Source organism: Dermacentor variabilis, chromosome 4 (assembly GCF_050947875.1).
Source record: "Dermacentor variabilis isolate Ectoservices chromosome 4, ASM5094787v1, whole genome shotgun sequence".
Classification (NCBI taxonomy): Eukaryota; Metazoa; Arthropoda; class Arachnida; order Ixodida; family Ixodidae; genus Dermacentor; species Dermacentor variabilis.
The window spans coordinates 22,209,705-22,786,420 of NC_134571.1; the positions used below are offsets into that span (position 1 = coordinate 22,209,705).

A 576,716-nucleotide genomic window follows, 5' to 3' on the forward strand; every position below is an offset into this window, starting at 1 on the left:
AGAGCTTGTCGCAAGTCAACGTCGCAGCCGTGTTTGGAAGGCGCGTGAAGTGCTGTGAGACTCGGCGACTTTTCGCTTGTTCCATACGGTGTCATTCTTTGAAAAGGGTGTCGAAGCTGGTGACGTTGTTGAGTACCAGTAAATTGAAGGCGCCATCAGCAATACCTTTAAAGACGTGGGCAACCTTGTCTTTTTCCGACATGTGCTGGTCGGCTTTGCGAAATAGAGCCGACACGTCGAGAACGTAGGAGACGTAGGGCTCGGTCGATATCTATACCCGGGGTAGCAAGGGCCTTCTTCGCGGCGAGTTGGCGACGAAACGAATTACTAAATATTATGCAGATGCCACGCACTGTGGAAGTCGATGCAAGCGAAGCTTTTTCTGCTGTTTGCTTTAATTGAGGATAATTCGCGGTGATGTTGACCGCGAATGTTTAATTTCTTCAACGTTTTGTCCGCACACGAGTTGTGAGTTGATGTTAAACATTACCTTGCGCGCACCACTGCTCTTTGTCTGCGTAGTGCACAAAACAGAAAAGGAGAGGTGTTTGCTTGAGGCGTTTTTGTGCGCCATATTTCATAACGTCTGAGAGGGCTGAGCATTGTCATTGCCTCACATGGCACAACGCATCGTGGCAGAAACATTAAACTTGAATTGGATTATGGAATCGTAGGTGCCAAAACCACAGTCGGATTATGAGGCAAGCCGTGTGGCGCACTCTGGAATAATTTTGGCATGGTGGCGTTCTTTATAACGTGTCCCTAAATGCGCGAGCGTTTTTTTATTTCACCCCTGTCGAAATGCGGCTGCCGCGGTCAAATCCGCGACCTCGAGCAATGCCATAGCCGCAAAGCTGTCGAGGCTGGCAGAGAATCGTTTATTTGACGTGTGACCACTCCCGTTGTGTCACCTAGACCCTGCGGCGCGCTATAATTAATGCGGCTCTGCTTCTGCACGCCCTGCGTAAGTTGTCCGCTAGACATATTTGCATGGTATTACTTTTTAGAAATAGCAGAAATGCACCGTACCGTACCTTGAACTTAAGTTTATCCAGCGTTTCCTTGCCTTCTCACGTCACCTTTTCCCTATCCCCCCCCCCTTGCATTTGTATGGGAACTGCGAGCGAAGAGTGACAACGCTGTTATTCGCTCGTTTCGCAACTGCGTCGGTTCTACCCATTCTCTGCCTCCTCTCCCCACTTCTCTCTTCCATTCTATCTAGCTTCCCTCGGGACTTGCACGTTGGTAGAAAGGTAAGCACTTGCGGGGGTCACGGATAGTTACAGCTGTCAGGAGGCTAAGGTGGCGACGACCCAGGAGCTCCAGAGGGCATTGGGCACATTCGACGCGGTGCACTCCAAATGAGTTCATCGCGTATCTTTTCTTCTCTGCCACGCTCCTTCAATGTATATACACGCTCTGAACCACTCCCCGACGCGGTGTGCCGGACAGCAGCAGCCACAGCAGCAGTGGGAAAGTCGAAGGAAAAGGCAAAGAAAGCTTCGCTTTAAAAGGTCGCGGAGCTTCTTTTTGAAGAGATCTCGGCTAGTGACCTCTTCCTCGCGGGTCTGACTGAGACTACGCCCGTCGAGTACCGCCGAGGTATAAAAGGACGCTGGCGAACATAGCCATCAGATCCGCCTGTTATCGATGGTGACGCGTTCGTATAAGCTCAGCCAGTCATCAACATCAGGACCCCGTCGAACGCTCCCGGACCACGCGGTTGCGCAACCGTGACTAAGGTAGTAGCCACAGCTGGTGTGGATGGTGTTCCGTCGCCGGGAACCAAAGCGAGATTGTCGGCGGTGCGACCGCTGCGAAGTTCCATGGCGGTTACGAGGAACGTGCGCCTCCACCAATAGTGTTGCGTGAAACACAGACAGAAAGCTAATTACAAGGTATATGTACCGTGTTCGTGCAAGCGGGATCAAAATGGCGATCCACAAAGATCGGTGCCATTCCGCCTTCGTCCTCTTCACTGCAGCCACGCTGAGGTGGCGTTTATCTGCGGCGGTCGCGTATCGATATTACCACAATAAGTGCATTTAACTAAATTCCGTGGTTTTACGTTCCAAAACCATGACCTGATTATGAGGCATGCCCTAGTGAGGGATTCCGGATCAATTCTGACCACCTGGGGTTCTTCGACGAGCACCCAGTGCACGGTACACGGACATTTTTGTATTCAGCCCCCATCGAAATTCGGCCGCCGTCGCCATGATTTGATGCCGCGATTTCGCGCTTGGCAGCGCAGCGCCATAGCCACTTGGCCACGACGGCAGGTCATAAACGCACTTCCATCCCCGCGCACTTTCCCTAAAGTTATCCATGCGCCTCACCAAGTCCCCCGCGGACTAACTGAAATATCACAGTAATATTGATATAGATGCTCGGACGGAGCTATTGCCGGCCTTGATTGCCAAGCTAAACCCGTCTGCGGCTACAATCCACCACCGTACGGCAGTGGGAGGCACTACTCGCAAGCGAGGATCAGGGGAGCCAATTGGCCCTCCTGGAACAAGCTCAGCGAGCCGCAAGAGCCGGTGGAGCCCTGGACTGAGGGCCCCACCCAGACCTGCCATAACTCCGTTTAAATGCTCACTAAAGCTTTTTTTCTCTCTCTCCCTCCCACCACCACCAACATAACTATAGACCAGAATTTTTTCGCGCTTGTAGGAGGCAGGCATCTGTTCTGGAAACTGCGGGAACGGGCGCTACAAGTACTGCAAAATTCTCGTCTATACACGGCGCGCGTTGTACGGCCGGCGCCAAAGCTACAAAGGCAGACCTATGCACCATTGACTCGGCAACCACCCTATGAACTTGAAACTGGTATACACTAGTATATGCAGTATCGTGATGCCAAGCGAGCGAGCTCTCCTAAACTTGGAGGCAACCAGGAATGCGTGCTTCAAGTAGACGTTCCGGTGTGTCAAATGGCACCGTAAATATCGAAACACAAAGCTCGCGTTTTTTTCCCATGAGGAATCGAAAGCAAAAAAAAGACATGCACACACTGAATCGACGCGCGCCTTGTTCTTTTCTACGCGACGCTCTGGCCTCTCGTGACACTTCGGAGACCGTTAAATGCTTTTCTGTGTCGTTGTACGAAGAGCGCGGCCCCGGTATTTGGCGATTGCACTGCCTCGGCTTTTTGCTTCGTTTCTGGTGGCGAAAATAGAGTTAGGCGGACGAGTGTGGAAGAAACGCGTATGTTCGACCCTTTGGCAGGAGTGATCTTCTATTAGAAAATAGCAAAAACACGAACGCAGTGTTCAAGAAATAATACACTGCGTGGCGAATCATAGGTCGACTCACTCAGACTCGGAGCCTTCCGCCTTTCGAGCGCTCTGGCGCAGTGCTTTAGATCCGGCTGGTGGAAACCGAGCGCTCGGAACACATTCGCTTATGGTGTCATTCAGCGAAGCGCGATCCCGCTCACAGCACCCTGAGGCACTCTCACCTACGAGCCAGGAGCGCTAACCAGATCCGACACAATTTCCGTCGTGTGGCTCTTCCGATTGCTTTAGGAGTTGCTGAATGTAAAGCTTTGGCATGTTTTCTACGACTCCGTTCTCTAGAAGCTTGCGCATCGCTGCAATCCAACTCGACGCGCGGTACTAACCAGTCGAGCGCGCCACAAGTGAGTCCATGTGGGTGTGTGTTTGAGAATAGTTGAGTCCAAATGAGTTCTGAGAAGAGTGAGCCGAGGTGAAAAAGTAAGGTGTGAGTCTGAATCGAGCATTAATTAATTAACCAAACAATAAAAGGAACGTTTATTATTTACAAAGGTGGTACATACTGGGTTGAATATACAGAAGGAGGTTCCACAGCTCAAGACTGCAAGGGGACCTCCTGTTTTGAGGTGCATGAAGAGAAGCGAGTAAGCAACAGTGATTATACACTAACAAGGACTAGTAAGCAGGCACGTACACAGGATATTTTTTTCGGGGGAGGGGGGGGGGGGCAACCCAAGATGACTTTTCTATGCAAATGAGGGGGAGGGTACTTTTACTAGTACAAATGTGAATAATTCCCACCATTCGCCATAAATACGCGTAAACCCGCAACAGATAATTGAAATAACGTGTATCTCACAGGTAAATTTGTGCGATACACCTCTTCTTTACTTGGCAAACAAAGAACCACATCAAATGGACTTGCGCATGAAACATGGGCAGGAAGAACCTAGCTTGCCAAGAACAAGTTAACAAGCGAAAGTAGAAAATAAAGATTTCTGGTTGCGTTTTTTGAATTAGCTCTGGAAGAATTAGAGAAAAATAATATTTTTGGAACAATCACAGTTCTTTTGGATCCCTCGTTTACTGCTCTACCAAGTGCCAAAACTGACTGGTGTTGTTATTTGGGAAGTTTGCGTAAAGATGCGTCGTCACGAGTCCCGTACAACCGCGTAGAGCGCAGGACGCTGCGGTTCTAGACGTACTGCGCTGTAAGATTTGGAGTCGTGCTTGTAGGATGATCGGAGGAACTTGGCGCGACAGGACTAGGCGAGCAGAATTCATTTACAGTATTTACATTTTAAACATGGGATACGTTTACACAGTCTAGCGTGACCTTCAAATGGAGTCCGCAAGACGAAGCATACAGCAAACGAGCACACAGCTCACGAGTACATTGACGAGCACAGAGCACGACGACGAGCACCCCTAGCCACCGACAACAGCTCGTTATATCCACTTCGTGTTCCCTAGATCCCTAGGTGAGGCATAACGTTCAACGTCAGCGTAAACAAGCCGCCTCTCTGCGGGACGTTTTACCTCTCTGCGAGACGTTTTATAAACACACACACGCACACACAGGTTTCAATGCCCCCTCCGCGGGCAGACGACCTTTGCAGCGCAGTCGTCGTGGTGTCCAATGTCCTGCGTCCCCGTAGCCAGGTGGTCACGCCTGACCCCAGCCGGCGCCTCTAAATACCAGAGCTGCCTTTCTTCTGCTCTCCGAACGAGGCGCATGGTAGATTAACGCCGCCGTAGTCAAGTTCTCCAAAGGACGTTCACGGTTGGTAAGCGCTGTCCTCGCTGGTTCTCTGAAGGGCGCCCCCACCGCGGGTGGATCCAAACACGTGCAGCGAGCTGAAATAACTTGCACGTTGCCACCTCGGCAGGCCATTCCTAACAGCGCCCACCGCGGAAGGTTAGAAAAAGCACCCCCATTAGCACAGCAGGGAAGTGGCTACGTTAGGCGGCTCGATTGATAACTGTAGAAGCGTCATTCAAAACACACGGAATTATTCTCCACATCCGGCGGCGTTTTCTCGACTTCCTTTCTAAATAACAAGATGTTGATTAATAAACATTTTTACAAACAGTTTTCGCTTTTCCTCCCCGTTTGGCTGTTGCCTTGGCTTTCTCCCTTAGTAGATCGCTTAATTTGTCATCTCCTTGCGACTCTTGTTTCCAGTTGCCAATTTCGCATGAAAAGTGCTGTACAATTAGGGAAAAACCAGACGAGGTAACGGGTGACACTCCTATTGCTTATGGGTTGAACGGTTATTGCAAGTCTGAAGTTGGACGCTGTTTCGCAATATTTTATTTTCCACCTTATCTAACGCATATCGCGGATATCTGGTTCCGAGGATCTGCCAACGTCGCTGCGAGCCGTCACTCGAGGAAATAATGAAGCAAAAGGAAAAGTTAAACGCAATTACCATTTTCTCCGGCCACAACTCGTTCCACGAGCATACAGACCAGACTATGAATCGAATCCCTTTCCTGGCCCCTGGATCAGTCTAAACAAAGAAGGTTGAACTAACGAAGCAACAGCCTTACGCGTGATCGTTGAATAGATGGTGAAATAGAAATTGTGTTGGGCATTATAAATAAAACATTATAATTAAAACAATAAACTACGCCCTGCCTGCTGCAATAGATGGTGACAACTCAATTCATCTTGAGTTAATCATGCGGGCACCGAATCGGTGAGAAAACTGGCGTCCACACCCCAGGAGATGCCGATAACTACCGCCATCCAGAAGGAGTGAAAAAATTGACAACCATTCCACTCTGTGAAGATGGAATGGCAGCGAAAGCTGACAGTCAAAGCTCTCAAATGAAAAGCAAAGTGTTTCATCTCCACTGCGGGTCGGCCTGAAGATAGTGCAATATAGGGCCGACCCTCGGCGGAGGTGAAGCAGGCACTAAGCACCCCGCGTACATGGGCCAATCCCGAAAGTAGTGCAACGCCGGGTCGACCCGCGGCAAAGGTAAAGCAGGCGTTAAGCACTCCACATACGTGGGCCGATCCTGAAGATATTGCATTACCGGGCCCACCCGCAGCGGAGGTGAAGCAGGCGTGAAGCGCTCCCCATACGTGGGCCCATCCCGAAGATTCCGAAGAGCGCGTTATAGGTTCCCGAGTCTACAGGGATATGTGCCATTGATCTTGGACCCTTTTCGCACTATCACCAGGATCGGCCCACATGATGATTTTTTCTGTTAACGGACGCCGAAAAAAAACTTCGGAAGTTCGTCATACACTGCTTTCGCTGTAAACGATTTGTCGTCTGTCTGATAGGTAACTGTTTACGAGGGCTAGTGCTGGTTCAACCATTCCTACAGCGGTTAGTTTAGTTGCTATAATTTTATGACTGATAGAGTCAACGGCTTTAAGGTGAATGAACAAGTTACCGGCATATAAGCCTGAGTCGATAGCCAATTTAATATGCAGGCTATATTCAGAAGGTCATAAAATCAGTTTGGGCTAACACTTTGAAAGAACTGGAAACCAAAGAAGACAGTCGGAGCACCCGGGAAGATAGTCATAAAAAGAATAAAACAGCTGTCCTTCGCACCTACGTAGTACATCGCACGAATGAAAACATGTAGACGATATGTATAAGGCTGAGGTTCTTATTTCAGCAAAAAACGAACTCCAGATAATTTGTTCGCGTATTCGCAGGATGCCATCGAAACGTAACATTAAACAGATCAAAAAATTTGTAGATTGTGCGATGGGCATCGCATATATGATCCCGCTTAGGTGCGGCAATGTTTACGCAGGCTAGTCTGGGCGCTGCATCAACGTGCGACTAAGAGAACATCTGGCGGCATACAATTCACCCGGAGCGATACATCTAGCCGCCCACTGCAGGGAATGTGGTTGTTATCCTGTATTTAGAAGTACTCAGATTACCTTCAAGAGTAACAGCCAGCTAACCCGTGATATGGCAGTGGCCTACCAACTAAAGAAAAGAGGAGATAACTGCATCACCCACCCCTCGTTCTTGCTACATGATAAGGAATTTAACTTTCTGGATAGTTAGATTTTCTTTAATTTAACGTTGCCTTCGAAAGCTTTAACCCATGATCCTTGACATGCATGCTCAACCCTCCTACTCCCGTTTCTCGCGCCTATGTATTTGTTGCCTTTCAACTAATTTTCCCAGTTGTGAGTGAGCGCCTCGTCCTGTCTTCTCTATTTGTTGCTGTCTTTGTGCGCTTCTACAGTTTCGAGATGCAAGAAATATAACTTCGACCTTCATATGCTATTCTATTATACGGACTCTTTCAACCAAGTTAAAGAAAATATAGTTTTTGAAGAATACTTCATTTAAACGAGTGTAGTTTAAAACTGTCTGCTTAGTTTAACTTAAAGCTTACGTCCGTTATGCCGTTCTAAAGGAAACTGTATGGCTACTTCCTAGACGCCAATGTAACAGCGCTGCGGCACACATTGTTCGCAATATTATTTTCCTAAAATTTACCAAACGCAGCGGGTCTCCCGACACTGCGTCACCGAAGTCCTCCAAAGATGCAATCATACCTCCTCCTCCTCCTCCTCCACTTACGTCACACCGCTGTCTGTCCTGTCTAAAGGTGCGTGAGTCACGCTACTCTGGGGCATCCCAACTCGAGGGAGGAGAGCGCGCATAAACCCCACTTCAGATACCCGCTGTTTCCCTGCCAAAGAGATTCCGCATCCGAAATGATGGCATCAGAGCACTTTTCTTTTTGTTTGTGTAATATCACCTCAGCCGCGCGTGTTCTTGAGTTGCCTCAGACAGCGTCCACCCAGCTCCCTTACGTTGTTCTCCCACACAAACTTCAGTTGCCACGAGAGATGAGTCACGGTGCCCTCAGGCTTACTTACAACCGCTGGGAAGCGGAGCTCCCGGCGGTTGCGAAGGCTGTCATGGACAAGCCCCCCTGTCGCCACGTTGCTTGCCAAGTCGAGGGGACACGTTTGTTGTATTTTATTATCTCAATTTCTGCCCCGACCACGCGTACAGCACCGAGTTAAGTACAAAACTACTGCGATAAATATGAAGCGTGCCACTGTCGTACCTTCTTGTCATCTTTTTCCTGTTTCTTTATTGTTAGAGAGAATTTGTCGCAAGGCAAACTGGAAATAAAAGAAAGTCAAATAAAAGCTTACGACTGCGCACCCTGGAGAAACTGCAACAAAGCCTCTGCAAGCTTATTGCCCGTTACCCAACGGTTGCAGTTGTCAGGTGTACAGATCTGGCTTCTGTCGAGCCTTTCGTAACATCTCGCTCGCGTTCCGGGGCGTCATCGTCGTCGTCGTCGTCGTTGTTGTCGTTGTTGTTGTTGTTGTTGTTGTTGTTGTTGTTGTTGTTGTTGTTGTTGTTGTTGTTGTTGTTGTTGTTGTTGTTGTTGTTGTTGTTGTTGTTGTTGTTGTTGTTGTTGTTGTTGTTGTTGTTGTTGTTTACCTGCGACAGCATGGGCAGGTTGGCTACTGAAGAGCCCGCTATCTGAAGATTGTATCTAAACACACACAGGCCCACCCTGCCGGAGAGGCAAAGGAGAAGGGTGGGTCTAAAAATTAATCTGCAGAAAACTAAAGTAATGTTTAAGAGTCTCGGAAGAGAACAGCAGTTTACGTTAGGTAGCGAGGCACTGGAAGTGGTAAAGGAATACATCTACTTAGGGCAGGTAGTGACCGCGGATTCGGATCATGAGATTGAAATAATCAGAAGAATAAGAATGGGCTGGGGTGCGTTTGCCAGGCATTCTCAGATCATGAATAGCAGGTTGCCATTATCCCTCAAAAGAAAAGTGTATAACCAGCTGTGTCTTACCAGTACTCACGTAAGGGGCAGAAATCTGGAGGCTTACGAAAAGGGTTATACTTAAATTGAGGACGACGTAACTAGCTATGGAAAGAAGAATGATGCGTGTAACGTTAAGGGATAAGAAAAGAGCAGATTGGGTGAGGGAACAAACGCGAGTTAATGACATCTTAGTTGAAATCAAGAAAAAGAAATGGTCATGGGCAGAACATGCAATGAGGAGGGAAGGTAACCGATGGTCATTTAGGGTTACGGACTGGGTTCCAAGAAAACGAAGCGTAGCAGGGGGCGGCAGGAAGTTAGGTGGGCGGATGAGACTAAGTTTGCAGTGACAACATGGCCACAATCAGTACATGACTGGGGTAGTTGGAGAAGTATGTGAGAGGCCTTTGCCCTGCAGTGGACGAAGCCAGGATGATGATGATGATGATGATGATGATGATGATGATGATGATGATGCAGGAAAACACGACACGAAATGACAATATAAATATCAAAAAAGCAGTAGTCAGAAGCTTTAATATGCCCTTAGTCGGAAAGAAACACTGCATGTACTCTACAAAAATAAAAAGAACTTGACATAAAGCTGCATACCCATACAAATAATGTCTGAAACAGAGTTGGTGCCTGACATGGTGACAAGCAAGAGTAGTGTCTGCTCGTGTTGAAATAGTTCAGCACGAAGCGAAGCGCATAAGAAGTCACTAACGCGGAAGAGTTATCAGGACAAGAAATTCGAAGAAATAAAGAATTGGTAATTCTGCGTCGTCAGAAAATAGGACCGACACGTGACGCATCAACCACTGCGAATGCCACCGTTATGCCTGGATCCCGTCCGGCACCACAGGTCAACCAAGCTGTTTGGACAGCAGTTTTAGATCAACTTGCACAACTAACGTTGCTCATTCAGAATTGCCTGCATCATGGCTAATTCTCTGCAGCAGCTGTCACAGGATGGAATTCTACAGTGGAATTGTCGGGGCCTCAACTCCAAGTTAGGAGAAATTAAAACCAAGCTTCTATACAATAAGCTACATGTATGGGCACTGCTTCTTCAAGAGCATAATAAGCTATGCTCCCTATCCAATTTTAATGGGTATCATAACCCATCTATTAGAGATAGACGTGCTACTACAATGGCTTCAGCTCCGGAAAAAGCTGCAGTTTATATATCATCGCGTATTGCTCACACAGTGCTTGACCTGGAGTCATGGTGTAGTGGTAATCAAGAAGTTGTCGGGGTCCTGACACGACCAGTGAAGACTCCTGTCATTCTAGTGTCATTCTACGCCAGACCGCAGCGCACACGTTTGAACTTAGGGTGGATAGCCCATCTCCGGTCTACGTACCCGGGAATTCCTATTCTCGTGGGTGGAGACTTCAATGCCCCACATACAGAATGGGGGTACAAGTACAACTCCCGAAGAGGATGCCAAGTTAAAAACATCATGAGCGATGCCACTTTTACACTACTGAACCATCACGCTGTGGCTACCTGTGCTGTACCCGCAGTATCTAGAACAAACGCTCCAGACCTCACGTGGTGGTTGGGTCCTGGAATGCCGCAGTAGCGGGTGGAACCAGATACATGGGGCAGTGATCATATGCCCATAATGATTGGTTTGCACAGAACGTGCATAAAGAAAATTCGACGACGAGTAACAGTTACGCATTGGGATAAGTTTCGGGAATCATCGATTGATAAAGTACCCTCAGAGCCCTCAGAAATTCTTCCCGCTTTGCAAGAACTGCTACGGAGGAACACCACTGTAACCACAGTTGACGAGGAACAACCTCAACCGGACCTCACCCTTTTGCAACTTTGGGCAAAGCGACGTCAGGCAGAATTGTATGCGTCGAGGAATCCCGATGCACCAGGTAGCCGTGCACGTGCTAACCATATAGCGGCGAAGGCGCGTCAGCACGAAAAGCAACTTTCTCGACGACGATGGTATGAGTGGTGCGAGAATCTTGGATCGGGCATTGGAAATAGAGCACTTTGGCGTACGTTCCGGTCAATGGAACGCGGTCATAAGCAACCTGACCCTGCAGCGAGCGTTAGGTTAGCGATGCAGAGTTCGCCACATCAATTTGCAGAACACGCTGCTAGAGCGTTTTTCCCGAAATACGATCAAGCGTCACCTATAAACTGCCCCGAAATTGATGAGTCCAAATCCGAAATATCCAGCCCTTTCAGCATGGCCGAACTAATAGCGGCGATTGAAACTTCGAAGCAACGAACAACACCTGGTCCCGATGGTATTCCTTATGAGGTTTTCAAGAACATGGAAGGAGCAGCTCTCGACGCACTTCTTCAGGCTATTAATAAAGTATGGGAGACTGGAAACGTTCCACCTGATTGGAAGCATTCAATTGTTGTTGCGATTCCGAAACCAGGAAAGTCTCCAAATAGCCTGCAGTCTTTACGCCCAATTTCACTAACCTCAACTGTCTGCAAACTCGCTGAAAAGATGCTGGCCACACGAGTTTCCTGGTGGCTTGAACGCCACGATAAATATCATCCTGCTCAAATTGGATTCCGTTCTTACTTGGGAACTGAAGACGGACTTTCTATGTTATCAGACGATGTTTTACAGGTTTCTCCACACAGTCACGCTGTACGCACGGTAGTAGCAACAGACATAACGAAAGCTTATGACAATATAGACCATGAAATCACTATATCCAACCTCATCGACCTGGGACTTCCACCGCGGGTGATAAGATTCATCTACTCATTCCTTCAGAATCGCACATTTGCGATTAGAGTAGATGGAAGGCAAGAAGGATACTTCACATCGAACAGAGGAGTCCCACAAGGTTCGGTTCTGGCTCCTCTTCTCTTCAACGTTGCTCTAATACCTCTAGCCTGGCAACTACATCGGATTCCAGATGTGAGGTTCTTAATCTATGCGGATGACGTCACTTTGTGGTCCGTGCATAAAGATATCTCTAGACAAGCTCAACAGCTTCAAGAAGCCCTTGATGTGCTGAACAACTACGCTCGGAAAGCAGGATTGGACATTTCCGCCCAAAAATCAAGCTATGTTGTGGTGGCCAACAAGAAAGGACGCACAAGAATCACGCAGCACCCCTTTACATTTAGACTCGGCGCAGTGACAATCCCTGAGGCTTCTGAGGTCCGCATACTGGGTCTCGATATTCACCAATCCGGCAGTGGTGCACACTGGCTCCGTAAAACCAGACAGAGTTCGTCAAAAACACTTCACCTTATTCGTCGCATTGCAGCAAAAGCAGCTGGAGCTCGTACTGACGTAGCTCGACGGTTGGTGCGTGCAGTCTTGCAGCCACGGATTTTATATCAAGCTCAATTTCAACGGCTGACTTTGGCACAGCTGGCACAGTTGGAGACGATTAATCGTGATGCTATGCGCACAATCACAGCACTGCCCCGCATCACTCCGATACCAACCTTACAGGAACATGCCCAGCTCAACACAATTGCAGAGCTCATTTTGCAACGTGAAAAAGCACGTGAAATAAAAAAGCAACTTATTCCGGCTGTCGCTGCGTTGCATGCTCATTTTCACCGCGGCTCTCGGATTGACAATCAGCCCTATCCAATGCCTCCCTGGGAATTCACCAGCATCACAACTAATAAGCCAACGAGGTTACGACGCCGCGATACAACAGGTATTATTGACGAACACAACATCGTGGATGCATCATGCGTTAACACCTGCCAAGTCTATACGGATGCTGCCATTCTCCCAGACGGCGGAAGGACATCATTCCTGAGTACTACGCATAATTTCATCAGCGGCCACCAGCGCTATTTATCTACAGAAGCCAGCGCTCTAGTAATGGAACTTCAAGCCATCCACGACGCTGTGCAAGATGCGACATCTAAGCTGCCTACCATCAAGCAACTAGATATCTTCACTGATTCTTTAGCGGCTATCCAGGAACTCAAGAAGGTTGATAAGGCGATGGAAATCTGCGAGACAATACACACTATGAATAGTAAGACATCTACTTGCGTCAAGGTACACTGGATTCAAGGCCATTCAGCGAACCCTCACAACATTGCTGCTGACCAGCAGGCACACTGCCCTCCTAATCCTGATCCTCCACCTATTCCCCTCCCACCCCAACCCCGTAACTCGCTGCGAGCCCGTAAAAATGTTCTCCGGCAGGACACACGCGCTCTTATCCCACCGTGTGTCTGCTCCCTCCCCCTTCACCTTACTAGGGCGGAGGAAGTTGTGCTTAGGAGGCTTCGGGCCGGGGTGGCCCTTACACCGGCTGTTGTCTCAAGGTGGAACTGGTCGCATTTACCACTGGGTGCTACGTGTCCATACTGCTCCGTTCCTGTGGTGGAATCAGATGCATACCACCTAATATGGACATGTACGGGTTTACAATCGGAACGCTCGCGTCTCCTACTGGAAGCCGGCCTCCGCTACAGTGTGACAACCAGCTATGACCGCTGGATACATGACAACAGATTCCACAAAACAATGCTCCAATTCATACACAACACAGGCCTCACAGCACACATATAATACACATATACAGTCCAAGAATTATGCCTTAAGGGCAAGCCTTATCGCAATAAAAAAAAAAAGAAATTCGGATGGAAAATGAGAACCATAGCAAAGCACAAAAAATGTGAGTAACACGACAAAATGACCATGACGTTACTGTGAGACAAAAACTGTGTCATTCAAAAAGCAATATTCACAGGGAAGCAATGAAGCCACTGCCTTTCACAGCTTCTCTTTGTTTATAGTGCTATCGGTGCTTGGAGTATCCCGAGCCTATGCAGCTCGACGAACAACTTTGTACCTCTGAATGGGCAAGGCCGAAATAAATTCTCCAACCGTGTGTCGGACAATTTCTTACTAAAAAAAAATGCAGCGTCGAGACTTTATACCGTGAGATTTAATGGGCTATCATATAGAAAGCAATATACGGTGAGATCAAACTCAAACTCAACGTACATCATTTTTTCGTCGACAGGGCGACGCGGATATCGACGACTGCCGCTTGCCGTTTCCAACGTTGTTCAGCCTAGTTTGCTACAGAAGACACATCGCTGTTTGAGCACTACTCCTGCGAAGCATCGCAAACAGGTAGACATGAACTGCACTATTCGGGAAGCGTTTCGACCGTGGCCCTTATGCATACTCAGCAAAAGCCCGCTTCCGCAAGTTTGTAGTAAATATTAGAGTTAAATTTTAATGAATTACAATAAAAGAAATTAAGGCCAGGAGATAGAGCAGTTCGTTGCTGCATGAACAGCGGCAACGTTGTTTCCTTTTCATTGTTTCTTTTTCTTTTCCTGCAGTCGAAAAACCTGGCATTCTAAACTGAAGTGCTTGGTGAAGCGCAGGTCAATACTTCGCTGTTTTATGCAGGAAAAGATTTCCAAAATCAGCTCTTCCTTTTACGTGCAATATGAAACGCGCAGCAGCAAGCGCTCCTGCGAGCTTACTTTCACTGCATTTCCTCATCATCATCCACCCTTTCTCTCTCTTTCTCCCTCTCGAACAAATATTGCTACATTCTAACGCGGTCTTCTAATTAGAACATTCCTGGCGGGCACGGCCTCATTACCATACTTCTTTACGCCGAATTCGTAAACATGCATGCTTTTGACACTCCTCCAGCTGTGCTGCAAGAGGAACGGGTAGATGCGCAGTGGAGAACCGTCTCTCTGCTTAGAGGCACAGATGGACTTGTTAAATTCAGCCATATCGCTGAGGTGACGCTGGGTATTCTCTCAATATCACACTGCAATGCTGAATGCGAGCGGCAATTCAGCATTGCAGGGAAAACTCGCACTGAGTTCCGGGCTACAATGCCTGACAAGACACTTGGGACAGGTTCTACAGGCCAAATTTCATAGGTGCGGAACATGTTATTTATGCCAAACGAGAAATTTGCGGTCTCTTGCGTCTTCGCTAAAAGATTCTGTAAGAATGAAATACCGAACGCGCCTCGTCGCCAATTGCGGGTGAATTTATCTAGCCTGAAGAAAAAGTACATTGTAGGACGCGCTCTCTGTGAAGACTACATATGCTTGGATGTGCGGCTATTTTTGTCTAGTCCATCCATGGGCGTTATTGTAGGTGGAAAAAAATTACTGAAACGAACACACACACACATATATATATATATTATAGGACACAAACTCGTAGAAACAACAGCAAAATTAAGGAAATGATGGACACCAACTTCCCCTCTGAAAAAAATATTGAGGTCACGCACACCGAGAAGAAATAAAGCTCCTGCTGTTTCAACTTTCCATGCATCTTTTTCTTTCTTTTGGGGGGGGGGGGGAGGGGGGGGAGAGCCTGAGAATATCTCAGCTAAGGGCAATTCTTCCTTGTGAGAGCAAAGAACAAAGGTGTTACGACTACGTAAGATGAATCTACGCCCGGCAATATCAATTTATGAGATATCACCATGTCATGTCGTGTTGTAACGCTGGCAGACAAGTTACGAAATGAATACAGCACGTGAGTTTTCCAGCTTCGGTTAGCCGTATGGCAAGAAGACAACATGCTTTCCCGAAATGAAACATTCGGAAGAACAGCCCTTTCTTCGTAGGTTGGACATATGTCCAGGTCCCACGATACGAACCACCTTCAAGTCGATGTCAGCGTACAAAGGAGGAACTCAGATGAAACGTGTCCAAGTGGATAGGCTTTTAATTGTCCTAAGGAAATTTTATTATTTTTATTGAACTTTCCTTCCCTGCCATCAAGTGAAAGCTGGAAATTATGCATTCATTTTTTTTAATTATTCGTAAGACCTCCTGTTAATTGACAGGTTGCTTTCTTTTACAACCTCTTAGATCAATATGTAAGTTGTGAATAATAAACTATTTCGTTAAAGGTTTGAACGCACACGCACCAAAATTTCTAGTCCCCCATTTCCCAGTATTCACTCAATGAAAATGTAGCACGTCTCTTTACTGTCACGTTGTAGTGATGGGAAGGACAAGGCAGTCCCAAAAGAGTGAATCACGAATCTAACTAATTTTTAAGCAAGCACTCTTAAAGAAGTATACACCCCTTGGGTCATATCTTGTCCCACAATGATAATCGTCCCCTGTCTTGTCCGCATTTCCTTTCTTGAACACTGCGAGCACGGTACTTCCAAGTCACGAACGGCTTGCGCGTTATCAGCGTGACACAGCATTCTCGACCAGAAAGTAGCGAGCGCTGAGTTTTTGAGAACGGAAACTCAAGCAAGGCAGATGATTGTTGTGGGAAAAATACACACCCCAAAGGGTGCAAACGTTTTAACGGTATGAGCTTGCAGTGGAAAAGGAGTAACACTCAAAACACAACGATAGCTGCGCGCGAAGTCATCCGTCGTAGAAACCTAATCTGCGGAGTAAGGCAACGGTTCGTAAGAGTTGAGCGTTCGTACATCGCAGCTGGCGCTCGCGTGTGATCGAGAATGTACGCAAGTATTCGCTTCACGTGCGCAGTCTAATTAGATAACACTCTTTCGCTATTGAATCGGTAGCAATACTCTGGAAATTTCAAATGCATGCAGGCGCGTCCTGAGCCAAGCGATATTTCTGTAACCTTAGTTAAGCTAAACATAGCTCAGCAAAAAAAAAATTAAATACTGTCGTACAGTCGCTTTAAATATTGGCTGGAACCATGGTGCGCGTGGTAGAGGGAACCCCCAGGACTGGCAAAGTGGCGCTGACATACCAAAAAAATTGAAGAGCTAAACACTTTCCGATTACAGGTATTTATTAAACCAGTATTTCGTGTGTCGATGTAGCCGTGCAGTCAAGGGGCCGCTTTCATCACGGGCACTGCGTCGGAGCTCATATGTCACGGGACTGCGCATGTGTCAGCATTAAGTGCCGCAAACTCGTGGTATTTTCTTCATTAGGTCTTAACATTAGACAGCCAAAACATATGCCGCAAAGTACTCATTCTAAAATTTCAGTACTTTTCGTTCTAACGCACATGTCCGCGCTGCTCCGAGTGTTACTGAGTACTGAAAGATTTGCCCAATGTTTTCCCCCAGGCAGGGGCTGTTTTTATTCCTGACGACGCCAGGAGACCGAGCCCGATGCCAGCAACGCTCGCAAATCTAATCGGGAGCGCGCACAATGTGCTCGCACACCTTGTTTGAAGTACCGTTGCACTGCAGCTGCTGCTTGTATAATGTAGGAGAGTCCATTGTAAAGACAGAAGTGCATGGTTTGGCATATGCGTTTAACGTGTTCCTCGTGAAATCGATGCGCTTCAAAAAAAAAACCTGTCCAATATAAACTTTCGCACTTGCTTTTTTTCAGTAGCGTGCCGCTCCATCAATCTGCCGGTTGTATTTAACTGCACCAAATAAGGAAATAAACCAATATAAATCTTGGTCACATCACTTTACCATTCCAGTGTTCGGGTTGGTAACCTCTAGATATGGAGTAAGTTGAGCAGATGTGCGCGCAATGAACGAAGTTACGTTAATTACCTTTTCAACAATTAATCTTAGTAGCAAACAGTAACTAACAGTAACTAACAGTAACTAATAGTAACTAATAACGTGGCTATAGCAAATGAGTAGTTTGGAGCCCATCGTCATGATGATCTAGCTGAGTGAAGAAATGTTTTAGTAAACATGCTTCTGTAAGAGCTATGCGAACAAATATTTGCATTTAAACACTATCTGAAAGCGTGACTGAAGCGCAAGAAGATCGTCGGTAACGTCGACCTGACCGCGCCAAGCCTTTCGTGATGTTGTCATCAATGCTACCCGGATCCGTGTGCATGTTCCTTGCGGACAGTCCGCTTTCCATATGTATTCACGTTGTTTTTTCGAAAGCAAGCAGTTAAATACATTAATGTCAATATAGAAGCGTACGTGAGCCGCCGAAAGCTTGCTTGGCCGCAGAAGCGATGCACGACGCAGTGATGGTGCCGACGATCGAGGGCGTCCGTGGCCGCAAGAGCTGCCGCCGATGCAAGCGAGGCAACAAAGGTGAACTGCAGAGCAGCTTTTCACGGGGCCGTGCTAATCGTGGCGATGCCATCGCGACGATATTGAAGCGACAGGAGCTTTTATTTATTTATTTATTTATTTATTTATTTACTTATTTATTTATTTATTTATTTATTCGTCAGAATCGCTTTCACGAAGAGCTAGCTAGTGCTGCGATTGCAGTGTCATTTGTTCTTGTCTTGTGAATTTAAATGTTGCTTCCAATAATGTCTATGTCCGATTTCTCTGCGAAAGTAAGTGTAAGCAAGTAAATGCTCACTCACACGCACACACGCATGCAGGCTGAAACACGAATACAAACGTTCGCACGCGTACAGATACTCACACGCGCCCACGCCCGCACACAAGCGCACGCAGAGCTGGTGTACGCAGGCCCACAAATGTACACACGCATGCACACACACACTAATATGCGCGTACACACGCACGCGCACGCAAATGCATGCATGCACACATATGCGCCCGTGCTCACACACGCACGCACGCTCGAGTAGTGCGCACGAGTACACAGTCTCTCTCCCTCCCTGCTGCGCGTGCAAACCTGCGCGTGCAAACAGACAGAATGACAGCCGCCCTGTCACTACCGTTCCAATGCGAGCTGTAATAAATCGCTTTACGGTTTAAATTTGGCGTTTCTTCAAGTCAATGTGCCCTCTGCTGGGAGGGTGCGAAACGGCTTGCTCCTGTCGCGTGATTTCACCGCACATCGCTGGCCAAAACACTGCTTTAACGCGGCACCAATGTTCTAAGTAGTGCCATAAATGCATATGCTGTTAGAACGGACTACCCTGACGGCGCAGTCAGTTGAAACTTGTTGATGCTCGGTCGACGTTTCGAAATATAATTTTCTAAACATTTTGCCCATTCAATTATGCTTGTCCATTGCCGTGAAGTTTAACAGAATGGCGTGGAGGCAATGTCCAGAATTCCTAGTATGACAGCTTCCTTGCATTGCCGTTTCTTTTTTTTTTTCTATTTTCGTCGGCAGTGCACTAGCCTAGGATAAAACACACTTGTTTTTCTGTTTTGCTCAATCGTTTCAACATGCCTGTAAGCTACCTCGAGAAAAGTGCGTGCTTTAGATGTTCAGCAAGCGTGTCTAAAGCTTGACATCTATGTAACGTTCTTAAAATTTCTTGGTAAATAGATGCTTATCTAGATGGTCGAGTAAGGGCGACACGCACGAAATACGTCTGCGTTGGTAAATGAGACGCTTTACGAAACATCAATGGCCTCGTCATTAAAGGAAGGCTAAAGGAAAATAACGCGTCGAGTTAGCCTGACTAGATTTGATGTGTCGCACTTCCAAGGCAGCAAATATGTTATTTATGTTGTGATCATAATTTTGGGATCACTGGAGACAAAGTGAAACCGGACGGCCTGTAGCGTGGCGGCGACGCTTCCAATTTTCTGAACTAAGGGGCGGGGAGAGGGGCGCCGATAATTGTAGCCGTCGATAATTGCAGCTCAGGCGCAGACCAATCACAAGCCCGTGATTTGCTAACAGTCGTGCAGTAGACCCCAAATGAAATACCCAATATAAATGTAGCCAAGGCAGGTAACCACATACCATGTTTGCTCTATCAACACGTTTCTTCTCAAGTTTCAAAAGTTTCCTCGCGCGTGGCTACTGCAACACCCGTTTGAAAATGGGAAGCGTCAGAATATGTACAATGTAAATTTCGCAACACAGTCACGTACCGTAGGCTTCGCAACACACTCAGAGCCCTCGCTCTCGAAATTCTGACATTCAATGTGCCCACCGCAAACAAGTAAAAGAAAACGTCAACCAAATCGGCACTATAGAAGGTCGCTGAACGTGAACCAAATTTCAAAGTTGGCTGTCGTTACACGGCAAAATTGACGTCAGTGACGAGGCATAAGCCTAACGGTACGGAGAGCAAGCAGCGGTAATTTTATGCGAGCTACGCAAGAGGTGTCTTGCGCAACAAGGTACAATACCAGGATGTACGCAAGATGAACCGTACAAAAATCATGTCGCGACTACAGGAAACAGAAATGTGCTGGCCAGGTTACAACCGTCGATCCACGCCACACAGGTACCACGTTAATGGAAGTTCCAAGGACTCGCACTATCCCGCCGCCATAAAAACGAATTAAACGTCATAAAACGCAGCCAACGCACTCAATGTATTTCTTACACGATGGCGCGATGTCACATTGTAGCATGATGTTGGGATCACTTTGTCCTATAGTGGACTTATTCGGCTGTCGTTGTTGTTGTAGCCTGAGAAACATGGCTTATACTCAAAGAATGGCGCGACAACTACGTACAATAATGAAAGAAACAATAAAAAGAAAACATTAGCGGCCGCAATGACCATATAATGTGATTTGGCGTATTATACGTATAGGAAGCTCTTCATAATTATGACTACGACCACGACGACGACGATTATTATTATTATTATTATTATTATTATTATTATTATTATTATTATTATTATTATTATTATTATTATTATCTGGTGGTGGTGGTAGTGGCAATAACGTAATCGTGATCGCGATATCACACTGCTGCACAGATAGTTGCTGAAACGTGCGTTATATGCGCGCGCCACCCTTTACATTGAAACGCAAACCGCAGCGGCAGACCGTGCAGTGGCTATGGGCGTTGCGCTGCTGAGCTCGATGTCGCGGGTTCGTTCCCGGCCGCGGTGGTTGCCTTTCGATGCGAGCGGAATGCAAAAAAAAGAAAAGCCCGTGCGCCGTGCACAGCTGGGTGCACTTTAAAGAACTCCACATGGTTTTGGCACGTAAAGAAGTCCAGAATTTCGTTTTTTTTTCTTTGAGGAAGCCTCAGCAGAGGTGGCGCTGAATTCACAAAGGTTTTCATTCGTAAATGTTATCTGCCATTTGACTGGCCACCCCCGCTAATAAAATGTCCAGGATCAGTATTGGCTGAAGCTCGTTCTTACGAGCAATTCTAGCGTAAGAGCATTTCGCGAATACGGGTACAGTTCCGCAGAAGAACGGCAAGTCATGCATCGGGGCACAAAAATGTACGACAAGAAAAAGAAAATAGCGTTGTTCGGTGTTTCAAGGCGCTGCGCTACTCTTGACAAAATGCCGAAACACTCGCCAGTTAAATAATTTTGCCATCACAAAGCATCACGATATGATCCTTGTCAGAAGCAACACGTGCAGGTACTAGACTAATCGTTGACAAGCCACACAAACTGCTGCGTAACGAGGTTTGTTCTATATTATTACGTAACAGAAGAAAACGGTGTAAAGACAGTAGCCAAAGGAAAATACAAATTAACTCGAAGGAAAAGAAAACTAGGACACTAGAAATGAGGGAGAGGTGAACATATAAATGCAAATGTAGAAAAAAGAAATCCGTATTTGCTTTGTTTTCATAAAATACGCACTGAAACCTACTATCAAATGTGAGCGCTTTGGACGTACCATAGCGTCAGCGTCTGCGTCATCGACTCCCTCAAAAAAGAAAAAAAAAACATTTTTTTTTCTTTTAGTGTGTGGACATGCGAAGACAGGTCTCTTAAGGGCGAGTTGACTCAAAATCCCAAGTGCGTTCATATTTCCTCTGTTTTGTTTTGTGTTGCTTTCGTGTTTCCTGTTTTACACACCACTCTAGAGCTAACATTTTCTAAAAATTACTTTCAGCCATTCATTTTCTTTCATTTCTTTTTGTTCTACTTATCTGCTACCAGTAAACGCTTCCTCGACATCATCAGCCGTTACCGCCATCAATGTGCGTTACTCCTAGCCTTCACGGTTAAATAAACAAGTCGAACTGTCAACGAATTCGCTCTCGCGATGCCGTATGCCAGTTTGCCCGTTAGCTCGTCTGGTATGGCGACTTCCCCGAAAGCACGACTTCCCCGACAGCAAAGGCGCTGGCGCTGGGTGTGATCCCCGGAACTAAAACAAGTCTTTCAAGTGCAAAAATTCGCTTTCAGATGAACCCACTTGTCAACAGTGCAGCAGGACCCGTTTGAGGTTCTTTTTTGCAGCTTCGTGCAGTAATCGGACGGATGCCGATTTAATAAATAAATAAATAAATACATAAATGTTCTCCAAACGTTAATAAAGGATAAAGTGGGGCGAAAACTAAGAACTCGCCTTCGTCTGCGTCCGTGCAGTTTCCCGCTTCCCATATACAGTTCGCACACGCACACACTCGCCCACCAGCCAATTCTGCCGAAACAACAAAGCACGCGCGCTCAAAAGCGAGTGCGGGACCTTTCTGCGGCGAAACGAACTGTCTCGTCAAACTTCAGCGATCGCTGCCCTCGACTCACCGGCGCCGACAGCTGAAGCGGCGGCCAGCAGAACTGCCGGCAGGCAGGCTATCCGCAGCCGGGGCACCTCGCGGCCTGCGCGCATGACGGCCACGGCGAGGCGTGCTGCCGCAGCACGAGGCAGGGCGATCTCGCAGCGACGCTGAGGAGCAGCGCACAGCGTCCGCGACGGTCGGGGTCTCGGGCCCGACTCGGGCTCTACGTCGCGCGGGCCCCGAGACCGCGGTCGCCGATCGAAGCGACGGAGCGCGCCCTACGCGGCCACCTGGCTATACGCCGCGCGCCGGTGTTTTCTTACCGGGTCAAAGTTTTAAGCTGACATTGGTTTCTCCTGACGTTCGGTGCTTAAATGATACCGTGCGCCCGCGAAGGGAATCGGCTGCGCACTGAGGCTGCAAATTAATAAAAAGAAAAGTGAAGAGTGAAACGAACAGCAATTTATGCGGAACCTCAAGGAAACAAGTAATGGTTAAAAAATCAAGCCATCAATAATAATAAAAAAACTGCGTCGCAGCCGAGCCGACACCGTAATACAACCCTGTTGTTGTCGTTGTCGACAACGACGATGACGCTTCATCTGACTTTCGAAATTGAAATTGTGAGATTTTAAAACCACAGAAAGTTGAGCTAGTTGGATTCATCGCGAAAGAAGGTAAGACGTGCAGACACGGACACAAGAGCAGCAGACAACGCAAACGCCGTGTGTTGACTCACGGCATATCACGTCGTTTGTGTTGTCTGGTTTTTTTCTCTCGTGTCCGTGTCTGCACTCTTTACCTTCTTTCTGAGATTTTGTACGTGCCAAAACCGAGAGGATGGGGGACGGTGATCTGATTATGACGCACGCCGTGGCAGGGAAACTCTGGATTATTTTAAACCACCTCGTGTTTTTTTCCCGTGCACCCAACGGACGGTACACGAGCGTTCTTGCATTTCGCCCTCGTCGAAATGCGGCCGCCGTGGCCTGAATTCGAACCTCGCCTTTCCCGGCGAGATCGCGGGTTCCATAGCCACAAAGCCACTACAGCGAGTCGTCTGACGCTGACCCTGCGCTTTGCGTTGTCGATTAAATCGGCCTCACCCTGCTATCCTCCTCGTTAGCTCATATGTTGGAGCGACGACATAAGCTACTGCCATGCAATAAGTGTCAAGCAGCTAACTCGCGTTGCAATATGGTTGGACGATCGAGTGCCACTTAAGACGCATGGTCTAGCGACATCGAAACATCCGTGATCAGCGTGGCGATCTACTGACGCGATCAAAATTACGTAATAAAAATAAATACCCGCACACGTAACACATTGTACAGTTCTAGAGCAACCTTACGCAGATAGCACGCAAGAGCAATTAAACGAAAGAGAAGCCATGGCGCAACGCGCTTTCTCCACGAATCCAAGCGATATTGTAGGGAAACCATTCCCCTAATGATTGCCACAGTGGTTGGACGACCTCGGCAGCCACGGCGGTGTGCCTGTGTAATATTCTGCTGCAGAGCACAAACTTTCGCGACTCGTATATATTCTCGGCTGCGGTAGAGGCATTCCGATGAGAGCACAATGCAAAATCGCTCGTGTGCCAAGCTTATGTGAGAGGCAAAGAACTTCAGGCAGTCTAAATCTTCACTACGGTGTTTGTCATGTTGCCTTTTATGGGTTGTCGGAACATCATGGATCAACGATTCAAGCGCAAGATTCCCCTCTGGCAATTCTATTACGAAACGCTGTGCTGTATTGTACACCTCATCAGGGGCACCCAACCAGGGGAGGCTGCCACAATCAACACGTGCCTCCCCCCCCTCCCGCCTAAATCTTTGTGTTCCAGAGATACCTGGAATAAAATGACGCGCGACAGCCCCCGCCTGCCCCGCCCCAATCCCCCGGTCATGTGCAATTCCCCCCCCCCCCCATCCTTACTTCCGAAAGAAATTCTTGGCTACGCCACTGCATCTCAGCAAGGGCTAATGATCACCGGTAATCCTACATCCGGGCCAGCACGCTCCTCTGCCAAGGGGTAGCACTCGCATTCATTATCTAAGGCTCAAGACGGGCAAACACCAAATTGCCTTTGTGTCCGGCAGGCGAGCTATATTACCGAGCGTAGGACAAAAACACGGAAAAATACCGCGTTGGCGCCGCAGCGGCTGGCAGCGAGAAATTCCCGCAGTGCGCTGGTGATCTGCGTTTCGCTTGGCATCACTTTCTCAACGCCTTCTCCGGACACTCCACGATTCCGCACCGCAGTGAGAACTCGTCCACGCTTATACTAAGTCTATTCCATTGATATGCTCTCGGTATCCTGACACGCGGATCTTGCAAACTGAGGCATGCTGCAAAGTCAACCACATTACGCCGCGACAGGAAACTTTCTGCACAAGACAAAGATGACACTACGCTGCTTCTTTGTCTCGTTCTGCATGCTCATTGGTGTCTTTCATTTATGAACACAAAAATGTCCAACAGACAGAGTGTCAGAGCCGCAAGAGCCGCACAAAAACACGGCCGTAAGAACCGCCCGACCTGTCGTGCCAACAAGACACCCGACAAGAGTTTCCAGCAGGTTTCCGACATGTTTCGAAAGCGGGAGCAGCCATATTACCTACACGTCGTCCGACACATGGGATGGCTCTAACGCACCTGTGTTTCCCCTCTTTCATATGACAGTAAGCTGCATTATGCCGGAATGAGATATTCACAGTACGATCGCGCCCTTTTCCGTATGGTAATAACAGCGTGCCAAAGACGCCTTAACAAGCCGCTCTATATTGCGAGAGGCCAACTGTTGTCGCACTACAGAGTGTCTTTGCACCTCTTAGTGCGGGAAACACTGCGGTCTAAAAGCAAGCAGTAGGCGTTCGTGTTGCGCTCTCGCGTGTATTGTTTGTTTAGGCGCCGTTGCTCCGGTGTGAGTAACAGACTCAATTAATTTGTCTAACTCACAATTGCGCTTCCTCGGAAAACACATTTGACCAACGACAGAGGTGTTTGTTCAAACGAACACATATAGTGTGAACCATTCGCGTGGCGAGAGCGACATCTTGCAGCCGATAAACAAATCTTAACCCACAACCACTGATCTGAATTTTGACAAAGTGGTCATTAGCTTAGCAAAACACTGCAGTGCATCAGAGTAGGCTTTATCAACTCGGAAAAGCGCACATATTGCGTATCGCTGTCACTGCTTTTAATTTAAGCAAGGCAGCGAAGTTTCGCAGTTCAAGACGGTTTTCCGATAACTCGAGCCAGACGTGAGTGAGCCCACTCAACCATCGACACACACACACACAGTAGAAGAGTGACAGTAACATTAAATATAGGGAGACCGGGATAGCGAATTGCTTGCGTTTTTGCACAGGCAGCGACATTAGGGGAAAAAAGAAATCAATAAAGCATCCAAGTAGCTGGTGACAAACCTGAGCCGCGAAGTGGCGAAGTTGGGAAACAGGCAGTCACGGCAATCGCGAACTAGCTTTCCTTTTCTTTTCTCCTTTCTTTTTCTTTTTTTTTTCTTTCTTTACTGAAATTGTGCGCATTCATAAAAGAAAGATCGCCAGCGAGTGCGCCAGTGACGAGGACACCGCCGGTGGTAGTCGGAATGCAAGCACGTTTCGGCAAATCTCCATTCTGTGTTTCGGCGTGCTTCACTCGAAGAGTTCAGGCGAATGATGGACTTGATATGGCCCAAGAAAAAGCTGCGTTTGTGGAGGAGAGAGCACACCAAGACGAGTCTTGTTGGGAGAGTAGGTTCCCATAATACGAAATTAAATTAAAAGAGCGCAAAAAGAAAGCGTACAAGACAGAGTTAGCACTAGCGCTCAGTGACAGCTGATGTATAAGGAGTAGCGGGCATCACTCATTATCCCAACGTCTGCTACACAAATTTAATAAGAAAACGAATGAATGTATTGCAGAAAAGGTGAAAGGAGAGTTCATGGTCGGCACACGCGCGAGATTAACCACCACCAGAGGTACTAAAACAAAACAAAAAAAATAACGTTGCACTCAATTGTAGTTGACGTTTACGTAATTCAAAGAATCCAAATAATCCGCCGTGGTTGCTTACTAGTCACGGTGTTGGCCTGCTGAGCACCAGGTCGCGGGATCGAACCACGGCTACGGCGGCCGCATTTTCATGGCGGCGAAGTGCAAAAACACCCGCGCACTTAGATTTAGGTCCGCGTTAAAGAACCGCATGCATGCAGGTGGTCCAAATTTCCGGAGTCACGCACTGCGGCGTGCCTCAAAACCATATCGTGGTTTTGGCACGTATAACCCCATAATTTATTTTTTTAATGATTTGTAAAGAACTGTTGCATGATTACTGTAATTGCTGCGGTAGCGAACGGTTATGTAGACATTCTAGGCTGTAGGGTGTTTATGCTTGCAATAAGTAAGACAGAATGTTTGCAATGGCAAGATACAAGACTGAAAGCGAACTGAAACACGGCGGCCCATACGCAGTGGCACAAATCTAGTGCGTATACCCAGTGGCCCATGTGGCACTGCCCATGTTGCCAGTTCATTCACCGCAGTAGCCGGAGAGCAAAGACTGCCAGCGCCCTGGCCAGAGCTCCGAGCACTCTCTTCCGTACTTCCTGCTTGTTTTCGTTACAACGGCAGGCAAAACACAAGCAAATAAGAAAAAAAGAAGGCAAATATTTCTTAAACAAAAGTGTTAAAACGTAACTTCGACCTTACCAGGTTGTCTCGCGTATTGCGAGACAACCTGGTAATGCGGTGATCTAATAATACGGCAACCAGCGCGTATTTACGAGCACATGTCTCGCAAACACGCACTGATCGCCGTGTCAGCTCTCTGGTAAATTTGCTTTCCCTTACCTTGTTTTTAGGTTAAAACCAAATTCATGAAACGAAAAAAGATTAAAGAAGAAATCTGTGTACCCTCGCCGTTTATTTATTTATTTTTCTTTAAACCGAGAACGCTAAACGCTATTTCTAAAACAACATTTTGCTTCGTAAGTAGGAAAATAAATCTATGTCAGACGTTAGGAGGAGCAGGAGGCTCTGCTTTGCATATTTTACGGGAATGCCAGAGCGAATTAAGTCCACTTGGTTTGCTAAATCTAATCAGAGACGGCCTTATTAAATCTGCTAGTGTAAGGGGGCTCCCTGTTCTATATCGTCGCCATTATAAGAAAAAAAAGAAAATTACAAAGAAAAAGAAATAAGACAAGAACAAGAGTATATCGAATGGCGAAGGCTGTAGCGGAGGAATAATAAGTTTACGTCGCGGAACGTAAGACATTAGACATTTAATTTCGTGCAGAATAGAAAGAACAAAAAAATGGGATCTTGGGACTACTGAGATGCTACAAGATTGGTCGCACGATTCGAGAGTCTGGCCTATGTTCACGCGAACACATTTAGGTCATTCTCCTCTTTTCTTTATATTTCCCTCTCTTTCATAAGGTTTTGGCGATAGAATCAGCAGTAAGGAAAGAGGGACGAAAGAAAGGAAGCTAAGAAGGAAGGAACGATAGAAAAGCTTTTGTGTTTTTGGACATAGGTGACAACGAAGAGATGAAGTAATTTAGGACATGAGGCAAGCACGGTTGCGTGACCCGCCGGCTACGGTGTTGCGCTGCTAAGCACGAGGTCGCGGGATCAAACCCTGGCTGCACGGCGGCCGCATTCGATGGCGGAGAATTGCAAAAACGCCCGTGCACTTAGATGTAGGTGCACGTTAAAGAACCCCAGGTGGTCGAAAAATCCGGCGTCCCTCACTACGGCGTGCCTCATAATCATATAGTGGTTTTGGTGCGCGGAACCCAAGAATATAATTTTTCTTTTTCGTCCCGTGGAAAAAATATGAAGTATATAAAGAAAGGAACAAAATAAAGGGAGGAAAGGAAGAACAAAACACTAAGGAACGCAATAAAAAATAACTAAGTGCTGTTGCCTCTGTTGCCTATAGCTTGAAATTTAGCATAGCGAATAGATTTCAAAGCTCCATTTGAAACGTTTATGCCTATTGGTTGCAATCTCCTAAACTTATGTATGAGGTATGATTCTCTGTGTTTTCTGTCTCGCGCAGAATGGAAATTTGACTGTAGGTAGTAGAAGTTAAATTCATCAAAGTTATGACCTGGGTGGTCCAAATACTCGGCGACGGCTTTGGGAAGCTTTTTAGCTGTGCCCGCGCGATGTCCGTTTAACCTGACGTTCATTGATTGACCCGTTTCATCGATATATGGTTTCTTACAGGAGGAATGTTCACGCATATAAACCACATCGGAACTAGTACAAGTAAAGCTAGTTTTCACTTCATGTGTATAAGTATTTGCGATGCTTTTAATTTTAATGTCACTTAAAAGGTGTCTGCAGGTTTTGCACCTGGGGCGACAACGTGCCTTTATTATGGGGGAACGATATTGGCTGGCTTTTGCGTGCACTAGCATGTCTTTAAAATTTCTGTTGCCGCGACAGGTGACCGTTGGTACCACCGGGAACGCTTTGCTCAGACGCTCGTTACTTGGTAATATTGGGTGGCATTTTCGTAGGATGTTTACGTTTGAGAGAGCGTTAGAATATTTTGTTATAAAGGCAGGCGGTCTGTCAGATTCTCGTGTTGGCTGTTTCTTAGCTAATTCCGACTGCCTCTCCAATCTTGACGCCGCATATAAGCTCTGTCGAGTGCAACTAGTGGACAGTTTCTTCCTGCTAGCGTTGCTTTAAGGTCATTTAAATGGCGTATATTATCGCTACCTTCACTGCAGATTATTCTTATTCGTCTCGCTTGTCCGACAAAATTTCCTCGCTCGCAGTACTGCGAATGGTGCCTGTTGTAGTCTAAATATTGCTGGCTATCCGTGGGATTCCAGAAAAGTGTCGTTCCCAGTTTTCCATTTTTTATGTAAACCATTGTGCCGAAGAAGTTGATTGAACTAGGAGAGTGGCGAGCAGTAAATTTAATACTCGCGTGAAAGCTGCTGTAATGACTAATTAGGTATGTTAACGCGCTTGTGCCATGTTCCCATATTGTAGGTATGTCGTCAGTGTAACGCAGATAGGTGTGGGGTTTTAAAGGGTATGATTTTATCAGGTTTGCTTCAAGCTGTCCTATGAGACATGGGACAGATTAACCTTCACCGACGTTGAATAGCACACATTTCTTTTCAATTCTACACCCTCGCCGCTAACACACACTCGGTCGTTGCCTCGCCCACCCACCTTACACCATCTCCCCCTTAGAAGAACCCTATACCTATATATATTATGCAGAGGAAAGCATATGTCGCCTTTAAAAAAAGAAAAGTGCACTTGTTGAAACGTTGGCTGCTCTTTTTACCTTGTTTTCATTTTGCTCATCATTCTGAGTGCGTGTCAGATTATGAGGTAAAGATATACAGACGTGCGAACCAACCGGCAGCTGTCGGTTAGCCAAGGTTGCCCGCTGGGCTTGTTGGTGAGTCATCTCAAACGCCATTGACGTAGCGCATCTAAGACGGGAAGAAGGGAGACACAACTCAAACTATAACTTGAAAGTTTGCGCTGTGCGTATGCGCTGTGCGTATGTCTCCCTTCGTCCCGTCTTAGATGCGCTACGCCAATGGCATTTAATTATGTCGGTTAGCGCGTCCACGCGTGTCGCGTTGAGTTCGAATGCAAAGGGAGAAAAGTGCAACGGCCATCGGCGACATTATAGGTCCGTCCACTTAGAGCACTCCGATAAATGGTGGACGTAGTCTCGCCATAATCAATTCAGTCCCGTTCCTCGCGGATTAAGATTACCTGAATCCAAGGTCCAAGGCACTGTTAGTGATAATAGCACAATATAACGGGTAGTATTAAACTGTCGCACATGCGCAAGCAGTCGGCTTCGAAAAATCACAGCTTTTGTTTCGTTCTCTTGATTGCCCTGTGTTCCGCTGAGTGACTCCGGCTTCGCTTCATTTCCTTCGCTTTGCTGCTCCTTTATAACCGCTGCCATAGTGAGACAGCGCTGTTCCCTGCATTCTGCACACGCCCAAATAGACAAGTAGCACCAAAGAGGCAATACTTTGGAAGTCGACAACAAAAAACTGAAGAAGTTGGCTACAGAGAAGTGAAGAAGGAGTGCCGCAGAAGCAACCGGGCGTGAAGAAGCGAAGTGATCGAAACCCCCCAGAATTTCACTAAGAAACACGAACAAGGACAGGTCATCGCAGCGGCTTGAATCACGCGCAGCCGTTCGGAAGCAAGGAAACGGTCGCTGGTCCTACTATAGGTTATTCGATGGATCCTCGCCGTGCGACACGGCGAACCGTTTCGCTGGAGAGGCCTAGGCGCACCGGACTCACATGTCTGTTTCTTCTCCCGACCAGTCAGTAACTGCCTAGTTGGCTTTTCTTGCACCTAACGATCATCTACTTTAACTTCTCTTGCGCAGCGGACTGACCAACGCTCCTGTGGCCCTTGTACCGTCCAATGGAAAGTCAATTCGAATGAAAAACTCCAAATTCATCCAGGAAGAGCATCAGAAGGCGACACCTCACTACCAACTGATCACCGAAGTACAGCAGTTTGTTCGTGGTCGCATTCTCTGCTGTTCGCCAGACCAGGCCTGTATCACTGATCTTCTCAAACGTATAGTGTTCGCCTCACATCCCCGTGAGTTCCTTGATACTTGCACACTTAGCTTGTGTTAAAGGACTAGTTCGTGGGATCGACTCGAGCCTTTCCCCATCAGAGATTTTAGAAATGTTTTCTGTGGCCGGAGCCGTGTCCGCATGTCGTTGCTCAAGTTTATCTGAGAACAAGATTCCCACAGAATCAGTCATTGTTACTTTCGCTGGAATTCGTCTGACAGGGCTCAAAGCGCGGCCACTCATTTACCGGGTTGAATCGCTATTGCCTCGCCCCCTTCAATGTATTAAGTGTTGGTGCTATGGGCTGTCGTATATGTGGAGAAAACCACGAATTAAAACATTGTTCATTGCAGAAAAGAACAGTGTCGTCCCTGCAGTGGTTTTTTAATCAGCTGGCCACATTGACTGCTCCACGAGAACGCAGGACTTGCAAATTTTAGAAATAGTTGAGCAAAAGAGATACTCAGTACGCGAAGCCCGTTCTATCATTGCAGAGCGATCTCGCAGGCATGCCGGTGCAGCAAATCGGCTGTCTCATATATAGCAGACTCATCGTTTTCTGATGCCATAGCTTCGGCAGTAGAGAGGGCAATGAAGAAGGCAATGAAAAATCTATTTGTGAGCCTATCGAAGCCATTGGCTCACATAGTTAGCACACAAATGACTCAACTCCTTCAGGTGGTCGCCCGCCTAACCATGGTCTCTAAACTTCCAATGTCTTCAGATGCGAATGATTCTGAAACATCGAATCAGCCCGTTCTAAAATTCGGCCTAACGAGACCTCTCCGGTGTATCATGCCGAAGAGGAATCAGATTGCAGCTCAGATTGTAGCTCGCAAGGAACACACGTGGAGCTTGACTCTCGTGCTCTTAAACGCCGCGCATCTCCTATACCGCAGGGATCTACAAAGATACATAAGATGACAACAAAAAAGTGCCAGAAAGACAATAGTTCTAAAAAAATTTTTGAAGGACAGCATCCTAGGGCCCTATAACGTAAAACTATTCCAATATGTTTCTATTCCAATCTCCTGACGTCAAATTTGCGTAACCACCAACGCAAGCACCGGGCGGTCACCCGCAGGGTTGTCTGAACAGACCAATCAAACGCTCTCCTCGTTCATAGGAGGTCACTTTTGTTTGCTTGAAAAACGAATAACATTGCCTACACTGAGCGGCTTGTCGTATCTGATTGGCTGACAACAGGCGAGCAGAAGGCTCAAGAGGAGAGGGATTCGATGGGGCCGAGCCACGGCACTGAAAGTCGATAACCGGATGAAGAGGGTGGTGCCGGCGGCTACGATTGGTCGGCTTTCCCTTACTTAGCTTGCGGTGGCTGGTCGAAAATCGCGGCGGCATGCAACGGAAGCTCAAGAATGACGCTAAAACGGACCCTCAGCAAAGAAGAGTTGGCAGAATGAGGGGGTAAACGTGCCGAAAGTGCTCGAAAACGTCACACGGCCACGCAAGAAGCTTTATTATACGCAAATACACCAATGCTCTCCGGCAGGTGCGAGTAGCCAGCGTCTGAGCGATCGGCGGCAGCCATCTTCTATTCCTTTGGGAACGGGGATGCCTGCGGCTATTCCGAAGCAAATTCAGTTTTGTTCGGCATATTAATGCATCTTTATCGCGTACACGTCACTTTGACGCGGTGAGTTTTTGCGGTTTTGTGACGTCGCGTGACAGGCAGGTGAAGTGGGTGCAGCCCGAAAACATCTTACCAATAGCCGAGGGCTAATGGCGAAAAGGGGTCGAATCGGAAACATCTGTTTTTCTTTTTTTTTTGTCAAATCATGCATAATCAGTCCGTACACATAACATCAGATGGGGAGGTATCGCGGTTTTCGTGACGTCGCGTGACAGACAGGTGAAGTGGGGGTGGTTGAAAAAAGTTTTTGACCAATCGTGGATGGCTGATAGCAGAATTGGAACAGAAAAGTTTGGAATAGTTTTACGTTATAGCGCCCCTTGACAAGGTAATTTCTGCCGCCGGTCTTAGCTCAACTTAGGCAGGCTAAAAATATCACAATGAAATTGCCACTCCATTTATTCAGCTGCTACTGCCTCATATTACCTCCGTACCCGACACTCCCGTGATATTGCTACACGCGCACGTGTGGTATTTGATTGTTTGAACGAGGCGCGTGGAAGCCAACACTCGATAAAAGAGGAGGAAAAACGAACTCGGCTCGCGCTGTGAATCTAACCGGTCAGCGCTGCAACCGCTGTTGTAAATATAACCTGTAAAAAGTTGCTCGTGTTACTGACTCATCCTTCGCGTAACAATATCATTGCATTAAAGAAACCTGGTCATTAGCAGAAAAGATATTTCATCTAAAAAATTACCACACATTTCGTTTAGACCGTCCCTCTTGTGGTGGCGGCGTAGCTATCTTTGTTGGTTGGTAACAACTTTATTGATACTCCTGCAGAGCTTTCGCCGACAGGGCGTTAGGTCTCCCACGTAGGGACGTCAAGGTGTTGACTCGTCATTTCTCTTCAAAAATTGTGCAGCGGGCTAAAATTTTGACTTACCGGCTTATGACTTCAGAAACTGAAATTCTCGCTATAGACATTTCTATTCCAGACCGCATCCCACTGACAATAGTTAATGTTTATTTCCCCGGAGGCACTCTGAATACTAGTGTTCTAGATACAGTAATTGCGTCCTGCAGAAAAGAAACTGTTTTTGCCGGGGACCTTAACTCCTATCATACTTCGTGGGGGTTCAAGACCGATTCGAGTGGTAAACGTTTGTGAGATTGGGCTGCTAACAATAATTTGTCCTGCATTAACGCAAGAACACCCACAATTTATTTGCAGTCACTCACTTACCACGATAGATCTCACTTTCGCTAATTCTAATTTGTCTATCTCCAAATGGTATATTGTAAACTTGGACACAAGCAGTGACCGCCTTCCTCTACGTTTTGAGCTTGTATGCCCATTGACTCAAATTACTATGCATTTATATACTTTTTGTTTAATCTCTGCGCATTCAAAAAGTATAATGACGTTTTACTTCGCGAACGCAGGTTACGCGCAAGCGTATGGACGCCGCGAACATGCACAGCGAGAGAGAGAAAAACTTAGCTTTCATGTTGGGTGGTGTGGTGGATAGGCCCTCAGTCCAGAGTCTCGCTTGCGGCATTCTTCAGTGCAGCACCGATAAACGCCACAAGGTACCGTTGGTCGTCGGCGCTGGCTGCTTCTGTCAGCCACCCGGCATGGGGTTTAAGAGAATGATTTGTAGAGGCAGGCAGGCGAGGTGGGGGTGGTCCACAGGACCAGAGGATATGGGATGTGTTCGGGTGTTCGCCACAGTATCGGCAGGGTGAGGGATCTTCAGGTAAGAGGCCGCGGAGGCGGTGTATTCGCGCTGGTGTGGAGTGTTTCAGTCTGGGACTGACGAATCAGAACACCCTGTTCACGGGTGAGCACTTTTCTGAGCTTGGGGACCTTGGGCCTTGCATCTTGATAAGGCCGCAGAAGCAGGGGAGCCCACCTTTTCGTCTGGGCTGGTCGCGGAATGCAGGGTGCCTGGTTCAAAGACTCGTAGGCCAGCTGATTAGCTCTTTCATTTCCCGACAGCCCATCATGACCAGTTATGCAGATGATTTCTAAAGGACCCTGAAGGTGCTCTTGAATAATCTCGAAATGTGGGCCGGGAGATTGTTGTGCAGCAATTTCCTGAAAGCCGCCATGAAGTCGGTAAATATGATTCTTGGGTAGGCTGAGTTACTAGGGGGCACGTGTTTGATCGCGATTGCGATGGCTGTCAGCTCCGCTAAGGTTGGATCTGTCTCTGGGAGTATACCTCCGTATGTACAATTTGGAGGTCGCTATTCACGACTGCTATAGCGGGACCCCGTGCACCAACGCCAGCATCAGCGTAGAAGTATATGCCGTCAGGGTGCCTTGACGTATACCTCTTGAAGTAAGCAACTCGCTGGCGTCGCCTCTCCTTGCCTCGTTCTGGATTCATGTGGCGCAGCAGCGGGGCAGTGGTCAGGGGATGCACAGCGAGTACCACGGTGTCGAAGCAGAAACTGAATGGGCGCGGTCGCGGACGCTACATTGGCCTCGACGGTGTGACGCCTGTTGTGCCACAGGGAACGCGCCACTGCTATACACGCAAAGAAGAGACGCCGCTAACATGCACGGCGAGCACCGTGGCGTCTAGGCAAAACGCTGTGCACGAAGGCGAGCTTTCTGACGGAAACGTGGCCTCTTGCGTGGGCCGATCTTTGGTTATTGTTCCGCACTTTTAATATTTCAGTCTGAGAAGATTTAACATAAAATTCCGAGCAATTCCTTTGTAAACAATGTAAGACAAATTACGAGCAACTTTAGTGATAGAAGAACTTTAGTGCCGTGTGTCATGTAGGTCATGAAACAGCCGCCGCCTACGTCTTGGTGATCTCATGGTCGTTTCGTTAACTTGGTATGTACCAAAATTGGCATAGTATGACAACACTGTATGATAAACACAAATGATAGGTCATGACATGCTTGTCACGTAGGTCATGAAACAGCCGCCTACGTCTTGGTGCTCTCAGGTCGTTTCGTTAATTTGGTAGGCTCCCCACACACTGCTTCGCATAACATCGATTAACACAGAGGATGGGATCTGCCGGCTTTTTTATTGTGGACGCGTTGTAGATAGCAAAACAGTCCAACTGAGTCAGTGACAGTTACCTTCACTTGGGTAAGTCCGACCAACAGAAACCAAGGCGTTTGGCCCCTGATCTACAAAGTCGTGCTTTGGTCACCACGCCCTCTTCATTGCTTGAAGTACTGGCGTTATGGATATACCACAAAAAGTTGTAGATGTGCTGCTTAGTGCCGAAGTTGTGGTGAGGACGCAGGACGAGAAGTGCTGTCTTTGCAGCAGAGCTCCCCCTGCTGAATATTCAGGCTGTCCCGCAAAGGCGTGCAAATTACAAATTCTTGAAATCGTCGAACGTAGAAGTTGCTTACGTAGGGAAGCTATGACATTCCTGTAGGTCGTATAACTGAGCCATGCCGGAAACGCTTGTAGGACTGGATAAGGGACAATATTTCACGCCTAAATTCTAGTATTGCCACGTTTGTTCGAGATCGGTTTAGCCTTAGACTGAACTTTTTCGAGTTCTTTCTGTTTCATCGCGGTCTGTCTTCGACTGCGATACTAACTGGAAACACCTCCCTATAATGGTTGAGATGAATTACCCAACTATACAATTAGACTTTTGTGTCCGGGTATTTGTGAAATATAATAAATTTAAACTCACTTAAAATCGGCCTTGGCTTCCTATCTTGAAAAGCGCGACGGTGTGAAAGCGATGAGAGACTGTGCATTACCAAAAGGTTCTGTAAAAACAGCTGAATTTTCTGTCAAACTGGGGAACAGTGTTTCTTTCAATTCATGGTGCAATTCATATTGTGCGCATTATCACCTGCGAAGGAAGGCTGCTTGTAAACAACGTCTGTAGAGCTAATCCTGGTCAGAATGGTCTGATTATAAACTTCGCTCTGCTGTATTCAAACGCACAGTTGCTAAAGCTAAAGAAGATTACGATACTCGACACTAGTATTCTTCATAAACCTGAAAGCAGAAAAAAAAACTCTTCAGATATATGCGATCTCGGAAAATTCTACCATAATCAATAAATATAGACTCAGTAGTACTGTCGGTATCACCATAACACGATACTAAGGGCCTGGAATACTGATTAACATCGTTTGCCTAATAGTATACCAAAACCACTCCATGTGAATCACTTTACAACTGTAACGATGCCAGAACAGGCGCAAGTGGTTCGTCCTTTGCCTTCGTTAGCGTCTGATCCTGATGGGATTACGGTTACAATGATAAGCAATATATACGTATCATCACCTTGCGACCTTCTAAACATTATGAACTACTCCCTATACATTGCCTGGATTCCTCATGATCGAAAAATTCCTAAAGTAATTCCTATACCTAAGAAAACCGGGATCAGGTTACAAACCTAGACAATATAAGAAAAATGTATCTTACATACATAGTATTGTCAAGCTCATAGAACGGGTCCTAGGTTACAAAAGTACGATCTTGATGGCTGGACATTTTATGCTGAGTCCAAACCATGCAGATCGGCTTGAGGCCAGAGCATTCGATTTGGTGTGCCCATGCTTACCTAGAAAGCCGCATTAAACTTGATAGGTATTGAAGGCAGTGTACTGCTCTAGTGACTACATACATAGCTAAAGCGTATGAGAGCGTTGAATACTCCATTTTACAGAGTAATCTACAGAATTACAATTTTCTAAAATACGTGATTGCATAGATGGCAGAATATCTTAGAACAAGATAATTGTAATGCTTTAAAGATGCGTCCTCTTCGTGTAAATACAAGCAGAATCGCGGCGTTCCTCAAGGAGCAGTCCTGTCTCCAGGCTTTAACATATTATGATGGTTCGATTCCAATTTGTGAGAATGTACAAGTTTATGTATATGGAGATGATGTTGTATATTTTGCGTATTCCAGTGACATAAGCATTCTCTATTAGGCTCTGCAGAGATACATGTGTATAACTTAATTATAGCCTTTGGTACTTGCATCACAATAAATTCCAGTAAATGTCCATTCATTGTATTTCCACCAACAGATGCGGTGTTCATTTCACTATTCCACAATCAATTATCCATTACCCTTGTTGGACCCCTTTGGTGTCTGGGTGTCACATAAGATGGTAAATTCAACTGGAGACCTCACGTTGAGCTTATCGCGTCTAAGGCTGTGCGTGCCTTAGGATTGCTTCGCAGACTCGACAACCGACGCTATGGGTTACACACGGGCACTCTTATGACATATGAAATGTATATGCGCCCTATATGAGAATTTGGGCGCGTTGTATTTTCTGAAAGCCCTGCCTATAAAATTAAGCCTTTGACCCTCTTAGAACGTGAAGCTCTGCGTCTGTGACTGGGACTCCCAAAGTTTGTAGCGATCACTGTTCTATATCAGGAAGCGCGCCTACCAATATTACATTGTAGACTCCACATCCTAGGAGTCCAAACATATTTAAAACTTTATTACGTTTCTCCAGGATGATAGAAATACCAAGTTTTTCTTTCTTTTTTTTAGCTGCAACACTATGTTTTTTTTAAATTGCCTATGGCAGATAGCACATTTCTTACCATGAGCTAAATTACTCGAGGAGGCGGCCATTACTTCTACGAGAAATTAAAATGCTTATTTCAATAATTAGGATAATTACGCTAATTAACATTCTTATTAATTGCTTTAGAGCACATTTACATTGACCAGTTGTCGTCGGTGAGTTCGCAAGGCATATCCACTTGGAAAGCTTGAAGAACATTTGCATGATTTTGCGTTACGTTTGAATAAAAATTGCATCGCATTATCATCATCACTGTAGAGGCCAAGTTATACGCAAATGCCTACTTGATCCCGTGCGCCGGGGCCCCATCCTTCTGGCGAACGTGTGCGAAATACAGGATAAGAAGTGTTTTACAATGCCTATGAATGGGGCCCATTTCTGTCATTTGTGCTGATATATGCCTATTCACTTGCTTTCAGCACCAGAAAATTCTTTTCTTGCGATGCAATTTTTGTTTCGAAAGCACATTCAGTTACTTCTTCCCACAAGGCATTGACAGACGCTGTTGCTAATGGCAGCACGCCTGCCAATGTGGCCTAGAATATAAGCGCTTGCGTTGTAAACATGATTTAAGCTTTTGAGGGCCTTTCGCCATCTGCCTGACACTGGTTAGCAATACATACAAAAAAAAATCACCGAAAGCCTCTTTCTTCGGTAGTGGACACGCAACTTCATGCGACACTCCAGACGGTGATTCGAGAGGAAGGTGTGCTGTAGGCTATAGCTTGTAATGACGGTGGACTGTAGGTTGCGCAGCACGTCTTATATCCTAAATAAAGATTCGTAAATGTACAGTATTCAACTATTTTTTTCTTACTAGAACATTTGTTGATTTCAATCCATTAGGTACGTATTTCAGTTTCTCTCATTACCCATTTAGCAGCTTTTGTGGCAGATTTTGTATTTCTTCGTGCTTAGTCCACTTGAAGCGCCATTGTGAGAAGAAAAGTTTGCCCATTGAATACACACTACTTGCTCACAGTGTCAGAGCAAATGTACTAAGCGCATTGGCTACAGTATGCCGATTGCTGGATCAGTGCGCTCCTCTGCTGACACTGCCCAGTCACGCACACAAGCCAGAGCTTATGCGGACTGAATATGTCTATGGTGTACACTTTAATGTTGAATAAAAATCTATTCCATTCATATTCTCTTCTATTCACAGATGGAGCTTGCGTTAAGGTTATAGTACTATCTTACATGCTAATTTCTAATTTCTTAAATAACGCTGAATGTCTTTCCCAGTTGTTTCGTGAGGCATAGGAGTTGTCAGTCGTTTAGTTCGGGCAGAATGCAGGAAAAGTTCGTCAATAATACAGAATTGACTATGCACCTGCGCACTCGGATGGCCTGGTGGCCACCGCATTATAGACCTTAGAGCTGTTACATTAAAGATGGATCGAGAAATTTGGGAAAAGAAAAAGCGCCAATCCTAGTGCAAAAATAAAGAAAACGCAACAATACGAAAGCGGTGTCGTCAAGGCAGCTTTAAAAAAAAAAAACTCGCCGTTCAAGGAAACGCTAGGCGCATGTAGAACGGATAGCAACCTGCAATGGAGTGCGACGTGTGCTTACACTTTGCCAGGCCGCATGACACCTGTCTTTCTCAAAGGAACGCTGAACGATGCGCACAAGGTTACAGGTGCAGTTCATGTCGAAAGTAGCGCATCGCAGACAATTAAGATTCGTTGTGCGAAACAGCGTTGTACAATTGTAACGATGTCGGCTCGCCAAAGAACACCTCTCATCCGAGAACAACTTCGCAGCGAGCACTTAATTATAACTTTCGTGTTTGCGGGTGGCGCCAACAATCAAACCTCAATTCATGGAGGACCAGTTCGTTATGATTCATGCGCATAAGTTTTTCTTGGCGTGCGCTTCACCATCAACACAGACAGGCGTCATTCGCATCTCCGCACTTCACTGTTGCTTTCCGCAACCGCGAGCAGCGGGTACAGGAGATAAATAACTGCATCGCAGGACGTGTATAAAGTCACCAGCAGGTTAGATTAGGTTCCCACATATGAAGCAAACAACAAACTTAACGTCTTTACCGTCAATGTGCACGAGCAACTTGAAGGCTCGAGACCGTTCTGGTGGCATCGGAAGAAAGAAAAATTCGAGAATGTCCCGAAGGCTAGACCAGCTAGACTTCCTATAAACTCTCTCGGCGACCGCGCTATCGCGCGGTCGCCGTCGCGCCGTACGGACAGAACTGTCCATCGATCGCGGCGCGGCCGTGACGACGACGATCCAAATCGTCGCTGGTTAAGGCGCGACCGTATAGCCACAAAGGAGGCGGCACGACAGCTCCTGCGCCCGTAGCCACGTCAGAAAGTCATTACCACTCACCGAAATACCTGGCCGCGTTTGGGAGCGCTGGAATCGCGCGGACGTCGCGCTGCCACATCACAACGATCCGACGTATAATGATGCCTAATGACGACCACGCGACGACTGCTATACAGGCCGCAGGAACCGGATTATCAGTACAGCGAGCGAACGCAACCCGCCTCGGCGGAACCGTCGATGTCACGCTCGTTGGTGGCGAGGACGCTACACGAAGCGTTCACCGTGCTCGGCTCACTGGCTTCGTGTATACGTATATGCACTCTTTCGGAACAAGCACGCAGGCGGCAGGAAGCTCTGCACGGCATCGGTGACAGCACAAACGTTCAATATGTCAAGTGTCAAGGTCGCAACACGCAAAGCCACTGTCGGGTGAGTGCCATGTTGAACCGAAACTTTTGGTGAGAAACCGGCCTTCGTTACCGCGACCACGTGTTTCCCAGATTGTTCTTACCTGTTGCGTAATCAGGGTGTCTTCTCACGGTCAATAAGCCTACTTTTATTTAGTACTCTTGGGAGATAAACCGCTTGTCCTCGTGGGGAGTCCTTTTAGAGGTAAAGGCGCTATATATAGACACTGGTAGCGCTCCTCCGCGTGGCCAGGCCATGTTTGGCCTGACCAGGAACCGAGGCTGCTGCAAGGATTTTAAACCGGGGCAAGAATTTTTGTCTCGTTTGAGCTCTGACATTTTGTATGGACCAAGCAGTTCCCCTTCGCAATAAGCTCGTGATAGAGTACTATATATAGCGTACTATATAGCGTACTACTATATAGCGTACTACCATATAGCGTACTATATTTTGTACCTACCGCCATCTATTGTGTTAGACTTTGTCTCGCATTTTTTTTTGTTAGTTTTTCGTTTAGTGTATTGTGTGGTGTTAAGCGAAATAATCATGAGCTGTAAATAATAATACTGAACGACTGAATGCATGCCATTCTTATCGTATTTAGTGCGCGGTGCTATTTGTGTGTCATTCTCTTCGTGATTTTTCTTTTTTTTGTGCTCTGGGAAAAATAATACAGTGCATTTGCAAAGCACATCGCAGCTGCCTTATCATGAATTTGTCTGCATGCCAGCGTTTCTGCACTTGTGCTTGTGCAGCCTCTGTTTTCCGTGCCGCATGGCCTCCGTGACGATGCTCGCGGAGGTCATGAGTGGTCAAGCGTGGAAAAACTAATATGGAGGTATTCTTGCCGAAAATTAATGCAATATTGTCATTGCAACATTGTCTTACACCCCTTGGCGGGTCGACGGGAACGCTGTCGCGTTCCACTCTTGAAGGCGAAGCAGAGTAACGCATGAGTTGTTTCTTCGTCTAGCCGAACCAAATATAGCCAAGCAACAGCAGTTCACCAGGCTAAACAGTGGTTCAACAACTAAAATAAAGGCTAGTATGCTTCGCATCCTGGGCTTAACCTTAGCTAAGCCACAGCAATTTTTTTTCATTCTTCCGGCCTGCTCACCAGCGTTTTTGTTGCGGTTGTCCTCAGTATGCTTAATATTCGGGGCGGCTCCATCACCTCGCACGTCGCTAACTGTTATTGTCCTCAAGAAATTAGTGGCAAGTGTACCCGTGGTATTGCAGGTGATGAGCGTTAGCTAGTCAACATGGAATTTTTTTTAAGTTTTAAGGCGAAACCCATTAGATCTCTATGTTTCAAGGTCGCGTTGTAAACTGGAAATATCACGTGACCCAAGGAAGGCCAGAGGTCACCCAAATCATGTCCACCCCTGTATAAGAGAATGATTACCCAAGTTATTAATGAATCATTAGTGATTGACATAAGGTGGATTAGGGAGGATTAATGTTGATTAGCGTGCATTAAAGATTAAGGTGGATTAGAGTACCTTAAGAAGGATTAAGATGCATGAATAAAGATTAAGGTGGGTGGAGGAGGATTAAGGCGGATTATGGTGGATTAAGGCGAAGGGTTGATGAAAGGGTATTAAGACCGATTAGGGTGGATTAGAGTGCATTAACTAGAAATAGGGAGGATTAAGGTGGATAAAGTAAGATTAAGGCCGATTAATGTGTACTAAGGTGAATTAGGGTTGCTAAAGGAGCATTAAGACCGATTAGGATGGATTAAGGTGGATTAGGGACCATGGAGCTGGATTAGGTTTGATAGAGGTGAATTAGGGTGTATTAAGGTAGATTGGGACTATTAAGCAGGATTAAGTTGGATTAAGGTGCATGAATAAGGATTAAGGTGGATGATGGGGGATTAAGGCGGATTATAATGGATTAGGTTTGATAGAGGAGGATTAAGACCGTATATGGTAGGCTAAGGTGAATTAGGGGAGATGTAGGTTGATTAGGTTGTATTAAGGTGGATTGGGAGTATTAAGCTGGATTAAGGTGGATGAAGGAGCATTAAGGTGGATTAGCGTGGACTAAGGTGAATAAGGGTTCATTGAGTATTAAGACCGATTAGTCTACCATAATCCTCCTAATGCACATTAATCCACCGAATCCACATTCATCGACCTTAATCCTCCTTAATGCACCCTAATCCACCTTCATCGACCTTAATCTACTCTAACCCTCCTTAATGCACCCTAATCCACCTTCATCGACTTCAATCTACTCTAACCCCCCTTCATCAACCCTACTGCTCACTCATTCACTTTAATCCACCCTAATCCACTATAATCGTCCTTAATTCACCTTAATCCACATTCATCTACCTCAGTCCACCCTTATCCTCCTTCACTCACTTTAGCCCACCATAATCCTCCTTCATGCACCTTAGTCCTTCTTAATTCACCCTCATCCTTCTTCATGCACTTTAATGCAACCTAATCTACTATAATCGTCCTTAATGCACCTCAACGCACCTACATCCACCCTCATCCACCTTCATCGAACTTAAAGGGACACTAAAGTGAGAAATGGTTTCTTCTGCATCAGTAAATTACCGTTCTACAACACCAAAAACACCACTTTTACAACGATAAGACGTTTGGTAAGCCAGAAAAAGCGCAAGAAAGAAATACGGGTGGCTACGCCTACTTGAGTTCCCGCACCTGGGGGCTGTGACGTCATGGATTTTGATGGCATCTTCTAGGGCCTGCTAATCATATATAGCGGTACAGATTGACTACATTGTGTTCTAAAGGAACCAAATATTAAACATGGCAAGTTTCGGGAACCTTTATTCAGTCAACGCGGCCCAAATGCGAAAACATACTTTGGGATCCCTGACGTCACGCTGATGTACCGGCGCTGGGGTTCCGGCGCGAAATTCAAATACTGATACTTGAACCTTCATTTTTCTCATCTAATATCAAACTATTTTTTTAAATGACTGCCTGCAGGGTTCTCAAACAATGCTCAGTTAGTCTAAACTGATTTATTGTTTCCCTTTAGTGTCCCTTTAACCCAACCTTGTCCTCCTTTATGCACTTTAATCCACTTTCATCAAATTTAATCCACCTTAACCCTCCTTAATACACCCGAATTCATCTTAATCCAATCCTAATCAATTATTACTTTGCTAATCATTAATCATCTCCTATGCGCGGCTGCACATGCTTTGGTTCGCTTCCGGCCTTCCTTCGGTCACGTGATATTTTCTGTAGCCCACAACGGGACCTTGAAACAGAGATCTAAGGCTTTCGCTTAATAAGCCACACACAAAGGGATGTGTCACATGCAATACTACATCAGACGCACGAAGTAAAGCATCTGATCATGTGGCAGAAAAATTGTCTGGAGTATAGAATTCGCCCCAAAGCTCCCTTTACATCGGTATACCCCGTTCATACGGCTTTAAGAAAAAACCAACCTCCTCATAAACGTTGCCTCCAGCATTATCGATGCTGTTATTAGCATTTCTCAAAATTTTCAACTCCAGTGGGGCGCGCAACTGGCCCAAAATAACACGCCTCCATAGAATCCTGCGGCCCGTCCGCGGGAGCCCAGGAGGAAAAGCACGCTGTGCGCAGCCGGCCGGCGAGGAGAACCGAGGAGGAAAGCGCCGTGAGAAGGAGAGTGTCGCTACTTTCAAATTATCAAGGGGTTTTAGTGCGGCCTAGGGTGCTTCGATGCTCGCCCGCTCTCTCCGGAGAGCGGGCGCACATCGACAGTGGCACCACCTACGTCGTCCCTGCCGTAGCAGACGACGGCTAACGCGCTACCGGAGGAAATCCGCGAAAAAGTTCGTTCGAGTCCCGTAGAGCAGTTTTTGAGGTGAGATTTTGCTTCGTCAGTCGGTAACTGGCCTTAATAATGTCGTGTTGGAATTGCGCAAAAAAAAAGATAAAGTAACCATTATTTAAGGCGTAAAGCGCCCGCACGTTGAGAGTTCGTGTTGCTGAAACACGGTGCATGCACACGGTGTGCTCAAACACGTGCGCGATTACCTAAGTTTCAGGTTTTGACTGCGCCAAAGTGTACGCAGTTTCGTAGGTTCATTTTACCTGCAGGATACTTATGTTGGGCCGGCGCGTGAGAGAAACCAACTGTCTAAGGCCAGCATTGCTTGGAAACAGGGCCGCTTCTGTCCGCGCCTTTTACAGATGTGTGTAGCTCATACACGGGCTGTGGCGGCCATAAACAACGCTTTTACATGTACACAGTATTGATAATTTGAACAACGTACCAGCACATGAAATAGTTTTTTATATATTTATTACATTGCAAGTGGTTGGAATTTGATAGCAAGAACGAACTTGATGGGACAACTGGATAGAGGTTCCGAAAATAATACACCCCCCCCCCCCTCTCATTAGCACGAGTAACACTACTGTTGAAGTGCTAATTTTATATCTGTATGTATATACTACGTGCGCCTGTATTCTTTTGCGTTGTAAGTTTTCGCAGGTACGGAGTGTTGCTTTAACTGGAGCACTTAAGACAAACACGACAGAGAAAAAAAATCGATTCTTGGGTGTTACATGCCATTGTAAAATGTACACATAATCTTGTTTATTTGTGTTTTCTACATCGTACTTGCTCGTTTCTTGTTCTATTTGCTTTTTTCGTACATTAGATCATCATGTAAGCCGAACGCGCTTAGGAGCAAGAGCCCCTGTCAGGCCATATGGCCTTCAGCTCTTGTTTCCTCTTCCTGTAATGAAGAAAGAAAGAAACCTTTAAAAAAAAACAGGATCTGATTATGAGGCACCCCGTAATGAAGGACTCCGGATTAATTTTGACCAACTGGGGTTCTTTAACGTACCATAAATGCACGGGGCACGGGCGCCTTCGCATATCGCTTCCAACGAAATGCGGCCGCCGCGGCCGCTATTTGATCCCGCGACCTCCCGCGATCAGTCAGTCTGCGCGTACTTGCGTCGCACTGGGCTGGCAATGGCGGTCAAAGTGCGCTGGAATGAAAAAAATATATATATACAACAGCTTGACGCGCGCTTCCACGTGACACAGATTGGCCAACGAGGGTGTGGAGGAGGCTGGGGCGACAGGAGGCGTGGAGGAGGAAACGCCTGGGAGAGCGGGGTGGCGGAAAGATCTAAGGATGGCGCTACTTTAGGAAAATTGCGGGGCTTTAGCGGATGGATGGATGGATGTTATGAGCGCCCCCTTTGGAACGGGGCAGTGGGTTGTGCCACCAAGCTTGTTATTACACCTAGGTTAAAAAACATGAACTCCTAGAACCAAATTTTCTGACCCCTTATTGCGAACTTTGCTTTTTTAACTCTCCGTTTTTTTTTTTTTGTCGTTTCCCTACTTCCACCAATCTTCCAATCGCCTCTTACTAATCTCTATTGCGGACACGTTTACTTTTCCACTGCTCTCGCTGAACCCAAGGCCTTCAAGGAGGCCAGTGGTGCCTAAATCGACCGCTGGGCAGACGTTTTCACATTCTAATAAAACATGCTCCATCGTTACCCTAGCTTTACCGCAGCCAAGCACATGCTTCTTCTTCCTTCTTATATCTCGCTTTATAGGTGCGTGTTCTAAGGCACCCAGATCTCCTTCAAAGAGTAATGAGCTTCCCTTTGAGTTATCATGAATTGTTTCTTTCCTCATTTCGCTTTTTCCTCTCAAGTAGTCAATCACGGCAGGTTTCTTTTCCATTGCCGCCACCCATGAGATTATTTCTGCCTCTCTGACTTTCCGCTTGACGTTCTTTGTTGCTGTATTGCTCATTCTACAGGCCGTATACTTGCTGGTAAGCTTCCTAGTTCTTTCCTCCGCTGTGAATCAATGTTTTTCCTGTACACATATCTCAACACTCTCCCAGTCCTCCTCCCCCCCCCCCCCCCATTTACGTTCTTCGGGAAATAAACTTTCACGCCACTTTGCGGTCAAGTCACCAACTGATCAAGTCGAAAACATTATAAGCAGCAAAAAATGAGTCTCAGGCACAACGAACTTTATTGCCCGTGACGCCTCGTGAAGCGCCATGTTATCGTGCCGCGCTGTTTGCTTGCAAATACGACTGGAAATGACGCGGCCACGGATGCTATCGACAAACAGGCGAAATGTGAACAATAAAAAATCGTGGGGCCGCAACATCCATATGGGGACGGATTACCAGCGAAGCTGTTTAGGCTGCATACATTAGCTGCGTGCATTATGAAATCATACACTTTATTCATGCCGCACCACACTACGCCGACACAAGCGCCGCCGCGGCCACCGCACGGCTTGCAGCAGCGCGGCCGCCGCGCCGGCACCTCCGATGCGTGACGTACGTTATAACCACGGTAGCGCAGGCCACGTGCACAGGCGCTGTCGTCACTCTTCCCACCCCCCTCTTCATTATTCGTCACACAGGGTTTAAAACAAATAAAGCGCATGGAGGCCAACTCACTATATTAAGTGCGCTTTCTTATACAGGGTGTTTTTTTTTTTAGCTGTACCAATACTTTAAGGATTGCCTATGGCAGATAGCACAATTATAACCCTTGATCTAAATTACTCGATGGTGTGACCATAACTTCTACGGAAAAATCAAAATGTTCAATTGAATAATTAACATAATTACGCTAATTACCTTTTTAATTATTTATTTTACGTCACATGTTTCAATCTACGAATTATAGCCGCCGAGTTCGCACGGCCTATCCACTTGGAACGATTTCTCTGGACAGCACCAGAGGTATAAATATTCAAAGTGTCTGACGAAATGCATTAGCGTTTCAGTTACTTTTTTAAGAAACTGCAGTTTTATGCATTCAAGCATAAAAGTAAATGAAACACCAATGCATTTCGACAGTCCCATTGAAAATTAATATCTCGGAACTACTGCTGTCCAGATAACCACGACTGCCTGGCAAATCGGGAGATCGCGAGAGGCAGCGCATGGGTCACGCGTGAACACGATTTACAGCAGCCGCCGCAGACAGACCTCCGTTCATGCAGCGCTTTGTTTCCATATATGGCATCAGTGGACACCCTCGCCGCATGCCATCGCTGAACAGCTGACGGCGCGCTACTCTCGCAAACCCGTAGCGGTCTTCGCCGCAGAGCCTTTGTCTTGCGCAGCACTACACTTTTCTTCTCACAGTCTCGCCATACCCTCCTGCTGTGCTTTTCTCCCCACGCTCTCTTCGCTATCGCCTTCTTTCATCCCCTGTTGGCCCCTACGTTCGCTTTTTCATCCTTCGCCATGCTCGTTTGCTCGGTTATGCCAAGGGACAATGCCAGCGCGAAACGCGGGAACAAGCGTCAATAAGCTGCGCTCTAAAAGTCGCACTTTCCCCCGAAACGTGAAGCATCCATTGCGACAGCAAATTAGTAGTCAGCTGTACGAAGTAACGATAGTAGTTTTATCGGCCGTATAAACTTGTAAACATTCGTTTGCTAATTAACAAGCATGGTGTCACGCAAACAAGCAAACATGAACACATCTCACTCGATGACCACGCACAAAAATGTGCCTGGAATGTCCGTATAACCGGACGGCGGCAAGCCTATGCACTAAAACCAAAAGAAGTACTTTGTGTTTGCATGCTCCTTTGTGGGTGAATCAATGTTGCTGTAACACAGAAAACATTCTTGCACGACGTGTTGTTATAGCGACTCATGGTACCAAACGAGCAAAAAGCTTATCTTGCTGTATACTAGACGGGTATTTAATTCCATGCACGGAGTAAGATAGGTGGTAGAGTAAGATAACGGTATTCTCCTTTGTGGAAAAACAGCCTTCGTGTGTTCGAATATCTAGGACTCGTTTCAAGCGCAAATTATCAACAAGCTGCCAGGAACCTTGCACCATTTACTAATACAATGTGCTTATTAAGGAAAGGCGATCAAGATTGCTTTCGGCCAACGTGTTACGCTATGTTTTTCATAGTTCTTCGCACTCGAATGGTGACCGATGACATACAAAAAACTAGTAGTGACGAAGAACTATTGCGTGCAAAAGTTATATTTACAAGGCAGGGAGTAAGTTCCTTCGGTACAGAATGCCGCCTTGGAGGACATATCGGCGAACGGATGCGTCGGTAGGTGTAGAGCGCAGACGCTCGATGAGTGCTCGCAGCGATAGGTCTCGGTACTGCTCATCGGCGATGTTAGCGAAGAGAACACAGAGAAAATGCCGCTGCCGGTACTACTGTCAGCGTCGTCAGGCTCGTCTACCGGGTAGCGAGACAGGCAGTCAGCGTCCTTGTGTGTATATATATATATAGTCGGCCAGACTTGTAGGTGACAGAATACGAATATTCTTGGAGGCGTAAGGCCCAGCGACCAAGTCTTCCTGTAGGATCTTTCAGTCAGCACAACCAGCAAAGCGCGTGATGGTCTGTGACAACGGAAAAGGGTCGGCCATATAAGTATGGGCGGAACTTCGCAACCGCCCAAACTAGGGCCAGACACTCAAGCTCTGTGATGGAATAGTTGCGCTCCGCGGGTGAGAGGAGCCTGCTGGCGTAAGCGACAACCCGTTCGTGGCCGCACTGGCGTTGTGCCAGTACTGCGCCAATTCCGTGACCGCTGGCATCAGTACGGACTTCGGTAGGCGCAGAAGGATCGAAATGGGCTAAAACGGGAGGCGTAGTGAGAAGGTCGATTAGATGCGAGGATGCAGAGGCCTCTTTATCGCCCCACTGGAAAGGGGCGTCTTTTTTCAAAAGTTCGGTTAGTGGTCGTGCTATGGTCGCGAAATTTTTCACGAAACTGTGGAAGTACGAACAAAGGCGGATGAAGCTGCGCACATCCTTGACACACTTCGGAACAGGGAAGAGCATAACAGCATGGATCTTTCCTGGGTCCGGTTGCATTCCGTTCGCGTCAATGAGATGTCCAAGGGGGGTAATCTGGCGACGGCCGAATGGCACTTCGATGCGTTGAGTTGCGGACCGGCTCGACGAAAAACGTCCAGGACTGCTTCGAGAGGCGCTCGAGGTGCGTAGCGAACGTTGGGGAGAATAACGTCGTCCAAGTAGCACAGACACGTGGACCATTTGAAACCGTGAACAAGGGAGTCCATCATGCGTTCAAAAGTGGCAGGAACGTTACATAGACCGAACGGCATGACTTTAAATTGATAAAGACCGTCGGGTGTTACAAAAGCAGTCTTCTCACGGTCGAGATCGTCCACGGCAATCTGCCAGTAGCCGGAGCGAACATCAATAGAGGAGAACTAGCGGGCACAGTGGAGGCAGTCAAGGGCGTCATCAATCCGAGGTAGGGGATACACGTTCTTTTTGGTAACCCTGTTAAGGTGCCGATAATCCACGCAAAAGCGCCATGAGCCATCCTTCTTTTTTACCAGTACAACAGGTGACGCCCATGGACTACATGACGGTTCAATAATGTTTTTGGCAAGCATTTTGCGAACTTCGGCGTGAATAACTTGACGCTCAGCCGGTGACACTCGATATGGGCGGCGATGAATAGGAGGGGCATCGCTGGTATTAATGCGATGTTTAACAGCTGTAGTTTGGGCCAAAGGACGATCGTTAAAGTGAAAAATATCGTGGTAGGAAAACAGAACGCGGTAGACCTCACGAGCGTGCTCGGACGGCACGTCGGACGCAATCATTTTCTGTAAGTCGGCGATGGTACAAGTCGCCGACTGCGATGGCTGAATTGTGGTCTACTACAATAGATGCTACTGAGTGATCCTCGAATGAGCAAAGCTGGGCCAGATACATCCCGCGTGGCAGCACTTGTGTCGTAAAGCCAAAATTGACCACTGGTAGGCAGACGCAATTCGCCGTGATAAAACTGTATGAGGTACTGTGATCCCGTGTGTAAGGAGGACGTCTTGTATAGAAGCCACGATGTAGTGACCGTTGCGGACTGGTAGGGATGACACTAAGTCAACGTAAGTCAGAGCCGAATGTGGCAAGCGAACGAAGTCGACGGAACTGAGGCGACTGGGGTGTGGTTCAGCTGGATCCGGAACAGGCAGGTCAAGGCGGAGAGTACTGGCGGAACGATCGATGAGAGCAGAATGAACGGAGGGGAAGTCTAAGCAGAGGATGATGTCGCGGGGACAGTGGACGATGACTGTGAACAGCACGATAGTGGAACGATCGGCGAAGGAGACGCGTGCGGCACACATACCAATTACGGGGGCTGTTCCGCCATCGGCGACACGGACAACAGGCGTCGTAGCGGGCGTGATTATTTTCTTCAGCCGGTTACGAAGGTCAGCGCTCATTACCGACAAATTACCCCAGTGTCTATAAGAGCAGACACAGAAACACGTCAAGCACTTGCACGTCAAGAAGGTTCAGATGAGTGGGCAATGTCAGTAGAGGATTTGGCGGCGTAGGGAGCAATGCAGCGTCACGTCGAGACGCTGCATCGTCTAGTTTCCCGGCTGGGAGCGGCGTCCGAAGGGAGTCGGCGAATAGGAGCGACGGGACTGGGGAGAGCGAGATTGTCGTCATTGGGGCGAAGGTGAACGAGAATAGGGGCGGTTCGGCGCAGGAGAATCAGTGGCGGCATTATCGGAGCGTGCGGCATAGGGACGAGAAGGGCCACCTGGGGGGCGAGAGTATGCAGTATAAGTAGACTGGGTCGGGGAACTCCAGCGACTGCGACAGTGCCGAGAAATAAGCTCGATTCGATGGCAGTGAAAACAAATGGGCTTGTCGTCAGCAGTGCGCCATTCAGATGGCTTGCGGAAACATGGTGCGTAAAGAAGATGCGGGACGGGGCAAAATCGAAGAAGCCGGGCGGGTATCAGGGCGATGGGCCAAGCAGATGGTGTGAAGAGCCATGTTTTCGAACTCCTGGCGGACAACTGCCTGGATCAGGGAAACCGTGACTGCAGATGCATTGGCGGGGCTGGAGTCGAAGGCAGCCGGATACCGGATAGGCGGCCTCAATCTCACACCGGACGATCCTGGTAACATCGCCAGTGTTGTTGGGACGAGGAGCGTCGGCACAGGAAGATGTCGCTGGGGTGTTGGGCAGACGCGCAAACTGCTGGTCAATACGTCGGCTTTAGCGAGTTCCAGGCGGCGGCACTCTTTTATAGCTGCATCCACCATCGCCGCATTGTTGCAAACGAGCAAGTTGAAGGCGTCATCGGCAATGCCTTTGAGGATGTGGGAAACCTTATCTGACTCAGTCATGTGTGCGTCAACTTTGCGGCACAGCCAAGACGTCCTGAATGTACGTGACACAGGGCTCTGTTGACGTCTGCACATGGCCGGAAAGCGTCGTCTGCGCGGCAAGTTGGTGACCGTAGGGGTTGCCGAACAAGTCTCGGAGCTTTTGCTTAAGCGAATCCCAACTGGTGAGCTCATCTTCGTGCGTCCGAAACCAAACTCGAGCTGTGCCACCGAGGTGAAAAGACTACGTTGACGAGTATGACAGTAGGGTCCCACCGGTTATTGCGGCTGACGTGTTCGTACAGGCTGATCCAGTCATCTACGTCTTCCCCATCTTTGCCCGAGAATACGCCAGGATCACGGGGAGCGGGAAGAGCGATGAAGGTCGTCGAAGTGGCAGTAGGTGTCGGAGCCGGCGGAGTCGAGTTGTCGTCGCCGGGAGCCATGAAGGAAGGCTCGACGTACCGTCCACTGCGAAGCTCCGTGACGAGGTACAGGGAACGTCCACCTCCACCAGATATGTTACGTAGGAAGACGCAGACGAAAAGCTATATACAAGTATATTTACAAGGAAATACGCCGCACTTGGCCAAGAGGCAACAGCCCGCGCTAGCCTCTAATTGTCGTCGTCGTCTTCACACTGCTCGCCTCTTCGTCATCGCAAATACTGTTCTCTAGCAATATCATCATCTGTGTGTCCTAGCATTAACGCGCGTAAACCACATTATGGAAATACCTTTGGAAAGTGGGATCGTCACGACTGTACCCATATACAAGGCGATCATTTTTAAGTTTCATGTAATATTTAAAAGTAGCCTGTTGCAGGCAATATGAGTCTAGTCCTTGAGCTGGATTATCCAGAGAGGCAGACATTACTTGCATGACAAATCGAAACACATTCAACTAATTAACTTTCAAATTAAATTAATTACTTCACGGTGCATATTGCAATCTATTAATTGTAGTCGGTGAGTTTGCAAGGCGTATCCACTTGGAATGAATTTCCGGAATGACGCTAGCTTGTAGATATGCGCCATGAAACTTGCCATCAAAATGCACTGTTGTTCCACTTCATTTTGTAACAAAACGCTCCTTTATGCATGGAAGCACTAATGTAACTGGAATGCCCATTTATTTCGTCCCACACTTTGGAAAATATCTCGAAACTGGTGTCATTTTGGAAATTCATTTCAAGTTGAATACGTCTTGCAAGCTCACCGGCTACAATTTGTAAATTGCAATATGTGCCGTAAGTTAATTAGTTAAGTAGTGAATTTTCGCCACTTAATTGATTATGCGTTTTTATTTCTCGTGCGAGTAACGTACGCCTCTAAATATCCCTGCAGCTCAATGAATGGGCTCGAACTATCCGCCACAAGTGATTTTTTTTTAAATGCTGTAAAACTTAAAGGGGCCATGACACGGTCGTCCAACATTCCTCAGTTAACAAAGCTTGTTGCTGGACTAGTTCATTCGTACTAATAAACGAATCCTGGTAAGCGCAGGTTCAAGACAGGACAATAGAAAACACCGACGCACAAGACAAACGATACGATACGTCGGTTGTTTTGCGTAGCAAAAAACAACGATTTTATAAATTATGCTGCAATCTGTACGCTGTTTGATATAACGCATTTGCTGACTTGATGGTCAGTGCACTTGCGCGATCTTGGTCTGCTAGCTGCGTGTTTAAGGAGGCGAAATATTCCCAATAAAGATTAGTTACGAGTAGCGCTTGTCCCGTCTTGAAACTGCGCTTACCAGTTATTCAGTTATTAGTTCTCAGATTACATTTGTAACTGAGAGTAGAGGGCCCAGTATGGTTACGCACACAAAATCTGGGCTCTGAGCACATACTTTAACCCGAAATTTCAATCTGAAATCGCTGCCTCTCAACTTCTACCACCGCCACCAACCGACATTTTGGCAAGACTGTGTGACGCTAGGAACTGAGGGGCCACCTCTGTGCCATCTGCTCTGAAGCAGTTCGAGACCACATCGGACGCCTTTTTCCGCGCGCTCTAGCAACCAGCTGCGGAGGAACGACGTCGCCGCTGAAGCGTGCCCGAAATTCCTTCGTAAAAATTCATGCAGAAACTCCTCTGGGAGTTGTCTAAGTATGCGTAAGCATTGTGCCACTTGCTCATCTCTACGCAGCCCGGTGGCATTATCAGCGTTATGAAACTTGATCCGGCCAGTACAAAGCCCAGCGCTAAGGCGACACGAACTGTTGCGGACGGTGGCGCGAGGTGCATCAAAGTAGTGCAGGTGGCGGCGTCAGGTGTGCCGATGACGTTCCGCTCATAAGCTGCTATCGTTCTTCAGCGTCTTGTCTATCCGTGTGTAATCATTATGAACCGTGGTCAAAGGTAATCCGGCGGCGGCACAAACCGATTGAACGTAGCATGGCCGCGCGGACCGTATCCAGAAATGCGATCTGCTATATAGACAGTGTGTGCTGACTGCTACCTGATAGCTCCCCGCGCTGTGTTTTCGCCGCTTCGCCATAGCTTCGCGTTGGAGACGCGCGGGCGCATATCTTAAAGGCGATCTGCGAAATGGCGAGGGTGCAGCGTGTGCTAAGACCTTCGTGAGCGCTGTGTTCTCGCTGCTTAGTTTGCGTTGAAGCGAGAGGCAGCACGAAGGAAAAGTCGCTCGCTGCTGTGGGCCCCTATAGATTGAAAGCGATCGTCTTACGAGACGGACCGACACTTTTCTGGTGATGTAAGAATAGAAATTCTTACGAATTTAAAAGCAGTAGCAAACCACAGAGATTCGTCGAGACGCCCATGCAAAAATGAAGCGACGCATGGCGGCCATGACGTATTCCGAGCTCCTGAAAATGTTTGTAGTACACAAAAGCAGACCAGACCGGCTTCTGTCACCCTACGGAGCTGTTTCTGTGGGGTGGTTATTCATTTCGTCATCACTCAGTGTGCCAGACTGCTTTACGGTTCAACTCCGACATTAAACATTCAAATACAATTATTTTACTCCATCGAATGAGCTCAAATTTTGCCAGCTTGCTGTGGGACGTGTAAAGTTTAACATACATGCAGTATTTAAGCTAGAAAATTTGTTGTCATGGCCCCTTTAAGAATTATCACCCTGTACAAGAAAAAAACATGCTACTTCTAGGCGTAAATCAAACATAACAAGTAATATCCAAAATTTGGAGGACGCTTAATCTTCGCCTTTAATAGTGGTACGCGATAGCATTCAAAGCTCCCTAACTGCTTCTCACCCTCCCGGCAACTGCAGCGTATGTAACTGTAATGCTTACCGGGAAACGCTGGCGCTGAACGCTATGCATGAAGGCGGGCTTTCTGTTAGAAACGCGCGCCTGTTGCGGGGGCCGCGATGCGCTAGGGTGCCTCGATGTCCTCCTCGCCCGCCGCTCCTTTCAGGGTGGAGACATTCTTTGACGGCGCCGGTGCCGCCAGAACCGGTTCGTTCTAGCCACCGCCGCCATGTTCATGCCCGTCGCGCGCGCTGCACGGTGCAGGTGGTAGGACGTTGCTGCGACGAGTTCGCTGGGTGTCGTCGGCACAAAATGCCCGGCTGCTGAGTGCCATTGTGCAGTAATCACTCAACGAATGGTTGGCGAATGTTTCAGTTCCCAAGAGATCCAAGAAGAATTTTGTGGTCTGCAAGGATCAAGCGGGACAAATGGCAGACCACGAACACCTCGTGCATATGCAGTGTGAGTACTGAGGCGCTTCGTGGGAATCATTTTTCCGACGTGGTCTTTCTTAAGCGTTAGTGATGATCGAAGTAGATTGCGTATAATGTTTCCTGGTAGTTAACATTGGGCTGACAAGTAGATTACCAGTTAAGCAAACTAGTAGCAGTAACATTGGCAAGGTTCTGACTGGTGTTGCATAAGTCACGGGTCGCTTTTTTCCGTCACGACGATAGATTGCATTTTTTGCAAGCACTGCTGCAGGAGGGTACACGTAACCGGCAAACGGAGGCTTCAGGAGAGCACCTGAGGTTATAATAAAGCAGGCGGCGCAGGATCTCCAGGACACCCAAGGGGTTGCGGGGGGATCAAGCTGGAAGCAGGGAGACACGCGCAGGGCTCGGCGAGCCTCAATTCACGGACCAATCCGTGCTCTAGCTTTGGTGTCCCGGTTGCCGCTTCGGTGTCCTGGAGGCGCCGCCAATAATGCGAAATAATGACACGTTTCAATGAGTACAAAACACGATTGAACAAATATAATTACGTCCAGCCGCCCCGGCCCCGCGACTTCTGCAACACCAGCCAGAACTTTGCCGTAACATTAAAGTGTTTGTTCATGTTGTTCATGTTTGTTCCGTCATGTTCCGAAAACCTATGTGCGCGTCTGTGTTGTTTATGGCGTGGTGTGTTGCGCGTTCGTTGATGTTTTTCAGCTATTCGGTGCTGCAGGCGAATCAATTTGAGTCGTTCATCTCGCCCTTCCGGACGGTGCAGGACAACCAGGAAAAAGCTGGTTGGAAAAAAATGGTGCGCCCAAAGTTCGACAGTGTTCTGGCACCCTGTAGTATAACCATTGCTAATTAACGTTACTTGGACGTTACTCGCACGTGCGGAATTGTTTGCGTAACATAATGGTGCGGTTTTAAATGTAGCAGTTGCAGTAAAGTTCGGAAAATGTTTAGGAACGTACGAAACACAGCAATTGTAGGCGTGTGAACACTGGTCATATCTTGCGAAGGAAATAAATTTTATGACTTTCTATGAACGCGCAGGCTCATTTCGAAGAGGACAGCTTCGAGCAAAACAGAGCAGACGGATGGAAAAAACTAAAGCCAAATGCAGTGCCCACAGTGTTTTCCTTCAGACGTAAGTTGTTCAATTTTTCAGCGTGTTCCATTTTCATCTCTCGGTAGGAGGTGGGGGAGGGGTCGTTCTTAAGCTGTTGCTACGTAACTTACATATATATATATATAAGAACAAGGGCACCGGGCACGAAAAATTAGTGACCCTGACCGAAAATGACATTTTGTCGCTCTACAGGAGTTCTAAGCGTGTAACGAATGTACCAAGCGGTGCTTTCGACAGAAAAGTGAAAAGACATTAAGAAAGTCGTTCGTGGCATGTACCGCTGTCGCATAATGCTGTTTATGGGATGCATTTTGATGATATCCTTTGTTTTCGCAGCTTTGCCTCGTCACAGAAAGGCACCAAATGATAGGACCGGACCCGCTGTCTTCTCGGCCCTACTTGAAGATCAACACGACATAGCCACTGATGATCATGAAGCTGCGATGGACCCAATGTCGTCACCAGGCAGGTTTGAGCTGACTCAAGGACAGAATTGCAGCCCACACGACGCCAGCTCAAGTGCACTGGTAACAGACCAAACAGGTCTGCAAGTCTCAGCCAGTGGAATGAATGCCGGGGTCTCTGACCTGCAGTCTGCTTGTACCTCTTGCGCAGAATTAAGTAAGCAGCTCACAGACCTGACACGGAAATACTGCGAACTTCAAGAATTGCATACCCAGGCAAACTCAACAATCCAAGGTCTCCGAAAAAAAGTTAAGAAGCTCGAAGGTAACATCGAAACATTCGGAAAAAACATCAAGTTCCTTAACGAAGACCAAATACAGGCACTGTCACGCAATAGCAACAAAGGGAGTACTTGGTCTCTGCAAAGTGTTAAGCAAGCACTTCAAATTGAATTTTCATGCGGGACGTCCGGCTATGAAACCTTAAGGAAACTCAGGTACCTGCTGCCAACTAACAGAACTCTGGCACGTCGCCTACAGGCACTCAGTTTTCTGCCCGGTGTTCTGACTGACGTGATCGACCTGCTAAAAACGAAAGCGGAGGGTATGCAAGACATTGAAAAAGACTTGTGTTCTGCTACTAGACGAGATGGAGATTGCCAGGGGCTATGAGCTTGATCACGCTGAAGATGTTGTTCTTGGGGGAACAACTTTACCTGCAAAGCCGGATGAACCTGCCCACCATGCCTTGGTGTTCATGATAGGGGGTCTTAACCGGCGGTGGAAACAAGTGATTGCCTATCACTTTACTGAAAGGAGCATAGACGGCCTTATTCTCAAAGACTACATATTGAATATCGTGAAAGTTTGCGCAGATATCTCCCTGAGGATCCGCGTCGTCACTTCGGATATGAGTTCTTCCAACAGGGCAATGTGGCGTGAATTTTGCTTCTCTAGCCACAGGAACTCCAACACCATATGCTCGATACCACATCCTTGTCTAGAAGACAAAGAACTCTTCTTCACTGCAGATGCTGCACACGTACTTAAGAATATCAGGGGCCAACTTCTGAGTTCTGTCGTTTTCACCATTAGTGATGCAACCAAGTGTCAACATGACCTACCCTCAAGAGAAGTAAAACTTGAGCACATGCGCGCAGTGGTAGACTTTGACAAAAAACGGGAGCTGAAAGTCGCGCCAAAGCTCTCGGACATCCACGTGTCGAACGGGCATTTTACGAAGATGAAGGTGGGAGTGGCCGTTCAGTTTTTTCGAGAAGCTCCTGCCGGGATTCGGTACTTGATAAAGCAGAAGATCTTGGATCCGGAGGCGGAAACTACAGCGTGGTTTTTAGAGCTTGTCTTTAAGTGGTATGCTCTTATGTCATCACGACACCCATCAACTGCCTTGAGTCTTGAACACATGGACAAATATCACGCAGCCATAGACGTATTGTGCTTGGCGTCCGAGACCATTCGGGGAACAAACATGGGGAGCACATCCCAATGGAAGCCCTCACAGGCGGGTTTCTTGATAGCCACAGCTGTGATCATTCGCCTGCAGGATGTCCTTCTAAGAAGTGAAGGCTACAAGTTCTTCCTCACGAGCTGATTGCTCCAGGACTGCTTGGAAAATCTATTTTCGGTTATACGTCTCAGGAAGCCTGTTCCAAGCGCCTACGATGTGAAGTGTGCGTTGAAGCTTGTTTGTGTCAGCCAATTCTCCTACACACCGTCAACGACTAGCTACGATCTCGATGACGCACAGTAGCTGATCGACCTGCTGTCGGCAGGTATGCAAGAACAAACAGCAGCCGAGATTGAAGCTATCGACGACTCGGAGATCCTCTTTGTCGAAGAGGTAACATCAGCTGAGTGCGAGGTTTTGTTTCATATCGGTGGGTTTCTTATAAAAGGGATCCTCAAATCTATTGGCCACTGCGAGCAGTGCAAGCCCGCATTGTTAGGCTCAAGCAGCAGTGAGCATGCGTACTTGACGTCCCTCAAGGAATACGTCTCTGGGAAGCAACCTTCGTTACCCAAGCGATGCAGTCATGCTGGTTCTCAAATCCTGCGAGGAACATTTTAATGGTATCACCACCTGGACGGAAAGCATTTTCACCATGAAATCTCCTTTGAAGGCTGTAACCGCATACTTGACAAAGATGTTGCGGTGGGGCGTAACGAGCGCCTGTCAGGAACACAAAGAAACAGTGGAAAAGCTCCTTGTGTCAAACTACGCGAGACTGAGGCTGCGTGTGCACCTGCGTCAAGCCGCGGCAACGGGACTTGACGGGCATGCAAGCAAGACGTGTGCAGGAGTGAGCCTACAGTGAACACTGAAATTAAATTTTAATGCATATCGCCAGAATTCAAAAACTTTTGTTTCATTTGTGTTACTCTTTTAATATAGTTTTCATTCATGCGTTTATTCTTACTTTGCTGGGCGTGCTGATTTTTCACCTTGTGTCTGTAAAGGTATCCGCTTTTTTTCCAACTGATCGAACTGAGCTGCAAGCTGACATTCTAATTTATTTTGTTCAAGTTAATTCAAGGCTTCATTGTAGTTTCTGGTCGTTGGTCTGAGATCTACGAAAGACCTGTGGCAGTTGACCCCTCCTGGCAGCTGACATAATAAAAACCTGCATGGCGACCCAAACGTCGTGACCGAAATCACGTATCTACTCGTCACTTATTGACCTCGTTTCTTTACCACCGGCATCTTCTTATGCAATAGGAATTTCCAGGGCTGCATACCAACATGCTCACAAGCAACACAGGTTCACGGCGTAACTCTTCGTGAAGAACAGAAATGCAGGCAGCGTAGCAATTTTTGCATTCCTCTGTGAACGCTTGTGTTTAACGCATCATTTCCCACTGTAAAACAAAGGGATTGCCGCGCAACTTAATTTCTGTATTTACAGTTCGTAAACAAAACACGCCAGGCCGTTGATCAATGGTTGCAACGCGTTTTACGAGGGTACTTCCAGATGACAGCATTAAAACAACACTAAATAGAAACGGAGTTGAGCTGGCATAAAAGAGGGGCCCTAGGGAAGGCGCACATATTTTTTCGGTGCAAAAATATTTCTTAATAGTAGAGAAATTCGTAATCGAAGTAATCAAAAAAGCGCATTGCTTCCGTCATACCGCTCATCCACACGCGCGCCAACAACGCGCTGCTCGCAACGAGCAAGAACATGGCAGATGCCGTAGCAGACGACGCACTTGTCTCCACCCTGAACGGAGCGGCGGGCGAGGAGGACATCGAGGCACCCTACCATGCGGCGGTGGCGAGCACCATCTGGAGGTGTTTCAAGAAACCGGGCACGCCACTCCGTGGCCTCCAAAATGTGCCGGCGAGCGCAAATGGTGGACGCCGTGGCCGGTCTATGAATGGTAGAAACGCTGGAAAAGGGTTAGATTGAGCTTTGCCATAACAGAATTATGTTTTCTCGTATATTCAAATTACAATCCGATGCTATCATGGCTTTAGGTTGTTTGTAAGTCGTACTTTACGATGTTTCTAAATATTCTAGCTTAAGAAATTCATTTAGTTCAGTAACTTTTTTGTGCCACATGGAGGGCCTTGGTATGCATGGCTCGAAATTCTTTTTGATGAAACATGGTTCGACGCCAGATGCCGACGCCGGATTTTAAGAGCCTTAACACTATTAAAGCCCAACACTATTAAGAGCTCTTAACAGAGCTAGAGCTAGAGAGATTAGAGCTCTTAAGAGCTCTAAGAGCTATTAACAGATTAAGAGCCCTTAACACTATTGTGTCCAAAAAAAGCGGACAAGGAAAGTCTCACAAAGGAATGATCGAGGAAGTTTATAATGGGCTTACCCATGGGCAACAAGGTCTGGTTTTGAAGAAATGTCGGTATACTGTACATGCCGAATGCTCACTCGCTGTGAGGCTAACAATATGTCGAAGAGACCTATATGACCCCACTGGCTCATAAATTGTGTTCCTCACACCAAACAGTGGAAACATAGTTTTACCTTTCAAATCAGATAGCTTTCCTTTCCTCTTTAGATTGTGTTTTTGTGGATGGCGGTCGGTGGTTGGACAAAGGCGCCGATTCAAAGGGTGCAAGCTCGAGGCTTTGCGCAATCGAGTTGCAGGGTGCATTCCTCACCCAGCGTTAACTACTATAGACTGATATGATCTCGACTGGGTGAGGTGGGTCTACACCGCAATAATCGGGAGTCAGTGACGAAGGCGTGCATATGATGATGAAAAAATGCCTGAAAATTACGATACTCCCTAATGCGAAATTTTTGCGCAGCTACACGTTTTCATTTCACGATATACTAAGGCAAAGAATTTGAGACCGAATTCACCGCAACAAATGGCAGTCGGCCAGTGCCGTCAGCACCTTTGCAGAGGTAATTGTAAACCCCCCACTCCTCCAGACGCCACTGTGTAGTGGGAACATTTACATAAAAGCCAATTTGTCATATCATATATGTGTGGTGTGTCATATGTAAGGTGTTTCTATTGATGTAAGCACCGGCACGGAACGGAACTTCTCTCCCGCCGAAGCCTTCAATCTTTAGATGCCACAAAACTCACGCGTGACACCATGTGCATCTCAAGGAGGAGCTACTTGCTTACTTTTTATGTTGTGACTGAATAGTTGGCATGCTTTCGTAAAATTATGTATATGCTAACTATTTACATCGTGCTTTGTATGCAGTCTCCACTGGTTTTCTTGAGGGGAAGGGGTGGGGGGGGTCTTTTGCGTGTAGAACACATATGCACACCAACGTATTGTCTGAAGATAAGTCTATGTATTTTTCATTCTTATTATTTTCTTTGAAATTTCTTTAATTATAGTTTGTTTTGTTTCTTATTGCAAATGATATACAAGTGACCCATTGTTATAGCCAAAGCAGGAGCTCACAACTTTGTCAAGCTGTCGATTTGTTTGGTGGCTTTTACTACCTGCTTCAGCCATCATGTACAAGTGATGGGAAATTATTATTACTATTATTTTTAATGTGTTAGAAGTGTCAACATTGAAAAAAAAAATGTATGAATGGGAATCATCGGAAGCCGGCCATGTGGCAGAGGCAGAGAGAGGATGGGAGCGCTTAGAAGAGCCTGTATGTGCATGGGCATGCAGGGTGTCCCACATAACTTGAGACAAACTTTCAAAATATGGAAATGCCACTTAGCTGGACAGAACCAAGGTAATGTTATTTGCTGTGGCTTGTAGATACTCAGATTGCTTTTTGCATTCTGCCTAATTACATAATTAGTCATAATCAACTTCTCAAACATTATAATTAGAAGAAAAGTGTCAATAAGAAAATTGTAGAGCAATATGAAAAAGTCCCGATACAGCTTTCTATTGCTCAATAAATGCTACATAAATGTATTTTTCCAAGCATGAAAGAAGCCTGCGAATACATGCAAAGTGCCTCAATATGCCAGTCTCGCGGCAATTTTTTGCGTATTCACGGGTTTCTTTCATGCTAGGAAAAACACTTTGAAATTTTGAAAATTTTGAGATGTTTTGAGATGTCATTTCTCGAGACCGCAACTCATGACCATCACTGAAACCCATCATTTATCGAACAATGAAACCTGCTGTGCCACATAATCATCGGATACTTTTACCAGGCATACTTTCTGTACTTTGTGTGTTCATTGGACTGTTTTTTCACAGATCCCTTTGTCCAAGTATGCCACATGGCAGAATGCCATGACTGCTGTGTGCTATATTATTTAAATATAAAGCTACATGGCTATTATACCAACCTTAGTGAGGTATAAGACATCTCATGTTCTAAGTTGACATTTTAATGCTAATGTAATGCCTTTTTTTTTTCTCTGCCTCAATTATTCAACTTTTCTATATATATGTGAGTGTGCCGCTGACTGACTGTTCTGTTCTCATTTCTGTTTTTACGATATACAGTAGATAAAAAAAAAGAAAAAGGCCTTTTGAAGTGTGGAAGCTTAAGCTAGAATATTTTTTCTCTTTATATTTGCATTATTGTTTTCTGTGCAATCTTCAGTTGCATTTTTACCGCTGTGACACCTTTATTTCATCTGGTGCTGCTCTGTTGCACTAATGTTCACTTAGTGCTGCACAAAAAGAACCGCAGATGTAACATCTTCGACTTGTCATGAGTGTGTGCATCTGTGTAGCTTCAGGCACAAATTTTATAGACAACATACTTTGACTTACAACAGCCTGTTGTCATATATTTGGCTTGTTCAAGGCATAAAGTGTGCAAGCTCCCGGAAAGCTTATTTTTTTTACCGCAAGAGAAATGCCAGAAACAAGTTAAAGGAACTGCGGATATCACAAAGCATGCACACATCAGGACAATCATTATCCAATTTATCAAATATATATTTATAAGCTTATCTTAGTTGTCTTCAGCTGCAAGCCTCTAACTCCTTGATCACATTAGGCCTTGCATTTATAACAATGAGTTCGGCCCCAGGTTTCATCCAGACGCATTCTCCAGCAATCCAAGTAGACAACACATGAAGGTTATTGTCCAGCATTACAAAGTCTGCGTCTGCGCCAAAGTCAAGGGTTCCTTTGTGCTTTTGGATGCCAAGCACCTCAGCAGCATGCAACGATGCTGATTCAAGGGCCTCGACAGTAGTGCAACCTGCATACACATAAAGTCATGGACAATCAGCAGTTACTTTAAAACTACAGTAGCAGACAAAACATGTCAATTAACCACAAAAGCAAAAATTGGGTATTTCACCACAAACTAGTACTAGTTGTGACTAAGTACACTTTAACAGGTTAAAATCAAGCTAAATCTTGAAGAAGTTATATGTACCAAGCATTTTTGATGTGCTGCTTGCACCGCAGCAAATATTTCTCTGGTCTCTTCATCAGATATTCTTATTTTTCCCATTTATGCTTTCATTATTTACCTGGACTGCCACTCCAGGAATTAGAACCACACATGAAAAGTTTTCAGCGCGCTGGACCAAACTCTGTCGACCGGAACTGTAAACACTGCCTTTGAGAAATAGGTTTTTGAGTAGTTTTCATCAATTTTACACATCAAAACTGCCAAAAAAGTTATTTTAAAAGATTGTCAGAAATATACTAGCATAGAGAACCAGAGCGAACAAACAGTAACCCAGTGAGAAGCATGCGTACGCTACCTGGACTTAAGCATATTACGGGCATGAGTACTCGTCTCGATGTCACGCAAGCGGCGCTTGCAGCGCCCCCGTAGGCCAGGCTCAGGGCTAATAGCAATATCTCCATACATATGGTCAAGTTTATGCCTCTTCCTGTCTCTGATAACTTCCTACAGTTAAAACTGAACAACTTTATTGCATACAAGGCTCACACAACATAGTTCTTCTCTCTCTCTCTCTTTTTTTTTTTTACAGTGATGGAGTCATGGGGCATGTGCACATGCCGCCTGCACTGGCTCAAGTGGGCAGTAATGACATGCAAACAACACGGCAAAAAAAATTAAATTATGGGGTTTAACGTGCCAAAACCACCTTCTGAATACGAGGCACACCGTAGTGGAGGACTCTGGAAATTTCGACCACCTGGGGTTCTTTAACATGCACCTAAACCTAAGTACACGGGTGTTTTCGCATTTCGCCCCCATCGAAATGTGGCCGCCGCCGCCGCCGGGATTCGATCCCGCGACCTCATGCTCAGCAGCCCAAGCAAACAACACTGCAAAATGTGGCAAAAGTGGCATGGAGGGTGGCACACCAATGCACAATTACTTAGTTAAAGAAAACTGCATTTGAAAGACTGTTTCCTGAACAGCAAAAGCTGCACACGCCCACATGCAGTATAGTAATGCATGAACTCCCACCATAGTAACCGTTATGCAGGTGGACTTTTAATGCCTAACAGTAAGAGCAATACTGTTATGTTGGCAGTGCTGCTGGTTTTATTATTTGGTTATTTTTCGTCAAGCATAAAAGCAGGCTCTACAGGAGCAAGTTATAGCAGTGCCAAGAGTCATATTATGCATGCAACCTAATAGTGTTGATAACCGAGTTCTATGAAATAAATAAAATAATAATAAAAGAAAGGGTGTGATTAAGTACACACAAGCTATAACAATATAGTTTGAGACCTCATCCAAGAATATTTGTAACAACTGCAACGCTATTTCTAACTTCATTGCTATGAATCAAGACATCAACAATTAGCTGGTGCACGTGGATTAAGAAGCAGAACTTCCTACACCATGAATTATCCCATAGCTCTTTAGTGCTCTTTCAACAGTACTGCTGAGATAGGTAAAAATGGTGCTGCTGAGAACAAATCTAGGTATTAACTATGAAAAAACCATCTTTATGAGTATAACACTAAGGAAAATGCCCCTAAATTCTCTTCCACTATTTTACCCAGAACACTAATATCTCCAAAGTATCTCTCTACAAATATCTCGGTATACACATATCTCACAATCTTTCCTGGCCAAAACATACTGACACTGTAAGGGCTAATTATCTTCGCAAAATGTTCGCCCTCAGACGGTCGTTAAAATTCTCCAAACCAGCTGTCTGCCTCCTGGCATATGACAAAATAGTTCGTCCTACTTTAGAATATGCAATAATCATTTGGGACCCCTACACAAAAACAAATATTAAATAATTAGAAAGAATTCAAAAGAAAGCGCTCCGATTTATCTACAATTCTTACAGTCGAACCTCTATAACAGATCTTCTTAAACGTAGTGGCTTCTCTTCGATTACAGAACAAAATCGTGTTTCCCGATTAAGATTCTTTTTTCAGCTAATGAATGGCCACTACCATATTGATACCCGAACATCTTAACACCTTGAACTGGTTATGCTACTCGTCATAAACACTGCCTAGCAGTAACCCCGTTAACACCACACAACTGCTTCAAATACTCTTATTTTACAAGAACAACACTTGATTGGAATAAACTTCCTGATGAAGTCGTTACACAAAATTCTTTATCCCATTCTCAGGCGCACCTGCATTCATGACTCAACCACACAAAGTTTATTTGCTCCTTTTTTCATGCATTCTGTCCTTTTGCCATGTTGGATTTAAGCGTTGGCATGATTGCTTGAACTGTATATTTGTATGAATGTACTTGTATGTTTCCACCTTGCTAAGATCTTGTAAAAGATCGCAGTATCTATAAATAAAAAAAAAAGATATGATGCCACGTGGTACAGAAACCAGACTACATTTGAGCAAATGCCTACTATAAATTCGGTGCCGACTTCGTTAAGTAAGAACACAATACTCATCAATGCACAACATTTTAATGTAGATGCTTTGGGCATAGCACACTGAGCAATGCTTTTTCCCAATTTAAATTACCAACCTAACACACGGCATGCACAGAAACAAATTTGAAGTTAATTCACAACTGCATAGTGTTACAATAACTAACTGAAGTATTTGACTTAGAGATTATGTCTAGCATGTTTTGTTTCTACATGTGACAAGTACATGAAGTACAGCCTGTGCTTCAGACAGAGCTATCTACTAGAGAAGTTGGAAAACTTCGTGTCCAGCTTTTCTTGCTTTGTTTAAGTAGCTGTTGACTCAACAATTATGGTACAAAGCCTTATTTTGTCAAGAACGCCCCAAATAAGTGCAGCACTTTTAAGCAACACGCACAATGTGTGTGCCAAGTGCAGCGCAGCTTGGGACAAAAAGAAGGGGTCACATGCTATCTCAAAGAAACTTAGAGCATGCCAGTCAGTCTGGTGCGGTGGCTGATGGCCATACAATGACCACCGTGTCGCCAAAAAGTTGCCAAATTGATCCTTCAAATTATGCACTTCTCTTGAAAACACGTGGAACCTACTCTCCCTTCTTGTCCCATCGAGTGCTGAATAGACTCAGCTTTCGATGGCATGGTCACAGTGTGTGTTTACGCATCAGTGATGTCTGGTACCACAAGAGCGCCGCATCAGAGTTTGTTGACATGGATGTAGTCCACTTCATACATAGTAGGCAACGTGACGAAGACTTCTTTCACTGCTTGCATTTGCAATGAAAAAATGCTCCTTCATATATGAAAGATAGGCATGCATCATGTTATTTGATGTGACATTAATCCTGATACATCTATGACACAAAAAATGATGCAATGATTATACCGAAGGCATCAAAAATTTGACCATATTTGCAACAGAACAATCGAAATGAGATGTTTTTGCAATCAGTGGCCACAGCACACTACTTGCAACTGTGACCAAAGAGTAGCATGTCACATACTGGAAGCAAAAAGATGCACAAATACTAACACGTAACTTGACGTAACTTTACATCCACAGTCGAACCAACTTGTAACAATGCTGGTTTTCACAGTATAATGGATATAACAATTAATGAGCAGCCGTGAATTATTGTATGTGTTCCATGGTAAAATAAACCGCTTATTACAATGCTCCCATGCCGCGTTGTCAGTTACAAGAATAAACCCTTTTTGACGAGGCAGCACACCAGAAAAAAAAAATTTGCTTGGCAAGTTTCTCTACTGAGTACGAAGTTTCTCGCTAAATGTCTCTGACCAACACAATGACAGGCAGCAAGCATTATCTGTTGGTTTAGACCAGGGACACAGCACGAGGAACAAGTTTCGCACATGACTCACTTTTTTTAGAAACCATTGTGACAGGAGACAGACCAATGAAAGATTTCCAGCTGCAGTGGTGTCACACACATGATGTATGGAAAATTTAATGTAGACCTGTACCTGTGGTTCACATATGACGAGGACTGTCTGTATAAATTCCAAAGCCATAGGTGGCTTGGGGTGAAGCCCACTTCCAGTTTACTGCCTGGTGCTTCCTCTCTATTGCTAAAAAAGTTTCGGAATTTTGTTGGTGTTGATTTTGCTTATTCTAGATGTGTTTTGTACATTCAGATAGAAAATAAACATTATTTTTTCACATTTATGTGTGCCATCACTAAAAGGTTAAATCTGGCCACTGGGTGAGTGTGTGCTGAAAGGAGAAAAAGAAACACACAATTTTCGGGCGAGAACAAAAAGAAACACAAGTTGCTTTGGCACACAAGCCTGTGCGTCACCCTCCCTTCACGGCATATCTTCATCACATTGCCTAAAAAAACAAATTATGACAAAAGAAAAAAAAAGCTCTAAGAGTCACTTTGCCACACCCTCCTTTGTGCCACCGACCCTGCATGCCTTCGTCACAGCCATTGCCTGTCTCCCTTCCAACCCTTCGACATCAGCAAGAGGGTGGAAAGGAGACACGTGATGAAGGCATGCTGTGTGGCGTGAACAGCACAAAGGCAAGTGTGACTAAGTGGCTCGCATTTTTTCTTGGATTTTGCATTTCATGTTTTTACAGTGCACACACCCAGTATCCAGATTTATTTGTTATAGCCAATAATGCGGCATGATAACATTGTAGTAAGCCAATTATTTTACCACAGAACAGACACAAAAGTTAACATTGCACCACCTGCTCACTGCTACATGCAAGTACAGGGTGACCGAAAAATACTGTAACGCGAAAAGACAAGAGTAACTTTTCAACAAACAACCCAATTGAGGTGCGCTTTTTCTTTTATTCATAAGCACACTGAATTCTGCAAAACAGTTCACATTTTATTCCCAAAATGTCCACCTTCTGCTTTTATACAGGCCTCCAGACGCTTTCAGAAATTTTTAAACATAGCCTCGATGCCTTCTGGAGTGATTTCGTTCTAGGTCTTCTGCAGAGCACGTTTCAGGGATTCGATGGATTTGTGCTTGAAAGAACACACTTTTTGCTCCAGGATACCCCAAAGAGCAAAGTCCAAAGGACTGAGATCAGCGGAATTGGACGGCCAAACATCCTTCCCCAGAAGCCAGGGATATTTGCCTCACACTACTGGATTCTTTTCTTTACTCCTTGGGCAGGTGCCCAGTCTTGCTGCAGCTGCCAGTGAACATTTTTTTCATTTTTTTTCAGCCCAGGGTATGACGGCGCCCTCCAGGATGAACTCACGGTAGGTCTCGGCATTGATTTTGACTCCATTTGAGACAAAAGCAAGCTTGGTTTTCCTAAGGCCTGAAATCCCACCCCAAACCATGAGGCTCTTCGGGAAATGGGTTTTCTCCACTCTAACATTTTGAGGAGACTCGATTGGCAGCTATTCTCGATGGTTTTGTGAATTCCAGGCCGGTTCAACAGTGAAAATCTTCTCATCTGTGAAGAGAAACCGTCTGAGGGCTTCGCCGTGGCTCAGCTGCCTCACTCTGCGGCACTTTTCCATTCTGGAGGCCTTCATGCGGTCCGTAAGCAGCTGGCCTTTTGCTAGTTTGAGCACCTGGAGTCCCAGATCTTTTACAAGTAATTGCATGGTGGAGTTGCTAACTCCATGCTCGCAGGCGAGTTTCCGTATGCTCCTCAGGGGGTTTCGCTTGACTTTCTTGCTGTCAGCCAATTTCAGTTCCTTGGTTCTTGCAGTTTGAGGCCTTCCGCTTCGCGGCCGGTTCTTGACACCTTCTGTCTCCTGGAATCGTCTGACGACATGATGCACTTGGACTCAGTGCAATTTAAGCATCTTTGCAATTTTCGGAATAGGCATCCCCAGCCAGTGCTGGGCAACAATGGAGTACCGCAATTCTTCAGAGACTATTCTTTCTAGAAAATATTGCACCAATGGCAGTAAAAATAGTAATTCTACTTCAGAAAAACACAAGTTACTTGAAAAAATCAGTGTTGATGCTCAAAAATGCAAACAATAATAAATAGCATGAAATTCAACGCATGTTACAATATTTTTCAGTCATTCGGCTGTACTTCTTTCTGTCTAATCAAAATGTTTGAATGTTTGTTCCCTCTGCTTTCTTTGTGCAACCCAATAAAAATTATTAGTTATAACAACAGGATTTTCTTAGCACTTAATATTGTTATAAGTGGGTTCGACTGTGCACAGTTATTCTGTAGCAAATGTGGCAGATAAAAAGCAACTGCACTACAAATCACACTGAGTGAGACCTCTATGACTGCACTACTTGCGTAGCTCGAGCATGTTGCCTGCTATGTGTGAAAGAAAGTGTAGTGTCATTTTTCATGTATGAAGCCATGTTGCACTTGGAGCATGTTTTGAGTTGTTTGCATTTAAAGGGAGCATAATCAAATGCTGAACAACTATTCAATAATTAAATTTTCTGTCAGTACTCCTTTAACATGACAGTTTACTTAATTGGCCCCTCACCATGTCTGGCCATTTTGAGCTAACAAGCACTGTGCATACAATGCACGATAACGGTCATATCTGCTAAGTATTACATCACTATGCACTGCGGAAAGAGCTGAAATTTCAAACCGAACACCATTTGCCCTCCTCCTCGCAGTCCCTACGCTCCCAGCTGGAGAGACGACATATATTGCACAAGTGCGCCTATGTAAATCGCATTGCTGTGACATCACTCGTAGTGACATGTGACTTTGAGTATTATTCAAGGCAACATCTGTTATTTGCTTCAGTAGACAAATTAAAGTTTAGGGAAATAATAAAACACACGAACCAAACGTCTGCGTGTTCTTGTTTTACTTCGCACCACAGCAAGAGAGATGCACTTCCGTTTTGTCTGCTTGTTTCCGCGTCGTGCAGTCACGCGCTCAGACAACGAAAGTATGTCATTTTCTACTGTATTCCAGCGTGCGATCATGCTCTATGAACTGCTTGTGTCTACCTCAGTATTTGCATAACACTGATGTCAGGTGTTTTTGTGCTCAGTGCGCAAAATCATGTACTGCACGAAACGAGACAAACAACAGCTCGTGCACAATGCCAGCAGCAGAAGTGCACTGCACAGCAAAAAAGCAAGTAAAAAAATGAAGGTGGGGCCCATGACATATGCATCATGCGATCCTTGAGCTTCGGCATAGGAGTACGCAGGGAAGGAATTTCGCTTGCGGAGGCTAGAGGGGGCAAGTGGAGAGTCTCTCTCTTTGCAGTGGCCCTCACCTCCTGAAATCGTGTTCGTGGCACTGAAATATTTATATCTCGGCTATTAATGAACAAATTTGAAAAATTATTGCTGCAGTATGCTCCTTAGAGGGCACATAACAACTTTCAGCATATAACCAAAATTTTCTATGTGGCCTCGCAAGGGGCTCTTTAAGGAGTATGCAGGGCTAGAATTACGATTTTTGTCACAAATGCACTTTTTTAATGTGTTTTTTCGATCTCTAAGCATATTGCCAGGTGGTAATGACGTATAAAGAACACAGTAGCAATACTATGGTAGACGAAACTTTTATTGGGCGAACCTGTGCCCACAGAACAGGCTACACTTAAAGAACGGCAACGGCGGCGAAAACAGTCGGCGATCGTCAAAATCTGATCAGAGAGTCAAGCGCGTCGGCTTTTATACATCAGTTGTCGAATGTACCAGAGTAATCACTGGGACCCGCGTGCCTTCGACAAAGTTCTACACCATTCGCATCGCGCATACATGCAATCAGATTACACAAGGTTTGGCGACAACAGACAGCGGACAGAAGCACCGATAACATTCTATAAACTTCCGATACATGTAGGCGTGTCCTGCACTGAGCGATAACGTTTGTTAGGCCGTGAAACGTGGCCTCCCGATAAAGATAAACAAGTACACATGTCAATTTAAAGAAGCACCATGCCAAGTCTGGTTATTTTCCATGTGATAGAAGATAAAACACTGAGTTGTTCTACCTGGCGGTTGCATTTGTTTTGGAATGTGTTGAGATCTTTGAATCAATTTTTCTCAATTTGCACTTTTTGCCCATTTACACTTTTACGAAAACTATCGTTTCAAAACTGTAAAGGCGGAAACTTTCTGTAAGATTATCTCTAGGCTGGAAATTTGTGAGGAACAAGACTATCATCTTGAACTTCTAAATTTCCTCTACAAGAAGAAGTATAGATTTCTAGATCACTGTAACAACAAAATAACTAACTTATTTTGAAGTGATGCAATTTCTACAGAAGAGGGCACAAAATTGCATGCAATTGCTTCTATCTTGTAATATGGAGCGCCCAGAAGATATTTAATAAAAAAATGTTATCTAACTTTATTTTTAGAACGATAGTCTTCCTAAGGTGGGGGGGCACACACATTATTTATTTATTTATTTATTTATTTATTTATTTATTTGTTTCAAAATACCTTACAGGCCCCATGAGGAGCATTGAGTAAGGGGGACATCACTGTAAGACAGTTGTACAGGTGAATACTGCAAGGATGAGTAGAAAACATTGTTGAAAATTCAACAGGGCTACAAATGAAGATGCGGTAGCAAACATAACATCGGATAAATTTTGTCTCACCTGTTGCTCGCGCACATAATTAAAAATTGCATACAAAAAGAAAGTGTATTCTAAAGCAAGAAAAGGAGAAAAAAAGAAAAATGCTAACATTACTCGTACAAACAGAAATTACAAATAGGGGTAGTGTACAAAACATATGATAAATTTTACCACTCACATTGCTCGTGCACATAATAAAAGAAAGAGTAGTTTAATGCACGAAAGAGAAAAATGAGTTTTAAATATCTGCATGACATTACATAGATATACAGTACATGGCATACAGAATGACACATCTTTAGGACAGAAACACCAGGTTCAGGAGTTGCCTAAATTTATCTCTGGCTGTTTGCATGACAGTGCTTTCAGGAAGGGAATTCCACAAGTTGATAGCTTATGGCAAAGCCAACAATTTAAATGCATCCATGTTCCTGTAGATGTGAGTGAAACTTAGCTCACCATTCAGCTGACATGACATGCAACTTGCACATTCCAGCAGCAAAGACGATGACTTCATTTGATTAACATGTTTATGAAGCAAGGACAGCAATACCATGTCACGACGACTACTTAGTGCAGGAAGTGAAAGATCAAGTTTGATTCGAGTTATGCTTGACTGCTTATTGCAATTGTGGGAAATGAATTGAGTAGCTCGGTTCTGGATAGTTTCTAACATGCAGATTAAATATTCATGAGGTGGAAACCATATTGGGGATGTAAACTTGAGCTGTGGACAGACAAAAGTCAGGAAGGCTAATTTGCGGATGTTAGACGGGCTTTTACATAGGTTGCAACAAATGTACCCTAGTGTATATGAAGCATTAGCATATATGTGATTGTTATATGAGAGGCCCAGGAAAGATTTGGTGCGAGATTAACGCCTAGATATTTCGACAGCGAAGCTTCCAATACTGGATCTGCATTTATATAATAAGAAAAGCTTGAGTTAAAGTGTTTGTGTGTGAAAGTCATTAATTTGCATTTAGATCAATTAAGTGTCATTTGCTAGGTGCTGCACCAGTCGCTAATGCGTTGAAGGTAACCTTGAAGAATAAGGTGGTCCTCAATGCTGGTAATTGATCGGTATATTATACAATCATCAGCAAAAATTTGCGTGCAAGAAGAGATGTTACTGGGCAGGTCGTTGATGTAAATTAGAAAAAGCAATGGTCCTAATACACTGCCCTGTGGTACACTGGAAGTTACGTACGTGAGGGGTTATGCAAAATTGCTCACAACTATAAATTGCTGATTATCATCTAGGAAGTTACGGATCCAAGATAGTGTACAACAGTTTAATTTGAGAGCAGTTAGTTTGGAAATTAAACGGCAGTGAGCTACATGGTTGAAAGCCTTACAAAAGTCAAGATGCAATCTGTCTAAAGGTTATGGTCCATGTGAGAATGTACATCAGTAGTGAACTCTACTAACTGTGTAAGCCGTGCTGATTACTAAAGAAAAAAATTATTTGATTCAAGATGTTCATATATATGAGATGCTATAATATGCTCGTGCATTTTGCAGCATACGCTAGTTAATGAAATTGGACGGTAGTTTTCAGGGAAATTCTTCCTGGCACTTTTGTACACAGGTACCACTTTAGCAATTTTCCAATCAGAAGGGAGCTGGCCTGATGATAATGACTGGCAGAAAATATGGCACAAAATTTGTTTAGATATCAAAGTTGTATTTTTTAAAGCCTCAGAGTTAATATTATCGATGCTTAAGAGCTAGATATTTAAGGTTATTAATGAGAAGTCCTGGTGTTAACTGTGCAAGACGTAGACTGGACACGAGACGAGAAGACGATACCACAGCGCTTGTGGTGTCATCTTCTTGTCTCATGTCCCGTCTACATTTTGCACTGTTAACACCAAGATGGACAATCAACAAGCCCAAGCTGCTATTCTAATGAGAGATGCAATACCATCTTCAGTAATAGCACTGGGTTTCATGTTTCATGGGTTTCAACTTAGCAACTTGGTAGCTCTTAAATCGATGAGCCCACAAGTCAAACTGTCGGGGCTTACCTGTTGATTTCTGCAAATACCGGACACAGAAATCCATTGTTGCAATGCTGAAAAAAAAAAGAAGGGGGTATGGAGGATTCTCATTACACAACAAGCTGGATACATATATTAAATAATGTATCCATACAGATATAATGCAAGGAAAGCTTTTGACGGCTCAGAAAATAAAAAATATTTTAATTATAAAGCTAACAATTCCCAATGGAACCAGACTGGCTGGCTTACAACAACGTTATTTTTTTTTAGCATAGCACAACAGGCAATATATTGTCATAATGCCCGCCTGTATGAGACCAGAAGCGCATTCGCTGGGGCTCGCACAGGCACAAATTGGCTACCAGTGCTACACGCTATTTCACAGAACCAAATGTGCGAACACCAGGAAAACAATGTTGCCTTTTCTGCAAAGCTTAGGAGCCCAGTGGCTGAGCTCGTTGCAGGCCGACTCGTGAAAAACAAAACAAAAATCGCACATTATATGCGAAGCAAGGCTCTGAATTTATGTGAAGAACATTTTCATAATGGTGACATAGAAAAACAATAAATTAGCATGACTAGCCTCATACTTCTGCATATATGGTATATGAGATAAAAGTCCACATACATGTGATTTCTTTTTCTGGATTCTTACAATGCACATCTCGTAATACATAATGCACAAAAGACTTCAGGATTTTAAGCGTTTTCTTCTATGCTATAAGAGAAAAAACCACGTGTGTATACATTGTATGGTCATATTGCATTACAACTGCACCCCCCAGCCCTTCTTTTTTTTACCTTGTGACCACAATATCACCCTTGCATTATCATTCGTGTTTGCATTATAAACGAAATCTTGCTGTAGATGTAATCCAGCTATGTTGTGGATGCAGTTAGTTTCAGTCACAATTGTGGTTGCAATTGGTGTCAATCAAATCAAATCCCACTTATTTTTCACCATTACATGGAAAGAGTGACCAAGAAACATCTATACTATGTAGAATAACTTTACAAGTTTACAAGGCAGCTGGCCTCACTGAGAGCAAAGGACAGTATATATATGCACAGCATATAAAAGCACAGTTCTGTTAAGAAAGCAAGAGCAGCATATGAACAGCACTTCTTACATGACAATCTTGTGGATGAACTCTGTGTTATTAGACAGTAATTTACACTAGTGCTTGCAATGTACAAAACTAACATCATATAATAAGTAAACACACAAACAGTAGATCAAGAGATAAGTTAATGTAAGGTACACACTAATACTAATGGATGCATGTTTCTGAGTGACCTTTCTGGCCAATATTTTCACATCACATCAAGTGTGATGAACAGTGGGAAAACAAGGAATTGTATATTAACTTTAATTTCCAATTTTCCTGCAATTTCATTATCTTTCCGTACCATCTTCAGTTTAGATTACCCTGACAACAGCACCACTGCAGCTGAAAAGCAATGTTTTCAGCAAGAGCTTTCAAAATAGTCTTGCTTAGTTTTTCACATCGAAACACATAACTTAATGGAATATACGACAAGGCTCAATATATTACATGTTGCTGCTTTGATCTTTTGTCTTTAGTAATGAAACTTAACACATTTGAATGTGCCTATATTTTTTGTAATGTTTCCATGGCAACAAGTCCGATTAGGCTCAAGGGCATTGCGAATCACTATGCATTTAGTTTGTGATCAATGCTGTATAGAAGAAAACGGAGGCCAGCGGACCGATTAATTTGTTTCGAGCATAATGCAGAACCAAACAACAACATCGAATTTATAGTTACGCAGAAGGTGTGGATGCCGCCATACTCAGTGACATGTAGTTTTGAATGTGCACATTTTAGCATTTTTGTGTTTTGGTGAAAGACAAATGCAAACACTAGCATACAATTCTTCTCAAATTTTAAAAGCAATTATAGTAAATTACATTGTACATTTGGTATACGAATAGCTATACCCAACAGTGGTGTAACACCTGCATTTCGGTTCACTAGCTTTGCCTGCCCAGCTACAAAATGCCTCCAAGTATACACTAACCACTTCGCTTCATCCAGCGATCCAATAACACCTGACCCGACTTTGTTGCCACTACCTTAGCTGAAAAATAACTTATTCTTTTATTGGGCTTTCCTAATCAAAGACTAAAAGTGGCACCTTGCCAACTTCATCCTATAAATCAATCAATCAAATCAGTTTTATTTCCACCAGTGACAATACATGATGAAAAAATCAGCAGAACCTGTCTCACGATTATTGTCTACAGTAATGCATTTAGCATTGAATCAATATAGTGATGCAACATAGTACCCCCTGCGAATTCAGTTATGTATGAGGCCTGTACTACAGCAGGACTTCTCTTTCGCACTTCCCTAGGAACACTCGGTATTCTATCAGTATTCTATCACATTGCACCATGCACACAACTTTTAGACCAATTTCCTGGAAAATGATATACACATTAGAAACAGTTAATACAGCAATCTTTCATTTTGGGCTGTTGTTTTTGCTTGAAAGTCTTCCTAGGCCAGGCTGAAGATGGGCATTTTCGGTGGGAAATACCGTGTCTTCGACACATTTTCTGTCCTATAGCACTGTCAAAAAGACACTGCACCCATTAGAGTCACCATTTATGTCAGGCGTGTTCATGCCAGATTCAAATTATGCGGCGAGAGCCAGCCTCAGGATTGAAATAACAAAAGATTTGGCCCACGGAAATGTAAGGGCGCTGGTGAAGACCTTTGGTCAAAATCAAATTAACCAAAAAATCAAATAAAGCAGAGTTGAATTAACTCTTTCCATACCGTGACCACTGGGCACTGTTAGCTCATTAACGATGGTTTGAAACGCTGCTTCAGAGACCTTCCATGTCACTCACAGACACTCTATACCATAGAATGTTAAGGAGGAGAACTATACTTTGGTTTTCTAACCAGTTCACTTTTTCCCCACCAGGCGAAAATTTGTAATGTACTCCGAAGTTGCGCAATCTGCAAAGTAGAAAACAAAACTGGCCGCCTCCGGGAGTGGCGCATGTGCTTCGAAAGATCACAGATCTCGCAATTCCGCTACATCTGCGGCTGATTTTATCGGTGGATCCAGCAGCAACAAGTCTGAGGATGCTGCTTTTTCGTCGGACTTTGACTCTAAGAACGACGACGACACAAGCCAGCCCAGAACATCAACGGTCACAGCCTGGCACACCAAACTGTAGCGCTCACACCTAAATTTTTGTAGTGGAACACCTGCTCAATGAAAAATTAATATTTTTTCAGCAATAGTGCCTATTAGATGGCAATACATTTTGTATATCTCATCATTTTTGTCACATTTTCTTCTGAGTAGATACAAGTGTGCCTTTGCAAACTACATTCAATTTTATCCCACAATCTTGATTCTGGCAATTTATATCTTTTCATGACATGTATCTCGTTAATAAAACATTTATGCATGAAAAATGCATTCATTCTGCTTTTTGTTTGTCTATTACATAAAATATTGAGTGCAGTAGTTCCTTCAGAAAAAAAAAATCTGGTGTAACCTATAAAAACACCTATTTTCCCCATGGTAGAGAAAGAGTTAACAAAAGTTTACTCTATTGAACATTTCCTTAAGATTCTGAGAGCTACCTTCCGCAAAGTGTAGTTGTTCCTGCGATCACAGCACGCTTGCCCAGGATTTCAACTTTATTTTCCCCTATGAAGTGGACACCTGCTTCAAGACCCATGGCTGACATTGCGTCAGTGACCAGCGTCAAGCCTGCGAATAAAGGGAAGATAGTTGGCAACATACATACAGAACAGTAAGGCAAGCTCCAACGAAGCATTAGTTGAAGCATGAAGTTTTATTATCATACTCCAGTTCTGGAAAGTTGATCTAGATTGAAACAGTCACCTAATTCAAGTTATAGCATGAATTAGCTGCATTTTAATTCTTTCCTTACAGCTAGAAATGTGGTCATTTTCAGCGGTTTTATGTTTTAACTATAGTGCCTAGAATGTACTGGCTAGTGTGCCGTGCACCCGCTCTTTTCAATGGTGGAGCGTGGCACCGCCTGCAATGAATGCCCACGGTGGCCGGCAGAGGTCGCTGCCATACGGGTGGGTGCAGACTGCGCGTGTCGTCTGCTTTGCACATCAGTTTCGCAGCGGTTGCATCGGTTTCTATGTTTGCATTTTCAGTGTTATTACAGTGTTGCGTGTTTGTTCTTGGTGTTGTCAAAGAGTGAGTGCATCGCTGCTGTGTTCGTGTGCTTGTCATTACGAGAACTATGCGGCGGCGGTGAAAAAATGACGAAGCTAGAGTGCAAGGAGAGGACCTGCTTTGTGCCGTTGTGTAGAAGTGGTTACCGCTCGAACAAAGGGCGCTTATCCTTGTTCACTCCACCATCTGATACGAAGGGGTAGCAGAATGGGCAAGAATGACCAGGAGAATGGACAGAAGGCTGACACCAACTGCTGTGGTTTGTGAAAAACATTTAGAAAACAGTTTAGTCCAGCGTGCGTTCTTTATCACCGTGAACGGTGTTGTCCACGAGATTCCTCACGATAAAACACGCCTGAACGCTATACATTTCCTGAGTATCCTAAGCGTGCACCTTTGTGTGCCAGGAAAAAGAAAAACAAGAAAGAAGGAGCAGTAGTGCTTTGAACTACTATACTGCAGGTTATGTTGCACGAAAGGTCAGCTGCCAAAAATTCTTGACCACAGTGTGCAGGCTTAATTCCTTTGCATAAGTAAAGCTGAAGCTAGTGCCGACGTTGCTTTGCACTACGCATTTTGACAATGGAGGCCTTGTTTATCTTAGTCAGACCTTGTCAACCGCTGTGAAGGCCATGGAAGATGCTTTCATTGTGTTCTTTAGCAAAAACAAGCTACATGTAGCGAGTCTAGCTGATTTTTCAGGTCAGCTCCAGACACTGGCCTTTCTACAACTAGGGTGCCCAGAGCATGAAAAACCGGCTCTCACAGCAGTTGTAAAAGTTCTATGTTTTCTTGAGGTTTCGGTTTTTGTAAAAGGCATCAATAAAGAGAGGGAAGCGCAAAGGCAACGGCAGAATCTCCTTAAACTGCGTCACTGCCACTAGATCTATCTTCTTCACGTAAGTGTAGATTATCTCATATCTAGTGCTGTCTTGTGCCTGCGTTTGTGTTGTTATGCTTGAATTATAAAGTCTTTGTTACGCTCAAATAAAGGATCCGTGTATTATTTTTGTTAACATATATCAGAAATAAAAAGAAATCTGCACGTATTTACCTAGTATAAAAATGAATAGTACACATAACACCACAGTTCATTTTACACGCTAATTAATTTATTTGCTCATTATCATACCCTCGGGGCCCAATGGGCATTATGAGGGGATGGGTACATGGTTTACAAACAATCAAAAACATTCAAACCTATGAGGACAACAGTAAGATAAATAGGCAGAAACAGCAACAAATAAAATAAAAAGAAAGAACAGCGAAATTCGAGTCATTTCAGAAGATGATCGGTTACAACGGCCTTGAATGGTTATGCATTAATATAACATTAATAGAACAGTAACGTAACCTCAAAATTCTTTTACTTTATTAGAATAAAAAATGCAATCTAAAGCTTACCCTTAAAAAAATTACGCTGCCATCATCGCTAGAATAAAAAACAAGTGTCTTTACCTATCGCCTAAGAGACACGAAGGCGAACGACTTGTATACATAAAGCCTACTGTAATCCACCCTGATCCTCCTTCATCCGCTCTAATCCACCTTAATCCAATCATTAATCAATAATTAAATTCGCTAATCATTATCATCTCTTATACACGGTTGGACATGCTTTGCTTCGCTTTTGGCCTTCCTTGGATCGTGTGATATGTTCTGTACCTCACAACACGACCTTCAAACATGGAGATCTAAGGCTTCGATCTGCATTAAAAATTACATTTTCTCTTCACCAGCATAGAAACACATGAGGTTCCCCGCTCGAAGCCGACCTGAGGTAGCACAAGCTTTTCACGCAAGCGACAATCGCTAAGAAAGCCTGTTGTAATCAAAACAAACCCTAATCAGTAATCAGCTGCCCACATTTGAACTGTGCTGCTGCTACGGCTTAATAAAAGCAAAAAGCGCAGCAGCCCGCTTGTCGATGCGGTGAAAACAAGACGGGTTACGAAGACCAGATGGTGCCGCGGCACCCACCTGCACTGCAGCGCTCCTAGCAGCAGCCACCGGCACTCATTGCATCCAGTGCCACCCGGAAGGCCGCGGACGGCACACTAGCCAGTATATTGTGCCTATACAAGGCACTATAGTTTTAACGTACTATTTTAAGACAGTTGCCACAATGTATACCATGCTAAAGAAATAATTTTTAGAATGGATGAATAGCAGTAATAGTAGTTGCTAATACAGTTTTTGAGTATTCTGATTTGAAATTTCAAAATATATACAAAATATAGGCTTGTCTCTTAGTTCCCAACTTTTGTAAGTCAAACCATGCAAAAAAAATTATTATGCAGATTTGTTGGCATCATAATTATCTATAATGATGACCATGCTATGCAGGAAAGCCATAGCTTCACCAATGCGAAAACAGCTAAGCTCTTATTGTGCAGGGAGCATTTGTTTTTACTCATTACAGCAGGCACATGGTTTGCTTTTTAATCCTTTCTTTAGGCTGACAAAGCAATGGTTGTCAGGTCAGGGAGCATGCAGAAGCCTCCTTATACTTAATCATAACATTTGGTCAGCTTTTCTGTGCAAGCAAGCTTATCTAGTGCATATTCAACTGGCGCTAGAGCCTCCATGAGCTTTGTTCAGTTCCTGTAAAGTACTGTACAGCAACATGGAGTGTCGCACAATATCTTACAGTAATGAGCAAGGGCCCTTGCATATGCGGTGTTCAATATGTAAGAGAGAGTGCTAGTGAAGCTTCGGTTGAAACTCGGTCTGAAATCGACGGCCTGCTCTTGTGTGAGTGAAAACCCAACACAACAGGAAGGATTGCTTGTAACAGTTTGTATATATGCCATCGAAATACTGATGAATAAATGCAACCAATGGTGGGGAAAATAAAGTTGCGCTTTGATATATGTCAAACACAATTATCAAAATAACAAGTACTCATGAGCATCTACAGTTGTTTGAGGCATCGTTAAAACTGCTTAGATGTCAGATCAGAAATCTAGACAACCCGACAGAGGCTTCCGTGTCTTCACTGCTGCTGTCATTTAAAAATTATGCTGTTGAGTCGACCAAAGCATAAATTTTGTGTTGTTTCATTGTGGAAGTGCTAGGAGCACTGGAGGCTAGTTTTAACAATACCTCCAGTTGAAGCTTTATTTTTTCAGACTCCCCAATCTGCCAAAAATAGTGAAACCGGATAAATAAAAGCTGAGTCGTCATTTCCCACGGTGCATGACATCACTAGAAGAATTCTAATGGAAATATTTAGCAACATGTAGAAAAACTTGATAAAATTGACAGATTTTAATAGGCCTGGTAAAGAAAGAGTTAAAGCATATGTTAAAACTGAATTTATTAATTTTATTGTAATACTCCTGCATTAGTTGCACATAAAAAATATTTTTTGCCATAGTTTGCAGTGGTAAATTCATTCAATTTCATTCAGCCTACTGAATACTGTGTGAAGTGAATTTCCTTACACACACACACACACACACACACATATATATATATATATATATATATATATATATATATATATATAGTATTTTACATTCTGCCCAACACTGAGCACTTTCTGCAATACGCACTTATGCTGCAAGATATTCATATCTCCTCACAGCCATCTGCTGACCAGAACTAAATCTAATTGTGCTTATGAAGTTTAGTCAAAGTCAGAATACAGAACAAAATTAATTTGTGAATTCAGAAGATTAACTCACCTATACCAAGTCAAATTCAACACATTGCAATGTTGCTAAAGTATATTGCACACTTTTCTTAACTAAACTATATAGACACTAGCATTTACACTCCTTACCTCTGGAGTTGGCCTTATAAGCAATGCGCAATGCAGCAGGGTGTGTGTGTATACCATCAGCTATGATTCCATAGAATACATTCTTTTCCTCTGGAAGCTTCTTAGACGTCAGCAGCCCAACAAGTCCAGGGTCCCTGTGGTGAAACTGGAGGAAGGGATTTTGCACCTTCTAAATACATGAAATGCAATGGCCTGGAATAGTAATAAGACATTACAGTGACTGACAACAGGGCAACAACAATGCTAGTTATATGCAAGAGAAGTGATGCCTAGCTCCTCCCCCTCCACACGCGCATGCACAGAAAATAATAATAAAGAAGGTGGCAATACATTTGAAGACAATGCAACACCAATAAGTTAAGAAGTAGCAGGTAAATTAATTCAGCAAATTGATCAATGCTCACTGAGAGGAGCACCTCTATAAAAATTTTATGTAAAAGTAAAGCATAGGCGATAGAATACAGCAATGCCCATGAATTAGCCATTTATTTCAGTGCAAGCCCATTCTTAGGATTGAAACACAGTAGCAGCTGATTACTAATGCTCACAATTCTTTGTTCCACCAGACCACCTTGAACAATGTCCCATTGGAAGGGAGCAGTGATTTGATCCTTTGATCCTTCAATCTTTGTCTTCTCAGAGGCAGAATTGTCACATTCACATCAATATTCCAGTACACCTCCCATAAATCAGTCATTAAGCAAAATACTACCAAAGATACAATAACCTGCATATTGGCTGCATGCAGCAGTACAGAAAATCAGTATATATCAGTAATGAGAGCTTAAGAGCAACCGGCTTTGCAAAGAGCAATTGTGCTAACATTGTGGCTGATCAAGAAAGGGCTTTTGCACGTTATATGGATCAGGTTTATAACATGCCTACAATAACACCTTCATTAAATAGTGGCAGCATTGCACTGCACTCGGCTACTGTAAGGAGATATGCAAGACAGAAAAATAGCAGTTTCGTTTTAAAAATCATTTTTTTAGATTTTGGCAGCAAAATTATGCCTCCACATTCTATTTTCATGTCTAAGAAAGACCGCAAAAACATGATTCAAATGAAGGCATGGTAGCTATATGGATTTAATTTTTCCATTAAAGCTCGACTGATGAGGCTCACAACCACAAGTTCTGCCCAGATGGTGAGCTTTACTGGTGCAAGCACAAGCCAGCAGTAGCTCTGGCTGAACTGGAACCAGCTAATTCTCCCATTTTCACCAGCGCTCAGACAAAGCCCATGCTTCCCACATACATATGCTTACAGACAAACAGCTGTTGTCTCGCTGTGATAATGACAAAACTCAAAACACAGCTGTATCTCTCAAGAGCAAGATTTTATTGTAGTACTCTAAAACAAAACACAGCTGAATCTCGCCCGAGCAAGATTTTATTGTGGTGTGACAAAATAATATTTGCTTCGGGCACTATTGTGCAGGTGACCACTTCTACAGCCACACTGTGGTTTAACACAGGCTTTGAGGAGGTTCTTAGGAGTTGAGCTTCCTCCCAACTCGGGAGTACATCACTCTGAGCAACCAGAGAGACCAGAGAAGAATCAAAAGAATGTGCTGAAAATAGACAGCTGGAGCTAAATACTGTTGTCACAGTACAGCAAGGAAAACCTGTTTTGAGGAGGAAGCTCGCAGAAGTTCTGAGGATATCATCTATGCAACAGGAAAGTTCTGAGGATTTACATTTCTTGTGGAAAGAGCAGTCTGTATACTGGCCAAATTTCATGCAAATTCTTCATTTGCAATAGTAACAAGCACATTAAGAACTTTCAATATCATTTTTCTTTTTTCTTTTTCAATTTTAGGATGTTTTGACTTCTTATGCAATAAAATTATTGTATTCAACATGAGTCAATCTCAGCCAAATTCCGCAGATGTAGAATGCAGATATCTGGGTCTTATTGTAATTTTCATATTATTGGTCATAAGCATTTTGGAAAACTGTTCTAATGGTGTCAACGTTCTCAGTACTAGTTTATATTAAACATTTTAATGTTCAATCACAAAGCGAAAAGAAAATTCATTTTGAAACTTATTTCCAACGTGCTATTTATAAGAAACATGCAATAAAGGCTATTCTATAACCACCTCCAAAGCCTGGTATGAAGCTCAAACATTGCACAAGAGACCATACCTTCAACACTTCGAGGAACACAGAAAAATAACCAGACAAGGTAATGTGACGCAAAAAACACATTCGAAAATGGGAGATTAAATTCTATATTCTGCACAAATATTCTCTTGTTAGCTTTATTAGTAAGGAAAGTGGACCTCTGAGGAGCATCTCCCTTTGTGAAATGCTATTTGTGAAGAGAAGAAAGGTTCATTTTTCCTTTACTGCATGTGATTATTCCCACTTGTTACCTTAGCAAATTGTATGCTAAGGTTCAGACGCTTCAGACAATAGCATTTGCACTCTTGTTCTCATGTTCCGTTCACAGCAACAGCATCAACAATAACACCCTAACACCCCTGTGTAGGGTGTCTGAACACCCTACACAATTTCACAAAAATGCACACAGTACAATCTAACCATCAGAATTAAAGATGTAGCAACAAACTTACAGGTAACATAGCATTGAAGAGGTGGGTGATGAAAGATGCTCCATCCTGCATTGCCTTCTCACCTTGGACGAGATTAGCCTCAGAGTGTCCTGAGAATGAAATAAAATGCAGTTTTATCACTACTGCAACATTATGGTCTAGCAAAACCACAGGTGCCTATGCACTGTTGAATCAACATTGTGCAGTGCATCAGCAGCTTTGGCTTACTTCAGTGAATTGGGATTCGGAACAAAAACACGGAGCCACCTACTGTCCACCAATAATGCAAGGATCACGAAAAACTAAGCTGTACACAATGGCCGCCCCATCTTGTGCTTCACCAAAACATGCAGCTGGTTCTCTCCCCTTCAGTCGACATGTACCATAGTTTTCACTGCACTGCACAGAATGAGTCAGCCAGAGTATAGGTATTACATTTTTAACAAAAATGTTCAGTAGCTTTTAACTGGGCTCCGTGCACATAGTGCATACATTGCGAACCTAAATGCAGGAAATCATACATAAATAAAAGGAGAGAGAGGGAGAGAGAGAGGGAGAGCGAGTGGTAGAAGGCGCGAAACAGTAAACACCGTACCTATAGAGACTGTAACGCCTTTTTCGACGATTGCCCGGATCACTTTGCCATCAGGATCCAGTTCAGGTGCCATTGTGATAATGGCAGCACTGTCCAAAGTCCCATACACATTCATAAGACTTTCAAAGCCACCTTCCAAGTCCTGAATAAGCTGGAATTTGTGGGCACCTTTCTTGTGCTTGCTGATGAAGGGACCTTCCAAATGAATCCCTGAAGGGATAGCCACAATAAATATATCTATATATAGAAGTAAACGCTGAATTAACATGCCAAGGGCAATGAACACTGCTACATCTTCTGCAAGAAGCACAATCATAGCTGTAGAGGCACAAGAAAACTTGTGAAGAACAGTGTAGCTACTGGGACAAACAAAATGAAGAGAGACCTGAACACATGAAATGAGCAAAAGCTGTAATGTTTATGTTCATTATTCAGTGGCATAGTCAAGTATGACCCAACATTAAAAGCAATAGCATTAACAAGATGTGTTGTTGGGGAAGTTAGTTCGTGATACGGATGTTGTTAGAGAGCACTCGTACTCTTCCCTGCCTTGTCCACGTTTCTTTTTGCACTATATTATGAAGTAAAAGCATTCCTGTGGTAACATTTACACCCATGGCTGTAACAATCACATTGAGAAAAAAAAGCCTTTAGACATTAAAAATGAGCTGCAATTTTATCAGGTTAGTGTAAAAAGCTGAAATGGGCACTAAATAGTCATATCCAAGCCAAGCCCACAAGTTCAGAAATATTTCTTACTGTTGAACAACATGCTGTCCTAAGGAGATATTGTCCATCAGTGGGCATGGAAAATGCTACAATATACAAAAGCCGTGATTCTGTAATAGCAAACCCCTTTTCTCTGTCACAGTGTAGTGGCAGGATATCATTTTTTTTTAAATATGTGGTTGCTTTGTCTTTCCTTTTTGTTGGTTTCTGCACACCTCAGGATATAGAAACTTTGAACTTGTGCTTAAGAAACATCACATTTGTTAGTCTAAGTGCATGCATGTCGATATTAATTAGTAAAATGTGATTGTTAACAACTTTATGTACATTTTATATAATGAAAAGCTGCTGCGCTGTATTAAAGGGTCTTCAGGCACGCTCAAGCTGCTCTGTATAGCTTTTTGTCTGGAGGACCCCCACTGTTGTTGGAAAATAAAGGTATTTTATTCTATCTATTAATTTGTGTGCCCACAAACTTTTTACGCAATAGCATGACAACCTGAAATGTAAAGTGTCCACAGAGTGCATAGCAGTTGCAACGCAGCACAATTTGGTGTCATTCGTTCATTCAATATCAATGCGCACAAATTAAAGAATTTTACTTTGCAGCTGTGTTTCCATGTATCCATGCACACATTGTGCCCAAACAGCAACACTGACTGATTAACTGATGAGGATTTACTTTCACAAGCATCAAATAAGCTATGAGGCACACAGTAGTGGAGAGAACTGGATTAATTTTGACCAACTGAGGTTTCTCCAATGTACTCCTATATATAAGCACACAAACGTTCTTGCCTTTTGTACTGACTGGACTGCAGCCATTTCAGTCAGGAAATCGAACCTGCAGCCTCCTTTGCAGAAGCATAACACTACAGCCACTGAGCCAACACAGCAGGATGAATAGTAAGACAGGCTATCAAACTGTGGAGTGAAATTGGGGCTTACCAAGAACTCCGGCACCACGAGCACTGCCATTTCGCTTCTTCACAGCAGTCAGAGCCTGGAAGTTTTTTGTTTTGTTTTGTTTAAAAATGTCACAGTCACAAAAGTTAAGCAAATATTTGTACAATGCTACAGTAATAAAATTCAAATCTATAAATTTAAGAATAGTTAGCTTTAGTTGCTTGGCTATTGCACCATGCCCACGTAAAAGATAGGCATCTGGCCCAATAGGCTGACAAAATATATTTAAAAATAGCGTTTGTACCCTTCCAAATACAAACAGCAAGCATGAACTAAATTACAGTAATGAAAAACAGTGGGCTTGTATTTTTGCATAGCGATGGACCCACTGTCATTAGGCTTTTGAAGTATGCCATATATATATATACCTAAGTTTATATGATTTACTGGACAAATCGCTCAAGACAGTGAATTGCTAAATATATGTAACATTTTAATTCTAGTGTAACATTCTTTTTAAATTTTGATTCTCATTTAATTAGTCTAACTTTTCTGCAAAACAACTGAGAAATCATCAAGGCATATAACCATATACAATGCAAATATATTAATAACAAGTTACTTGACATTCTTGTCAGAAGCACTTGTTAATAAAATAGTAAGGTTGCTGTATCTGCAACATCAGATGTGGCTGTGAGAACCTCAAGCTTACAATTGTTAAATGAGTACTGCCGTATCATCTCGAAGTAGTAAAAGCTCTATCACACACATTTCACATGTAAAAGGATGATACTTAGCAAGTATGAAGTGTGGGAAACACATATATTAAGGCAGTCCTGACGTAACTGACAGTAACGTCACGTCATGACACAGAGCGAAATTCACTGATGACATGTAGCTATAAGGCTAGATATGACGATCCTGTTCATAAAAAAAATTAGCAAGAGTGTTGTGCACATTTCTTCTGGCTGTCTTCACATGTGGCAGCAATGACAGGAAAGGAGCAAGCATATCTATCACAACGTTATGATGCATATCCTGGGTAATGAAACCAAAACTGGTTAGAAGAAACAAATATTATGGTAAATTATTTCAGGCAACCTGATTCCTGCCAGTAATTCTTTCTATGTTTTGGGAGTGTTCTGACTTTCATTCAATGCAGACAAATCACAAGTTGAAGGCATCATGTCAGTACTTCTAAAGTTCAAATTTTTTCTTCAAACAGTGACACAATATATACTGCACCTTGTGGTAAACTTCCGGTGTAGAAGTGACAATCGTTGGACACATAGACGTCACCCCATATGGTAGAATGCCTTTGGCAACCTTGTCAACAGCGTCTCCAATTGTGTCGACACTGTGAGAGAAATCTACTCCCATGCCTCCTATAACCACAAAAAAGAGAAACTGGCCATCACAGCTGTTTTTAAAGTGAAGCTTTCTTTGCCTACTTCCTCCCCCCACTTCTTCCAAGTTTTGGTGCAAGTATCTAATATAAGCAACATAAGTTCCTCCCCAAATAGATGACTTAATAGCGTTGACTGTTGACTAACAAGATATAGCCAGTCAGCACACCTCTTCTCTGCATAATCAAACCATAACCTGCAACATAAAACCTGTACATATATAGCCAGCTCATTGCTATCTCTAATGTACACAGACCTCTTAATGAAAAAGTGCATGACATTTAAGGGCTTCATTGGTTTTCTTATATTCACAATAAGAATTCCTTACCTGCCATGGTGGTGTAGGTGCTTTGGTGTTGAAGAGCTAAGCCCGATGCCGTGGGATCAAATCCCGGCCGCGACAGCCGCATTTCGACAGGAGCGATATGTAATAACATTGCTGTACCATGCATTGGGTGCATGTTAAAGAACCCCAGGAGGTAAAAATTAATTTGGAGTCCCCCAGTACAGTGTGCCTTATAATCATATTATGTTTTTGCATGTAAATCCCCAGAATTTAACTTAATTGATGACCATATATGATCTTGATCAACTCAGCATGTGCAAACGGATTATCCACCTAATACACCATGAAATTTTCACCATCAATGTAGTGTCAGTGAGTGCACCTCTTTTCTCCATGATAAAACAATACACCACGGCATAAAACGATCTGTACCTGTACATATAACGTTGACTCGGAGATATCTTTAAAGCGTACAGACATCTTAAGGAAATAGTGCATGTCAGTCAATCACTTCCTTGACTTTTTTTTATTATATTTGAGCTACCCCTTTCTTAGGCCAATGGCTTTATGCCACTGGACATGTGCCCATTCTTGGCCAATCCCCAATAGTGGTTATGTGTAAGTGTTACACAAGAGGCATGGAAGTCTTAAATGTATTTAGGTATGTGTCATAACTCTCTGTGCCATACACCTCTCATGCCCATTCTTCTTCATCCTCACGACACAAAGAACTAAGAGCAACAAGACTGTGCATGTAGCCTCTGCTACTGCTGTTGCCTCACTAACTCAAAGAAGCTTTGTGTCACTTAAGATTTTAGCATTAAATGCATCTGTGTGGGATTTTTTTTTCCATTGTGTTTCAGTTGAACTCTTGTTGTGAATAGTGAAGTCCAACTTTGCCACAAAAATTACTGTTCGAGGTTTGTATTTGACAAAACTGCTCCTTTCTTATGAAATGAGTGGCTCTGGCAAATAGGCTTGAGGCTTGCAAATATTAAATTAAAATCAAGTTGCAATCAAACACTGAACACAATGTAAACAAACTGAACAAGAAAGTATGCGCTGATACAAGTGCTAATACTTCTAGTTATGTTGATAAATGCAGTGAATTACTTTTGAAAGCAGCTGCTCAAACACCAAGAGAACAAAACCGAACCTTTCTATACAGTTTCGTTGGTCTTTGCTGTAGTCACCAATAAATACACAGCACACTGCATACAATGCAGTGTACTATATGCAAGGTTTAACTATAGCTCTCTGTACCCACAGCTGCTGTCTTTGAAAGTTTGCTCCCGTAGTGTATATAAGGTCCATTACGAAAGTAATGCGCATTTTCTGGGAAAAATACATTTATTGACCGGACCTGCACAAATGGTTCAAATTCTTCAAAATACTCTCCCCCTGCATCAATACACTTGCAGAGACGTGTCTGCCATGCCTGGAAGGCACCCTGAAAGTCCTCGACGGGAATGTCTCTCAGGAACGCTGTAACATGCTTTTGGATGTTTTCCACGGTCTCCCAATGCTTTCCTTTCAGCGCTCTCTGCAGTCAGGGAAACAAAGAAATGTCGCACGGAGCCAAGTCGGGACTACAAGGGGGATGCAGGGCCACCAGGGTGTTGCTCCGGGCCAAGTAGTTGGTAACAGGACCTGTGGCTGGAGGCATTGTCATGGTGGAGCTTGACCGTGTCTTTGATGTCAGCCCTCACACGCGCAACCCGGCGTTTCAATCCCTTGAGCACCTCCAGGTAAAAGGCTGAATTGACGCTTTCTCCCTGCGGTACAAACTCAAAATGGACGATTCCTCGGGCGTCAAAGAAGACAGTGAGCATTGTTTTGATGCGAGACTTGCTCATTCGCGCTTTCTTGGGGCGGGAGGATGATTTTGTGTGCCATTCATTGCTCTGCCTTTTCAATTCTATGTCGTAATCGAACATCCAGGATTCATCTCCGGTTACGACATTGTTAAGGAAGTCCGGCTCATTTTGAATCAAATCCAACAATTCTTGACAGCGCAAAATTCAAAGCTCTTTCTGATCTTTCGTCAACACTTTCGGCACAAGCTTCGCGCAGACCTTGCGCATTTGCATATCCTCGGTCGCTGTCCCATGTACCGCAAACGTGGACATGTGTAGGGCAGAACCCTCTCCACATTTCCCGACCGGTTTTACCGCGCTGCCATGGATACCCGCATCATAATAAAATCATGCGCATTGCTTTCATAATGGACCCTGTATATGCGTGCTCATACTTCTACTCTAATCTCCTTACAATGAAGGCTCGTTATTTACAAAAAGTTGTCTTTTTTCATCTAAGCTCGTAGACTAGTGCGAATACAAACACGAGAGCACTCACCATTAATTTGCAAATCAATGTAGCCTGGTGCAATGGTGGCTCCTTTGCAGTCTAGTTGGATGTCGGCAGTGATCCGCTCATCGAAAAATATGGGCTCCGGGTCCACAATGACATTGTTTCGAACCCAGAGGTCTTCCAGAACCAACTCATGATTACGTAATATGGTGCAGTTTTTAAACTGAATCAAGCAAGAGCTCGGCCATTTGTGCTGCCCAGAAAAGGTATTCATGGCTTATTCACCCACACTTCGTCTGAAAGAACGAAAGCGTATAAAGAGATAAACCAAGAGCAGCACGGACAAAAGTCGCGTTGTACAAGAAATATAACGGTAGATAATGGTCGATACTATGCAACATATAGATCTTCAGAATGGCAGCTAACTTTCTTCGACGACACATGCATCAACACCTAGATCGCATAACCGACGAATGAAACTCTCCCCGACATAAGATTTCTGTACCGAAGTTATTTATATAACTCATAAACGAAACTCGCAGCTTGAAGGATTTTTCGATGAAAAAACATAAACGACGTAAGCATTAAGTTTGAGTTGCGCCAGCAATAAAGAAAAGAAAATGTTGCCATTCAGAGAATGGTCATTCGTTCAATGGTATCTGAACCACAATGAAATACATCGATTGGCTGTCCGCACTGATAACTTCTCAAGTGGCCGGCTTCACGGCGACGATGCGCCGAGGAAACCTACAGCTGGGAAGTCAATCGAGGAAGAACGGCACAGGCGGATCTTGAAAGACACACACACAAAAAAAGCAAGATAAAAGAAGAAAATTAGTACGCGGGCCCGCGCGCCTAGTATCGGTCTATAAAATACGTTGCACGCTACAAACGAAAGCTGGCAAGACCTCCGATTGTACTCATGTTGTGCTCCCGAGGATGGCACGTGCGGTCTGTGATTATCGCTATTTTGACGGTAAGAGAAGGCGTAAAATACGTGTGAATAGCACTATCAGTTTCTAGCGGGAAAAACAAAAGCGCTCTAGTAGTGAAAGATTGCGTGCGACATGTGTAGCGAGACCATGTCCACATTCTATTCATACATTCAGCGTTTCATGCTGCGGCTCACTGTAAGTTCGCAACCGCCCAGCCTCTTTCTTGGAAAATTCAGGTTTTACGCCATTGAGTCAGTCTGGCGAATGACACATGTACCCGTGCAATGTGATGATCAGACGTATCGTTGTATACATATAGTACATCGCTCACCGCACTGGTCACTTCTCGACAGAGAACGATGCCGCGTCAGCTCTGACGATTAGAAAGCGAAAACAACCGATGGGTCGTGACACACTTGCTCGACCTCAAACACGAAAGATAAATAATTCCAAGGCCGGCTCTCTACGTCTGAATTTCTATGCGTTCTCCTAGGTGAGAGTGGAGAATTAGATTGAAACCACACAGCGTGCAGAAACTATTAACATATATACGTGAACGATAGTAATGTGTTACGATCTTAAATAATTAAGCCATTGATTGGTATATATATATATATATATATATATATATATATATATATATATATATATATATAGTCCGAAATTGATCACAGGACAGAAAACTACTCTATAGCTGCCAGCAATAGCTTCTTTCTTACCTGTAAGAAAAATGAAACCTCATTCTGAGAGCATTCATAAATATAGAACCTGAAAGTGCTTATGCAGAAAATTCCTGTAAAATGGAATGCTTGGTTCTTGCAGTTTCAACCTTCAATGAGATATCACACTTGTTCTCGAGTTTCCTACAGTCATATATGCACATATGCGGCCTAAAAAGTAATGTTGTTGTATACAGAAAGATAAGTTTTTATCAGTATGTATAATTATTAGAGCCACATGTATTACCATGCAATAAGCTTTTCCACTTTTTTTTTTTTTTTGCATGTTGTGGTAGAAGTCACCGAAGATGATGAATGAGGCCCACAGTGCTATAAAGTTCGTACATTTAAAGGGCAATAACATGCAGTAAATTCATGATGAAAGAAGACTGTCTATGGTGATTAATTGTCCATCATAAGCCACTGTTGCGAGGTGGATAAGAAGTAACTGATCACAGGTTTCTCACAAGAGGAGCCTAGGGCTAGCAGACCTTTTCACTGATACCACATCAGACCACTTCACACCACTTGAAAACCATTAGTACCACTTGAAAACCAGTAGCAATATTTTCACCTGGGATGATACGGCCACATGCAGTGAAGAAAGTGGAAGATTTTATTCTGCACGTTTGACAAGTTACTGTTCAAATGCTCATGCATAAAACAGGCTTAAGCTGTGGTAGCCGGCGGAACATAATGACAGATTGCATGTGAATAAGGTGCCTGCATGTTCGGCACCTGCTCTCTAGGGGCAAACATGATGCAACCTGTCAAGACAGATCTTGCCAACTCTTTTGGAGCAAATAATGATGAGGATATCTTTAGTCGTTTAGTAACTATAGATATATATATGGCAGAATGCTGGATTTACCTTTATGATCCAGAGATTAAAGAGATGAGCAAAAGTGGATCCGAAGCACTCGGATTCCTCTCCTCTCAAAAAGGCTCAGGTGCAAAGGTGTGCAGGTAAGGTCAGGTTGTCGGTGTTCTGGGATTATCTAGTCATCCTGACAGAATATACCTTAAAATGTCCTTACCTTAAAATTACGACACGCTCTAAAGCAAAAATGCCATGTTATGCTCTTCAAAGGTGTCTCTTCTGACTGATCGTGCACCCGCAGGCTCACCTCAAGCTGCCGCTGTGGAAACAAAAAATGTGGCTATCACAGGGGTGGGACTGCCAAAAGTCATTTTGGAGCAATTTTTGGAGCAAGTAAAATTTCTTTTTGGAGCAGTTTGGAGCAGACAAAATTGTATTTTGGAGAGGTCTAAATTTAATTTTGGAGCAGATAAAATTTCATTTTGCAGTAGTTTGGAGCCGGCCAATCTGAATTTTGGTGGAATCATGAAATACGGAATAGGGCAACGCACTTCGAAACCACGTGCACGACTAAGCACAGAAATCAACACGAAGCACATAGTAGAATCATGCTTTGGCGCATGTTTTCCTGTAAACCCGAAAACATCGATGGCACTACGATCAAACTAACTTTCCCATGCCGACGTTCATTACAATAGCAGAAAATGTTCTCAAATTATGCAGTACAATCGACACGGTAAAATAATTTCTGGGCCTGCATACTGCACAACCAGAGCCGCAATCAACCCTGAGCTGGTATAACATAAGACTACGGTGATCCGTTTTTATTGCAATATACCATCCTCCGTGGCAATAGCGATCATATGGACGCTCGATCCAAACGCATATCTACCGTCACCGTGAAGTTCCGTATAAAGTCCAGGGGCGATAACATAGTTGCTGCGCGCTGTATGCTGTATGTGCAAGGGTGAGCCGAGGATGGTGGCTCAATCTCGCATGCACAGAGAAGGAAAGCGGGGAGGAAGCGCGTCCATCTTCCGTCACGTGCAAGGTATCTGGGGGGAGGGGTTCTACTCCAGCGGCTGCTGCATCTGGCGCGGTCTATCTTGAAAACGATCTGCGATGAGGGTAGAGTGCAGATGCTGATAGCTTGGTGTGCGCCGCTTAGTTCGCATTGAAGCCAGACAGTATGGAGGTCAATTCGCTCATTTCTGCTGCCGTGCTTCCTCTCCAGCGCTTTGACAGCGGGTTTCCGCGGTCATCGAGTGAGATGTGTTCACGTTTTCTTGTGCGCGCCTCACACCATACTTGTTTAGTTAGCTAACGTTCAGAGGTTGTACGGCCGATAAAACTACTATCCTTATTAACTTTTAGGTGAGCTGCGTGAGGACGGGACAAGAAAGGAAACAAACACGAGCGCAGTGTTTGTTTCTTTTCTTGTCTCGTCCTCGCGCAGTTCACCCAAAAGTTAATATGGATTAACAATTAAGCCCAGCTGAATACCCTACTGTCCTTACTTCGTATCGCTTTCTGCTGATTTGCTATCGCAATCGACGCTTCGCCTTTCGGGTGAAACTGACTTTTTATCAAATTAGCCATTAGCCCTTCATGATAGGTCAAAATGGCTCAGGCCTCGCCCATTTGGGCATAAAAACAAATTGGATAGTTTTACGTTATACCGGCCCAGGGGACAGAGATGCCCTAATATCTGGTTTACACGCAGTGCCCTCAGCCTACTTTTCGTAGTTTTGCATCTCAACTAGGGATCGCCGCGCTGCTCGGCCCACTCAGCCTTATTCTAGTACACTCTAAATACAGCCACCGTAGCCATTCCGACACCAGCGACAACAGCCGAGAGTGGTTGCACGTACGCGCCACCCAGTTGCTGGAAGCGCGGAGTCCAGTTGGATAGATGGATGGATGGCAGCTGTACCCTTTGTAACGGGCGGCGGCTGACGCCACCTAGCCTTTTGCTCCCCCTCCTATTTTATTTTTTTTCCTTTCTTTATATCCTCTTTTCCTTAATCTAGTTTTCACTCCCCTCCTCCCCCCAAAATAACTATCTAAAAAAGTAGAGGAAACATTATCTCCCCGATTTATGGTATTATCTGTCCCTACATTGACTGGGATCTTTTTCGGAAAGCAAGGAAAATCAGAGCTGAGACAGAGGAAGGACAAAAGAAAACACTCCAAACTTGGACCACTCAGCTCAGGGAAGATGTAAAGGCGGCAACGAAGGATATTACCACAGAGGAGGATATCGAAATCATGGACAGTAGGCTGGCGCACTTGATTGAAGCGAAACAATCTATGTTAAATAGATGGAAAACGCAACGGCTGAACAGGAGACTCAGGAAGCGCATAGCATTGTTGAATAGGGAGATTGAAGAACACTCCAGAAATTTACAGAAACAACAATGGGATGAGCTTTGTAATTCCATAGATGGTCGAATCAGACGTGGTGGGAAATGGAACTTACTTAGACATTTGCTTCATGAGAACGACACGAAATCTAATAGGAGAACAGCAGTAGCACGACTCGTCCATCGTGAGAGTCAGGACACAACGGAGGAGGCCATTCTGGATCGGCTCGCAGCTAAGTATTTACCACTTAAGGATAGCGATGAGAGTACAGACCTGCCTGAATATACAGGGGAAGACTGTGAGCCTATGGATCAAGACTTCACAGAAAGCGAAGTTCGTGCAGCCCTGTACGACCTCAACAGTAGATCTGCTGCCGGTCCAGATGGCATTTCCAATAGGCTGTTGAAAAATTTGGACGATCATTCCATAAAATATTTAACAGAGTATTTCAACGAACTCTGGAAAAACGGTGATTATCCGAAGGAATGGAGAATTGCTAACACAATTCTTATTCCCAAACCAGGCAAGCAACTCAATCTAGATAACCTAAGACCCATATCATTAACATCATGTCTGGGCAAAACCATGGAGCATGTCATACTCAATAGACTGACTAAGTATGTAGAAAACAGAAATATTCTTCCGCATAACCTGATCGGTTTCCGTCCTGGACTTTCGACTCAAGATGCAATGCTTTTAATCAAGCATCACCTTATTCTTGCTAGCCCGCTACATACGAGAGCTCTTCTAAGCCTAGATGTAGAAAAGGCCTTTGATCGCATCAAGCACAGGGCCATATTGGATATCCTCTCGGAGATGGGATTGGGTAAGCGATTGCACAATATCGTCAAAGCCTTTCTCGGTGGCCGTTCTGCTTGTCTCAGGTTAGGCGAACTCCAATCGACAACCCTGGAACTTGGGAATCGTGGGACACCACAAGGGTCTGTCCTATCTCCCATGTTATTTAATTTGGCAATGTCAAAAGTGGCTCGAGGTCTCGCGCAGATTGAGGGTATCCACTTTGCTATATATGCAGATGATGTAACAATCTGGAGTGCCGAAGGTAATATGGGACAAACAGAGATCAAACTACAGGAAAGCATTTATGTGGTAGAAACAACACTTGAGGGTATGGGACTGAACTGCTCTGCTAAAAAATCAGAACTATTGGTATTACGGAGCAGTAAGCGTGGGCGCAGGCCGAACGGATATATCCCAGAGGAAGAACCCCGCATTGACATATGCGCCAAGAATGGAGAACCAATCAGGCAGGTGGAGACTATTAGAGTGTTAGGACTTCTCCTGCAAGCGAACGGATCTAATTGCAGGATGATAGAATACATCTCTAACAAGTCAGAAGAAGTCATTAGGCTTCTGCGTAGAGTTACCAACAAGCATAAGGGGCTAGGAGAAGACAGTGCCATAAGATTGGTACATGCATTCGCCTTTTGCCACTTCTCGTACGTGGCTGGCATGCTCCAATGGACACAGGCTGATAAGAACAAGCTAAACGCTTTAATCAGACGACTTATAAAGACTGCACTAGGACTTCCCATCAGCACGGCCAATGATAGCTTATTGCGCCTAGGGCTGCATAACACACTAGAGGAGATAGCTGAGGCTCAACAGGTGGCCCACCAGGAGAGACTAATGGGGACACGCCCTGGGAGGGCGCTACTTGAAGAAATTGGCGTAGAAATTAACCACACCAACGAAGGAGAATTATTAACACAATTGCAAGCGGAACTACGGGAAACAATAAAGACGACCCCGTTCCCTAGGAACACGCACCCGACACATAACCTCGAGAGACGGAAGGCAAGGGCGAAGGCACTCCTTCAAGACATAGATCAACATAAGCAGCAGGCGGTGTTCGTTGACGCTGCCTGGGTTAAAAATAAGGATGCGTATACCTCCGTTGTCGTAGACACTCAAGGTAACATACAGGATGCCATCACCGTCTATACCAAGGACCCCACAGTAGCAGAACAAGTAGCAATCGCCTTAGCCATCCGGGCTAATCGGTGGACACATATTTACAGCGACTCTAGAACAGCCATACGCAACTTTACCAACGGATATGTGACACGGATAGCAACAAAATTATTAGAGAAGGTCAAGAGTGAGAGGATCGAAATCCGCTGGTTTCCTGCACATCTGGGGGTGGTGGACGGAGCTCGGAGAAACCTCAATGAGGTGGCAAATGAAGCAGCACGAGGACTTTCTAGCCGTGCTCTTCAAGACCGAGCAACTTACACTTCACCCGGGGAACACAGGGATAAATTATTAACATATAACGAAATCACGAAGCATTATTATTTAAGCAGAAGGGAATACCCATTGCCACACGGTAAGCTTTGCAGAGCCCAAGCGGTCACATTACGTTTGCTACAGACAAGAACATACCCAAGTCCATATTTTATTAACAGGATCTATCCGGAGAGGGAAATTCAAACCAACTGTAATAAGTGCAATGGCATCATTACTCTTGACCACATGCTTTGGCAGTGCCCCGCGGTCTTCACAGACCGTGACAAGGAACAAGAATGGTGGCAGCAAATGCTACACAGTGAATCACTCTCTGACCAATTACGGGCAGTCCAGAAGGCCCGCGATGTGGCTGAAGGGCTCGGCCTGACAGTCCCAACGTGGGAGCGGCCCGCGTCAACGTATGGTTGACCTTCAGGACCCAATAAAGTTCTCTATACCATATTATCTGTCCCTTGACTTCCTCCACCAATCCTCTAGCCTCCCCTTCGTTACTGCCACTCTTTTCTCGTCTATTTGCCCTCGCTCCCCGGGAAAACCCAATGCCCCTTCCATATCTGTCACTGTTCCCTCTGCCAGAATCGGGAGAAGGTCTGTGCATCTCAGCACTATATGCTCAGTGGTCTCCATTTCAGCTCCGCAAGCTGTGCACCAAAGGTCCACGTCTTCAAATTTAGCTCTGTATGTTTTCGTTCTCAAAACCCCCGTCCTAGCTTCGAATAATAGTGAGCTGCCTCGCGAGTTATCAAATAAGAGCTCTCTCTTAATCTCCTGTTTTTGTGACCTATACATAGATAGCGCTGGCTTTCCGAGCATTCTTTCTTCCCACATTTTTCTTTCCATCTCCTTCACCTCCTTTCCCACACTAGAACCACGTTGGACCCCCTCCCTCGGCTGTAGGTATCTATTCCTCAGCTTCCTCGTTCTGAGTGTCCACTTTGTGTTCAAACTTTTCATGTACAAATATTTGTACACTTTTCCTGCCCACGTTTTTTCCTCCAGTGCTGGGAGTCTCTCTTCATATTTTAGCTTACTTATTGCCTCTCTACCTTCGAATGATGTCCATCCCATGTCCCCCTGCACTCCCTCATTAGGGGTGTTCTAGTGTGCTCCTAAGGCCAACCTGCCTACACTTCTCCGTCTTGTTTCCATGCATGCCTGAACTTCCGATTTCACGCACAGTACTGAATTTCCGAATGTGAGGCCAGGTACCATAACCCCTTTCCATACGCCTCTAACCACCTCGTACCTATTATAGTTCCATAGTGCCTTGTGTTTCATTACAGCTGAGTTCCTTTTCACTTTTTCAATAATAATTTTTTCCTGTTCTTCCAAGTACTTTTTGCCCTCGTTTAGCCATATGCCCAAATACTTTTATTTTTCAACATGGTCAATCTTAGTGCTTTGTATTTCCAATGGTTCCCCCCTTTCTTCATTGTATACTATTATCCCAGACTTCTCTCTACTGAATTGCAGTCCCAATTTTTCTCTCTCCTCTCCACATATGCTCATTAGTTCCTGTAGCCCTACTCGGGTGTCAGCAAGCAGTACAATATCATCTGCATACATCAGTCCAGCTAGTACTTGAGCTACCTTTAGCCCTTCCAGCATATAGCTTATGTCGGTTCCTATTGTGCTCTGTTCTAGTCTCTTTTCCATTTGGCTCATGTAAATCATAAAAAGCAGAGGCGACAATGGACAGCCCTGCCCGAGACCTCTTCTTATTTTAGCTGGCTTTTTAGTTTCCCCCTCCCATGTTATCTCTACCTCATTATATGTATAAACTTGTTGTAGGAACTCAATCATCTTTCTATCTAGACCATATTCCCTCATCTGGCTCCATAACTTTTCTCGGTTTACATTATCATAGGCTCCTCTAATGTCTAAAAAAGCTATCCATAGCGTTTTCCACCTGGCTGTCGCTATCTCTATGCACTGTGTTATAACAAATAAATTATCATCTAGCCTTCTGTTCCTTCTAAATCCATTCTGCAGTTCTCCCAAGATCTCTTCACGTTCTGCCCATTCCTCCATTCTCTTTTTCACCATCTGCATTGCTACTCTGTGTATGACTGATGTGACAGTTATTGGCCTGTAGGATTTAATGTTGTCCTTGCTTCCCTTACCTTTGTAAACTAATATCATTCTGCTTGATTTCCAGTCCTGTGGAACATCTCCCCCTACTACTATTTGTTCAATAAGTTGTCGTAATTTTAATTTACTTTTCTGGCCTAATATGCTTATCAATTTCATAGGTATGCCATCAGGTCCTGTCGCTGTTCCCACGGGGACCTTGTGTTCAATTCTGTCCCATTCCTTACCTGTCATCCTTCTGTACTCCTCCTCTAATTCTGTCCTGCTGTTGTCATTGTTCTCCATTTTGCTACCCACTGGCTCTGCAAATGCTGCCTCTATTGTTAACCTAATATATTTCTGGGCTTCTTCTCCCTTTGTTCCTTCTGGTGCGGTCAGTGAGTGCTGAACCACCTCTGTCTTCTTACTCTGTTGCCTTATGTGTTCCCAAAATTTCTTAGAGGCATTTCTGTCTTTTTTTCGTACCTCTAACATCCACTGTACCCCAGCTTTTGCTATCTTGGATTGAATTAACGCCAATGCTTCTCTTTTCATTGCAAAGTAATCCTCCCATTTTTGTCTCCACCTCTTCTGGTGTGGCTCCCCTTTTCTTCGCTGCTCTGTGTTTTCTGCACACATCTTTGCGTTGCTCTATGGCCTCCTTAACTTCTCAGTCCCACCAGCTTTTCGGTTTATATTTTTCCCTGCTTACTTCCTAGTTTCCTAATCTGTCCCTTCTCTAGCTCTCGTTTAAAAAATACCTATTAACTCGTCGTATGTCCATGCCCTTTGCAGTTGCTTGGATACCATGCTTTCAATGTTTTTTTGCCACTTCTCGTAGCTGCCTGTCATTCAATTTGCTCATACCTTTCCTTTCTTTAGTTTCTACCAGTGGTACTGTCCTTCCAAGAACTGATTTTGATTCGTTTGTGATCACTCCCCAGGCTTTTTGTACCTTCCTCATCAATTTCCATACATCCCAACCGTTCATACAGCTTGTGGGACATTAGGCAGTAGTCGATCGTCGAGTGGGTGTTATTTCTTTCCCATGTTATTTTCCCGTCGCATTTAATTTCAGTATTAACTATCACAAAATCATGAGCCTCACAAAAAATCTACTAACATCTGCCCTGTTGCATCTGTCGCCCCGTCAAAGTATTCCAAATGTGCATTCATGTCCCCTAGGATGATTATCTCTCGTTTCATAGCTAACTCCCTGATGTCCTTGGCCATACATTTGAAATGTTTTGCATTCTCCTCTTTCGACTCATTCCTCGTTTTCACATACACAACTCCCAGGATTGTCTCAACATTCTCTACGGTGACCTTGAGCCACATGTGCTCACTGCAGCTCTCCCTTACTCTTTCCCAGTCCTGTCCCTTCACTAGTGCCCCAAGGCCTCCTCCTCTGCGTTCTTTCCTTTTTCTGTTGCACCCAACCCAGGTGAATCCCGCAATGAATGATGGCTCTTCCTCATCTCTTAAATGGGTTTCGGCAACTCCATATACCTGAAAAATTTTCCGTTTGTAACTGTTCTTCTATTTCGTCCCACTTAATGCGATCTTACTGCCTTCTTCCTCTTCCTCCTCCGTGCTCCTGTGTTATAGTGCTATAGGCGCGAAAAGTACGAGAAGCTATCCGGGTGGCGCCGTCGCGTGGTGTGTGGAATGTGAACGGCTGTACTCTTTTTTTCAGAGAGTAAATCTGCTCGTTGTTCGCAGCCTCTGCTGAAGCGCACATGCAGAAGCCGTTCTGGCGCGGCGCGGCGCAATTTGGTCAATTTTCTGCGTTTGGCGCAGGAATTTGCGTAACAAAATGGCACAATTGGCACAGGGCACAGCCCCTGCTATCGCATACTGCCCCATCCACTTATTTTATTCATCTCGCACGAACTGAGCATTTCTTAATTGCTTCAAGAAATAAGATCAACAGCAAGGTCGGCAATCTGATCACACAGATGAAGTCAGTCAAGAGGTCGAACGGCATTTTTTTTTTAATTTGAAGACTTCTACAATTAAGGCCTACAGAGGATAACGAAATGTGTAGATAGATAGAATAAACTTTATTGTCCAACGGATAAGGTGATCTACCCACCCCCCGACACGCAGGTCAGGGGCGAGTGCCGCCGCCTCAGATGCAGGCTGGGAGGTCTTGGGTCCCAGCAGCCTCTTCAGCTCTGGCTCGTCCAACGAAATGTGTAGGATTTAATAAATACCAAGTAGAGAAGTCTTAATAACTACCAACTAAAGTATATATATTTTTTCATTTATTTATTTCTTCATGATGACCAAAACTTTCTGAAACCCCCTCGTATATGAAACTGAATGGTCGTGTTGAGTTTTTTTAAACTCAAGACTATTCTACGTGGTGCAGGGAATAGCAGCAAGTGCATGAAACGATTGTTCATCCTTGTGCCATGCGTTATAGGGCCAGATAAAAATCCTGCAGGGCTATCCTTGAGAAGCTTCCTTGGCCTGGCAAGGTGGAATGCGTGGCAAGCCGGGTGTGTTGGTGCAAGGCATTTATGGTGGTTGCACAGTTGTGTTGTGCTACATATGGCTGCCACCACCACACGCATGATTGCAATGCATATGGCGAGTTGAAACATTGACATGCTGCTCAAACCCAATTCAGACACCGTTCACTATTTCATCGTTCATAATATTGTAGCTTGCAGGCCCTGTATGCAACATGCTGGAATATGATCACAGGTTAAATTATTATAAATGGGTGGCAGTTTTGTAGAGTCAGCTCATTTTTATGTACCAAATCTTCTATATACTGAACACCAAGCTGGTCATGTGTCTCCCCAGTGCCCACAGTTAAACAAACAGCCAACTAAGCAGATCTTGAAGGTATGAGTGGCAACAGCCTGAAACAAGGTAAATATTAGAGGAGGACACACATTTCCCAACTTACTACAGCAGTGCTTAGTAGATTGTACTTTTGTCATCATTCTTTTGTCAGCTACTCATTCAACTTTTCAATTTTCATTCATCTTCAGAAGTATAGATATATATGGCCAGACAGTTTTACGGCCATTACAGGCTTCTACTGCTGCTGAAAGTTGTATTCCTGCTTTTATCCCTACACATACACAATGAAAGAATTAGTGATTGTCAGAAAAATAGTGAGCTTCAAAACATCTTTTAACGCAAAAGTATGTTGAAATTTACAGCACAAGGTAGTTGTCACTGCTGTGAATGCAGTGGCATCTTTTCAATCTTCTTCTCAAGTTCTTCCATCTCTTTCAATGCTGTAGCAACAGCATGACGAAGCTTGTGGAACTCTGCTCTCTGAACCTGCAAAAATTCGAGAGAGAAAAGCATGCCAGTGCAGCTTTCTTTCACTGATAGTCAGAAAGCTGCATAAAACATGTGACAGAATAAGCGCACCGACCATCCTGAACATTACAGGATAAAGCAGATTAGCTGCATGTGATATAATCATACTCTGGTTATTGGCTGCAGACTTCTGGTTTCTACAAGCTAGTACGACAAAAAATATGGGGTGCTTTTCTTTAACTGCACTAAATTTTTCTAAATTGTGTCTGGCAGATAGTGCAAATCTAACCCCTCATCTAAATTACTCGATGAGGTGGCCATTACTTCTATGACAAATCAGAATGCTTAAAATTGAATAATTAACCTACACTATTTAACTTTTTAATCGATTACTTTATGGCACATATTTTAATCTACAAATTTCAGCTAGTGAGTATGCAAGGCATAATGACTCAGAATGAATTCTGAGGATGGCACCAGTTTCAACACATGCGTCATCAAACTTGCAGTAAAATGTACTGTTGTTCCACTTACTTTTTTGAAAAACGCTGTTTTATGCATTGAAGCACAAGACTAATTGGAAATGACATGTAATCTAAGCTGGTTAAAGCAAATCCCGTCACTTCCTGCAAGACTTTCTAAATAAATCGGTTTCACCAGACACTCACATTTTCTTCACCCGTCGTTAGACTATAATCACATATGCAACTCATTCGTACCAAACATGAATATGCATCACGTATCTGAAACCACCATCAAGAGCACCTAATTGAGGCATTAGAAGCAACACAAAATCGAGCTGCTCATTTTAGAACATCCAAATATGATCCTCAGCTGAGCGTGACTAACAAAAAAACTTTGTCTGGCTTTCATCGTCAATGACCGATTTGGCAGTGCCTTTTGACTCAAATCGCAGTTTCGTTGTTACCAATATATTTGTAAAGGCGCTAGGAATCGCCCGATACCCAGCTTTCAACGTAAGGCAAGTATTTCACCGTTTTCTGGAACTTGTTCGCCGGCATCTGTACGGTGGCGAGCTAAGCCTAGGCTTGCTCCGCGGATGCCGGGATTGGGCCTGACCCTGGGGTGGAACCATATGACATGGCGTCCGAGATGGAGACAGCCACGTCTCTGACGACATCGAGTCCTGGCCCCGGTCAGATGTTCGTCGAAGTGCAAAGGGAAGAGATTTCTCCTGAGGAGTTCCACACTGGGATTGGCTGGTGGCAAGTGGGCCAGCGCATAGCAACCCCGGCGAGCGAGGGCTCCGCCACTCCCCAGTCGAGGCCTAAAACAAGAGACCACTTCAATAGGAAAGTGGTCGCATCAAAAACAAGGGCAGCAAGGATGCCAGACGTGCTGCCGAGAGAGGACACGAAAGTGATCGTGAGGCCACGAGGAGGCCTAAACATAGCAAGAACACAGACTGGGATCGTAGCCTCGGCCATCATGGCGGCGGCGAGGGTTTCAAGAGAAGACCGTGCAGCAGATACCTTCTGCCCTAACCGACACCAGAATATCATGGTGGTGAGAACCCCCGAAAAGAGGCGTGCTTTGTCCTATGCCAAGATTCACGCCATCCGCATCGGGGACAAGATACACGAGGTAGGCGCATACCAAACCACACCATATGGTACGGTCAAGGGGATCATTCGAGGCATTCCCATCGAAGATACTCCAGCGGGGATTGACCAGAATGTTGTTAACTCAAGAAATCCATTAGCAAGAGGGGCGCAAAGAATTGGCAATACGACTACCGTAATTGTAGTTTTTGAAGGCCGAAAGGTTCCAAATTATGTATGTTATGGCCCTGTGTTAACATGGTGCAGTCTGTACTGCAAGCATTTCAATGTCTGCAAACAGTGCAGCAAAGTAGGCCACAGAAGAGACGTTTGTCCTAACCATATTATGAAAGTGTGCTTCGACTGTGGGGCAAATAACCCTGTTGACGGCCACGAGTGTAACCCTAAATGCAAGCTCTGTGGGGGACAACACCCAACGGCCGATAGAGAATGCAAGAACAAATACAACACTCCCTACGTAGTAACAACAAAGCAGTGGGAGCGCAAGATGGCAGAACAGCGCATACAGCAACAACTAGCACCCGGAGAGTTCCCACCGTTGCCGACATCAGCAGGAGCGAGCGGCGCAGCCGGTCGCCATGAGTCATGCTTGCCCGGGGACAACAGCAGAAGTCGAAAAAAAAGCATGAGCCGCCGATACCAATCCAAAGACAGAGTCGGCTGGGCAGACATAGTAAAGTCAGGGGTAGCCAAGAGAGAGCAGCCACAAGAGCAACAGCGTCAGCAGCAGCAGTCACTGCCATTGCAAGGTGGCGGAGGGGAATTTAAAGACGAAAGTGAGGCGATGAAGGTGCTTAGAGAAGCAAATGAGGCATTGCGGAAGAAGAACACTGGACTAGAGGCGACAGTCAATAAGATCAATAAGGACATGGCAGAGATCAAGAAAATGATTGCGGTCCAGCTACAGCAGCAGCAAGCACAGAAGTTATGGCCACCGCCACAGCAGATGGCAATGACAGAGGATGAACCAGAAATAGCGGTGAACCCGAGGACAAAGAATGTGGCTGCGACGGGTCTAGCACCCAAGAAAAGGGCAATTGAAAATCTTAAAGAGCGTAGACTCAACGACAGGGTAGACAACCTTGAAGGTAGGCTCAACCGCTTTGAGGAGTATATTCGCACCACATTCATCAAGACAATCACCAACCGTTTTATAGCAATTGAACAGATGTGCCAGATGGCTACAACAGTGCAGAATTTGGCGACGCAAATGGCTAACTTTCAGCAAACATGGATAGGACATCAAGCACCGCAACCACAACAGCAGTGAAAGGCCTCCTGGTCTGGCATTGGAATTGCAACAGTTTTTCTGGGAAAAAGGCTGTACTTCAGCAACACTTAGAACAAGTATCGAGAAAACCAGATACAATCATGTTCCAAGAGACCCTCATTGAGGAGGTCAAGCTCTCAGTTTAGTGGTCCCACGCCAGCCCACCAAGCCTCTGGGCGGCGGCCGGCAGTAACGGCAGGGGAGTTTGCACCTTGGTGAGAAAAGGCATAACGTACATCGAGCACGAGTTGTTGAGCAAAAGCACAATCGACCACACCATGGCAGAGGTGGTTACCGGGAAAAAGCAGAAGGAAAGCACTTTTCTGATAAACCTGTACAGTAACCCGTCACACGGAAAGCAGAAATTCAAAGCACTGTTACACAAAGCATGCAACATCGCGGGGCCCGACAGCAGGCTGGTAATCTGCTGGGACTTTAACGCGCCGAATCAAGCCTGGGGTTACCCCAAAACATTGGCAAAGGGCAGGGACTTAATGCAAGATGCTACCAACTTGGGACTAAATCTAATCCCCGACCCAGCATACCTTACAAGAATCGACAACTGGATCACCCGAGACACAACGCGCGATCTCAGTTTCGTCAGGGGTAATGGCGGCGGTACGGCAGACTTTGAATGGCGAAACACGGGGCACGAGTTGGGCAGCGACCACTACATTGTGGAGGTCGCTGTCCTGCTCAGTGGCAACGATGAAGTCGGCAGAAGCTTTCGGAAACATAGACTTACGGATTAAGATGTGTTTTGAGGGTTGTTACCCGAGGAGCAGACTTACATTACAGACATTGAGGAGTGGTCGACTGAGATTGTAAACAGGGTAGAAAAGGCCACCAAGGAAATCGAGACGAACGAGCGTGTCCACAAGGTCGACAGACGCCTGGCCCACCTCATCGCGGCCAAGCAGTACATCCTGTCGAGGTGGAAGACGCAGCGGACAAACAGAAAGCTATGCAAGAAGGTCACTGAACTCAACCACGAGATCGAGTCCCACAGCACAGTGCTATGCACTCAGCAATGGAATGAAGTTTGTAACGCAGCAGACGGCCAGATGCACTGCGGCAAGACGTGGAATTTGCCGAGACATCTTTTGGATATGACAACGACCAAGTCTCACCAGCACCACAACCTGGCCGAGATCATCCACAGGGTGCTGACCAAGCACGGGGAAGACGAAGCGAAGAAACACCTCAACGACAAGTACCTGCCGGTCACTCCCACAGAAATGCACCCGGATTATTTTTCAATAGGTGAAGCGCCAATAGTGACGGCACACGAGAAGAAATACAGACAGGACAAGGCGCTACTTGCAACTGTTTATTGAAATCACAGGTGGCTGATTATATAGCCATGAGGAGAGGGGAACGAAAAAAGAGGGACACTGAATATGTGAATGCGCACGTGCGAGAACACTGAGGAAAAAGGGAATCACGCTTAATCTAAATCTAAAACTTATTTAAAAACATGCTTTCATTCGTGTATATATTCAACGACGGGGTACTGACACAGTTGTCCCCTCTTTTCTTAATCTCGTTGGCCTCCAACAATTCACGAGCAACAGAATCTTTACTTTTATACATGATTTTCATATCATGAAGCCTTGCATTACATACTTGTTCATCCACCAACTAGCCCCACAACGTGTTTTACTGCACCCGGATTACCTAGGCGAAGCGAACGAGTGGCTAGATTGAGACATTGAAGTATGGGAAGTAAGGGCTGCCCTGCATGATCTCAACAGCAAGTCCGCCGCTGGTCCCGATCGCGTTATGAACAGAGCGCTGAAAAACCTTAACCGTAACAAAGCGGCCATCGAGAGCCTCACGGCATACTTCAACAATTGCTGGCGAGCAGGGTCACTACCCCGGCAGAGGAAAGCAGCCAAGACCATCTTGATTCCAAAGCCGGGCAAGCCGCCCAACATTGAGAACCTCCAGCCGATCTCACTTACGTTTTGTGTGGGCAAAGCGTTGGAGCATATACTCCTGTACAGGTGGCAGAGGTACTTGGAAGATTGGTACTTGGAACCCGATGACTCAAACACCGTCATCGGGTTCCGAAACAAGCTTGGAACTCAGGATGCCATGATACAACTGAAAAATAAAATCCTCGATGACACTACCAACACGAAAGACAAGCGAGCCATCTTGGGTTTGGACCTGCAGAGCGCTTTTGATAAAGTGAGACACTCTGCGATCCTGGCCCAGGTCTCATGGCTAAATATGGGCAAGAGAACATATTCATACATAAAGGATTTTTTGACGGAGCAGACCACCGAGATCATTGCCGGTGACCTGTGGCTCCAAAAGAAGAAGCTCGGCAGTGTCGGGACCCCCCAGGGCTCGGTCATGTCATCATTACTTTTCAACCTTGTAATGATAGGGGTGGCCGAGCGGCTCTCGCGAGTTGTGGGGGTCCGACACACCATCTATGCCAACAACATAACGCTCTGGGTCCCAGGAGGAAGCAACGGACACATCGAGAATACATTGCAAGAAGCGGCTGACGCTATCGAGGAGCAGCTGGACGGGTCTGGGCTCGTCTGCTCCCCAAGCAAGTCTGAGCGGTTGGTGATTCCCCCGAAAGGAGCAGCTAGGAAGAGGAAAGGCAACGAACCTGTGAGAGAGCAAGAGACAGTAAAGATCGAGATGAGCAGTGGTCACATGATACCGGATGTCGAGAAGATCCGAGTGCTGGGGATGCTGATTGAGCGCAAATGAGCGAACGGCGAGACGGTCAAGCGTCTCGCTGCCAAAGTCACCACGGCCATTCGCCTCATTAAGAGGGTGTCACACAGAACAGCAGGCATGAAGGAAGAAAGCCTCACCCGGCTAGTGGAATCCTTCGCTATAAGCCACATTGCACACATTGCTGCTTTCCACAACTGGAGGCAGTGCAAGCGAAATAATATCAATGTGCTCATACGCAAAGCGTACAAGGCAGCACTTGGACTTCTCGACTGCACAAGCACCGACAAGTTCCTGGCCCTGGGAGTGCATAACACCCTGGAAGAAATCGCCGAGGCGCAGAGGACCGCCCAGCTTGCGCGGCTATCGGAAACAAGAATGGGCAGACAAGTGCTGTGTGACCTAGGCCTGGGGCTAAAGGAAGAGGGACCCGAATATACAGAAGTGCCTGTACCAGATGCAATTAGGAGATAGCTACGGGTATGTCCGGTGCCAAGGAACATGAACCCTGAGTTCCACAAAGAGCGGTGGGCGGCGAGGGCCACGGCGCTCATCGATCTCCATGCCAAAGACAGGGGTGCCGTGTTTGTGGACACTGCAGAGTATCCAGATGACAGAAGGGCATTCGCCACAGAAGTCGTCATGGCATTGACCAGTGCACCGAAAACTGCGGTGAGTGTGCGGACTCGTGGGGCACATCGAGCCAGGGAGGTGGCCATTGCCCTGGCCATCGCCGACCCCGAGTGCATGACTGTGCTCTGCGATTCTAGGACAGCAGTGAGAATTTACGCCAGAGCAAGGGTATGTGGTGAAGCCGCGCATGTGTTGCGTGCGGTCGATCTCGCAAGTGAAAATCGGTGTGTGGTGATAATGTGGTTTCCGGCACACATGGGAAGTGATGTGTCAGATCGCAGCAATGAAAACCACAACGAGACTGCGAACGTGGCGGTGCGGTGCGAGGACTAACCAACCATGCAACTTCTTCAGTGGTCGACCCGTCGTGGTGGTGGGAAACCAAGGACAGAATGACCTCCTACAACGAAATTGTGAAGTGGTACAGACTAGAGCGAAGGACTATGCCGCCAACTCATCCGGGCTTGACCCGTAAGGAAGCGGTGTTATACCAACAACTTCAGAAGGGGTCATTATTCACCCCGGTGCTAATGAGACACGTGTGTCCGAGTGTTTATGTTATTGACCTGTGTTGTGTGTGCCGAAAGAAAAGAACCACTGCAGCTCACATCTTTTGGGACTGTTCCAAGAATCCGCATGAAGCTGCAACGATGACATATGAAATAATATCTGATGAAATAAATATCTTGAAGCTGGTGTAGCCCTAACAATTTGTTCCAGCCAGATATGCCTTACATACTCACTAGCTACAATTTGTAGATTGAAATATGAGATGTGAAGTAATTAAGAAGTTAGCATAACTATGCCAATTATTCAATTAATCATTTTGATTTTTCATAGAAGTAATGGCTGCCTCATCGAGTAATTTAAAGCAAGGATTGGAATTGTGCTATTTGCCACCATATGTAATAACAAAGCATCAATAACTAAATGGTGCAGCTGGTTATACACATGTATAACAACACAAAGCACAGTAATGGAGTGTCGTGATTTTATAAGCACTTTTGTAATTTCTGAGCTGCTTTGCGACTCACAATATTATGGTGCAAAGCAACATATTTCAAAAGGCTCGTTAGGTACCGGTAGGGGTGCCAGCTATGCCAAGAAAGAAAGAAAGGCACAGGGAATCGGTGGGCCACGGTAAGTTGGAAGCAAATATTTTACGATAAGTGGTGCTGGCAAAAACGCAGAAAAAATTAATACATTACAAAGTGGTGATAGGTTGAGCATAAAGTTAGCATGACGGAAATTTATTAAGGCATAATATTTTGCACATATTTGACACTTTTAAGATGAGCAGCAAGTAAAGCCAATAGCCCACTGAACATCGTTTACATAGGAAAGCAGACAATGTACACCCATTTGGCTCGTGGGCCAAACTGGTTGTGCCAGTTGATGTGAAACGTGCTGTCATCTCATAATTTTTGTCACACATTTTTTTTAGTAGATATAAGCGTGTCTTTACAAACTTTGTTCAGTTTTATCCCACAATCTTAACTCTGGCAATTTATATCTTTTTTTATGACATACATCTCATTAATAAAACTTTTATGCATGAAAAGTGGATTCATTCTGCTTTTTATTTATGTATTCCATAAAATATTGAGTGCACTAGTTTATTCAGAAAAATAAAATCTGGCATAACCTACAAAAAACACCTATTTTTCCTGTGGTAGGGAAAGAGTTTACAGAGGTATGTATAAGTGCCCAACAAAGGGCTTGCAATACATGTGGCTATTTAGGGAGAATCTAAAAAGGACCAAATCGCATGCTGGTTAAACCGGCTGCCGGCACTATGAGGAATAACCTGCCAGGGTGCAGCCCTAGGCACTGATTGGCATAAGGTTTTTTTTTTCTTTTTTTTTTTCGCAATCTTATTTGCAGGACTCACTTCAAATGTGTGGACTACGCCGTCAGATGTCTCCATCTCCATCTGTATGGCTGGTTCAAGAACTCTACTCAAGGCACTGAAAGAAGGGTCGCATCTCAATTAGATGCAGTCTATTAAATAGTCAAATCTAGCACACAGTGAAGCTCTTTGCAAGTGGCCTCACTTTGTAGATATGGTTACGTCGACCCTCCACTTCAGGCTTGCAAGTGTTGGGTATTTAGGGCCTTGTTCAAGGCTGTGCTGATCAATATTGTTCCTTCTATGGAAAGAAAAGCAATGGAAAGAATTACAAATGTGGCTTTTTTGAATGAAGAATGATAGACTTGGTAAATTGACTGTGCAATACGCTGCACCTGGCACCGAAGACGACACTGACCAAGTCGCCTGCAAATTCTGGTGGTATGCTGAAAATAAGGAAAGAAAGAAAAAGAGTAACATCGATGACAGGTGTATCCCGAGTGAAACAACACAGTTTGAACAACAAAGAGTACAACAATAATTTTAATGTGACTGTCATATTTCAGGAATTTCACACAGTTTGTCTGCATGTCTGTCTTTGTCCATATCTAAACTTTTTCATGGCAACTTGGGTCACATGGGTAGTGCAGGATCTAGTGAGCAGAGCATCGGGCAGCTATGACGAGAAAAGTGGGTTCAAAAGCAACTGTCGGACCAACTTGGGTTACTGGGTATGTGCTGCTCTTTAATGAACCTCTTCAATGCCCCACCTTGACAAAACATAAAAATAAATATACTTTATAATTTATCCAGTGCTGGACGGAATCATTACATATATTTCGTCAATCATGTCTCAATACCCATATTGACACACGTGCCACCCACGGACTTCGTGGCGGCTACGCTAGATGACGCAACGTATGCAGAGGGAAGCGCGTGGAAGGAGCCCGGCTGCCATACACGCCTCATACAATGCTAATCGTATAAACGCCGATACTCGTCGCGAGATTGGGTTCTGGCGAAATTCTTTGAATTTGTAGGATTGATCGACTCACCGCAGTGCATCAAGGTCTTCTCGAAAAACCTGCGGTAGGCATGAAAGCACAAAAAATTTTTAATAGAAATGGGAGTTGATAACGTGGTAGCCTTGTTACCTCTTGCTTTAATACTGAAGGTGGCAGCTTCAACGCAGCCCGAAGCAATGTGTGCAGTGCGCTGTAGACCTCATCCAATGTGTCTGGATCAGTCGAACGGGATCGCAATTCGTCATAAACACTAGGGTTTACTTCTCTTCCTTCGAAGTCTGCGACAGCGACTGAAATAAGCGAGTGGTAGTTTTACTAAAATCAGAGAAACAACTTGCACTTCGCGTAAAGAGCCTATATCAGACGATCAATCTGCACGTTCACCTAAACACAACGTAAAGTACTACCAACTGCAAGCTATATAGGTACAACATTTATTTAATATACACTACTGCAACTTCTGCAGACGCAGCTTTAACTTTAATTATGTTGCTCTCGTTTGAACGCCTTACAACAGTCTAGTTTCGGAAATTAGCTGACACGCCTCCCGGGGAGCTTGTAGAGTTCTTATGGTAGCATTTAATTGTTAAACGTAGACACTCACCTTTTAGAAGGCCGCGGAAAAGTTGTTTTTCCATACTTGGGAGCAATTTCTTCAGACATTTTACTTCTTTCGGAATCGTAGGCCCTAAGAACAGCGCTCTCTCGGTGGCAATGCCAGCACCTGCCGCCATCTTTAAACACCTTCGTGCAGTGTGGCTGCTATTGGATATTTAGCGTCTTCAGCTAGCATTATATGTCCTATAAGGCATTTTTGTAGGAAACTCTATGCCATGAGGCATAGAGTTTCTTACAATAAATCCAATAAATGATTGTATGAAACTCTACGCTATAAGGCAGAAAAGCCGGCACTGTAGGCCACTCTATGCTGTAGGCAGCAACGAGTGGTACCAAATATCATTATCATCAGTGAGTAAGTTATAGGAGGCGTTGGTTGGTTAAGTTGGAATGATGGAGGAAGGTTGGAATAAAGTGAATAAAGGTTAAGATTGATGTAAATTAGAGCAAGGTGTATTTAAGTGCATTTAATTAGGTACAAATTAGAGCAAGGTAGAATTGTGAACACGGTATAAGATTTACACTTTTTAGGTGACGACACTCGCGAGGCACGATAGCAACGGCGCGCGTTCATCGGCGAGTAGGTAAGGTGACGGCAACGGGTACCCTTAGGGGTACCTATGGGAAGGACTACGCAGCTTCAGTTAGAACGCAGGCGAGACGAGAGCTTGCGCGGACGAGGAAAGTGCGGATAACGCGAGCAACAAGAGAACGGCGTCTGCACGCGGCGTCGCTTCACGTTATCTACGGCGAGGCGATGATGCACTCGCCTCGCCGCTCTGCTCTCACGGTGGCCACGTATCACGGATTTATCACGTATCCCACGCTCTGCTTTCACCACGGTGGCCTACGTCGCGCGTCATTCAAACATTTCGGATTACTCGCTAAGCTCCTGTTGCCATACCAACGGGAGATAAAATCATTTCTTTCTTGAAATTGCGTCGTACCGCCGATAGGCAGCCGCTGCCATCATCGGACCGATGGGCGCGCGCCGTTGCCACTGGTCGATGGCGCACCGCTAGCAAGCCGAGAAGTGTCCCCACCGAAAGAGTACTATCAAAGTTGGTTCTTTCCTCGTGCACCATACGTATACAGTGGCTGCGAAGGGCACGTGACAGTGTATGACGTCACATCCTGGACGCTCCTGGCTCCCCAGAGGCCAAGGAAAAGATTGACGGTAGAGAAGCCTGGGAGGCCTTGCTCCAGAGCGAGGCCAAAGACAACCAGCGTTGAGCAATCCGCCTGGCCGTTGATGCCGTGAAGACTCACAGTCCTCAACACGCAGGGTCTGCTTCGTCTAACTTGTGTGTAGGGTAAGAGGCGGGCACCCCAGCTCAGTGGAATATAAAATTTTCAATCAACCTGGATAGCGCAACAAAACAATGACACAAGAAACGAAGATGAGCGCTAACTGTCAACAAAGAAAATTTACTTCCGGGATTGGTCATACTTATACACCCAAACAACCACATACACAGCGATATCAACCATCAAGATACACTTGCACAATGAGATGAAAACAATCAAACAGCTACATCTGGTAAACACAACAACCTAAATAACATATTACAAATACGGTCAGCTTTCATGCCATGCGCAAATAATTGAATACCTCTTCACACATACTGCACCACTGATTGTGATTGGGGCCGATCCAGATAGAGCTTTCATTGCAAAAAGTTTTGCTATAAAAAGCAAGAAAATGTCACCTGATGCACTCTGACACTTGTTTCCGTGCTCTCTTAAGTGCTCATTGATGAATCTTCCGGTTTGGCCTATGTAGCATTTACCACACGACAGCTAAATGCGACAGACCACCCCTACTGCGCATCCGATGAACGAATCTTTCCGATTCTTATCACACAACAGCCTTTCGTACTCATTGGGTTAGTGGTTTTGCACAAGGTACTTAGCTTACTGGAGCTGAAAAAACAACCCATACATTAGCGCAACTTTTTATCGTCTTCAGGTGATGCAATACCTGGTGTATGTACGGAATCATGGCAGTTTTCACCAACTCACGGTCACTAGCTCTGGCATTCTCAAGGGGGCAATTTCTCAAATATTCCTGTTTTAGCAACTTTTCCGCCACCGGCACCATAGTTAGGATAACCAGCCTCCTTAAGACATGCAGACTGCTGCTGGAGACTGGTTTTCACTAGTTGTGGGCATGATTTTTGATGACCCGTTTCTCACGAAAGGTACTGACGAAGTCCATGATTTTGTTAGGCGTCACGCCAGGAAAGGCTTCAAGGCCTTCTCTGCTGATGTTAAAGAACTATATTATTCTATTCCGCACAATGACCTTCTTCAATGTGTTGAGGAGTGTATTGACAAATGGTTTTCCCAGGAAGCAGGTTTTTCAGTAGAAGGGTTTTTAGAATTTTAGCGTTTTTACCTGTTCCCAACTTTTGTACAGTGGAACATTAGGTCACATCTGCAGAAGGAAGGCATTTGTATAGGGTCGTGTCTAGCTCCTGTCCTTAGTAACCTCTACTTAGTATATTTAGACAGGCATGTGTACGTACGCCTCACTGGACCACCAGGTTTTCAGGGAGCTTTTAGGTTTGTTGACAATTCTTTAGTGTTTTTAGATTGCCCCAGTAAGTGTTTCCAAGAAAAATGTGCCAATGCCGTTACAATTTTCCGCGAGTGTTTGAGACCTCTTGACGCAAGTTTTGAAGTGCCTGTCGACAATAAGCTTCGGTTTCTTGACATTCGGTTCATCTTTACTGATAGTAAGACTTGCTGGGCCCACAGCCAACAAGCTAACAAACCTCTTCTCCAATTTCATTCAGCCCATTCGAAGTTGGTGAAGAGGGGGCATAACTAAGATGTTTCAAAAACGCCATTAAACAATCATGTCCACATCTGAATAAAACCAGTCCCCAGCAGCAGTCAGAGCGTTTTAAGGAGGCTGGTTACCCTAACCTTACTCTCCAAGAATGGGGACATAAAGCATCATAATCATGTCCAAAAACTCCAAAAAGAGGAAGGCCAAAAATATAGAAAGGCAACAAAATGCTCATATAAACTACAGACCTATCTCAGGTTTATCCATTCTCTCGAAGGACTTAGAAAAAAATAATCTTTTGCAGGATTTATCGTTTCCTTGAGAAACCAAATCTGATAACTGAACACCAGTATTCCTTTCAAAAGAACATGTCCTCTCAGCTTGCTGTTCTCAAACAAAAAATTCATTCTAAATAATTTTGAATACCGCCTAATAACTCTTGCCATTTTTGTCGATTTGTCTGAGGCCTTTTACGCTATCAACCATGAACTCTTGCTTCATAAGATGGCTTATTATGACATTCACGGCGCCGCGCTTGACCTTATCAGATTGTATTTGTAAAAAGGATTCACTTTATGCAGGTGAACGAAATTTTCTATGAAGTTGTTCCTGTGTGTTTACGAGTTTCTCAGAAGAGTGTCTTACGTACCCTTTCATTTAACATTTTCGTCAGTGATCTTGTAAACATCAAGCAGGATACTATACAGACATTATGTATGCTGATGACTCCAAGTTACTATTTTAATCTACGTGTGTAGAAACTATAACCTAAATTGTGAATTCTCTGCTGGCAAAGTTACATAGATGATGTGCCGATATTGAGCTAGTTATTAACTCCGAAAGAAGACTAAAGCCCTTTTTATTTTATCCCCAAAACATGAATGTTCATTTTCAACAAGCCATTTCATTGAATCCTACAAAAATTGAAGTTGTCCGATCAATCAAATGTTTATTCATGCACTTCGATTACAATAAGACTCGGAATAGTCATTTATTTTATTGGAGGAAAATTTTCAAAGCTGGTGGATGTAGTGTTTCCTCTTAAATACCTGCCTCGTTCAGTGAAGCCTTTAATGAGCAATTCTCTCTATCTTAGCAGCATAAATTACTTTTGCCTTGTTTTGCTACGACTTCCACAACTAACATTAAAGGGATCCTGAAACACTTTCTGAACGTAGTAAAAAAACATTGCCAATTTGTAGATGAGGCTCCTGCGAACATGTGAGCCAAATATTGCACTGCATGCCGCAGGAAACTTACAATCTCGTGTCAAAAACAGTGAAAACGCTTGCTCTTACCTTCGAATTGTCGTCATTGCAAGTGGCGAAACTCACCAACAGCTATTGGCTGGTTTCATTATCGCAAGAATGTTCTCTAGTAATACTATCGTTGCTAATTTTGAGCTGAATAAATGAAAATATATATGTCCGCAATCTTAAAAATACAGAAATAGAAATAGCATTTTATTTAAACATGGCAGTTGCACGTAGCTGCATAGCCTGTAAGAGCAGCAGCGCAGTGTGTAGAGTAGATGCCATGGCCACCACAAAGTGATGCAACAAGCCCTCTGTGGGACCTGTGAGATGCTCAACTTTTGGGCACAGCTTTGCCCCTTTGTTTAGTTGCAGCGGGGCAGCATCGAGGTGGTGCCAAGGCATGGGACAGCTACGAAGGTCACAAGTACCAGTCCCGGGCACAATGGAGCACAGCTCTGATGACTATTTTCCACCCACTCGTGTATGCCTGCAACTAGCCCGACCAGCACTGCTCAGCGACCAGAGCTTGTGAAGTGCACCACAGGCAAGTGGCAGTCGTGCGCAGCAGCGCCTCGATAGAGAGGCCCACAGGCTGCCCCGCTGCAGGTGTCGGCTCACCTGGTGTCGTCAGCTCCACCCGAGATGGTGGGAAGTGCACGGTGACTACTGCGCCCACTTCGTGCGACCACCGGGCCGCGCATCACAATCCAACAACATAGGCTCCACCACAACCCCTAAACACGCAGCAGACCGCCAGTGCTGCTTTAACATGGCAGTCTATGCCAGGCAAGCTGCTGCAGCAGCAACTCAGTGAAGCTCAAGAGTGGTACCATCTAACTGCTGCAGCTGCACCTGGCAAGGTTATAGTAGATGGGCTCACAGCCTGCTCCATGATAGACCATGGACGCGAGCCATTTTTTTCTCTACTGCAGGTCTCGGACTCTGTGTCAGCGTCAAACAGCGCACCAACACTTTTGGAGACCGTGACCACCTTCCATCCACAGTCGGCAAAATGTCTCCCAAATTCGTCAATGCCAGGGCACATGGAGGTACCGGCTCCTTTAGCACTAGAAGCGCTAGCATGCCAGGAACCTGATATGTCCAAAGATCACAGTAGGCAGATGCGCCCTGACCTGTCAGATGCTAGGATTTCAATGCAGTCATTGGCCGAATGCATGGCTGTTCACCTCGTGCTGAGTGAGGCCTCGCTGAAGGAAACGAAGGCAAGTAACATGGCTGAAGTCATCATCATCGAAGACCCAAAAGTTATGCAACAGGCTTCAAGATGCTCAAGAGACCATCGCAAGATACCATAGCAAGACTGCAAAAGATGTGCAATAAAACAGATGCGCGAGCAACCATGGCTTTTAAAGGGGACGACCCTTGTTCCACCTTTGGACAAGGACAAATCAGCAGCAGTTGGTATTTCACTGAGCTCAGCGTATTCGAACACATTGGCGAGACTTGATCAGTCATCGGCAACATTGAAAAGACGCACATGACAGCTGAGCAGAGCAGCTGTTAATTGTACAGCATCTACGGCAGGAGCCCATCTGCAATGGGATAATTTTCGGCGAGACCTGCAACCAGTGCGCGACAGTCAGTGCCGTCTGCCAGAGAAACTGATCGCAATGGACAGCTCACCAATGACGACTACACTCCCTGGACAAGTTGCGTGGTTCCAAGCACGCTGGAAACTTGCAGCATGGCCAAGTGTGAAGATACACTCGTCCACACTAGAGTTGCGCTTGGTGTGTCGTCCTCTCTTACATCCGTGTCGTTTTTTGTTGCGCAGTATCATTTGAGTAATGGATTACCAACTTGCCCAGAATGCTGCTCTCGTGAAGACAAAGTGAACTTGGCATGAGGCGCTTGCAAGAAGGTTGCTGGAAGGGAAGACGACGAGGCAGAGAATAGAACAGCCAGCCCAGTGAATGGGTGTTGTCTCTGTTCTCTTCTTTACATTATACAGTAGAATCTCGTTCATATGTTTCCCATTACGTACGTTTTCCCGGCGCCAACGTTCGCAATGAAGAACACAAAAAATGACCCAGTAAAGTTACGCTCATTTTTACTATTTCATACGTTCCCAGAAAACACAATTTTTCAGCACCAACGTTCAGTACGTCGCCAACCTGTGATTGTATGATATGTTTTCCGGCCGCTAGATCCCATGTAAACAAGAAAATTCAAGAGGCGCGCAATCGAGAGGAGTATATAGCTGCCCAAGTAAAACTCTTGCTTGGACTAGTAGTTGGTTCATGCTTGAAGTAGTAAAGGCAAGGCGCAGAAGACCAGGACTCAGGAAGAACACAAACGACAGGAGCTGCCCGATAGCTGCCCGCTGCAGCAGTTTCGCTGCAATAATCGCCCGGCCGTCTCATGTGAAAACGCGCACGTACTCAGTTTGATTTCAGCACTAGCAAATCTTCTCCGGGGTTGTCGCAAGCGACATTCACATCTATTACCGCCAATCCTATTGTGATGAGCATTTTCGCCTATTTGTTTCCCAGTGCATAGTGCCATCAGAAGCGTAGCGCATGCTTTTAATAGGCAATAACGAAAACGTGTCGCCGTTTCCTGCTGCAGACTGTGATCACATACATTTTCTGGCAGCTAGATCCCATGTGAACAAGGCGTGAGGCGCGCGTGATTGAGAAGAGTGTATAGCTGGCATGCACAGTTTCTTATTCCGGTACCAGCAAATCTTCGCCCGGGTCGTTGTACGCTGCATTCACAGCTATTGCTGCCAAACCTATTGTGACAAGCATGTTCACCTACCTGTTTTACAGCGCATGGTGTGTAGTGCCATTGGTAGCATACTGCACACTTTTAGCAGGCAATAACCCTAACATAGTATCTTGTTAGTAAGCACTTACAAACAAATTGCAATAAAGTAATAGTAAGCACAGTATAGAGTGCCAGCATGTGCAGTGCAGATTACGCCAAGAGCAATGCATCGACATGGCTCACGGTGTCCGAGATTTGCTTGTGTTGTGTCGTGCGGCACCAGAAACCTTGAACGCCATAACTGACCATGCTTAATGCCTGACCATGCCTGCAGCCAGCACCCACAAATTAAAAACAAAGTTTAAAAAGGTACAAATAATTCGTCCTGTGCAAAAAAAAAAGTAATGCCACAGTTTCGCAGAAAGGCCATGCATTGTCAGCGATAGCAAAAAGACAACTACACAAAGTAAGGTTTGTAGTTTTATCAGTGTGACGTGTGCTCAGGCAAACATTAACAGATGTTCATTTCATTACCACAAGCTTGCAGTCACAAAGCATGTGAGCACTTTGCACTCTGTCCCTGAAACTTGAGATTATGCGACCACCAACACTAGATGCACAGGAACAACAAAAAGAAAAGTCGCAGTTTTTCTGGAAAGGCGAGGCATCGATTGCGATAGCCAATTCGTTGGCAGCTATACGAAGTAAGGATAGTTGTTTTATTGGCTGTTTAAACTTGTTAACATTCGCTTACTAACTAAATTAACAAGCATGGTGTCGCATGCACACAAGCAAACATGAACACATCTTACTCGATGACCGCACATACCTTGTCAAAATGCTGGAGTGAGGATGCACGGCAGTAGCAGCAAGTGAATTTACCTTCGTGCTGCCTTTCGTTACAACGCTAAATAAGTGGCGCGAACACAGTGCACACAAAGCTATAGCAGATTGTTTTCAAGATAGGGCCTGCACTGCGAAGTAGAACCCCTCCATACCCCCCATAGGACCCGCGCGGCGGAGTAGAACCCCTCCCGACACCACCCTTCCTCCTTGCCCTCCCCAGTGCCTTGTGCACAATGAAAGACAGAGCGCCACATGCCCGCTTTTCCTCCCTTGCACATGCGAGATTGAGCTATCATCATCAGCTTAACCCCGCACGCTTTCACTCGCACATACAGCATATGGCACACGACGACAATGTTATCACGCTTGGACTTTATATAGAACATCATGGCCACGCTGATGCCGGAAATGTGCCTGGTGTGTCCATATAATTGCAATAAAATGTGCACGAAGGCACGAACCATTTCGGCTTGTGCTTTGCACTTTCCACGAAGGCATCACCTCCAAAATACGGCACGTGCCTCGTGAGACGGATGCATGCGAGGAGGAGATGCGCATGCTAGGAGGAGGAGGAGGAGGCGAGAGGCACATGTTCCTTATGACAACCCAATCATGAACATCCACCAACTAGCCTCATTCATTGCTTTACAACACTGTTGGTCCCAACGCATGTCTCACATGCTTATCGGTCAAGAAACCAAAAACACTTGGCCCGAGGCAAACACAGAGGAGGTTGGCAAGAAAAGTTTAGCTTTAATAACCTAAATAGCATGTTTCCGGCTCTAGTCAAACTTGATTACGTTTGAAAGGGGACAGGCTGCTTTTCTGGTTGTGCTCTTTCATAGACAGTGTCAGATTCTCCAGCCCGTCACCTATGGAGGAAAGAAAGCTGCCACTTACAACTTTATCATCATAGTTCACTGTCTTGTGAAATCCACAGCCTTCTCCATAACAAATGAAAACCCTAGCGTATGAGTGCTGTTGAGTCCCAGATATGCCATGTCTAGCCCATGGCACTCCTGGCCCTACAAAGCCCTGAAGAGAGAGGATAAAAGTTTGCCTCTGTGACCAGAGCTTCTGTGTGGTGTGGATGAAACATGCTAGATGCTAGATACTAAATGTGGTCAGAGTCTAATTAGGGCTCTAAATGGTGATTCTAGCCACTCTGTAAACTGATTAAAGCTTATGCACTATTGAAAACATGGTACTGTTAGTGTTTGAGCACTGCTTTTCGGTGAATGAAACTTCTAATAAGCAGAAGAAGCACTTCGGGTCCTTTTAGGTTCTGTTCAAAAGATTTCACAGTGTTTCAACGGAAATTCTCCTTTTCATGATAAATGCTGACCAGAATAATGCCCTTAATCTAATGCCCCAACAAAGCCTCATTTGTTACCAACTGCAAAGAGGTGTCCTGTTTATTGATGATGGTGCAATGGAAATATGAAATACAATGACAAAAGGGAGGGACCTGTGATGGTACCCACATAAATGAAAGTGTTTCCTGTAAGCCATACTCATAGTGTAATGATGTATTCATACTTTCATCAGTCGCCTGCTAGCACATGAAGGAAAAGCTGCCAATTTTTGCATGTGTGTTCGCACTCATCCATACCATAAAAGTTGGGGCAACAACTTATGTCAATACTTCTTCTGCATTACATACAGTGAGATGTCTCACTGTACCTAACGGCATTTGCCAACATCAGAAAGTTTCGTCTTGGCAATGGCAAGCAATGGCTTGGCTTGGCAATGGCACAATAAAAAAAAAATGAAGGTAATGAACTAACTGAGAATGTGGCTCAGCTACAACATTTTTTCATAACATCCACTTCTCCTGGTCTAGCCAGTAAAAGCACACAAGAAGCAACATATTCTGAAAAGTGATCAGCTGAGTGAGAACTTGGCCCCCTGAGTGTGCTCAGTCAAGAAGCAATGCACAAGTAGGCAATGCATAACCTTGCATATTATTTTCATATATAATACATGACCAGAAAAAAAAAAGGAACAAAGCCTCAATGAGATAAGCGTTCCTTAGATCACATGTTTCCTAGAAAGTGTGTGTATTTCGACACACTCCACATCCCAGGGCAAATTCTTCGCCCGTAGGCGGGTGCTTGATGTGAAGAGGGCACTCTTCTCCTTCGAGTTGCTTGGCCTTGGGTCCTGCACAGAGTCCATCAAATTTCCGTTAAGTGCCTAGTCATGCAAAAAGAAACTTTTAAGAAGTCTCAATCAGGCATGTCGAACATTTAGCCTGCAGAGCGTTTAGCAGCATAGGTTCCAAAGATTTTAGGCTTTGCCGATGTGTGCAGTAGCACTACTTGCACTATATTAATCATACATTAGGAAGGCTAATAAAACACAGGTAGACCTGTGTGTAGGAATACACAAAGCAATAATTCATGCAACAGACTACTCTAGCACACAGACCAAAATAATGGACACTAACAAATGAACTCACGACTACACATGGCAGCCATTTATTGTCGTACCTTATTCTTCTGCCCTGTCTGTAATCGTAGGTTGTATGGTACAGTTATCATATACCAATTAGCTCAGATGAAACCATTTTCGTAGTAATAGGTAGCTTTGCATTTTAAGGGATGGAACTAGAGAAAGGTCAATAGGCAAGGCCCAAGTGCAATTTCCTGAACCCAATAATACTGTATTTACTCAATTATAAGGCAGTCACAATTATAAGACAAGGGTGCAGTCGAAAGACCCAAGAAAAATAACTTACGTAAGTACACTAGTATAAGGCAATACAGAGTAGCCAACGGATTATTCAGACTCGGCAGGGATTGCCCAAAATACCAAATAATCGGAAGCCACAGGAATAATTACAATAATCAGTGCTGGTTATATGCAAATTTCGCCCTGAAGTCAAGCCTCAATATGAAATTTGCATATAACCTGCACGTTGCCTTTACTGTTAAATTTGTTTGAATTCTTGATGTGGGTTATATGCGAGGTGAGTGGGAGGGAGTAACATTGAGGCTAAGGATTCTGGTAAAAGAGCCTTGCCTTAATTAGAATAAACACGGTACATTATGGTACATGGCACACTTTCTCAGGTATCCCAGGTGTATCACATAGCTTGAACCAAGCGTCAAAAAAAGTACATCTCGGGCAATCGAGGTCATGGCATATTGTTCATAGCTGTCCTTAGTTACCCAGAGTATTTTATGAAGTTCAATTAATTAGGCTAAGTTAAATTATGCCAATTTTTAAACATAAATTTTATGGCATAAGTTTGATGGAAAATTTGTAAAGCATGGTCAAAAACATCTAACAAAATTGTTTCCATGATGCTATCCTTTCCATGAGTCTTCTTTCTGGGTTTTGAAGAAAGCTGACGAAATATGGAAAAAAATGACATTGCTGTGCACCTGGTTTGCAGTGCTCTCAACCATGTTTCCAAAGAACGAAGGCTGCAAGTCTAATTGTAACTAGAAGCGATTGGCCTTGGCAACTAGACAGTCACGTAAGTACCACAGTTGCAAAGATGAAAATCTGCCATGGTCCAACATAGCCAGTGCTGAAAGTGGATCGAAACACACTTGTTAGCTTCCTTTATGACGGGCATGCAAGTTTATTTCTTTGGAGATAAGGCTCAGAGCACTGCAAAAAAGATACAAAATTGTACAGTGCCACCTTTTTTCTATTTATTCATATTTTGTGGGCCTTCTTCACAGACCAGAACAAACCACCACGTAAAATATAATGTCCTCAACACATCTTCATCAAAAGTTTCTAAGCCCACTCAACAACTTCCTTGACCAAACATATGCCCTGAAGTGACTATATAAATATTTGCACAATTGCTTTTGCTAATTAGCTAACTAATCAAACTCCAAAAAATACCCTGAATAACTAAGGACGACTGTGAAGAACAATATGTTGCTGGTCTCAATCACCTGATGATGATTCACTTTTTTTTTTAGAAAGCTTGGTTAATTTACATAAAATACCCAGTTTTGAGGTTCCAGTCAGTTCAACTTTGTGTGATTGTGCTATTTAATAACATAAATTTCATCCATTTGAAGCGATAGGCATTTTGAGAAATTTGTGCTATGCAAGAAGATTCAAACATTATTGAGTATGCGATAATTTGAGCCAAGGGCGTGTGCTTAAGTGAAGTAAAGGAACAATGAGTCACTCTTGTACAGGGAATGTTGCAGGCAGCACGTGAGGCTCACAAAAATACAATATGGTCAGAAGTTTGAGTTCTTGATGGCACAGTTAATACATACATCCATGCTGCATCAACACTAGAATACAAATGACCACAGGCTTTCCTGCCAGTACATTACAATAATAGGAGTGAGCTCTGGCAGCAGATTCCATAGAAGGAATAATAATAATAATAATATTTCGGGTTTTACGTGCCAAAACCACTTTCTGATTATGAGGCACGCCGTAATGGAGGACTCCGGAAATTTTGACCACCTGGGGTTCTTTAACGTGCACCTAAATCTAAGCACACGGGTGTTTCCGCATTTCGCACCCATCGAAATGCGGCCGCCGTGGCCGCCCATAGAAGCAAGGCCTTGCTCAATTCTCTTCCTGCAAAAGAATTGTTGTTTGTTAGCAGCAGTATATCTTGTAGCTTGCAGTACAGGACCTTCAGCTATCAAGCCACTGCAACTTACTACCCTCTCCTTGTCTGTTCCACAGCACTGTTTCAATCAATTTTACAAGGTATTTTTTTTACTTTTCCACTACTATATTCTCTCTACTAATGTCCACAGATACGTTACTACTAAAAATGAAACTCAAAAGTGCATGAGATATGGCATAGTACGTGCATTTCTTAGAATATTACATTCGTATTGTTGCTACAAAACACTTGGCATAGCCTCTTTCCCTGCCATTTCCTCCCCAGTGCAGGGTACCAAACAAAACATGTCCAGCTGACCACCCTGTCCCTCGTCCTTGACATGCCTCAATCCTTACTGCACTGTGTTAATTGTATCACGATGAATAACCAACATGCCCAAACCTATTCCCTTTTGACCACCTTGCCTTTTCTTCTCTGTTCCTCAGTCTCTCTCTATGGTAATCCAAACAATTTTATGTTAAGAAATTAGAAGCACTCCTTCACAATTTCATTTACCCATTTGTCCAATAGGTACATCTTTGATAACTAGTAGGTATGACATTGTGTAGGGTGGTTTTCTGGGCAAGTTGGTGCATGATGACAGTATGATGGTTCCAGCAGGTAGAGATGCGAGCACTTAAAGGAAATGCACAGGACAATGCTGGACTTACAACTGAAGTTTAACGCGAACAAATTCTGTAGATCGCTGCCACGCATGCATAAAAAAGGAAGCAAAACAACATAGATAACACCTTCCCCAGGCCCTCAACACATGCTTAGCATGGTACTTTTAGAGTTAGATTTATAAGATGTTCCTTATTGGTGAGATGGACCGTAGGTTCACCCACACATAATTGTATGCCCAACATGCTGATGTAGAAAGCACGATAGACTGGAAAGAGAGATATGCAAAGCTTACTACATAAGAAAGTTGGGTGCACAATTACATGTGAGTGATCCTCATTGGTTGGAATTCTGTAGATGAAATGTTTGTGTGCTGTGATAGGGGTGGGTGAATAGTGATTTTTGAGACCAAATCGAATATTGAATACTTTTCGAATAATGAATAGCCATTATCACTATTACTATAAAACAATATTCATATCCCAGTATTCTTGAAATTGGCGATGTCCTGTCATTACGTAGTATGTTATGAAGCACTGCTTATTAAAAGCACAAATGAAGCATTAGGAGCAAACAAGTAGTCTCTTCACATGTGCAGGACTCTTCAGACAGCGCAAATGGTAGCTGTACAGCGTATAAAGTATGGCTACCTAAGTGACATAGCCTGCTCCACTACACAAGTTCTCATGTTTTATGTCTATACTATGCCTGCGGGTGAGAAAATTTACCGCATTATTGCTCAAATTTTATGTTGATTTGGGTGCAGTTGTAACTTCAGTTGTAAGTCCAGAATTGTCCTGTGCATTTCTTCTTATGAAGTGCTCGTGTCTCTGCTTGCTGAAACCATGACACTGTTAGTATGACATTATTTGATATCTCAGCGCACAAGCATTTCATCTACAGAATTCTAATCAAAGAGTACCAGTATCCAACCATGTGTAACAAAAAATTATGACAAACACATCGGGTTAAGGTAGTAAAATTTTTTACACGATTTATTTTTTGATTTTTTTACATTTTATGTATGTTCAAACATTCAAAAACATGTCACAAAATAAGTTATCTTCTTATTGTGGTTAGTTTGACAGTTACAGCAAATTTCCCAACCCATACCCTCATATTGCAATACTTAAACCACATTGTATTGGTTCCGAAAATCAGTAGTTTCTTTTATATATTCAAAAGACTTTTTTCATTTTATTTCTTCTGTAACATTAATGGATATTTTTGTACTTAGTTGTGCATTTGTTGTTCCTTTAAAAACTCTAAAAATAGCCACAAAGCTCCTATGTGCTGTTTTTGACATGTTTCTCATTGTTTAAAACATTTGCTTACATTTTTTTTTTTCAGAACAAGATTTTGCTACATCTGGTGTTACACAAATATTAATAACTTATTTCTGAATTCATATTTTAAAATGAAATTTTGTACATTCATTCCTCACATAGAGATTTATCACATTACATTTGTCCTAGTTCATTGCATAGATCCCACACTGAGCTACTCAATTCAGCAATTCATTAGTTACTTATCATTGCTGGTGCAACTAGCCCTTTTAACACATTTCATGACAAAAATTACCTGCCAAAAGATTAAATAGACCATTTTTGCACTTCAAATAGTTGGGTAAGGTAAAGCATGCTTATTCAGAAAGAAAATTTGTTTTCAATTCTGGTTTCCGATATTCAAAAAATTTTGTGTGTGTGTGTGGCCTCACACATTAAAATAGTAACATACTTGCACTATGCAATAGGAATGAGGAGATCTGAGGGGGTTTTAAATTTTGTTAGTTTCACCCACATGAAGGCAACCAACAATGAAACAAGAGAAAGCACAGGGGAAATTATTTAAGTTTAGATGAAATGAAGCAATAATAGAGAAGAGAGATATGAAAGCAGACGAAAAACACCTTGCTGCCGGTAGGAGCTGAACCCACTTTTCACTAATTGCATAGCAAGGTCCTCAATTTTGGTAATCTTGATGCCATGAGGTAGCGCACGAGGGTTTATCGGACAGTCGCCTGCTCCTAAGCTCACGTATACTATGTGAAGCGTGTGATTAAAAGGATGTTCCACGTCCGCTGCCAAGGCCATGAGCGGCGCTGGTTAGGACAACCACTGCCGCCCTTGTGCAGATACACAAATGCTGAGGAAAAGGGATGGGAGGATTGCCACTACGGTAGCTTAATTTGTAAAGCACAGAAGGGGTAACCCAGAAGGTGCGAGTTCTGCTCCCAGCTGCAGCAAGTTGTCTTTTTGTCCAGTTTCATTTCCATTTTCCTTAGTATTTCTACATTTCTACATGGCATAACAACTGATTTCCCCTAACCTTTCTCTGGCTTCATTGTTTGTTTTCTTCGTATAGTTGTAACCTGCAATAAACATGAAGATGATAAACACAGTATGGATTCCTGCTTGTGAACTTAACCAGCATGAGGAAGTGCAGATGTAAGAAAATAATAGTGGACAAGACAGTATGAAGGAAGGAAAAGAAAGGTCAGACCATGGTGTTACTTTTCGTGAAATTGGTTAGTGGCATTCTGCCATCGACAGTTACACCTCAATTTAACGAAACCATCATCTGATTATGAGGCATGCCGTAGTGGGGGACTTCAGAAATTTCGACCACCTGGGGTTCTTCAATGTGCACCTAAATCTAAGTACACGGGTGTTTTTGCATTTCCCCCCATCGAAATGTGGTCGTCGTGGCCAGGATTTGATCCCGGGACCTCGTGCTTAGCAGCCTAACACCATAGCCACTAAGCAACCACATTGGGTGATTTAATGAAGTAGAAAAAATTGGCAATTTGCTTCATTATATACAAATTTCATTATATGGAAATACAAAACTCTTACGCAATTAAGTACAGTTGCCAATGAATTTTGCTTATATGGAAGGGGTTGCAAAATCTTAATTATTGGGCAATCGGAAAAAGCAAATTTGGATGAGAAAAATATTTATCTTGTTGCATTTGAGAGTCGGTGATGAAAGATGCACTTTCATGCTGTGTTGACAACATTTTACATTAGGGGTATGAAGCGAAGCCAGCCAGACTTTCGCACCAACTCCACCCTCGTGATGCACAGTGCCGACCACCGTGGGACAACACAGTGGGGAGCGAACGCTTCGTCACTCAAGATTATGCAACCTCCAGATGTAAAGGTGCAGGAAGACATCACACATAATGCCGCATCATCTAAGCATGCTCACTCTTCGCACACGCCAAGGGTTACCTCTAAAACAGGGCGTGCGGGCTGCATGCATGCTGACAGCAATTTGCAGCCATGGTTTAGCTAGAAAAGAAGATAAAGGAAATGCGGGCCAACCAGCTTGCCAGCTCCTGCGCATGCACTTGGATGTGTTACCGCAACCTCGCTCCCCTCCCTCTTTCCCCTTGCTCACGTGGGAAGACGCAAAAAGACGGCGTTCATGAAGCCAACATGCTACTCGATTCACCCTTGCAAGCATTCACTTGCACCTAAAGCATGCAGTACGTGGGACCAGATAGGATCTTATCGCACTTGGACTTTATACCTAACATGATGTTGTTCCACTTTGGCCGCTCTTGGTCATGGGGAATGCAATTTCAGACGTGAATTCACGAGCAGCAGCATATAATTCAACCAATTGACCATCTGCGTCCGCATGGAAGTTTCCATTTATTGCCTCAGTACTCCTTTATGGCAGCAGTGAAATTTTGTTATATTGAAATTGTGTAAAAACGCACTTTGTTATACTATTGAGGTTTAAAATACATAGTGTTCTATAGACAATAAGTTATAAAAAGTTAAGCACTTACTTACAGAGAGAATTTCGTTATATCAAGGTTATATCATATATATATAAAACGAGATGATGGAATATATATATATATATATATTCCATCATCTCGTTTTCTACAACTTTAACTCATATTGCCCCATCTACTCTACACCAAAGTTGCCTCTGGAATGATTCCGGAATAATTTTTCGCATTTTCAAGCACCAAGAATGGAACAGGAAGGATATGATGGCACCTGCCTGGCAGATAGAATGGAAATGAAATAGGGGCCCAAGATTTCTGAATGGAGTTAGAATGGAATAGACACACTACTCCTAAAGTGCTAAGTGTTGATTTTAAGCGAGACTACAAAACTGCCAAATTTGCAAGTTAGACTAAACTAGACTTACTTGGTCAATTTATTGCATTTCTCAATTATTACTCAAGTCTGCTCTTTCAGGACCTACCTATAGATGACTAACTCTGCCACGAAAATTATAACTAAACAAGATGGTACACTACACATTTTATCATTTTCATGACCTGGAAAATTTTTTTTTTTACACTAGTAAAGTGCAGTGAGTTAACTTCATAGTTTTAATGAACTGAACATATAGTTAAGGAGTTACGTTGCCAAGAATTGTTAGATTTAGCAAGAGCATGCCTTGACCTATAGGACAAAGAGATGCAGACCAAAAATGGCCATGTTGCAAAGGCTGCACCCTGCAAGGATCTACGAAGGTTTCGCAAGTGCGCCATGTTTTTTCGCCCACTGTAGAGTACCCAGTAGGGGCCGTAAAAGGCAGTCGCAGAGGTGTGCTGGAAAGTGGAGCCTGATAATATGCCAGTAAATGTGAAACAAGAAAAGACAGCATATTTCAGCAATTCCGTCGGCTCTGAACTCATTTACTGCGACAGCACCTTTCTCCTTGATGGCCACCATCTTGATTTTACTTGCCTGCTCTTTCCTCAAGTAAGTGAGCTCGTCCACTATATGGGGGAACACGGTGTAAGACTATTTTGTACTTTGCTTTGCTCGAACTATTAATAATTAGAGATATTACAAGCAACAACGCCCTGAAGAGTTAAAAGGCCACAAAGTGTGTTTGTCTTTGTGTGAAAAAATTGTACACAATATTATTTTTTATGTTGTCAAGACTCCAACAACTTTTTGTGGCTAGGCACTCAAGTGCAAGTAGTAAACAATTATAGATAAAGCGGTTCATTTATTAAAATTGGAGAAATGGAATGGACAGGCTCAGTCACTTCAGAAGTGGGAATGGTCCAACTTTCACTATTCTGAGGAGTTAAAAGGAGTGCAATTACAGGGACCTCCACTTCCGAAATGGAGTGGAAATGGAATGAAGGCCTCAACTCCACAATTCTGCTCTACACTAGACTGAGCTAGCGTGGCAAGCCTGTGTGTGGTCGATGCACAGTTTATGAGTCCAACATTAGCAACTCTTGACACTATTGTTAATGCTGCTAGACTGAGAGAGTGTTTTTAAATGAGAAATGAAAAGTGACATCTCTTGCACTCGGCTACCAGCATGACGCATTGACGGCCCCTCTACCTGTCCCCTCACTAAAGATACTGTATATGACCCCACAGGGAGAGGAGTTGCAGCTGTGTGGAGGCCTGTCATCTAGCATGCAAATTGAACTAAGGCAGTAAGGGAAAGCCACATGTCACTTTTGTAGGAACCAAGCTTGTTGTGACACTAATGATTGTGGTCAAGATGCGTAGTTGACCTGCTTTATTTGTGACACGAATAGAAATATCCCATTTCATGTGCCGATACATCATATAATGCAAGATCCTTTGCTGCGCACAGCATGCTGACACCATCTGCCGAAACATATTCTAATCAGGAATTTCGAATAAGTACAAAATCCACACACACAAAAAAAAAATAGTTTACCATTTAATTTTTGCACTGAAAGAACAAAAGACAATTAACGGTTAAATTGCAGGTCCTTCGCTGTACACAGCATGGTGACACCATCTGCCGAAACATATTTTAATCAGCAATCTTGAATGAGTGCAAAATACAAAAAAAAATTGTTTACCATTTCATTCTTGCGCTGAAAGAACAAAACAAGAAAATTAACGGTTAAATTGCAGATGCAGTTGCCTGTGCATTGGTCTAAAAGTAAGCACCAAACTGCAATGACATGGTGGTGCTGCCAATGCTAACTTTGTTAACCATGTCCTAGTGGCGGCTTCTCCATGCCACATGGTTTCTGCTTGAACCCCATTACCGCAAATGGTGAATAGATTGCAAATGCCGAACTCTGCTTCTCGTAGCAACATATACATTAGGTAACTCTCCCTCCATCCTCTCAGCTCTCTCCCTCTTCAAATAGGAAAAAAGTGGGGCATTACCTGCAGGGCAGCGTGGCAGCTCCTGCTTGGGCAGGTTGGCCACCCGCTGAAAGTCGTCGTGGCAGGCGTTGCAAAAGTGGGTGGTGCCAAAGCAGAAGAACACTGCCACTGAGCAGCAGTAACGACATTTGTATTCCAGGAAGTCTGTCCCGTGCTTGGGGCACATCTGCAGGCACCAAATGGCGACACCAGCGCTATTATTGTTAGCAGGTGTATCTTCAAAGACCCTGACCATCAATATTCAGCACCACTGTGTAAGCAAGCTGCAAACGTGCAGTAAAAATGGCCAACTACAACTACATAATACCAATGCGGCACACATTGGTATTAGGTCATCTTGTGGATAAAGATGGCATCCGACCTGATTCACAGAATACTGAAGTCGGCAAAGCCTTTCAAGAAAGTACCATGGTCTGTGAAGGAGCTGTGGGCTTTCTTGGGACTGTGTTCTTACTTTAACCACATTCATCATTGGTTTGCTGCCATTGCTTACCCATTGACATGTCTTCTAAGAAATGAGGTACCCCTCGATTGTACTGCCGAGTGCAATGCCTCTTTTCGCCAGTTTGAGTTTCTTTTGATGTCACAACCTACTCTCTGACATTTTGACTGTTCTGCACCAACAGAAATTCACACAGATGCTAGTGGTATGGGCATCGGTGCTGTACTGGCCGAACGCTGTGGTGGCAGAGAACATGTTATTTCTTACACCAGCCGCTCACTCAGCAAGCCAGCGCCTAATTACGCCATGACCGAATAGGAATGTCTTGCCGTAACCTTAGCAGTTCAGAGGTTTCATTCATACTTGTACGGCCAACACTTCACAGTTGTCATGGACCATGGATTGGAGTGGTGGAGTGGTGACCATGGAGTGGTGTTGTAGACCACCATTCACGCTGTTGGCTTGTGAACTTGCGTGATCCATCTGGTCGATTTGTGTGCCAGGCCCTTATACTTTAGGAGTATGGTTCCACTGTATCCTACAAGACCGGGCAGCACCATGCTGACGTTGACTGCCTTTCAAAAATGCCACTTGGTTTCAGAGACTGTGACGCTGACAACTTAAACCACTACCTCACTTTCCTGGCACCTGCTTTTCCCAACAATGATGCATTCAATGCCGAGTAGCTGAAGGACCAGAGTTTACAGCCGTGTTTTACCACAATATGAAATTCTATATTAGCATGCCATTTTTGTATTCGCGATGGCTTACTATATAAAGAGAACTACACTACAACAGGTGCTCCCCTACTATTGGTGGTCTCGGAGTGCCTATGCTCTTCTGTTCTATGTGTCATGTACGATGACTTCACCTCAGGCTACCAATGCGTCAGGCTACCAAACAGCACGTTGCCAGCTGCACAACATGTCAGCGTCATAAACATCCGAACAAAGCTCCCGCCGGTCAACTTCAGCCTGTGCTGCCTCCAAGCTCCCCATTGAGCAACATGGTATTAAGTTTTTGGCCCATTCCTACAGTCCTCCACAGGTAACCACTGGATAGCCATGTGTGTTGACTACCATAACCGTTACCGCGAGACAGGAGCCATCCCTACTGGCACTGCTGCTGCAGTCTCTCTTTTCTTGCTTCACTCCATCATCCTCCGGCATGGGCCACCTCAAGTTTTAATCAGTGATCGTGGGCGCCAGTTCACCGCAGATGTTGTAGAAGAGCTGCTATGCTTGTGCGCTTCTACCTTCCAACATTCGACACCATACCATCCCCAAACAAATGGATTTACAGAGCTTGAAAACAGAATGCTTATCAACATGCTTGCAATGTATGTCGCATCACATCATAGGAATTGGGACGAGATTCTACCATTTATGACATACTCTTTCAAAACTGTGAGGCACGAGACAACTTGCTACAGCCCATTCTTTATTCTGTATGCGCACCCGCCTCATTGTACTAGACACCATCTTCCCTTTGTCGACTACTGACGATCATTCTATAGCCGAGACACTCTGTCATGCCAAATTAGGCTCATAGGCTTGCTCGTTTACGCGTGCTAGCTTTGCAGGACACACCAAAGGCAAGATATGACGGCTGCTACCACCCCGTTACCTATGTCGCTGGTAACTTGGTCTGGTTGTGGACCCCAGTACAGTAGCATGGTCTGTGCACAAAGTTTTTGGCACATTATGATGGCCCTATTGTGATACTCGACTGCCTCAGCGAGGTGAACTATACCATAGCATGCCTCACCACCAATGTTCTGCTTGACCTCAAGTAACGCATGTCTCCAGGCTCAAACCATACACCCAGCATGAGGCCACCTGACTTGCCCAGCAGGCTTCATCTGTGTGAAGAGCAATGTAATGGCACATCTGTACACATGAAGAAAAGGCGAAGGATTGGTGGAAGAGAAGGAAGACAAAGACTGCTTTTGTCTGGTGGCCTCGCTTCACTCAGTGATTTAGTGCTGAACCTTCTAAATAATGCACCTCCCACTTTGTGACAATATGTCAGAATGAAATGTGAATGAAGTGTGCCTTTTAGCTTTTGTACTGAGCTATCAAGTTATGTATTTTCCATATGCATCCTTGCTGCTACAATACCAAAACAATGAGACAGAAACCAATTTTTTCCCGAGGTGTAAATTGTCACAAAATCTAGCAAAGGTGGCAATCACTGAATTGGCTGTACCTGTGCCCTTGAGATGTCAGAACAGCCGCCGCAGACAAGTTCAGCTGGGTTGTATTCATCCACTGGGCCTGCCTCGATGTCACAGCGTACTTCACCACCATAATAAGCCTGAAAAAGCAGTGCATCCCAACATTTTGTGCATTTCATCACTAAAGGTGCTGACATATGCCTGTGCATGCACAAACACAAGCAAGCCCGCAAGCAAGCACAAATGCCTTGGACACTGTTCGTGTCCGGGGGAGCAAAAATTCAGTAAAGTTACCATGACTGCACAAGTACAGCTAAACTTTGATATAACAATGTTGATAAAATCGGCAATTTGCTTTGTAATGTTGAAATTACGCTATATTAAAATGCGACCTTTTATGCAGTTGCTGATTAATTTTTCTTACATGGAATGGACCACAAGATTTTCTGAATTAGCGAGCGATCGGGAAAGAGCAAACTTGAATGAGAAAAAATGAATTATGTTTAATTTAGGAGTCCAATGGGACCCTGATCATGAGAAGGAAATTTACAGAAGAATAAAAATGGGTTGGAGTGCATATGGCAGACATTGACAGATCCTGACTAGAAGTTGACCACTGTCATGGAAAAGAAAGAAGGAATCAATGCATTCTACCAGTGCTAACATATGGGGCAGAAACTTGGAGACTGACAAAGAAGCTCGAGAACAAGTTAAACGAACACTAAAGGCAAATAGTAAGTAAACGTGGACTGTTAAAAGATAATTCCAGAAACCTCTCAACGCTTGTTTCGTGCCAAGAAAGGCCTTAGTTTACGAGAGAATAGCATCTGAAAGGACCGAATACCTATTTCGAAATTCAAATCTCCCGCTACCCAACCGAGGGAGTGGTGACGTTGCATGCATCATCAACACCCTTTGCTGCCTTCAGTGAGTAAAATAGTGCCCGACAGACGGCGGCACCAAGCCAAGACAGAGCGGTGGATTCACCGCTGCAGCTGCTTTTTGGTAAAGTGGCGTAGACTGTTCGGGCATCCCGTGACATAACCTGGAAGTTGAATTCTCTGCTACTTGCAGTTTCTGCGAGTTTGGTGAGCCAGCAAAACCAGGGCAGCAATATGCGATAACAAAACTGCTGAAACGTGAAAGCGTGGGCGGCTCAGAATCGAGCGAAAACGAAACCTTTCGTCCACCCGCGTTGTTGTCAAGGGCAATTTCAATGAGTTATTTTTTCTAAAAATGATATAGAACTGGATAAGTAGCATTTTATTTCATCTAATAATACAATACAATAACGTTTTTTGCAATGAGTGGTTGAGCGCTAGTGACAGAAGTTAACCGAGGAGTGCTTTTGTCCTCGGGCAAGTGCTTGAATGTCCCGGGGGAGCCTCTAATTATGTCCTGCATTTACCTCAGAAAATAACAGACGAAGCCAGAAATTACGCAAACGAGTTGACGCAGCAAAATTGGGTACAGTTTTGCACCTCGCTCAAGGGTACCCTGAGTACGGCGCAGACGTGGGCCATCCTACGTTGCCTGATCGAGCCCGACAAAGCGAAATCGACAACCAGTCGGACGCTTCTAGAAATCGCCCACAAGTTCCCCGGAAACGACCAGGATCTGATTGACACCCTAAAAACCAGATACCTGGGTAGCGACCCCATACAACCCTGCCTCCTAAAATATGAAGGAGAACCAAGACCAGAACTGGACGCTCCCATCACGGAGGAAGAGGTGTATGCCACGGCACGAGCCTCACAGCGCAACACTGCTCCTGGAGTTGACAAAATCACCAATGCCATGATTAGAAACTTGAGCCCGATGCACATCCAGGACTTGACCGAATACTTAAACGGGGAACTCTGGAGCAAGGGCCACGTACCGAACGAGTGGAAACACGCGGAAATCGTGACCATTCCCAAACCCGGCAAGAATCCCGCGATCGACGCCCTGCGTCCCATCTCGCTGACTTCGTGCCTCGGCAAGCTGTACGAGAGGGTCATCGAAACCCGCCTCCAACATTACATAGAGGACGGTGACCGCTTCCCGCACACCATGCTTGGCTTCAGGCCGGGACTTTCTGCTCAAGATGCGTTCCTAATCCTAAGGGAAGAAGTTCTCAAGGGCATCCCGAAGGGAGGAGAACACCTCCTGCTCGCACTCGACCTAAAAGGGGCCTTCGATAACATCTCCCACGAGGCCATTCTCAAGGGACTGAACGAAATCAGCTGCGGGGAGCGCATTTTTAATTACGTTAAATCGTTCCTGACGGGCCGGACGGCAACCATCGGAATAGGCAAGACTCGATCGGATAAGATCGACGTGCCGAACAAAGGAACACCGCAAGGGGCGATAATCTCCCCGATTCTATTCAATGTCGCGATGCTAGCGCTGACCAAAGAGCTGCGGAAGATCCCCGACCTAGGTTACGTCCTGTACGCAGACGACATCACGCTCTGGGCCACCAAGGGCTCCCTAGCGCGAAAGGAGGCGACCCTTCAAGAGGCCGCGACGGCCGTGGAGAGATTTGCGGCAGCGAGCGGGATGCGTTGTGCGCCCGAAAAGTCCGAAGTGATCAGGGTGCACGGAGGAGGAATCTACAAGTCCCCCGGCCCTATCGACCTCTATCTTGAGGGCCAGAAGATAACGGAAGGCAATAAGACTAGGATTCTGGGTTTTTGGATCCAGAGTAACCTGAAAGCCTCCCACACCATCCAAACCCTAAGGTCTGCCACCAACCAGATCTCGCGGATTATAAAACGAATTACAAGAAGCCGCAAGGGCATGCGAGAAGAGGACACGATTCGCCTCGTCCAGGCTCTGGTGATCAGCAGAATAACGTATAGCATGCCGCATCACTATCACTCGCTAAACAAACGCGACCAAGAACAAGTCGATGCCATCATCAGAGGCGCGTACAAAACGGCCCTGGGTCTCCCTGTCACCACCTCAAACGAGAAGTTAGCGGCCCTCGGGATCCACAACACCTTCGCTGAGCTGTCGGACGCGGTTATGGCTTCGCAAAAGGCCAGACTACAGAACACGGCGGCGGGCAGAGCCATCCTCCACCGGACCGGAACGGCAACGGAGCTCCGTGCCCTCGATGGGCAACGATCACTCCCGCCAGAGGTCAGAAGCAAGATCAAGGCGAACCCGATACCGAAGCACATGAGTCATGAACTCCATGAAGGACGACGCAAGGCTCGCGTCGACAGACAGCGCCGACAATTCAAGGGTGACCCGTACGTAACGTACGTGGATGTGGCGGCGTACCCTGTAGGGGGCCTCTTCGCGGTAGCCGCCGTGAACGGGAGAGACAACTCCTTGACCCTCGCGGCCTCCGTAAGGGCAGAGACCCCAGCTGTGGCTGAGACCATAGCCGCGGCGCTGGTAATAAAGCAAGAAGACAGGGTAGGCAGGGAAGTCCACGTCGTTACCGACTCGCAACAGGCCTGCCGTAACTTTACGAACGGACGAACACCGCTGCTGGCGGCTCAGATTCTAGGCCCGAGGCTGCAAGAATACCATCAAATCACGTGGACGCCGGGTCACGCGGGTCTGGAGGGGAACGAAAGGGCGAACGCCCTAGCTCGAGCGCTAATCAACCGAGCGGGGCAAGACCAATCGTCTCATCAATCCCCACCCTTTACCTTCATGCCCCTGCCATCCAATTACTGCGACCGACTCGAGATCCAGCGACTCAACCGCAGGATTTATCCTCCGCCTCACAAAAAGCTCAGCACTGAAGATGCCGTAGCTCTCCGACTTATACAGACTAACACATTTCCAAACCTACACAGATACAGTAAAATGTTCCCACATACATATCGCGGCATCTGCCCCTGGTGCTGCGACACACGCCCTACACTCTTTCACATCTCGTGGGGGTGCGAGGGCAAACCTCAACACTTAAAGACTCCTAGCACGTCATTTGAGCGGTGGGAGGTACAGCTGACCGGCGATACCCTGGCGGGACAAGAAGCTCTCGTCCAGCAAGTACGTCGAGCAGCCATGGCCAGTGGAGTCTGGAATGAGGACACCACCCACTCGACCTCAAGAGCAACCACCTCGATGGTCCGAATAAATGTTTTTTTCTCTCTCTCTCTCTCTCAGTTTCTTGATTATAAAGGTCCTGTTTGAGATAATACTGACGCCTTAGAGATTCTCAAGCACTAATCTATCATTTTAGCTTGACTTAATATTCGCCTTTAGTGTCCCTTTAAAGGGAAGCTGAAGAGTTTTTCAGAAAAAATGAGTGAAGAGCTGTACATAATGGTTTTCAACCCTCTGAATCCAAATATTGCTTCGAAATTGAGCGAAAGAAAGCGCAAACAGGTTTTATTTTGACGAAAAGTGCAGCAGCAGACTCGGGCAGCTCGTGCGCCTCATTTCTGCCTGTGATTGGTCGGGCGCCTCGTGACGTCAACATTGGTGCTTCATGTGTGGCGGCAGCAGACCAGCCGCTGCCGCCACACATGAAGCACGGTGCAAGGTGGTTTGACGCTACGGTTTGGTGAGACGGTAATGGTAAATTTCGAGAGCTTGCGTTTCTCTGAGGACTTCGTCATTGCTCTCTACATGTATAGGTAGCCGGCCTCTCCAAGAAGCAAAAGATGCTGGTAGCAAGCAGTACTTTCGACGCGAATGAAAGCGAAGTGTTAGCATCTCCTCGTGTTAGAAATGTTCTCTGGTGAGTATGTTTTTTGCAAAGCTGTATTCAGCGATCCAGTAAGTTTGTTTCCGGGCAGAACATCTGTACTGTTATGTTCCTGCATGCCTGCTCGTGGAACTAAGGAGGGATGTGATCCCCGGCATTTGTGCGCTGCCCCAAAGCTGTCGGCAATCTACACAGACGGTTTACATGCGGGAAAACTTTTCCGGCTCTTGTAGCACGTGTAGTGGCCTTCATCAGCGTGCCATCCGCACGCTAATCGTAATCAGAGCCATAAAGGCGGCAAATTCCGTCGGCTACGTGAGACAGCCGCTTTCTCTCTGTGCGCGAGGGGGAGCGCAGCGTGGTGGCGTGCGCCGGCTTTCAAACACATGAAAACTTTACACTTGCACTGCATTATGGTAGCTGCATGTTGGCTGTTTCACAACACACGTGCGAATAGAAAATTAACAGCGGTTTGAGACCAAACCTGCGTCAAGGGTGGGAGATGAACATGTACCTTCCGTTCAGCGTGCTAACACGAAGGAGCTAGCAATAAATCAAAATACAGGTGAGGACAAGTTCGTGTATTCATAAGGTCTTCCAAGACCAGTTACCATCCGTCCGCCCGCACCCGTCCTGCCTTTGTGCGTTCGATGCCCCAACCTTTTTGCACTGCGTTTAGAAAGCCTGCTAGCAGAAAGTCGTACTCTCACTCATTCACACCTTATTGATAAACTCTGGTAGTACATAATCGTCGTCACGGAAGTGGTTAGAGCACAGCACTGTTCTTCTTGAGTGCTTTAAATTCTTTCGATTCACAGCAGCCTCCCACTTAGCTGCAGGCTTCTTGTCTTGTGGGGAGTAATGGAACATCGTCGCGGCCGCTGGTGTTCGTGCAACCGTAGGCTGCACAGAATGCAGGCATGATCGGCCCACCACTTCAATTGATGCTGCGCACATTAACTACCACTCTGCATACACACAAACAAAGGAATGCAGGCTTGAGCGAGGCAGATATTGACGGCACGCATGCAGAAACAAGCGCAGTCAGGCACGGTTGCGGAGACTGTGAAGGAGCGGAACACCAGTGCCGACGTCACTACGGCGCGGTTTCCGGTCTCCGCTCGCATCGTCAGCGTCAGCAGCAGCACGCGGCGCTCGACAGGGGACGGAGCGACAGTGCAATTTTAACCAGCGATTACGTCGTTCCTAAGTAAAAAATCTCGCCGAAAATTTTATGTGCATGGTTTATAAGGTTCCCGCATCCGTATATGAGCGAATTATTGAATTCAACAGACTCTTCAGCTTCCCTTTAAGGACTGCACAAAGAGTGATGGAACGAAGAATCTTAGGTGTAACATTAACAGACAGGAAGAGAGCAGTGTGGATCAAAGAGCAAATGGAGATAGCTGGTATTCTAATTGACATTAAGAGAAAGAAAATGGAGCTGGGTAGGCAATGTAATGCATAGGAGAGATGAACCGATGGGCCATTAGAGTTACAGAACGGATGCCAAGAGAAGGAAAGTGCAGTTGAGGATGGCAGAAAACTAGGTGGGGTGATGAAATCAGGAAATTCGTGAGTGCAAGTTGGAATCCATTGGCGCAGGATAGGGGTAATTGGAGATCGCAGGGAGAGACCTTAATCCTGCAGTGGACATAAAATAGGATGATGATGATGATGAAAGACACGGTTTCACGTTGTGTTGACAATATCTTCAGATCAGTGGTACAAAGCGAAGCCAGCCACGCTTTTAGTTTCACTCCATGCCCATAGCTGATAGTATGGCCTGCAGTGGGACGCCACTTTCATGAAAAGCACCAGCAGCGGGGAGTAAATGCTTTGTCTACCTCTCGCTTCAACATGTCTCTGAAACTCAAGATTATGCAACCTCCAGCACTAGGTTGCATAATGGGAAGACAGCACACATGACGCCAAACCAACTCGGCCCACCCACTCTTCCGCATGTGACAGATAACCTCTAAAACAGGGTATGCAGGCTATGTATGCACTCAGCTGCGCTGACAGCCATGAGCAGCCAGGCCATGCTAAAATAGGAAATGTGCACTAACATGCCCTACTTTTCCTTGCTCAGGCGGGAAGACAACACTCATCAAGCTATCATCCTTCTCGGCTCAGCCTCGCATTTTCTGAACAATTTGTGAACATGGTATATGTAGTTACAATGAATATATATAGCCAAAATTACGCTTACATAGAACAAAAATAGCAGTGACTCCCAATATATTGAATGTCAAGCAGCGCAAAAGTGTCTCCAGAAGTTGTCTTTCCCTCATGGCAGCGGGGAAACCCAGCGGCGCAGCTCCATGCACCCGTTCTGCCTACCATGATGATGTTGCGTTGTGTGAGCTGTCGACACCTCCCTGCAGAAAATGATCCTGGCCCGCCCGCAGCACTTGCTCAGACAACCAATCAGAGGCTCTTGTGCCCTCGTCGTGCAAGATGGTGGAAGTGCGAGTGGTCTTACTGCTTTTCTGGGCCTTCTCCTGCAGTGCTGCCGTGATTGCATAGCACAAAGCAACAAAATTTGCCTTCGGCCGTAAAGCTTGAAATCGTGAATCAAGTTGAACGCGGTGAGAAGTCGGATGTCGCTGCAGCATGCAAGATTCCGAGAAGCACTCTCAACAAGATCTTGAAGGAAGAATAAGGGGAAGATTAGGATTTCAAGCGGACAAACTCACGACCCGGTGCGCATGGCACCTGACACTATGCACGGCGACGTCGAGGCGGCCGTGTACAAGTTGTTTATCCGAAATTGCTGCAGACGTGCCGGCTTCCGCGTGCTTGGTGGTGACTGAAAGTTTTGATGAGTGCGACGAAGCCGTTGGCAGGGTCACCGAAGTTTGGAACGAGATATCAGAATTTTCGGAAGCAGTTGACAGATCAACGGCCGACTAGTTTGTGAGTGCAGATGGTGGTGCCGCAACCACGGGAGACCCCGAAAACGAAGACTACATTGCTGACATCGTACTGAGCACAAGTGATAGTGGGCACAACGAGGAATGCAACAACAATCCTTTGTCGACATCATCTGAGGTGATTGGTGCACTCGCACTAGTCCGGTGTTTCTGCACGAATGTGGGAGATTGTGGCCTCAGTTGCTCTGACTATTTAGACAATGTGGAGAAGTATGTGCGTCACAGGCAGCGAAACTGCCCAAGCAGAATACAGGACTATTTCATGCAAAACTAAGCTAGTTTCATCAATAAAGTGTGTTTAAAGACTTTCATTATATTAAAGTTTGTTATATCGAGGTTTAACTGTACTCATTTTTGTGTTGTCATGTAGATGGCAGAGTCATCTTTACGATAACACAAAAAGGAACATAACCTGTAACATTAAATATTCCTTGTATACATCAACTCAAACCTATTGATATTTTGAAAGATGGTCTACAATAATTGTATAAACACAAGGAGGGTATGATGTGTCCATTCATTAAAACCTCTGTCACTCGACAAAGTGCATTCATAGGTTCCACATATACTTGAAATATTATCAAATTGCCCTTTGTACTGTTGAACTTTAAATGCATCAAGTACTTCAAAACTCATATTGTCATATCTTCGACAATACACTGGATAGTGGCTTTCTGGGTATGTGCCACTAATGCGGCATCAATATTAAGTCTGAAGATTTCAGCTATCACCAACTAATAGGAGTCCACTTACTTTCTTGCACTTGAAGCAAACATAGTAGGCGTAGCGCTCCATAGCAAATCCAGCTGGGTTGTCGTAAAAGCGAGCACCAGGTATGGTGATGGCCTCAGCTCTGTGCAGCCCTTCATACTCCAGCCTCATAAGGGCTTTGCGCTTGACATCCTCAAAGAGTGCACGAATAGGCTCCAGAAGATCCTTCAACACTGCATGCTCCATGGGTGCCTGGAGAAAAAGAAAAAAAAAAGGTAAGAAATATAGAAGTAACAATCCTTCTCCCTTTTACCTCTTTGAGAATTTGGTGTCACTTGGTGTCACATCAGATAAACAGTGTCACTGAAGCCAAGGAATATTACTGCTTTATTAAAGGAGAAATTAGACGAAACATTTTGAGAAGATTGGAGATGAGGTAAGACAGCACTAAATTACTGAAAAGCTCTGTTCCCACAACTGTGGCCACCAATGGTATACTGGAATAGACCATCAGGTCCAGTGCAGACATACACATTAATACCAAGGATAGCAGATAAGAGAATAACGGATCCTAATTCTTAATCCTAAATCTTAATTAGTGCAGCACCACATGCAACATGTGGAGATTGTGTGTTCTGTGCTCACTAGTTGCACACTATTTTGTTTTGTATTCTCTGCTTAGCATTCTCACTTGACTAATAAGGGGATTCCTCCGTATTCCTTTTATTTTTATTTTTCGTGCATGAGCTTGCATGCATATGTGCTTCCGTAAGTGCTGGCTTCTTGGGTGGAGAAGTCAGCTGACAAGCTTCTCGCCTTCCTTGGATCGTGTGGTGGCATATCCTAGTGTTATTGTATTTACCCATGTAAGCAGGCCACCTTTCGAGCATAAGAATATGTAAAATAATGTTTCGCTAAGTGTTACGCACATGCCAGCATAGGAGGGCCCCGAGAGTGCACTGGTGCGCCATTGCAATCTCGGAGGTCACACCCATGTGCAGGTCAACTTTTACAAGCCGCTTCTCGATGACACTAATTAATATTCTGCAATAATATCATTATCATCGTACCTTGCTGGATCACAATCATGAAGTGGCATAGCGTGCTTCTATCGGCTGTGCTGAGGCATGTTGTTTAGCAGGTTTAGCTGCTTTATGCTTTCGGGCGTATTAAGGGAACATCTCTGCAATAAGTGTGCGCATGGATTTTCAACAGGTAGCATGCAGTTTCGTTTGAGACTCGTCAAGAGTTTCAAGCTGACAGGAGTTTCAAACAGTAATGGACGGCGCGAAGAACTACCAGCTTTGGGAGAGTGCCGATGAGGCGAGCTCATCAAATGACGAGGGCAGCCGAAGTGACAAGGAAGACTGAATAAATGTGATCATATTGGCTGCTAGCGGTTGCGATACTCTGCATAGCAGTGTGAGTGCAGTCTGAGACTTCACTGAGTAGCCATAAGCCAGCCTCGTGCAAGATCTGCGCCCTGTAACAAATCAGAAAAAAAAAAGTGCGAGCTTTACAGAAGCAGATCCAGTATTCACACAATGGAGCCCATCCTTAAACTGCTGAGAGCTTTCAGTCAAGTCATTATATTGAAGTGAGTGGGCTGGGTACATTAATTCAGTGACAGTGACTTGAGGACAGAACCAAATTGATCTGAAACATAAGGTTCCTGAGAAAATTAGACGTGTACATCTGCAATTGTGTCTGCTCTAAGAGAAAAAGCTATAATATGGCAATCACTGTGATACTTCCTGCATTATTACCAGATCGACAAGACCACTGTAGCAAGGCATGAGTGCAAAAATGAGTAACAGTACAAGACAGAGCAGCAAGGAGAGCTGACAAGGGCTTTGGATGAGGCAGATGATGCCCCATCCAAAGTCCATGTCGGCTCTTCTTGTTGGTTGTACTCTATTGGTATTCACAATAGAATTAAACACACCTGGCTATTGTTGCCTTGTTAGGTGACAGTGCCACTGCCGTAATAAGATTTCTCAGATTTAAGAGGCAGCTGTGAGTCTTGAGGCAAGCTCAGACATTTTTCTTCTTCTTTAGATGCTGGCAAAACTTACTACCACAGCATGGTGCAACATGCAGTTACTTCAGTGCATTTCAACGAGTGAAGTGGCAGCATAGAAGCTCACCTTGCAAATGGGACAGAGGGAGAAGCCAAAAGTGATCCTTGGTCCCGACCAACCTCGTGATAGCACAGTCTTGCAGCAGTGGTAGTGGAAAACATGGCCACAGGAGAGCTGCAAAAGGCAAGCACACAACAACTACACAATGGAAGCTTGGAGGGTGAAACTAAGAAAAAAGCACCAAATACTAGCAGCATGTTATTGATGACAGGGATACCTAGACTACAATACAGAATCAATCAATCAATCAATCAATCAATCAATCAATCAATCAATCAATCAATCAATCAATCAATCAATCAATCAATCAATCAATCAATCAATCTTTTATTTTCACAGCAGGATAGACTCTGCAATGATGTGTAGCCATGTGAAGCACAGATCATGATAAAGCAAAGCAAGATAAAACACTCATAGTGTCGTACAGAGCAGGGGGGGAGGGGGGCATGAAAAGCAAACATGAAAACCAAACATACTATATGCATTTGTCACCCAAGCTAATGAAGGCACTATCCACAGATATAGTACCACTATGCATCAGAGAGGCATCACTTCCAGCCCAATGTAACTGTTGTTACCAGACTGTAGCCTAAGCCTCAAATACAAGAATCTGTGGTTTGGCTAGATGAACTACAACACTAAGTAATAGCTCACGTCCTTGACACAGCACAAATGATGACCAATATTGCCATTACTTGGCTAAAGGCATAATGTGCCATTTTTACTTGGCTAAAAGCATAAGTTGCCATTTTTGTAGGAGACCACAGCAGCTTGGGCGCACTGTGCAGTCATAGCACCAGACAAATTGACGCACCTGAACCGCTGGAGCGCAGGAAAGGGCCTCAGAGAAGCAGATCATGCACATGTCATCGGCATCTTGGCGCAGCCCTTTGCTGGCTCCACAGCCATGGAGACATGGCAGGCAGGCAGTCTCGCCTCGTATACCATTGCACAGGTGACCACAAGGATGAGTCTTCGAACAGGCATTAGTGGCATGCTCCTACAAGAGAGAATGACACTCTTCATGTCTGTGCTGGGACTAATAATTTATTATTTACAGGTGCTTTTTACTAACAAAGTAACTCAATATTGGATAACTTACAATCCAGGTTAACCTGAGAAGCAAGATGCTTTGAAGTTTTCGAAATGTGAACAAGTGCGTGCACAACTTGCATACTCTTATCACACAGCCAATATGAATGCTTGAAAAAAAGTTAGCAGCTTATGATAAAGGCCTGAGGATTTCTTATTTAGATAGATTTATCTGGATTTAGCACAGCTCCAAGGCCGTCTGAATGGCCCAAGTCCTTCAACCACCCGCAAGAAATTAAAAAAATCCTGGAGCCCTTGTTATTTGTACTGCAACGATGCTCTTAGAATCCATGTGCAACAGGAATAACTAAATCAGTACGGCTAGGATGCCTCACCCGACAGTCTGCACAAGTGGCTCCTGCTGAGAGAAGTCCAGTTGCACCAGGAGCCCCGCAAAAGCGACAAATTCCAGCTGTAGGCACCGATGTTGACTTTTCTACAAAAAAGAAGAAAGTATGCGATACAACCCCTCTCTCTCTACCCACCAGCTGGCACGTTAACTCATCATTTTGTAAGGTCCCTAGATAAAAAAAAAAGTTTTCAAGATAGCGTCATTCATATTTCTTGCTGCCACCCTCCTCAATCCCATGCTTACTTTCCCTTTTGTTCTTCTTTCGCGCCTGTAATTAGCGCATTGCTTGCACATGATGTTCAAAATAGCTAGTGGTTATATATTCAATATTTAAAGTTCAAAACTAGTGTGCATGCACAAGTTAACTTGTCGAAAGGCACAGTCGTAGCCAGACATCAGATGCTGCTTTAGAGTGTAACATGGCAGCTGGGTAAAAAGGCACACACTACTGTACTATTACAGGCCCTATACTCTGTATCAGAAGCTCCGTGCATCTCTGTGGAAGCCCCAGGCACCTCAACGAATCAGGAAGGTGAGCACGTCAAAATGTATTTGTTCGCCCTTTGTCGTTTGCTACCGATGCCATCACCAACACCTGTAACATCTGTGTGGTCCAGAGCGGCCGTTGTTGTGCAACAGTGCACAAATACAACCTAAGATCAGGCATTTTAACTATATTTTCCTTGTGCAAGCATCTGCGCTCCCATAACTCACAGCCTTGGCTCTGCTAAATGCAGCTCATGAAACAGCATAGTTCATTCAGGACAAATGTCTTCTATAGCGAAATCCAGCCCGTGCCAAAATTCCATACCTCGCGAATTCTCCCGAAACTCCACCATGGCCTTGAGTGTCTTGGAGTCAGCTAATGCCATCACCCAGAAGAGCTTGGTTCGACCACAGCCTTCGTGCAGGTCTACCTTGATGGCTTCTTCTTCTTCCTTGAACACCTGGACATCAGCAATGACAATGACAGAACGATGTAGCTGTAGCTTCCTCATAATGCCATATGCTGCACAAGGTGTACTGCTCGCTACAGCACAAAATGTTTGTTGCAAGTGCTCAAGGAGGTGCTCTAATTCCCAATAGAAACATTCAGAAATATGATTTGCACAAAACATAATAGTCACAGGAGTTACAGCTTGCAAAAATTGTATTTCTGCAGGTTCAATGTTTAAAGAGCCTGACACTGTCCGCTACTTGTATCCAACAATTGACATTCTTAAATCACATTATTATATCTGTACAAATCACATATTAACAAATTGCAATTGGGAGACTACAGGTGCAGTCACAAAACTGCTCTGCTGCTCTGAAATACAAAGCACAAGCTGACAGCCAGATGGAAAACCCATTCTTCTGTACAATGCTGACCTGGCGTTGGTGCGTTTTTGTCCTACGGTGAAGGTGCAAGAAGCGATCGCAATCTGCGCAAACGTTTCCACACACGTTGCACAGGATGATAGCCGGGGTTTCTCCGTCATCATGGTTGTCACATGTTGGCTGTAGAAATGAAACAGCAAGGGCAAACAATAAAAATGCGTGCAAAATACATACTTTAATACACCCAGGCACAAGTACCTTAAACAATAAGGCCGTCTCAACAAAATGAATGCTTATCAAAGACATACATACCTATCTGAGAAGAAAGGGGGTTAACCGAGGGGCCCGATTTTCATTAGTCATATCATAAGAAGCCAACAAACACTGGCACCAAGGACAACACAGGGGAAATTACTTGTGCTTAATAAATTAAATAAAGAAACGATAAATTAATGGAAATTAAAGTGATGAAAAAACAACTTGCTGCAGGTAGGAACCGAACCCACAACCTTTGTATTTTGCGTGCGATGCTCTACCAATTGAGCTACCGCGGGGCTGTTTCCCCATCCTATTTCTTTGGTATTTATGTGCCCTAGTAGAACCCTGGGAGTGTTAGCTAGCGCCACCACTCACAGACCTTGGCGGCGGACATGGAACATCCTTTTTGCCGCTGGCGTCACGAGAACGTGAACTTTTTGGGTGAAGGCAACCGGTCAATAAACCCAGACATGCTACCTGAAGGCATCAATGTAGCTGGATTAGAGACCCTCGTTATGTAATAAACGAGAAGAATAAACATTAGAATAAATGCGAAATGCAAAGTTTGTTGGTTCGGTTCCCACCTGCGGCAAGTTGTTTTTTCATCACTTTAATTTCCATTAATTTATCGTTTCTTTATTTCATTTATTAAGCACAAGTAATTTCCCCTATGTTGTCCTTGGTGTCAGTGTTTGTTGGCTTCTTATGATACGACTAATGAAAATCGGGCCCCTCGGTTAACCCCCTGTAAGCAGTAAAAAATGGACGCAGCCTAAAATCAGTGAGAAAGAAACTTGGCATAGGACAAACCAAGATGTATGCACTGAACGATAAGCAGGGTGATATCATCAGCAATCTCGAAGATATAGTAACAGTGTAAGAATTCTGTACTGACCTGTACAGTACCCAGAGGAGTCAGAATACCTCCATTAGAAACAGTAATGAACAGGATACAGAAAGTCCTCCTATATCTAGCGCTGAGGTCAGAAGGGCCTTACAAGACATGAAACAAGGAAGTGCGGCAGGAGAAGATGGAATAACAGTCGATTTAATCAAAGATGGGGGAGACATAATGCTTGGAAAACCGGCGGCTCTTTATACAAAGTGTCTATCGACTGCAAGGGCCAGAGAAAAGTGAACAAAAGTACACAGGACCTACAAGCATACTTCCCATTATAATGCAAAGGAAGGGTAAGGCGTGCAGACACATACACAAGAGGAGAAAAGTGGACAACACGAACACTGAACACTTTGCTCCTCTTGTGTCCATGTCTGCACGCATTACCCCTTCTTTGCATTATGAATCCTTACACACTAGCTCAGCTTTCTGTCATTCTAAGCTTCCCATTATACTATATTCTGGCACATGTACTAGGATGCACATTTTCATAGTACAGTAGACTTCCGTTTATTCAACTCAATTCGATTATTTGGTTAATTCGATCCAGACCAAAGGTCATGGCCGGTGCCCATACATTTCTGTGTCCAAACTTCCGTTATTTCAATCTCAAAATTGGCCTTCGCCGTATAATTCCAACCTGACTTGTCAATTTCACTGCAAAACATTTATAAAAAGCGGGAAAGCATACCAAGAATGAGAAGAGGCCACAGTCATGGGTCATAGTAACTGTTTTTTAATTATACAGGCATGCATGTGCCGTCTCTGGTCAGGGTATGAGCACCTACTAGATGCCTAATAAGCATACTGACAGCCATTAAGCTGTTTCTGATGTTGCTGTGGCGATTTGAGCCCCCGTTTCACCTACCATGCATGTCTCGTATATGAGACCGTTAATGGAGCCTAGTATGCGTTCCTTAACTATACGTGCATACAAGCGCCGTGTACTGAGAAGCGAAGAAAAACCATCTGTGTTTTACAGCGAAGCTGCTGGCCTCTAAGTCATCGTCATTTTTCATGTCCGCGTCCGTCAGCAAAAATGTGGGCCGATCACGGCGGCAGTGCAGGCCAGTGTCTCGTACCCCCATAAGACGGAGGCCTCAAGCAGTCAGCAAAGTGAAGAGACCAGTGCATACATTATTTGAAATCACACATACAACATTCAGAACAGCACACGTTTCAACAAAGAACAACTACAAAACAATCATCTGAACCACATAATTAATGATAAGATGCTCCTGATAACAATGCGGAGTATGTTGTGCTCCCCGAATACGTTTCCTGGTAAAGTTACTGTTGCACAAGCTGCCATTGCAACGTGGGGAGTGAGGTCCCTAGCCTCTTGTATATGAAAGAACCAGCCTAGCAACTGATTTCAATGTTGTTGCAGCACCGCTATGGGCGGCGGCATGCTGTCAAAATTACCATTACTGTCATTTCTCTAAATTACCATTATTACCATTACGCTAAAGCAACAAAGCATTGTATACCCCTCTCAGTAGTTGCAGTGGAGGTTTTCAACAGCGTTGCTGCACATCCACTTTCGGAGGGCCAGGATGACGAGTCCATTTTTTTTAAAGCTAGTGCGAAAGAAGGTGGTAAGATGGAAAAACTCAGAAAGTAAAGGGGACGTTTGAAGCCAACAAAAGAGCAGGGGCCTATCTAAGGCTCTGAAGGCCTGTCAGTAAGCTTATCAGGCACCTCGATGCTCGTACTGTGACCGGATATTGCGCATGTGTAAATTGAGGGACACGTGCTATATCCTGCAAGAGTAGCACCTTTACCACTTGGCAAGCTTCACCGCGTAATATATTTATATTGCGGCGAAGCTAACTTTAAAGGCAGATACTGCGTAGTGAATTAATGACGCATTCTGCAGTCTTTTCTGCCTTTTGTTTAATTCAACCCATCAGTTTTGTTGGTCTTGTCAGAATTGAATTAACGGAAGTTGACTGTAATTATTTATCCTCCTGTGGTTTTCTTGGGAAGCAACTTGTCCTTCAACACAAGTCCACCTCTGCAGGTTAAATGTTCACAAACTACTGTGACTAGTACCTATGTGACTTCTCCTGACACAGTCAGCTGCATCAAAATGCAAACATATGTACGTTCAAGCTTTCAGTTATTATGGCTGAAAAAACCTGCACAAACAACCAGCAGGATGCGAGACAACAGTGAGAATAGTGCAGAGTTCTTTGTATGCTTTCTGTACGGTTCAGCAAGTACAAAAAGCAAAATTTCATGGCCACTTCTGGCTGAAGCCTCACCCTGGGAGGAGCCTGAAGCCCATCGCCACGTCCTTTGGCCCATTGGCCCGATGAAAGCTTCTCGACATGCTCCTGGTCGAGAACACACAGAGATGCCAATGCCAGCCACAGCTGCGCAGTTAGAGAGAGAGAGAGAGAAAAGCAAAGTTATGGGAATTTGGAGAAATTACATGCCAGAAAAACAAAATGAAAACATGGGAGCTCTAGTGTACAGAAATCACGCAATAACAAGCAAAAGGTCATACCGTTGGTGTTTTAAGACATTCCATAGGTGCCCTGTACTTCTCAGCTAGCTTGGTCAAGTTGAGGATGTTTTCAGCAATGGCTCCTTTGGTCACCCTGGCCCAGGCGTCTGTAAGCTTACCCTGCAAGAGCAACAGCATGCTTCAAACAGAGCAAGCAGGCTTCACGCCCTCTCCACTGGTGGCAGCGGTGCTGTTTATATTTTGTACCATGCGCAATTAAGAGTTAGAACCAAATGAAGCTAACAGACATAGGTTGAAAGGATGTTCCACATCCACTGCCATGGCCGTGAGTGGCCCTAGCTGACACTTACAGTGGCACAAATCTACGCTAGCTAACACTCATAGTGGCACATATCTACATGAATACTCCCACACACACCAAGTACATGCACAGAAGTACTCAAAAAAGTGTTTGGAAGGATGGCCACTGCAGTAGCTCAGTGGTAGAGCATTGCATGCACAATGTGTAAAATATGGATTTGGTTCCAACAAGCAAGAAATTGCCTTTTTATCCACTTTCATTTGTGTTTTTCCTTATTATTTCTACATTTCAATTAAAATTAAGTTTTTTTTCCCTTATCTTTCTTAGGCTTCATTTGGTTGTCTTTTGAAAAAAAAATTAACCAGCGAATGTGATACTCCCTAACGCAAAGTTTGAATGCAGCTCTATATGTGTTTTCATTTCGCAATATATTGGCTGGGGCGAACATTTTATCTCGTGTGGCATGTTGCAAACGAAGGGAAGTGTGGTGAGACTGCCTCGCTAATCTGGAGGTCGCAAGAGGCAGTGAGTGGGTGATGCGTGGGCGTGATTTACAGCAGCCTTTCATACTTCACTGTGCCCGTTTGCTCGGTTACGAGGGACAACACCGACACTGATGCTCGCCGCAGGAATGGGCACCTATGAGCTGTGCTCTAAAATAAAATCAAGTACCTTCGTCTGCATTTTATTCGTCATGTAATAAAGAGTGTCAGCTACTTAAATTAAGGAAACCTCCTGTACTCACAGCTGCCATGTCTCTGAGGAGCTGCACAATTCCTTGTGCAAGCTTTCTAGCGGTGGTGCCCCGCAGCCACCACCGAGCTCCCAGGTAGTCCCTCGGGTGGATGGCTGTGGCCAGTGTGGTGGCCTGTGACCGACCTCCCTTGGATCGTGCCTGCAGAGTCAGTGCCTTTGCCACGCACGCCAGCAGAACATCTAGTAAGCCCACTCGGTGAATGTCCAAAGGAGCCGTGCCTTCGGCTGTGTCAGCATCAGGACTGGCGCTGCTGCTTGGAGGCAAGCCGTACTCGCTGGGTGGCAAGTTAACCACACCAAGTACTGTAGCTAGCGTAAGTGGAGGAACTTCAGGAAGTACCCGCCGCAGCAGGCTGGTCACCTGCAGACACAACATGATTCTCCAGTGATAGAGTCTTATTTAATTTAAACAAGATTGCATGTGCAATGCAACTGGTAGCATACTGAAAGACTACATGGTGCTACACGACTGGTACTGTCCTTTCTTGAACACACATGAGCACTAGAGATTATGCTGGAATGTACAATGAGTCATGTATAAATATCTGGAACACTTGACCTGTTGTTCAGATCGCAAGAACCGACGACTATGCTCACCAGCCTTGTTGAGTTTTGAGAGCTGCTTGTTTTGCTAGGCACAAGTTCAGCCAATAAAGAGTTAAATTTTTAACTAGCATTTTTGCTTCTTGCCAGTTATATTCTTCACCGTCACTACAACTTGATGACACTGTAGAACTTGCAGATTCTGCTTTGTGAAGACAGGTGCCATCCAATGAAGATGTTGCTTGAAAATTGTGATTGTAGCCACTGGAGCAGACACCCTGACTTGATTACACAACAGAAAGAAACTACATACTCTAATAATAGTAGTAATAAATGGTGATTGAACAAAGGAAGGCACTGGTTGAAGCCCTTATTGACAGCATCCTTTTTTCGATCACTGTTCATTACTTCAAGTCTCCCATCTTCCTATGAACCAGTGATGTAATAGTACAATCAAATCTCATTATTTTGAACATGCTTAATTTGAACTTTCGGTTCATTCAAACTGATGCTGTGGTCCCGTCAGAGTTATGCGTATTCTAATTGGCGAAAACGTCCAATAATTTGAACCTACTGTGCTCCGACAATGCTCTGAGCAGTGCGCCAAATCACGCGGCGGCGCCTCCGACCAGCATTCCTCTACCCCCGTCACAGAGGAAGAGCTTAGGAGAGACTCCTCAACGTCGTGCGTGAAGAAAAGAAAAAACCGTGGCGGAAATTTGTGCACACGCGCAACTTCTGTTAGTTGACGGGTTAGTGACTTCTGTTACTGTCGCAGCACCGCAATTTACCCCACAGAGTCAACGTATAAGAACGTCTGAAATTTCGCACGGAAAAAACCTTCGCCGTCACACTTTTCGAACTTTTTGCCATGACCGCATCCACAAAAGTATTAACCGAAGCCATTACCGCTGCCACTTCGATTAACACAGCGCCTCGAGCCGGCGCTCTCGCATGCAGATCCACTGGCAGCCGTAACCACACCACGGCAACACTAGGCCAAGCTACTTCAACGTTTGCTTCCAAGGTTCTTGCTGTTCGGTGCCGTGATTTTCACTGAAACAATTTGCCACTATTAGCAATGGTGCCGACTCCGCCTTTGTAATCCTTGCCAACATGTTGCATTACGTAAAGTCAACTTCGCCCCAATACAGAAGTCTTACACGGTGAAGCATACCAAAAGTTCAAAGGGGCAGTTATCACGGGACATGGTATGTTTCCTTTAATTATACACGTGTGCACCTGCAGTCTCCTATTACGGAAAGAGCACCGATACGCCTAATAACTATTGTAATTTGTAAATACGTGTGAATAAATCTTGTGGAACTTCCCATTCACATGTTAGCTCAGTGCACATGCACCACTGCAGCTAAGTCCTCCATTCAATTGGCTTCCTTCAATTCGAGCAAATTCTTGGGCCCCTTCGAGTTCAAATTATCGAGATTCGACTGTATCAGTGTCATTCAGGAACTCGAAACAGACCTTCAAAAGTAATTTTGGCTTCACAAAGGCTGTAGGTGCTTCCTGATATAAATGCCAGGTGGTTTAAATGGAAGAGTCTTGTCTACACTAATCGGCATTCAGAACATCAAAGCTAATAGCTTTTGTTTGTCCGAAATGTCCTTATTACCCTTTTCTAAGATATTCCAGCTCCACGTTAGACTTTTTTATATTCTGATAAGTCAATGGAAAATTTGGTGTGAGTGGAGGATGTGCAAGTGCATATCCAGGCCATACTAGCTTGCAATGACCACTGGTCACGCTCATGCTACAATAGCTTGTAGGACTCATTAGCTGCAGTGACATAGTGGTATTTGTTAAGTACAACTGGAAACAAGGCAACAATTGCAGTACACTTAGGTGTTTTTCTAAATCAAGTCCCACAAAGTCTACTTATTTCATCTGGGCACTGAGATTATGAAGACATTTAGTCCTACAATGTGGGAAAGCACATGCATGGAACTTCTACATCATAAAGGCATGCACATGCCAGTAAAGCATGCTTTGATCATAGCCTGTTCAGTAAACAAATTTTCGGCAAGCTGTTGCCATCGCCAGCTGCACGCACCTGCCGCTGGACACGGGCTGAGCCAGTGTGGAGCAGGCTGAAAATGTCACGCAACAGGCCAGCTTGCTGTGAGAGGTGGGCGCGCCCAACAGCCGACCCACTGAGAGCGAGCACCATGGAGAGCATCTCGAAGCAGTAGGTGTCTCCACCACCCCCACCTATGGCGGGCATGTGACTACTTGCTGCACTGCCACCAGCCATAGCAGCTGCTGTCCTCTGTGGAGGACTTGGCTGTGGACTGCACAGCAGGGCCTCCCACTCCTCACGCACACGGCGTGCCTCCTTGCGTAAGGCCGCCACTATGTGTGAGCACACCTGCGCAGAGACAATGTGGCCATGGCATGAGCTGGTAATTGATTACCATCACAATGACTGATTGCTTATATTTAACATAGGGGTGAAAAATATTCCAAGTTTCAAATACAAAACGAATATTACACACATTGGTATTTGAAAAATAACTATATGACATTTTCGAATACTCGAAGCTAACCAAACAATACTTACTATTAAAGTCTTGCTAAACAACGTATTATGAATTATTAGAAGTGAACAACCAAAAATATTCAAAACAATGCAGGTGCAAAATGGGTAATGCAACCTTTGTTTCTGGCTTCTCAGCGGAAGACTACATGACAACAGTGAGTCGGTCACTGATGTTTTTGGAAGTCTAGTCAATTGACAGCTTTATCTTCACGATACAACCAATTATATTTTCTTTGCAATGGGCTCACTGAATAGGTTTACAGCACACAAGTTTTTCAGCAGATTTCTTTGTTTCCTTTTTCCACAACTTTTGATCTTTTATTGTCAACCATTTATTTGATGTTTATGTAAAGCTAGTCATACAGCAGCCATTATTTCTTAGAAAGTTTGTCTGCAACCAGGCTCTAAATATGTTGAGAGGCTATTCGTGCAGTTTTTTAAATCACACTTAGTGATCTTGAGTATAAAACTGATACTAAGTCTTGGGTAGTTAGCTCTCTTTTTTTTGCACTAGTCAGTACAGGAGTGGTTACCAAATTTTACTGAAAGAAAGAAAAAATCCTGCTGTAAATATATGCATCTGCATTTCTATTCGATATTTGATACTTACTATTTGTATTACACATTTGTATACAAAACAGTTGATATTCACCCATCTCTAGCTTAACCCTTCAAGGGTCAAAGACGTAAATACTTAGCACCACGAACAAATCCCAAATTATTGATGCCGTATATTTATGATGCTGTCTTTGTGTTTGAAAAACACTGCAATTTCTCAACTATGTTTCCCAGCAAGTGCTGTACAAAAAAATCAACCCTGGGCAGTCACATTTGGCGAAAAAGAATTGACCCTCAGAGAGATGCTGTTGTGGAGGGCTCTAGGTAATTTTGGGAATCTAGGTTTCATTAAAGGGTCCCTTTGACATTCTTTATCGAAATAAAGAAATGCATTTGAATTTAAACTAGACTATTTCTGAAATACTTTGCAGCAAGAAGTACTTCAAGCATTCAGCAAAGGCAGCGTTACTGGCAATCAAAGATAACATTTGATCCACTTCGCGGTGCTCCCATTCCTTCTTCAGTGCCTTGCACTGCAAAGGCTACGGCGGAGTGTGGTGTGCCCGCAGCACTCTGCGTATTGAATGTCACCGTGGCTGCACAGTTCAAATTTGATTTGAATCAAACGCTATCAGAATAAGACACCACTATTTCCGATTTCGGTGCCTACAACAAATGAAACATAACCAAACGCTGTTGTCCTTAGTGAGTCTTAGCGAGTCAATTCATTACTTGGGAGTCAGAAGCACAGCTCACCTGCTTTTGGAGGTGGGTCAGCTTGCTTCTGCTGAACAGAATGCCAACCATGTGTTCTTTGAGGTCATTGCTGGTCTCTGGCCTCTCAGGACTGGTGGCCTCATCGCCCACTGGCCTCGCTGACACATCGTCTTCAGGACTCTCTGCATCTCCTCCAAGAAGCTTGCCAAAGACCTGCACAACATAACACAACGAAGCAATGACATCAACGGTAAAAAGAAGGTAGCTGCGGTTAAATGGGCCATACTGATTGCTCATTAAGCTTAAAAAGATTAAATCTATTAAAATATAAATGAGTACAAAATGCAATCGTGGTTATTCTACAATTTTATTATTACAGACACAACAGAATTCATTGAAATCATTTTAACACATACAAACAACTACCATATTTACATATCTAATGAGCACATTTTTTTCTGAGAAAATGGGTCCAAAAATTGCCGGCTCATTACAATCAAATACAAAACCAAAACCATGTTTACGGCATTAGGACGGTCTATCATCGAGCCACCAGACGTAGCATCATCACCATCACAAGATGGCAACAGAACATGTTTTCATGAACATTGCTGTGGGTTTATTTTGTGCTTGACTAGGATCTGGAAGGGTATTTTCAGTCAATAACAGAGCGGTTAACCGAAACTTTTTTTCATGCCGGTTCAATGAAAATGATTTGGTTCCAGTTCAACTCTGGAGTGAAAAAAATATTGCTTTAAACGATTCAAATTGCTTCAACTTTATTTGCATAACCAAAGAATAATTACAGAAAAACAGCATAAATTTATTTTGTAAAAATGCTTGATGCTGCTGTTAAGACACGCAGAAAGGTTACGCGTGTTGTTTTTTTAGGTTGCATGTAGTTAGTAGCAAAGTCGCAGTTTCACCCAAAAGGCAAAACCTTGATTGCTATAGCAAATTAGCAGACAGCCATAAGTTAAGCCCACATATAACGGCCCCACTTAAGACGAACTTTCGCTTAAAATGAACGAGACCCATGTGACCGTCAAAATATACATTGTTTCAATGGTATAAAATCACACATATGACGAATGTCTTTGAGCCCTGCCAATCGGTTACAGTGAATGAATGGCATAAACCCGGCGGCGCGATGTGAAATAATGACGACCTCCGACCCCTTTATGCTTGCGGTCTGTTTTCCCAAGCCTCCTCAGGGACGAACGTTTCATTTTGTGCCCTCTACCCTCTCCCTGCTGTTACATGCTGCCCATGAGTGTCGGCGTGTGGCTTCCAAGATCGCCCTTCCGCCCATCCTCGCAACTCCACTCCGCTCTCACTCTTTCTTGCAACTCCCTCGCTGTCTTGGCGGGCGTGCTATGGCATCGGCTAAAGTTCAGAAGTTTCGCTTTCTGGCCACTACAGCAAAGCAGGTTAATCCACATCATGCTCCTGCTCTTCTTCTCCATGCTTCCGTGCTTCATTCTAGTTGGGCCCAAGTTGTATTCAGGATGGCGGACGGGAATGCCGTGCCTGCAGTGGTCATGAAACGAAAAGCACTGGACCTGGCAACGAAGCAAGCAATTTTGACGGAACTGTCTGAAGGTGGTAAAAACTGCGAGTTGGTAAAGAAGTAAAACATGTTGAAATCAACCATCTCAACGATTATAAAGAACAAGGAATAAATCGCCAGCTCTGACGCTGACTTGATAAACAGAAAGCGCCTGCGGAAGGCCACCTATGCAGACATAGAGGGCGTGCTGCTTAAGTGGTTCGTCGACGAACGGGCTCGCAACATTCCGATATGTGGACCAATGATGCTGGGCAAAGCTAAAAACTTTGCATTCCTACTAGCTTTTCCTGACTTTGTGGAGACAGGTTTGCACAAGGCTCACCCTACGAGCGACAGTCAGGAAAGGGTGCGACGTTCCTCCACTCTACAATGCACAAAGGCGCTACAGCAGGATTCGTCGACTCTCTGACACGGCGCAGAGAAGGCTCCACAGTCAGATCGCCAACAAACACAGGTTTAATCACCCAAAATACAGCACAGCACGACAGGCATGGCGCTTACGGACAAAGGCTCACCGCAAGACTGATCGCAAGACTGATCGCAAGGGCTACAGGGAAGCAGTCCACCAAGCACAAGAATGAGAAATTGCGAGAGCAAAGGTCCCATGTAACCACCTCGTTGTGGCCCTGTGAGCATCTGCTGCGGCGATAAAGCGCGCAGTGGAAGAGGGCTCGGGTGAAGAGGGCACCTGGGAGCCTCTACTCGAGAGGCTGATCAGGTGTGTTTTGGTGACACTTGCTCGCACGGCGATTCGATAAGCAGGGTGCACGCGGGAAATTAGCTCTGGTGCACTAGCCGTGTCTGCCATGTTGCCGTTATGGCGGCGGATCCCAGAGATAGAGCTAAGCACAACGCGCGAGCTGGGGCACAAGGCACGGGAAAGCACCTCGATCACCACAACCTCTGCCCAGGCAATGGCTGGCTACATCGATTCAAAGTGCGGCATGGGATTGTTTTTAAATTGATTGTCAGAGAGGTGGCTTCGGTAAATGAGCAAGATGTTGCCTCTTGGTTTGTAAGAAACTGAGCCATTATTGCAAACTACGCGGAGCAGGACGGGTATAACACAGACAAAACTGCCTTATTTGGTCAGATGCAGCCGGACAAGACACACGCCATGAAAGGCGACTCATGCGCTGGCAGCATGCACAGTAAAGTGCATGTTACAGTACTTCTGTGCACCACTTTGGATGGCAGCGACCAACGCGTGCCCTTTGTAAACAGAAAATCAAAGAAGCCACATTGTTTTCAGAGCTACGTAACCGTGCGCTACAGGCACAATATTGAGGCGTGGATGATGCGCAATTTATTCGCAGAGTGACTGGGCGAGTTTGACTGCAACATGCCAAGGCAAGGCAGGTGCGTGCTGCTCGTGCTCAACCAGTGCTCAGCGCACCATGTGCGAATTTCTCTGATGGCTGTTACTCTACTCTTCTTGCTGCCCATTACCACTTTGAAAGTGCAGCCGCTTTATTTGGGCATAATACGAGTATTTAAGGCATCATATAGGCACCACATTGTGGAGTGCTTAATTGCTCATCACTGTTGACCGCCCAGCTGCCAACTTTCCAATTCAAGTTTCACTGTACTCACCCGCTGAGATGATGAAGGCGGCCTGGGTGGAGGTGACGGCTGCCTGCGTGCGGAACCGTCTCCGCAAGGCCGGCTTCATCGACGCAGTGCCTGATGCCGAGCCTGATTCTTTTGAAGATGATCAGTCTGGCAGCGATTTGTGGCAGCACTTTGTGAACTATGACATGGGGGGCTACGACACTGGTTGGGATGATTTTGTTTCTGCTGATGAAGATGCTGACATTGCGGGACCGTGTACGGACGAGGGCATCATTTGTGAAGTGCGGGCAGAGAGCGACGCGGAGGAATCAGCTGTCGATGAAAATTCGGAGCCAGCAACCATAAGTGCACCTGTAGCAATGGGCTACATAGAGGGCCTCAGGCAACTTGTCTATGCCAAGGGCCTTTGCGAAGAGCATGCTTCTGCTTTAAATAACCTGGAGACTGCCCTTATCGAATCTGCACTGCAGAAGCAGATGAGCATCATGGACTTCTTTGCAAAGAAATAAATTTTGTGTTTTGACTAGCCACTTTTTTTTAAAGCTGTGGTCCACTTAATATGAACTTCGGGGTATAATTAACAGAGGCCGCATGACACTCAGGTTCGTTATAAGTGGGCTCGGCTAATAAGTAAAGATAGTAGTTTTATCAGCCATATAAGCTTGTAAGCACTCGCTTACTAACAAAACTAACAAGCACGGTGTCAGTGCACACAGGCAAACATGCACATATCACACTCGATGACTGCAGACACTTGCTGTCAAAATGCTGGCTTAAGGAAGCGACCATGCTGTATATCGCATCAACGTAAACTGAGCGGCGAGAACACAGCACACACAAAGCTACAAGCCGTTGGCCCACCTAGACTCTGCCCCTCCAAAGCAGAATGTTTTCAAGATAAAGCTTGTGCGACCGCGTGATATGCAACAGCCACCGAAGTAGAATGTTGCCCCCCCCCCCCCCTACCTACTTAACCTCGCCCTAGTTCCTTGCCTGCGACGAAATATGGCACGTCTTCCTCCCCACCTTTCTTCCTTGTGCGCGCGAGTTTGAGCTGCGATCGTTGGCTCACCCTCGCACGCTTTCACTTGCACATACAGCATACAGCATGCAGTGACAGTGCTATCGCCCTTGAACTTTGTATGGAACATCACGGCAACGGCGACGACAATGGCAAAAATTAGCCTGCCGTGTCCACATAATTGCTATTGCAATAGAACAACTAAGTAGATCCAATACCAAAGCTGGAATCTATGTGAATAAAGGCTTTAGTAAAAGAGAGAGAGAGAGAGAGGAGAACTTATTGAGGAAATGCAGAGATATCCTCCTGCCTGCTACTTTTTTCTGCAGAGGGAAGGGAAAGAGGGGAAAAAGAGCTAGCGGTCTAAGGGGTGATGATTAGAATAGGCAGTAGGATGAGAAAATAAACATGTTCTTTTCCAAATGGCCCCTTCACAGCTTTGAATTTAGTCCAGTGGTAACTAAAGATTTTGAGAGAGCCTTGATGGCCCGCTTTATTAATATTATGTCTAGCCAAGGGCGGAGCAACATTGTTTGCTCAACTGCTGGTAGATAATTGGTGCTAACAAAGAGGTATCGTGAATACGAGCTTAGACTCGTACTCAAAAAAAAAAAAATGTTCTTACACTAAAATTGTTCATAAAGGAGAATTTCACCAATCCTGATGCCAGAGATATTATTAGTGAAGGCAGCCAGCCAATGACGGAGGGCACTTATGAACGAAACACTTTGTGAATTCAGCCCCTGGATCCTATCAGGAAGGAATAGGGACGAGCAGGCAAAGTTTGCTAAAGGAGAGTAAGGTCGGGCACGGCTCTGACTCCTCTGAGGATGGCACTCTTTTCCAAAGGAAAGATTTTTGTCATAGCGGACCAGACGCATCTACAGATTGCTGTATGAGGTGCAATATCGGAAATCAAGCAGTCTTCCACCTCACATATGAGTGCACAGCCTTTACCCAACACTGGCGTAAGATGATAAGCAGTCTACCTGCAGCCTCTGTCCAGCAAGTTTTCAGCAATGGACGAGGTCAAGAAGGGTGCCACAGCACGGGAAGGGGATCCTGGACTGTCATAGAATATTTTTTTAAGACTTCTTTGTCCGCGCAATTCTAACTTGCCCTAGGCTAGGTTCCCTTTTCTCTTCCATTTCTCCCCAGAATGTCACCACCAAGGGGGCAGATCATACTCGTTTACTATAAGCAAAACATTTGCAACAACACGGAATAGTAGGCAAGGAAATTAAGAATCACTTGGTGGAAGCACATGTAAGAGGCTATATGTAATTTCTATTGCACCTACTTCAACTTGCGAGACTGAAAGCCCCAATACAGATATGAATTGCTTCTTTATTCCAATAGTCTGATATAATCTCTGTCAAACCGGAAACTATTTGATGATTATCACTTCCAAAGCCTTATGAGTGTACTACTAACACGTCTGCCCGCTGAAGCAATATGTTGAAAACTGTACTAATAAGGCCACTACTTGTAAAATCAGGGGAAGATGATGTGTATTTACAAATGAGGTAGCATAACTGAGCCACGAGTGCAGACAATGAATGGTGAAAATCTCTAGAAAAGGTGGCCAGCCTGGACCAAAAACTGTTATTTCTTATTTTTGATTTCACCCAGGAGTGAAAAAAAAATTATAATGTTCTGGTAGAAATTTTTTTTTTTCTGGTTTTTGGTTTAGTTCCGATTTGATACCCTGGTTGATAATTTTCGGAGGTACTATCACTTTCGCAAGGTTCCACGTGACTCGGCAATGGAGTGTCGGCGTATACAACCACCAGCATTTCTGATGCTGTGTTAAGCTCGCTATCTGCACACAGTGCCAGGAACGCTGTCGGCCACATACTTCAGCAAGTCCAATGCAAAGTCTCACGAATATTTTATATTTTTCTTCTATACATAAGCGGTATGTTACATTCAGGTGCAGTTTCATATTGTCACTTTAACCCTTTCAGGTGCTATGTACACAAAAAGATTAGTGCATCAACAGCAAAAGGCAATGATGAAAGCAATGATATTTCAACTGTGTCGCACACATCTTGAAACACTTCTGATTAGAACTGTGGTAGAAGTTTGAATAATGTGTGCAAAATGCTTTAGTAAAGTGAGTGGGAAGGTAGACGGATGCGTGTTCTTGCTCGACGCGAGTTTGTTGTTGTATGCAATGGGTTCACTTCTTTCGTTGTTATTCAAAATATTTTGCCTCCGGCATAACTTTCAAGTGTCTAGGTAGGCGCGTTGTGCACTAAACATGAAATAGTTGATATTATCACATCTGATGTTCCTGCAGTGAGCTTTGCATGGAGTCCACATTCTGTAAACTTGACAAAACCCACTAAAGAATTCAAAATTATTAATCTCTTTTGCAGCTGTAAGCTTTTTATGATTCTTAAGATGCGAGAAATGGGCTGAAATTAAGATTTTAATCAACAGATATAATTGCCACCTGAAAGAGTTATACCTGCAAAAATTAGGTGTGCTTTAGGTTTGGGGTTACATTAGAATCTGGTAAATACAGTTATATAAACAGTGACCTCCAAGCTTGACTGAGTGCAAGAAGAATCAGCATTTCACATAAGATATAACCCCCAACATATAAGTGGTTCACTACTTTTTACCATAAAAAATAAGCAGCAATTGAGGGAATGATCATAGCATGACAAAGGCACTAGACCTAACATCTTCACATTGTCATGCTCATTGATAAGCAGCCTCAGTACTTCCACTATTATGTACAACTCATACCTAAAGTAAGCACTGGTCAGCTGACTGGACGTAACATCCCAAAGATACATTTATATTATAAAGAGTGATGCCACAGAGACCTCCAGTTTAATTCTGGTTACTCGAGGCATGCATTACAAGTACTGAGACCTGCTGTGGCCAGGAACTGAACACACCACTGTGGCACAGAACAACCATTATATGCACCGTATTCACCTGACCCAGAGTTTGTTGCTCCACCTATGTGCTATTGTTGTCCTTTATTTAAAGCTATAAAAGGGCAGGGAGGTGGCTGGAATCCTTCCTCAAAACCAACCTGAGACGTGAGCAGGCGAAACACTCGAAGTGTCTCAGCTTCACAGTTGCGCTGCTGGATGCAGAGAGAGCGGCACTCGCCATGGACATCAATGCCCAATTTCGGGCTGTGGCCCAGAACTTTGACCTGGCGGAGCCGCAAAGTGTTTTCAGGTCCTCGGAGCTCCAGCCGCCACGCAGAACCATTAGGGCCAATACAAATGGTTTCAGGCAGGACGCAGCTCAGCCAGCCTACAAACTGGCCCTCCACATCCATCTGCAGAAGCAAAAATAGATGCACTATTTATTTTTTTTTCCGGTCTCAAATCTACACCGAGGCTATCAGAAATGCCACAGTTAAAGAAAAGTGGGGTAACAAGCATACATTCATGAACCTCTAACATGAATATCATATTGTCCGGACTATACAAGTTTAATGTAGAAACTTTGCGAGATGCAGACTGTATGTGAGTTTATTTTTTAAGATTTTGAGGAAACAAAGCCAGACTACACCAGCAAATTTTTCAGTGCTGGATCACACGGCGAAATAAGCTTCACAATGCTCGTCGCTGCACATGAGCAATATTTCCAGCTTATACTGGCAGCTTGTGGAATGCTGCTCCTGATACTTGAAGTGGCTGCTCAAAGTGGCTGTTTTATTCTGACAGCTCTGACGAGAGTGATATTGAAGGGATTCAGAATTGATTCCAATGCGCAGTTTAATAAAACTGTTACTGGCTGAAAATAAAATTTTTTGCTTTCTTACTACCCACTGACTGCAGACAAACTAAAAAAAAAAAAAAAACCTACTTTCATTCAAAATTTATCTTTGTGGACTGTACAGTGGGTAGAAACTATCTAAAAAAGCCTATTTTAGCCCGAATTCAGCCCTATGAACTATATGCAATGTGCAGACTATAGTTCAGAATATATGGAAATCCAGGACAAGCATGCTTACCTGCTTTAGCTTCTGCATTTCCTCCTGTGTTGGGCCAAACTTGAAGGTGATGCTATTCACTTTGTTCTGCAGCATTGCCAACAAAAATTGCAACAAGTTTAGCAAGGTTAGGAAAGAATCAACAAGGAAAGAGAGATGAGAAAATAATAACAAAAGGAACCAACCGAAGAATCTCGGTGGTTGTCCACATAGACACACACGATGGTTGGCCTCGTATCGGGTTCACAAGAGACAGTCAGAACCTTAGTTTTGTTGCGATCCTCATCGCCTGACTCCCAGAATGTTTCTGTGGAATTGTCGCAAAGGCTGTTTGCCATGGCCGGCCGACTTGACGCAGTCAGTTTCACTGATTGAGTAAGGTCACGCAGCACTTCGATCCTTGTCAGTGATTCAGGCTGTGAAAAAAAAATGTATATATTGTAAAGAATGATGAGGGAAGAGAAAAAAGGCACCATTTTGCTCAAAACTGATAAGAGTCTGAGAACAATAACCCTATTCCCCTGAAAAAAGTCAGGTATAGATTCAACAAAGATCCAAGAAGGTAACATTTACTTTTGAAAAGTTATACCTTGCACATTCTTTGTCCCAAAGTAACAATCATCGCTGTTCGTTCATACACGTAATTTCCTTAGTACTGTGGGAACAGTACTTCTCTGTGAGGAACCACAGTCCTGTAGATGCACATAGCAATTACTGGTAGGAAAGCATTTGGCAGAAGGCATCTGAAGGAGGCAGTGTGCACAATAAAGGCAGCTACTGAAGCTATGGCATAACATTACGCTGCAGAGGCTGCAACTTTCTTTCAAAGTGTACTCAAAACACCAAAATTCATTGAGTAACTCTGTGCACTAAAACATATGTTGAAAGACAAGCGGTTCTTAACTTTATTTTCACGTGAATAGTACCTAGCAGTCTAGCAGGTTAACTATTTAAAGATGGAGCATGTGCTTTCCTGCAATACTTTCCCACCGAAGCTGATGCTCTTAACTATAAGCTGCAACTGGCCTAGCACAACTGGTCCGATATCCTATCAATACAACAGCTTCAGTTCAGTGCAGTTCAGCCCCTACAAGCCACTATAAGGAATATTGTATATAAGGAGTGGGATGACAAAAACACAAGCTAAAGTGTTAAGTTAGTTAAATGTGGTTTAGTGCTGCAAAAGTGGCTAAGGCTATGCTGCGCCAAACACAAGGTGTTTTGAAATCCAATATAAGAAAATAAAGGCTGTGTTGATCTATATTTTATGTCAAACGCCAGTGTCATCTAGAAATTTATGCACATAACATAATGGGACTATCGGATCATTTCCTAAAATTAAAGCAGGGTGTAAAGGTACGTGCAGTTTATATAAATTGTGCAAAAGGTCTTGTTTATGTACTTCAATACGTGTGTATGTCAGTAATACATGCATAACTGTTAGTGCTTCAAGGCATTTCTCGCACGTTGATGTATCTCCTTTCGTAAGTAACTAATTATGTGTGAGGCGTGTGTGCCGAATGCGTAGTTGGCATAAAACTACTTCAAAGAACCGCTCCTGGTGGTTACATGAATTCCAATCACCAAGTACGGGTATAGTAAGATGTAGCTTGTCTGCACAATGGTCCCATTCGTGTTGAAACTAAAACCTGACCAAGTAGCCGAGCAAACCTCTTTGTGTGACATCACAAGTGCCTCCACCAGGAAAGGCGCGCAAGGCATGCCTGTCTTGCCCACTGGCAGCGAAGAGCAGACACTCGGCTGAATAGTGACCGTGCTGGACTTTCGGCTGACACTATGTCAGCTACACCAACTCTTCGGATCTGTCAAATATTGACAGTTATGATTGTGACAAATTCAATAGTCGCGAATTGCCGTTCGCATTTGACCCGCCACCACGAGAGCCAGCGCCCATGCACTACATGCCGTGCTGCAACATGCAGACCAAGGGTACCCCTAACCACTGATTTTATAAGTGCTGCTTGCTATTTTCGGTGTCTTACCCCTTCTCAGGGAAGCGCTTTGCATGCTCACTGTAAGATGTGGAGCACAAATTTCCGCATTTGTATCCTGCAAGAACGCCGCTGATAGTCCAAAGCACCGAACAGTGCATTTGTTTACATCAGCAGGTACAGCGACCACTCCTCATTCGCTTTGAACTATAATGCTATAGCCACCCATCGGTGACATCAATAAATGTCAGAACATATCAAAAAAGGCAGATTTTGTGCATGTAAGCACCGCTGCATCACTCTGAATCTCACTGATACGAGTGGCCACACATCTTCGAAAACAGCGAGCGGGAGACTGTAGTACGGGAGCATTGTTATGCTGCCTACTTATCATTCTTCGTGTTCTCTTCATGCACACAGTATGTTCCAAAAAATGGGCACATATGAGGACTTTGCGAGAACACGCAGCTTTCTCGCGGCAACGCCGATGCTAGTATAGACACCGTTGGCAGCTGAACTACACGATTGTTTATGCTGCTGTATAGAGGGGCCTACGCTTGCTGCCCATTTGGGAAATAAGGCAAGCAGTGTACCTCAGAAGCTAAATAATGAGTCTGCATGACAATACGTAAAAATACATCCACGTTTGTAGGTGCATTTAATTTATGGAAGTGCCAGTGAGTGCAGCAGGCAGCTTTCTATCGAAAACGGCAACATACCGATGTCAATACTGTCCCGTGTCGTCGCTTCTCGCTTTTTGTGTGTGCACTGTATAAAATAAGGAATGGTTTATTTCAAATCCGTATGGTCAAAACTGAACTGCCGAATTTGTTTTCTTCGTCCTGATAGCTTAATTAGCTTCATGTCAGTCACTCAGGCCTGCCAGCAGCAGACGCACAAACTATGCGACTATGACATACAGGCAGCCTCGGCTGAACGTGATTGGCATTGGCTTAACCCTTTGAAGGTTTTCGCCGTACATGTATGGCGGCGGTTTTCTGTCCCGCAAGGTCTTTGCCGTATGGGTACGGTTTCGACCCTCCGTTTGAAATTTCGCACCATAATGGCGATGGATGCTTACTGGGAGGTGCTGCCACCTCTCAGGACTTAGAAGAAGCGTTCGAAATTTGTGCTACCTTCTTGGGGAGATAAACAGAACTGATTTCTAGCTTCAGTGCGTCGAGCAGACTGCGGCAACACCCCTTTTGCGGTTTTGGTTTCGCCGTGTGATCACAACGGAGGCACGCTAAACGTCATTTTTCTCTTTGTCGGCACTCTCTTGCAGAGGCGGTAGAAGTTGATTTCTATCTTGATTGGCGCTGCTCTTAGCTTGTTTATAACAGCCGCTCGAAAGGTATTCTCGCTCTCTGCGGCAACGCGCTTGCGCGAGAGGGTGCCTCAGACCTCTGCCCAAGGCAGCCGCACGCAAAGAAGATGTCGTGTGCGCCAACACAACTCGTCGCTTTAAGAGAAGAAGATGCACGCATTTTAGGTGTGCAGACTGCGATAAGGCACTGTGCGGAGACCCGTGTTTCAAGGAGTATCACACTCTGAAATACTATTGAACATTTTGCAGTTCTGAGTGATGCCGACACCAAAATACTGTTCCTAATTTTTGTTTACTATTTATTCCCGACTTTATACATCTTGTACATTCAAGATCCACAATAAAGTAATTTGACCACCTGGGAAAGTTTCTTTCAAAATAATTCGACCCTCAAAGGGTTAAACTGTGTGTGCGGATGGCGAGGGCTGAATTTCCTGCAGCCTATATCAACAGGGAGCGTAACTTCTCGCAACAGTAACTTCTCACGCCATGCACCAGCTCACGGTCGTCGATTCCTTGACGCTCTCGTCATTGTCGTCTGCATCATCCTGGCATGCTCTGCATGCAACACTCCTGACGTTGTACACAATGTGGCTTGTAACTGAGGAAGAGGCAAGGTAGGGTTTTCGGGGCAATTAATTAAATTAATTTGTAAAATATCAGTGAAACTCTCAAATCTGCTTTTTGAGGAGATGACGGAAGTATTCAGAGGAATGTACCCAGCGAATTTTATCAACATCTGTTGACATCGAAAAATCGCCAGAGTTGCCCTTTAAGGCCTTTCTAATTACACAAATACTATCTATATATATAAGTGTTGTGCTTTTATGCTTTTGTACACTGCCAAAGATGCACATCTATCAGCTGCTTCATTACCAACGGTATCCCAACTTGGCTTGGGACCCAGCAAAAACGAATTGATCTCCCGTATTTGTTAAGCGCCACCACGTTTACAATGTCCGCTATCACGAGTTCGCACTCAGATTTCAGATGTAGAGCCTTTAGTGTACTTAAGGAATCAGTGTACATGACTGTATTTTTGCGTTTGTTAGTGATGATCTTTTTAACTACAACCCATAGGGCATAAACTTCTGCAGTGAAAACAGAGGCATGTTTTGGTAATCGAATACTTGTTTCCCAATATTCTATTATGGCCCCCACACCTACATGTTCTTTTGTTTTAGAGCCATCAGTGTAAAATTCCATGTAATTTTGTTAATTGTCCTGAAGAGTGCAGAATTCTTGTATATTGTGTTTGTGTGGGGTGTCTTTTTTCATTAGATGTGTTAATGTCCAGTCACATAACTGTGTGAAATCATACCACATAAAATCATACCACAAAAAATCATACACCGTGGTTTTTTGGCAATCTAGAGGACTTCATGAGGGATGTCATAATCCAGACAATATTCCTCATATTGCAGGACAAGGGACTTAATCAGGTTCGGCTTATTTGTATAGTGTAAGCGTGAGTTATATTGTGTGATGATGTTGTAGCACATGTGTTGCAGTGATGACCGAATTTTGAGTACGTAGGAAAAAGTGAGTAACACTCTGCGCTGCTGTAAGGGAGGTTCATTGCACTCAACATATAAACTTGGGACAGGTGATGTTCTGTAGGCACCGCTTGCCAGTCACAGTCCAAGGTTATTTACTAGATCAAGTCACCGAATGTAAGACTGTCTGGATGAGCCATAGACCATGCAGCCGTAGTCAAGAAGGCTATGCGCAAGAGACCAGTAAATACGTAAGAGGCATGTTTGGTCAGAGCCCCAGTTCTTATGGAATAACATTTTAAGAATATTTAACGCTTCATTTGCCTTAATTTTTGCTGTCTTTATATGGGCCAGGAAGTTTGGTTTTTCGTCAAAGATTACTCACAAAAATTTATATTCTTGTTTTACTGGCAGTGCCGCATCATTCAACTTTAAAATTGGGTCTAAGTGTAATCCTCGCTTTTGTGAGAATAGCACTGTAACAGTTTTTTTAATAGAGAAGTGGAAGCCATTTTTCTCAGCCCATTGTATCAGCTTATTTATCGTGATCTGGAGCTGTCTTTGTGTCACAATTCAACATAGGAGGTAATCAATCACGCAGCACTGTGCAATCAATTATAATTAAGATGCAGTAAAGCACCGAACCCATTCCGCACAAGTATCCTGACCTGATGGCATGACCCATGCTCCGTGTCTGATGGTGCAGATGCTGATGTACCCACTACAGCACACAGCTCGGATGAAGCTGCCGCTTCTTCCTCGCTATGAGACAGAATGCGGGAAATGTTGGAGAACACGTGGCTGTGGTGCAGAAAGGCGTGGTCTGAAGGCATGAAGCGCAGACGCCAGCACTGCATGGCCATCTGCTGTAGGGACGCGCCAACAGGTAGAAACACCATCAGGTCCGAGATCGTCTGAAGCAAAGTGTGGAAGGCTGACCGCAATGGCCCTAGGCATGCTTCACCCGCCAGTGACATGTCCGAGAGCGGGTGTTCACAAGGGGCCTCCTTGTCCTGCAAGTTCCAGGAAATATCATTCTCAGGAGCCCTGCCATTTTTTAATGTTAAAGGGACATTAAATACTGAAAGTAAGTTGAGCTCTATTAGCAAATTCATTTTGTACAACACTGAACAAAATTTTTCTTGTTGAGAGGAGGTTTGGCGAGTAAGAAAAAGACAAAAATGAAGGACACATGACAATGCAGACTTCAAGTTCATATGCAAACTCACTATAATGTCACGGATTTCGATGGCACCTGCTTGACCTAGTTAACTTTTGGCTTACAAGTTCAACTACATTGTATTCTAAATAAACTAAGAACTGAACTCAGTTTTAAGAACTTCTACTGTGCCACAATGGCTCAAATATTAGAAAATACTTTAACATATGTGATGTCTCGCTGACATATCCGTGCTGGGGTTTTGGTGTGAAATTTTAAAAACAGAAGTTGAGCCTTCAATTTATTTTCTAGTAATCATTCTCTTACCATGTAATACATGTATAATATACTTTTGAAAGACCACTTCATCAATCTAACTTGATTTAGTGGTTCCCCTTAGAGTCCTTTCAAAGATGCGCACATTCAGAAACTAAGAAGGCCGATGCCTTTGCATCTACCTGTATATGATTGAGTTTCACAGCATTGTAATGCAATCCTGGTAGTTAAAACACAGGGGATCTCTAGACATGCATCATACCTGTTCTGTGGCCTCTTTTTTGTGCCCTACATCCTCTTTGCCTTGAGAATGTTCATCTGGCTTCTCATGAGGAGGGAGAGACATTGCTGCCACCAGGCACCACAGAAGGTCATGTAAACAGGTGGGCTGGGTCACGTTGCGCAACAGCCAGTTGAATGCCTAGTGCAGAAACAGGCTTACTTAGGAATAGGCAGTCAAAATTGACAGATGGTCATGCATGTCAGAAGTACACTGAGCTTAGCAGCTTACTGTAAAGTTAAATGCTCCTAAATTCCATTTGCTTAACCCTTCAAGTGCTCCTAATCCATATGTATGGTGGTATGAATGCATCCAAATAGTTACTGCCGTGCAAGTACGGTGGCAATGAATCATTTGAAATTTTAAAGTGTGCTCCATGTGTCGGTCTGCGATAGCAACACTGCCATGGAGTGGTATTATCGTTCGAACGCTTTCAAGAGGTGTCGCATAAGTCAACACTGGAGGCGGAGCAACAGCGTTGCTTTAGCGCATGCTGTCGTGTCTGCAGAGGAAAATGCCTAATGCTGAGTGTGAAAGTGATTGTATCTTGTATCCCCGAAAACAATCGACCACAAATACGGCGTCTTCGTGTAAACCTATGTCCAGCAAAGCCAACTCACATGTGATGCCTTTTAGGTGGTACTGAATCTAGCCTTATTGCAGCAAGGGACGCATGTTCTCGGGATTTCTCAAATCATTGCTGAATCATGGCTGGATGAATGGCAGCGCACACTGCAGCAACCATCTCAAGCGCCATAATGAAGTCCACGTCGGTGGGACATATTTTCTTTGTTCTTGCTGCACTTTTCTCGTAGAGCCGCAGATTATGCACTACACTAGGTATGCGAAAACCATCGTCACATGTCAGTAGAGACATGTGGCTGTGCCATGTGAAAGGGGCAATCAACAAAAGAAATACGGTGGCCATGATGGCACATGCAATCGCTTCCGGCACTTGGTTGCTTCTGTAAACAAAAATGGTGGTACCTGTACAAGAGTAATATGGTAGTACATTTTGCACAATTTATGTGTGAAGCAAGTGCATTTGAGCACTTTTTCAAGTCTGATGGCCTTCCATCAGTAGGTAATATGTGGGTAACGATCTGACAAATTTCGTTGATGTGAGATTGCAGTTCAGCGACATTCCATTGTAGAGAGATACAAAATGCAACGAAACCTACGAGCATTCCCCAGGGATATGAAAATATTTCATTTTCATGAGAATTTCTTTGTCACGGCGTTTCGTTATCGCAGGTTTCGGCTATATATACATCAAGCATCTTGCACTGATATCACACAAAAGGTGCACAGAGAGCAAGTTCAACCTGGACATTATAAAGTTTGCCCCTGCAGGTTTATTTTCTTCCCACCGTATGTCCTGAACAATGAATGCCAAATATCACACATACACAAAAAAAATGTGTTTGCTGGCTGGCGGGCATGGTACAGCAATAGGTAATCAGCAGGGGTGTGCACATACCAAATATCGAATTGAATACCACAAAATGTTCGACAAAATTTATAGCTTACAAATTTTGGGCAAGAAACGGAGTGCTGCACATACTCGATAGTCTCCTAGCATTGTATAAAATGAATGTAAGGAGCTATCAGTAGCTTAGGTACACGGAAATCAATATATACAGTACTGTCTACTCTTATTAAAGGGAATACCAAATTGATATGCCAGCCCTGATTACGACTTGTTTTAGTATGTGAAGGTCTGGAAAATATCTTTTTATTAATAGAATTTCTATTGAACAGAATCAAATGCTTGTTTTCCTCACGACGTAATGAATCAGCGACATTCTGTTGCACTGAACAACAATGACGTTTTCAGTTTAATAGTCGACATGTGTTTTGTAGCAATAGTCTATTTATTGCATAGAAAGTTTGGCTTTTAAGTTTCTCTCCAAAATATGGAAGGGCTATCCCAACTTTATGGCAGGTGGGTTATCGTAAGGCCAATCTGCACGACAGACGAAAGAATCGAGCATCATGTGACTCGATCACCTCTCCGCATGTAGCTGACATCAACAGTAGAGAGCAGGCGGCGTCAGTGCAGTTTCATTGTCAGATTTAGCATGATTTGCCACCTGTGAAAGATTCTGAAATCTAGAAGGCCACGGCAAGTTCAAGCAACAATCCCTCCCACCCACCTCTCCCTCTTGTTCATTCGCTGTCCACACAAATACATGATGCACATAACTGAGTCATGACACTTTCGCACCCGCCTTGTAAATCCAAAGTTAGGCTTGTGACGGGTTTCTCGAAGATACGAAAATAGACCGATGTGCATCTACGAACGGCGTCGAGAATGAGAGGCCGCTGTACGGTGGCGGCCATGAACAAATTTGTTGCCATCCCGTGCACTCGCCTTCACTTTAACTTTTAAGTGTCATGTGGCTGCTGCAAACAGACCTGTGTCAATTTGGCATGAAACCATAACTGAAGTTGCCGATACTCAATGAAGCAGCGCTGATTAGGCCTAATGGCCGTGACAAAAATTCGCCACTGGCCGATGGGGTAATGAACAGCAAGCTGTTGCAGAATGCTCCCGCTCATATGGTTGTACAGGTGGCTATATAGTGATCGGTCCCAAGATCCCGCGTGCGGTTTACATTGACAGCTGTTGAAACGGTATGAAGTTTGTCGCGGCATACACAACACAGCTGACTGACGGCTAATTTGCCTGATTTTTGCACATGCTTTCCCAATTTTTGTGACCTGCTGCTTTTGTTGCCATTCAACTGCCTGTGTCACATTATCATTTTGATAGGCCATGTCGACCTGGGTGAACCGTTCTGCAAGTTGCGGCATCAGCCAGGGCGGCCCGCCCTTAGTTTGCTCCTTCTGTGCTGAAAATGAAGTGAAACGCTCGCTTGGGTGGCATTGAGCATGAGGTGCTGCAAGGCACATGCGACATATGGCACTGCGTGAGCCTCTACACTAAATATATGGAATATTAGAAAAACCATATAGTAGATATTTGATTCATGAATCAAAGTATTTGAACATTTGCTATTCTCTTCAATTTGGTAATATCCGAGTATTCGCACACCCCTAATAATCAGGCATATTATCAAGAAGAGTCTGGTGCTGGGCCTGTTGGTACATAGCTTGACAAACAAACAACGAAAACCCAGTCTTCGAAGACACTTATACAAGAAGAGAGAAAAAGACAACCACACGTGCAAGGTTGTCTGTTGTCGACCCAGCGTGTGTGGTTGTCTTTTTCTCTCTTCTTGTGTACACGTCTTTGAAGGCTGGGTTTTTGTTGTTTGTTTGTCAAGATATTATCGAGCTTACACACAGCCAACAGGCTGTTTTTAATGGTGCCCCAGGGCAGCTGCTTTTTGCATAGCCACATGCAGAATCCTCATACACCTGCTATTGACAGCTTCTTTCAGTGTAAACAATAAGTGCAATTTCAAATGTGGCAGCATTCATAAGATATTTTGTGAAAAGTTGTAAATGAACACGCACATGGAAAGTGAACAATAGCTGTCCACACAATAAACAAAAACAGTCTTGCCACACCAGGCAGCCATTAAGGCAACCATTTTATTGCTTTGTTCTGCATTAATTCCCCACATTCGTTATAGGCTGGGCACTACAAGGTCAAAAAAGACTGCTGTAATAAAGCCATACCTGCATGGCATAGATGCGACAAGTAGCCTTCCTGAGTGACTGCTGAATGGCAAAGCGCATGCTTTCAAGATCATGGCGTTGAAGAACAAACTGCATAACTGGCCGCTGCACCATAAGGTCAGTGGCACAGGCCTCTGGCTCCACAGAGACTAACTTCGTAAGGGCTGCTGATGGCTGGCACAGTATGGACGACATGCCTGCAACACAAAAATTGGTTCTGTCATGTCTGTGGTAGGATAGTAACACTGCATGGTCCTGCCCGACTATAGCCCGAACAAGTCCTACTACAAATGAGCAGCGATAAAAGCTGCCAAAAAAAAGCAGCCACACTTCCCATAACCCTACATATAATACAGTAGCCTTCTGTTAATTCAACTCCAGTTAATTCGAATTTTGCCAAATTCGATCCCGGCCAAAGGTCCCCATTTGCGCCCATGGATTTATATGTCCTAAAAATTTCGTTATTTCAATCCTAAAATTGGCTTTTGCCAGATAATATGAACTTGACCAGTCAGCATGCACACATGCACCCGACACCTATGAGGACCCTAATAGCAACCCCTTTAGTGGCCACGTCTGTCTCGATGGTGCTTGGTAACAGTGAATGCACTGAACACGTCATGTTCCCTTGAAAACGCTTATTTTCAGACTGCCCTCAGATTTTCAAGCAATAACAGTAGCTCACAATGTCTGATTACGGCATTCGTTCGATTCTAACAATCGCCTGTTTCTTTTTTATAGAAAATGGGGCTTTTCTATAAATTGGCCGCCTGCACGGTGCAATCGGACTCGAAATCAAAGCCACCTTCGACGCGTTCGTCTGGTTTACTGCATAACATAGGACAGTTTTAGTTTAGCGTACGCTATAAAATAGCGGGTTGTCACTGCGCATGCACAGAACGCTACACAAACCACAGCATATAGCGTACGCATGCTATTTCTCAGATTTAGCGTTAGCATCTTTGCGTGGTTTGCGGAGTTTGCGTGAAACATGGCGGCAGTCCCGGCTGCCTGCTTCGAATTGAATTTGGCGTTGCTTTTGTAAAATGCACTTCATTCGCAGCAAATGATTGTATAAATGGCTTTCGCTTAGTCTCAGGCTGCTTCGACGATAGAGTATTATGGATAATCTTGTGGTGTTTTCGAGATTGCTTCTCGTTTTGAAAGAGTCGAAGCCTAACAAAAGAAGCATTCGAGATGTCAGCGCCACCTATCGTTACAGTCAGGAAATAGCCGCAACAACGGCATATGGCCTCTGAGATTCGAAGATCTCGCAGGCCAACTAAAGCTGTAAAAAATGTGCGCTGCTTAGCATACACTACACTATAGCGTATAGTGTATGCTATAAGTTGCGTACGCTAAGCTAAAACTGTCTATATATGTATTGCCACGAAGCTGACTTTAAGAAACTGGCCACCATGGTGCAACACATATTTAATGCTTGCCCATTTTTCTTGCTAAAAAATAGGGTGCACGTTAGATTACTACTTTGTTTATGTGCTTTAATGTCACTTCTACATTACTTTTCTACTTTGGACTTAAAGGACACGGGCACGCTTTTGATTCGGGGGGTGTTATAATTGGGCAAATGCTGCCGAATGAATCAGTGGCGTGTTTTGCCACTTCTCTGCATCAACTTGTTTAATTAAACCCGTCAGATATTTGGATCAATTTCGTCAACCCCATCAAGGTCGAATGAACACAAGTCAACTGTATAACCCACCACACCCCCATCAGACTGAGAAACACAATTATAAAGCACACTTTATGTCATTTCACTTCTCTTTTTAATTTACAATAATGGTATAGCTAACAATGTAACTTCTAGTATACGCCTTTTTGCTGACGACTGTGTGATATACAGACAAATAACTAACCCGCTTGCCGTAATGCTCCTGCTCCTTAATAACCTGCTTACATGAGTGGTCCATATTGTGGCAAATGGAGATCAATATCGACAGGACAAAGAAGATGACGTTTTCTACGCCCGCCAATACTCCTGTGAATACCTATTCAATTAACCACAACATAATTGCAAAAACTCGGTCATTTAAGTATCTGGGTGTGCACATCTTGTCCAATCTAATGTGGAACATTCACATAGAGCTCATAACAAATAAAGCTTTTAAAAAATTAGGTCCTTTAAAGCATCATTTGTGGGCTGCCAATGCCGAAACGAAGCTACATGCCTACTCAACACTAATTAGGTCAGCATTAGAATACGCTTCCATAGCATAGCATCCAAATAGCACTGATCTTTCAAGCCAGCTTGAATCTGTGCAGAAAAGGGCAGCCAGGTTTATTTTACTAACATATTCATCTTATCAAAGTGTAATGGCATTGAAGCAAAGACTTAATCTCTCTAATCCTGACATGCGATGCAGAATATCTCATTTGGCATTTTTTCACTCGCTGTACTACAGAAATACAGATTTTGCAACTAAGAATATTCTCCCGGCACATCATACCTTTTCACTAAGAGATCATTGTCTGGAAGTACAACCAATTTTAGCAAGAACATTAAAATATCAGAATGTGCCATTTATGTTGTCAATAAAACAGTTGAATGATCTGCCAGAACAAATAGTTGCCTTTACTGATGTGTAATCCTTTAAGACAGAATTGTTTATGTATCTGGATCGAGTCGACATTCAGTAACCTTAATCCCATCAATATGCATGAAAAACGATATTTTATACGGTGTACCTCTTGATTGTGAGACGACATCTGTAGTGCTTTTCTGCTTTGATTTGTAAATGCTCTATTTATTTCTGCTGTACTCACTATATTTTGCTATTTTTCTTGGTGTCTGTAATGTTGTATCTTATGTTCGTATAATAATATTCCCCCCCCCCCCCACCCTATGTGATGCCCTCTGGGCCTTTAGGGCATTGAAATAAATAAAAATAAAAAAGCATTATGCCAATTACATGACATCAAACTTGTCTTGAATGGAAAGCATTTCACTATGTCTATTTATTCAGGACAACAGTGATGGGAGCAGTCCACAATATTACTATGCCAATTACATGACATCAAACTTGTCTTGAATGGAAAGCATTTCACTATGTCTATTTATTCAGGACAACAGTGATGGGAGCAGTCCACAATATTAATTCACTTTGCTGCATTCACAGCCCCACAACCCTGATGTTTAGCAATCAGACACTCACACTAGTAGCATGAACTACTTCATACTTTCACACAGCGAGATTTATGCACAAATGGGCACATTCAATGTATATTCAATGTATATGCCTCATGTTTATGGATGAAAACATTGCTTTCCAAAATATTCAGTTCTTGCTCTATGCCCTTGTGCAGCATCAAAACAGTACCACATTCGTATATTGCACTCACCTTCACTTCCACTGCTGTTGTTCCTTTTTCGTGGTATGACTAAGGCCCTTGCTTCTTGAATGGCCACCTCTGCAAGATCCTTTTCTGCCCAATCCAAGTGTGTTAGCCCCACAGAGACTGATCGATGAAACACCCTGCCACCGCCTCTAACAGTAACAGTGGGACCCAATCCAGCTTCATCACTCCTTTCACTCGCAAAAGTGTCTTCTACAGCTTCATTTCCATTAAGGGCAGCCACTGACTCCGGGTCAGCCTCTGCAGTTTGTGAACCGGATGTGCCTGGTTCGGATGGCACAAAGTCTTCCCCGAACGAGAGTGCATCAAGAGAGAGTCCCAGCATGTTGAAGTACTGAATGGGGCCAGCCGCAGCAAACTGGTTAGACGGCAGCAGCGTCTCTGCTTCGGCTAAGCTTGGCAGCCCACTGCGCCGTGACTTCATTCCAGAGCTGGACAGTTCCAGCAAAAACATGGCATTGTTCTTCATGTTGTGGTGAATTGTGTCTTGAGCAGGAGATGCAACTCGTGCAGCAGCGGAACTGGAACCACTGCGGTGACGGCCTCCGAGGGAGGTGCGCTGTCCTCCCCCTGCCTGGCACAGCTTTTCCCGACACCGGTCACAAAAATGATGCCAGCCGCTGCTCAAAGGTCTGCTATCGCTGTAGCTTCCAGACCAACCACCACAGATAAGACTCCCTGTGCCACCGTCAAAGCTCTTTATGCCAGCACTGTCGCCACACCCAGAATGAGCCTGTTTATTCTGGTATTGGGATGTCAGCACATATGAAAGTCCACAAAGCTCGCATGTCACTTCCTTTTCGCCACCGGCTGAAGCATCAAAAGCACTGGTGGCACGGCCATTTACAACTGCTGAACGGTAGCCTCGTTTCTTCTTCGTTTTTCGGCGCTCCGAACCCCTAACAATTGCCTGCTCCACGCACTTAATATTTTTGCTGCCTGAGAAAAGGCTCGGAAGGACCACCTGCTCTTTGATGGCCTGTTTGCACACGCCAGTCACCTGCTCCCAGAGCAACACAAGGAAGCGCAGGGCATGGGGCAAGTCTGTAGCCACATCTTCCTGCACAGAACTTCCTTCTTGTGTGACCTGGTCGGAAGTTGTGGCCGGAGCAAACGCCCTCTTCAATTTGATGTTTTCGTTCAATGGCTCATTGGACTGGAGTGTTTCCAGCTGCTGCAAATGCAACAAGCTCGGTGAAGTTACTTCAACAGAATGCCGGAAGCGAGCTTTTTGCTCCTTTGTCAAGGGTGCCGCCGCCACAGTTCTCTTTGTGATGCTCTTTCGAAGGTCAGGATTAAACTTCAGGAATGAGGCACATGCCATGGCATCGTGAACCACACCTTCATGCCATAGGAAAGCACAGAAGACAGCCCTCAGGCACTCTGCCACAGAAGGGGACAGACCCTGGCGGTAAGGTTCGGTAGCAGCAGGGCGTTCTGTGTGTTCTGAGTGAATGCGCTCTCTCTTTCCACGAAGCACATGCCGTGTGCCACTGGCACTAGTTCGTTCCCGCCGGGACATTTTTGGAGAGACACGCGGGCTCTCGTCGCGACTTGAGTTGCTACCAATGCTGAAATGGCCTTTAATGCTTGTAGTTGGTCCTCCTTCAGGGCTGGTCTGAGTTCCCGTCTGAGTGAATGACTTCAATGATGAAGTTGGCGAAAGGCTCTCCTAGAAAAATATGAAATTTATCACTTATGCGAACAGGCAGTGACAGCAGGCAGTCGCAGTTTAAAACTATAGTTACCTTTTTTGGAGTGCCAGGTGTGCTTAGGGGACTGTCCGTAGTTCGCTGTGTAATGCAGCCTATGCAGCCAGTTGCTGAGGTGTCCCGAAGCTCCCGAAAGAAACTGCCCAAATGAGAGCTGACACTGCTTTCACTAAAGGAAATGAATATAAAGAGAAAAATACATGAACCAAGGTGCCTTACAAACTTGTGTCAATGGTTTGCACATGTACTAATGTGCTACTGAAAATTTCAGTCTAGTATATAACACAATGTCACCTGCTCCAGTAGCCCAACAGTTACAGAGTTTTGTTGCTCAGCAGGATGTCAAATGTTCCATTTCTAGTGACCAGCCACATTTTTAGAGAGTTAGTGCAAGAATGTGACTTCACTGATGTTTTGGTGCATGTTAAAGGTCCCAAGGTGGTCAAAATTAATTCAGAGTCCTCCAAATATGGCATTCTATAATATTGGTATAATATTGAAATGTAAGCACATAGCTGATGCCAAAATAAATATAAATTTGCTTCAATTGCTCATTTACAACATGTAAGTTGCTACTCTTTGTCAGGAGCACATAAAACTATTCTTGCTACTAATGTAAGTGTTTCAGCCATTATAGCTGATAAATTTTGTGGTTTGTTAAAGTCTTTAGCTTAAGGTACAGCATTACTCAACAGAAGTGCATGAAAAAAAGTAACCTTTAGAATGGAACAGGTGTAAGAAAGGTAATACCTTTGGATTGATGCTCTTCGTGGCGACAAGCCAGGATGCTTGGGAAAGGAGGTCGATTCAGTAAGGCTTCCCTGTGAAGGGGTAGCACTCCTGGCACTTTCAATTTGAGCCTGGGAGCCTGAATGGCTTGGTGCACCTTCTGATACCCCAAGTACAGTGTCTGAGTATGAGCAAGGCACTGTCACACCAGGAATAGGTACTGGACTTGATGCTGCCGGCTTGGAGCTAGCAGACGATCGTCTCCGTCGGACCGGTGGTGTCACTGGTGGTGTCCCTGGCGGTGTTGTGCCATTGCCATTGGCACGGCTCTCTCCTATGGCACGAACCAGGTCCCTAACTGAGACTCCCCGAAGTTCGGGCGGAACTGCTCGTGTGGGAGGTGGTGATGAGTCTGCGCTTGTTAACCTCCGCGAAGCCAAGTGTGAGGAACCTCCGGTGATAGACCCACTAGAAGTCGGAGCCTCGGATCGCTCAGATGCTGGTCCGGTATGTTCAGAATCAGCAAGCGCATTGGTCGATGTTGATGGAGTTGAAGCTGTAACAAGCAGACCGAAAACAGATGTAAAGTAAAGCTATTACAAATACGAGAAAAGAAAAAAAGGCAAACAGATAAGCCTCATAACCAATGCTACTGATTCAAGCATCAAGAAACTAATCAGCTAAAGTATCTGCACAATAGAAAGGCCCTTTAAACATACCTGCACATATCAAGGGCTAGTGCATCACATAATTATGTTATGTTATACCTGCAATAGTATGCCGATATCAGTGGACTTCCCAAACACACTAAGGTGAGGGCTTGCTATGTGTTCCCAACCAGTCAAGAAGTAACTAAGGATCTTAAGTAGTCATTCCTCGGGACCAAGTCACTTTATCTAACAAGAGAAAAACAGAAGAAGGGAAGCATGTCAGTGTGCAAATTTAATTTTTTGTAAATGATTGCCAAACACAACAGAGCACTTTCACGAACCATAAATTTGAAACAAAACTGTAAGTGAGCTAATAGTATCATAATCATCTTCATCATCATCATCTTTTATGTCCACAGCAGGACGAAGGCCTCTCCATGCAATCTCCAATTACTCCTGCCCTGTGCCAACTGATTCCAACTAGCGCCTGCGAATTTCCTAATCACCCCACCTAACCTTCTGCCATCGTCAACTGTGCTTTCCTTCTCTTGGTACCCATTCTGTGACTCTAATGGTCCACCTAGCTATGTAGCTTATTTTCTGCAGAGCACCGTTCCTACAGTAACGGACGCACCGATGCAGTCCTTCGGTGTCATCGAAAGTGATGTTCGCTCATTAACTCGATCCCTTTATTCATGCGTAATGTAGAATAAGCCTTATAAATATACCGCATGATAATGCTTGCAAAATGGAACAGGGGAAAGATTAACATGCCATAGGCAAAATACATCTCATTGTGTAAGAAACTGTGAAAAAAAAGATGTGTAAAAAGTAAACAAATCAATTAGGTCGGGCACTGCGCTCAGTGTGTAGCAGCTCTTTGAATTTTGCTGCGTATCCTTCAGTGTCTATGTGCCATGGCAAGTTGTTCCATTCTACGATAGTGCGCAGTATGAATACATTTGAAAAACGATGAGAGCGACATATCGATCGTTTCACATTTGCACTAGTGGTCATGACAAAAGAATTACTGCAGGGCACTGAAAGAAATCGTTAGAAAGAATTGAGTGATGGTAAAGTTTATGAAAAAGCCAAAGCTATTGAAGTAGAGGATGTGCTGTCAGAATCAGCACTAACACCTGCATTGTCTACTGACTGGCAGCACTCCTCCGAAGTCGATGTGGAGCTGTTGTCCACGTCACAAAGAGCGGCTTCAATGTTACTGCCCTTGCGCACCATTCCTTCGTGGCCTGTTGCGGTGTCTGTCAACTTTGTTTGCAATCGTTTGTCTCTTCTGACGTGAGGTCAACACCACAAAAGGCTTTTTTTTCCGAACCGAACTCATGCTCATGCAGGGCGAATACAGCAGCAATTGACACAAGTGCCGCTTGATAAATGGAGAATTCTCTTGCCAAGAATGGCATCATCGAAAACCCAGCACGCTAACTAAACAGATACAGCCAGACTTATGAAAACATTTTTGAAACGTATTCACCCCTCGTTTTTAAGCTATCCTGCTTGCAATGTTTTTAATGCATCGAGTTTGGTGAAAAATCTGTTTGAGACACTGAATCCATTAATACGACGTTTTGAAGACTGTGTAGCAAGCTCATTGGTGTGAGGCCCGAACTTTGTCACAAATGAGATTCTCAACAGCTGATGTGTCAACCTCAACTCTTCTGACATACTCTCAGCCCGCACACAACACTTCAGTGTTGCGTTTCACTGCTTTAAAGAGTTTATTTCGGTTTGGATGAGGGACACCTGCATTCTGGTGTCAGCCAACACTTTGTTTTTTGAGCTCAAGCTCCTTGAAGAAAGTGGCGGCAGGCTTCCTTTCCCGTTCATTCCTCAATGCCTAGGTCCTTTCTGTTCTCGTCCTCCTTCCACAGCGCGTTCGCCCCCTGGACCATTTGAAGGATCCTCTTCATCAGCTGTACAGTCAACGTCCGATTTTTCGGACTCCCTAAGGGCTGTGAAAACGTCCGTAAAATCGGGCAGTCCAAAAAAATAAATGCATGTCTTTTACTGCCATTGAAGAATCAAATCGCCACAGGCACATCCGAAAAGGCCTACCATCATGCTTATTAGGCATAACGGCGCCCGTACTGTGACAGGAGATGGCCGATAGACACGTAAGGAATAGATACTGTGTCCCGTGACAATTGCCCCTTCCCACGCTTGTTATGCTTCACCGCGCAACACTTTTGTATTGAGGCAAAGTGGAATTTTGGGACCCCCCCCCCATTATGCAACGCGCCATACTTTCCGAGCTTCGAAGCCAATCGCGAGGGCCACAAAGACGGAGTCGGTGCCATTGCTTATAGCGGCGAATTCCTTCAATGATAAATATGGAGCCGAACGGCAAGAACCTTAATAACGAACGTTGAAGCAGCTAGGCCAAGCATTTACCTAGGCGGTGAGGTAATAAAAATGGCGGCAGTGGTGGCTTTGATTAATGCCGTTTTGGACTTAAGGTCACAGCAAAAAGTCCGGAAAATCAGACGGCGAAGGGCTCTTGCGCCCTAAATATCAGGCGTTCTTAGACATTGACTCTATGGGGTACGTGATGGTGCCGCCTACATCGGGCGTCTGGAAAGTTGGCAGTCGACGACACGGCATCAAAAGACGATTCGTTACGATTCCTCTCTGTTATGCGAGCCAGCATTACTGCGACTTCCGTTCCCTTTCAATAAAACTACAGCTCATTTTCGCTGATAGAAGCACAAATTTTCCGAGTTTTCCCTGAGTATTTCCAGACTATTTAAAATCCCCGAGAATTCCCGGTTTTCCCGGTTGGTAGACACCCTGCCTTTAGGTAGTGCACTGGGTGTTCACATATGTCGTTGAGGAGCTCGACCTACAGCACAATATGTTTACTTCACACTGCAGCTCATTATGTCTTGCAGCAAGTCTGACCCCTGCAATCGGATAACTCAATGCATTACCATGTGTACAGCAGGTTTTGGCCTTCACGTGTTATGGCAGTGTAACATGCTACCAGTTTTTGATGAATAATAACTTTTTCTTGAGCAAGTTGGTGTTTGCTGAACGACATGATATTGTAGTGAAAAAAACTGGAAGATGAAGATTCTAAGTGACAGAAAGAAGAGGAAGAAAGACGGCGTTAAACTCACAACTGTTTATTAGGCACAAAGCTTGCTACATAAATACCGCACACACTCTCGACACCAGGGGGCAGCAAAGAGCAAGCGACAAGTCATCTTGTTTGCAACAAACCTAGCAATATTATTTGCGCACCATATAATGTGCTTGACTTTGCACATTATGCACATGCAAAGTCAAGCACACAAAGCGCTATGTGCAAAAGTGTTCCACTGCTGCAGTTTACCAGATAACCGCTAAGTTGTAGAAAAACCTATGTTGAGCAGACCGGCCGCTGTGTGACTGACCAAATGAGGGAACATGCAAGCAATTTAAAAATTCACTGGTGCATGTTAAAGGTCCCAAGGTGGTCAAAATCAATTCAACGCCCATCTCTCTGTGCATTGCAGATAGTGCTGCTGTAAGCCTAGTTTTTCTGAGGTGAGGATCCTAGGTAGGAGCCGAGATAATACAGCGCAGGGACTGCTGGAAGCATATCATATTTGTATCAGTGGTCGAGCATGTGTTTGCAAACAATCTGTTTTGTTATATGGCATGCAAATGAAATTGCTAGGTTTGTCACAAACAAGATGACCTGTCGCTTGCTCTTTGCCGTCCCCTGGTTTTGAAAGTGATGGGCGACTTCAATGCCAGGGTAGGCAAGAAACAGGCTGGAGACAAGTCAGTAGGGGAATATGGCATAGGCTCTAGGAATAGCAGGGGAGAGTTATTAGTAGAGTTTGCAGAACAGAATAATATGCGGATAATGAATACCTTCTTCCGCTAGCGGGATAGCCGAAAGTGGACGTGGAGGAGCCCGAATGGTGAGACTAAAAATGAAATAGACTTTATACTCTGCGCTAGCCCTGGCATCATACAAGATGTGGACGTGCTCGGCAAAGTGCGCTGCAGTGACCATAGGATGGTAAGAACTCAAATTAGCCTAGGCTTGAGGAGGGAACGGAAGAAACTAGTACATAAGAAGCCGATCAATGAGTTAGCGGTAAGAGGGAAAATAGAGGAATTCCGGATCAAGCTACAGAACAGGCATTCGGCTTTAACTCAGGAAGAGGACCTTAGTGTTGAAGCAATGAACGACAATCTTGTGGGCATCATTAAGGAGTATGCAATGGAAGTCGGTGGTAACTCCGTCAGGCAGGATACCAGTAAACTATCGCAGGAGACGAAAGATCTGATCAAGAAACGCCAATGTATGAAAGCCTCTAACGCTACAGCTAGAATAGAACTGGCAGAACTTTCGAAGTTAATCAACAAGCCTAAGACAGCTGACATAAGGAAGTATAATATGGATAGAATTGAACATGCTCTCAGGAATGGAGGAATCCTAAAAGCAGTGAAGAAGAAACTAGGGATAGGCAAAAATCAGATGTATGCATTAAGAGAAAAAGCCGGCAATATCATTACTAATATGGATGAGGTAGTTCAAGTGGCTGAGGAGTTCTATAGAGATTTGTACAGTAGCAGTGGCACCCACCACGATAATGGAAGAGAGAATAGTCTAGAGGAATTTGAAATCCCAGAAGTAATGCCGGAAGAAGTAAAGAAAGCCTTGGGAGCTATGCAATGAGGGAAGGCAGCTGGGGAGGATCAGGTAACAGTAGATTTGTTGAAGGATGGTGGGCAGATTGTTCTGGAGAAACTGGCCACCCTGTATACGCAATGCCTCATGACTTCGAGCGTACCGGAATCTTGGAAGAATGCTAACATAATCCTAATCCATAAGAAAGAGGATGCCAAAGACTTGAAAAATTATGGACCCATCAGCTTACTGTCCGTTGCCTACAAAGTATTCACTAAGATAATCGCAAATAGAATCAGGAACACCTTAGACTTCTGTCAACCAGAAGACCAGGCAGGATACCGTAAAGGCTACTCAACAATAGACCATATTCACACTATCAATCAGGTGATAGAGAAATGTGCGGAATATAACCAACCCTTATATAGAGCTTTCATTGATTGCGAGAAAGCATTTGATTCTGTCGAAACCTCAGCAGTCATGGAGGCATTACGGAATCAGGGTGTAGACGAGCCGTATGTAAAAATACTGAAAGATATCTATAGTGGCTCCACAGCCCACCATAGTCCTCCATAAAGAAAGCAACAAAATCCCAATAAAGAAAGGCGTCAGGCAGGGAGATACGATCTCTACAATGCTATTCACAGCGTGTTTACAGGAGGTATTCAGAGACCTGGATTGGGAAGAATTGGGGACAAGAGTTAATGGAGAATACCTTAGTAACTTGCGATTCGCTGATGATATTGCCTTGCTTAGTAACTCAGGGGACCAATTGCAATGCATGCTCACTGACCTGGAGAGGCAAAGCAGAAGAGTGGGTCTAAAAATTAATCTGCAGAAAACTAAAGTAATGCTTAACAGTCTCGGAAGAGAACAGCAATTTACAATAGGCAGCGAGGCACTGGAAGTCGTAAGGGAATACATCTACTTAGGGCAGTTAGTGACGGCGGATCCGGATCATGAGACGGAAATATTTAGAAGAATAAGAATGGGCTGGGGTGCGTTTGGCAGGCATTCTCAGATCATGAACAGCAGGTTGCCATTATCCCTTAAGAAAAAAGTATATAATAGCTGTGTCTTACCAGTACTCACCTACGAGGCAGAAACCTGGAGGCTTACGAAAAGGGTTCTACTCAAATTGAGGACGATGCAACGAGCTATGGAAAGAAGAATGATGGGTGTAACATTAAGGGATAAGAAAAGAGCAGATTGGGTGAGGGAACAAATGCGAGTTAATGACATCTTAGTTGAAATCAAGAAAAAGAAACGGGCATGGGCAGGACATGTAATGAGGAGGGAAGATAACCGATGGTCATTAAGGGTTACGGACTGGACCCCAAGGGAAGGGAAGCGTAGCAGGGGGCGGCAGAAAGTTCGGTGGGCGGATGAGATTAAGAAGTTTGCAGGCATGGCATGGCCACAATTAGTACATGACCGGGGTTGTTGGAGAAGTATGGGAGAGGCCTTTGCCCTGCAGTGGGCGCAACCAGGCTGATGATGATGATGATGGTTTCGAAAGTGTGCGCGGTATATATGTAGCAAGCTCTGTGCCTAATAAACATTTCTAAGTGTAGCGCTGTCTTTCTTCCTTTTCTTTTTGTCGCTTAGAATCTTTATCTTCTGGTTTTTTGCGCTACAATATCATGTATTATTTGACTCATGCTAATTAGGAAAATTGAGAAGTTTACACTATCTGTCTAGGCTTGCCGACGGATGCACCATTACATAGCATCAGATGCCTGTAAGCTCGGAGACAGTTGGCCCTGCACAAATTGTCATTCATTGCATTTGCTATCAAGCATTAAGCTCAGGACTTTGGGTGGCACTGCAAAAGTAACAACAAATGAGCGAGGCAAAAGGTATAATTACACTCAACCAAAATGCAGTGGTGCTGTACTGTTTGCTATGATTGTTGCTTAGAAAAGGACTGCAAGTACGCAGTGTCTTCTCTTTTCCCTATGTTTTGCACCACAAAGCAGAAGACTCCTCCAGTACAGCTTGTGCGGCAAACCTCTTCTGTTGTTTTCTTTCAGTTTGAGACATCCGACTGACTCACTGTTGTCCAAGTACTGAATTTGCAAGAATATGATACAACCAAAAATATAATGCAAGGTGTGAAGAAAGAGGGCCCCTTCAATTGTATTTAAAAAAAAGTTTTATTTATAACGCCAAGTTGGCATGTGTAACGCATCCCTACTTATTTGGAATAATGCCTCTCAGTATACTGTGATTATGAATGCAAAATATGCGGAAATTTTGAGTGGGAGGAAAAAGGCGGTGTTTTTCATTGTTTTCTTTAAGAAATTTTGAGAAACATTGAAACTTCAGCAAAAATAGCTTGTACTTATTATTGCACAAATAAAAGATAATTATTCCTAAATAAATGCAATAATTATGCAGAGAATGCAAAGACAATAAAATGAATGCCTTGTTGTTTTTTATGGAAGATTGCTGATGTGATAACTGAGAAAAAGGTCACTGCGTGTTCGAGTCACTCATGCCTGACACACTCACATTAGAACCAATCGCGGCTGCTTCCACATTCAGATTTGATTGGACGTAGATGAGCTTTCAAACACGTTTACTTGTGAGCCTGTTGTGAAGCTTGTTAGAAACATTTTCAAACAAGGACCACTTTCATTTACAAATGGCAAATGGAAAAGGTATCTGCAGCAGACCAGAAGCTATAGATGTCAGTGGCTGATTAGTGCAATGGCCTTGCCGCCACATTGATGCTTCCACATGCCTTTCAGAGTCTCAGACGCCAGCCCTGGACCAACACTCAGAGGGTTTCCTGTATTCCGCTATGTTTGAAAGCTACACTCTGTTTTCAAAACTAAACTGAAAGCACATAATGAAGACACTTCGAAACTGCTCTGTGGTTTTCTTGTCATCGCTTTTAGAAATGTATGCTGCACAGCAGAGAATGGCAAGTATAACTATGTGAAATTTTAATGTTTCTTTTTCCCACTTTCTACGTGCTGAAAAAAAAAATTCCCCCTCCTAATCTTTCTGGCTTTTTTCCCCTTGCATACCTAAATGTGATGCATGCAAACATCTTGGTAATGCCCATTGCAGAATGCCCAGCTCCCCCGAAATCCGTCCCAAGTCGTGGACTCCATTCGGGCACGCATTGTGGTAGCAGATTGCTAAACACTCTATGGTGAAATTTTGTAACTGCCACCTAATACATGGCGCTATTTTTCTTTTTTTGTGTGTGTGTGTGATAGCAATTATATGGACACACCAAGGAAATTTGTGCCCTTGGCATCAGCATTGCCATGAGGTTCTGTATACATTTAGGAATAGATATGCTATATGCCATGCCATACTATATGGCATGCAGTATATGCAGAATATATTGACACACCATTCTATCACTAAAATTGCTTATAACAGGTCTTACATCCTTGACAGAATTAGTCCTCAGAATTCTGAGTATGGCAGCCCACAAACAAATGCCATGAAACAAAACACCGACAGCCCATGCCTTCTATCTTAAATTTTATCAGATTTAAGTATTAAAAGTGTGAAACAATAGCAGAGTTCAAACCTGAAAATTATATCATTTTACAGGCGCAACTGTGAACTACCTTTGGGATCGACCCAAGAAAGAAGTTTGACACATACTAGATAAGGAAAAGTGGCGGCAAAGTCGCTAAGAAAGACACTGCCTTCAATTAGCAAACATAAATGAAATTGCCCGATGGCAGTATTCAAACAGAGAACCCCAAGCAAAACGGCTCATTTTTACTTAGCTTACATTTACTTGAATTCATACTGCCACTACAGCTACGAGTCTCAAATTTCATGTAATATTCTAGCATGTTGCTATCGCATTCATTGCTTCACCCTTATGGCAAAACTGTGATATTCTTCAACAAAGCGCTCCTTTATGCATTGAAGAAACATATAACTGGAATGCCCATGGTATTTCATTGCATACTTTGGCAATTAATATCTTGAAACCGGTACCATCCTGAAAATATATTTGAAGTGGATACGCAATGCAATCTTGCCGGCTACAACATCTAAGTTACAATATGTGGCGTAAAGTAATTAAGAAGTTAATTGGTGAATTTTTTTCTGCAACAGTGAGCAGCAATGATGACACAAGGCATTCTGACTTTCAAGTCTCTCATTTGAATTGCTAACTACAAATAGCAATGCACCACTCTTCCCCCTTCAAGTTGAAACCTTTCACTGCTACAATAACAAATAAATAAAATGGCAGCAGTAATTCACAATGCAATACTGTATATGCGTTAGCATCACTGGTGCGCTCAAGAAGTGCTGATAAAACAGCTCCCTATGCTTTTTCTGCAGTGCTTCAGGCGACATATTCCACATAAAAGAACCTCTATAAGTCATCATGTCTTATGCTAATGAAGCAAGAAGTAAAGATGACAAGCTCCTGAGAAACTCAAACAAAGCACCGTTTCCCACTATTAAAGCACACAGAAAGCTTGATGCTTAGCTTTTCGCAGCGATGAAAAGGGGTAAGAAGAGCATACCTATCTACCACAGAATTCACTCAAATGTGCACAGTGCTCAATTTGCACTACTCCAAGTTTCAGTGGCCCCACAAGCAAAATTTTTCATTGCCATAACCAAAAAAAAAAAAAAAAAAAAGAATTGCAGCACTGACCATCTTATGACAACTATCGACAGTAAAGCGTTAGTATTGATTTAATACAGCGACACAATGCATTGCCGCCACTGACATGAGTTATGTATGAGGTGTGTAATGTAGCTGCACTACTTTTTCGTGCTTTCCTAAGAACATTCAGCGCCACCTAGCACTGCCACCACGAAGCCTGTGAAAAGCCTGCAGTGGCAGTGGCAGTTCGAGGGCTTAGAAAGTTATGCAGGACAGACAGACAAACGGATAGATATCCCCAGAAAATGTTTCAAGTACTCTAAGTGAGAAATATGCTTACCAGGAGACCCAAATACAAAAGGGCTAGCAGATCCAGACGAGCCACCTTCAGGGTCTGAGGTACCGCTCCCAAATGTGAATAGGCCTAAGTAGGCAAAAAAAAAACAAGCAAAGTAGTATGCAGTTATTAAGAACTAATCATGGCTTTGGACAGTGTTTTGTCAGAATAAAATCTGAGGACACCTAAGTACTTCTTATGAGCTGCGAATGCGTAAGCATTAATGTCCAGCTGAACCCCGCTGAGCGGTCCTTCAAGTTATGAACTCTTCACGGGCAAGTGAGTGTGTTGAGACGCTTGGTCAATGCCTCCTAGATACAGGGTGTCTACCAAACTGACATTTACAAATTCCCTGAGTTTTCCACGCTTTCCCTGAGTGGCTTTACAAAATTCCCTGAGTGACACGAACATTGTTTTATGTCAACATAGGCTGACACCATGTCGCCTGATGCTCTCACTTTCTAGCAAGCATGGTAAAAAATTTTTAAAAAGAAGACTTAATCCAGTTTTCATAGTAAGCAGTAGTGTTTATTTTATTCAAAAAGAAAACAGAATGGAGGGGTTAGTGAAATACACAGCAAATAAAATACCTCTGAAAAAAAAAATGGTAAGACCAATTGCGAACTGAGTCAAACATTCTCAAATACGAGTAAAAAGGAGATGCATACAGAAGCAAATATTTTCGAATATGAGCTGTTTCTATCAATTGATAGCAAGCTCTTTGGTATGAGGCCCAAATTTTGTCACAAGTGAGATTCTCTCTCAACAAGTCGACCTCAACTGTCCTGAAATACTCTCAGCCTTAGTGTTACGTTTCACTGTTTTAAATAGTTTATTTTGGTTTGGATGAGGAACACCTGCATTTCGGCTTCAGGCGACACTCACTCTCTTTCTTTCTTTTTTTAGCTCAAGCTTCTTCAAAGAAGCGGCCGTTCGTTTCCTTTCCTGTTCATTCCTCAATGCGTAGGTCATTTCTGTTCTCGCCCTTCTTCTGCCGCGCATTCACCCCATGGACCATTTGAAGCATCCTCTTGGTCAGTTGTACAGTCAACGTCCGAAAAATCGGGCAGTTCGGAAAAATGAATGCTGTGGGGATGCGTGACTCTCCCGCGTCCCCTGATATCTTGTTTTCGCGCATAGCTCCCGTCTCCTGCAGTGCGGCTTCGCCGCGGGGCCTGCTGCCTGAGGCGGTTGGTGTGGTTGAAGCACAGTGCGAGAGATAGCGCGAGTGTTGCGCTGCTACTTGGGCGCGGGAGGACAAGGCGCTTCCTCTTTGGCTGCAGGTCGGTGAATGCCACGGACGTCCCACGCGTGCGCCGATCCATGCTTCTGAGAGACCGTCTCGCATGGCCTCCTTCGAACGCGCCACCGTTCGCTCCTTTGTCCCAAGAGTACGGGGGAGGAGAACCCCACAAACTTCAACTGTCCTGACATACTCTCAGCCCGCACACGACGCCTCAGTGTTGTGTTTCACTCCTTTAAAGAAGTTATTTGGTTTGGATGAGGGACACCTGCATCTCGACATCAGCAACTTTGTTTTTTGAGCTCAAGCTCTTTCAAAACGGCAGTAGCACGCTTCCTTTCCCGTTCATTCCTCAATTCGTAGGTCCTTTCTGTTCCATCTCCTCTATCCACCCCTCGTTCGCCCCACGGACCATTTGAAACATCTTGGTCAGTTGCACAGTCCACGTCCGATTTTTCAAACTCCCTAGGGGCCGCGAAAACATCAGAAAGATCGGCCAGTTGGAAAAAATAAATGCATGTTATTTACTGCCCTTAAGGGCTCAAAACCACCACAGGCATATTCGTAAACACTCTGAAGGCCCGCCGGTACACGTATTAGACATATCGGTGCTCGTACTGTGACAGGAAATACCGGGTGCTCGCGTGGGTAATTAAGGCATACACACTGTGTACCATGGCAATACCCCCTTACCATGCTTGTTATGCTTCATGAAGTCGAGGTTTTGACGGAAGCCCGTCTGGTCGGGAGGCATCATGAAAAAGGGTAAAAAGAAGGACACCGACCACTGAATATATATTCATTCAGTGGTCTGTGTCCTTCTTTTTACCCTTCTTCATGTTATGCTTCACTGCAATACTTTTGTGTATGCTTCACCAAGTAACATTAGTGTGCGGAGGCGAAGCTGACTTTCGGGAACCGGCATTATGCAACGCACCGTGCTTTCTGAGCTTCTAAGCCAGTCGCGAGGACCACAGAGGCGGAGTCCGTGCCATTGCTGACAGCAGCGAAGTATTTCAATAAAAAACACGGCATCCAACGGCAAGAAGTTTCATAGCGAACGTCGAAGCAACTAGGCCTAGCGTTGCTGCCGTGGTGGCTACGGCTGCCAGTGGATCTGCGTGCGAGAGCGCAGGTTCGAGGCGGCAGGGTAATCAAAATGGCAGTGGTGGTGGCTTTGATTAATGCCGTTTCGGAACTGCGGTCACGGCAAAACCTCCGGAAAATCGGACGGCGAAGAGTTCTTACGTCCGAAATTTCTGATGTTCTGATACATTGACTCTATGGGGCACGTGGTAGTGCCACGAAGCCGTCCAAATTATCGGGAATACGGAAAGTCGGTCGTTGACTGTACGCTGGCAACTCCTCCAGCCGACGACAGGGCGTCAAAGACGATTCATTACGATTCCCCTCTGTTACTCGAGAAGGGTTGAAATCTGGGCCAGTTTGTACATACTTGAACGAAAAAACCAGTCAAAAACGCAAAGGACAAGAGGAGAGGTTCACACCACAACGACTGGACTATCAACTGCTCTGCTGGCCTTGCTGGGACTACACCGATTCTAATAAACCTCAGTTGATAGTCCAGTCGTTGTGGTGTGAACCTCTCTTGTCCTTTGTGTTTTTGACTGGTTTTTTCGTTCAATTCTGTTACTCGAGCCAGCATTACCTCGGCTTTCGACCCTTTCAATAAAATTACAGCTAAGTTTCCCTGATAGAAGCACAAATTCCCTGATTTTTTCCAGACTACTCAAAATCCCTGAGAATTCCCGGTTTTCCCAGTCTTCCGGTTGGTAGAATCACCACTGAAGTGATTGAATTACACTATCCGAGGGCAGTTGGTTTCGCAGACGGGCAGCGCGCAACAACCACCGTGGGAGGCAGTTCGCCTGGTTTACTCTTTTCTGCCGATGGTGCACAAATATCCAAATGTATTTTTCATTTAGCCTCTTAAATGGACCCTCACCAGGTCTGGCCATTTTGAGCTGACAAGTGCAGACCATACAATGCGTGCCAATTATTGCGTATTCAAAAAATTACATCGCTGCACACCACGGAAAGGTCTGAAATTTCAATCCGAACACCGTTTTCCCTTCTCCTCGCAGCCACTGTGCTCCAAGCTGGACAGTGACGTACTCACGTCCCTGCGCCTACGTAATCATGTCCGCAGTATGATGTCGCTCGTGGTGACACATGACTTCGAGAATTATTCAAGACAACATCTGTTATCTGTGTGATCTGTTGCTTGCATTGACGAATTGAAGTTTAGAGAAATAATAAAACACACAAACAGAATGTCTGCGTGTTTTTTGTTTTACTTCGCACCGAAGCAAGAGAGATGTACTTCCGTTTTGTCTGCTTGTTTCCATGGACGTGCAGTCACATATGCAGGTACCAAAACTATGCCATTTTCTACCTTGTTGCAGCACGTGATCATGCTCTGCGATCCGCTTGTTCTGCTTCAGTATTTGTGTAACACTGAGTTGTACTGCTAGTCATGTGTCTTGTGCACAGCACGCAAAATTGTGCGCTGTGCAAATGAGACAACAGCTCGCGCGCAATGCTGTCAGCGAAAGTGCATAGCGCTGAAACAACAACAACAAAAAAAGCAACGAGAAATAAAAAAGTGAAGGCGGGGCCTGTGCCATAAGGGTCCCGCGATCCTCGAGGTCCGGTATGGGAGAGGGCAGGGGAGGAATTTCGCTTGCGGAGGCAAGCCGGAGCCAGTGGAGAGAGCGTCTTGCTTGGCAGTGGAGCCCACCTGCTAAAATCATGGGTTCGTGGCACTGAAATATTTCTATCTTGGCTATTAATGAGCTGATTAAAAAAAAAACTTTTGAGGCAGAATGCTCCCTAAAGGACATGTAACACCTTGCAGTGCATGACCAAAATTTGTTATGGGGCCTGGTGAGGGGCCCTTTAATATTCATGCATGCGTTAAAGAGTTAAAAAAATGCATTTGATTGCTAGCAGAGGCTTATTCGTAACCGGCGACACCCACGGCCAGCGAGCAAGGCTTACTTACCGTCTACATCAGTAGCAGTTATAGCGCATGCAGTCGCGAGAACAGCACACCATTTGAGACTTTCGCACATTTACCGTGGACGAAAAATTACTGTTGTAGTAAAACAAACAGCTCTGTGAAACTTTCCTTCATTGCAGATGGACCATATTAGCATGATAAACTTTCCTAAGCTAAGCATCACGCTCGGCCAGCTGACTGTTGACAGCCACCGATCGTTCAAGCCAGTAGGCCTAGCTCCCAGTTGTCGAAGCAGCAGCCGACAGTGCTTGCAATGAAAATGCCGACAGTCATAAAGCGTTAAGTTTCGTGAGCATGTTAGCATCTGGACAATTATGTTGCAGTTAAATGAACATAGAGTTGCTTTTCCCTATACTCTCTCGGCAGCAAAGAGCAAACGAGGCCAGACGATTTTCATGGTGGTCGCTGCGCACGGCCAGTCTGCAAAACCAAGCGTGGTCACTCGGCGACACATAAGTAGCGTGTTTTGACGATGTACACTCCGATGTTTGTTGAAGGAGTGCATGTCGCTCGTACCAGTCCCGTGCTGGCATCAGCAGTCCACAAACATATATTTTTAACGTATTCTTATTCCTTCAGTGCCGAGCCTCAATGAGCCTGGTGAAGAGTCTCAGTTTTAGAAAGCAGATACTGCCACACATGATCAGTTTGAATGGTACACTTCAAGAAGACGGAGGTCCATGTTATGTATGAAAACTGGAACGGAGTGACAGTGTCTTCAGTTATTTTTACTGCAGTGAAGAACACATGCGGCTGCTGTGGCAAAGGCCAGGCAGAAGCCGAGAAATTAAACTCACTTTCTAACCACATATTCTCGCACGCAGAGCGCTGCAGCTTTGCCTGTTGTGCTATAGGTGACGCTCACTATTTTGCAAATCGCCAATTCCCTGAGTTTTTCCTGAATATCTTCAGACTATTCAAAATCTCTGAGAATTCCCGGTTTTCCTGGTTGGTGGACACCCTGAGATAGCACAAGGCTGGTGCACTTCGATCTGTGACGTCAAGCTACCTTGCCTGACTGCCATAGAATCTAATGGAGACGCTCCCAAGTAAGCGACGGTGATATTGAAGCTACTGCTTTCATCAAGCCAGGCTTGGCAATGGAAATTTCGGTCCAAGTAGGATGATGTTATGAAGCAGAGTACATATGCTTGCTATCTAGGAGGTGCTAGTTTAGCCAAGTGGGTGAGACACTCGGCCTCTAAGCATGGGGTCATAGGTTCAAAACTCACTATCACAATGTTCTTCCTTTCGAATTTATCGTTTCTTTTTATACGTTATTTTCTTTATAGTAATTACTGAGGCAAAGTTAGAATGCAGGCGAGAGCTTGTGCAGGCAAGGAACACACGGATAACACAGGCTTCCAAAAGCGAGTGTGAAGATGACGTGGCAATGCCCTCTCCCCTCACACAGCACCTTTCGCCTGCCTTGCTCCATCAAGGTGCACACGCGACGTGGCATCGCAGCCAATGAGAACTTAGGTGCCGTTTCGCTGCTAGAGACACCGGCTTTCTTGCTCAATGGGCCATTTGATGCTTCCGCATCAAAAAGACCATAAAAAAGAAGGAAGACGGTTTTTGCAGCTTTAATCCCCTCCCCCCTTCATCTTCAGTGTTCTTTCATTCTTTTTTTTTTTGTGCTGGGAGCTGTGCACTGGGCGAAATTACAAAGGAGTCATAATTAATTAAGCTTACTACTTGCATTACTGTGACATATCCAATGATACAAAACATATGGGAAGAACATACATGAATAAACAGCCACCAGTTGTAACTTTCTGGCAAACAGACTGCATGATTGGGCAATTGGTACTATGTTATGAAAGACTTGACAGCAGACAAACGAAAGACCATACTGAAATGTGAGAAACCATGCACGCACACACACATGTGCACACACACACATGCACACATACATCAATAGTGGCTTAGCCTGACATGCAAGGTGCAAAACATTTTTCAGCATAGAGTGTGTTCAGACCGGTTGTGGCGTGACGCAATATAAAATTTAAAACCGCAGAAGCGATGACAACAAAAGCACAAGAAATGAACACACACAGGTCTTTGTAAAGCTATGAAAGTAATGAGCATTGGCAAAGACCCGAAATGAACTTAAATGATTGGTTCTGTAACAACTCTGTGTTCAACAGTGACAAATCCTTACCCTGCACTGCATTTGCACATCCAGAAGCTGCCCTGTCAGTAGCCGTACAGACAGGCATCCCAAAGTTGTAGCCACGTGATCGTACAGTTGATGATGATGATGCAGCAGCCTGTGAGCACCTGTGGGTAGCATTGTTTCGGTCACCCTTTAACCCCTTACATCATGAATATTTGTTTTCTTGTGAAAAGCTTAGACAAAGCTTTGTTTATGCCAGAAATGGCCAAACAAACCCCAAATTTCAAAATAAAAGTTAGAAGTACGGGTAGAATTTTATGAGAATAAACTGCTGTGTATTATCTATGATACACTAAGCGGTTACAGTTATATTTTACAACCATAGAAATACAACCGTACAGAAAGACATTTGGATTGAATAAAACCTACCAAGGACATCACAATTTTCTGTAATAACACAATTTTCTGGAATAGATGGAGTGTAATTCTTGCACTTAGATTTGCTTGAAGTTTCTCAAAAATTTAATGACATCCTTTTTGAGTAAATTATAGCTTCAATACTTGAGCCATATCCCTTAGTACACTTCATTTTATGGGAATTCTTGCTTTGGACAGTCTTCAGGAGCTTGGCAAAAACTGAAACAATACCTTCTTTCTTGGAGAGTTTCTTTTGTTGCTACTCTTGTGTTTAACTCTTGCAACACTACCGGTCCCATGCGATGTCTATAAAAATAGGTGGAATGTTCATTTTCTGTCACATTCACCACAATAATGGTGCTAATCAACAATATAGCCTGTAAAAACAGTATTATTTTGCCACCAAACTTGTTTTCTCGCAACAAAACAAATCTGCTCTCGTCCACAAAACAATCCATAACTGCATGCTGTGTCTTCACAGAAACCCCAGAATGTATTCCTCATTCAAGATATCACAGCAGACTGATAAACTGCAAACAAACCCCCTGCTATTTTTACTGGTCTCGTTTTAAGTGTAAGAATTATGAACATAACCAGTTTGTCTTCTAACTTTTTGTGCACTAGGTGATGAGCTGCTGGAATACACAATTTAGGAGAACAATAAATTAAAAATTATTCAAGAGTTACAGCTGCTATAAATTTTATTGCAAGAGATTACACAGATTTTGAATAAATATGTATTAATTAATTAAATTTTTTTACCTAATCTATTAAGTTTGAAGAAGCTGTTTTATGTCTGTCACATATGATACAGAATGCAGCAATGTAAGGTAAGGGATTAATCAGTTAGGATATCTCTTCGAAAACAAGGCTTCACATGGTGCAAAAAGGACCACACAGGGACATGTCTCACATCAAACTGGCATCAGTGGTTTGTCTCTGTCATTAATATGGTTCTTATTGTGCCAGATTTTTAAGGGTAATTAAAGAAATTCTATATTCAGTTAATACCAAGAGAACCTTTAGAAAACTGTAGGGAATGTTGACAAGCATCTGTATGAACTGTTTTGATGATACACTGTTTAGGTGAACACATTATTATAACTTCTGCACAGATCCTTGTTTAGGCTGGGGAGGGAAGGTCAAGAATGAATTAACACTAAATGCAGCTTCACAAAGATGCTCTACAACAATACCAAAAAAAAAGAGAGAAAGAGAGAGAGAAAAAAATGCTAACGGGGTGTTGGGGGAGGAGGCGTGTACAACACAGCATGATTTTTCTGCCTTCCTTACCTATGGCCACATGCACTGGCAGCCGAATCGTCATCGCTGTCACCCGACTGCATCACTTCGGACTCGTGGCGTAGGTAGAGCACCTCAGGCACCACGTGGGCAGCCGTCCGGGCCAACGTCCATGCCTCACCTTCCTTGCTAAGGTTGTGCCTCTGCAAGCTCTCCTGGTTTAGACGCAGCCACACACCCTCTGAATTGGATACCTGCATGCACGGTCAAGTGACCCTCAACAATGGGCACCGTGCCAGAAAACCAGGCAAAAGTCCAGTTCGAGGCAGATACACTGTGTTACAGTGATGGCTATTCTGTGTTCTTCCAGTTCTCTATGTGTCCATCTACATGCTGCATCTAAAAAACCTAAGCAAAAGCAGTTTACGTTATAAGTAGGTGTGTTTGAATAGCATAATTCCGAAGTCGAATTGAATATGAATATTCAAGAAAAATAAGCTTCGAATATCAAATTGAATATAGAATATTTTTACAATCTTGAACACTGTGAAACATAAAGCTCATGTGGAGTCCGCATGATTAAAAAGAAAAAAAAGAGAGGAGCTTGCTCACGTTATTTGATATATATAATACCATTCGCAACTAGAAGACTGGTCGATTGAAGAGCTTGTAAACAAAAAAACCATTACTTTCAGTCATCTGCCACAGCATGACAGTGATAATAATAAGGTGGTAGGAGCATGCACCGGATGGATGTAGAGTGCTGTGTTTATTGAAGGAAAGAAGCACGATACTGCAGACCCGCATATAGGTTTTAAATAAATGTATACACGGTGAGACTGATTAAATAACCCTTGAACCTAAATCAAGACAACATGCAAAGTCATACATATGCTGCTTTAAAAGCAGGGCATTATTGAATGACTAGAAGTTAATGTGCAGAATTTAACTGGCTCTGTGCAACACCCGCAACTTTTTTACAGCAGAATCATCCGGACCCATCACCATCTGCATTGGCTTTTCTCCCCTGAGGCTTCAATCAGTGCTGCCATCCCTTATATTCAAACAGGAGTAAATATGTGGCAAATAGTCAATTCTTAAATTGAATAAGGGTCGAATAGCAAGGACTATTTGATTTGAAATTCTTAATACTTGCAGACTCTAAATATAAACTGTTTCACCTCTATAATCAATGAGCACAAATGATTTAACTAAGTGCCATGCAAGAAGGCTACAGAGAAGATAGCTGAATATCAGAAGCAAGTCCAAAAATACAATACTGAAACCGACTGTAAAACTTGGAGAACGTTTAAGCTTTACCTTTAAGAGTGGAATGCAATAGCATTCAAAGATTCCTGACTGCTTCTCACGCTTCCTGGCAACTGGAGCGTATGTAACTGTAACGTTTACCCGGAAACGCTGGCCGCGAACGCTAATCATGAAGGCAAACTTTGTGGCAGAAAAACGGCCTCTTACGAGGGGCACGATGCAGCGGCGGCGAGCGCCAGCTGGAGGTGTTGCAAGGAAGCGGGCGTGCTGCTTCGTGGTTCCCGAGACACCCATCACGCCGGTGCGCGCAAATGGCAGACGCTGCGGCCAGTCTGTGAACGCTGCGGTCGGTTCGTGTGTGTGAAGGGGTTTCTTTGAATTTTTGCGTAACAGAATTATGTTTTCTCATATAGTAAAATTACAATTCCCCAGCTATCATGTCTGTAGGTTGTGCGTAGTTTACGATCTTTCCACAAATTTTAGCTTGAGAAATTCAATTAGTTCAGTAAATTCCTTGCACCACATGGAGGGACTGAGTATGGGCGATTCGAAAATCCTTTTGCTGAAACATCTGACGCCGACGCCGGTTTTTCTGTGACACGGGCTCCTTAACGCTTTCGCATCAAAAGGTCAAAAGAAAATTCCCTCTCCTCTGGAGGCAACTACAAAGGCTGCAGAGACCTCTCGCTACTCGTATCCACGGCCAAAAGACAACAGTGCGTCATGTGGTTCGATGTACCGTTATGACTCGTGCTTTTATGTCGCAAAATATGACTTAATTATTACATGGAAGATGTAGCAAATCTCAACCTATAAACCATCGAACAAGCAGAGTGACACATTTCTGCAACTCTTGGCCACAGCAAACCACTTGCATTTGCTATCAAGTCATTGTATGTGGCATACTGGAAGCACAAAGGTGTACAAATACCATATTTATTCGCATAATGATCGCATTTGCGTAATGATCGCACCTCTGAATATTGTCGTCAAAATTAGTTTTTTCTTTCCCGTGTAATGTTCGCACCCTGAACTTGTCACAGTGATATGTTGTATGCCAAGACTAGCTAATGACGATCGCGCTTACCATCTGTCGAATGCTACGCGAACGACTCTTGAAGACCTTCCAAGTGGTCTGCACGCACCAAAAATTCTTATGCAGATGCCCCATTTCATTCCTTTCATCACTTTTCGCACTTCCATAAAAAAAAAAAAAGCTTCAACCAAACTTGCCTTGGCTTTATTATTTGTAGGCTTCATAATGGTTTTCGTCAACAACATAACGGGTGCCTTTCGATTCTTCTCGTCTGCATTCGTGGGCATGCAAGAAATCGCGAGCGGCAATGATAGTGGCCACGTTTACACTGATATGTTAGAAGTGTACCCTATTCATACGCCGACGCTTGTAACGCAGCCAAGATATGCGCCCACCCTTAGCGGAAACGAGTCGTATTAGGATAGCAGTGAAGACAAGTGCCGCAGTTCCCGCAGCATGCCCATCATGTTTTTATGTCACTGGCAGCTAAGTGCGCCCATCTCTGTTTCTGTCCCCTCAAAGTGGACATGGCTACGTTATTGTCGCAAACTTGCTGATACAGTTGAACCCGGATATATCGAATTCGACGGGGATCGGAAAATAGTTTGATATACCGAAAATTCGATATAAAGATATAGGCCAAAAAAGCACTCGCGATCATAAAAAATTATGGCTTACCTATTGGAACAGCCGCGAATCACATAGCATGTGCACACAATATGAAAACGCTTTATTTCACGGAAAAAAAATAACTAATTTTGGGCTGCTTTTTCCTCTGGGAAATGAAGTTTAAAACACTAGTCTCAATCTTCTCGAGACTGTCCAGGTGCGAGAGCCCAGTGCTTTCCATTCTGCCGCAACAGCGCCGAATCAGGCTGAACACTGACGCCAGTTCAGTGGCTGTGCATCGACGCGTTTCTTCGAAAACACAGTTGCCCTCATCTTCGCTGGAATCGCTGTCTTGAACGCCAGCTATTCCGGCCACAATGTCCTCATCAGCGAGGTTGGCTACCGCTTGAACTTCGCTGTCAGTGTTAATGAAGTCATCAACAGTAACTTCGGATGGGACGGCGCCGGGAAAGTTGGACAAGTCGTGGAACGCATCCTCCAAGCACTCATCGTCATCTAAAGCTTCCGGACATTCATCTCCGGCCACTTCAAGGCCTGCCTTGCCAAAACAGTTGGCTACTGTGGCCTGCTTCATATCGGCACAAGCGCCGGTAATCATCTGGATCACGCCGAGCAGGTCAATCTTGAGATCGGTTCCCATGCGGAGGTTTATGAGGAGCCGTTGAATAAGTCACTTCCGATAGCCTACCTTGAATGCCTTTATGATACCCTGGTCGAGGGGCTGCAGTATCACTGTGGTGTTCGGCGGGAGAAACTTCAATTCGATGTGCTGCAGCTTGCAAGTCGTTTGATGGGCCGAACAGTTGTCGACCAGAAGGCAAACTCGGCAGCCCGACTTGCCCAACTCAGCGTCCCAAGCCTGCAGCCATTCAACAAAAAGTTGACGTGTCATCCAGGCCTTCCTATTACAGCCACAGCGGACGGGAAGCTGTTTACAGTTCTTAAAGCAGCGCGGTGACTTGCTCTTCCCGATCACGAATGGCCGTAGCTTGCATGAGCCGTCCATGTCGGCTGCAAGCAGCACCGACACGTGCACTTTGCTCATTTGGCATGAGGTTCCATGAAGAGCGAGTGTCTTATTCGGCAACATTTGCCAAAAGAGACCAGTTTCGTCTGCACTGAAGATTTCTGCAGGCAAAAACTTGTCAGTGATCTTCGGCCACTCCTCAGAAAGCCACTGCTGCATCTCCTGGTGCTGACAGCCCCACTTTCGCCTGAAATGGCCTTTCCTACAATGCCGTGGCGGTTTTTAAACCGTTGCAGCCATCTAGTGCCACCGCAACAATTCTCTTCGCCATGAGCTGTAGCAAACAATTTGGCCTTTTCGATTAACATCGGGCCATCCACGGGAATATTTTTCGCTCGGATTTCAAGAAACCACATATAAAGTGCCTTCTCCACTTTGTCAAAAGCAGGAGGGCGCACACGACATGCTCCCAAGCGACTTTCCTCACCTGCTTTAAGCTTGATGTCCTGCTTGTTTTTTAACAACGTACTTAAAGTACTCCGTGGAATGCCGAATGCGTCTGCCACGGAGGACTTCTTTTCTCTATTCTCGACACGCCGGATTAGTTCAAGCTTTCTTGCAAAGTCCAGATTCTTCCTCTTTTTTATGTCCGTGGATGCCATAGCTCACCAGATGACCGCAATCACACACACTACACACAGCACGTTGAAACAGAGGTACGCACAACAAAATGCGCGATGCGCAGATGGAGCAGTCCAAGCGAAGCCTGTTCGAGCGGCAGTCAACGGGGGCTGCGAAGGAACGACAAAGGGAAAAGAAAGAAGAGAGCGGGGAAAGAGATCGGCGGAATATGCCGTCGAAGGCGCTGTGTTCGTTTTTTGAGCCCTCTTCGGCTCTCTTGTCTCCCCTGGCCCACGAGCGACCGTGCCGACCCCTCACTCTCTCTCTCTCTCTTTTCCCAGGAAGCGTGTCTTGGAAACGTCGCTGCGTCTCCATGCCACGCACTCTCTTCGCTGAGCTCCAATGCCCTTGCCCAATGTGCACGCCGGCGGTAGAGGAGGAGCAAGAGAGCTCGCGCCGGTGGGCCGCAAGAACGGGGGAAAGGCTCTGCGTCTCCATCGCTAGGCAACGGCCGCGCATGCGCAGCGGAGGAGCCTGCTGACTGACTCTGCGGAAATGTTTTCCCCTGAGGACTGGACACGAATGTCTTTGGGAAAAGCGCACCTTCCAGGGGTGTCACATGGCGTTCGACATATCGAATGTCCGACGAAAATGGAATTCGATATACTACGCAATTGTCCTATACTTTTACATAGTATTTTCAAGAGGGTAATCTGTGTGTTCGATATAGCCAATAATTCGAAATATACGGGTTCAATATATCCGGGTTCGACTGTATTAACAATATTATTCATTACTTATACGAAAGAAACTGTTTCAATTCGCGTAATGTACTCACAAGAAGAAAAATAATTGCATTCGGCACGTTCGGCTTGCTCCGCCGGCCACCATTTTTGTTTTGGTGTCCCACACTGACAGCGGTAGTCGCCTGCTTGTCATCCCGCAGCAAATGTGGGATGAAAAAAAGAAAATGTTTCTTTTTGTGGGAAATTTAACCCACGTAATGATTGCACCCCTGAATTTGCATCGAATTTTTGTGACAGAGAAGTGCGATCATTATGCAAGTAAATACGGTAATACGGGATTTGATTATTTATGTGTCCCGAAGTTGTAGTTGCAATATATGAAGTAGTTATTCAGTAAGAAGCATTGCAAATCAAAAACAACTGCACTGTGAAATGTGCAAAGCGAGACTTTAATAACCTCCCTACTTGCATAGCTCCCACAGAGTTGCCTGCTATGCGTGAAATGGAGCGAGTATAAAATAGTGCCAAGATATGTGCAAGTAGAATATTCTCAACCGTTTCTGTGATAAAAAGATGATCAAAAACCATGCCTTACCTCTTCAATAGCAATGATTGTGCTGTCCATGGCAAGCACCCCAATTGAAGGTGCCTTGAGGTTAGGCTTACTTCGTACGTTGTGTCCTGCGGCTCCGCAACTAGCCACTTGGTACATTCCAGGTCCTGTAGCCATAAAAACAAAGACAGGTACAGTAGAGTGCACGTAGGCCAATAATGCAGAAAAGTAATGACAAAAATCTTCATTTTTCCAAACACAACATTAAATGTGGGACACACATTCGAAAAAGCGCGACCCTTTTTTCCTGATATAGAACTTGTGGAAACAGGGCACAAGGATTTGGTTACAATGCTGATGTGCACAAAAAAAAAAAGTGCATTACATGCACTACAAGGTCTCCGTGCCCAAGTCTTTTCGCGTTGTTTTCAGGAGAACAATCTAAACTGTGCAGCTGGCGTCAGTAGCGAGCCAGGCATGTCCTGATCTTTGCACAGTGTTTTTCTGAGCCCAATGTTGCCTGGTTTCTGCCAATCACATAGCTCTACGATTCGTTTCTTCAGCAGCGGTTCATACCTTGCGAGGAGGCACCATAACGTGTAACGAAGAGTAAACACAGGTATTCAGACCATGTGGCACACATGTCACATCCCTTGACCTGTGGCACGATACACCCCTGTTGATGATGATGATGACAATGATTGTTTACTGGCATCACCTTTAAAACAGGGTGATTACAAATAGTCACCTAGCCTGCTTGAGTTAACTAGGTCCTGCTACATGCAGCATGCAACTGCTATATGCAACTGTTGCATGTCGGGACACCTGGTAGAATATAACGAAACTGCAATGCCAAGTTTGTATGTATCGACTCAGCGCTGCACGCTTGTCAAGTGGCACGATACGATGCTAATGATGATGATGATTTAACGGCATTCCCTTTGAAACGGGATGGTGACAAACAGTCACGTAGCCTGCTTGAATTATACAGGTATGCCATACATTTTTCATTATATCAATATTTATACATCTCCATAATCTTCTTTTGCTTCCTAAATACTCCTCTACACTGTACCGCTACCTATGCAAGTGCTACGTGGTGGACCACCTGGTGTAACGATATGCAACCTCAATGCAAAGAGTGCACGTATAGATGCTACACAATGCGCATGTCGCATTGCAAGGCAAATGGCACAATACGATGGTAATGATTATGATGATGATTTATTGGTATCCTCTTTGAAACCAGGCAGTGACATCGTCACCTAGCAAGCTTGATTTGACAAGTGACATGATACAAGGCTAATGATGGTGATGACGATTATTTATTGGCATCCCCTTTGGAATGCGACAGTGACATCATCACCTAGCTGAGTTTGATTTAATCAGGTACACAATATATATATCTTTTTCTGGCATTCTTGTATACTGTAGAAGGATCGACATTTGGGCGAGTTGGTACTGGTTGAACATCTTGAAGGGGCAGCGCAAAAAGACGATGACAGAAGGCAGGAACACACAGGACAGCGCTGAACTCACAACTAACTTTATTCGAAGGCATACACACACTTATGTACATGACCCATAGCCACGTGCTCTCCCATCTATGGCGTCATTATCAGTGCGCAGGCAAAAAACACGCAAAACCATTTAATCTAATGCTACGCTATGAGGCGGCTTAAAAATTTAAATTCACTATCATGCAAATTTAACGATGGCATGCTTACACAACGCGACCCTTTTTTCCTGATATAGAAGGCCTCAATAATCTCCCTCGTAGTCTTATTTTTATGCGCGGAAAGTATTGAGGTGTTTTTATATATTGGAGTGCACCCATGCTCACAGCAATGCCGCGCGACATGCGAGTAGGCATTACCCGTTAGTGAGCGCCTATGTTCAGACAATCTAATATTGAGGCAACGGCCTGTTTGACCGATGTATACGTGACCGCAGGAAAATGGAAGCTCGTAAACAACTCCCATTCTACAGTGCACAAACGGGGAAGTATGCTTAACAGTACAGCCTTTCCCAGCATGAGTGGAGGCAGCCTGGGCCAATTTCCTATCGATCTTACTACAAATTTTGATCAACTTGTTAGGGGCAGAAAAAACAACCTTTATATATATATATCAAATCTGCTTGCTACATTCCTGAGACTGTGTGATAGTTTATGCACGTATGGAATTACAACCAGTTTTTTCTTCTTGTTGGCAGGCTCTGGATTGTTCATTCTTGTGGGTGCTCCTAATTTTACACGCTTAACAAGCTTCTATACTGTCGTGTGGATAGCATCCTCTCGAAAACCTGCCGCCTTCAAACGCCCGTTTCCTATCAGAAAAAAAAGGTCGCGTTGAGTAAGCATGCCATCATTAAATTTGCATGATAGTGAATTTGAATTTTTAAGCCGCCTCATAGCGTAGCATTAGATTAAATGGTTTTGCGTGTTTTTTGCCTGCGCACTGATAATGACGCCATAGATGGGAGAGCACGTGGCTATGGGTTACGTACATAAGTGTGTGTTTGCCTTCGAATAAAGTTAGTTGTGAGTTTAGCACTGTCCTGTGTGTTCCTGTCTTGTGTCATCGTCTTTTTGCACTGCCCCTTCAAGATATTCTTGTATACATCGCCTTAAACTTTCTTTCTTCATCAAACTTTCTTTAATTGTTTTGTACTGCTACATGTGCACCTGCTACATGGCATTCTACCTGGTGTAGTAAATGCAACTGCAATGTAAGGTGTGCCGATCACATCGAATTACTGTAACGCACACTTTACTGTGCTTACCCCCAGCACATGAGTCACCTTTCATGGTGTGCGTCTTGTCAACCAGCATCTGATAAAATAATGCAGGTTCATCTGCGTTATACACGTCCTGCTCTGTGAAGTTTGCAGTAATGGCTCGGTTTCTTACAAGCCAAGTGGCAACGCCTTGGTCACTTGCCGAAGCCCCCTCGCCGACAATCGATTGAAAAACAATCTTATGCCGCACTTTGAATCGATGTAGCCAGCCATTGCCTGGGCAGAAGTCAGGAAAATCTAGCAGGAACACAAAGTTTTTGGCTTTGCCCAGCATCATTGGTCCACTTATCGGAATGTTGCAAGCCTGTGCGTCGGTGAACTACTTAAGCAGCGCGTCCTCTACGTCCGCATAGGCGGCCTTCCACTGGCTCTTTCTGTTCACCGAGTCGGCAGCAGAGCTGGTGATCGTCAAGATAGTTGATTTAGACACGTCATACTTCTTCAACTCCCAGTTTTTAGCACCTTGAGACCCTTGCTTCAAGATTGCTTACTTCGTTGCAATGGTCAGTGCTTTTCCTTTCGTGACCGCTGCAGGCACGGCATTCCTGTCCGCTATCCTGAATTTTAACTCGAGTCGGACTAGAACGAAGAGTGGAAGCAAGGAAGCATGGAGACTAGCGTGGAGAGGCTTCCTTCACCGGTAACAACCAGAAAACAAACCTTCTGAACTTTAGCCAGTGCAGCAGCGTGCGCCAAGACAGCAAGGGATTTGCAAGAAAGAGTTACAGCGGAACGAAGTTGCGAGGATGGGTGGGAGGGCCATCTTGGAAGCCACACATCGACACTTGTGGGCAGCACGTGACAGCAGAGAGAGGGTAGAGGGCACAAAACATAAAGTTCGCCCGAGGAGCCTTGGAAAAACAGACTGTGCGCCCAAAGGGGTCGGAGGTAGTATTATTTTGCATCGTGGTGGCGGTTTTACGCTGTCCGTTTGCTGTAACCGATCGGCAGGGCTCAAGGATGTTCGTTATATATGCGATTTTATGCCATTGAAATAATCTATATTTTGACGGTCACACAGCTCTCATTCGTTTTAAGTAAAAGTTTGTCTTAGGTGGCGCCATGATATGAGGGCTCGACTGCAATTAAACATATTTAAAGTTGATTCATTCCCATGCACCCCAGCAGAGCCGTGAAAGTATGTAGTAACAAACAGTCCATAAAAAATTTGCTAATATGAAAGAAAAACTACAATGAAAGCAAAGCACTGACCATGCTTAACCATATCGTGTGGATGTGGTGATTGCTGCTGCTGTTGCTGGTGCTGAAGTGACTGATGCTGTTGCTGCTTTTGCTTTTGCTGCTGATGTGGCTGTTGACACTGCTGTTGATGCTGCTGATGCTGATGTTGTACTTGAGGCACCCGTTGCTTCAGTTCTTTCAACTCTTTCTTCTTGGGCGAAACATTGCTTCTGTCACTAAAAAACTCATCTCTGACTGCTTTTGGCTCCTAAAACACAAACCGTGAGAGAGTGCAGAAAGTTACACCAACATGTGTTAATACAGAGCAACGGTCCCAATGCTATTGCATCACCTACAGACCTGACCACAAATATAGTGCACTCGAACCTCATTCTAACAAAACAGGATATAAAGAAATAATGCATAAAACAAAGCAAATGAAATTTTCCTTGAAATCACCATAGAGATCCATGTGTTTAAAACCTCATTTTAACGAAGTGAATTTGTTCTGCTAATGAATATAACCAACAACATTTGTCTCCAAAAGTAAAAAATACCTGACCGTTCCACCCCAAGCACAGCTGAACCTCACAATAATGAAATCGGTGGGGAATGCGAAAAAATTCACTATGACGAGAATTTAGTTGTAAAGAAATGAAGCCGCACAGATAGGCCAATGCGTCTCAGAACAAAAATTTACTGTCAAAATTCTATCAGCCTACTTTTGCAAGCTTTGCCGACAGTACAAGGTGCACCACATGCGTCAATCAGCAGTGACAGCACTGCCGTGGAGAGGTATTGTCGGTCAATTGCTTTCGGAGATACAATCACTTTTGAAAGATTTTGCATAACTCAGCACCGGACGCAGAGCAGCAGCACTCAAAACAAGTCGCAACATTTCTCCAGTGCACACTGTCACTCGTAGGTACTGACACGTACGGTGCCGAGCACAAGAGTGATCGTATTTCTTATACCCTAAGGCAATCAATTAAGATTACGGCCCTTTTGCACAAATCTACATCCGGTGCCGAATCCGCACATGATGCCTGTCAGGTGGCACCAAAACCAGCATTCTTGAAGCAAGAGATGTGTATTCCCAGCCGATCGCTTAATCACGGCCCGATGCATGTCCATGCTGTGACCGCCATCTCAAGCGCCTTAAACAATCCCATGTCGGTGGGACGCATATTTCATTGTTGTTGCTGCATTCTTCTCACTGAGGTGCACATTATGCAGTGAAACAGGTGTGCAAAAATCGTTGTCACATGCTGGTAGCAACATGCATGCCACTTCAAACGGCCGATAAACAAACAGGACGTGACCATTCCTGGCATTTGGTTGTTTTTGTAAACAAGAATGGTGACACCCGTGCAAGTGTAATGTGGTGGTATGTTACGCAATTTTAATACAAAGCAACCACATTTGGGCATACTTTGGAGCCTGCTAGCCGTGTGTAAGTAGTAAATGTACAGGGTTACATTCCGGCAAATTTCGTTGATGCGGGATTGTAGTACAGTGACATTTTGTTGTCGAGAGGTACGAAATGCATTGAATCCTATGGACGTTTGCAGGGGATGCAAAAATACTTCGTTGCCGCGAGAGTTTCGTTATTTCAGGTTCAGACTGTACTTCACTCTCCACAGAGTTCAGCACTGGTTCACCGCGGCAGTTCAAAACTCTGGCATCCCCGCGTCAAATACGTTGTCGAGCAACACTGGTCTTTCTACCCCCTGCATGTAGCTGCGCACTTGCGCACAAGCAGCAGGTCACTATCACACTTCTCCAGTGACCTCTCTTTCTTGCATGTGCCTAGCTGTGCGAGCCATGCCACGCTGCCCGGCTAAGCGCAGCGGTGCAAAAGATTAATGCATTCACTTGTATGCGCCACGCCGGCAGACGCAGCTTGGCGTGGCCTCTGAGATCTGCCTGGTGCTATGTCAGGGGCCATGCGCAAGCCTGCGTGTTGTGCCATGCTGCGCGGCTATGCGTGGTGAGAGATTAGTGCTTTCACTTCTGCATGGCACGCTGCCAGCATCCGGGCCTAGCCTCAGAAACCTCCTCGGCATAATCTTGGGGTCACACCCAGGCCGTGCATTCACTTCTTCTCTGTGCGGCATGCTGCATGGGCTGGCAGCTGGGCGTGGCCTCCGAGATTGCATTGGCATCGGTGAAATATCGCGATCACGAGCCGGTCAAGCCAAACCAGCACAGCAAAGTTTGCTTGCCTCTCCCATCATACAACAAAGCATTATGTGCCATGTGCTGCTCAACTGCAACGCCCCAAATGGAAAGCAGACACGAAAGACCATCACGATGGAACAGAAGGCAGCTATCTAAAGGCTGTCATATCAGGTGTTAAGTCGCATGTTGCACACACCAAAGATTCTTTTGTTGATTTATTCAAATTTCATAACATGTGTCACCGTGCAGCGGTTCTGCAGGTATCTCCATGTTTACAATTGTGCACCTCATCGGGCATATATTGCAGTAAATGGCAATAATGGATCTAACAAAGTAGCAGATATAACGAAGTAATTTTGGCTCCCCCTTCAACTTCGTTACAACGAGGTTCAAGTGTAGTAGTTATTCAATTTGCAAATCGAATTATTCTAACATTAACCATTCAACTCGTGTATTTGAGAATTCAACACACTCCTACATTTTCTCTATTCGTTAAGTTTGTTTTACTATATTAACACATACAGGAAAATGCCTTTAAAGACCTGTCAAATACATAAACAATGCCCCATCGCATACTCACTTCATAAGGAACCAACAGAGTTTTTCCTATGTGCTGATTGTATTGCAAGCACCAGGCCTCGGAGTACCCGTTCTGGCAGTAGGTCTTGATGGTTTCGGGACTCAGCCGAACCCAAACACCATCATCGTTGTGCAACTGGGATACATAAAAAGAAAAAAAAAAACATTTTTATGTCTCAGGGAAAAATGGGGGGGGGGGGGTAACCATGTTCCATGTTCGTTATGTGGGGTAATGTTTTTTTTTCCGTGGCAACCTCTAAGGAGTAGGAGACACACGGAACGATTTGGAGTTTGATACAGTGCCCAATGTGCTGGAACGGCAGGTGGATGTGGGGCATTATGCCGTGCTGTAGAGGCGGATCCAATGCTTAGCATGTAGAAGTGTTCGATGGCATGCTACGGCATGGGAAGACGCCTTGGTTCTGGGGCATTGGATGCCATATCGGATACCAAATCTTATAGCATTGTCGCAGGCCGGGTGGTCGGTCTGGCGCTACGGCATGGTAAGACGGCTGGGATCCAGTTGCTGTTCCAGTGCGTCGGATGCCATATCAGACACCAAATCATATCATGTGTCTCTTACTTCACAGCAGCAAGTTGGGGTGTGATCATTATGCAAAGCAAAGGAAAAACTCACTTTTTGATTGGAGAAGTGGGGCGTGTGTTGATAATGCGAGCACATTCATTATGCAAGTAAATATGGTAAACACAGCATAAAGGAGCCCACAATATAATACCACATTTAGTCGATTACAGCAAAGCAACTGCCTTTGGGATTGGAAAATGACATTAGAGATGAAAGGTGGCTGGGATTTAGACACTACATATTGGAGTTTTGGTTTTGTACTCGACTCTTGATGCCCAAATCATACCTTCAAAAATTCTTCAGGGAGAAAGGTGGTTGTTAGAAACAAATAAATATGTTACCTTGCATATTATCCGAACATGACAAAAGGTTACCAGGAAGGTTGCAACTTGAAACAATGAACCCAGGGCAAAGAAAGGAAGACTCAGGCTGGAGCAAAGGTTTCAACAAGGAGACTTGATTTTGACAGGACAATAACTGCTTTACTTGGCACCGGTTACAGGTATAGCTCCCTCTCACCATAGGAGTGGTGAGAAGCATAAGTGGGTACAAAAGAGTAAGGTGAGGGTTACTGACCAGGAACTTGAGGTGCCCAAAAGGTTACAATAGCGGGTGGGGTGGGGAACACACTGTCCAGATAATTCATGAGCATACTATGTTTCAGGGTGCACTAATATTACCATTCATATAAGCAGGATGTACAGTCACTGTCATACGTCACCCAAACATGCTTAAATGTTAAATCCCAGGGGATATTAGTTGGGGTGCCTTGATTCGTTAGCTTAATAAATCTTCCTTTCAAAAGATTTAATGTTTTTTCCTTACAGCCTGTGTTTATTAAAGTTTAACAATTACAGATGTGTCTTCATTGTTTGAGTTAATTCTGGCAGTGGCTGTACCTCAGTCAACCAGCTTTAGTTCTATTTTTACAATTAATCCTTTACAACCACGAAGAAGCTCGGTTAACTTATATTTTTACAGCTGCTACTAGGACAAGGTAGCCTGACGCACTACAAGAATCCATATGAGCATTTTACAAGCAGCGCATGATCACCTCATCAACAAAGGCGACGGTTCCGTCTGCCTGCACCACACCAATCTGCTTGCTCTGCAAGGAAGGATGGCTGCGAATTCTTAGCCCAGCACTGTACTTGGCCTGAAATTTGCGCATCTGCAAGAAGTCAAGAGAAGAGCAGAGAAACATGTGATTTTGCAGTATGCATCTTACGTTGTTATGGTAGATTACACTACAAATGTAACCCACTCATATCTAGGCCCTGTAAGGGGCTGATACTATGTTATAAATAAATAATAAAACAAATGCTTCAACAGGAATTATATGGCCAAAACAAATGCATAAGACCGAACAGCAAAATACCCGTAGAATAAAATTGCTGCAGCTTGGATGGCTTGATTAACAACAAAATGTATTCCTATATGACAACAACAAGAAATAAACAAAGTTGTAAAACTATAGGCTACCTTGTTGGGTTGGTGGGATGACTTTTGTGAAACACTTCTGGAAGGAATCACCAATCCTTGTGGTGGTTCTTTCACTTCAACCAGCCGACACTGTGAACTGCCTAATGAAAAAAAAAAATGAATAACAATGTTAAACCAGAAAATGTGATTCAGGAAGGCTATATAATATAGCTTATAAATAGAAAAAAAGAACAATATTCAGTGGTTACCACATGCATGTGCCGTCAATAAAAGCTTTCATCCTTGCATTTAGTAAAGCAATGAACAGGCTAGTTAGTGGACGTTCATGATTGTATTGCGCTTGATGGTATACTGATGGAACTAATGAACGAACATTATCTTTGCAATGAACAACATGTTAGCAAAGGGGAATTAATTACCAATTTCAAAGCCATCAATGATGGCATGCAGTAGGTACCAGCCAACAGAGCCTGGTGTCCAGTTGGCTGTGTATGTGCCATCATCGTTAGCACGTACGAGCATGTTTTCAATCAGCCGCTTCTTGGTTGGAGAAACATAGCGCAGCTCTTCGAAGGAGTAGTCCTCGTATTGCTGTAAAAGTGACCCAGTAGATTATTCGTGAAGCTCATATGGCACTTAATGAAACGACATTGCTGGTTTTTGTCTTCTTTTTGGTTTAAAAGCAGGGGTGTGCGAATATCAAAATTTACGAATATGAATAGTTAACTTCCAATATTAAATTGAATATTAAATAACGATATCCACATGCATTTTATTAGCAAGTTGGGTTAATTTGTTATTTTATAACATTGCAATTACATTGTCAATGTTAAAAAACTAGACCATAGTCTCGTACAACTTCAGAAAAAAGGAGAGGCCCCGCCCAGAAGAGCGAAGTGCGACAGCCGATTGCCTCCGCAACTAAAATAGTCCCGCTCAAAAAACCGTGCTTCTAAAATGCGTAATTCTGGGTATAAACAAAGATTCATATTTTGATGACTGGTTTGGTAGAGCTCTCGTGATTTGAATGCCACAGGACATTGGATTGCGAGAGAAAAATAACCCCGTGCCTTCTGCAATGCTGCGCGTCGTCTGCGTTGGTCTACATGTACACGGCACATTTACTAGTTGTTTTCCGACCTTAAAATGAATCGGTTGCTATTTAACGAGTATTTAAAAACACCATGGAACAAACATGCAGGATGTTTGTTAGTAGCGGTGTGCCACTGCGGGATCCTGTTTTCAGACGAAGCGTAGTGCAATGTCAGCGATGCTCGTTGCAATCTTTCATAGCTGGATCATGGCTCAGAATAAACGAATGGTGGATCGTAAGCTCGCGATAATATTTCCGGCTTCGTAGACCACCATGAACAGTTTGGGAATTCACTCTGACAAGGAGCAGACGCATACGACTGATGCGAATCAACCCAATTCGAAGCCCGGGCGGCCATGTTCTCCATCGGCGGGGTCACTGGCCACCCAGCTCATGACGTCAGTCTAGAGTGCACACCCATTGGTGGAGGCTTGTATGCATCCGCCTTGGAGGAGTAGGTGGTGGTTGTCGTAAACTTTATTGAAAAGGGGAAGGGGAAAGGGGGAGGTGGCTGAGGGATCGGGCTCAAGTAAGGCCCTGGGCCTGCTTGGCCTTCTTCGCCCAGTCTACCAGTTCAAGCTGTCGGTCGACGTCCCCAGAACTGAGCCAGGCTGTCCAGTCAGTTTCGCTGCTGACGAAGGGATGAGAAAACGGGAGCGAGGATCATTCCCACATTATGTGTGTGAGTGTCCCTGTTTATTTACAGAGCCTACATAGGTCGCTTTACTTGCCCCTTGTGATTTTGTTAATGTACTTTGGGTGTGGGTATGTGTTTGTCTGGAGTCACCTAAACATGACCGCTTGCGTTTTATCGAGTTGCTCTGAAAGCTCAGTCTCGAGGCCATCCCTGAGGTTACAGAGTACATGACGATTCCGCGAGAAGTCAGGGGGCATATTTATGCCCCACCTCTACCCCGGAACATGGACCCCGAGTTCCATCAGGGCTGTCGGTAGGCCCGTAGTGAAGCCATTTGGCGAAGCTACGGCTCGCAAGAAGGAGTGGTCTACACAGACACAGTGAGGCACCTTTGCGGCGACCTCATGACTGCGGTTGTAACGGATCACAGTGGAGGATTGATAGAACAGACAACAATCACAGCTGGCCGAGTGGTGGAAGCGGAAGAAACCGTGATTGCCATGGCCATGAATGCGGAAGCCAATACCGTCATCTGCGATAGCAAGCAGGCCATTGGCAATTTCGTCCGTGGTAGAATTTCTAAACAGGCGTACCATGTCCTCAAGCGGCGACCCCTAAGCGGCTGTGCCTGGCAGCGCATCTGCTCACAGTTTGGCTCGAAATCTCGTGCGCCGAGCCTTGTTCACGAATGCGGATGGCATGAACGAGGAGGAGAGACACAAGGAACCCTGTGGGACTTATCACAAAATAGCCCATAGGCATCGCTTGAGGCGTCACGCGCTCCTACCACTGGCCTTGGAGGAGTAAACGCCCCTTTTTTCTAAAGTTGTCCCCGACTATAGTATTTGTTTTACCAAAACATTGTGTACTGGCTCATGTAAACTCGGAAACTTAAGTAATTCCCTCTAGCTGTCCTCGCCAGCCTGTGCCTTATTATACCACACCAAACGCCCATAAAATTGGAGGCATTTGATGCTGTGCCGGTCATTACTCATCGCACTTGCTGCCAAGCAATATGCTCAGAATTGGCGGTGGCACTGCAAAAATAAATAAATAAAATAAAAAGTGCACCCTCGCTGTCCGCAAACTCGTGCCCCTTGCTACTGAGAGGCTGGCTTTTCCGTACAGTTTAGACGTTTAGTGGCTAAGTGTGCTTTAGAGGCTAAATTTCTTTAGCAGCATGAAATCATCACAAAATTCAGCACAAGATCGCCCCAATAGTCTTAAATTAGATAGGAACAAATGCTAAGAACCGTGTTTCCTCCCACACGGCCAGCAATATATTCGATTCGGTTCGTATATTCGCATCCAACTGAATACTTGAACATTTTCGAATATCTATTTTACAAATCGAATACGAATATTATAATATTATTATTATTATAATATTTGTATATATATTATACGTATTAATATAATATAATATTGACAGATGTACTTGTTTATCTTCATCGGGTGACCACGTATCACTGCCTAACAAATGTTATCACACAGTGCAGGCTGCGCCTGCATGTATTGGAAGTTTCTCAAAAGTTATCGATAGTTCTTTCTGCTGTCTGTTGTCAGCGAACCTTGTGTAATCTGATTTTTTGTATGTGCGACGCGAATGGCATAGAATTTTCAAGAAGACACGCGGGCACCAGCGATTACTCTGGAACCTGCGATGACTGATGTATAAAAGCCGACGCACTTGAACCACTGATCAGACTTTCCACGATCGCCGACTGTGTTCGCCGCTATCGCTGTTCTTTGAGTGTAATTTGTTTTTGAGGGCACAGGTTCACCCAATGAAACACTAGTTTTGTCATTCACAGTTTTGCTGCCTTCTTCACCGTCACTACCACGTAACAATATTCGTATAGTATACAATATTCATATTAATATATATTATTATTATATATAATATTAATATTTGAACTTTTCGAATATTTGCACACCCCTATTTAAAAGTATCAAGCACTTATAAGGCACAGTTCTCTGAATTACAGTGAAATTTAATCGAGCAGTTGCTTTCGGACGTGTATCTATACTAAGATGTTGACAAAAACTAACCTAAACAGAGTGCAGTTTTGCAAACACTTTGTAATGCACATTAAGTGAAATTTCACAGGTGGGCCCACATACACTGAAGGAGGCAATCGATGTGATGAATGTCACACTTATAATACAAGCAAAAGCACAACCACTACTAATGCAGGTCTGGAACTACTGTCTCTTCCTCGCCAGTGGTGTAAGAATGCCAAATTCAATAGCTCATCTAGCACAAGCTAAGCTATTCATACTGGACTAGATGTGCAGTGAAACCTGCTTCAAAAATATTGAAGAAGGTCTATGGAAGAATTTGGAAGCAAGAAACACCTGCTGCTGCACAAAGGATCTCTGTGAAAATCCTCTGCTCACGTACACAATGTTGAACAGTGCTAGCCACAATATTCTTTAAGCCTTTTTCTTTGTCACTAGGATACTGTGTACAATGGAGTTGCATCAGTTTTCCTATGACTTTATTAAAACCAAGGCTAACTGTGGTTTCACTGCCACGACTAATTACAAGTTCTGTTCCAAGGCTTTTACTTGGACTGCAGCCACATTATTTCCATTATAGACCTCTGCAGTGAAAAGAAGGAGACCCTTGATAATAGGAACCTACCTGTGTTTCAACCTCTGAAGACATCTAAACCTCCTACCATGCTAGTAGCAGTTCCTTGTGACTCACCCTCATTGTGGTAATGGCATAGTAGAGCATCTTGTCTCTCACAGTGACTTCGTATGGGACATCCAGTGATGGGGGCGGGTGGCCACCAAAGGTCAAGAGGCCAGTCTGGTCATTTGAGCCAGCTCCTGCTGAGCCTGGAGCATGCTCCTGGTTGTAGGCATTCATAGGCACTGCCCTCACTTCTACCTGAATAAGTAAAACATTCCAATAAGCATGAGAACGTTGAGAAAGGAAGGGGCTTAGACCACAACACTTGTACATACGCCAAGGTGTAGTCAATGAATGAACACAATGATGAGATAATAAAATAGCAAGTAAGTAAGCAGTCTGTTAGTGAATTCCAATGGGAGATTCAGAGAGACCGATGAACTTTGCAGCAAAGCACTCCACTACGGCCAAGGGCAACGGAATGAAATCTGCAATTGAACCACAGGCACTCCCGCCAGAGCAATTGGCAGGGCACTAGCGCACATCTGCATCCGAAAGCACCAAGTGTTTCTGACATTTTTCATCGTTTTCGCCTTGAACTCGCACGCGGCTTGTGTTTAGAAGTTTCGTGTTTCTTTTTAGCCTCCTGTACTCTAATGGAAGTCACACTGCATTTAAGCCTATTTCCCTCGTCGCCGTGATTGTGTGTCGGGCACATCGAAGACACAGCGAAGCCTGCGATCAGTTCGGTGGCAACACATTGAGAGAGCCCGAAGTGCCTTCGGATCTGCATTTGATCAACCAAAGTAAAGGCTGTTAAAATCCAAACATTCAAAAAGGAGCCATTGTTACCGCTTCATCCGAATACTGAAAAAAGATGTTGTCGACGAAACACGCAACTTTCAGTCTCTTGGCTGGTGGCTGAAACATGATGTCAAAAGCTTGCCTTGAATACACTAACTTCCAAAGCTTCTTCGTCGCTTGAGTTCCTGCTGCTTGATTTAAAACTTGAGCTAGATGAATCATTCCTCTCCACAAGCAGTAAAAGTGAAAGTTGACGATGCAAAGAAGCATTCACTGCTTCCAAGAGACCGTGATTCGCATTCATGGGCATGCACATCATAGCGGTATGTTGGCTGTGGGTGGCCTGCACCTGACATCAAGCAACTTCCAGTCGACTAAGATCAATTTTTGCGGAGTAGAGAGCGCTGCTCGGTGAAGTGGATGTAGTGGCGGAGCTGCTCCCAATCTGCCAATGAAAGATATAGGAGGCACTCTCAATCTCCGAATGGAATAGACTTGCTCTACAAGGAGCAGAAAAACTACTACAGTCGACTCTCGATAATTCGAAGCCGCTTAATTGGAATTTTCGGTTAATTAGAAGTGAAGTGCTGGTCCCGTCAGTTTTGCATGTAATCCTATAGAAGAAATCGCTCGATAATTCGAAGTCCTCATCCAGTAATATTGTTTCATTGGAAGTTCATTTTCAGCCGGGATCCTCGAGGTGACCGTCATTCTTTGGTAGAATGTGCAATTTTTCAAGTGTTGCAACAGTTCCGTGCTCCGCGTTGGTGTCATCGCCACCGCAGCCGCCCGCAACGCCATCCTTCTCGAAGCGGCGTGATTATTCATTGCTACGGCTGCCGTGGCCTCCGCGATCAACTCCGGCGGGAGGCGAAGCGGCTCCCGCCGGAGGCCACGCGGGTGCCATAGGTGCACGCAGCGCTGCATACTGGCAGTGGCGAGATTGTGCGAGATTAGTCTTGCAGCGTGTGTAGCGTATTGGTCGAGCGCCTTTGTGCGGGAAGCTCGTAGGCTAGGTTGTTCCACGAGTGATTCGAAATTGACTGTACCTAGTCGCGCAGTTTATAGCCATGGCAAACCGTGGCTCTTATCGCACGCTCGACCTGGCAACGAAAGTCAAGGTTTTGAAGGAAGTTGAGAAGGGAGGTGCCGCCAAACAAGACATAGCGCGGAAGTACGGGATCAAGCCGAACACGCTCTCTAACTACATCAAGAACAAGCGCACAATAATGGATGCATTTGAGAACGACAAGTTCAAGACTTCTCGGAAGCGAATGCGCACCGGCGCTTACCCAGAGTTGGAGAAGGCTCTGCTGGTTTGGATTAGGGAGGCCAGGAGCAACAAACTTCCTCTCAGCGGAGACATCGTTGCGATGAAAGCCCGAACGCTTGCAGCAATGTTGGGGATCGATGACTTCTTTTCGTCAGATGGATGGCTGACGCACTTTAAAGATCGCCATGACCTGGTTTTCAAGAGCGTGTGTGGTGAAAAGGCGTCCGTTAACCAGGAAACATGCGCCACGTGGAAGGACGGAAAGCTGCGTGAATATCTCGCCGAATACAGACCGGAAGACATCTTCAATGCAGATGAGACTGCACTCTTCTATCGGCTTCTACCAGAGAAGACCCTGACATTCAAGGACGACGACTGTGCTGGGGGCAAACACAGCAAGGAGAGAGTGTCGGTGCTGATCGCGGCAAACATGACTGGCACGGAACGATGTCGGTTACTTGTGATCGGGAAAGCCGCGAAGCCGAGATGTTTTAAAGGCGTGAAGACGCTGCCTGTGGACTATGAGGCGAACAAAAAAGCGTGGATGACGGCCGAAATCTTCAAGAGCTGGATAAGCAAATTGGACCGCAAGTTTGCTGCTTCGAACCGCAAGGTGTTGTTCCTTGTCGATCACTGCAGTGCTCACGTGAATGTGCCAGCCTTGAGTGCAATACGCCTCGCATTTTTGCCTGCAAACACAACGGCTGTTTTGCAGCCAATGGACCAAGGCATCATCAAGAATGTTAAAGTCCTGTACAGGAGGCACCTCCTCGAGCGCATGATTTTGTGTATGGATAGCTCCACAAAGTACGAGGTGAGCCTGCTTAGTGCCATCCACATGTTGGCGCGAGCATGGGATCGTGTGAAGCAAGAAACAATCGCAAACTGCTTCAGGGCTTGCGGTTTTGTGGCAGCTTCTTCGGAGGATGCCTCTGAAATTTCAGCGGAGGAAGCGTCAACAAGCGAGCTTGACGGCACTGATTTTGGTGATGCTCTCGGGGACGTCAATTTTGAAGATTACGTCGCCGTAGACAAGGCGGTCGAAACGTGCGGTGCGCTGACGGATAGCGAAATTGTAGAGATTATTCGGCCCCAGGAAGCGACCCAGGAAAGCGACGATGACGTTGAAGGCAAGCCGCAACCTAAGGCTGCCAATGTAGCTGCGGGCCTTGCGCTTGCGGAGCGCTTATTTGCCGCTGAAGGTAACGCGGAAGAAGCGTTCCGCCACATCTACAGCCTGCAGAACTTGCTTTCAGCAGTGCAATTCGGCAAGAAGAAGCAAAGCAAGATGATCGACTATTTTTCTTAGAGAAAATACTCGATTTCGCCACAAATAAAGTGCTGTTTTTTGTGTTTTGTGCTTAATTGGAAGTTCGTTTAATTCGAAGTTTTTTGCGGTCCCCGTGAACTTCGTATTAACGGGAGTCGACTGTACCAGAAGTGCTCCGAATCTGTCATTGGAATTGACCATGTGACTTAACCATTATGAACAAAATGGCACTTCAAGAAAGAGGTGTACGTGTTTGGGTTCTTTACGTTTTTGGAGCAGCTACAAAGCAAACTTTGTTCTGAATTATAGCTAGTCACTCACAGATATCACAAATAATTTGCCATAATTTGGAACTATATGCCTTCTGATGCATAGCATGTGGTTCAAGTGCTTTTTGGCTACACTCTGAATAGCAAAAATCTAAGCAATAAAAATAATAAAAGCAAGGCAGTTGAGTCACAGTGGTAGTATGATGTGAAAAATGATCCAGTCACTGTAACATCTTGCCAGCTGAAAGAATACAAGCAGCAAGAAGTACCTTCATGTTGGGCACATGCACCAGGTATGCATACTGGTCTCTGGTAAAGACTGTGATGACAGATGGCCACCCGCATTTGAGCTCCTCCTGACTGCAGATCAATTCACACTGCTTTGGGTCCACACAGCACTCAGGCTGCAGCCACCTGGTAACAATGAAAAGAACATACATGCACAAAAAAAGAAGGTGTGAACACAAAATCAAAACATGTAGTACGGTATAAAGAAAAAGCACCCAAGCAGCCTTACAATATTACTGAATGGTAAGGAGGGCAAATTGTATTCTGCAGAAGCTCAATTCTTATTCCTAATAAAAAAAAAAACTATATTTTTTTTCTCTGCATTGTATTAACAAGTACACCATACCCATAAGTCAGGCAGATTTTGTCAAAAACAGAAACGCTAAGTAAAAAAAATTTTTTTTCTTTGCTCAAAATGCAAGCCTGACAGCAATCGAAGAGAGATCAGCTTGTAAACCTTAACTGTGTGGATCCAAAGTGTTGTACAATGTGTAACAATGCAATTTTGAGTTCAAGTTGTAGAATTTTGAGGCACAGTGGGCCATGCATGGAGGGAAAAAAACTAGGAGGGAGTGCAGTGCCTCAATATTGAAGCCTAGTCATAAAAAAATATAAAGGAAAGGCTTATGGGGAATATTCCCTCACCACATGATACATAAGCGATACTAATTTTCAGCCATCGACTGCACAGAGAGTACAGTGGAGAGCACGTAACGAGGGGGTTGAATGTGACAAGAGCATTTCTAAGTGCTACCATGAACCAAACAATGCCTTGAAAGTTCCGGCAACATTGGAGGGCCTATTTCCCAAGACCCAACATGAAGATGGGCCCTCAAGGAAGGAAGGGAGGGGTGGTATCAGAGGAGGTTGGCTTGCCGAGACTAGCTGCCTGATGCCATGCTCTCTCCTAGTGAGTGAGTGTGAGTGAAGGAACTTTGTTGTGAACGCCTGCAGAACGGTTAGCCTTCCTCTGTTAGGGAGGCGTTACTGTGACGCGGCCATGACGTCTTCGCGGCGTGTGGCGCCTCTACTTCGGCCGTGGCCGCACTATTCCTTTTGGTCGACCGCGCCTGCCCCTCTTTTGGGGTGGCAGCCTCCCTCCGGTTTCGCTCGGTCGTTGCCTTTCGAGGGCCGCCGAGATCTGCTGGACGGCCTGGGTTTTTTCCCTTCATGGGGCCATGCAAGTGCCTGTGGTTTATACAGTCGGCTAAAGATAGAAATGTATTTAATGAACTCAATGTGTCCAGCAGGAAACAAAATAATTAAGGCGCAATATAATCACAAATGATTCAACTGCAGTTATTACACCATCAGAAACAGCTGCTAACAATTCGTCACCTTGCAAGCCGGCCACCACTTGTTCCAGGTGTGCATGACACAAAGTCATGAAGGAAAGGTCGTTCATTGGAGTGGTCGCTGAATGACAACGAACCTTCCAAAGCTTGCTGTATTGTAGGCAGATGTGCAAGCGCAAAGCCACGTGAGAGCAATGCTGAATGGCTGCTAAACACCTAGAAGGGTTGAAAATGCAATAAAATTAATAAATCACAAGATACAGTTCCACATAAATTATTGTGTTCCTCACCTGACGTGCAAGAGGCTCTGCTACCTCCATGTCCTCTTCCATGTCACTTGGCAACACTATTGCAAGAAAGGAGGGCACCACAATTAGCAGGGGTTCCGTAATAAAATGTGATAAATGGTACTAAACTTTAATCACATAATTGAAGTGATGTTTGAATGAGGCTTCATGTCATTACTGGTAAGCTGAGCACGGAAGGAATGAAGTTATCAGCTACGTCAAAAGCATAAACCAAAAGAAATTATTTATTTATTTTTATTTGACAAATACTGCCAGCCTTTAGAGAAGGCCGTGGGCAGGAGTGGACAATACATATGAAGAAATGATCAAAAATGAGAAGACAAGAACACATTACACAAGGCTCACACCACGCACAGAAAAGCAGCGAAAGACTGATAGTTTGCATGTCGCTTGCATACAAACCCGTGCTACAGATATGTGAACAAGAGACCCATCGGAATTCTAAAACATAATTCCTATTTCTTTCTTCACATGTTGAGCAACCCCGAGCAACACATCACAGTTGGTTGTACATGTTTTCGTCCTTTGATTTTTTTTTGCTAGGTTGCACAATAATCATGCACTCCGTTGTATACATTTGATCAATTGCTGATAGTACATGAAAAGCAAAAGCAAGTCTCAAGACTTCAACAGAAAAAGTTTGATTACCCCCTTAACTAAAAACAAAACCTGGGGAAAAAAGAAAAACTGCCTGCATGTTCTGTGCATGCACCGACTGCAATGCTCGACACCAACAGGACTGTACCTGTAGGGAGGATGAGGTCACGACGGAGCAGGGAAGCGGCGCACATGCCACCAAGGTACGACAGTTCCTTCTCGAGATGAAGCAAGCCCCCTGCTGAGCCGGGGGAGACACCCTCGTACCCAGCTACCTGGCAACGGAACCCATATGAGCTGGTTTTGTTGTCCTTAGCACAGTCCGAAGCAGTCTCCAGTGAGAACACCAGCTGGTTCCCTGGGAAAAGAGTATGCAGGATTGACATTCAGTCTAGTTGGTGATAATTTGACAGTGACTTGAGCAACACACAGAAGACAAGCGTCAGAAAAAAAAAGAAGAAAGCAGTAGAAAGGGCAGACATGAAGAAAGCTTTCATATCTTTCTGTCCCCCATCTTATGCATATGCAGTGACAGAAGCCCTTTGAAAGCAAATCCCTTTCAGGCACTGTGTGTTTGCAAATCCTAAGAAATCACCTCAAAACAAGAAACACTAATGAAAACACTAAAAATGTCTTAAATGCACCAGAAACACCTTAAAGTGCTTGCGATTAGATTGTGCTCAAAAACTGATTAGTACACATCAACTGTGTTTGTCAAAGGAGTTATGAGATAGATGTCAACTTATCTGCTGTGACACTAGTATGTCAGGCAGTGGGTTCTCTTCTAGTCTGTGACAGTAATTATTTGCACTAGGCAGCTTTCTGAAGCAGCTTGCTGCTGTCTAAGCAGAATTAATGTGAAATATCTGACACTGTATGGCTTCCACACTTTAAGCACCTTTGAGAGTTCAGACATGGAGTGTATATTTCAAGACCTCGTAAAACTGGCTGGAAAATTCAGGATTACAAATCTGTTCTTCTGCTACATGTCTTTAATGATGCTGCAGATGTAATGAATGCATCAAAGCTGTATTTTAAATAGACAGGATTAGTTGGTGCCAGAAAGAGTTACTGTATTTGCCCGATTCTACCATGCCACTGATTGTAACGCACAGTTATATTACTGTCCAAATATATAAAAAAATGGTTCTACTGGTTCTACTGCACACATCAAGTAACGAAACCTGAGTCAATGTGTACCCTGGTGAAACGATGTTATGGAACATACAAAGGCACACAGACATGCATACAGCTGAATCTTAGCAGCTAGTGGCTATCAGAGTCCGATGACACCTTCTTTTTGCTGTTTGCCGACCACAGAAAGTCATCTCCAATTCCATTTAATGCATTAGAAATGCCACACTTCTGGAGACTAGCGCAACCATCGTCTACAGGAGGGCATTCCACGCACCATGGATCCACCTTGCGATGTCTCCGAGCGTCGCTTTCTTCAGACAACCCGTTCTATGGCAGTGTGGCTAGCTACTTTGCACTGAGCTTTTTATTTTTATTAAGAATCGGTTTCATTTTTCATTTTGAGTAGAATTAGTTATGAATGGAAACTGGAAACTTGAACAGATGGAAACACATGGAAACTTGGAACACATGGAAACTTGAACAGATCATTTATTCTAATTAAGTGCGCGTTAGAATCGTGCAAATACGGCATATGCCTGCAGTCTTTCTGTATTGAAGAACAGCTATTATAGTGCACTCCTGACTCCCCTCAGCCCTTAAATAAGTTCTTAGGCCAGTTTATTGTGCAAAATACATGGGGAATAAGAATATTTGATTAGAGATGTGTAAATATTGAATACTAGATTTCAAATCAAGAAAAAAAAGCCATACATTAAATTGAATATCAAGAAATTTATCCCAAGTGTTAATGCCTACAAATTTTGGGTAAGAAATCATGATGCTGATCACAAGCTATCAATAACCTTGACACATAGAAATCAAGATATAATTACAGTATACTTTTATTGAAGGAAAATTCAAATTAGTATGCCAGCACTGATCACAGTTGTTATAGTATATGATGGTCTGGAAAATAATTTTTTTAATAATAGGATGCCTATTGAATAGAATTAAACTCACTCTAGTGTTGTAGGGGCTATGTTGTTACACTACTAAGTCAGAGGGCATGGGATCGGATTCGGATCCTGGCCGCTGCAGCTGCATTTTGAGGGGAGTGAAATACAAGTACACCCGTTTACTGTGCATTAGGTGCACTTTAAGGAACCCCAGGTGGTCAAAATTAATCCGGAGTCCCTCATTACAGCATGCCTCCTAATTAAATTGTGGTTTTGGCACATAAAAGCCGAGAATTGAATTTCATTTAATCGAATTATGTGCTTTGATTGCTTGAAGCTGAAGAATTAGTGACGTAATGCTTGACTGAATATTAGTGTGGTTCTTAGTTGTTTTCCTCCAAAATACAGAAGGGCTTTCCCATCTTTACAGCAAGTGGGCTATCGTAAGGCCAATCTGTGTAGCAGACGAGAGCTTGGACTGGACATCACATGATTCGATCAGCCCTCTGCACTGTACATAGTCATCGTTGCATGCTGCTGTGCAAATCGACCATGGTCGGCACCAATGGTAAAGGGCAGGCGCCTTTTCATTGTCAAGTTTGGCGTGACTTGCCACATGTCAGAGATTCTTGAATCTGAAGGGTCATGGCAAGTTTGTCCGATGCTCCCCCCCCCCCCTCTATCCTCCTTGTCCATTCAATGTCCGCCCAAATCTATGCAGCCAGGCAAGGGTGGCTAGCTGGGCAGTCAGTGCACTGGTCACATGACCCTTTCACGCCATCGGTGTAATCTAAAGCTAGTCTTGTGACAGGTTGCTGAAAGCTACAAAGAGACTAATGTGCATCTACGAACAGCATCAAGAATGAAAGGCCGCCGTACTGTTTGTTGCAAAGGTGGCTGCTGTCCTCGAACACCTTTCTTGCCATTCCATACACTCGCTTTAGTTTGTGAGGTGGCTTGTTTGAATCCCGAGTGTCGCGCAACTGCTGCAAATAAATCGGCGTCAATCTGGCAACAAACCGTGACTTTAGTCGTTGATGTTCGATGAAGCAGCACCAATTAGGCCAAATGCCCAATGCCCGAACCATTGAACGCTTGCTGCTATGTTTGTACAGGTGCCTCATAAGTGATTGGTCCAGAGATCACACGTACAGGTTATATTGATGGCTGATGAAGTGGCGTTAACTTTGTTGCCATGCGTCCAACATTATCTGCATACCTGCATACTTTCCAGCAGCTAATTGGCATGATCTCCACTGTGGGGATGCGCGACTCTCGCGCGTCCCCAGATATCTTGTTTTCCGCCATCTCCTGCAATCCCGCTTTGCCGCGTGGAATGCGTGACGCCCTCGGCGGTTGATGTGGTTGAAGCGCAGCACGAGAGATGGCGCGAGTATTGCGCTGCTAATGCCGCCGACAGGCGGGGTTACTTGGGCGCCGAGAGACAAGGCGCTTCCTCTTTGGGACGGGACAGCAAGCGGGACGGACGTGCCGTGCCGCTTGTGCAGCGGCACACTCAGTGCCGCGGTGTCTCGGCACTGAGTGTGCCGAGACACCTCCACCAAATATTCAAAAAATATTCAAAAAATGAAATATTAGATATTTATTTTGCAATTAGAACATTTGTAAAATGGAATATTAGATATTTGATGCATGAATCGAATTGTTCACACAACCCTATATTTATTGAAAAGAAAAAAAAATAATATTTCGCATAATAACCAAGCAGAATATGGAAAGTCAGCTTCACCCCAAGCCACTTATGGCCATGTGTGCTTATACAGAGAGTCCTCGATGGATGTGAAACAGAAGTGTACATTGCATTTCATCTACGTTACCTGGGTGATACTACTATGGCGAGGGAATTGCATCAGTCTTTATCCTCTGACCATGCTTTAAAAAGAGAGCTAATCGCACAGCAAGCTTCTTTCTTGTTCTCTGTATCAGGCTCTAATTTCATAATGCTTGCTGCCTTTCATTCAGTGTTGGCTGAAGGCATTTAGCCAAGAAATTTGTACCCCAAACCAGAACTTGGAAAAAAAAAATTAATGTTTGGGATGTTTTTTGCCTGTAGGCAACTCACACATATAGGGTTAACAGCGCAAAAGTGGAATAAGAAATAAATACCTGGAAATATTTGCAAATGAAAAATAATACTAAGAATAATACACAAAAAAGCAGGGGAACTGACATGAAGGATGAATAAGTAAATCATTTACAAAGTTGCACTTTGTGGGGATGCGCGACTCTCGCGCGTCCCCTGATGTTTTTCCCGCATAGCGCGTCTCCTGTAATCCGGCTTCGCCGCGTGGCCTGCGTGATGCCCGCGGCGGTCGATGTGGTTGGGGCGCAGTGCGAGAGATGGCGCGAGTGTTGCGCTGCTAACGCCGCCTCACGGCAGGGTTACTTGGGGGCGCAGGGGAGGACGGGCTGTCTCTTGCCCGGCGGATCGGCTAACAGCGAGGACGTCCCGCGCGCGCACGCCGACCCATGCTTCTGCGAGACCGCCTCGCGTGGCCTGCCTTCGAACGCGCCACCGTTGGCGTGACCGTACACGCGAACGACCAGGCGTTGGGATCCAGCATGGGGCGAACATATTCGCTCGTTTTCCGGTCGCGGTGAGTCGGACTTCTAGATTTGTCGCGCGCTCATCGGCATGTTTTGTGGATAGCAACTCGGCTAGCAGGCATTGATCTATGAAAGGTGCAATAAATGCCCTTGTGATTGTTTGCACTACTGTGTTGTCGTTCCATTGTCCCGAGAGTACGGGTGTGAGAGACCCCACAACTTTAATTAACAAATCTGTTTCGTAATAGCATGAGCAGGCACGACTTCCTTGTACTGGAAAAGACCCAAGCTGCAACAAATTTTCCAAGCAGAAGAAACAAACTAGACTACACATTTGACAAGAAACACCTACACAAAATATGTGGAGAACAGAAGGAGAAATGCCCTCTGACAGGAAACTATGCAGGAGCTATGCCAAAGTGTGAACTTGCGGTTTGCAAGAGGCACTTATCAACTGCATCTTTCACCGACTACCACTGTACAACGATTTATTCTTTCCCATTCTTGCAACTTTGATCACTTCATTTTATCATCATCATAATCATGAGCATCATCGTCATCATGATCATCATCATCATCGGCCTGTTTTATGTCCACTACAGGATGAAGGCCTCTCCCTGTGATCTCCAATTACCCCTGTCCTGCGCCAACTGATTCCAACTAGCGCCCATGAATTTCTCAATTTCATCGCTCCACCTAGCCTTCTGCCATCCTCGACTGTGTTTCCCATTTCTTGGTACCCATTCTGTAACCCTAATGGTCCAACAGTTATCTAACCGGTGCATTACATGACCTGCCCAGCTCCATTTTTTTTCTCTTGATGTCAATCAAAATATTGTCTATACCCATTTGCTATCTGTTCCAAACCGCTCTCTTTCTGTCTCTTAACGTTATACCTAGCAATCTTGGTTCCATCGCTCTTTGCGCAGTACTTAACTTGTTCTCAAGCTTCTTTGTTATTCTGCAAGTCTCTGCCCCATATGTCAGCACTGGTAAAATGCACTGATTGTACACCTTACTTTTCAATGATAATGGTAAGCTTCCAGTCAGTAGCTGACATTGCCTGCCGTATGCGATCCAACCCGTTCATTTCACTCAATTCCAAAGCATAAATTATGGCAACAATAAAATGATCATGCATGAAGAAGCACCACCCAATCACTTCTAAATGTGGTAATCAATCTTTATTCACCGCCTTACCCATGTTTGGGGCACAGACAAAAAGCCTGAGAAGGCTTTTCTGTGTCTGTATCCCAGAAATGAGGCTCTCACAAAGCTTTCCTAAACTGATCCTGAATAGTGTTTGCCTGAGCTCGTTGGTTTCACATAGCACAAATGCTTTCCAGCAGAATGCATTGACACGGACAGCAAGGGACGATGACACACGATTTCAGATGCTAGTCTGACATAGACAACTGACGACGACGGCAGACACAATGATTCAGTTGCTAGACCAGTGTGTGTGTTCATCCCTTTCTGTCCATGTCAGTGCGTTCTGCTGGAAACCATTTGTGCCGACCCTGAATTTTGGATGAATATCACTGATATTAAATTAGTTGACACAATACTCACCTGGGAGAATGATTGCTGTCGTAGGCCACTCTGATTTGTGAAAGCGCTGCAGGACTGGCCAGAAAGGACTGCTGGCATCTTCGTCGACATCATCGCCCCGACCTGTGCTCAATGCATGACCCAGGCCATTATGACTGGGAATGTACAATTGAAGGCTGTCCTCAACCTGAGTGGTGCCACACCGTGGGTCAAACTCCAGTGCCATCCAGCGAACACTGGGAGCAAACTTGACCTGTTTAGAGAGAGACGGGTGCAGACCAGTTGTATGGCACAAGAAGTGTTCTGTACATTCAGTTGGGGTGTGCAAATATTCAAAATTTCTAACATGAATAAAGTAATTTTTGCCAATCAATTTGCATTAGATTTGAGAAGTCAATATTTGAATTTGTTGAATATATTCATTTCTTTAGAATATTAGAGCCTTGAGGGGGAGAACGATGGAAGTGACGAGTGTTCACAACCTCGCTTTCAGCCATCCTATATACAAAACTGTTCTTTCAATTTATTATTTCACCATTCTCACCATGTTTGCATCTCTTTAAAGCAATATGCAGTGCTGTAATATCACAAACACAATACTCTGAACAATGAGTACTACAAACACAATACTGTATGTGCATCTGGTGATGTGGTGGTCCCTTGTTTTATTACTAACATTGTTGCGTTGTCAATTGGGAATGTCCAATTGGGAATGGTACTACATACATGACAAATAAATGTATATAACTCTAATTTCTTCCACCAAATGCGTTATGCACAAATCTCACATTTTACTTTGTTTAGGAATGAGAAAATATTCTATATCATGTTATGAACGAGGACTGCCAGCATGGCCTGCAGTAGAGTGGTTGTGTGCCATCTTCAGTGCCTGGTGTTGGAGGTGATCACTAGCCATGGTACTTTCTTGTTGCCTCTTTGCTGAACCAGCAGTCCGCTTGGTTTCAGTTCTGTTGTCTCTGCCAGATCATGAAGGCAGTGATCAGAGTCCAAGCTTGGGAGCCTAGTCCCTTGGGCCACCGTCTTCAGTTTGGGAGACAACCTTCAAGAGCCTGTTCTAGGATGAGCCGTCCTGTGCCACCTAAGAGTGTGGCATCCTCTTCGAAGGCTGCTGCTTGCCCAAATGTAATTTTCGCTTCAGGCTCTGGAGCAGCAATGGGGGACAGTGTCTCATGCAGACTGTCACTTGGGTGGTCTTCACACTGGAGAGGGGCTCTGCTCAAGGCATCTGCAGGTATATTTTCCAGTCGCCATTTGTGCTTTATTCAGCAATTGAAGCCATGCAGCTGCAGGACCCAACGCTTGACCCTAGGCGAAGCTTGGTTGGTGCTAAACATTCATGACAAGGACGAGTGGTCCATGCAGTTGCAGGACCCAACGCTTGACCCTAGGCGAAGCTTGGTTGGTGCTAAACATTCATGACAAGGACGAGTGGTCGCAGTACGTCTCAAACTCACTAATTGCTCACTAATTGCTTAAGTGCAGCAGAAGCCTGCTCATGACTCGCTGCTCACTGCCACGGCTTCTTCTTCTTTTAAAGGCTCATCAGCAGATGCGCTGTCAGTAAGAAGTGTGGGATGAAGTTCCTATAATAGCCAGCAAGCTCCAGGAAAGCTTTGAACTGCTTAATTGTGCTGGGTCTTGGGTAACCTAGCACTGCATGCACCTTTTGTTCATCTCATCTGCACTGCCCAGGTGAGATGATGTAGCTCAAAAGCTTAAAGAACTGATGGCACACGTTTATTTTATCTGGGATAATCACCAAGCCAGCACCTTCAATAGATTGCGGTGCTTCCCTCACCTGCTCAACGTGACTCTCAAGCGTCTCTGAGTCGACTACAACACCATCTTAAAATGCCATAGTGAAGTGGTGATTGATTCTCTGTAGCACATAGTCCATCAACGTTTGGAAAGTTGCTGGGCAACCTGCATGCCCCCACCCCTCCCCAAAGGGCATCCTAACGAATTCGAATGCACCTGACGGCAGATGAAATGTCGGCATCACAAACAGGAATCTAAAAAAACCCTTGGGAGAGATTGAAGCTTGAGAACCACTAAGCTCAGCCAAGTTGTGCTAGCAGCCAGTCCGTCCAAGGCATTGGGTAGGCAAATACCTTGCTTCGTGCATTCAACAGTCGGTAGTCTACAGTAAGCGGTAACCTCCCAACCTCTTCGCGACGAGCAATGGGGCACTAGTCTAAGGGATGCTGCTTCGGCTTATAAGACCCTGATCTAGGAAGTCATGTACACAGCCTTCGATGATTTTCTGCTTCTTAGCAATCACTGAACAGAGCATGCATCTCACAGACACACTGTCCTCTGTGTCTATGCAGTGATGAGCGAGGGTATTACACTCAGGGATTGTAGTGAGCAAAGGGCTGAAGTCATCAAGCACTTCCCTCATGCTTGGTTGTAGTTTTTTTGCTGTAGTCTAGGTGTCAGAGGACGCTGCAACAACCTCTTCGAAGAGTGTGTGAAAGTGGTAAGACTGTCCATCTTCCTCCATTGTGAGCACTGTGAAAGGACCGTTGTCACACCTAGCGAACGGCACAATGCATTGCGGGTCGGTGCCAATAATCCACCCGCCTAATGCTACATGTATAGAGATGCATGTTGCACTCAAAGTGCCTGCCAAGCACAATGTCCCGACATAGGTCTCACGAACACACGAAGCACTGGTTGTGGCTGCTCCTAGCCCACCGGATCTTGCACTTTAGGGATGTGGTAGACTGGGACCAACCTTCTGCCAGGCGGAGTGCAGGCACCTGTGTCCTGAGCTTGGTGCCTGTATTCCAGGAGGGCTTCGAATGGAGTTTTTCTGATCCACACCTTCGGGCTCCTTCCTGCCAGCTGAAACCGCTACCTGCAGCACAGTCACATAGGTGTCCGTTGGGTGGCATCTACTGCCTCCCATTACCCTGACACTGTGATCAGAAATGCCCGATGCCGTTGCATTCGTAGCAGCAGGGCGGGCCAGCATGCCGACCTGTGGGGCAATCACGAGCTAGGTAACCCACACCTCTGCAGCGACGGCAGGTAAATCTCCTGGAATCATGTTGCTAGTATCCCTATAATAGCCTTGCAAGAGGTGGCCTTATAGCACGAGCAGTCAGTCTGTGTAGCTGGTCTCGGTGGTAGGATGTCTGTATCACTGTTGGATGCAACGGCCAGTAGGATGCCACCAGTGGAGAATGAAATGGCCTGACAGCCACAGCCATCGACACTCTGGGCTGTGTTCTGGGCAGACCAGTCCCGTTCACAGCCGACTGGAAGGCAAGGTCCCTCGCCACTTGGTCTGTCAGAGGCGGCAGTGCCTTATAGTGCATTCGCCTCCAAGCATGATTCATGAAGTCACCAGCTGCCTTAGCCAACTCCACGAGATTGGTAAACTGTTTGCTCTCTACCAGTCTTGGAGTTGCGGGTGCTTTCGTTGCAACGCGCGGTCAGTCTTTTCTGATTCTGACACTTCACCGCTGATCCGGTCATAATAGGCCGCGATCACGTAAATACATTCTTTTAAATTTTCTTCTGGATGCTGCATATGAAACTCGAGTTCTTGTTTCAAGGTGCTTCGCATCAGTGCAAGAGAATTCCGCTATGAAAGGTGCCGTAAGTTCTTCCCACCCTGCAAATGTGCTCACGAAGTGCCACAACAACTTTGCGCTGCACTTCAGAGCAGCAGGCACAATGTTACTGAGCCTTTTGTCAGCAGCAACGCTGTTGACCAAGAAAAACATCTCCAGACAGTCTAAAAACTCCTGGGCGTATTGGATGTCTCTCATGTCCGTGTCGTTTTTTTTTTTTTTTGCGCAATATAATTTAAGTAATGGATTACCAACTTGCCTGAAATGCTGCTCTCGTTGTTAACCCTTTAAGGGTCAATGACGTAAATATACGAGTCCAAAAATGGTTGATGCCGTATATTTACGGTGCCGTCTGTATGTTTAAAAAGAGCACCAATTTTCTAACTTTCTCTTTTCTGTCATATGCTGCCACTATGTGAGAATACATGGAATTTTTTTCGTGCGCCTCCCTTTCTCAGTTTTCGTTGCATGGTTTGTTTTAGAGCTAGTTTGCTCCCATGCGTCTATATACTACCGCACGTGCATTGGCACGTGGGCGGGTGGGCGGGCGGCGGCGATTTGGGTTTTGTTCTACGGGCGGTTTCAGATTCTTGCGCTTACAAAACTGATGGCTATCTCGTAAATAATCGCTCAAAGGGTGACCACCTCTCTCTCGTTTAGTGCTCACAGGGGAGTGCATAGGAAGGATGCCGCCGTGCATGTGTTTCCTTTTCTTTTCTTTTTTTCTTTTTTTGACACTCATGGAAACTAATTGCCTCTGGTTCACGATAAGATGAAGACTAGCAGAAGTTTGTCACATGTTATGCTTTTTTGACGGGCACACAGCCACACAGTTTTCTTGAGTGCGCGCACCTACGCAGTTCTATTATGCTATGAACGTACATATTAGTGTAAGAGCAGGAACATTTGAGCCATGCGAAATATTCTCGTGTGCGCATTTTCAAAGCCTTGAACTATGTGTATAACAATGCATCAAATTTTTAATCTTTATAAGTTTATTTCCTTTTTTATTCTTGTCATTCATGAATGAACAGTACATACATACCAACTCAAACTATTTTTTTTCTCACTTCGCGGTCACCCTAAAAAAATTACAGTAATTTTTTTTCGAAATAAGTCCCTAAGAATTGGAATCCGCAATAAAAAAAAATCGGTCCTGGGCGGTCGCATAAGGCGAAAAAAAATCAACCCTGAAAGGGTTAAATTCCCTGTATTTAGGGATCTGATCTTCAGCGGAGCAGCGCAACCTGGCAGCTGAACCGCCACTGCTGCTGTCACAGAACCTGCCGGCAGTGCCTCAGCCACCATCAGCCTTTGTTAAACTGCTGCCGCAATTTGCTCACGTTGCATGGCAGAGCTGTTAGCCTGCCCCAGCAGATGCTGCGGCAATTCTTCATGAACGTTCACCAGCTCCACGTCCATGTACATGTCGATCAAGCACGAGGCCCCACTTCTTACGAACAACAACAGACCTACACATTCTTCACAAACATTCCTTTTATTACCGTGCTCTGCAACTCTTTCCCCATACTATTCACCTGCTGTCTATCCACGCACACCACTCTGAGCCACCTGCGTCTTCATTCCCATTCTTGGACAGTATAGTTCTTTTCAGCAGCGCTGAGGGTCCTGCTTATAAATGACACAGGCTTGACTTCCCCTTTGACGTCCTGCAACAACCCTGCCGATATGCCAGTGCCACTGGCATCTGTTTCAATCACAAAGGGCCTGTTCAGGTCAGGCAACACCACAGCCATCTCTCCTGCCACCGTTAGCCTCAGAGCCTCAAATGCTGTCTGTTGCTCGGCACCCCGAACCCAATGGGCTCCTTTCTTTATGAGAGCTGCCAGGGGTCTAGCTCTGTCAGAAAACCAGGGGATAAAATTTCTGTAGTATGCCACAAAGCCCAAAAACATTTGGAGCTCCTTGACTGTTTTAGGGCATGGGAAATCTGCAACCGCTCGCACCTTGTCCGGGTCAGGCTGAAATTTGCCTGGAGAGATTACATGTCCAAGGAACTTGAATGCCTGTTCACAGCATGTAACTTTGCTGGGATTGAGTGTCAGGCCCGCAGAGCCAATTCTTCGCAGTACCTCCTCAATATGTTGTAGGTGATCTTCAAAAGTTTCTGAATAAATGAGACATTGTCAAGAATTGCCATGCAGTAGTTGTGTTTTATGCCTTCTAACACTTTGTCCATGTGAGACTGAAATGTTGCCGGCCCACCTGCTACCCCAAATGGCATCCACTTAAATTGAAACACTCTTCTATGGCACAGAAATGCAGTCTTCGGTACATCTTCAGGAGCAACTAGCACTTGAAAGAAGCCCTGAGCAAGGTCGAGGCTCGTGAACCACCTAGCGCGGCCGAGCTGAGCCAGTACCCGGTCTGTGCGGGGCTTGGGATATACTGGCACAGTTGTGATTATATTTAAGGGCCTGCAGTCGACTGCAAAGCGATATCCTCCAGTTTTGTTCTTTACTAATACAGGGGCACTGGCCCAGAAACTGGAGCAGAGCTCAATGAGGTCTTGGTCCAGCAAATCTTGGATACACCTATCAAGAATTTCTCTCTATTGGCTGTTAACCAGGTGCAGCTTGTATCTAACTGGTGGGTGGCTGCCTGTGTCTATTTTGTGAACCACCAGGGACGTGCAACCTGGCAGAGTGGTAAAAATATGGTTATGGTCTGCAGGGATGTTATTAAGTTTCTGCTTCTGCTCCTCCCGAAGGTTCTCTAGACTACACTAGCCACTCTCAGTGGTATTGTGGCATACATCCTATTCATCCTGCACACCTGCAAAAAGCGCCTGTAGAGAGCTGGCCACATTTTCATCAGGCTCTTCACCTTGCTTATCGCATTACAATGCAGTCTTACAGACTGACAGGGGTCGGTGTCCAGCATCCAACGCACATGGCTGCTTCGGTGCCTTCTTAAGTTTTACAAGCCCATATGGGTTAGAGTTAGTTAAATGGGGTTTAATGGCGCAAAAGTAGCTAAGGCTATGCTGCACCAAACACGAGGTGTTTTAAAATCCAGTTTATGAAGGAAAAAGCTGTATTAGTAGTCTATATTTTATGTAAAAATCCAGTGTCGTCTAGAAATTTACGGATGTCACATAATGGGACTAGCGGATCATCACCTAAAATTAAAGCAGGGTGTAAAGGCATGTGCAGTTGATATAATTTGTGCAAAAGTGTTCGTCTGTGTGTTTCCGTCTCTGTACATGTGAGTAATATGTGCATAACTGTTAGTGCCTGTTGACATTTCTCACATGTTGGTGTGTCTTCTTTCGTAAGTAAGTAATTGTGTGTGAGGTGTGTGTGCCCAATGCGTAGTTGGCATAAAACTACTTCGATGAACCACTCCTGATGATAGCATGACTTCCACTCGCCAACTATGGGTTTCGTGAGATGTAGCTTGTTGTCGGCACAACGGTCCCATTCGCGCTGCCATTTTACCGTGAAGGCTTTTCTAATTGCACGGATGCTATCATTATATGGGAGTGTCGTATTTGTAATTTCCTTGTGCGCTGCCATCAATACATATCTATCAGCTGCTTCGTTACCCGGTATCCCAACACGGCTTGGGACCCAGCAGAAACGAATTGACCTCCCGTATTTGTTAAAAGCCACTATGTTTAAGATGTCTCCAATCAGGGGTTCACACTCAGATTTAAGATGTAGAGCATTTAGTGTGCTTAAAGAATCGGTGTATATGACTGCATTTTTGTGTTTATCAGCCATAATCTTTTTGACAACAACCCATATAGCGAAAACTTCGGCCGTGAAAACAGAGGCGTGTTGTGGCAATCGAATACTTTTTTCCCAATTTTCCGTTACGACCCCCACACCAACGTGCTCTTTCGTTTTAGAGCCATCAGTGTAATATTGCATGTTATTTTGATATTTGTCTTGAAGTGTACGGAATTCTTGTGTGATGTGTTCGCATGGGGTGTCTTTCTTCTTTAAATGTGTCAATGTCCACTCACATAACGGTTCAAAATCGTACCACGGGGGCAAACACTGTGGCTTTCTGGAAACCTGGAGGACTTCGCAAGGAATGTCATCATCCCGAACATATTCCTCATATCGCAGGACAAGCGGTTTAATCATGTTTGGTTTATTTGTATAGTGTAGGCGTGAGTTGCATTGTGTGAGGATGTTGTAGCATATGCGTTGTGGTGATGATTGAATTTTTAGTACGTAGGAAAAAGTGAGTAATGCTCTGCGGTGCTGTAATGAGGGTTCATTACACTCAACATATAAACTTTGAATAGGTGACGTTCTGTAGGCACCACTTGCCAGTCACAGTTCAAGGTTATGTACTGTGTCAAGTCGTTGGATGTAGGACTGTCTGGCTGAGCCGTAAACCACGGAGCCGTAGTCTAAAAGGCTACGCACAAGAGACCGGTAAATACGTAAAAGACGTGTTCGGTCGGAACATCAGTGCTTATGAGATAAAACTTTCAGGATATTCAATGCTTTATTTGCCATAATCTTTAGTGTTTTAATGCGGGCTAGGAAGTTTAGTTTTTTGTCAATGATTACTCCCAAGAATTTCTTGTTTTACAGGCAACGCGACATCATTCAATTTTACCTCCGGGTCTAAGTAAAACCCTCGTTTTTGCGAAAAAAGCACTGTAACGGTTTTCTGAGTAGAGAAGCGAAAGCCATTTTTCTCAGCCCACTCCATTGGTTTATTTATTGTTATCTGGAGCTGCCTTTCACATGTTCGTAAGTTTGAGGCGCGGCACGCTATTTGCAGATCATCGACGTATATGGAGTGCATAACAGAGGTGGGAATGACATTGTTGACAAAGTTCATTTTTACTATAAAGAGTGTTGTGCCAAGTACGCAACCTTGTGGCACGCCGTTTTCTTGGATAAATGTGCGCGAGATCACAGTGCCTAGACGGATTTGGAATGTTCTGTTGGACATAAAATCAGCCAGACAGTTTAGCATTTTGCCACGGATTCCTAATGAGGCGAGGTCACGTAAGATTCCAAATCTCCACGTGGTGTCATACGCTTTTTCTAGGTCGAAAAACACTGCGAGGCAGTGTTGTTTGTGTAAAAATGCTTCACGTATTTCGTGTTCAAGTCGGACGAGGTGGTCCGTTGTTGAACACCCTTTTTTATAGCCACACTGGTGAAAATCAATGGAGTTCCGTGTATCAAGCGTGAAAGTTAATCTCGCATTTACGAGACTTTCGTATGATTTTGCCAAACAGCTTGTCAGGGCAATGGGTCGAAAGCTGCTTGGGGATGTGGGGGATTTACCTGTTTTTAAAAGAGGCACAACTATTGCGTTTTTCCAACTCTTTAGCATGCTTCCAGATTCAAATACTTTGTTAAAAAATTCAAGGATAGCCTCTACGGATGCTTGGGAAAGGTGTGCAAGCATGGAATAATGGATCTGGTCAGGACCTACTGCAGTTGTTTTGCCAGCACAGAGGACCCTGTTAAGTTCTTGTACCGTGAATGGAGCGTTGTATTCATCCCTTGACATACAAGCAGTTGGTAGCTTCTCCTTTTCTGCTGACAGTTTGTATTTTAAAAACGTGTTTGAATAAATAGCCGAGCTAGAGATGTTATAAAAATGTTCCCCAAGTATATTCGCTTGTTCTTGTAGTGTTGTTTGAGTGCCTGAAGGTGTAAGTATTGGTATCATGTATGATGAGTAGTCCCCCTTAAACTTCCTGACCTGTTCCCACATCCTTTTGGATGCGACGGTGCTATTAATTGTCGATACAAATTTTTGCCAGGAACATTTTTCTGCCCATCTCCGGATATATTGAGCTTTTGCTTTGGCTTGTTTAAAATTTAGAAGGTTGTTATATGTTGGGTACCTGTGTAAGATTCCCCAGGCCTTATTTTGCTGCTTTTTAGCTACGGTGCATTCATGTGACCATCAAGGATTAAGCTTTTTCAGAACAACGCCAGAAGATTGTGAAATGGCCTTTTCGGCTACAGAAATAATACAGTTAGTAAATTTTTCATTAATTTCGTCAATGCTTAAATCTGTTAAAGTAAGCTCCTCCAGCCTGGCACTTTCTGTGAAAACAGACCAGTCTGCCATTTGTAGTTTCCAATGGCGCGGTTTGTGAGATATAATGGGTAGCGTTGAGGTGAGGTTGATTATACCCGGTAGATGATCACTGCCATATGACGTCTCCAGTACATCCCATTTAAAATCGGTAAAAATGTCGGGAGAGCAGAATGCTAAATTAATGCAGCTAAAAGTGCGTGAACTCAGTGAAAAATGAGTTGGCGCACCTGAATTTAAAAGACAGATGTTATTAGTCAAAATAAAATCTTCGATAAGCTGTCCTCTTTGGTCATTCTTATCGCTACCCCAAAGAGTGCAGTGAGCATTAAAATCTCCAACTAAAACAAAAGGCTTTGGCAGCTGGTCAATTAAATCTTCTAAATCTCGAGTTTTGAAATGGCTATGCGGAGGAATGTACAATGAACAGATGGTGACAGTTTTAAATGACAAAACGGTGACAGCTACTGCCTCGTACGGAGTATTTAATAAAACGTTCCGTGTGGGAATGCCGTTTTGGACAACAATAGCGACACCTCCTGATAAACGACTGGAGTGCTCGCGGTCTTTTCTTACGACAGTAAAACCTTTAGGAAAATGTGTATGTTTGGGTCCTAGGTTTGTTTCTTGGAGGCAGAATGTCACTGGTGATAACTTACTTATAATATCTTTGATGTCACCTAGATTGTGGATTAGGCCTCTGCAATTCCAATGAATAATAAAAGCCATCTCATTGGATTTGGAAAAAAAAAATTACTTATGTGCGTGAGCTTGTAGGTGACGTGTTTTGAAAAAGCGTACTACCCTTACAAAAGGGCGGTAAACGCTCAGGTTACCTTTCCCTTTCTCACTGGAGTTACAATATGTTTCTCCTTCTGTAAGCGCTCCAAGGAGCGCCGGTCTTTTGGCGTCAATGACGCCGGGTTTTTGGATCAACCTCCATCGCCTTTTCCGAGGCACTGGACAATCGAGAGCCCGGCGCCGAGACGCGCGTCTTGGGCTGTGGGGTACGGTTCAACTTCAGACCCAGCGGCAGTGAGGTCTGCCGGCCCGTCTTCATTTCTGATGGAGCAGCACTGGCTGCATCCACCAAGGGGGCGGTTGGGGTCTCTACAGGGGTACCGGACGTGGACCCTGTAGATTCCTGAGACCGGTGTGGCACTGCCCCCTGCCGCGTCACACTGGCATAGCTTACTTGCTAGCCTTTTCCTCGCTTCATTGAATGAAATCTTTTCCTTTACAGTTATTGCAATTATTTCTTTTTCTCTTTTCCAGCAAGGGCAACTCCGTGAGTAAGCTGGATGATCGCCCTTGCAATTTACACATTGTGCGGGAGCATTGCAGTTATCAGAAGGATGGTCATTGGCACTACATTACGCACATGTTTCTTTGCCTCTGCATGATTGTGATCCATGCCCAAACCTCTGGCACTTGAAACACCGCCTCGGGTTCGGTATGTACGGCCTCACGTTGATTTTCAAATATCCTGCGTCGAGTGAACTAGAGACTGTGCTGCTACCAAATGTCAATATGCCATGTTTCGTCGGAATCTGTTGGTCATTGCGTCGTAGTGTGATTCTCTGTACCTTAATTACGTTTTGCTCCTGAAATCCTTCAAGGAGCTCTTCATCACTGAGGTTCAGGAAGTCTTCTTCTGATATAACTCCTCTGCTTGTGTTCAGTGAGCGGTGTGGCGAGATTGTCACTTTGATGTCGCCGATAGTGGTGAGTTCGGCGAGTTTTTCAAGTTGATCTTTTTTGGTCAGTTCAAGGAGGAGGTCTCTGCTAGCCATCTTCGAGGCTTTGTAACCAGCTCCAATTGTGTTTGCTAGGCATTTCGAAACTATGAATGGTGACAGTTTTCTTACGGTTGTGTTGCCTTCACTGTGAAGAACGTGGTATTTTGAAAATGAGTTTTCGGTTGGTTTTAAAAAGAACTGGAAAGTTGCTTTGGTGCGACCTCTTTTCAGAGGCCGATCTAAAAGTCGCGGGAACGCTTCTGCCATTGGATAGTTTGAAAATTGGGCAGCGGTGATAGCCACCCGCCACCGAGCCCAACAAGGGGATGCTGCAGGTTCCAAGAAACCTGCAGACGCCAGCTATACACCGCTACTATAACCTAATGTATATACCCAAGGTTGAATATATGACACACGGTTAACCCTTGCCGCCCGGAAATACAGAAGTAAGAATAAGTGAGTAGAAGACAGGAAAGATTGAAAGTGAGAGAGACAGAAAAAGATTGAAGAGGAGACAGGAAAAGGCGACTGCCGATTTCCCCCAGGTGGGTCAGTCCGGGGGTGCCGTCTGTGTGAAGCAGAGGCCAAAGGGGTGTGTTGCCCCCGCCGAGGGGCCTTAAAGGTTCAAACACCCAGCATATGCTCAACCCCCAGGATCCCCTTTTCCCCAGACATGGCTAAGCCGTGCACGGCTACACGTGGGAGGGGCCAACCCTCGTGTGCTCAGGTACGTGGTGTCGCAACACACCAAACGCCTGCTGACGCAGACGCCCCTGCGGGGATATGGATCAGAGTGCAGTGACCGTCCGCCAAGGCGTGTGTGGAGAGAAATACCTGCCACCTCAAGAAAATCCCACCCAAGGACAACATCGTGACACAGCTCTGGCAAAAGAAAGAAACGCTGCTTCCTGGACCCACCTTGCCAACGAATACGACAGCGAACCGATTGTGCAGTTTGTGACCAGCCCTGAGCAATCCTCAGGGTTCGTGCTTCTTCCGTGAAGGTGGCTCCTGCATACTTGGCCGCTGCGATGGCACGGCTACCTATTAAGCTCACTTTTGCCCCAGTGTCCATGAGTGCATAAAGGACACTGTCACCAATCAACAGTTGAAGCAGTGGTTCTTTATTTCCGGCTGTTGCGAGCACTTGCAGGGACGTTGCGTAGCCGTCGGCCGTAGAAGTGGCTGTGCTCGTCCATTTCCCGGGCAATCTCCTTGTAGGTGTCCCGGGGAATTGCAGTACTACAGCGGGGTTGGCTGCATGGTCTACCAGTAGCACATTGGCATGCAATGTGGCCAAAACCGCCACACCACCGACACGTGATACTGCGATTTGGCGGCTCAAATCGCAGGATACCTTGCATCGCTTGAAACTCGAAGTCCTGAAGCCCTCTCCCGAGTTGTTGCGGTGCCAAAGTGTAGTTGCCCCGTGTGTCCGGCGCGCGAGCAAATGGCACAGGTGTGTGGTTTCACTTCGGGGCTCCAGCGTGAAGCCTCGTTGACCGCCGACACTCAGAAGCCGAAACTGTCATAGGCTGCAGCTGCCACTCTCGTTGCTGGGCCGGGAGGGTTTGGTTGGACGTTGCAGTGGTGTGCGGAGATGAATAGACAAAGGCCAAATCAGCTGCTGCTTATGCAGCTGGTGGTGGCTTATGCAGGTGGTGGTGGTGGCACGTAGCACAGGCAATGCCAAGCACATTCCATGATAGGGCCGGCCGCCTTGACCATTTCTTGTAGTTTTGCGAAGCTCATGCTGACCGTTAGGACTTGGAATGTCGGATACATTTGTCTCCGCACGCGTTCTATCTTTTCGGCATCTGAAACAGGCTCCGCTATACGGTCATATTATTTGGCAACGACGTGAATGAACTGCTTGAGGTTTTCTGCCAGATGCGGAGTGCGCTGATCTAGCTCTGCTTTTAATTCAAACTTGTAGTCCACTGTGGTAAACTCCATCGTAAATTCGGACGCGAAGGACTGCCAGTCAGGGTGCGCACCTAAGAAGCGCCACCATTGTTTGGCTGACCTCTTCAATGCTGTTGGAAGCAACTGCAAACGGTGGTCAGGGGGGATCCTCGCAATATCGCAGTACTCCGAGTACTTCTCCAGAAAGTCTTGCGGCGAGTGTTGGTCCTGGTAGCCACTGAATTTCGGCAGTTGGATGGGTGCACCTTTGATGTTGAGCGTTGGCCCTGCGCCAGCTGTCTCGTTGGGCCTAGCCATGCTGGTTGTCTCGTCAGGCTTAACCATGTCGTTGAGCAGCGTGGTGCGCAGAAATTGAGGTATATCAGCCGCGAGTCTCTCCCTTTCCATTGTGGTCCCAGAGGTCGAAGTTAACGGTCCTTGGACGATTGAAGAAGGCAGGAGAGGCTGCACATCTGGCTGGGTGGCACTACACGATTCTTGGTCCTCCATGTTAGGTCTGGTCGGTAAAGCCCCCACTTGTCAAGTACATTCTTTATTTCAGAAAATCCTTGGTGCACGCACACACACGCAGTCTGCATTCCGTCCCGCTGCACCATACGCGGCTTGCTCCGCCGATTACTTCACTCACTCAGTTCGTTGTTGCCCGCTCCCCGCATGCCAACAGTGGACACACGCCTTCCATGTTCATCCTGCCCGCCACACCGTTGCCTACTGTCCCGTGCCTGCTACTCTACACAGTTACCTACCGTCTCGTGCCTGCGACTCTACGCCACCTGGCGTCAGCCCGGTACCCTCACGTGCGAAAACCTAAAAAGTCACTTCACTGTTGAATTAACATTCCGAGCCCGGTTAGCTAAGTTGGCTAACTACGTTCAGAGCATGATTCTAAAGCAGTGTCAGGAACTAGAGCTTCCACTTTGTCACTGAGAAAGTGCAAGGCACTTTCGTTGTTGAGGCTTTCTCCTGAGCTGCCGCAACCATCGCCTGCCGCAACTGCTGTGTCATCAGTAAAGCTTCTTTGACAGCGTTTTTTCGGCTGCACATTCCCTTTGTGCAGGTACTGTCAATATTTGCCAAACACAGTCGGTACTGCAGTCGGAAGCAGGAGCGTAAGCTTCGTGTTCTTTTTATAGTCATTTTCTGTAAAGTGCAGGGAACATACCAGAGACCTGTCGCTCGGTTCCCACTTGCTTCCTTTCCCCGACACTCCTTGGCGAGATATATTTTTCAGCCACACTTCTTGATGCTCCAAGTCATAGCGGAACTCGTGACATTTCACAGTCATGTCCTTTTTGGCATTTGTGTCGCATAATGGCACACAACAGTTGCGTGGCATCGAGCCACATGAACGAGGCTGGCTACGGCACACACGCACACCGAAGAGGCTTAACAAAGCACAGCAAGCACAGTCAAACTTGTTCACACACACACACACGCAAAAAAACATGATGAATGCATATCGTATGAGGCAAACACGTTCTCATGCAAACCGACTTGCTCACACACACGCACGCGAAAAAGCACGAGATGAACGCATATCGCACGGGGCAAACATGTTCTGACGCGAGAACCAGTGCCCGCTTAGACCCGGCACGAAGTTGCGAAAGTATCCCTGAGCAGTGGCGCCCTCACCAAGAAAAGCTGTCTCAACTGTAAACTTGGCCGAGACGCGCTCACCTATTGTCCGCAGTGCCACTTAGCTGGCCGCACCTTGCTTTTGCATTGAGCAGCCGTGGTACCACAATTGGATTTGTTGGGTTAGGTAGGGGGACTCTTAGCTTTTCATCATTGCCTAGCGCAGTCTGCTCCAAGCTCTGAGAGCGTCAGGATCGCTGTTTCCGTGAATCTACTGATAGTGCTCTGTCACAACGTGTGATGGCATCCGCATGCAAACAATGGTATGCGATCAAGTTCTGTGCTAAATTCGATAAGAGTCTCACCTACACCTGCCAAATGATTCAGCAAACTTACGGGAATTCTGCTTTGTCATATTCTGCAATTTCAAGGTGGTTGCTGTATCAAGTCTGCATTACATCACAGAATTTATGAGTAGATAATATCTGACATCAGGGAAGTGCACTACCATGCTCTGGAAAGAGGGCACCACATTATATTTCAATGGATTCCTGCTCACTGTGGCATCATAGGCAACAACCTAGCTGACAAGACGTTTAAAGAGGGCCGAGAAGACATGTCCGTGTTCATGATCTTTTGAACACCGACCGTCGAATGAGTGTGCAGATGATAGCACATACTCTCAATATTCTGAAAACCATCGTGCATGACATTGTAAATGATGATTTGAACATGCAAAAAGTGTGCACCAAGCTGGTCCTCAAGCTGTTGACTGACGACCACAAGAAAACCGAGTGGTGATATTGAGCGAACTTTTGGAACACGTGCAAACTGAACCTTATTTTTTGGACAGTGTCATTACCGGCGACGAAACATGGGCATTTGAGTACGATCCTGAGACGAAGCGCCGAAGTTCTGAATGGCACACCTTGGAGTCCCCTCGCCCCAAGAAGGCAAGAATGAGCAAGTCGAAAGTGAAAACAATGCTAATTGTCTTTTTCAATGCCAAGGGTGTGGTTCACAAAGAATTCATACCCCAAGGGCAGACAGTCAACGCTGCCTACTACGTGGATGTGCTCGAGAGATTGAGAAAAAAGGTCCTCCGAACACAAAAGGATATCACCGATACCTGGCAGTTGCATCATGACAATGCTCCCAGCCACACTTATCTGCGCGTGCGGGAGTTCCTGGTCAAGCACAACTTGGTGACACTGCCCCAGCCCCTCTATAGTCCTGACCTGGCTCTGGCGGACTTTTTTCTCTTCCAGAGAATCAAGAGCACCCTGAAAGAAGTCTGTTTTGGGACCATCGAAGCTATCCAAACCGCCATGACAAACACTCTAAAAGAGGTTCCCGTTGATGCCTCCCAGGATGTATAAAGTGCATGGCATAGTCGCTGGCAAAAATGTGCAGATGCCAGAGTAGACTACTTCGAAGAATTCTAAACGTTTGTAATGATATCTTGAATAAATGTTTTTCTACGGATAAAAGTGCATTACTTTCTGGACACATCCTATACATCGAGCTGGTGGGGCCCGAGCAACCTGAGGTGCACGCTGTCATTTTTTTACTGTGTAGTGTTTTACACCAGCAATGAGAAACTGAAACAAAATTAAGCTGCTATGAGACACCGGGATGCGATGCCTGTGATGCTGCCAGAGAGAAAAATTATGTTCTCTTCACGCTGCCTGTAGCAGGGAACGGTGGCACATTCGGGTCGCGCCGTGCAATATGCTTACAACGTTACTACCCTCCATGCCCTGTGAAACAGATAAGTGAGGATGCTTATCCCAATAGAGTTGGCAGCGATAACTGTGAATGTGGCGTGTGAAGACCTGAGATGATATTTGCTTGTACCGGAATGGGAAACTGCATAGGCGTCAATGTTTTCATGTGAGATTGATGGGTGAACATTGCAGGGAAGCTGCTGCTGCGGTTGGCAACTGCTCTCGAGCATGCCCGCCTTGTGCCTTTCCTTGTTTACTAGGATCTAGTGGCCAGAAAATGTATCACACGATCGCAGTTTGGCTATACTGAATGTTAGTACTGAAACACTGTATTTTCCAGGAATGTACGAACCTGTAAAATTAGGTGCAACGCTACTGGATCATTTGGTGTTCTCAATCACTAACATTGACACCAAGAAGTCATACATAACAGGATCGTACCTACGAAGTTTTATTCTACTTTTTCTTAGGGGAGTACATCAGACCCCAAAAATTTTCTGTGCATAGACATCAGAAAAGACTAAAATACCTACTGTCTTGACCTCTCCATCCCAAATTTATTTTTCGGAAAACCACCAAATTTTTCTAAATTTTGTATGACTGATTTATTGTGAACACCACTCCTTATCATAATATTAGCATGTGGTATTTTCTGTTGTCTGTTACTGTCAATTTTTTCCAATTTTTTTAGTTACAAATAAGTATGGCCACAATTTTGTGGCAATGCCTTCTCCTGATGCTAGTGCCTTGCGGCGCTTTTCGCGATTGCGAGTGGTCAAGCACCACTTGCCGGGGGCGAAGCGTGAAATGTGGCCACTCACGAACTTGAAAAGTGCCAAAAAGGCATTAGCATTGAAACAGGCATTGCTACAACATAGTGGCCCAGAAGTCAAGCAGACTTTTGTTTTCCTGCATGTGCATGCCACGAGGAAAAGAAATCGCAGAGGTGCTGGTGGCAAAGCTTTCTTTATCGAACCATGTTCACACAAGAGAGGCCACCGAAGGCTCAAAGTATTCCTCGCATTAATCAGTGCTAAGTTGAAGCTCTGAACACACTAGAGTTTTCCAGGTTTTATCGCTTACTTGAGGTAAAAAAATATAGAAAAACGCCACAATTCTGGCACTGACAAAGGTGGCCATCATTTCTGCAGCCACCAACTTCATGCCGTTATGCTTAAAACCCAGAGGTGCCAGACTTCCACTGTGTTTCCACCAATCACGTCCACAAAAATCTGTTTTCTGAGAAGCTGGTACTACCTAGTAGTGCAGAAGTGACACCAAAATTATAAAATGGCTGTCATTTAACTGTGGCACTCAGAAGACAAAAGGAAATCTTTAGAAGAATGGGACTCATCCTCAGCATTGCAAGGGTTAAGAAGCAAATGCAGAAGTATACAGTATACATTTTGCAGCCACCAGTGTATGCACTGGCTGCTGCAAAATTTCATTTTTTTTTTTCGTGGATCTAATGCTCTGAAAACTTGTGCAATAAAAGGCCCACTAGTAGTTGTACCAGGTAGCTGCTACAGTTAAGCCACTGCCTTTTGCCCCTTCATCTCTTTGCCTTGGAGACACTTAGATGCACGACAGTACACCACTCACCAATCGAACAACCTGTGCGTCATTAGAAAGCAAGGCTGTCACCTTGACTTACAAATGTTTCTCAGAATTTGCTGCTGGTAAGAATCACAAACAACTAGCAAAATGAATTCTTAATGGACCCCACACAAAGTTATCACTGCCAACAACTTATGCATGTTGACTGCAGGATGAAGGCCTCTCTTAGCAATCCTTAATTACCTGTCATGCATCAGTTGGCTTCACATTGTGCCTACAAATTTTCTGATCTCATTGCACCACATAGTACTCCTTTTGAGGCTCTCTGTTGTTTCCCTTCACCACTGTTTATGTTGCTCTAATAGACCAGTGGTTATCTTCACCATGCATTAGACTACCTGCCTAACCACATACTCTCCCACATAAGGTAGTAACCAGCAAAAACTAGCAAAACCAGCTACCATGACCAATTTTGACAAAGTAAGCAACAGTGCTGTCAGTAAAGTATTCGTAAAAGGAATGCAAGAAAGGCAATACCAAATGAAAGCACACATAAACATAGCTGGTAACAGTCACAATGCACCTTAGTCAGAATACCTGAGAAAATTGTCAGAAAGACAAGTGTACATTTGCAAGCATGAAAAAAATTTTCCATAGAGAACAGTCAGGTCATGAACATTGCTGATCAATGTTCTTACCTTGGACACGAAAACAGTGGCTGGTTTGTACGGATGATCACTCTCCACCACTGCATAGTGAACAGGGCCAATGCCTCCATCCATGGGTGCCAATGCATCAGCTAGGTTGGTTGGCGCATTCCTTTGGTTCAGTGTGGACACCCATTTCAGCAGTTTTTGGACTAAGTCAAGCACCTCAACAGCACTCTATGCAGGATACAAAGGAATAGGAGAGAGATGAGCAAACACATACAGCTTTAATCTTTTGAACATCTGTTCTACACATATTGACAACATCTTCATCATGTCTATCAAACAACCTACTTTTACAATGTAGTATCTTCATACATATGATTGACCGCTATAGTAACTTGCCCCCTCATTACAACCCTAGAAAATAAATGGTGAACGTATAACCTGTGCAAATAACTGCATATAACATGATTAAACTCTTTCTGAGAGTGACTAAGCACCAATATTTGCAGAAAGCAAAGGTCCAGAAACAATCTTGCTTGCATATCCAGTAGTCACTGCATTCACTGCTACATTATGTCATGAGAGGTAAAAGTTGTATCTGAAACTGCATGCATGTAATCAGCTCTCGCACTTTCTAATCAAATATCCTTTTACCTTTTTGATGACAGCTATATGCAAAAAAATCTGGTATTTCTGTGAACAATAAAGCTGGTGATTAGCTTCAGTGACGCTGTCACTTTCATATGATGCAACATCAAGCTTAATGCTCGATGATAGCAATGGCATTCGTTAATGTCACAACATTCACAAATTTTCTGTTGCCTGTACTAGTGAAGCCCTATACAACACAGTGCAAAAACAGTGCTGGCAAGAGGCATTCCAGTTTATCAGTTTCTTTCACTCAGACAAATAAAACACATTAAAATTGATGCAGCACATGGCCACAGGTTCGTGTTGAAAGCACACCTATTACAGACGAGCCCAGAGTAACAAGTATCCTTGCTTGCTTTGCCAAAACAACCCAGCCCCTTAAATAGGTGTTTGAAAAAATTCAACAGGCCACTGGTATTACACATTCCACATGTGTCAAATACTTATGCACAAATACTGCACATTCTCACCTGTGAGTCAGACGAGGCAACTGGGCAAAGATGAGCAAGTATCAATGGAAGCAACTGTGTCATCAAGTGTGAGGATCCAATTTCATAGATCACTTTATCATCTGTGAACAGATTTATAGAGGGAGCTATCAGATGTTATTTTGTGCAAAAGGCTAAGCAAAGCTCAACAGCCTTGCAGTAACAACTCAGCAGCAATGCAGTTCTAATGGTGCTTGGTAACATTGTGCTGCTAAACTCAACAATGTTGAAAAGCTTGCACAGAGCAAATAATGACGTGAAAATGGAGGGTACCATAAGTACACGCTTGTCATGTAAGAGGAAGTCAAATGCAACAAAGGGGCTAATGACTAACCTAACCACATTTCCTACAAGGTATGTTTTCTTTTGTTTTTTCAGTATTTCATGCATGTTTCGCTCATCCAGCATTTGTTCCTTTAGGTGTTATCTTTTTCGTTACTGTGCCTATAGAAATTGACCAATTTTATCGGCAGTTTTTCTACGTGCTATTAAACATTGCTGTTGAAATTCTTCTACTAGCAACGTCATGCACCATCTGAAATAATGACTGTACTTTAACTATTTGTCAGATATTAAAAGGTTTGGCAGGTTGAGGAGTCTGTAAATATAAAACTTCAAGTGAGGTATCGTCAAAGCTAGTCTTCAATGCTTCTAGCTTTGGACAAGTGGGACATAGAAGCTTCTCTCAGGTTGTCTAATTTTCCAATCCGACGTCTAGGCTTTTTTTAACAATGTCTACATATAAAACATACATATAAATAACATTCCATTGGATCAGACAAGTTCTTAAATATACCTTGAGGTAATTTTTGATAAGCACTTGCAATGAGAAGATCACACAAACAGCATCTGCTCTAGACTAGCATCTGGTTGCTACGGCTTAACTCTAGCCTGCGAGTACTTTGACACCGCAGTTTTATGACTTTTGTATTTTGCTTTTATTGAAAGTCACTTAAAGTATTGCATCGACACGTGGGGATAGGCATATAAAACCATATTAAATCTGGTTATTAAGCTCCAAAAATGTGCAATTAGAACTATGTCTCATTCTAAGCATTACGATCACACGGCCCCATTATTCCACCAATATCACATATTACCATTTTACTATTTATGCCAGCAGAGCATTTCGTTGTGTGTTTATACAGTTGTTAGATTCAACCACCCATTCAGCTCATCCATATTTTACTCGTCTTCACGTTGTACAAGAAATGTAACTGCAGCTAATTTTAATCTCACACCGTGTAGCAATATATATAGAGAGCGTATGCTACAGTTCACAGGCATTAAAACCTGGAACGAACTCCCAGCGGAAGTCATTAATTCCTCAAACTTGCCTAGTGCCCTTAAACAATATTTTCTTTCTTTGTTAAAGACAGAGTAAATAATTAATTTCTTGATAGATCTGTACCAAGCAAGATGAATTATATTTTCTTAGACTATTTTCTGCTTATTCTATGTAATTAGCATGACACGATTGTGTTGTTTTGTTATGCATTGAAATGTCATATTACTCTCGTTTTTTTTCTTATTATGCACATATAAAATTTTCAAAATTGTATGCTTTATCAACCAGTTCAGTACTAATCGATATTATTAGCAATTTTTGTAGGATACATAAAAGAAATTGACATCATAGTACACATCCTTACATTGAGATATGTATTCTGTATTTGAACTGTGCCCCTTACACTGTTCATTGGTACTCTGATGTATTTAATTACTTTTAGTTGGCTTGTGAATTGACAATCAACAACTTTGTATATACAATTACTGTTGCTCTTTTTTTTATTCCTGCTGTGCTAGGATTTCCTTTATATCTTTTTATCGGACATTCAACTAGCCTTCGGCTACAGGTCCGACAAGCGGTTGTTACTTGTGCATAATAATCTGAAAAAAAAAAACATCTTTCTCTCTTTAAAAAAAATGCTCTCGCACACCAATCCACTGGCTGTGGTTGGGCCTAGCTGCTTCAACGTTCGCTATCAAGCTTCCTACTGTACGGTGCCCTATTTGGCATTTAAATGAATCACAGCTGTGGGCAATGGTGCTGACTCCGCTTTCGTCATTATCGCCAATGGCGTCGAAGACCGAAAGGCACGGCAAGGGTCTAAAGCGTTATAACGCTGATTTCAGAAAGTCATCTCCGCCGCAATATAGCTGTGTTATGCAGTCAAGCATACGCAATGTATTGCGGTAAAGCGTACCAAGAGTGCAAAGGGGCCATTGTGAGGGGTCATAAAATGTTCATAGTGAAATATTTAGCGCGCACAACTGACTAGGATAAAGTGAAGGGGGACACACGAGCGCTTACTCACAACTGTTTTATTTTCGGAAAGATACAGAACACATATACCCCAGCTATCAGCGGTAAGCATGTGCAACAAGAGTCGCCAGTAAAACAAAAACAGAAAAAAAAGAGATTAAAAAGGATCAACCAGTATTTCAAAAAGCAAATTCATTTTCAGTGATTGCGATCGATGGTTGGCTTATGCATTTTTCAGGACACGTTTTGATATGAAACGCTTCTGTGATTTCACGTGTTAGTTTGTTTTTATTTGACAACAAAATGTCAGTGTCAAAAAATACCGGATCACAATGACATAGCTTACAGTGGTTCGACAAGTGCGAATAGTTTTTTTTACCGAGATAACGTTCATGTTCTTTCAGACGGGTGTTTATGCACCGACCGGTTTGTCCTATGTACATGTTGCCACAGGTTAACGGAAGCCAGTACACAACACCTATTCTGCATTTTGTGAATTTTTGATCTTCTTTAAGACCGCAGCTGCATTTTTTTACCCTATTGTCCAACTTATTTGAAATAGCTTGGCACAGTTTTTGCACCATCTGGAAAAAGCGCAGCCCCCCTCCCCCCCCTCTTCCACACACACACACACACACACACACACAGGAGCGCCAATCATCTTCAGGCTTGTACAAAAAACAAAAAAAGCACTGGAAGAACTGGTATCGCCCATCATTTTGGCAAGTTTTCAATTGACGCGCAGAGCTCGTCCTCCGTCCTTAAAGGGTTAAACGAATGCATTCATTTTTTGGACTGCCCGATTTTTCTGAGGTTTTCGCAGTCGCTAGGGGGTACAAGAAGTCCAATGTTGACTGTATTTAGCTCTTTACTAAGCAAGCTTATATTTCGGCCATACAAAGAACCTTAGTAATGGTGAAAGAAAAGCACACGCAGCAGTCAACAAATCAAATAAGTGGCAGATGACAACACTTTTTTTGTTCTATGCAAGGAACATTCTATAATGCCAATAAGCTCAGAGAGGTTCTTGACAAAATGAGATAAAATTCCTGACCTTGCTCAGAAGCAGCTTCAGACAGCAGCTGTGCGCTAGCCTTGACAACAGTGCTACAAATGTTGAGGACATTGCGACGAGCTTGCAGTTCCATTAAGTCACGCATTGCCTGCTGGCTTTCCGTGTCATGAGGTGTACTACAAAGGAAGTGAGACATTGTGCAATGCACTACACAAAGGCAAGTAAAAAATCAGCATTTAGTTGAATCTTTTTACAATTACCTGTCAATTTTAATTACACTACAAGTTCAACATCCTACCCAATTAAAGTTCATCAATATAAGATGGCCATTTCTTCAAAGCATAATACTGATTCAATAAACCATTCAAGTCTGCTCACTAAAGAAGAAAAATAAGCGAGCATGCGTGGAAGTAAAAGAAGAAGAAGCAAACACAGAAGTATCTATCTGAAGGTCTGGAATTCTGCAATGAGTTCAAGGGTGTTTGCTCTATGGATTTCTTTTTAACTGACAACACAGAACCTTGTATTGAAAGTGCAGGCAGTCAATGTATGAAATGGGGCACTTTTGGATTCTGGAGATACACTGGCATGCCACTTCTTTTTATGGGAGACTGGCATAAAGAATTTAAACAATGGGCAGATTAGTATTACTAGAGGCTTTAGTAAAACACCTCGTGCAAGTTACCACAGGTGTGCGAAACAAGCAATGATTTTTTTTCTTTTTTCATGCAATCATTCTCTTATCACAAAGGCTTTTTGGGCTCTCTTGCATTGGTAAGTAAGAGCGGTCTTATGGGGATACTCTGGTCACAAATGCTACTAAAGTTAATTTTGTTATTCAATGAATTTTCAACAAATTACTGAATTGTATTTGCTTGTCTTGGACTAACAATTGATTGTATATCTTTGAGTCACTTTCACTCTCATCCCTTGAGTGAGCAGGAATGTAATGAGGCCACTGATTCACCTGTTTTCACTTTCCACTTTTGACCCTGTCAGCACCTCCAGTAAAAATTTCCATTAATTCCAAACTGGATAATATAAAAACTTGCAAGGTCGATAATAAGAACGGGCGTATATCGTATATCCCTCGTATATCGAACGCATGAACAGCCCAAAGGTTTAGTCCCCTATATTCACCACCATTGATGATTTGAAGTTACCTGTAGTAGAGTATCTGAGGTATCTGCCCTCTGGCGTGATTAGTGCCATTGAAACTCAGGGAGCTGTCGCTGAAGGTGAATGTGGTACCATCAGGGCCTTTCACCTGAGGCACTCCACCATCACCATTATTTGTCCTTGCACCATGGTTTTTCAATCTTAGAGCATACTTTGTGTTTTCCTGAAAGAATACCACAATCAAAACTCATGCACTTTCTCACAAATATGCCTCACGAGCAATAGAATAAACAGTACAACAGGGCTGCAACTGCATCATGAGAATTAGCGGATGTCCTTCAACACACAGAGCCAATGTAATAAAAGTTATGCTAAATACAAGAAAGCACATGAAAGAAATCCAAAAATGAGTCTTAGATTGGTTACTGCCTTTGGTTAACCTGTGTTCCTACATGACTTTGTCATACCATACTGAGTACCTCGTTTGTGTATCAACCATATTTCAGTGACATGTCTTGCAGAAAAATAATAATAGTACAGTAGACCTACTGTATCTCTGAATGCAGTTTCTAGCCCTGCCTCCCAGTATGTGCAATGCACAGCACAGTGCTTGCACCATTCGGACAAGGTGTAATGAGCTTGTGGGTGAAGAAAAACCAGACAGACACTGGTGCCTGGTGACCACAAATTATATTTTAGCCGAGCCCCCTCAGTCAGCCCTGATTGCCAATTCCAATGCTCCGCGGACTATTGTGGCATGTGAGCTGGACGAATGGCAAAGCGCGGATGGCAGCAGTGCGAAACGCACGCGACGAGTAGGATGGACCTGGTCGGGAAGGAATGCGACAGCAGAAGCGGCTAAGGTGTCACAGTACAAGTAGGCAGGCTTCAGACGGTCGATGGAGACTGTATCTTCCCGGCTGTCGATGAGCAATAGAATGTTTTTACGTGCACACTTGAGTACTTTGAACGGACCATCCTACGGGGGCCCGTAAAGGAAGACATGCAGTGTCGTGACGCACAAAGACCTGCGTGCAGTTCTCAAGGCCAGGGTTGACATATACACGCTGGGAAGAATGTCATGTCGGGGAGAACGACAGTATGCATAGCACTGTGTAGACGGTAGGCGTAGTCAGAAACATCAGCAGGTACCGTGGGCGAGTCATCGAAGAATTCACCAGGGACTCGTTGAGTGGTGCCGAACATAAGCTCGGCAGCGCTGGTGGAAGAAGAGTCACTGCTAAGAGCGGTGCGGATGCCAAGCATAACGAAAGGAAGCTGTTCGATCCATGATGAAGGAAAAATCAAATCCATGAGTAAAGCCTTCAGTTAGTGTAGAAATTTTTAAATGATCCCATTGGATATTGGGTGGTAAGAGGTAGTCTTGATGTAATTGATGTAGACTAGCTAAGATAGATTGGCAGACAAAGTTGAGTCGAATTGACGACCACAGTCAGTTGTAATGGTGGAAGGGACACCATAGCAGCTAATGCAAAGTGTGATGAGTGCTTGAGCTAGATTCTGCCACTATGTCCAGGAGGGGCATTGCTTTAGGCTATCTGGTGAACCTGTCAATGCAGGTTAACAGGTAGCAACGGTTCCTGCAGGGAGGAAAGGGGCCAACAATATCGACGCGACATGCAGATGGCTGAAGCGGGTGTTCGGGGACAAGAATGTGCCAAGACGAGTCGCAGTATGGCAATGCACTTTAGACTGTTGGCAGTTGAGGCACACGGATTGAGACTGAACGTCTACATTGAACGTCTACATTGATACTGGGCCACACAAAACGAGAAGTGACGGGTTGCTGTGTTGCGCGAATGCCAGGATGAGTGAAACAATGGAGGAATGGAGTTTCGGTGACTCATTGGAGTGAAAGGCAGATGAAGGATTCGCTCCACGCTGCTGGCGCCTTTCATGACAGCACTGTCCCAGTGCAGGCAATGCCATCAGCTGTGGGGGCGGAGTGCATGCGAAAGTGTGGCTGACTTCGCTTAATTCGCACCGGCGATGTGAAGATATTGTCAACATGGCATAATTTGGAATTCTGATAATTCGGAAAACTCTGCGGCCCCTTTCGTTATAAAAAAAAATCAATCAGTGACTGTACTTACTTACATAAAAGGGCAAATTTCAATATAATGAAATTTCGATATAACGAAGCAAATTAGATTTTACCTACTCCGTTATATCAAGGTTTAACTGTATGTGAAGGCCCATCTGTGATCTGCATCCAGTCAACAACCCATTTTTTGGACATGACTGATAATTCGGACACTTTTGCAGCCCTGCCACGTACCCCAAAGAGCCAATGTAGTAGGACGTCTGCAATTTTGGATGCTGAAACCCTTTGTCATAAGATTTTCTGGGATTTTCGACCGCACGCCTGAACAGTGTTAATCAAAGCCACCACCACCGTCATTTTGATTATCTCACAGCTTTGAACCAGTGCTATCGAACACCAGTCTGCTGGCAGCCACAGTCACCGTAGCAATGTTAGGCATAGCTGCTTTGAAGTTTTGCTGCCAAGCTTCCTGCTGTTCAGTGTAGCGGTTTTCATTGAAAAGATTCGCCGCTGTCAGCAATGGCCTTTGCCTCCACCTCTGTCATTCTCATCTATGGTTTGAAAGCGCGCAATGACCGGCAAGGGTCAAGCATTGCATAACATTGGTTCAGAAAAGTCAGCTTCGCCAAAATACAGTGGGGTTATGCAGATCACGCACTGTATGAAGGTTAAGCATACCAAGGCTAGAAAGGGGCCACTGTCACATAATACCATTTGTATTTCTTAACTATACACTCATATACTCGGCATCTCCTGTCGCAGTACGAGCACTGATACGCCTGATAAGTATACTGGCTAGCCTTCAGAGCTATTTCGGACATGCCTGTGTCGATCTTAACCATTGGGGCACTAAAATACATGCACTGATTTTTTACTGATGTTTTCACGGCTCCTAGAGAGTCTGAATAATTGGTTGTTGAGTGTAATGGTTTTGCCATTAAAATTTTATAATCACTGGTATGCCCTGCATATGAGGAAACCAGCAAGCTATTTTCTTTGCAACCAGTCTGGTATTATTTATTATTCCGTTGATTTTAAGGCAAAAGTCTTAGAGCTCTCTTTCAAGGTCGTGTTGTGAGGTACAGAAAATACCACATGACCCAAGGAAGGCCAGAAATGAACCAAAGCATGTCCAGTCATGTATAAGACATGATTAATGATTAGCAAAGTTAATTACTGATTTATCGGTGATTTTTTTAACTGACATGTGTGTGAAGACCTGCTGCTACATCATATACAGTGAAATTACAATAATTTGAAATCTCTTAATTCAAATCGACGGATAATTCGAACTGCTCTGTTGGTCCCGGCAAAGTGTTAAGCATTTGAATAAAGAACTCCTGCGAATTCTAACTGCAAGAACAGTGAAGTGGCTATTCAGAAATATATTTCTCACTCACAAGGATCACTTGTCAGACAAACCTGAGCCAACGGCGAAGGGGTTCTACGCGTCACTAGCTACTGTAATGTCGCGTGCCATAAAAATGATAAGTAAAAACGCGCAGGGAGCCGAGACCAAACCGGAGCAAGCAGAGTAGCACGCACCCAGTTTTTTCAACTGGCTTAAAAGGATTAGGAAAGTGTCCCCTTGCACGTGCTTGCTCACATTAACCACGCACTACACTATGCCCCCCCCCCCCATACTTCTACCATGTGCACGATCACGTCATCTTCAATACTTGGTACATGGGAGGACAGCGTGCATCAAGCCACCAGCCTTCTTGGCTCACTCTTACATGTTTTCCCTCACACCCACAGCGGGTGACGCGGAAGGCGAGATCTCATTACACTTGAACTTTGTATGGAACCTAGGCTCCTTCAGCACATATTGTTGTGTAGTGATGGAGGAAAGAAAAATGCGAAACCAAAGATGGTTTTGGGTTTCTACACTGTACTATGCAATTGATCAGGAACTCTGGTATATTCGAATAAATTTTCGTTTCCCTTGGAGTTCGAATTAATGAAATTCTACTGTACTTAAGCATTGCCTTGTGGCCAGCTACAGTGCCACAGCATCAAGAACTAACCTTGATGGGAATTGGACGGTCAAACTTCACTTCTGCCACATCTGAGTAGCAATCTTCTGGGCCAAACGAGCCCTGAGCTTCACTAATCTGTTTCCATCGTTGCATGTGAGGAAGCTCCCCACCAACACCGCTCTGCAAACACAGGCAAGCTGATCAGCACAAGTGATTCTGCACAGCAGTGACTGGACACACAACACTGCACACAACACGACAGAGCTAGCTTCCATTCATGATTGTTCAAGCGCTGGTGTCAAGTACTGCAATGATGCACGCAATGTTTTGCATTACGTAGCTGTCAACTACAGTAGAGGAGGAGGAGGCATAAACTTTACTCTAGTACAGCAGATTTATGAAAGCTAGGCCTCTCCACCTAGATGACGGCCTCAAGCCCTTGGGCCCTGGTGGCATCTTTGGTCTGCTCAATTGCCTTAAGTTGGTCTTCCGGTGCACAGATGAGCAATGCGGTCTCCCACTGCTCTCTGGTTTTGTGCGTTTTATTCTGTGTGGGCATCCAAATAGAGTCTGGTAATTTTTTTTTTTTTTACTTCAGGTTGTACGTTTTCCTGGCTGTAATATGTTTTTTCTAGTTTCTTTTCCCCCACAACATATGAACGAGGTTATGCTGTACTAGTTCTGTAGGGTGTCTACTGCCACGTTATTCGCTCCAAAAGTAGATACAGAACATGATTCTGCTATCCAAGTGCACTGGCATGCAGCCCAGAAGAAATTGCCAGATGCAATATGCTCGTGTACAGTCACAGCAGTGATATGCTCATGCATGGGTAACCTTAACAGGCTGAGTGCATCCGTTTATCTTGGGTCGCATCAGATAAATCATATCACATGACATCTTGATCTCAGAATCAAGTTCTACATGCATTCAACACTCATAGCATACAATGTTTATAATATGAAACAAATAATTTGCAATCTGTGCTACGGGTGTTGCGATATAAAAAAACAGATGCTTCATATGATTCCTCAGCGACACTCACATCATCAAGGAGTTCGAATTCGTACTGCCATTCATTGCCAATTCCACCATAGATGCAAGCACCAGCAATAAGCACTCCAGGTCTATCGACGCTGAAGCAGATGGCATCTGGAGAACCATTTCCAGTGTTCCATGTTCGGTTCTGGCAGACTCGTGAGAATCGTGACGGAGTGCAATGCAGTGCTTGCCTGCTGGTGCGCTGTACATCCACCTAAACAATAAGTCAGCAATCTGCAGTTGCAGCACAGCATGGATAAAATTTATTTGTTAAATTTAAAAAATTGCAATACTACAATGCCTGACCTCTTGGTCATTGTAACTTAGTCACTGCAAACATAAATTATAAGTACCCATCTCCTGAATACATTTAAGAGAAACCCATGTGACCAAAAGTAGAGCTTCCCCTGTACACTTGTAAAACAACAGAAGAAATAAGGGAAACGCCTGAACTATACTAAGAAGCTTTCCTGCAATCTGAAGTATTCAGCAATGTTTCACACACATTCATACTTTCATCATAGCTTGTGCTAACCATACACACATCTCGCAAGCAAAACAAATTGAATTAAAGTATGCAACTCACCGCACAGCCTATAGTCTGAGATGAAAGCTCAGCAACAACAGCAGAAAGAAAAGCACAGGTACTGGACACAAGCTTCACCGATGGTTTTTCTGCCTCCTGTGTACGAAAGTAATTACAAAGAAGCAGTATGTAAAAAAAAACAACAACAACAAAGGAGTGCAAATTTCATAAATAAGACATCTATGTGAAGCCAGTACAGTCTACGCTTGTTACAACAGACCAATGTACAACAGACTTCGTGATATAATAGACCATATTTCAGCCTTAGTTTGTTCGACCCATTTTATTTATGCAACGAAGGTCACTTTTAATGGACCATGCTACAACAGACTATCGGCTACAGCAGACTGGACTGAAAATTAGCAGAAATTTTTTTCAAAATTGGGCATACAAAACATACTTTTGCGGGGTCAACACGAGCTGACAACTGACTTGTGAGGGTCAGCCAACAATCATGGCTCAATCTTGCGCGCACGAGGGAGGGAGGAAGGCGGGGCGGAAACACGCAGTCTTTTTTTTGTGCGCGAGGCAATGGGGGGAGAGGGGGAGAAGGCAAGAGAGAAGAGGGTTCTACTCCGGCAGCTGCTGCTTACAGCGTGGCTGCCATATAGAAGCGAATGCTATCTGCGATGTGGACAAAGTGCGCACCCATGCAGGTCTCGTCTTCAAGGCGATCTGCGATGCGGAGGAAGTGTAGCCAGTGCCGGTAGCTTTGTATGCACTGTGCTTTTGATGTTATGCACTGTGCTTTTGACGTTTAGTTCATGTTGAAGCGTGAGACAGCACAAAGGTCAATTCGATATTACGGAGTTAGGATAAAACATACATTTTATTGCGATAGCAACTACATGGACACTCCAGGCACATTTCTGTCGTCAGCGTCAACGTCGGCGTCGCCGTGAGGTTCTGCATGAGTGAAAGCATGTGGGGGTGAAATGTCATTTACGTACGATGGTCAGCCAGCAAACGCGGTTCAATCTGGCGTGTGCGAGTGAAGAATGCAGCCCAGATGTGTGCCCTCCCCTGTGACGTGCAAAAGGGGGGTGAGGTGAGGGAGGGACGGCTATGGTGCCTTGATGTCCTTCTCGCCCACCACTCCTTACAGAGTGGAGATAACTGCGGTGTCTACTAGGGCGTTGGCCACGCGAATCGCGGACACCATAGTAGACACGTTGGCGGCGCTTGTGTGTCTTGAAAGCAGTCTATGACGTGACTAAAGTGCACGCCCACGTGGGCCTCATCTTCAAAGCAATCTGCGATGTTTGCAGAGTTCTCGTAGCGCTGGTAGCTTCATATGTGCTGTGCTTTCGACGTTTCATTCGGGCTGAAGCAAGACATGCATGAAGGTCAATTCGCTTGCTGCTGCCGCGATTTTTAACTCCAGTGTTTTCACAGACAGTTTCCGCTGTCATCGAGCGAGATGTGTTCATGTTTACCTGTGCGCACGTGACACCGTGCTGGTTAATTTAGTTAAAACACGTTGACGGGCTAGTTGGTTTGAATCCATGATAGAATGTGCAAGCACAACTGAACAAGGACGTAGAAAGAAGCAGATACACAAAGACAGCACTGTCTCCGTGTCTCTGTTTCTTTCTACGTCCTCATTGAGTCACGCTTACACAGGGTGTCTACCAAGTTAACATTTCCAAATTCCCTGAGTTTTCCAGGTTTTCCCTGAGTGCCTTTGCAAAATTCCCTGAGTGGTGCAGAACTATGTTTTTTGTCAAGCCAAGCTGAAACCATATCGCCCGGTACTGTCACTCTCTAGTAAGCATATGAAATAAAAAATAAAAAAAAAACGACTTAATCCAATTTGAATACTAAGGAGTAGTGTTTATGTTATTCAAGAAGAGAATAGAAGGGAGAAGTTAGTAAAATGCACAGCAAATAAAACCTCTTCCCAAAAAATTGCAAATCGAGTTGGACATTTTCAAATACGAATAAAAAAGATGCACACAAAAGCAAATATTTTCGAATATGGGCTATTTGCATCAACTGATAGCAAGCTCAGTGGTATGAGGCCTGAACTTTGTCACAATTGAGATTCTCTCTCAACAGCTCGTAAGTCAACCTCAACTGTTCCGACATGCTCTCAGCCTGCGCACGACGCCTCAGTGTTGTTTTACCTATTTTAAGAGCTTATTTTGGCTTGGATTAGGGACACTTGCATCTCGGCATCAGCCAACACTTTGTTTTTTGAGCTCAAGCTCCTTCAAAATGGCGGCAGCACGCTTCCTTTCCCGTTCATGCCTCAGTACATTGGTCCTTTCTGTTCTTGTACTCCTTCCGCCACTCGTTCGCCCCACGGACCATTTCAAGCATCTTCTTGGTCAGTTGCACATTCCACGTCTGAGTTTTTGAACTCCTTAGGGGCCGCGAAAACGTCCGAAAAATTGGCCAGTAGGAAAAAAATAAATGCATGTCATTTACTGCCCTTAAGGGCTCAAACCGCCGCAGGCACATTCGAAAACGTTCTGAAGGCCTGTCGGTACACGTATTAGGCATATCGGTGCTCGTGCTCTGACAGGAAATACCGGGTGCACGCGTGTATAATTAAGGAATACATAGTGTGTCCCGTGGCAATAGCCCCTTCCCACGCTTGTAACGCTTCACTGCAATACTTTTGCGTATGCTTCACCAAGTAACATATCTGTAAGAAGGCGAAGCTGACTTTGGGGACCTGACATTAGGAAACGCAACGTGCTTTCCAAGCTTCTAAGCCAATCGCTAAGACCGCAAAGGCGGAGTCCGTGCCATTGCTGACAGCAGTGAATGCTTTCAATAAAAAACACGGCACCCAACGGCAAGAAACTTCATAGCGAACGTCGAGGCAGCAAGGCCTAGCGTTGCCGCAGTGGTGGCCACGGCTGCCAGCGAATCTGCGTGCGAGAACGCGGATTTGAGGCGGCGAGGTAATCAAAATGGCAGTAGTGGTGGCGTTAATGCAGTTTCGGACCTGCGGTCATGGTGAAACATCCGGAAAATCGGACGGCGAAGAGTTCTTGCGTCCGAAATTTCAGACGTTCTGATACAAATTGACTCTATGCAGCACGTGGTGGTGATGCGAAGTCGTCCAAATTATCAGGAATCCGGAAAGTCGGTCGTTGACCGTACACTGGTAGCACCTCCAGCCGACGACAGGACGTGAAAGACGATTCATTACGATTCCTGTCTGTTACTCGAGCCAGCATTACCGCGACTTTCGAACCTTTCAATAAAATTACACCTAATTTTCCCTGATAGAGGCACAAATTCCCTGAGTTTTCCCTGAATTTTTCCAGACTACTGAAAATCCCTGAGAATTCCCAGTTTTCCCGGTTTTTCCGGCTGGTAGACACCCTGTTACACATTCTATGATTATTAATTTGGTTAGTAAGCAAATGTTTATAAGTTTATACAGCCAATAAAACTACTATCCTTACTTTGTACATCTACTAATTCACTATCACAATCAGTGCTTTGCCTTTCCGGTGTAACTGCAAGTTTTTTTTGACAGATTATCAGGGTCTGCTGTATCGAGAGTTGACTGTATTTCAGTATGTTTTGCTTACGATGAGAGAATCCAGCCTTTCCACTTACGTGCTTCAGTACACTCTGTACAGGGGCAATCACGATACTCAGCAGACGCTCCAGGACATCTCTGAAGCTGCAATTATCAGTATGACATCCTTCCTTCTGTAAAAGATTTTCACGATAGTAAGATCAGCAAAGGGCCTAAAAAGAACACCAAAAAACAGCATCTGGAAGTAGTGTACTTGCTCTGACAAAAACAGAAATGTTCTGCTTTTCGGGTTTGTACACCACTACACCACGAGAACTATAGTTCAATACTGTGGCTGTTTCTGCGTGTTGGTAAGACATGACAAGAAAACTTTAAAGCACGCAACCAGACAAAGGACAGTGAAAGAAGACAGGAAACAGACAAGCGCGAACTTGCAACAATTTTTTTTTAGACCCATGAAGAAGTATATAATGGTCTTTTTTGCACGAGAATTTCCACTGAGCCACTCTTAACACCACCAAGCCCTTTATTCGTGTAAGCGCTATGACTCAGTTGCAAAGGTTTACGGCACACAGGCATTTTGTAATAAGCTAAACTTTCATTTAGCTTTTCATGAAGGCATTATGTGGAAGTTTTTAGGCTCTGGAGGGAAGGAAGCATTAGTGTGCGTCTATTTGTGTCGCAAGCCATGCAAGCACTGAAGTTCATCCATTTTCATTTTGAAGACTAAAGATTATTTGTTCTGCTACATATGCACTCTTGAAAAATGAACTGATCACGACTGTTGCTTGAGAAGAAAATAGGACAAAAATTGGTCATTCTTCCCTTAAACAGACAGGGGCTACCGAAGTGTTCGTTTTTCTTTGGACTTCGTATGAAATTTTGGGTAAGCCTCCATGGTTGTTATTCAAGTTGCCATCAGAAATTACTGAGATTCCGATAGACATCAATTTTATTGCTGATCCTTGCTCCGTAGTTTGCTAAGGGTTTTCGGACATGTTAAAAACAGCATCTTGCTTGAAAACATTAAATGGGCATTCCTTTTAAATACAAATAACTATACTCTGCAATGTCATGTGTCATACCGTATTTACTCGCATAGTGAAAGCAGCCCCAAATTTTTCAATCAAGAAGTGTGTTTATTTTTCTCGCATAATGATCACACCCAGAATTTGCTGCCGTGAAGTAGGAGACACACGGTATGATTTGGCATCTGATGTGGCATTCGGCGGGTGCGATTGTATCCGACGCTGTGTCAGACGCCGAATCATACCATGTCTTCTACTTTTATTGCAATAGCAACTATATGGAGGCTTCCAGGCACATTTTTGCCGTCGTCGACATCGCCGTGCGACATGTGGTGTACATGCAAGTGAAAGCGCACGAGGGAAGGCAACGATCGTGGCTCAATCTCGCGCGCCATCTTTCATCATGCAAAATGCCCCGGGAGAGAGGGGACGAAGGGCGGCTTTGTACTCTTGCAGCAACTGCACATTGCACAACCACACCCGAGGGGCGCCAACGATCGCGCATTAATCTCTCGTGTAAAAGGGAGGAAAGAGGGAAGGAAACACACCGTCTTCCATCGCGTGCACGGCGCTGGAAAAAGGGCGGGGAGGGGTTGCAGTGTTTTACTCCGGCAGCAACTGCGCATTGTGCAACCGCGCCGTGCCCTATCTTCCAAGCGATCTGCATTGGGAGCTGAGTCGATGGCGGCTCATACCTTTGTGCATGCCGCATTCTTTCCACTCAGTTTGCGTTGAAGCACATGTTTGCAAGTTTAGACGGCTAATTAAGCCATTATCCTTACTTCATGTAGCTGTCTACACATTTGCTGTCGCAATCAATGCTTCCTTTTTCGGGCGAAACTGACTTTTTTAGAGGCGGCCGCGGAAAAGAAAATTGCTGAAAATTTTTACCCACATAATGAACGCAGCCCCCAACTGTATACATATTTTTCGGGGAAAGAAGTGCGTTCATTATGCGAGTAAATACGGTAATATGCCGTTGCTGTTTTGTTGCAAACAATAATAAACAATAAAACCTTGGCAAGCAGCATGAAGTACTCCACACAGCATAGTCTCTTTCCTGAAGCAGTATGGTTAAAGGAATATTTTCTTTTCTTAACCCTTTCAGGGTGAATGATGTAAATATGCGGCACCCAAAAGCCCAAAATGGTCAATCTCGTTTATTTACGGCGCCATCTGTACGTTTAAAAAGTGCACCAATTTCCTAACTTTTTCTTGCCTGGCATGTGCTGCCACTATGCAGGGATACAGGAAATTTTTTTCTCTCACCTCTTTCTGTCTGTTTTCTTGCATGGTTTGTTTGCTCTGGTGCGTCTATATATTACCGCTCGCGCATTGGTGCACGTGCGGGTGCGCGGCAGTTAGTTCGGGTTTTGTTCAGCGGGCAGTTTGGGCTTCTTACGCTCACAAAAGTGATGGCTATCTCATTACTAATCACTCAAAGGGTGACCGTGTGTTAGTCGCTCATTTGTTGCTCACAGGGGTGTGCATACGAAGGATGCCGCCGTGCATGCGTTTCCTTTCTCTTCCTTTCCTTTCTTTTTTTTGAGACTCATGAAAATTAATTGCCTCTGGTTGGTGATAAGATGAAGGATTAGCGGAAGTTTGTCAGACGTTTTGCTATCAGTGCTGATTGATGCATGCAGCGCACTTTGTACTGTTGGCAATGCAGTTCTATGTACTCGAGCAAAGCTTGTCAAAGTAAGCCAACGGAATTTTGACAGTAAAGTTTCATTCTGTGACGCATTACCTATATGTGCTGACTCATTTCGCAACAACAAAATTATTGTGAAAGCAAATTTTTTTCACGTTCCCCACCAATTTCGTTATTGTGAGGTTCACCTGTAGTGCCAGACGGGAATCAAATCAAGTACTGAATTTTTTTTATAGTTTGTGAATAATGCACAGCCTTCACTTTAATTGTATTCACAACGATGGAAGGTTTTTGTCCTTACACTGCACATCATAAAGCATACTTCATTAAAAGCAGAAAGGGGGAATTAAGAACAACTAATGAGATTGTTCGTAAACTCAGGGCTCTTCAGAGCATACACTGTCGTCCATTATTACATAATTATTTGTCACTGCACTTACATTCTTCAACGATCTCATGGTTGCGTAATTTCCTGTCATTACGTAAGCAGTTCACCGTCATTGACGGATATTCATCCGATTTAACTGACGTCTCCTCCGGTGTTCCCTGTGGCAACGTCTTGAGTCCATTACTGTTTTTAATCTTCATCAATGACCTGCCGTCTAACATTACTTCAACCATTAAACTTTTCGCAGACGACTGTATAATATATCGGAAAATTAGCTCACCCTCTGAACACCTTGAACTTCAGAACGACTTAGATCAAATCACTAACTGGTGCGCATCGTGGCAAATGACGCTGAATCATGACAAATGCTGAACTGTGACTTTACCCGCAAAAAGACGCCTTCAGCCTTCCCATACTCACTAAATTCTAACCCTTGTGCGCATGCGACTTCATACAAGTAATTTGGCGTATATCTCACTGCCAATCTTTGCTGGAAGACTCACGCTAATAACATGACCGCCAAAGCATTGCGTACTCTTGGCTATGTGAAACGTAATCTTCGAGATGCCCCATTAACCACTCGAAAACTAGCCTATCAGAGTTTTGTTCGTCCTCAACTTGAATTTGCCTCGCCCATATGGTCACCGCATCAGGCTTACCCAATACAATCACTAGAACGAATTCAGAACTGCACGGTACGTTTTATAATCAGGAAATACGACCAACAGACTAGCGTTACTAACCTGAAGTTCTCGCTTTCACTCCCGACACTAGAGCTGCGAAGGAAGGTCGCTTTGCTCCGTCTTTTCCACCATTAGTCAGCATCCTACTACCCTTCCCCTTATCAAACCACATCGTACATCCCATCGTCTTTGTAATAGCCACAGCTTTAGGCGCATATTTCGCCGAACCACGGCTTTTAATTCATCAGTGCTTCTGCGTGCCATATGCCACTGGAATGATCTTCCCGATCGTATTGTTGCCATTCATGACTCTGCAGTCTTCAAAGACCAAGTACTGCTCTGGTTTTCTTAGCTGTTTTATTCACTGCCTTGTACTTTGTTAATCACCCCTTTAGCTGCCATTTCAATGTTCCTTCAGAGATTGCAGATACTGTGCAATACTTTTGTGGCCTTATATTTGTAGCTTTATAGTTGTCCTTACTTCTCTACATCCTGTGAAACTGTTACCCATTGTATAATGATGCATGAGTTGCCTTTTTGTGTCCTTTATTTTCTGTACATGCCCCCCATCACACAATACTCCTATTTGGAGCCTGTGAGTATTTTGAATTAAAAAAAATTACATAATGTTTTCAAAGGTAACATTGTTGACCTGTTTAATAACTGTGTATATATTTGCAACCAAACCAGATGTGCACATTGTCTGCTCTAATGGCAGAGTGAAAAATAAAGCACTTTTCACTTGTTTGAATGGTCTAGGCAGATGGTGCCGCTATTGTATAAAGTATGTTGCAATGAAAGGTATTCTGATTTATTCCAAAACCATAGGTCCTGCTTTTATAAATAACACCAAAATATAGCAACTGCTCAGTGTCACGTCTAAACAACACTTTATTGCGAGTGATCGTGTTTAGCCTGAAGAGCCTGGCTGCACGAGCGATGTATCACACTCTAGTAGGTTATGTCCACAGTGGTTGAGATGAAAGTTATCGTATTTTTGCTTCAAGTTCATGCTTGTTTGCATACAGTCAACAGTGGAAAGTATAAGAAAATTATTCACATTTTCAAGTGGTGACTACTCGATTTGAGGACTGAATGAAAAACGACAATATTTGATTCATTATTCAAACATTCCAAATAATTACACACGCCTAAAAGACGAACCGGAAAGCGATATGAATGACAAGACATTTGAGAAAGCTTGCAGTCAACTGCACTCACCAGTGTCTTTCGCGCAACCACTTCAACAAGCAAGGGGTACACAGTGGATGAGTCAGCAACATCAGGAAGCTGGGTTCCAGTGCTTGGGCTCTCTGGGGAACAAGGCCCCTCAATGCAGGGCCGAGTCTCTCTGTCCAAGCTAGGTGGTAGCAGGCAGGTCAGCTGAGCAGCAGGGGAACAGAGTGAAGACAGAACAGCCGCCAGAAGTCGGTCGCCAAAGTCTTGACTGCTGTGCCGGGCCTGCAAAGAGATGAGCGGGCAACAGCAGTGAGGTTGCGCAAGTGAAATTGTCAATTAGGCAGTGAAATAATTACCTATGCCCAATGGAGAGGGGAATAGAGGATGTCATCTAAAGGAGCCAAACAAGGGAGACGAGCCCATTACCAAGCTCCATGAGGGCTGTGTGCCCCTAACAGGTGCGTTGGAGGTAACACAATGGACTAATTTTTCTTTGCCACTTCCTTGATTGTGTTAAATCTGTTTATATAAAAGGTATGTGAATTGCAGAAATTAAGGTTTCCACAAAGTAAAGTAATTTCAATTCTTTAAAAACTAACTGTCTTTTCCTTGCTAACTAAATGCTTGGTTTTCCGTCAAAAAGTTAGAATGCAGATGGACATAATATGCATAGAGAGTCCTGTAGTAACACAGATAGATCTTAAAAAGTGTAAGCTTTTTGTAGATACTGCTTCGTCCTGCCAAGGAAGATGCAGGTTCTAGATGATGAAAGGTAGAAAACAGGTCATTTTAATCATGCAGACTTAGTAATTTCAGATTGTGAACATTTTTATAAAATAAGTTATAAATCTGGATATAATGTGGTAGTAATATTGACAGAAAAAGTGCACTTGTCAGCCAGTCAAACTACATCACCTAACCAGTGTTAATAAATACCATCTTACGCATAATGTTACAGTCATTCTAACTCCACACAGCTTTAACAAAAGCTAAGAAAGTGCAAGAACATGACAGTATGCATCATATTGCAGCATAAAGTCTACGCTGGCCTGTAATGAGGGCATAATTGATCCATACAGTCTTGTGTATTTGGGCTTTGAGGAGCACTCTTGCCAAGTACAGTAAAACCTCATTAATATTGTCACGTGGTGGTGACGTTGAAGAACACAGAAGCAATACTGTGAACGACAAAACTAACTTTTATTGGGCGAACCTGTGCCCACAAGACAGGCTACACTTATAGCACAACGACAGTGGCGAACACGGTCGGTGATCTTCGAAAATCTGATCAGCGGGTCAAGCGCGTCGGCTTTTATAGATCAGTCATCGAATGTTCCACATTGTTCCAGAATGTTCCAGCTGGGACCCACGTGTCTTCCACAAAGTTCTACACTGTTCGCGTCACGCATACATGCAATCAGATTACACAAGTTGCGATGAAAGACAGTGGACGGAACTATCGATAACATTCCAGAAACTTCTTTTACATGCAGACGCGTCCTCCGCTGTGCAATAACATTTGTTAGGCAACGAAACGTGGTCGCCCGATAAAGATAAGTACACGTGTCAATATGTAGTTGGCGAGGAATATGGATCAGGTACGCACCAAAACGATGTACTAATTAACCAACAATGACAGATGAGCAGGTATATAAGCTTATGGACCAAAAAGAAAAAAGAAAACATGTTAATTCTCTCTCAAAAACACACATGCAGACAGGTTTTATTTGTGAGTAGGCAGCAAAAAAATCTGCGATTTTCACGTGCCGCTATGGCAGCCTTGCAGCTACAGTGGTATCTTCAAACTCAGCAAGGCCGCAAGTCAGTTTTTCCATTGCACCCCACTTCTCAGTAACCACTCTCATGATAGTCAACACACTAGCTGCGTCGGATACCTAAGGGTCATCATCCTCGTCGTCATCAATGATGACAACGTGGAAGCACTAGGTGCTACAGAAGCAGGAAACACGTCGTGGATACCATGTTTTGACGTCACTATCGTAGGTGACTGCAGTCCAGGAAAGGTCTGTGCACTGCGATTTCACTATCTATGGTCTGCATACATGACATTTCACCAATATCATGCTTGTATGTGCCAAAAAATGAAATAAGTACTATGCACTAACCATTTGGCATGCATCAAGCAACTAAGGCTTAAGCAGTCAGCCAATACATTAGGTTCAATGGCAACAGGACTGGGGATTCATCGTGACTATATTTAAACCAAAATTACTTATTAAACAGGTACATATAAGCGAGGTTTTACTGTATACCTCTTATCCAAACCATTTACTCTGACACAAGGCCATAGCTTCAGACAAAAGAGGGAAGTACATCTAAAACTACGGACTGATAACAGTGGTACACATTACAATAGTGGCCCACAGTGAAATCGTATACGTTGTATGTGAAAAAAAAAAAAAAAAATCTGGGGTGTTAGGTGCCAAAACCACAATCTGATTATGAGGCCCACCATTGTGGGGGACTCCAGATTAATTTTGACCACCTGGAGTTCTTTGACATACAAGCAATGGACCAATATTGTTGCAATCATCATGCTGGACATTATGTGTTCAATCATCACGCTGGACAGTACATGTGTTCTGGAACAACTGGCCAAGTTCATAGCTACATTTAGGACTAGCAGTTGTTCAGACCACAATAAATATCTGTCCTGATATTACATTGTCTACTAAATATGTCACATGACATGGTGGCAGCAGTGGCACTATAGCGCAGTATGATAAGTGATGTGAAAGAGACAGCTTTGGGTAACTTTGGCCATGGCTGAAAATAGCAAAAGGATGAAAATGTCAGGTCCACTCACAGGTTCAACAAGAAGCTCACAGAGGCCACGCCACTTGAGTGTGGTGCTTGGGTAGAAGGTATGGTAGCAGGCCATGAAGGCAGCTTCACATTCCTCCAGCAGTGTTGCCTGCATAAGAGCCCCTTGCCCAAGAAGGCCCTCAGCATCCTCTGGCAGACCACTGCCTCCTGAGAGGATGCAGCTTAGAAGGCTCTGAGTGTCCGCCACACACTCTGCCATTCGCGATGACTCAGGCTGCACCTTCTTGGACAGAGCTGCAATTAAAAATGGGAGTTCCTGTCAGTATTTAAAAAGTCAAGGAAGTAGGAACTCATCATCAATCATCATCAAAGCAGCAATCATCAAAGCAGCAAACAGTGTCCATCGACGATATCAGTTCAGATTCTGCCTATGTTCATTCACGTATCCCCAAAGGTTCTGTTCCTGGGCCGTTATTCTTTTTCATCTTCATAAACGACATTGCTCAAGATATACCAGTAAAAATCCACTTATTTGCAGACGATTGCATCCTATATAACGAAATCCACAGTACTGATGACACAGGTTTCTCTTAACAAACCTTAAACCCAGATAACAAATTGGTGTACTTAGTGGCAGATGCAAATAAACCCCAGCAAAACGGTAGCAATGACACTTAGGCGTAAGATGAATCCACTCACTTTCACTTATAGTATCAGCGGTAACACATCTGTCTGTAGTTTCAAGTTACAAATACCTAGGGGTAATTATTACATCTGATCTTCGATGGAATGATCCCACCACCTACATACACAAGAAAGCCATGAGACAACTAGGCTACTTACGGTGAACACTTCTGAAAGCTTCAAGCGATGTAAAACTTTTGGCCTATAAAATGTATATAAGGCCAACACTCGAATAAGCTGCGGCAGTATGGGATCCGCACACAAATACAAATATAAGGAAACTAAATAATACTCAGCGGAAGGCAGCTAGATTCATTTTTAATTCGTACAGCAGCAAACATCACCAACTGCTCTATTAATTTCCGCAAATCTAGAATCCCTACAAACAAGACAGTACCACAAAAAGCTAAAAACATTCTACATGATATACAATGATAACCATGGATTCGACAAAAGTACGTACTTGAAACCTCTTACGCAGCATCCCACTCATTCCTTCCATTAAAAAAAAGATAGCGAAATTTCTTGCAGAACAACACTTACATGAATTCTTTCTTCCCCCGTACCATCCGTAATTGGAATCATTTGCCCAGAGAAGTTAATCGAGAGCTCTTCTGTTGCCGCTTTCACTGCCGCACTTCAAGATGTGAAATGATAGTGTCTTATCACCAATGGTGTAGCAATGTTCCATGAAAGCGTCACACTTATAACCTGCTTTTCTTTATTTTGATGTTTTTACAGTTATGTTTTCATTATACTGTGCATCGCATTGACATGTATAACACATCTAACCAAATACTTTCCTTTTTTTTCTTTTCTTTTTCTTTTTTCTTCACATTGTCAATCGTTGAGCAATGTTCTTGCCTATAGTGTCTCGATGTGTGTTCATATATCTACTATTGCGATATGATGTGTGTTCATATATCCACTATTTTTCCATTTGAAATTATATTATTCAGTGCCGTACTTGGCACACCAGTCGCTTTTCTCCAGTTCTGTTTGTTTGTATGTGTGCTCTTTTCTTGTTCAGGTACATTTGTACCAAAGTGTAACCTACTCCTGCTTAAGGCCTGGAATTCAGGCTAGCAGTACTTAATAAATAAAAAAATTAAAAATAGCCACAAAAATGCACATCGGAAAGTGGAGGGCAGTGGGATGGCCTAACCACCAGTCTGAGTACTGCTCGGTTGGCAAAGTTAGCTAAATCAATGTTTTACAATGTCAGGAACCACTGATTACTGGTCGAACGGTAGGTGACCATTTATATTTAAACCTTAGAACCAATGCTAATTGTGTAGATGTTTAGAAAGCGTGACATTTTTCAGCCATCCAGGGGTTTACACACCTTCATGCTGTAAATAAGCAACTTAGCGAGTGCAGTACGACTGCTATCCCGAAGCATATAACCTGCGTCACGCAATATCGTGAGACACGACCGCACCCCTGTACGATGTTCATCAAAGAGATCAGAACTGGCAGGGGTAGGGATTGAGCAAAGGATTCATGGGTTCTGCAACGTGAGCTTCACTATACGTTTCTCAAGCTGCAGAGCATATGGGCAGTAGGCCACCAATACCCCTTCGGACCAGCATAACTCAACGCGATCCAAACGGGATTTTACTTCGCGCCGCAGTGTATGCTTGCTGCTCTTTTGGTATACCGTACCCGCGCTATGCAAGCACGTTACACATGTTCGCAGTGCTGCCCAGTTTTCAGCTCCGGAAGAGTTTACATATCAGTGCATGCACTCAAAACGGCAGTGCTGACAAAATTCACATAATTTCTGGATGATACTGAGTTGGACGGTATTGTCCATGGAGAGGGCACGGCATTCAGCCTGTGGACAGCATGTCTAAGCCGCTACTGCTGCTTTTGCAGGTCCTGCCATGTTTTTTCGCTCTGGCTTCTTCAAGTGACACCGACCGGACGCCACACTTGCCACATCATCTCGCCGACAGAATTATTGCCTACGCATTGGTGGATCACCTGCCTCATGGAGTGACGTCATCGGTATCAACAGTATTAAAGGACGATCGAGAAACGGGCCTGTGGACAGCATCAGCCTGTGCACAGCATGTCTAAGCCGCTGCTGCTGCTTTTGCAGGTTCGTTTTCAATATGAAGTTCCATCTTTCCGTAGCGACAACCATTTGTTAGTTCTGCCATGCCCTCGTAGATTTGGTCAGACTGTTGTCGATTGTTGGTCGATGTTGTTACTGCTTATAATATCGAGTGATATTGAAGGAAACCCTGTGCCAACGACCGCCCAACTATTGCAGATGATACTAGATAACCAGACCGCGGCTGAAATTGGTTTGAATGACATTAATATTCAGATCTGTAAACTGAATGCGAAGATAAACAAGGTATCCGATGCACTAGATGGTATCCAGGAAATAAAAGCCAGAATAGTTTCTCTTGAGGATACTGTGTAATTACAAGCACAAAAACTGGTACATTACGTAAACAGAAGCAGACGCAACAATCTTCTCATTTTTGGTGTCGAAGAAAGTTCCTCTGAAACCCATTGGTTTGAAAAAAGTAGTCATGGAAGAGGTATTTCAGGACAAGTTCGGCATCGAGGTAAAGATGATAGAAAGAATACATTGCCTATGCAGGATTAACGAAGGAAAAAGTAGGAGGCTGGTTGTCATGAGATTCTATGACAATAAGGAAAAGGAGCACATGATGAAAAACTGCTACAAACTGAAGGGATCCTCCTACTCCATCAGCAATGACTATGCACCAGAAACAGTGGAAATTCGAAAGAAGTTATGGGAAAGTGCTGCTTCAGAAAGAGCTAAAAGAGTGAAGGTTTCCATGAAACTGAATATATGAATCCATGAAAAACTGAAAATAAAACACAAATGGTACATTTGAGACCATGCACGAGGACAGTGTTGCCGGAAAGCAGGGACAAAACTGCCCCAAAATTGCACTGCTTCTCTGTAACTACTGCTCCAGAGGGCACTTCTAATTCTATGCAGCTCGCATAGCTACGTGTTCTTTTGTTGAATGCAGGGAGTATTGCAAATAAGATCACAGAACTTGAATCTATATTACTCTCTCATAATCCACACGTAGTTATTATTACAGAGACGTGGTTAAATAGTTTAGTTCCAGATGACTGTGTTGTTCCTCCAGGGTATAAAATGTTCAGGTGGGATAGGGGCTCAAGAGATGGGGGCATAGCTGTAGTTGTAAAATCATCAGTTAGGGCCGAAAGAATAGACTGTAGTCTTTCAGAAGCAATGTGGTGCAAAATCTTATTAAATGGCGTTGCGTTCATAGTGAGGGGCATATACAAGGCCCCTGCTACCACGCCTGAGTTCCTGGACAAATTAAATGCTTTGTTGCGCACTCATAAAGAAGAAGGCTAATAATGACCGGAGATATTAATTTACCCCCATAAACTGGAAAACTCTCTCGCCCGGACACACGGAAGTTGAGTGCTGAAAAACTACTGGAAATTATGATTTATCATAATTTACGGCAAATTATTAAAGAAAATACATGAGAAACTTTATATTCTAAATCATTGTTAGACCTCGTGTTCCTATCTTGCAAAATAGCTGCTAATAGTGTGTCAGTCGAACCAGGAATATCAGACCACAAAATGATATCCGTCGATATACGAATCAATATACCCCAGTCGCCGGCGATCACCTGCTTTTAAACTTATAAAAGACTACGCATGGGCAGATGATACAACGATAGCAGATAACTTAAGTTTATAATTTAGTGAATTTGAACTTGCGTCATCTAGTGAATCTGTAGAAAAGTTGTGGCAACATTTCAAGGGAATCATCAAGCATTGCGTAGATAAATTTATTCCTACCCGCATGAAAAAAACGAAGCAGCATAGCCCATGGATAACTCGGGAAATAATACACCTAAAATGCAGAATAAAACGATTATACAAAAATAAACAAAACTCAGCCCAGGTGTCCAATTTGCGTGCTCAACTAAAATTAGTGCTACGAGAATCTAAGTGAAAGTACTATAACATAACGCTTCCTGGGTTCCTGAAGTCTTCGCCACAAAAGTTTTGGATGCACTTAAGGGATAAAAAAGAAGAGATACACCAGATAAAAAGCTGATCTTAAATGATCACGGAAAAGACGCAAATAGCAGACTGCTTCAACGTATTCTTCCAGTCAGTATTTACGAAGACGAGAACAGAGCAAGGAAACAATGAGCGCAGTGAATTGGGCGCCTGCGCAATGCGCCCACTAGAAATCTCTCAGGCAGGCATATTTCTGCAATTGCTTACGCTTGATGCCAAGAAAGCAAGCGCGCCAGATGGGATCCCAAGTGAATTTTTACGACGATATGCTGAATTGGTGTCATTTTACCTAATCATAATCTTTAGAAAATCCTTGGAAACCAGTTCACTACCTAAAGAGTGGCGCAGCGGTGTTGTGATTCTGGTTTCTAAATTTGGCAGTCAAAATCAAATTAGCAACTATCGTCCCATATCACTTACGTCTGTGACTTGTAAGCTTATGGAGCATGCAGTAGCAAAGCATATCATTCTTTTCCTTGAAGCTATTACTTTCTTTTCGTCACAACATGGATTCCAAAGTGGATTATCCACTATTTCGCAACTTGTTGAGACGGTTCATGATTTTTATCTAGCTTTGGTTGTCTGCAAACAAATTGACGTCATCTGCATAGATTTTGCAAAGGCCTTTAATAAGGTACCGCATTGTAAATTGCTTTTTAAAATTCAGAACGCAGGTATTGCTCCAGACATTGTGAACTGGATTGCAGACTACTTGAGTGGTCGTGTACAATCCGTCCGCAATTAAGACATCATGTCTCATCCACTAGAAGTCTTGTCTAGGGTTCCACAAGGGTCAGTATTGGGGCCGCTGTTGTTCTTGATTTACATCAATGATATTTCTAGTGTTCTGGAATCAGCTGCTAAAATAAAACTTTTTGCCAACGATTGTTTGCTTTATTCGACAGTGGCAGATAAAACCGACCAAAGGAAAATTAATCGATGCCTCCAAGGTTTACATGACTGGTGCATAAAATGGGGAATGAAAATAAATTATTCGAAATCTACGTTTGCTCATATAACAAGAAAGAAAACTGCGCCTTTCTTTGACTATAAAATTAGTGACAACTCTTTGTTGAATGTATGTAGCTTTAGGTACTTAGGGGTGATCATTCATCATGACTTATGCTGGCGCCTCCAAGTGGAGGAGGTCTGCTCTAGGGCTTACAGGAAACTATTCGTTTTGAAAAAAAAAAGTTGCAGCCTTCACCAACAGATCTGAAGCTAATTGCGTACAAAACATTTGTTCGCCCAGTCTTGGAGCCCGCCTCCCCAGTTTGGAGTCCTCACCAACTGCACTTGCGAGATAAACTCGAAAAAATTCGGAGAACCGCTGTGTATTTTGTTTGTTCGTGTTATCCGAGAGCCAATTCTGTAACACACATGCTGAAACGTTGCGACTTGGAACTGCTAGAAACTCGACGAGAAAAATAACGAATAGAATTCTTTTTCCAGATAACCAGAAATGAAATAAGAATAAACAAAGAAACATACATTCACCCCCCTCTAAAACACAGTGCGCGCTTAAACCACAGTGCTAGTGTACAGCCTTATAAAACACGCCTTGATGGTTTTCAATACTTCTTCTCCTGACCGGCGGTACCCTAGCGGGACAAGAAGCTCTTGTCCAGCAAGTACGTCGAGCAGTCATGGCCAGTGGAGTCCTGGAATGAGGACACCACCCACTCGACCTCAAGAGCAACGACCTCGATGGCGCAACTGAATCTTTTCTCTCTTTTTCCTTCGTGCATTAATATATGGAATGGCCTTCCGGACTGCACTGTAACAGCACAAAATGTTGACAAATTTTATACTCAACTAGAATTGTATTACAGGCAACAGGACAATTAAGAATTGATCATGCTTACTGTTATTCTGTGTATACTGTGTATACTTGTTCATCCTCCCTGTAATTTGTGTTTGACAATGCTGTAAAACGCTGTATTGTCGGTGCTGAAATATATCTTTTTATTTTGACAATTCCTCTCTTGGTAATGGCCCTCAAGTGAGGGATACAGTACTATTCCTAAATAAATAAATGATTTAATATGTCGGTCCGAGTTCTCCAGTCAAACCATTGGCTTCATTGTGGTTAGAAACAAATGAAGCGTAGGGAAGGAGACACCAATGTGCCTGCATGCTCGGTGATTGTGGTTCAACGCACTCAACCACGGAGCACATGCAAAGAAATTAACTGTAGCAAATGCATATCTGTCATGCCGAAACTGAAACCAAAACCAGTTTATCAAGAACTACACTGGCATAGTAACACGAAACAGTTAGCTCTCCCACCATTGCCACAGCAAGTCGTCCCCAAGTATAGTCAAGATGAAAAAGTCCAGCCCATATTCATCATCACTGCTTAGACTTTGTCTTTGAAAACAAAACAAAAGCACATCACTCCTCATAAAAAAATGCACATACTGCCTTCTGCATGTCTTGCCTGGCTTTGGACTTCACTTTTTAATTTACTTGCACTATGTTGTCATGTGAGGAATAAAAACTGAATAGTGCTATATATTCTGTTCTGCTGCATCATAGTTCACACTACACACTGTGTGAGCATGAAGTTTTCTTTCTAACCTGGCTCTGTTCTCTTCCCATTCTCTCTTTCCTGGGGTAATATATAGATGCCCTGCAGTTAATAATAATTGTTGGTTCTTGCTTGTCTTGCTCCAAAGCATGTACGTACATTCTGTTCTTGCCACTGCATGCTGGCTCGGCTATGCTACAAGTTCTTTCGATAGTGTAGTCATAATCACAGTGTGAACACTGCAATACAAAGGTCTATATGGGCATTGCATTAACAGTGATAAAATGTACAACTATAAGCTGCAACACAAAAATTTAAATTAGGTTTATTTCATCTGAGTAGTACCAGAAAATTTTATATGTGACAGATACCGAAATACCTGTAAAACAGAAAAGCCTCAACAAATCGCATTCTGCCATGTTTCATGCATACCATAGTAGATGTCTCTATTATAATTATAATGATCTTGCACATAATGATAAATTGGTAATAAAAACCAAAATTCAGTTAGCCAACAAATTCAGGGCCCAAATTATTGAAATTCAGTCCAAGTACATTGACCACTTTTCACAGCCCAGTAATGATACAACAAACAAATCAAACCTACCTTCTGGTAAAGGTGCAGTCAGAGGATCCAAGAAAAATAGAATAAGTAGGCACACTAATATAAGGCGATATAAAGTATTCCATGAATTATTGATACCTGGCAGAATTTGCCAGGAAGACCAAATAATTAAGAGTCCATGAAACATTCACCAGGAAAAAAAAAAGTGTTAATTATGCAAATAGCCAAGAAAGCATGTGACATGGTGCTTACACACATATTTACATGTGACTACATCAGCCTGTATTTTGGTCATGTCATGCTGTCATTACAGATAGAGGAAAGTAAAATACAAGCATTTTACCCGAAATTTTTATCTCCTAACAACTTGAACAGAGGTTAACAGCCTTCCACCACAAGAATGGTCACAGGTTCATCATTTTCATTGTGCAGCACTTCTCTCGCTTCATCGCAGCCTATGTCAGCACTTACAGTGAGAGTGTTGCTAGGTGATGTATCTGAGCAACACAAATTTGTATCTGCAGAAGTGAACAAAGACGCCCGAGACCATGTCATTATTTAATTACATTAATTATGAAACATTGAACATGAAAAATGCACATGGTGTATAACGAAATCAGCAAGGTCACCAGCCCTGCTTTGGCCTGTCCCATTGACTTGGATGGTGACCACTAGATTACCTAGGCTATGAACTAGGCAAGAAGAGCAGCATTTTTTTGTTAGCTTCTGTTTCAAGAAGGCAATGACAATGTAGGAAAACAAAAACCTCTCACTTTCTGTTCAAAGCAGTGCCAGTTTTCAGGCAGTGATGCAGGTGTAGTCAGAAAAATAGAATGGCACGCTGTAGCGTGTCTGAAATTTCAGTCATCCTCATATGGGGGGAAAGTGGTGGTGCCGTGGCAATATTTGAATAATCAAGCACATCTGGCAAATCATTCAGTGACTTCAACAGGCTTGGAAAGTTTAGTACTTGCCTAATCCAAAGTATAAAGAAGGAGACACTTCACACACTAAGCGTATCCTTGCAGATACTTCTGGCATAGTCTATTACTGCTCTCCGCCAGCTGTCAAGGTGGCACTTAGTTCTCTCAATGGCTCTCTGACCACAATGATGAGCAAAAGGCACTGCCCTTGTATTGGCATCATGTCACATACTTCTTTGCCTGCCAACATTTATTAGTTGGTAAAGTTGGTGCTGCCATCTAAAAATTTGATCACCGAAAACATGACACTGCTCATCATACCATGACACTGCCATCATACTGAAACAGTAAATGAACCTGTCAACCTCACATATACAGTCGAACCCCGCTACAACGAACGTCGCTTCAACGAAATTTTCGCTTCAACGAAATATTTCCAATTCCCCGTCAGCTCGCTATACAAAGTAATGGAACAAATTTCTCATCACAACGAACCATTTTTGGGGCGCGTTTCCGCTTCAACGAAATTTTTGCTATGCGAAGCTCGATTTAAAAATATATCTTACAATAAAACAAGCATATCGCCGCCCATCTATGTACTTCCATAGGCCCACGCTGCTTTGTTTCGCTAAACATTCGCTGGACCAAACTAATCCACTCACTGAAACGCACATGATCACCGCCATAGCTTTGTGTTGATGACTATCGGGCTGGCTGCCTTGCGACAAGGCGCGGGGGCAAGCTCCCGTTTTCTTCCAATCCAATTCAGAGCCGCAACCAATCCGTTGCCAAAGGACGCAGCAGCCTGGCAACAGCAGCGCGTTTGCCCTAGTTTTTTTCACTCGTGCTTGTGCTGCTAGTGCGCTGTAATGAATGCGAGCATGGCGACTTCATCTAGAAAGCGGAAGTTCCTCTCGCTTGAAGAGAAGGCACGGATTATCAGCGCGGCATCCAGTGGCAGGAAAAAGGGAGATGTTGCAGCGGACTTCGGCATCTCACAGAGCACGCTGTCAACGATCTTGAAGTCGAAAGACGCGATAGCGCAAGCTCTTTCTTCGGGGACATCCGCGAAGCGGAAAAAGCTGACGCAAGCGGCTCATGAGGACCTTGAGAAGGCTCTGTACACGTGGTTCCTCGACGTGCGCGCAAAGAAGATGCCGGTCAGCGGAAACATGTTGCAGCAAAAGGCACTTGGCTATGCCTGTATGCTGGGCATCAATGATTTCAAAGCCAGCTCAGGGTGGCTGACCCGTTTTAAGGCCAGGCATGAAATCGTCGCTAAAGTGCTGTGTGGGGAGTCGGCCTCATCAGACGCCGACGCTGCATCTGCTTGGGCATCAGCTACTGTGCCGGAATTAATGGAGAAATATGCCACATCAGACATATACAATGCCGATGAAACGGGACTTTTCTTCGAGCTCCTCCCCTCCAAGACGCTTCACATGAAGGGCCAGCCATGCAGCGGAGGGAAGCATAGCAAAAAGCGTGTGACTGTGCTCCTGTGCTGCAACATGGACGGGTCTGACAAGCGCTGCCCACTGGTGATAGGCAAAAGTGCGAAGCCGCGGTGCTTCAAAGGTGGCAAGAGCCTGCCCGTCAAATATGTTGCCAATAAGAAGTCTTGGATGACACGGGCCGTTTTCAAAGAGTGGCTAACCGCTTTCGACCGTGACATGACGGCAAAGAAACGTAAGGTTTGTTTGCTCATCTACAATTGCTCAGCGCATAACGTTGAAGACGTTCAGCTTCAAAGCGTGGAAGTAAGATTCTTCCCGCCGAATTGCACGGCTTTAATCCAGCCGCTGGATCAAGGTATCATCAATAGCGTTAAAAGCGCTTATCGACAGCGACTGATTCAGCGGCTGGTGTTAAACATCGACACCGGTCGGGCAATCGAAGTGGATTTGTACATGGCTGTACAGATGGTCTCAGCAGCGTGGACGGCAACCAGTCGCAGTATTATCTACAACTGTTTTGTGCACGCCGGCTTTCACTCCGATGCTCAACTGGCAGCGAACTCCACGTCGGACGAGGAAGGCTGCAGTACAATTGCTCCACCCTCCACAGAGGCCAATGCGGCATGGGCAGCCCTTCAGGACTCCGGAGATGTGCCGGCCGATGTTCACATCGGCGACTACATCGCTGTTGACAGTGAAGTGCTAGCTCACGAGGAGCTGAGTGACGAAGCTATAATTGAGGGCGTTCGCCACAACGACGCATCATCGGATGATGACAGCGACGCGGAGGACTTAGCGCCACCACCTGCAATAAAAGTGATGGATGCTTTTGATGTGATCCGCAGATTTTTCGGTGCTCACGATGACGACGTCGCGATGCAACTGTTCACCGAGTGCGAAAGCCGCGCCACTGCACTCGTGGCAAAAAAAAAGAAGCAGAAGAAGCTGACCGACTTCTTTGGAAATAAATGATGTTTTGGGACTATGTGGTCCAACCTGACAGTGTTTTTGGCCTGTTTTCGCCTCAACGAAATTTCGCTTTAACGAAATTTTTCGCGCGCCCCGTCAGTTTCGTTGTAGCGAGGTTCAACTGTACTATAGCGGGGTTGACTTCAAATCAAAGGATTCTTTGGGGGGAAAGCCCCACCTTGCATTCGAATAAATACGGTATCTTTGTTGTACCTTCTTTCTTTGTTTTTTGTCTATGTGCTTCCACTCTCTACATAATGCCCTCTGGGTATTTATTGATAAAATAACAATGACAATCACTCATGCCAATACGGAGGAAAAGCACTCACGTCCAATGGGGTACACCTCATTAATGTATATGCGAAGCAGGTGAAGAGATGCAGCGCAGATGTAGAGCAGCTTTCGCAAGTCTAAAAGCAGAGCCTTGCCCAATGAAGATGATGGGCTGTCGGCAAGCTCACACATGCCTGCCCTAAATGCCTTCCAGCCCCAGTTTAGCAGCTTTAGCAGTGACTGGAAGCATTCCTGCAAAATAAAAAAAAGGCAGTAAGCAGAGCTCCAACCCAGTGGCCTCATGATCAGCAACCGCAATAAGAAAAGCACAGTTGAAATTCATTATAACAAACACATTTACAGCGGCTACTTGGGTAAAACAAGACAACCTACACCTTGGTATGCAACACCATCCATTGAGAGTACTTTATATAAACAAACAATAACATGATATTCATTATTCTACCTGACGCAGCAAATGTTAGCAAGTTTCAATAAAAATCCCAACAACCCGACCAGAACTTTCTGATTGGCCAGGAACATGAGTAAGGTTACCCAGAAAGAGTCAATGTAACACACAGGAGCTTATGATAGCGTAGAATAATAATTTCTCTGTTCAATAGGTATGGAAATATAAACAGGAGTTTTTAACACCTTGCTGTCACTTCAACACTACAAGCTATGCACCACAAGAATACTTTCTGTTAAAAAGAAATGCGAAACTTAAGCTCTCTAACCAATGTGACCGTTTTGGAGAACTTGTGGCTCAGGATAGTAACAGATTCAGACTGGTCTGCAGGCTGGCCTGAAGTTTGCACATCTGATGCAATGACCCTGAAAGAAAGAAAAAAGGAGGCAAAGAGTTAAGTGACCAGGAAACAAAACACCTTTTGCGGAGATCAAGAACACAAGGCAACTGACATTCCAAACACAAACTTAGATTGCTTTGAGCCTACCCTGTCACCACCACTTTTTCAGTGTAGCAAATAGCGAAATATTGTACAGACTCATCTAAGGGCCGCACCTCTGTTTTTTCACAATTTTGGTGAGGTGCAGCCCTTACACGGGACCAAACCTTTTCATCAAAATGGTGCCGGTTCAGCCCTGACTGGTGCACACTCCACAACCTCGGATGTACCATTGCATGAGAGGTCAATGTACAGCTCTCGTCATCTAGTAGCAGCATGCAGAAGTATGCAGCAAGAGAAAATTTGTCAATGCGCGCACGCAGCATCGGGACACCGAATGCAATTCCTTCTTCGTTGAAATATCTTTTTCCAAAATTTGGGCTGCCAAGTTGGGGGGTGTAGCCCTTGCATGGGTGCGGCCCTTACACGAGTCAATAAGGTATTGTTTTCAAATCTACAGTGCAATGAGCAGCAAGAGCTGCATGTGTGCAGGTCTAAATTGGTCAACTTTTGATTATTTGAAGTCTAATGATTCATAAGTCTGATTTATTCAAACAAACATCAGCCTTTCCACTGACGTGTTATGTTTCTTGATGCATTTAAAAAGTACCATTAATATAAGGCTTTGTTTCATTAGGCAAGGTAGGATCAAAATTACTATGCTTCAGTGACCAAATTGACCAAAATGATGTAACTAAAAGCTCACACTGAAATGAACATCTAAGAAAATTTGTCTACAAAATTAGAGGGGTCCTGAACCACTCCTTGGGCTTGGTGAAAAAACATAGTTCGTGGATAGCACACACCGCGGTGAACTTCTCAGCTAAGTTCATCAGTCGTGCATGGCGCGTGCAACTCGTAAGCGGAGTGCAAAGTTACCTTTCTCTCAAATGCTCTCTTTTGAACAGAAGCCTACTCCTCACTCTTTTCTGGATGCTTTATTTTGTAATATACCAGATTCTCATATGTGGCTGCTATTTGGCAATGGCTGAAATCAATCAAGAAGGGTATTTGGATCAATGTGCTTATTCCTGCTCTTACTGTGTATATTTATTGATGCTAACAAACAGGCTGAGGCAAGCAAAAATCTGCTTTTAAATTTCAATAAAAATTACGTACTTCCGGAAAAAGCTGACTTTCATCTGCTCACGCTCAGCCACGGCTGCCCACATAGGAATTAAACTTTGGCCAACCTGCTAAGCGGTGTCGTAGCCATCGGGTCTCGCTAATTTTGATTAGTTTTGAACACTCAACTAGCCTCGAACCACGCGGAACTTAAGGTCAGACCACCTGCACACTTGCCAGTGTGCACTCACTCCTGGCCACTCCTAGTTGGATGCCTTGGCAGACTTCACTTAGTATTGAGCAAGTGATAGTACTTCAAAATGTGCAAGTTGACTGTGGCTACTATCCATTGGTCAAGCTGGTACAGGACAAAGCCAATCCACACCACGTAGCATGGCCAGACAGACGTATATGAGCACAAGCGCACATTCGAGCCCTGCTACAAAGCAAACATTGCGCAAATGCACTACGGTGGCATGTAGCACTGCGGCCGCCCCGGGACGCTGCAATGAGTCCACTGCAGAGCGCACTGCGGTATGCTGAGGACAACCGCTTTTGGTGCGTTATAGACACCAAAATCGGAAGTAGTGGCGTCTACATGAATCTAATCTGAACTGTGCGCGACAGTGATATTCAGCAGACAGAGCTTTGTGGGCACGTCCTGCTCCGCCATAGCCTATATAGTGCAAGTGATTGAAGGAGAGGAAGCACTGCATAGAGGATGTTTGATTGCTAATAACTCCACTTCTGCTGAATGCGTTGAAGTACTTTTTGCAGCAAAGTGTTTCTGAAATTGTCTATTTTATGTTCAAATACATTTCTCGACTTCGATAAAAAGTAGTTCAAGGCACCTTTAAACACTGGTGCATCATTCATCCATGTCATTTAAATTTGTGAAAACTGCTCAATAACAAACCTTTTTAGCAAGGTTTCAAGAGCTTTGTATCAGCACATGTCATGCATTACTTGGGATTCTAAAGAAAGCATAACGAGGTGCTTTGTAAATGCTTGAGAATTCTTTTTCTTCAAGTGTATGTTGTTCAATATCAGGTAATTCAAACATCTCATAAAGTTTCTTAGTTCTTGGTCAGTGCTGTCTTTTACTCATCAAAACTCCTGATGGCTGCAAAAATACCCACTAGCAGGAGTTACTAACCTTGTTTTGAGGTAATCTTGGTCATATGTACTGTCATCAAAATTACTTATTTCTCTGAACTAATCTCAATGAGCAACAATTTATGTGTCTTTGATATGGCCACACTTTCTGCATGACATTCCAAATAGGCGAGACACAAGCTGACATAAGTCCAAAGAATTTCCTTGTTGTGCAAGTGGCAGTGTGTATGTGCCTTGTAGCCTATTGGCAGTTACAGCTTTACAATGTACAAACACAAAGATATACCAATGTATTTATAGCATTCTTCATCACTGTCATATCTTCTGCAACACTACCTCAAATGCAGCACAAGTGGAAGCAGTCTGAATGAAATGACAACATGCTATCATGAGCCTCTACAGGAGAGTGCTAGCAAGGATGAAGTTTACGGACTTTTACTCATGTTCTGCCAGTAACACTAACAGTTTTCACCAAAAACAGCGGTAACTTCCTTCATTGCGCCATTAATCAGCAAGTGGTGCAACATGTACTTTCGAAGCACTGAGTGCAGGAGTGCCAAGAATTTTTTAAAAGCGATTCCTGTATGTATGAAATCATAACAAAGACCGCAGTGCAGTCAGCATGCTCCACTGTCAAAGTGATCACCAGATGCTGTAGGTACTTCCTGGATCAGTGTGGTGAAGAGCAGCCAAATCAAGGTAACCTTATACTTTCAACACATTGTACTTTTTATGCCCCACTCTCGTGTTACCAGAAAAATCTGTATATAAACTAAAGGTAAAAAGACCAAAAAACCATTCCTTCCAGGTTCATCAGCTTTATAAAACTGAAGCCAAGATCTATCACTTCATGGAGCTTTTTGTAATCACAGTTGTTGAGCAAGGAGTGGGCTTATAAAGGCAACAACTATTTCTGCTGCAGGAAAAGAAGCATGCAAAGCCAGCTCACCGGTAAAGAAGCTGCGGAATTTGTCCGGCATTAACATCTGTTCCATTGTTGGACTTTTTGGAACTCTTGAAGTAAAAAACAACTCTGGAAGGAAATATACATTATGCATAACTGTGGTGCTAATTAACTAGTGCTAAGGAAGTTAAAAACAAAGATTGTCGGTATGGCACAAGGGCTCATTATTGGCTATGTTAAAGACAAATACATTTTTCTGAAACATTATTTAAATGTGCCATAAAGTAAGCAGATCCACATTTTTGAGGAAACTTGACCCTCGGGGAGAGCCGTAAGCAAGACTAAGGTCACACTTACTGATCTTCAGTTGTGATGACGGACTGGCCACTTGAACCACAGTCACTACTTGGCCCCGAAACATGGGCCCACACAACATACCACCTGTTCGCTTGTAGCAGAACTGGCTCCTCGAACAGTATGGGATACTTATGCCTGGTGCAAAGGCATAAAAAGAACGAGCTGTCACACTCAAAGCATGTGCAAATGAAACAAGTAAGAGTTACCTCAAGTAAGAGTTACCTTTGCACAAGACTAGCAATGCCAATATGACGTGACCACCAGAAAACTGGCAATCATTTCAATTCATAAACATTTTTTTAAAAATGTGTGCAACATGGAATGTTTGAAGTAATGGTAAACCACAAGCACAAGAGAATGCAGACAGTTTGACACGCTCAGTTAAAAGGAAATGCTGATACATTGACAAAAGAATAATAAACTAATATTCTTAAAATGCTGGCACACCACAGGCATTTTCTTAGCATGGAACATATTGCATGAATAGCATATTGACACTATTCATCACAACCGTAGACATAATATTTTTGCAATATACAACAGCAAAACAATGGGCTTTGGTGATAACACTTTCCCATGCTAGCGATATGATGATGAAGCCCTTAATTTGCAACCGCTCATTTTCTTTAATTAAACAGCCAGATTACATTTTATAGAACTTGTAGCTTTGAAAAAGTTGATGATTTCGTATGTTCATGCTTTGGACTCACTTTGTATGAGAAATGTTAATGTCAGAACATAATTTTGCAAGCAAAATATACTAGAAATCCTATTTCTTGAGATTGATACAATCTTTTAAATAGTACTTTCCCTTAATTAGAATTTAAAATTGCTTTTATACTCAGAACCTATGCTTAAGGTACTGTGCTGTACTTGGCCACAAACCTAAACTAAAGAAACCGAACAGAAACAATTAGCAGCTTTTTACATGAGCTTCATAGAAGAGTACACCAAATAGACCGATGTGTCACACTCGTGGCCTCACCTTGCATTACACTCATAGGGCATCTCCTCAGTCTCAGTGAGCATCTCACCATCTGTTTCCTGGTCCCCACCATCTGTACCAATGTCAAAAACCTGCCAAACAAGAAAGTGACATGCTTTCTTTTAATACACAAAGTGTTGCTTGAAAAGCACTAGACTTGCTCCATGCTGCTCTAAACAACACAATGTTAATCTGTTCTGAAAATTTGTGGCATACTGTAGTAGTTTTCGGCATAAAATGCTCCCATGTGATTTTATAGAAGTTTCAAGCCAACTTTCAGAGCACGAGGCAATGCTCGAGAGACGCTCGACTCTCTCATGTCTCCTGATGTTTTTCCCATGTAGCTTGAGTCTCGTGGCATCCGGCTTTCCCGCATAGCACACATGCAGCAGAGGGAGTCGGTGTTGTAGTTATGCAGTACAATAAAAGATGGCATGAGCATTCCTATCTGGTGCCACCTGATGCTGTAGATACATGGGTGCAAGGGGAACCTGCTTCCTCCTCTTACGCTGTGTAATGGCATCGTACGTGGTTCCGCACAGTCATTGGTGCCCTCCGCAGGACAGAGCACCACCGATTTGGCTGAACACGATTGCTTGGACGCACTCCCATTCACTGAATCACACCTACGAAAGACTTAGGCAAGGGTGTCAGACATGGGCAAACATTATTTGCTCGGTATCCTCCTTGCGTGGTGAGTCAAACTTAATTGATTCCTTAACATGTTCCATCGAGGAATTATTCTTTGTATTTCAGCTAGTTGGCATCCTCTTTTAAAAGGAGCAATAAATGCTCATTGTGTATTTGCACTACTGTGTTGTCATTTCCTTTGTTTCATTAAGTACTTGAGATTCCGCAAGTACCATTTAGCCTCTTGCCAATTTATAAGGTACTGCCAGGTCTTCACAACGTCCTGACAGGTCCTGCTTGATCTCACAATATCTTACAAAATTATTTCACCACTGGTGATAAGATAACAAAAGAAAGCAAAGGCAGAAAGCTCTTTAATACTGATTGAACCAAGAATCAAAAGTGGGACCCCTAGATCCTTAGAGCGGCACTCTATGAACACATTAGTGCAAGCTACTGAAAAATGTAGCACATGCTACAGCAAGTCTCGGTGATATGGCAGAAACATAAATCTTGTTTTACCAGATGTCCAGATATAAGTAAAACATTTCTTATTTTAAGTTGTCGACATACAACAATAATACTAAAGCATTGCTGTCACCTTTGTTTCATATAGAAGAGACCTACTTCCTCCTCTTTATTCTCTGGTCCTCATCAACCCTGCATTTCCTCTCCATCATCAGTATTAAACCTTAGATATGCACTACAAACCTTGCAAGAAGCAGTAAGTCTTCAGAGGGCACACAAGTGCTGATGAGCTCAAGGATTAGAGAGCAGGGCACAGGTCTGATAAGCGAAAAAACTGGATTTGATCACTGGCTCAATCAGTAGATAAGACTTGTTTTTCCTTTGCTGTATTGTTGGATGATTGGTCAAATTCAAGGGTTCGATCTTCAGCTTGACTGACAGATGTACAGTTTTCGGCAAATCCTTACTCAATGGCTGGTGATAAGGCATCACTGAGAAGACTACGATAACTGTGAGATTTACAAGACTCCATAAATACTTGCAAAGGACTTTCCAATAGAGTGACAGAGATCTTATTAATGCCATTAGAAGGATTCCATGCTTAAATTAATAAAGCTTCGAAAATGAAGACATGGAGTATTTGCCACAGGCATGCAATAGTCGCAATCTCTAGCCTTTTTCTTTTTTCCTATTCACAGCGATAGTACTTTTAAAAGCTTTAGCCTGCTTGTTAAAGATTTTGGCTGTTAAGGAATGGTGCATGACATAAGTCAGCTATCAGAAACTTGCTTTCCTCAGCCTAACAAACACAGTAGACTTTCGTTAATTTGACTCTAGCTAATTTCAATATTTTAGTTAGTAATTCGATTCTGACTATGGGTTTATTTCTATGGGCCAAAACTTTTGTTATTTCAACCCACAAATTGCCCTCCCCAAAAAATTCGAACTTGTCTGGTCAGCAACAAACGTGCCTCACCCAAATCGTGACCCCAATGGCTGCAGTGCCTGTTCTAGTGGCACTAGGGGATAGTAAATGCCCTGAAGACATGTAATACAGATATCAAATGTGCATAGTACCGTACAGATGACGACATGTTGTGGTTCATAAACAACGATAAAAAGCTCTGTGAGAGCGATGACGATACGCTTAAGGGCTAATAAATTTCCATTCAATATGGTATATTATGCCGATTTAATCTTTTCCTTATTGCCTGAATGCAGGCACGCTACATTTTGTTGTTCGAAAAGTGGGTGTTCACTCTACTTTGTGCAGGAGCTCAATTTCACTGATATGTCAGTTTTCCATTTTGAGCCCATAAAGAACAGGGTGCATGTTATATTCAGGGGGAGTGTTACAATCAGGCAAATACACCTGAACGTCGTAATAACAAAATTGAAGAGGCAACCGGAATTACTTCGTTGTATCCATATACCTTTCACTGAAGTACATGCCCGATGGGATGCGCAACTTTAAAGATGCAAAAAGATGCAGAGAAGAAGACAGTTTCGTGACTAGCTGAAACGCCATGCAGGCACATATGCGATTTTAATAAAACAGTAAAAGAGTCTTCTTGTTCAACATGCGACCTCTTAGCAGCTGATGCAGCAGCCCTTACAGTAACTTCCTTCTATTCCAATATTGTTACAACATGCCGCACTTGGCAAGAGGCAACAGCCCGCGCTAGCCTCCAATCGTCGTCGTCGTCTTCTCACTGCTCGCCTCTTCATCATGGGAAATACTGTTCCGTAGCACTACCCCTGGCGGCAAAAGCGCCGTCCCGGAGCGACTAAAGGCCGGACTCGGAAGCAGTGTAGTAGGCCTTGAGCCTACTGACGTGCACAACATTACTAGATGCCAGGGTAGAGGACGAGGTTGAGCTCACAGGGGCAATTTCGTACATCACAGGCGTCGCCTGGCGCAGCACGCAGTAGGGCCCTGCGTATAGCAAAAGGAGCTTTTCTGAAAGTCCAACGTGATTAATGCGATGTTTAACAGCTGTAGTTTGGGCCAAAGGAAGATCGTTAAAATAAAAAATATCGTGGTAGGAAAACAGAACGCGGTAGAGCTCACGAGCTTGCTCGGACGGCATGTCGGGCGCAATCATTTTCTGTAAGTCGGCGATGGTAAAAGCTGCCGATTGCGGTGGTAGAGGAGGATCGGCTGAATTGTCATCTACTGCAATAGATGTTACTGAGTGATCCTCGAGTGAGCAAAGCTGGGCCAGAGACATCCCGCGTGGCAGCACTTGTGTCGTCAAGCCAAAATTGACCACTGGCAGGCAGACGCAATTCGCCGCAATAGATAAAACGGTATAAGGTACTGTGATCCTGTGTGTAAGTAGGATGTCTTGCATAGGAGCCGCGATGTAGTGACCGTCGGGCACTGGGGGGGGGGGGATGACACTAAGTCAACGTAAGTCAGTGCCGAAGGTGGCAAGCGAACGAAGTCGACGGAACTGAGGCGACTGGGGTGTGGTTCAGCGGGATCCGGAACAGGCAGGTCAAGGCGGAGAGTACTGGCGGAACAATCGATGAGAGCAGAATGAACCGAGAGGAAGTCTAAGCAGAGGATGATGTCGTGGGGACAGTGGACGATGACTGTGAACAGCACGATAGTGGAACGATCGACGAAGGAGACGCAGGCGGCACACATACCAATTACGGGGGCTGTTCCGCCATCGGCGACACGGACAACAGGCGTTGTGGCGGACGTGATTATTTTCTTCAGGGGGTTACGAAGGTCAGCGCTCATTACCGACAAATGCACCCCAGTGTCTATGAGAGCAGATACAGAAACACCGTCAACTTGCACGTCAAGAAGGTTCAGATGGGTGGGCAACGTCAGTCAAGGATTTGGTGGCGTAGGGAGCAATGCAGCATCACCTTGAGGCGCTGCATCGTCTAGTTTTCCGGCTGGGAGTGGCATCCGAAGGGAGTCGGCAAAAATGAGCGACGGGGCTGGGGAGAGCGAGACTGTCGTCATTGGGGCAAAGGTGAATGAGAATAGGGGCGGTTCGGCGCAGGAGAATCAGTGGCGGCATTATCAGAGCGTGCGGCATAGGGACGAGAAGGGCCACCTGAGGGGCGAGCGTAGGCAGTATAAGTAGACCGGGTCGAGGAACTCCAGCGATTGCGACAGTGCCGGGAAATGTGCCCGACTCGAGGCAGCGAAAACAAATGGGCTTGTCGTCGGCAGTGCGCTATTCAGATGGGTTGCGGAAATGTGGTGGGTAAGAAGATGCAGGACGGGGCGGAATCGAAGAAGCCGGGTGGGTATCAGGGCGATGGGCTGAGCAGATGGTGTGAAGACCCATGTTTTCGAACTCCTGGCAGACAACTGCCTGAATCAGAGAAACCGTGACTGCAGGTGCGCTGATGGTGCTGGAGTCGAAGGCAGCCGGATAGACGGCCTCGATCTCACGCCGGACGATCCTGGTAATATCGCCAGTGTTGTTGGGACGAGGAGCGTCGGCACAGGAAGATGTCGCTGGGGTGTTGGGCAGATGGGCAAACTGCTGGTCAATAAGTCAGCTTTTAGCAAGTTCCAGGCGGCGGCACTCTTTTATAACTGCATCCACCGTCGCCACGTTGTTGAAAACGAGTAAGTTAAAGGCGTCATCGGCAATGCCTTTGAGGATGTGGGAAACCTTGTGTGACTCAATCATGTGTGCCTCAACTTTGCGGCACAGAGCCAAGACATCCTGAATGTACGTGACATAGGGCTCTGTTGACGTCTGCACACGGCCAGAAAGCACCTTCTGCGTGGAAAGTTGGTGACTGTAGGGGTTGCCGAACAAGTCTCGGAGCTTTTGCTTGAGCGAATCCCAACTGGTGAGCTCATCTTCGTGCGTCCGAAACCAGTTTGGTTTCGGACGCACGAAGATGAGCTTGTCGATGAGGTGTGCGATGAGGTGTGCCATTGAGGCAAAAGACTACGTTGGCGAACACTGTAGCAGGGTCCCACCGGTTATTGCGACTGATGTGTTCGTACAGGCTGATCCAGTTCGCGACGTCTTTCCCGTCTTTGCCTGAGAATACGCCACGATCACGGGGAGCAAGGAGAGTGATGTAGGTCGTCAAAGTGGCAGCAAGTGTCGGAGCCGGCGGAGTCGAGTTGTCGTCGCCAGGAGCCATGAAGGAAGGCTCGACGTACCGTCCACTGTGAAGCTCCGTGACGAGGTACAGGGAAAGTCCACCTCCACCAGATATGTCACGTAGGAAGACACAGACGAAAAGCTATATACAAGTATATTTGCAGGGAAATACGTCACACTTGGCCAAGAGGCAACAGCCCGCGCTAGTCTCCAATCATCGTCATCGTCTTCTCACTGCTCGCCTCTTCGTCATGGGAAATACTGTTCCGTAGAAATATGATGGTCTCTCGCTTTTGCTTTCCACTTGACTAGTCCGCAGATTGCTGTGAAATCGGCGATTCAGTGATATGGTCTAACATAATGGCTAGCATGCTGCAACACAAACACAGTTCATTGTGATCGAGCACAGCATGTGGCGTGCAACGTGGTACGCTGACTGTGCAGCTGATCCACCACTCTCGCATGGCCCCAGGAACCACTGCATGAATGAACCAGCGAAACTTGCCGTGATGGCTTGGGTTCACCAGCTCACAGCCACTGAGATTGCACAAACATAGATGTAACCTCAGAGGCTACATCTAGCTGCACGAGCCTTTGTAGCGCAGCAGTATGAGAGAGAGAAGTAGATACACCAGCCCTCTGCACTGCCTAGCACTGCCTACTTATCTCACTGAAATGTCTCGCACTAGCTGGCACAGCTAGGTGTGGGCTCCGAGATTGCACCGGTGCAATCTCGGAGGTCATGTCCACGCCACGCCTAGCTGCTGTGAGAGAGAAGTGCTCATTACCATCACAGTGACAATAAGAAATATCAGTGCTGCTTGATGCCTTATTCGACATACCATTTTGAACTGCCATGCTGAACAAGTGCCAAATCCTGCAGAGAATGATGTGCTCAGAGTGCAATGGTCTGGTATGTTTTGGTTTCGAAGACATTAACCATCTAGTTTGTTATATTCAGTGGCAGGTCAATATTACTTTGTTAAAATGAAGTTTTAAATACATGGGTCTCTATGGGGATTTCAAGGGAAATTCCATTTACTTCGTTATCTCCGTCATTTTCTTATATGATGATGAATGTGGTGTTTAGTGGCACAAGGGGCAAGTGTGGCCAAACAGCGCCAGGCCAGTGCTAATGAGTTCGCAGTGGAGCTATGAATAACGAAGGGTAGATGTTACGGTAGCTGTAAAGGAGCCTAAGAACAGTCACTCTAAAGTGCATAAAACCAATACAAGATAAAATTATGCCAATGGTTAATGGGCTGTACAATGGACACGAAAGATACATTGTGAAATAATGATGATATAGTGAAATATCTCATAGATAAACTTTTGCAATGAGCACTACTGCCTTAACAGAGCCCTTGAGGTGCAAGGGCCTGGAGGCATGTGCTATACAAGACTACCATCACAGTGGCATCCTCTAGAAAGAGGACATACTATGAATTTATGTGGCTAAAAACTTGCAAGTCGACATCGTTCAAGAAACCCAGAACTGCTTTCGTGTCAAAGAACGGTCCTGCACCAAGAAACATTACAGGATTGAGAGGGGTGTGCTGGCGATATACAAGAGAAAAATTTCTCTTTATCTCAGCTTCGGCTTCCCGACACACCAGGAGGATGTGGAGAATGGTCAGCCTCTCAACATATCTATCACAGGTTAGAGGTTCATTTCCAGTCAGTAAAAAATTGTGGGGGCCATAGATGTGTCCTCTCCTGAGCCGACAGAATAGGACATCAGTTCGCCACATTTTTGTTTTCGGGGGCCAGAAACCTAACTTTGGCTTAATCAAGATAAGCTTATTCTTAGTTTCCATGTCCCACAAGCGTTGCCAGTGGCTTCACAGTTTCTTTCGTAAGAAAGGCTTCAGATTTATGACAGGGACAGCAGCCGTAGCAATAATAGCTTGCGATGTGAGTGATGTAGCCATTTGGTCAGCTAGTATGTTACCCTCGATGCCTCTATGGCCAGGTACCCAGCATATAATGACATGCTGGTTAGATATATATGCTCTATAGAGAATGGAATAGAGCTCAGTAAATACCGGGTTTTTGTGTTTACAGAATGACTTAAAGGCTTTTACAACACTTGAGGAGTCTGTAAATATAAGTGTTTTTTGAAGATTTGATTTTCTTATATGTTTCACAGCCGACAATAGTGCATGGACCTCAGCCGTAAATACACTTGTTGCAGGGGGCAGTACACCAGATTCTGAGAAGGATGGACCAATGGCTGTGTAAGACACCCCGGCATGCAACTCAGAAGCACCTGTGTAAAACTCTGTGCATGAGTACCTGTACTGGAGTTCTAAGAAATGCATTTTAGTATCTGCCTGTGGCGCATGTTTAGTGATCTCTACAAAGGATGTGTCACGCTCTATCAGCTGCCACTGCCATGGCTGTAACAGTTTCGCTGGAGCCATAAGACAATGTTCAAGCACCGGAACACCAATTTCCTCACTAAGGTTCCTTGCACGCAAAGATAATGGCCTTCTCACTGCAGGTCAGTTATTGAAGAGTATGGCAGTGGTCATATTGTTTATGCATGAATAAGAAGGATGTTCACGGTTTGAATTTATTTTAAGGAAATATGTAAAACTGTTATATGACCTCTGAAGATGGTGTGACCATAAATTTGCTTCTGCATAAAGGCTTTGTGCGGGGCTTGTCCTGAAGGCTCTGGTCGCGAAGCGGTTTCCTAAATGATGGACAGGAACCTACATCTTTAAAGCACTTGGTGTAGCAGACTAATATACTATAGCGCCGTAGTCAAGACGTGAGCCGACAAGACACCTATACAAGTTCAAAAGACATTTCCTGTTACTACCCCATGTTGTGCTTGATAGAAGTTTCAATAAGTTCATTGTGTTAAGGCACTTAGCCTTAAAACAATGCATTCATCCCGTATTTAATATGCTGGATGAATGTGAGTTTCGAGTCCAATATGATGCCGAGAAACTTGTGCTCGGCACTTAAGGTAATCTGCTACCCGAGAGCTCAAAAGCAGGACATGGTACCGTTCCTTTCTTGTTCGTGAAAAGAGTGCATGTACTTTCCTGTGGGCTCAACCTGAAAAAGTTTTCTTCAGCCCATTTCACCACTTCATTTAAGGCATGCTGGACATGGCGTTCGCAGATAGCAAAGTTGCATGATTTAAATCCAATCTGCGCATCATGCACATATACAGAGTATGACATTGTTTGTGGGATAGCCACGTGTAAAGAATTCATTTTCACAATAAAGAGTATGCAGCTTAGCACACAACCTTGCGGAACACCAGTTTCCTGGGTGAAAGACCTCGACAAGGCATGGCTCACCCTTACACGAAATGTACGGTTAGAAAGGTAACTTTCGATAGTTCTCAATATACAGCCGCGGATACCCATAGTGGAAAGGTCTCGGATAATACCAAAGCGCCATGTGGTGTCATATGCTTTATCCAAATCAAGAAATTTGGAGAGAAAGAACTGTTTGTGTATGAAGGCACCCCTTATATTTGCCTCAATACGGACAAGGTGGTCTGTGGTCAACCTGCCTTCTCTGAAATCACACTAGTAAGGATCTAGTAGTCCGTTGCTCTCAAAGAGATAGATTAGGCACCGGTTTGTCATTATTTCAAAGAGTTTGCAGAGACAGCTTGTCAAAGCGATAGGTCTGTAACTACTAGGTAAGGATGGGTCCTCACCTTGTTTGAGTATGGGTATTATTATAGCTTCTTTCCAAGAAGATGGAACATACCCAGCGGCCCACATGACATTAAAAAGTGAGAGGAGTGTTTTCTGTGTTTCAGGATGGAGATACTTGATCATTTCATAAATGATGTGGTCACCACCTGGTGCTGAGCTGTTGCAACAAACAAGAGAACTTTTGAGCTCAGCTAAACTGAACGGGCAGTTGTAATCTTCATTGTGGGCACATTTCCGATGAAGGGGCTGTCGCTCTGCGCATTCTTTGAACTTCAGGAATGATTGTGCGCAATGAGATGCATTGGAGATATACAGTCGCTGACTGATTTTTCGGACTCCAAAAATTCGGACATGCTCGATTATTCGGTCTGCTTCGCTGCACCGCCATTCTCCCCGTAGACCATAATGTATAAAAACTGCCGAAAGTTCGGACACCTTGCACCCTCTCGTCTGATTTTTCGGACACTCCTTGAGCCAACTCGATCGAAAGCACCATGCACAGACTGTGACCGGTGCATGGTTCGACTTGCTGAACGCCATTTTTGTTTTGAACGGAGCCTCCTTGCTGTCCCACGAAGTGGCGCTACTACAAATCCCCGCTTATCATCATCGTTTCTGCCTGGTTCGTGGCTACAGCAGTTCTGGTCTCAGCTTAGTAAGCCATCTCAAGACAATCCAGCAGCTGATTTGTTTGTTTCCTTGTGCATGACGCTGCAAGTAGGCCACGTTTTTTGTTTGTGCGACTGCTATCGGTGTGGTGATGTTTGTTTTGTGTGCTGTGTCGAGGTTGCAGTGATGCAGTGTGGCATACAGAAACACAGCGTTAAGTGTCTAATGGCACCGACAGTGCCCGCGCCGACTGCGGTAGGGAATGCTGGCAAGCGAGTGCCGGGAGCCTAGGATTTGTCACCTTCCGATGTGCACCCCACTGATGCCGAAAGTGTTCTGCCGATACCTGTGCAGTGGTTCCGGACACCGTCTCATTTGACAGTTTCACAGGTGCTCACGCTGCTGTACTGACATGCGCAGAACTCGATGATGGCGAGATCATTCGTCAGGTTTCTGCTGCACCGCCGGACGATGACTCCGAGTCGGAAGATGACGCACCATGTGCTATGCTGCCGTCGCATGCGGAGCGTGCACAAGCAGTGACTGTGCTTTCAGCCGCCTATAGTGACGTACGACCCTCTCCAAGATTCAGGCTTATCTGATTGCGTGTAAACGGAACAGCGTGCAATGGAACATTCACGATTTCTTCAGCCCTACTGCCGAGCCCGAATAAGTGCATGGAAATAAAGGATTTCTTTTTTTCTTAATCTGCTTTTTCCGACACCTGTTTATTCGGACATTTCTGCAGTTCCCGTGAGGTCCGAATAAATGGTCGGCAACTGTATTCAAAGTGTTCACCCAGACAGTCTGCCTGATCTTTCAGGCCATCTCCTTGGGTACTTACTAAGAGTACGGGGTTCGTCTCTCGACCTTTTAGTTTATTCACCCTATTCCACACCTTCACCTCATCTTTGTAAAAATTTATGCCAAATATGCACCGCTCCCAGCTCTCTCCATTTGCATGTCGACGTGTTCTCCTGCCTTGTGATTTGACCTGTTTGAAATTAATAAGGTTTTCAACTGTTGGAGAATTGCAAAACAATCCCCAAGCTTTGTTTTGATTTTTGCATGCTTTTCGACATTCGTCATTCCACCATGGGATGCGACGATTCTTTGCCAGTCCGTTAAATTGCTTAATGCATTTTGTTGCAGCATCAATAATAAAACCAGTTAGGTATGCCACAGCATCGTCTATATTAAAATCAGAAATGTCATCCCCGCCTAAACATCTGCATTCTTGAAACAGTTCCCAGTTTGCTGATTTGAGGTTCCATCGAGGGAAATGCCGCAAGCATGCATCTGGTTTTGTTAGCTTTAATGTAATTGGGAAGTGGTCACTCCCATAGGGGTTCTTGAGAACAGACCACTCCAGTTACAAAAATAGTGAGCTTGAAACTATGCTCAAGTCTATGGATGAGTATGTTTTATGTGTAACATTGTAGTACGTTGGTTCTTTCATGTTCAATAAGCATGCACTGGAAGAAAACAGAAAATTTTCTATCAGGCACCCCTGTGCATCGGAACACGTGTCACCCCACAGGGGGCTATGTGCATTTAGATCACCAACGACTATATATGGCGGAGGATGATCATTGATGAAGCTTTCAAACTCTTTTAGTAAGTTGACAAGAAGGGGAGACATACATTGAGCTAACCGTGATTAGCTTACCAAATAGCACAGCTCGTATTGCAACTGCCTAGAGGGGGGTTCGAGATTTATTTGCTGACATGCAATGCCCTTATCGACTATTATGGCTACACCCCTCGAGGAGGTGAGTAGATCATCATGGTCTTTGCGGAAAGTGGCATATTGCCTTAGAAAGTTGGTCTGCATTAATTTTAGGTGTGTTTCTTGAACACACAGCAACTTCAGATTGTGTTTGTGCAGTAGTTTTCTAATCTCGTCGAGGTTATATAGGTTACGCCGAGGTCGAGGTTATGTCGAGGTCCTCGTACACTCCACTGTAGTATTTTTGTTTCCATTATGATAAACGTTTTGGTGCTGTGTGTTTAAGAGACTGAGATTAGTTCACGGGCCCTTTGGAGGTGCCGTGACGCAGGTTTTGTCTTTTTTGGAGCGATCAAGAGAGGCTCGCCGCTCCTTTGGTGCTGGTGGTGCCGTATGGCTGGTCGTTGTGTCCATCGCCTCTTGTGAGGCGCTGGACACGCGCTCTTCCGAGCGCTTTGTTTGACGTGAAGGCGTCGGCACGTTGGACAAGACCTCCGAGGCCACCTGCCTGGAGGTGGATGGCCCCTTTTGCTAGGTTGGTGGAGCAGCGCTAGCTGCAACCACTGCGGGGCAGCTGGCGTAACTGCGAACTCACTGCTTGTGAGTCGGACAGCCGCCGGAAGCCGTTGTGTCGCTGCCCCCTGACACGTCACATCAGCAAAGGCGTTCTTAGACAGGTATGAAACCTGCCTGCGCGCCTCCTTGAATGATATATTGTCTTTTACTTTGATTGTTACAATTTCTTTTTCTTTCTTCCAAGATGAACAGGACCGCGAGTACGTAGCGTGCTCCCCATCACAGTTCAAACAGTGGAGCGAGTTTTGACATGATTCAGAGAGGTGTTCATTAGCACTGCATTTCACACAAGTCTGACGGCCTCGGCAGTTCTGTGAACTGTGGCCAAATCGCTGGCACTTTAAGCATCGTAGGGGATTTGGGATGTACGGTCTCACTCGGATTTTCACATACCCTGTCTCGATAGTGTCGGGTAGGTTGCTTGAGCCAAATGTAAGTATTAGGTGCTTGGTATCAATTTCTTTTCGGTCACGCCTTATTTTAATTCTTCTGACATTGATCACATTCTGATCATTCCAACCCTCTAGAAGTTCGGCTTCAGAGAATTCTAGCAGATCAGCATTGGATACAACTCCACTGGTAGTATTCATGGTACGGTGTGGGGTCACTGTGACTGGAACACCCCCAAAAGATACAAGTTTGGACAGTTTTTCATGTTGTTTTTTGATCAAGGAGTTCTAGCAGAAGATCACCACCAACCATTTTCGATGCTTTGTATCCGGGACCGAAAACTTCCGTCAGAGATTTCGAGACTACGAAGGGTGAGATCATTCTCACCGTCTTCTCAGGCTTATCAGAGTGGATGACATGAAAGTGGGGAAAGTTCTGTGTACGATTGCCAAGAAAATTAGACATCTTCGGTGCGCCCTCGTTTTTAAGGGCAATCAGGAAGTGCGGGGAAAGAAGTTTCCATGAAAATACATAAAAATTCGGTAACAGCGCCGACCGCCCACCACGGAGCCCAACGAGGGGACACGGCAGAGCTTGCATACAGGCCTGCACAACGCTAGTCGTACGCCGTCACTATAACCAAATATGGTGTACCCAAGGTAGGATAGCCACACAAGGTTAACCCTTGCCGCTAAGGAGAAAGAAAGTAAATAGAAGAGAGAAGAAGACAGGAAAGGTCAGAAAGTGAGAGAGAAAGACAAAGATTTGAGGAGAGAGAGACAGGAAGAGGCAACTGCCGATTTCCCCCGGGTGGGTCAGTCCAGGGGTGCTGTCTACGTGAAGCAGAGGCCAAAGAAGTGTGTTGCCACCACCGGGTGGGCCTTAAAAGTCGGAATACCCGGCATCGGCTCAACCCCCAGGATCCCCCTTTGCCCGGACACGGCTAAGCCGCGCACAGCTACACACGGGAGAGTCCAACCCCCCTGTGCTCGGGTACATGGTGTCGCATCACACCAGATGCCTGCTGACACAGACGCCCCTGCGGGCTTATTTTGTTATATCCCGTTTCATTATAACAAGGTTCGAGTGTACTGCCAAATTAAAAAGCAATGTATTTGGGAAAAAATCATCCCCCAGATAATTTGTTCAACTTCATCTGCCCATCAAGATCAAATTAAGTTTGGTTGAGTGTACAGTCGACCGATTCTTTAACAGTACCACGCAAGCATCAACTGGCTGGCCAGCGAACGCCTTCTAATGGCATAAAACAACGAAATGAGCAAGAGCGAGAGAGATCAGCAAAAAAATCAACATGTTCTTGCTAATCTCGTTACTTCATGCCGTTAGAAGGTGCTGACTAGTCAACGCTCGTGCAGTACTGTTAAAAGAAATGGTCAACTGTACTTGTATGATGCGAACAAGTGAAGGGAAAAAGGGGTCATTTGCCTGAAATGTGTTGGGTGGGTGGCTAATTTTTCCCTTTAGTGAAACTCCCTTCACCTTGCTGATTTGCACAGAATCATATGCCACATTCACTGTTCAGCAAAATTTTAAAATATGTGAGGAAGATAGGACATGAACAGAAACATAGACACACACACACACCTTTTTGTTCACGTTATATGTCTTCCTTGTGCAGTTTAAAATTTTGCTGAATCTATGACTAGCCCAACAACATGCCATATTTCAGTATATGCCCTGTTCTTGAGCTTTAAGTCGTCGATTAATTCACCCTCACACCACGATCTGCTAGCCTCCTGGTTAGCTCAGCTGTCAAAGTGACTGCCCCAGAAAGGCATTGGTCCTGGATTCGATTCCCAGATCAGGTCATTTTTTTCAACCACAAAGCTTTCTTTCTGAGGATTTTCTTTTGTAGCTTCATGCTACAGTAGCACTGATGACAATTTCCCTTTCATGAATCTTGCTCCACCTTGCGAATTTCCACAGAGCTCATTTACCATGATGTGAACACCTGCTCTTGCCAGTTATGTATGATGTGAGCAGCAAGCAGGTGCTCTAGTAAAATTTTAATTTAAGAAACTAAATAAAAGTCACTGCATACAACTCACCCTGATAAGGGCAGTGTACTCTCCACGGCCACCAAAAAGGCCCACTCCTCCAAGCAGAATGTCAGTGTCAGCCATAACACGAATGGCCTCCACAGAATGTCCTGAATAGCCCCAGCCTCCCCCATGGCCTGTAAAAGACAAACAATGCTAGTTACGTACAAAGAGAGAGAAAGAGAGAGTACAAAGGATATGTCGGATCACAGCAAGGCAGTGACATAAAGATGAGAAACAGAAAAGAAAGACGTTTTCTTTCCTGCTTTCACTGATGTCTATGCTGTCTATGTTCAGTGGCCACTCAGTTGGCTGTGTGCAGCACATAACCATTGCAAGAAGGATTCTTCCCGACGGTGGGCAGCGGGAAAAATGCCGCAAACTGCATGTTTGTTTGTTTGTGTGCGTATGTGTGCGTGCATGTGTGTGTGCATGAAGCACACATCATTTATTTCTTTATGATCAATGGTACAAAGTGGATAGAATTTACAGAGAAAAGTATTCCATACTAGGATACAACAGTCCAAGGACTGCAAAGAGACCCACGATCAAAGTCACAAGGGTAATACTGAACCTTAATAGCCCTAAAAAGATAAGGACAGACATAGAAACGTGTGTCGTCGTTTCTATGTCTGTCCCTCCTCTTTAATGCTGTTGAGGTTCACAGTATGACAAGCCAACTAGCCCAAATCAATGTCCTACAGGGGTAAATTTACATGAATATGGCAGCAACACTACGAAAGAAGAAATAAGATAAAAATGTAAAAATCAGATTAAAATAAATCTGTACAATATACATGAATATAAAACAGGAAAAGTACAGAAATATACACAAGAAAACACAATTTGAGTTTATGCATTAAAGGGGACTGGAACTACTTTTTATTGTAGTCGAGAAATGCATTTGAAGTTAAATTAGATTCTTTCAGGGATACTTTGCCACAAAAAGTACTTCAATGCATTCAGCAGAAGCGGAGCTATGGGCAATCAAACATGTCCTTCGCAGTGCTTCCACTCCTTCTTCAATGCCTTGCACTGCGAAGGCTACAAAGGAGTGGGGCATGCCCACAATCCTCCACCTACTGAACATCACCGCGGCCACGCAGTCCATATCTGAGTTTAGATGTTCACATAGACGCCACTATTTCCGATTTTGGCGCCTACAACGCACCAAACGCAGTTGTCCTCAGCAAGCCACAGTGCTCTCAGTCAACAGACTCATCGCAACACTCCGTGGCGTCCGCAGTACCCACAATACGTAGCAGACCACAGCTACATGGCACTGCAGTTCGTACGCGCAGCATTTGCTTTGTGTACGACAGGACTAGAGTGCGCGCTCGCGCTCATATACTCCCGTCTGGCTGTGCTACATTGTGCAGACTGGCTTTGTCCTGCACTAGCTTGACCAATGGATAGTAGACACATCCAAATTGTGCATTTTGAAGTGCTGTTAATAGCTCAATACAAAGTGAAGTCTGCTAAGGCATCTAAAAAGGAGCAGCCAGGAGTGACTGTACTGACAAGCGTTCATGTGGTCTGACATTAAATTTCACGTGGTTTGAGGCTATTTGACTGCTCGAAACTAGTCGAAATTAGCAAGACCTGATGGCTACAACACCGATAAGCAGGGTGGCCAAAGTTTAATTTCTATGCTGGCGGCCAGCGCTGAGCATGAGCACACGATAGTTGGCTTCCTCCGGAGATACGCAATTATTATAGAAGCTCAAAAGCACTTTTCGCTCACTTCAGCCTGTTTATAAAACTGTATCAATAAATATACACAGTAACAGTGGGAAGAAGTGCACTGATCCAAACACCCTTCTTGATTGATGTCAATTATTGGCCAATAGCAGCCGCATATGGGAATCTGCTATATTACAACATACAGCATGCAGAAAAGAGTGAGGAGCAGGCTTCTGTTGAGAAGAGAATGTTTAAGAAAAAAGCAATTTCACACTCCGTTTGTGAGCTCCACGTGCCGTGCATGACTGCAAAACTTGACTGAGATGTTCACAGCAATGCAAGCTATCCATGAATAGTGTTTTTTCACTAAGCCCGAGGGGCAGTTCAGGACCCCTTTAAGAAGAAAGGCCTTGAGAGCTCTTTTAAATGAAAATAGCAATGTTAGCGACTTTATGTGCAGTGGTAGGTGATTCCAAAGAGATATTGCAAGAAATGGCAGAGTTTTCATGCCATAATTGTTATACACAAGTGGCTTTAATAAAGTTATGTTGGATGCAAAACGAATGTTATTGGTATTGTGCAATAAAACCTTGCTAATAAGTTCAAAGGGCAGTTCATCATAATTTAATCTTAAAATATAAAGTAGTAATGCAGTACTGAAACAACTTACACATGAATAAAATGCTAAATTCATGGAGCAATGGAGCAATGGAACAGCGCTCGTATGGTGCGTACTGTGTGTAATACTGCGGAAAGCCTGGTTTTCGATTTGGTGCAAAGATGGAGAGTGACAATGGTATGCGTCTCCCCAGGCGACTATTCCATATGTTATATGACTATGGATAAAACAGAAGTAAAGAGATAAAAGTGCATTAGTTGAAAAATACGGCAAAGCCTTGATTAATGCACGAATCCCAAACGCAGTTTTTTTCTTAGCGTGAATTAACACACAAGCTGAAATCGAGATTGGAATCAAGGTAGACTACAAGAAATAATGCACTTAAGATGCAGGTCTGTGATTTCTGTGTTAATTATGCCAGATGAGCGAGGAGTGAAGTTAGATAAAGCATGATCTAAAAGAGTGAGGGTGTCGTGACAGCCACACCTGGTGTGAGTATTATACAAGCACCCAAAACCCCATCCCATAAAACAATTTGTGTAAGCAGAATATATACTCGCATTAGTACCCAATAAATTTATGTTCATATGACCTTCTATCAATATATTTTTGCCCTCGAAACCCAGTCTGCTAAGAACAGTTTCATAAGCAGATATGAATTCGGCTACAGAGGATGATGGCGAATGATATATGCTAGCTAGAATGAAGTTTTTACGATCAAGTGTGAAATAAAGCTGCTCAATTTCCAGCCAGAGTGATTCGCAAAGAGCAGCATCACTGCAAAAATCAAGTCTAAGGGTATAGCTTATTTCAGGAGAAATAAAAATGGGGGAGCCATCATGAGCATCAGAGTCATGATGACAATACTCAGTTTTGTAAGACTTAGGTTTACCGCCCACAGCTCTGGTTGATCGCCCATCCCTTTAAGGGAGAATTCGGCAATTAGAGCAGTCAATTCAGTCAAAGCTTTTGATACTTTTTCCCCCTCCTCGCCATTCACAGCTGTTGCCTTACTATATGGGGAAGTAGTTGGAAATATGGAATAGGAGTTAAGAAAACCAAAGTTTTCTATTGTGTTGTCAACAAAAATCGGGTAGAAAATGGGACTTCAGGAGGTGCACCATTGCAATGTAGATCGTGCGACCTTACATTGACGCAATGCTGCCATCTTGGTACTGTCATAAAGAGGGGAGATCAGAGCTTCAGACAGCCGCAACACATATTTCGCCGTGCAAAACTAAAAGCAGAAGAAGCCAGTGAAAAGACACAAGAACTGTTGTTGCAATTCACTACTGCTGCCATGTGCACACAAGAAGTGCTCCTATTGGCTGATTCTGGATTAGAACCATTGACAGAAATTTGGTGCATGCTTTGACAGCGGCAAGCTGCATGTTTCTTTATTTTGGCGACGTTCGTCAACCACGGTGGGCTGCAATGCTCGCTCCCGTTTTTTTCTTTAATGCCTCCAAAACAAAAAATAACTGTTGGTTGCACCATTAAAAATGGCAGATTGGTCACATTAAAAATAATAATAACAAAGGTTAAAAAAAAACTTATTTTTGTGTATGGCCTTGGGCACAGGGAGCTAACAGCTACAGATGACGAGGCCGTGCCTGTACCATCTACTCCAACAGCTACCTCACCAACTCAAACAAGCGCCGCTTCATTTAGATTTCAACACTGCATTGATTCTGGTTTTCCGTTCTTTTCCTTTTTTTTTTTCTGTTTTCCTCAATCGTCAAGAAGCTTAAAATGGCATCAACTCCACTCTCAATGTCTGCACTAAAGAAGGTGTTGTAAAGCGAGGTAACTAAATGCCGGACAATTACTTGTTGCGAAGACACCTGCAATAATTTGGCTGTGAGAGCAGGGTTGACCTTTATTTAACGTTGCCAGGTGATGGAGATTTGGTACATTCATAGACCAAATGCGTGAAAATGGTTAAAATACAGACTTAACAAGTCATATGCAAGGGCACATACATGCAGCAACCCGTTGACAAGTTTTTCTGGCTTATTTGCTCAATAAAGACATTTATTTTATGCTAGTGCCATCTTCGCAACAGCCAAGCTTCCCAATGCAACTTGGGATTTTTTTTTTTCTTAGAAGCCAAGCAAGTAACTGCGCCAAATGTAACATTTAACTGTGTAGACCATAAAATGCTACCTTCCTGGGAAATCTTAATGCAAAATCTATTTTCTAAGTGTTTAAGCGAAATATACGCATCCCTGAACAGTGATAAAGAGTGGTCAAACAAGTGGTGTCTGTGAAGCCTATGTTTCAACAGGGGGTTAGATCTTTGTCACGGTTCCCTTGCCAAACTTTGGCTCCAGCGTAATCCGCAACCACTGTTGATCACATCATCTCCATCTTACTGTGTACGTCTGCACTAATAAGCTGGAATATAGCAGGTCCTTTATGCCTCTACACTGTAGCACATCCTAGAACTTCCAGAAACTGATAAAAATCTTGCACTCTTCAAACCAACACGCTGCTACGCCGAAGGCAAAGGGGCTTTGCACTGCTTAGCAAACAGAGGTTGCAAAGATTCTTGTTGATGCACTTACTCTCAAAGCGGTTGACAATGGAGAAGTCTTCACGGGAGTATGCTCGGGCAAGGCTCTGCTGACGTGCTTGCTCGATATCTTCGCGCACGCTGAGGTCCTTTTCCTGGGCAGCCGTCAGCACATCGAGAGCTCCGAGCAGGTTGAGTGCTGCTTGGCAACGCCCCACTGGGTGCCCTGCAACCCCTGGCAGGCTCAGCTCGGGACCCAGGAACAGTGGCAATGGCACAGCCTGATTCAAGAGACCTTCGGGCGACGTCTGCAATGGCACGGCCTCACTCCACACAATGCTGTGCCAGCTCAACTCGAGTGTCTTCTGGTTGAGGCTAGAGGGAAGAGTTGAGGGGACACGGGGGCGCAAGAAAAATGCAGAGACAGTGAAGGAACGCTCACAACTTTCTCACCTTCTGTACAAAAACAGGTGTGCGATGGTGAAAACCAGCCCCACTACACAGCTATAAATGCAAAATGTTACATCCATTCCACTATGGACACCATATAGTGAAAGTAACATAGGCACATGAGGAAATGCACTTCTAGTGCACTTGCCTGGCTTTGACAAATCAGCAGGCAGGGCCAAATTTGGTGCTGTTAGGAATGGCCTGCCGAGGTGGCAACATGCAAGTTTCCTCAGCCAGCTGCAGCAGCGAGCGTTGCAAGCTTCCCCGAAAAGAACCATGGAAGCCTATCACAATTGCTGTGGCGACTCATTTCGTAGGGACCTCGAGGTGCCGCTTCAACACCCCCTCGGCACCGTTGTGACTAAACGCGATCGGCGGACCAGCTATTGTTACTGAACCCGCCACCGCTGACATGGTCTCTCTGCAGCAAGAAGAGCTTCTCTAACAAAAGGGTGCTTTGCGGTATGTGGGCCCCAGGATTCGTCACAGTCTGCTGATACACGTGGCGACTACAGGGCGCAAGACAATGGACAACCGGTGGCCATGCTGTGGGGGTCAGCTCGGAGAATAAGACGCGCCTTTCAAGACTCAAGATAATGGACAACCGACAGGTTGACTGCGTTGACGTTTGACGCTGCGAATCAGCGGTGAACTTCCATTTCCCTCACTTAGGGATCTAGGGAGCACGGAGAGTTTATAAGCGGCTGTTTGTCGGCTGCTAGGGTGTGCTCGTCAGTGTGCTCGTGAGCAGTGTGCTTGTGCTCGAGAAGTAATGTGTTTGGAGCTTCGTGCTCGCCTGTTGTATGCTTCGTCTTGCATGCTCCATTTGGGAGCCACGCTAGACTGTCGGATGTATCTCTTGTTTAAAATGTAAATACTGCAAATAAATCCTGTACGCCTAGTCCTGTCCCCCCAAGTTCCTCCCTACGACCTACAACCCTTACAAATGGTAGAAGCGACGAGATCGTCCGACAACTCTTACAGTGCACACCAGTTCACGGGGCTTGATCTCATGAATCGTCACCGGTTAGGTCTTGAAGCCCAATATAGATCAACCTATTAACAACATTTGGTGAGCTTAATGTCAGTGAGATTTTTAAACTGTGATTACGAGATTTCCTTTCTTTTTTTTGTGTGTCACTGCAAGTGGCACAAATAGATGTGTGTGTGCTTACGTCGTTCTGTTTGCTCCCACTACAGTAGAACCTCGTTGATATGTGTTACAGAAAAAAAAAAACCACGAAAAATATATTAACTGGGAAAACACATGCTTTTCAGTAACTGAAGCAATTTCCAAACTAAACCTCAATGTAAAGCAAAGAATTATAGGTTAAAACATCAATGTAAAGCAAAGCATTATGGGTTAGTTTATTATATGATTAGCATTAGCATTATATGATTAGTTTATTTCCTTTTTTATTGTTATTCATGAATGAAGAGTGCATATATACCAACACAAAAGATTTTTTTCTCACTTTACGGTCACTCTAGAAAAATTACGGTAAATTTTTTTTGAATAAGTCCCTAAGAAGAATTGTAATAGGCAATAAAAAAATAATCGACCCTGGGCGGTCGCATATGGTGAAAAAAATCAACCCTAAAAGGGTTAAAGGGCCCCTAAACCACCCAGAGGTCGAAACTTAGTTGTGGTGTTGCAGTTGTGCATGAGTCTACAACGAACATGTCACCGTGAGAATTTTTTGAAACGGTCCCATAATAGGGGAGTTGCACGCATTTGATGATCGAAATGCGCCCCTCGGTCATTTCGCTCTTTCCTTTGCTACGTTTCGTTCTTCAGCTAGTCTCTCCTCCACACCGAGTTCTCCGCCAAATGCCACTTGACATACGTCACTGCCAAAGCGCTTTTCAAAACGCTGTCCACTCTCAATTACCAGGTCTCCATGCTTCTTGGCTACTCGCTGTCACTGCCATACTGGCCCATGCTCCTGCTAAGTGTGTCGCTATGGACCCTGTGTTGCGCGCACATGTGTTGCGCGTCAGGCATTGTGCAGGGCGTCATTATGAGAAATCTGGTGTTGTGTCCTTTTGTTTTTCCAGTCTGTGCGTTTGTATCCAAGCGTCGCACACTGATGCCTTCTAGCCATCGCAAATCACTGTCGGACTCTGTTCGCATAGCTAATCAAACTGCTAAGCATGACTGTTGGAACGCGAGCAATCTGGCACTTATGGTGCAGGCCATAGTCATTGATTCGCAAGCACGCACAAGCAAGCAACATGACGAGGAAGAGCAGGGAGCACGCGCACCTGCTAGGGATTAACCGGAAGTCGTAGGTTTTTGTTTGACCAATCAACATAGTCTGCTCCTGGTGACATGACGACGAGTGCTGTGGATACCAGAAAGGCTCGGAGAAGAGCACAAAATCGTTATTTGATTTTATGGTGTGCCCGTGGCGCGTAACGCTGCCGCATTTGGCATCGTTGATTGTGATGGCATCCTGAACTTGATGCGCATGTTTACTTGAAATGTTTTTAAAAAGTATCGGAGGGGGGTTAGGGGCCCTTTAAAGGGGCATGAGCCATTCATTGCCTTACGTGATAGACACACACACACACACACACACACACACCTATATGTATGTATATATGTATATATATATATATATATATATATATATATATATATATATATAAATTTATTTGACAGGAAACGATTTTAAGGATGTATCCACTCGCCCTATAGCGAGTGGGATACATGGCATTTAGCAACTTTAGATGGGGTAATACCTCAGTCTGTATTTTAGACTGATCGGCGGCCTCTTCTCCGCTAAATACTTCGTTTCTGTCATTGTAATGGGGAGGCCACATTTACAAAGGCATGAGCCACTACTTAAGGGAATATGAGCCCATCATTGTGTTAGGTGACGGCCACATTTAATAACAGAGGTGATAAGTGAATGTGTTTGCATACCTATCGATGACCACTGATCAGGAAAATAAATATGTTCGTACCTTTGTTCAAAATTCTGTGATCCCTCTGTGTCATGCGCTAAACAGCTTCGCTGGTCACCGACCTTCACAGAGTGAAATGACTCACGAATTTTTATTTCATTTTTTATTTATTATTTATTTGTTTATTTATTTATTTACAGCGCCACCCTTAAATCTGAGGTTTACTGCTTTACTACATTCTCATGTCTGCAGACTACCTTCCCGTTGAGTTTCTAAGCTTCCTGTTCAGCCATCATCTTCTTTGGACAGAAAAGAAGCCTGCGTCGTTTTTACTTCAATACTGTCTTTGTGCAGCTGTCTTTTTTGCCGGCTTCATCAGAAATGGAATGAGGCTTAAGATAAGATGGCCACTGTCTGCTTAGCTGTCCACTTAGCTGTCCATGGCAAGTATTGAAACACCGCCTTTGAAGGAAAGTTTGTGAGACTGAGACTTCACAACTCAAACTAATAACGTAGGGTACTAGAAAGAAATGAACACAGGGCATGACTGCAGATCACTGAAGAGCTGGTGTTCTGAGGCAATAAAGCTATTGCAGTGCAGTAAGTGAAGACCACATAAGACAGCTTTTCTGAAACAAATGTAATATCTCACCTCCACAGTACGCTGTAGATGCTATCAAGGCAAACAGCATGGTTCCTGAGGTCTACTTGGTCTGCCGAGTTAAACCTAGAAACAAACATGTTTGGTTCTTATAGAAGTGAATTTTCATAACTGCAGAGGGGAAAAAAGAAAATATAATACCAGTACTGAAGAAGTCTGAGCAATCTTGAATCACCACAATGCATGCAGGAAGTGACACATGACAATTAACACCAGATTAACAACAGAGGTGAGTCACACAATGTCTAGTTCCATTTTACAAAACAGTGTTTTGCTAACCTCATAAGCCAAACAAAACCAAGACCCCTAAGCCTCAAGACAAATTCTCATCCCACAGAAAGTCCTGGCACTATTTACCTACGTGCTCAGAATTACAGTTAAACCTTGAGATAACGAAGTCGGTAAAATTGCGTTGTTGTATCGAAATTTCATTCTATTGAAATACGACCTTTTATGCAAATAAGTACAGTCGCCAATTTATTCTTCTTACACGGAAAGGGGCCGCAGAATTTTCTCAATTATTAGGCAATCAAAAAAAGCAAATTCGAATGAGAAAACAATTCATTTTGATAAATTTGGGAGTCGGCGACGAATTATACAAATTTATGCCACATATGTCGACGACATCTTCTCAGCGGTACGAATTAAGTGAAGCCAGACATGCTTTCACTTGCACTCTGCCCTTGCCACTGTTAGCGCTGTCCGCACTAGGACGACGCTATCAGGAAAAGTGCCAGCAGTGGAGAGCGAATGCTTCGTCTGCCTCTCACTCCAACAGGTCAACAAAACTCGAGATTATGCAACTTCCAATACTAAATGCGTAGCAAGACAGCTTACATGGTGCCATGCTGTCTTGACCCGCCCACTCTTTGCATACACGGCAGATTACCTCCAAAGCAGGGTGCGCAGCTGCGTATTCGCTCGGCCATGCTTAAAGGCATGCGCAGCCATGGCTGAGGTGCGTGCCAACTTACACCCGCACCCTCGCGCCTGCTTGATCACGTTACCGTGAGCTCGCTCCCCTCCCCCTCTTTCTCTTTGCTCCAGCAGGAAAGCGGCACTCATGAAGCCACCATCTTTCTTCGTTCCCCCTCGCACACTTTCACTCGCGCTTCAAGCACACAGTACACGGAGCGCAATAGGATCTTATTGCAGTTGGATTTTATACGAAACATTGCAGCTCCACTGCAGCGGTCTCTCTTGTCGCATGATTTGAGAGGTGCATTTGTAAACAGCCACCTGCATTTCAATCATTAGACTATCTGAATCCACGGAAGTTTCCATTTATTATTTTGGCATTCCTTTGCGGTGGCAGTGAAACTTCGTCATAATGAAATGGCATACAAACACACTTCGTTATACTGAGGTTTTAAATACATGGTGTGCTATGGACAAGAGGCTAACAAAAGTTAAATACTTCGTTATATCGAGGATTTCATTATATTGATGTTCGTTATATCAAGGTTAACTGTATTACTCAGAACTCAATCAGGACTTAAGAAAAGATGTGAAAGAATAGTCTAACAATACTTCACTTTGAAAAAAGAAACACTCAATTCATTCAAATTCCAAAAGAGTCCTAACCCTTTGCAGCTGCCATCAGCACGATTGATCATTAGGCACTTGAACTTGGACGCTTGTTCGGTGTCTTTTGAAATGATTCCTGGAATGACAGTCATACACAATGATTAGTCAAATCATGCAGTACTGGTAAACATAACGTTAATGTTCAGGTTGCCAGCCACCATTTAAGCCACTAACCGAGTTGACCACACAGATCAAGATCAATGCTGAAAAGTCATGTTTCCAGCAAGGAAAACTTAGCTGAGTTAGTGATCTTAATGCAGCAACATTTGCCTTGTCATGGCAAATAAAACATTTACTGTGTGCAAACTTCTCCTTCTGGACAACTATAAACCAGTACAATTGTGGTCCATCCTTTGGCGATAACTGTGTGACATATATATTTACTTCAATGGCAATTTCCCACAAGAACAGTGATAGAAAGACCAGGTTGGTGGTTTGAAATGATAGCATTGCTGTAATGCGCAGGTGCTTGGCCACTCTACTGTGAGCATGGGAATAAATTACTACAAAACTAGAGGAATACCACTGGACATGCTCCCACTGCTCACAGCCGCCATTAGATGGCCACACACAAAAGGGCATAATAAATATTATTCTGCAAAGGAAAGGATGGTCACCTGAGGCCACTTCCTATGTCAGTCACATCAGGGCATAACCTTCAGAGGACACTGACTGGCCAAGCCCGTGGGCAGAATGCTTGTAAGTCCAGTGAGGCAATTAACTGGATGCTAAATCACACTAAAGTGATACATAATCACCAAGAGTGATCACACAAGAATATGGTTAAGTTTTTGCATAAAAAAAGCATAAAAGCATGCTTCATGTAACTGTCTGATTCCATTCTCGTATAGCATTATATTCTTTGGTCTAGATTATGTGCTCCAATTTTGGGTCATGCAAACTCCCAATAATTTAAGCAACAATCTTGGCTGCAGAAAAATTTCCAGTTAACATTACCTGACCACAGTCAGTCAATGTAAGCATGACTGTATAGTGTATCGTTGTGCTACAGAGGTGGCCTATACAGAAACACTAAAAAGAAAAGAGACGAACACAGAACACAGTTTGTTTATTCACTTATGCTTGTCATACATACATACATTTATTAGACAGTAAAAAACCACAAGCACAAAGATGCAGCTAAAAAATTGTGATAGCAAAGTAACAAAAATGAAACCACATAGAAAATTGATAAGCGAAGCAGATGCTTCAAAGACATTGTGCAAGTTACCATATTTATTCGGATCTAGGCTGACAGTTCTTTTTTTTTTTTAATAATCATATTACAAACTCTAGCGTTGGCTTAGATTCGAGGACGTTAAAAAGCGTGCCAGTTCTTTATTGAAACTGCTAAATATGGTGCATAGCTAGCGCCATCTAGAAAAGTCAGTATCACAGCCGCTACTAGCCATGCCAGTAGCCAACCGTACACAAGCAAGGTCGCCATTTTGAGCTGTGTCGTGTCGGCCGTATCAGTGTGCGGCATGGTGTTATCGCGATGGCACCAAGCCGGAGATGCCACTACAGTGCCGCTTTCAAGCGAAAAGTTGTGACAGCCGCAGAGGCATCGTCGAACCTTCAAGCTGGGCGGGACTTTGGTGTCGACAAGAAAAATGTCCGTCGTTAGAGAGGACAATGACAGCAACTTTTTGCGTGCGCCGCAACGAGGATGGCATTTAGCAGACCAAAGAAAGGCTGTCACCACGAAGAGGAGACAGTTTTGGCCGACTTTGTTCGGACACAGAGAGCAGCTGCCCTTCCAGTGACAACAGAAGTGCTCCAAGCAAAAGCTAGGGAACCTTCGAGGGAGCGAGGCCTAATGCCAAAGGATTTCAAAGCCAGCCAGGGCTGGCTTCAGAAATTCATGAAGCGCTTCAGCTTCAGCCTCCGATGCCGCACTTCAATCACCCAGAAGCTGCCAAGCGATTTTGAAGAAAAGCTGATAGCTTTTCAGCGCTACGTGCTGCGAAAGAGAGACGCGGCAGGCTACAACCTTGGGCAAATCGGCAACGCCGACGAGACGGCTGTGTATTTTGATATGCCAGTGGCGTACACCGTGAATGAAAAGGGTGCCAAGGAGGTGAAGGTGCGCTCTGTGGGCTATGAGAAGCAGTGCGCAACTATGACGGCGTCCAGGAGCCCTTTTGACAAAGAACTCGCTCCTTGTCATCGACTCTTACCGTGGGCACTTGACTGACAATGTGAAGGCTGTGCTTGCCCAAGCGAACGCGGACCTCGCTGTCATACCGGGCGGCATGACGGGTCAGTTGCAGCCACTTGATGTCTGCATCAACAAACCTTTCAAGGATCGTCTGCGGAAATATTACGTGGACTGGTTGACTGATGAAGACCACATGCTAATGGCAACGGGCCGCATCAAACGTGCATTGCTATCGCAGCTGGCGGGCTGGGTAGCTGCAACGCGGGACGACATCCCAGGTACTTTGATCGTGCGCGCCTTTAAAAAGTGCAGCATACCAAATGCGCTTGATAGCACCGAAGATAGTACACTGTTTGAAGGTGACAGTGACAAGGAACACAGCGACGAGTCTAGCAGCGACAACGTTGAATGAGCTCTGCACATTCAGATTCAATAAATGCTGTTTGCATTTTGTGAACGCTGTCCTCGCTTTTTTTGTTAGGCCTACATTCGAGGTAATATACATATTACCTCGAATAATATGTATATATATTTTTGTTGGTTTTGAACTTTAGGGGGACTTTTGGACTTTAGGGGGTCGGCTTAGAATTGGGGTCGGCCGAGATTCGAGTAAATACGGTATCACCCTGTGCAAAATCTTCGTCATTAAAAATTGTAAAGTGTCGAGATTTAAACGTACTCAAGGAGCCCCAACACATGTGCAGCCAAACTGGTGAGTCATATAAAAAAGATTCCATAATTTTTCTTCTCATTTTGTCCTTTCCTGCATAATTCAACTTTTTGTCCTATCAAACACTTCACTACACTGGCATTTTGAATAGTGCACAGCTAAATTGCCCAATATTGGTATCATGCCTACTATGACGTCATTCTCACGCTGTCAAAATATTTTGTTCAGGCATTGACCCATTTGACCTACTATGATCTACCACAGGAGAGTGGAATTTCATAAACAAACTCTTGTTCATCTCGTTTTTCTGTTAAGTGTCCCTGTGTGTACCAGTTCTGCAATGCACCCATACACTATACAGTCATGCCATACCAACCACCCCTGTTGAAGCAATTCTGAAAAGTGCAAGCAGCCTGGTTGCTAGGAAAACAGTGGGGATGCAGGACTTGAAGCTCACCAAGGCAACTGCGGTTGGCAACCACGCTGCAGTGGGCCAGGCTGGAGGCACTGGTGAGGAACTCATCAAGCTTGACAAACGTATGGTCACCCGAGGCACCGACCCAAGTGGCCCTGCGGCCACGCTTCACACCAATGCCTGGCATGGCACCTGGTACAGCATGCCAGAGGCTGTGCCCCTCTCCACTGATGCTGCGACGTCGGCCGCTCCCACTTTCCTCCCACGTGCCTCGACCCAGCTGGCCTTTCTGAGATCAATAAATTGTGAAACAACATTATAGCAGAAAGCTGGGCAGGCAAAGTTGCTTAATGCAATCGTAGGACATATTTATTGTGTTCAAAAGATGAGACAAAGTGCACATAGTGTTCCTACCTGAATCTTGAAAGATGAAATTGACTAGCTGATTTGAAGGATGTATCACACGTGCACAATAAATCAAGTTGTTATGCGCATTTTTCTCCTCGGCTTGTTCTTCTTTTCTTTCCCACAATTTGAGCCTTGCTGCAATTGTAATGCGCTTGTAATTTCAGTGCCTATAATGTATATTCTTGTGTTTATTGTCTTGTCCTTTTAGTGTTGTTGACATATAGATTCTATGTTTCTGAGAAACTGTGCTTCCTTCAATAAAATTTAGCCCATTTGGGAAATCGCATTATAACTGTTGACTTCTTAACATGTTAAAAAATAAAATAAATGCTACATTATTATGATCAGAATGTCGACTAATGTCAAATGCAGCAATTGGAGCCAAGTACTCAAGAAAGGAGATGTAGCCACGCCAACGAGGCAATGCACCAAAAGATGAGACAGAGCTACCGCCAACGCTGTTCGCGTTCCCCACCATTCACACCGAATACGCGCAGTGTCTGAAACTGCAGCCAGTGGCTCTGATGGAGGCTTGGCAAGTTTCGACCTTGGAAGAAGAGTTGCGCTCAGTCGTCATGTAGCGTCGAAAGCCGCCGCATCTTTTTGCCTCACTACATTTTCCATACAGTATAAGTTCCTGTTGTAGAAATGTGCTTATTGTACTTACTTGTGTTTACACAACTGCATCACATAAACACATGCGCGCCACATCTACAATACTGGTGACCACGGACTTTCGAAACTTTGTGACTATGTGCTGGCTACAGTGAGAATGGAATCCACCAGCGACTCCAGACAAGCTTCCTCTGACCCCAAATGATGCCACGCAGTCTCCGCCTTTTCATTCTGCCTTCCAAAATTCTGGCCTACTGATCCCTCCCTCTGGCTAGTGCAAGTCAACAGCCAGTTCGTGATGGCCTAGATAACATCACAGACTTCGAAATTTGACCATATTGAGTCTGCACTTCCTCTAGGAATTGCTGGGGAAATCCGAGACCTTATAAGAGAGTTTTAGTATAGCGTAAAGCAGCAAACGCAAAAAGTTAGCATTAGCGTTGTGTGCACCACACTGCGCATACGCTGTACGTAAACGCTGCTGGAGCTCTTACGTACGTACGCTATTTTCAGGATTTAGCGTTGAACGCTAACGCACGCAAGGGGAGCCTTACGTACGGCAAGATGGCGGCGCCAGTCGAAGTGAGAGCAGCCCGCTTCGGATCTATCGAGTCGTCGGCCTGCACTGTTCCGCTCATTCGTTCCCCACTAATGCTCGTGTTTGCTTTAGATTTGTGTGATGATGCTTCGACAGTGGCGCACAGGTGACAAATGGGCGTTGTTTACGATATACGTTCTCAATTAGCGGCGCAGTAGGCTTAACGAGAGGGTTTGCTAACGTTTGCTCATGTTTGCTGTATCTGCCTCGAGATGGTGCCCAAGTGTATTTCGCTCGTTCGCTTGGTGTAAAGCCGCATGTCAAGCCAATGCATGTCACGTTTTCCGTGGCAAAACACAGTAGTGTGGTCGGTGCTGTGGTCACAATGCGCGTGCGTTTTACCGACGACGACGATATGAACCTCCTGATGGAGGTTTTCGCCTTGAACCCATTCGGACGGACGTCAAGATGGGCGTCCGTTGCAAAAAAGTGGAAAGAAGTGGGAAATCGGATTTCTGGAAGCGAAATCGCCGGCAAAACGTCCCCTCCGGAATAGCTTCGATGTTGAGTGGATCTTGAGGACACGTAGAACCTGCGCGGTCGCTCTCGTTCCCGAAGCATGAGGGCGTCTATGTCATCCCAACTTAAAAAGGACACGTAATATGGGTCCCACAGAACACTCGATCACGGCATGCTAAGAATAATCGGTGTGTTTCGCGACTCTCGACAAAACAACACTCAAACCAAACACCTACATGCGTAATTAACGCATCGACTGTGGCTTTCGATAAGCTTGACTTAGGGACACACTTGCGGATTCGGCATTGGATAAGCTCGACATTTCGTGTGGATTTGGCTTTCCAGTACTTTGTGTTTTTACATCTAGATGGCGCTGTATTTGTTTGCGTTAACGTTAACGCTTTTCTCCGTTTGGCTATTCTAAAACACTACCTTGTGCCGCGCAGTGCAGTCTTTCCTTGCGTTAGCGTTGCGTCGCACGCTAACGCTAACGCAAGCATTTTACGCTATACTAAAACTGTCTATTCTTACTCCGCCCGAGACAAACCCCTATGACATTTTGTTGGCTGAGCTCCTCAAGTGTACTTCGTCATCGGAAAGGCAACGACTCCAGCAGATACTCTCAGCTGAAGAACTAAGCGACCGAAAGCTATCACAACTCTTGCGCCGCATTCAGCAGCTTCTCGGTGATAAGGCTGTCTCTTTCAATCAAGGCCTACTCTAAGAACTTTTATTGCAATGCCTGCCTTACATCGTTTGCGTGGTGCTCGCCACTGTAGCTGGTTTGTCACTGGCTAATATCACGCGAATTTCGAACTGCGTGATGGACATCGAAGAGTTTGACTCTCTCATTGTGTATAGACTTACGACGCTACATGACGAGCGAGTCCAACTCTTTTTCCAAGGTTGAAACTTGCCAAGCCATCGTCAGAGGCACTGGCTGTAGTCCCAGACATTGCGCAAATTCGGCGTGAACACGGGGGAACGCGGATGGCGCTGGCTCCATTTCATCTTTCAGTGCATTGCCTCGTTGGTGCTGCTATAGAGGGGGAAAAAAAATGTGACACACACTACTATTTTCATAATCAGTTCCTGTAAGTCAACTATTCATTCTATCAATATCTTTAGTACTTCGCTCTCCTGAGCACCTTTTTCTGAGCTTTTTCTTTATCTCTACTTTTCTATCACTTTAACTTCCCCTCCCCTCACTCTCCAGCATAGGGTAGCAAACTGGATCTAACCATCTGGTTAACCTCCCTGCCTTTCCCCTTTCTTTTCTCTCTCTCTCTCTCTCCATCTCTCCTGAGCACCACCACAAGTCATTCACTCATCAACCATGCTTTCTTCATCTGTCATACCTTTTTGCACAAGTTAACATTATAGGTAGGTGGAGAAGCCTGTTAAACAGAACACAGATCCTCTTTATCACTGACTGTTTTCATAGTCAAACATTTAGGGTCCAAAACAAATAGAGTGAAGGAAGTCGTGTTATGTATAAGCACAATTCTGAATACAGAGAAAAGGCCGCCCTTTCAGTCTGGCAAACAGAAGCGCTCTGTGGTGTGTGTTTCTCTTCTGTGAGTCTCGTCAAAATGTTGCGCAATCCAACCTCTAATATGCTATACCAACACGCCCAGTCGTCAACCTTGGCAAGTGGCAAACAGGAAAATATTTCAACATCCTATACAAAGCGACAATCTTCTGTGGCAGCACAGGCAAAGCTATGGAGCTGAAGCGCACATTTTAACTCTTTCCCTAACATGAGAAAGACAGGAGGTTTTTTTTCTTTTTTTTAGGTTAGGCCAGATCTTTTCTTTCTGAAGGAACTACTGCAATCAATATTTTATGTAATACATGAACAAAAAGTGGAATGAATGCACTTTCTACGCATAAAAATTTAATGAGATGTATGTCATAAAAAAGATATAAGTTACCAGAATCAAAATTGTGGAATAAAGTTGAACAAAGTTTGTAAAGACACGCTTGTATCAGCTAAGAAAAAAAAGGTAACAAGGATTATGAGATATACAAAATATATTGCCAGCTCATAGGAACTATCTCCAAAAAAATCAGAATTTTTCATTGCACAGGTGTTCCACTACAAAAATTTAACTGCAAGCACTACAGTTGGGCATGCCGGGCTGCGGTCGCCAATGTTCTGGGCTGGTTTGCATCGTCGACGCTCTCACAGTCAAAGCCCAACAAGAAGGCAGCATCCTCAGACTCGCTGCTACTCGATCCATTGATAAAATCAGCTGATGACGCACTGGAATTGCGAGATCTGCTATCTTTCGAAGCGCATGTGCCATTACCAGAGGCGGCCATTTTTGCTTTCTACTCATTTAATATTACTGCCTGGCAAGAAAAAAGCGAACTGCTTAGAAAACAAAAATATAGTTTTCCTCCTTCACATCTGTCGGTGCAGCATGCTCGTGAGCAGCGCGGAAGGCCTCGAAAGCAGCATTTCAAACCATCAATAGCAGGCGGCCATTTTTGCTTTCTACTTTGACAATCGTGAAAACTTCGGAGCGTGTTCAAAAATCACCACCTCGCAGGAAAAAAGCAAACTGCTTAGAAAACAAAAATATTGTTCTACTCCTTCACGTCCAATGGAGCAGTGTGTCCATGAGCGGCGCGGAAAGTCTCGAAAGCGGCTTTTAAAACCATCGATAGTGGGCTAACAATGCCCAATGGGTGCAGTAGGGAAAAAGTTAAAAGGAAGCTTTCTTTGCCTATCATCCTGTGCTTTCAGCTGGACCGGTCAGTCGGTTGGTCAGTTTGTCTGTCATTCGATTAGACATTGGTTGTGTTCTCCCAGAGTAGATTTCTCCTCATTCTTTATAAAAAAGAAGTGCATCTGGCGGAAACACTCAAATCTCCGCCCACCAGCACAGCAGCCCAATGCTCTAACCATGAGGCCACAATAGCACGTATACTTCTATCATGAAAACACAAGCTAGCTCTTTCAGATGATCACTGTGTAATGATTATGATGATGATTTCAATACTATGGCACATACCCAAAATGGGGATTGGTTGAGAAGCGGGCAGTACATATCGCATCAACGCACACTAGTTCTTTGAGATGATCACCACGTTTGATAATAATGATCTCCATACTATGGCATATACCTACAACGAGGCATCGGCCAAGAAGTGGCTGGTACATTTAAAAGAAATAAAAGATTAAGAAATACAAGCCAATCTAAAAGTTGCCACATTGCATAGACCGGGCATGCGAGAGCACACACATGCACACCAATTTCCTTTACGCCAAGGACACAGGAACGAAATGTGCAAAATTATGGGACTTCAATAAATGATTCACGATAGCTTCACTTCACATATATTCCAAGATTTACGTTGTATATCCATAATTTTTTTTATTACATGCTTGCATGTAGTCTATGAATGTAAACGTACATAGACTATGTAGCATCAAACAAAACATGCCAATTTTATTTTTCTAGATATTTTTAATAAACAGAAAACTTGCTGAAGAAAAGGATTTCTGTTTTTTGCAATTTCTAGTTTTCTGGTTTTCCTGGTGTCCATGTCAGGATTTCCTGGTCCTGCAAACAAATATGGCGTCGCCAGGTTGTATTAAATATAAGCGACTGTTTGCAAGCTTATCTGAATTTACTTGTCAGGAGTCAATTAAGACAGCGGTGTGTTATCAAATGTTTAATTGGCTGCATAATATTACAGGGAAAGGAGCTATTTTGTGTGTAACTGACACTACTAGATCAAGTATGTCACTGGTCCTACATGAAGGCGATGGCCACCTCGACGCAGGCAGCCTGACCGTGTACAGCGAATGCGCCAGGCTTCAAACACAACTGCACAATTAGGAGCAGTACATAAAATAAAGGGCCTATTATAATTCCATGACATACAGGGTTGGTATTCTTGGTTGTTCACTGCTACGAATATAATCACTCTCACAAGGTTTCATGCGTACAACCGAACACGTCAGCGTCTATGGGCGAGAGAGGGCGCACCTGGCACTATGTGATGACAGCTATGACAATGCGATGACAGATGACGATGCGCGCGCTATCGAGAACAATATATGGCTGCCCATCGCGACAGCTTCACAGCAATACTTGCCGGCCCGTCTCACGTGAAAATGCTGGTGCGCATTCAGTTTCTCATCTCAGTACCAGCAAATCTTCTCCGTGATAGTTGCACGCAGCATTCACAGCTATCACTGCCAATCCTATTGCGATAAGCATCTTCGCATATCTGTTTCACAGTGCGTGGTGCCAACGAAAGCATAGCACACACTTTTAACAGGCGATAACCGAAACGCGCCGCCATTCCCTGATGCAGACTGCAATCGTGTGTTTTCCGGCCGCTAGATCACACGTGAAAAAGAAAAGGCGTGAAGCACACGCGATCAAGAAGGGCATATAGCTGCCCGCCTCGCATGAAAACAACAGTGCACAGTTTCTTATTCCAGTACCAGCAAATCTCCACTATTCCAGTACCAGCAAATCTCCACCCAGGTCCTCGTACACTGTATTCACAGCTATCACTGCCAAACCTATTGTGATAAACATCTTCACCTATCTGTTTTACAGCGCGTGGTTCGTAGTGACATTGGTAGCGTACTGCACACTTTTAGTAGGCAATAATCCCAATGCACCACCGTTCCCTGCTACAGGTGGCGCGATGTGGGCATCACATTTTGCTTTGGCAGCATCTGGCATCGCCCTCTTAGAACACCACGCAATAGGAAAACAACAAGACGCGTCTCAGGCCGCCGGAGCACCACCAGCTCCACGTGCGTCAGCGTCTCGTGCCACAACGATCTGCACAACGCTTCGCATTATATAGATGGCAACAATAGTCGAGTCTTTTTTTAGTTACGTTGGATTGTACGTTTTCCCGGTTAGTATGCTTTTTCTTGCAGTTTTTTCCAAAACGTACGTGTGAGGTTCTACTGTATATGAGCGACAGCATTCCTTTTAATGTGCAAAAATAGCGTGCTTGGCCTGCTATCCATGAGAGCAAAAACATTGCTAGCGCACCACTGAAACAAAGCGGTAGAATCCGCATCGCCATAGTCATCAGCGAAAATTGTACGTCAATAGAAGCAGCACTAGAACGCATTATATTTGTATGCATCTTTAAGGACTTCATTCTTGTGTTTACTACCGTGCATAACACCACATTGGCCGCATGCCTTCAGAATTGCAAAGCTGCCATCCATGATCGCGTTGGTAGTGGCCGTGGTTTCTCCCACAGCAGTTGTGGCAAACAGTAGTTTCATTTCAACTCGGTACGTGCATTGGTTGCTCGGCTTCATAACTGCGTAGTCGCCATTCATGATCGCATTGATAGCCACCATGGTTTTGTCTGCAGCGATTGTGGAAAACAGTAGTTTCGTTTCAACTTAGTACAGTAGTCTGCCACCTGGCTTCATAACTGCCTAGTCGCCATTCATGATCGCATTAATAGTGACCGCGGCTTTGTCCACAGCGTCTGCGGCATACAGTAGTTTCGTTTTGACTCGGTGCGCACGTAGGCAGTGTGCCTTCAGAACTGCAAGGTCACTGTTCATTACTGCGTCGACAGTGGCCACCGTTTTGTCCACAGTAGCTGCGGCATACAGCAGTTTTGTTTTAACTCAATGCAAAGCTGTCCAGGATGAAGAGCACCTTCTACGTCACGATGGATGCACAATCTGTTGACAACCAGCTCATCGGCGAAAAAATAATGGGAATGTACGCGCAGTAGTGAAAAACATGTCTCAAATGAAGGCACACACCGCAGGCATGCTGCGAAGGCAGTCACAAGGCCTTTGCCATTTCAACCATGAATAAGTCATGAGATGATGAGAATTGCAGTTTCCAGCCTGCTTTTGTACTGAACGCGCTGGTAAAGGTAAAGCATAAATCGCTTGCAAAATAATGGCACTACTAGGTGTAGTAATACAATTGCAGAGGCTCTGCCCACATAGCTATGGCTTCGCTATGAAAGTTGTTATCAGGTATAGTTATTGTGGGCCTCAAGGAACATAAACAACACTATGCTGATAGAGAACTTATTATATAAATTCATCCCTCCAAAGACACAGGCACAGGCACAGGGCTTACTCATAGTATTTTAGTGCACTTTTCCTCATGTCTTCATGCTGTATCCTAACGTGTTCACTATCAACACACCAACTAGATCCCTTCTTTCCGTTTACAATGCACTGACAAGAACACACCCTTTACTCAAGATGGCAGCCCTTAATGATAAAATATTTTTAGCCCTACAGTAGTCATAAATATTGTCCATTCACACAATACTTTGCATTATTTCTGTTTCAGAATAAAACAGCACTGTTGACTGTTGACTCTTGAAGGAAAACAGCAGCACCTTTAAGCTGATGGCATGAGATAAACCATCGGTCATGTTTGTGACACACTGAAGATGAGGCAGACAGCATGTTTTCTACCCTTTTCAGCATCCTCCCCCACCCCTCTCCTTGCAGTGTCCTTTGCGCACCTGATAGCTTCCACATGTGTAGACTTGTCCACACACAGTTAGGAACACTGAGTGATTGCTTCCTGCTGCAACTTGCGTGACAGTTGGCAGTGCGTAGACTAGTGTTGGTGAGCCCCTGCACAACACAAATAAGGAGGCCATGATTTCACAACACTGTGTCTACAAACAACATAAGCAAAACATGATCCAAGTTCACAAAGTAGAAATGTGAAGCAAAACCAATGTGTGAGGCAGATATGCAAGAATAAAACTCAGTGTTCAACAGGGCACTGTCTAATTATGAGAGTCCTTTGACAGCAATGAGCCAATTTACAGTGGATCTTGAGTGTCCTGAAAATTGTAACTAAAGGTATTTATCTATAGCCATTGCAGTCAAAGCAGTGCCAACAGAAAGGGACATTACAAGCAATTACAATTCACTTCTTATTCATAATGGCAGACAAAGCTGGTATGAATGGGTATGCACATCCCCATATAATCAAGGCATCTATGCTTCAAAACTGCCTACTATTTGCTGTAGAAGCAGGACCCCAAACAGTGAAGCATTGCAGATAAAGAAAAGTACAAGGCTCCTTCTAGCAGTGATAAAATGAAGGGCAGGTGATAGCCTGCCTCCAAAAATTTGCAAATATTTCCTCAACCTATTCTGCTTAATTGCTTTAATAAACATCAGCTGCTAGTGTTTACATGCCGTGTACACTGCTCTTAAAGGGGCCCTAAAACACTTCTTGAACATAAGAGAATGTTGCAGATCTGTAAACGAGGCTCTTGTGAACATGTGAGCCAAATATTAATGCACTAAATGCAAGAGGGAGTTTACAATCTTGTGTCATAAACAGAGAAAAATTTACTTTCTCCTTCACAATGTCGTCGTACAGCTACGTTGCAAGACGCCAAGCGAGCCAACAGTTATTGGCCGATTTTGTAATCGCGAGAACGTTCTCAGTAATACCGTTGTTGCTAATTTCAAGTTAATTAAATGAAAAGTACATGTGCCTGCAATCTTAAAAAGAGAGAAAAATAATTTTATCTTTGCACTGCCGATCTACACATAACAGTTGAACGTAGCTGCATCTACTGGCAGAGTGACTGAAGGCAGTGAAAAGCACCGATTTCTCATTTAAGTACTGTCATTTGCTCCTTAAGTACTGCCTGCTCCATGCCTATGGTAACCGCTACTGTCTGAACGCGTTTCATCTTATTCCACATTCCTCTTTGCTTCATCATCCCTGTTACTCGATCTTGGCATATCTGTTTGAGACATTGCAATTGGTAAACATTTTAATTCGGTAAATACACTGACAGAACTGCACAAGCAGTTCATAGGCACTGCTGCCTACTAACAGTAGGCAGCAGTGCCCCCTTTTGAAACTACATTTAGTGCCATGGCTGAGTGATTAAAAATGGTGACTTTCAAGTCCAGTGAATATAAATTTGCTAATGGGAGCCGCAATATGCTTTTATTTTTCTACTTGTTACCGTGCAATTTCAAACCAACAACCACACACCAGCACTCACACTTGTGGGGATGCGCGACTCTCGCGCGTCCCCTGATATGTTTTTCCCGCATGGCGCGTCTCCTGTAATCCGGCTTCGCCGCGTGGCCTGCGTGATGCCCGCGGCGGTCGATGTGTTTGCGGCGCAGTGCGAGAGATGGCGCGAGTGTTGCGCTGCTAACGCCGCCGACAGGCGAAGTTACTTGGGCGCCGAAAGGAAGGCGCTTGCGCTGGCTTGGGGTTCGGGAGGCAAGCGGGACGGACGTGCCGACCTGCGCGTGCGCCGACCCATGCTTCTGCGAGACCGTCTCGCGTGGCCGCCTCGGAACGCGCCACCGACCGCGTGACCGTACACGCGAATGACCAGGCGTTGGGATCCAGTATGGGGCGAACATATTCGCTCGCAAACCGGTCGCGGTGAGTCGGACTTCTAGATTTGTCGCGCGCCCATCGGCATGTTTTGTGGATAGCAACTTGGCTAGCAGGCATTGATCAATGAAAGGTGCAATAAATGCCCTTGTGATTGTTTGCACTACTGTGTTGTCGTTCCTTTGTCCCAAGAGCACGGGTGTGATTGACCCCACATCTGGCTGCCCAACGTGGGACTCTTGGGGCATCGGACGATAATTTTAACAGTTTTGCTTCGTTCGAGACCTTTGTTTGAACCGAAGCGTAGGCCTAGCGTGGATTTTGATCGCTAGCGTCGGCGGCGTGCTTTCTTGAGCGAGGTGATGGTGGCTGTAGTGTTTGAACATGTCAACATGCTAAGCCTTTTCGCAAGTGTGTACGAGAGCCACGTGGTCTGCATCCTGGGAGAGCGAGGCTGAGCGCCCGCGGAGCAGTGGCAAGCCTTAAGCGAGTGAGTACGGAAGCCTCGTGGGTGGTCCGAATTTCTTATGTAAATAGCTTCTTCTATCTCTTTGACTCGGATGAAGTCGCGGCTCTGGGAGCCGGGTGGCCGCGGGCCACGGGTGCCACTACGGGCTGACTGATATTGCGGCCTGGCACCGGGCGCTCCGACACCGTCTGGGACGGTGGGCGCCGTCAACTCGGATGCTGTGTGCACCGAGCGGAGTAGGACCACCTCACAAAGCTGACGTCTCCTCGCGGTTGCCTGTTTTGCGCTCATTTTGGGTGTTGTTTTTGGATGCCGGTTGTTGTCAGGGTAGCGACGCTTTAGGCCTAAGGCTTTACGAAGCTGCCTGTCGCACGTTGAGGGACACAAGCTGGTGGACCGTGGCGTTGAGGTGTTGCAAGTTGCTTCCCTCATTCTAGTTAGCCTCGCACGAATTGAAATTACTCGTTCGACTCAAGAAAGCGAGCTTCGTTCACGTGAACTTAGCATCTGAGTAGCTGCCCGATCTTTTGCTGGCCGAGTTGAACATCGTACCACGTGGGCGATGCGCATGCAGAATTCCTCTCCCTTGCACTACTTTGTTGTTTGCCGAGTGTGTTGAGTGTACGCAGCGTGATTGGAGTCAACCCTGGCTTGCTGTCACCTGCACATCGTCTGCGTTGCTGCTCCGGACTACGATCGAGCCACCCCGGGCGATGGTGATGCTGTGGCCAGTTCGGCGCAGCGACTTCGGCGGCCTCCTGTATCCAGCTCACAACCCTCGGCGGCGGACAAGAGAGCCGGCGGTCACCGACAGCTACTGCGGCTCTCGCCAGCAGGGCGCGTCGGCGCGAGCGACGCTTGCTCGTTCCGACTACTGCGTCGTCGTTTCCGGAGTCCTGGCCTGGAATCGTGCCGCCGAGTCGCAAAGCTGCTGCTGTGACCGGCGGGCGCCAGCGGTGTACCCAAGGACAGTCGGCTCGCATGTTATGGACAGCGTGTAGACATTTCTTCTGCGCGACCACTGTTGCATGTACTATCTTGTTCGCGAAGCACAGTTTGATGTTAGACCGTGTCACATGTCTCGCCGGAATATGTAGTGATTTAAGGTTGGGGGGATGTGGGGATGCGCGACTCTCGCGCGTCCCCTGATATGTTTTTCCCGCATGGCGCGTCTCCTGTAATCCGGCTTCGCCGCGTGGCCTGGGTGATGCCCGCAGCGATCGATGTGTTTGGGGCGCAGTGCTAGAGATGGCGCGAGTGTTGCGCTGCTAACGCCGCCGATAGGCGAGGTTACTTGGGCGCCGAAAGGAAGGCGCTTGCGCTGGCTTGGGGTTCGGGAGGCAAGCGGGACGGACGTGCCGACCTGCGCGTGCGCCGACCTATGCTTCTGCGAGACCGTCTCGTGTGGCCGCCTCGGAACGCGCCACCGTCCGCGTGACCGTACACGCGAATGACCAGGCGTTGGGATCCAGCATGGGGCGAACATATTCGCTCGCAAACCGGTCGCGGTGACTCGGACTTCTAGATTTGTCGCGCGCCCATCGGCATGTCTTGTGGATAGCAACTCGGCTAGCAGGCATTGATCAATGAAAGGTGCAATAAATGCCCTTGTGATTGCTTGCACTACTGTGTTGTCGTTCCTTTGTCCCAAGAGCACGGGTGTGAGAGACCCCACACACTAAGCTTGAATATGCTGATTACAGCTTACAAAAAATAAGGAGTTCAATTCATAGGGAAACCTACCGAAGAACGAGATCTCCATGTCCCAGCTGCCCATGCTGATTGTTGCCGAACGTGAACACCTGTCCATTCTGCAGAAGCACCACTGCACAAACACAATGAACACTTAGTTGCCGTGTTGCGCCAGAAAAGTGAAAGCAATGACAACAAACGCAGTTAGCCCCTTACCTGTGTGGTGCATGCCACAGGCAACCTGCACAGCTGGGCTGCTCACAGGTAGCACTAGCATAGCCGGGGGCAGCAAGGTCACCTTCAATGCTTCACGCTCGTGATCACTGCTGACAGCGTCCTCTGTTCCCAATGCACAGGAGGGAGTTAAATTCTAGTAACTGTAAGAACTAGAATTTTGATTTAGGACCTTATACCTCTTACGAAAATTGCCGAAATCAGTAAGCTTCAAACAAATTTCAGCACAAAGTTTATAAATCCGTAACTATGCACCAAGAACAGCAATTGTAGTTCTGCAAACTGCATCTGTTGTGCATCTAAAGCGGACAAATTTCATGTACGAGTTTATAGCTTATGTAGAATTGTTACAATGCCTACAAGGCTTTTGTAGTTGTTCTGCTCATAAATTAGTGGTATATTTGAGATTGCTGTGTAATGCATAAGTTGTGTAAGCTTTTGATGGATGTCTCAATATCTGCTGTTAAAGAATTGTTAAATCATTATTTATTACTGCGTTAAGGAGTTGAAAACATGAAATATTTGAAATTCCAATACAAGATTCGAGAATTCATTCATTATTTGAAGTTATTGAATAATCATTCAGTTCAAATATTCGAGACTCTGAACCACACTTCGTAATGTTGAGAGAGCGACTGATGCAAGTGATGACTGTTCCAAATGATCTTCCTGCAGGAGAGTCATGGCTGTTGCACAGAAGCAACAGCTCCTGAGCAAATGCACAAGGCATACAACTTCTGATGAATAATTATCCATCATTAAATGAGAAGGCCTTACTTTTAGAATGTCTCATACATATGAATTTGTCATCTCAGTTTAGGCAAACCATTTTATTATTTGGCCAGGGCCACTATGTTTGCATATCATTGAAACGATATGAGGTGCTGTAGCATCACACTCTCTCCATAACAAATGCATCAATTAGTTGCTTTGTTAATTACTTGTTTCATCACTGTCATCATGGTGCTCCAGATATTCAAAAGCCATTTTTTTTCATTTACAAGCTCCTTGTTGACTAGGTGTCTAATTGCGAACAGCATTAAATGCATACAAGAGTGTGTTCAGATAAGGACAGTCAGAGGTGGGCCTCGACAATTTTTTTGCACACACGAGAATATTTTGCAAGTCTCAAATGTTCCTGCTCTTACACTAATATTTTTGTCTGTAGCATAATTGAACTGCGTAGGTGAGCGCACTCAAGAAAACTTTATAAAGGGAAAATTAGACATCCGCCCGTTCGTAGCAATTGCTACAAAGGAAACCCATATGGGTTCCTCGAAAGAAAAGCCTCAGAGTTGAAGAAAAATTCGTCCTGGTCTGGGACTCGAACCCGGGACCACCGCCTTTCCGGGGCAGCCGCTCTACCATCTGAGCTAACCAGACGACTAGCAGATACCAGGGCAAAGTCGAATTTGTCGACAACACACAAAGCAAAGGCAAGTGTTTGACGTAGTAGTTCTGCGGAAGCCCGCAAGGTGGAGAGAAGTAACTATAAAGGGAAAATCAGACATCCACCTGTTTATATAATCACAATGCCTTATAATTATTTCTCTCCACCTTGCGGGCTTCCGCAGAACTACTACGTCACTCAAGAAAACTGTGTGGTTGGGTACCCATCAAGAAAGCAAAACGTGTAACAAACTTCTGCTAATCTTCATCTATCGCCAAACAGAGGCAATTCGTTTTCATGAGTCTCCAAAAAAGGAAGGGAACGCATGCACGGCGGCATCCTTTGTATGCGCACTCCTCTGAGCAATAAACGAGCGAGTAACAGGTGGTCGCCCTTTGAGCGATTAGTAACAAGATAGCAATCAGTTTTGGAGCGCAAGAAGCTGAAACCGCACGTGGAATGGAACCCAAACTAATGGCCGGCCGCCCACGCACACACCAATGCGCGAGCGGTCATATATAGACGTGCCAGAGCAAACAAAGCATACAACGAAAACCAAGTGGGGGAAGTTAGGAAATTAGCGCACTTTTTAAACGTACAGATGGCACCGTAAATATACGGCATCGACCGTTTTGGACTTGTTTGCGGCGCTATATATTTATGTCATTGACCCTGAAAGGGTAAATTAATTAATTGTTTTTATTTGGTCAATTTTGAATCGTTGCTTGAATCCCAGAAATGGCAATTATGGCAATTGTAGAGAGCCTCAAATAATCACAAATTTAGGTCTTTTTTTAGTGCTAAGATTTGCCTGATTGCGTTTTGCTGAGAAAAACAAGATTTTAAAAATATGATAAGGCGTTTGCACGACCACTATTGTGCTGCGCTCAAGCGTACAATGGGTGAAGAAGCACGGCCGCAGTCCGACTTTCGTTTGGATGAGTTCACCTGACCTAGAAACTTATCAGGTCATTTTTATCCCACGGAAAAATTACTGTAGCAGTAATCATCTTCCATCACTCTTACGCACTTCACCCTTTCCTCCTTGAAACAGAATAAAAACTGTTTCCTTCTTTTTTGAAGTCTCGGACACTTTATCACTTCATCAGCAATCAGCTAGCAGCGCACATTTGCGCTGTCATGCGACAAGAGCCGGAGGCCCAGATGCTTACAACTGGCACAACGCCCTGTCACTTCCCCGTGGCCATAGTCACGCTGTAGCCATGCTTGTTCACCCATCGCACGCTTAAGCACAGCAGAAGAGCAGTCGTGCAAACGCCCCACCACATGCTTTCTTTTTTGTGGGCTTTTGTCTTCTCTCAGTCATAACAACCAGGCAAATTTTAACAGAGAAAAAATGCTTGAATCCGAGGTATTTGAGGCTCTTTACAACTTTATAATTGACACATTAGAGATTGAAACAACAATTAAAAAGTTGACCAAATAAAAACAATTTTTAATCAATATGTAGCGATGAACAAAATACTGGTTTTAAGTACGCACGACTACCGCTAATGTGCATTTGGTACGATTTCTCTAAAGCTTCTGTCTTTCTTTTTTCCAGATCTTGGTCCAATTAGCTGGGACACGCGGTATACTGTAAAGTAAAGAACACCCCCTACAACTTTTATTTTTATTTACTTATTTTTCCTAATGTGCCCAAGAACAGCTTTATGCCTTAATATCAGTGCACTTGAGTTACATAAAGAACATAAAACCTAAAAACAAAACAGAATATCTCAAACAACAGTACTACAAAGTGCAACAAAAAACTGTATTCAGAGACGGAAGTCAGATCATGAGCAAATAGTAGAACTGAATATATCAAGATCATCACACAAGTTATTTTGTTGTGTTACAAGACGTGTTATAGTTAAATGTTAAATGTGGTTTAATGGCGCAAAAGCGGCTAAGGCTATGCTGCGCGTGTTATAGTGTTAGAGGTGCAAGAGGAATTCCCATAAAAAACGCTACATGTTATAGTGTTAGAGGTGCAAGAGGGATTCCCATAGAAAATGCTAGGATTATGCAGGTTAGGGCGAGGCATGCAGAACGCTACAGCTGACAGTAACCGCGGACAGGAGAAGTGGTTGTGAATTAGTTTTGTAATAGTAAATAGTAATAGTAAATTAGTTCTACAATAGCAAGTGAAGTGCCATGAAGTGCCACTACACTAATGCACAGAAACTAGCACAATACATCCCTCTAAGCAAGCCTTAGAAATTACAAGAGTGTAACCAACCAGAATGCCATGAAAGTGACATCTAAAGAAAATGGCCTGTGGGCGATGACCAACCTGTTTGCAGCCCTCCCAGTGGCCCGTCCTGGACATCAGCGCCATCACCTAGCGAACTGCCGACAGACTGGTATGGATTCAAGGAGCTGCCACCAGGGGAGCTCTTAGCTGCCTTCAGCGAGTGGCTGCCCTGTTTCCGTCGATGGTGAAAGCGGTACTCTTCTATGCTCCTCCGCAATTTGTCTTCAAGCCTTGCACCCACGCGTCCTGTACAAGATTTCTAAGCTCAAATACATGTTATATTTTCAAGCTCTATCATGGTGTTGATGCAATGCAGGCAAGCCTTTTAAAGCCAATGCAGGAGCCATTTTTTCAATAAGCATCATTTCCTGGTTAGAAGTACCAAAGAGGTTGTTTTCTTAAAGCTTTGCATCTGAAATAGCCCACATTTAACATTTTTAATAATATATCAGACTTCCGTGAATTAGACGTTTTGGTTAATTTGATCCCAACTGAAGGTCTCAGTCAGTGCCCATACATTTATATGGGTCCAAACTTTCATTACTTCGCCTTCCAAATTGGACTTCGTAAAATAATTCGAACTTAACTAGTCAGCTTTACCGCAATACAGCAGTTATGAGGTGAAGCATATGCAATCTATGCATTGAAGCATATTGGGAATGCAGAGGGGCCACTGTCACAGGGCATAGTATGCGTTGCTTGTTTGTACAAACACAGATGTGCCATCTCTGGTCACAGTACAGACATCTAGACATGTAATAAGCATACTGGCAGCCATTCAGAGCTGTTTCTGACATTTCTGTAGCAATTTAAGCCCTCGTCTTGCCCGCCATTCATGACATGGTTAACAAATCCAGTATACATCCTTTAGCTATACGTGTGTGCACGTACTATATACTGAGAAGCAACGAAAAACCATCTGTGTTTTGGGTAAGCTAGCGAAAAGGAAGGTGGTAAAATAAAGAAACTCAGAAAGTCAAGGGGACATTCAAAGCCAACAAAAGAGCGTGGCTCGATGTCAAACTCTGAAGGCCTGCCAGCAAATTTAATATGCATCTAGATGCTCGAACTGAGACCAGAGACAGTGCATGTACGTGTGTTAATTAAGGAACACATGCGACGTTCCATAACAGTGGCATTTTCTTCCTGCTTGGTATTTCACCGCGTATCACGGCTGTATGGCTGCGAAGCTAACTTTAAAGGCAATACTGCCAAGTTAATGTCAAGTCGGTGTTGTTGTTTTTTTTTTCCCTTCCTTTTGTTTAATACGACCTGCCTGATAATTCGACCAGTTTCTTCAGTCCCGTCAGTATCAAATTACCGGAAGTCGACTGTAGCAGTGCATGCGGGAAAGAACTACCGTATTTACTCGCATAATGATCGCACTCTTTTGTAACAAAGAAATTGACGCAAATTCAGAGGTGCGATCATTACGTGGGTTAAATTTCCCACGAAAAGGAACATTTTCTTTTTTCATGCTACATTTGCTCCGGGATAACAAGCAGGCGGCTGCCGCTGTCAGTACAGTGTACTAGAATAGGGGCAGTGTGTTCAAAAAGCGCTCGCCGCTGAGGCGCTTCATGTAGATAGCACGAGATGGCGCTGTAGAAACATGGGCTGTACGGAACAGACGGTGCAGTGCCAGCGCTGCATGTTGATATTTTGATAATTTTCTGTCTTAGTCGAATAGATGAGCAAATGCTCGGCCGATGTTAAGATGCATCCCCGAAACTCACTTCATATAAGTGATGAATTATATGTGCACTCTTAGCGTATCTCAACGCCCATTAGACAGATTTATTAACCTGACAGCTAAGGTTTTGCAGACACCGATGTAGTGGCGTAAAGCCGTTAAATTTGTTTTGAGCAACGCTGCCACGTAACCAGAAATTAATCGGAGGGAAAATTCAGCTGGAAATAACGCCATAGTAAAGGACATCGAATTGATTTAAACCAACTCGGATTCCAGGTGCACACATTTTCTTTTGTGGTTCGCATTCATAAAAAAACGGCCATGGCATCCGTGACCGATGGTCAAGCGCTTAGTTCCTCGACTGCTGTTGCAGAAAAGAAGGCAAAACAATATGTACGTACATAGCCCAAAGCCAAAGAGCTTCCCTGCTTGGCATTTATACCTTCTTTCGCTAAAACATTTGTCCCTCGTTCTTTCATTCTATTTCGCGAAGCCCTGCAACTACATTTACAATTTATTCGTGATTTTTTAATATTTACATCATGAAGTGCTCCCGAATGTCAGGCTCATGTGCGAGTATGAGACACACCGACAGCCTACATTTCTATGAAAGGAATAAAACAGGTAGGAAAGATGCCAAGTAAAAGGGATCTCTGCAAAACTACACACAGTATGCCAAAACACAGAAAAACAGTGCAAGTACATTCCATCCCAAGCAATGGAGACCTACAGCGGAATTAGTATGTGCAAATGAATTCCTTAATTCATTTTTTAATTATATTCACAAACTTAGCTTTTTGAATGCACCAGAAAAACTTGTGGATTCAGATAAAAAAGACAAAGAAGGGTCAGCATACATACATGTTGCACCAGTCTGCTAAGAACAGTATAACTAATTTTAAAGTGCAATTGCTTTTTTCATCGCGCTTCTCTTCACTGATTAAAACCTTTAATTAACGTAAGGGTGCAGCCTTGTTAAGATATAAAAATGCACAACTGCTGATGTGAAACCATCAGCATGTAATTTGCAGTCTGTGGCATAGCCAAATTTAAAGCTTTCACTAGAATCACGAAATCAACTATGCTGTCGCTGCAAAGCTCCTCTTTGCTGAAGAAGGTTGTAAATACATTCCCTCAAGTTTCTTTAGTGCTTCCAAAAGCAACTTGGAGGGATACAGCAACCCTCCCCTGTCCCAAATTTCGTGAATTTTCAGACTCTGCTATACTGACAAAAGAAGAAGTTCTGCAAAAGAAGAGAGCAGCAGTCCTCACATTTGTTGCAAGTAAAAAATTTCTGCGCGACATACCCTGCCATATATATTGGATGAGGTGGTCATCGCTCCTTTCCTCCACGTAAGCGCGGTACTTTCCCAGTGTACTGTTTAGCCTTTGCTCTACCAGCGTCAGATTTCCAGCTTCATCAAGTGACGCAACGTCCCCTTCCTTGTCAGAATTATCAGGTGAGTGAAGTAGCAATACCGAATCTTTACTGACCTCTGTGTTCCCTGTTTGCACTGCCTTCGCCCAAGTTATAAAATAAAAAATTGACAGCGTTGGGTGATCACTGGATCCGCACAACTACCTCACAATAAGTTCTCCAACTTATATTGGCTTAGTCTAGATTGGCTTAGTCTAGATGTCAATAGGTATTTAAAATCCTCTCCTTCACAGTATTCTAACAGAGCCAAAGTGCTTCACAATGCCACACGGAGCCCACCTGCCGTTGACTGGCTCAAGAAGCCGCAAAGAACTTTTGCATGCGACTCCCGAAACAGAATCTCGAGCAATTCCTTCAGTGTCTTCAAAGCAAGCACGCTGCAACCGGCCGCAACACATGGAGAACGCGTCCGTACAGTCCGTGCGGCTGCAGCGCCGCCACATACATCGGGGACCTGTCTACGCTTCCGGCTTCAAAGAAGCAGTGCATGGTGCGTTCCACCGTCTGAACACACTGCCCCTATTCTAGTACACTGTACTGTCAGTGTGGGACACCAAAACAAAAATGGCAGCCGGCAGAGCAAGCCGAACGTGTCAAATGTGATTATTTTTCTTTTCCTGAGTACATTACGCGCATTGAAAGTTTCTTCCGTATCAGTAATGAATAATATTGTTAATATCGGCAAGTTTGCGACAATAACGTAGCCATGTCCACTTTGAGAAGACAGAAACAGAGATGGGTGCGCTTAGCTGCCAATGACATAGAGACATATGGCGGGCATTGAATATGTTGAAAATATTTTTATTTCCAACAGATTGGGGGAGACAGGGAAGAAAAGCTGCAAGTGCAGCTTGAAAAAACACCCTGCCCCCTATGACCACAAGACATGGGCAGCATGGAGCTGCCGCGTGTTTTTAACAATACAAAAATACACAGTTTTGCAAGAATGCATGAAAAGCACTAAGTGAAAAGTGAACAGTTGCGAGTAGTGAAGTTACAAAACGTTTCACACATGACAGATGAAAAAAAAATACACATATATATATACACATATATATGTAATATAAGTGTGAACAAAAAGCTGTAAACTCTAATGCACTTCTGAAATAGCTGACCGTATAAACATGAATATTAGTCACGCTGATTAAGTCGAGAAAATTCTGATGGGGCAAGGGCACATATATCAATTCCAGAATTCATGCTGCAGAAACTGCGGCATTTGTCTTCACTGCTATCCTAATACGGCACATTTCCGCTAAGGATGGGCGAATATCTTAGCTGCGTTACAAGTGTCAGTGTGTGAATAGGGTACACTTCTAACATATCAGAGTAAAAGTGGCCACTATCATTGCCACTTGTGATTTGTTGCGTGCCCACGAGTGCAGACAACAGGAATCGAAAGGCGCCCTTTATGTTTTTGTTGACTAAAACCATTATGAAGCCTACAAATAATAAAGCCGAGGCAAGTTTGGTTGTAGCTTTTTTTTTTCATGGATGTGCAGAAAGTGATGAAAGGAATGAAATGGGGCATCTGCTTAAGAATGTTGGGTACATGCAGACCTCTTGGTATGTCTTAACGAGTCGTTCATGTAGCATTCGACAGATGGTAAGCGCGATCATCATTAGCCAGACTTGGCACACGGCACATCACTGCGACAAGTTCAGGGTGCGATCATTACACAGGAAAGAAAAAAATCGAATTGTGATGACAAAATTAGGGTGCAATCATTACGAGAGTGCGATCATTATGCGAGTAATTACGGTAAACTGCATAAGAACTGCCCTAAATGCCTTTTCGGGAAATGACATGCAATACTTGTGATACACAAGTAAATTGATGCACACCTCCATATCGCATATCGAAGATTATCACTTTGGCCTGCTTGTTGTCGAGTAATGGACTACCCACTCCACCAACACCAGCTCCTCCAACTGCCGCTCCACCATCAACAGCTGGCACTGCCGCTCGGTTCCAAGCAGCCAGCTCAGAGTCATAGTCATCTTCAGCAGCGCACACTCGACAGCAGCCGCAGGTCAAACATCCGCAGTCTCCCTTCCCACAACCACAGAGCCTAAATAACAAGGAAATCCATAGCGTTATACCACCAATAGACCATCATACCGCTAGCATTAGTGACTGACAGCATACAGGCTGTAATTTCTCAAAATGTGGTTCAAAGGCCCCCAGTTCTCACAACGATCCCCAAGAAGAACTCTAAACCATGCCTTTTCATACTGAAACACAGTCTTATACAAGCATAAGAAATGTGGTGAGGTATTTTCAACACCTTCTCTGTGCAAAGCTGCCACTTTTTGTATAGTGATTCAAATAACATCAGACGAGACTGATGCTGTCCTCCATTTGACCTGGTGTGAGGTGGCATTCAGGAGCACTGATTTCATTAATCATTGACTACAAGTGTCATATAAAGCACAAAACATGTATTCTATTTCATGTGAATATAACCTGACCTGCACAAGACCACATCTCCCATTAAAATCCTCAGGAGAAAAGGTTTGCATATACAGCTCACTGAACAACACTGCACAATTATCTGCATGAACAAAGGTGCTAGAAACAACCTTACTTTGAATGTTCAAATCCTATCAGTCAGCCAAATACTATTCGTTTCAAATATTCACATCATATAATAAATTCAAAAGCTTCGAATACTTGGTTTTCAAATCAAAGTGAACATCAAAAATACTTTACTATTATTCAAAATCTTAGACATTCATATACCCTTAATTTTTACTTAATGAAGACTATATTTATCAGTGGTAGGGGAAGGGTTTATGAAGAATAACTTCAAGGGGCATACAGGATGCTTAAAAGAAAGAAAAAAAGACAGGATGTATGATCTATTAATGCGGCTTCATCAGTAATTCCTGACTTTGTCACCTCATACCATTACATTTAGTGACACTCACGTTCCAGGGTTGCGTTCAGGTCGTCCACTGGCTATGCAGCTCGCCCCATAGCCTGTGCACTCTCCACAAACAGTGCACACTTTGCATAATGCTTCCTTCCAGCTGTGTTTGCCAGGTGGACACATAATGTCCTGCTCCTCAGATTCAAGGTCCTCATCCTCTTCCTCTCCTACGATAACTCCATTATGGTGAGCAGCCTTACCAGCACGTGAGCCAGATCCTGGCAGCAGGTTTACCGACCCAGTCACAACCAAGGCCATGGGATGCACTGCATCAAGAGGCACAAAACATTCATGCTTACTGATTGACCAGATAAAGCATAGACCAAAGCAAAACAGGGGTGACGACAGGCAGCTTATTGAAGGGTTCCAGATTAACTTATGCCACCTGGGGCTATTTATCCGGCACCCAATGACTCAGCACAAGCGTACTTACATTGGAATGACATTGTAATGAAGCTGTGACAACCGGGAATCAAATCTGCGACCCTGTGTTCAGCAGCAGAATGCCATAGTTACTCAACCACTATTGTGGGTTACAGGCACATAACAGTAATAAAAATGTCAGTTCTGATAGAATTACAAGGAACAGGAACTGTTTAGGCACTACTGTACAAAACATAGAACATGCAAGATTGAACATTGGTTTATGGCAGAGGCATTCAGACGATGACTACAGCCAGCTCAGCATGCTCTTTCTTCTGCATCGCCCTACCATGGCAAACCTTTCAATGCGATAAAGATGGCACTGCAGTAAAGCTAACAATCTATTTTGCACCAAAATGATGCGGTGGATTAACAGACAGTTTTCATATACCATTTCTACTGTTTATATAGACACATGCAAAATGGGTACGACCACACTATGCAGATGTTCTTGATGATACCCTGAGTAGAACATTCCTCATGGCTAATGGATATATAACACCAAATGTAGTAGCAGCAATGGATGCGCCTTTTGTTAGGCCCGACAGCGTCAGAACAGATGGCTGATCTTAATAATGACGACAAAACAACACCAATACTTAGCTGTCAAAGAGAGATAAAATTATGCCAAAGATGGTTTTTCATCATTTTTTTTTGCTGCTGCTGCGATGAGAAGCAAGTAATGGGCCAAATTCAAATCCAAGCAGGCTTCCTCAGTGTCATGATGTCATTATGCTAGCCATGCTAGCCACATAAATCCAGCAAAGCTAAATTCAATGTTAGCATGCGTATGTAAACTGCAAAGCTTTCTTCATAGCGTTCTGCATAAGCATATTTGGACCCACTATTTCATAGCATACACAAGGATTTTGCGTTCGCTATACTAAAACTGTCTCATGCCTGTATCTTTCAGCTAGCACTCTTTTGCTCAAACGCAACACGGATCATGTACACCGAGTTACAAGTTATACCTATGAACTAGTAGCTCTGCAAGAATGTATAACAAAAAAAAAAAAAACTCCTTGGCACCCTAGGTTCACTTAATGAATGTGATAGCATACAAGTACCCCTGCCCTTCTTCCCCCCGCCACCTTATAGGTGTTCTGAACCACCCCCCCAGGCTCGGTGAAAAAAATACGGTCCACGGATAGCATGCACTGCAGTGAACATCTCAGCCAAGCTTTGTAGTCGTACATGGCACATGAGAGCTTACAAGCAGAGTGTACACTCACCTTTCTATCAAATACTCTCTTTTCAACAGACTCTGCTCCTCACTCTTTTCTGAACGCTTTATTTCATAATACAGTTGACTCACATTACAATGGACCCTGATAATCCGCAAAAAGTGTCAGGTTTAACCAAAGTCCGTAATATCAGAAACACCTCACTTCAAAACTTTGGTCGCGATGTGTAACAACGTTATTGTAAAGAGTGAATGACGAATGTCCAAAGTAAAAAACAAACAAAGAAACGACGCAGTTTCGCCTGAAAGGCGAAGCATCAATTGCAATAGCAAATTAGTAGACAGCTACACGGAGTAAGGATAGCAGTTTTGTCGGCCGTATAAAGTTGTAAACATTCACTTACTAACTAAATTAACAAGCACAATGTCATGCGCACACAGGTAAACATAAACACATCTTGCTCGATGACTGCGGAAAGTTGCTGTCAAAGCGTTGGAGTAAGGAAGCACGGTAGCAGCAGCGAGCAAATTGGCCTTCATGCTGTCTGTCACTTCAACGCGAACTAAACATCAAAAGCACAGAACATATTAAGCTACCAGCACTGTGCGCACTTTGTCCTCACCGCAAATCGCTTTCAAGATCTGGTGCACGCATGGCCTCACCGCGTGTTTCTATTAATGTCCAAGCGCAGTGCTCGACCACTGTGCTGCCATGCGCCACCCGCAGGTACTACATTTCTAGGTACTTTTTTACCTGAGCGCCACGGCACGCGCCCTAGATCCTTCTAGCTATTTGGTTTTGCGTCCCTGGCTGTGCCTGGACACGCAGTCTACTCGAGCCAGCCCGCATTCGCAGAGTTTAGGCACTGTAGGTGAGTTGTAATTTTAAATGCATAAGCACTTGTATCCTTACCCAACGAGAAAACCGTCCCTTCATCAGCCCCGTAATAAGACGACCGCTTTCGAGATAGCACCCGCAGCAGTGAGCGAATTTGCCTTTGCGCTGCCTCTCGCTTCAACAGCAACGAATCGGCGAAAACACAGTGCTGATGGTGCTCTCAGCAAACGCCTCACTCTGTTACTTTCGCAGATCACTGTCAAGTTGTGGGCACACGTGTCTCTTCAACACTAAGTGAGCGGCGAGAACACAGCGTGCAAAGCTATGAGCAGTTGGCACTCTTTGTGGGAATCGCAGATCACTTTCAAGATGCGGCCCGCGCGGCAGTGCCATAAGAAGCAGCCAGCTGAGTACGTTCACGGTTATATTAGTGGTTTGATGTGGATGGATAAGGTGCTAAAGAGCGATAATGGTTTATGAAGACCAAAACGGTAATCAGCGCACCCGCCGCCTCCATCTGCTGTACTTTAATTGCATCGTCAATGTTTCGTGTGCTGCTGTCGGCACCAGTTTGTGTCGCCAATGAGCTGTCGTTAGAACTGGTTTAATAAAGTTATATAACATTGGCAATGACACTGGGCTGCATGGAGATGAGCAAGTGGCACAATGCTTACAGTGCTTACACATACTTAGTCTAACTCCCAGAGGAGTTACTGCTTGATTTTGTTTGTGTGTGTTCCTGGACGTCACGCGATAGTTTGTTTAACATGCGTCATGTGTGGCGCCAGCGCCTTGCTATTGTTTCGGCTGGAAGAAAGATAGTGATGTCAAGAAGGAAAAGACGCTTGAGCGCAGCGATGATGTGGCTCGTGGTGCGAGAAACCCTCCATGCCCCATGATTATCCCAGCTTTTGTAGATCGAAGTGCCTCACACACCACGACCAGCTTCTTATTATACCCCTTCATCTCCTTATCCAGACTGAAAAATTTCATCCAGCGTTACTTCAGCTTCCACACACAACACTTATTTCGAAATAGCCTAGGCGGTATGTTTTGAAAAACCTATTTTCTCTTAGCGACAGCTGCATGAGCAGATTGTGCGCCCAGGCATAACATCTCCCTAGTCCCACCAAGTATGTACCTACAAAAATCTGTGGCACTCGCCGTGGCGCTTCGGAGAAAAAGTACCTAGAAACGTGGTACACATGACCGGTGCATGGTGACGCAGTGGTCTAGCACTGGGCTTGGGCATAAATAGAAACGCACGGCCTCGCCGTAAGCAGCAGTCACCTACAACTGCAGCAGTAGAACCACTCTCTCTCCCCTACCCTCCTCCCCCATGCCTCGTGAGCAAAAGTAGATGGCGCGCCTTCCGCCCTGCCTTCTTCCGTCGCGTGTGCGATATTGAGCCATGATTGTTGGCTGACCCTCGCAAGTCAGTTGTCAGCCTGTTTCGACAAGGCAAAAGTCCATTTTATATGCCTAATTATGACAAAAATTGCCGCTAGTTTTGTCCGCTGTAGCCGATAGTCTGTCGTAGCGAGGTTCGTTAAAATCTAACTTCGCTGCATTAATAAAATAGGCAGAGCAAACTAAGGTTGAAGTATGGTCCGTTATGTCCTAAAGTATGCTGTACGCGGGTCCGTTGTACTGAGCTTAGACTGTATAGCAGATTTCCATACGCTGCTGCTATTGGCCAATAACTGACATCAATCAAGAAGCGTGTTTCAATCAGTGCGCTTGTTCCTATCATTACTGCGCATATTTATTGACATAGTTGAATAAACAGGATGAAGTAAGAAAAAACTTGCTTTTGAATTTCGATAATAATTATGCATACCATATTTACTCGCATAATGATCGCGCTTTTCTGTCACGAAAGTTGACACAAATTCAGGGGTGCGATCATTGCGCGGGTTAAATTTCCTGCGAAAACAAAAAAAAAACATTACATTCATCCCGCGTTTGCTGCGGGATGACAACAAGTCAACAAATAGGTGGTTGCCGCTATATGTAGTGCAGGACACCAAAACAAAAATGGCGGCCGGAGGAGCAAGCCAAACGCGATTTTTTTCTCTTCTTGTGAGTGCATTACGTGCATTGAAACAGTTTCTTCCGTATCAGTAATGAATCTATCGATAATATTGGCAAGTTTGCGGCAATAGCGTAGCCATGTCCACTTTGAGGGGACAGAAACAGATGGGCGTGCTTAGCTGCCAGTGACATAGAAACATAGCGGGCATGCTAAAGAAAGTGCAGCATTTGTCTTCACTACTATCTAATATGACACGTTTCCGCTAAGGGTGGGCGTTTATCTTAGCTGTGTTACAAGCATTGGCTTATGAATAGGGTACACTTCTAACATATCTGTGTAAACGTGGCTACTATCGTTGCCGCTCGCAATTTGTTGTGTGCCCGTGAGTGCAGACGAGAAGAATCGAAAGGCACCTTTTTTGTTGTTGGCCACAACCATTATAAAGCCTACACATAATAAAGGCAAGTTCGGTTGTAGCTTGTTTTTTTTTTTTTTTTTGTCATGGAAGTGCGGAAAGTGATGAAAGGAATGAAATGGGGCATCTGCTTAAGAATGTTTGGTGTGTGCAGACTGCTTGGTTTGTCTTGAAGAGTCGTTCGCGTAGCATTCAACAGATGGTAAGTGCGATCATTATTAGCTAGACTTGGCCCACAACATATCGCTGCGGCAAGGTCAGCATGGGATCATTACACAGGAAAGAAAAAAAATTAAATTTTGACGACAAAATTCAAAGGTGCGATCAATACACGAGTGCAATCATTATGTGAGTAAATACAGTACTTCTGGAAGAAGCCGACTGTCGCCTGCCAATGCTCGGCCACGGCCGCCCACGTAGGAATTATACTTTGGCCACCCGACTTATCAGTGTCATAAAGTCGGGTCTCACTAATTTCATCTAGTTTTGAACACTGAACAGTCAACTAACCTCGAACCACGCAAAATTTAAAGTCAGACCACACGCACATTTGCCAGCGTGCGCTGACTCCTGGCAGCTCCTAGTTAGATGCTTTGGCAGACTTATTGGTAGTGCTGCAAAATGCGCATGCGAGATGTGGCTACTATCCGTCGGTCAAGCTGGTGAAGGACAAAGCCGATCCGCACCACGTATACAACCAGACGAGCAGACAAGCACTAGCACACACTCAAACCCTGTGGTGCACAAAGCAAACGGTGCACACTACAGTTGCATGTAGCTGTGGTCTATCACGTAGCATAAATACCGCAGCCGCATCGAGTCCACTGGCTAAGTGCACTGTGGCTCACTGAAGACAACCATGTTTGGCTTACATTTGGCATGTCGAAGGCACCAAAATCCGAAGCAGTGGCATCTGCGTTAACATCCAAACTCAAATTTTAACTGCGTACCATAATGACGCTCAGTAGGTGGAGCGTTGTAGGCCTTGTAGGCAGTGCAAGGCAGTGAAGAAGGAGCGGAAGCACCGCGAAGGACATGTTTGATTACGAATAACTCTACTTCTGCTGAAAGCGTTGAAGTCCTTTTTGTGGCAAGTGTTTCTGAAATAGCCTATTTTAACTTCAAATGCATTTCTCCGCTTTGATAAAAACTGGTTTAGGGCCCTTTAGTGCATGTTTCTCAACGATAACTCAAGGACTTAGACAATAAATTATGGACATATGGATTGTCCACAACATCCTTCTAGAACTCCTTAGCAAACATACAATTTGGAAAGTCTGGCTGTTGTAGCTACTCCATCAGCTCTCATTACTTTGCCTTATTATCTTGAATTTGCAAAAGCTACTTTGCTGCAGGTAACCTCAATCCTGGTCCATTGCAGCTCGTCATGTTCTTGTTGTCGACCTTCTCAGCCCAACGGCATAAAATGCTGCTACCAGCACAACCAGACTTCTGAACGCTGCTGCTGCTGTGGTTCCTATTGCTGCCTTCGATGCACTCCCACAGAATACCATATACATTTGTGCGTATAACCCCCACCAAAAATTTGAAAAGTTAACAGTAATGTTCGGATGTGGCATTTCTGGCGACTTCAATTTCCCAGATATCACAATACGGAATGATTCGGTTTCCCTTAAGCGTTTTTCTGCAGTGAGTTCACAGTTTGTTAATGTGTGCTCGGATTTTAACCTTACACAACTTGTGTTCAATCCTACTCGTATCTCTGCCTCATTGGCCAGCATCCTGGATTTATGCTTCACTACGCACCCCGCCAAAGTTTCCTGCCTAACTTATCTCCAAGGACTCAGTGACCATGTGGCGCTTAACTTTTCTTCGCGGACACGTGTTCAGTCTGTAAAAAGTATCAAAATCATTCACGTTTATAATAAAGCGGATATGGCGTCTATCACTAGTGAAATGGAAAATTTTTTTATAGAATACATGCAAAGCTTTCAGTAGCGTTCAGTTGGAGTGAATTGGTTTTTATATAAAAATGAATTACTGTTTTTGATTGAGCAGAGGTTAACCCCCTTTCTTATCGTGTCTTTGATTGAGTGCTTTGAGCCTCAAAAGAAAATTACGCCTATTTAAAATGGCTACGCAACAGAAAAAAGCGAACTTTTCATCATGAAAAAGAAAAGAATACTACTACTGCCTGGTCACATTATCATGCTGTTGAGACACAGTACAATACCACTGCATCTAGTGCAAAACAATATTACTTATATGTTACATTGCCTTCTATCCTTCACACAAACCCACAGAAGTTCTGGAGCCTAATAAAAGGCAGCGAAACACAATCTTTACACCTCATGCTAAGCAACGGTGCATCCATTTCTCCTGACCAATGCTACGGCATTTTAAATGAATTGTTTGCTTACAATTTTCACAGCCCTACCCCAATCGCTGTTAAGTACATGTCTAGCTATCAGGTTTTTACCGATGGATCCAATTCTTGTGGATTCTGTCTGTGTTAGTTGTCTAATACAGAAATTAAAACTTTCCTCATCATGTGGGCCTGATTCTTTAAGTTCTAAAATAATCAGGTGCACAGCAGTTTTTCTTCAGTTATTTTGTCTAAGCTTTTCACACAGTCATTGAAATGCTCCATTCTTCCAGACGAGCGGAAAGTAGGCAAGGTGGTTCCAGTCCACAAATCAGGTAACACGCGCTCTCCTAATTACCGGCCCATTTCATTATGAAGCATACCATGCAAGTTATTAGAACATGGCATATATCCTAACTTAGCAGAGCTCCTGGAGTCTCACTCGTTTTTTAACACTGCTCAGCATGGCTTTCGAAAACATTTCTCTAGTGAAACGCAACTTTTAACTTTCCGTAACGAACTTTCACTAATGAATGAGTTGATAGTGACTGTATATTTGCTAAAGCATTTGATACTGTCTCACACGACTTACTCCTCTCATAAGTAGCTCAACTTAACATAAATGAAGAAGTATTCTACTGGACTAAGAGTTTGCTTTCTAATAGGACCCAGTGTGTACTTGAAAATAATTCTTGTCAAGTCCTACCTCTGTAATTTCAGGCGTTCCCCAAGGTTCAGTTCTCGGACAACTCCTGTTTCTAATATATATCAACAACCTTCCAAACTGCCTCAGTTTTTCATCTATTAAAATGTTTGCTGATGACTGCATTCTCTATCATAAAATTACTAACTCGTATGGCATTAGTAAACTTCAACCCAATCTTAATAATATGTCACAGTGGTGTTCTAAATGGTGCATGACATTAAATACTGAAAAATGTAAAGTCATGCATGTGACTCGTCGTTCTAACACCATCCCTGCGTGCAACTATATCATTAACAGTTATCCCTTGTCACCCGTAACATGCTACAAGTATCTCGGAGTTCAAATCGCTAACAATCTATCATGGCGCACCCCCCGTAGACTACATTTCTAACAATGCTAACCGCATGCTCATCTTCTCTTAAACTATCTTTATAGAAAACTTGCTAGACCGAAACTGGAATACGCCTCTGCTATTTGGGACCCTTGTCAGCTTACCCTTATTAACACACTTGAATGTATTCAGGAAAGAGCTGCTCGTTTCATTCTTTCCAATTATTCATGTCATGCCAGCATCATGTCAATGAAGATCAGTTTAAACCTTTCAGATCTTTCAGTATGCCGCAAGTGTTCCCGTTTTTGCCTCTTCCATAAAGTTTACCAATATAACCCTGTTTTGCAAAAGCTGTCTTTCCTCTACCCACCTTGCCTTCATCCAGGTTGGATCACAAGTATAAAGTAGAAGTTCCTGTTTCTCATACAAATATGTTTAGCGATTCTTTCACCCCTTTGTCAAGCTCCGACTGAAACCACCTCCCTGCCACCATTGTTCTTATTTCAGACTCTGGCAAATTCAAATCTGCTGTTTATAGTGCTTCTTCTTGAACCAATTGAATATATATATTTTTTTCTCTCCCACTCCTCTCTGTAATGCTATCTGAACTCGAGAGTATTTGAAATAAATAAATAAATAAATAAATAAATATGCGAATTTCGCCTTGAAGTGTGGCTTCACGGCATTATGGCACACACTACTGTGAAGCCACACCTCAGCAGCTCGCCCTTGGTCTGTGTTTTCATGGCGCCAAGAGCAGCATCCACCATCCCATGATAACCTTTGTCACCCCACCGGTGAATAAGGCGCTCGTCCACGTGTGGGATACGCTGACGTCATCAGACCATCATCGGCCAAGTCACCTTGGGACGGCAACGTGCGCAGACTGTTCGGCGCATAAGCCGCTACGAGCGCCACCACAGGAGTGGACCATATATATCCTGCACGGGCACTACATTGGCAGTGGGCACAGCGGCACTACTAGCATGCGGTGCGCTAATCCTCTCATCTTCGTTGTGCAGGTGAGAAGGCCTTTTGGAAAATGCTTCCGCTCTAGCGACCGTTTTTTGGTAGTGCTGCCGTGCCCACAGCTATGTCACGGGGTGTATGATATGGCTGTATTTCTGTGGAAGTTGCTACTGTTATCAGGAGACGTCGAAACGAACCCCGGCCCTGAACTAAAGGACATCGTTAAGCAACTGAAGGAAATTGCTGCTGATATCAAAGAAATAAAGGAAGAACGTCTTGCAGATATAGAGACCAAATTAGATGCCATAGCACTTCTAGAAAGCAAAGTACAATCTTGTCAGACCGAGATTTCCCACATGAGTCGCGTAATAGAAACAATGGAACAAAAAATCGATGACCTTGAGAATAGAAGCAGGAGAGCTAACTTAATAGTTTATGGCATACCGGAATCGGAAGAAGAAACGAGCGACAGTCTTGAGCAGATGGTTAGCAGAGATATCATACAAGATATCCTAGAGCTGGACCCAGTTACGATAGAACGCATACACCGGTTGGGCAGACTGCAAGCGAAAAAGACTAGGCCGGTAATTTTTAAACTTCTAAATTCCCGCGACAAATTGGCAATATTGAAAAAAGGTTTTAAACTTAAAGGCTCAAAATTTGCCATTGGGGAAGATTTTTCTACTAAAATACGGGGCATTAGAAAGAAATTATGGAACAGTGCCAAAGAAAATCGCGACAAACACGACAAAGTCTCCCTCGCCTTCGACAAACTGTACATTAACAATCCCGCCTTTGTATGGGACGACGAAACTAATGACAAAGTACCCCTTAAAAAAAAACGAAGTGGAATCAAGCAAAACAAACGGCCCGCCAATGACGCGGAGAAGAGCTCGATAAGACAACTAACAATCGTAAATGTGAATGCAAGAAGCTTACTAAACAAAATAGAATCTTTCGAAAACCTGTTAACTGATCGCGAACCTGATATAGTCGCCGTCACGGAAACGTGGCTTTCACCGGATGTTTCCAACCATGAAATCATTCCACCGAATTATTCAGTCATTCGAAAAGATCGGGGTTCCTGTGGGGGTGGCGTGGCTCTTGTGATAAAGAAAAAACTTCCATTTGTTTTACTGCCAGATGTATCAGGTGCTGAAAGCGTGTTTTGCAGGATTCTTTGTAACAATACTGCTATTTGTGTGGGTTGCTTCTATAGAAGCCCCTCTTCGGGTGATGAGAGCATTTCTGCCATTCATGAGTTTCTACACCGATATGCTAGCAACTGTAGAATTATCCTTATGGGAGACTTTAACCTTCCAGACGTAGACTGGGTTACTATGCATCACACATCACCTTCAGAAATTCTGTTTGACCTAATGTTATCATTTAACCTTCACCAAATAATCTTAGAACCGACGCGTAAGCAAGGTTCAGCAAACAATATCCTTGACCTTATACTAATCAGTGATCATTTTTCAGGTCACCAAGCACAGACAGAAATTATTGAAGGCATTTCAGATCACAACATACCGCTATGCTTGTTGCCTCTGGACTGCTCGATAAGAACGCGTTGTAGTACGTCTATAGTACCCAACTTCGAGAAGGCGGATGACGCCAGCATACTAACCCACCTTGCGCATGAATTTCAAGCCTTCACTGAAATAACCTCCGACCCGTCAGTCGATGTGAACAAAGCCTGGCTTCATTTTAAGAATATGGTTTGCTACTGTGTAACTAACTATGTTCCGTTAAAAAACAAGCGACCACAAAGAACAAGCCCATGGATAACTCGGGAAGTCATCCACGCAAAACGTCATCTAAAAAGGATACGTAACTCTATTAAAAATCATGGACCATGCCCATCCAAAACTAGCAAACTAGCATGTGCAGTAGCACATTTTCGACAGACAGCCAAAGAAGCTAAGGAACATTACTTTCATGTAACGCTGCCTAACTTTCTGACAAACAGCTCTCAGCAATTCTGGAACCCCTTCTAGGAACGCTAATGCGTACAATAACTATTTTCACTCGAACTTCACAAAAGATGACGGTAACCTGTCAGACTTGAGTAGCAGTTCAACATCGCGCATCGATCCTTTAATCATATCTGACGCGGGTATCCTTAACATGTTGCTCACCCTCGACCCTAAAAAATCATGCGGACCAGATGACATTCCAAACCATTTTCTAAAGAGATACGCAGAGTGGTGCAGCCGATACTTGGGCCTCATATTTCGAAAATCCCTATCACAATCATCCTTACCCGACGACTGGAAAAATGCGAAAATCATTCCAATACACAGAACAGGAGACACCTTATTGCCCTCTAATTATCGACCAATATCTCTTACTAGCACCGCTTGCAAGATGCTCGAGCATATCATCCTTAAACACCTAACAAACTTTCTTGACACTCACAACTTATTAACGCCACACCAGCACAGATTCCGCCACGGATTGTCAACCGTCACGCAGCTTACGGAAGTTGTGCATGACCTCGCATTTAACATCAATAACTGTAGCCAGACTGATATAATATTATTAGACCTTTCCAAAGCATTTGATCGCGTATGCCACAGTAAATTATTAACAAAATTACGAGGTTTTATTGGGGATGGGGAAATTTTAGACTGGGTAACAGATTTCTTAACAAACCGAACACAATCCGTACTATTTCAGCATGTGGAATCTGCGACAGTGCCTGTCACATCAGGCGTCCCCCAAGGATCCGTGTTGGGGCCACTGTTATTTTTAATTTTCATTAACGACATAACCAGAAATATTGACTGTAACATCAAACTGTTTGCTGATGACTGCATCCTCTACCAAACAATTAACACCTACGAAGATCATGTTTTGCTTAGCAACTCACTAGAACAGCTAAATGACTGGTGCAAAAAATGGCAAATGACGATAAACACAACTAAATCAGTTTGCATGATGGTAACAAGAAAAAAACAACCTTACGACTTTCCATACTTTGTTAACGGCACAATGCTAACGAAAGTTCACCAGCATAAATACTTAGGCATCACTCTAACTTCTGACCTGAGATGGGACGCGCACATTGCCAACGTGACCTCAAAGGCATTACGCAAGCTATTTTATCTGCGAAGATGTCTCCGCATTGCACCAACGTCGACTAAGCTTCTCGCGTATACTACTTTCTTTAGACCGGTTTTGGAGTACGCTAACACAGTTTGGTTTCCCCACTCAGTAACTAACATAACGAAACTGGAAAAAGTACAGCGAAAAGCGCTGCAGTTTATTCACAACAAGTATAAGCGTACAGATTCACCCACTAACCTTGCGGCTATATCGGGTTTAGCGACGCTCTCATCAAGGGCGAAGCAAGCACGGCTAAAATTTTTATTTAACTTGATTCACAACTATTATAAGATTGACCTAACAAAATACATACATTTTTCGCAGTCACGATCATCGAGACATAAACATGCACACGCTTTAACAGAATATTCATGCCATAATGACACATTCATGTACTCTTATTTGCTCCTCGTGATAAGGGAATGGAATTGCCTCAATCTGTCAGTCATTTCTGCAGACTCATTATCTCAGTTCACATCACGGTAAAAATCCACATCTAGTATTCAGTAACGCAGTCTTATTCACATAATATGCTTTGCAATTCTTGTAAGCCATGCTGATTATCGTGAAGGTGTTTACTGTTATTTTTGTTCCCGTTTGCTGTTCTTTTCATAATGTATTATCTGTATTGCTGCGCATGTCTCCTAGAAATGTGATATCTATATTTGTTTTTTTTTATGTATTCTTACCTTGTTCCTTTACATTCCTTGTTTGGCTTATTGACACGCAATTTGTATGTGCACGTTTATTACCATATCTTTCATTTCTGTATGTCCACCTGCTATGGTCCCTGATGGGACTGGCAGTATTGAAAATAAAATAAAAGCAAAGTTCTCTGCCATTCAAGGTTCTGTTATCTCCTACGGAACTTCGACCTCTCCCCACCCCTACATATTTATCACAATTTAAGTTTGCGATTGCAGATTGCATATCATGTGATCTTATGTCGCCCACTCCCTTGGTATTTTCGGCTCAACCACATTTGCTCCGACGCTATTGCCCATGCAACAGCTGCTTGGTCCGCACTGTCATCCTCTGTTGTGTGAATGTTAGGTGCGAAGTGATCTGATTCACATTCAGTGTCACATGATTGATTTGTCTGCAATCACGTCCGTCGTGTGAATCCAGCTGTATCAGCATCACCAAAGACAAAGGGGAGGGAGGGACAGAGACACTGCCCGAACATATGACATGGATGAATCGTGCATCCGTGAATAGAGACTGTTTTTGCAAAGATTTGAGCCTTGTTTTACGGTTTGCGGTTATTAATGCAAAAGCATTATATGCCCCACGAAGCGAGAAATCCGGCGTCCGGCGTTACTGTACGATAGTACCAAAACCCACATGACAAAAAGATGACATCGCATTCCCGGCGCTAGACCTGCTGCAGCTCGCACTGCGAACTGCCGCGGTGAAAACCCATGGCGTCGAACCCTGGCCCACACTCAAAAAAGCAACCTGCCCCACTTGCAAAATTGGATTATGGTGGATTAAAGTGGATTAAGGCTGGTACAAATTAGAGCAAGGTGAAGTTAGGCGCAGTTTTAATTTTAAAGTGATAACTTAGACAAGTCCTCATGCTTTTGCATTCGAATCATGTAAGGATACTTAAGTGACTGTCAACTTTTTCCCAGGGCTATGCGCAAATTTTTCTTTACGGGCTGTTGTAAAGGGGGTGTGGATTATAGGAAATAGCAGGTCACACGTGGAAAAATACGGTATTGTTTTTGCCAGTGCACCTCTTCTAATGTCTGACTTGCTATAAGGTCCATTCAATTTGCCCGTACCACTGTGAACCAGTTCACGGCAGTTCACGAGAAGTTCAGAAATTGCACAGCTCTATTTCTTCAACGCAAGCACACCCCGACACTAGAAACAAATGCCAAAGTACAGACAGGGTGCAGGTGTTATATATTTTTCCAATTAATGTGCAAAGTGCGTAAGTTGGAGAGGTCCTGAATAGCTTCCGAGGCGTAAATATACTTGCGTAGACATTGCAGACATACCTAAGCAGCAAGGTTTTAGGGGATTTTAATGGCCCTTGTGCATGTGTGCTGTGTCGTCTGCTGTGTGTCGTCTGCGCTGCTGCTTCGCACCTGTATGTCTGCACCAAGTTGGCACCGACAGTAGAGCGGGTGCAGCACAATCGTGAACCAGCCCTGCACCTTTTCTGCGCCTTTTAAATTGAACGGCATGGTTCAGAGGGCACTATTGCTGCACCACTGAAACAAATGGCAGGGTGCAGCACTTCATGAACTGGTTCAGGTAGTGCAGGTGAATCGAACGTATCTATATAGTCATTGACAATGTTGTTGCTGTGCACCTGCTCATTTCACTGCCATACCCAATTGATTCTGCTAACACTGCTCTTCTGAAGATAAATGTTCAGAATGGCAAGGACATCCACTCTTATGTTGCTCTGCTTATTGTGTCGTGTAGCAAGAATTGTCACTCTCCATTCTATTGCCTCCACTTTCATAAGGTCTGTCAATGCCTGTTAATGACTTAATCATTTTGATTTCTATTAGTATTACAGAAACTGACAGTAACGTGCACAAGAATATTTTGTTATAAGTAATGAAGAGAAACACCTGTTAAGTACAATTTTTCAGATGACCTGAGATGTCATAATTTAAAGTGCAGCGCCTGCTACAGGTTTAGGTAAATGAAAGTGCCTTTCAAATCAACAAACTTCAGGAGATGCCATTTTGTCCACTTATGTATAGTACATGCTCATGTGCACATCTGATCATGATGATTAAGCAATGAATGAGTTTAGGCAAAGACTAAGCTTTTCACCTTTGTAACAAACCAGCCAGTAATAACCACTGATTTGAAAAGATATTGTGACAGCAAATTTTCTTTCTGATAGGATATAAAGCTTACAGAAGATAAAAAGTGCACTCACCATCTTTGCTCGATGAATAGGAAAACTCACGGCCGCACTGGCCACGATGGTTGATGCCAAAAGTGTAAATACGGCCATCAGTTGTCAAGGCCACCACATGAGCTTTTCCTAGGGCTACCTGACTGACAGTCACATCCTTTAGCCCTGTCACTAGACCTGCCAAAACATCACAAATGAAGTGTCAAACCAGTGACAAATGCCACTTTACCGTTGTAACCCAGCAATCAAGGTAAAGATGCTAAGATATATGCAAGTATGTCAGACCAACAATGCACAAGCTATACAACACTTTCATAGCAAGAGTTTGTTACTATAGAGATGGCAACAGCAATACATTCTAATAAAAAAAAAAATTACTGAATGTTTTTTTCACTGTTGTCACCTTCCAAAGACATGAATGGTGCTCCACATCTTTTTACAGCGAAGCTGTAATAGAGACTTCAACAACCATTTTCAGGCAGCAATGGCATGCAGTGGTGTGCTCAGCATCAAGTGTCAAAGAACCACCAGCAATGCAACATGCATCGGAGTCCCGAATTTTTGCTCTGAAACATAATTATCAATAAGTAACTATAAAATACAAGTTACCTTGTGTATACCTCACTTAAATAGACCACAATTTATTTGTGCAGTTCTTTTAGCCAGTAATACAAAAAAAAAAATCCGAGGACACCTAAGCACGTCTTACGAGTTGTCAATGCGAAAGCATTAATGTCCAATTGATTGCTGCTGAGTGGCCCTTTGAGTTATGAACTCCTCACGGGCAAGTGAGCACATTTAGAAATTGGCCTTACTGAGGCGCAGTTAGAATGCAAGTGAGAGCTTGCACAGGCAAGGAATGCGCAGATAATGCAGGCTTCCGATAGCGAGAGCAAGGGTGACGTGGCATTGCAGTGATGCACTCACACAACACATGGAGCTCTACTGTAGCAGCAGCAACTGTTCCCTTTCGACCGCTTGTGACACTGCGTCGCAGCCAATAAGAATTTACCTGCCATTTTGCTGCTACATACGACAGATGGCGGCTTTTTCGCTCAATAGGCCATTTGATGCTTTTGCATCAATAATTCTTTTCAAGTCACGTTTTGCTGTCTCAATGTTGGAGGTCAGCTAGGAGTATGTATGGCTGCAGTGGTGAAAGCTGATGGCATGGTCTAGCAACACAGCCTCTGCGGAATCCCAGAAGTGGCCATGTGGCCAGGGAGTTGGTGAGAACAAGCAGGCAGTGTCTCTGCTGAATCATCACTAAGAACAGCAAGCAAACAACCCTTTAGTACTTTCAACGAAGAGTGTGAGAAATTGCTAAACAGTTTTCACCTTCTAAGGTGAAAGCATTGCCGTCAGTATACCATAATACACAGAGAAAGTGCCCCATCCCAACATGTCTCAGAACAGGTCACGAAAAAAAAGCAAGGACCGAAAGCACGCACCTGTCATGCGATCAGCATGGCTGCTGTCCTTCCCAAAAAGAAACAGCTGTCCACTGCGAGTGACCAAGGCACTGGTACCATTATTGCAGGCAGATGCGACAACAAAGTGACCCTCCATCTTTAACATCTTCTTGGGCTTCATAGGCTTAGGCTGACGCCTGCCTTTTCCTGCAAGGTCAACAGTCGGAATGCGGAATATTTGTAAGAGGTGTTCTTTACACTGTTACCTCTCCTGAATCTTGCCTTCCCGACATGAAAATCCTGTTAATGTAGTAACTTCTCAAAATGTAGTTGGGATAGCTACAACCAGATGGCACCTAGTGCTGCACTATCGATACCCACTGAAGGTAAAGGTAGCACCGAGGAAATGAGAAAGAAGAACCTTCCTCTTCAGCTTTACAAAGTCAGTGCATGCAAATATATTTGGCACACTTTGGTCCGCGTTGAGACCACGTACTCACTGAACATGTTAAGCCCAGTTTCAGAGAGCAGTCTCAATGTCTGTTATGTTTTTACCATGTTCTTGTATGTGTAACCTGCTATGCACATAACTCAAGAAGGGTAGGCTTACCAACATCTCCATCTTCCCCTCGCCGGGCAGCACCCACAAAGAACACTGCCCCATTCTCAGAAACCAGAAGTGCGTGGGTGCCGTCATGCCCCACTGAGCATTCTGTCATCTTCGGGCATTTTGTGATGGGCAGCTCAGTCCACTTGTCAGCTGCAGTACCAGTCTGCTTGATGCCAAGGCTCTGAGCGTTGCCTGTGTACAGGATCTGCATGAACACATGGCCTAAAGTTGACGTGTTGACGTGAAGCCAGCGGGTGCATTACATGCACTTGTTCCTGGCATCAAAGAAGCCAGAGTTACTGCTCTCTCATGCACTGTTTCTCCAAATCTGGTACATCGCAAGAAAATGGTTTAACCTTTCCAGAGGCTGTCTTCACAAGAGCAAATTCTTTTCCACTGGTGATGATCACAGGCTCCTCTTCACATCCCAAGTCTGCCAAAAAGTGTAGCGCAAGAAGCAGAAAGTGAGGAACCATAAAATAAACTCCTCATCCTTGGGCAAACCAGCTAATGCTTATGCAAAAAAAAAAGGAACAAGCTTGGAATGCCAGCTGTCATATACATTGTGGTAAATTCGTTGGCTCTGTCTTTTTAGATTTCACTAAAGCTTTTGACACGATTAATCACAGCATTTTGTTTAACAAACTTGAAGCATACGGTATTACTGGTCCTGCCTTAACTCTATTAAAAAGCTATTTGTTGGATAGGCAGTACATGATTTCTGTAGCGGGTGCCCTTTCTCAAACTAAAATAATTAATCTAGGCGTACCTCAGGGGTCTATTCTCGGTCCATTACTATTTATTATTTACATTAATAACCTACCTGACCTGTTACATTCATCTCACTGCATTTTATACGCCGACGACACCACCTTATCATTATCAGACACGTCGTTAATCTCATTAATATCAATTAAATGCTGTGCAAACTGACATTATAGAATGGTGTCACTGTAATTACCTAATTATTAATCCCCAGAAAACTAAATATATAATATTCAATAGTGGTGGACACAGGGTCCTAACTTCTCCCCTAGTGTTAACACTTGGTGCTCATCAAATTCTAGCCGGTGACTTGGTTCTATTCCTCGGTGTTCTCCTGGATGCTAACCTCAAATTTAACTCCCACATTAACAGCATTAAGAAAAAAACGGCAATTGGCACTCACACTCTAATAAGAGCCTGCGCCTTCTTTTCACACAAGGCTCTTTTATCACTTTACTTTGCTTTTATTCATAGTCATATGACCTATGGAATCGCTGCCTGGGGTAACACGTACAATTGTCACCTGTCATCAGTCCAGCATTTACAAAATCAAGCCATTCGTATCATTACTAGCAGTCCTCACCAGTCAAATGCATCCATTTTGCTCTGTCAAAATCTCATTTTAGTGACCGTGAACTTGATCAATATAACTTAACCATCTTATTTTCCAAGTTACTTAACAACCAATTGCTTTACGAATTCATTGACTTAAATGATTTACATAACTACAATATAACTAGGTTTGCCTTTAACGGGAATTTTTTACTGCCTCGTGTTCATACTAATTATGGTAAACTAGCATTATCTTTTGCTGGCATATTTTTATGGAATCGCTTACCATCAAACATAAAATCACTCCCTTCATTCTATGCCTTCAAAATATCCCTTAAGATTTCCTTTTGACAAATTGATGCAATAATGGTTTCAAATGTTTTATTTATTCATTCTTATCAATGTTTTTCTTCTGTCTTGCTATTCACATGCTTGCCGTTGCCTTTAGTCGTTTTGTTTATAAATGCTTCTTTTTATGTATTCTCTTGCTTTTTATGTCTGTTGAAATTTTTATATGTATATATTTAGCACACTGATATCTGTACTTTATGTTCATTTGGGTCTGCCAAATATGTTTTTCTCTATTTCGCTCCATTCCTTCTTTACATAATTTAAAGGTTCTGTTGTACACCGATTTTGTATTTATTTGTTCATAATAATACTGTACATTGTAGTCCTAATCACGTTTCTGTTTTTGCACTTTATTTGTTTGTTTGTCTCAGTGTCCAGTTTGTAAATTTTATTTCTGTCCTGCCCCCTATGTAATTTTTTCTTATAATTAGCCACCGAGGGTCCCGGTACCAGTCTTCGACTTTGGGACCCTCGTCTGTAAAACAAAAATGTAACCGTTTCCTTTTTTGTAATGAATAAGTTTGATTTGATTTGAAAAAGCAAAGATAACCAAATTTTTGAAGAGGAGCAAAAGTCCCTACAGCCTTACCAAGAAGGCAGCCTTCAGCTTCTTCATTGAAGACACCAGATCCAAAGATTTCAACACATTTACGTGCCAACTTTAAATTCAGTTCTACCGAACAGGTCATAGGCAGGGCTGATGGCCGAAATGTGCGGATCACAAAGCCATCCTGCAATAACACCACAAACTGTCAATTAGCTGAAGTCCTGGAAACACCTCCCTCATTTAGAAAAAACAAAGCAAGGCTGAAATGCCTTAACACTGTAATAAACATGCAAAACATCTCTAGAAAGAAAGAGAAAAAGAAACATGCAAGGACTTACATCTCGCATGGCTGTTATCAAACCTAGAAACTCTCCATCACTGAAGTACACACTCTGGCCTGAATCTGAAATGTTTTGTAAGTGTATTGAAGTTTATGCGCAATCATCCCATTCACAAAATTTAGCTAACAAAACAGTGCAATAGTTGGCCTGGCACGCATGACATTACCTATATGCACCTCCAACATGACCTGCAAGAAGCTGCTGGCCCTCAACATTTAACTTGTACAGCAAACACTACTTGTGTCTTGAATAGAGCATTTTGTGCAGAAGCTTAATAACTATAAGTATACAATGAGCAAGCACACTTTTTTAATTGATGCCTTCAGCAAAGTTTTCAACATACTATTTAAACACCCTTATGCAAACTTCAATAAATAGTCATGTGACACAAAATTCAACTCATTTCAACGCAAGTCCTCATGCTAAAACATGTGCATGAATACTTGGGAAAGCATGCTGACCTTCTTCAAGGGTGACAACACCTTCCACTTGAAGTGTGTGCTTGTCCACTTTTAAAAATTCATTAATTCGACCTAAGGAATGGTGGATGTAAAGGTAATCCTGTGGGAGATGACAAATGAATACAGTTAGCAAGCCTTCCAGCTGTGAGTACAGAAGTATACAGAATGCGGCAGAGCTTTCATACTGTAAAGAGTTAAGTCCAACAGGTGATCTCTGCATAACAGATGTAAGAAGTCGAGTATACTAACTGACCTGTACAATGCCGATCCACCCTGTTCCATCCAGCTGTTGACTAGTAATGAGCTCCCCCTTGAAAATGTAGAAGTGCAACACTGAACATGACGATACATGACCATCTCGCTGAGCAGCAGATAGCTCAGGGCTTACCATATAAACTTCCCCCTCTCCCCCCTACCTTGCCTTCCCCTTATATATAACACACACCACCATATTACGAACCCTCACAAACAGAAAAAAAGAAAAGGTTCTGTGCATATAAAGCATACATAATTGCGTGCATCTTTATGAAAGGAATCTGTACAACTGCTTGCACAAAGCAGAGCTTCAGAAAGAATTCAGTTTTGCATGTACACTTTCACCACTGCACTTTGTCAACAAGGAGTGTGAGTTCGAGGCAATATGTTGCCACAGAGCAGCATTCGCAAGTCAATATTTGCAGTTTAGCTGTACTACTGCCTTGCACTTATGCATTTCTGGAGCCAGTAATACATGAAAAAATATGACAATTGTCCCACCAGGTACAAAGTCTCTCAAGTACTGTACATACTCAAATTTAACCATTCCATTTTTTTTTTCACGCAACTAGAGACCCAAGTAGAGTAACATATTTCAAGCAAATAGTAAAAATATAAAGTCCAAGAAAAATACATAGTTTTTCATAAGAGAACTAAAAATTAAACAGTAAATTTTATATTTCAGGGAAAAACAGTGATTAGCTACATTATTATTATTATTATTATTATTATTATTATTATTATTATTATTATTATTATTATTATTATTATTATTATTATTTCTTGTAGTCCAGAGAGATGGAGTTCTTGATACTGCAACTTGATATGACACTCTCCTTCGTGCCAGTATCCCTTAGCAAACTGTCTTTCAGTTCCACCAAGCCTAATAGCAGTGCCCACACTTTTTTAGACTCCTCCACAACACCAGCTTGTAAGCTGACAGCTCACATTAATTTAAAGCAGAAACAAAAAGTGGTGATTTCATGCATAACACATTTCCTTTATCTTTGACTCAATATATTTTGTTTTATTTGGGCTCTCTTATTGTGGGAATAAAGTACCTACATCTGCGGTAGCTTAGATTTGAAGAAATATGATAAATCTTAAGCCAACAGCACACCTCTGGTTACGTTACATCCAATGAAGTTTATACTATAGAACGCCATGTATAAGTTCACCATTTGGGACTAACCTAACGTCAGCTACAGCAGGAGCTTTCGTAAAGTGCAGTAATTCTTCAGGAAACAAGATTGCTTCAATATTGAACAAAAGGTTAATTTCATTAATAAAAAGCATAAAACAGAAATTATGATAGATTACCAAGTAAAAATAAGGTCTCATAATCATCACTGCATGCAAGGCAACAAAAGTGTGAAGGTCACACATTTTCACTACTAATGACAGCTGAACTGGAAAACATCCATGTCCAAAAAAGATCATTTTGATTCAATATCGAACAAAAGGTTAATTTCCTTAGTAAACAGCATGAACAAAGAAACAAAAATAAATAAACGGGTGAAGATAAGGTTTCCTAATTGTCATTGCACTAAAGGCATCAAAAGTGTGGAAGCCGCACATTTAGTCCACTAGTGGCAGCTGAACTAGAAATAGCCCCCCCCCCCCCCCGCACCTCTTCACATACCCAAAGAAAGAACATTAAATGTCATGGAGCATCAATCTTTAAAATTTTAGCTTTGGATTATTAACCTCCAACGATCACACCAACCTACTACACATCTCTGGCATGGAATGGTTATTGTTTACAAATATGCCTATATGGCCTGGCTCTTTGTTGAGCTTCCTTGCCACAGAAAACCTGGAAATTAAATTGTGAAATACGAGTGGAATTGATCAAACAAGTGTTTGCTGTGCACAGCACTGTCACGTAGAAGGATATTTATTTATTTAGAAATATCTTTCAGGCCTCAAAGTGAGGCATTGAGTAAGGGGGGCAGTACATAGAAAATACATAGAATACAAGACATCTATAAACCGTATGTGTTTACAAACTACAACTGCAAGTGCAACCGAGATGAAAAAGAATTATTTAGTTCACGATTCACTAGGGAAAAGAAGAAAACATAATATAATAACAAAGAATAAATCAGACATTGTTTTCAGTGAAGTCGTGTAATTAACAAGATCAGAGTGTTAAACAGTATTAATGATTTTAAAAATGACAGAAAAGTTACTGACGCGACATTCCAACAGAACGATAAACATAGCAACACAACGGTAATAATGCGACAATAAGCTGTAAAAGATAGTGCAAGTACAAGAAAGCACTGCGCGACAAAGGTAAAACTTCACATTTCTTTAGTCATGCATTCAGTCAAGGCATCACGGAATGAATCGTAGTTGGACTGGCATGCAATGCTGTCCGGGAGCGAATTCCATATTCTGATAGCACGAGGAAGAGCAGAGTAATGGAACGCTTTTGTAGAACCGTAAAGGCGGGCATTGCTGAAATGATTATGAAGCCTATGTGACGTGGAGTAGGGTCGTTTTAAGCATGCAGGTGTTCGAGTGGAGTGAAGGAATTTGTGGGACAATGATAAAAGGGCAATGTCACGGCGTGTGTTCAAGGATTGTAATGAAAGCTTAACTTTTATTTGTGTTACACTAGACTGGTAGCTGTAATCGTTTATGATGAAGCGGCTCGCTCTGTTCTGGATCCGTTCTAGCATTTCAATGAGGTATTTCTGGTGAGGGGACCAAATGGGAGATGCATACTCGAGCTTGGGACGAACGAGAGTTAGGTAAGCTACCTTGCAAACATTTGAAGGATAATTTCTTAAGTTACGTCGCAAGTACTCCAATGATTGGGAGGAATTAGCTGAAATGGACATGATATGCTCTGTCCAAGAAAGATTCGATGTGAATAGAACTTCTAGATACTTATATTGTGTAGCTGTTGTAACAGCGTAATTGTTAATATGGTAGGGATACGGTGAGGTTGCCGATATGTTGACCATTTTAAAGCAAAATCAATACTTAAAGCTGCCAGCTCATAAGGTGAGATTATAAAACAATGAATATCAACATTTAGGAGCCTAAGACTCTTACAAACAACTTTATTCAGCAAGTGCACAATGTGTGCAAAAGAATAAATCCAATAAAAATTGTATCATGCTCATCCATCACGACGGGATTGCAATAATAAATACCTTGATGGCACAGTGTAATAAAATGTGCATACCTTGACGGTCCCTCCAAACCCAGTCCCCAGCTTGTACAAAATACCTTGCCTGAACAGATAAAGGAACTTGCCATCACATGCAATGGTACACTGACTATGAAGCATGTGTTTAGCTGAAAAGAAGAAGAAGAAAACGTGAGGGCACTGAGCTGCATCAAGACACAGAGCATTCACTATCCACAATTTTTCACACCAAGCTGCACATCCAAGCTCTGCTGTAAACTTATATACTGCATGCTCTTTTACAGGGCCCGTCACCATATTTGGCCATTTTGAGCTGACAAGCACAGAGCATACAAAGCACGATAATGATCGTGTCTGCAAAATATTACATTGCAACACGCCGCGGAAAGGTCTAAAATTTTAAACCGAACGCCGTTTTCTCTTTTCCTCGCAGCTGCCACGCTCCAAGCCGGAGGATGAAGTACATATGCTAGTGCGCCTACGTACACGTGTTTGCACTGTGACATCGCTCATGGTGACACATGACTTCCAGAATTATTCAAGGCAACATCCGTTATTTGCGTAATATGTTGCTTGAACAGACGAATTAAAGCTTAGAGAAATAACAAAACACACAAACCGAATGTCTGCATGTTTTTGTTTTAGTTTGCACTGTAGCAAGGGAGATGTACTTCCGTTTCGTCAGCTTGTTCCCACTTTGTGCAGTCGCGCGCATAGACACCGGAACTATGTCATTTTATACCGTGTTCCAGCGAGGGATGACCCCCTGTGATCCGCTTATGTCTGCCTCAATATTCGTGTAGCACAGACTTATAACCACTAGTCAGATGTCCTCGTGCACAGCGCACAAAATCGTGTGCTGCCCGAAATGAGACAATCACAACAGCTCGCGTGCGACACCGTCAACGGAAGTGCGCTGTGCCACAAGAAAGCGAGGAGAAAAAGAAAATTAAGGTGGGGCCCGTGATGTATGCGTCACGCGTCCTCGAGGTCCTGTATGGGAGAACGCAGGGAAGGAATTTCGCTTGCGAAGACAAGACGGGGCAAGTCGGCAGAGTCTCCAGCTTGGCAGTAGAGCTCGCCTCCTGAAATCATTCGTTAGTGGCACTGAAATATTTCTATCTCTGCTATTAATGAACCGATTTGAAAAATTAGGCGGGCAGAACGCTCCCTAGAGGACATGTAACAACTTCCAGCATATAACCGAAGTTTGCTGCGTGGCCTGGTGAGGGGCCCTTTAACTACACATATATTACAACAGATATTTTAAGCAATATGGCTTATGATGAGTGCCCTTTAAACATGACAGAATTTTTTAGCAAACGCTCAACTTGCAATATTTTGAACTGACAGGGACCTCACGTTTTTGTTTGAATTAACTGAAGTTGAATAAAGCATGATCCAAAATGTAGTGGCTTCTATGAGGATAAGGTATAGACATCTAGCTGTGTTTGAACAGATATATGACCAAGAGAAGGGTATGAACAGGCACAGACATGCTCAGGGCTTTTCATCAGGGGAGCCAAACTATAAACTTTGTCCATAAAATTCCAACACCAATTTATATTCTTCTGTAGAAGTGATTCCCCGAAACATATGTTGTTATGTGCATGTATCTTTGGGACTAACCTGTGTTATTTGTGTTAGTTGTTGTGGCAGCCACTAGATGGCATTATGTTGCTGAAAAATATGTTGCCACTATTGACGCATTCCAATGTGAGTGACTGTGAAGATATGAACATCCATCTTTTAACTAAAATGTAAACAAAAGCTTATGCATGAGGCTTGGCAAGACAGCCACACAAACTTATGAGCTTATTCATTACGGCAATGAGAAACTATCATGGGCATGAGTTTTTGAGTGGCACAAGAGGTGCATCTCGGCAAGAATGTTATTGAAAGACGACACAAGGCAGGAGCGCCCATCAACCTCACAGAATGAAGAGAATGTGGCAGGGATAACTGATGTACAGAAAAACCACACCATCACTGTTGACATGCTATCAGATGTCCTCACATCAGTAAGACAATGTGCTGCCAAATTTTGCATGACAACTTGGGGAAATGAAAGCGAAATTTCAGACTCAGCCAACTAGTGTTGCACTCCCTCACACAGGACCAGAAGCACACGCCGGCATCAGTTAGTGCTGATTTTCTCCTGGACAAGAATTCACCGTCGACAGCATCATTGCTGAAGGTGAAACATGGTGCTTTCAGTATGAACGTCAAACAAAGAGGCCTAGTGCTGAATGATAGTCCGTGAGCTCTCCAACATCAAGAATGGTGCGGTGGTAGAGGCCGAAAGTAAAGATGATGTGGGCTGTTTTTTTCCGTGCCAGAGATGTCATGCACTACGAGTCCATCCCACAAAAGCAGAAGTTGAATCAAGAGTTTTATATTTGTGTGTTCAAACATGTGCGTGGTGCACTGCAACATTGTCACAATATAAATTATAATTCAAGGCTGCACACTACCCTGAGCATCACAAAATTTCTTGCCAAGCACAACATAACTGCACTTTTGCATCGTCCATGCTCTTTTAACCTCTCACCAAACAATTTTTTTCTGTTTCCATGCATGAAAAGATCCCTAAGGGGGTGCTGGATGGAGAGCGTTGAGGCCATAAAGTAAGTTGGAGAAGTATGGGAGAGGCCTTTGCCCTGCAGTGGGCGTAACCAGGCTGATGATGATGATGATGATGATGATGATGATGATGAGGCCATAAAGGTACCACGACAGAAGAGGTGACAGTTCTGCCAAAACAAGGTTTCTCTAGCTGCTTCCAAGACCTCAAAAAGCATTACAACCTGTGTATAGACTGCAAGGGAGACTACTTCAAAGGGGAGCTGCACAAACTGTATTTATAAGTTGAATGTACTTTTTTTACGGACTCATGTCCTGGAACTTTTCGGTCTAAGGTTGTATCTTGCAGCCTCTCCACACACCTCGCCCTACTGATTCACTTTCTTTTTTGCACACTATCCACCCTGCGGCATTTCATGGGTACTCAGAGAGAAACAAAAAGCCACCATAAAATATAACATACTTATTCAATGATCGTTTATCACACTAGAACATTGTAATGTGCTAGGCTGTTGTGCAGTGTGTATTTTGTCCACAGATCATTTTGAACTATCTGTAGCCATACACCAGGTACTATAACACAAACTGGTGCAAAGATGATGATATTAACAGATTTCAATATTTGAACAAGAAAGTCTATGTGTTGACTGTCATGCAGTCCTAAATATGTATGTTTGTTTTTATAATTCTTAGCACAAACACATACACAAGTTACATCTTCCTAGAAATGCAAAATAGCCTCTATGAATATGTTGCATTGTGCTTTTCAAGACAGTAGACATTAACAACTGTGGATGCTAGCAACCATGGATGTCCGGTTATACATTGGTTGGGCTTTTCATCAGCTTTATTAACATTGCAAAATGTGGATGGAAACACCATGTCTGCCAAAAGTGACTGGGCTCACTGCGTGTGCATTCTGTGGCGATGCGCGACTCTCGCGCGTCCCCTGATATGTTTTTCCCGCATGGCGCGTCTCCTGTAATCCGGCTTCGCCGCGTGGCCTGCGTGATGCCCGCGGCGGTCGATGTGGTTGGGGCGCAGTGCGAGAGATGGCGCGAGTGTTGCGTTGCTAACGCCGCCTCACGGCAGGGTTACTTGGGGGCGCAGGGGAGGACGTTGTGGCTCTTCCCCGGCGGGTCGGCGAACGGCGTGGACATCCCGCGCGCCGCCGACCCATGCTTCTGCGAGACCGCCTCGCGTGGCCGCCTTGGAATGCGCCACCATTCGCGTGACAGTACGCGCGAACGACCAGGCGTTGGGATCCAGCATGGGGCGAACATATTCGCTCATTTTCCGGTCGCGGTGAGTCGGACTTCTAGATTTGTCGCGCGCCCATCGGCATGTTTTGTGGATAGCAACTCGGCTAGCAGGCATTGATCTATGAAAGGTGCAATAAATGCCCTTGTGATTGTTTGCACTACTGTGTTGTCGTTCCTTTGTCCCAAGAGCACGGGGGTGAGAGACCCCACATCTGGCGCCCAACGTGGGGCTCTTGGGACATCGGACGATAGATTTAACAGTTTGCTTCGTTCGAGACCTTTGTTTGAACCGAAGCGTAGGCCTAGCGTGAATTTTGATCGCTAGCGTCGGCGGCGTGCTTTCTTGAGCGAGGTGATGGTGGCTGTAGTGTGCTTGAATATGTCAACATGCTAAGCTTTTTCGCAAGTGTTTTTTTAATGACATTCGCCAGTACGAGAGCCACGTGGTCTGCATCCTGGGAGAGCGAGGCTGAGCACCCGCGGAGCAGTGGCAAGCCTGAAGCGAGTGAGTACGGAAGCCTCGTGGGTGGTCCGAATTTCTTATGTAAATAGCTTCTTCTATCTCTTTGACTCGGATGAAGTCGCAGCTTGGGAGCCGGGTGGCCACGGGCCACGGGTGCCACTACGGGCTGACTGGTATTGCGGCATGGCACCGGGCGCTCCGACACCGTCTAGGACGGTGGGCGCCGTCAACTCGGATGCTGTGTGCACCGAGCGGGGTAGGACCACCTCACAGAGCTGACGTCTCCTCGCGGCTGCCTGTTTTGCGCTCATTTTGGGTGTTGTTTTTGGATGCCGGTTGTTCTCAGGGTAGCGACGCTTTAGGCCTAAGGCTTTACGAAGCTGCCTGTCGCACGTGGAGGGACACAACCTGGTGGACCGTGGCGTTGAGGTGTTGCAATTTGCTTCCCTCATTCTATTTAGCCTCGCAGGAATTGAAATTGCTCGTTCGACTCAAGGAAGCGAGCTTCGTTCGCATGAACTTAGCATCTGAGTAGCTGCCTGATATTTTGCTAGCCGAGTTGAACATCGTACCACGTCGGCGATGCGCATGCAGACTTCCTCTCCCTTGCACTACTTTAGTGTTGGCCGAGTGTGTTGAATGTACGCAGCGTGATTGGAGTCACCCCTGGCTTGCTGTCACCTGCACATCGTCTGCGCTGCTGCCCCGGACTACGATCGAGCCACCCCGGGCGATGGTGTTGCTGTGCCCAGTTCGGCGCAGCGACTTCGGCGGCCACCTGCAGTGGCGTAGCAGCAGGGGGGGCCGGGGGGCCGTGGGCCCCGGGTGCGAGAGGCCAGTCGGGGGTGGGGGGTGTCATATACGTCTCAAGACACCCCTCTTTCCGCCGGCTTGACTGGGCGCAAATGGTAAAGAATGCTCCGGTATCCAGTAGCCCGAGCTCATGTGCCCGATGCGTTGCGCCGCAGAATTGTCGGCTGCAGCTCTATCAACCCCCCATGAAATAATCGCACGAATGTGCAGGCTAGAAAATTTACTTCGCAAAATGGTCGTTGAACTACTCGCCTTAGCAGAACGTTTCATGTGGGGTGCGCTCGTGCCGTGCGTTCATGCTGAGAGCAGGCGTCGCTAAACATACAGTCAGGCGTTATAAGGCGTTGAGGCTCTTGGGTCCCTCCCGTTCCGAACGCGCAGCGAAGACGAACAAAGCAGCGGGAGGGCGTTCAACGAGCGTGCCCGGCGCTCGCGTTTACGGCGAAGCGTTCGTTGAGAGCGACATTGCATAAGTGCGGTCGTGAAAAGTCGCGAATGGGATTCACTGGATCGTCTTCAGACTCGGTGCCTGGAGTTCCTGGAATTTATCGCCAAATGGAACTTTTTACTTACTTACTGTTATCTTTCGCTTGTTCCTCCCGATCTGCGTGCCAGTTGCATCATGCGAAAGAAACTTTTCCAACTTAAAGCTGATCAAGACGTCTGTGCACTCCACCATGAGTGATGAAATGCTGTCAAACTTGGCGAGACTGACCATAGAAAAAGAACACGTAAGAAATATATAATCTTTACTACTGTAATTAATCAGTTTGCAGAAGCGAAGTGTCGGAAAAATAACTTCTGAAGGAAATGTGTCCTTACCAGTCATTACTTTAGTGCAAAAGGCTCGATGCGCCACCATGGTTTGTGCATCGGCAATATGTATACAATGTTATATTTATCAATTTTGAATCGTTGTATTCGTTCTTTATCAGTTTCGCGGTGTTCAGTAAAAGATATTTCCCCCAGTCCTAGCTAACCGTTTCTTTATCCTTTTGTTGTTGTGTGACTTCATGTCACAAGTACAGTGTCTGTGTCAGCTACACGGAATTTTATAAAAAAAGATTAATTTTGTAATAATATTTCCCGATATTCTATGACGTTATGTGTCTTTGTGATTACTAGGAACTCGGTAGCTTGAAAAATATGGCAGATAAGTTATAACCATATCCTGAATAATCCTTATATTAATACTTATAGAGGAAGCACTTCAATTCGAGAATCGAGGACTCAAAGTCATATGATTAACTCAAGAAAATCTTCTTGAACAAAATCGTTTTGGGAGCTACAGCCTACAGTACATTGGCACTGCGGGTGGCGCCCAGTATGGCAGCAGCGACAGAAATATTAAATAGTGGACCAGTGACGTTCATCCCTCAATCATCTCCATTGCGAGTGCAGACCAACAGTAGTGCAAGCTTTCGCTGGCACGGGCTTCATCACGGCCTTTTTTTTTATGGTGACGCCAAGAATCGACGCGAAGCGTGCTCTATTCTGTTCCCAATCTTGTGGTGGTACCACAGCTCGGATAATCGCGTTTGTCTGTATAGCAGCAAATAAAAACAAGGCATTATTGATCAGAATAAAGAGAACTCGCAATTGTCATAGCATTGGCGCCAGCACCGCAGGGAGGCAGGTGGCATTTTCTAATAGGGTGGGGAAATCAGCGTCACTGACACACAATTTAATTTTCGTTTTCGTTCAGGGCTGCCCACAGCCAAAATACTGCGCGCCATAGTACCTACGATGATTTTTGTGAAGTTGTTGTAAGGCAAGATATGAATGTCGGGCTTCAATTTTGCTAATGCAATATTGCCGCTAAATTTGGTAATTAAAATTTTATGAAGATATTTTTTGTTACCTGTGACGTGAGCCATATTTTCCACGATGCCGCATTTGTATTGGCTGCCAAGCCTTACAGTCTTACAGAATATGTGCACATGCGCTTATCACAAGTTATCAGCGCAGCACCCTGTGTTATTTGGCGCAGAAAAAACAGCGTGTATACCTGCTGCATTCGCGATCTCTGGGAAAGAAAGCGAAGGAGAGGGGGACCCGGGGGACGTGCGCGGTATCCAATGTGGCTGTAGTGGTGCTGAAACCCGGAAATTGTTGACATCCTCGCCTTCCTTGACTACACCCGGGGGGGGGGGGGGTGACAAAGACTTATGGGCCCCGGGTGCAAGACCACCTAGCTACGCCACTGGCCACCTGTCTCCAGCTCACAACCCTCGGCGGCGGACAAAAGAGCCGGCGGTCACCGACAGCTACGGCGGCTCTTGCCAGCAGGGCGCATCGGCGCGAGCGACGCTTGCTCATTCCGACTACTGCGTCGTCGTCTCCGGAGTCCTGGCCTGGAATCGTGCCGACGAGTCTGCAAAGCTGCCGCTGTGACCGGCGGACGCCAGCGGTGCAGCCAAGGACAATGTCGGCTCGTAGGCTATGGACAGCGTGGACATTTCCTCAGCGCGGCCACTGTTTAATGTTCTACCTTGTTCGCGAAGCACAGTTTGATGTTAGACCGTGTCACATGTCTCGCCGGAATATGTAGTGATCTAAGGTTGGGGGGATGTGGGGATGGGCGACTCTCGCGCGTCCCCTGATATGTTTTTCCCGCATGGCGCGTCTCCTGTAATCCGGCTTCGCCGCGTGGCCTGCGTAATGCCCGCGGCAGTCGATGTGGTTGGGGCGCAGTGCGAGAGATGGCGCGAGTGTTGCGTTGCTAACGCCGCCTCACGACAGGGTTACTTGGGGGCGCAGGGGAGGACGGGCTGTCTCTTCCCCGGCGGGTCGGCGAACGGCGTGGACATCCCGCGCGCCGCCGACCCATACTTCTGCGAGACCGCCTCACGTGGCCGCCTTGGAATGCGCCACCATTCGCGTGACAGTACGCGCGAACGACCAGGCGTTGGGATCCAGCATGGGGCGAACATATTCGCTCATTTTCCGGTCGCGGTGAGTCGGACTTCTAGATTTGTCGCGCGCCCATCGGCATGTTTTGTGGATAGCAACTCGGCTAGCAGGCATTGATCTATGAAAGGTGCAATAAATGCCCTTGTGATTGTTTGCACTACTGTGTTGTCGTTCCTTTGTCCCAAGAGCACGAGGGTGAGAGACCCCACAATTCATTCACTGTTTGCTGCATGTAAGCTGCATCCATCATATTGCCCTAGAATGGACTGCCTTCCTTTCTTCCTTTTCATCATGTGCTCCAAATTATGATATTGCAATCCATACTAGTCCATACTAGCATGCTCCAAACTGCATTCATGAAACAAAGGTCTTGGATCTGCATGTTGTGAAACTATTATTCGGGCAGATCAGAAAAGCCCCGCAAGCATTTGGCAATGGCAGCATAACCCAGCTTCTCTGATTACTTCGCCGAGTGACCACACATATGTCAGTAAATTCACTAATAGACAAGACACCAGAGAGACATGCAGGCTGCAAAACTGCTGTGTCATAATTGGTCATGACCTGACAAGCACACCTTCAATCACAACCACATGCATTCATAGCTATGTACTCCCCTTCTCATCTCTGGTAGAATTGCAGTGGACTTTGTAGTCAATACATTGTAAAAGCAACCAGTCTTCACTCAGTTCTTTCAATAAAGTGGTAATTCATTGAAGATAGCTGTGTCAGCTTCAATATTTCACGTGTTTATCATGGTAAGTCCAGATATAACAAAGTACTGGTAAATCGTGCACGTTTCATGAAATTGTTGAATTTGTAATCGATGGGTATGACCCTGTCTATGAAAGACCTCGAAAGTCTCCGCTTGAAGCCAAGACCACGGGTGAAGAATAGGGTTCAGAAAATGCTGTAGATTACAGCAACACAGCATGTTGGCATGGCTGAGCGAGTTCTCTGTTTTCAAGAAGTAACATGGTAGAAAAAAGTACTGCCATGATATTACGTCATTCAATAAAATAAATTCAGAGTTCGTGAATACTTACAATCTTCTACACTGTTCTTCTAGCACATCAATTTTTTTTATGTATCTTCATTTTATGACCCCCCATACCTCAAATGCTTCACATCTTCCTCAATTTTCTATTTAGCCATTGTCACCACATGATGAAACAAACAATTAGGGCTGGAGGTAATTATTAGTAGTTTCTGCCCATTAATTATGAATAAATAGTACTTTGTAAGAGAAGTCACACTGCAGGCAATTTGTAGCTTAGTCTGTGTGACTTAATACATTAAAAGAACTTGACCACTTATTGGCAAAAGAACAAAAAGTTATATGTCAGGCTGGAGTTAGGGTGAATTGGCAGTTTGATGGTTAATTCTTTCAGTGTCACTGACGTATCAGTAAATTCCCGCATTTCTGTCTCACCATGTCACTGGCGTGCCAGTACATTCTCCACTCTCTCCATTCAAATGCACATTTTTCATTAACCATGTCATTTCTTTCCTTTCTGCATAACCAAAAATAAACCATTGTTTTCATTTTATAATATCCAAGCAAGAAAACCATCGCTGCGGGTGCGTTGCCTTAAAAAAAAAAAGACCCCTGCGCTGAAAGAGTTAAAGGGATGCTAAAAAAAAAAAAATAAGTTAACTGTATTAGTAAAATATCTTCCTGTGATAGCAAATAGCAAAAGTAGCATCCATGTTGCGAGAGGAGGCTTGGCAAGTTATAAAAGATACAAAAACTAAAGACAAGTGTCGCTGCTGTCCTGAGGATCCTGCACCAGCTCTCTATGACGTCATGGATTTAGACAGCTTAAACTAGGGCATATGTAATTGTTTATTGGTAACAGAGGACTACACCATATTTCAAAGGAATTTTTCCTGCACCAAAACAAACCAAATATGAGAAAACGGTGTTTTATTACCAATGTTTCGGTGAAAAATTCAGATGAGAGTTCAGCTTTAATGTTCTCCAGTGGTAACCAAACCTTCCTTTCTTTCTTTTTTCTCTTTCTTTTTTTCCAAATGAATAAAAACAGTGTTGTTAAAGTACTTCATCAGCCTAAAAGAAAATTGTGAGGACACTCAAGTCCCTCACGTCCCACGACATTCAGGTTCCCCTCATGACACAGACGCGATGGTGGAAGTGGTGGAAATGTCACATTTACGCAGATGCAACGAGAGACAGCATGACAGGGCCGTCACCCGACAACCGTGCATAACACAGATGCCCTTTATTCCCAAGAGCACGAGGGTTGCAATGTGGGCATGTTGGTAATGCATCTTCAAGGGGTGTACAGTAGCGCGATTAGTTTGCGCTGTGTGTGTCCCTGTGTGTCTTCTTTTGTCCCGTCTTTTAATTGCACTACTGTACACCCCTTGAAGATCCCAAGAGCAGTTCAGACCCCCCATAATTTACTGCTGCTCTTGAGTGTCCCTTTAAGAAGTTTAGTCTACATTCTAGGAGGCAGTTGGAAAGTCATACAGTATTAAGAAAGAACAACTGAGAGTGCATCTCAATACTTACCAAAATGGGAAGACTTTGGCAAGTGCAAGGAAAATGTTCCACAGTGTGCCGCCCTTGGGATTCCATGACTGAGCCAGGTGGGGCGCTGAACTTTTCCCAACAAAACTGCTTGGACACTCTTTTGCATTGCCACTAGAATGCTTGGCATCTGAAAGTTCGCCAAGACCACACACATACCAGAATATTAGATGCAGTAAATATTACTATTTAAATTATTATTGTAAGTAATAATTAAGTAAATTAAAATAAAGTGAGTATTATTGAAATGCATTTTTGGTGTGTGTGAAATTGAATGAATGAATGTATGGTGTTTATTGGCACAAGGGCCATGTATGGCCAAAGAGCGCCAGATCCGTGGTGATGAGTTCGCCATGTAGTTACGAGTTCTATGAAGTTGATGTGACGTGGCTGTAAAGGGGCCTTAAAATAGTCGCTCTAGAGCGCGTAAAATCTATCTGTAATAAGATTATGTCTATGACAAATGACATGTTCTATGTGCAATAAAATCTATCCTGAGAGAATGATGCAACATAGAAAATGTGTGAGATGGTAAAATTACCTGGAGCACTACTGCCTTGCCAGAGCCCTTGAAACACAAGGGCCTAGAGGCATGTGCTATACAAAACAGCTATCACAGCAGTGTCCTCTGAAGAGAGGAGACGCTACAAATGTGTGGGGCTAATAACATGCAATACAACATCTTTCAGGAAACCTAGGACTGCATTGGTGTGAAAGAGCGGTTCTGAGCCGAGTAACATTACAGGATGAAGGGGGATATGCTGCCTGTATGCTAGGGGAAAATGTTTATTTCTCTCAGACTCAGCTTCCCGACACTCCAGGAGGACGTGGACGAAGGTCAGCCTCTCCTCACATCTACCACAGGTTGGAGGATTATTTCCAGTGAGTAAAAAGTTATGCGTGCCAAATGTGTGTCCTATTCTGAGACAACAGAATAGGACCTCTGTTCGCCGTGATATTGTTGCGGAGGGCCAAGAACCTAACTGTGGCTTTATCACATACAGCTTGTTCTTTATTTCTGCATCCCACATGCATTGCCAGTGGTTTCGTAATTTGCTTCTTAAGAAGGGCCTCAGGTCTGTGACAGGGACCGAAGCAGTAGGATTAACTGCATGCAATGAAATTGATGTGACCATCTAGTCCGCTAGAATGTTACCCTTGATGCCCCTATGGCCAGGCACCCGGCATATAATCACATGCTGGTTAGATATATTTGCTTTACACAGGAAGGAATAGACTTCATTAATTACTGGATTTTTGTGCTTACAGAATGACATCGACGCCTTCCCAACACTTACGGAGCCCGTATATATAAACGATTGTTGGCGTTTTGATTTGCTAATATGCTTCACTGCCGAAAATAGTGCGCAGGCCTCAGCCGTAAAGATACTTTGTTTCTGGATGTAGTACACCGCACTCCGAGAAGGATGGACCGACGGCTGCATAGGACACTCCAGCACGTGACTTGGAAGCGTCTCTGTAGAACTCTGTGCACGAGCGCTTGTACTGAAGTTCTAGGAAATGCGTTAGGATTTCGACCTCTGGAGCGTGCTTTGTAACTTTTAGAAAAGGTATGTCACATTCTATCACCTGCCACTCCCAAGGAGGTAAGAGCTTGGTTAGGCGCATTAAGCGATGCTCAAGGAGTGGGACATGCATTTCATCGCTAAGCTCCTTTACACGCAGCGAGAAAGGCTGTCTTATAGAGGGACGATTGCGGGAAAGTGCAGCACACGTCATGTCGGTAACATTATTAAAACATGGATGTTCAGGGTTAGATTGCACTTTAAGAAAATATGTAAAGCTGATGTAAGATCTCTGCAGGTGGAGTGACCACTCATTCGATTCGGCCTATAAGCTTTCAATCGGGCTTGTTCTGAAAGCGCCAGTGGCTAAGCGGATACCTAGATGTTGGACAGGATTCAGCATCCTTAGCGCGCTCAGGGCAGTAGAGTTATACACTACAGCACCATAATCCAATCGTAACCGAATTAGGCTCTTGTATAGATTTATTAGACACTTCCTGTCACTATCCCATGTAGTCTGGGATAGAATTTTCATTAGGTTCATTGTTTTTAGACATTTTTCTTTAAGATATTTAATGTGTGGGTTGAAAGTGAGCCTGTAGTCAAGTATAATACCTAGAAATTTGTGCTCTTTGCTGACAGGTATTCGTTGTCCACACAGTTCTAAGCAAGGATCCGGGACCAGGCCTCTCTTTCTTGTAAAGAGAACACAAGAGCTTTGTTGAGGATTGATTTTGAATCCATTTTTTCTCTGCCCACTTTGACACTTTGTTCAGGCCATGCTGTACCTGTCGCTCGCACACTGCGAGGTTACATGATTTGAAACCTATTTAAATGTCGTCCACGTAGACGGAATAAAAAAATGGGCAGTGGTAATGAAGCACGAAGTGTTGTCATCTTAACAAAAAAGAGTGTGCAGCTGAGCACGCCTCCCTGGGGTACACCAGTTTCCTGTATAGAGGACGTGACAGTACATTGCCGACTATTACCCAGAAGGTACGATTCAACAAATAGCTTTCTATTAGGTTTAGCATATTGCCATGAATGCCTATTTCTGACATCTCAAGATGCTGTAGTGCCACGTTGTGTCGTACGCCTTCTCCATGTCAAGGAATATGGATAAGAAAAACTGTTTGTGTACAATTGCGTCACGGATATATCCTTCAATACGTACAAGATGATCGGTTGTGGAGCGCCCTTCTCTGAAGCCACACTTATAGGAATCAAGCATTTTGCTCAGTTCAAGGAAATGGATGAGTCGCCGATTAATCATTTTTTCAAATACTTTACAAAGGCAACTTGTGAGGGCTATCGCGCAGTAACTTGCCACTGAGGAAGGGTCTTTGCTTTGTTTCAAAAAAGGGACCACAATGGCTTCTTTCCATGTGGTTGGAAGGTATCCTGCAGCCCAAATAATGTTGAAAAGTGCTAGTAGTGTAACTTGCATGTCATTGTGTAGGTTTTTGATCATTTCATACATGATTCTGCCAGATGCTGGTGCAGAGCTGTTGTATGCGCTCAAGGCAGCTCTCAACTCGGCAATACTAAAAGGACGGTTGTACGGTTCACTCTGTCGGCATTTTCTTATGAATAGCTTACATTCTTCAATTTGCGTACATTTGAGAAAGGATTTTGAATAACGGGTTGAATTTGACAAGCTCTCAAAGTGCTCCCTAAGTGAGTCTGCCTGATCTTTCAGTGTATCACCTTGTGTGTTTACCAAAGGAAGTGAATATGTTTATCGCCCTCTTATCCTATTAACCCTGTTCCAGACTTTGGCCTCATCTGCATACGAGTTGATACCCGATAAAAACTTCTGCTCTCTCGTCTGGCCTGTCGGCACGTTCTCCTGCCTTGGGATTTCATTTTCTTAAATTTAATAAGATTCTCCGCAGTGGGAGAGGCGCGTAGCAACCCCCCCGCTTTGTTCTATTTCTTACGAGCGGTCCTACATTCATCATTCCACCACGGGACACGCCGTTTGCATGCCAAGCCACTTACTTCAGATATGCATTTAGATGCGGCATCTATTATGAAGACTGTAAAATACTCAACAGCAGCATTAATTCCTAACAAAGACATGTCAGCCCATGAAATACTAGTAAGAGTTCGGAATTTCTCCCAATCAGCTGTATCAACTTTCCACCTAGGAGCCTATGGTGGATATTTGTTTTCTTTAGCTGTTCTTAGCAGTATGGGGAAGTGGTCGCTCCCGTAAGGGTTGTTGGTAACTTACCATTCAAATTCAGGCAGTATAGACGGGGAAACTATGCTAAGATCTATTGTAGGTTCCATTTGCAAGAGAGTAATAAGTGGGTTCCTTCTTATTCAGCAGGCACGCACCAGAAGATAAAAGGAACTGTTCAAAAAGACGACCTCGCACATCTATACAAGGGTCGCCCCACAGTGCACTGAAATCGCCAAGAACAACATAAGGTTCTGGCAATACATCTATAAATGACTGAAATTCATGTTTGTTTAATTTGTAATGTGGGTGTATGTAAAGCGAGCAACAGTGATAAGTGACCAACAGTGATAAGTTTGTTTAGGAGAACAACTCGAACCGCCACTGTTTCAAGGGCCGTTCATAGCTTTAAACGTGGACACGCTATGCTTTTTTGAATTAAAATGGCAACAACACCCGATGATGTGATAGCATCATCGTGATCTTTGCGAAAAGTAACATACTGTCGAAGAAAGTTTGTGTGTTTTGATTTTAAGTGTGTTTCCTGTAAACACAGCACTTTTGGATTGTGCTCGTGGATGAGTTCTTGTACATCATCAAGGTTTCTTAGAAGACCTCTGACGTTCCATGTAATTTGTGTATCCATAATAAAAGTAAATTTGTGCTGTGTGTACAGAAACAGAAGTGGTGCCTTAGACTACAAAGCCCTTTCGAGGCTCTGTAACGGGGGTTTTGTCCTTTCTAGAGCGTTCGAGGGAGCCTCGCCACTCCTTAGGCGCTTGGTGCGCCGTGAGGATAGGTGTAGTGTCCGTTGCCTCTTGTGAGGCACCGGGCACACACGCTCTTGCGAGCGAGAAGTTTTCCGAGAGAGTCCCGCCTCAGAAGGTAAGACCCCTGCACCCACCAGCCTGGAGGTTGATGGGGTTCCCTGTGGGATTTGGCTGCGCCGGCTGTTGCCAGCGCTGGAAGGGGCCGGGGTGTTTGAGGCAGCCTTGGCTGCGCCCACCTTTGGGGCCGCTATCAGTCCTGCAAGATTGCTGCGTGTAGCGCAGGTTGCCGCAGATAACTCTTGTGGGGCCGGCAACCCATGGGTAGCCTGGCCTGTTTTCTGGTTCGATGGAGTAGGCTTACCTACTTCCACCCTGGGGGCAGGAGCCAAAGGTACCTGCTCACTGCACGCGGGCTGGGCACTTGGCAATGGCCGCTGCGACGCTGCCCCCTGATGCGTCGCATAAGCATAAGGTGTGCTGTGGAAAGGTGAGCACCTTTTACGGACTTCCTTAAACGAAATATTTTCCTTGACCTTGAGGGTGATTATCTCTTTTTCTTTCTTCCAGTTCGGATAGGAGCGTGAGTAGGCTGGATGGTCACCACTGCAGTTTACACAGTGAGGTGTGCCACTGCAGTTGTTGGAGGGGTGGCCCTGCACTCCACACTTTGCACAAGTTATTTGACCACGGCAGTTATGCGAGCCATGGCCAAACCATTGGCATTGGAAACAACGTCTAGGGTTTGGAATATATGGTAGGAAAGTTAGCCTAATGTATCCCGTTTCGATGTTTTCTGGCAGAACGCTAGATGCAAATGTTAAGACAAGGTGTTTGGTCAGAATTTCTTTGTTGTCCCGTCTAAGGATAATACGCTTTACATCAGTCACATTTTGACCTATCCACCCTTCTAGGAGTTCAGCTTCTGTCAAATCCTGAAGGGCCTCTGACACGACTCCGCATGAGCTATTCATTGATCAGTGTGGTGTAACAGAAACTAGTATGTTACGAAATGTCACCAGACTGCCTAGCTTCTCGTACTGATTTTTCTGAGGGATCTCAAGAAGAAGGCCTCCGCTTGCCATTTGCGTCACTTTATAACCTGGCCCTAAGGTTTCGGTTAAAGATTTTGAAACTATGAATGGTGAAATGCGCCTGGCCTGTTTTGCAGCGTTATCGCTGTATACAACATGGTATTTCGGGTAGGTCTCTTTTGTACGGGTGAAACATGTGCTTAAGTCTTCCGTGCGTCCCCTCTTCAGAGGGTGACGATCAAGTAGGCGGGGAAATGCGGGTGTTCCCATAGTATTTCGGTTAGTTTTTGGCAGCAATGGCGGCCACCCACCACGGAGTCCAACATGGGATGCTGCAGAACTTAACGCGTAAGGCTGCAGGTGCCAACCGTACATTGCCACTACAACCTAATATATTATACCCAAGGGAGAGCATATACACAAGGTTAACCCTTGCCCCCCTAGGAAATTAGGAAGTGATGGAAGAGAAGAGATGATAGGACAGTAAAAGAAAGAAGATAGGAAAGAAAAAGATTGAAGAGGGGGACAGGAAAAGGCAACTGCCGATTTCCCCAGGTGGGTCAGCCTGGAGGTGCCGTCTACGTGAAGTAGAAGCCAAAGAGGTGTGTTGCCTCCCCGGGGGGCCTTAACGGTCCGAACACCCAGCATCGGCTCAACCCCTAGGATCCTCCTTTCCCCGGACATGGCTAAGCTGCGCATGACTACACGCAGGAGGGTCCAACCCTTGTGTGCTCGGGTACGTGGTGTCGCAACACACCAAACGCCTGCTGACGCAGACACCCCTGCGGGGCTGTGCGAAATTAACTGCTGCAGTTAGGTAAAAAGGTTATGTAAACAAATTATTGCTGAAGCTTGAAAAGCATGTTAAACCCTATTTCTTTTTTTTTTTGTTTCTTCTTTTTTTACTTTGCCATTCATCAGCACACGAATTATCTAAAGGCACTATTACATTTCTTAACACCTACTGGCCTGTGTGATCACTTTTCACCATGTGATATTACTCTGCACTTTTTCCTTTTTTAAACTTTCAATTCCCCTGTCTGCCTTCCCCTACAATCAGCCAACCAAATGCCTCTTCCTGTTTTCTGGTTAACACACCCAACCTCACCTTCTCATATTCTCTCCCTTTCCCTTTTTACAGTGTTCTTAATTTGACAACTTCTGTTGGCAGGTTCCATGCTCCCACAATTCCTGAGAAATGCAAACAAAATGACTATAGGGATACTCTTAATTCAATGCAAAAGAAAATTTGGCATACTGGAATCTCCTCAGCCGTCAGACTCCGTGGACTCATGAGCAGCGCAGCAGTAGCAGAAAGCATCTTGGACGTGTCCCCTGTTGCTACCACAAGGCTGAGCAGGCAGGCACATGCATTCGAAGTCAGTTGTGACAGCACCTCGCTGTTGCTCGAGTGTGCCTGACCATATTCCACGGGCGCAGCTGCCTTAGTCGCGATGTCCAGCAAGAGATCGAACATCTTGTCTGGAAACAAAACAGACAATTAAAATTTTGAAATTAGCAACTGCAACAAGTGTAAATCAATGCTGACACTAAAAATTGCATCTTCCGAATCCCAACCCTGTGCTAAAACATGGGTCATGCAGTTTTCAAATACACATAGCAGTGAATATAATGAAAACTGTAATAAAGGGGACTGCATTTATAACAGTGTCTGAGCATACTACCCCCCCTCCCCCCCCCCCAGTGCAATATACCCCACCATAATCTGCGCCAGCAATTTTTCATCTGCACAAATGCACCAGACTCAGTGCATGTACATGCGACACCACAGAACATGACAGTACCCTAGATCACTCTTATGGCTATAAATTACTAATGATGACTAGCATTCATGCCATTCACATGGTAAGTAGGTATGCGATCAGCTTGCTATAAATATATTGTTTCTCCATTTCTTGAATCTATTACTATCTTCTGTCAGCTTAGAGGTACACATGTATTGCAGTAAGTGGTGCGTTGTCATCCTGCAAGATTTGTCAACATGTATTATTTAAGCGTTGTGATCGCTGTCTGTAGACCTTTCCAATGAGAGCGTCCTGGGCTTCACTATAATGTTCTCTGAACTGTTGTAATTGCGTGTGAGCCTCCCACAAAAGCACTGCCAGAGCTGCAGCATATGCCTTTGTACTCACGTGCAACAGTCCGTAGAGCAAGTGCTCTCTACCCCCTCCCCCCTGTCAGGGTTGGCGTCTGACACCACGTGGCGACAGGTCGTCCCCCCTACCCTCTGGGCCGGAGCCCACGGGCAACAGGTCGTTCACCCTACCCTCTGGGACGGAGCCGACGGGCGACAGGTCATTCCCCCTACCCTCTGGGCCGGAGCCCACGAGCGTCAGTCAGCTTGCGCACAAAGGGCCTTCTACCAGGATTCTTCGAAAAGAGGGCTGACTTCTTCTTCCCGTGCTCAGTGATGCAGGAGGAGGGGCCCTCTCTCTGTGCCTGTCACATGACATCAACGGAAGCAAGATCCCGCCCATACTTGTAGAGAGCCTATTTAAGGGGCTCTGAAATGTACTTTTGAGATACTTCATACTTGATACTTCATGCTTTTCTTATTTCTTTCAACTACCTTTGAATAAACCGTGCAAGTTTCGCACTAGCAAATCATCTCGCCCCTGCTTGGTCGCCATGATCTACCGGATGCCTGCAGCCTGCCGACAACGCCACGCTACCCAATAAGTAATGTCAGTCGAGCTTCGATAGGCAGGCGCTGCTACTTCTCGGTAGCAGTACGGTACGCTACCCTGGAGTAAGCAAGAAACAGGTTGCTAGCGGTGGGATCGCCTACAAACGCAAAAAACTGGTTGCTAACGGTGGGATCGCCCCTGAAGTGCAACACCCCCCCCACACAATGGAAAAGTATATAGATATACCTGTTCTGCACACAAAAGGTAGATACAAATACAGCAGAACCTTATTAATTGATTATTTGTTGACCTCTGTCAACATTTGTTCCAAAGTTTCTTTGGCTGTTGGCGTAATTGCCAGATTGAGATGTGTACTAATTGTAAAAGTAAGTTATGCTCTATAATTCCTTGATACTTTCACTGCTGCAGTGCTGTCACCTTGATTGAGGTACGACTGGTATTACTAATATCTCTGAGTTACATCTACTTCAAAAAAAGTCCATACAATGTATAACTAATGTACCTCATAATGAGCCCTCTAGAGAGGTGTTTAAACAGTGTAATATTTCTGCTGCACAACAGTTATATTATAACAGATTATTACTCTACTATAGATCATCTGTCAAGCAGAATGACACAGTCATAACACAACTCACATAACTGCATATAAATGAAAGTATACCACTTCCCAGAAATGAAGAAGTATGGAAAATACCAACTCCGTAAGCTAACTATACTTTGAAACAGGCTTTATCCTATACCATTCTGCAATTATTAAAAAAGTTGCATCAAGAGTCCTTTGGCCTATTTTGTTACTTTAACAAAGAAATCAAGTTGTGTTAATTGCATCTGTTTGTGTGATTTAATGTTTCCCCTGTACTTCTGCTATCTCATAAGCAGCAGTTCCTAAATATATATAAGCATTGCTCGCAATGTACTTGGGATTTTTGTGTCATGTGTATCGTGTGTATTATTTCTTTTAAACATACAGAACCTATGTTATCTGTGCTATGCCATATGCTGTGTATGCCAAAACAAATGAGGCAAGGATCTTCACCAAGCCATTCTTGTGGCTCCTCCTATCGAAAAGGAAATAAAAATATTGATTTATTGATGGATATAAATTATCATTTTATATCCCCACGGTAGAGAGCACTAGGATCATGTTTCCCCAGATAGCAACTTCCTCGCATTCATTTATTTTTGACACAGCAATGCAACTCTACGGTAAATGGCATGAATGATTGCAAGTAAAAGATAAGCATGTGAACTGAAACCATTCAGAGCGTGTTCCCAAGCACATCGACAGCTAGCCAACTCACCAAGTACTTCCGGGGGCTCAGAACGAAATCCTTCAGGCTGCTGGCCTTGGAGAACATCCAGCAGTGCCCGAAGAACTGACAGACAGAATGCTGGCTGCGCTGAACGGCTCTCCCGAATGAGCTCAAACACAGTGCAGAGGCCAACACCCACAATGCGTGGCACAGTCTGTATGGCATCTTTGCTCTCTGCAGCACTTTCTCCTTCATTCTCTGAATCGGAATCAAGGGCGTGAAGCAGCCCTGCCGACTGTGGAGCAGTAATCCAGTAGAAGTGTCTGGCAGAGTCCTGGAGATGTTTCACCAGGATGCACTGCCGAACATTGGTGAAGACAGCAAAGGGAGAAGGATTTCCCTGGATCTCTAAGACTGGACTCCTCCATGGCTGGATGTCTGCTGCCTTGTTCTGCGCATAAGAAGGGCAATGGGTTCTTCAAGTGGCAATGAGCGGCATTTGCCACCATGAAAATAGTGCACCTTATAAACATACAACATGTGCATTGCAATTCATACTCACTGTTATTCAAAGCTAAGGTTAACTTGCAACATATGATTGAGGGCTTAAAGTGGCAATGTCTAAGAGTAGATTAGAGAATTAATATGCAAAAGACTAAGGTCAGCAATAGCCTGGCAAGGGAACAAGGGTTCATGATTGGCAAACAGACTGCACAGGAGTATGTTTATTTTGGCCATGTAGTCACAGGAGACCTGGATCATGAGAAATAAATTTCCGGATGAATAAGAATGTGTTGGAGGGAATATGGTAGCACTTCACAACGGCAGCTAACCAATATTATTGAGAAGAAAAATACATATTCAGGAAAATCTATTGATACTAAACTACAGTACTGAAGCTTCAAGTACTAATGGTATCGCCTCACATTATGCTTCTCGTGTGCAAAAAGGGCTCTAAGGATTGCTGGGTCTCAGCAGAAAGTTTCTTTTTTTTCATTGGTGCTGAAGGTTTGAAAATGCAGCATTATTAACAGGAGCACATTTTGGACACTGTTGACATCCTAAGAACTGTAATGGTAGTGTCAAATTTTATTAATGTATAATTCAAGTGAATATTTGTCATTAGAGACCAATCACCACAGGTTATACATGCATTATGTGCAATTTTAATGACATCAGTGGGATAACTTTCATACGGTACTGCCCAGTGCACAGCACCATGGCAAGAAAGTCATGAACATGTTCAGTGTGACAAGGCATGCTCATTCAAAGCCACCACTCACAGAAATAAGAACCTGCTAGCATTAATAGCCAACTTTTTAAGTCAGTGTTCATCTCAAAAACTAAAGTGATGGACCAACAGTAAACATTGATTCGAATTCTAAAATGTATAAAAGAGAGAACACGCAGTTCACGTAAAAGAAACCAAATTACTGCCACAATAACACGAATGTTCTCTCAACCATCGATGTGTCAATACCACTTTAAACTTACCGAGGCAGTGTTTATTATACGGGTGCCACACGGGCCTTTTTAATCAAGGTCGAACCCGATCGGGATTAAATTTCTCGATTGCGATTGACTTTGTGGTGCAAGCTGCGGAAAGGGCGAATCGTAATCGAAGAATTCGATTCTGATCGGTCTCGATCGCGATCGAAGATTACCTGTTTGGCCGAAATATATTCATCTACCAGAATATATTCCAACCGAACTCTTTCCCAGAATGAACATTTTCAGGCAAGACTTCAATCACACACCTTTAGCTTTCTTCTTTCTTTCGGCGTTTTCTTCCTGGATTTCTTGTCGTGTTTTCTCCTGCGCAGTTAACCATGCAACATTTACATAAAGTGTCACAACTGCGAAGCAAATTTCATATTCAAATTTGTTCAGATGATCTCTTTTTATGTATCAAAGAGGAAGACGAAGAAAAGCTATGAAGCGGCGTTTCGGACTGAAATAAAAAAAAAGAAGAAATTGAAAGCGCATTACGCGAAACGAACACATTCTTTACATAAATGCAAATTATTACAACTATGATATGGGACCCACAAGCAGTCACGCCTCATGAAGTGCGTTTTGTTTGGGATCGAAATAGAACAATTTGTGACGGTGCGCGACGCGATCGCACGGTCACATTCCATTGCGCCCGCTCGCAGGTCAGGCGCACGCCGAGCAACGTTTGACAGCTAATAACAGCCACACGTTACAGCTTCAATGCGCACATTGCAGTACTATTTTACACATGCGGATTGCGATCAAGCAACAGGTACAGGGGCGAGACAAGCCTGCCCTCTTGGCGGTCTTGAAATGATTGCTTACCGCTCCAAAGGAAGCCGGAACATCTCGTGAAACTCCCTCTGCAGCGCATCTTCGCTTGTGTCAAACGAGCAGGCGCTGGAGAGAGAGCGCTTCACAGAGCGCGTCTGATACTTCGAGCTCGTGCACGGGACGCCGCTGACGCTAACACAGGCCATCAGTGCTTCGGGGTGGGGATGTGAGAAAATCTTAGAATGTGTCTTGCGATTGAACGCGTCCGCTTGTGAGCTCTAAGCGGGCATCTTGCTGCTGCTCGTACGAGAGGTGTGACCGCGAAGGAGGCTTCTCCTGATGCTTCTATTACTACTGCTACATCTACGGCGACCGGCGTCCGCTTCGAAAGTGGAACTGCAGCCTCCGTTGTGCGCATCGCACACGTGCGAGGCACGCCGCAGGGGCATTTTCCACCGCCGGCATCCAGTTCCCGCGCCCGGACGGATTCACAGCATTCCACGGGCAGTCAGTCACAAAACACCGCCGCAATCACTCGTTTTACGCAGGTGAGTCTAGAATCATCGCGCAACTCGCCCAAAAAACGTCACAAAAATCAACAATGGCACAATGTTGCTGAATTTAGCTCGACTTATACCGCTTTTTGCCAAAGTGTAATGCAAACCATGCAAACATGTCTTAAAAACCTTGTAAAAACCACACGTAATAACTTATTGAGTTATAAAATGAAGGTTTGTTGCATTTGTTGTAATTTATTATTATTAAACAATGAACAATATATTTCTGCAGTACTTTAGATAGATGCTTAAGTAATTACTCATAATAATTTAATTATAATACTAGTGTTCGATATGAACGTGTTTAATGTGTATTGTCTTAAAGCTCTTCTATAATAAATGCATTCTTCACAAGAAAATGCTTACACTCTACACTCTAAGAACAGTTTACACCCTTTGGCTTGCCCCTTCTGCCACACAAAGATAATCGTCATCTGCCTTGATGCGTTTCCTTTCTTTATCGCTGCGAGCCCAGAACTTTCCAGTAACGAATGGCACGCGCGTTATCAGCATAGAACAGTTTACACCCTTTGGAGTGCCCCTTCTGATAACGCGCGTGCCGTTCGTCACTGGAAAGTTCCGGGCTTGCAGCGATAAAGAAAGGAAACGCATCAAGGCAGATGACGATTATTTTTGTGTGGCAGAAGGGGCAAGCCAAAGAGTGTAAACTGTTCTTAGAGTGTACGTATAGCGCTATATATAGCCATCGTGAAATAAAAAAGTTGTGATCTCTTATTCATCCACATATTAGAGCAATCTTTTTGTGTACGTGCACTTGCGTGCACTTGTCCACTTGCAAGAAACTATATGTCCACAAGCTCCCCCTTTCTTTTATTGCCCCCCTTTTTTTTAGTTTGGCTGATCATCTGTTCTTTTGGAGATCGCCATTGGCCCAAAGTGATCACGCGACAAGTTGAATAGCTATGGACAGCCGCCAGGCGGTGGTCGATGTGGCGTTGGTGAGAAGTGTCAGCAAGAGCAGACACTCGGCGAAAACTGGCAACAGGAAACGCGTCACGCATAGTGCTCACGCCATCCGTTACCTGACACGAGCACCGAAAAAAAGAAAGAATGTGAAATGAAGTTAGTAGACAATCTCCTTTTTTTTTGTTTCCCGCTAAAACTAAACAAATTGTTGCATATAGAAGAAGTTACACTTTGTGACCTATTAGAACGGTAGAAAGGTGCTGCCGGCGCGCGTCGTCTGATACTTCTGGCAGACGGCGCACAACAAGCGACTATAGAGTAAAAAATTGTCGTATGTGGCTTCTTTATTCTATGATGTGGCCTTCAGTTCGTACAATTAGAAGCTACAGGCATTTGTTATTGCATGTTTAGAAGTTGGACAGGGGGCCTAAACCAGCATCATTGTCAACTCCAACAAGAGCAGTAGCAGGCATGCCAGTTGTGTGCAAGCGACGCTTTTACCGACAGTTCCTCAAGCGCGATTTCACGTATGTGGTCAATGAAGATATATGCATTACCAAAGATGCAATGACATTTTAGAAAGCAGCTGTTAGGCGCCCATTCCTGCAACAAGCGTCGGCGTGCCTCGGCGTCGTAGCTCAGCGTTACCGAGCGAACTAGCACAGCAAAAGGTGAAAGCCAGCGCGGGGTGCAGTACGTGGGGGATGAAATATGCAAGGAGGAAAGCGGAGAGGAAGTTGCAGCGGAACGATGAGGCGGAAAGCGGAGGAGGTATATAGCGAAAGTGTGAGAAGAAAGCCGTAGTTCGAAAATTAATGGCTACGAGATGGCGCCAGAGTAGCGCGCGGCGTCTGGGCACAGAGTTTCTCACTACATTATATTGGTCTGAGTTATGAGAACGCACTACGTCGCGAATGGCATTAAGCTTTAATGTCATTAAGCATGTCAAATTTCACGTTAAGGGGTATCGTAATCGTCGGTGATTTTTTTTTTTTCTTACAAGTTCGTAATTATTTCCCGGTGCACACACAACATAGTGTGGTGGCACCGTTGACTGTCGAACTCGCGAGGTTCATCCGCGCTCATCCCTGCATACAGTATGATGACTTTGTTTACATAACATACATAATTTTAACCATGTATTTACGCTCGGAGAGATCACACCAAGAAGTTTCTAGCGAATCCACCTGTGGAATTTGCAACAAGACTTCTGTGCTGGTGCATGTGGAGCTCGGCAGCGCGTACGCGTTCTTGCCTCATGCTCACAGAATCCGGCATTGGAAGGTTCCAAGGCTACCGCAATTTATGTTTGTGCTAATTAAGACTGACATATCACCCTCAATGTTCAATTGGAGGCGTGTTTGTGTTTTCCTGCAAGAAACCGATGGCTGCGCCATATAACTATGCAGGAAAGGTAAAAGTTTGCTTGTTGCTGAAATGAATCAAATGTAGCCTGCTATATATAATGATAACCACTTCCATCACGGCGCGCAAGAACCATTTGTAGCAATGCTGTTGCACTTGGAGCTGAAGTTATTACGCCCATATATATAATTAGGTTTTGATGTCGTTCGCCTATTCTAAGGCTTCATGAAAAATCTTTATTGCATTTGACACCATACACTAACTTCAGCTCCAAGTGCAACAGCATTGCTGCAAATGGTTCTTACCTGCCATGATGGCTAAGTGGTTATCATTGTGCTATCAGTGAGAAACTTGACATAGGACAAACCAAGATGTTTCACTGAAGAATAAGCATCATCAGCAATCTCGAAGATATAGTAAAAGAAGCGGAAGAATTCTATACTCACTTGTACAGGCGCCCAAATCTTTAACTGGCGTGCGCGAGCGGCGACTTTTCCGTGCGTCAGCGCCGTATGACGGGGCGCGGCTGGAAAGAGTCTGAGGCTAAGCGCATGCGGACAAAGCGCGCTCAGCTGGGCCCATCGTCTGCTAAGCTGTTTCCAGCCTCGCCCCGTCATACGGCGCTGATGCACGGAAAAGTCGCCGCTCGCGCACGCCAGTTAAAGATTTGGGCGCCTGTACAAGGCCCAGAGGAGTCGGGATACCTCCATTAGAAACAGTAATATGAACAGGATACAGAAACTCCTCCTATAACTAGCGATGAGGTCAGAAGGGCCTTGTAAGACATAAAATGAGGAAGAGCGGCAGGAGAAGATGGAATAACAGTCGATTTAATCAAAGATGGAGGAGACATAATGCTTAGACATCTGGCGGCTCTTTATACGAAGTGTCTATCAACTGCAACTTAAGGACGTCCCAGAATACTGGAAAAATGCAAACATTATACTAATCCACAAAAAGGGAGACGTTAAAGAATTGAAAAATTATAGGCCCATTAGCTTACTCCCAGTATTATATAAAATATTTAGCAAAATAATCTTCAATAGAATAAGGGCAACACTGGACTTTGGTCAACCAAGGGAAGAGGCTGGCTTCAGGAAGAGATACTCTACAATGGATCACATCCGTGTCATTAATCAGGTTATCGAGAAATCTGATGAGTACAATAAGCCTCTCTATATGGCTTTTATAGATTACGAAAAGGCATTTGATTCAGTAGAGATACCAACAGTCATAGACACTGGCGTAGCAACAGGGGGGGCCGGGGGGCCGTGGGCCCCGGGTGCAAGAGGCCATTGAGGGCGGGGGGGGGGTGTCATATACGTCTGAAGACACCCCTCTTTCCGCTGGCTACACCCGGGGAGGGGGGTGACAGAAGACCTATGGGCCCCGGGTGCCAGACGACCTAGCTACGCCACTGGTCATAGAGGCATTACATAATCAAGGAGTACAGAACGCTTACGTAAATACCTTGGAAAATATCTACAGAGGTTCTACAGCTACCTTAATTCTACACAAGAAAAGCAGGAAGATACCTATAAAGAAAGGGGTGAGACAGGGAGACACAATCTCTCCAATACTATTCACTGCGTGCTTCGAAGAAGTATTCAAGCTGTTAAAGTGGAAAGGCTTAGGAGTAAGGATCGACGGCGAATATTTCAGCAACCTTCGGTTTGCCGATGACATTGTTCTATTCAGCAACAATGCAGATGAGTTACAACAAATGATTGAGGACCTTAACAAAGAGAGTGTAAGAGTGGGATTGAATATTAATATGCAGAAGACAAAGATAATGATGAATAGCCGTGCAAAGTAACAAGAGTTCAGGATCGCCAGTCAGCCTCTAGAGTGAGTGAAGGAGTCCGTTTACCTAGGTCAGTTAATCACAGGGAACCCTGATCATGGGAAGGAAATTCATAGAAAAATAAAAATGGGTTGGATCGCCTACAGCAGACATTGTGAGCTCCTGACTGGAAGGTTACCATTATCATTGAAAAGGAAGGTGTATAAGCAGTGCATTTTACTGGAGCTGATATGGGGCAGCGACTTGCGAGACTGACGAAGAAGCTTGAGAACAAATTAAGGACTGCGCAAAGAGCGATGGAACGAAGATTGCTAGGCATAATGTTTAGAGACAGAAAAAGAGCAGTTTGGATCAGAGAGCAAACGGGTATAGACGATATTCTAATTGACATCAAGAGAAAAAAATGGAGCTGGGCAAGTCATGTAATGCGCCGGTTAGATAACTGTTGAACCATTATATATGGTTACAGAATGGGTACCAAGAGAAGGGAAATGCAGTCCAGGATGGCAGAAGACTAGGTGGAGTGATGAAATTAGGAAATTTGCGGGCGCTAGTTGGAATCAGTTGGCACAGGACAGGGGTAATTGGAGATCACAGGGAGAGGCCTTCGTCCTGCAGTGGACATAAAACAGGCCGGTGATGATGATGATAATGATGAAATGAAGTGATCAAAGTTGCAAGAATGGGAAAGAATAAATTGTTATACAGTGGTAGTCAGTGATGCAGCTGATAAGTGCCCCTTGCAAACTGCCAGTTCACAATTTGGCATAGCCCCCGCATGGTTTCCTGTCGTAGGGCATTTCTCTTTCTGTTCTCCACATATTGTGTAGGTGTTTCTTGTCAAATGTGTAGTCTAGTTTGTTTCTTCGGCTTGGAAAATTTGTTGCAGCTTGGGTCTTTTCCAGTACAAGGAAGTCGCGCGCCTGCTCATGCTATTACGAAACAGATTTGTTAATTAAAGTGCAACTTTGTAAATTTAATATTTACTTATTCATCCTTTATGTCAGCCCTCCTGATTTGTGTGTATTATTCTTAGTATTATCTTTCATCTTCATATATTTCCAGGTATTTACTTCTTATTCCACTTTTGCACTGTTGACCCTATATGTATGAGTTGCCTACAGGCAGAAAACATCCCAAGCATTCTTTTTTTTTTTTTTTTGCCAAGTTCTGGTTTGGAGTACAAAAGTTGGAATCTGTTGGCACAGGACAGAGGTATAATTGGAGTTTGCAGGGAGAGGCCTTTGTCCTGCAGTGGACATATAAAACAGGCTGATGATGGTGATGATGATGAGGTTGCGGATTCGATTCGTGTCGGCCGCATTCCGATGGAGTCGGAATGCAAAACCACCGTGTATTTATGTTTGAGTGCAATATATTAAAGAGCCTCAAAAAGTAATCCGGAGTGCCCCACTGTGGCGTCTCTGATAGCCAGTGTGTTAATAGCTTCTGGACGTTGAACCTCTTAATTTGATTCAAACGTTATTTAGCTGCACCGAATTCACGAAAATAAAACTATACTAGCATAGCCTGTGTGCAATTGCTTCTGGACGATGAACTTCATAATTTATTTGATTCAAACGATACTTGGCTGAACCAAATTCATGAAAATAAAGCTACATTCCAAAATAACGTTTTACTTGTTCAAAACTTCTAAAGCTTTAGTGCTAGCTAGGTTCTTACATATATGCTCGAAAAATAATTCCAGCATTTTGTCTCTTCAGACGATAGAGAAATTTCCCACGCAGCTTCGCTTACATTGCGCACTACGTATTGGGGGCGAGCTACTGGGAAAGCTGGCGCCACCATCGGCGTGACGTGTCATGAGGGATCACGCGTACACAGCGGCCGCGTCGGCTGCTTCGGAAGCGCCGAAGCAAGCTGAAAACGAAAGTTTAAACTCCCCCTTGCGCCGCTGTTCTGATTAAGTGATGAGGCTTTACTGCCTTGGGTGTTTGCTTGGCAATATTTGAAGTTACTATAATAGGTAGTGGCTTCCTTTGGAGGCGTGCAGCATGGTAGGCTACTGCTCGGTGCCGCAGTGCCGCAACGGAGCGCGGTGTCAACCTTATTCACACGTAGCCGCGGGACAAGTGCGTAAAGCTTGGCTCGCGAAACTTAGAACCGGCAGACAGCCATCGGCTACAACTCGGGTACGCAGCAAGCACAGACGCGAGGAAGATTTCTACAACGGCGTCGCGACTGCGATGTCCGCGGTGAGTAGCCGAAACCGCGCACTGAGACGCTCGCCCGCGCCCGCTACCCGGCTGGCGTCATGACGCTTTGGTATATGAACTTGTTGATGCTAGATACTGACAAGTTCACTGGAATGGAAAGGGAGCGGTACAAGAAGCACATTAAAGAAAGGCATATATGGCACACATTGGTCATATATAATGTACTGGGGAAATCGCAAGCTGACAAGACCGATAGACATACAGTGTGACGCAACTTGAGAAGTAATATTGAAATGACCAAGAATTAAGAATACAAAAGAAGATTGAATTGTCGCTATGGCACATCACACTCGCCGTATTGGCCTCGAGCTCCACCACTGGAAAAGCTGGCGCCACCGTCGGCGTGACGTGCTAGGAGGGATCACGTGGACGTAGCGGCCGCGTCGGCTGCTTCGGGCGCGCCGAAGCGAGCTGAAAACGAGTTTAAATTGCCTCGTACGCTGCGGTCCTCATTTAGTGGCGAAATTTTCCCGCTTCGAGTGTCTGCTTTACAACGCTTCAAAGCACTACAATAGGTAGTGGCTGCCTTTGAAGGCGCGCAACATGGTAGGCTACTGCTCGGTGCCGCAGGGCCGGACGCACGTAACGGAGGCCGGTGTCACCTTATATTAGGAGTTTTAGAATAGGGGCCCCAATAGTTTGGGGCCCCAAAGAGCTTTGCGGGTGTTAGCGTTGGGACACGAAGGAGTGAAGAGTTTTAGAATAGGGTTTTACGTTCGCGGATAGCGTCTTGCGCTGACAGCGCCACTACGGTGTCAAAGAAAAGCTATTAGAAATAATTAAATAAAATATACCATTTTATGATAGGAATAATAATTTTGAATTGCGTGTATTCGCATTTAATTACAATTTAGAGGCTATTCTGTAAGCAGCAAGCAATTAGTTGCGCTTAGTTTTGAGCAAACCAACTTTACTAGCCTTCACCAGCCAAGCTTAGCCGTGTTAGGCCTACGAGCCATAAAATCCACAATCGAATTCAAAATCAGCGGTGTCTAATGAGTCAATCTTCATAACACACCCTAGTTGAGAGAAAGCGATAACTGCAGTCACTTCTCCTAGCTTGCTAACTTCACGCGTAACCGCGAATCGAACCCAGTTTGGTGCTAGGTTAGAGCCGTCGCTTCGATGGGTGCCGCCATGTTTGCCGACGCAAAACTTTTGGGGCCGCTATTTGGGCTCCCGCTAAATCGGTGAAATAGCGTTCCCAACGCAAAACCCAAAGGCAGTTTGCGTCTCGCGCATGCGCAGTGGCTTCGACGCTATTTCTTTGGGGCCCCAAAACGTTTGGGGCCCCTATTCTAAAACTCGACAAGAAGCTGCGTGAAGCTTGGCTCGCGAAACATAAACCCGGCAAACAGTCATCGGCTACAACTCGGGTATGCAGCAAGCACAGACGCGAGGAAGATTTCTGCTACGGCGCCCGGTCTGCGAATCTGCGCGATCGCTGCATTGAGGCTTCGTTCTATTACGCTCCATTTAGTTATACAAACACTATAAGAACATATTTCACATAGTTTGCTCTCAGCGTCTACCTACCTTTCACGCAAGAAGCCGGTTCGGGAGACTCCATCGCGGCGACCGCGCGCAGTGGCGTTCACTGTACGTATTCGGTAAGGAGATAGCGTCTCTAAACGATTGTGTGCTTTCAGTTTGCCCAAGATTATTATTTAGACAGTAAGAAACTTTTCTGGTTTCGAAAGTACTTACAGAAATGTACGGGAGAGCTCGCACGTGGTGTTTTCAGTGAGCGCTGACAGTACAACCTATGAGCAGCGCGCCGCGTGATCCCTCATACTACGCCAGCGAGGCGCTTCCGATAGATGGCGACTCCGTAACTCCTCGCCGCCAATACATAAAGTATGACGCATACATCTTATTTCCAAGCATTCCCCCATTCCCAGGTCTTATATTTAATGCTCTTTAAGAGCACAATTATGCGGGTGGCTGCATGCGCATCTTTCGACATAACTCGGCCTCAGCCGACGCGATGGTACGCCACGAGGTGGCCACAAATTAACACAGGCTCGCAGCCAGACGCTCGCAGAATGCCTCCTACGCACACTCAAGACAACCGCGGGCACAAAGCATATGTTTTCAGTTGTTCAGAAAACGAAATTTTCTAGTTAGAATTGTTACTGATTCTCGAGCTCCTCGGCGTTATCTTTTGCGCATTCTGTCGGTGCAAGCAACATACATCCCGTGTTATCGCTCCTGGCGACGCTCGTCGCGTTTTCGACAAGTGCGAGTACGGAAAGAAGTTTAACATGGTTAAACGTTGTTGGGGGAACATAAAAAGCGTCACAGTTATGTTCCACTAAGATTCAGTCCACACCAAACGAACTGTGCCACAACGGCCGAGCTGTTTTTCGCTTAGTCATAACGCCCAGTGCATCCAGCGCGCCAAGAAAGTACCGAAATAAATAAGTTACATTAATGTTGGGGGTCAGAGAAAACGTCACGAACATGTCCCAGTACGACGCACAAAATGCAGCGCACACTCACGCGGGCTGCCAACAACGTTTCTCATCTTGCCGTGGTCGAATAGTGGAAAGGTGTCGTGTCGATCGAAATGCAGCAGAAACGCAAAAATAAGCCGAGAGTCCAAGAAACCATGCAGAACTACATCGAATAATTTTAAAAGACAGAGGGGTCGCCGAGCAGGCGAACACACACACGGGCAGGGGGTGCCAGTTATGATCGTACGTGCCGAGCTGCACCAACTCGACTGCAGAGTTCAAGGGTGCACTGCACCACTCCACCTCAGGGAGTCGAAGGCCTAGGTGCAGAAGATGCAGAGAAACTTGGCTGAATCGAATAGACCTATATCTAGGGTGCCTCGACGTCCTCCTCCTCCGCCGCTCCTCGCACGTAGCAGCGGGGGAGGTGGGCACAGGTGGACATCGCGCATCGTCGGCATCGCGGCGAGGAGTTACGGAGTCGCCATCTATCGGAAGCGCCTCGCTGGCGTAGTATGAGGGATCACGCGGCGCGCTGCTCATAGGTTGTACTGTCAGCGCTCACTGAAAACACCACGTGCGAGCTCTCCCGTACATTTCTGTAAGTACTTTCGAAACCAGAAAAGTTTCTTACTGTCTAAATAATAATCTTGGGCAAACTGAAAGCACACAATCGTTTACAGACGCTATCTCCTTACCGAATACGTACAGTGAACGCCACTGCGCGCGGTCGCCGCGATGGAGTCTCCCGAACCGGCTTCTTGTGTGAAAGGTAGGTAGACGCTGAGAGCAAACTATGTGAAATATGTTCTTATAGTGTTTGTATAACTAAATGGAGCGTAATAGAACGAAGCCTCAATGCAGCGATCGCGCAGATTCGCAGCGACCGCCTGCGCGTCTGCATGCTTGTCCGCGCACTGTTTCGCTTTCTCCGCGCGCGCGTTTATGTACCGTGCCATGAGCTTTAGGCCGCAGAATATGAGCATTTGACAGTATACAAGCAACCATTGTTGCATGGGCGCTATTAGAGCTGTTCAAAAATAATTTCATTGTAGAGACTTCGACGCCTGTGATGTCCCGTCGCGACAATTCAATCTTTTTTTTTCTTCTAAATTCTTTGACCTTTCAATATTATTTCTCGAGTTGCGTCGTACTGTATGTTTATCGGTGTTCTCAGCGTGCAATTTCCCGCTGCTCCTTTTTGTAATCCAGTGCATTAATTCATAACACAAACATGACCATATGCCACGCTTTTTTTAAATGTGCTTCCTACCGCTGCCTTTCCACTCCACTGAGCTTGCCAGTATCTATAGCATTGACAAGTTCATAGACCAAACCGTCATGACATTAGTCGGGCAGCGGACTCTGGCGAGCGTCTCAGTGCGCGTTTTCAGAACATCGCAGACCGGGCGCCGTAGCAGAAATCTTCCTCGCATCTGTGCTTGCTGCATACCCGAGTTGTAGCCGATGACTGTTTGCCGGGTTTATGTTTCGCGAGCCAAGCTTCACGCAGCTTCTTGTCATGCGGCTACGTGTGAATAAGGCTGACACCGGCCTCCGTTACGTGCGTCCGGCCCTGCGGCACCGAGCAGTAGCCTACCATGTTGCGCGCCTTCAAAGGCAGCCACTACCTATTGTAGTGCTTTGAAGCGTTGTAAAGGAGACACTCGAAGCGGGAAAATTTCGCCACTAAATGAGGACCGCAGCGTACGAGGCAATTTAAACTCGTTTTCAGCTCGCTTCGGCGCGCCCGAAGCAGCCGACGCGGCCGCTACGTCCACGTGATCCCTCCTAGCACGTCACGCCGACGGTGGCACCAGCTTTTCCAGTGGTGGAGCTCGAGCCCAATAGTAGTATTGTTTGGGATGTGTCAGGTGCTTCCTACGCAATGTTTGTAAAGCTAATTGCCTTTGTTCGCTATGTCGCCCATTCAGAACTTTCGCATCTACACGCAGTTTTTCTGTAAGGTTTAAATACCAAAATAACGAATTCTTGTAATTTTTTTTCAGCTGATGCCGTCCGGCGGAGCTTCATACGGGAACTACTGTGTTTACCTGGTACCACGACAATCGAAGAACGCACAAGAAGGCCGAAACGAGCATTTTTTATAGAGCAAAATATACATTCCCTCATTTCATAAGGCCTCTTCGTCTACTTTATGGAAGTGGAGGTTGCACAGAGGACAGCTTCGATGAAGGCTTGTAAAGATACCGCACCAAGACGGAGCGCGGTTGAGTAAAGCAAAAACAAATGCCGCGCCGATCAGCGCTAACCTGAGTAACGCGTACAAGCTAGCGTTCAAAACGCGCGCGCACAAAACCGGAAAGGTAGTTGTGGTTCAGATGATCACACCATCCGCTTGGTGCGCTATATTCAATTCGGGTACTGGGGTCTATGGGAGTGTCCGGCGGTCCGGCCTTGTTGAATTTGTGTTCTGTGGTGTAGTGTGGTGAACTGTGTGTAGGATCCCCGTACTCTTTGGCACCATGGACGTCCGGTAGCCCCGATGTGTGGAAGTAGTCGTCAGAGATTTCGTTTGTTATTCTTTGTCACCTCCGATATCACCTACCACCCCAACAATAAGCGTTGTATAGTAATACGCGACCTGCAACAGGCCTCCGCTGGTGCGAGTGATTACGCGGTCGACGGCTGCTGAGCTACCTTGTCAACCCAGAAACCAGGTAGGGCCGGCCTTCTCTCCCCAGCTCGCCGGATATCTCTGCGGAAGTGGGCACCGGTGCTGAAGGTGTAGTTCGAGCACTTTTTGCTACCCACCGAGATTCCACATCTTGCGGGCAGTCCGAACGCCGCACTCCCAAAGAGCGGAGGATGTGTCATTGCGCAAGGGTGCTTTTGCGCTGGGCGTTTCCTGCCAGCCGGTCCGTGATCGCTGCTTTCGCACCGCATTGTGCGTTTTGCTTGCACGACGACTCGTTTTACTGAAGTTGTGCCTGTGTGGATAAAACATTTGTAAGCGGTTCCTGTGCCAACTAGACGGCGGACTTAGCCTTGGCTAACACCGTATTTCTGTTCAACAACCGATGTTTTTTTTGTTTTTTTTTAATTTTAGGTCTCGCACCGGGCTGATATATGTTCCAGCATCCTTAAACGTGCGCATTGATGGTGTCAGTTTCTCGTAGTACTACATTCAGCGCCTAATTTTTAACGCAAACATCTGACAATCATAGTGCCGTACGTTTTAGTGTTGGTTGACACGCTCCGTTATGCATGCCGGCAGAACCGGCATCCTTAAAACATACTCGTAAAATACAAGGCGGTGCCATTTCCCTGCCTTATTTTTCGACTTAAATATTCAGGCCTAACTTCCGAAGCAAACTCCAGGTATCCGTGTCCGAAGGTAAACATCGGGGAGCTCTGCCATATGCAAGTTGTCAAATGACTACATTAAATGACGAATGAAAAAAAAAAAAAAAGAGGAAGGGAGCGTGCAAACACGTAATTCCTTACATTTACTGTAGTGCACTGTACTTTTGGGTAATAAGCAGTGAAAAATGTCATGTTTTGAGCCGCCGCATTTTAATAAGTGCTGTAAGCTTGTACCCAACTCAGCATTATGTTCCATTTGCTTGAGCGCGCTTGTGACGAATAACAATTGTATATTGAGATGTACTTCAATGTTCCGTGAGCTGCGGGCAGTGTTTCACGTGTGCACATTTTCGCTTCTAATGTGCTAACGCTGTCTCTACCTGCAGTAGAAACACCAGCCATGAGTGACACAGATGAATTGGCTGTGCAAGAATTCTACAAGGGAAAAAGTGTGCTCATCACGGGGGTGACAGGCTTCCTTGGTAAGGTATGCATTTGAATTTGGATACCTCCTCTTTACTGTGTTCTTCTTTTTATGTGATCCACTTTTGACTTTGACGTACAGCTCCTGCTTCCCACTGCATGTATTATGACAATGTGTTTTCATTGGAGATGTGACATACAACTGTGTATAGACTAATGTGTGTACGGTACCCCTGGCACTTGAGCACCACAAATTATTTGACTAATGTCAAAATTGCTTAACGTAATTATTTCTAACATCAAGATTTAATGGCCTGAGGCGACTCAGAAACATGTGCCTGGAATTTCGTAAAATTTTGCCTGATTTTATAAATGTTTGCTCATTGAAATTTTTTTACTGCAGTCCAAATCTGTTATCAAATAATTTTAGTACAAGATGTGCCCACTTTTTCTTCATAGTTTATAAAATAACCTTGAGAAAAAATGCATTGCAGTTGTGTCAAATACAGTGAAAAGAACTTGCTGCAATGTCTGCAGTTTATAACAAGGAACATAAAATACATACTTTGTTGTCTGATATACCTATTATGTATAAAAATACATATTTTATAACATAAGGTTTAAGTACAAAAGTGCACATTATATGAGCAAATTAATTGTGGCGAGGACATGAGGCTGCAAATGACATTAAGTTGAATTGCATTAAATTGTGTGTGTTTGCCACTTATCTAATAACATTTACTGCATGCATGTCGCAGATGTTATAAGCAATTGTCAAAACTAAAATGTTGAGCGAAGGGGCAGACATGCAAATTGTCTGTGACACAGTGATTGTTTACTTTTTGCCTTGGGTACTTGCCATCCTCACCTCTTTCATCATGTCTCTGCTAAGGCTCTGGTAGCAACATTTATGCATTATAAGTGTAACATTCAAATGTTTAGCGTCTCCATAAAGCACTGAAAGCAGATTAGAGTGGCCAAGAATAGGACACGGAAGCTTCGTGTCTTAGTTTCACTCCTGATAAGGCAGTGCTGAATGAAGGCCATTCATTTATAATTTCAAACAATGTTGGCCACATATTTCATCATGAGACATTATTCTTCATGAAAGATTAATATACCTAAAAACAAATAATGGTGCTTTCTTATTTCTATTGCAGCTGATGCAGACAGGTAGAGTATTTGAAAAGCTAAACTTGCAGATAAGTTTGTTATCAGTGACAAATGTTCTCTTACATTTTACTGAAAAATAGTAGTCCCAGCCATTTGCTTCTCGTATCTTGACCTGAATTGTTGCGCTGAGTTGCAATGTGATTACACAATTAGCACAATAGCGTGTGTCCTATCAGCTCCCATTTTGAGATACAAACGTGTGGCATTCTACGACAAGGATCCTTCTAATGCTCCAGTTCATTTTTTTGTATGTTGGGGGTTAAACCATAGTTCGCTTCTTGTTTCTGTTTTATAGACCTTCTTATAGTGAGCAGCTGCAGACATCAATACTGTCGACACAGGCAGAACTCTGCAGCAGACAGTCTGGCAATGTCAGCTGTCCCATTTTTTGTCGCCCACAAGGCAGGGAAATGTGAACCTAAGTTTGTACATCTCGCTGCTTTCATATCACTTCATATGAAAGCGCAGCTGTCAAGCACGGCTGCTGTCAAAGCCATTGCAAAATCCTGGAACAGATGCTCTTCTATTGTGGCTTTTGAAATATATGACACAAGCCCAAAGCACCAGCTCTAGTTTGCGTGCAGTTTTACACTAATTTAGCAAACAAAGACATGACTGTCACACTTGCGTAATGTCTTTTGTTGCAAGCATTGACAGAGGCGTGCACGTGGCTACCTTCTCAAAACTTTGATGTTGCTTTCAGTTTCTTGTACGTCTGGATGTCTCCTGCTTAGTAATTTCTCCTTTTTCTTTTTATGTCTCGCATGTGCTTCATGACAAGCCTGATGATGTGAGATTTGTGCATTCATCCAGAAAGTGAGATGGAAAACAAGTTATTGTGCAGTAAATGCCCGAGTCCCCATTTCTGTTTAATGTCTTGTTTTCTTTAAAGCTTGTTTACAGCTTTGTATATTCTGTCAATTAAAAGTACAGTCATTGAATCGTCTCAGCTGTCGCATTTAGTCCCACCAAGTGTTCATGCTTTTTCCTAATGGAAAAATAATTAAAGCTTTTATGTGTTTCTTTATGTTGGATGATCTTGCTGGTGAGGGCAGAATTTGCTCTTTCAGCAGAACAAGAAAACATGGCGGGCTAGATAGGTAAATGTTTTATTCAGTTAAATAATATCAAAGCATTTCTGCATAGCTTTTCTTGGGGGTTTTTACAACCTGCAATGCTTGAAACCTTTATGGAGGCTATGAAACTGAGCACCGTGAAGCAGCCATTGTTATCAGGTGTGCACCAGGCTCTTCACTCTATCTCTAGCACTTATTGGGATTGCAAATCGAAGAATGACGACTAGTGCATGGATTATCAGATAACAAATGTCTCTTTGTACCTTAGTACAATAACATTTCAGACCATCGCCGTTTACTTCACAAGCCATGCTTGGGCTGTTATTACAAGTTCTAATTTTTCGAGCCTGACAATGGCATTGTGCTTGAGTTGGGTGCACATTCAAATGCTTCTATTTTGACAATCTTACATTTTGCTTTCTTTTTCTGCATAAACGAGGCTCTTGAGCACATGTCACTGAAAAGAAATTTGCTTTTGTCTGTGGAAGCTATTTTTTTTGTCACCAATGCCAGCCACACCACAATGGTATTGCATCCAGTGTCACGCAGTACTGTAAGTGGTCTCATTTTGCAGTTGCTGTTAGGCCACAAGTGACATACACATACTATACTCCACTTGATTTCCTGTATGTGCCTGATGTGCTATAGTTTTCAATATATCGTGCTGCAACCTATTTGTGAGTGACAATATTTGCTGGGTAGTACAAGTCCCAGCCCTCTGGAAGTTAGCTGTCAGCATGCTGTACAGCCTGACTGACTTGCTTTGTTTGTGTGTTCCAGCTACACTTACTTTATTTGGGTGTTTAATACCAGGAAAGGCACCTTCATATGCTGGCAGTATGTGTCTGATCTCGTTGAGAGTGCGCCCTAATTCTTCACTTAAACATACAAAGAACTGGGGTAAGGATTAAGTTGTCTCTAAAGCCGTGGGTTGTGGTGTTCAATTAAAAAAAAAAACTATTTTAACTGCCATACACAGGAATTTGCAGGACTTGGGGAACGTAAGGAAAGGTCATAGAGAGGCGGAAACTGTTGCAGAACACATTGCTGAGAGCACAATCGATACAAAATTGACTGCACATGGTACAGCCAGCCAGTTACAGTACGAAGTTATGGGAATGTAGATAAAAAGTGTTGTTTAAAGATCTGTTGAGACATTATTAGTTGCTGTTAAACAAATGAAAAACAAACAAACTAAACAACTGCATTGTTTCCTCTGAGCAAGATTACTTTGTGTGAACGCAAAGGCTAGGGAGACACAATTGCACCATTTACTGATGGGCACTGCTGGAAAATGTGCATTTGCCGCATAAGCATGTTTGTGTCCAACAGTAGCCAACGTCTCCATGCACAAGAACCAGCCAGACCCAGTCACAGTGGTAATGCTATAGCAGCTTATTTAGTCTCCTATCAGTTTGATTAGTTGAGTAAACCATTTTTCAGGGGCCATGGCTCTGAGTTGATGTGGGTTAAGTGAATAAATGCCCATTGCAATATTCTGTAATTGCAGATTGACTTCATATCACTTGAGTGGTACATAAAAGCAGCAGTGCAGCGAAACTGCGTCTACGACTTCTCATGTGCAGTGTATGCATTTGCCACAGCACTTTGCTCCCTTCATGATGGAAGGCATGCTACAAAGCCTCCTATGCACAAAATTCAGTTTGATTGAAGATTGATTCAGTGTATGAAGCTATGCATCTATGACATTGATTTCTGATCTGCACCAATTGAGCAACTTCAGCCCACACTTGAGGCTCATGCCTTTACGTCCTTTACATTTCCAGATCCTCCTTGAGAAGCTGCTGCGTTCCTGCCCAGGCATCAAGCAGATCTTTCTCTTGATACGGCCAAGAAAAGGATGCAAGTCAAAAGAACGACTGTCTTCACTGCTCAAATCTGAGGTTTAGCAAACGTTTGCTTAATGCTTTTGGCATGTTGCTTTGACAGTGCTGTCAAATAGCCTGTATGCTAAGAAATTGTTAAGCTATATCTGCATGGACTATATCTGCATGTTAAGCTATAACTGCATGGATAACCAGCGACACGCTTGCTTATCACAAACACAGGTGCCTACTACATAATTTTTTTTCTTTTCCTTGCTTCTAGTGTTTTGAGCATGTACATCGTGAACATGCTGGAGCACTGGAAAAGCTGGTGGCTGTCGATGGAGACCTAACAGAGCCTGGGCTAGGTCTGCAGCCTGCCGACTATGAGCTTCTCACACGGGAGGTGTCAGTAGTCTTCCATTCAGCAGCAACCATCAAGTTCAACGAAACACTTAGGTGCGCCCTATGACACCTTACTTTCTGTCATGGGTCTGCTTTCGTTTGTCACCACTAATGGTATGACTGTGCTGTGCAAGCTTTTTTCTATAATTGAGTCTCTTTGGGACAATGTACACAACATACGTAATATACAGTAAGCTTGGATGCTTGTTAGTTGGTAGCTTGTGCTAGTGCTTATGATTCCTATGTTCTCTGCAGGCAAGCTGTAGAAATGAATATGGAAGGAACTAGAAAAGTGCTCAAGCTTTGTCACGAAATGAAGAACCTCCAGGCAAGTCTGCTTCGTTTATGGCATAGCTAAACAGTGTTAGCCAAGCCACCTTCAACCTTTTCTTTCTTAAATTTGTTGTGGGTGTCTTTGATATAGGTGCAGTGAATTGTGCCCAATCTTATTTCTTATTGTCTTCTTACCTTAACTGCCAGTATGCATTTCAGGCATGCCCTGATTGGGCTGTTTCACTGCTTGAAAACACACACAAGGCCGTCTGAAAAGTATCAGACCATGCTCCTAGAAAAATAGAAGCATTGTCTGGTGTTTTTGTCATACTAATCCCTTTCAAAATAATAGTTCTCTTCTGCATCCATGCACCAAGTCCCGCACTATTTCCACGTCTCTTAACAGCTTTGGAACCACTTGTCAGGAAGTGCTGCTAAGGCAGTTGTCATATTGCACTTGATGTCATCTGAGGTTTGAAAGTGTGTTCTTTCAGGTGCCTTTCGATTTTTAACAGCCAAAAGTCGTGCAGAAATACTTCTGGAGACTAGAGAGCTTGACAAACTACCACAACATAGTGTTGTGCCAAAAAAGACTGAGCCATATGAGTCGCACGAATGTGGGCGCTAGCCTGGTCTTCGAATTTATCTCAAAATCCTTGGCAATCTTTCTGGTACACACAGCATACTCAAATAGTCTTTAAAATGACACTCATAGCATCTTAGTTGCTATTCCAGCAAATTTTTTAATAGTAAGCCAATGATCTCTCCTTATCGTGGTTTGTGCTTCATAAAGAATCTCATCATTACGGCTTGTTGAACACATCCCATAGCGTGGCTCATTCTCTACAGATGTTTGACCCTTCTTGAAGCCGGTTGTACCCCATTTTAATCTGCTTCATGACAATACTGTCATTTACAAACACTGTTTGGATCTTCCAAATTGCTTCTGGTTGGTTATCACCGAGCTTTGTACGTAAATTTATGCAGTGTCTTTGTTAATTGTTAAATTCAGTCCATCATTTTAACTCTCTCAAAATTGCACTGAGTACTCAACACAACTGATCCTAAATAACAGCCGATGCTACTGAAGGACACGCAACCTGCAGGCTAAAGACATCATGGGCCCTACTCCCAAATTGCACAGAGTGGTAAACCTGTAGATTTCTGAAAAAAAAAAAAAAGTCAGATACTTTTCGGACGGGCTTTGTATAAGTGGGAACAGAGATGAAGTTTTGCATTGAAAGAGTGGATATAATGGCATTTGTTTTGTGGCCAGTGTAAAGAGGATTGCCATTTAACGGCATCTTAGTAAACAGGACATGAGATGCTTTTCCTGGATCTTTTGTGTGCTGTCATCAGCGCCTTGAGGCTGCATTGCTCGGTGACAAATTTCACCTATTCGTATGTTTATGCTTTAGCAATAAAAGGAAAAGGATGCTCAACAATCTTATACCTGAATCAACTGATGTATCCACGTCCTGTGATGTATGGAAAGACCTCCTAGCAAAGCTGCACAGGTTCTTTAGAAAGTGTCCATGCTGTTGTGAAAAATGCATTGTTGCAAGCTTGTACTGTATATGCAAAATAACCTATATTCAATGTGTCTTTTGTGCTGTTCTTTAGGTTAAAGTGTAATTCTTGAAGATTAAGTTGACCATTTAGGGATAGGGTTCACCCTTAAAGGGGCCCTGAACCACCCCTTGGACTTGGTGAAATAACATAGTCCGTGGGTAGCATACGCTGTTGTGAACTTCACAGCGAAGTTCTACTGTCATACGCGGTTCGTGGAGCTCGCAAGTGAAGCGCGAAGTCACCTTTTTCTTAAATGCTCTTGTTTCAAAAACCCCATGATCCTCGCTCTTTTCTGTGTGCTTTATTTCGTCATAAAGCATACTCCAATACACGGCTGCTATTGGTCGCTGGGCTCGGCTACACCGCAGCCGCCGCGAGGTGCCGCCATGAGTCCAGTGGCTAAGCGCACTGCAACTCTCTGAGGACAGCCGCGTTTGGCTTATGTTTAGCGCGGCACAGGCACCAAATCGGAAATTTGAACTGCGCGCCACGGTGACGTCTCTGCCATAGCCTTCGCAGTGCAAGGCATTGTAGGAGGAAGGGGAGCACAGCTGAGGTCATGTTTGATTGCCGACAACTCCGCTTCTGCTGAACGCATTGAAGCACTTTTTGCGGCAAAGTGGTTCTGGAATAGCCTATCTTCACTTCAAATGTTTTTCTCCACTTCAATAAAAGTGGTTCAAAACCTTTCCTTGAACTTGCTTTATTGCACCCGATATATGTAAAAAAAAAAAAAGTAGCAAGGCTGATGTTTGGCCGAGGCACTGCCTGCTGGATGGGTCAGTGTGCGAACACGGTAGGCATCACGTCTGATCGTGGCCTCAGCTTTTTGACAGATATCCAAAACTTGGCGAGCAGGTGCAAATCATCATCGTAGCTGGCTGGCATGAAGTGTTTTGAGAACCAAAAAAAGTCTGATGAGCGCCAGTCCCTCCTGCCCACATTCATCTCCCAAGCCTTATGCTTGACGGGCTCCTTGGGGAGCCTGCATAACGATACGCAGCACTCTTTGCTCCTTTAGCTCTGGCACCCTACAGTGCTACATAGGTGCCACGGTGGCTGAACAAAACAGAAGTTTCCCACATTAGTGCACAGCTGAAAAATTGATTCTTCGCTGGCATATACATGCTCGCTTGGCAAGCATGCAGCTTGTGACATGATGGCTCATGTGCATGCCACTATTGCTCGACCCTTATGCCGTTCGAGTGTAACTTAAAAAAAAATTTGATTACAGGTTACAGGCTGGCTAAAATGCGCTAAAGGTTTGCTAATGTGCTCTTGAACACACGTGGATTACCTCACACAATACAGATTATGATCGAAAAGTGTGTGTCATGCCCCCTTTAACAAGCTATGAAACTGGACCACATAACTGCATAATCTGAATGACCCTCAAGATGCAATTGATTTGTAAATTATTGTCCTTTCCGTTTTCAGGCAGTGGTGCATGTGTCTACTGCATATTGCAATTGTGACTGCAAGAAGCTAGATGAACGAATATATCCATCTCACATACACCCTCAAGATATTATTTCTTGTACAAAGTAAGTTTTTTTTTATTGTGTTACCGTGTTGCAAAAAAAGAAAGCTTTTGCTTCCTTTTTAGCTTTGTTTGCAATTAAAGGCAAAAGGGTATTCATGAACTGAAGCAAAGCAGTCATGGATGTGTGTAAATCTTCTTACATTGAATCAAACTAGAAGCCCCTGGTTATTGTCAAACTCGGTAGTTGACCAGGAAAAAAATTTTTTACTGTAGTTGTCGTACTGTGGTTCAGTGCGCCTAGATCCGAGTTGGCAGTTTGGAGTAAGCGCGGAGTTCGAATGATGTGCATTAGGATACTGTGGTCTTAGCATATTGGTAAAAGTACCATATGCATTCTGGATGAATTATGCGGCCGTCATATTTTATTTAGCTGTATTTATTGTGAAGAAAGGCAGCAAATGGACATACATAAGAGACAAACAAGTTTAAGTATATTTTTCACTACTATATTTTCTTGACCTCAAATGCATACAGTATAGGTGCTCACAATAGGAAGGCTTCAGTTCCCATCTGATTGACTGAATTATGGTTTTCTTGCCAAAAGTAGTGTTAGGCTAGTTTGCTGGTCGGCCTCTGCCTGCTTTTTTTTTTTTTTTGTAGGTGACTTTTAAAGTTGCAGCATCAGTATTTTGTCACACAAAAATTTAGTTCTGCACTAGGGAATACTTTTTGAAGAAGTGCAACATTTTCCTGCTATGTAGTGATGTGAAGCATGTATAAGCCTTAAAGATGTACAGTGTTTCTTGCCTGTCTAGTTAAACATGCGTAGTCTCCGAAAAGCTGGTAGATTAGCTATGAAGCCTTCTGCTGTCTGTTGCATGTTAAATACATTAAACTTGTGTATGTGTATTTTATTTGTGCATTCATAATCGCCATCATCAGGATATTTGTCAACCACTGGAAGTGATCTCCAATTACCTTTGTATTGCACCAGCTGACCTTATCTTATGCCTGCGAATTTCCTGATTTCATCACATCACCCAATTTTCTGCCATCCTGGACCACCACTTCCCTTCTCTCGGCATCCTTTCTGTAAATCTAATAGACCTTCGCTTATCTTTCCTAGCATTCATGGCCTGCCCAGATCCACATTTTTTTTACTCTCGAAGTCAACTATAGTCGAGTACAACTTTAGAAAAAAGGGGCGTTTACTTCTCCAAGGCGGATGCACACGAGCCTACACCAATGGGTGCGCACTCTAGACTGACGTCACGAGCCAGATGGCCGGTTGCCCCGCTGATGCAGAAGATGGCTGCCCGTGCTTTGAACTGGGCCGAGTCGTGTCAGTTGTGTGTGTCTGCCACTCGTCAGAGTGAATTCCCAGACTGTTCGTGGTGGTCTATCATGCCCGAAATATTATTGCGAGCTTACGATGCACCATACGGGATGCTTGCATTTATTCGGAGCCGTGATCCGGCGACAAAACATTGCAGCGAGCATTGCTGACACTACGCTACGCGAACTGGCGAGACTGCAGGCTTGCAAAAAAAAAAAAGTGAAATGGAACGAAAAAAAAGAAACCTATCACATTCTTGCAAATAAGTTTGTGAAAATACAAAACCAAAAAATATAAATCTTGTGCTATTTAAAAGCAATATTATTTACTTAAAATGATGAATGAAGCATTTTTGTATCTTTCTTGCCTCGATCGTATTCTCGTCCCAAAGTTGTAATAGTTTCGATAAATGCATTGTTCTTTTTTTTTTTTAACAGCTACTGATTCATTTTAAGCACGGAAAGCGAGTAGTAAATGTACCGTGTACATGTAAACCAGTGCAAAAGCTATGCCGAGCTGCTCTTACTTCTTTTGTCCCGTGCAGTGCAGCTAAAATGCGGACGATGCACAGCATTGTAGAAGGCACGGGCTTATTTTTCTTTCGCGATCTGGCATGTGCTGTAGCATCGCAATCACAAAAGCTCTACCAAACCAGTCATCAAAAATACTAAAGTCATTATTTATACCGAGAATTACACATTTTAGAAGCATGGTTTCTTGAGCGGGACTATTTTAGTTGCGGAGGCAATCGGCTGTTGTGCTTCGGTCATCTGGGCGGGGCCTCCCCTTTCTTCTAAAGTTGTACCCGGCTATAGAATATTGGCTACCCCTATTTGCTCTCCAATCCACAGTGCTGTATTTCTGTCTCTTAATCGATGCAGATGTACCAATAGGGTGCAAAATAGAATGCTAAATTATCTAACGAAGCAGATGAGCTACATGCTGAGCCGACTGTATGACCTTACTCATTCAACAGGGCTTTCCTTCCAGACTTGCCCGTGAAATGAGCACCAGTTCAAATCATCTTTAGTTGGCCCGCATATACACAAACGCATAACACCTTTATAAAACATTCGTAATGCATTGTATAGCGCAAAACGATTTTCATTTTCTTGTGGCCTAGTTACAATTATGCCACCAAATGCATCCACACTCTAAAGACACCAACACTGAAACAGATTGCTTAGGCTTGAATTGCAGGGCTAAGCGCAAGCCAACGCAAATATGGCTGTGTGGTTGCCACTGAAAATGCAGATCCTGCTAAACTTGGCAACTTCATTTGAAATTAGTGTTTTGGCATAGGTTGGCACAGCTCGATGGTTTGGCACAAGATGGTGCCAATGGCGCAGCACTTCCATTCCTGCATCACTGAGTTCTGCTACCTAAACTTTTTCACAACACAAATATAAATAACAGGAAATTTGCAGGAGCCAATGACTTAATCTGCAGTTTGCTGCAATTTCAGATTTCTGGAAATCCCACAAAAGAACATGTGATTTTGATGTCTTCACATCTCTGTGTTTGCCAGCACACAATGCTTGCACAATTCAAATTCCAATGCAAAGCATCCAGGCAACAACAGGGATGTGCAGTAAGCCTCCAGCATAAGTTGCAATAATCCATGAGACACAATATGTTACCACAGGCCCTCAATACAGTTAGTGATAATCAGTGTTGAAAATTCCACGAAGGCCAGAAACCTATTGCTGAACTGCAAGCCAACGTTCTTGCTTGTCCTAAAGGGACTGACAATTGGCCAGAATGTGCTGTGAAATGTTGATTGAAATGAAATGACCATCATTTATAGTGATAGAATCCAGCATGCTATTTGCGATTGAAGTAGGAATTGTAATTTTAAATTGGCAAAGAAAGTCTCAACAACCAGTAAATGGCGAGGCCTGGCAGTGAAATCTTGGTACATCGAATGTAGTCTATGAGGTTACTGTACGTGAGTTGGCTGTTATTAAGGCTGTGCCTAACATATTTTGTCCTGTCGCTCATTTTGTGATCCTTCTCAAGTTTCTTGATTAGCCTCCAAGTTGCTGCCCCATGTGTTAGTACTGATAAAATGCAATGATTGTATACACTTTATTCTTTTTAGAAGGCTTGTGCATCTCAGTGTTATTAATCTGTGTGCTTATTGAGATCAAGGCTGCATAACCTACAGGCATGTTGTGATTTCCTTTGCCTGCCTAGATGGATGGAAGAGGGCATGCTGGCTGCATTGACTCCACAGCTGCTTCGTGCAAAACCCAACACCTATGTTCTGGCCAAATTCTTGAGTGAGTCCCTGGTTGCTGAAGAAGGTGGGGACCTACCTGTGGCCATTGTGCGACCATCCATTGTGGCTGCATCATGGAAAGAGCCCTTCCCTGTGAGTGGTCTCAAGCTCTCTGCCTTGTTCTGTAGCTCAAGACTGCTTTCCAGACTGCTTTCTATGGACAGCCTTTAAATAAGTAATGTTGTAAGGGTGCTGCTGCAAGTAGGTACCCTAATAAACACAGACATAACTCCTTGACAGGTGACTCACTTTTTTTTTTTTACATTACTGTGCTACAGCTGTGAATGAAAAGAGGGTACTAACACACTTGCTGGTCCTGTAAACTGGCACGTATTAGTCCGGGTCTATCAACGGGAAGATGTGAAGCAAGCTGAAGAAGCTGCTGGAAGTAGTAGCTGACTTGAGATCAACGTTAAGTGTAATTAACCTATTAACTGTAATAGCATGAATAGGTCACCCATGTTCTGAAACACACATAAGAGTCCAATCACCTGCCGGGGTGGTGTAGTGATTTTGGCATTGCGCTGCTAAGCCGGAGGGTGCAGGATTGAATCCCGGCCATGGCAGCCGCATTTCGATGGGGATGAAATGCAAAAACGCCCATGTACCCTGCACTGGGTGCATGTTAAAGAACTCCAGGTGGTTGGAATTAATCAGGAGTCCCTGACTATGGCTTGTCTCACAATCATATCATGGTTTTGGCACGTAACACCTCAAAATTGATTTTTTTTTTTTCATTCCAAGGTCAATATTAATCCCCAGTATGCTTTGTTAGTCATAGCCACAATGTAGGTCTAAGATGCATGAATTAATAAAGTGAAGCTTTCTTTGCCTCTTTTTGTTTTTCGTTGTGCCTGTCTTGCACGACCATTGCAGCGTGGCGAGAAGGTGCTTTTGACTAGCGCTAGACCCAGCTCTACTTGCGTAGTTGCAAGCAGCAGCAGAAGCTATCGACAAAATGTCACCAAAATGTGCTCTTATTGTCGTAGAAATCGGGCACAAAAGAAATGACTAGCAGAACAGGCACATCTTCATTATGCTGTGAGAAGTGCGTGTGTGCATGTATGTGCTGTTACACATGTACAGAGAGAAAACAAATATTAAAGCACAGTCTCATTTAATCAAATACAGTGGAACCCCGATTTTACAATTTTCTCGGGACTGCGAAAAAGCACTGTAAAATGCAGGCATCGTGAAATCCGAACATAGACCCGCAGTGGTTGCTCAGTGGCTATGGTGTTGGGCTGCTGAGCACGAGGTCGTGGGATCGAATCCCGGCCATGGCGGCCGCATTTCGATGGGGGCGAAATGCAAAAACACCCGTGTACTTAGATTTAGGTGCACGTTAAAGAACCTCAGGTGGTCAAAATTTTTGGAGTCCTCCACTACGATGTGCCTCATAATCACAAAGTGGTTTTGGCATGTAAAATCCCACGATTTAAATCCGAACATAAATTATGCCTATAAATATACTACTTGTATTGCGCGACGGATTTAAGAGAAACTTCAATGTAAACTACTAACATACTCTGCAGGGCTTGGAAACCCAAATTACCAAAAAAGTAAATACGAAAAGAATTAATGCTGCAGTATAGGTACCAATCATGCTTTATTCAACCTTTACGGCACTCCACTGCCCACTGGCGCGATTCCCGCCAGCCGGCGCGAACTTTAAAAAAAGTCTAAGTTTCATTTGAACCATCTTTGATCCATGAACAAAGAACTTTCGCTTCAGTGTGGCAACGTCCAAAAGGAGGTCCTCTGCGGCGTCGCATGAACTGATAAAGTTCTGGATGCTGTCTGTGCTGTAGCACCTCGGTGACCGTGGTAGGCACAGGCACGACATCTATGGCATCGTTGTTGTCCTCATCAGATGTCGCAGCGGTGGCGGCACTAGGCAAAGCCTCCTCAATGGCGTCATCCAGCGACACCTTGCCGCAGATTGCAACATTGTCAGCGGCCTCCACATACTCGACGAAGGTTGTGGTGAGGTTTAAACCCTCGAAATCGTCGGCGAAGCCTGCGTCGGCCTCGAGCGGCATCGAGGTTGTTGCATCCCCAGTAGAGGAGGCAGCCTCTCGCTTAAAGCCGCAGTGCTTGAACGATTTAGCGATTGTGCTTCGCGACACTGCGTTCCACGAACTGGCAATAAAATGCATGGCGTCGAGCACAGTGATCTTCTTTTCCGACTCGCTGCTCTCCATAGCTCCCAGCCGACGCTGCACTAACCGCTTCCAGTACCTTTGCTTGATGCACATAATGATGCCGGCATCCTGTGGCTGCAGCCGGCTTGCGCAGTTGGGCGGATAAAAAACAACCTTTATGTTCCTCAGGCTGGATGTATCGGGTGGGTGGCACAGTGTATTGTCCACGAAAAGCAGTATTTTCCTCGCCTCGGCACCCATTTTCTTATCCAGCTGCTGCAAAAAAATTTCTGAAGAGCAAAGATGTCATCTACACCTTTTTGTTGAAGTTGTAGCGGCACGGCAGCATCTTCAAGTTCTTACAGCACTGTGGCTTTGCAAACTTTCCAACAACGAGCACAGGCAGCCTCTTGGAACCTACCTCATTAGCACAGAATAGTGCCATCACATGCCCTTCACTACACTTGCCACCGTGACAGCTGTCACCCTTATAAGCAAGGGTTTGCTCGGGCTGCATATGGTAAAAAATACCGCTCTCATCGGCATTGAAAACGTTGCAGGGCTTGTATGCAGCAATCATCTCCGGCAGCGACTCCATCCATTCGTTCCCCGTCGAAATGTCCACGGAAGTGCTTTCTCCGCAGGAGTGGCTGTACACAATCTTGTTTCATTTTTTGAAGCGATCCAGCCACCTGTTCAATGCCTGAAAGTCGTCGATGCCCAGGTGCAATGCCACAAGGTCCGCCTTTTCTTTTAGAATGGCGCCGTCGACGTTGATTGCATAGCTCCGTGCTTGATGCAGCCACTTGACAAGAAGATTTTCTAACTTCTCATGCTGTCCATTTTTTTCTGCTTTCCCCTTGAGCCCGAACTTGTTGGCATTCTGCAATATCATTGCTTTGTTTGCCAAGACCGTCTTAAGCAAAGATTAAAGGGTATCTTAAGGTCCTGGGCAGTGCTGGCTTTCGTGGCTCCATGCCGCTTTTCCGCTTCCTCGATAATATTCAGCTTATCGCCGAGTAACAGAACTGTCCGCATTCGGGACATTGTGCATCGCATTGCTCCACACAACTCAAAACCTCCGCTGAACGCTGGTCGCTAGGATTACGACGAACACGTGCGATAAACTTAGGCTTCTCCACGCTACCTTGTCGGCGATCTGTTGCTGGGAAACTGGAAGGAGAGAAATGCTTCCCCAGCGCGACGAGAGGCGACTCCACCGAGAAGAGAAGGAGAAAATGATTGTAGAGAAGATAAGGTGCTATTTTAGCACAGCGATCGTCGTGGGTGGCTGCTGGTGGAGGAGAGAGAAATGAACGATGAGACGAGGCAAGGAAGAAAGCTGCGCCGGAGCGAACCGGTCGAGCGGCGTCAAGCACTCCGCATGCGGAGAGACGGAGCGAGGAAAGAGGCCCGCGGCACTTTTCTTTCATCCGCCGTTCCGTCCCGCACTTCGCGAGGGTCATTATATAACGCTGGTTCGGCGTAAAATTGCGTAGGATAACGGGTTTTTAATGCATTGCTTCTATGGGGACTTTGCCCATAGGCACTAATGGGCAAAGCGCTAATCTTTGGGACTGCGCTAATCTGTCGCAAAACCCGGGTCATCGCAAAACCGGGGGACGTATAACCGAGGTTACACTATATAAGCCTAAACACAACTGCAACACTAACATTTGCATGCAAGTTTGCATATTCATCTACGAAAGCTTTTCTGTACGATTTACACAGGTGTGCATGGAATCTGCTGAAATTTTTATTGCAGTAAGACATAATTAGCTCAGATTCAAAATTTAAATGAATTCTGGGGTTTTTACATGCCACAACAATGCTCTGATTAGTATTATACACACCATAGTGTGAGACTGGATTAGCATCAACCACCTGGGATTCTTTAATGTGCAGCTATTGCATGGTACAGTAGCATTTTTGCATTTCACCCCCATTGAAATGCAGCCTCGTGGTTAGCAGTGACCTGTGACCTCGTCCTTAGCAGCGTGATGCCAAAGCCATGGTGGATGTTAGCTCAGATTTCAGCCTAAGAATTGTGAACTATCTGAATGTGCAATTACTAAATTGACCAAGAAAACTATAAAGAAATGCTTACTGCATCAGTAGGCTTTAGTTTAGTGAGGAAATGCTGCCCTTGTTTGTATTGAGCATATCTGCACAGAAACTGATTTTCATCACCTAGTGCAATTTGTGCAACTTCCTGGGATAACTCTCTCAAAACAGAGCATTGAGTGCCTCACGGCTTCCTTCACAGTGCAGCAGTGCCAGCGTCTTGATGAGATCCAAAATAGGCGTCCTTTTATATGCCAAATGCATGTCCTGATTATTTAGTACCAGTGAGCTAGCCCGAAACTACTAATCGTCAATCAATATCTAGTTGGCATGTAGAACTATATAGCTCCTGGGCTTGCCCAAATTTACCAGTGCACAACCAAATAGTACCTCCCAATTAACAAAGTCTTTGATGCCATTGAGTAATGCATACATGTACCAAGACAAAGTGGTAAGCCCGAATTATCTAATTTATTTAGATCAACACGGGTAAAATGATGTTTTACTGTACAGTCAATTTATTATTCCGCCCTGGATGGGACCGATGAAATTAATCAAATTATCTGGTGGGTCGAATTAAACACGATGCAGAAAAAAACTCCACAACATGCCGCTGATTTATCTGGCAGTACTTGCCCAATTCTAACGCATCTCCATACCTGCCAACCCTCTCGATTCGCCCGGGAGACTCCAGATTTTCTACTGAACTTTCCAATTGTACGAGCACTGTCTTATATCTCTCGAAAAGTGGTCTCTGTTCGCGCAATAATGGTTTTTGCGAAACCAGCACTGCGGAATCTACAGCCACATTGTAATCGTCAGCACCACCAAAAACGGCTGCACTAGCACCATCGGTATCATCGACTAAGCAGCCGACTACACTGCCTAGTAAGCCGACCAAAGCCAGAGCCAATGTAGCTCCTGCCTTTCATGCATGCCTTCATCCATGGTGCATCTTATTGCTGCTGCATGTGTGTATGATTAGTGTTGGCTAGGCTGTGTGTGTGTTTTTGCCATCTTGTACTTCTGAATTTCCGTGCTGTTTGACATGTGGATGAGACTTCAGCGTGTCTCATGGTGGCAAAGACGACTTCAAACTGCACGTTTCCATGGCGAAGCATCAAAGCTATGTTTGCACCACTGAGCAGCAAGACAACATAGTGAACTTTCTCCGGAACAACTGCGACGACAATGTCACACATGTGGAGTGCCTGTTTACGGGATTCCTCGTTGAGCACAACCTACCCCTTAGTGTCAGTGACCACATTGGGCCTCTTCTACGGAAAATGTTTCCGAAATGCAACGAGGCGAAGTGTTATGGATGTGGACGGAACTCTGAAACGCAACTCTGAATAATGCGGAGGTGGCCATCCTGAAATTTATTTCACAGGCATCGCTCTTGAGTCTGTTTCTTTATTCAGTTTCCCTCAGCTGCTGCCCCGAGATTCCAATGAATCTGCTGAAGACGCTTTAGGTGCTCTCGAAGCTGAGTTTGCCACATTACAGGCATACAGTCTTCAAGAGGACATTCAGAATGAAGAAAATTGGGACGTGCAGTGGTCTATGGTTGGAAAAATGAAAAACACTATAGGAAAACATGTTTCACCGAGTTTCTAAGGTGATGCTCTATTTACTCGTGATACCGCATAGCAAGGCAGAGTGTGAGAGGATATTTAGCATGGTACGAAAAACTAGGACAGAATTCCGCTCATCAATGTGCAACACAACCCTCCAACACCTGCTGCTAGTGAAAGGCCTTCAGCCTGGACCGTGTTTTGAGCAAAGCTACTCCGACAAATTTTTTAAGTGAGCGAAGTCTGCTACTGCAAGGTCCCTGCATAAGGATTAATCGAACACTGCCTGAAAGTTTGAACGAATTCCCCCCCCCCCCCTTCCCTGGCGCGAATAAAGTCTTCAGATTTTTTATCTCGCTAGGTTGGCAGGTATGCATCTCCGAATGAAATGCGTGCCCACTTTCTATGTGTCCAAAGTAGAAACACTAGCGTAACAATGACCGTCAAGCTCCTAAGCAAAGTAGAAATCTAACGTGCACCTGATTTTTTAGCCAGAAAGTGTTGCATAAGGGCAGCCGGTTTCTCGGTCAGCTTCGCCGCAGTACATTTGCCTTGTGTATTAAAGCGTATGAACGTTGCAAAGGCAGTTTTGGTATAGTGTCCGATTGCACCGTGCAAGCAATTTTGGGCGCAACATTACTGAAAGAAAAAGATGTGCACATTAGAATCTGGTAAATACCATAACCAGAAATTGTGAGCTACAATTATTGCTTAAAAATCTTCTTGGTACAGGTTGAAAATTGGCATTTTTAATGAGAGACGCATGTTCAAAACATCCATTGTGTTTTAAGCTTCACTGAGACAGACGCTGCCACTGAAAGGGTTGCTTTTGGAGTCGCCATAGAGATCAGGCGTGTGCCTGCTGACTTATCAAATTAGAATGATCCAGCGAGGGCAATTTTAGGATCGGAAGTTTAGGCCCATAGAAATTAAGGGGCTCCAGCCAGGACCTTTGGTTAGAATCGAATTAACAGAAAAATCAAATTAACCGGAGTCGAATTAACAGAAGTCTACTGTATTATGAATGTGTCGGAGCAACGCATTACTTTTCCTGTGATACAGTACCTGCGAGGAATTGCAAGAACTGTACTGCAAAACACTTACAGCTTGCCTGTAAGTGCTTTGCACAAGCACTTGCCTTGAATGATGTGCTTGCCACAAGCACATCATTCTTGCCTTGGTTTTATATACAATTTTTCTCTCTCTTTTCAGGGCTGGGTTGATGCATTAAATGGATCTACAAGTCTGCTGGCATCTGTAAGATATCTTTCTCTGCACATTTGTTTTAAAAAGGAAAGTGTAAAACAGTCGGTAGAAATTTGGGCTTGCTGGTATGTACTTAAGCTTTGTATTGAGTAGCACAGGGCAAACACAGACATAATTAGTACATACAACAGCCCTATATGCTTTGTGTTGTCATTTGTGGATGTCTTCACCATATGCTACTCAATAGGAAAAACAGTCAGTTACACCAATGAAATTGCGTAGTCACTTGCACTGGAACATTTCAGGTTTTCTCAATAGATTTCGTTGTCTTTCGCTGTATTTATAGTTCACTGGGGTACTTGTTTTTCACCCTTAGAGGGAAACTAAAGAGAAACACTACATCAGATTAGACTGATAAAGCATTCTTTGAAAATTATATTTTCGTTAATTTTACAGTAATAGGTTAATTATTTTAAAAAATTGTCAGTTTTATTTTCTAATTTCTCGCAGAAGCTCCAGCATCAGTATGTCAGTATGGTGCCATGGATTTCAAAGTACTTTTTCATATTTGGGTCACATTGGCTCAGTAAAAGTTCCTGAAACTTGCCACGCTCAATGTCTTCTTTAGAACACAATGTAGCCGATGTTTATTGTTAAACAATTAACTAGGCCCAACAAATGCTGTTAAAATCCATGATGTCACGGCAAACTGCTGCAAGAACATCAAGGTGGTGTCGCAACCCGTCTTTCCTTCTTGCGCCTCTTCTTGCTGCAAGAGTGGCATTTTTGGTATTATAAAACGGTAATTTACTAATACAGGTGAAATCGTTTTTCTCTTTAATGTGCTTGAAAAGCCTACCAGGGGTAAAGGTTGAGCAGGTGTGTTTTCGCCTACGTCGGTATTGTTATTCTCTTCTGTATGCAGTTTGAGTGAGCTTTGCATGTTTGACATCATTTCTCTTCATGACCAGGTGAGTGGGGTGCCGTGGTTGGTCTACACCATCTGACTGCTATACGTAGATTTGGGTTTAGCTGTTTCTATGAAAAGCATATAGCAGTGCAGAAATGTTTATGGCAATAGTGTGAATAGAATTTCTTGCATGTAAACTTGGAAATCACATTCCACTAACCGTTCAGAAATGCATGGATGTGTTACAAATTAGCAATGCCACTGTATGCTATTCCATCTGTACCTTAGGTACATAAACCATAAATATTTTGCCAGCAAACTGATGGATAGCAAACTCTTTTGTGCCTTAGTTGTTAACAGCTGAAGTATTTCCATTGCATACTATCCATGGTAGTGTTAAAATCTGCTGACCTCATTAAACCAGCCACGCATAGGCTTTATTTATTTACAGCATCACAACTACCATATATACCTCCCCTGCATGCACATGCACCTTGGTGCTACCAACCTTACAGGCATACAGGCACTCAGGCACAGAACACAGGATGCATGCAGCAATAGCAAAGCAAACAGAGCACTTTAATAAATTTTTTTAACGAGATGTGTTGGCTTTTAAGATCCATATTTAGCAGGCAGAATGCAGGCAAGCAAGAAGCTTAGGTATTCACTTGTGCTCGGTGCTGTGGTCTCCAGCATCACTAGTCTCCCATTTGCGATCTTCTTGGAAGTTGCAATTTCAGCTGCTTGCACTCTGGTCAGTTTCTTACAGTTCGCCACTGCAAGCCTTTAAAGGGTATGGATGGTCACTTTTTGCACATCCTCTCCTTTAGCTTGGGTTCATGTAATGAAAAGGATTGATGGTATTAATTCACTTGGCATTCTTACTTTCTGGTAACTGTGCCGGTGCCTGTTTTTTCTTTGACACCAGTTCTGATCACTGGGTGTGTGTGTCATTGGGTATGTGCTACTCTAGGTATGTGCCACTGGGTGTACGCCACTTTTCAGTCATCTTTGACGCTAACTTCCGTCACTGGTTATGTGCTACCGGGTATGTGCTGCCTTTCAGTGACAAAACAATGTCTAACTTTTCTCCAATGGGTATGAGTGAAGAATTCGGCAATTCAGTGCGTCACTACATTGCTTCAACGCTAATTTCGGTAATGAAGACATTCATCGTGAGATGGGTTCTCCCAGAACCCATCGTGAGATGGGTTCTGCCAGAACTTTTGCAACTGATAATATATGGTGAAATTGGTAATTTTTTTGCTACAGGCAGGTTATATTTCTGAAAATTCATTTAGAAACTCTGGTAGGACGACATAGCACAGTAGCTTGGATTAAGGTCAGCACAAGCACAGAGCAGCAGCTGAGCTGTTGTCGTCACCTTCGAGACACAAAGCACTCGTAATGGTGTATTGCGGTGCAGTGCTGCAATATGGCGCAGGCAAGCAGGAAAGAGATGCAAGGCAGGAACCAAAGAAGCAGCTGATGTGCTGCACACCCATTGGTCTGCTAGCAGTACTGGCAGCAACCAACAGCTCACTGCGATATCACTTTAATACAAAAACAGTGTTCACTATATGCTAATTATGTTGCAAACACTTTAGGTACAAAATAAATGATCCCTGTAGCTTTTTGTGTTTTAAAGCACTCTCCTTTTGAGTCTTGTTCAAACTTGCCATTTCGTAAATGTTGCTTACTCTATCATGCACAATAAGAAAAAAGTGTTGCTTTATGATGGGCATGCTTTGAAAAGAGGGATTTGAATGGCTCCAACTTTTCCTGCAGTGTGCATCTGGTGTGATGACAACCATAGTGACCGATGTCAAAGGCATTGCTGACATTGTTCCTGTGGACATTGTAGCCAACCTGTTGATTGTGGTTGCTTGCCAAACTGCAGCTAAAAGGTGATTTACGTTACCCATTATTTAAGCTTAGTGTAGAAGTAAGTACTGTAAAAATTACTGTAGACATTGTGAACTAAACCTTGGTGTCATATCATGTTCGCACTTCATCACTCAAGCTGCTGGCATTTCCAAATCTTCTGATCTTTGAGAGAAAGATTAGCTTTAATAGAATACTGTCGTAAGCCTTGTGTCCCTGTCCACTCGTTCACATGCACCTCCTTCCTTGCCCCCAAATAACGCAAGGCCCATCAGTGAATGTTCAGACTAAAAAGATGGTATTAATGATTAAACATTGTGCATTACACACGTAAAAAGGAAGAAACATGGGAAGTTTAGGTGAGCCTGCTTGCTTTTAAAGAGCCCCTTATCAGGTTTCATTGCAAATTTTATTATACACTCGGAAGGTGTAGGGCATCAGCTAGGCAGTGTCCTTCCGCAATAATTTTTCAGATTGGTGCATTATTAGAGTAGATTGGTGAAATTGAAATATTCTGTTGACGTGCTGCCAGGAGGAAAGCTGCACAACCAATGCTGATATTGTCCCCTTCTGTGCCTTAACTAGTGTCCACCAGTGACTTCCCTGTTTTCTTCCACAACAGAGCCAAGAGACGGCCTCATGTTGACTATACGCCTACATCGCTGTTAATTTTTTTTGCTGCATGGTGCACTCCCAGTTGTGGTTACAGGTTCTGCATCGGACAATTTATAGAGGCCTTGTGCTATAATTGGTGACATTGCAGGCAGCGTGTTTTGCGTAGAGGCATTTGTGCATGTAATATCTGTGCCACAAGGGCAAAAAAAACGACATTCGTTCGTTATTGTCTTAACTTTCGTAATGACATTTTTTTCGGTGGAGCTGCAACACGTCCAAATATAATGCCATTTGATGTGGTGGTGTCGACGAGGGCATCTTCTGAAGTGAGCAATCTTAAAGCATCAAATAAAAAGTAAATATGCATTTACAAGTTTACTTTGAACCTTCATGAATAGTGAATCATAAAAGCGAGCATACTATAGCGCTATTAGCTTCAGTTCGTTGCCGTCCTTTACAACGTTGCAACGGACCATAGTAACTTCAGTCATTCAAAGTCAAATCCAAAGTTCAAAGTCAAAGTGACGCTATGCCCGCCGAAGCCATTCCAATGCTGCCCTGACCAAGTTTACCAAGTACAACTCCTTGCAGGAGTGTTGTAGTTGAAAGCTATGCATAAATTATTTTTTATATGGTAGACTGTTTCATGTACATCAGTTGTAATGCACTATGCAAGCTATGGACTCGAGGGCTTGCATTTCTCAGTCAAATGAGTTCTTGTGAATGCACTAGGTAATGAATGACATTAAGGCAAATGAAATTAGGTTTGTCCATGTGGCATCACCCAAATGACATTAAAATTTAAGGCATTAGCGAATTAATGTCATTTTCTGTGCACGGGTGGCACGGGTATGACCTTGTCTCTGTCTGGAAGCAAAGCTCCCTTGAGAGGAGTGTGTGGGCTTCTGTCTGAAAATTTCAACTATTTTCATGCCAAGGTGCCACCTGATACTTTGTAGACACGATTGCCATTGAAAGATCCATGTGCTGTGTTTGTCTGTTTGCAATATTCAAACATGGTGAAGGACCCTCTAAGTTTAGTCACTTACGGTCGGGCCCCTATCAAATCTTGTACAGTAAAGGCTCATTAATTTGGATCTCATGGGACTGGGAAAAATATCCGAATTATGCGAATGCTGAATTAACAAATTAAGAGGAAAAACAACATTAATATCAAGTTGGACAAGCATACCTTTATTTACTGAAGTATTTTGCAATAGTTGTCTGCTTTTTCGCGCAGATTCCAGCTGACATCACAATTTTTCTTTACTCTTCCAAGTGTCCAACAGCCCGCAGACTGTCAGGAGTGCTCAGGAAAATGTCCTCCAATATTAAAAGTGCCTCCGTGACTTCCCGTGAGGTGCGATGACGTCGTGGCTGCACCTCCTCACATGACTCTTTGTCTGAATCATGGTCTTCCCAGGCGCCCGTGACATCATTAATAATTTCATTGGTCAGGGGACCAGTCGTGGCAGCACAATCGTCAATCGCGACGTAGTCCTGAAGGGTCACATCTGTGGGAAGGACAGCATCGAAAGTCAGGCAGTCATAATCAGGGGACTCGGCTGACACTTTGTCGGCTACAGCCGCATGCTCATGCCTCGCAAAACTGCTGTGCCGAAAACAGTTGGCTATGACTTGCGGAGGTGTATTTTTTCATACGTGAGCAATGATGTACACTGTGCTGAGTAAGGCCACTTCATACAGCTTTCCAACTTCTGAGCATAAGATCATTCGCTGTAGCAGGCTCTTTCGGTACTTCGACTTCACGTAATGAATGATACCCTGGTCCATCGACTGAAGGGCACATGTAGTGTTGGGCACCAAAAAAATCACTTTGACACTCTTCAGCTCGACTGTACAGTTATGTGCACTGCAGCTCTTAACAACCATAATTATCTTGCAGTCCTTAGACGTGAAGTGCCAGTGTAACTGCTGCAGCCAGCCTTGAAATATGTCCAAAGTCATTGAAGCCTTCCTAAGAAGTTCGCTCTGCACTCGACAGGAAGGCTTTTGATGTTTTTAAAGCAATGTGGCTTATGTGCCTTCCCAATGACAAGTGGCAAGTGCTCCGTGCCAGTCATATTGACGGCAAAAAGCACTGTTATCCTCTGCTTACACTTCTTGCCACCAATGGATTGGTCCCCTTTGAAAGTCACTGTCTTGTCGGGCAGAGCTCTGAAAAATAGAGCTGTTTCATCTGCATTGAACACGTCACTTGGTTCGTATGCAATGATGTGCTCAAGCAGCTTCGCATTTTTCCACTGGGTGGTCATGCTTTCATCAACGCTGGCCTTTTCGCCGCACACACTTCTGAAGACAAGTTCGTGTCTCTCCCAAAGCCTCACAAGCCACCCTTCTGAAGCACTGAATGATTCAATGTTCATCATTGCAGCGTACTTCTCACCTTGTGCCATGATGAGAGGTCTGCTTAAAGGCAGATGCGCGTTGCGACAAGCGGTAACCCACTGGAGCAAAGCTTCTTTGAGCTGGGGATGAGCTGCGGTTTGCAACCACTTTCTTGATGCATGAAACTTCTCGCTTTCGAAGGCTTGAAGAATCTTAATTTTTCACGTACGTTTCCAATGTGCTCCGCTTCACATTGTACTGGGTCATAATGTGCTGTCGCGATTCGCCGTTCTTCAAAGCCATCAAAATTTCTACCTTAGTCGCCAAGTTCTTGGCTTCGTACTTCTGCTGCTTTGCCGGTGTTGCCATCACTGTAGCGCACGATGGTGGTGGCATGCAAAACACGGTCACAACGAAAAAAGAAAACTCCGAAAGAAGAGATGATGCCGACTCGACAACACAAGGGAAAATGGTGTCGAAGGCGCAGTAGAGTGAAGAAAGAAGACACCGATGTTCGGTGACGATGTGATCGCCCCCACTAATTGATGACAATGGCGATGCCTCTCAGGTTTCGGTTTCACTCCAGTGGTGCCAGCGCTGCTTTACCACACTTTTGTGTAGAGGCAGCCGTCAGCATTAGTCTGAATTAAGTGGTGCGGGGCCGAATTATGACAAATTAACAAAGGTTTGGTCCCATAGACTAACATGCCTTTTGGCCGGGGCCAATAGGGCGATCCAAATTATCAGAATTTCCAAATTAACGAGTGTCGAATTAACGAGCTTTTACTGTATAATGAAGTTGTACTTGCTTTGGGGATACAGGACGTTTGTGCGAGTCAGTGTACATTCATGATTGGAAAATTGTGAAGGCCCCTGAACAGAAAAGGAAGTTACGGTACATGGTACTAATTAGGAACTTCTACATACTCCTTCTCGACTAGCAGCTACAACTACTCTTAGTTGCATGTGAGGGAGGTGGGTTCTATTTTATTTACTTGCCTAGTTCTCTGAAGTTCCTTGTTGCATTGGTAGACAGCACATTTTGTTGATGTCACCCTAAAGAAGCTCAGTTTTAGCCTTCGGCTATGCACAACACCAGCTGTCTGCCTGAATTGCTGTCCCTTGAGGTGTGTGGTTTGTGGCTGCAAGTCTTTAAAATTCTTTAGGGCACGGCAGAGAGAGTTGGAAGCAGCCACGGAGAAGCACTGGGAAACTGTCGAGGCTCAACCACCGGCCGTGTACAACTGCGTCACAGGCTCGCTGAACAAGCTGGTAGTGGGGGATGTAAAACGGTACCTTGCCAAGTTCCTGCCTCAGTACCCATTCCAAGATACCCTGAGTTGCCCCCGTGTGGATATGACATCTAGCCGCCTTTACCAATCCATCATGGTGTTCTTCCGAAATTACCTGCCGGCTCTCGCTGTGGACCTATTGAGCCGTTGCACAGGCCGGAGACCACGGTAAGCATACTGGCAGACCTGTGCCATTATTTAGCATGGCCTATGTTTGTCTCTATATTGAAACTTATTTGTGTTCACATATTCTGACATAAAACAAATGATGGCCTGTCTGATAATGGGTCATGTTATGGCACTTTCAGTCTGGTACTCATTTTACAATTTGAGATGTAATAACTTGCTGAAATCATTCAAGAAAGAAGAGGTATACCCAGAGAGGAGGAGGTGGGTGCTTCTGTAACACACTGCAGAGAACCACTCCCATGTGATTGTGATCCGCCGGGGAGAGATTTGTTGCAGGACATTTCAGCTGGTGGTGGCAGCAGCTAGTCACTCAGAACAGTGCACCTCCTCTTTTTTGACATTTATTTCTGCAGAAAGACATTTGCATTTACTGTGTGATTTTGCACTAAGAGATCATTTAGCATGCAAAAATAAAAATGTAGCGCACGCTGAAGCTTTGCCTTTAAGAATGGAATGCGATAGCGTTCAAACATCCCTAATCGCTTTTCACACTTCCAGGCAACTGCAGTGTATGTAACCGTAATGGTTACTGGGAAACGCTTGTAGCGAATGCCATGCACGAAGGCAGGGCTTTCGGTAGAAACACTGCCTCTTGCATGGGCCGCGATGTGACGGAGGCAAGTGCCATCTGGAATTGTTGTAAGGAAATTGGTGTGCCGTTCTGTGGCCTCCAAGATATTCATGCGCCGGCGCACGCAAGTGGCGGACACTGTGGCCCGTTTATGAATGGTAAAAATGCTGGAAAAGGGGTTTCTTTTGAGTTTTCCCGTAGCAGAATCATGTTTTCTCGTATAGCCAAATAACAATCCGAGAACTATCATGTCTGTAGGTTGTGTGTAACTTGTAGTTTAAGATTTTTCAGCGTATTTTAGCTTGAGAAATTAAATTAGTTCAGTAACTTCCTTGCGCCACATGGAGGGCCTGGATATGGGTGGTTCCAAAATCTTTTTGCTGATACGTTTGACACTGGATGCCAGACGCAGACGTGGGACATCGGACAATGACACCGATGCCGGATTTCCTGTGACACAGGGCCCTTAACACTATTGCGTTAATACTGGCAAACGGAGGCCTGAGAGAGTACATGAGATTATAATAAACATGGTGGTGCAGGATCTTCGGGGCACCTAATGGGCATTGGGGGATCCTAGCTGGGACTAGTCCAGGTTCCAGCTTCAGTGTCCCTGTGGCCTCTTTGGTTTCCTGGAGGCACTGGAGACATATTTACTTGCACTGTCAGCTTGATTTGCACATGGCGCAAATGAAGGAAGGGGCTCGCCGACTAGAACACTCTGCAAAGAACCACTCCTGATTTGGTGGGATAGGGTGATGATTACGATGTCATCATCAGCAGGACAGTAACTAGCACAATCTAGTAGCGGCTCGCGGAAACTAACCAGTGCTCAAGTGTGGCTTCTGAGGTGGCAGTGGCACACCGTTGCAATATCAGAGGCCATGCAAGCACGCTTAGTGTAACTATTTTGGGCTCTACAGGATCTACAGTAGGGGTGTAGCGCCTGCCTTGCAAAAAGGCAGGTACCCTGAAATGAGGTACAATAAAACAAATTAATTTAGGTTTCACTGACTGAAAAAGATGTCTGAAATAACTGAATTCCGAATTATCGAGAGTACCAAAAGAACAATAAAAAAATGCCTAATACGGGGACGGAAGTGCTGCACCAGAACACTAATTTCGAACGAAGTTGCCAAATTTAGCAGCATGTGATGATTCAGTGGCAACCACACAGCCCATAGACATATGTTCGCTAGCACGTGTGTTGCTGCAATCCAAGCCTAAGCAATCCGTTTCAGCATCAGCGTCTTTGGAGTGTGAGTTCCTTTGGTGGCATAATTGTAACTAGGCAACAAAAAAATGAAAACAGTTTTGTGTTTTACAATGCATTACGAATGTTTTCTAGAAGTGCTATACATTTGCGTATATGTAGATGACTTGAACTGGCACTCATTTCATAGGGCAGTCGGAATGAATAAGGTTGTGCAGTCTTCTTAGTGTGTAGCTCATCAGTTTCATTACACATTTCAGCACTTGATATTGCGCCCTATTGGTACATCTGCGTTGATTAAGGGTGACTGTTGTGCGTGTGATGTTGTAAATCTATTTCACATGTGCACCACATCCACTTACCGGTATGATAGTGTGTCAGGCCAACAAATGATCTGCTTGCTTTCATGAAAAATGGCAAATGCAATCGTCATTCAAGTTTGCACTGAGGCTACACTATGTTCTGCCAGGCCACACCACACAAAATCAGGCTCTTGCCACCGCGAAACTCAAGCCAAGAGTGTAAGGTTTCATATTTAGTCAACCTTGGTGGCCAAGTTGTGGTCGTAATTGAATGTTCAGCGAAACCACAAACCTCTGTAATAGCATTCGCGACAATGATGTTCATGATGCACCTTGTGCAAATCGAGCCCAAAAATTTTAATAAGCCATTGTTCAGTGCTCGAAATATTGGTAGCCATTTTACACTGGCTTTATGACGCCTGTGGCGGAAGTGTGAATAATCAAGTATAATTGAACTTGTTAAAAGTATTGGTTGACGACACAGGCCGGAAAGCCGGTGAAAATTTTTTACCCTTTGTTGCTTTCAAAACATCTTAGAGCATTCTCTAGGCAACCATGTGAAATACTAGAAAACGTGCAATGACCAGTACGTCACTTCACATTTATTCTGTGGAATTCTAGTCTTGACCGAAGGTCGCTGAGAATGAAAAAATACCAGAGGGCACTGCGCGGACAGCTTTCACTGTACCTTGGTGGGTGTAGTTCATGGTAGCCACTGTGAATATTTCTCATTCATTATGCATGAATACATTTAAAACTGAATTTATAAGCTTGCCTAATTGATAAGATGTCAATAAAAAGTTGTGGATGAGGTTGACAAATGGCCGATAATGGCATTAAAAAAAAAGAAAACTAGGATTTGTGGCGACGTTTCTTTAACGAGAAATGAAAGCCTGAAAAGAAAATGGAAAAGAAAAAGAAATGCTGTGATCATGACAATGCTTGTGCACATCAAGAATTGCACCACTCTTTACGCAAATCTCGTCAAACAGTGGCACTGGGAACGAGCTGTCGCACTTCCTTCTCCCCGTGTCAGCACTTTTTAGCATACATCTTCGTTCCCTATCACATGCGAAATAGCACCATCTCGTAAGGGTTCGCTTTTTGAACTGTCACAAAACTATGACCTAGGGTTGCACATTCGTGATGTATGCAATGCACTGATGACGTATGTTTGTCCAAGACCATTTATATTGCTGGTGTGGGGACATGTGGCCATGTGGACAAAAAAAAAAACAGGCCTTTTTTTTTTTTTTGTCTGAAAAAAGAAAGGACCATACAAGACCTAGGTTGCTATAGGGTGTTTTTTGAGCGACACCAAATTTTTTATAGATTACTTATGGCAGATGGCACGGTTCTAACCCTTGATCTAAATTACTCGAAGAGGTGGCCATTAATTCTATGAGAAATGAATGTTCAATTGAATAATCAACATAATTATGCCACTTAACTTTTTAATTAATTACCCTACGCCACATATTTCAACCTACGAGTTATAGCTGCCGAGTTTGCACGGCTTGTCCACTTGGAACGAATTCTCTGGACAGCACCAGTTACAAGATCTTAATTTTCGAAATGCATTAACGAAATGCATTGGTGTTCACTTGCGGGCTTCAACAGTGGTTTCTTAAAGTAGCTGGAACGCCAATGCATTTCGTCAGGCACTTATATTTCGGAAATGGTGCTGTTCAGAGAATTTGTTCCAAGTGGATACACCTTGTGAACTCGCCAACTATAATTAGTTGATTTAAATATGCGCAGTAAAGTAATTGATTAAAATGTTAATTAACACAATTATGTTAATTGTTCAAATTAAAACTTTTATTTCTCGCAGAAGTAATGGCCACCTCATACAGTAATTGAAATCAAGGGTTAGAATTGTGCTATCCGCCATAGGCAATCTAAAAAATGTGGTGCAGCTAAACAAAACCCCCTATATGCTGTTATCGGTCATTTCTTGATGTATTCCACAACCTTTGCTTTGGCACCTTATTGAATAAGCAAGGTAATAAATGTTCATTAAATATAAATCTTAGCTTATTTGTTTATACATATTTATACAAGTACCTACAGCACCACAAAGACATTATTGCAGGGGGGACAATTGAAGGAAAATGAACATGTGACAAAAACTTAAAACAACTAAGCACAGGTGGTAAAAGTAACAGAATACGTAACATCAATGAGTCAGCTCGATGGCAAAACGGTCTTCAGTGAACTGCGCTGCAAAATTGCAACACAGAAATGGAAAGGGTACACTATCACATGAAGCGCAATGCCCGCCAAATGATATAAAAAAAACGGGATGATATTATACTACGGCAGACTGCGTGACAATAAAGACAAACTCTGAACACGTTTTACATTCACCAACGCTCTTGGGAAGCCTATTAGCATGTGGAAAAAATGAATTACGGTAGACATCAGTACGACAGCGCATTTAAAGAACTTTTAGCTCATGATCACATTGTTTAGAGATGAAGTGGGGAGGGAAAATGTACAAGTTCTTATTTATTCCTGCGAGATCAGAGTAAATTCTGAAAAAAAGTTCTAATTTTGCAGTTAATTGGCGGTGTGCTAGTGTTTTCTAACCAAGGTCCTCTTTAACTAATGTAATACTGCTATGGAAGTTATAATTACCAGAAACAAATCTTACAGCATGGTTTTGGACGCGTTCAAGCTTGTGGGGTCTCCTCTCCCGTACTCTTGGGACAAAGGAACGACAGTACAGTAGTGCAAACAATCACAAGGGCATTTATTGCACCTTTCATAGATCAATGCCTGCTAGCCGAGTTGCTATCCACAAAACATGCCGATGGGCGCGCGACAAATCTAGAAGTCCGACCCACCGCGACCGGAAAACGAGCGAATATGTTCGCCCCATGCTGGATCCCAACGCCTGGTCGTTCGCGCGTACTGTCACGCGAATGGTGGCGCATTCCAAGGCGGCCACGCGAGGCGGTCTCGCAGAAGCATGGGTCGGCGGCGCGCGGGATGTCCACGCCGTTCGCCGACCCGCTGGGGAAGAGCCAGCCCGTCCTCCCCTGCGCCCCCAAGTAACCCTGCCGTGAGGTGGCGTTAGCAACGCAACACTCGCGCCATCTCTCGCACTGCGCCCCAACCACATCGACCGCCGCGGGCATCACGCAGGCCACGCGGCGAAGCCGGATTACAGGAGACGCGCCATGCGGGAAAAACATATCAGGGGACGCGCGAGAATCGCGCATCCCCACATCCCCCCAACCTTAAATCACCACATATTCCGGCGAGACATGTCCCACGGTCTAACATCAACGCAACAGTGGCCGCGCCCAGGAAATGTCCACACGTTGTCCATAGCATGCGAGCCGACATTGTCCCTGGCTACACCGCTGGCGTCCGCCGGTCACAGCAGCAGCTTTGCGACCCGACGGCACGATCCCAGGTCAGGACTCCGGAGACGACGACGCAGTAGTCGGTACGAGCAAGCGTCGCTCGCGCCGACGCTCCCTGCTGGCAAGAGCCGCCGTAGCTGTCGGTGACCGCCGGCTCTTTTGTCCGCCGCCGAGGGTTGTGAGCTGGATACAGGAGGCCGCCGAAGTCGCCGCGTCGAACTGGCCACAGCATCACCAACGCCCGGGGTGGCTCGATTGTAGTCCGGAGCAGCAGCGCAGACGATGTGCAGGTGACAGCAAGCCAGGGTTGACTCCAATCACGCTGCGTACACTCAACACACTCGGCAAACACTAAAGTAGTGCAAGGGAGAGGAATTATGCATGCGCATCGCCCACGTGGTACGATGTTCAACTCGGCTAGCAAAAGATCGGGCAGCTACTCGGATGCTAAGTTCATGTGAACGAAGCTCGCTTCTTCCTTGAGCCGAATGAGTAATTTCAATTCGTGCGAGGCGAAATAGAATGAAGGAAGCAAATTGCAACCCCTCAACGCCACGGTCCACCAGGTTGTGTCCCTCCACGTGCGACGGGCAGCTTCGTAAAACCTTAGGCCTAAAGCGTCGCTACCCTGACAACAGCCGGCATCCAAAAACAACACCCAAAATGAGCGCAAAACAGGCAGCCGCGAGGAGACGTCAGCTCTGTGGGGTGGTCCTACACCGCTCGGTGCACACAGCATCCGAGTTGACGGCGCCCACCGTCCCAGACGGTGTCGGAGCGCCCGGTGCCAGGCCGCAATACCAGTCAGCCCGTAGTGGCACCCGTGGCCCGCGGCCACCCGGCTCCCAGAGCCGCGACTTCATCCGAGTCAAAGAGATAGAAGAAGCTATATACATAAAAAATTCGGACCACCCACGAGGCTTCCGTACTCACTCGTTTCAGGCTTGCCACGGCTCCGCGGGCGCTCAGCCTCGCTCTCCCAGGATGCAGACCACGTGGCTAAACACTTGCGAAAAGGCTTAGCATGTTGATATGTTCAAACACACTACAGCTACCATCACCTCGCTCAAGAAAGCACGCCGCCGACGCTAGCCATCAAAATCCACGCTAGGCCTACGCTTCGGTTCAAACAAAGGTCTCGAACGAAGCAAACTTAAAGCTATCGTCCGATGCCCCAAGAGTCCCACGTTGGGCAGCCAGATGTGGGGGTTCCACTCTGTACTCTTGGGACAAAGGAACGACAGTACAGCAGTGCAAACAATCACAAGGGCATTTATTGCACCTTTTATAGATCAATGCCTGCTAGCCGAGTTGCTATCCACAAAACATGCCGATGGGCGCGCGACAAATCTAGAAGTCCGACCCACCGCGACCGGAAAACGAGCGAATATGTTCGCCCCATGCTGGATCCCAACGCCTGGTCGTTCGCGCGTACTGTCACGCGAATGGTGGCGCATTCCAAGGCGGCCACGCGAGGCGGTCTCGCAGAAGCATGGGTCGGCGGCGCGCGGGATGTCCACGCCGTTCGCCGACCCGCCGGGGAAGAGCCAGCCCGTCTTCCCCTGCGCCCCCAAGTAACCCTGCCGTGAGGTGGCGTTAGCAACGCAACACTCGCGCCATCTCTCGCACTGCGCCCCAACCACATCGACCGCCGTGGGCATCACGCAGGCCACGCGGCGAAGCCGGATTACAGGAGACGCGCCATGCGGGAAAAACATATCAGGGGACGCGCGAGAATCGCGCATCCCCACAAGCTTTTTTATAAGTTAAGAGCTTTGAGGGTCCCATACCTGGTACCTGCCTGAACAAAAGAATAAAGAAAAAATCGACTAGCCTAATGCGAGACTATGAATGGAAAGCCCTCGGTTATTATTTTTTCTTGGGCACATTTAGTTGGCACATCCGGTATGTAATATTATGGTGGTTTCTGAGAAACCTGTATGGGCTTCCTTGTAGCTTCTTGCTACCTACAGTCATTTTTCCCTGTCATGAGTTTTGCCCACCTTGCAGGCTTCACCAGGAACTGATTTGTCGTAACCTAATAGTGTTCTACAAAGTTAAATGAGGAACAACTTTTCTTCGTATGCCTGTATTTCACTCATGTTGACCTTTACCAAGCTGCTCCAAAATGTGTTTATTGCTCCAAAACGGGCAATTCATGCTCCAAACCTGCTCCAAAGTGCAAAATTTGCTGCTCCCAGAGCTGCTCCAAAGCTTCCTTGGGCTCTTCCATCCCTGTTAACACATCAGCCCGGTTTTTATTTACCGAATGGATTAGCAAATTCTGTCTCTACTTTGCACAAAAGCAGTTTGAAAGCTGAAATTCTCATCTCATGACTGATTAGTGGTTGCAGTGGCGAAGGCGTCACGGAGTCTTTTGCATTGCTGCCATGGCATGAAACCTGTTGTCTTTTATCTTCATCTAAGACATGCTTTTGCTACTGCACACATCTTCATTGTGATGTAGCCAGTGGATTTGATGCCAGTGTGTGGGCTGCAGTATCGGTTATGCATTGCACCCTGTCAGAACAAAACTATTCCTTGCTGTAATCGCTGCAAACAAAACCATGGTCGCAATCGATGCAATCATGGATGGATTGCGACCATGTAATTCTAAAGGCTTGGAGCTGCACGCATTGAGTCAAAATAAAACTGTTTGCTGCATCTGCTGTGGATGAAACCATGATCACTGTCAACGCCACGATCATGAATGCTAACTACACAGTTCTGAAGGTGCGCGGCCAACATGCACTCAATCAAAAAACAACTGCTTCCCACAACCACTGTGGATGAAACCACTGTTGCCATCAGTGCAGTCACTTATGGTGACTATGTGGCTCTGAAAGGCATGCAGCCAACGCACGTACAGAGTCAAAACGAAACTACTTATAGGCACAAATGCTCCAGGCGGAACCATGGTTGCTATTGACATGATCACTGATGGCGACCACGCGGTGCTAAAGGCTCACGCCCAACATGGTGTCGTGGGCAAGCTGCAAACACAAGAATAACGACCATAAAGACAAACATGAAGCCCGCATTCTTGTCATTTTCCACTGATGAATGGCGATGCAGACTCCGCCAATTCGTTTTCGGTTGAGAACTAGCACCCCTCTTGCTCGGACATTGCACATTCGCGGCGCTCTATGCGTGCTGCGCTCCGAGGTTTGTCCAAATTAACTAGTGTGCAGCCAAATATGTACAAGTTAACGACAGTTTTATGCCATTAAATACTAATGCATACGGTGTTATCCGATTTTCTGGATTGAGGGAGGTCGAATTAATGAGGTTTTACTGTGTCTACTTATGATGATCTGTCAGCTGTAATTACCTTATTCAAGTTATACAGTCACAGGCTACCTGAGCTCATGCTGCTGATGTGAATGGGGTCACAAGTACTTGCAAGTTAACATTCCTGGAAACTGCTAATTGTAGCATGATACCATTATTTTCTAAGAGCCCTGCGGGGTATATGAACCACCTGGACAGTCTCCAAAACATCAGCTTGCAGCATTCAATCATTTCATTGAAGAAATGGCTTATTGGTACTGGCTGCATTGGCCTTGCGTTTTACATATTTTTCATGGAAGTCCAGATATGACAACTGCTTCCCACGTAATTATGTTTGCTATAAGTGGGCTGTACTGTCATGGATATTGTGCTTTTTTTTTTTTTGAGCATAGAAGCTGGTTGGTCAGCTTAGAGTGACACTTAGTTGTAAGATGTGCCTTAAATGGGTCCTCTTATTTTGTGCCAGCATGGTACGGTTCCTGGAGCAGTCCAAGAGTGCCATGGAAGCAGTGAGGTTCTTCACCACGCAGACGTGGGACTTCTCGTCCAACAACATGCTGCTACTCCACAGTAGGCTGTCGCCCTTCGATAGGCAGGTCAGCAAACACCTCATACCAGTACATCTCTTTTGTGTGATTTCTAATTTTGAACTTTTTTTTTTGCTTGTCTTCATCTTGCTGCGCAGAGAAAGGGACAGTGACTTATTTCTTTTTCATTTACATTGCACCCTTTCGCTCTCAGCAATATTGAGGCGGTTCATGTTGGTATTTTTAATTAACAATTACAGAAAGTTTGTAAGTCTAAAAAAATCAAGGGGCCATGTCATTTGTGAAGATAGCCTTTCATGTGCCTTTGCTGAATTCTGGAATGGACCTATAGTGCATTTTTGATAGGGAAATAGCATTCACAGCATGTACACTTTGAAACTTGCTTTTACGTCTCTAATCATTTTCTATGGAATTGGCGCCCCCTGTATTCTATATTAGCCCAGAAAAGGCACTGCTTTTTATTTTTGGATGCTTGGTAATGGTGTGCCCCTGATGGTAAGATGGAGTCTTAAAATTTGGTTTGATCAGGTTTAAACAGTTGCCGTAATTTGCTTATGTTACTGGTAATGTGAATGAATCTGTGGGAACCGACTCTCTCTGCTTTTTGTTTCATATCTAATTTCGAATTTTCTGATTGCAGACATTTGACATAGACATTCGGAAGATTAACTGGGAGAGCTATTGGGAAAACTATCTTCTCGGTGTGAGACGCTACCTGTTTAAACAAGACCCTTCGACCATCCCAGAGTCTCGAAAACGACTGAAACGGTAGGTTAAATTTGATGTCAGTTTTATTTTACTCCTGTGAGAATTTTATGTGCATCGCTTCTTTTGAATCCATTCTTGCTAACTCCTCTGTTTGACCAGTGGCATTTCCTCCCCAGAGCCACTTGTCTCGTCTGCTGTCATTGCAGCTCTCATTGCAATTTTCATTCCCAATCTGCTTACTCATACTACTCTAGACCCTTTTTATTGAGGGTGCTGCTATTTCAAGAAAACAGTGCCTTCTATTATCTGGCACCATGCTGGTATGTGGGATCGTGCTAAAGCGCGCACCGTGAATATGCTGCTGACGATGAGTGGCAAGTTTTTGCATTTTCCTGAGAGGCGTCAACAAGTTTGGGGATAGGGAAACTTCTTAGTGTGTCGTCACTAAGCTTTTAGCTTAGAAATAGCCTCATTATCAAACGGTGGCGGGCCTAGAGGCGCTTCCACAGCTCTGCCCGCGATCGAAGTAGGAGGCAAGTCAAGTCTGAACATTGTCTATACGTGACATACGTGCAACGTATTAATATTGTATGAGTAGCCTTGAACTCTACTAAGGTGTCACTCAGGTTACAACAATCGGGGGCATCTCTGTGTGCCATGCGGTGTGGCGCACCAACGTACATCCCAATACAGGTAACTGCAAAGCTCCCAGGAAACATGATTAGATAGCCTTCGTGCTCCTAAAATTTTCGCGGTGTGGTTTTCTAAGCATTGTTTACCTGGCACCCTGGAATGGCTTTACACAATAAGGAACTGCAAAATAACTAAACCGGAAGAGCCGTCAACATGGATAAAGCAGCTGAATAACAGTGGCCACAAATATGCCAGAACCAACTTGACACACGTGATGCTTTGAAAGAATGTGCACTCCTACGTCTTGTGCAAGGGCACCTCACCGACTCGAGAGGGGCTGCAAAACTAACAACTGCACTTTGAAACAGCAACCTTATTTTCTGAAGTAATACAGTGCGCAACGCGTGGCATCGGCCCCATACAACTTGCTGGCGAGAATCGTATACACGGGAGAATCCGTGTGAATTAGGAGTAGCGGGCACATGTTAGAGAATGAAAGGAACACCTTCATTTTCTTAGTTGGCACGTACTGTTTTCGTGGTACATACTAGGTCAATTTCCGCCAGACCGTTAGTTACCAAGCATGATAATCTTAGAAGACATTTGAACAGAATAACTTTAATGTGCGTGCATGAAGAAATAGTTGACTTTGGTCATTTGCAATGGTTGACCGACTCTAATATGCACCTTTCGTTCATATCCCAGTTTTTTCATAAGTGCCGAGTTCTTTGCCGTGCGCTCACTGGAAACAAAATATTCTGAACATACATGTGACTAATCTGATGGTATTAAGTCTTTTCTGTTTATGCTGGCAATACAAAGCAGACTCTTGTCTGCAACTGCAGTGGCGGAGTCCACGAAGTCGCCACGGCTGAAGAAGCGCTTCACGTTTGCTTCCGAAAGTTATTTTTGCAGCTGAATACAGCGCAGTGGTAGCCCGTTGATGTTAAGTCATCTGACATTGCAGCAAGCACAGACGGAACACGTTAGAATCACACTAGTTCACAATGAAACTACTATTTTTCCAAGCTGCCAGTGGGAGAAAAGATGATCCGCACATACCTGTGCGAGAAGGAGAGCGGTACAGCACGCTGGATCGAGGTTGCGTTCCTCTTCGCCGATAAAACGGCCTATATATATATGTTTTCATAGGGTGAGGAAGAAGGGCCGTGTTGCGAGCTTTTCCCTTCTCTGACTTGTGCGAGCTGGAGCGGCGGTGCTTGAATATATTGCTGAAGCTTGCTGCAGAAAAATTTGCTGATGTTTTAGCTCATTCTCCAATAAATATCCATGATGTCAGTTCATAAAAGGACTTTGGGAAACCACTGTGTAGCCTTTCACTGCAGCAGTAACTACAGTGTGTGGAAATTTCTTGTGGCTGCGCTAACATGAGACGTGTATCACCAGCCACGGTTTGTTTGCTGTTATGGCTGTATCAGTTTCCACTCGACAAAAAGCTATTTTCTCTCTTAATTGCCAACGTGAATTGGAATTTCTTCTGATCGCTTGGCGTAGGAACTAAAACATAAGAGTGCTCGTGTATGACCAACCTAATGCAAACCTGAAACATTCTAAGGGTCAGTCATTCTAAAATAAATACGTCAGCCACCGGCACCGTTCTCACGTGTTTCAAGTGCATAGTACACTAGAAATTACTAGGCTATGTCTATGTCAGGCTCCTATATGAGGCCAATGGCATTGCTAAATACAGCAGCTAATACATGTGGTTTGTAAACCAGCATAATACATTTAATCTCAGTGCTTCCGCGTTGCCTTTGTGCCTTGTAAAGCAGTAACAGGCAAATTGAATGGTATGAAAAGACTGCGACGGTTATTTGCGAGGATACAATTTCTGTAAAACGATTGAGCGCGTCCTAGAGGGCAGGACAAACAATACTGAACAGAAAAAACGGTTTTCATCTTCTTGCGACTCAACTATTGTTCACGTCTACAAAATGCGAAGCATCGCGTGGATCATTGCAGCACAAGATGCCGACACGCGTCAGGCTGGTGGTGCTCCCGCGGCCTGAGATGCTTTTGTTGTTTTCCTATTGCGTGGTGTTCTAAGACGGCAACGGGAAACCGAAACAAAATCGAACCGGGAGGCGACACCGCATGCCGCCAAAGCAAAATGTGAAGCCCACATCATGCTGCCTGCAGCAGGGAATAGCAGTGCGTTTGGATTATTGCCTATTAAAAGTGTGCAGTACGCTACCAGTGGCACTACACACCATGCGCTGTAAAACAGGTAGGCGAAAATGCTCAGCGCAATCGATTTGGCAGCGATAGCTGTGAATGCGGCGTGCGACGACTCGGGTGGAGATTTGCTGGTATTGGAATCAGAAATTGTGCGCGCTTCGCGCCTTTTCTTGTTCACATGGGATCTAGTGGCGGAAAATATATACGATCGCAGTCTGCGGCAAGGAACTGCAGTGCATTGGGGTTGTCGCCTATTAAAAGCGTGCACCATGCTTCCAACGGTATCACTTGCTGTGAAACAGATAGGCGAAGATGCTTATCGCAATAACATTGGCGATAATAGCTGTGAATGCCATGTGCAACAAGCCCGTAGATGATTTGCTGGTACTGAAGTGAGAAACTGAGCGCATGCCAGTGTTTTCACGTGATGGGCAGGCGAGTATTGCGGTGAAGCTGCTGTTCTCGATAGCGCGTGCCTCGCACATTTCCTTGTTTACGTTGGATCTAGCGGCTAGAAAACATATCATACAACTGCACTTCGGCGATGTACTGAACGTTGGTGCCGAAAAATCGTTTTTCCCAGAATGTGTCAACAAGGTTCTACTGTATTAAAATCACATATAAAGAGACTGTTATAGTAAGGTTTTAAATACATGGTGTTCAATGACAAGAAGTTATGAAAATACTTTCATTTTATTTACATTCATTATATCTAAGCTTACCTGTAATGCTTCACCTGCATAAGGCTGCTGTATTGAGGCGAAGCTGACTTTCAGGAACCTGCATTATGCAACACGCTGTGATTTCTGAGCTTCGAAGCCAGTGGCAAGTATTACAAAGGCGCAGTCGGTGTCATTGCTGACAGCAGCGAATTGTTTCAGTGAAAAGCATGGCATTGAACAGCATGAAGCTTAGTAGTGAACATCGGAAGTAGCTAGGCATAGCATTGCTGCAGTGGTGGCTATGGTTGCTAGCAGGGGTGCTATAACTTAAAGCTATTCCAAACTTTTCTATTCCAATCCTGCAATCAGCCCTATGCGATTGGTTAAAAACCATTCCCACTTCACCTAGCTGTCACGGGACGTCACGAAAACCGTGATAGCTCCTCATCTGATATGATATGTGCACACTGATTATGCACGATTTGACCAAACAAAAGCAAAATAGTTATTTCTGATTCAATGCCTTTTTGCCATTAGCCCTCAGCTATTGGTTAAAGGCTTTCGGGCTGCACCCACTTCACCTGCCTGTCAGGCGACTTCACAAAACCACAAGAGCTCACCTCGTCAAAATGGCGTGTACACGTTAAAAATGCATTAATATGCTGAGCAAAACTGAGTTTTCTTCTGGATAGCCGCATGCTGCCTCGTTTGAAAGGAATAAATGATGGCTGCCGCCAATTGCACAGGCACTGGCTACTCGCACCTACCGAAAAGCATGGGTTTATTTGCGTATAATAAAACTTTTTGCGTGGCCGCATAACGTTTTTGAGCATTTTCGGCACGTTTACGACTTCGTTCTGCCAACTCTTCTTTGCTGAGGATCCATTTCAGCAGCATTCTTCACCTTCCGTTGCATGCTGCTGCGATTTTCGACCAGCCACCGCGAGTTAATAAGGGAAAGCAGACCAGTCACTGACACCGGCACCACTCTCTTCGTCTGATTATCAATTTTCAGTGCAGTGGCTTGGCTCCATCAAACCCCTCTCCACTTGAGCGTGCTCCTCGGCTCTTGTCAGCCAATTAGATAAGACAAGCCGCTCAGCGTAGGCAATGTTATTCATTTTTGAAGCAAACAAAAGTGACCTCCTATGAACGAGGAGAGTGTTTGATTGGTCTGTTCATACAACCCTGCGAGTAACCGCCCGATGCTTGTGCCTGCGGTTACGTAAATTTGACGTCAGGAGATTGGAATAAAAACATTTTAGAATAGTTTTATGTTATAGGGCCCCAGATCTGTGTGCGAGAGAGCGGTTTGAGGCGGTGGCTTCGATTAATGCCATTGTGGCATTAATCAGAGGTTACACTGATAATATAGGCAGACCAAACTGAGTAAAATAGCCTTTTATATCCGAAAATATGTTCTATGCAGATTTTTTGTAACGGTCATAGACTGTATATGACTCATTGATCCTTCCAACGTAATCGCTGGTGTTTGCATAAGTTCTAGAATGTACACCGCTAATCTCGCCTCATGCAATCTGATTACACAAGGCTCAGCAGTAGCATAAACTACAAATAGAACTAGTGGTAACATTCGAGAAACTTCCGATACAGAAAGGCACATCTGAGGCTGGCCATAACTGTGAACAATTAGTCGGTGCAAGATGGTTCACCAGGAAAGATAAATACAGGGTGTCTACCAACTGGGAAAACCAGGAATTCTAATTCTCAAGGAATTTGAATAGTCTGGAAATACTCAGGGAAAACTCAGGGAATTTTTGCTTCTATCAGGGAAAATTAGCTGTACATTTATTGAAAGGGAATGAAAGTCATGTTAAGGCTGGCTCCAGTAACAGACGAATCGCAACGAATTGTCGTTGACGTCGTGCCATCAGCACAAGGTATTGCCAGACACGTTAACGACCGATTTTCCAGAAGCCCAATATTTCGGACATGCCCGATAATTCGTACAGCTTCGCGGCACCACCACGTACTCTATAGAGTCAATGTATATTGCCCTGACTGCAGGTCTGAAATGGAATTAATCAAAGCTGCCACCACCGCTATTTCGACTGTCTCGCCGCCTCAAACCCGTGCTCTCGCACGCCGATCCGCTGGCAGCCGTAGCCACCACTGCACAAAGTCAGTGTGGCTTTAGGGAAGGCCGATCTACAACCCACCATCTTGTGCGCATCAAAGCAAACATTCACGATGCCTTTGTACATAAACAATCCTTCTTATCTGTGTTTCTCGATATGGTAAAGGCGTACAAATTTGGCAATACGGAATACTGTGCGGCCTGTCAGCGCTAGGCATCCACGGCAATGTGTTAAACATTATAGAAAGCTACCTACACAACCGTACATTCCAGGTGAAAGTAGGTGATGCAGTGTTGCGTGCATTCATACAGGAAACTGGGGTACCCCAGGGTTGTGTGCTCAGTTACACACTCTTTGTCGTTAAAATGAACACTCTTCGTACATCATTACCACCAGCTATTTCTTTTTCCGTTTATGTAGGCTACACACAAATAGGTTTCAAATCCTGCAACCTTACAGTGTCTGAGAGATAGGTACAGCAGGGCTTAAACAAGGTGTGCAAGTGGGCAGACAAAAATAGATTTAAAATCAACTCCCACGAAAGTTCTTGTGTTCTCTTTACAAGCAAGAGAAGCCAGGTTCCTGATCCTTTTGCAGAACTGCGTGGACAACAAATACCTGTCAACAAAGAGCACAAATTTCTGGGTGTTATACTTGACTCCAGGTTTACTTTTATTTAACACATGAAATATCTTAAAGCAAAATGCCTAAAACCAATGAACTTACTTAAAATCCTATCTCACACAACATGGGGTAGTGACAGGAAGTGTTTATTGAATCTTTACAGGAGCCTAGTTTGATCACGATTGGACTATGGTACTGTGGTATATCACTCTGTCGCCCCGAGAGCGCTAAAAATGTTAGGTCCTGTCCACCATCTGGGTATCAGCCTGGCCACTGGCGCATTTAGAACAAGCCCTGTCGAAAGTCTGTACATAGTCAAATGAGTGGTCACTCCATTTTTAGAGAACATGCATCAGCTTCACCTATTTTCTCAAAGTGCAGTCTAATAAGGAACATCCATGTTCCACAAACGTTGAAAACTTGACACAGGCAACACTTTTTCGTAATAGACCTTCTATGACACTACCTTTCTCGCTGCATGTGAGAGAACTTAGCAAAGAAATGGGTGTCCCAATTCTCGAACATTGCCTAATGCTGCCAGCTAAGTTATTACCGCCCTGGGAGTGACAGGTGACAGAATGTAATGTGTCCTTTGTAGAGGTCGCAAACCATGCTCCTGAGCTCAAAATCGCTATGCATTTCTGTGAACTTCAGTTGAAGTACTCCTGGTCCGAATTATACACAGACGCGTCAGCCACATGCTGGCATATCTTACGCTGCCGTTGGTCCCTCTTTTCCTAATCTGATGTATTGAACCCCCTAACAAATATCTTCACTGCAGAAGCCTATGCAATACTGTCTGCAGTAAAACACAAGGAAATTAAAACTTGAGAGTAATAACATTCACAGACTCGTTAAGTCTTGTAAAAGCATTAATGTGTTTACAAAAGCATACAAATCCTGTTTTTATTGAACTTTACTCACTCTTGTGCAACATTTAATTATCGCATAGACAAGTAGTAATATGCCGGGTTCCTGGCCATAGAGGAATCGAGGGTAAATTACCAAATCAATAGCATCGTAAGGTGTTCTGCTGCTGCCCCTGCCACAGACATGAAGCCTTTCCTACGAAACAGACTGTGAAGCCACTGGCAACGCTTGTGAGATGCTGAAACGAGCAGTAAGGTTCACTTGATTAAGCCAAAGTTAGTTCTCTGCCCCCCAGCTATGAAAACACGAACACAGATATCCTATTCACTTGGCTCAGAATAAGACACACATTTGGCACTTGTAACTTTCTCCTCACTGGTAACGAGCCTCCAGTCTGTGGTAGATGTGGTGACAGGCTGACCGTCCTCCACATCTTCCTGGAGTGTCGGGAAGCCAAAAGAGAGAGGAAGAAACACTTTCCTCTTGCATACCGCTACAGTCAAATCTCAATATAACGAACCACGCGGGATTGCCTAAAATAGTTAGTTATTTTGAAATATTGTTGTGATGGAAAAACCTGCGTTTATAAGCCAGTGGACAAACCTAGAAATAAAAATGATGTACCTTGGCAGTAGACGCATTTGCATATAAGCATACTCTCAAATAAACATGTTTCACTCACTTCAAAGCTGCTTTATGTGAAGAAATCTGATTTTTTTTTTCTGGCGCGTGCAGCACGCATGACCGATTAGGAATGCGTCTACATCTTCCACTTTGCGCAATACCTCATCAGGTACATCATTGCATCGATTGATGAAAGTGTTCCTGTGCACTAAAACATCAATGTTCGACACGATTTCATCTTCTGTGTTTGGTGACGTACAGTAGTCTTCCTTCATGTCATCATTGTCACTGGAGACGTCGCGAACGCCGTTAACAATCTCTTTGATTGTCAGGTCCGCCGCTGTTAGGGCTGCGCTGTCATTCTCTACGTAGTCGTGGAAGGAAGAGAGGGGGAGCAGCAGTTCTGCAACCTCAGTCCACAGGTCTCCTGGGTTGTTGTTGGTCACTTACAGGTCATCTTCAAGTTGCACAGGCGCATACGTTCAAGTTCCACCAAGCTCCTGTGAGCACTTCCGCTGCCTGACAAATATTGATTGCAGTTAGCTGCTTTAGGCGGAGGTTGATAATCAACCGCTGCACAAGGTGCTTACAAAATTGTTTTCACATTTCTCATAATTCCCTGGTCTAGGAGTTGCAACAAGGACGTATTGTTTGGCAGCAGAAACTCCAAGCGAACGTGCGTCAAGTAAACATTCACAGTGTAAGCAGAGCAGTTGTCGACAAACAGTAGAATTCTTCGGTCATCGTGTTTGATGAGCCAATCAAAAAATAGTTTTTTAGGCTTGTAGTGCAGCTCAGAAAGAGCAAAAAGGAATTGTGGCAGGGGTAATGAAAAGTAACGGAGAAGAGGGTGAGCGCTAACTTCCCTGCCATCTTACCGTTCCCACCTTCCTTTTTGCTTGTTCTGAGCTGCGCTACAAGCCTAAAACAGTCATGACATACCAACTCGCCCAAACTGCTATGCTCAATCGGAAAGGAGTTCTCTGGTCATCCAGACTTGTTTGTTGGCACTGTAGTCGTATGGTAACGACATGACGTTTTTCATGCAGCGAGGCTTTGCATACTTGCCGATGACGAGCGCTTCAATTTTCTTCGTGCCTATTGCATTGCAGCAGAGCAGGACTGTCACACGAAGATGCGACTTCTTCCCTCCTTTGTACTGCTGTCCTTAGAAGTGCATCGTCCGGTCTGGCAGGAGCTGATAAAAACATGCGTTCTCATTCGCGCTGAAAATGTTGTCTTTAGAGTATGATTCAGCCACCTCTAGAAAATGGTCATTTCGCCAGGAATCCGCACCTTCTCTGTCAGCAGCCTTTTCCTCACCCGAGACTACCTGCCAAGTTATTTCGTTCCTTCGGCAGAAACGAAAAAGCCAACCTGCACTGGTGTCAAGCCCAGTTATTTGAAGTGCATCGGCAAATTCGTGGGCTTGTTCTTGGAGCATTGGGCCAGAAACAGGAACGTATTGCAGTCTGGCATGTTTGAACCACATGAGAACAGCTTGGTCCACATTTTGAGTTTCCCAGCTGCAGCCATTTCCTCGTAGGAGCGAGTTTTGATTCCCGGTGAAGCGTGACAATCTTGTCTTGGTCTTTCAAAATGGTCACGACGGTCGATGGAGCAATGCCGCGCTGCCTGCACACATGGATTTGCTTTTTCCCTGCGTTGATTTCCTGCAATACGTCCAATTTGTCCTGCAGCGAAAACTGCTTTCTCTTCTTCTTGACACCATTGCTAGCTGCATTCATCGTTGGATCTCGCGCGAACACCGCCAAACCTTTGTTGTGAAGTTCTTGGTGAACTTTGTGGTGAAGCAGTTGGCACTCGACATGGTGATGATCATAGCTACTGCACTCGCGGTTTGTGTCACGTGAGAGTTGCGGCACTGTTAATTATAGCCAAATTCGTAATACTGATGTTCCTTGGTCATAAAGGGGAAAATGAACTATGTGCGTCATTCTGAAATATGCGCTGTATTGAAATTCATAGTTTTGAAATATTTTTACATTGAAAATATAGGCAATCTGGTGAGGATTTCAAAAATATTCGTAAATTTGAGAAATTTGTTAATATGGGGTTCATAGTAACGAGATTTGACTGTATTGCATCCCTCTTCATCCAGCTATGTTCCTTGGTAAAGAACTGCTTTTTGAGACCAAGAGCTGTCCTCGCTTTCTTGACCTACATGTTACTATAAGCCCATTAAATTCATAGCACATCCTCTATCCAGAGGATGCTGCTGTGATAATTGTTTAGTATAGCACATGCCTCCAGGCCTTTGTGTTTCAAGGACTCTGGTGAGGCATTAGTGCTCTAGCCAATGTTAGCATCTGACATATTTTGTATATCGCATCACTCTTTCGCAATGCATTTTAATGCTCATAGTACATGTCATTAGTTGTTGCCATAATCTTATTACACATAGATTTTACGCAATTTACGACGAACATTTTTAGGCCCCTTTACAGCCACATCACACCAACTTCATAGAACTTATCACTCATTAACTCATTAACATAGAACTCATTAACACTGGCATGGCACTCTTTGGCCACTAAGCACCACACATTCGTTAATTCATTCATTCTTTATTGGGGTGCCTGGTACACGAACGCAAAAGCTCCTCCACCAGGTGTCGCGTTGTAGTGGTGGTTAACAACCACAGTGGCACAATGCAAGTGAGGAACTAATTGTTTTAGGCGAACCTGTACCGAGCAAAACAAGTAACTCGTCAAAATTACAGCGGTGAGCACACTCTTCGATTGTTGAAATCTACTAGCGTTTGTGGAAATCTAGCGGTTGCTTAGTGGCTATGGTGTTGGGTTGCTAAGCATGAGGTCGCGGGATCGAACCCCAGCCACGGCGGCCACATTTCAATGGAGGCGAAATGCGAAAGCACCCGCGTACTTCAGTTTAAGTGCACGTTAAAGAACCCCAAGTGGTCCAAATTTCCAGAGTCCCCCACTACGGCGTGCCTCAAATCGGATCATGGTTTTGGCACATAAAACCTCATAATTTAATTTTTTCTAAATTTAAGATTATTGAAATCTGATCTGTCGATCATATGTATTGGCTATTTATACATAACTCATTGAACCTTCCAGCATAATCATTAATGCTTGTGTAAGCTCTAGAATGTACACAGTTTTCGTTGCGCATGCAATCTGATTACACAAGGCTCGGCAGCAAGATAAGCAACAGATAGAACCAGCGATAACATTCGAGAAACTTCGAGGCACGTCTTGGGCTGGGTGATAACTCTGGATATTTGTTAGCAGGTAAAAGGTGGTGGCTGGGAAAGGTAACTTTATATGGCAATATTTAATGGCAATCTCTGTATGTGGTCATGTTCTTCTCCCAGTTTTTGTAAATGTGTGTGCAAACATGTGAAGGATTGTGCTTTGCAATCGGGCACCATTAGTTGGGATCATTGTTAGAAGAGACAGTGCAGTTTCTGAAGTCAGTTTTGCTATGTGTTACACAGAAAAGTCAGCATACACGAGCTAAAAATATGCATTTACAGAAAAGCAGTGCCAGGAGACAGGATAAGATAGAAAGGAGCATGCAGATATCACTGCTTTTCTGTGATAATGAACCAACTAGCCTGCCAGTCAATTCATGCTGTAGGTGCAGTTGCATATACAGTTGATCCTGGATATATTGAACTTGAAGGGGAACACAAAATAGTTAATTACAGTCGAAACCCACGATAACGAAATCTCACAACGAAACATTTTCGTATCCCCGGTGAACACCCATAAGGTTCAATGCATTTCGAACCTCTCGGCAACGAAATGTCGCTGTACTGCAATCCAGCATCAACGAAATTTGCTGAAACGTAACTCTGCATATTACCTACTTGTGTAAGGCTAGCAGGCTCCAAAATTTACACAAGTGCGAGTATTTTGCACTAAAATTGCGTAAAATACCACTACATTACACTTGTGTGGGTGCCGCCTTTTTTTTTCACAAAAACAACCAGGTGCCAGAAGCAGTTAGTGCATTGGAAACACGTCATGGTCGCCATCATGTTTGTTGATCACCCGTTTGAAGTGGCACGCATGTTGCTACTGACATGTGATGAGTTTTTGCACACCTACTGTAGGCAAGATTGTAGATCATTGTTCGAAACCGCGTGTTCAGTTTGCGTTCCCCGCGGCTGATGATTCGGCAAAGCCTAGGCCAATCGCGTGAAGCAAAACTGAACACAAACTGAACGCTCGTTTCGAAGAACCGCCGATCGTGGCATTGCATTGCATAATGTGCGCCTCGGTGAGAAAAATGCAGAAAAAACAAGGAAATCCACGTCCCACCGACATGGAATTGTTTATGGCGCTTGTGATGGCGGTCGCAGCATATGGAATGTCATACATCGGGCCATGATTGAGCGATCGTCCAGCAATATGCATCCCTTGCTTCAAGAACGCTGGTTTTGGTGCTGGCCGCAGATTTGCACGAAAAGGCCGTTACCTCGATCTTTTGCCTTCGGGTACACGAGATATGATCACTTTTGTGCTTGGCACCGGACTGTGGGTGCCTACGCCCAACAGCGTGTGCTGGAGAAATGCTGCTGCATGCGCTGTTGCTCTGTGTCCGGTGCTGAGGTACGCAAAATCTCACAAAAGTGATTGCATCTCCAAAAGCAATTGACTGAGAGTACTGCGCTGCGGCAGTGCGGCCACTGCTGGTCGACGCATGCGGTGCACTTCGTACTGTCGGCAATGCAGTTCGATATCCTCGAGCAAAGCTTGCAAAGTAGGTTAACGTAATTTTGACACTAAAGTTTTGTTCTGCGATGCATTACTTATCTGTGCTGTCTCTTTTCGCAACAATGAAGTTCTCACGAAAGTGATTTTTTTATTGCCAATTTAATTATTGTGAGGTTCAACTATATATTGATAATCCGAATCATCTGCCTATCTGAAGCTTATCTGAAAACTGCACGTCTCGAACATTCTCCTGAGATGGTGAAAAGCAGTAATTTACTGATTTTTATCCAAGGCCACGCCAAAAGCATAAAAATTTAGCCTTTCATTTTTTTTCAGACAAATTTCGTGTCAATCACACTGCGGAATGCTCTTTGCTAAACTGATTGCTAAAAGCCAGCATCTCCTGGCAGCAAGACAGCAATGTGCCTTGCACACATGACAGTGCTTGTTTCATGTTTTTATTGAGAATAAGGTTGAAATGGACACCGTGTGAATTCAAACCGGCCTATATGCACCATGCCGTCATTTGAGCTCTGTGAATCACGCGTGAGTGTGCCCAGCCGCAAGTCTGTTACAACACGCTGTTTTAAAGGCTGATTGTTGTACATTGGCAACATGTCGACCAAGCATACGCTGCTAGATACGAAACACCCGAGTCCATTCCCACTGTGTCTGTGCAAGTACGAATGGAACGCATTCAGCACAAACCATGGGTCTGTCATTTGCACAGTGAGTCCTGGGTGCCACTTCATGATAGTCTTTACGTGAACAGTAGACGTGGCATGCAGTGTTGTTGTTAAATGCAAACTATAAGGTAAATATCTGTCCATGTGGTTGTTGGAATCTCATTAGTTTTGGCCGCTTGTAGAATGAATGCCGTTCGCCAAAACTCTACAAACCTGGCGGTGCACACATAGCCAGTTCAACATCTCAGGTCTGGAGTGACTCAGGATAGTGCCATCCACACTTCCTTGTAGAATGCATATGTTGGACCGGTTGACCTTTTGTGTTCAAGCAGCGTGGTGATCCTCTTTCCGTTAACGGCCACAGGTAGTATGCTTCACCGCATTACACAACTGTTAATAATGGGAAAATCGGACATCCATCCGTTTGTAGCAATTGCTACAAAGTAAACCCACACAGGTTCCTCGAAAGAAAAGCAACACAAGTTGAAGAAAAATTCATCCTGGTCTGAGACTCGAACTTGGGACCACCGCCTTTCCGGGGCAGCCGCTCTACCATCTGAGCCAACCAGGCGGCTAACAGATGGCAGGACGAAGTTTAATTTGTCGACAACATCAAGCGAAGGCAAGAGTTCAACATAATAGTTCTGCGGAAACCCGCAAGGTGGAGAGAAGTAATTAATAAAAGGAAAATCAGACACACAACTCATACACAAATCAGGCAACACACACCTGTGTGTTTAGATTAAGCTTACTAAAGGAAATTCGTCATAATAAAGCACAAATAACGCCCTTGCTGCGAGAGCTATCCGTACTTTGGGAGAAGCAACTTGCCCGTTTTTACTGCTACCCTTCAGATTTAATTTCTTTTTTGACAGAATCTGCCAAAACAATGCTGTTTTGTTGGAATAAGTACTTCTTATAAAGACCAAAGTGATCGTGTGACCAGTTAGAAGTGCACTGGCGGGGGGCACAGCGTTTGATATACTGTATGTGGCACTGAGCGAGAATTCGATAAACACATCTGTATTGAGTGAGTGGAGAGTGTCGTGGTAAAAAATGCGGTGACAAAACGCTCCGCAATGGCAGCAGCTCCAAACACCCCTGAGTGGTCGACAAAGATTATGTTGGCAGGTGGTGGCATGAGCTGTCAGATGAGGGAGGAAGAATGTCACCCAGTCAGGCATTGGCACGAAACCAAGGGTACGAGGCACCAACAGAGTCGAACACTGAGAGATCGTTCCGAGACACAGGGCTCGAAGATTGCTGGTTTCGAGGTCGGTGTTATCGGAGGCCAGACCCGAACTCAAGAGCCTCGAAAGAACCAGGTTAACCCCGGCTGTCCTTGGAGAGATCCTCCGAGTGTAGGGCTCGGCTATTCTTGCTGCATGTGCTACTTTCTGGTATTGAGCCACCTTGCGGAAAGCAGAGGTCACCTGAGGGTGACCAAAAGCCTGGAGCGATGCAGGTGAGAGGCGCTAGGCTGGAACCGGGAGCCAAGGACAGGCACCGCTCAGCAGTAGTGGTCACACTTAAACGGCCTTTGACTCGGACAGTCTTGGACTCTGACGTCCAGGGTTGGCTTTATCGTGCCTGTGCATCTCTCTTCTGCCACTGCCCGCCACACCACTTCCGCCATCATCGCAAGTGCCATTGCGTGCTGTCAACACTGCCAACTGAGTAACTAAGACATTTGATGACAGAGTTTCTTTTTCCTTGTTCTAGAATGACAGTGATTTGAACCTTCGGCCTACATTAACGCAGCTAGTGGTACTTTCCTTTTTCTGTGCTTTTTGTGTGCTCTTTGATATTCTTGTCTTTTTTTTTTCCTGATAATGAATATTAAGTTTGTTTTTGGGAAAGCGACCCGCCATGGTTGCTTAGCGACTATGGTGTTGGGCTGCTAAGCATGGAGGTCGCGGGATCGAATCCTCATTTAATCAAATACTGTAGAACCCCGATTATACAACTTTCTTGGGACTGTGAGAAAGAGTCGTAAAATGCAAGCTTCGTAAAATCCGAACATAGACCTGCCGTGGTTGCTCAGTGGCTATGGTGTTGGGCTGCTGAGCACGAGGTCGTGGGATCGAATCTTGGCCACGGCGGGCGCATTTCGATGGAGGCAAAATGCGAAAACACTCGTGTACTTAGGTGCACGTTAAAAAACCCGAGGTGGTCGAAATCTTTGGAGTGCCCCACTACGGTGTGTGCCTCATAGGATCGTGGTTTTGGCACGTAAAACTCCATAGTTTAATTTTTTAATTTAAGTTTTTTGGAAAGCAAAATAGCTTTGTCTTTCCTGAGCTTAGGCTCTGCCTCAGTTTAACAACTCGCATTCGAGGAACCTGTCATCACATCGTACAGTGGCACACTTATACATGGTATTTCCAACGGCATGTTGCGACGGTTCGATATAGACAATATTTTGGTATATCCAGGATCAATTGGCTGTTTTAGGTAAACAATTGACTTGGCCATGTTCATGCATTCGTATAGCTCTAGAACAGGTTTTTGTATTGCCATGTTTAGCTGCAGCATCTGCCCGTTTTGTACAGAATAAGTCAGAAGTATGTGTCATACTCAATGGTTCCAGATGGAAAATATCAATCTAATTGAAACGAATAATATTGTTTGTTGCCATGAGAAAGGCAGGAGAAATTTGTTGCCTTAAAGAAAAGATGCAAAACATAGATGAAGATTATCGCTTGCGGATAAATAAGCCCCAAGAGGTGCTAACTTTTTCTTAGAGTGCAGCTGTGTGCTCGATCAGTAATTTAAGCTTAACCACTGTCATCACTCATCGTCGTATTTCTCTACATTCACTTTCTTAGGCAACATGCAGTGCATGTAGCCCTGAAGGCACTTCTGCTGCTTGGTTTCCTGAGGCTGTTGCTGGGCCGCTCAAAAGTGGTGCGGCAGCTGTTGCAGCTGGTGATGGGACTGCTGACGCAGCTGCTGTCTGTCATCCGCTTCAGCTCTTCCTAGGCACTGCATTTGGGGACGTGCCTGTTCTTTTTACAATGTTTGCTTTCAGAAAGCCACTGCTCTGTTCCATGCAGCCTTGACCTAGTATTCTTTAATAGTGACTGCTAGTAAGCACTTTTTTTTAACCCGTTCTTTGCCCCGGAATACCCACAAGCACTTGCTCATGCTGACCATGTGGGCCTTTCACTTTGGCTACTTCTCTTGGGAGTCTTTTGCTCTCATCAATGCTGCCTCTGATATTAGTTTTTGAGCCCACCCAAGAAATGCATTATAAAGAAGGTAGTGTCTACGTTGAAAGGCACAACTCACTTTCCTCCCAAGGTTACATATCTTGTGTATTTTGATGATGACTTTTAGTTTTTGCAATTTTTGCACATATCTGCGAATGCCTGCTTCTGTTCAAGTAAAAATCTCGAGGCTGTCTGGAACAAAGTCCGTGTCCATGCTTTAGAACTCCACCGTTATCATGTTCCTGTTTTTAAATGCTGTTGGTCTACATTGTGAAAATAACTTTGCATCCACAAAGGCACAAGAATAAGCAAAACATTTTATTATGCGGCATTTATACAAGGTATGCAAATGTATGTACCTTGTTGTATTGTGGAATTCTATTGGCTTAAAGAAGTTTTGATGTTTAATTTACATTGCAGATTGTACAAGCTTGCCTGCATGTGGTATCATTGGTTGAAATGTTTAGTTTAAGCTGTTGCATGTTAGGTCCGCTGGCAGTACTGAGCTAATGCATCAATTTACTCAACTTACGCACCTACTTGTGTGCATAAATTCTGTTCTTTGTTGTTGTTGCAAAAAGCAACAGCAAGCAAGCTGCCCAGAAAAAGGGTGTATTCTGCATACGGCTCTATAGTACCTTGACAACATTCTTTACACCCTGTGCATTGTTTATTTCGGGGTGGAGGCCTGACTGTGGTTTCAAAAGTGGTATCAGTCGTAAGAGAAGGTAACTTCAGTGATTAATGAAGCCCAGGTATTTAACAGCTTCTAGCGTTTATGACAAATCAGATGTATGCTTTTAGCTGCCCAACTTTTTTATCTGCATCACTTCTGTTTACTTCTGCTTGCATTTACATACTTCAATGGTAGCAATAGCTGGAGCCCCAAAGGTCTCGACATCTATCACAAATGTGAAAAGAAGTATGTTTAATTTTGATGATGCGGGCAGCAATAGAAACATTATTCATGACTTCAACTTTTCTACAATAAATAAAAATGCAATATTTGCATGATTCTAACGCGCACCTTTTTGAATCAAATGTGCATTCAAATTTGCATGCACGTTACAACTGTAATCAATTCTACTCAAAATCAAAAACAAAAGCGATTCTTACTAAAGAGGAAAGCTCAGTGCAAGGTAGCTAGCCACACTGCCATTGAACGGAAGTTATCTTATGCCTTGGTTTGCAGTCGCCATATTCCAATTTGTTGTATGTGTGGCATTTCTAACGTATTAGGTAGACAGCAAAAAGGAGGTGTCGTTGGACGCCGATAGTGACTTGCCACTAAGACACAGCTGGGTGTTTGTCTGTGTGCCTTTGTATGTTCCATAAAGTTGTTTCAACATGGTGTGAGTTCACTCAGGTTTCGTTACTTGATGTGCACGGTAGAATTGGCACCAAGTTCCTGTAAAAATATATTCGGGCAGTAATATAACTGAACGTTACAATAAGGGGCATGGTAGAATCGTGCAAATATGGTAGTATACCGTCGTGAAACATCACTTGATCAGAGCATGCAGAAATAAAGAACTTTAACCCCTGCTATGTTGGTCAGATAAACTGCAGTAAGCCTCATTGGACTATCAGTTAGAGGGTGTCACACACACTCAGAAACTGCTTTAAAGTCGTTATTGTCATCAGGACAGTAATAAAAAGCATGACCCTAGGCAAGCCAGCTATGTCACCATGTTCTGCAGGTGACACCATTGCTGGGTGAAGTAATGGCCAGATGTCAAGCAATTCATGTGTGTTTTCTACTGTCAACTGGTTTTAGTGGACAACTAATACCAATTGGCCAGCCTAAGATTTTCTTCACAAGCAGAGCTGATAGTGGTGGTTCAGGCAAGTATTGTTTGTGATATAGGATATTGACATTGATGTTGAACATGGCTGAGACTGAGTACCAGAGGTTTAGTCATTTAATTGTGTAATGGCAGTAGGTAAGACAGTTTTAGCACCTTGTAACTAATTGTTATTTTACACCATATTTATGTAGCCTTTTGATGCAAGTTAGTGTGTCTGCTCATGGAGAGCACCAGTGTTGTAACCGTTACACTCAATCCAGCATAATTCTGTTTGGATGCGATAGCTTTTTTATGAGGTACTTTGAAACACTCGGAGTGAGTGGGGCATCCCACAGCATAGGGCAGAAATGTTTTTTATACGATGGAGCATGTGGTGGCTGCCTAACATGCTCCCATTTCTGTTTTTATTTTTCTAATTTTCAATCTAGATGCCTAGTGACAGCTCCAGCTGATATAGCATGAAAAGTTCTATTTCCCTCTATATAAACGTGAAGATGCTGGCCATCTTTCAGCATTGTCTTGCCTGCACAATTTTTTTTACGTGTATACTGAAAATCTGAATTCACATTTTATTAAGACCTTCTGTTGCCTTGCATTCAGGTTATTCTTTAACACTCTGTCATTTAAGGCTAAACCCTACGAGAGTGATTTTGTGCGCGACTGTGATGGCTTCGAGCGCCAAAACAAGCCATTGCTTGAACAGATCGCTTGATCTTGTCGCTCGATTGCTCAGTTCTGGAAATCTAGAATTCGTCGTTCCTCACCCGAAAGTGCTATGAGCGACTAGCCAATAGCGCGAAGCTGGAACGGGATGTACATCACTCAATTACTACCGGTTGTCACTTGGAACGAGTAAACGATTGAATTTTTGTACATGCAAGGATAAGAACCTACTGCAAGACCTTCAGAAATATATTATGCTGCTCTTTCACAGCAAAATACATGAAATAAATTAATAAAGCATGCGTCACACTAGTTTCAATGCATATTTGCTGCCCTCATATGGGCAACACTGGGAAAACGTCACCCAACATCGTTGCTTGCACGGGGTACAACTTGTAGGCGACGAGCGAATGCAACAACCATCTCCGTGGCATCGCTTGTCGCTGTCGTGTGCAAGATTGCTTGCATGGGGTTTATACGTTATCTAAAAAGTGAAGAGCAAAGAGCAAAACATTTTTTTTTTAAAAGCAAATTCTGGTAGCTATGGTGAAGTGGTGCGAAATATTGCTAGAAGAAAACGGCATAGTATGTATTGAGTGTCTGAATTTAGAAATCAAACATCAAAGGGGCATGCCTACTGGCTAAACTGCGATTACAATAGGCTGCACATAGGTGGACTAGTACAGAACTAACTGCACTTGTTAGAAATGAACAGTGCACAGGTGGCATCATTTTTCTGTCAAAATGCTAAACAAAGCCATCGAATATGCAAGCAAGATGATGAAGTCTCGTTTAATGTGTCAGTGCAACAACATACATGCGAGATCAAATTTGTATCTTTTTTTAGAAATGTCTGAGCTTTATGCGCTACATACTGTGCTGTACCAGCAGTCTACCCATTGGGCCCTTTGGGAGGATGTTTAAGTTCAGTGAAAGTTGGCTTGTTCTTCTCTTGCCTGCTTTTTGGAACTTGTGGTGTCAGGGATCTTTGTTTTCTAGGGGCATGGTGTCTGGAGTTTTTATTTTTTCTAAGGGTTCTTAACCAACAAAGAAGGATGCATGTTTTGCTGCAGATACTAGCAAAGCATTGCACATTTAATGCAGGTTTGTCACCAAAGTGAAAAGTGAAAGCAGGACGTTTAATGTACCTCATTTTTGCCCACCTTTTGGTTGCATTCATAGAGAAGCTTGTTACAAGCCCTCTTGTCTCCAAAGACATTTCGAGTCCGTAATGGCATTTCTTGACATTGGGCCCCTTAAAACATCTTGCAATTTTTTTTATATATTTTGTGTAGGTTCACTGTCATCACACAGTAAGCCTTTCCCTAAGTTTAGTTCTGGGTTGTTTGTTCAACTGGCTCTGCTGTAGCAGTTGCAGTAAAAAAAAAGAGGAAAAAAAACATGTATTCAGGTAACTGAAGACTTGTTTTAGGGAAACTGCTCTATTTAGTAAGTGCTTCTTCAAAATGTGTGCCTGCATTGCATTTCCTAGTTAAAAACTCATTGCATGATTCTTTCAGCCACTTGATTACATCTTTGTAAACAGATGCAATATAAACTGCCATTTGAATAGAACAAATACTGTCTTGCTATTTGTCAATGCAAAAATTTGGTACTGAAACAGAAACCTAAAGCGTTCTTTGTAAATGTACCATATTCTGTTGCTAGGCTATACTGCAGTTTTTATTCCTACTTGGCAACACAAAGCTGTTCCTGCATTCATCAGCAGCTATGTTGTTCCTCTTTTGCTTTTTTTTTTTTTACAGTTATGTGCTTTAATGAACTGCACAGTCAACTTTGCAGGTTTCTTTATTTTTAATTGCGCACATCTGTAAAATGCATGCATAGAGTTGCCATCACATCTGCATTAGTTGACAAACTGTGCAAGCACTAATCAACAGAAAATTTAATAAAGTACAAGATAAGCTCTTCTGTGACTGTATGTGATGAGCTGTCTTTTCTATGTGAAAAGTTTGTTGCAGCGACTTCTCTCTTTTGTGTGGCCTCTCTTCAATGTGCTATTGAGGTCACTGAGTTGCAACATGTGAGGTGTGGCTGGAGCATGCTCAGGGGCAAGCTAATGATCGCGCAAGCGAATGATCACACGCACAATGTACATTAGAGAAAAGTCTCATGTGTTTTGTCATTCTAAAGGTGGGTGTCAACCACATAGCGTTCTCCATCGCTCCCTGCTCCTCTTTCGAAAAAAAGTTTGCACCGTTTCTGGCCCTGCACTGCAAAATGGCATGCCACTGCTCCATTCCTACAAGTCCTTCACTGAGGGTGATGCAGACTTCTGATTTGTTTTCATTGAAATGAATAAGTAATGTGCATAAACATTGTATTAATGTGGTATGCAGCAGTATTCAGTTTGGCCACACTTTTTAAAAACATTCTCCTCCGAGGCACAGGAGCTGAGAGGCATTCCCACAAGGAACTCCTCTTTGCAGGAATTGCCGAAAGGTGTTTCTGACAGCGACTGCTTCTCTCGAAGGGCAGTGCATTTAGAAGGTCACTCGGCAGAGTTTAGGAAGAGCTTCAAGGCACGCAGAGAGGGTGATTGCGTCTTTGGAGTGACGGAGCCTTCTCCACTTTTGTTCGCACTGTTGCCACTCCCACTTCTTGCCAGAGTGCACTTCCTCTATGCCTCATGCGTTGCAGTGCAAACTGAATGCGGCAGCAGTATATATACTACGTTTTGAGAGCGTATTTGGTCGATGCAAAGTTCAGTTATGGTGGACTCTTAGGAATTGCAGTTTTTGTCTTGGTCCATTTTGCAGCTGTGCTGCTCACTGCAATGCCATACTGTGCTTCACAGAAAATAACTGATGCAATGACATACTAGTTTATGCTCCTGTTGCACACTTCAAATGTCAAGTGCATTTCTATTTTCTTGCTTGCTCTATTGAGATTTCTCGTGCATGTAGTCACTGTCGCAGTCAAGTGCACTGCAGGTTGTATGTGCTTGTGCACATCTTTATGAGCCATTGCTGACAATTTCATTGTGGCCATATTGTTATACAGAAACATAAGTGGCACTTGACATTGTTCTTTCGTAGTTTTTTTTCCCTGACTCACATTTTTCCATTTCAATTTGTGCATCAGTGTCACAATTTACACTCGTGTTTTAATTCTGGCCACACAGAGTGCAGAAGCGTTTTATTCTTTTTCTTGGTATCAGTGTTTGTTTGTGTACATGTGTGTGTGAACATGTGTATCTGTGTACCTGTTTGTGTGCACAAGCCACTTTCTGGCTATTGCATATTTTTTCTGCATATAGTCCCTTCCATTCTTTATGTAATGGTCAGGTGTAGGTGAAGGCTTGTTTCTTTAATGCCTTTATTATTATATTATTCCTATTGTTTTGATAGCAAGTAGCTACTAGCTGATATGCAACATTTCATGTTTTGCTGTTGTACACTAATGTGTGTGCATATAGAAAAAAGGAATGTGTGCAGTTGCTTGATTCTATAAATTGCAGGTCACAGTGGTTACAACACCTAGAGCAGTGTCTTATAGAAACCTTTCTTTTTATTGCAGTATTGCTGCCACTTTTGACAACTGAGATGATCACTAAGCTGTATTTTTAGAAGCAAGTGTTTCAAGCACTTTCAAGTGTTGGTTTTTCTGAACTTTGTCGCAAATTTTATGCTTTTGTGAGGCACTAGTTTTGCCTTAGTACTTCAGAGCAGTGCCTGCAAATCATAAGAAAAGGGAACGTTTTTGGAGAATCTTTTTTATCTTAATGATACAAAACTGTAAAGGCAAGCATGGTGAGGATTTCCTGTGCAAGGGATAAATACATATCACGATTTTGCTGCGGTTATAGTACTTTCTGCTCAGTCATTCTTTATTATAAAGGACTGGCTGTGTCAGACAGTACTCATATTTGTAGAACTACTGGTACCTGCCAGTGTATTTGGAGAAAACTATTTGCGTGACAGTAGAACAATTGCAGTAATGTAAACATAGCTTCAACAGCTGTGGAAAGCTGTACAATGAGCTATTCATAGTGTATTTTTTGGTCACTAATAAGTATGTCAATTACATTCTCTCTTAAAAATGCACTTGCAGTATGTTGATGCAGTTATACATTCCCAGGCAATTCAAAGTTTTTCATTCCTCTCAGTCTAATCAAAGCGTGCTGCCATATTTAGTAACTTTGCAGGTTAGGTAATCGGCATGCAAAGTTCCTTTTGCTTAACTGTACTTTTTCTTCTTAGTAGATAAGCTAGATAATTTCGTTGTTACAAGCAGAGCTTAGCTGCATGCATGGCCTGGAAATGCCAAAAGATAACACTTGGGGCAGTGGTGCTCACTAAGACAAGGTAAACAGAAGTTCTTCATCCTGCCATCTGCATGTTAGTGCATAAGGAATCTGTTCTCTGTCTCACTCAGCCTGGCATGAGAAATTTATTAATCTTTAAGGCTTGGTGCCGGCACAGCCTTTCAAAAAGCAAAGTGCACCACACGAAACAGTACACAAAACAATAGTTAGATTTTGTTAGGATTGAAGGCTTGCAGTGAATGTTAAAGAGGAGCAATCGAACTTGCAACCCAAAGTCCAGAGTTTCCATGTAGAAACTTGTCCAAGGCACCATGCAGGCAGTCCCTTTTGCTAAGCTTATTGATATTTTTGTATACGCAGTGGGCCAACTCTTCTGTTCATATATATGGCTTTTGAGGATTTTAAGCTGGGGCACACATTATCACACAAGGCACATTTGTCCTTTGGTATAAATGGCATAGTTGGAAGCTGTTACGGGATTTTGATGTTTGTATGCTATGGTGCCTATGGTGGCAGTAATATGGTGGAGGCTTGTTTAAAATTATATGCTCACTCTCGTGTTGTTTTTTGGTATTGGTATGCATTCTTGCTGTTGTGTGGACATAGTTCATTTGTTCAGCAGATAGTCAAACTACTAACACTTATAGCAAGTACAAGATATTAAACGCAACTTTTTTGTTCTTATTGCTGAAAACCTTCTGATAGTGGTTGCAGCCAAAACTGACTAGCACATTTATTTTTAACATTTACATGTGTAGTGTCTTTAGCGTCCATGTGGTGATTGATTTTGTTTCAATTGACATATTTTTCAATCTCACCAAGTGGCAGTATACTGTCCATTTCAGTAGAAAGCAATTTGGGCTGCTGTTTGTGTACACCGAGACATAAATACAAGGGAAAGGAATTATACAAAGGTCTTTGATGTCAATGGTTGATATGTCATGTACTGAAGACTGAATGTCAATAAAGAATTTTTCAAGTTAACAGCATGGCTGAGCTCTGACTGCAGTCCTTTCTGGTAATATGCAGACAGACATTGCGACTGTGGCTTTTCTTGTATAATTTGTTGGCTTGTGCAAATTTAAATGTATTTAAATCAATTATGTTGCCAGGTTAATAACTTTCTTCATAGGTCCAAACAAGGCATCTATTTACGGGAAGGTGGAGACTTCAAATAGTCAACAATGGTTGAACAAGTGACATCTCGGGCTGTATTCCAGTGGCTATGGCATTGTGCTGCTGAGGTCACAGGTTCGATCCTAGCTGCTACAGCTGCATTTGGTTGCAAAAGGGTCGCTTCGCGAACCTTTTTGCAATCTGATTATTTTCTCACGTTTGTTGTTACTACTAGGCGGAAATGTTGAGTGTAACACAGGCCCTACACTAGATGGCATAGCAGAACAGTTAAAGCTAATTGCAGGGGATATTCAAGAAATTAAAAAAGAAAAATATATAACAAACACTAGACTTCATGCAATTGACAAGAAACTTGAAAAGACAGCTGGCATTGAAAAACAGATCTCGGAGAACAATAAACGAATATCTAACTTAGAAAAAAGCCTAATGGTTATGGAAAATAAAGTAGAGGATCTGGAAAACCGGAGCTGTCGGTCCAACCTTGTCATATACGGCATTGAAGAACAACAAAAGGAATCAACAGACATGCTTCTTGAATTGGTAGAAAAGAAGATTTTAGATGGTATAATTCAGATAAAAACTAAGGGAATTGAAAGAATCCACCGCCTAGGTAAAAAGAAGCAAACTGATACTTCTAGACCTAGACCCATAATCCTTACACTACTCGACTGTCGAGACAAAGTTTGAATCCTCAAGCACTGCACGATGCTCAAGGGCTCAGGTTTCTCCATCAGTGAAGATTTTTCTCGTAATATTTGAGACATAAGAAGCTGTGAGATCGAACAAAAGAATAGTGGAATAGGCAGGAAAGGGTGTCGCTAGTCTACGATGAAGTGTGTATAAATGGTCAACTTTTTGTTTGGTATAGTGACCATGACGACTTAGTTGCAGTCCAAAAAAAAACCGAAGAAAAAGACTCCTTACAAAAGAGTCACTCGAAGTCAGCAGAAGTAACCCTATTGAATGTGAACGTGCGAAGTTTTGCAAATAAAATAAACTAATTCGAAGCTCTTGTTCTAGAAATTAAACCTAACATTATTGCCGTCACAGAAACATGCCTTCACTTGGATATCTAGGACCATGAAGTCTTGCCGCCGAAATATGTGATTATGCGCAGAGATAGGGGCACTGGAGGCGCGGGTGTCGTACTTTTCTTTAAGGAAACTATGATGCACCGTTTTACCAGATAACCCAGAAATTGAAGTGGTGTGGTGCAAACTACAGCTGCAGAAAGGCTACATATTTGTAGGAGCTATCTACAGACCGCCTAATGCTGAGACAAGCTATCTGGAACTTATGTATTATATGCACGATCACATGGCGGATGGCAAGATTATCATGGCTGGTGATCTTAACCTGCCTGAAATGGAATGGTCGTAAAAAAAAGTGCGAGGTGCAGCGAATGATGTCATATTGGATATGTTGTTCAACCTCAAGCAACTGGTATGTGTCCCCACGTGTATCCAGGGCAAATCCAGTTCTATTCTAGGCGTTGTTCTTGTTGGTGACCATTTCCTGAACGAACAGACATGCACCAAAATCTTTGGAAAGGGACAACTGGCTATGTTGGTCGGCGGGTGCTCAAGCTGCCCAAGGATAAGGGAGGACTCTGAATTCCCGACCTGCTCATCGTGGCTACTGCACTACACGTCAGGTGGACCCAGGTTGCTCTTAACTCAGACATGCTCCCGACTCGAAGCTTTAATTCCCTTTTTCTTAGCGCTTGACTCTGTTGGTTTTCACAATGCACATTTTCCCTCTGTGTGCCTCGCTCGGGTTCTTCATCTACCATTTATGTGGCGCTTGCCAATTCTCTAGTATGCCTCTGCAAGGTTCACCCCGGCATCTATGTAGTTTCAACTCCAATTCAAGAACTAGTCGATATCCTCACCCCAAGTCTCCCGCTGCATTGTCAAAGGTATGATCTGACCTTACACAGGCCAAGCTGGAAACTCGTTATGGTGAGCTTCCTTGATGCCAGGAGAGATATGCTCGTGCACCGCCTGGCGCGGGGCAGCCTTCCGGTGAGCTACAGATGATTCACGGCCATCTCGACACATGGGGTGTGCCCTTTTTGTGGTTGTCATGAAGATACAGCCCATATTTTTTCAGTGTTTGCTTTTCGAAGCTCTCCTTGAATGGATAGGTACTCTTTTTAGCCTCCCAGGTGTTCTATTTCAGACTGCCTAAGCAGGCGATCAACCAGATTGTGCTACTTCTTGTTGAGTGTGCATACCAAGTTGGTTAGCATGCTGTGATGCAGTTTTTGGGGGGCAGGTGCCGGGCTTTCACGAAGTGCTTGGAAAAGCAAGAAAGGAGGCCTGGTTCCATCTCACCCGGGCAAGGCATCAATTAGACAAGAAGTTTCTTGATGTGTGCGCTCGCCCTGCCATAATTTTTGATGAGTTAGGTGGAAAGCTCTCTATTAATAAAGTTATGATGTATGTGTCTAAGGTCGCTCGACTTGGCCATGTATACCAGTCGATTCATGTGTTTTTCAGGGTGTCTACCAACCGGGAAAACCGGGGATTCTCAGGAATATTGAGTAGTCTGGAAAAACTCAGGGAAAACTCAGGGAATTTGTCCCTCTATCAGGGAAAATTAGCTGTAATTTTATTGAAAGGTTCGAAAGTCGCGGTAAAGCTGGCTCGAGCAAGACAGGAATCGTAATGAATCGTCTTTGACGGCCTGTCGTCGGCTGGAGGAGTTGCCAGTGTACAGTCAACGACCGACTTTCCGGATTCCCGATAATTCGGACGGCTTCGCGGCACCACCACCACGTACACCATAGAGTCAATGTATCGGAACGTCTGAAATTTTGTACGCAAGAACTCTTCGCTGTCCGATTTTCCGGACGTTTTGCCATGACCACAGGTCCGAAACGGCATTAATAAAAGTCACCACTGCTGCCATTTTGATTACCTCGCCGCCTGAAACCGGCGCTCTCGCACGCAGATCCGCTGGCAGCCGTAGCCACCGCTGCGGCAACGCTAGGCCTAGCTGCTTCGACGTTAGCTATGAAGCTTCTTGTCGTTGGGTGCAGTGGTTTTTATTGAAAGAATTCGCTGTTTTCAGCAATGGCACTGAATCCGCCTTTGCGGTCCTCGCGATTGGCTTAGAAGCTTGGAAAGCACAATGCGATGCATAATGCCGGTTCCCGAAAGTCAGCTTCGCCTCCGTACAGGAATGTTACGTGGTGAAGCATACGCAAAAGTAATGCAGTGAAGCGTTACAAGCGTGGCAAGGGGCTATTGCCACGGGACACAGTATGTATTCCTTAATTATACACGCGTACACCCCGTATTTCCTGTCACAGCACGAGCACCGATATGCCTGATACGTGTACCGACAGGCCTTCAGAGCATTTTCGAATGTGCCTGTGTCGGCTTGAGCCCTTAAGGGCAGTAAATGACATGCATTTATTTTTTTTCAACTGGCCGATTTTTCGGACGTTTTCGCGGCCCATAAGGAGTTCGAAAACTAGGACGTGGACTGTGCAAATGACCAAGATGCTTCAAATGGTCCGTGGGGCGATCGAGTGACGGAAGGAGTACAAGAACAGAAAGGTCCTACGCATTGAGGAATGAACGGGAAAGGAAGCGTGCTGCCGTCGTTTTGAAGGAGCTTGAGCTCAAAAAACAGTGTTGGCTGATGCCGAGATGCAAGTGTCCCTCATCCAAACCAAAATAAACTCTTTGAAGCAGTGAAACACAACAATGAGGCGTCGTGCGCGGGCTGAGAGTATGTCAGGACAGTTGCGGTAGACTTACGAGCTGTTGAGAATGAATCTCAATTGTGACAAAGTTCAGACCTCATACCACTGAGCGTACTATCAGTTGATAGAAATAGCTCATATTCGAAAATATTTCCTTTAGTATGGATCTCCTTTTTATTCGTATTTGAGAATGTCCGACTCGATTTGCAATTTTTTTCGAAGACATTTTATTTGCTGTGCATTTTACTAACTCCTTCCTTCTATTCTCTTCTTGAATAACATGAACACTTCTCCTTAGTATTCAAATTGGATTAAGTAGTTTTTTTTTTTTTTTGATATGCTTACTAGAGAGTGAGCGCATCGGGCAATATGGTTTCAGCTGGTCTTGACATAAAACAGTTCTGCATCACTCAGGGAATTTCGCAGAGGCATTCAGGGAAAACCTGGAAAACTCAGGGAATTTAGAAATGTCAACTTGGTAGACACCCTGGTTTTTGTTTGTCTTAATGGAACCTAGAGTCAGAATTGGTCGTGGGGCACCCTCGTGCTGTCATGCTGCCCTGCGGACGGCTTTGGTGGTCTCCATAGTTGTTTGCCTTTTCTTTGTTATGGCAATGTGAGGGTATTTCGGGATCAAGTCCTGTAACTTCGACTTGGCTGTTTGTGTGGCGAGCGCAGTAGGTCAGTTCGCACTGATCCACAGTAGCCCCTTGCCGGGAAGGACCCTTGGCCCGAAACAATACCGCCCCACCTAATAAACCTAGGTAGGAGGTGGGTACAATGGGGTCACTGTAATAAATAATGCTGAGTTGATGAGTTCACGTAAGCTCTGGGACACTATACCTACAGGTACCTAATCCTCTTCCCATCTGACAACGGTGTGCAGTTCTACGAACGGGTTAAGCTGCTCGTGCTCATCTTTGTTAATTGCGTTAAGCCGTTCCAGGCCGCCCACGTTTTCTCAGCCTCGTTGGAATTGCTGCCGTAATGGAAGATGGCTGATCCGCCCACTGATTATCAGCAATACACGACGTTCCTGGTGAAAAGAAAGCACCCTGTATAGATTTGGAAATGAAGTGCTTCTAACTGACGAGGTGATCGCTGTGAATGTGCTTACATCGAATAGCGACATCGGCAGTGACGACAATGACGCAGTAGGGCAGGCTGTCTCAACGTTGATCTTGCAGGCTTTGCAGGTGATTCAGTTCCCTGGGGCTTCATTTTTGTGAGGGACCTTCTGCTGCATTACGTGGAGCACCTGGATGCCTTGGAGAAGGATGTTGGCAAGCATCGTGTAAAGCAAGCAAAGCTGGCGGACATGTGGTTTTCTCGTGCAAGGCAGTGAGAAGTACTTGGTGAGATGCTTTTGGCGATCTTGCCCCAGTGTTTCTTCTGGATTTCACAAGCCGAGAGGCTGCCGCAGCAACCTGCTCACGTTTTTTTAAAAGGCCCTGTTATATTGTAGTGCTAGACACACCTCAAGTTAGTGGTGGCGCTTTTCATGGCAGCAGCGATGGTACAAGGCAACCAGCGACGAGGATTGGGCAGTGGTGAATGAGCCAGCTCAAGTGTGCTATGTGTATCAAACTGCTAGTTGTTCCTGTTCAGCTTGGTGTCTTCATATCAACTGGCGACAAGGCTGGGATTATGACCACACAGCAAGTATGGCTAAACTGGAACCATTCACTGGACAAGGCAGCCAGGAATGGGAAGAGTACATGGAGCATTTGGAACAGTATTTTATTGCAAATGACATTGCAAAGACAAACGCAGAGCCGTGCTCTTGAGCGGCTGTGGGTGACCAACATACTCACTGCTGTGCGGGCTTCTGGCACCGGAAAGACTGTTGGAGGATTCCCTAACGAAAAGGTTGAAGTGCTATTGGTGCACTACCCTCCGAAACCGTCGGTTAACGTGCAGCGGTATCATTTATACAGCAGGTCACAGAAGAGTGGGGAGAGTGCAAAAGAGTTCATGTCCACCCTTTGCCAGCTCACCGACAAGTGCAGTTTTAGATCGAAGCTCAACAATTTGCGTGACTGCCTGCTGCACAGAATGTATTACAATGACACCATTCGCAGATGCCTGCTGGAAGAAGCAGATTTGATGTTAGATAAGGCGGTGAAGATTGTGTTGGCAATGGAAGCTGCCGCACATGGCGCCGAACTGATTACGGGTCTGGTTAGTGAGGAAGTCGCCTAGTATCAGTGCTGGCGCAGTGGTCTCGTTGTGGTCGGCCCCTTAAAAGAATGGCTGCAGTTGGATTGGGTGCTGTTGTTTTAAGTGCCAGCAACGAGGTCGCCTTGCTCGGATGTGCACGAACAAGAATTCAGCAGTAAAGCAGACAGGTGACTGCTGCACGCGCCAGGTGCACGCCGTAGTCGACCCTGTCGAAGGCACCACAAAGTCTGCACCAGAAGACTAGAACTCAGATGCAGACACTGTCGGCAATCTCTCTAAAATTAACAGGGTCACATTGCGTGAAACGGACGATCAAAAGGTACCACCCACTTTCATTGAGGTAGGGATCCAGGGTAAGCCGGTTAAAATGGAATTAGACAGTGGTGCCGTGGTTTCGGTCATTGATGACACAGAGCTCAATAGCTGTTTTCCTGACGTCAGCATGGAGCCATCGGACCTCAAGTTGTGAGAATATCTTGGTCAGCTTTCGTCAGTTTCAGGCAAAGCAATGGTCAATGCAAAGTTTGCAACAAGAGCAGCGAAGTTAGTGTTTTTCATGGTGCCAGGTGGTGCAAGGGCTCTACTTGGGCGGAATTGGGTCGGAGCATTCGACATGCCTCTGGAAGACATAACCAAGGTTCACCAGGTGAGCAGTGCCCACGCACTAGTCGGTCGTTATGGCTCACTGTTTGTTAACCATATTGTGACATTTGGGGGCGTGCAGGCCATCATAAAAAATTGGGGGAAACACAGCCGATATTTTGCAGACCTTGCAATGTACCAATTGCACTGCACAATTTAGCAGAGGAAGAACTTCAATGGCTACAGCGAGAGGGCGTCCCGAGTCCTGTTCGGTCATTGAAATGGGCAGCACCCATCGCGCCAGTGCTGAAAAAGGATAGTAGGGTCAGGATCTGTGGCGATTTCAAACTAGCAGTCAACAAGGCTGCCATTACTGAAGTGTACCCCGTACCGAAACTGGAGGAAATGTGGTTGAAGTTAACTGGGGGACAGACATTTTCAAAACGACTCGCGAGACGCCTATCAACAGATAATTAGATGTGTGTCAAAAAATTTTGTTATCAACACAAAAAGGCCTTTTTCAATACAATAGGATGCCATTTGGTGTGGCTTCGGCACCAGCCATCTCTCAAAGGAGATGGAGGCGTTTTTACGAAGTTGCAAAGGTACAGTGGTGTACTTTGATGACATCCTTGTAACTGGATCAACTAGAGAACAAAATGAGCGGTACCTCGTGGTAGTGCTGAGAAAAATGCAGGAAGCCGGGTTGAAGATGAATTTGAGCAAGTGCTTGTTTTTCCAACCAAGTGTGGAATATCTTGCACATATCCTTGATGCCAAGGGTTTGCGGCCAGCACCTGGCAAGGTTGAGGCACTTCTCAAGGCACCTGAGCCAAATAATGTCAAGGAATTGTTGAGCTACTTGGGCCTGATAAATTTTTACCCAAGTTTTTTACTGAATGTGTCGGCAACACTCCAGGCCTTACATGAACTCTTACAGAGTAGAGTGGAGCTCTCCACTCTACAGTAAGTAGAGTGGAGAGCAAAAGTCAGCTTTCGCCAAAAGCAAGACACAGCTCATGCCAGCATCAGTGCTTATTTACTACAACCCTATATTGCTGCTCCTCATGCATTGCGATGCGTTGCTTTTTGGCATGGGAGCTGCATTTGCTCACAGGCTAGAGACTGGGGTAGAACGGTCAGTAGTGTTCGTGTTCAGACGACTGACGTCTGCGGAAAAGAACAACAGTCACTTGGAAAAAGAAGCCTTGGCTGTAACATTTGCAGTCACCAAGTTTCACCAACATGTTTCAGGATGCACATTCGTCATTTTTTTCTGACCATAAGCCGTTGTTGGGGGTCTGTTTGGCCATGATAAGGGTATCCCTCAGCGACATTCACCGCGGCTGTTGCGCTGGGCTTTAACACTTGCTGCTCACAAGTACCAGTCGGCACATCATAAGGGATCAGAGCTGGCAAATGCTGATGGCCTCAGTTTCCTGACACTAGCTGACTGCCCAGAAAAAGAACTCGAGGTCGGCGAGGCTTTCATGCTGGGAAAAGAGCACCCAACTTTGTTATCATCGGCAGCTGTGTCCTTAGCTACCAATCGAGACCCTTTGATGGCTACAATTTGTGAAGCATTGTGGCATAGGGAGAAACTATCAGGGGGAGACTAATGGAAGCCATTTGCTCAACGCATGGATGAGTGCTCTGTACAAGAGGGCTGTGTTCTCTGGGTGTGGCGAGTGATGGTGCCCACAGCTCTTCAGCAGACAGTCCTAGGGTTGTCACATGAGATACATCCTGGCATAGAAAAAATGAAAGTGGTCACAAGGAGTCCTGTGTGGTAGCCAGGCTTGGGTGCAGACATAGAAAACAAAGTTAACGGCTGCGCGAACTGCCAGGCAGATCAGCAAAATGAAAAACCGACGCAGCAGACACCATGGCCTTTTCCGGATCGTCTGTGGTCAAGCCTACATGTGGACTTTGGGGGACCATGGCAAGGTTATTTTCTAGTCGTGGTTTATGCCTACTCCAAGAGGGTTGAAGTCTTTTGTGTGCCTCGTTCCTCAGCAACAGCCACTATATCGTGCCTGAGGACTATATTTGCCACCCATGGCTTAGCAGATTTAGTGGTGAGTGACAATGGGCCGGTGTTTACCAGCAGCAAATACGAAGTTCCTAAACAAAAATGGAGTACGAGTGATAAGGGTAGCCTCCTACCATCCAGTGTCTAATGATGCAGCTGAGAGGGTGGTCCAAACAATAATAAAAAAAAAATTTGAAGAAGGCCGACATGCGACACTTTGACACCAGCATATCAAAAATTTTGTTTAATTACAGAACAGTCTTCCAGGTCGTGCACCAGCCAAGCTGCTTATGGGCCACCAACTGAAGACTATGCTGGATATGCTGCATCCGGATTTGAGAGTTTGGGTTGTCTGAAAGCAGTTGCAACAAAAGGAGAGGGCTGACAAGAATACAAGAACAGGGGGACCGCCTCAGCCTGGCTCAAGAGTATGGGCACGAAGCTTCAGAACTAGCCTACCATGGGTGCCCGCGAATGTTGGCACAGCAACAAGTGCATCATTTGCATCAATGATTCTCAAAGATGGCTCCTCATGGATACGCCATGCTGACCACTTCAGGCCGTGAGCATCAGAAGGATCAGCGGCAGCACAACCAGAAGGGAATAAGTGAGACTGACTCTCGAGTTACAAATGCAACAACCAGGAATGCTGCAGACAACCGAAATGCAACCACAAAGAGTTTCATTGACCACTGAGATGCCCAGCACACAAGAACCAGAGGCAGAGAATCCAGAGGATTGGCAGAATCATTATGTAAACCAGCAGTCAGCTTAGCGTCCCAATCACTGCCACTTGGGAAGTCAACCAGGCAGCGCCGTCCAGCATGCACTATTCCCTCTGAAGCTTGAACTGTCTTTTTCTTTCTTTTTGTATGAGAAAGGAGTGCTATGTTGTAGTGCTAGAGCCACCACGAGCCAGTGGTGGCGCTTTTCATGGCAGCACCTACGGTACAAGAAGGCAACCAGTGATGAGGATTGGCCAAAGAGCCAGCCTGAGCATGCTACATGTATCAAATAGATCTCTACTCGTTCCTGTTCAGCTTGGTGTCTTCATATCAACTGGCGATGAGGCCCCTTTTGCAATGTCTCGGTGGAGTTCGCATGTTACTTGCTGCCTGTGACCCTGCTTTGCAGTTAAGCGGTGCCATTCTTGAACGCAGTCAGCCATGGCTTGTCACACGCGATTGAAGTGTGCAGGAAGCAAAGTTAAACAGTTAAACGAGCCAACACAATCAGCATACGGATGGAGGGAGGTGGTGGGGAGGGGCACTGGCCCCTCTGCCATTATAGTTTTCTCTCAACAGTTCTGCCATATCCCATTTTGATTTTTTTTTCATGCAACCCGGTTATAACAATTATTGGTCATAAGAGTAGAATTTTCATGGCAGTTGAATATTTTTATTAGTGGGTTCGACCAGTGGCGTAGCGACAGGGGGGGCCGGGGGGCCGTGGGCCCCAGGTGCACGGGGCCAGTAGGGGGGGGGGGTGTCATATACGTCTGAAGACACCCGAAAATTGTCGATATCCGCGCCTTCCTCGACTACACCCGGGGGGAGGGGGGTGACAGAAGAGCTAAGGGCCCCGGGTGCCAGACGACCTAGCTACGCCACTGGGTTCGACTGTATTTCTTACTAATGTTTCATCATAAAACTTAAGCAACATGCAACAGTCGACATGCAGTGACTACATCTACAAATGGGTGGGAGAAGCAAACATTGCCACATCGCGAAACTGTGTGGCTTGTAGTCATTGTGCTTAGAGAAAACAAGAACAGAGTGTTTCACCTTTCCAAGATTTTATTCCATTTTGTAATGGCTCTGCCTGCGTTGCCTATTTTGACAGGTACACAGAACCTCGTCAGTAGCCCCCAAAATGGATGCTTGTTCTAAGAAGCTTGCACTACCATGCTAGAATTTAGTGACAAGGACAATCTCATGACCTCTATACTTTTATCCTGTGTCATAAGCTAGTGCCTTTGCTATGCACTGCACCACTCTTGCGTTGTACACTTTGGCACTAAGGAAATATTTAAGAAAAAGCAGTACCTCAGTCAAACAGATGCACTGGTGACAACTGTGTCATTTAATTGCAAAAAGATGTCCTAGAGGAATACAGCACTAGAGCAAAGGTAAAAGTACCCATTTGTGCACTTTTGTCATGCCGGCCGGCGCATCAGAAATTGCTTGCAGCCTTTATACTGTAGAAAGGGGTGAAATGGAGCAGCCAGACTAACTACTTGGCAAACACTCGTATGGCATTTGATGGGCAGTAAGGAATGTACAATGTTTTCACAAGCTAAATGTGGTGGCTTCCACCCCTCCCCGTCTTGCGGACAAGTCTGTGCTAAGACCAAGCACTTCGAAATTCCTCATGAGCTGACTCTATAGGGTATGCGGTGCCATCCAGTCTCAAAAAGTGCAGAGTGGTACCATGTACATGAAACAACAGCCTGCCCAGCAACAGGAGCAGTTAGCTTGCTTGAACTACAACTTGTACAAAGGTTTCAATACCTCAGCAAAATAAGTAGTTGCCCATTAGCATACCAAGCACAACTATTGTGCACTCACCATTGTAGGTGAACATTGTAGCTGCCCTTCTATTGCTTGATGTAGTCACCAGTGGTAAGTTTTCTTTTTCTTTTCTAAGAGGTCTTACACTAGGACACACATGGGAAAGAAACCAATACTGTTTGACAATTGAATGGTTGAGGTCTGCTGTTGACCACACTTATACAACTGTATACAGTCAGCTGGTGCCTTCTGCTGCGCTGTGCCTTCCCAAACTTGGTTCCTTGCTCTGATGGCCAGTCTCTTGACATTGCTCTTGCAAGCTACAGCACCAGTTAAGAGGCAGAACCCTCTCAGAGTTCTCACTTGGATAGTGGCCTTCAGGAAGGTTAGCATTACATAGGTTAAGTATCATTTACAGCCCTAGAGCCTTGTCAAAAGCTATAATCAAAGCATAGATCCTTCTAAAACACCATATATAAGGGCCGCACTTTTTTTTTCTAGAATCCTGGCTGGGTGCAGCTCTTGCACGAATCGGGCTGATGGCAGCCCACTAAAGGTTCGTACTGTTTCCGCAACTGTAGCTGAGGGTAAGAGAGGACATAAGGCTGCAGTAAACAACCTCAGATGCTGGCCCATCATCCCTGACAAGCGCTTACCCAAACAGGGCTCCCATCTTTCTCTAGAGGCGAAATGCCACCGATCTGACTGGAAACACTGCCAACACAGCTGAGACAATGTGCCACACAAAGAAATAATGATGCAGTGGTGCTGCCCCGAGCAGCATCGACGGAAAAGCAGCTAGCATCATCTAATGGCAACGAAACTAACATAGCTTTCCAGCGGATCTTTTTGAATTTTTTTTCCAAAATATTGCCCTCCAAAGTGGGTGTGCAACCCTTACACAAATATACATGGTGAACCCTCGCACAGTTGCGCAGCATTGATTGGTGAGGAGCAAATGGTGTGTGGCAGCAGAAATAATTCCATACTGAATGCAGCACTCACTGGGAACAACCAAAAACTTCAGTTTTTTGAAGATGTGCTTGCTGCAGCATTGTGGCAGCACAACAAAGTGGCTTATGCATTGCCGAAAACAGAGTTCAATGTGCATTTCTTCTGACTGGCTTCTGAGAAAAAGCCACAGACATTGTTACCCTAGCAATTGCACACAGCGTGATTGCACTCTTTGCAGTGCAAAGCAAGCATGCTTCAGTTCAAAGCCAGACACGCAATGCACACAAACACCACTACTCATTATGCATAGCCAGTCTCTGCAGCTGGGTTGGGGGGCAAGTGGCACCGTCCGAGACGGGCAGTGTATCGTCCAACAACTGCAGACTCAAGGCACTGGCTGGAAAGCACTGAGACAGCGGCTGGCATTGGTCTTGTCCAGAGTGATTAGTGTTGACGAACTGATGCAGTGTGAAATATATTAGACTATATAATGCTGTACACTTGAACCAAGACCACAGTTGTTCAGGAAAAGAATGCATGTTCATGCTGCAGTGGCAATTGAGTGAAAACCAAAATGCTGCTAATGTTGCAGTTTTAAACACGTTGCTAAAGTCTTGCTGGTGTATACAAGTTTTTGTGAAATCTGAGACAAGCGTAGTTGCTGTGCCCACAGATTGTCGCAGTTTAATTCACTTTGCATGCTGCTGAAAAAATTGTCAGTGCAGCCACGAGCTTCATAAAAGACCTAGTGTTCACCAATGAAACCTTGTAATGCATACATAGCATGCAAGCTTCAAAGAAAGAGTATGACTAGGCCTTCAATTCAAATCTTTCTATATTTAATGCCAACATTATACGATCCCCCCAAAATAATACAAATCTCCCTTTCTAATCAAATTGTCACCTCATTAAAAATAAGAAGGCCTATGTATATGCTTGCAATGTACAGCATTCTTGTAATTCGTGATTGTATTGCAACATATCACAAAAAAAAAAAAAATCTGGTTACTTACACAAGCGCAGATAACCAATGTTCAAGAACAAAAACATGCAACAAAAGGCACAAGGACACACTGTAGTGTATTGGAAAATTTCCACTGCCTAAAATCAAGAGTACTATGGAGCGACAATGGCATAATCCTAAAAACGCTTGGTCAACACAGGCTTATCACATTCTTCAACGCCATCATCAAGGTGCATAAAAAGAAATGCTTACACAATTTCAAGTTGCAAAAAGCAGGTACTGCTAAGCCCAGTTATTGTTGACTGAGAGCTAGCAAAACGAACTAGAGTTCTCAAAGAATGCAAAGAAACTAGATCAAGTGCCATACTTTGTGAGGATTCTTCTCCTCTGATTCTATTTGTCGTTTATCCATTCCACCAAGCGGCTGATCCTGTCAATAGTGAAGGCGCAGCTTCATGTGAGCTCTTCGCAAAGAGTAGAAAGAATGAAAACGTTAAAGAATTGTCACAAATTTCGGCCTCTGGTTTTTTAAAGGAGTCCGTAGAAGGATAACCATTGACTGTTGTTTAAAAATGTTTTCTTCATGGCAATTCTACATGTATCGAGATACCTGGTAATTTGTATCGGCTCAGGAAAATCTGAGAGGCTGCATATAAGGCAGAAAGCTCAAACTTCCAGAGACAGTACAATTCCAATGCAATCTGGACTGTGCAAACTGTGCAACTTGCCAAGAAAGCTAGCCAAAAGCAGCATTTTGTCAGTGTCGCAGCATGCTAAAGCTGTGCTTCAACAGCAGAGCATAGTCTTGGCATGGGAATTCTAAGTGGCTACATAATGCCGAAATAGTTAGTTGCTGCAGCATTTCAAACACTGTACACATTGCAGAGATGCATGGTCTGCGCATGTGTGCTTGGCTCCTCAGTGCACATACAGTGTGTGCAGATCCAAAGTGCCCATGAAGTAGGAAGTATTTCTGACAGTGACCAAAGGTACAGCAGCAATGCATCCGTTTTGGGCTGCTAAATACCTTATATGATTCGCATAGCCATGTTCACTTGAAGCTGCAAGGAGATCTGGTTCCTCGAGTGACAAATGAGTGGAGGAATGGTGGGAAGGGTGGCCATTTTGAAACAGTCTCTGTGGCCACTGTCGCTGGGTGGCTAGGCAGTTTTTAGCAGCCATGGTCGTTGTTGGCGCATGTCATCTTGCACTGCACTGTTGTCACTGTAAGATCTGTGACAGCAGAGATCACAGGGTATGCAGGGAGGGCAGCATTTTGCACAGCCTCATGGCAAAGGTCAGCATGAAGTAGCAGAGGTTCCTTGCAGTCTGCGACCGTGTCATCAACAATCGCCACACAAAGGTGACCACAAGGAGGTTGAGACACAAGTGCATGATATAAAGCCTGTAAAAATAATAAAGGCCATTAGTGGTAGCCATGAAAACATTTTCAGAGTGCACCAGTAAAACACAACTGCATGAAATGCAAATGCACCTGAGACTATTGAGCATCAGGCAATGGTAGAGTATTGTTTACTTTTCTGAAAAAAAGTCTCCATTCATGCCACTTTCTCACGGTGCATTGTTTTGTGTGGCAAAATGGGGAAATAGTGGCTTTTCGTGCACTTTTCAACATAACAGGTCCACACATTAGTATTCAGTGGCTTATTTTTCTCCTTAAGTACTGTAGAGTGTAATAAAGCAGCTTTGCAGAGCCCAATAAACCAGCAATACATGAGTAGGTAAGCCCCTCAGTGCACACATATTTAAAAAGGGTGATCATCGATGGCTCAGTGTGACGGACCTCACTGGTGCCTACTCAGCTTAGAATTGCTGCACTAAGCCAGTGATCTCAAAGGTAATGCTCTGCCTTACACTGAAGCCTCTCCATCCACATGCCACCGCGCTTTCTGCCTAGTAGCGCCAACCTTTGACACATGGTGCCATTCCCCAATTTGATGTCACATCAATTACGCTTCCAGGATTTCCAGCGCCTGAATATTCACTTTCACTGGTGTTACATGCTTGCACCTCTATGCAGCGGTAGCAGATTGCAGTAACGTCACTTCCACTTGGAACCAGAAACTGGGACGACATAAGTTACGCTTGAAGCCAAAAGCTGAGGAGATGTGCGAGAGAGGAGCATAGAGGAGGAGAGTAGATTGACAACACCTCCGTGGCTAGTGGTACTTAACCTTGGCGGTGGAAACGTGTGTGTAGGGGCTTTACCTTGCACAAATAACTGCTTAAGACTGGGCGCCACATTCCCACAAACAGCACCAACAGAGGGAAGTCGAGAGATAGCATCAGGAGTGTGCATGATTATGGTGCTTTTGGAGGAAAATCAAATAACATAGGCCTAACTGAATTCTTTTTAACAATTATTTATCATTTTGTTACTGGTGGCTTATTGTTGCTTAACCAATTTCAAATGGAACGTTAGACATCACCAAGAGCTAGCACCACATTTGCACAGTGGTGATGCCAAATGCTACGTCTGTGGCAAAGTGATGCTTTGGACATTTGGAATACTAATCTATTAAAGGCAGTCAAGTCACTCAGTGTTTCAGAACATGCAGTATCTGGACTGAATATATCTTTTGCTACACGTATGCATTATGACGCTGAATACAGGTTGTCAATTAACCTAATTTTGAAATAGCTGTGGCTGTTAAAACATCATTTCACTATTTGGCTTTTCTGCTATACCACGTAAGCACTTCAGGGAAGAGGCGAATAATATTTGTAACAAACTTCAACATAATATGTAAGCACTACTTCCTCCCTAACCAGGCATTTATCTTGTTATACTTTTCATTAGGACATAGTAATTCGAGCACTTCCCTTAAATTAGTTGTTTTTCCCCCAATTATGATGTGGCTATTCCTGTTCTACAAATAATTGATTATGTAATTAATAGTTGTTTGTGTTTATTACTAGTAATAGCTTGGTACAGTATTCCCTGTTATTGTATAAGGCCGGTCACAACTCATTTAGGCTATCAGTACAAATATCTGTCTGAAATTTTCCTAATCATGTAATAAAGCTTCCTTTGATTGATTGATTGTAACATTGTGATGATGTAATGACAGTGAAGAACCACTCAGTGCCAGAACTGTGAGCTACAAATCTGTTTAGCATTGGACAGACTTATATGCTTAGGGAAACAAGTAACGCTCAGCGCGCAACAATAGCAGCGGGCGCGGTCGTCGGTCGTTGAAATCATATCTGTAGTGCGTTGGCTAATTATGCATGACTCATCATATATTTCAGCATAAATTCTGGTGCTTGCAAACATTCCAGGGTGTACAACACCACTACTTGTGTTGCACATGCAATATGATTTGGCAAGATTCTTCCACTATGGAATTGGCATCATTTGTAAAGGTCCCGATACATGCAGGTACTTTTTGCGCTGAGTGATAACTTTGTAACTGTGTTTAACTGGAATAGATGAGCTATGTATGTGTGTAGTATTATACCACAGTGCACCAAAAATCGAGAAATGATAGTTTCTGCAACATGTAATTTGTCATGGAAGATGGGATTTATTGAGTTTACAGACTTGAAGCCAAGCATTATGCAAAGTATGCACAATTACTAGAATTCCTGTGCCTAGCGCCAGTTACAAAAGATGTGTGTCAAAATATACAGAGAAATGCACTGCCGTTCCAATTCAAGATTTTCCAGGCTACATTTTTCCGCAGTGCATATGAAGGACTCAGTTACTTGGTGAACAATTTTCACTATTTTTTAGAGAGCTTTAAGTACATGGTTAGTGATTCCAAAAAAACTTACCACTTCATGTGCTTTCGTGCTTCTGGGAGCTTGGACACTTCAGCCTTAAAGAGGTACTTGCGAATACCCAATACATACTGTTCCCAATACAAATACCACTCCAGGTTTCGCACATCAAAGTTGAATAACTGCAAAAGAAAGGAGGTCCTTTTGTGCATGCCAAAATACAAGCATGCGCATGTGCAAGCATGGTGTGTGCGAATATGCACACATCTTAACCGTTTGACTGCCACTCCTGAGATAACTTGGGCATATGCCCTCGCACGGCCCCAGCCACTCCCTCCTATACTTGTTTTGTATTTTCAGCGCACTCGTTGGCTCTCAAAAAGCAACTCAAGGAAAAAAGGAATATTGCATACCTGTTCCATCTATGGAGAGAGAGGTCATCTAATCGATGCCAGCCAACTTTCCTGAATTTTTTTCCAGGTTAGCGAATATAAGCTTATTCTATGATTTTATGAATGTTGCACTAAAGTTTACGAAAAGTAGATCCTGCTCAAGATAAAAAGGGTTGAAAGGCACCGTAGGATGGGGCAGTGTAATGTTGTAAAAATAATGTGTACAAGAAAGAAATTGTGATGGCCCCTATGCTGCTCTTTCGTCGCATCGCAACGCACCATATACCAGAACAGTACTAGCTTCAAGCAGGTTTATTCAGTCAAGCTTCTGAAGCAGGCGAAGTTGGCAGTTGCAAGGTTGGTGAAAAATGAATGTGGTCTAAGAACAATGTATGTCGTTACTAAAATTATTTGTATCCAACAAAAGCTGTGTGCTCAGGACAAACTTTTTAAAAATATGCATGCAACCTTCCCCTCCCCCCTCTCCTTGGTTTGTGCAAATATCTGTGGCATTTTTACAAATTGTAATGTTCACAGGTATATCTAAACAAACCGAAAACTTGGAGGGTAAATTTACGATTGGAGGTGGAGCCATAGGCACAGACTACGAGGGTCTCCGGAGCCCTCCCCTGGGCGACGCCGAAGCCCTCCCCCTCTCCCCTACAAATATACATACCTAAATAGCCATTACCAGAGCTTGGTCACCCACATTATTCGAGGTTTCTGTGGACTTTCCCACCCCCGCACCCGGGGCTGAGCCGAGCGGAGGCGGTGCTGTTCAGACAATTTCAAACTGGTTCTTTACCCACCCCAGTATTAATGACTCATCTATACCCTAAATTATATGTGAGTGATGTGTGCCGCGTGTGCCAGCGGGAGAGGGCCACCTTGACGCACATCCTATGGGATTGCACCAAGTTCCCCAATGAGGCTTCGACAAGTACAATGATTCCTCCGCGACTCGCGGCTGCGGCGGAATGCTACGACCACGAAAGCCAAACCTGGGCCGTCCAGCAGGTCTCGGCGGCTCTTGAAAGACAAAGGCCGAGCGAAACCGACGGAACGTTGCCCCACAGGGCGACCAACCGCGGGAGTAACACGCGCTGGAGTTGAGTAGAGACCACCCGCTGAGAAGACGTCAGGGCCCGCGTCACGGCGCCATTTAGTCATGGTGTCGTTCTGCAGGCGACTACATGAAGTTGTCTCTCTCTCTCTCTCTCTTGGACTTTCCTTAACCTTTTCACTTAAAATTTTACTGGGGCTTACAGCTTACTGCATCACTGTTGACGCGGATGTGAATGGCTTTTAATTCATACTTTTGCTTTATTTCTGCAAATCCTGATAATAGGAGGACACTAGTGGCGGCTGCATCGTCCGTATCTTCTAACTTCAACATTGTTTTAAATTTCCACTGTAAGCACCATGCATATACACAATATATATAAATATACACACATGACAAAGTTTATTACATTATTGAAAGAGAAGCAGATAGCCAATTAAAAATTATTTCTAAAGGTATGGATAGCCTATGTCTAGAGAATGAATATGTTGCTGTAAGTTCACCTCGCTTCAAGTTGCTCTGCGTGCTTTCTTGACCATGAAAAAAACCTGCAGACTTCAGTGACCCCTTCGGCAGAGTCTTTTATCAACAGCATGTGAAATGCATGTGAATGATATGCATCTCAGTATTGCTTCTCCTTCTAGTAAGCAATGCTAATGACTCAAAAAAAAAATTCTAATAATTTACCACACTTATTAGGGATGGAAACATCGTCACTTGCATGCAGAGGTCATAAATATACAAGGTGTCCCAATCCACTATCATGCACCAAGATTTTAAAAAAAGAGCAATGCGTTACTAGAATAAAACCTAGTGTATATTGTTTACAGTACAGTGGAGTAGCTGCAAGTAATTTTTTCATTACCGAGATTTAATTAGGTAATCGTAATTATCTAACTCAAGACATACTATCCTAACTATCAAAGTGTCGATGAGGCATTTGAAGGCACAGCGAAGGGACATATAACTGCGGTATTTTCAGTGCCGCACTAATTGTGTACAAATTTTTTTCCAACTGATAAGTAAACCCTGCAAACTATGGAGAACACCATGTGACTGCACTCCCACCCGGACCATAAAACAGCTCCCTCGAACAGGTGCCCTCTGAGTTATCCAGAACGAAATAAAGGAAACGAAGAAAAATATTGTGCTCGAGCTAGCACCTTATCTGCCATGCCCCGGCCGAAGTAACATGTCGCATTTGGTGTTAGTTGGAAACAAGCTGTGATAGCTGTTGTTTTAGCATAGATTAAGTGCACGGATGTTTTTTTTTTCTACAGAACCTATCACCACAAAAGTGAATTGGCATCAGTGCAAAGGTTTAAAGGTGCGTTTTGTTTCGCCCCAGTCGCCATGTCTTTTTCTAATGAGCAGAAGGTAAACATATGATCCTTGCCTTTGGATCTATAGGTAGCAACAAGAGGAAGGCCGCAAATATATATATCAGTCATGGAAGTGTGGCAGTAGACCAAACGCATTGACTATCATTAGAAATTATGAAAACCTGAGACAAACCGGCAGCTTCCAGAAACAGCGGCGGAGGACTACATGTTTGTGTTTTAGCCTATGCACAGATGTTCTAGCATTTATAGCCTCAAACCCTCATGCTAGCATGCGGTGTGTGGCCGCCCAGGTACCAATTTCCAAATCATCAGTTTGAAGGATCCTAAATGATGGCCTTTCACCCGTAACCAGCACCAATGCTTGGAAGATGGGGACCTGTAGAATCTCTAGATTTCTCGAATAAGTCCTCGCAAAAGCCAATGAGTCACTGGACTTTTAGAGCAACATCATGTGCACAGATGAAGCCAATTTTCGCAGAAACACCTAGGTAAATTTGCATAATGCACACTATTGGAGGGACTCCAATCTACACTCAGTAAAGCACAATCGGCACCAGTACCAGCGGTCGTTCAATGTGTGGTTCGGAATTTACGCCGGTGCTATAATCGGTCCCATCTTCTTTGATCACACGCTGACTGGACAGCATTACGTGAACGAAATCCTTGAAGGAGTGGTGGATGGGTTTCTCAGCGAATCCCCGCTATCAGATCTTCCACTTCTGTGGTATCAGTGAGATGGGGCAGCTGCACACAGCAGCAGCTCAGTATGCAACTGGCTGGATGGGACTTTTCATGGGCAATCGATTGGAAGGCATGGCCCTGTAAACTGGCTGGCTAGGTCACCTGACCTCCCCACTCGATTTCTTTCTTCGGTGTTATGTGAAAGATCAGGCTTACATGGTCGAGATGGATGTCGGACTAGCTAAAGGCAAGGATAGCCGATGTCTGCCGTAGAATTCCAGCATCAGTCATCAAGAAAGTCACTGAAGATGTGATATTGTAGACTCAGTACTGCGTAGCTGCAAAAGGAGACCTATTTGAACACTTCCTAGGTATACTCTGTGGCACAAAATACATTTCTTGAAAAGAGACAGAAGAAAGGAAGACAGTGAAGTGCCAATGGCACTTCACTGTCTTCCTTTCTTCTGTCCCTTTTCAAGAAATGTATTTTGTGCCACAGAGTATACCTAGGAAATCTAAGCACCAACTTGCCGAAGAAGAAGTTCTTTTGCTATTTGAACACGTCTTCTAGGCAGCAGCTGGTGTTCAACGGAGCTTAAGAATTCATAGGTAATAAGGGCACACTGAAATCTGATGTTTCTTTTTTTTTGTGCAGACATCATGATTGCCAATTCAGTTCATTTAGAAGTTGCATATTTACTTTCTTGAACGCATCAATTTTGCCTTCTCTCTACACGTTGGTTGCTTCTCAGTCTGTTTATTTTGCTTTTATTTTTTGACATGAACCTGTTTTTGCAGCACACATATACTTTCATGAAAAATAAATGGTCACTTTAATTTAGCTTTGGTCCGAAGCAAGACTCCGACACGAAATATCACTTCACACGCACTCTTTCGATGCGGTGCGAGCAAAGTCGGGATTTTGAAGCATTCTATGCTTATTACATTGCTTTTCGCATTTCGTGCATGGTCAGAGGGGCGCTTCGGCCATGTTATAAAGGGGCTTTTGTTATAGACGTGATCAGTCGGCCTTGTGAGATGGATAGTAAGTGTGGCATAGAAATGAGAGGATGGAATAGCTGCGAAGCTGCGAAACCTGCTGTTGGTGCTCCTTCCGTTTACCATTATCAAGGGGATGTGCTCTCTCTTCGGCTTTGCAACAGGCAATGCAGTTGCTTTCAATCAGCTTATTTTAGGGTGCTGCTTTATGATGCGGGTTTATGAAGCACACTCACATGGTATTTTTCATACTTCGTGAGGTTTGTTTGCTAGTTGGAAAATATAGTACGCAATTAATACGTCGCTGAAAACGCAGCAGTTAGGTGTCATTTCAGGGTGCCTAGAGGTGCCTGCAAATTCCTCATTGACACTTTGATAATTAGAACAGTATTTCTCGATTTAGATAATTAATTGCAATTGTCAAATTAAACTTAAGGAACGCAATAATTACTTGCGGCTACTCCACTGTACTGGGAACAATATGCACTAGGTTTTCTTCGAGTAATGCAACTGCTCTTTTTTTAAGTCTTGGTGCATGATAGTTGGGGCACCCTGTATAATTCTCTCAGTAACCAAAATGAGGCCAAGCCAGATTCACTCGAAATCAGAATCAACAGCAGTCATGCGCAGGAGCACTTATACTCGGACTTACAGAAAAAAAAGAAAACACTAGAGAGGCTGCAGTTTCACCAGAAAGGTGAAGCAGTATTAGTGACAGCAAAGTATGCGGCACTTACACGAAGGTAGATTATACCACCGAGAGGACTCAGGCTGTGAAATTGAACTGCCTCCTACTATGAGGTCTCGTATATAGTACTCGTATAATGCCGTCACTAGAGCGCTCAACTCTTCGAGGTCACGCAAAGTTTCTTCAAGCGCAAGAAATATATATATATTAGTGGTTTGGAAAGCTGGTCCCTCCCCTGGAAGAATGTACTCTCCGCCTATGAGTGGAGCAAACGTCTTGGTGCTTTCTTGAGGTAGGGCAGCTATGGCGAAGCAGTCCGCAATTTGACAGATGAAGAGGTTTATGAACAGTTGATGAATTCTCAATAGGATGAAACCGCGGTAGAGGATCAGTTTCTATGTAGTGTTAAATGTCTGCTGAACCGACATACAAAAAAAGAATGGCATGGGCTGAGAATCAGAAGGGCAACTATGCCCAGTGTGGCAGGTCTGTCCGTCTGGAATATATGTGATGGACGGAGGAATTTATGAATTGTTCATAAATACTGTAATAGGAGAAAACGACGGATAACCAGGTTTTATGTAGCCTGAAATGTCCACTAAGCCAATGCGTGAAAAGACAAGGCAGGGGCTGAAAAGCAGTTGAGATAAATCCCGCCAGTTAAAGGGCTAATGAAAGAGCCCCACATAAGCAATGTGGCAAATCCAAATTTGACTTTAATCTATATTTCGCAAGAAAATGGGATTTTTTTACTAGATAAGAACAACAGCACTATAGCCATGAACTTTCAGAAAAGTAAAAAAGCTGTTCCTGTCCATACGAATTCTTAAGAAAACAATTCCTACTTAGACTCCTATTAGGCAAGAAGAAAATGATACCACAAGCGTTGCTCTGCTGAATCCCTTAGATTCAAGCAGAAACTTAATGTAACTGGTGTTCAAATTATTTGAAAATGACATGTTTTTGTATGACAGGTGGCTCTCCTGCAACAGAATTCATTCAAGAATCAAGTGTCACAGTTTTTAATTGCTGTTTACTGACCTGGAAAAGTATCATAGAGAGACAGAAGTTGCCATTAGAGGCACCACATTCAACAGAACAGTAATAGGAAATGATTTGAGAAACACTGGAAGTGTATCTTCAACTGTTGCTTAAATTATAGAACTGGATTTCATAATGGGGGGGGGGGGGGGGTGTCAGAATGTGAGCCCAATTCTGCCCCTACCTTGAAGGCTGCATGTTTGAAGTGCCTTCCAAATTGCTCATTATGCTAGGCTGATGTAATAGTGTTCATAACTGTGGTTTTCGTTTAAATGTCCATATTGTGCACTTTTCCCTAGTCTTCTGCTTCTACTGCTATTAAATTTTTTTTTCATGAAAAGTTTTATTTGACAACATTTACTCATGTGACAAAGTACATGATTTACATACTGTATTATACACAGTATGCAGCATTTCTCATTTTTATTTCTTTATGCACAGTGCCTTGGTGGCTTCACAGAGGGGAAAGGGTTGCAAAATACCAAAGCAGGCATGATAGCAGTATATGTAAATTTGAGCATGCCATGCTGTTTTTAGTGATATACCAAAAATTTAGGTTATTTGTGGGAGAAAATCTGCGCGAGTCATAGTCCTATGCCCGGCAGCACATGCCCTTCAATAATGCCACACCACAGCACACACTTGTGGATAAGTTTTATGACCAGTCAAACATGAAGCACTTTGCAGGTGCGTGTTGACAATAAGCAGTCCCATCTGTAAGGTCATTTCTTTCTTTAATAAAACTAGAAACATTTATATTATTATTATTTAAAGAGATTCGTGTAAATTAGACATGTGAAACAAAAGACTGCTATTCATATTCAAGCATTCAATGTATGACAAGAAGTGTTTGTTGTAAAGATTCACTGTACAACAAACAGAAATCTAAAGTGGCAGACCTAGAAACAGCTGCTGCAGTGGCAGCAGCATTCTGCTTCTGAGCACAAGGTCACATGTTCAGTTCACGACTGAGGTAGGCACTTTTTTACAGGGTGAAATGCAAAAAATTCCGGCACAACCCATCTTGTGATAAATGTCAACATTAGTGCATTTAGCATTAAAACAATGGTGCGACAAATTGTATTGTCACCTCAGTGACTGTTTTGTATGAGGCGTATATGCAGCCAGGTTTCTCTCTCGTGCTTCCCACTTGTTTAATCTAGTGACCTTATTCCCACTGAACAATGTGTCTCATCTAGCGACACCACCGCGAGGTCTGCACGTGGTGTGGGTGTGCATAGAGTTCCATACAATAAATACTAGAGGAAACTCTGGTGCTTGTGTCCATGGGAGCTGCATTCGGAGTGGTTCAGCCAGCATGGAAATTATGGGAAGTACATGAATTTGCCTAAACTTCATCCTTCTGGCTTCAAACGGCTTTGTGACTTTGTAAACTCATAATCTTCAACAAAATACTGTGTAATAAATAATTAAAGAAACGTCATTAAGATTGCCCGACGGCAAGATTCAAACACAGGACCTCTTGCACAGAGGCCCGATATTGAAACCATTACACCACGAACACATGCAGCCAACAAGAGCAATAGAACGCCCTTATAAATTTCTCACGGGCAAGTCAGCACGTTGAGACGCTTGGTGCATTTCGATTTAGCAACCCCAACAGGCTGAACTGCTGCAATTAGTAGTGATTTTGCGTGTTTGCAGAGTCTTCTGCACTTAGAAAAGTATTGATTGCTCTGAAATTTAGGACAGGTAAGGCAGATAAAGTATAATAGACAAAGTCACAAGAATGTCTGAAGCCACAAGCACGAAGATCAGACAAATCCATGTACTTCCCATCATTCCCACGGTGGCTGAACGATCGCAGCACCAAAGTTCCCTCTAGTAATTATTGTAGAAAACTTTATGCGTGTGTGAATATACATTCAGACAAGGTTGTCTGAGTATATATGAGGTGGATTTGATTCTGCCCAGCACCAAAGAATCTAAAAAAACCTGTTGTTGTTGAAGAGTGGCACATATTCGTGGCATACTCCCATTGACCAAAATCGTTATCAAAGAGGTTCATTGAAGAGCATCACATACCCAGTTACCCAAGTAGGCATCAAAGAGGTTCATTGAAGAACAACATGTACCCAGTGGCACATGGCACATGACCTTCTTCTCTTACGTCCATGTTGTTTTTTGTTGCACAATATCACTTGTGTAATGGATTACCAACTTGCCCAGAATGCTGCTCACATGACCAGAGTTGGCAAGAAAGAAGTTCATTGAACAGCGGCACATACCTGTAGCAGCATGACTATTGCCTCTAGAGTTTAAGAAGATGGCTTGCGTGCATGTAGTGTGAGAAAAGAACACGCTAGCGCGCTTGACCTGAGTGGCCGGGTATCGGCTGCTTCTGAGATGCCGTGGCACCATGGTTGGCCGGCCTAAATAAACAGAGGCCATGGCGGCTACTTCTTTGCCCCACCTCCCACAAATTGGCGACACCGGAAGACCAAGCCCAGCCATGCCAGCATCAGTGCACCGACCCTACTAAGTTGAGAGTGACATGGTGACATGGAGGGGGGGGGGGGAGGCCTCCCACGGTCTGACAGAGGTCCTGCGATTGTAGGGTGTCCCAGAATTCTACATGAACATGCCAGACAGCTATTTCCATATCAATAAGGTGCCAGGCTTCGGCTGTATTCCAGGCTCTGGCTGCCACTCTCTGGCCCTGACTTCTCAAGGACTTGAGGGCAGCTGTCCTTGCTCATTACACCACCTCGAGTGCTCAAGTCACAACAGCTCTCGCCATTTGAACCGTCACATCATTCCACATCTTGTCATCCCACATTGCCTGCATCCACCTGTGCCGATCGTCAGCATGCGCCAGCATCAAACCTCTAGTTGGTTCGTGGCCCTTCTCCTCATCTCAAAGGCAGCTGCACGACGACTCTTTCCAAGGAATTCACTGGACCAAACGAAAGCGCTTTCGGCTACACTATGGCCTGTCGCTCTCCTGCCTTGGATGTTCCCACAAGCTATCCGCTTTCCATTCGAGGACACTTCACTTGTCACAGACTCAGAAGCTCTCCCACTGGCTCCACTAGGTGCAAATTTCACTCTTGCAGGCACAGCGATGCCACAAGCATAACCTTGGCGATGCCGTAAGTGACCTCCACAACCCTGATGCTTTTGGCATTCGAGATTTTGCCGCAAGCAGCAGCAAGCGAGCCTTCCAAAGTTCTGTGCTCGCACCTTCTGCTGATGTATGGCCTACTGAAGTTTTGCAGGAGCAGCTCTGCCATCTGGTTACTTCAGCTCAAGAATAACTTCTACGCCAACAGCATGAGTGACCAACACTTGCACATCTCCATGTAAGTCGCAAGCTGCCTGACAGTTTTTTTCCGGAGCTCCGACTTCTACCAGGCACTGGCATCTATGAGAACTTTCCATACCCCTCGGACAGAAGCCCTGCAAATTACGTGCCAAATGAGCAACGACCGAAGTGACCACACCATCTCGAGACCAAGGTCTCGTCGTGCTGGTCGTCCCAATATGCCACCACGCACAACCATACCTGCACCTGAAATGGTGACACAGCATGAATCAACAAGGACAACAAGGCACAGTGCCACTCGCAGTTCTCTGCCACTGCCACTATTGCACGCAGTTCGGCAACATCGTCTTCTGTGTTGCTCCCCTCAACAGCTTGAACTCTCGGCATGTGCCAAGAACCGGCCATTACGCCTCAATTCTGCTTGCCAAGTTACACCACTGGGCGTGCAGGTGCCGACAACGTAAGACGACATCCTCAATGCACAAGACACTGTGCCCTGTGTCCAGACACTCTTAGCCATGACCACCAGAGGGCTATTTGTGCCCTTTGCCACAACGTGGGCTTTACCTGGACTTCTTAACGGACTCTATGAATTGCCACTCATGTATGTAGGCCTACAGTCTCTCTTCTTTCTATACACGCACCTTTTTCACACATTTCAATCACGCTTTGCACTAGGAGAGGGGCCCCATAGCGATGCAACTATTGCCTCCAGAGCCAGTAAAGAAGAAGACGGCTCACATGCATGTAGTGCAAGAAAAGAATATGCTAGCGTGCTCATGGCCGCTCCCGAGTTCACGCGGCACCATGGTTGACCGGCCTAAATCACATCACCTCCCACATACCCGTTGGCACATACCTAGTGGCATATATTCAGTGGCCCAAGTTGGTGCAACAGTTGGTTTTGAACTCCGTTCCCTCAGCACAGCAGTCCGATGCTTTCTTTACCCACTAGACCATGGGCCACCAGTGACTTAAGCTGACGGGAAAACGGCTAGATTGAAAGATAGTGCCCTGAAAGTGCATTAAGTTCCCAAGGAATGCAACCGCATTAAACCACTCGTATTCTTGGTTCACATTAAACAATCCCAGGTAGTTGAAATTAATTTGGCGCCCTCCATTATAATGTCTGTCATAGCTCCTTTATTGCCTGGAGAAGTAAACACCATAACTTGATTTGGTTTTAGACCCAGAGAAAGGTAATTCACACTTGTATTTTTGCATAACAGCAAGACTATGCATTCCATTCCAAAATACAAAATCAGGCCTCAGGATCCATTCACATTAACACAGTGAAACCCCATTGTTACATTTATTAGGGGACCACAGAAAAATAATGCATGATCCGGGAAAACTTAGCATCCGATAACAATTTTGTAAGGCACATACACAAACAGGCTGATGTTTCAGAGCATAAGAGCATGGAAAAGGTAACAAACATGAACTATCAACGAGGTTTTACTGTATATAGCTAGGCAACTGGAGCTGAATCTGTGAGTTCACAGCTTAATTAAGCGTAACTTCTCCAAATCTATTTGTGTCCACTATTAAAACCAGATCTGGTATATGTTCCCTGATAATAATGTTGAGAACATGCTGAGAATGTGTTGAGAACATGAACACTGCAAACATCGTGTCTGCACAGTTTGCATGCTGAATGCTGAAATGCTGAATGCTGAACCATGCAAACTGCAAGACGTACCTGCTTATCTGTCTGGGACAGGTCCTCCACAAGTGCCACCACATTGTTTGATCGGAACAGCCACCCGTGAGTTGTAAAATACTGCACAACATCAATGCCCTTTCGAACCTTCTGGTAAAGGGATAAAAATCTGCAATATGGTAACAGTTAAAAAAAAGCATTTTATACAATTTTCTCAGATTTTCTCAGATAATGCTCTAATATGCCCTAAGGGCCTATGAGAGTATTAATAATGGGCCAGGTGGGAGAGGATGTAGATAGAGCAAGCATAAGCACAATGTGCACATTAATAATATAGGAAGAAATAGCAGAAATTGCATTGCTTACCTCAAAAATTGCTGGGTAATTGGATATAAAGCAGGAATAGTCTAGTTCCTTTCTTTATCGTGTTTATTAAACCTTGACACACAGCCCGTGTTTAGTATATTTGTTTCTTATTTTTTGAAATGACAAAATTTGTTTATTAGTTTTAATCAGAAAATCAAATTTTCAGTTTTCCGGGTCACTATTTTTGTGCACATAAAGTTCTCACTCTTGGTTCTGCTGTTTTCTCTTTTGAGAATATTTTGTAGGTGTGGAAGGTTACCAGTGTCTATTGCTAACTATTTATTAACTCTAGTGAACAAGAAAACTTGGTACCAACCTAGGCTTTCGTCCTATTAACTGCAAGGCCAGGTCTCCTATGCACGCGGGCAGGTAATGGAGGCAGTACAAGTTCAGACTGTGCCACGCCACACTGTTGGTGAGAGCAACCTTCGGGAAGCGCATCACATGAGGCAGTGGGTGCCGCACAATCAGCTTCTGTGTCGTCGCAGTCACTTCACCCCACGTCTGTCGCTGTAAGGTACCGCTCGTACAGTGGTAGACCCTCACATGTTCTGGCCTGTGAAAAGAGGCACACCACACTCAGTACACCCTACACTCATGACTATGTGGATATACAATCAATCCACAATAATTTAAAGGGACCCTGAAGAGAAGCACTAAACCCATATAGGCTAATGGGCTGGTTCCTCCAAAACTCTACTTTCATAATTTTTTCGGTTAGAGGTTGATTACTTGAAAAGAAAATGAGGTTCAACCTTTCTTTATATTATGTCCCACCTAAATCCTATTGCCATACCCTAAACCCTAATAACTGATGTCACACTGGCTGATAGGTCAGCTTTGGGTCATGGATTTCAAAGTATTTATTCACATTTAGACTGCATTGGCACAGTAATGTTCTAGAAACTTGCTAAATTCACTCATTGGCTTCTTCTACAATGTAGTCCATCGTTGCCAATAAAATATTAACAAGCCCTGAGCAGACACTGTTAAAATACATGACGTCACGGTAAGCTGATGCAAGAACTTCAAGGCAGTATTGCAGCCTGTATTTAATTTTTGCATCTTTTCTGGCTTATCGAGCCTCCTCTCAGGGTAAGAGTGGCTGTTCTGGTTTTGTAGAAGCATATCTAACTAATACAGCTTAACTTACTTAGACACGGTGGTTATTCCCAGCATGTGGCTGTGAAAATTCACATATTTCCTGTAGTGCATCAGCAATATCTTTGTGAGAAATAAATGCAGTTGAAAACGTCTTGTTACTTCTGATTACAAGTGCTGCAGTGCCATTTTTCTGGAGCACGAGAACAATTCAAAGGCGCGTAACCCACTGGTGGACCACAACACACCAATGCATATGACATGCAACTCATCGGCGAGTCACGACCCACAGGAATCTGGACCTTAAAAAGCATTACCACAGTGTAATGCATCACACCTGTATTATTTGTAAATTCGATTATTTCAAACAACTATCAAAATGTTTGCTGACCAACTATTTCTTCACTGCATGTTACCCATTCAAACGGCACTTTTGGTTAACTGTAACTTTTTGCTTGTTTGGATGAAGCTGCACCAATGTTTTATTTGCTACACAAACAGTCATATATAAAGCATGTCATGTTCAAAATGTGGACCGCATATAAAATTGAGGGCTTGAACTCTTACATAATGACAATAATTTATAAAATGATGGCCCTGTTTCACTGAGCTTTCACGAGTTTCACGACCCAATTTATTCCCAATTATCAATTTAGGAATTAATGCCCAACCTTGTACCCTGAATGTCGAAAAAACTTAAATGGGATCAAAATATCCTATTAATAATGTGTTGACAAAAAAGGCCAGCTTTTGTGTCTGATGCACTATGTTTCAGATTATTTTTTCATCTTTGGTGAAACAGGTGGCATAAAATCAGTATAACCAGGTCTCTGCTTAATAAATAAATGTCGGTTGGATTTATGGGGCTTATAAAGGAATTACTGGTGACTTGCAGTGATCTAATCGCTGATGAACAATTATGATCTTCACTCATCTGTTCCAGCTTTTCCCGACTGCCAGTTCCCACATTTAGTGGTTTCATTTCAACGATTTCTAGATATGAATCTGCTGGCGCAGCCAGACTCTACATCACAGCACTGTATTTCATGCAACAGAGACATGCAGGTCATAAAAACTGAATGCACACATTGCTCAAGTGTGAGATAATGCAGTTTTAATCCCTACCTTGTTGTGGCAGTGTTCCAGGCGACAGAGATGAGCATGTTAGCCACTACATCCACAGGAATGACATCAGCTATGCAATCTTTTTCTATTATTACTGACTGTAACAAGCCGAGACCACACTGCAAAATAGTGGAATAAACTGATGTCAGCATATATAAGTACCACAAGCTTCACAGAATGTATTCTTGCTTGAATAGCGAATGCATACCGAGACTATAATACCAGTGAAGCCATTGTAATTGTCTACCCAGCCCTGAAATGAAAGAAAGTAAAATGTTACAAAACAGTCAGGCTAACGACACCAGATCTTTCAAATTCAAGCTTCCATAGTATGTGCTATCTCAAACTATAGTTTACAGGGGCTGTTGATAGAAGAATGTTAGTGTTCCAGTAAAATTAGTAACACCATTTCATGGTGCACAGTTTAAAAAAAATTGAGAGTGAAAGAACCTAGAGGCAGACTATCATATAACTTGTAATCACTGACTCTACAGTAGCACTAAGTGCCTGTGCGTTCTCTTACAGGGAAGGGCTCCCGCCACGAGGCAGTGACAATGGAAGGCCGGACTATGGCAACTGGAAGCTCTTCTCGCTCGTCAAGCACCAGTGACTCGGCTAGCGCCTTGGTAAGGGTGTAGGTGTTTGGCCGCTGCCCGAGTAGAAATCCACTCATAGTGTCCATCATCTTATCATCCATCCACCTGCAGAGGAATTCAGTAGGCTCTACTATTGGTTACCACTGACACATCACACGAAGATACTCGGAGCACAAACCTTTGGACATTTGTGCTTCTTATAGGAACGCAGGTTCCACAGTACTACAAGTGCATAAAAACTGACACATTTAGGAAAAGAAAGCACAGCTGAAGAAAGCAGGGCATTGAATGGGGTGATGACATTACGAAATTTGCAGGTATGGAGTGGTTTTGGTTTGTTGCTGGACAGGGGGAAGGCTCTTGCCTTGCAGGATAATGATTTTGGTGGTAGTGGCCGTGGTAATGGTAGTGGTGGTGAAGGCTTTGATAGGACATGGTAACATGAGCAGAATAAGGCAGTATTTCATGCAATATTTCATGCACCTTTCATTTAGTAAATTTGGTCACAGTGTGACTGCACTAAGCTGGACTGTGACATCATGTGCAGTGCAAATTTGCATTACAAAAAGAGCCATTTGTCATGTGTTTGACGTTGTGTGTAAAAAAGAAAGGGCCTCCCGGATTTTGCGCATGTTTTTTCACCTGCATATTCCAGCAATGCTCAAATTTGTCCTCATGGTTTCTTTAATAAACAAATTGAATTGTGCCAAATCAAGCATGATCATAACATAAACACTGTGATTTAATTTACCTAATGTGATGCAGGAACAACACTTCCAGAGATACTTACTGAGCAGCTTCTATAATTTTTTGGGGGTCTACAGGTGGAGGGTATATAACCTCATCTACTTCTGGTTTATCACAGTTGCAATATGCTGTCGATACATGTACAAGAGCCTGGAAGAAAGCACACAGTGAAATAAGAACATGTAGAACTAAGCAGACAATGCAATACTAAGACAGCACAGTCTAGCACACAAAGGGTATTTGGTAATAAATACTTAGTGCAATTTATAGCTGTGCAGTCGCTCTTTGATAAATAGTGTACTCACACAAAGGTTTGGCATTTGTTTACAAAGGTCCACTACACGCCGTGTACCCAGAACATTGAGCTGAACCGCTCGTCTGAAACAGAAATGGGTCGCACATTAGGGTGTCAAAGCCACACCAATTTCCACACATCACATCTGTGAAGCCTTTGGTCGTACAAACATAAGTTATACAGCTTCAAGAAAAGATAAATTGGAGAATGTGCTAGTCATCTATGTATGGATCACCCATTTAGAAGCCTGACTGTCTGACTAATTGTCAAGAAATAAAAGGCTGTCTGCATGCTTCCATGACCTGACAGTGCAGGCAAGTACATAAACTCATACAAAAAAGTTTGCTCCACAAGTTTCCAATGTCAAAAGCACTGAGTAAAATACAAATTGTGTCCAGGCTGCTTCTGTATTCATATTTCTGCAACATTTAAAAAATATGAAAAGCAGCCTGCATAGGTGTCAGGCAAGGCTATGTCAGCGTGTGTCAGGCAAAGCTCTGGGCTGTCCCTTTAACTTACTTAAGAGGTTCATCAAACTTGACTGTGGCAGCCGAGTGGAAGACAACCGAGACATTCGCAACTAAAGTGGCCTGGTCAGGCGCACTGAGCCCCAAGTTCGGCTGAGTCAGGTCCCCTGCTACCGCTCGCACTTTATGAAGGGCACCTGGTTGCTCTTGCTTAAGCCGCTCAAACACCTGTTGAAAAAAGAAAACAGTACAGTGAGTTGTACATGTGCTAAAACAATTGACATGATGGACATGATGTTTCGTGCTTGCAACAAAGTTTAGCAATGCACAACCTACTGTCTTCTGGGAGTCTGGGAGTCTCATGCAAGAGAACAATTTACAATGCACATATGGCTGTGATCACTGCACAAGCTTAAGTGAGCCTGGAGGCAAGTTTGTCAACAACATTGCACACACAGAGTACTGCGTTTAACTGCATACGATGGCTTGCATGCTAATAAACACTCTGAAAAGTCAGGCTACGGTGAGCCACCATGTGTATTTTGATCAGCTAATGGCATGAATACGGCATCCACAACTGAAACATCACTGCAGCAGTACAGAAGCCAATGGGCAGGGCAAGGCAAGCACTAGGCTTCAATGTAGCAGAGCTGCAGCCAGTGATTTCCCTACACACCCGCTTGTTTTTCTGAAGGCACCCCCTTAATTCATAACGATCTTTTTTACACACAATGGCAAATATTTTGTTAGTGCCAGAATAAGGGCATGTATGCCAAGGGCCACATCTTCCACAGCTGGCTTGTTGTGAAAGATGGCTTGTTGTGCTGTTTATGTAGAGAACACATTTTATGTAGTCCTTGTTCTTTAGTTTTGTCTGTCATTAAATACCACTTTAGTCCTTGTGTAAAGCGAAGTAATTGTTTGCAAACTTTGTCACGAGTATGGGAGTCATAAACATTGCTAGTCCTACATGACACATTGACACAAAATAAAATAAAATATGACTACAGCTTCTCCACCCTCAACACCCCTTCCCCCCACTCCCCTCTAGAAATTTAGAAACCCTCCATAAATTCAATCCGTGTGGAAACCCCTGGCTGCAGCAGTGCAAGCAAGAGATCGTTGCAAGCAGCCTAGATACTAGGAAATAGACTATGTATGTAGCCAGCATCATTTAGTAAGCTACTTAAACAATTTCAAAATGCATGAATGCAGCTTCCACTTAACACCAACCTTTGATTTGTAGCTTAAATTTCATATTGACTATTGGCATGGACCTGGTTTGCCTGTACTCCTAATTCACAGTGTTTAGGCTCAGCGTGGAAGGAGCAGAGTGACCATGTGAATGGCAGTAAAAAAAGAAAAAGCAGACAGTGCTGTCAAAAAAATCTGCATAAAATCCCAAGCCCATTTGAATAGAAAATATACATTATAAGTTACATTTCCATACAAGTTTTGAGAAATTACTAGTTTAGGTAAAATACAACCATAAGTGCTCAATAAATGGTTGCTATTGTAATTTTCAGAATGCTGTCTTGTGCCAGCAATGATGGTGATAGTTTATTGTTTGCCCTTCTGGTTTCGGATGAGCTGTGTATTTAAATTAATGCAATAGTCCACGCCCGCTGGTAGTTAGGCCATGCATAATGACTCATAAAAAGAAGAAAAAATAAAAAAACTGGCTTTTTAACAAGAAAGCGTAAGTCAAAAAATGGCATAACAGGTGGCAAGAGAATTTACAAGTGACTTGACAAAAACAATGTATCTAAATCTAATTATAATGAGCAGGCATGGCTAACTTGGCAAAAGCAATTTAGCCACACAGGTGCATCATGGCAATACACAAGTGCATTAATAATGCACTGCTGCATGCAACACTTCAAAAATATCCTGCAGCCTTTTGTTCTAAGTATGACAACACCCATGGATTGCAGGCATATGACACTACCAATATGCAGCGTGTGAAATCTACCTTAGATTTGAGCATTGTTTCAAGCCTGGCCTCTGGTCCTTCTCCGCTCTTTCCTCGTACCAATAGGTAGACTTGCTTTACGCCAGGACATGATCGCAGCAGTTTTTCCAGCAGAACCTGAAATATGGTTGCAGTGAGCCTAGAGTCATTGACTGAAAACCAAACTCTCAAAATGTGTAGAGTGGATAACATGAAGACAAGAGCAATAGTTATGTTTTTTTTTTAATCTACATCATTCACCAAACAACCTTCTGGACAGCTGTCCCACATGTAGCGAAACGTGTTCAAGAACATAATTCCTCATGTGAAATGTCTTCACCAAAAGAGTGAAAGACTAAGCACGTGAAAAAGTATGTAGAATGAGCTACTTCAGTGGTTTACCAAATCTCACTAAATTGCAAGAAAGTGTACATTGGGCAAACTGGACGTTGTCTAAATAATAGGTTACGGGAGCACAAATACACGTGCCAGCTTCTGACAGTAACTAGCAACTTGGCTGCACACTGCAAACAATGCAAATGCTCTCCGCTGCTAGAAAGCACCACAGTCATTGGCACATCAAAAACAAAAACGGAGTGAGAAATATGGGAGGCACTTGCGCTAAAGAAAAAGAGATGTGCGTAAACACTCCACCCATCACACTTATTGAAGCTGAGGTCCAGTTTGCCAAGGCGAATGGGTGCAAGTGAACCTTGTATGCCTGGCCCAAAGTATGATCACATGTCGTCACCATGCCATATCTTTTTATATCCCCCCCCCCATCATATCTCCTTGTATATAAGTGTGTTTATTAACAGTATTAAACAGTTGGTAGTTGTGCTATGTACGTCCACGTCCTGTCCTTCCCTTAACATCATCAGTGTAACACTAAGCACAATATAATCATGAGCTTTGGAACCAAAGCTTTATCGTTCATTTATGTTTGTTTAAGTTAGTTTTATTGGAACAGCGGTCCCACATTTCCACAAGTGCACTCAATGATGTACTGCTAATTCATAATTCACTTATTGAGAAAAACTACGTTACTTTGCTTAAAAAAATTTTCCATGCGAATTGAAACCGTTATGAATCTTTGTGGATAATTTTTTTTTCCGTTCTGGAGGAGAATTGGAATGGAACATTCTTCAGTGGGACAAAGCTAAAACCAGAATGAAAGAAATTTCGTTCTGACACCATGGTACGAACACATTTATTGTTTTGATCGGTGGTCATTGTGACGAAAGGTACGCACACACATTTATTTATAGAGTCTATGCTCATTACAATGTACCCGCGTACAACAGACTTTGGGATATAACTGACCATGTTTCAACCTTAGCTTGTTCTACCTATTTTATTAATGCAACAAAGTTCGCTTGTAACGGACCGCGCTACAACAGACTACCGGCCACAGCGGACGAAATTAGCGGCAATTTTCAAAATAGGGCGTATAAAACGTACTTTTGCCGTGTTGACACAGGCTGACAACCGAGTTGCGAGGGTCAGCCGACGATCGTGGCACAAATATCGCGCGCGCGAGGAAGGAAGGCGGGGCGAAAACGCGCCGTCTTCTTTCGCGTGCGAGGCACGGGGGGAGAGGGGTCGAGAGAGAGAGGGGGTTCTACTCCGGCAGCTGCTGTTTACGACACGGCCGCCGTATCTTGAGAGCGATCTATGATATGGACAAAGTGCCCCCAAGACCGGTAGCTTCGCATGCGCTGTGCTTTCGACGTTCAGTTCGCATTGAAGCGAGAGCCAGCACGAAGGTCAATTCGCTCACCGCGCTTATCTTGCTTAATTTGCCATCCCAATTGACGCTTCGCCTTTTGGGCGAAACTGCGACTTTTTGTTTGTTTTTTACTTTGGACGTTCGTCATCCATTCTTTGCAATAAAGTTGTTAGACATCACGACGAAAGTTTCGGAATTGAGGCGTTTCGGATATTACGGACTTCCGATAAAACGGACGTTTCTTTTGTCGGATTATCGGGGTCCGTTGTAACGAGAGTCGACTATATACATTTGCGTGGACGACTATATATATATGTAGTACAGCGTCTGAGCGGGACTAGATAATCGATTACCGATGCACAGACATTACGTGGACTTCTAACGGAACAAGAGACAAAACCCAGTGAGTTTTTATTTCTGAACAAAAACGGTCCAATCGTGAGAAAATACTCTGAAATCGTCAACGTCAAGCAAGCATGGTAGTGCTGTGGTTCAGGCGCGAAATTAAAAAAAGTAAGCTTTGCCTTTCGTTTTCTCTGCGAATATAAAACCAACATTTTCACAGTAAACAATGCAATTCGATTTTTGAGAAATTATTTTACCATGCTCTTTAGTGTCTCAGTAGAGAGCAACTAAATCTCGTCCTTTAATTACGTCGTTCGTGCCGAAACGGAGTATTCACTCCCTTCGACGCAAATTGAACTAGAATCGCGCTGCATTGACAATATATGCCTTAATGCTTACACCTGCTGCTGTCTAACACAGGGTTGCAGCGTCGTGGAGCGACTAGTTTTCCAGTCGTTCGACATAAATTATTCATAAATTAACAGAAAATTCTTTGGAATATACTATAATTATCTGGTTCAATTGCCGCCAGTCGAACGGGATATCTGACTTGTCATTAGAAAGCTTCCAAGGCTCACAAATCTCACTAATGCACTGTGTATAGCCTACTCATAGCAGTCTCACAAACAGCAACTTTCATTTTCCTCTGGAGTGGCCATATGAATATTTGTAACATATGAGCTATCAGAACAACGTACGCGCGTCGGGAAATTTAAATAATCAGCGGTAAGTAAAAGTCACACTGTAGTAAATGAGGTATAAAGGAACCACACTCACTTTTCCAATGAACCCTGTTCCTCCTGTGAGGAATACCACCTGGTCCTGGTAGAACTGTGCAATCACCGAGCCCTTATCATCCTCAGTCACCACAGCTGATGACGGAATCTGCTGTGGATGGCGCCCTGCCGCCGCCATGGTGGTTTCTCTAGGGGTGGCTGCAAAACACAAGAAGCCGACCATTCATTTCAATGGCTCGGCATCTCGAATGCAGAAATTGGACGACAAGCGCACGTCTAACATACTTTTTAGTTTATAATTTACACGGAGAACTGTACCGAGCGGTACGTAGTACGTCAATGCTGCGCTTAAAGGGACACTAAAGGCAAATATTGTCAAGCTAAAGTGATAGATTATAGTACTCGAGAATATTTGAGGCGTCATAATTATCGCGAACAGGGCCTTAGTAATCGAAAAATTTAGGTAAATGCTAGACACGATTTGAGACTCCCGCGGGACATTGAAGTACTTGCCCGATGACGACGGCACTCCTGATTTAAATTGTGCCACTAGTACTCAATCGCTCGTTATGAAAACATCATTGTATTACACTATAGAACGAAAGAAAGTGCTACTTGTCCAGTTCTATTTTTTTTTTTGTTAGAAAAAGAGGTGATTGACATTACTCTTGACAACGACGCGGGTGGTCGAAGGGTTCCGTTTTCGCTCGACTCTGCGCCGCCTGCGCTTTCGCGTTTCAATAGTTTCGTTATCGCGTAGTGCTGCGCTGGTTTTGCTGGATCGCGAAACTCGCATAAACTGCAAGTAGTAGAGAATTTTACTTTCATATGATGTCACGGGATGCCCGAACGGTCCACGCCACTTGACCTGCAGCAGCTGCAGTGGCGAATCTACCGCTCTGTCGTGGCTCGGTTTCTCCATGGCCTGGCATTCGCGTTTTGTGCAATATTTTTATTGTGCAAAACCCCGTACCGCCGTCTGTCGGGCGCCGTTTTACTCACTGACAGCCGCAAAGCGCGGTGATGGCGTATGCAACGTCACCAATCCCAGGTTAGATGGCGGGAAATTTGAATTGCGATAGAGGTATTCGGACCCTGCAGCTGCAATTTTCTCATAAACTAAGTATTTTATTGGCACGAAACACCCGTTGCGAGGTTTTTGAAATGATATTTAAACATTCCACGTCGAGTTATCTGCCTTTAGTGTCCCTCTACTCACATGTGCGGGTTAAGTGAACCAGAAGAAGCACGCTAGAAAACAAAGTGCACTTGTGCGACTATGTCGACCCGCTCGAACGCAAATATGATGAGCTTCGGCGCGATGTCTGGACTACTGCCTTGCGTGGATCTCGCAGACATCGAGGATTACCTTGTGAATACAACGAGCTTCATGAGCCGCGAGTAGATGAAAGCCTACAAGTCAATGGAAGGCCACAATTATCTGACTAGCGGGTCGGTGCAGCAGTCATGCGTCAAAGTGTTCGCGTAATGTGATCGCCTTCGTTACGGAACTTATTGCGTGTTGTACACTTGTGTCGTTAAACGCAGCGTTAACGTTGCATCACTAAAAAGAAAAAAAAAAGAAAAAAAGACAGCCGTGAACTTAAACACTGTGATTCCACAGCCTTCGTAATTCTTTATGTTGCGTCAATTCTGCTTGTCTTGCCAAAACAATTTTTGTGCGCCCTCCCAGGTTCAGCAATCACGATCATTTAATGAAAAGACACTCACACCATGGCTACTCGTAGAAGGAGACGGCGAGGTGCTGGCTGCACTTTGCACAATGCAAGGCAGGCCTTGCAGTGACACGCTGACGCATAGCTGCTGTGCTTTTTACATTGAGGCTGTAGCGAAGAAGAGCGATAACCAGTACCGAGAAGAACCCCATCAGGGTAGCATTCCTATCGCCGGGTTTCTTTCTTGTGTGATTGCTGTAGGCAAACATAGCACAGTTCACCATGACACCGAAGCTCAGCTGACGCTGTTAAGAACGGCCCAGCTGAGGTGCAAGTGTTGCCAGCCAGTTGTGACGACGGCGGCGCCAACTTTCAAGGAACGCCACCGTTACGCTCTAGCCTCGTCGCCGTTGTGACTGAATGAGTTCGACGAAGCAGGCTTTGTGCTGCAACACGAAACCGCCAACCGGGTCGGCCGCGAGCGGGGGCGTTGCCGCGGGAACGTCGTCGGGGGCCCCTTCCCACGCGCCGACCAAGTCGCAGGACAATGGCTACCCGGTCGCGCTGCGAGGGTCAGCTCTGAGTTCTAAGAAGTCCGTGTGACGTCGGTTCCGGACGGGACCGTGAACCTGTGTGTGTGTGTGTGTGTGTGTGTGTGTGTGTGTGTGTGTGTGTGTGTGTGTGTGTGTGTGTGTGTGTGTGTGTGTGTGTGTGTGTGTGTGTGTGTGTGTGTGTGTGTGTGTGTGTGTGTGTGTGTGTGTGTGTGTGTGTGTGTGTGTGTGTGTGTGTGTGTGTGTAAGCCGTCCCGGAGAGAGGCGGCGTGTTTAATCAAGGGGGGACCGAGTGTTTATAAACCGCTGTTGTGCGGATGTTCGACACACTTTCTTAAGCAGTCATGTTAGACTGAGACACTCTCTCAAGCAGTCGTGTTAGACTGACGTACTTTCTCTCGCAGTCATGCTAGACTGATGAACTTCATGTAAATACTGTAAATAAACCCATATTCCTCGTTCTCGATGAGAAGCAGTCCTTCCCTCCATCAACGTCCTCAGCGTGGATAAGTTGGACGACGGCATGGGCCAGCTACCTTCGAATTCATGGCGGACTCCAATCTTGACAACGGGTTACGAGCGATGGGATTGAGCCCCCAATCCTGACAATGCATGGCCACGGTGCGTACTCTGTCCAGATACGCAAACACTGTACGTAAACCTGTTCAGTAAACAAATACCAACAGCACTGCGCGCGAAACACTGAAATATCTGTGCTTATAATCAGCGACTTTTCAGCCACAAGGCGAATCAGCCACAAGACGAACGGCGCGCCCAAAGACAGGGATCAGACGTTCGCGCGAGAAAGACTGCTGGCATTTTTCCGACGCTACGCGATAGACACGACCACAACAAGGCGTGGCTGCCCCGGCAACGCTGTAGGCCTTGCCATGTCACCATCCCGTGGCGCTGTCGCCGCCTCGCGGATCGAGCTCAGTGCATAGTCCCTATACTTGGCGAAGGAAGTATCACACAAGGGACGGTCACGAGTGAGAGAACAGACATGAAAGTTGATATGCTGATTCCATATTTTCCCTGGTATATCAAGCCAGCTAGCCCATCCACAAGCTTCGTTATGCTTGTGCATATGCGACCAAATAGACGTCTTGCTCACTAACAGAATGCGGGAGTGAAACATATTTATAGCCAGGAGAACAGGATGTGTAAATAAAAGGTTTCTTTTTTTCTTGAAAAGCTGCCTTGTTGCATGTCTCCAGACATCTAGTCCGGACTATGCTGTGCTCCTGCAGTAGTGAATATAGTACTAGTGACACCGGTGCAACAAATAAAATAAATAAAAACGCCGCTGAACGGTCCTTCAAGTTATGAAGTCCTCGAGGGCAAGCGAGCGCGCTGAGGCGCTTGGCGCGTTTTGATGTGGCCTCACCGAAGTGCACTTGGAACGCATGCAGGCGAGAGCCTGCGAGGACAAGGAACGCGCGGATAACACAGGCTTCTGAGAGCAAGGGTGACGTGGCGTCGTGGCGATGCTCTACACCCTCACGCAATATCGCGGCAGCAGCAGGTGCTCTCTTTTGCGCACTCTGCTCCATCGAGGTTCCAGCCAGCAAGCGCGAGCCAGCAACGAGCGCAGCCAATGGGAGGTTTCGCTGCTACAGACGATGCCAGCTTTCTCGCTGAATCGGCGATTTGACACTTTCGTATCAATCAATAAATAAATTGATTAATAAAAGGGGAACTGTTACAGGCGAAAAACGAGTGAAAAAAGAAAACCAGTAATACGAAACGTATTTCAAATACCTAGTGGGGCACCTAAAAACCATTTTGACATTAGAACTCGCGATGCATGTTGTCGCGAAGAGGGTATACCGCGGGCCCCGTTTCTTTCTTTCCGCGAATGTTGTGGGCTCCTCGATGCGGGGAAGCCTTTGTGCAGAAATGACAGCGACAACGCCTCTAATAGTTGCGTCACTTTATGGTGCGATTTTGCGTGCGATCCGGCGAACGACCGTTCGCATCAGCAGCCGCACTCAGCAGGTTCTCAACAGGATCCTCTGCATGCAGCGTCGAATCGCATGCCCCGCATGCAACCAAATTGCTGGATATGGTCGCACTGACCAGATATAATTTGCTATCTAGGGGCCGGCTAGCGAGCGCCTCAACGCTCTGATCGTGCCGGTGCTTTTATTTTTTTTTTTTCCGGTCGAAACGCTCGCCTCTTTCGCCGCTGACGGCGGCACAAAAATCGCCTACAATTTACTTATGACACGAAATAACTTATCGAGTGTGCATGTTACGAAACGTTGTGCGAAATAGTAAATAGTTGGCGTGATTTCGACTCCGAAGCGGTCAGCGCAGATGCCGCCGCAATCGTCTATGCGGAGTGGCTCGCCTGGCTGGCGTGTTTTCTCATCACTACCAATGGCGTCGGGAAATCTAATCGTATTTTCACTTAAAGGGCCCCTCACCAGGTCTGGCCATTTTGAACTAAGAAGCGCAGAGCATACAATGCGCGATAACGATCGTGTCTGCAAAGTACATCGCTACGCGCCGCGGGAAGATCTGAATTTCAAACCGGACGCCGTTTTCCCTTCTCCTCGTAGCTACCGCGCTCCAAGCCGGAGGATGACGTACACGTGCTAGTGCGCCTACGTACTCACGCGTAAGAGTTTCCTACAATCTATCCGTACACGTGTTCGCGCTGTGACATTGCTCGTGGTGACACGTGACTTCGAGAATTATTCAAGGCAACATCTGTTATTTGTGTAATACACATGTTGCTTCAACAGACGACTTAAAGCTTACAGAAATAACAAAACACAAAAACCGACTGTCTGCATGTTTTCGTTTTACTTCGCACCGCAGCAAGAGAGATGTACTTCCGTTTCGTCTGCTTGTACCTATGCCGCACAGTTGCACGCGCAGACACCGAAACTATGTAATTTTCTACCGTGTTCCAGCATGGAATCATGCCCTGTCGTCCGCTTGTGTCTGCCTCAATATTCGTTGTAGCACAGACTTATACGGCTAGTTAAGTGTCCACTTGCACAACGTGCGAAATCGTGCGCTGCGCGAAACGAGACAATCGCAACAGCTCGCGCGCGACGCCTTCAGCGGAAGTGTGCCGCGCCACAAGAAAGCGAGGGCAAAAAAATAATAATAAATAAATAAATGCGGGGCCCGTGATGTATGCGTCACGCGATCCTCGAGTACGGTACGGGGAAACGCAGGGAAGGAATTTTGCTTGCAGAGGCTAGACAGGGCAAGTGGAGAGAGTGTCTCACGTGGCAGTGGGGCTCGCTTCTTGAAATCATGGGCTCGTGGCATTGAAATATTTCCATCTCGGCTATTAATGGACCCGATGTGAAATCTTTTTGCGGCAGAACGCTTCCTAGAGGACGCGTAACAACTTCCAGCGTATAACCAAAATTTGCTATGTGGTCTGGTGAGGGGCCCTTTAAGAGGAACATAAATGTTCAGACGCTGATTGTGCTGACAAATTTAGACGCTTTATTACGAGCTGCGGAGGCATCGCAAGGGCTGCCGGCCCCGGAAAAAGACAGCCGGCGAGCTAGGCCTATACGGTCTCCCAGCAATCGCAAGCTCGCCTGGCTTGCTCGTTCGCTTCCGTCGGCACCGACAAAATCAAATGTATTGCAATTTAAGCGCGACATAGCTGTGTATACATGTTGTGCCGACCAACATAGGAGTTTCGTTATACGAAATACATGTGATCCTGTCGCAAGCGCCACAGGCGTCGGATTCGACGGCCGAGCGAACTATGCCTGCCGGCTCCTGCCAACGGAGCCGACCACTGCGAACGCGGCCTCACGGAAATACGTGTATTTATATACGCTGTTCGCATGGACGTGCTTATATCGGCATCGTTTGCTTAAAACGAGACAGCTGTGCAAACACGCTTGTTTTAACTTTGCGAAGTTACGCAGTATTCCGATCGTCCATGCAGAGCCGCCGGTTCTGGGAGGAGCTGCGCACCGCTCGCTTATTCGTACCATGTGTCCCGAATCGTCGTACGTGGCATATCGGACACGACGCGTCGTACAAGGGATCACACGCAATATCGCACCTCTGTCTCCCGCTTTACAGCTTCACAACTTGTAAATATAGGTATTCAGCAAATGACGGCACGGTGTGGCACTTTGCATCGCGAAGGCTATAATGTGCAAATTTTCCAGCATGTTTTCATACCCGTTTGCAGCGTCAGCAGCGGGGCCGGTCCGCCTTCTCGCGTTTAATTACGGCAACACCTCGTCATACGCGGGTTGGTCCGCACCAAAATGTTGGACGCATGGAATAAACGATCGGACACCCCGCGTTCTCAGACTAGGTATTGAATTTATTACATGCTATCCTATTTATAGACGGAGCTTGACTGGCATACACTGGCTTGGTGTTCTTGGGTAATCAGCAATATTGGCTCTGTGTCTTGAACTGGTGTGCTCTTTTGAACGTGCGCTGTAGATTTTAGCTTTTAACCTCGTCGAGCCGAGTTCTGTCGTCGCCGCGAATTTGACCTTTATTTGACCGCAGCTGCGCCGCAGCCTTGGCAACGCATCACGTGACTTGCCGCGCCGAGCTCCGGCGCCGCCTGACCACGTGACTCTCCGCGCGCCTGGCTAAGGGGAGCGCCGCGAGGCCGGGCCGTCTTCTCTGAGGGTTGCTATGGGGTTGTGCGGGAGCGGAAGGCCTTGATCCGTAGTCGCCAAGCGGCGTCTGACCACCCCGCGGATATCGCCCGGCCAGCTGCTTCGCTGGAGAGTGTCCGGACGGTGACAGGTGTCGCACCGTCGAGATCAATGTAGCGACCGCACTCGCGCCCTGTCCGTTTGTGCTTCAACGCTGCGCATGTTCTCGGCGTCTCTTTGCATGTCTATCGCTCGCGCTTTCCCTTTGGCAGAACAGGCGTGGCACCGTCGAACGATGCGTGTCTACCCAGCGCCTCCTGCCCAAGCCTAATCACGGTCATGTCTAGCCACCGACCTAGGCACAGCCGTCATACCTGTCTTAACGATGATTGTATACCTATATGTGCTACTCTTCGGATCACTTGTCTGGTAAGTCATCACGACGGAAGTGGTTTGTATCCATGCTGGCACCGCTTAATTGCAGTTTTAAGTATTCTTTCGTTTCCATGTGATGGCATTACGTTCGAATCACCCCATCTCGGTAAACTTTCTCAAACCGGAAACCGCTGAAGCCCGCAGGCGTGCGCTCGTGCCAAACAGAAGAGTGCGACGCAGGGGCTCTACTTTAGCCCTTTACACACGACGTTTAGCCGCTTGACTCCCAGCGCGCCGTACACGTGTGCTCTCGGCGAAGCGGGAAGGGCACGGTCCGTCACGCTACCTCAACCACCGCGCCCAAGACGTCACGTCCGCCTAACAGTAAAAGCCCATATCAAATTCGAGGGCCAGATCGATTTCGACTGCGCGGCCAGGCTATACACGCCACCTCCCGACCACCTCTTTCCACTACCGCCGTCGCAACGCCACGATCGCGGGTCACGTGCGAACCCGTATACTTCATCCCAGCGCTCGCACTAGCAGTTGGCCTGAGAGCTCGCTTTTGTAGTTCACGCGTCGTGCGAGGCCCAAATCGCTTTCAGTCGCGTCGCTAGAACTGTGCAGCGAGAGGAAAGCTGTAGTGCGTGTGTAAGGTTAATCAAGACAGAAAGCGTGCCGGTCGGCCGTGTTCACGTCGTCTGCTGTCGAAAAATAGAAGACAGACGACGGGGCAAGACGAGCGCCGCGTAAATAGAGTACTTTTATTAGTGTTCACTTAAGAGTTTTCACTTAGAACCAATGTGTGCCTAAGCTTTACTTCTTCCTCTTGCGTTGGTTCTCTTTAATCGTAGCTCTCGCAACACTAAACGGTTTTAGAAAGAAATGCTGACGTGTATTGAAAGCAACCACGCGGTACTGCCCTCACGTCGGAGCTCGTATAAGAGTTTTCCACATCGGATCCACGCCATCTATAGATTTGCCCATCGAGACGACGATCAAGTCTTTTACCACGTGCATTCTTGTGAATCCGCGTACACACACAGAACGAGAGTGGAAGCTGAGTGCTGATTAGCGACCTCTTACGAAGCAACCTTAAGTACGGCGATGCAGCTTAAATAATTAAGCATTCAGACTAGCGTTTTCTGGGTAGTGTTATAGCGTGCGCCTGCGGGGATGTCCTTAAAGGGACACTAAAGGTTAGCAGAAACTCAAGTTAAAGTGGTAGAGCAATGTTCTAGAACGTCTAAGGCGTCAATATAATCGCGAACAGAGCTTTAGTAACCGAGAAATCGAGGTAAATGCATGACACGATTTGAGACCCCCCAGCGACATTCCGGTACTAGCCCGATGACGAAAGGACTCCTCATAATTTGTGTTACTAATACTCAACTACTCGTATTAAAAATATCATTTCATTCGATTATAAGACGGAAAAAAATGCTACTTGTCTACGTCTATTCGATTCTAAGAAAAAATAACATTTTGACGTTGCCCTTCAGTAATATGGGTGTTCGAAAGGTTTCGTTTTCGCTCGACTCTGCGCGCTCGACTCTGCGCCGCGCACGCTTTGGAGTTTCAGTAGCTTCGTTATCGCGTCGTGCTGTGAGGGTTCTGCTGGCTCGCGAAACTTTCATTTGGAACAAGCAGCGAAAATGCCACGTCCATGTGATGTCGTGGGAAGCCCTCGTTGCTTTCCCGCTCCGGAGAGCCGGTGTCGAGGCCGCCGTCGTAGTACGCAACGACGCCGGCAGTGCGAGCCCTCAGCAGCAGGTCGCGCTCGTCGGTGCTCAAATCGCTGAAGTTGAGCCCACCATCGCGAGCCAATCTGTCGGTGTCAGGGTCCATTGCGACGAGCGTCGAAGTTAGCGTCATAGAATGAAGTACCAGCTTATGGGCGTCTTGCGCTGGAGTTTGAGGTATAGTAGCGGCGCCTGGTGGCGGTGCGGGTAACGACATCTGGGTCGTGCCAGCTTGGGTCGTATTGAGCCCTGGCTGTGGCGAAGCACGTTATAGGCCGAGTTTTGCGTCGATTCGCACATTTTTATGCCCTGTTGCGAGTGCGAAAAGGCTCGTCGCTTCTCATAGACCACGCCAACCACGCTGCGAGCTCGCCGCAGCCTACAGTTTAACGAAAACGGACTCTCCGTGTGCCGTGGGACGTAATATGGGACGTAATTCGTTTCTGCTTCCGCTAGCCACCATACTCTCGCTTTCGCTCTGCTGTCGGCTCTCTCTTGGCTCTGTTTCTGGCCGCGCGTTCGCGTTTTGCGCAGAAAAGCCGTAGCGCCGTCTGCGGACGCCGTTCTACTCACCGATGGCGCAACGTCACTATGAGACCATGATGTCAGTACTCCTCGATCGGAGGGCGGGCGATTTGAACTGCGCTAGAGGTACGCGGACGCTTCAGAACGCATTTTCTCTTAAAATAAGTCTCTCCTTGGCACGAAACAAGCGTTTTGAGGTTTCTGTGATGGTATTTCAACAGTCCACGTTGACTTAATAGTAACCTTTAGTGTCCCTTTAAGCACTATATTCTGGAACAATATACAAGTGGTGGATGACGATTGTTGAACGGTGTTGTATGTGCAAATACAAGACAAGCACACAAACAAGCAAAAAAACATTTGCAACACCGTGGGGGCAAACAATTTTACGTCCTTCGTGTGAATTTTCTAGTTTCATTATAAACGAAGCGCGCAGCGTTTTAAACCCTCCGAAACTACTTTGCAGCATGCGTACCTCACTTCCAAGCGCCAGGCAGTAATGACATATAATTAGTGTTATTTTTTAAAGATTATAAGCAAGGAAGAGCCCACAGGGGTGTATAGCCAGGGGGCCAGGGGGTGTCACACAATGCAAGTGAAATAAAAATTAAGGCAGTAGTTAGAGACGAGCCGAAAAAAGTTGCATGAAGAATTTGTATAGAAAACTCTCATGTCAGATATTGTGGGGCCGCGTTTAAATCGCCGTCATCACCGCGCCACCACCATCACAATCACTACGCAAACCAAGTTCACGGCGCGAAAAACGCTTCAGACCTACCACGGCCGGCGGCCGTGGACCTACAATGAACCCTGTCCTGATTCTTCCGTCGCCGATTCTGTTGCTATTGTACCTTCGGTACCTTATCAAACCAACCGGTAATCTCCTCTACGGTGTCGGAAAAGTTCACCTCTCTCTAATCTCAGCTATAATAACATGGACTTGTACTCATTCTCTAACGCGTAATGCGGCCTTTCAAAAGCCCTAAGCATGTTTTTCAATGCGTAAGCATTCTCTGGCGAGCTCCCCAGCCCTGTCACGCGAAAATGTCATGCCTTGTATCTGCACAAAAATTCATAATTAGCAAAGTCAAGAGATTTATTCGTTATGATAATGTAAACTTAGATGATTGTTAGCTTTTAAGCGATAAGGAACAATTTAAAGAAAAAAAATAAATATTCACGCAGAAACAGTATGCGTAAGCATGTTGCCATTTGCACATCTCCATGCAGCCCGGTGACATTATTAATGTTATGAAACTTGATCAATCAGTATAACGCTCATCAATCCTTATCAGTCGTTATCCTTCTCGGACTCGATCCGACTCTTATCAATCCTTATCGGTCGGTATAAAACTTAACGCAATAAATCCGATCCTTACTAACCCTTATCGGTAGGTAGCAACCTTATCGGACATATGCGACCCTTACCAACTCTTATCGGTCTTTATCAACTGTGTCGGACTTGATACGACCATTATCAACCGTTATCGGTTAACATTATCAGAATTGATCCGACCACTACAAGCCGTTATCGCTCTTTAGTACCTTATTCATCCGCGTCAAACCACTATCAACCGTGATGAGACCCATAGAGCCCACCATCGCTCCTTATCATTTTATCAAGTCGCAGGCAGCTTATCTGTTTGTGTTGCGCGACGTTGTTGTCAGATGGGAAGAGGACTTGGTACCCGTAAGCGCCGCGTCCTAGAGCTTACATGAACTCAACAACCCAGCATCATTCGCTACAGTAACTCCTCATAGATCGGCGGCATTGGTCGGTCAAGGAACGCCCCAACGGAAGGCACATCCCGCGACCACCGAAACGCAACGGGGATGTGGCGTGCTTGGTATTAAATTTTCGCAAAATCAGAATTTTCCTGACGTCTACAATGCACCGATTCGGTCTACATGTGTTCCAGAGATGGTATTTATTCTACCATCACCAAATATTTCATAGAAAAGCTTTCACAGAAACAATGTTTTATACATTATTTTCTTTATAGTTCTCCGTCTTACGTGACGGGCAGGTTTCCTCGTTGAGTAGGCATCGAATTGCTTACGCTTTTAAGATAAAAAAAGAATACCCATAGAGATATATAGGCTCCTTGGAAATTGCATGGAGAAGCTTATAGTACAGGTGGACCAACTGAAATTTGCGGGCGGGTGATGGGAGAGTGCATCGCTGCGAAGCCTTGTAACCTTCGCGGTCGCTCTCGCAAGCCTGTGTTACGTGCACGTTCCTTGTCCTCGCAAGCTCTCGCCTACGTTCTGACATCGCCTCGATAAGGCCCAATGAAAAATTGGAGGTGGGCCAACTTAAATTTATGGGTGGGCCAACTTAAAATTTGGACATGGACCAAATTAAATTTGGGGGTGAACCACTTTGAAATTTGAATGTGGGCCAACTGAAATTCGGGGGCGGGTCAACTTAAATTTGGGGTGGGCCAACTTGAAATTTGCATGTGAGACAACTTAAATTTAGAGGTGGGTCAACTTGAAGTTTGGGGGCGGGGGATGGCCCAACTGAAATTTGGGAGTGGGCCAACTTACATTTTGTGCGAACTTCAATTTCGGCGTGAGCCTACTTGAAATTTTGGGTTGGGCCAACTTGTAATTTGGGGATGGACCTACTTAAATTTAGTTGTGGGCCAACTTGAGATTTTGGGTGGCCCAATGTCCAGTAGAACGCTGCTGAGCGTCCTTCGTGTTATGAACACATTGCGGGCAAGCGAGCGTGTTGAGACGCTTGGCGCGTTTTCATTGGGCCTTACTGAGGCGATGTCTGGCGAGAGCTTGCGTGGACAAGGAACGCGCATAACACAGGCTTGCGAGAGAAACAAAACAACCTTTATTCAGGGTTCAGCTATTGTGGTCGAAGCCCCTATTCCAGGGCCCCAATGGCCACCGCCACGTCATGGGCCCGCTGGATGAGCTCCGGCAGGGCCCGAGGTTCGCCGTATGGTTCGCCGCGACGCAAGACGGCCTCCCACTATACAGATAAATTGTGGTGGGAGTCTTTGGAGGATTGATGCCTTTAAGTGGCTGTTGGCACTCCACCGTGACGTGAAAAGTCGTTGGTGGAGTGTGCCGCAGCCTGGACATCTATTGGGATAGGATGTAGGGGAGAAGCGGTAGAGTCGGTAGGTTCGGAAAGGAACAGGCCTGCGAGAGCGACAGCGAAGGTGGCATGGCATCGCGCGGGTGCACTCTCCCCTCAACAAGCTCCTCACGCGCTACTGCCGCAGCTGACCTTGCCTTTCGACCGCTCTGCTCCATGGACGCGCCCTCCTGTCCGGCTCAATTTGTACGATTGCAACGAAGGGGGCGGGATACGGCTAGAAAATTTGGAGGGCGCTCAAGCTTCGCCTTTAGGAGTGGAACGCGGATAGCATTCAAACATCCCTGACTGCTTCTCACGCTTCACGGCAACTGCAGCTTATGTAGCCGTAATGCTGACCGGGAAACGCTGCCGGCGAACGCTATGCACGAAGGCGAGCTTTCTGGTTTATGTTATGAAATTGTTTTCTCGTATATTCAAATTACAATCCGACGCCATAATGCCTGTAAGTTGTGGGTAAGTCGTACTTTACGATCTTCTTGGCGCACTTTACTTTCAGAAACTCAATTACTTCAGTAAAGTATTTGTGCTACACGGAGGGCTTGCGTGGTTGGGTATGCGTGGTTCCGAACGTTTTTTTTTCTCGCTCAATAACAGTCAACCATGGACGCGGGACGCCGACGCCGGATTTTCTGCGACACGGGGCCTTTAACGCGGCAGCGTTAAAGTCTCGCAATTGTCTACTAAAGCCTAAGCATTCTTTGCCAACGGAAAGACAATGAGTAGACGCGCATAAGCTAGGAAAGGCTAGTAAGCAAAGCTAAGCAAAAACAAAGTCACAGCCGAGCCAAACAATGCTTTTATATTAGTACAATTCTCAGAATTCCTGTAGCTTTTTTGTTACATCATTTCCTGTACCGACAGAATTGGAGAACAGTCTGTGCCGATTGCGCAGCGTTTTCACCAATCACCAACCAATCACGCGTAGTAGCTTTCCCCTCAGATATAATGACATCGCAAAATACTATAGGTTACAGACGGGCGTATCCGCGCGACCTCACCCAAAATTGATAAAAAAGCAGTCTGTCCCATGGCGGCAGCTACAAACTAGGACATATCCAAATCCTGCGCTCTCGCATAGCATGCGAGTACATCCGGATATATAGTAAACGGACAAATGCAACAAATGTGAATCCAGAGCCACTCCGGAGCATATATTATAAGAAGGCCGAGGGATAAGCCTTCGAGGATCAACTGCGCGGCCGTCCAGCAGGCCGAGGATGCCACCAGGACCCACGAAGTACTGGCCTTTGGCCCTCCCCACCAACTGGCAGGGTACACAATAAAGTTATTTCCTCCTCCACCTCCTTTCTTTTTTCCTGGTCGCGCTTTGGTTTCTAAGTCCGCTTAGACCTGTGAGATTGTTAATCGTCAAGCAAACAAGCAGTCCAAACGCCACGCAGTTCTGTCAGTAAGAGTGAAACTGACCCTCCCCCGTCCCCTATCCTCCTTAAATAAAGGAATGAAGAAAAACAAACAAGAAAGTAAGAAAAGAAGGAAGATAAGACAGAAAACTAATGATCTTTCGAATGTTCTGCCAAGTTGGTTTTCCCGCCCGTTACATCTGCTAGATTCGAAATAGTTCATTTTCCAGCAATGTGTAGATGAGATGGCAATGGCTGAGTTCATCGGATCGTCGTAATGTCGTCTCCTCCTGCAAACTGACTACTGTTCAGCGCAAGTTTTCTTGCGGTAAAGTCAGCTTTCCGGAAAAGAACTAGTCCGCGCTGAATCGGGCGACTCAAATAAATATGCCAGGAGAAAAACTCCGGGGAAAAAAATTGCGGAGATCCCACTATGGGAATCAATGTTATGCGAAGCGTTTTGCAGGTGCCTGGCTAACCAACCTTGTTTGCGTTTCCGCAAAACGATACCAGGTGGACCAACGTGTTCCTGTAAATTGAGCAGTTGCGTGTTTGTCGCGAGCGTACGTGTGTGTGACGACAGCAGCACAATGACAACCACGTTGTAGGCGATCCAATGACGGCAATGACATGATTTCTACGCCAGCCGTCCTAATAAAGCCTACGACATGGCGATTGCTGGCTTCTGCATAGTTAGTGGGCGAGCGTAAGCGATAGAGAGACGGACAGTGGCGTCATCAACCACAACGTGTTGTACAATTGTACGTAGATATGGATATTTCATGCGGCATATGTTCAAACGACGATGGCATTTGTACTTAGGCGAAAAAATTTTAAAACATTATTAACTTGGGCGACCGTGAAGTCTGTACAACGTCGCACAGTTTCTACGTAGCCTTAGCTACTACGAGGCGTTAAGGTACTGGGCAAAGTGGGCCGGTCACGGAGATGGTGCACTCTTAACACGGCGCATCAAAGCGCGAGCTGTCGCAAAGAAAAGCAAAGAGACAAAGTGGCACGGTATGCACGCGCCGAGTGCTTCAAAGAGCTGTCTGGGTTTGGAACGAGGGAAGCGTGCGTGCGATTGTGGCCTAAGAAGGAGGAGGCCGAGGCAGGCGTCCAGCACGCCTGCTGTTTCGCGAAAGCATTGCCCGGTGCACTGAAGTGCTCAAAACGCACGAGTTTGTTCCTGACTGGCTGCTCAGGGTGGAGCCCTTGGTAGACTTGAAGGAGCTTTAAGGTGACAAAACCAGCCACGGGGTGGCTGACTGGCTTTTCTCGATGTTGTAAGGTAATAAGTGCATGACACTGATTTTTGTAATATGTTAAGAACCACGTAGTAAAGATCGAGAGAGCGAGAGAGATTGTGGCCTAATGGTTAGAGCACACGGCTGCTCTGCTCGACGGCAGAGGTTTCGGTGCCACAGCGGCCAAACATTCACTCGCTCTTACAGCTTCGCTGTAAGGGCAAGTTTTCATACCATATGTCGTAAGCACTAGGTGCTCTGTTTGGCGCCTGTTCTTAGTGATGGCTCATCACCGTCGCCGCCTGCGCGTTCTCGTTGACGCCCCGACGCCTGCGCGAGAGCCTCGAGGCTCTCGCGCAGGGTACGGCGAGACTACCGTAACCGTACAAACTCTTAGCTGGCCACAAACGCCGTGAGAAACAATAGTTGCCGATTACTGGCTGAGAAAACCACGTAAAGGTGTCAACTATTCGTGTGCGGTAGACGGAAGGCAACATTTATTACAACATTGTATAATGATTCGTTTCTAAGCAAACATTCGAGACTGCGACTCAGGTTGCGTTGCTGATTGATGTCGAGCACGCCGCCGCACGGAAACGACTGCGAAACTCGAGCATTAAATTAAAGAGAAGAAAAAAAAAGAGAGAAAGGAAGGAAAGGCCAGGCAATGAAAGAGGGGAGAGAGGTAGAAAGGCAGGGAAGTTCCTTCTATTGCTTCGCAAGGATTCGCGTTTCGGAATCGTTTACAAAATAATTATCACCATCATTCTCCTAGAACGCCGACCTTAACTATATTTTTAACTCTGTACCTACAGAGTTCTTTATTATTGTAGTGTTTGGTGACTATTTTTCGTACTTTGATGACTTCGGTCATTTTTGCTTACTGTATATCGATTCTACTTTTCTCTCTTCATCCTACGTAGGCTTGTTAAGTTCGTTTCACTTGGTACGTTTTACTTAGCGGACGCTTTTCGTGAAAGCTCATTAGATGGATTCCAGAACTTAACGTTTCGTCATAAATTGTGTTAACTGCTGCATAATGATTTCTGTTATATTGCAAACACACATCCATATATATATATATATATATATATATATATATATATATATATATATATATGCACTTGCAGGTTGAGGACGAACGTACGGAGAAACGTTTTATTTCCTACGTTTCGGCCGAGGTCCGGCCTCTTAGTCAGGAAGCCCGGGACCCCGGCCGAAACGTAGGAAATATAATATCGTTTTTATTGCGATGGCACTTATATGGGCATTCCGGGCGCATTTCTACCTCGGAGTCGCCGTCGCCGTGATGTTCCGTATAAAGTTCAAGGGCGATAACATCGACGCTGCCCGCCATATGCTGTACGTGCGAGTGAAAGCGTGCGAGCGTGTGCCGACGATGGTGGCTCAATCTCGCGCGCGCAAGGGAAGAAAGCGGGAAGGTAGCGCCGTCTTCAGTCGCGCGCAAGGCACCGCGGGGAGGGGGGCGTTCTGCTCCGACGGCGGCTGCGTATGGCGAAGCCGCGCAGGGCCTATCTTAAAAGCGATCCGCGATGGGGACAGAGTGCACCGAGTGCTGAGTATCGTGTGCGCTGTTTTCGCGGCTTAGTTGGCGTTGAAGCTAGAGGCAGTACGAAAGTCAATCCGCTCGCTGCTGCTGCCGCTTTTTCTCATTCTAGCGTTTTGACAGCGAGTGTGCGCGGTCATCGAGTGAAGTGTCTTCATGTTTGCTTGTGCGCACGTGACACCATGGGTGTTAATTTAGTTAGCAAGCGAATGTTTACAAGTTTATATGGCCGGCAAAACTGTTATCCTTACTTCGTATAGCTGTCTACTGATTGCTATCGCAATCGTTGCATCGTGTGAATAGATGCTTCGCTTTTCGAGCGAAATTGTCTCTTTTTGTATTGTTCGTACCTGCATTCTCAGCCTACAAATGCCTGTTCAACTACCGGGTCCCGGCAGACGCTCACTATATATATATATATATATATATATATATATATATATATATATATATATATATATATATATATATATATATATATATATATATATAGTGAGAGTCCGGTTCTCTGTGATGCAATACTTCTACCAGAGTCTGGGAGGTATTTGCATAAATATAAATTTTAAAACGCCGTCACACATGTAATCTCGCATTTCGAGCAGAACACGATTCTGTCTCAGCCGCTGTGCACGCAACACAGCGGCGACAGCAGCAGCAGCATAAATTAATGAGAAAATAAGTCCGAGCACATCGTACGTTCCGGGAGAACGACTCTGAGGTCACGCAATGCATCTTCGAAATGATTTGGACTGTCTGGTAATCAGATCGCATCCAAAAGGGGATGCACTGGATCTCGCCAACCGGTTTCAGACATGGTGGCACGAGTAAGGCGAGCGCGCAGGCGTGTACAGACGTTACACACACCCGCGTTAAAGAGCTACCAAGGTCAATCTGAATACGAGGGGGAATCAGAAAATCTGTGCCCCCCCCCTTTTTTTTTGGCCGAATTAGGGCTGTAAATGCGAAGTCCGCATACCCATTCCCTGCGGTGGACATTTCTTGTACCAGCCCGGCTTTATGTGCCGGTATATCTCAGTGGCACTGCGCTGCTGTCAGTCGTTGAAGATGGCGGTTGTGCTTCACACGTCCATGGCGTAGGAGCAACAAAGTATGATTCGTTTTCTATGGAGTGAGGGACGGCACCCATCGAAATCCACAAGGAAATGCAGCCCACGTATGAGGAAAGGTGTCCCGCTTTGAGAAATGTGAGGTGGCAGTGTTGTGGCTTCGCAAAGGGCCGAGAAGACTTGCATGACAATGAGCTTTCGGGGTGGCCGCATGCGCCACTGGCTACTACAGGGGCATCTCAAATTTAGTGCTGCGATGGGACAAATGTCTGAACCGGCGTGGGGACTATGTGGGAAAATAGTGTAAAGTACGTAGAATAGTATGTATATTTGTAATTACCTGTATGTACCTTATTTTCGCTAATAAGAAATAGGGGCAAACACTTTTTGATTCGCCGTCGTAGATCGCCAAGCTTGGAACGAAAAGCGTGCCAACACCTATTGTCAGAGACGCCGAGTAATTCAGCACCAAGGAGGCTATATGCTTAATATAACCTGCTTGTACAGCACGATTGAAGCGCGACTATTGGCGGCGAGGAGTTACGGAGTCGCCATCTATCGGAAGCGCCTCGCTGGCGTAGTATGACGGATCACGCGGCGCGCTCCTCATAGGTTTTGCTGTCAGCGCTCACTGAAAACACTACGCGCGAGCTCTCCCGGACATTTCTGTAAGTACTTTCGAAACGAGAGAAGTTTCTTACTGTCTAAATAATAATCTTGGGCAAACTGAAAGCACAGAATCGTTTACAGACACTATCTCTTTACCGAATACGTACAGTGAACGCCACTGCCACATTTCAATATTATTTCTCGAGCTTCGTCGCACTGTATATTTATCGGCGTTCTCAGCGTGCGATTTCCCGCTGCTTCTTTTTTGAAATCCAGTGCATTAATTCATTACACACACGACTAAATGCCATGCTTTTTTTTTAATGTGCTTCTTACCGCTCCCTTTCCACTCCAGTGGAAAGTATCTATAGCATCGACAAATTCATAGACCAAACCGTCGTCAGGCAGGGAGATACGATATCTCCAATGCTATTCACAGCGTGTTTACAGGAGGTATTCAGAGACCTGGCTTGGGAAGAATTGCGGATATAAGGTAATGGAGAATACCTTAGTAACTTGCGATTCGCTGATGATATTACCTTGCTTAGTAACTCAGGGGACCAACTGCAATGCATGCTCACTGACCTGGAGAGGCAAAGCAGAAGAGTGGGTCTAAAAATTAATCTGCAGAAAACTAAAGTAATGCTTAACAGTCTCGGAAGAGAACAGCAATTTACAATAGGCAGCGAGGCACTGGAAGTCGTAAGGGAATACATCTACTTAGGGCAGGTAGTGACGGCGGATCGGGATCATGAGACGGAAATAATCAGAAGAATAAGAATGGGCTGGGGTGCGTTTGGCAGGCATCCTCAGATCATGAACAGCAGGTTGCCATTATCCCTCAAGAGAAAAGTATATAATAGCTGTGTCTTACCAGTGCTCACCTACGCGGCAAAAACCTGGAGGCTTACGAAAAGAGTTCTACTCAAATTGAGGACGACGCAACGAGCTATGGAAAGAAGAATGATAGGTGTAACGTTAAGGGATAAGAAAAGAGCAGATTGGGTGAGGGAACAAACGCGAGTTAATGACATCTTAGTTGAAATCAAGAAAAAGAAATGGGCACGGGCAGGACATGTAATGAGGAGGGAAGATAACCGATGGTCATTAAGGGTTGCGGACTGGATCCCAAAGGAAGGGAAGCGTAGCAGGGGGCGGCAGAAAGTTAGGTGGGCGGATGAGATTAAGAAGTTTGCAGGCATGGCATGGCCACAATTAGTACATGACCGGGGTCGTCGGAGAAGTATGGGAGAGGCCTTTGCCCTGCAGTGGGCGTAACCAGGCTGATGATGATGATGATGATGGACTCGGGCGAGCGTCTCAGTGCGCGTTTTCCGAACATCGCAGACCCGGCGCCGTAGCAGAAATCTTCCTCGCATCTGTGCTTGCTGCGTACGCGAGTTGTAGCCGATGACTGTTTGCCACTTTTATGTTTCGCAAGCCAAGCTTCACGCAGCTTGTCCTGCGGCTACGTGTGAATAAGGCGGACACTGGGCTCCATTGCGTACGTCCGGCACTGCGGCACCGAGCAGTAGCCTACCATGTTGCGCACCTTCAAAGGCAGCCACTACTTATTGTAGTGCTTTCTAACGTTGTAAAGGAGACACTCGAAGCGGGAAAATCACGCCACTAAATGAGGACTACAGCGTACGAGGGAATTTAAACTCCCGTTTCAGCTCGCTTAGGCGCTCCCGAAGCAGCCGACGCGGCCGCTATGTCCACGTGATCCCTAATAGCACGTCACGCCGACGGTGGCGCCAGCTTTTCCAGTGGTGGAGCTCGAGGCCAATAGGTGAGGGGGAGAAAAATACTGAAACAAGAAAACCTGTGCGAAAATAGAAATGTTCGAGAATGTTTCATCAGGATATTGCAAAAAAAAAATGTCCTTCGCAATATTTTTGGTGCACTAAAACAGGAAATGTACTTTTTTTTTCTATTTGACAATGCATTAGTTGGCTCTTGGAGACCCCTACCGAGCGGTGCTTCTGGCCCAAGAAATAGCCGGGCTGTGGGCGCGCGCTCTCAAGCGATCTACGGTAAGGCGTTGTAGGGCTCCCATTTCTCAATTTACCGATAATTGAGGGGCTTTATTTACCGACAGACGCCAGCGCCACTCTTTCACCTAAAGGGGAGCGACGTCACTATGCATCAGGTCGCCGGCACCGTGATGCCGTAGGCGCTCGCGATGCTCGCGATCTTTGTTAAAATTGTTCCTCGCGTCCCCGTTGTTTTGCAGTGGTTCGGCGGTGCCAAGGTGCCCGGCACTATTGCAAGGTGGACTGTCACAAGTGACTAGAACATTCGGGGCCTGCAGCCGCCTGTGAAGTTATTCAGTTTTCCGGGTAAATGGTATGAAAAAAAAAACGTAATAAATCAGGCAGGGATGGATAACCGCCGTCCGCAGAATCAAGTAATTAAGTCGGAATGCGAAAGTTCGCCGTTTTCCTTAATGCTTTGTATTATTATTCACGGCAGCATTGCTGCTTCACCTTGTAGCTCAATCATGGCAGCTTGCTCGCGACGACGAGAATATCGCTGCAGCTCTATACTTCGAGGTGAGTGGCGCATTGAGCGTCGGCTGATTTTTCGTTTGTTTGACAGCGCGCCCTTGATCGGTAACACTTATGTAGTAGCAAGTTGCAAGCAATTGGGCGCATAGGACAGGCGTGTGATTAGGTAGCCCATTTCTGAAAAGAACGCAGACCGTGCTGCGCGGCATCTTGACCCCGCAAATTGGCTTGTGAGAGGAGGCCAGCGGCGGTTTTAATCGCTTTGGCGCTCGGTCGTTCTTTAATACCGGCGCAACACGGGCACTTTCGATCGTGATCAAGTGCGATACGGATAATATTTTCCCGTCGCGATCAAGAATGGTAGCTGTTGCACGGTCCTACAATCTGGATCGAGTTGGTTGCGGTCACTCTGCATTACGGTGCAGACGACAGCTTATACGATCGCGATCTACTGCATGGGTCCGGATCGTGCAAAATCGTGGTCGAAAGTGCTTGTTCAGAAGCACCCGATCTGGACTGGACTCGTCAGCGCTCCAAAGTGCCTGAGTGACGGCGGTATAAATTCATCATGGGTCTGGACACCTCAGGCAAGTTAGAGCCATTGTGTCGCGCAACGCGATGATAAAATCGTCTCTCTTGGTGCTGCTTGTGAGGCGGTTTTCCACACGAGCTTCTTCATGCGTTTTTTATTGCGATAGCAATTATGTGGGCACCCCAGGCGCATTTCTGCCGTCGGCGTCGCCGTGAGGTTCTGTACGAGTGAAAGCGAGTTAGGGTGAGCCAGCGAACGCGGTTCAATCTCGCGTGCGCGAGCAAGGAACACGGCCCGGATGCGTGCCCTTTCCAGTGGCGAGCGAGGCAGGGGGGGGCGGGGTGAGGCGAGGGAGGAGGGGCGTCAGCCGCCGGAGAACGGAGTTGTGTGTCTGCTTCTTTCTACGTACTTGTTCAGTCGCGCCTACACATTATATCATGGATTCAAACCAACTAGCCCGTCAACGTTTTTAAACAAAATTAACCAGCTCGGTGTCACGCGCACACAGGTAAACATGAACACATCTCGCTCGATGAGCGCGGAAACTCGCTGTGAAAATTGTGGAATGAGGAATCGCGGCAGCAGCAGCAAGCGAATTTACCTTCATGCATGTCTCACTTCAGCGCAAACGAAACGTCGAAAGCTCAGCGCATACAAAGCTACCGGCACTACGCGCACTCTGCAAACATTGCAGATCGCTTTGAGATGAGGCCCACGCGGGCGCGCACTTTAGCCACGTCGCAGGTCGCTTTCAAGACACACGAGCGCCGGCAACGCGTCCTATACGGCTTCCGCCAAAGCGTCTACTAAGGCGTAATTTTTTTAACGTATGTTCTGCGTGTGTCAGCCGTCGTCGACGCCTCCGTTTCGTTCTGCGAGGTGACCGCACTGTAATGCCGGCAGCATTGTGCGTCACGTGGTTACTGTAGCTAACAAAGGATAACCGCTGGCATCTATTACGACCCTGATAACAGCGCGGTTATTTCGCAGCGTGGAATGAAAGTCCCGACGCGGAGCGACGTCGCACCATACTGAAGACGCCGAAAATACGCTTCATGTGGTTGCTGCTCTCGAGCGCTTTTGCGCATTGACCGTGTTGGGTGAGTGTGAGACACGCGTTGCGCACTGCATGCCTTTGGGATCAGCCCGCACACGTCTTCCAATCAACGCGTGGGCTAACGCGGATTTGCGGAGGCACATCGCAAGAATAATAATTAAGGCGTGTATGCAGATGCGACAAGAATCGGTCTATATCATACATATGAACGAGATCAACGTGGAGACGATCAAACAACGTGACATGAGATTCACACGCGCTTTTGCAGACGTGCGTCGAATTTAATGTCTTTGACGCAATGTATACAAAATGAAGCGTTGCATGTGCAGAAATGTTGTAGGATACTATTTCGCAGATGATGCGGATAATATGCGCAATCGTTTTCTTTAGTGTTTCCTATAGCGCCCATATTATAAAAGGGGAGCACGCTTACACGTTGTGCCAGGTGGCTCTGTTTTCGGAGCCGAGTGCAAAGATGCTTCGCATGGGAGCCCACTCGCAACGCGCGTCGACCACGCGCGGAAGCGTGCATAGCGCGCAGGATGTCACGATACGGGCGAGTCGTCGCTGGCCAGAAGGCGCTCGTCGAAGTAGATGGGCCTTGATCTGATCGCCGCGGCTTGTCGGATTGCCTCTGCTGGCTCCGTCCACAGCAGCTCAGGGCCACGTACTTTGAGTGCGTCCGCATGCGTACATTGACCTGCAGGCGTTTCGCCACAAGGCCGCTTGTGTTCACCCATTTTTCTCAAATTTCTGGCTATATCTGATGATTTTATACCACGACATGTGACTTAGGCGCGGGAAATATAACGCAATGCATTTAGCGTAACGTTTCTGGTATCCTGGAATGAAGTTCCCAGCTGTGGAAAGCTAAGAAAATCAGTTGTAACTAATTACTATAGTAATTATGTTCTAATTTTACTTTGTGTGTAAAGGCGTTAGGGCGCGGTGGGGTTAAGCGTTCGGCACATTAAGCACAGCCACACATTGTATGACACAAATGAACGACCACTGCCGGCCGTGAGGACACCCCGTCGTTGGAGATGTGCGCGAGCTGCTGCAGAGACGCGCACTCGTTTTGCTGGCTATCGACAACTACGAAAATAATGACGTCAAGTATTTTACTGAACAGTGTTCACAGGAAAACGCAATCGTATTGCTAAATTTCTACGAGAAAAAAGCACCAGTAACCGCTGATCCGTTTTCTTAAAAGTTGCAATAGAACAGAAATGAAGGCCGCTGTATGCATGTAGTACGCGCCGGTTTTCACAGAGCTGCTAGCAAGCACTGCACTGTAGCACGTGGAAAATACTGCCCCCAACAATGCTCTTCAGTTGTTACATTTTGGTGCAGTCGGTTCGCTCATGCCGCACACATACACAATAAGTCCATCACGCCACAGTGCGGAAGCGCCACCGAAAGATACAGGATTTCGCCGTGCTGACATTCAACGGGACAGCAAGCTGCATGAGTCCCATATCTGACGCTGTTTAAGCTACATACACCTAATGAGACGCTTAGTATGCAAACCCTGTAATCCAACGAGACTCCTCTTCGATTATTAAGGAAGCGATCCGGAATTGATACAGAATAATAATTTCAGTAAGCGAGTCTGGTACAGAAAGAACATTTAAAAAAAAGAATACCGCAGAACTCATTTTCCAATGACTGTCGGGGTTAATGCGATTAGCACTGAATCAATGTAGCGACACACCGTATATTGCCTGTGGCTAAAGCGCGTCATGCGTGAGGCGTGTATGCAGCCGGGCTCCTCTCAAGCGCTTCGATGATGATGATGATATTTAATTTCATGCAAATGCATGTCACACGTGTCGTGCGCGAATATCATGAAGGCATGTCATTCTCATCATGTCGAACATGACATGACATGCATGCGAAGAAAGGCTTGTGCCCTTAGGTTTTCGTGCGTGCTTAAAAAAAAACACTTTCTTATTTTGTTTCGTTTTCAATTCTGGAATGCACTATTTAAAACTGACGAGAATGCATTTCTGTTCGAATGTAAGGGACAACAACAATTAATGGAGACTCTAGGGAAAAATATCGGTGCAAGTGAGGACTGTTCCGAACGATTCTTCCCCAAAAGGGTCGCGCATGTTGAGTTGAGGCACCAGTGCCAGGGCGATCCAACGCACGTCGCCATATGAACTCTGCTCTGCAGCCAGTCAATAAGAGTACCTCGCCTTTAAGCAGCATGTATACGAATTCGTCGTCTCGATTTAGGCAGATCATTCTATTTTTTAACCAGATCTCTTCATATCCATTTAGAACAATGTGTTGTGCATGTAATAACGCACTTCTTTCATTCAACAAGCACAGTACTCTATATGCACTTCTAGTAACGCGCTGTGCTTTCTTAATTTTTTCTTTTTTTTTCTTTTTTGTTCCACTGCTGTCATTGTCGTGGCAAGCCAGATCACTTAATTCGGTTGTTCCTTATTCACAAGCTCCTCAATTAGCAGGATGTCCAGTTGCCAACAGCGTTACAAGCAAGCATCAAATAGCGCAAGTAAGCCTCATTTTAACAAAGCACGTTGCTGAGCTAGTTGGTTCATGACCTAAAAGCAATAGTGACGGCAGCAGACGAGGACGAAGTGAGACACTTTTGGTGCCCGCATGTGTCTTTTGTGTCTCACTTCGTCCTCGTCTGCTTAGCGCCGTAACCTTTGTTTTTGTTTTTAAGTTATGAACCAGCCTCATTTTTTTTTTACCAAGCGCATTAATTAATATAAACTTTATATTTAACTTTGTTTAGAAATGAGAACGTGTTCGATATTTGTTATGATATTCTAGGGCCGGTTTGGTCATATATTCGTATTCGTTTCGATTCAGAAATTATACAATTCGAATGCCCCTAATTAAAAGGCGGAACAAAAAATAAACAGAAAATAAGAATTGTAAAACAAGAACTAAGAAAGAACAAAAGTGCGACTCGGTGATAAGCAACACAAAATTCCCACTAATACATGAGTTAAATCTAGAGAAGTAGAAAATGAGAGACTTGAGCGATTTACGCAAGCACACAGTATGAGCCATTCGAAACCTCTTGTTTCCTTGACGTACGTTCAGTTAATGTTTCTTTAATGGTCGTGTTGCTTTAGGGCTGAGTCATTTAAGGTACCTTCCCGCGTTAATTGCATTACGGTGCCCACTATAGCAAGCCTCACGTAACGGTAATACCCTGTTGTTTACGGGCAACTGCAAGTTGGGACAATCAGGGTGATGAGCTGTAATGAACAGCGAGATTCCCACGGCCAAGCTGTTGAACACGCGGTTAATGTATAACCGGCTTCGAGATGTCGTTGATGGATCATTGTTTCGTTGCTTTTTCTTTCTCGAAGGCATAATGGCATCTCGCCATCCCGTTAAGCAAGTGTTTTCCTCGCCAAACATTCCTGGGCATCTGCTCGAACCCCTGTACTCCGCCTCCTTGCGCAAAGTGACGCATCGAAAGACAAAAAGTAGTGACAACACACCAGCTGGCATCGACTCGCTCATGGAAACACCAGCGGGAAGACCGCTCGAGGAACTCATCCTGCAACTGATTGTCGTACGACCGTTGCTTTCTTCCTTCATTTTTGCACAATGAGAAGAACATGGCATCGTGATAACATCGTCACGACTTCGTAAGCGGCATCTTAATCACCAGCCTGTCAGGGAACAGATCGCCTCCATTACAGATAAACATCGAAACACAAAACACGGATTCAGAAAGGGAGGCGTGACTTGAATACGTGTAGTATACTACACGACATCTGTCCCAAGATATCGTGCCGCACATTAAAAACAAAGTTCATTTCACAAATTTACGGACACATCAATGTTGTCACCTTCAAAGAAATGCTCCCCATAAGACACAATGCACTGGTTCCAGCTCTTGTTGCGCCGCTGGAAGTCGTCCCATCCGGAAGCCCATTCGAAAGACCGCCTCCGCAGCACCAGTTGGCGATTGCGAAACAGAACACAACAAAGTCGCAGCGCATGCGCTAAATCCGGCGTGCAGGGAGGGTCTTCGAGCACAGTGATGCGCCAAAAACTCGAGCGCCGTGAATACAGAGTGCACAGGGGCATTGTCCTGGAGCAGAATCCATCGCCTTCCTTTGGATAAATTTGGTCACACGAGACGCGCAAGATATTTCAGACGCTTCAAAAACTCCACGTAGTCAGCTACATGACAGTTCTACTTTCAGCTACGAATTCATTGTGTACAATACCACATCAGTAAAAAAAAGACGATAATGGCTGATTTAGCTTTGATATTCAGCGTTTTCATTAATCAATTCATAATTATTAAATAATTATTTAATCGCTTAATTAATTTGTTTGCTTGTTTGTTTGTTTATATGGGTTGACCTTGGCTCGTCTTCCTCTTTTTTCTTTTTAACTCATTGCTCTGCGGCTTCACTGCGATCTCGTATTCGTAAATACAAGACTTGTCGTCGGTAGTGACTCAAGAATTCAACGCTTCCGTCTGAAAATGTCCAATCGATGCAGCATTTTCGTCGAAACTTTTGCTCAGGAGTGAATAGTTTCGTATACCATCTTAGCGAAAACCCTTCTTGTTTCCAAAGATTTCCCCCAGAATCTTGTGAATGGAATCGCTCAAATCGAACGGTTCTTGCATAAACCATTCACTTGATGAAACGCACACGATGGATGTTTGCACCTTCGCGCGTGGTGGAGGGGTGTCTTGATCTCATGGCGCCTTTGAGGTTTTCACGACCTTCCAGAAAGCGCTTAACGGACTCATTTGAAGAACGTTATTTTCTTTACGGCGTACTTTACATACGCATGTCGCGACATTTGATAAATTTCTGTCTCATTCGTACCGAATTTCACAAGAAATGTGTCCTTTGTTCTCTATGTTGGGTGATCGCCATTACGACAAAGGTCAAAACTGGGTTGCACAAATATATATATATATATATATATATATATATATATATATATATATATATATATATATATATATATATATATATATATATATATATGCACAACTTTCTGGCTTAGCCGTGCAGCTGGATTCCTCTCGAGTGGGGAGAGCGGGAAAGAAGCGTGGTCACACGCTCTCCCACTTTTTTGGTGACTTGCTGCGCGAACTTTTGGGACAGACCTCGTGCTATACATACCAGCACTAGTGAAGCGGCTTGTCAGGCTTATAACTATTAAAAAAGCCTCAAGTGTAAATATGCGCATATTATACCTAGTACTATCTATATACAATTTACCATTTTACACATTCTGGAGGTTGAACCCTCCCCCCATGTATACATTAAAGTTGACCATATGAATGAATGAATTAGCGAGTGAGTGAGTGAGTGAGTGAGTGAGTGAGTGAGTGAGTGAGTGAGTGAGTGAGTGAGAGAGTGAGTTGTCAATAATTACAACGTTCTTGCAACTCTATTACTTTTCTTTTGCTGCGCATACCTAGCGGCAAATCACTTGAATTAAAATATATTGTCGCTCTGATGAACGGAGACAATATTATATGCTGCGGGCACTAAGAGTACGTGAATCGCAGGAGTGCTCTGTCGTACACTCTCGCGACACGCGTAGCCGACTCGAGTGGTCACGCAACAAGACGAAATTTTCGCTGATATATTGTACTTGGCCCATAGGCAAGGTCGCCAAGCGCAAATATGCCAGCTTACAGAACTCCAACGCCGCTGAAACCAGTAGACATCGCGGTGGCGACGCTACGGCGGCCACGAGAGACAGACTCAAGGGTCGGTCGGCGCGGCTTTGATGTGACACCTGTAGCGACTACGGCGCTGAGCCAAAGAGATAGAGCGCGATACGCGCTGAGGCGGAACTCACACGGCCTGGCGGCGGAGACGATCGACGCTGCTCGGTCGATTGCCCACGCGGGCCTTGAAAAGGCGTCCGTCGAGAGCGGTCGTCGGGACCGAGAGGGCCAACGCCCCCGCCTGTGTACATACGCTCCCGACTGGTGCAGCAGCGATCGCACGGCCAGCACGCAGCACGCGGGCACGCATCCAAACGACGCGGTCGGAACGAGCTCCGCGGTTGCCTCTTGCGGTGTCCGATATACTAAGTCGGGTCGACAGCTGGCGGCCGACTCAACCCGTCCCGATGTTCCGTCGGCACAATCGCGCTTCACACGGATCTGCTGGACAAAGCCACTCGCTCAACTTCTCTGGGTGGTGTACAGACGCGCCCGTCGCAAGCGGCGTAAATTCGAATAATTTCATACGCCCATTTCAAAATGCCCTGTCGAGATCGTGGCAGGTACGTCTTCCGAGCCACTTCCGTCAATTGCTGCACGATGGACTCTCCCGTGGTCTCCATATCCGGCGAGCCCGCCTGGCTGACGCAGCACATCGCGTGCTCCCTTTTTAAGGCAAAAGCTTTTACCGTCGTTTCAAGTGGCGTTGTGTTTCGGGAAGAGCAGTGGTGCGTTTTTTTTTTCTGCTTTACCGCGAGGTTCCTTCGCACAGGCACTGCTCGGGACGACATTCCATTTGACGCATCGCGTGCGCGTGGTTGATCGTGGAATATTCGTTGCACCTGTCGGCCAGGCTCTCTTATACATTTTTCGCGTGTTACAAGGCCGTCTTGGTCTAGATTGGCCGACTAGCGCGCACACGCATGCATGCGCGCACGCGCGCACGCGCACACACACACACACACACACACACACACACACACACACACACACACACACACACACACACACACACACACACACACACACACACACACACACACACACACACACACACACACACACACACTCTGAACTGATTTAACGTTGCTGTTTTATGTCCTGGCTAAAGCGCGGTCGACCCTGCTATTGTTGTTCCATAGGTAACCCCCTTTCTTCCTCCATATCGCCCTCCATCCCCGACATGGCGAAGAAGCAACCCGGGCGTCGGGCGCGAAGTGTTCGGGATGTAGTAGCAGTACACGGCGGCAGCGCAAGCGCGCGGCAATGGGGTCCCGGAATAGGGACTCCACCCACTGCGGCGCCCCTTAAGGTCTCCACCTCTCTTTTTGTTTTCAATAAATGCTTTCAAGCAAGCAAGCAGCTGGATATCGGACGTCTCTGCACAATGTCACAGCTGGCCTTCCGTTACGCCGACCGTGCACCGGGTGTTTGTGACTCGGGAGGCGCACCGGGGAAGCTGTCGGCAGAGTGCGCTCTCCGAGAGAGAAAGCACGCCCCGACAAAGTCTCCTGTCACGGGCCTTGCGTACGCGACGGATGCACGTGCGTTAGTCCTCATTGTCTCGCGCGGTCGCCTGCCGAGCAGCAGCTCAGGGCGCGCCCGTTGCACTTGGTGCCGGTCGGAAAACACGGCCGAGCTGCGGCTGTGCAATCGCGGGAGGGAAAGTTGTCGCACACGTCGCCGCTTGCACTGCGACGTCGGTGATTTATACGCGCCCGTATATAATGCTTGCAAAGTAGTGCTGTTCACTTCTTGCACTTCCGCCATCGTGCCTTGGCTTCATCCCCGTCATTTGTATTCTAAGAGTCGTAATTGAAGTCATGGCGACGACAGCGGGCTGCGGCTTGGGCGCGTTTACGTTCGGCCGTTTCAGGAGTAACATTGCCGTAACACCTATCGACAACGGCGCTACAAGCGGTCGTACAGTCATACGAGCCTCCGAGATCTCGGTTTTGGGCCAGCAAAGGTGGCTACGCGCAGCGCATGGGAACGCGGAATATTTGCAGCATTAAGAAAGCATTTTTCTTTTTTTTCGTTGGCGTACGCGTTTTAGTCAATTTTTTTAAATACAAGGCAGCAAACACTGCAACATAGTATTCGCCCACCTTGGTGGCTCAGTTGAACACGGAGTCATATCATGGTCATATGGGTTAGAGTTTCGGCCGCGGCGGCCCCAGGTCGTTGGGGGCGAAATGCAGGAATCCTCGTGTACTTATATTTAAGTGCACTTTCAATAACCCTAGTCAAATTTGGCTTAAGTTAGCCCGGAGTGCAACGCGGCTTCTCTAATTAATTTGCGCTCGTAGGCAAGTGCGATCTATACAGTGACGGTCAGACGTCATTAGTGGCTTCCGGCGCCTGCAGTATACGACGACGCATTGCCTTGGAAATATGTTTCCGTTACTCGGTCTTCACGGCCAAACGAGGCGCGACAACACCATGGCCTTTGGCCTCCGAGATCGCGCGGTAAACGCCTAGAAGGCCATGCAATAACGCTGCTGTAGCGTTGACCGAGCTCGCTCGTCATCATTATCGTTTGCCTGGGCTGTCGGCCCACTTATACAGGGTGTTTTTTTTCCTTTAGCTGCACCAACTTTTTTAAATATTGCCTATGGCAGATGGCACAATTCTAAACCTTAATCTAAATTACTCGATGAGGAGGCCGTTACTTCTACGAGAAATCAAAATTTTCAATTGAATAATTAACATCATTACGCTAATTAACTTGTCAATATCACGCCACCTAATTCAATCTACGAATTATAGCCGCTGAATTCGCACGGCGTATCCACTTGGAACGAATTCTCTGGACAGTACCAGTTCCAAGATATTAATTTTCAAAGTGACCGTCGAAATACATTGATGTTCCACTTACTTTTGCGCTTCAATGCATAAAATAGCGGTTTCGTAAAAAAGTAACTGCAACGCCAGTGCATTTCGTCGGACACGAAAAATTTATGCCACGGAACTGGTGCTGTACAGAGAATTCGTTCCAAGTGGATATGCCGTGTGAACTCAGCGGCTATAATTCGTAGATTGAAATAGGTGGCGTAATTTATTAAACGTTAATTAGAGTGATTACGCTAATTATTCCATTGAACATTTTGATTTCTCGCAGAAGTAATGGCCGCCTCATCGAGTAATTTAGATGAAGGGTTAGAATTCTGCTATCTACCATAGGCAATCTAAAAATATTGGCAGGCGACCGTAATCTTTGACTTAGGTGTCTCTTATGGCATCTTCGACTGGTCTCCTCCATGCCCCGAAGCAGAGTCGGGCAGATCCGGCGGCGTTCCACGAAGGCAGAGGACAAGCGCACACTCGCTCTCGGAGGAGGAAGTGGCAGATGCATAACCACGGGACTACTGCCAACGTGCAAATGTTTCGCCTATCCAAAGCCCCCGGCGCTGCCGGGAAAACCGGCGGACGCGACGGTGGGACGAGCGTTCGTCGAGACGCCAGCACGCTGAGGCCTGGGTTGCCTAGGTTACGATGGACGGTCGCCAACCGCGGCGACGCTGTGCTGCGATGACGTTGCGGGAAACGCTCTCAATCTCGACGACTGCTCCGACGACAGGGCTCGGAGCGCCTCAGAGCGCTCGATGGAGGAGAGTGATCGAAAAGAACCAGCCGAACGGGGCAAAGCGCGCACCCCCTTTCAACCGGCCGAAGGCGACGACGCTCGCGAGAGCGGTCTAGAGCGCTTCCAAAGGGCCTGCCGAAGATGCCATTAGTGGCACTCGCACCTCGGCGTCCTTTCGGTTAACTTTAGGCGAACGCAACGCACGAACCGAACTCGGAGGTACCTTGCTTTCCTTTAATTAGCCGGTTAAATGTCATGACACTTTGCTGTGCGTGATGTAATTAGTGACGTCATTACTTCTGCTTTCTAATTCCGGGTTTCCAGGAATGTCGCCGAAATCGTGCTCACGTGGCGGGTCTCTAAAATCTGCAATTATGTGCCTTGGTGTGCGGTAATCAGTGATTTCTAATTCTAATTATTCCAGACGCCTCAGTAACTCAACTTGTAACTAAACGTATGCTCTAATACCATATGTATAACGAAGCCCATTAATTTTGTACTGTAGTATTTCTTTTCTATGTTTTCTCGTTTATTTTGAATTTCGTATCCGGTCGTCTCAGTGATTTCTAATTAATTATAATTATTCCAGACACTTAAGTAACTCAACTTATAACTAAACTTATGCTCTGATGTCACATCTATAATGAAACCCATGAATTGTGTACTGCACAATTTCTTCTTTCTATTTTCTCTGATCTATTTTGCATTTCCTTCCCGGCCGTGTCAGGAGGCGAACCGAAAGTGCTACGCAATTGAAACAATAGTGCCACTCGATGCTCCTGCCACTAAAAATTTGGTGCAGCTAAAGAAAGAGCAACAACAACAACTTTGTATAACGTCACAGAGCGCAAGAGCCTCGTGTTATCCAAGCGACGTTTGTACTTGTTTCAGCAGCCGATTATCAAGCCACGACTTGCGCCGAGAACAATCCTATCCGTCTTGCGCAGTTTGTCACGCTAGACCGCGCACACGTGCGACGAAGCGCGTCGTCTAAACGCCCGTGACTAAGTGCTTAGACGGGCTTTCTGACATTCGATATCGCGGTTCAGTCTGCCGGCGCTAGTGACACAAACCTCAACGTGAGCCAGAGACTCGTGAGGCGCACACCTATAACACACGTCGAAGCTCCGCTGGTCCGCGCATATAGTATCGTCATCGTAACACAAGCCATCATTACTCTATTCAACCGCCCCAAGAGACGACGGAAAGCACGCATGCAGCAATGTGCGCGTCCTTTCTGCGTTGTTGCCTTTGTCATCAGCGTGCATATTACTACATAATTTTCACAATGTGCACTGCGGATATAAAGACATGTGCGCTATAAATGCCGTTAATAGGCTATACTCTCTTCCCCTCATTTAGTAAATTAATACTATATTGCCTGTTTTTCTATCGGAATCTGCAATACAGGCGAACTCAACGCTATACGTCACCGTTAGCAGATTGATTAACCTCATTGGTAGCAAACCGCGGTCTCTTGGCGAGTTGATTGAGCCTAAGGCCATATTCTGTGCGGCATCAGAAGATTAAATTGATTATACATAAACTTTTCATGAATATGTATATGTACCACGTGTTTCTGCGATACAGGGGATCGGAGACAAATGATCATTATTACTGACGAAGCTTCGGAGCAACTTGAATGGAAGAAACCAGCGGTGAAGTCGATACCCAGCTTTGCGTTATCGTGTCCTTTCTCTTCGTGTGCCGTACCCGCCGCGGTTGCTCAGTGGTGTTGGGCGGCCGCATTTCGATGGGGGCGAAAACACCCGCGTACATAGGTTTAGGTGCACGTTAAAGAACCCCAGGTGGCCTAAATTTCCGGAGTCCTCCACTACGGCGTGCCTCATAATGAGAAAGTGGTCTTGGCACGTGAAACCCCATAAACCCCAAAATATCTCTTTTTCTCTGTATGTGTGTGAAATGTTTTCTGGCTCAGCCGACTGGCTCATAAGCCATTGAAGCACATTTTGCTTCGGTACCCCGGCGACTGCTGCTATATTGGGCCTTTGTAAATGTCAATCCGAACCAGAAGCGGCACAACAATGTCGCCTCGGAGCGGGAAACTTTCGATAGAGCTTGTAGCTTTAGGAAATGCCATCTTCATAACTTGATCGAGCTCTCTGTATATCTCGCTACTTCCTCGCAGCTGCGGAAATAGGAATTCGTGCTATTATACAAGAAATTCACTAGCTTTAGCTAATATTAATGATTATTTAGTACTTTTAGAGAATATGTTGTAATAGCAGAGTTAAAGTCACCACATGCAGCAGTCAAAGCATCACATTTTGCTAGAAACTATGTGCTTTGCGCCATCTTCAAGAAGCAAGTGCTAAACATCCGAAGCGAAATGCACTGCTGTTCCACTTCAAGCGTTTCCGTACTGTGGAAGAATGCAGCACTGCGTGCAGGAAGTGCGCATTTACTGGCAATACCTCCGACAAATACTTCAGGTTTAATCGAACGAGAACTTTCTGTTCACATACACTAAGAGAAATAATGTGTCCCATTGCTTGGAAATTCAGGCTCCGGTCCTACGCGAAGCACGTGCGAAGTGGTGCGCCTAATTGCCTAGCCGGACAGGTGCGTCGACCTGCATCGCATGCTCCTACTGCTCTGAAACTGCAACGGAACTGCCGCAGTGCACTGGATACAACACTTGGCTCGCAAACGGAAAGTCGTGAGTTCGAAACGCGCCAAGCTAAAGGTAAAACAACAGCTAAAGGTAAACACTAAATCGAGGGACGCATTCTCCGACAATCACTTCCGGCGATACTATCGCCTCGGCCGTCAGGCGCGCGCTGATAGGCTCGTTGAACAAAACCGGATGAGCTGATTGGCTAGTTGAGCCCTACGTCATGCGATAGCGATAGTAACGTCGAACGGGATCGTCGCAGAATGCGTCCCCTATTTACGCAAACCGGTTAAGCCGAAGTTTCGCTTACGAAGAACAATGTGTGAACATTTGGTTCGTTTGTTATGGAGCCGACGCAAATAAGATCCGCTTAACACGAACCTAAAGCTCGGCTAGTCTATATACTCACTGATATGCCCGGATCCGCAAACCTGTAAAGGTAGCTATAGGTGAGAAGCAAAGGGCGTTTCACCTGCCCCAGCGTCGACTATGATGTACAAACCGTCAGGGCTGACACCATATGAACTAATTAAGGGGAACCTCGAAGTGCCTTTGCAAACTCGTAATTATGGAAAGTAGCACCCAGTGGTACTAAGACTTGATGGAAGCGATATATTGGTGCATATATATATATATATATATATATATATATATATATATATATATATATATATATATATATGCATATATATATATCTTCAATTAAATGAGTGCACCAAGGATCTTTCAGGAAGGTAGGTGAAATGTCAGCTTTTGTGTCATCGCACGCATTTGCACAGTGCTAGTAAGCGACAATCACTCAGTAGCCTAGTAGATCTATCGCATGAGAAAGAAAGCATTACCTTTCTAATGCCTTCAAGTGGAAGGTTGAAGGTAATTTGCAAGGTGGTATACGAGCATAGCCAATGGCATTAAAGCTTACTGTCATTCGCGGCATAGTGCGTTCTCATCTAATTTGGCCATAGAATGCACGCTCTCGCTCCCAATGTAAGCAGTTGGGCTGCGCATAAAACACGCATTGCTGAAGTAAACTGAAATGATTATGTATTGTGTATGTGTCTATTAATGTGCTGCTTCTTGAACTTGTGCCCTCTAATTCCTTTCTTTTTTTTTTTTGAAATAATACTATTACGGACTCTCGAACAACCTTACTGCACGCACCGTAGCTATCATGATCACGACATTTGAAGGCATGAAAAGGTTAACAGGTTATCCGGTCTCTTCGATTTGTTCTTACCGGGAGTCTGACTGATTCAATAAAAACTCTAGTTTTGTTAATTTCGCAATAATAGCTGACTGGTATAGAAGAAAAAATAAAGTCGAAGCCTTGAATTTCTTGCCTAAATGTCAGCACCTTTACACGGAGTGCAGGTGACTTTACTAACTTAAGTTATTTTCTCGTATTTCGGCGATTCTGCTGCAGTAATTAAAGTTCTTGAAATTTGTCAAGTTGCTTCTTCGGCTGCTTCAGAATACAATGTAGTCCGTCTTCACCGATAAAACAAGCCAAACTAAGTTCGATGAGCGCTCACCAAAATCTGCCACACCACGGGTAGCTGTCCCAAGAACTTGAAAGCGACGTCCTCGGCGCCGCCGCTCCATTTATTTATTTACTTATTTTCAATAGCAGGTGGGCATGCAATAATATAAAAGAAGAAGAAAAAGACGAAGCAAAAGAAAACGTCACGAATGGGTAAATACACAACCAAGCCAAGTACACTGCAAGTTGACAGCGCCCAAATCTTTCTTTCTTGCGCCGTCTTTTCTGGATCATCAAGCCTCCTCACACGGCAAGTGCGTTTTTTGTTTCTTCTTATTATTTTTTTGTAAAAGCGTACTTATTATAGCACAAGTTATTTTTCTCTTCATCGTTTTTTTAAAAAGAACTTGAAACCGGGGCTGCTGTGTCCGTCTATCATTTCGTCACCACATCGTCGTCGTCGCCGTCGTCAGGCCTTAGCATCAGCACTCGCCACACGGGAAGAAAAACGAAGCTCCGGGGGCCGTGCAGCCACGTGCATTCGGGAGGCGGACTCTCCCCGTTCAGATTCTGCGAGTGGCGCTACGTCACGGGTACACGCACGCACCCGAGGGCAAAAGTACACTGATCAGAGGTTCGGCTTAAATAAGCGGAATTTCTTCGTGATTCCGAGGCACAAACTTGAAATCGACGAGTCGCACTGGAAAGTCCGCAATGCCAAGTTTGCACTGCAGTCCTCCATTTCGAGTTACATTCATGGCCGGATAAGAAAATCGCCTTTATCGCGGTATCCTCAGTGGTCACACATTTTGGTCAGTAGAGTATACGCACCTCGGAGGCCGCAGCGGGCAACAGCCAAGACGTTGCGCGCACCGAAAAAAAAAAAAAGTTCTCGTGTAGACGACGATGTTTGTAGTGGGCTGCCTTCGCAAGGAATAAGTTGAGAAACCGTGGTCGGATCGCTCAAGTCTGCATAGGCGCATTTTAGATGAAAAAGAAACCGACAGGCATTCTCAGCGACGACTACATGTATATGACCTCACGAACAGCTATCGCGTTAAAAGGAATGCGAAGACGAGGCGAAAACAGAAAACTACTGCGCGCGCTCACCGACTGACGTTCTTGCGCTCCGCTTTTTACCGCCGCTCGCTGCTTCCTTGGACGCTTGCGGCGGCAGCGGTTCGGCGTTTCGCGGTAGCAGGTCTGCGGATCCCATGGCGCGGAGGTGCGTACGGCACAACACCTGTCACGGCACTGTGCACGTCGGAGAGCATCGGACACCATAAAAGCTGACGCGTCAAACTCTCAAGTTTGGTACGGGACAAACAATGAGGAAAGGGTGAGATATAGGAGGAGGAGAAATCGGCGTTCTTTTCATTTCATTTTTCTTTAAAGCGTGGTCCTGCGCGCATCCTGCTGTCCCGGCCCCGTTCATCACTCTGCCAGTTATACTATATTTATTTTGTAACATTAGAGTATAGACCGCAGGACATTTTCTTCTTTTCGACTTCGTTAATGCCTCGCTCATGCACTTATACCTGAACGTAACGGCATTTGCGTTGCAAAATGAGGTCTATATTCCACGGACACACACGCACTCTCTCTCTCTCTCCAACTGTCCCCGCACCTCGTTTGCTACGCATTCTACGTTCTCTCTACAATCATCCGATCACACTGCGGCTGCAGGTATAAGGCGACTTCGCGTGAAACTACGTAAGAGAAGCGACCTTGAAGCAAGGAAGTACGTTCGGATAACAAGGAAAGACTTGTTCGCGCTTTGTTCAGGATTTAAGGCAGTGGGGCGCGCGAGAGGAGAATCCTGACGACTTTCCGGTGGTCATTCGCCGTATACGACGTTTGCGTAACTCACGCAAGGGTCTATAGCTAGAACTCATGATTGTGCATCCATGCCGCTGAAAACGCGTCAGGTGTTGTCCAAAGCAAATCGATCGGGGATTTGCCCATTGTTGTCGATTGCGTCAGCGAAAATGCGTACGCTGGCGGGGCCACATCGACAGACGGGCCCTATACAAATTTAATCGGGCGCTTATAACGCTGTGGCCCCCCGAGTACGAAGCAACGCTTCTGGCGTTCTCCGAGAAGAATATATATATATATATATATATATATATATATATATATATATATATATATATATATATATATATATATATATATATATATACACGCCTCTCCAGAGCGCTGCTGTCTGGCTCATTAAAATTTCCATGCAAACACGCCCTGGGCGATGTGAAGGTGCCTTCGCCAAGCGTTGAGGTAGGGAAACAAAATTTCAATCACCTGCATGCGCGCTAATATATAGTATAGGGCATGTGCATTCTCAAATTTGGCTTGTCGTCATTCTTTGGCCTCTACATTCGCCAACGTTGATCTCACATTCGTGTCTCGGTTTACCCAGGAGCTCAACGACTTTAATCCGGGAAGGGATACGCCAGCGTTCACTATAGGCCGAGGCGCGGCCAAACGTATCCGAGTTTTAACCGCCGCGCCTAAGCATCAACGTCGATGATCCACAGCGCCTCCGATCCCACTTTTCTATCTTTGCACTTTATTTTCACTGACACGCAGATGGTCAAAGACGCCCCTCGGTTTGCCCGGATCGTCACATCGTAATCCTACAGGCAAACTAAGCACCCCCAGCTAGCATACTATAGGGGAAGTATGCTGGCATTTATGAAAACGGGAGGTGTTGGCCTGGAGCCAGTAAGGCATGGCGTGCTACTCTCAATGAAAGGTTAAAATACAGGGTTCTCTGAGAAAACCTTAAACAATGCCCCTTCCCTTCCAATCAATAGAATAGAAAGAGGGAGAAAGTGAATCTATGGGGGCACCGGCACGCAGTAAACAAAAATGTTCATATCTCTGTCTCCCCAGCAGCAGCACCGCACATCCTGTGTGAAAATATCAAAGAAGAAGAAGAAGAAAAAAACGGAGAACATGTCGCGAGTGTGTAATTGATGCCAGTCAGCGCTCAACGCTGGCACCAGTTTTGAAATATCCGCCCGCGAACTTCCGACAAAGTGCCCTGGTGTTCCAACATATATTATCCCGTAAAGCTTTGCATACTGCGGAACGCCAATGCATATCGTGGTAGATCTTGCAGAGACGGATATCTGGAGACTATACTTTCAGATTTTTTTTATTAACTGGACATGCCTTGATCAGTACGTCGGTTTCAGTTTCGCAAGTATACAACGTCGCGTTTATAGTGTGCAATGAAAATGGTAATTACCTAATTTTAGTTCATTAAAATGCTGATCGGCGAGTACCGCGCAATTTCTTATGTGCACCCCACGCGAGTAATGCGCCGCCTAAAAAAAAACATCCGCTTCTGTAACGCTGTGTTTGTATGATTTACTTCGCTGAAATGTCTGGTCTAAGTCCGTGTACACCGCTGAGTTCGAGTCGTGTAGTTAAGAAAATTGTTCGATGAATTCTATGAAACTGACAACAGTGCACGGCGGTTGGCATCAGGTGCGTACTTCGCCCTCTTCGTGCACAGGCACGCACATTTTATCGCTTGCCCGTATTGTTTTCATTATTATTTCATTCCAAGTTTTTTATCAATTGCTGAATGATCACTTCAAAACTAACGCCGTAGCTTTCGTTAGCATAAAGGAACAAGGGAAAGTGCGCCAAAAGCAGGACTCAATGTGCAAAGAATATTTCTGCATTAACAATACATTTCGTTTTTCTTTTTTCCCTCAAGTAATCAGGCAATGGAACGCGCTCGACGAATTTTATGTAGAACAGCCAACACAACAAAAGTTTGCAGAGGAAATCGAGAAATGTATACTGCCTGTGCTCCCACAAAAGTGCCAAATTTTTTGTTTGCCGTTAATTTTACAGCGTTCTTGTTTTTATTTTTCCTTATATAGCGAGTACAATGCTTGTGCCTGTGCATTACCTGTACTAAACACCCACTCCTGTAATAATCCTGTTCATGGGATTGACACTATTCCAAAATAAATAAATAAATAAATAAATAAATAAATAAATAAATAAATCTCCCAAATTCCTCCGGCGCCGGTGTAGAGTCGCACATTATTAGGAAACTGGTTACGCTGTCTACCTTTATCAATATTTATTTTTATCTCTCTTGTCAGTTAACTGTACGTCTCGGTACAGACACCTTAAATAAAGCTTGGCTGCAGAGAATGAACGCAAGGCTAAATATATTGCAGGTACGTAATGCATAATAAAAGTGTTGTTGTACCCCTTATGTTAACATTTAATCCCGTGTACGTTTAAATCTCGTAACGACTGCGACGATTAAAGAACAAACGAACAAGACGGATATGCGAGTTTACCTGTACTGTAATCTAATTTGCAGTATATGTAAACTCGAATTCTTTCTGTTTGAATTTTGAATCGAAATCACGAAGGGGGAGGGAAAGGGGGAGAGAAAGTTTCCGGGGTTTACTTCAGAGTGAAAATTGAGAGTTCAAATATCTAAACATATTTAAACTATGAATTTTCAACATATCTTCAATCGCAGAATAAACTCCGGGAACGTGCTCTCCCCATTTCCCTCCACGCTTCGCGATTTAGACTCAAAATGAAACGCTGAGAAGGCAGGGAACCTTGCCCGGAACTCTCACGCCGAGACTGAACGGCATGAACGTATATATATATATATATATATATATATATGTATATATATATATATATATATATATATATATATATATATATATATATATATATATGCCCGCTTCGCACAAAATGTAATCACGTACTCATCTTTAAGGAAAGACTGCAGTCGTTGCTACGTTTTCGTTGCGGTCTGGATAGCCGACGAAGCGGTTGGCAACAAGATATTACGTCAGGTCACTTCACTCAAAAAGCAAAAAGGCGGTAACCTGCGCACAAACGCCGCTGGGAAACGGGCAAAATCTTATCGATGTCTCGAGGGCACCGCGATACGACGCCGTCGAGGATTTGTTCGCCCAACGATCGGCGTTACGTCGCGAGAATGCATCCAGGAGCCAAGACTGTGCTTCTGGTTCGCTTCAACCGCGAAGATGAACGACAATGAACGCGCGCGCGCGTACACACGCACGCTCGCACGCACAGAGAGAGAGAGAGAGAGAGAGAGAGAGAGAGAGAGAGACAGACAGACAGGCAGGAAAACTGTGGCGTGGAAGGCGGGAAATAAGCTGCGACTTGAAACGCAGCTCGACTGGCCCCACCTTCCAGTGAAACAAAGCAGCAAAGTGTCAGCATTCAAAAATACCATAAGAAGCCAACAAACTCTGACACCAAGGACAACATAAGGGAGATTACTTGTGCTTAATAAATGAAATACAAGAAACGATAAATATAATGTAAATGAAAGTGGATGAAAAAATTACCGACGATTACGTTACTTCTTAATGCGAAATGTGAGCGCAGCAAATAAGCTGTTTCACCTTTTGGATAGATTGAGGCAAAGAAATCGAGCAACACATGTATGCGCTATCACATAATTTTTTTTTATTTTTCACACGTATTCCTTTAACAAAGACTCCACTAACAGTTCTTGACAGTCATGAAGGAAGCTTTGTGGTCGGAGAAATAGACTGATATATGTTCGACTTGGTACACCAATGCTTGATTCTCAAAGACGAGATCTATACAAGTGCCTCGCGAGGTTGTCACAGCCGTGGGGGAAGCAGAGGCTAAGCGCCGCCGCCGAGAAGACCCTGCCGTTCGCGCCGCCGAAGCGGAGGCTCATCGCCGCCGTCGAGAGCAACCAGCAGTAAGCGAGGCTGAAGCAGAAGCTCATCGCCGCCGCCGAGAAGACCCTGCAGTTCGCGCCGCCGAAGCGGAGGCTCATCGCCGCCGTCGAGAGCAACCAGCAGTAAGCGGAAGCGGAGGGGGGCGGCGTGTACACCCAGCGGCAAACGATGGGGGCAGAAGCGCGCGCAGCAAGCGGACAACACGATAAAGGGAGGAGGGAAGAGATAGCAGCGACTGACTGATGCCGCTGACGGCGATAGTGAGTCAACCCCAGCTATCCGCCACACAAGAACAGGGGGGCGGGGGGGACCCTTTCCTCCTCTTTCTGCATGGCGGCGACGGTGTTCTATGCAGTCACGTTATCTTGACTCTCTAGCGGCGTCAGCGGCATCCAGCGGTATCAGTCGGTCGCTGCTAGCGCTGGGGGGATGAAAGGGGGGCGGAGCTGGTTACGAGGCCGACGACGACGCCGACGACGACGCCGACGACGACGACGACGCGAAACCCAGGAACGGACGCCAAAGAGCTGCGCTCTAAAAACAACTTGCCGCAAATGGGGAACGATCCCACAACCTTCGCATGCGAAGGTTGTGGCAACGAGGTAAACTTGGACATCTGGCAGATCACTGAAGAGCAAGTCTATTCGTTCTTGAAAGATGGCTGGCGCTGAACTTACTCCGAAGAGGTCTGTTGAAGCAGGCCCTTGTGTGTGTTGAGCACTGTTAATTCCTTAGCTTTGTCATCCAACGGTAGTTTATTGTAGGCTTGTGTCAAGTCGAGGGTGGTGAATAATTCACCACCGTTTAGTTCTGCGAAAATGTCTTTCACCCGTGGCAGAGGATATTGTTCAGTAACTGTATAGCTGCGTTCACAGTCAGTCGGAAATTTCCACAAACTCAGATGGATCCATCAGGTTTCACGACAGGGACGGCAGGTGTTGCCCATTCTGCATGCCGTCGTTGCAGGTGATAAAACACCGTCCTCCGCCATCCGATCAAATGCCTCCGAAACCTTGTCAACCAAGGCATGAGGTAAGGAACGAGCTTTGCAGAAACGAGGTGTTGCCTGTTGCTTGTGTTAGAATTTCACTGGCGGGCCGGTGAATCTTCCAAGTCCCGAATCAAATACATCCGTGAAGTTACCAGGTAAAGTTCGTAGTTTTTTTTATCGGCTTGGTCCGGTTGTGCTTGAATCATCGATGCAAGGTTGGCTTCCAGCATTGCTACCCCACATCGGCTGAAGGCTTTTATAATGTCTCTTCCACAAAGCGCCGGGCCGGGGGTGTCTACGATCACTAATGCTCCGGCTACCGTGTGTCCATCACACGACGCAATCATGCGTACTTGACCCGCCACGGGAAGCTCCTCCCCCCCCCCAAAAAAAAGAACACACACACAAAAAAAAAAAACACCAGGAAAGTCGAACAGTCGTAGTGGTTAACGGTGACCGGTTGTGCCGGTGCTGCCGAAACACCGCTGTGAGACGACGCTAACTGGCGATCCGGTATCCACCAGCATGCGAAGAGGAACACCATTCCAAGTGATTTCCTTAAAAACCGGTTTCACAGTCTGTCTGTTAGTTGGCAATAAGTGATTTGTGATCGGGCGATCGGTGCCCGGAATCCGCCAACATGGCGTAGCTACCGCGAGGCTTATACCTCACGTTCCAGAACGGCACACCCTGGCGATGTGCCCGCGCCGACCACAATTACGACACACGGTTTGTTGGTGAATTCTTCATGAGTGTCGCTTCCGCATCTCGGCCATCGTCGGACACGCTGCGGAAGTCGTCCTTCCCGAGAATGCATTCTCGTATAGTGGACCACCCCCTGTTCCGATGTCTGCATGTTTCTGGCATTCTCACTTGCGTTCTGCGCTGAAATGGCGAAGCCTTACGCCTCCGACAACGTCAGGCTACTTCTTGTGAGTAAATGACGCCGAACATCTTCACCTGCCACCCCACAGACGATTCGATCCCGTGGCATGCGCTGCAGGGAGATCCCAAAGCCCTCCACCACCGAAATTTTTTTCATGCTATCATGCACCGCCGAGAAAAACAACCTCGACGCCGGAAATAATTCTGGGTTTTGTCTAAAATGTCTTTTTCATCCTCGAAAAGACGCTTCGGCGCGAACGTTGCGAACTCGGCTGGATTTTGTGGCAACGCCTGTGCAAGTGAGGTCACATAACACAAGAAGCCCCATCTGATCACAAAGTTGCACAGGCATTTTGATGGCGAGCGGGCTCGTCGCGGCATCTCGCGGAGGCCGCCGAATTTACAGAGTGCATGGACGTCAATTCCGAAACTTTATGGCTATAATGTTCTCAAAAACTTTTGATGTGAAAGGTGCATTGACATTTCCAAAGTTGTGCTTTAGATATTCAATTGCGGAAGTTTGTGGGTTTAATGTTGCTATAAACATTTGACGCCAAAGGTGCATTGACTTAGATCGGAACATACAACGAGACAAGCCAAATCAATACACTATCAGACAAGTTGACAAAGCACGCAGCGAGGTTCGATGAGACGAAGCGTAGTGGTGGTTCATTTGCGCCACTATGTCGCATAAAAAATATTAACATTTTTTTTTCACCTACGCCAAAGCATCCATGTCAAGACACTTAAGCCAGCCAGGATAACTACGTTCTTATTTTTTTTTCTACTTTGACTTTTATATGCGAGGACACATTGAGCCTCTTCAATTTTTTTTATTCTCGCTACCCTGCCCTCAACTTGTTCATTTCATGGCCTTTACATTTTTCGTATCAGTGCGATGCATTGCTTTGCTGGTTTCGAACTGATATAGTTCTAAAGTTCGTGTGATATTTTCTTTACTTATTAAATCGACAAAAACATGGAAGCATTGATGTCAGTTATGTTGGGCACAAGTTTTGGCACATACGAGTATATATTTTTATGAAAAAATACATATTTTACTTGTTTTGACAGTGCGTAGCGTTCAAGAATTCGTTTGCAGCATCTTTGGCAATGGCAATGCAGTTATTATTGATGTATTTGATCTCTCGACAAATTGTTTAAGAGGAAGCTTTAGCTCGGGCGCAACTCCGACGCGGCCTATTCAAATACATGTAAAACGCAGAAACGCTTTTCTGAGATAACCCCTGGATCGCTTTTGATGAAATTTGTTGCATTTGAGAGCGAAAGGTAAATTCTACTATCTGTTAGAAACAGAATTTCGATTTAGAGCCTGAATATTGTTTAAAATATTTGGAAAAATTCGAAAGTGCGAAAAAAATAGAAGCACGACGTTTACAAACTAATAGCTCTGCATCAAGAACAGATATCGCGGTTCTGCAAACGGCATCTATTATAAGAGGGAAAGCGGACAAATTTGGTATGTCAATTTGTATCTAACGTGAATTTGTTACGTGGTGTACAAGGGTTCTGCAAAAGCCGTATTTCCATAATACTAAATTTTTTGAGATTCATGTGTAACATATCAATTTTGTCCGCTGTAGATGTACTATTAGATGCGATTCACAGCATTGTGATATTATTTTTCAATTTTGAGCTACAGAGTTTTAAACGTGATAGTTTCGTTTTCTGGAAATTTGCGATTTTTGCCGATTTTTAATAAGGAGTTGACAACCTAAATGAAAAATACGAAACCAGAAGTCAGTAGAATTCGTTTTTTTTTTATTTAAGTTCAACAAACCTAATAAAATTTGGTGCAGTGGTTGCCGAGAAAAACGAATTCACCTTCTACATGTTATTAGATAGGAGCACCTCTTGCTAAAGCTTCCTCTTAAGGAGGAGGCCAAAGTGCAACGTGAGACCCCCCCTCCCCTCCCTCCTCCCCCGCACGAAATTTCTGGCTACGCCACTGCCGGTGTAATACTCAGCAGTATGCCTATGGGTCTCTGTGGACCAAGCGTCTCAAATTTTCTTCGATATTCCTTCGGTAGCCACACTAGGTGCCCAAAGTAGGCATTCGATTGTGGCCAACATGCTTTCCTTTGCGTTTTTTTTTTTCATTTCGGTGCCCCCGCTCCACAAATGAATAAAGCGGCGTTGTTGCAGCGCAGCAAATTGTCGCAATGTGGAAGTTCGATTTTTTTACTTCTTTGGGGGAAAGTAATGGGCCACGGGACTCTTCATTTGCCGAATACTCTTGTATTAATGCGATAGCAATTATACGGACAGTCCAGGCGCATTCCTGCCGTCGCTTTCACGTTCCGTATAAACTCCAGGGGCGATAACATCGGTATGCGTGAGCGAAAGCGTAGGGGAGTAGGGGGGATGGGTGAGCCGACGATGGTGGCTCAGTCTTGTGTCCACAAGGGAGAAAATTTGGAGGAAGTTTAAGCTTTAAGAGTGGAATGCGATCGCATTCAAAGATAGCCGGCTGCTTCTCACGCTTCCCGGCAACTGCAGGGTATGTAACCGTAATGTTGACTGGGAAACGCTGGCCGCGAACGCTATGTACGAAAGCGGGCTTTGTGGTAGAAACACGGCCTCTTGCATGGGCCGCGATGCGTCAGAGGCGAGGTCCAGCTGGAATATTGCAAGGAACCAGGCGCGCCGGCGTGCGCAAATAGCGGGCGCTGCGGCAGGTCTGTGAATTGTAGAAACGCAGGAAAAGGGGTTTCCTTGAGCTTTCGCGTCACAGAACTATATTTTCTCGTGTAGTAAAATTACAATCGAAGAGCTATCATGTCTTTAGGTTGTGTGTATGTCGTAGTTTATGTTTCTTTTTCAGGTATTTTAGCTTGAGAAATTCAATTAGTTCAGTAAATTCCTTGCATCACATAGATGGCCTGGTTATGGGTGGTTCGAAAATCTTTTTGCGGAAACGACGCCGGACGCCGACGCCGGATTTTCTGCGACACGAGCTCCTTAACGATGCATCGCGCGCGATGCCTCGGGCAGAGTGGTCTAGTGGAGACGTATACGTATATTTAAATATCTTCTTGCGAGGTTTGCTTATGCATGCATTGAACTTTGTTTCCAGTGAGTCTTTCTTGCCTTTTATCAAGTGTATCTAAACATTTGTTTATTCTATTGTATCTTCGCATTTCCTGCGGTATATTTTGCAGAACTCCTTCTTTCTATATGTGCTCTCTGTTGCGACTATAATTTTGGTTCAATTACTTGCAATACACGGCCGGTGATTGCCGCTCCTGCCCAATACATTGGAACAAAAGACAGCGTGATTGAGATTTTTTTCCCTGGCCATTGCATATATACAAAAATACGAGGGGAAGTAAAAAAACAAAGGGACTTTTGCAATTTGTTGCACTAGGGCTTGGTAACACTGCTAGTACCGAGCGGTCTGCAACACTTCGATGGAACGTGTCACTCTTATTCCCGCGTTAGTCGTTGGAACGTCCTTAAACATGGCAGACCTTAACGCAGAACGTTAAGGCAGAACGTCCTTAAACAGACTGTTACGTTTCGCCTACGACGCGCGGTTTAGCCGGCGCGACTGCAACAAAGCGGCAGACATTTTGGCCCGTTCGGCGTCGCCGCTACGCTCCCCGCCAAGCGCGTCCAGGCATGTTCCGATGCCACGTGTCTTCATGTGCGTGTGTGAGTGTATGTGCCATTGTGCCCGACCGGAGGCGATACGACAGTAGAAGTCACCTTCTCCTCCCAGCCATTGTGCCCGACCGGAGGCGATACGACAGTAGAAGTCACCTTCTCCTCCCAGCCATTGTGCCCGACCGGAGGCGCTACGACAGTAGGAGTTACCTTCTCCTCCCAGCCATTGTGCCCGACCGGAGGCGATACGACAGTAGGAGTTACCTTCTCCTCCCAGTCTTTGTGCCCGACCGGCGGCGCTACGACAGTATGCGTCACCTTATCCCATTGTACAATCACGTGCTCGTCTATTGAGGGGTTCCTTCTTGCCCTCAACTGCGAGAGGATAAAAGCAGCTGCCCCCGGACGCCAAAGGAGGGCTCCGATTTCTTCTGTTGAGTAAAGTGCTCTCCCGTCTCTCTACTTCGGTCAACCTGACCGCCAACTCTTTGCGATGTTAAAATAAACAAGTTGTTTTGTTGTTACCAGTCGACTCATGCTTTGCCGGGACCTTCGGATGCTTCCAGTTGTACCCCAGGCCGCCAGGCCAACGCTACCCTTGGGGCTTGCGACCCAGGTGCAACAACGGGCGTCAGCGCCGAGTTCCCAACAGGTCGTACCATCGGTGCGACCACAACAACCGTTGCCATCGGTGGGATTCAAACAACTGTCTGCCAGCGGTGAGATCGCGACAACGGAGGCCAGCAGCGAAGTGATGCAGTTGACTGTATGCTGAGCAGCTCATCGACGATCCGGGAGCAGTGCAACGAGCCCTGTGTGATGACTGGTTGCCTGCAGCGGAACGACTGCGCTGAACTCTTGGCTGCGAGGTTTGGTGAGTGCGGGACTTTCTTCTTCTGAGCTTTGCCAGGCTTTTGTTAGTGTCAGAAACAGAGCTGGTAATTGTGGTTGTCGTTGCTGCCGGGTTAGTTGCGGCAAGACAATAGTAAGCAGTAGAGAAAGCAGCATTCAGAGCAGCCATGGATTTTAAGTCGTTGCGCAAACCGAAGTTGTTGGAGCTTGCAAGAGAGTTGGGTCTGGATTTCTCAGACAAACTCAGAAAACCAGAACTGCTAAGGGCTATTCTTGAGTTAGAAGCTGAGGATGACGAGCTGTCGGAATGCCTTGAGACCATTGAGGAGAGGGAGACGGCAAAAAGACAAGAGAGTGAACGTAAAGAACAGAAAGAGCGAGAGCAACAAGAGCGTGACCGTCAACACGCTTTGGAAATGAAGCGTCTTGAGGTAGAGATGGAACGCGCTCGTAATGGAAGTCAGGCACACGGTGCAGGAGAACGAGTATTGTTCAAAATGACTGACCTGATGCGGCCGTTTAAGCTTGGAGAGGACATTTGTTTGTTCCTGGTTAACTTTGAGCGAACGTGCGAGAAGCAGGGGTTCTCTCGGGAAACGTGGCCACAGCGCTTGCTCACTTTGTTACCCGGCGAGGCGGCCGACGTAGTCGCTCGCTTGGATAGAGAGGAGGCAGAGGATTTCGACAAAGTGAAATCGAGTCTGCTAAAAAAGTACCGGCTGTCAGCGGAGGCGTTCCGTCGGAAGTTTCGGGAAAGTGAGAAAGGCAAGAGTGACTCATATACAGAGTTTGCCTACAAGCTTATGTCAAACATGCAGGAGTGGCTCAAAGAAGAGAAAGCGTTTGGTGACCACGATAAAGTTCTGCAGTGTTTCGGGCTGGAACAGTTTTATAGTCGGTTACCTGAGAACGTGAGGTACTGGGTCTTGGATAGGCCAGACGTTTGTACGGTGGCTAAAGCCGCTGAGCTAGCCGAGGAGTTTGTGACGCGTCGGGCTCGCGGAGCTAAGGACGGTCAAAAGGGTGAATTTGGCTCGAAGTTTGAGAGGCCGAAGTTCACACCCATGAGAGCAAAGGGGAACACGCGTAGTGAGGATGCGAGTGAAAGCAGTCCGACCGAACCTAAGGAGACGGCGGCAGCCGAAGCCGAACGCAGAAAGCGGTTCGAGATGAGGCAAGCGCGCGTTTGTTATACGTGCCAGAAGCCGGGTCACTTTTCGGCGCAGTGTCCGGAAACAACACCAAAAGTCGTGTTTTTTTCATTATGCAGCACTGACGAGAACATGAAACTTCTCGAGCCTTACATGCGAGACCTCCTCGTGAACAGGAAAGAGTGCCGAGTGCTTCGCGATTCCGCAGCTACGATGGATGTAGTTCACCCCTCTTACGTAGAACCCCATATGTTCACGGGCGAGTGCGCATGGATCAAGCAAGCCGTGGAAGCTCATAGCGTGTGTCTGCCGGTAGCAAAAGTGCTTATTGAAGGACCTTTCGGAGCGCTTGAGACGGAGGCCGCAGTGTCTTCTATGCTGCCCCCCCAGTACCCGTACCTATTTTCAAACAAATCCGATCACCTCCTGCGCGAGAAGGGGCTTTTGTTTGGTGAGGCTAGCGTTCAGGCCTTAACCAGGTCGAAGGTTCGGGAGCTCGCTGCAAAGGCGGTAGTTGCGGGGCCGACGTTATCGAACAATGAAAAAGGGTCAGAGGTGCAGCAAGCTGACGAACTGAATAAAATTGAGCCTGTAGCGTTGAAGGCGCCAGATACTGGAGAGGAAATGCCCGATAAGGGAAAGTTAGAAGAGCTATCTGCAGATTTGCTCATCGCGCCTACGTCAGACGGACTTGATAGGTTGCTAAAAGTCAGCCGGTCGGCTTTGATAGCCGAGCAAAAGAAGGATGGCAGCCTAGAAAACGTGCGCTGCAATGTCAAGGACGGTATCGCCCGGAAAAATGCGCGTTTTGTGGAAAGAGGTGGAGTCCTGTACCGGAAGTATCTAGACCGCCGAGGAGTGGAGTTCGATCAGCTGATCGTTCCACAATGCTATCGTCAGGATCTGTTGCGCTTGACGCATGGGGGTTCGTGGTCCGGACACCTAGGAGTTAAGAAAACTAAGGACCGTCTCTTGCAAGAGTACTATTGGCCAGGGTGTTTTCGGGACGCAGACCATTTCGTAAGGTCATGTGACACCTGTCAGCGGGTGGGCAAACCAGGGGACAAATCGAGGGCGCCGTTGAGATTGGTACCTATCATTACGGAGCCTTTTAGACGACTCGTTATTGATACAGTGGGACCTCTGCCGGTAACAGCCACGGGGTACAGACACATTTTGACTGTGATCTGCCCAGCGACAAAGTTCCCTGAAGCAGTGCCGCTTAAAGAACTCAGCTCAGTTGAGATAGTCAATGCACTACTGTCCATATTTGCGCGAGTTGGTTTTCCTGCGGAAATCCAATCAGCTCAGGGCACAGTGTTTACTAGCGCTTTGACGACAACTTTTCTCGAAAGGTGTGGGGTAAAGCTGTTACACAGCTCAGTGTACCACCCACAGTCGAATTCCTTTGAGAAGCTCTACTCCGTCATGAAGCGCGTGTTGAGAGCATTGTGTTTTGAACATCAAACTGACTGGGAGCTGTGTCTGCCTGGGGTGATGTTTGCATTAAGGACCGCGCCGCATGCGGCTACGGGGTTTTCGCCAGCTGAGCTGGTGTACGGTCGCTCGCTTCGGTCTCCGCTTCGCATGCTTCGAGAATCGTGGGAAGGCAGGGGCGACGACCCAGTCGTGGTGGAGTACGTGCTTAAGCTCCTCGAACGCTTAAGAAGGGCACAGGAGTTGTCAGGTGAAGCAATGGCAAAGGCCCAGCAGAGGGCCAAGGTTTATTATGATCGGACCGCCAGGGCCCGTCGTTTTGAGGTGGGCGATGAGGTCATGATATTGCGCACATCGCTAAACAACAAACTAGACGTGCAGTGGGAGGGCCCAGCACGAATTGTTCAGAAACTGTCGGACGTTAACTACGTGGTAAGTCTGCCAGGAAAGCGGAAAGCACAGCAAGTTTACCACTGTAATCTGCTCAAACCTTATAGACAAAGGGAAGCAGTGGTGTGCATGATGGTAAACGTTCCTGAAGAGCTTCCGGTCGAGCTTCCGGGACTAGGCTCAGTGACGAACAGGGAAGACACCGGTCAAGTCATTAGTGACTTAGTCAGTGGAGCATCGCTGTCGCCTGAGCAGAAAACCGAACTACACCAGCTCTTACAAGAGTTTCAAGGTCTGTTCTCTGAGAGGCCTGGTAGGACTTCTGTACTTACTCATGATATAGAACTTACCTCCCCAGAGCCAGTACGATCCAAGGCGTATCGGGTGTCACCCCGCCAGAGCGATATTATGGAGGCTGAGGTAAAGAAAATGCTACAGCTCGGTGTTATTGAGGCAGGTGAGAGTGATTATACCTCCCCTTTGATTTTAGTTGAGGTACCGGGCAAGGAACCTCGTCCTTGCGTCGACTACCGCAGGCTTAATTCCATCACTAAGGATCAAATTTATCCGATCCCTAACATCGAGGAGCGCCTTGAGAAAGTTAGTAGCGCTCAGTTTATTTCCACCCTAGATCTTGTCAGGGGTTATTGGCAGGTTCCACTTACAGAAGAGGCTAGTAGGTATGCGGCGTTCATTTCACCAATGGGAACATTCCGTCCTAAAGTGTTGAGTTTTGGTTTGAAGAACGCGCCATACTGCTTTTCAAGCCTCATGGATAAAGTGTTGCGGGGACAGCAAGAATTCGCTTTACCGTATCTAGACGACGTAGCGATATTCTCCGCATCCTGGTCTGAGCATATGGCACACTTGCGGGCAGTGCTAACCCGCCTGCGCGAAGCGGGCTTGACAGTCAAGGCTCCTAAGTGCCAGTTAGCACAGGCCGAGGTTGTCTACCTCGGTCACGTGATTGGTCAGGGTCGTCGCCGCCCCTCTGAAATAAAAGTGGCCGCTGTGCGAGACTTTCCGCAACCGCGCACGAAGACCGATATTCGGTCGTTCTTAGGTGTCGCCGGCTACTATCAGAGGTACATCCCCAGGTACTCTGATATCGCGACTCCCCTGACGGATGCTCTAAGAAAGACAGAGCCTCAAACAGTCGTCTGGGACGAGACAAAGGAAAGAGCTTTTAGCGCCCTAAAGAGTGCCCTAACAAGCCAGCCTGTGCTACGATCGCCAGACTATACAAAAGGGTTCGTTGTTCAGTGCGATGCTAGTGAGCGAGGCATGGGCGTTGTACTGTGCCAACGGGAAAATGGAGAAGTAGAACACCCCGTCCTGTATGCTAGTCGTAAGCTGACCAGTCGTGAGCAGGCGTATAGCGCCACCGAGAAAGAGTGTGCATGTCTCGTGTGGGCCGTTCAGAAATTGTCATGCTATCTAGCCGGCTCGAGGTTTATCATTGAGACGGATCACTGCCCTCTCCAATGGCTGCAGACCATCTCTCCCAAAAATGGCCGCCTCCTGCGCTGAAGCCTCGCTTTGCAACAATATTCCTTTGAGGTGCGTTACAAAAAGGGGAGTCTCAACGGTAACGCCGATGGCTTAAGTCGAAGCCCCTAACGTAGGAATCAGCCTCAAAATTGTTTGTTACTGATGTTTTTCTTCCTGAGGCAGGATTTTTTTTTAACATATAGCTTTTGTTTAGTGTTTCAAAGTGATGATATGCTTTTTAGTGCAATTTTCCAATTTGTGGACGCGTTCTGAGTGATGCTAGACTACTGTAAGGAACTAGGCAGTGGTAAAAAAGGGGAAAGAGCCTGGCAGGGCTTAGTGAGGGTTGTGCCGTGCTTGCTGACTGAGCGGTTGAGTTTCAGCGTACTTCTAACGCTTGCCGGGAACGAGAACAAGAATGTGAACTCTCCCGAAGTCACTTTGCAGTGTCCTGTGCGAACCTGAACGAGAGAACGAGGCCTTCTCTGTGCGCTGCGCTCAAGAAACGTCGAGGGACGCCCGACTTCGGTTATGAGCATCATCGAGCGACATCCCTCCGGACAGCGGATGCAGTCCCCTGTCCATCGGGATCTCCTTCCCCCGGCGGGGCGGTCTGTTACGTTTCGCCTACGACGCGCGGTTTAGCCGGCGCGACTGCAACAAAGCGGCAGACATTTTGACCCGTTCGGCGTCGCCGCTACGCTCCCCGCCAAGCGCGTCCAGGCATGTTCCGATGCCACGTGTCTTCATGTGCGTGTGTGAGTGTATGTGCCATTGTGCCCGACCGGAGGCGATACGACAGTAGAAGTCACCTTCTCCTCCCAGCCATTGTGCCCGACCGGAGGCGATACGACAGTAGAAGTCACCTTCTCCTCCCAGCCATTGTGCCCGACCGGAGGCGATACGACAGTAGAAGTCACCTTCTCCTCCCAGCCATTGTGCCCGACCGGAGGCGCTACGACAGTAGGAGTTACCTTCTCCTCCCAGCCATTGTGCCCGACCGGAGGCGATACGACAGTAGGAGTTACCTTCTCCTCCCAGTCTTTGTGCCCGACCGGCGGCGCTACGACAGTATGCGTCACCTTATCCCATTGTACAATCACGTGCTCGTCTATTGAGGGGTTCCTTCTTGCCCTCAACTGCGAGAGGATAAAAGCAGCTGCCCCCGGACGCCAAAGGAGGGCTCCGATTTCTTCTGTTGAGTAAAGTGCTCTCCCGTCTCTCTACTTCGGTCAACCTGACCGCCAACTCTTTGCGATGTTAAAATAAACAAGTTGTTTTGTTGTTACCAGTCGACTCATGCTTTGCCGGGACCTTCGGATGCTTCCAGTTGTACCCCAGGCCGCCAGGCCAACGCTACCCTTGGGGCTTGCGACCCAGGTGCAACAACGGGCGTCAGCGCCGAGTTCCCAACAGGTCGTACCATCGGTGCGACCACAACAACCGTTGCCATCGGTGGGATTCAAACAAGACCTTAAACATGGGAGCTCCATTGTCGATCTGCACCACGGAGGAAACGAGGGCAGTGATTCGTGTTTTGTTTGCGGAAGGTGTTAAACCTGCGGGGATGATTCGTGGAATGCAAGCGCAATATGGTGACAGTTGTTTATTGCGAAACAAGATCTACCAATGGATAGAGCGTTTCAAACAGGGAAAAACTTTCACGTGACGAGGAAAGATCGGGCAGGCCATCAAAGTCAAAGATTGAGGACAATTTGAAAGTCGTTGAGGGTATGGTGATGGAAAACAGACGTATCACAGCGGACGAAATCGCCAGTGCTTTACATATCAGTCATGGTTCAGCGTATTCCATCTTACACGACAGGCTAAATTTTCGGAAAGTGCGTGCAAGGTGGGTCCCGAAAGAGTTGTCAGCGCAGCATAAGCCCCAAAGTTGGACATCTCTCGTAAACATTTGGCCCGTTATCGTAGCGAGGGAGATGCAATTTTGCAGAAAATTGTTAGTGTAGATGAAACTAGGGTACATCATCACGAACCGGAAAGTAGGGCTGCGAGCATGGTTTGGAAACACTCATCATCACCAGAAGTTAAGAAATTTAAACGTAAACCATCAGCTGTTAAGATTAGGCTAGAACTATTCTGGGACATGGAAGGTGTGGTAGCCGTTCATTTCACCCCAAAAGGCGAAACTGTGAACGGTGAGAACTATTGTAATGTGTTGCGAACTAAACTCAAACATGCAATCAGATCCAAACGTTGTGGAAAACTGCGAAAAGGTGTCATCCTGCAGCCCGATAACGCTCGGCCACATTCTGCCAGACGGACGGCCGAAACAATAAATGATCGATTTGGAATTCGAATTGCTGGAACACCTGCCATACAGACTAGGCCTGGCTGCAAGTGATTTTCATGTTTTGGACAATTGAAGGAAACGTTCAGGGGAAGAGGCTTTGCAGCCGATGCAGAAGTCATTGATGCGGTGCAAAATTGGTTACAGGTGCAACCCCAAAACTTGTTTTCCGACGGAATGAAAAAAACTTGTGAAATGTTGGGCAAAGTGCGTTCAAGTGCATGGAGGTTATGCAGAAAAATGTATGTTTCAGTTCTGTATCATTAAAATAAATGTAACTTTTCTCAAAAGTCCCTTTACTTTTTGACTTGCCCTCGTATAAACAAGGTTCTTGAATTACAAAGTTTCATCAAATATTTGTCCTGAATTTAATTTCATGGCCTTCACGTTTTTCATATGTTTCATGCACTACTTTGCTGGTTTCAAACTGATATAGTTATAAAGTTCATGTGACATATTCCTTACTTATTAAATAGACAATAAAGTGGAATCATTGATATCAGTTATTTCTGGCACAATTTTTTGGGACGTACGAATATATTCTTTTATGAAAAAATACATATTTTACATGTCTTGACCGTGCGTAGCGTTCAAGAATTCTGTTTGCGGCATCTTTAGCAATGACAGTGCACTTATTATTCATGTATTTGATCTCTCGACAAATTCTATAAGGAGCAGGCCGAGCTGAAACGTTAAGCGAAAAGAAGGAGGGACAGAAAGCTTAGTTTCCCTTGCGCCAGAACCACATTACAAGCACAAACCAATTAGTCCAAGATCGCAATCTGCCTATTGACGCTCACCACGCCACGTCGTCGTTAACGCTGGGATGGGCTACGTGACATAAAAGAACGGAAAGCTAGTAGAACCGCAGGAGGGGAAATAATAGCTTGTGCAAAGGTTCAGTGGTTCCTGATACAGCTTGGCGACGCTTTAGCGCAGCACATATATGGTAATGGGATGGGATGTGCGTATGATAATTGAGACGGCAGTGGCTCCTTCTGACGTCCGTGCGCCCGTCTTTCGCAACGAGCCACACGTACGCGCAACTATCGACGCATGCGTGCTTATATGTACGTGTATTGTATATCATTACTCCCTCCATCCCCGCTTCTTTTCCCGGTATACTCCGATTAGACAGTGCAAGTAACTGCGTCATGGGTTTCTGCTCTGTATAGCCCGCCCAGACGGGTCACACCTAGTCGTGCCCTTTTCTTTTTCTTCCTTCTTTATTAGCTCATTTGCAAGTTCACTCAGAGGACAAGCACGTGAAATACATATGTAAGATCTACTAAGCAGCATGATTGCAATCACATCAAAATTTTCTTAGTTTTGTCAAAGACCCGCCGTGGTTGCTCAGTGGCTATGGTGTTGGGCTGCTGAGCACGAGGTCGCGGGATCGAATCCCGGCCATGGCGGCCGCATTTCGATGGGGGCGAAATGCGAAAACACCCGTGTGCTTAGATTTAGGTGCACGTTAAAGAACCTCAGGTGGTCGAAATTTCCGGAGTCCTCCACTACGGCGTGCCTCATAATCAGAAAGTGGTTTTGGCACGTAAAACCCCATAATGTAATTTTAGTTTTGTCAAAGGTTCTAACCTCTACAGTCATTTCGGAGGGCATTCTTGCGCTTTCTGCACCTCCAGATAGGCGTTCATACTTTCCCGGAAGTACATTCGCGCCGGTCGTGCAACTGGGTCACAGTAATACCAAGCCATTCTGGCGTGCCAGAGGCTGTGAAGGCCAACGAGCATTAGTAGATCAAAAGGAAGCCCATCATGATAGTCTTCTGCAGCTAGATACCTGATGCCGTGGGCATCTAGCGGGAGTTCTTTTTTAACTGTCCTTTGTAAAACACACACAAAAAAAATCTCCTCCCCAACAATGCAGGAAAACATGATATATGATCTCAGGTTGTTTACAGATTAAACAATAAGTTCCCTACGGTAAAAAAAAAATTCTTCCAAAACTGTCTTTACTGAAAGCGTTCCTGCATGAACTTTGAAAAAGAAATTTTTAACATCTGGCGAAATTTGCATACGCTTTACCCTTTTTAACACATTCTGGCCATGGATACTATTGTAAAGGGATCTATATAAAGGCACAGGAAATTCAGTATCGCACACATCCCTATACAACTTTTTATGCCTAGTCATGCCTGTTAACGTGCCGATTGCGACTTCGCTCTCGATCACGAGTGGCCTTGGCTTGGCTTGCGAAGATTGGCTGCGTGACTGGCTCCATATTATGGTTTATTTTCTTCCTCCGTGGCCGGAACCTTGTGCGCGAGCTCGATTCCCGGTGGAGGTGGTGCGCTAAGTTTTGTTTTTCTTTTCTCTTATGGCGAGGGTGATGCTAAGGATGAGAAGGCATCACGGACTTTATACCTACATTCTCGTTTACATTCTCGTTGCTGTTCCCTCCAGCGCTATTCGTACGCATGTTGCTCTTTGGGTGTACGAACTATACGTGTCCGCCCCATCGATAACGCAGCTGTTTTTAGCGCCGATGCCTCTCCTGCTCATATACTGCGATAACCTTGACGTCACGCTATCGTTCACGGCGAGCGTTCTAATATGTTCCGCATTTTGAAATCTGCTCCGCCGCACTGCACCCGTATGGGTTTGTTAAAAATCGCCAGGTCCGTTTCTGTTGCCGGACGCCGAAAAACTACCGAAGGTTAGTCATATGCAGCTTTCGCAATAAAAAAAAAAATTGGCAGTGGCTTAGCTCGGCTATGCCAGGGTAAACGTATAGCGAAAGCTAAGGCATAGCATGGCTAGCCTTGGTTAATCTTGATTGCAAGTCCAGGTTAGTCTGTTTGTCAAGCTATGTTGCGGCGTTTAGCCAGTCGTTCGGTGCGCTGTTCGTCTGTTTCCTGGGCGTTTCGTTTCCTCTTCATCTCGTTCCGATGTCGATTCCAGGCCTCCTCCTGCTTATCAGAATCCTCGCCGTCCATACTGCCGCCTCAACCGTGGTTCGGCGCACGCGAGCTCTCCTTTTCAATCCTCCGACATGTTATCAGGCATGCGACGCAGCTGGCGACGAGAGCGGAGGCGAACGCAACGACGAGGAACGCGGTGTGACGTCATGTGCTTCTTCGGAGCACGGCCACGGCGAAATCGCAAGTTCGCGGCCAGTAAAGCTTTCGTTTTAGAAATTTCACCGACGGTTACGATACTCTCTACTGCGATTTCTGAGCGCAGCTGTTTAGGTGTCTTGAATTCGCGATATACTGTTGCAAATAATTTGTTTCTGAACGACAGGGTGTTGTCGGCGGCGGCGGTGAGCCTCTGCTCGAACAGCTCGTTTAGCAGCAGCGGCAGACGAAGCATTCCCACTGGTTGCGTTACTCATTGACCAGAAAGAAAGCGTGAACACGAGAACGCGTGGTTCACGCGGAGCGCATTCTCTAGCTGCGCCGGCGCCGCAGGCGAAGTAGCGCATGCGCAGTGGGCCCGAAGCCCGCGCCAATGCTTTGTTTCAACGATCGCCGCACGCCTTGTCGCCGTCGGCACTCCGCTTTCCTCCCCATCCTTTCGCCATACCCTCCTCCGCTTTCTGCCTCATAGTTCCTGTGCGCCCTCCTCACCGCTTTCCTCCTCGCGCCTCTTCGCTCTCGTCACATTTTTCATCGCACGCTGCGCACCGCGTCCGCTGTCACCTTTCGCTCTGCTCGTTCGCTCGGTCTCAAGTGACGCCGACGCTCGCTGCAGGAACGGGCGCAGCCCCGACCACACGAACGCTTGCGGACGCGCGCAAGCTCGCGTCCGCGCGCCCATGCATGCGCGGACGGTGCGGCACGGCTCATACGCGTCGAAACGCGGCGCTATGACGGTGAACAGCTCCTCTCTGTTATCGCGCGCTCGGGCTGCCTCGCGTCGGCGCGCCCAGCTACGCAGCTGCGGCATGATACAATCAACTGGCACGAGCCAGGATGACGTCGAAGACGACGAACCACTTTCTCCACCTCTTGTGTTGTACTGATAGCGCAGTCGGAGCATGCAGTCTGTTATCTTATCATCATCATCATCATCATCATCATCAGCAGCAGCAGCAGCAGCAGCAGCAGCAGCAGCAGCAGCAGCAGCAGCAGCCTGGTTACGCCCACTGCAGGGCAAAGGCCTCTCCCATACTTCTCCAACTAGCCCGGTCATGATCTTATTATCAGTACTATAAAAAAGAACAGCCCAGTCGTCGAAAGCTCATAGAGGCCAGCGTAGTGACAGAATACGCTCCTTGTCGTCACGCGTGTCACTTATGGTATTATGTGAGAGCGGGCCTGCGGACAAATTCCGCAGAAACGTGGCGACGGAAATGAGAGACACCCATACAGCGCGGAATCGCTAAGAGCGTGGGAATATGAGAGAGAGAGAGAGAGAGCCATGATGGGAAAGCGTGCCGGATGCTTGCCTAAAGTCTGACAACTCTGCTAAGGATGTTAGGCACAGCTCAGTAGGTGGCTTAAATTCAGTTGTAGCCTCATTGGATAGGGGAATGTCGAGGCGGGCCAGGAATTGCCACCTCCCCTTTTTGTTTGTTTGCTGAAGTGTGTTTAAAGGCTGTATGGAACCCATTCCTTTCAGTCTAGGCTGTAATAACTAAACAGATAAATCAGTAAGACTCCGCACGATGCAACGCTAGTCTGGGCCGTAACCACTTGGTGGTCGAACAGTATGAGACTCTGCTGGTTGTATGTAGGGACAGTTGTCCCGTAGGCTCTAACTTAGGAAAAGTAGAAGGCGCTGTATACTGACAGCATGCATGCATTTGAACATGATGAATTCATATTTAGCTCACGCTTTAGCGTAACTCTGCGTCTTTCCCTCTCATTATTGTTGTTCATTGCAAAAAAAAAAGATAAACCTCCATAATAGCCAACTGAATCTCAACAGAAGGTATATTGAGGGCAGTAAAAAGTCAATAAAAACACAACAAAATTTATATGCCAACTTAGTAAGCGCACACTACTCTTTCCTTAGATTTGCCCCATTCTCAATCATTCACAGCAGTGCGCTCACTTCATGTCGAGTATGTGCTGCGCCTGGTTATGCTTTGGATTTTCGCGTCCATTCAGAATAAAAATATAGCAGCAGCAAGAATTTGTTTCCAGTCACTCTACCATGATTCCGAGTTGATTTTACCGATAGATGGATGAGCCGACTCTACATTGTTTTTTTTTTCTTTGGATACATTTTAAAACGAAGCTTTATGATTTGGGCTCGCAGGTTCTTTCATCACTGTGTAAGACATTCTTCTATCAGTGCCACTGCCATTCTTCTATCACTGCCAAGAAGTGTATAATAGTTATATAATAGCCTGAAATGAATTTATGTCGCAGTTCTCTGCGCAAAAACCTCTTACCACCATCCTTCTCTCGACGAGCATCATATGCATCGCTTTCGTCCTCGTGACATCGCTGCATTGACGTCTCACACAGTGCATCTTCTGATTAGGCGTTTGCATTTCGGCGTAGCTTATGAGCAGTGTAACCCATAAATATCCGTTGCGCAGCATGAAAATAAACATAATTGCGTGCGTCGCATTTAGTTGTATATACCATTAACCGCTTCACTAAGGCTTCACTTCGCATATATTACAACATGCGCGTTTGATCTGCCGGGAATCTTTAAAGGGACACTAAAGGTCAAATACTGAGTGGACTTGGACTGTTAGAATATTATTCCAGAAACCTCGCGGCACTTGTATCGTGTCGACAAAAGAGTTAGTTTACGAGAAATTTGCGTCTCAAGGGTCCGCATACCTTTAGCGCAATTCAAATCACCCGCCCCCGAGCGGGGGAGTGGTGGCGATGCATACGCCATCGGCGCCCTTTACTACCGTCGGGGAGTAAACGGCGTCCGAGAGACGTGCTACAATTTTCTGCGCAAAACGCTAACGCGCGGCGATGTAGAAGCCGAGCCAAGGCAGAGCGTTGGATTCGCCTCTGCAGCTGCTCTCGGTCAAGAGGCGTGAACCGTTCGGGAATTTGGCGACATCACATGGACGTGGCATTGTCTGCTGCTTGCAGTTTGTGTGTTTTGCGAGCCAGCAAAACAAGATCAGCATTACGCTATAACGAAACTACTGAAACGCGAAAGCGCAGGCGGCTCCATAGTTGAGAAAACGAAACCTTTCAACCGCCTGCGTCGTTATCACGGGTAATGACAGTGACTTCTCTTTTCTAAACAGCAAATAAAACCGAAGAATTAGGGTTTCATTACGTCTTATAACGCACTACAATGATCTTTATATTATGAGTGGTTGATTACTAGTGACATAATTATAATGAGGAGTTCCTTCGTCATCGAGCTAGTACTTGAATGTCCCGAAGGAGTCTCTAATCGTGTCTTGCGTTTACCTCAATTTCTCGAATAGTGAAGCTCTGTTCGCGATGACGTTGACGCTTTAGACGTTCTCGAGCACAAATCTATCACTTTAGCTCGACTTAGTATTTACTGTTGGTGTCCCTTTAAAGTGAAGCTTTCTTTGCCTCTTCCTTCGACTTTTACACTGCTTCTACTGTTACTGCTGCTGTCGGGCATGCCGCGTTGGGGGTAGGGGGGGGAGGGGGCTGGGAGTTGAGAATATGCATAATGTACATGCCAGGGGCACGAGTGAGGAGTTTATGAGACCTGTCCAACGAGAGTATCCCCGGCGTCGCCACAAGGCCCTCTGGAGCTCCCTGGCCGTAGACACGATGCCCTTCGAGCGGTTGTAATTACTCGTGAGCACCCCGTGAAAGCATTGCAGAAGCTGCAGCGCTTACCTTGGGACTCGCGCGCAACAGAAGAGGTAGACAGAATGGTAGAGAGGAGGTAGTGAGAGGAGACAGAGAAAAGTCAACGCCATCACGAAACAGTTAATTGACAAATTTGCCATTCTTCGTTCGTGGCAGCTTGTACACATAGGAGGATCGCGAGAGAGCGAAAATGCGCCTTGAGAAAGTAGGGCAAGTTTGGGGTCTCATAATAAAGCAAACGCTACTACTAGACATGGCTAATGTTACGGACAAACTGGAAAAAAATTAATTCAAGGTACGGCATCGCACGTTTCTACTGTTTCTGAAAAAATAGACACAGTGCAAGTTGGTCCATGCGGACAACTGACACAATCAAGCAAACCAACAACTCAGACACGACATGATATGCCCTGTGAGGCAATGACAGCGCTAACCTTTCCGCAGGCTACTAATGACAATGGAGTATAACAACGCCTCGGTCAAACACGTCTCGCTGTGTGCTCTATGACTGTGTAGACAAACGCAAGGAGTGTACACAAGGTAGCACTTTACATCACCTCACGAATGTCGTATGCTGCAACGTCGCAGCCAAACATGGTCAAGCAACACACACAGCACAGAAAGCTTCGCTTACCTCGGTTGCCACAGTGCATGGGATCAGCATAATTTTTTAAATATTATTATTTCTGTTTCATGTTCAGTGTTATCGCTTTGTCTTACATTCTTATTTTTACATATTAATTTATTAGGTAATTTCTCCTTTCACCACTCAAACAATGCGTGTGCACGTAAGGCACTTCGCCCGGTCCCCTACCCCTCACCTCGCATGTCTCACAGTAGAAAGGCCCCTCACGACATTCAGTGCAGATGTGTTCGCGCACCGTGCCTCTGTCATGTCAGGTTACGCACCTGCGACCAGACCTCCGATTCCTCCATGGTGTGTGAGCCGTACTCAAGTAAACCTAACAATCCCAGGACTTCAGAAAAAAATCGGATTTACCACCATCTCCACTCAAGCAGCTTAGTTTACTCCTCCTATACGAGAAATACAGCGACTGCACACACACATCTATACTGATGGCTCAACTACATCGACCAGTTCTGGTGTCGATCTCGTTATACCAACAATGGAAATAACCCAGCGGTTCAAGACTTCCCATATCACTACGTCTACAGCTGCAGAGCTCACGGCTCTCCGCGGTGCGCTTCTTGTGATAAATACTGAAAGTCCTCGAAAATGGGCTATCTTCTGCGATTCAAGGCCGGCGTTACAATGTGTACAGTCGTTTCTCGGGCATAGAACTCACCATCAGCTCACGTGCGAAATCGTGGAGCTTGTCCATCACTTGAGAGAAAAAGGCCATATCTCTTTTCCATGGATACCAGGCCATTGCGGTATCATTGGAAATCGGACGTCAAACAAAGAAGACCGCTGCGTCCCCATTGCTCTCTCAAGGACCGACGCAGCGAGACAACTTCGCATTCTAGCACGCACGCTCTCCTTAGCAGAGTGGAATACTGCACATAAAAGGTGCACCAGACTGCACAGACTAAACCCTTCGTTGCAACTCAGACCTCCGGCCGGACGGCACCGACGCAAAGCGTCTCTTTTGAGTCGGTTGTGGCTTGGAGTTGCCTTCACGAAAGCTTATTCAACACTAACGATTGGAATGGCTGACAGTCCTGCACATGATTTTTGCGGATGCAAGGAGAACATTGACCATTTATTGTGCTACTGTCTTCAATTTGAAGCACAAAGACAACCTATGTTCAACGCATTCAGGACACTAGATGGTCGTTCTCTTAGTGAACAGTGTTGCGACGCCTGTTTCTCGAAGCTCGACCGGCGTTACTATAGGGTAGCGTGGCGTTGTCAGAGAGCTGCAGGCGTCCGGTAGACCATGGCGACCAGGAAAGGATGAGACGATTTATAGTGCGAAACTTGCACTGTTTATTCGATGGTTGGTGAAGGATAAGAAGAAGAGAATGAATGATGATGAAAAAGTACATTGCGGGGCCCCTTAAATAGGCCCACTAAAATTGTAGGTGGGATCTTGCTCACGTCAACGTCACGTGACATGCACTGAGTCCAACGGTGCTTGGCGGCGGCTCCCACTTTCCCATGTGAGTTTGCACGTCCCCGTTGGTGCTTTGCGGCTGCTCCTCTCTTCTAGGCGACGTTGGTTCGCGCAAAGCGTTCTCCCCTAGAGTTGGACAGCTTGTGGAAAGAGTTATCCCCTTGGTCGCACACACAAAGGGGCCTGTCATCACTGCGGGGCGCCTGCCAGACCGGCAGCCACACGTGACAACCATGGCAAATTAGGAATCCATCCTCCGTTTCGGTTGAGCAGGGTCTTTCGAGCCTCCTTTCTGCCCGGGGTGTTACACGCCAACCGTAACAACAGACAGTACTATAATCCTTACCGATCATCGGCTCAGAAAGCAGTGAAGGCACTTTGTGCTTTCTGAAAGCGTCTGGTTTGTACGAGTAGCTTTGACTCTAATACTGTCAGTGCATGTCTCTATCCCTTCTCTCCCTCTTTCACTTCTCCCTCTTCCACTTCTCCCTTCCCCCAGCGTAGGGTAACCAACCGGACTCTTGACTGTTTAACATCTCTGCCTTCCTTATATCCTTCTCTCTTTCTTCTTTCACCGTAAACATCTGGAGCAGCATGCCAGGCTTTTGGCATGACGTCTCCAGCACTCACTGACTTTCTTTCTCGGTTACTCGCTTGCGTTGTCGCCTGTCGCGCGCTGCATTAGTGGCGACGAAGCTTCAAGGGGACGCATCACGTTCTGCGCATTAAAACGCGAAGCACATCTGCTTAAAGACCACCTGACCAGCCGTGCCAACTAATACCAACAAGCACGCATCCAACAAGTTTCCGACAGGATGCAACAGTCCGAGCAGCCATATTTTGCGACGAGGTGCCGCACGACGGCCCGGAACCTTCTTACGCACATGTATATACAAGGAAGATGGCTCTCGAATTGTTGAAATTTCCTGGAAGCGAGTTGGATGCATTGTTAGTACGACCAGTCATGCACGATGAATCGAGTGATATACGTTTCTACGCACACGTGCTTCCCGCCATTGTAGCAGCGGCGGAGCACACCGCTTGCAGGCAAGACGCGGCTGTCGTGCCCGAAGTGCCCGGCGGAATATTACTCGATATCCCGATCACGTATCCGTCGCCGCCGAGTATACATATAACGCGGCACTGCAGAACTGGAAACGCATGCGCCTATACACCGTATGGTGCTCGGACGGCCCAGCCAGCGAAAGAGACGTCAATACTCGATGTTAAAGAAACGGGAGTGAACGGGAGTGAGGAGGAGCCCCTTTTTCAACCTGGTGTAACCCGCCGCGGAGGCTTAGGTGCTATGGAGTCGCGCTGCTAAGCACGAGGTCGCGGCTTCGATTCCTGGCCGTGGCGGCCGCATTTCGAAGGGGGCGAAATGCAAAACGCACGTGTTCTTGGATTTAGGTGAACGTTGAAGAATCCTAGGTGGTTGAAATTAATCCGGAGGCACCCTACTACGACATGCCTCACAATGAAATCGTGGTTTTGGCACGTAAGACCCTAGGATAACACACACACACACACACACACACACACACACACACACACACACACACACACACACACACACACACACACACACACACACACACACACACACACACACACACACACACACACACACACACACACACACACACACACAAACACACACACACACACATATATATATATATATATGGTGTGATAGTCTCTGAGTAATCTATAAGTAAGAGTTTCGCGTATGGTGTAAGGGAACGAAATCCTGTAATACTGCGAAAACTCAACGGCCTGTACGCAACGGCGACGACACGACAGCAAAGCAGAGACGATAACGGCGATGACGACGACGGCGGCAAAACGACGACGACACAACAACAACGATGGCATAACGACGCATGTCGCGGCGTAACGTTACGGACGGACAGGGCAAACCCTCTCCCGAGCTGCTAACTCATGTCGCAGTAATAAAACCAAAAGGGTACGTGTAACAGGGCCACCTTGAATCCTAGTCATAACAAATAACGAGCTTAGTCATTATAAATAAGGTGTAAGGTCTGTAGAAAAAAAACACGTCAAGAGGTGGCCAAGCGGTAACTTTTGATCCCATTGAGCGCGCCGGCGGTGCGGTGTAAACCGGGAAACGACGGCGGAAGAAGCCGCAGCTCGCGAAGGATTACTGCCAGACGTTCTGCTTATACCTAGCTGAGTGCCCCTACGACCTTTCTTTCTTTCTTTCTTCTTCTGTGACATTGGGGTTAGGGCCATTGTTTACTGCGTACATTTCGCCGCCTTGCCTGCTATGATTGGCTCAATCAGAGGGCGGTAATGTCAACTCTGACTGGCTGAAACAAACGAATTGAATCAGGTCCAGATTATAGCCACATTCCTGAAAATCAATTTGTTACGTTAACTAACGTTACGTAATTCACGTAATCAGCGTTACGCACGAGTTCTCCTTTATGAGGGAAAACGCGACACGCTACTTTCGCCAAGTATTGATCGGGCTCTAGGGACCGTCGAAGTTATCGAACGTACGAAGTAAACTTGCTTCAGAATCTGAGAAAGGGAACAATGAAGTGCCTTGAAGCTAAACAGCTAGAAGCTAACTGAAAAATGGCTATATAGCGATTTTTACAAGAATTGACAATTACACCAGAGCATTCATTTAACACAGGAACTTTGCAGACGTGCAGTCGCTCAGGAACTAGTTCTCTACAGGCACTGTCTCTCCATTCTACCTTAAATCGTACAGCGTTATGCAGAATCCATTGACGCCGCCACCAAATCCGGAGCCTATAGTCGCTGAATTCACAGCAGCCAGCGTTCAAGCGGCGAAGGCACTTGCCTACAGATCTGTATATGCTACATACATGCAACCTAACAGGTTGACTCAGTCTCTAGATCCCACGACACTGCACAGAATTGGTGAAACAGGGCGTGCAGGACAGCAGCTGCGAGACTAGACATCATTTTGAAACTAGGGGGTAGGGGCAGGCAGGCAGGCCTCCGCACATTTCGTGTCGTCTGCGAAGCCACAAGCCGGCCTGCAGAGACGGGTTTGTGAGTAGAGAGAGAGAGAGAGAGAGAGAGAGAGAGAGAGAGAGAGAGAGAAATCGACTAAAGAAACGAAAAGGTTGGAGAAAGAAGAAAGGGAGGCAGCGATCGAAGCCGTTTGCTGCCGCAACATCCACAAGCAGCCTCTGGAACCCGGCAAGCCTCACGGCGCTCATCGCAGATGATACCGGATCGGACGGCGGCGATTTCTCCGGGACATGCGGACGCTTTCAGATAAGACGGTCGAGGGCAGACACTGCACGCACAGACGCACACGCACAGACACTGTCGGCAAATGGTCGTGACTGGACTCGCTCGCTTTCATCGTCGTTCCCCTCCATGCCCTCTGCCTCGCTCTCTCACCCCTTCTTCGTCAATCCACGCGCCGCACGCCAGCCACACTTCCAGCCGCACTTGCACCATACCTCCCCCTTTTGCCGACTGCACTAACTCTCCCTTTGTCATTCGCCATCCGAACGGCGTGTTTGAACCCCGGCGTGTTGGCACCGCAGCGTTTCAACAGATAACTAGAAACTATATAGTAAGATACACTTCATATTAATTAAAATTAGCAAATTGAAATTCACATGTAGGAATTTGTACCCGCAATAGCATTACAAAGATGCATGACGTACATGTCAAATATACCTTAGAAGGGTTTAGGTGTGAGCTACACTGTAAAACAAAATTACAACGTTTCGGTTGTATCTTGCCACACAACGATAAACGTCATCTGTCTTGTTCGCATTTCCTTTCTTTAACGATACGAGCCCGGTACTTCCCAGCAACGAACGGCATGCGCTTTATCAGCATGATATAGCATTCCCGACAGGGAAGTAGTGAGGGCATCGTTTTCAAGAAAGGAAACGCAAACAAGACAGATGACGATTGTCGTTGTGTGGCAAATATACACCCCAAAGGGTGCAACCGTTTTAAGAGTGCACTCTTAGAAAAATTTACACCCTTTGGGGCTTATCTTGTCCCACAACGATAATCGTCATCTGTCTTGCCCGCGTTTCCTTTCTTTAACGCTGCGAGCCCGGTACTTACCAGTCACGAACGGCACGCGCGTTATCAGTGTGACGCAGCATTCTCGACAGGAAAGTGGCGAGCGCCGAGTTTTCAAGAAAGGAAACGCAAGCTAGGCAGATGACGATTATTGTTGTGGGACAAATATACACCCCAAAGGGTGCAACCTTTTTAAGAGTGTGTAAGACAAGTTTACATCGTTTGGAGTGTCTATTTGCCACACAACAATGATCGTCAGCTACCTTTCCCGCATTTCCTTTCTTAAAAACGCTGCGCTCGTTACTTTCCTGTCGGGAATGCTATGTCATGCTGATAACGCGCATGCCGTTCGTTGCTGGAAAGTACCGGGCTCGCCGCGTTAAAGAAAGGAAATGCGGACAAGACAGATGACGATTATCGTTGTGTGGCAAATATACACCCCAAAGGGTGCAACTGTCTTTAGAGTGTAACACTCTTAAAACGGTTGCACCCTTGGTTGTGCATATTTGTCCCACAACGATAATCGTCATCTGCCTTGCGTGCGTTTCCTTTCTTGAAAACTTGGCGCTCGCTACTTTCCTGTCGAAAATGCTGCGTCACACTGATAACGCGCATGCCGTTCGTGACTGGGAAGTACCGGGCTCGCCGCGTTAAAGAAAGGAAACGCGGGCAAGACAGATGATTATTGTTGTGGGACAAGATAAGCCCCAGAGGGTGCAAATTTTTATAAGAGTGAAGCGTGTAATTGGTACGGGTCATTCATTTTAAACAGCGCCAGAAAAAGCACACGTCCTGTGCCCTTCCTTGTCCGTGTGCTGTTTTGGCGCTGTTTAAAATTAATGATCACATATACCGGGTGTTTCAGCAGGCACTTTCAAACAATGAAAAGAAAATCCTGTGACAGATGGCACAGTTCTTGTCCATGAGCTGGTTTACGTGAAGAGGCGGACATCACTTGCACAAAAAAATTGAAATGTATATTCGACTAATTAATAAAAAAATAAATAATATTTTAGCTAATTACCTTATGACACATATTGCTATCTACAAATTCTAGCCGGAAAGTTCGCACGAATTGAAACGAATTCTCAGGATGACACCACTTACGATATATTAATTCCCGAATTTTGCAGAGAAATGCATTGGCGTTCCAGCTAGTTTTGTGCTTCTATGCATAAAACGACGTTTTGCTAAGAAGGTAAGGTGAACGACATTTTTTTAGCGCAAGTTTGACGGCGCAAATCTCGTAAATGGTGTCATCCACTCAATTCCTTTCAAGTGGATATGCCTTGCAGTTTCACCCGCTAGAATTTGTAGAGAGAGAGAGAGAGAGAAGGGAAGACGGAAAGGCAGGGAGGTTAACCAGACTGAGTCCAGTTTGCTACCCTACACGTGGGGAGGGGAATGGGGAGTGAAAGAGGGAGAGAGAGAACTTAGGTGTAGGATGTCTATAGTCGGGCGCTCAAGTCTGTTGCCCTCAGGTAGCGAAAAAGCGCTCGAACTGCTTTCTGGGCCAATGAGCTGTGAGGCCAGGCTCCCAAGATCTTCGCTTCCGTAAATGGCCTGTCATCCAGTCTATTCAAGGCACACTGGAGAGTCGCACGTTGATTATCGAAGCGAGAACAGTGGCACAGAAGGTGACTGATGGTCTCTTCACACTTGCACTTAGCGCACATTGGTGAATCCGCCATTCCAATACGATAGCTGTAGGAGTTGGTGAATGCTACTCCTACCCACAGCCGACACAGCAGTGTTGCGTCACGTCGTGGAAGGTTCGCTGGTAATGTAAGTTTCAGTGATGGGTCGAGGCTGTGTAAACGACACTTAGAGTTCTGTGGTGTATGCCAGCAACCTAACGTGATGGTACGAGCGAGACTGCGAAGCTCTCTTGCAGCGTCGACTCTGGATAAAGGTATAAGGAGTGTCGGTGAGCCAGCCTGGGCACGTCGGGCAGCGTCATCGGCGAGGTGATTACCAAGGATGCCACAATGTCCCGGCAGCCACTCAAATATGATATCATGTCCTCTTTCAGATGCACAATGGCAGGTTTCGTTTATTTGTGACACCAGCTGTTCATAATTGCCACGTCGTAAACTTCGCAAGCTCTGGAGGGCTGCTTTCGAGTCACAAGATATTGCCCATTTGTTGGGCGGTTCTTTTTCAATGTATTCGACAGCAGCGCGAAGAGCGGCCAGTTCAGAACCTGTAGATGTCGTTACATGTGAAGTCTTAAACTTGATGACGACCGATTGAGATGGTAGAACAACGGCGCCTGTAGAATTTTCCGAGACGGAACCATCCGTGTAAACATGAATTCGCTTAGCGTATGAACAATGCTAGAATTTGTAAGTTGCAATATATGCCATAGGGTAAATAATTAGAAACGTAATTAGTGTTTTTTTTGTTAATTCGTCGATTATGCATTTCAATATCTTGTGCAAGTATAATGTCCGCCTTTTCGACTAGACTAACTTATGGAGTAGAATTGTGTTCCTGCCACATGCAATTTAAAAGTATTCGCTGAAGCACTTTGCATATATAATGTAAAGTAATAAGGTCGTTGCTTGCTGCACAAGCTAGTTTAAAGAAAGTGAGGAGGGAGTATGGTTCATTTAGACGTTTATTTTCTCGACGTTTCGTCCGAAGGACCGGCTTTTATCAAGAGTGATCAACGCCATTATCAAGAGTGATGAGCACACACAGTGGGCGCGTGCGCGTGTGTGCGTGCGTGTGTGTGCGCGCGCGTGTGTGTGTGTGTGTGAACGAGAAGGAAGTAAACCCAGAGGCCCGATTTTTTATTAGCCACAATCACAAGAATCCAACAGACCATGACACCAAGTAAACACAAGGAAAATTATTTGTAGTGTTAATTGAAGTAAAGAAATGATGAATAAATGGAAACGAAAGTGGACGAAAAGACTATTGGCCGAAGATGAGGTACGAACCAATACGAGGACGTGAGTTTGTATACCATCTGCGGCCAGTTGTATTCTTTTTTCGTCCACTTTCATTTAGACTTATCTATCATTTCTTCACTTCAATTAAAACTACAAATAATTTCCCATGCTTTTCTTGGTGGCACTGTCTGTTGGCTTCTTGCTCCTTATTTAGGATGGTGACTATATATTAAGGGATATGTTCCCGTGACCTCAGGAGTTCCTCAGGGCTCAGTTCTGGGCCCTCTTTTGTTTCTGATGTATATAAATGATATTACTATTGGCCTCAAATCTTCGTTCAGAATGTTCGCGGATGACTGTGTAGTTTACAGGATTATAGAGAATGAACGTGATTCAGAATACCTGCAGCATGATTTGAATGCAATATCATCCTGGTGTGCCCATTCAGAAATGTCGTTGAATGTTAAAAAGTGTGTTCACGTCACTTTTACGGGGAAACGTTCATACCAGTTGAATACGTATACCATAAATAGCGCTACTTTAAGCACGGCCAGGGAATATAAATATCTAGGAGTTTATTTAACGAGTGATTTGAGGTGGACTAAGCACGTTCACCACATCAAAGTAAAGGCTGCACGTGTTTTGGGTTTCTTAAGGCGAAATTTCAGCGAACTTCCATTTAATTTAAAAGAGCAACTGTATTTCACTCATGTGCGCTCATTGCTGGAGTACGCATGCGTTTGCTGGGATCCGTATACCAACGAGCTGGCCGATACACTTGAAAAAATACAGAACAGGGCAGTGCGATTCGTTCTAGGTAATTGGGATCGTGAACTTAGCATGAGAGAAAGCAAACGTAAACTTAAATGGGAAGAATTGAAAGATCGTAGACGAAACCTCAGGTTGAAATTTTTCCATAATATCTACCATTCTAAAACTGGAATCAATAAGGAGAAGTACATTCAAGAGCCGTCCTATATATATCCCAAAGAAGGGACCACAGTCTCAAAATAAACGAATTTTCCTTTAAAGGTGACGTCTTCCGCTATTCATTTTTTGTTAGATGTATAAGAGAGTGGAATAATCTACCGCCTATGATTGTATCCAATGTGTCAAATGATGCTTTTTACCGCGCTTTGTGTAAATAGTTTCTTTATTGGTGTCAAATATGATGCTTATTTTTATGTATCCCCCTGCTGTAATGCCTCCAAAGGCGAAGCAGGTATCAAATGAATAAAAAAAATAAAAAGAAGAAGGGTTACCGTTGGGCCCGATTTTTGTTAATCATGTCCATATAAAGCCAACAGGCAATGAAGCGAAGGAACATACATACATACATACATACATACATACATACATACATACATACATACATACATACATACATACATACATACATACATACATACATACATACATACATACATACATACATACATACATACATACATACATACATACATACATACATACATACATACATACATACATGGTGTCCCAAAGATTAAAAATACGCAATTGCCACATAGCTGCACAGAACCAAGGTAATGTTGTTTGCCGTCGCTAGAGGCACTCCAATTATATTTTTAATTGCGCCTAATTCGATAATTATACTTCATTAATTAATCAACTTCTCAAATATTGTAATTAGATGAAAAGTGTCAATGATTCATGAAACACTCCCGATACAGCTTTCTGTTGCTCAATACGGGCTATATACATAAAAGTGTTTTTCCGAGCGTGAAAGCATTGCCGCGAGACTGGCCGCTCAAGGCACTGATCAATTAATATATATATATATATATATTTCTGTGAGCCCATTGTCAAACTATTTTGAGGTTTTTAACATAATTCAGGAAAAAAGCGACAGTTCGAAGTGGTGTACCCGCTACATGCAGGCAATTCATTACGAGCGGCCGCCAGCCTCGGCGCACTGAGTTAAGGGAGAAGTGGCCGGCTCGCGTGCAACAATTTGCGCCAGCGTTAAAGACGTGCGCGATAACAGACAGTAAAGTACGCTTAAGACATTTAATGAAATATCTACGTAAAATAACACTGAACGTTCGCGCTGTTTTGTGGTGTGTCTCGTACAACGCGCCTCTATAGAGTCTGCGTGTGTGCACATGCGCCAGCCTTATGCTCTCTCTCTCTCTCTCTATCTCATGTTGTTTTTACTGACGTAATATACGCTCGTTTCGTTGCGTTCGTATGTATTTACGCTCCTATTAAAAGGCTGAAATGTATACACAGAGGCGAACTATTGAAAACATTTACGAATGTTCGTTTCTTCTTCTTTTTACTTCATGTACCCTAAAACACTATGGGGGCATTGGATAGTACAGCGAAATATCAGGTGTACTCAAATCAAAATTATGCATCCAAATGCGCAGAAGTAAATACCGCGTCGTAAGCGCACGGAAACAAATGACCGTGTATGAATTAAATGCTATACGTTCAACCGCACACACACTTCTTCAGCTGTGGTTAGTGTAATTATTATTGCCTGAGAATTCTTTCATCATCATCAGCCTGGTTACGCCCACTGCAGGGCAAAGGCCTCTCCCATACTTCTCCAACAACCCCGGTCATGTACTAATTGTGGCCATGTCGTCCCTGCAAACTTCTTAATCTCATTCGCCCACCTAACTTTCTGCCGCCCCCTGCTACGCTTCCCTTCCCTTGGAATCCAGTCCGTAACCTTTAATGACCATCGGTTATCTTCCCTCCTCATTACATGTCCTGCCCATGCCCATTTCTTTTTCTTGATTTCAACTAAGATGTCATTAACTCGCGTTTGTTCCCTCACCCAATCTGCTCTTTTCTTATCCCTTAACGTTACACCCACCATTCTTCTTTCCATAGCTCGTTGCGTCGTCCTCAATTTGAGTAGAACCCTTTTCGTAAGCCTCCAGGTTTCTGCCCCGTAGGTGAGTACTGGTAAGACACAGGTATTATACACTTTTCTCTTGAGGGATAATGGCAACCTGCTGTTCATGATCTGAGAATGCCTGCCAAACGCACCCCAGCCCATTCTTATTCTTCTGATTATTTCCGTCTCATGATCCTGATCATGATTCTTTAAGTTGTCGATAAATGTATCATAGTCAGCTATACCACGTGACGTCAATCTTCTAAGCCTTAAAATTAACACGCCAAGAATGACCAGTCCGCCTTTGAAAAAGATCTAGGCAGACCTACCCATCGAAACGTTGGCCAGCCTGACGGAGGCACTTTACTCCTGTTTATTAAACTTTTATCCCACAGTATATTTCCATCTGTCGGCCCCCATCTTGGCTATGGTCAGATCAGTAATAGAGGCGACAGATTTTCGGCGAGAATTCCGCTCTTTAATGGTCGTGTTAAGAAAAGAAAGGCGCATTAGATGCGTGCACGCAAATGGGAGGCTGAACCTTGAAGTCATGATCAGTGCGTGGAAATGTAGTGCATGCTGGTTGAATTAATGCGTTTGTAGAGTGAGTACGATTATGGAAGGGTTTGTGATATAGAATGTTAGGCTGGAAGCTTTCCTTCTAAGTTCTAGTGATGGCTAATCGATACTATTTTTAATGGTTAATATACTTGAACGCGAAGAAAACAGGACGAATCTATAGCTGCTTTATTTTGCGAGGCTTCTGGTTGGTTTATTAAATATGATTATTGTGGACTCATATAAATGAAGCATATTCTAATTTTGATCTTATGGCACTGGTACACGCAGTCAGTCGGGTGTTTTTGTTGCATGACAATGTGTACGACGAATGAAGCCAAATTTTCTACACGTGCTATTTAAGATGGAGCCAACACGTATATGATGCTTTAATTTGCATCTGCTACTAAGACCACCAATGACTAAGTTTATTCAGGTCATTCTGTAATGCAAGGCAATCGCCAGTATCGGTTAGAGAGCAATAAATATAACAGAGTCATCTTATCTTATCGATGAATTTATGCTAATACGAACATCATTCACTTAGACTAAAAATAGTGCGAGACTAAAAATAGCGCGATACCAGATCAACAGGTTCATATGTAAATTGCGCGTTATTTATGACAACAGCTGGGTGCCGTTTATATACAAATATGCTGCGGCACATTGAAATTTTTAAAAATTTCTACGTTAATAAGCTGTATCTTATAAATAGTTTTGTATGCAGTAAGCGATCGAATGCCTTGGCGAAGTTTATAAAAATGGGGTCATTTAATACGTATGTCTGAGCAATCAGTTTTTATTTCTAGCACGCCGACGAGCTGCCCCAGCTTACAGGCACCGATAACAGTATGTCGCATAACAGCGGCAGGTGCAAAGTCGGTTGGGCGATGAAGCAAGGATGTCAACGTTGCGCAAGAGAGACGCCATCACGCGCAAGTGCATATTGTCCGACTGGGCAGCAACGCCGAAACCGCGCTCCTCTCTCAGAATATGGAGAACGTACACAGCTCTACAAATATAGTGCCAGCTGGACGGCCGGAGCACGTAGCAGTGGCACAGCCAATTTGAAAGGTAAATGATCTCTCTTGGGCATCCGTTCAACTTTCTTGCCGAACCTTGACGAGCGTCGATGCGGGAAGGCCAAGATATAGGGCGACGAAAAGATTTGCACATGGAGCAAGATTACGATAGAATGACGACGAGCGGCGACAGTACGGCCAGCGTCTCCACTTCCGTACTACTACGGCTCGGCGAGTCTCGCCGTCCGACACGAGAGCCGCTCTGCGGTGGCTGGGGCGACCAGCGCGACGGCTGGTGTTGGTGGGAGTGGTTGACGCGCAGCGCATCACTGCTGGCGGCACAGAAACAAGCCGGAGAGCAATTCCTCTAATTGGCCCGAGCACAGGGCTAGCGCTAAACCAGTGCTCGTACGGCCAACATATCAGCAAAACCTGCGCCCTCTCTAGCACGGAGAAAAAAACAGATGCGCACGCGAGCGCGCAAAGCTAGCTAGCGCCAGACTCGGCTCATCGCGAGAGCGGCGACACGCCTGAAACGTAACCCCGCAAGCGAGCTTTGCTGCGCTACTGCTGCACGACATGAAGCGAGGCGGCAGCGCTCGGGCGTTTTCTCAGCGCTTTCGCTTCCAGACGAACACAAGGAGCAGGTGCTTCGTGTGTGCCTCGAGCGGATTAGAATTCAACTCAGTTTTTGCAGACGGGGATACCGAAGCGATTCGCATAATTAAACCCACGCGCTCGATCAAGTCACTACCTGCGGCGAGTACTAAAGAGGCTGGCTCTAGGCCCAACGTATGCGGTTTCGTATACTGTAGTTCAGGAAGAATCGCGTGTCGATTGTGCACCATACTATAAATATATATACCCGGTACACATACTATGGTTTAAAAGCACGGTTTCTACTGCCTTATTGGAGGTAAAAACATATCCCATCTCGTTTACACTCATTCCGCACAGCTTCGACTGAGGCTGAAGAACAGCGGCTATGAATTGCACGATACGTGATCATGCTCGCGCGTTGACGTTTCCCGGCAAAATACGAAGCAAGGAAACCAAATAAGTGATCGTGCAGTTAGTTGGCTAGGCTTAGCGCCCTCAATTCACCTTCCAAGAGCGGATATATTCGGCATCACAGGAGAGTTTCTTCCCAGCTCTGGAGCTGAGCCACATGAGCACGAGCTCTCGTCCAATGCGGCATCGTCCGCAGCTCAAAGCCTGCGCCGGGACACATTTCCGGGGTCGCCGGCTGACCGCAGACGCATTCTCCGACCACTCGCGCGCAGATAACAAATGCCGAAGAGTGAAAAAACGTGCGTCCCGCCCGACGAGTCGGCCTCCCATCCGGCATCGCTCCCTGTGACAGCGAAGGCAGGCGAGCCGGCGTTTTCTCATGGAGCGGTTGTTCCGGCTCCGCGGGTTCCCCGCCCGTTTCGGGATTATTCCGACGATCGGACAAAAGAAAGGGTTCAGAGACTTACTCACCGTCAACTTAGCTGTTATGGGACACTTCCATTTCGATCCTCTTTACCCGCGCCGATATTGCACCGAGAGAGATGAAATTAAAAAAAAAAAAAATCCAGCAAAGAGATGCACACAGGGAAACTTGCAGGTTGCCGTTGTCGCCGTCTACGGGCGGTAGTGGGCCGGACGTAATGTCCACGTGACCGTCGCAGGCGAACGCACATGCGCATTCTAAGGTAGGAAACTCGCGCCATCTCCTAACCTCACGCCAAAGCCAAGCTCGTTCATATTTTGTTATTTTAGCTACTAGATGGCGCCACGCACGCATTCTTTTTTTTTTTTGACGCGCGTAATTTGAATTATTCTAAGAAAGAATTCAGTCGCAATTTAGCGGTAAATTCGAAAGATATGCGTGAGCACGACGTCGCACCTATTCGAGGCCCCGGATCCATAATTTAAACCACGTTCACCACATTACAAAGTGTTGTTTAGGAGCTCACACGACACACTTCCTCTTCGAGGAACGAAGTGCTACTGATGGTGGCGCATATATATCTATATATTAAGTTAATCTTAAGTAATCTTAAGTTAAACCAAGTTAATTTGTTAACAAAACGACGTTTCATGCACTGAAGCGCACAAGTAACTGGAACGCCAATGCATTTCCCCGCAAAGTTCGGGAATTTATATCTCGAAACTGGTATCGTCCTTAGAATTCGTTCTAAGTGGATCGGCCTTGCGAAGTCCACTGCAAGAATTTGTAAATTGCAATATGGGTCATACGATAATTAGCTAAAATGTTAATTACTGAATTCCTGATAATTAGTCGATTTTGCATTTCAATTTTTTGTGCAAGTAGTGCCCGCCGCTTCGAGTAGACAGGCTCATTAGCTAGAATTGAGCTATCTGCCACAGGCAACCTTTGAAAATTTTTGAAAGTGCTCGCTGAAACACCCTGTGTGTATATAGATCATTCATTACCTAACGAGGGTCTCGAACCCGACAACATTGATGCCTTCAGGTAGCATTTATGGGTTTACTGACCAGTTGCCTTCACCCAAAAAGATAACGTACTCGTGACGCCTGCGGCAGAAAGGGTGTTCCACATCCGCCGCCAAGGTTTGTGAGTGGTGACGCTGGCTAACACGCCCAAGGTAAGTTGCAGTAGTAAAACACAAATACTCAAGAAAGTGGATGGGGAAACGGGGCCGCAGTAGGTCAGTTGATTAAAGCATCGCACGCGTAATGCGAAGACGTGAGATCGTTCCTCACCTGCGGCAAGTTGTTTTTTGATTCACTTTCAGTGCCACTAATTTATCATTTCTTTAATTCATTTAGTAAGTACAATTTCCCCTATGTTGTCCGTGTGTGTGTGTGCGTGTGTGTGTCCATACATGCTCTTAATGGCTACGCACACTTTTTCCCACTTTGACACTCCCGATGTTAACGCATTAAAACTACAAGTCTACATGAAACTTCATCTGTTGTGATGCACATTGGTCTTGCGAAAATTCGCAAGTCGGAGAAACAAGCCAAGAAACCCGAGTTTATCTTTTTATCTCTAATTCTTCTAACCTTCTTCTATTTACTTGTTTGTTTTCTTTGCCAAGTACGATGCCCTTAGCGAGCATCCTTTAATCATCTAGCTGGGCCGCCTCACATAGATCCAACATTCGGAGCCAATTGTTTTCTTAACTCGATCAAAAATTCCCTTAAATATTACAAGTTCCTTTTCCCAACTTTATTTTTCAATTGCGTTTCTTAGGCATTTCTCTGTGTATTCTGCATACATCTTTTCTTTTGTAATTTTCTTTTACACATTTATTTTGTTTTAAAGTTGTCTGCGCTTAAGTTGCCATTCTATAAAGTAAACAACCCAACTGCCGAACAATGGGAGGGTCTGCTCACCAGCAGCGAGCTCGCAGCCCAACGGGCAATTGTGCAGCACAAATTGAAGGTAAACGAACATGTGACAAAAACTTAACACAGCCAAGCACAGGTGGTAAAAGTAACAAAATACGTAACATCGATGAGTCATCTCGACGTCAAAACGGTCTTCAGTGAACTGCGGTGCAAAATTGCAACACAGTAATGGAAAGGGTACACTACTGCATGAGGCGCCATGCCAACCAAAGGATATAAAGAAAACGGAATGATATTATACTACGGCAGACTGCGTGACAATAAAGAAAGAAATTCTGAACACGTTTTACATTCATCAGTGCTCTTGGGAAGCCTATTCCAGTGTGCGGAAGCATGTGGAAGAAATGAATAACGGTAGAAATCTGTACGACAGCGCATTTCAAGAACTTTCAGCTCGTGATCACATCGTTTAGAGATGAAGTGGGGAGGGAAAATGTATAAGTTATTTATTCCTGTGAGATCAGAGTAAATTCGAAAAAAAAAAGTTATAATCTTGCAGTTAATCGACGGTGTGCTAGTGTTTTCCAACCAAAGTCCTCTTTAACTAATGTAATACTGCTACGGAAGTTATAATTACTAGAAACAAACCTTGCAGCGCAGTTTTGGACGCGTTCAAGCTTTTCTATATGTTTAGAGCTTTGAGGGTCCCATACTTGGCAAGCGTATTCGAGTACCGGACGAACATTTGTTATGTAAAGCAGTTCTTTTACTTTCTGGGGGGCTTTATAAAAATTACGTCTAACAAGGTTTAGCATACGAGATGATTTTACGGTTAAGTATTCAATATGTCTGTTCCATGTAAAATTTTCAGAAAAATATACCCCGAGGTATTTGTAGTGTTGGACCTTTTCAAGAAGTAGTCCGTCCGATTTATACACTGATCTCACAGGAAAGCGTTTACGGGTGAATGACACAAGTTGACATTTAGTACTGTTCAAAGACATGCCCCACTTAATGCACCAAGCATGAATTTTGTTTAGAATATACTGCAAACTACTAACATCACAATCATTTTCTACATTCCTGTATATGGCCCAATCATCAGCATATAACCTCACTTTGCATTCTAAATTGTGGACAATGTCATTTATAAAGACTAAAAATAACAAAGGCCTCAAAACAGACCCTTGGGGCACGCCAGAGTGCCGTTTATTAAAACATGCTGTGTTCGTCCAGACAATTTCAAATCCAGTGTACTATTGCAGGGTGTATACCGACACAAGATAATTAATGTAAAAGCAATGCATGAGAAACGGTGTCAAAAGCTTTCCGGAAATCCAAAAATATGCAGTCTACCTGAAATCCAAGGTCAAAAGAGTAAAATAGATCATGGGAGAACACTACCAGTTGAGTCGTACATGACAAGCCAGGCCTGAATCCATGTTGAAAATTCGAAAAGGAATTATTGCTTTGAAGGTGTTTCATCACAGCACTGTATATAATGTGTTCTATTGTTTTGCAACATACACATGTTAGAGAAATAGCCCTGTCGTTTTCGAGTACACTTTTGGGACCGTTTTTATGAACAGGAACGACATGGGCTACCTTCCACTCTGCAGGTAATGAAATGGTATTTAATGATTTATTAAACAGAGCTACTAAAAATGCGCAATTTCTTGTGAGCAGGATTAGTCATTATTACAATTAATTAATTTATTTAATAGCACGATCTGCAACCGGTGTAGGAGCCCGGATTTCGTGGCATAAAACGAAACTTGATTTAAAGGGACATTAAAGCGAAAAATGATTTCTTCTGCATCAGTAAATTACCGTTCTACAACACCAAAAACACCACTCTTACAACGATAAGGCGTTTGGCAAGCCAGAAAAAGCGCAAGAACGAAATACGGGTGGCGACGCCTACTTAAGTAGGCGTCTGTTCCCGCACCTGGGGGCTGTGACGTCTTGGATTTTGATGGCATCTTCTAGGGCCTACTAATTATATATAGCGGTACAGATTGACAACATTGTGTTTTAAAGGAACCAAATAGTAAACAGGGCAAGTTTCGGGAACCTTTATATTCAGCCAACGCGGCCCAAATGCGAAAACATACTTTGGAATCCCTGACGTCACACTGAGGTACCGGCGCGAAATTCAAATGCTGATACTTGGACCTTCATTTTCTCATCTAATAATCAAACTATTTTCTTGAAATGACTGCCTGCAGGGTTCTCAAACAATGCTTCACTAGTCTAAACTGAGTTATTGTTTCGCTTTAGTGTCCCTTTAAAAACAAGCAGCTTCAGTACATTCGTACTGTAAAAACAGGACATTTTCTTTCTCTCTCTCTCATTAAAATATTTCGTTTTCACTATAGCGGTGAAACCATTTGAAATGATAGCCGAGTCTTGTCAACCCTCGAGTAATGCTTCCAAAATATTCTTGAATGTGCTTAAATTTTCCTGTTTCCAAAGCAGTGCTCAAGATCCTAAGTTCCAATGAAATTTGCCTAAATGTGGCAGCCCTGAAGCTTGAGCTCGTGTGACGGCTCATGACGACACATGTTTATTAGCCTATGGCATAGCCTCCGCGGTCGAGCTGGCGCACATGCTACGCTCGATCTGCTATGGGGAACCAGCGCTGGATAGGCGGCGCGTCGAAAAGATTGCGTTGCACGCCGCCCTGGCGACGAAACGTGGCATATTCCAGCCGCTCGACCAGACGACACGTCCGCGGCCGTTCGTATGTTTCCGTTTTCGCGCCGGTTCAAGTGGACAGTTTTCGTAA

At 44.9% G+C, this 576,716-nt stretch overlaps 6 protein-coding genes across 15 annotated transcripts in view; 1 reads left to right on the plus strand and 5 right to left on the minus strand.

Annotated features, from left to right (window-relative positions):
* Positions 1-22,969, minus strand: part of LOC142578783 (synaptogenesis protein syg-2-like) — a 198,476-nt gene extending 175,507 nt beyond the window's left edge. Inside the window, exon 1 of the mRNA XM_075688353.1 lies at positions 22,336-22,969. Coding sequence (XP_075544468.1) covers positions 22,336-22,420 — 85 coding nt within the window. The 5' untranslated portion in view covers positions 22,421-22,969. The remainder of the gene's footprint in view (positions 1-22,335) is intronic.
* A 40,499-nt stretch (positions 22,970-63,468) lies between these two features.
* LOC142578784 (N-acetylglucosamine-6-phosphate deacetylase) lies at positions 63,469-92,506 on the minus strand. 7 transcript variants are annotated; one of them, XM_075688359.1, is made up of 10 exons: positions 92,398-92,506; positions 91,231-91,481; positions 88,429-88,568; positions 87,226-87,280; positions 85,549-85,758; positions 84,975-85,063; positions 82,394-82,538; positions 78,033-78,162; positions 74,425-74,471; positions 63,469-63,764 (listed from the first exon to the last, which is right to left on the minus strand). In XM_075688359.1, exons 2-10 carry the CDS (start codon positions 91,457-91,459, stop codon positions 63,523-63,525), a joined length of 1,287 nt encoding a protein of 428 aa, XP_075544474.1. In that variant the 5' UTR covers positions 91,460-91,481; positions 92,398-92,506; the 3' UTR covers positions 63,469-63,522. The 7 variants fall into 7 exon arrangements, with proteins under 7 accessions (XP_075544474.1, XP_075544472.1, XP_075544471.1 ...); XM_075688357.1 differs by lacking the exon at positions 92,398-92,506 and adding an exon at positions 92,094-92,174; XM_075688356.1 differs by lacking the exon at positions 92,398-92,506 and adding an exon at positions 91,937-92,141.
* Positions 92,507-103,493: 10,987 nt separating this feature from the next.
* On the minus strand, positions 103,494-113,620 carry LOC142578788 (COMM domain-containing protein 5-like). The gene is made up of 7 exons (XM_075688362.1): positions 113,314-113,620; positions 112,839-112,999; positions 112,740-112,768; positions 112,080-112,130; positions 111,890-111,985; positions 111,727-111,802; positions 103,494-103,667 (listed from the first exon to the last, which is right to left on the minus strand). Exons 1-7 carry the CDS (start codon positions 113,441-113,443, stop codon positions 103,557-103,559), a joined length of 654 nt encoding a protein of 217 aa, XP_075544477.1. The 5' UTR covers positions 113,444-113,620; the 3' UTR covers positions 103,494-103,556.
* A 9,276-nt stretch (positions 113,621-122,896) lies between these two features.
* On the minus strand, positions 122,897-385,887 carry hiw (MYC binding protein highwire). Its single transcript, XM_075688361.1, has 78 exons — positions 385,346-385,887; positions 384,784-384,841; positions 383,075-383,477; positions 380,363-380,586; positions 373,575-373,722; positions 363,041-363,153; positions 359,840-359,896; positions 359,587-359,686; positions 359,123-359,187; positions 358,827-358,968; positions 356,926-357,002; positions 356,570-356,774; positions 355,999-356,166; positions 354,569-354,724; positions 339,322-339,589; positions 338,236-338,462; positions 333,299-333,505; positions 329,595-329,717; positions 329,430-329,511; positions 325,353-325,467; positions 316,817-317,063; positions 313,526-313,604; positions 311,933-312,007; positions 307,973-308,295; positions 303,113-303,240; positions 288,862-288,953; positions 287,877-288,011; positions 287,565-287,648; positions 284,264-284,360; positions 283,583-283,778; positions 272,101-272,354; positions 269,316-269,555; positions 264,419-264,514; positions 260,840-260,935; positions 260,258-260,467; positions 259,263-259,394; positions 255,215-255,393; positions 254,091-254,227; positions 250,753-250,853; positions 249,677-249,862; positions 230,826-231,057; positions 224,801-225,010; positions 224,038-224,093; positions 223,791-223,963; positions 222,434-222,578; positions 218,621-218,806; positions 214,597-214,768; positions 214,217-214,317; positions 213,789-213,905; positions 212,150-212,284; positions 209,419-209,656; positions 205,450-205,574; positions 199,637-199,839; positions 197,972-198,090; positions 191,525-191,608; positions 181,311-181,845; positions 180,597-180,729; positions 178,834-180,520; positions 175,474-175,670; positions 171,808-171,966; positions 170,779-171,123; positions 165,521-165,751; positions 165,357-165,422; positions 164,421-164,675; positions 157,245-157,418; positions 155,445-155,759; positions 152,823-153,194; positions 151,816-151,935; positions 151,571-151,681; positions 148,199-148,327; positions 147,639-147,774; positions 146,811-146,911; positions 146,198-146,383; positions 145,390-145,497; positions 143,285-143,494; positions 134,974-135,081; positions 132,324-132,489; positions 122,897-123,116 (listed from the first exon to the last, which is right to left on the minus strand). The coding sequence occupies exons 1-78, from the start codon at positions 385,498-385,500 to the stop codon at positions 123,001-123,003; spliced, it is 14,436 nt and encodes a 4,811-aa protein (XP_075544476.1). The 5' UTR covers positions 385,501-385,887; the 3' UTR covers positions 122,897-123,000.
* Positions 385,888-397,025: 11,138 nt separating this feature from the next.
* Positions 397,026-458,115, plus strand: LOC142578791 (fatty acyl-CoA reductase 1-like). The gene is made up of 13 exons (XM_075688367.1): positions 397,026-397,321; positions 398,354-398,454; positions 402,427-402,543; positions 402,749-402,924; positions 403,126-403,202; positions 406,157-406,259; positions 409,731-409,908; positions 416,810-416,854; positions 419,502-419,620; positions 423,728-424,021; positions 433,260-433,389; positions 433,982-434,109; positions 449,984-458,115. Exons 2-13 carry the CDS (start codon positions 398,368-398,370, stop codon positions 450,135-450,137), a joined length of 1,608 nt encoding a protein of 535 aa, XP_075544482.1. The 5' UTR covers positions 397,026-397,321; positions 398,354-398,367; the 3' UTR covers positions 450,138-458,115.
* A 10,436-nt stretch (positions 458,116-468,551) lies between these two features.
* On the minus strand, positions 468,552-572,246 carry LOC142578789 (fatty acyl-CoA reductase 1-like). Of its 4 annotated transcripts, none has more exons than XM_075688364.1 (13): positions 572,087-572,246; positions 495,601-495,758; positions 492,771-492,887; positions 490,851-491,026; positions 490,342-490,414; positions 490,080-490,186; positions 489,217-489,394; positions 488,902-488,946; positions 488,694-488,812; positions 486,784-487,023; positions 486,141-486,270; positions 475,000-475,127; positions 468,552-472,606 (listed from the first exon to the last, which is right to left on the minus strand). In XM_075688364.1, exons 2-13 carry the CDS (start codon positions 495,736-495,738, stop codon positions 472,450-472,452), a joined length of 1,608 nt encoding a protein of 535 aa, XP_075544479.1. In that variant the 5' UTR covers positions 495,739-495,758; positions 572,087-572,246; the 3' UTR covers positions 468,552-472,449. The 4 variants fall into 4 exon arrangements, with proteins under 4 accessions (XP_075544479.1, XP_075544478.1, XP_075544481.1 ...); XM_075688363.1 differs by lacking the exon at positions 572,087-572,246 and adding an exon at positions 532,626-532,780; XM_075688366.1 differs by lacking the exon at positions 572,087-572,246 and adding an exon at positions 523,946-524,237.
* Positions 572,247-576,716: the final 4,470 nt, after the last annotated feature.

What these genes read in the sequence shown, in the direction of transcription:
- LOC142578789 (XM_075688363.1), bottom strand. Translation starts at nt 532,731, where the DNA reads ATGGGATCCGCAGACCTGCTACCGCGAAACGCCGAACCGCTGCCGCCG. An exon ending in TCACTGGTATTATAGTCTCG is followed by an intron (nt 488,813 to 488,901) that starts GTATGCATTCGC and finishes ACTATTTTGCAG; the next exon opens with TGTGGTCTCGGCTTGTTACA. An exon ending in TGTCCCAGACAGATAAGCAG is followed by an intron (nt 475,128 to 486,140) that starts GTACGTCTTGCA and finishes TTTCTTTTGCAG; the next exon opens with TTATTCAACTTTGATGTGCG.
- LOC142578784 (XM_075688359.1), bottom strand. Translation starts at nt 91,459, where the DNA reads ATGAATACCTTTTCTGGGCAGCACAAATGGCCGAGCTCTTGCTTGATT. An exon ending in CATTGATTTGCAAATTAATG is followed by an intron (nt 88,569 to 91,230) that starts GTGAGTGCTCTC and finishes TTGTGGTTATAG; the next exon opens with GAGGCATGGGAGTAGATTTC. An exon ending in TCTTCAATGCTATGTTACCT is followed by an intron (nt 82,539 to 84,974) that starts GTAAGTTTGTTG and finishes CCCTTCCTCCAG; the next exon opens with TTTCACCACAGGGACCCTGG.
- LOC142578788 (XM_075688362.1), bottom strand. Translation starts at nt 113,443, where the DNA reads ATGGCGGCAGGTGCTGGCATTGCCACCGAGAGAGCGCTGTTCTTAGGG. An exon ending in TTTCCGCGGCCTTCTAAAAG is followed by an intron (nt 113,000 to 113,313) that starts GTGAGTGTCTAC and finishes CGCTTATTTCAG; the next exon opens with TCGCTGTCGCAGACTTCGAA. An exon ending in AGTGTCGTCTTCGGTGCCAG is followed by an intron (nt 111,986 to 112,079) that starts GTGCAGCGTATT and finishes TTCTTTCCATAG; the next exon opens with AAGGAACAATATTGATCAGC.
- LOC142578791 (XM_075688367.1), top strand. Translation starts at nt 398,368, where the DNA reads ATGAGTGACACAGATGAATTGGCTGTGCAAGAATTCTACAAGGGAAAA. An exon ending in TGACAGGCTTCCTTGGTAAG is followed by an intron (nt 398,455 to 402,426) that starts GTATGCATTTGA and finishes TTACATTTCCAG; the next exon opens with ATCCTCCTTGAGAAGCTGCT. An exon ending in CATGGAAAGAGCCCTTCCCT is followed by an intron (nt 409,909 to 416,809) that starts GTGAGTGGTCTC and finishes CTCTCTTTTCAG; the next exon opens with GGCTGGGTTGATGCATTAAA.
- hiw (XM_075688361.1), bottom strand. Translation starts at nt 385,500, where the DNA reads ATGGCCTGTGTTAGCGTCAGCGGCGTCCCGTGCACGAGCTCGAAGTAT. An exon ending in AAAAAGAGGCCACAGAACAG is followed by an intron (nt 171,124 to 171,807) that starts GTATGATGCATG and finishes TGGAACTTGCAG; the next exon opens with GACAAGGAGGCCCCTTGTGA. An exon ending in TTTGCTTCAAGTGCAAGAAA is followed by an intron (nt 135,082 to 143,284) that starts GTAAGTGGACTC and finishes CTGCTTTTTCAG; the next exon opens with GCTTATTATGGTGGTGAAGT.